The sequence below is a fragment of the Argopecten irradians genome, chromosome 5 (genome assembly GCF_041381155.1).
Source record: "Argopecten irradians isolate NY chromosome 5, Ai_NY, whole genome shotgun sequence".
NCBI classification, from domain to species: Eukaryota; Metazoa; Mollusca; class Bivalvia; order Pectinida; family Pectinidae; genus Argopecten; species Argopecten irradians.
In genome coordinates, this window is record NC_091138.1 from 18,875,891 (window position 1) to 19,423,498 (window position 547,608).

Below are 547,608 nucleotides of genomic sequence, written 5' to 3' on the forward strand. Positions count from 1 at the left end.
TAACCCGTTGAAAACCACCAAGTCTAATGAATTAAACTGTGAAAACCATTCAAATGGACAGACAAACATGTACTGTAGATATAAATATAATATTATTTGGCAGTCCTGCCAAAATAATATTAGCTATTATTCGTACCTGTATAAATTAAAACCTATGCATTGGAAGTATCGTGATTCTCAAAATGCTGGTAATTTTTAGTGGTGAATGAAATATTTAAAAATTCGTAAGTATGAAAGTTATGTCACATATATACGGTGGCTGATTTGTGCCATTTCGTCTTTTCGTCTTTTCGCCCCGAAAAGACGAGAATTAAGAAACCTTAATTTTCGTCTTTTCGCCCCGAAAAGACGAAAATTAACAACTTTAAATTTCGTCTTTTCGCCGCGAAAAGACGAAAAGACGAAAAGTCAAACACGAAAAGACGAAAGTGATACACGCTAATTAGCGACTTTGATTCTCGTCTTTTCGCCTTCAAAATTCTCGTCTTTTCGTCTTTTCGTCTTTTCGCCCCGAAAAGACGAAAATTAACAAACCTTAATTTTCGTCTTTTCGTCTTTTCGCCCCGAAAAGACGAAATTTAACAAACCTTAAATTTCGTCTTTTCGTCTTTTCGCCCCGAAAAGACGAAAATTAACAAACCTTAATTTTCGTCTTTTCGTCTTTTCGTCTTTTCGCCCCGAAAAGACGAAATTTAACAAACCTTAATTTTCGTCTTTTCGCCCCGAAAAGACGAAAATTAACAAACCTTAAATTTCGTCTTTTCGTCTTTTCGCCCCGAAAAGACGAAAATTAACAATTGAAACCTATGCATTGGAAGTATGGTGATTCTCAAAATGCTGGTAATTTTAGTGGTGAATGAAATATTTAAAAATTCGTAAGTATGAAAGTTATGTCACATATATACGGTGGCTGATTTGTGCCATTTCGTCTTTTCGTCTTTTCGTCTTTTCGCCCCGAAAAGACGAGAATTAAGAAACCTTAATTTTCGTCTTTTCGTCTTTTCGCCCCGAAAAGACGAAAATTTAACAACTTTAAATTTCGTCTTTTCGCCGCGAAAAGACGAAAAGACGAAAAGTCAAACACGAAAAGACGAAAGTGATACACGCTAATTAGCGACTTTGATTCTCGTCTTTTCGCCTTCAAAATTCTCGTCTTTTCGTCTTTTCGTCTTTTCGCCCCGAAAAGACGAAAATTAACAAACCTTAATTTTCGTCTTTTCGCCCCGAAAAGACGAAATTTAACAAACCTTAAATTTCGTCTTTTCGTCTTTTCGCCCCGAAAAGACGAAAATTAACAAACCTTAATTTTCGTCTTTTCGTCTTTTCGTCTTTTCCCGAAAAGACGAAATTTAACAAACCTTAATTTTCGTCTTTTCGCCCCGAAAAGACGAAAATTAACAAACCTTAAATTTCGTCTTTTCGTCTTTTCGCCCCGAAAAGACGAAAATTAACAAACCTTAATTTTCGTCTTTTCGTCTTTTCGTCTTTTCGCCTTCCGGTCTGGTGTGGAAGTCATTTTGAAATCTTTTTATCTTAATATTGACTTAATTGTTCAATATAGAAGCATCAAAGTAGTTTATGATATCAATCGATTTATTAAATTGATAGTATTACAAGTATCTTCATCAATAACTAAGATTAGAAGTTTTAAAACAGAAGTCAACATGTTTGTTTACAGCAGTTACGTAGATTTCTCACACGTGGCATATGCCACGTGCCACTAACAGATTCATCATTCCGCAAATCCTTTAGCGTGATTGATACATTTTTTTTTTAAATTCATTAATATCTTATTTTTTGTGTTCTAATCGCCCTTTTTAGCAATTACGCTTATCAAAACATTGCCGTGTATATGTAAGGACCATAATGAACTTAAGATGCTAAACATAGCTCTTACAGGAGTTGCCTCCCCTACACAACTTGGGAAAAAAAGTTGTCGGCGGGTATTATTTGAAAGCGTTTGAACCACGGATAAACTTGTTAACAAAATAATTTATGAAAGACAACTCGTGAAGACTTTGAGTTTAAAGGAAGGACTTGTACCAAGAAATTGCTCAAATACAGTTAATTATAACAGTCAATCAGTAGGTACAATGTACTGTGTATTATTTGAAAAGACATTTTGACTACATACATGACATGGTCTTCATCATAATTGTACATTAGAAATTACATTATAATCTCCGTCGTATATGATAGATGACAAAGTATATCTGTAATTTGTATTTTTTTGTATTTGCGAAAAGGCGAAAAGACGAAAAGACGAAAATTAAGGTTTGTTAATTTTCGTCTTTTCGCCCCGAAAAGACGAAATTTAAGGTTTGTTAATTTTCGTCTTTTCGGGGCGAAAAGACGAAAAGACGAAATTTAAGGTTTGTTAATTTTCGTCTTTTCGGGGCGAAAAGACGAAAAGACGAAAATTAAGGTTTGTTTATTTTCGTCTTTTCGGGGCGAAAAGACGAAAAGACGAAAATTAAGGTTTGTTAATTTTCGTCTTTTCGGGGCGAAAAGACGAAAAGACGAAATTTAAGGTTTGTAATTTTCGTCTTTTCGGGGCGAAAAGACGAAAAGACGAGATTTTTGAAGGCGAAAAGACGAAAATTAAAGGCGCTAATTAGCGTGCTTCACTCTCGTCTTTTCGTGTTTGACTTTTCGTCTTTTCGTCTTTTCGCCGCGAAAAGACGAAATTTAAATTTGTTAATTTTCGTCTTTTCGGGGCGAAAAGACGAAAAGACGAGAATTAAGATATTTAATTTTCGTCTTTTCGGGGCGAAAAGACGAAAAGACGAAATGGCATAAATCAGCCACCGTACATATAACTTTAAGACTTTAGTTTTAACCAGCATCGTATAACATTTCAGTTGGAGATGCAAATTAATTTCAACAATACAAATTTGGTGACTGAGTTTGAGGTCAACACGTGTTAGGTTAAACCAGGGGACCAAAGTGTTCCCTCGTAATGCATTTATCTGCCAGACTTCATATCACTGTCCACATTTACCTTGGCCATTATTAAAGCTCTTTCAAATAAATCCACCCAACTTGACATACCATACAGCAAGGCTTCTATATATAGCTACATATTCAGTTTTACGCTTTTGTTTTCCCGTAAACTGTTCTTTGTAATCCGTCAGGTTGTTCTTAGGAGAGCCTTCCTGCGTCCTTACAGATGCTGTGAGAATTCAGTTGAATGAACAGAATGTGTCTGAAGAGCTCCCTAGACATTTCGTACATGGACGGACGACTGTCGTGATTTTACCACGTTACCTTCCCAGTGCTATATTTTCCGCGTACCCTTTGTCTCCCAGAGGCTCCATCTGATCCATGCATTCTGTCTACTCATGGCCAACTGAACAGTACACTGTATGACCATAAAGGAAGGCTATTCAATTGGGTTTGGTCTCCTCTTCCATTGTTTTCCCCCCAAATGCATCCCATAACACCACCTTACGTTTGGCCCGATGTTCAGCGTTTGTCTCTGTGACGAAAGCACACGGGTTTTCCCAGGCGAGACAACATGATTTACAACCGATATATATAAGATTCTTCTGATTGGTGACTAAGATTGTATGGTTTTCTCATTTTCGCCATATTTTGACCGGGCGGGGTTCGGTGTGTGCTGTTCTGATCACTAAGATTGTATGGTTTTCTCATTGTCGCCATATTTTGACCGGGCGGGGTTCGATGTGTGCTGTTCTGTCTCCACGTAGACACCAAAATGATCCCCACCATGTCTGATCAGTAGGGGCTATGCCTGTCACCACGTAGACACCAAAATGATCCCCACCAGGGGCTATGTCTATCACCATGTAGACACCAAAATGATCCCCACCATGTCTGATCAGTAGGGGCTATGCCTGTCACGCCGTAGACACCAAAATAATCCCTACCAGGGGCTATGCCTGTCACCACATAGACACCAAAATGATCCCCCACATGTCTGATCAGTAGGGGCTATGCCTGTCACGCCGTAGACACCAAAATAATCCCTACCAGGGACTATGTCTGTCACCACATAGACACCAAAATGATCCCCACCATGTCTGATCAGTAGGGGCTATGCCTATCACCTCATAGACACCAAAATGATCCCCACCAGGGGCTATGTCTGTCACCACATAGACACCAAAATGATCCCCACCATGTCTGATCAGTAGGGGCTATGCCTGTCACCACATAGACACCAAAATGATCCCCACCATGTCTGGTCAGTAGAGGCTATGTCTGTCACCACATAGACACCAAAATGATCCCCACCATGTCTGATCAGTAGGGGCTATGCCTGTCACCCCATAGACACAAAATAATCCCTACCAGGGGCTATGCCTGTTACCACATAGACACCAAAATGATCCCCACCATGTCTGATCAGTAGGGGCTATGCCTGTCACGCCGTAGACACCAAAATAATCCCTACCAGGGACTATGTCTGTCACCACATAGACACCAAAATGATCCCCACCATGTCTGATCAGTAGGGACTATGCCTATCACCTCATAGACACCAAAATGATCCCCACCAGGGGCTATGTCTGTCACCACATAGACACCAAAATGATCCCCACCATGTCTGATCAGTAGGGGCTATGCCTGTCACCACGTAGACACCAAAATGATCCCCACCATGTCTGGTCAGTAGAGGCTATGCCTGTCACCACATAGACACCAAAATGATACCCACCATGTCTGATCAGTAGGGACTATGCCTGTCACCCCATAGACACAAACTAATCCCTACCAGGGGCTATGCCTGTCACCATATAGACACCAAAATAATCCCTACCAGGGGCTATGCCTGTCACCATATAGACACCAAAATGATCCCCACCAGGGGCTATGCCTGTCACCACGTAGACACCAAAATGATCCCCACTATGTCTGATCAGTAGGGGCCATGCCTGTTACCACGTTGACACCAAAATGATCCCCACCAGGGGCTATGTCTGTCACCATGTAGACACCAAAATGATCCCAAACATGTCTGATCAGTAGGGGCTATGCCTGTCACCACATAGACACCAAAATGATCCCCACCAGGGGCTATGTCTGTCACCATGTAGACACCAAAATGATCCCCACCATGTCTGATCAGTAGGGGCTATGCCTGTCACCACATAGACACAAAATAATCCCTACCAGGGGCTATGTCTGTCACCACATAGACACCAAAATGATCCCCACCAGGGGCTATGTCTGTCACCATGTAGACACCAAAATGATCCCCACCATGTCTGATCAGTAGGGACTATGCCTGTCACGCCGTAGACACCAAAATAATCCCTACCAGGGACTATGTCTGTCACCACATAGACACCAAAATGATCCCCACCATGTCTGATCAGTAGGGGCTATGCCTATCACCTCATAGACACCAAAATGATCCCCACCAGGGGCTATGTCTGTCACCACATAGACACCAAAATGATCCCCACCATGTCTGATCAGTAGGGGCTATGCCTGTCACCACATAGACACCAAAATGATCCCCACCATGTCTGATCAGTAGGGGCTATGCCTGTCACCCCATAGACACAAAATAATCCCTACCAGGGGCTATGCCTGTTACCACATAGACACCAAAATGATCCCCACCATGTCTGATCAGTAGGGGCTATGCCTGTCACCCCATAGACACAAAATAATCCCTACCAGGGACTATGTCTGTCACCACATAGACACCAAAATGATCCCCACCATGTCTGATCAGTAGGGGCTATGCCTATCACCTCATAGACACCAAAATGATCCCCACCAGGGGCTATGTCTGTCACCACATAGACACCAAAATGATCCCCACCATGTCTGATCAGTAGGGGCTATGCCTGTCACCACGTAGACACCAAAATGATCCCCACCATGTCTGGTCAGTAGAGGCTATGCCTGTCACCACATAGACACCAAAATGATACCCACCATGTCTGATCAGTAGGGACTATGCCTGTCACCCCATAGACACAAACTAATCCCTACCAGGGGCTATGCCTGTCACCATATAGACACCAAAATAATCCCTACCAGGGGCTATGCCTGTCACCATATAGACACCAAAATGATCCCCACCAGGGGCTATGCCTGTCACCACGTAGACACCAAAATGATCCCCACTATGTCTGATCAGTAGGGGCCATGCCTGTTACCACGTTGACACCAAAATGATCCCCACCAGGGGCTATGTCTGTCACCATGTAGACACCAAAATGATCCCAAACATGTCTGATCAGTAGGGGCTATGCCTGTCACCACATAGACACCAAAATGATCCCCACCAGGGGCTATGTCTGTCACCATGTAGACACCAAAATGATCCCAAACATGTCTGATCAGTAGGGGCTATGCCTGTCACCACATAGACACCAAAATGATCTCCACCAGGGGCTATGCCTGTCACCACATAGACACCAAAATGATCCCCACCAGGGGCTATGCCTGTCACCACATAGACACCAAAATGATCCCCACCAGGGGCTATGCCTGCCACCACATAGACACCAAAATGATCCCCATCAGGTGCTATGCCTGTCACCACATAGACACCAAAATGATCCCCACCATGTCTGATCAGTAGGGACTATGCCTGTTACCACATAGACACCAAAATGATCCCCACCAGGGGCTATGTCTATCACCACGTAGACACCAAAATGATCACAAACATGTCTGATCAGTAGGGCTATACCTGTCAACCCGTAGACACCAAAATGATCCCTACCATGGGCTTTACCTGTCACCACGTACACACCAATATTATCTTCACCAGGGGCTATGCCTGTCACCACGTAGACACCAAAATTATCTTCACCAGGGGCTATGCCTGTCACCACGTAGACAACAAAATGATCCCCACCAGGGGCTATGTCTGTCACCACATAGACACCAAAATGATCCCCGCCATGTCTGATAAGTAGGGGCTATGCCTGTCACCATGTAGACACCAAAATGATCCCCACCAGGGCTATACCGGTCTATGCCTTCACCGTAGACACCAAAATGATCCCACCATGTTTGATCAGTATGGGCTATGCCTGTCACCTGTAGACACCAAAATGATCCCCATCAGGGGCTATGCCTGTCACCACGTAGACACCAAAATGATCCCCACCATGTCTGATCAGTAGGGGCTATGCCTGTCACCACATAGACACCAAAATGATCCCCACCAGGGCTTCGTACCATGTAGACACAAATGATCAGTATGGCTATGCTGTCACCACATGACACAAAATATCCCCACCAGGGCTATGCCTGTCACCACGTAGACACCAAAATGATCCCCACCATGTCTGATCAGTAGGGGCTATGCCTGTCACCACATAGACACCAAAATGATCCCCACCAGGGGCTATGTCTGTCACCACAGTAGACACCAAAATGATCCCTACCATGTCTGATCAGTAGGGGCTATGCCTGTCACCACATAGACACAAAATAATCCCCACCAGGGGCTATGTCTGTCACCACGTAGACACCAAAATGATCCCACCATGTCTGATCAGTAGGGGCTATGCCTGTCACCATGTAGACACAAAATGATCCCACAGGGGCTATGTCTGTCACCACGTAGACACCAAAATGATCCCAACCATGTCTGATCAGTAGGGGCTATGCCTGTCACCACATAGACACCAAAATTATCCCCACCAGGGGCTATGCCTGTCACCACGTAGACACCAAAATGATCCCCACCATGTCTGATCAGTAGGGGCTATGCCTGTCACCATGTAGACACCAAAATGATCCCCACCAGGGGCTATGCCTGTCACCATGTAGACATCAAAATGATCCCCACCATGTCTGGTCAGTAGAGGCTATGCCTGTCACCACGTAGACACCAAAATGATCCCCACCAGGGGCTATGCCCGTCACCATGTAGACACCAAAATGATCCCAACCATGTCTGATCAGTAGGGGCTATGCCTGTCACCACGTAGACACCAAAATGATCCCCACCAGGGGCTATGCCCGTCACCATGTAGACACCAAAATGATCCCCACCATGTCTGATCAGTAGGGGCTATGCCTGTCACCACGTAGACACCAAAATGATCCCCACCAGGGGCTATGTCTGTCACCATGTAGACACCAAAATGATCCCAACCATGTCTGATCAGTAGGGGCTATGCCTGTCACCACGTAGACACCAAAATGATCCCCACCATGTCTGATCAGTAGGGGCTATGCCTGTCACCACGTAGACACCAAAATGATCCCCACCAGGGGCTATGTCTGTCACCATGTAGACACCAAAATGATCCCAAACATGTCTGATCAGTAGGGGCTATGCCTGTCACCACATAGACACAAAATAATCCCCACCAGGGGCTATGTCTGTCACACGTAGACACCAAAATGATCCCACCATGTCTGTCAGTAGGGGCTATGCCTGCACCAGTAGACACCAAAATGATCCCACCATGTCTGATCAGTAGGGGCTATGCCTGTCACCACGTAGACACCAAAATGATCCCCACCAGGGGCTATGTCTGTCACCATGTAGACACCAAAATGATCCCCACCATGTCTGATCAGTAGGGGCTATGCCTGTCACCACGTAGACACCAAAATGATCCCCACCAGGTCTGATCAGTAAGGGCTATGCTGTCACCACGTAGACACCAAAATGATCCCACCATGTCTGATCAGTAGGGGCTATGCCTGTCACCACGTAGACACCAAAATGATCCCCACCTGGGGCTATGCCCGTCACCATGTAGACACCAAAATGATCCCAACCATGTCTGATCAGTAGGGGGCTATGCCTGTCACCACGTAGACACCAAAATGATCCCCCATGTGATCAGTAGGGGCTATGCCTGTCACCATGTAGACACCAAAATGATCCCCACCATGTCTGGTCAGTAGGGGCTATGCCTGTCACCACGTAGACACCAAAATGATCCCCACCATGTCTGATCAGTAGGGGCTATGCCCGTCACCACGTAAACACCAAAATGATCCCCACCATGTCTGATCAGTAGGGGCCATGCCCGTCACCACGTAAACACCAAAATGATCCCCACCATGTCTGATCAGTAGGGGCTATGCCCGTCACCACGTAAACACCAAAATGATCCCCACCATGTCTGATCAGTAGGGGCTATGCCTGTCACCACGTAGACACCAAAATGATCCCCACCATGTCTGGTCAGTAGGGGCTATGCCTGTCACCAAGTAGACACCAAAATGATCCCCACCAGGGGCTATGCCTGTCACCATGTAGACATCAAAATGATCCCCACCATGTCTGGTCAGTAGAGGCTATGCCTGTCACCACGTAGACACCAAAATGATCCCCACCATGTCTGGTCAGTAGAGGCTATGCCTGTCACCATGTAGACACCAAAATGATCCCACCGGGGCTATGCCTGTCACCACGTAGACACCAAAATGATCCCCACCATGTCTATCAGTAGGGCTATGCTGTCACCACGTAGACACCAAAATGATCCCACCATGTCTGATCAGTGGGGCTATGCCTGTCACCATGTAGACACCAAAATGATCCCCACCAGGGGCTATGCCTGTCACCATGTAGACACCAAAATGATCCCCACCATGTCTGATCAGTAGGGGCTATGCCTGTCACCACGTAGACACCAAAATGATCCCCACCATGTCTGATCAGTAGGGGCTATGCCTGTCACCACGTAGACACCAAAATGATCCCCACCATGTCTAATCAGTAGGGGCCATGCCTGTCACCACGTAGACACCAAAATGATTCCTACCATGTCTGATCAGTAGAGGCTATGCCTGTCACCACGTAGACACCAAAATGATCCCCACCAGGGGCTATTCCTGTCACCACGTAGACACCAAAATGATCCCCACCATGTCTGATCAGTAGAGGCTATGCCTGTCACCACGTAGACACCAAAATGATCCCCACCATGTCTGGTCAGTAGAGGCTATGCCTGTCACCACGTAGACACCAAAATGATCCCCACCATGTCTGATCAGTAGGGACTATGCCTGTCACCATGTAGACACCAAAATGATCCCTACCATGTCTGATCAGTACAAAAGGTTATGTAAATACTGATATTATCAATAATGTATTCGATAGCACAGCTTCCAGAGCTTTCCTTAGTTAAATGAATTCTTTAACTCAAAATTTCCCATTGGAGAGCACATTACAAGAGATCTTATCTTAAGATGATTTCCTACAGAGAATTTTATAGCTAACATTAAAGAATGTTCATGAAACTGGGCCTGCTACACAAATTAGGGTTAACAGTTAGGTTTAACTGAACTTGGAATTTCAAGAACTCCAACTTGTCAATGAAAAAATTAACAAAAGGCATTAAGAAAGAAAAATTTAATACTTAAACTAGTAAATTTAAACATGAAAATATGAGACACTTAAATAAACATTGATGTGTACCCATCGATACACTGGCAAAGACGCTGCAGTTAGACAATAAAACACGAACAGAGATATGTGAGAAAAAACATCCCCTGAAGAAACATTGAACTCTTCTAATTCAAAAGCTAGAATAGTCTATTATGAAATTACAGGGGAATGAGTTAATCATAAACAATATTGATTTCAGATTTTAACTGAAACCCACAGGTTTCCTTGGCTGAATGGAAGAGGAATAACTCTTGAAACACAAACAGGCAAATTACTGCATTGTAAAACATGATTCAAAGATAAAATGTGTATACAGGGAAAAAAAGGAAATTGGCATACAACTTTTTAAAATTACAAATTGAAAATAATCACACTGCTTGCATTGCAATAAGTGTTTATATTGGCCAGTAAAGGCAAACAACTTTTTAAAAAAATAAAAGGAAAGAAAAATAGGACATGTTACTCAAAATTAAAATTTAAAACAACAAAGTTGATCTTAAGGTGTATATGTGCACCAAGCATTAGAATTAAGAAGAATATGATATTTGGTATTACAGAGTTACCTCCCTTGTGGTTAGGTATCCATACGGGAATTTGGAGATCCCAAAACGACGTGGGTAAAATATGTTTAAATGAAGATTAGTCCCACCTCTTGGTGATTATTACATCATGAAACTCATGTCAAATGATGACGTTATAATCACTGGATGGTGGGACTTATCTACGTTAAATTGTACTTTACCCACATTGTTTTAGGATCTTGAAACTGCCTATTGTGATGTTGTTTTGTAAGTGAAACTTGTGTCATTTTCTCTTAAAATTATGTTACTCTCACAAACATATGACATCACATTCAATGCCTATCCACAATGGCAAACCACTCTGTAACATGCAAATACAGAATAGAATCATACTCCCTCCAAAACCAATAAACATTGATACATGGATTCCAGATCAGGACATTAAAAATATACACCAAGATCTAGATCTGTTTCTTTCATTGTTCAACATTTAACATAACAACATAAAATTCAAATATGAAACATTGGTTCTGACAGTCATAAAATGCTCAAGATTTCTCCTGGAATCACCGGTACTACAGCAGTAATACCAAAGCAGTCTTTAGGTATAAAGTACCAAATACTGAAACACTGAGACAAATTCACAGGATTGTAACAGGCAACAAACAGTTCCTTATAGGACAAAAAAATGATCACAGAAAGTTGAAGTCTTATGAATGTAGCAGTTTCAATGATTGATGATTTAGGTGTATCTTCCCAAAGTCATGTTACTCATAAAGTCTGGCATCTAAAAAGAAAACAAAACAGTTTCAGATAGTTGATTGGATAAGAAGACAATGTAAATTCTATGCAAATTGTTTTTTTGGCTCAGTTATAACCAAAATCAAGGATGCCAAGCCCCAATTCACCAATCTTCAGAGGATAGCAAAGCAATATTGCAAGTTATGATACTATATTTGTCCTCATATAAGACCCGCTTACCCAGAGAAAAGAAATTAAGGTCAAAAGTGGATTGGGTCTAATTTGGAGAAAACCTCTGATTACATCAATCTATAGGCTGTCATATTGGATTTTTTATAGTGAACAGTCTATAGGCAAGGAAAGTTAAAGTTGGTAAAAATGGTGTGAATGTATCCGGTATAATTTCATATATGGAATAGAAAAATAAAATCTCCCGTCAAAACCTCTCTGCATGCGAAGAAATTAATTTATAGTTTAAGAATCCTAAAACATCCTCCTGACTGACTATGTCCATGGTTACATTTCCACGCAGCCTCGCTTTCAAAGAGTTATTTCAATGGTCAGAACTGGGTAACAATTAGCAGAACTTGACCGTTGTTCTAATATTTGAGAACATTTGGAAGGCCAATGAACTCATTTAGACTGGTTTTCTTTGCCTGACTATTCACTTTAACATCTGCCATTGTAGTAAAAGTTGTCAGTCAGACAAGTAATAGAAAGATGTTCAATAGCATTGATAATGATAACAGAAGCATGAGTAGAATTCAATCAATTTTTATCTTAAATTAGACAAATAACAACCTCACCCAAAACTCTTCCCCACCCAACAAATCTGACAATGTGGAGGGAGGTAACTTATTCCAATATAAATGACACACATCTTCCTTGCATAGAGATCCATAAGGAGCTCTTCAGTTAAGGAGGAGCAGTCGTGTTGTAAAATTTTGTAACAAAGGGGCATAACTCTGAAAAAGTTGGAGGTATATTATTCCAAAGTATAACGCTTATTGCTGCCAATTAAGTTTCATTGAAATCCCTCAAGTCATTTAGGAGAAGCCAACCTACTGGAAAGATGGGCAACCTGAATCCAATAATTATATGCCCCCTCAAAAACTTCATACCTTAATTGTATGGTATACTATTCAATATTACAGGTAAGCAGACTTGTAGTTGGTTTTAAAACAGTAAACAGTTAAGTAAACAAGTCTTACCTCGGCGGAGTTATTTAATGCTTGGTTGATCATCTTCTCAATGTTTCTCATCATGGCCACCTTCTGTTGTGGTTTTAGTGGGTATTCTATCTTCTCTGCTTGTCCTGCCTGGTTAAAATAAAGCCATGTGGATCATGCAATCGAAGAATTGAGTCTTTCCAAGTTAATTCATTTATCCTCTTCGGACAGGGAAATCTGACATTATATCCAGTGCTAGATTTTTGTATCTTTGTCGGATCTGTCTGGTACCTTTACATGATTTTTGACAGAATTTTACCCCATTCATGTAACAGTCCGCGCATATGTCAAATTCTCTAATCAGTGACATCACACGCTTTAGATAATCAATATTATTAGAAATATGTGCATTTGCCAACCATTGTTTGGTTGTTGTTTTTAATCATTAAATCAGTATGTACCGATTGATCATTGTTTTTCTTTGAACTGTAGTATTATGATTGAATTCGAAGCGCAGATGAAATGATTAATCGGCTTTGAACCAGGAGGCCTCGGCTGGGATTATGTTACAAAATCTTAGCCCTCGACTGAGATAAACGGATCAGTTACAGGTAATTGATTTTATTAATCAGTTAACATTTAACTGAAAAAAGGCTTTGTTGGTATGTTACTGCAGCCAGTTCAGTTAAAATATATGAGTAATGTAATATCCTCTGAGAAAATTTGAATGATCATAGTCCAGTTGGTTTTTCGAGGAAATCTGCAAACCAATTTTGGATAACCAGACAAGCAGACAGATAGGCAGACAGATATAATGATTACTACAAGCTTGCTGCATTTGTTATATTTCAAAAAAGGAGCTATTAATTAAATTAAGCATATGCAACCTTAGGAAGCAATGACTGTACAAAACCAGGAGAGTAATAATTTCACCTACCAGTATATTACAGAAACATTTCAGACCTACCTTGTACCAAAATGTGACAGAAATGGTATAGCCTTGTGATGGAATGGACTGAACATGATGCCACCTGGTGGAAGTAATGTACAGAGAATGACAAATAGGTAATACAGTGTCAAGCTTTCCATATGTAACTTTATGTGTAGGTTCAAAATATAAAGTTGCTATGGACATCGTTTATCATTTGCTAAGCATCAACACCAAATATTATAAGCTTAATCATCAGGTTTTTGTCTCCAGAACCTAACTCGATTTGCCCTCTTCTACATCTAGAACATTAACTTCCGTTCACTCGATTTGTAACTTTTCTGCTGCGCGAAGCTCTTTTATTTATAAACTGAAAGATCTTCTGAGGAGACTTCTCTCCTTAGAAGAGTGTAAATTGAGTTGGTCTCTGGAATTTGAGAACTTGTAACAAGAGGCCCAGAGGGCCTGTATCGCTCACCTGGTTATTGTAATGCCAAGTAATGTTCTGATTACAGGATCATTGTATCTTTTCTGAAGGACTTAGAAAATTTACCTCTATTTTCCCTATTAGGACCCATTCATTCTGCTCAAGGGGTTCAGAGCCAAAATTTATACAAATATGTTTCCCTTCCCCAAAGGATGTTTCCAGCCAAATTTGGTTACATTCAATGCAGAACTCAATGACTAGTAGCAATTTAAATGATTTACCTCTTTTTTCCCGATTGGGCCCAGCCCCTCATGCCCCTAGGAGGTAAGAGCCAAAATTTATACAAACTCTATTACCCTTCCACAAAGGATATTTCTGGCCAAATGTCGTTACATTCCATGCAGAACTCTATGACTAGTAGCAGTTTAAAGGATTTACCTCTAATTCCTCTTTTGTGTTCGCCCCATCCCCCCTGCCCCAGGGGGGTCAGAACCAAAATTTATACAAACTCTGTTCTTCTTCCCCCAGGGTGTTTCTAGCCAAATTTGGTTTCATTCCATGTAGAACTCTATAATTAGTAGCAATTTAAAGGAAATGTTGACGGAAGGACGAGGTAGGGACGACGGACCCTGCGCTATGACATAAGCTCTCCGGCCCTTCGGGCCAGGTGAGCTAAAAAGAGAAAAGTTCAGTAAACAATAAATATGAAACTAATGCACCAAACGGTATTAGAGTACACTTTGGATGAGCTAACGGTACTAACCAGTACATGGGGATGTACAGCACATCGCCAGGACCAACAATGGTTTCCATCCCACATGCCTCCTTAAATTTTGGGAACCGTGTGAAGTCTGGATTGTCAAAGTCCACCTGAAAAAGATTAAATTGAAGCCAATTTATGACTACATGATTACATATTTGTAACTGGTCACACTACAGCTTTACTGGCAGGCAGTTTATGATATAAAAGAGCTGAAATGAGATTACAGCAAAAATATCAATTTTGATTGTACCATGTCAGAATCTCATTTAACACTAGTTATACAACAAATACCTATAAAAAGTTGAAACCCATAAAATTTGAACTGATACAAGCAGCATTAACAAAATAGTGCTTCATTTAAATTGAAACACAATCTCTACACAGATGTCTATGTTGTTAAAGAGTAAATTATCTATTTTCTATGGTTATAAGAAAGTGCAGATATAGTTTGAGGTATTTTCAATGTTCCTCATGTACAAACTTATCTATAAAGACCACCCAAGGGACAAAGAAAGAAATGTCTTTATAGTCAAATGTCTTTATATCCTAGTGTTTTTTACAGGGCCAAGACCCAGTGAAAGTGGTCATATTAAACAGGTGGTTTTTATATACAGGAGTGGTCCCGCTAAGGCAAGTTTAACTAAAAGTTCAAACTTAAACATATACTCAATGTAATTATGATTCATGCTGAAGATTGTATCTTACCTGACTTTGTCGGTCACAGGGGTGATAGATAGGGTATGGATACATGCTGGAGAACTGGGACGGTGGGAAGAGAATAAACCTTTTGTAGCCTCGAACTTGTGCAAAGAAATTTTCCTGTTCATCATAATGTGCTGGTGTAACATTTCCTGTTAGAAACAAAGATAGAATTACAAATAATACAGATTTAGTACTCACTGGCTGTAATTTAGACTTTAGAGGCAATAAGCTTATCAGGCAAATGGCATTGTCATCTTTTACCGGATTCCCGAGGTTCAACCTTTTTTATAGTAAACTTCCTGTCATCTTTTACCAGATTCCCCAAGTTCAACCTTTTTTAAAGTAAAATTCCTGTCATCATTTACCAGCTTCCCCAAGGTCAACCATTTTTATAGTAAACTTCCAATTTACATTGAAAATAGTTAAATATAAATCATATATCAATAGTGTTTTTAAATCTAAAAATAACAAAGTTGTAATAAAGTTTCATGCAAAAACATTTTGCAAAGGTCTTATAACAATAAGCTCTCAGTGATGATAAAGGGAGATAACTATTTTACGCTTGCCTCATTATGCACCTCATATTGACACTTCTCTGATGAGACTTCAGTATTGTTTAAGTCTCGTTTCAACTTATTTTGATTTTCAAAACATTATATCTCTATTTCTCAGCACAAAAGATCCTCAAGACAAAAACATATTGTGTACTTGTCAATACTAAGGCTACATAACAATATACAAACATGTCATACTTGGTGTTAGGAAGTGGTTGAAAAATCACAATTGATATCATGGTTTAGGACAACCTACTAATTATCGATCTTATAACTGGATAAAACAGGAACTTCTAATGTATTTATGTATTTAATTAACATTTTTATTTCCATGAAAAATGTTAGAAAGATGAACCAACAGTATGACTTGAATTTTTTTTCTTAACATGTCTAAGGCATATTCATTTTGAAATTTGGTTTTGCACCAAAATCATTACATAATAAAGGTTCAGAACGGTATATGATAAACAAAAGTTTTCTCCCATTGTAATAATTGATTACCTTTCATAATTGATAAGTCTTTAGGAAAACCATAATCAATCAATTCATTGATTAAAATTAAGAATCGGTCCAACACTATCTATACTTATACCTTCCATTCCTATCAACAAAAGATTTGAGGTCATTTCTCCGAAGTGATTATCCTTCTGTTGCCTTGTCACCCAATGCCAGTTGAAGCCGAGGAAATCATTAATGACCTTCTTCCCCACTGTATCATGTAAGATCTGTTGTAGATAAAGTCTGTCAAAACAACAAAAAGGATATAATGAAATGTTTTGCTACTCATCTTAGTTAATAGATAAATACCCGATAGATTAACCACAATCCTATTGTATATATTTGATACAAATAAAGTATGTTTAAATCAAAACCACCATATTGTCTACAATAATGAATACTGTTATTTTGACCATGTTGGGGATGATATAAAGTTTTGATGTCATAACTTGATCTCAGCCGGGGCCAATATGTCTTATCAGTCCAGGCCAATATCACATCATCTGGGTTCTTCACTCTAGATTTTAGTGTTTCCACTTTGATTTTGTTTCTGGGCAGACCTTCTTAGATGTGGATAGTGAATAAAATTTTCAATTTCAAGGTTTCTCGTATCAATTTACCCAGGAATCAAATATGGTAAGGAGTAAACAACATCAAGCCCATTCACTAATTTACCCTGAAGACACATTTAGATTCTTCCAAATCAAAGACTAGAACACTCCATTGTCAAATTTCAGGGGTGAACAAGGAGCCGCAAAGCTTGGCATTATCCCCCGCGCCCAGTTGTATTTTTTAATAAATTTCCATGGTAACAGAAAAAGTATTGAAAATGGAAGGTTCCCATTAGAAAAAGGCACAACTAGAGCACTAGCCTAACATGTACAGAAAGTTTCGTGTAGCCAAATTGAACGGTTTTTGAGTTATAGCTCGGAATAGAAAGGAAACTTTAATAATATGGTATTTTTGAATAAGTTTCCATGGTAACAGAAAAAGTATCGAAAATGAAAGGTTCCCATTAGCAAAAGGCACAACTAGAGCACTAGCCTAACATGTACAGAATGTTTCGTGTAGCCAAGTTGAACGGTTTTCGAGTTATAGCCCGGAATAGAAAGGAAACTTTAATAATATGGTATTTTTTAATAAGTTTCCATGGTAACAGAAAAAGTATTGAAAATGGAAGGTTCCCATTAGAAAAAGGCACAACTAGAGCACTAGCCTAACATGTACAGAAAGTTTCGTGTAGCCAAGTTGAACGGTTTTCGAGTTATAGCCCGGAATAGAAAGGAAACTTTAATAATATGGTATTTTTTTAATAAGTTTCCATGGTAACAGAAAAAGTATCGAAAATGAAAGTTTCCCATTAGCAAAAGGCACAACTAGAGCACTAGCCTAACATGTACAGAAAGTTTCGTGTAGCCAAGTTGAACGGTTTTCGAGTTATAGCCCGGAATAGAAAGGAAACTTTAATAATATGGTATTTTTGAATAAGTTTCCATGGTAACAGAAAAAGTATCGAAAATGAAAGGTTTCCATTAGCAAAAGGCACAACTAGAGCACTAGCCTAACATGTACAGAATGTTTCGTGTAGCCAAGTTGAACGGTTTTCGAGTTATAGCCCGGAATAGAAAGGAAACTTTAATAATATGGTATTTTTTAATAAGTTTCCATGGTAACAGAAAAAGTATTGAAAATGGAAGGTTCCCATTAGAAAAAGGCACAACTAGAGCACTAGCCTAACATGTACAGAAAGTTTCGTGTAGCCAAGTTGAACGGTTTTTGAGTTATAGCCCGGAATAGAAAGGAAACTTTAATAATATGGTATTTTTGAATAAGTTTCCATGGTAACAGAAAAAGTATCGAAAATGAAAGGTTCCCATTAGCAAAAGGCACAACTAGAGCACTAGCCTAACATGTACAGAAAGTTTCGTGTAGCCAAGTTGAACGGTTTAGGAGTTATAGCCCGGAAACGATACTCGGACGGACGGACGGACGGACGCACGGACGCACGGACAGAGCCCAAATCAATATCCCCCGCAAACGCGTTTCGCGGGGATAATAACTTTAAAGTCATAAATGTCATAGATGGCAAGTTCAGATGTGAAATATGTTTGCATGTCCTTACTCAAGCAATACAAACAATATTTGAGTGATAAAAATTCTGTTGCTGTTCACAATGAAAATCATATGATAAATGGCACCCTCTGCTAGATTTTTACAACACTTTTGGACATTGAAGTTCTTTGAAATGTAGGTTGTTGTAGATATGGGATAATTATCTAAGTTTGTGTTCATTTCATGTGAGATCTTCTGAAACTCATCTCAAAGTTTTGATGTTTGCACGCCAAGGCTCGCACAAATGAAAACTTTTGAGACTTGTTTCATAAAATCTCCTATAAAATAATGAACACTCATATACATGATCCAATACATTCTGTATGGTTAGATATCATCAGATGAATCTGGGACTAGAGTATGAGATTGTATGCCCAGTAAACTCTACAACTACAGCTAACTGTACATAATTGTCACCTACCTATCTTCCCCTGGTTTGGCCTTTTTTAATTTTTCCACAAATTCTGAAAATTTCATGTCTTCTTTTTCAGTTGGCTTTTGGAAGTCTTTCACATTAACAGATTTTTTATTGTCAAAATATTGAAAATTTTTGTTTTTGGAAATATGCACAACAAAGTCTCCATCACCAATATGTTCAGACAAGTACTCCAAATCCCAGTGTAAAGCCGACGTCACCAAATTAGTATCTGTTAATAACACAGGCAGCTGAAAGGCAAAGTGGTATCAATGATTTAATTCACTTCACAGGATGCTGAAAGATGACACCACACAGGTGTTTGGCTCTATAAACATTTTTCTCTCTATATACAGTACATGTAATACTGTGTCAAGGTCTATAACTCGGCCGGCTATAAAACACTACCCAATTTCAGAAAAAGTATGATTATTAAAGATGCTCCACCGCCGACAAAGCATAAATGTTATCCATCACTTGAACAATAATTGCTGTTTAATCGTGTATACATATATATGTCTGATTAACACAAAAAATTATATAAAACAATTTATTTTGCCTTTGGTCCATGCGCAATCAGTACTTCATTCCATCTAGGATATAGTGCCACAGAATTTTTTCGGGATGCAATTAATTATTTTTTGTAATTTTAACTTGAAGTAAAATGAGAAGCTCAAACTTTTCAATGGTGGTAATGGTGTAAAGTAAGTAACTTTTGTAACTGATTAAAAGTACTTAATCATCTGCTCCCGTTTTTGATAGTGAAAAAATACCATTTGTCAGCCGTGGAGCATCTTTAACAAACTGTATAAGATGTGACAATGGGTATACTCTCAATCGACAGCGAGATAATTTATCTTGAATTTGTTATATGATACAATTTATATCATGACATAAAAATGTCACTAGGTATCCAGAAACATCGGAAAACAGCCAGATTTCTATTGGTCTGACACTGTGGTGTCCTCCGATAAACACGCCAGGGCTCTTATGATAAAGTAACACTCAAGGATGCTGAAAGGAGACAATGTATCAATGTCTTCATGTTTTTGCTTTGTATTCAATTCATGGACAAAGCATCCAAATATAAAAGTTGCCCACAGAACAGTAGAGTGTTTCACCGATACGTAGAAGCAAAATTGAAGTTTTATTGTATTATACATTGTCCTGTATTTCGCGCACAGTACAGATGGTACTTATGCATGTCATATCATGATTGAAAAGTGTGATTTTTGTCATATATTCAAACAGATCAATATATATCTAAACGAGAAACCGAGCTAAAACTGGATTCACTTAACCACTCAGGCAGAACTTGAGAAGAATGCTTTCAAGATGGCGGCGGTGGTGGCCATCTTGGTTTTCTGATCGGCCCCTAAAATAACAACATTTGCCTGGGCCATGTCAGGATCACTTCAAGTAATTATAAATAAGTTTTAAGTTTATATGCACTGGTATAACTTGAAGATATAATTGGTAAATACACATCAACTTTGTAGTTTCTGTAGCGGGATATTGGACTGGGTCAATCATAAGTGACCAGGTAGCTCAGCCGTAGAGCATTCTGCTACTGTTCGCAGGTCCCGGGTTTGAATCCCGGCCGGTATGTCTTGTTGCTACATAATGTTATATTCTCCTCTCCTGTTACATTTCTGTTTCGTGTTAACTTGAGGTATAGGTTTGAATACTGCTTTTGTCGCTGTATGAAATGTACATTTATGTATGTAATGCTTTGTACAAAAATATGTCCGCTATTCATATTCAAACAGTTTACATTAGTATTATGTTATAGGCAGATTTATAATTCATCTTTATGGCATATTTGGGCGCTGTAGATCAGATGAGTTGTAACTTTATACCTCTTATTTATGTGTAAAGTTTTATCTTTCATCATTTCCACTAATATCCGGTTACATAATAATACATGTATGTAACACCAACTGTACAAAGCCATGTTTGTTGTCACGTACACCACCAATTTTCTGAGCGGATATCGAAAGTACAGTTTTCGGAAAATGACAGTCCCCCTCACATCACTTACTGCTTTGGATATTCGTCTCTCTGCTTCGGGATCGGTAATACTTAATCTTGGAATTTGTTCTGTTGGAAATGAATACTGTTTTAGATCGAATGATCTGTGTGCTGAATTTGTTTCCGTCATGTTTACTTTTTACATACCACTCACTGTCAATAACACGCTTGTCGTAGTCTCAGCTGTACAACAAGCTTTTTAAAGACCCAGACGACATTAATTACATTATTTTAAGGATGCTACTGAGCAGTATAGTAGACTTACAATGTAAATATGTTATGGATACATTATCCTTTAGTTGAAGCAATTTATCTCACCTGTCACAATTCATGACTTTTTATTTTGCAAAAACATGAAAATGCTACAGTAGGAAGATAAAAAAAAAACTTTATTTTTATTGAAAAAAGAGGACCAGAGGGCCTGTATTACTCACCAGGTTTGTTGGTTTATTATCTTTAAGTCCCACTACCTTTCCAGAGCAAAATTTAAAGTTTTCTTGAAAACATCACTAACATAAGAAAATACATATCGATGGCCTAAAATGAGGTAACAACGCATAGTATTAACGGTAAGATAATAAATTTTGAGACTCTACAAAATTATTAATCTCGTTTTACATTCCCATTTAAAAAGTTAAAAGCCATTTCTGAAAGGTAGTAGCCCTTTAACAGCTAGGGTCAATTAGGACGGCCTCCTTTGTATGTGGTGTCGTGAGTGTGTGATGTACCAGGTGCATTTTTTGGGAGACTGCAGTATATTTGTATTGTGTTGTCTTTCAAAGTATGCCCTTTTTATAGTGCTACGTGTGTATGTATATCAATGAAGCATGTCGACGAAGACAATAAGCAGTATATTCCACCTGGTCACATTATACTGACAATGGGTGAATCAGTTGTCTTACTCTATTAATGCTATGGGTTAGCCGGACTAGAAACTACAGATGTGTAACTTAAGACTATTGTATCAAGGCCAGGGCACAGGGGCCTATCCTTTCTGTGTTACCATTCACTTTGTCCAATCTGTGCCTGTCCTCTCTGTGTCATCATTGACCCTGTCTACTCTGTGTCACCATTGGCCCTATCTCCTCTGTGTCACCATTGACCTTGTCCTCTCTGTGTCACCATTGACCCTGTCCTCTCTGTGTCACCATTGACTCTGTCCTCTCTGTGTCACCATTGACTTTGTCCTCTCTTGTGTCACCATTGACCCTGTCCTCTCTGTGTCACCATTGCCTGTCTCTCTTGTCACCATTGGCCCTGTCCTCTCTGTGTCACCATTGACTCTGTCTCTCATTGACCTGTGTCACCACCATTGACTCTGTCTCTCTGTGTCACCATTGACCTGTCCTCTCTGTGTCACCACTTTGACCTCCTGTCCCTCTGTGTCACCATTGACCTGCCCTCTGTGTCCATTGCCTGTCTCCTGTGTCACCATTGACTCTGTCCTCTCTGTGGCACCATTGACTCTGTCCTCTCTGTGTCACCATTGACCTGTCCTCTCTGTGTCACCATTGACCTGTCCTCTCTGTGTCACCATTGACTCCTGTCCTCTCTGTGTCACCATTGACTCTGTCCTCTCTGTGTCACCATTGACCTGTCCCTCTGTGTCATTGACTCTCCTTTGTCACATTGACTCGTCCTCTCTGTGTCACCATTGACCTGTCCTCTCTGTGTCACCATTGACCCTGTCCTCTCTGTGTCACCATTGACTCTGTCCTCTCTGTGTCACCATTGCCCTGTCCTCTCTGTGTCACCATTGACCCTGTCTCTCTCTGTGTCACCATTGACCCTGTCCTCTCTGTGTCACCATTGACCCTGTCCTCTCTGTGTCACCATTGACCTGTCCTCTCTGTGTCACCATTGACTCTGTCCTCTCTGTGTCACCATTGACTCTGTCCTCTCTGTGTCACCATTGACCCTGTCCTCTCTGTGTCACCATTGACCCTGTCCTCTCTGTGTCACCATTGACCCTGTCCTCTCTGTGTCACCATTGACTCTGTCCTCTCTGTGTCACCATTGACCCTGTCCTCTCTGTGTCACCATTGACTCTGTCCTCTCTGTGTCACCATTGACTCTGTCCTCTCTGTGTCACCATTGACCCTGTCCTCTCTGTGTCACCATTGACCCTGTCTCCTCTGTGTCACCATTGACCCTGTCCTCTCTGTGTCACCATTGACTCTGTCCTCTCTGTGTCACCATTGACTCTGTCCTCTCTGTGTCATCATTGACTCTGTCCTCTCTGTGTCACCATTGACCCTGTCCTCTCTGTGTCACCCTGATGACCCTGTCTCTCTCTGTGTCACCATTGACTCTGTCCTCTCTGTGTCACCATTGACCCTGTCTCCGTCATTGACTCTGTGTCATCATTGACCTGTCCTCTCTTGTGTCACCATTGACCTGTCCTCTCTGTGTCACCATTGACCCTGTCTCTCTGTGTCACCATTGACCCTGTCCTCTGTGTCACCATTGACTCTGTCCTCTCTGTGTCACCATTGGCCTGTCCCTCTGTGTCACCATTGACCCTGTCCTCCTCTGTGTCACATTGACTCTGTCCTCTCTGTGTCACCATTGACCCTGTCCTCTCTGTGTCATCATTGACCTGTCCCTCTGTGTCACCATTGACCCTGTCCCTCTGTGTCACCATTGACTCTGTCCTCTCTGTGTCACCATTGACACCTTGTCCCTGTGTCCTCTCTGTGTATCCATTGACCTCTGTCCCTCTGTGTCATCATTGACCCTGTCCCCTCTGTGTCACCATTGACCCTGTCCCCTCTGTGTCATCATTGACTCTGTCCCTTGTGTCACAATTGACCTTGTCCCTCTGGGTCACCATTGACTGTCCCTCTGTGTCACCTCTCTGTGCACCTGTGTCACCATTGACTCTGTCCCCTTATGTGTCATCATTGACCTGTCCCTCTGTGTCACCCTGTCCCATTGAGCTGACCCTTGTCCCTCTGTGTCATCATTGACCCTGTCCCATTGTCATTAACCATTTTTCCTCTCTGTGTCACCATTTACCCTGTCTCCTCTGTGTCACCATTGACTCTGTCCTGTCTGTGTCACCATTCCTGTCTCCTCTGTCACCATTGACTCTGTCCCCTCTGTGTCACCATTGCTGTCCCTCTGTGTCACATTGACTTGTCCCTCTGTGTCATCATTGACCCTGTCCCTCTGTGTCACCATTGACCCTGTCCTCTCTGTGTCACCATTGACCCTGTCCTCTCTGTGTCACCATTGACCCTGTCTCCTCTGTGTCACCATTGACCCTGTCCTCTCTGTGTCACCATTGACCCTGTCTCCTCTGTGTCACCATTGACTCTGTCCTCTCTGTGTCACCATTGACCCTGTCCTCTCTGTGTCACCATTGACTTTGTCCTCTCTGTGTCACCATTGACCCTGTCTCCTCTGTGTCACCATTGACCCTGTCCTCTCTGTGTCACCATTGACCCTGTCCTCTCTGTGTCACCATTGACCCTGTCCTCTCTGTGTCACCATTGACCTCTGTCTCCTCTGTGTCACCATTGACCCTGTCTCTCTGTGCACTTGACCTGTCCCTTTGTACCCATTACTGTCTCTCTCTGTGTCACCATTACCTGTTCCCTCTGTGTCACCATTGACTCTGTCCTCCTTGTGTCATCATTTGACTCTGTCCCTCTGTGTCACCATTGGACCCTGTCCTCTCTGTGTCATCATTGACCCTTGTCCTCTCTGTGACCATTGACCCTGTCCCATCCCATTACCTGTCCTCTGTGTCACCATTGACTTCTCTGTCTCCTCCCCCTGTGTCATCATTGACTCTGTCCTCTCTGTGTCACCATTGACCTGTCCCTCTGTGTCACCATTGACTCTGTCCCTCTGTGTCACCATTGGCCCTGTCTCCTCTGTGTCATGTCATTGACTTGTCCTCTGTGTCACAATTGACTCTGTCCCTCTGTGTCACATCATTGACTCTGTCCCTCTGTGTCACCATTGACCCTGTCCCTCTGGGTCACAATTGACCTTGTCCCTCTGTGTCACCATTGACTCTGTCACTCTGTGTCACCATTGACTCTGTCCTTATGTGTCATCATTGACCCTGTCCCTTCTGTGTCACCATTCACCCTGTCCCATCTGAGTCATCATAGACCCTTGTCCTTCTGTGTCATCTTTGACCCTGTCCCATTGACCCATTAACCATGTTCTCTCTGTGTCACCATTTACCCTGTCTCCTCTGTGTCACCATTGACTCTGTCCTGTCTGTGTCACCATTGTCCCTGTCTCCTCTGTGTCACCATTGACTCTGTCCCCTCTGTGTCACCATTGGCCTTGTCTCCTCTGTGTCATGATTGACTTTGTCCTCTCTGTGTCATCATTGACTCTGTCCTCTCTGTGTCACCATTGACCCTGTCTCCCCTGTGTCATCATTGACTCTGTCCTCTCTGTGTCACCATTGACTCTGTCCCTTCTGTGTCACCATTGGCCCTGTCTTCTCTGTGTCATGATTGACTTGTCCTCTCTGTGTCACCATTCTGTCCCTCTGTGTCACCAATTGACCTTGTCCCCTCTGTGTCACCATTGACTCTGTGCACTCTGTGTCACCTGACTCTGTCCTTCTGTGTCATCATTGACCCTGTCCCTTCTGTGTCACCATTCACCCTGTCCCATCTGAGTCATCATAGACCCTTGTCCTTCTGTGTCATCTTTGACCCTGTCCATGTGACCATTAACCATGTTCTCTCTGTGTCACCATTTACCCTGTCTCCTCTGTGTCACCATTGACTCTGTCCCTCTGTGTCACCATTGTCCCTGTCTCCTCTGTGTCACCATTGACTCTGTCCCTCTGTGTCACCATTGGCCTTGTCCTCCTCTGTGTCATAATTGACTTTGTCCTCTCTGTGTCATCATTGACTCTGTCCTCTCTGTGTCACCATTGACCCTGTCTCCCTGTGTCATCATTGACTCTGTCCTCTCTGTGTCACCATTGACTCTGTCCCTCTGTGTCACCATTGGCCCTCGTCTCCTCTGTGTCATGATTGACTTTGTCCTCTCTGTGCATCAATTACTGTGTCCTCTCTGTGTCACCATTGACTCTGTCCTCTCTGTGTCACCATTGACCCTGTCCTCTCTGTGTCACCATTGGCCCTGTCTCCTCTGTGTCACCATTGACCCCTGTCCCTCTGTGTCACCATTGACCCTGTCTCCTCTGTGTCACCATTGACCCTGTCTCCTCTGTGTCACCATTGACTCTGTCCTCTATGTGTCACCATTGACCCTGTCCTCTCTGTGTCATCATTGACTCTGTCCTCTCTGTGTCACCATTGACCCTGTCCTCTCTGTGTCATCATTGAACCTCTGTCTCCTCTGTGTCACCATTGACCCTGTCCCTCTGTGTCACCATTGACCTGTCCCTCTGTGTCACCATTGACCTTGTCCCCTTTGTGTCATCATTACCTGTCCTTCTGTGTCACCATTGCCCTGTCCCTCTGTGTCACCATTGGCCCTGTCTCCTCTGTGTCATTGATTTATCTGTCCTCTCTGTGTCACCATTGACCCTGTCTCCTCATTGTCACCATTGACCTGCCCTCGTGTCACCATTGACCTTGTCCATCTGTGTCATCATTGACCTGTCCCTCTGTGTCACCATTGACCATGTTCTCTCTGTGTCATCATTGCCCTGCCCTCTGTGTCACATTGACTCTGTCCTCTCTGTGTCACCTTGACCCTGTCCCTCTGTGTCACATTCACCTGTCCCCTCTGTGTCACCATTGACCCTGTCCCCTCTGTGTCATCATTGACCTTTCTCTTGTGTCACATTGACCCTGTCCCTCTGTGTCACATTGACCTGTCCCCTCTGTGTCACCATTGACCTTGTCCCTCTGTGTCACCATTGACCTGTCCCTCTGTGTCACCATTGACTCTGTCTCCTCTGTGTCACCATTGACTCTGTCCCTCTGTGTCATCATTGACCCTGTCCCTCTGTGTCACCATTCACCCTGTCCCCTCTGAGTCATCATTGACCCTTGTCCTCTCTGTGTCATCTTTACCCTGTCCCATTGACCCATTGTCATGTTCTCTCTGTGTCACCATTTACCCTGTCTCCTCTGTGTCACCATTGACCTGTCTCTCTGTGTCACCATTGACCCTGTCCCCTCTGTGTCACCATTGACCCTGTCCCCTCTGTGTCACCATTGACCCTGTCTCCTCTGTGTCACCATTGACCCTGTCCCCTCTGTGTCACCATTGACCCTGTCCTCTCTGTGTCACCATTGACCTGTCCCCTGTGTCATTGACCTGTCCTCTGTGTCACCATTGACCGGTCACTCTGTCCTCTCTGTGTCACCATGACCTGTCCTCTGTGTCACACCTGTCTCCTCTGTGTCAGATTGACTTTGTCCTCTCTGTGCATCATTACTGTGTCCTCTCTGTGTCACCATTGACTCTGTCCCCTCTGTGTCACCCTGTCCCTCTGTGTCACCATTGAACCTGTCCCCTCTGTGTCACTATTGAACCTGTCTCCTTTGTGTCACTATTGAACCTGTCTCCTTTGTGTCACCATTGACCCTGTCTCCTCTGTGTCACCATTGACCCTGTCTCCTCTGTGTCACCATTGAACCTGTCCCCTCTGTGTCACCATTGACCCTGTCCCCTCTGTGTCACCATTGACCCTGTCCCCTCTGTGTCACCATTGACCCTGTCCCCTCTGTGTCACCATTGAACCTGTCCCCTCTGTGTCACCATTGAACCTGTCCCCTCTGTGTCACCATCCTGTCCCCTCTGTGTCACCATTGAACCTGTCCCCTCTGTGTCACTATTGAACCTGTCTCCTTTGTGTCACTATTGAACCTGTCCTCTCTATGTCACCATTGACCATGTCCCCTCTATGTCACTATTGACCCTGTCCCCTCTGTGTCCCCTCTGTGTCACTATTGAACATGTCTCCTTTGTGTCACTATTGAACATGTCTCCTCTGTGTCAGCCCGCTGTCCTCTCTAGTGTCATCATTTGCCATCAATTTTCTTTTTGGCCATTTGTTTTATCTTACTTGTGTCACTTTTTGGCCTGTCCTGTTGTGTCATCATTCCCATTATGCCACGGATTGCCTTCTCACTTTTGTGTTAGAGTTTCTACTGTCCCTTCTGTTTATTATTAATACTAGCCATATGACATGCTAATTTAGATTTATTTCCAAGAATCTGAATGATTTTTAAACGTTTTGGTATATTGCCTGTAATAAAATTTATTATTTTAATCTGTGTTCAATTTATATTGTGTTCAATTGAACACCCCATAAACGATAAGTGCATGTAAATGTTTTCGATGGATATATCCTTTTCCACGTAAAGATAGAGAACCAATACCAGCAATTTTAATGGTGGCATACTACCATAAATTATTTAATTATCTCCCTTGATGAAGCGTAATGATATTTTCTCGGTCTTGGTTACCATAAACATATCTGCTAATTAAAATGTAATCATTAATTCTTATATGAAACAAATAAATTACATTGAAATAGAAATTCACGATTGTAACTGTGGAGAAAAAGGCAATTGGGTAATAAAAAAACACAGATCTATTGATGAAAGTAGAGAACTATATCATAAGCAGGTGCTTGCGCGGAAGGATATTGTGTACATGCTGTTAGTGCTACGGTTCATCAACAACGATGTATGAAACGTGATCGAATTATGTTGCATTTTCCTGGACTGTTTATCTGATGTTGTGTTATGTTATGATTTCCGATAATTGAGTTACATACAAAATGACAGCGTCAGACGCCGTGGTCAAAGGTGTCGCGAGGAAACTGTAAGTGGTCACTGTCGTTAACAGTCGGGTTTACTGGCTATGTCACTATGTGATGTGATTGTCATTTTGATGTAGAGATCGATGCAGTATTTATTTATCATTTGATCTTCGCCTGTTTATTCACATATGTTCTAGTACATGTACTTTAGATATATAATCTATTTAAGCTTACATGTGTTATATATTTCTAAGTACATAATACACAATGTAATTACTGGAGTTTGACGTTCTGTCAATAATATATAGTATAAACATACAAAAAAATACCGCTATATACTATATAAAAACAGTAAATATGGGTATTTTTTTTTATATATTTATACTATATATTATTGACAGAACGTCAAACTCCTGTGATGTAATTAATATAAATTTTAGACCTGCTTGACAGCTTTCGTAATATTAAACTGTTAAAAATTGTAGCTCTCTTACAAATAGGTATCGATAATTGGTTCTATCAGAATTATTTAGATTTATATTTATACAATAGCCTATCTTTTTCACATCAGATGAACAGAATTTGACAAATTAATGTATTTCCAAATGATATTCAACTTGAAAAAAAACCCCACAATTTTTGTTAATATAGAGGAACTTAATAATATATTAGAGACTACAGCTATGGTTAATGGTTTTTTCCTTTTTAATTTTCAGAAAATATTACTTTGATATAAAAAGATTAGAGGATGGATTTGACTTATCTGGAGTAAACAGTCCCCAGCTTGACCACCCGCCTCTCAAAGCGGTAAGTACCATAATAAACATATAGGTACAGATTATTTGTACATGCATGTTTTACTATGGTTATAATTGGCAAGACAGTACTTTTTGCATTCAACAATTTGTAATGCATTAATGTATAATGCAGTCACACGTATTTCAAAAACAGCTACATTTGTATTGTTAAACTTTTGAGGTGTTGTAATTTTCGCGATCTATACACTTTTAGACTTTTAACAACAAAGTTCATATGTGTACAAAATATAAGGCGATGGGGGAATTTTTGCGATCAAATGACCTCCAGGTGATTAGCTTAAAATTTCCCTTCATGTAAATATACACGTTTACAGTACTCTATGTAATTCTGAACGACAGACAGTAGACATTAAACTAGTACTCCACGCAACTTGTCAACTGTGGTTTTAAACAGATGTCAGATCATCATGTGATGGACAATGATTTTATTTAATGAAATACCTTTGCTGATATGGAACGATATGACATATGAAATAGGTTTTTGAGATAAAGCTTATTAAATGCACCTCTGTCTCGGATTAAAGTTTAGAAGGTACATTTATATGTGGAGTTAGTTTAGGTACAGACTAATGGTTTAAAACTGTGGTCAAAAGAAACACAAAAACAGTTCAAACAATAACCTTTAAATAATATGATTTTCTTCTGAACAAAGTTGCAAGCTAACAGAAGAAAAAATAGATAGGGGGCTTGTTGCTGAATTTGACCCTAGTTCAAAAAAGCTGTCACTTCATAAAAAGGGAAGGAGTGTGTGTATGGGGGGGGGGGATTATTGCTGAGTGGAGGGTTATTGCTGAGTGGAGGGTTATTGCTGAGTGGAGGGTTATTGCTGAGTGGAGGGTTATTGCTGAGTGGAGGGTTATTGCTGAGTGGAGGGATTTGCCAGTGATTTACAATAATGAATTTTAGATTCTGAGACTTACACATGGTCGACACTATAACATTATTGGTAGATGTCTGACCTATTTGCACCCAGAATTATGTTTGTATTATACAGTTGATATAGAAACTGTTTCCTGGTTTACAGATTATTGTTGTTAACTAACCTTACTGATGACATCTGTGAATCAGGCCTCAATCAATACATCTGAGGTACAATGTTATACTAGATACTTATCATACCATTACTGAATTAGATGATTACATCCTGGCTTCTATGGGACAGATCATGCTCATGTTTCAAAGTGATTCAATCATTTTCTTCTATAAAACACACTTTGTTTAATTACTTACTTGATCAAAGAGGTCTCAGTATAATTCATCTACTGATGGTAATATTTTAACCCTTAATTGATAATAAAAACAAAGACTAATTAATGAGTTATCAAAGTTAAGCCCCAGGAGTACAACAATCTGCTACTGATGGATTTTACAAAATTGTAATTACGAAAAGAGTTCTCAATGACTATGTGTATAAAGTTGTGAATTCATGTTGTGTTGATTAGAACATCCATGTTTTATGGTTTAAGTATTGCGTGCAGTAGACTTAATTCAATATCAGTAGATTCAGTATGCCCTCTGATACATATGGTTAGTCTGAGTTTAAAATCATTTTTATAGTGGGCCTCGAGGATGTGGCTGGCGTAAATTGGATTACAACAAAGATTGAATGTTGATTGATCATACCTAGAAAGTGTATTATACATCTTAGAACAGGTCCTTGGCTGTGTAGACTGATATGGTAGCTTTTATGGTTGATTTTAGACTGGTGTTTGGACCATTTTTATGGGTATTCAGCTGGTAGTTTTGTTACTGTGTACAGGATTTAAATGCTATTACTGCTTGCTTTGTCAAATAAAGGTCTATGTCTGGGTGGATTAATGTTTTACACTGTACAATAAAAGGTTACATCATCAAGGAAGACAACCCAAGTATTTAATGATGTCTGGAATTTAGATATAAAAAAAACAATGGCAGGTATGATGTTACCTATCCCAGTACCAGTCATTAGGGGACACTGAACAAGGCAGTTAATCACCCAGTCAATTGATTGTAAATAAATGGTGGGAGATCCAATACCAATTTGTAACATTTGTACACATAACATTAGGTAGCCAGGGATCTGGGAAGCATAGGATTATTATACACCTACAAATACTCCGGTCTATGGGGAGGTTACCCAGCAGATCAGAGTCTCTGGGGAGGTTACGCCTCAAATCAGCCTCAACAAAGCATGTTAGCTCCATGGAAACTTCCATGTGTGATGGAGAAAACTATTCCAAACAAATAAAGGAGTATGAATAATTCATGCTACCTGTGGGCTCCAAGTCGGCTGATCAAAATACCAAACATCATTGTGTACACCAGCCTTATACTGATAGAGATGCAATCTATTGGGGTAAGGTTAATTATGTCAAATGGAACGAATGAGTTAAATTGATTTTATTTCTTAAATATAAGTTAGATTATTTGCAAATAGCTTTTTAATTCTCTATTGAGAACATCTTCAAAAGACACCTTCAAATAAAATACTGATAAAAGATCTATTATATATACCGGTATGTACATATAAAATTAATGATATATTAAATGCTGAAACTGCGGAGATTCTCTGTCCAGAATAGATATAAAATTCTTTTATAGGTATATACATGTAGGTATATCTGCAAATACCAATAAGACACAGTCCGTAGTCAATATACTTAATATGTGTTAACCTAACAATGATGTAGTATTGATGTGAAACATTTGTAACATCATTGTGTTATTTTGTTTGTTTGTTTGTTTACCTGTGTTTATAAGTGATTTAATGGTTAGGCCAGCCTAGCGTGTCGTTTGGGTGGATCCACCCGAGCTAATTTTAGCCTGATGGGAAATCAATAGAGGAAACATTAGCAGGCAGGTGACAATCAATACTTATACCTCTGATATGTGATTGTACGAGCCGTTGGACCTCACCTCATACACACACAGATCAAATAGATATTACTATAGTCAGAATTGTTTAGCTTGGCCCACAGGCTCCAGGGTGAGTTTCACTACTTGTTATGAACAACTTAGTGAATATCAACCATTTCAATAATCAGCTTTCTTTGGTGAAGGGAACAGTCTCGATCTGATCCCACAGGAATAGGGTTTTTTTTTCACTAAGATGATCAATATGGAAAGATGTAATCAAGCTACCAATGGATACTCTCAACTAATCAGAACATTAACTAAGATTGAACATTAACTGATACAAAACATCATGTGTTGGAAGGGAGTCAATTTGATAGAAACTGTAGGTCTAGCCCTCCAGGAGCCTGAGAGACAGGGAATTGGGAAAGAGATAACAAGTTCTTTGAATTCCTTCTTTTGTAAGAATAGAATGATATGTGGTCCGTATCTTTTTGTAAAGCATTGATGATTTAGCCCAATAGAAGAAGCATAACAAAAACTACCATTTACAGGGTGTTGTCCTTGAACATCCTTCTTTCTTACTAAGGTATGACCTGATTTTCACAAGTCTAAGTAAGGCATACCATATGTATAGATGACCTTAACTATTGGAGTTAAATGTGGATAATGTCACCTCTAATTTCTCTTAATAGAGAGCTTGATTGGAACAGCATTTTATCAATAAAAACTTGTTAATTGTCTATTAATGTAGAAATATCCCACAGAATGAATATTTATATTGAAGGTATACACAGAATTTTATAGATATAAGATGTCTAGAAGCTCTTCATTTCTGGGTTGCGATTTCAAATCCCATGTGGGGTGGTTGCAAGGTACTGTCCGCTGGTCAGTGTTTTTTCTCCTGTAACTCTGATTTTCCTCCACCACCAAACCTGGCTTGTCCTTTCAATACTAAAACAAACCAGAAAATAAACAAATGACCCCAGTATGCTTTATTTCAGTGAAGAAAGGTGAATGACTATGGTAGAACATGTACATCTCATGATGAATTTGTCTGTACATGCATTCCTACAGAGATTTGTTTATCTATTGATTTATTTACAATGTATATAGGGGTATTTCTCATCCATATTTGATTGCTATTTGTTGTCTAATTAGGAGTTAGTGTGACGGTGATGATGTCTACTTTGATCAAGGTATATACCATATGATACCATCATTAGTATGGCTAGGTCACTGATTCAACTTATATATATAGTCTCTGTTTGAAGCAGTTCCATCAGATCTTGATGGACAGCAATTTTCGTGAAATTGTTGTGTTTCAATTGAGGATGTTGGATCTGAAATATTGAAAGGAATGTATAATTTGTTTTTCAAGCGACCAACCCTTCAGTATGATGGACTCCATGACCGAGCCCTCAAACATTACTTCAGTCTGCCGGAAGTACGCTGTAGACTCACCAACATGGGGCCGGTAAGTACTACAAAAGACTCTGTGGCATGCTGTCAAATAGGTTTCTTTTGTTTTTGTTCTTACAGTTAATTGCATATTCAAAAGTAGAAAAAAGAATTTGGTGAGAATTTTTTTAAAAATTTGTTTGAATGCTGAGAGATATGCTACGTTAGATCAAAATAGCATGAAAATTCTGAACATATCTACCTCCATTTTCTGGAGGTTTACTTTAATTCTTATATTGATAAGTAAGAGTTTCGCTGATTCATAGCAAGCAGTTTCATGCAGTCTTATTGCTTTCGCAGAATTTTTTGTATTTCTTTTGATTTCCACTTACATATTTTTGCATGCTTGTCTCTGCAGAATAAAAGCAAGACAGGGGTAATATTTTTTTTTTTCAGTGTGATAAATTTATTTACTTATAGCAGTGCTTTAGTTACCTAGCTATGATAACAGTATAACCATTGTGCTGAGTGAATACTTACGATTTATATAATTGTTGACATTAGTGCACAGTTTACCTTAGCCAATTAATTATTGCATGTAATTTCAGCAGTCACCATTAGTGTGGCTTGATTGATGAAGATTTATTTGCTTCATATTTGATTTGCTGGTGTCAAACTTTCATCCATTATAGTTCTAATCACAGAAGTCACATTCCTTTACTAAGAGACTATAGACTAGTTGTTTGTCATGAGTTTGATGAAAAAATAGACCTTACATGTAAACTAGCAACATCTCACAATCAATCTCCAACAGCCTTCCATTATGCTAATTAATGCTGCTTCTACAAAATGTGTGCTCTGCTGAAAATTATAATACACCTCCAAAGACTTACAGATTTTGGTTGCATACATTTTACTTGGTCAACAGAACAAAAGTTGTGATAGGAAGTAATCGAGATACCATTTATAAGATTGATTGGACTAGTGACTTGTTGGAAATACTTAGAGCAAACAAAATTCCTGGATGAAGGGAAAGTCATGCTAGATTAAACAGTTGTGTACATAACCTGACATTTGGAAATAAAATGTATATAAAGTGTATCAATCACTAAACATGGCAGAGAAGACATGATATTAACTCTGAATACAGTAGTTATATGTGGTATTTTTAGGTTTCGTATTGATTTTGAATATACAAAAGTGTGCATATATTCAAAATTTAAGTACTGTGTTTATGTTAGAATACTTTGAAACCCTGTATTTATGTTTGGTACATTCAAATTTTAGATAAAAACAAGTTGGTGCAATCGCTATATCCAATGACATACAAAAACTTCATTTTGTCACAGTGTAATTATATCTCAGTATAATATGTCTGGTTTGAGATATGCTAAAATGAGATACCTATAGATATACTGGGATATGCAATATTTTTGCAATTAAAAAAAAGCAGATTAATTTTAAACACTTTTGATTGTGGAAATATCATCCCCACAAAAATAGATATATAGTGCTATATGATATACATATACAGTATAAAAATCACTGTAAAGTAACATTTTGTTGAGGCCCCATACTGAATTGGAAGATAACTTCAGTTGTTACTCATTGAGAAGAAAAAAAAAACAATCTCTTAAGACAATTTTTAGTATAAAAAGGTCCTGTTTGATAAAGTCTTGAGACTTTCACTGAGACTTTCCTTAAAACAAATCAATTAAAAAAGAAATATAATAATTAGTTTCTTTTGATATTACTAGTCTAAGACAAATTTCTGAGACATTTGTTAATTGGATCATTGTATTAAACAGGGAGATGGAGAACAAAGAGAAGAGAAGGTTAGAAAGAAACTTAAACGGAGGATGAACAAGTATAACTACAAGGTAAGCTGCTAAGCTATATGATCTGGCCTCACTCAGGTGTCATGATTCTTTGCTGTGATAATAACGAAATTTACTAACCAATTTTTGTACAATAAATCAGTGCAGCATCATTGAACACTACATCTATCTTTTCCTCTTCTTTTCAATTTCATCACTACTATTCAAGAATAACTGATCTTGCTTTAACCAATACCACATAACAATATCAAGCGACACTATTGTACCTCCCTTTCCTCTATATTTCAATTGCAATACTACTATTCAGGAATGACTGATCTTGCTTGGACCAAATTTCTTTGAGTACTATCAGATTTCTAGGATGCCATACAACATAACTTGTCAAACCGGTCCTTGTCTGATGTGAATCACTGGCTTCCTTTCCTTATTCATCGTTATAAAAACCTGTACAATCTGGAAACCTGTCAAATTTGCTAGTCCCATACAGTGGCATTCGGTTCAGACAAGTTACAATGTATGTGTTCCATAGGGCATTGCTCTAGGCTTGGACCTTACCAAAGGTTGGAAATCAATATGAAACTAAAAAGTTTGTTCGACCCTGTTTTGACATTTAGGTAATGAAAACAGGCCCTTTGTGCCTCTTATATACCAACCCTAATGCACTTGAATGTATGTATACCTGTACGTAACCCTGGTACCCATCCTCCTATATATGTATGCCCTTTTCCTATTGTCTAAGAACCAATTAGATGGTGATGCTGCGCGTTTGATGGGTATACTGGCCACCAGTCCGTACCTAAAGGTAACACATACACAGGTGACAGCTCTGTGGGCATGCTCTGTGGCACCTAGAGTCATTCTTGATCACCACCAGTCATTTTCAAATATATATAAAGATGTCAAGAACTGTAATAAAAATATTGATAAATGATAATTGATGTATTGTTTACATGCTACAGTAAAAAAAAGAGCTATCTGAATTCAACTTAAAATCTTTAATTTTCACACTTTTGATTCCAAAAACTATTTTGTATTGATAAATTATCAGTGATATATGCCAATTTAACGATATAATGATTATGAATTTGCGGTAAATCTTATAACGTATTAGTATGTATGAAGTGCCTATTGATGACCTTGGTGCTGAACATGATGACCTCTTTTTGTTTTAAGTTTCTTGTCCACTACACTGGACAAATTTGTCCAAATTTTGACATTGAGCACAGAAAACAAAGATATTTTTTTCCTGCAGTTGTTGAATGTTGCAAGTATAGAGTAGACAGTGTGTGGTATATGGCTTCTGTGTTTAAAGTTCAATTGAATTACACATAGTCATGCATGGAAAACAAATACAGATTTTTTCATTTCTTTTGTAAATTGAAAGATTACATCAATTGCATGATTGTGTTTGTTGATTAGGTAGTATAATGTGTATATTGTTGTGTATTTTGTGTGTAAACTTGGCTCCGTGAGTCCTAGATGTCTGACTGAAACAATAAACATCACATGTCTGTAGTAGAAACACAGGCATGATTTACCATATTTGTACAAATAAAGGTCTTCTGTCTTACTGTATTTGACCCTCAATAAGCACCCAGGGCACTTAAAATTGGAAAGAAAAAAAATGAGGGGACGCTTAATAGGACTGACTTTGGACTAAGTTTTCACAAATTATTGCACAATTATTAAGCCATCTCAATTTGCAAAAGAAATCAAGTTATGAAACCTAGCTAAATGACAAAGGCGTTTATTGGGTCGAAAAAGTTATTTATGTATGTTCAGTAAAATGTACTTCTGTAAAAGCTTACACTGTTTTAACAGTTTGTGATAATTTTCATTTGAGTTTACTGGTATATGTTCAAATTTTGTGTTATTTTGTTGAACCTTTCACAACAATAAAGAAAAACTAAGCAAATATTGTATTTTGATCAAACACTTAGTGGAATATCATGGTAGTCTATCACAAATACATGTAGATAACCACTGTACAGAACTTAGTAGAGCTCACCTGGTCCATTAAGCTGTCTCCTGTAATCTCTCCACATGGTCAACAGGTGGACATGGAGTAGTATTAAAGTTTTAATACCTACATGGTTAGGTTGTTTGAATTTATTAAACAATTTTGATATTTTTTTGTATATATCTTTAGAAAAAGTCACAAGTGAACATTGTATGAGTGATTCTTTTTTCAATATCTTCAAGCGTCTAAATAAATGACAAATCTCATATTGACGTCTATAACAAATGTGTTTTGACTGTGATGGTTTGCCATTGAGACAATCTATCTTTATTATAGTTAATAATTAAGTTTCCCAGTGAAAAAGACAAAGCCAAGCAATACAATAACTGAATGAACCTAACTTGTATAGAAACATTTTCTGGCTTTACAGTGCCATGGCTTCAGTCCTAATTAAATCCATCGAAGTGTATTACCTGTATTTTATTACCTAACCTGTAGTTTATAACCCTTGTTAACATTCAAAGGTTGTGCTTCATTAAGGATTCAGATGCAGGCTGGATGTAGAAATGTAATATAACACAGGTAGATTAGGACTGATTGATTGGATGTCCTCATGAATATGTATGAGTGTCTCTGATGTTGTTGCTAGGTGTTTTTGTGTTGATGAGCGACAGATGATCTCACAGACCATTAATCTCGTTAATTACCTTCAGAGGCAGAGGCTTATCAATTTTCATGCTTTGGTAGGCATGGCCGAACAACAACAACCTCCAAAGTAGCATAGCAGAACAACAACGTTCTTTAAGGTTGCATAACAGAAAAACAACATTCTTTAAGATTACATAATACATAAAAAACATCCTTAAATGTCACATTTTTTAACATCAACATTCAGCTTGCAGCAGAACAAGGTCACAAATCTGAACAAAATCTTCAAGGTCTTCTTTTTAAACAAAAAATTATTCAAGGTCAAAATAGCTGAACAAAATGCGGTTACCATTCAAGGTCACATATACTAGTACAGAAGCTTAACGAAATTCCCCTTCAAGTACACATTGTTGCATGAACAATGTATCATTCAAGGTCACATGGCTACAAGAAATGATTCAAAGTCACATATAGCTGAACAAAATATCTTTCAAGGTCACATGACTGAACAAAAAATCATTCAAGGTCACCTAGCCGAACAAAAATATCATTCAAGGTCACATAGCTGTTTTGTGGATGTCCTTAGATGTGAGTTAATTTTGTTTTTGTAAAGGTAATTTAGGGTCTCAAGAATTGCTAATAACAGAAACCCTTCGGTCCAGATCATGACATTGTTACTTTCTGGTAAAAATTTGGAAATATTAGCGTTAATAACTATATCTCTGAGTACACTTGAATATCTTTTTGTGGTGATATTAAACAACTCAATTTTTCAAGTGTTTGTTCTTTAAGGAATACCAGTGTATACATATGTTTGATTGTAAAGTCTACCTTTTGACTGATATTGATTAAACAAATAAGAGGTATAGTTCCATACACATGGAGAAGTACCTGTAATTGACCCATTGGGGAGATAGAAGAGGTGTGTGAGGTTGCCATGGAAACACTTGACCTACTGGTGTGTATGAAGAGGTGTATTTGGTTGCCATGGAGATGTTTCAGATGATTACACAAGTCAGCTTTTCTTTTATTAAACTCTACCTGAGATTAAATCAACAGGGGAAATCTCATCAATTGAACATTGAAAGTGCGATGTAATTTGGTTAATTTGGTGTAAGATTAATTATTTTTATGCTTCAGCCATTCACCCGTTAGAAATGTCATTGTGTTGGCTCTACAGGTTGTAACATTTTTTTTCTATTGTGTACCTGAAATAGAATCAATTTCAATGCCACACTTCAGCACAGGTTCTGTGTTGTAGACACTGTTTATACTTGGACTAGTTCACACGTATATTCAACACACACACCCACACACACACACACACACATAATATACTGATTGCATTATGCTTTAATTCGAATTCAAGCTGGGAGTCGGTACAGATTATATTTCTATTTTATCCACATTGTGTCAGTTTTCTAAGACACAAGACAGTTCATGGCTGTCATATGCTGTATAATGGTACAGGTTACAATGACAGTGAAAGATCGACACTATTTTATAACCTATCGTCAATGATGATATTCAGTTTTATAGATATTGGTAGTGTCTGTTTTACCTGTCCTTTTGCTCAGACACAAACTTGATTGACACCTATACAGGTACACTGTTATAGCTTGGGTAATCCATTGATACTAGTATGTGCTGTAATGTTGTAAGTGCCAGTCATCATGTTACGATGTATCATATAAAGATAACGTGTCAGGACTTGTAGTGTGGATTACAAAGATTAAGGATATATTTATTTTACTCACATTGATATTCTTTATTGGAATGACATATGTACATAGCTATTCTTGCTTTAATATCAAAGTAAGCAGGGATACAGATTATTGTTATAACATTGTTGTGTACCAACAGACCTCTAACAGACCTCGTGTAAATTATTGTTGCTCTTACTTTTTTCATTTGATGTGATATGGTGTACTGTATAGCTACACAAACTTAACTGTCAAAATAATCATGAATAGAAAATATACAGACATGTTGTATGAGTCAATATTATATATATCCTTATCTGATAGAGTATTTATAAAACCTGAATCATTCATATAGATATTCTATATGAAAAAAATGTCCCCAACATTACATGTAATTTATCAGTAATATGATATCCTTTCTCAATAAATAGATATCCTCTATCAGTAAATAGACATCCTTTATCAATAAGTAAGAAAATGTCCTATATCACTTAATAGATATCTGTTAACTGTAAGAAGATATCCAAAATCAGTCAAAAGATACCCATAATGAGTCAGCAGATATCCTTTTATAAGTCAGCAGATATTCTTTTATAAGTCAGCAGATATCCTTTTATAAGTCAGCAGATATCCTTTTATAAGTCAGCAGATATCCTTTTATCAGTCACCAGATATCCTTTTATCAGTCACCAGATATCCTTTTAACAGTCACCAGATATCCTTTTATCAGTCACCAGATATCCTTTTATCAGTCACCAGATATCCTTTTATCAGTCACCAGATATCCTTTTATCAGTCACCAGATATCCTTTTATCAGTCACCAGATATCCTTTTATCAGTCACCAGATATCCTTATATCAGTCACCAGATATCCTTTTAGTCAGTCTTAAACATATTCTGTATGTGACAGTAGACATTGGGTATATATATAGTACCTATATGAATTACTAAATGTATGGTGTCTGTTTATTCTTATAACACAAATTTATCTTACCTAGTTTTCAGATACTATCTTGATAAAAAAAGTTCCTTGCAGTCCTTTTTATTCACTATCTAAGATATCTCAAAAGTGTATTGTTGTTGAAGAAGAAGCAGCATAAATATCAATTGATAATTTACAATGAAACCAATGTTGGATATTTCAAATGATAATTTTTTTGTGTGTGTTATAGACAAAAATTCACCCAGCGTTTGCCTACGCCCAGGCGGGGAGAGACACATCAGATGTCATCTATCCTCTCAGGGGAAATAAAAAGTAAGGACCATAAAATAAAGTAAAGCTGATAACACGTTAACTAGGTACTTCAGGGATAGGTATAACCTGGTACTAAAGTTGTCGTAAAACCAAAGTCGTAAAGGTAGAATCATCCATTGAATTGGTAACTTAATTATCGTCGAAATATCAGAATGGATGAAGAATTTTTTACTCTTAACACAAATCAAAAGTGAAATTTACTCTTTTCAAAGTAAATATATGAAATTAAAATAAAATTTGTTTGACATACTGAATTGCTATTATGATATCCAATAATCACTGTCTTTTGACCCTTTCCCTCTAGGGCACTAAAGGGAGGATGGCCTCAGTTAAGGAGTGTTCCCTCCCAGAATATCACCCGTGGGGAGGCCCAGCGACTCGTCAATATAGCAACCAAACTTTTGGTAGCCACGGTAGGTATCATATACTTACACCTTCATGTCTTCTAGTCATGATTAAAGATCATGCTACAATAATTATAATGATAAATTCAATCATATTAAATCAAGATACATTAAACCTTTTCAACTCAAAGTCTGTAGAACTATAGAACTTATACATTAAGTATTCTAGATAATAAGTTAAGTAGTCAATAGTTTAGATAATTTACACGTATCAACTGTTTGCTGTATTTGCATATTACAGCGTCATCCGCCCTTGCGGGTAGGTATTGATTGTAATGTCATCTGGTTGCAAGCGTAACGTCGAGTACTGGTATATTTTTCAGAGAATGTAAGTTTCCCTCACAAATCAATGACGTCAAAATCGATACTTACCTGCAAGGGAGGTAACTCTGCAATATGCGAAGAAGGAATGACTGGTTTACAATACATATCAATGCTAATGCACAGCAAATACGGTCAGAGTTTTATACAATATGTCTGAAAAATTTGGTAAATTAAAATGAACCTGCTTTGTTTTTGGTTTAGGAAACTGTGGACATCATTCAACCTCGTCCTCCCAGTCCAAAGAGGGGACAGTCTGCCCCCAAACCATTTGAGGTATGTGGAGCTAGTCTTACAGCTAGTGTCACTGCATGTTTACTGTTTTAGATAGTTTTTCTCTTTTTTTTTTTTCCACAAGTACACAGCATATAGCTATAGTGATATTTTGTTTATTTACTTAGTGTATTCCTAGATTTGTTAAAAGAAGTTATTTTAAAATTTTAAATTTCAATATCTTGGTTTGACTTATCAGTTAAAAATATCATGTTTTGATATGTTATATAAATATCAAAATATGCAAAGTTTCATAACTCGATAATAGGAGTTAAAAAAAATTGATATTCAAATTTTGTCTCCTTTAGTAGCATTGATTAAGTAAGTCTTTTATCACAGTAGGATATGCTTAGGAGAACTCCTCCCCACAGCAGTTATTCTTACTAAATGAGATATTGTAAACAAACTTTCTTTCGCAGCTGCTAAATTTCGCAATATCAGTTTCAAATCATTTTCGGGGCGGATTTTGAGTTTCACTGATTTAAAATTGAATGGAAATACCTTTGAATTTTATTGTGCAAAATTTTTAGAAAATATCAATATGTGGAAAAATCTTTCGCGAAGTTACCTTGATTGCGAAAATCACGAAAATAAATTGCATAGAAAGAAAGTTAGGTTACAGTAGTCACTTTGAATAGATATCTAAGTCAGTAGAATGTTTGTTTTGTGGATGCATGTCCTTATTTGGCTATCCTGCCTCCTTTCTTTGCCTGTCACGCATGTAGACTGAGAGGCCACTTCCTGGGCTAGATGATGATCTGATATATATTCCAGTAGATTCTGTTAAGAAACAGGTAAGTAGGTCACTGTGAGTTGATAACACAGAATTAATCACTTGTTGTAATTTGACACCATTACTGTCCAGTGTGATATAATACAATGGTTAACAAAAGAAATGAGGTTTCCATAGGTACATATTACTCTCCAATCATAAGTGTTTCCCTACCTCAAGAGCCCACACCTTACAAGAATTTGTTAAGAGGCAACCCCAATATTAGGAATTTACCTTTGTCAATATTAAGCATATCACTGCCTCAAGAGATCACCTTTCATACACGTCATATCCCTGTGTCATTACAGATCACCTCTCTCTTTATCATTATTATATCCTTTACTCAGGCCCCTGAATTGTCAGTGTTATTCCTTAATGGAAAAGAGCAATCCAATTTCAAGGAATTAACCTAGAATTAAAGGATTTCTACTTTTTGAAACTCAATTTCTCCTAATTATCCATACTTAATTAGAAGCCAAATTTTTGTTGTAACATTAAGGATGTGTCCTGCTTGTATAGGAACATTTTAGACCACATTTACCTAGCATGCCGAGCCTCAATCTTGAGTGTAGATCGTATTTATAAATGTCTATTCACATATCATATTGTATTTGGTATATGATGGGGAATCAAAAATACTAAGTGATATTTTGTGTTAAATTGATTATCAAATTCTACAATAAATACATCTATTAACCCTGTCTTACAAAAAGCATAAGACAAAGTACTGCATATCATGATAAATTGTACATGTCAAGGGAAAAAATCCTATAGTTTATTGTGATTTCAATTTTACCAAATAAGGGTAACATTATTTACCTTGCCATATACAATGTTTTGGGCCAAAGATACTTAACCCACTCCAGAAGTTATATAAGTATGCTTTATTTAGTTTATCATAATTGTTTTTAAGCCCAAAGATTCTGGTAAAAAACGTCCAGCAACAGCAAAATACACCTGGGATATTCACGGCAGACGTCACATGAATGAAGACGAAAAACCTACGGTAAGATTTTATGTCACAAAATACAGATACTATAAACTTTAAAATGGAAACTTTTGATTCTGAACGTTAGAAAATCTGATTTTAGAGAACATTTTATTTAATCTGAGTTTGTTTTCTTTCTGTAGTCCTACGACGACAGTTATTCACCGAAGCGTTCCTCACGCAACACTCAAGCAGAGAAACCGTAAGTTACTTGTTCATGCTATAGGGATAGTTCATATATCTATAATTTCTGCAAGTCATTCTTGCAAAGCTTTCAAAGAAAATTAATGAACCTCAGAGTGCTAGATACATAAGTTTGGAGCAAAACATTTTTTGATTTCATTCTTGTAGCAAAATTTAGCAAAATTACTGTGGTAACGAACCAGTATTATTATTCTTTACTTCAGAAGACTCTTCATCAGAAATCTTTATAGTTGAATATTATTTTACCAAGGCGACATTATAATTTTTACAGAGAACCAAGAAGAGTTATCGTAAAGAAAGTCGTGAAGTCTAAACCTGCATCCACCACAACTACAACAACTAGCCAGCCTGAGAAATCAGAACGGTCAGAAAGGTCAGAAAGGTCAGCAAAGTCTGACAGACTGTCAAGGTCAGAAACATCTTCAAGGTCACAGAAATCAGACAGATCAGAAAAGTCTGATCGATCACCTAAATCAGACCGGTCTGGTACATCAGGAAGGTCACCGAAAAGATCAAGGTCACCGGATAGCATGACAACATCCAGTACAGACAGAAGTTCAAGTGTAGGGACAAAAACATCTAGCAGCGTGAAGGAAAGGACGAAACCTGGTACCCACAAGTCTACGGTTATACATGTACGCGACACAGACATTCGCGAGGAAGTCAAAGTTAGCCATTCTACACAAGCAGGAGATAGTGTCAGCATACAAACTGAGACCAACATGATAACCAACTACAATCCGGTATGTAGACTTTATTTCACCACCTAATGATACACATTTTCAGAATTAGGGGGATTGTATGCACATAAGACTCTCTCCACCTATTGTCCCTCTTTCCTGCAGGCTAATATGATGAATAGAATGATTATAAATGTCACAAGAAATAATCATGTACTAGTTTTGTTTTTATTTGTTTTATCAGCAAAGAGTATGAAGCAAACACTTTTCAACTGCTTGCTGGGTGGCTATTTTTTCTCATTTACCGGTAGTTAATGTTGATTCAAAATTGATTTCCTGTGATTAAATATCAAGAAAAATTGTAAAACATCTGTAGATTATTATTTATTGACCTGTTTCCTTTATTAATACTGAAACAGCTGGACCAAGAGGTCAAACAGGGAGACTGGGCAGAGTATCAAATCTATGTTAGGACTGGAAACAGGACAGGAGCTAGTGCTAGTACCAATATAGAGGTCAAACTTACCATATATGGTGATAAGGGCCGCACAAAGGAACTCGTCCTAAAGGACTCTAAACGACATCTTGTCATGTTCCAGAGGGGCAAGGTAATTACACAGTATAATAGTAGTTTAATATAGTAAGTACAGAGTTTGAATCAAATAGATCCTTATGAAACATCTTAGAAGGTATAAATACATGTATATTACTTTTGAACAAATTTAAGAAAATTTCAATTATCATTGTAGCACCCATATCTGTGTATTAAGTCAATGTTATTTTGTACAGCCAGTTATTTTTGTGGGCTAATATTTTCCTGATTTCGCTAGACATTGTTAGCTATACCGTATTTGTTAAATATACCAGGTATTTGATATTTTATTGTGATGTATTTGTTACATTGTACTTGTATCCTTGTTTAACTTATACTGCTTTGCATTGTAGGAGGACCTTTTTATCTTAGGATGTCATCATGTTGGGAAACTTCATCAAATCAAAATAGGACATGACAGGACATCACTACGTAAGTTTTTGAAAGGGAAATATTTTCGCAGTGAACTGTAACTCCTGCATTTGGGTCCATTTTCTGGAAATATTGTTCTAAAGATAAAAATATTCGCCATGTTTATTAACCATATATCACTAAAACAAATGTCAATTATCTTGCATTGATCAACGAGTTGTGTGTACCTGCATTGAAGCTACTGTAATACAAATTTTCGCATAATTTTGCGAAAAATTTACACCTGTCTGATTGAAGCCAATTAACAACTTAATGGACTTACATATGACAACAATGTATGAAGTGGAAGTTAACAGTATGTTATTTTTATTTACAGGAGATGCCTGGTATTTAGAAGGTGTTACCGTGTACGACATGCATGACAAGAGAATCTACGAGTTTAACTGTGAGCGGTGGTTGTCTGCCCATGATGGAGATCGGAAAACCTACAGGGTCCTGGAGATGGATAGAGACCGAGCTTTTATAGAAGGTAATACCCGTTCTAATGTGAGTTAATGTTTTCAAGGTACACATCATCTGTAGTCGTATCTTAACTAGTCAATGGTCTGTTAAAAAGTCGATAAAGCTCTCCTGTGTATAAGTGTACAACTTGTTACTATGGACTCACCACAGTGCTGCCGAAGATTGATAACCTAAAGTTAAAGCTGGTGTTCAAAAATTTATCATGGCATATGACACAATTTTCTTGTGTTATAAACAATAATTTTTTTTTTTTACAACCAAGCATAATTTCCTATGAATTAAGACATTAAAGAGTAATGTATCAAACAGCAAATTAGAATTTATCCTTAGCTTAGTCCGAATGATCCTGACTATCTATCCGCTTTTTATATACTGACGTGGGCGGATGATAGTCAGATGTCCATGCTCTTTCAAAACGCCAAAAGTCCAGTGACCCTCACTAGGGTCGCTAGTTTTTCAATGTTTTCTCTTTTCAGGTTTCATGTGATTTTTTGACAATTGCATAGTTCGATAGAAAAATTATTTTTACACTACCTTGACATGTTGAAAAAAGTAAATTATATCTCTCAGCGTGCAACTTGTGGTATTTCTTTGAGACTTCTCAAATTTCCCGGCTAGATCGTCCATATTGGTTGAAGTTATCACGTGATTAAAATCTCGCCGGAAGTCAAGGGAAATCCTTTTCATCAACGCATTTTTAACCTTCATTTTCTGACGTCACTCAAATTCTCGCGAGATTGGTTTTGGCAGCCATATACAAACAACGTGCCTGAAAATGACGAAGTCCGAAGAAACTGGAGGAAATGCATTTGTTAACAGTCGTTTACACATATAATTGATATGGAAGGTAGTGTAAAAATAATTTTTCTATCGAACTATGCAATTGTCAAAAAATCACATGAAACCTGAAAAGAGAAAACATTGAAAAACTAGCGACCCTGGTGAGGGTCGCTGGACTTTTGGCGTTTTGAAAGAGCACAGACTTCTGACTATCATCCGCCCACGTCAGTATATAAAAAGCGGATAGATAGTCAGAATCATTCGGACTATCCTTAGCTTTGGAGTAATATTTGGTTTAGTGTTCAAACTTAAGTATATTCACATTTACAGCATTGCATGGAGATGATGATGATAGTAGGAGTACGACTGGATCAATAACTGAATCAGAAACAGAATCATCTACTCCCCGAGGCAGGAGACGTCCAGAATCAAAATCTTCCAATAGTTCAGTGAGAGTACGAGGAGGAAAGGACATTAAATATCGTAAAAAGGACTTTGAGCGTGGCTCTGACTCGGAAAGTAGTTACACTTCTGATAGTTCTAGTGACCTATCCACAGATCGTACACCAAAAGTTAGACCATTATCTCCACTTAGGAAACCTGATGAGGATGAATTTTTCGATACCCGTGGTTCAGGACCTACCTTCTTATTCCGTGACGGAAAAGGATCGCCTCCAAAGGAAGTGGACTCTGTGCGTGCTAATGTTTCTGTAGATTCTGCTACGGAGACCTCGGAGGATACTGGCAGCAGAGTAAGGGAAGACTTCCTTGAGGGATACAAGGTAGGCTATACCGTAATGCAATAGTAGGCTGAGCACTTAGCAATGGTGTTTGTGAAGCTTTCCATGTTATTGTTATTTTTACTTTTGAATCTTAATTTACAGACTTAAGGTGAAAAATTTACGGTTGACCCAATTTCTCCAGGAAAAAAATCATAATCACTTGTTCTAATTTTTTTAGCCACCATCATCAGATGGTGGGCTATTCAAATCGCCTTTCGTCGTGGTCTCGTCGGGTCAAATTTCTCTAAAAGTACTGAAGGGATCTTTCTCAAATTTCATATGTAGGTTCCCTAGACCTAGTGTGAGCACTTGCCAGCCGCCATCTTGGATTTTGATAGTTAAAGTTTGTTACGGCTAATTCTCAGAAGTACTGAAGGGATCTTTCTCAAATTTCATATGTAGGTTTACCCTGTAGTTTTGCATTTTACTGGATTTTGATGTTAAAGTTTGTTACCGCTATTTCTCAGAAAGCACTGAAGGGATTGTTTAAGGTTTAGTTGTGCATATTATTTTGGGACTATCGGACAAGATGCGAACAAGCCGCCAATTTGATAGTTTGAAAAATTATCTTTACGGTTCCCTAGACCCAGTTTCTCCAAGGGAAAAAAATCATGATCACTTGTTCTGATTTTTCATTTTTTTATTATCGTGTATTAAATGGAAGAATTTTACAAAAAGTGACAGATTGAGGAAATGTTTTAGATTTATGCAGCATAAACAGCATTATGTTGTCTGATAAGGTGTTCATTTCTGTTTTATGTATATTTATGTATCAAATCTAAATTCTTTATAGAATACCAATTTTTAGATCTAGTCTTGCCTTATACATGTCCCGTCTGCTTGCTTTTAGAGTTAACTCCACCTTATACCTATATATGCATGAGAATTTATCTTTGTTGTATGCTTCACAAGACAATGATGTTTTTGTTTTAGTCGTCATCATCTAAGGTATGGTTAGAAGGATGTTTCCCTGATATTATTTAGTTGTGTGATTCTACAGATTATAATGTGTGAACATATACCTTGTTGCTCTGTGGCAGATCCAGAAACCCATTAGTATAAACTTCGGTAATATGTTTCTGAAAGTTTTAAAAATCTCACTGCTGAAAGATTAGTGATATTGCTAATTGAAGGTTGGTTTCTATTGAAATTTACTTTTCATTTTCTGTTTTTGGGAATATTTTTCCATTGAATATTTTCTCTGGAAATGTCATAGTTACCGGTAATTTGAAGATACATGGCCTGTTACAACTAAAACTGACCTTCCTCAACTGTATCTGCCACTATCTATCTGACAGCTTATTTAGATGCATGCTACCTTTCTGATCATTATTACCTCAATGTAACAATTAGATAATATATTACTCTACTGTATCTGCAGAATACGCTGTTTCTATATAATATTTCTGTTATGAATATTTGTAGATGATATATTAAGGATGCCAATTACAAACCTCTATATATATCTATATTTACACTTGTTGTTTTGACCAAATTAAAACTGTATATATACAAATACAGTACCACTAAATAAATAAGTTCTGTGACCAAACCCTATTTCAAGCATTGTGGTAAGCTTAATTAGCAAGAGGAACAGCCGAACACTAAAAAAGGAGAGAAGAGAGTAACGGAACTGGATTGGGTTGATCATCGGCCACCGGGGAGCTCAATTTAATAGAGAACTCCAGCTAGTGGTCATACAGTCCCGTTCAAATCTCAGTCGTCTGGCCATTTGTTCCTTATGTCTTTTTTTGGTAACAAATATGAAGCACACACTGATTCATTAGAATAAAATGAAAATATGAAATAAAATGTTAACCTGTCTGATTTAGAACACGAGTTACAAAGATGACAAACAAAGAGCTTGTATGTAGGGCAAATGAATCCTTCAATGCTTTTGGTTGCAGAGATTTGAATAAACTTCTTAAGACTGCATGCTTGCATAACAAAAAAATAATGTTTGTCTAGAAGTGATTTACTTTTCTGACTTCATCCATTTCTCTCAGTTTATATCAAAGCCTTATAAATATCCTGTTTCTGACCTTAAAAATAGCTTTTTCTTCTTTTTAGCAGTTTATACTGTTACTAGAAGTGTCTGGCATATCTATAAGATTTTTTAATATAATTCTTAACATTTTTTTTCTTGCTCTTAGAAGAGATCATTTTAATTTCCTTTAAAAAGATCTTTTATATACATGTACTGTTTATTCTAGAAGTGCCTGAATGAGCAACTATTTATAATTTCTGTAGAGATATACATAGGTTGATTTACAGGTGTTTGAATATATGCCAACCCTATCAGGTTATACATTAGCAATATCTATTTTTCAGGTATCATGTACAAAAATCTGTATCTCTCGGTCTTGATGTCCTAGTTATGTAATAAGCCTTTATTGTTCAGATTACTTATTACTTGTGCCATCCATCAACTGTCTTATAAAAATAATTCTTATCAGCTTTCTTATGAATTAGATGTCCTAGATAAAAGCTATTTGGTATTTGTTTAAAATTTAATTTTAAAACATATTAGAAAGACAAACTGGCAAAAGAAAAAATGTTCGACGTTTTATCAACAGTTCAATGTCATTAGCTGTTATCAAAGTCTATTGAAATAATTTCTGCTGAATTTAAGGTATAACAAAGTACTTTGATATAAGTGAATCACTGACTGGGATGTCAATGGTTCCATTTTATATTTGACATACCTCCAGGTGAAATGCTAAGTGGTTACCAGAATGTATTTGTGGGATTTTTACTGACAGCAGGTTTCATTTAAAGCTTCCTTTTCAAGTTAGTGTGAATAGATGTACATTGAAATAATAAGGTGTTTACAAAAGCACATTTTTACTGGTATCAATTTTAAGTACTGGTATCAAAACAATAAAAAAACCAGGTAGAACTGATGGCAGCTGAGCTCTCTCATGGTCTCTCTATGATTACCGAGTATGTGGTTATTTGATATCAGGTTGGACTGCTGATATCAGTCTTGATATATAATTATAAAATTATTTGATATCCAGGTTGGTCTGAGAGCTGCCGAGGAGGATTCTAAGATGAGGACGAGTGAGGAGGTTAAGGAGAGGAAGAAAGTCCTGGTAGGACCCACGATCCACGAGGCAGCTCAGGCGGGGAATCTAACTCGTGTACAGGAACTACTGCAGCACTACCCTGACATGAAGGAGTAAGAATTTTCTCAGTTAACCAATTAATTATCGATTGTTTGTAGTCAACAAAACTAGCTTAAGTCTTGTGCTCAGTCAATTAACAACTCAATTTGGTATGTTTTTGGAAAAGTATGGTTAAATTTTATTTTCAGTTATTGATCAATTCTCTTAATAACTTTTGCTTCTGCCTGATTCACAAGTTACCTTAGAAACCAAAAGTTACCCACAGTTTGTTATGAATTACATGTCCTAGATGGCAGCTATTTGGTATTTGTTTGAAATTTAATTTTTTAAAAGTTTGTATTTCCAAATTTTACTTTAAAGGTCCAAGGATGAGAGTGGACGCACTCCACTGCATCTCGCCTCTACAGACGGTCACATTGATGTGGTCAAGTGGCTGGCCATCGGAGAATCGAACCTCAACCTGGAGACACCTACTGGTTATACTGCCATGCACTTGGCCGCTATGAATGGACACGTGAACTGCATGATGGTGAGTTATCTCTCTTGTTGATATAAACAAAGAGTGATTGAAGTAAATACCTCATACCAATGAAATTAAAAACAAAGTTCTGTTGGTTTTTTGACAGGTGAATAAAGAAAGGAAATCGTAACTGATAATTTTACTTGTACTTTTCAGATCCTGTTTGCCCTAGGAGCTACTATTTCTGTGAAGACCACCGATCAAAAGACACCATTATATTTGGCTGCCATGAAGTAAGTTCTGTCATGTTCAATAAGTGAATTATTTCCTCATTTAATTAACAAACACTGTGATGAGAGGAGAAATGGTTTCAGGATCTCATTATAGAATTTTTTGATCAGAGAGGGAATAATTTCATAATCTAATAACAAATTAGATATATGATATAACTCAATCTGATATAATAGGAATTTGCTAAATATTAACATACATGCTCCATTGTTCTTTCAGAGGACACCTTGAATGTGTGAAGTGGCTGATAGCCAATAGAGCGCGCTTTGATATCGTGGATGACATGGACCGAACACCGCGAATGGTCGCTGAAGATTTTGGACACCGAGATGTAGCTGAATTCCTAAAGGCTTGTGAGAATGAGATGAACGATCCCAACAGTGGGTTCGCCCAGATGAGGTCTACTAGCAAACTGGGGTAAGTGTTATTTTAAAATTAACGTTTATATTGTCTACAAATGATTACTTTATCATACATCCCTTATACTGGTACACTGTACATATACAGTGTATTAGGTAATGAAAATAATTTGTTTGTTTCTTTCAAATCTTTTCTTATTAAGTGATGGGTACTCAAATTGTCTAATTTTATGATCAACTTACTGATTGTTTTCTGAAATTAATTATTCCTTCCGTTGACAGGCCTGGTGGACTACAGACCATTGAAGAAGATTCCAACTCCTCTGTTAGCCAGGAAGAGAAGACGTGGCAGGACGATAAAGATGTAAGTAATACAGATTTCCATCATTAGTGGTACTCGCTCTTAGATCTAATCTGGAGAGGTTTATCAATTGTAAATCTAGAAAATAATGAACTGTTAAGGGTAAATAAAACTCTTGTAGACATTTAAAATTAAATTTGTGTGATCTCAATGTCCAAATAATTTTTTTCTTTTTTCTTAGAGAGAAAAAAATACAAAAATAAGTACATTTTGTAAGGAAATGCTCTGGAATCATGCATATTAAGTACAGTTTGTGTATGATCTATAAAATTCAGGATATACCTGGTAACCAAGTGAACCAGAAACGACATATGTACGGATAGATGACGCCTGCTAAGGGTACATTTTACTTGCTATTTCTGATTTGCGGAGCTTGGCCTAGGTTGATATATATGTATCTGCAAGCATAGATTGTTCCAGCTTATCATATTCTTGTCTGTCTGTAATAAAAAACATCAGCAATAACTTTCTAATCTTCTTTTTGTTTTTGCTTCACTAGCTAAAATACTGTCTAGATCATATCTATGCTGGGATATTGGGTTGGGCTTCCTGTCGGCTTGTTTTGATGTGTTTCATGTACTTGGTCTACTTTTGTTTCAAAATTGTAAATTTGATTCATTATAATTATATACATGTAATAATGAAATTGTCTTTGAGAAATAATGACATTAGCATAGTGAGACCAAGTACACAGCTGTTGTGTGGCTTCTCTGCTACAAATTCATTGTTTTACAGAATTACTCGGACAAAGCTGGAGTTGGAAGTGATGGTGGGTCTCAACGAGCGAAATCAGCACTCACAAATCACAGAGAAAAAGAGGTCCGTTCACTCAACTCACTCCACCATGTACACTCTTCTCTCTATCTCTCTCTGTACCATGATTGTGATTACTGTAATCTGATCCTGTGTGATAAGGCTTCAGTAGATTTAACAAGTTACAAGTTTCTAATAAGAATAGTTCCACTATATTTTTATTCCGTCTTTGGAATTTACAGAGTTATCTGTTCTTTTACGTAGGTATTGATTAGCAGGGAACAGTTTTTGGTTTCCTTCTGTAGGGGCGCTTTAGTTTTCTGACTAACACATGCATATATGTATTAGACATTAGATAGAAGTGTGTAGAGGTCACCATTTGTGCTGACAGATAATGTTCAATGAACCAAAGGGGAGATTATTAATTTAATACTAATAATGACAAAACCCTGCTGGATCCTTATAATTATTGAACAGAAGTTTATATTTATGATAGCTTATATTAAAATTTAAAATAAAGATTTTAGGTATTAAAAATCTGTTCATCATTATTGAAGCGTTTATCCCTTTTCTGGGTTCAGTCCTTTTTTCAGCTTCTGAATTTTTTCTCAGAATAATCAGGATTAGTTTAATATTGCCTATTTATAGAGATCCAGGTGAGACTTGCATGATAATTATCTAGTCCAAATATTACTGCCATTATGTTCAGTCCAGACATTCTCCATTCTTCAGACAGTTACTCCTATTTATATTTATACAGCTACCATGTTCTCGATGTTGTACCACAGATCACACACTACTATACACTGTATGCACACAGTTACTTTACACTTGAGTTTGATCCCAAATTCTCTTTTCCAAGGTTTGATCAGGGTTACATATGTTGACAGCATTCATTTTATAAACTGATAAAGTTGTTGATATCACTTTGATCTGAAAGCATGACTAGATATCAGTAAAATGATATGATCTTAATGACTAGATATCAGTGTAATGACTAGATATCAGTAAAACGCCTGTATGATCGTATGATCAAAATGACTTAATATGAGTGTAATGACTAGATATCAGTGTCATGTCAAGATATCAGTAAAATGCCTATATGATCAAAATGACTTAATATCTGTAAAATGACTAGATATCAGTGTAATGACTAGATATCAGTAAAATGCCTGTATGATCAAAATGACTTAAAATCAATAAAATACTAGATATCTGTAAAATGACTAGATATCAGCGTAATGACTAGATATCAGTGTAATGATTAGATATCAGTGTAATGACTAGATATCTGTGTTATCACTAGATATCTGTAAAATATGTACATAGATACAAAAATGACTAGATATGGGTGAAATACTAAATATCAGTTAAATGACTAGATATTAGAAAAAGTATATTAAACTATAAAAAAAACTTTTATCAAATGAAAGTTCTGATATTCTTCTATCTTTCACTACCTACCACATCTTGGCCTATCTTTATCTGTATAAACAGTTATCAGTCATTTCTCATAATCAAGCCATTTTTCTTTTGTCAAGCTTCCAACCTCTTACATTGCTTAAATATGAAGTATGTACTTCATTGGTGTGCATATTACAATTTTTTGTTGTGTTTAATTTATAATGATACCACACCTACCAACCTCTATAAAGCTAAGAGGTAATAGTTAAATATGAAGTTTTATAGGATATGAACGTATTAATTGATGTTAGTCATATCAATATCCTGAAGGTGAATTCTAGCTCTATATCTGTTATGTGTATGTTCACTAAGATGAGAAAAGTATTTATCATACTCTGATTGCTGGAGCAACAAATTACTGGGAATACTTGTGTTAATGCTTGTTATTTCTTTTACAAATACCATGTGTTATGAAAAATTACCAATTTACTTCCATGTACATGAAGTTATGTAGTTATGTGGATACATGACAGGAAGTTGAAGTTAATCTATATCAACAGGAATATGGCTTAACATATTTCATGTTACAACCAAGAGTTTTTGGTGCAGATTTTGTTTTTAGATAAGGTATTAATTTAATGTTATTTTTCTTTTTTCAAGACGAAGAGAAAACTTTACGAAGAGCAGCATCAAAAAATGGAAGAAAGCGGCGATTCGTTCCTAGATAGCATTCGCCATGAATTTGATACGCGACCCGAGCCATGATTTATCCAACCCATAATAGGATGGTGTGGTTGTTTCTATAGGCATGCATTAGAAAATTCAACTGCAGGTGCTGCATTGTGATATTGACCTTTGATCCACTGAACTTTGACCTTAGATCCGTCCTCAATGATTGGCCAGCACATTAGTAGTAGTGGTGATCCTGAAGTATTTATTTTTGGTAGTTGAAGAAAGAAGTGTATTTTTCTACTGTTAATCAAGGACATACCGGTATAGTGTCACTTAAGTCACAGTCATTGAAGATTGTTCAGAGACCATACTAACCACAGAGAAGAAAGACGATTCTGAACATAAGCGAGTTCTGTTGGAACGACGGTGATTGCATAAACTTGTCCACAATAACTAAGGTGCATGGGCTTTATTTGTTTTTTTTTATTCTCTGCCATTCCTACAATGGTTTATAGTATTTATATATGCCAGACTGTGATATCTCAGCTTTATCCCTTTATGTACCATTGTTTATTATGTTATTTTTAATAGTCACTGTAATAGATGGCGTGTCAGCCAGTATACATCCGATGTGTTGTTGTGTCCTAATTAACATGTACTTATAGCTGTACATGGTAGCTATAAATGGAAATCTTGTCTTTTTTGTGCCATATTTGATCTAATTAGATTGTAGGTAGGACAATTAAACTTTAATGATATAAAACTATAATGAGCAAGTTAGGGGAGATGATAAAAGGATAGAGATTACAGAACGAACCAAGGGAGGTAATAAGTATCTAAGGAAGGCTAATTAGGTTGAATGTAGTACAAGTCCATTCATTATTAGACATATTACAGTAATGAATGAGGTAATTAGACAACAACCAATCATTAGGTGCAGGGTATTTTTTGTTAGAGCATTTATTATGTACCATTTAAAAAAAAATTATTTTACCAAATATTGTCGCTTACTTTGTATTGTTAGCTCGTGGAAGAGTGAAGGTTACGATGGGTATGATGGTAACCTTGGTTACTGCTTTGTTTAGGTGGTGTGTACACGTGTTCAGTCAGAACAGATAAATTAAAGCTGCCAACACTTGTCTATATCGTTTGTGACCAACCTGTACCTTATCACGTAGATGTGATATATGGCATTTTGTAATACATTGTCATAGTTATATTTTCTTCTTGAACAAGTACTGGTATGCAAGATGATATTATTCCTTGATTTAAAATAAGGCATTTTGAACTTAATCTAATATCTCTGTTTTTGTTAGATAACTTTTAGACTTATTAAAATTTACCTCATTTTTTGTAATGGACACACAATCTAGTTTTTATTGTACACTGTATATGTGGAATGAGAAAATAAAACTGTTATTCAGCTTTGAAAACATGCTCAAAAATGTACTGTGATATTCTTATAAATAAGTATTATGTAGCTACATTTTTGTACTGCAAGAAATCTTTTTAAAATATTTGACTGTTAATAGATTAATGCAATACCTGGTAAGTTAAATCTCAAATTTAGCAAATGAGACAACATTAACGATAGAGCCTGCGTAGATTAGTTACTGGTATCTCTTTACCCAATACATAAACTAATTAATACATTTATTTATAGTTCTGAAATGTCCATGTACTTGTTTTCAAAATTGCATTTAAGATAGCGTTTTCAATATTTCTGTATATTGTGATACATAATACCAAATTTTGAATGAAATCATCATAATACAATTCCTTTATAATGATGCCAATAATTAAGCTATATTGCCTGCAAAACTTAATTCTAACACATTGAATCCTTTTTTGACCTCTTTTATCTCTTACATTTCTGAAAATGTTGGGTTTCGACCCATTCCATGTCCATTTATTTTTACAGTATTTGGTAATTAGCTTAAAGAGGTAAAGTGATTTTCTTGACTATAATTTTGTCACCATTTTCCTTGAGTGTAGATTGCCTGTATAGCAGTATCTACGATAGTGTGGATGTATCGGCCATAGTAAATACACTATAGGGACAGCTTGACACTGTCAGATTTGATGTGCTAGAGATAACTATGAAATAAAATTAATGCTACGTCATCCAAGTCTTTGTGTTCTCACTACTATTTTTAACAGTTTCATTGAAATTAAACCATAACATTTTCTACACTATTTAGAAATTCTGTTGGCCATCTTGTTATCTGATCAATTCCAAAAATGAAATGTGTATTACTAGGCACCGAGGGAAACCTACATATGAATTTTGAGTAGTATTACCCTTTCATTCAGTACTCTCTGAGAAATGGTGAAACAAACTTCAATTGTCAAAATCAAAGATGGCTGCCTGTCGGCCATCTTGTTATCCAATCATTTCCAAGATGCAATATGCAAAACCAAGGGGAACTAGGGAACCTACATATTACATTCGAGAAGGATCCCCCCCAGTATGTTTTGACAAGAATGGTTTACAGATGGACAACTGACCACTGACATGAGGCAATTTGAATAGCCCACCATCTGACTGTCTAGTTTGTCAGCCTAGTCAACAAAATGACACGTTTCCATGACAATCTTTTGAAATCACGAGTCTGTCACATTAATGTCATTACCTGAATTTAGGCTTGTGCCACATGCATTGCTGCATCATTGTATATGTACAATAAACTTCACATATAATGAGATAGAGAAGATATCATTTTTAGCCTACCATCATCAGATGGTGGGCTATTCAAATCGCTTTTTGTCCGTTGTCCGTCCTTCCGTCCGTCCGTTAACAATTCTTGTTATCGCTATTTCTCAGAACGTAGTGAAGGGATCTGTCTCAAATTTCATATGTAGGTTCCCCTAGGGCCCTAGTTGTGCATATTGCATTTTGAGACCAATCGGTTAGCAAGATTTTTTTAGTTAAAGTTTGTTATCGCTATTTCTCAGAAAGTGCTGAAGGGATATTTCTCAAATTTCATATGTAGGTTTCCCTAGGGCCCTAGTTGTGCATATTGCATTTTGGGACCAATCGGTTAACAAGATGGCAGGCAGCCATCTTGGATTTTGATAGCTAAAGTTTGTTATTGCTATTTCTCAGAAAGTACTGAAGGGATCTGTCTCAAATTTCATGTGTATGTTACCCTAGGGCTCTAGTTGTGCATATTGCGCTTTTTTGACCGATCGGTCAACAAAATGGCCGCCAGGCAGGCATCTTGGATTTTAATGGTTTAAGTTTGTTATCGCTTTTTCTCAGAAAGTATTTAATGGATCATTCTCAAATTTCATATGTAGGTTCCCCTAAGGCCCTAGTTGTGCATTTTTCGATTGGGACCGATTGATCAACAAGATGACCGCCAAGGAGCCATCTTGGATGTTGATAAATGAAGTTTGTTACTGCTATTTCTCAGAAAGTATTGAAGCGATCTGTCTCAATTTGTATATGTAGTATGTTTGAAAAAGTTTGAAAAGCAGAGAAAAGATCCCTCTTTCCATTGTCAGACATAGATATTTCTTTGGTGGGCGCCAAGATCCCTCTGGGATCTCTTGTTCTTATAGCCTTATACATGTTGGTGATTGAACCAATATATCAAAAACAAAGAAAATTTAGCCAGGGTAATATCTGTAGGTATAAAATTTAGCCAGGGTAATATCTGTAGGTATAAAATTTAGCCAGGGTAAAATCTCAAGGTATAAAATTTAGCCAGGGTAATATCTGTAGGTATAAAATTTAGCCAGGGTAAAATCTCCAGGTATAAAATTTAGCCAGGGTAATATCTGTAGGTATAAAATTTAGCCAGGGTAATATCTGTAGGTATAAAATTTAGCCAGGGTAAAATCTCCAGGTATAAAATTTAGACAGGGTAATATCTGTAGTCATCAAATTTAGCCAGGGTAAAATCTCCAGGTATAAAATTTAGACAGGGTAATATCTGCAGGTATAAAATTTAGCCAGGGTAATATCTGTAGGTATAAAATTTAGCCAGGGTAATATCTGTAGGTATAAAATTTAGCCAGGGTAAAATCTCCAGGTATAAAATTTAGACAGGGTAATATCTGTAGTACCCTGTAATCATAAAATTTAGCCAGGGTAAAATCTCCAGGTATAAAATTTAGCCATGGTAATATCTGCAGGTACCCTGTAGTGTTCAATAAGTGTATCACCCAAGGATTTGTAAGGGAGAAGGATTTGTCACTGGTTCGGGGGGGGGGGGGGGGGGGGGGGGGGGGGGGGGGAGAGTTGGACCAATATGATATGTCGCAAGATTTGTGTTTGCCTGATTTTCCTTTGATATCCGCCGGCGATTCATTTGATGTAGCTTGTAGTCTTGGACCAATATGATATGTCGCAAGATTTGTGTTTGCCTGATTTTCCTTTGATATCCGCCGGCGATTCATTTGATGTAGCTTGTGTTTGCCAGGCTTAATCTTCCATCCTTAAAGCAAGTACTAAACATTGTGAAATTTGATAAATGTTACATTGGTGTTTCTTTTGACTCAATAAGACAAGTATTTGTTGAGAAAAATGGTTTTTATTCCCAGTCCATAGGCGTCTCACGTGGTGTTTGGAAGTGTAAAGAGACAGTGACAAATCCTTCTCACTTATAAATCCTTGATCAACCTTTGTCAAAGTTTGCCTTTCGAGAAATTTAAACAATAAAACAACATAGAACATTCATCTGGTTAGTTTAGATTTAATAATAAAATAATTTCATTTAAAACTTAAATAATTATACAAAATAACATGATAATGTATTTTATTAAGAACATACTGGATATAGTTGAGGCCTAGTTTAATACCAGGGAGACTACACCAGTTGGGGCACCTCACAATAAGGGTTGGGGTACATAATGTTAACTTCTCTATAGAGATTATACAGACTTCTGGACACTGAGTACAAACAATACATGTATAGGTATGATTTTGTAAACTCATTATCAGTATATACTTTTGGTTAAGATATGAACAATTCATAAAAAGTCATAATAATTTACAGATACCAAAATACTAAAGAAAAGCCCCTAATGATTAAAAATAGTGGGTAGATGATATTGAAAAAAATCTTTGATAAATCAAATTCACAAAAGTCAAAAGTAGAGCAAATGTGACAATTGCATCCAAGTGTAATTTGAAGCCCAAAATAAGTTTGATACCGAAAACAGTAAAAAATAATATCGGCCTCTGAGACAATAAGGCCGATTCAAATATACTGAATGATCAATGTCCTGTTGGAAACCAATATAAAATTTAAATGCTAATTTCAGCCGTACCTCATATTATAATTCTATCCTATAGCAGTGGAATGAACTACTTACTTACCTAATTTGAGATGTACATGTAAGATATATATTTATGTGACCTTGGTGAGGTTGACCTCTGACTCAAGAAAAATAGGTCAAATTCTAACACAATCACTTCACAAAATGGTATAGAACATAAAACAAAATTACTACATAGTAATGCTACTCAAATCCATTAAGGAATTAAACCCAAGTGGCCATATGTAGAGCCATGCACTTGTCTGATTATTAGATTATAGCCTGATTAGGTAAAAAGGAACGATCTGGAATGCTTTTGTAGATGAGACATATAAAATATAAACAAAGATGAGCAATGGGACTTCGTGAATCACAGGTTTTCAATAGAAAAAGTAACTGTAGAGTACATATCCCTATGTTTCATTGTCATTATCAGTGATAAGAAAAGACAATTAAGGGTAGAACAATTATAGAACACACATGGTTTTAAAAGAGTTTATATATTGCAGTCATATAATTAATCTACTTAGCACTTTTAAAATTCACTGATTGTGACACTCTAGTGACATACGACATAATGATATAAATACATTGTAGATGAAATTCGAGAAAAAATCTGATTAGTAATAGGAATAATAAAGCTCAACTGACATTTCAAACAAATGTGACCTAATTATCCTCTGCAAGTTATGTATAACTTTCCAAAACTAGTTCCTGTACAATCTAGATTAATTGTATGGTATTTTCCTTATTAATTTATAGTAATTACAGCTTGTATAATCCAGAAACACAGTCAAATATGCTAGTCCTGGAGACATCTAGATGAGATAAGTTACACTGTGGTTAAAACTGAAATCTAAAACTGATAAAATGATGACTAACTTTACACAAAGTTTGATTTGGATTTCCTATCGCCTGCTTATGACGGGTCAAGATCATAAATATGATGAAGATGTTCACAAGGCACCGGTCATATTGTTTATCAGTTAGAATAGGTACAAGTAATTAGTAATATTCACAACCTTACTATGTGTATATAGGACGTTAATAGTTAAAATATTGAGTGGGGCATTTACACTTACATTTCAGCAGTTCTAAGTTTTAAAGTTCTAAATACATTATACGCTGAGATGATAAACCATACAGCACTTCTACAATGCCCACTATACATCTAAATATAGTGTACAGATAAAATGATATGAATTCTCATAGAAGTAGATACCATTCCAATATGAAACAATTAAATTATAAAACATGTACAATGTTTAATATTTCTTATTGTATAAACAACTTATTTTAACATATGATTAAATTTCATGCATTTCACTGCCGTTTGGAAAATGTGAAAATTTATTGCTGCAAAAACGTTTTGAACAAAATTAATGTGCACCAGAATCTTACGACTCTAAAGTGCTAAATTGAATTGTAAGGCATGGAAATGCAAATTAATTTGCCATGAAAATAAGTTGGTTTATACGTACTACAGGTACCTTGCATAGACTGTATTTTGCCAAGAAACAATTATGTTGCGGCACATAAAACTCTTCAATTCAACTGTATTTAGTTACAAAACAGAAAAAAAAATTATTATCACAATTGTACATAGATATTTCTGAGTTGTTCTACTCATAGTACAAACATCTATTATATATACATGTTTTATATAACATAATGTATTATATCTATTATATATACATCTATCTATTATTATATATCAAGACTGTTACAATACAATAGTTTGTGTCAGAGTACTGAATTAAGGCACAGATACTCACCGAGAATAAGGCATGGGAAGGCGTTCCTAGGTATAACACTTCATCCAGAATCATTACAAACTATCTTTGATTCTGAAGAAGATTATTGCTTACAATTCATTACTTTACAATAAATATTCTGATAATCCATGTGGGTTTTAGCACTACATGTATATGCTGTAGGAAACTAACCATCACCCACTGGCCTCGCTTGATTCAGTTACCTCCAACGTTACCTCCACATCAAAGGAAAATCTTCAATTATTCTCAACGTAAGATTCTGTCGTACCAAGACAAAGGTTTCTATCTGAACCATTAGGAAGAATTCCTTTCTTGCAAAGAGTATGCAGTTACCACAACAGACCAAGCATTCTCCTTTGTATAGAAGCTTTTTCCATCAGAAGCGTGCATTGAGATTACTGTTACTGTCCGTGATTCGGTTCCTACGATTCAGAGCTGGAGATTGCTGGGGTGTGTTAGCGGCCGCAGTCTCGGCCATTTTTCGGGCAAACTTTCGTCCACCTATAGCAAAATTTTGAAGAAAACCATCATCAAATTAAGTAATATTTAAGGCAAATTATTATGATATCAAATTTTTTTCTTTGTTCTTAAGATAGGAAATGTATATTGATATACCTTACTACATGATATTATGTTGATGAAGATCTAATACTTTTATGTATTCACTTTGTGTGTAAAAAATATCAATATTCATTCACCAAGTAATGCTCTCTATATATCTAAATTTTACAGACTACAGATATTGATTCTCTGCTATTATACATTGGTATTTTAGATTAGAATACTTTTTTGCATGTTACTTTGGAGTCATTCTAATGTAAAATTCATCAACAATAAATAAATTGAAAACAAAATTTAATTTATTAACCTGCAATCAAAGCATATGTAATATCATATTTAAATGTTAGCTTTAGTCAATATAGCACATTAAAAATCTACTCCAGGTCATGCAGGTTAACAGACTATAAATCATTCATGCACGGCATTGGATGAGAAATAATAATTGTAGGTTACTTAAAATAATAACATGCATTTCTTTACATATGTTTCAAATGTAAATAATAAGATCTCCTGAAACACTCTGGTTTCAAATATCTTAATCAACACTACTAAATAAGATATAGAAGATGAATCAATATTTATACCGATACAAGATATCCCTGAAGCTAACACTTTGTAGAAAATAAAGGGACATAACTCACTTTTTAAGAAAGGTAATTGCAAGGGAACATGCATTTATCTGTATACAAAATTCAGTGATTGGAAATGACTCAAAAGATACATACTCAGGACACAAAGGGGATATAACCTACATACGTAATTTTGTATGACATAAAAAGTATACCAACAAACTGACAAAACTAGAATTGTAAGCCAATTGCTAACTAATAACCCCACTACTATATTTTTGAGACCATGGTAACCAAATATTCCTTCATTATGTTTCCATTGTAACAGTTACTTTAGCATGTGAAATGTCAATTTATAGACATCCATATGTTACACCAATGAAGTTTGAACAAAACCGATTTAAAAGCTGATGAGTCATTGGCCATTTTACAAATCTGTGTAATGTGACCTGATTAACAATCAAAATCTGTACATGGCCCCTCTGCAACATTGCTGCCAAGTTTCATTAAAGTTGATCATGTAGCTTATGAGGAGCTGTCCAGACAAAAGTTTTACTAGTTCAAATCCATGTGGGGCAGTGCCAGGTACTGACCGCTGGTACTCTGGCTTTCCTCCACCAACAAACCTGGCATGTACTTACATGACCCTGGTTGTTAATAGGACGTTAAACTAATAAAACCAAACTGATTCCAGTATACCCCTCTAACTTTTGTGTGTTGGGGTGGGGGCCTGGCTGGGGACGGTGGTATAATAACGGACTGATGATGATACTATAATCTGCATTGTTACTTAAGTATAGTATAAAAGCATCTACAGCAAATACTTATCTGTAACAAAGCACTATTGTCTGTATTTGTCACAAACATTTTATTGACAACATCACAGACGAATCACCACAATCATAACAAACCTTAATACTACTTCAACAATAACAACAATTCAGACTAAGTGTTGATCTACAACAAAGCCAATCTGTTACCTAGCAATGATGGGAAGCACTTCTGAAATATTATTTGTACAGTTTTTGTAGCAATGGAGGGAATAACATTTATAAGAAGTTTTCACAACAAATAATAATCCCATCTAAAAGTAATACAGCAAAACTTATATGTCACATTAATTTTACTAAATGTGGATGTACATATGTATTAAGTCTACATGTCTTTTCAAGAATTTGGGGCTGATCAAATATCGTAAGGGATGAATTATTGAACTGCATTTGAAAACAATTGTCATTTATGCTGCAATATTACCGTATGTATCAGCCATAATAAGCTTATACATAGAAATAAATATCAATGAAAATTGAAGTAAATTGATTTTCTAAGGTACCAGTATGCATGAATGATCAAATATTGATGAAAGTTGACCTAATTTACCCTTCACCAACTAAACTGCCCTGACCATATATAAAGAGAAGCTTTTGAACATGCAGGACTATGTATATCTATAGGTACATGTGTATCCCTATAGATAGATATATTAGATAGACAAAGGCTTCACCTCCTGAACAGGAAGTTTAATCCTCATACTAGTGCATTATGGGATGTATATCCCCATACTGGCTCTCCCTAAAGGTAAACACATATAATTGATTAAAATAGAGTTCTTAGAAATAAAGTTATGTTACCATAAATAGTGCTGATGAGTATATACAGTAGATCACAGTCTATAGGAGAAAGTCTAAAGGTCGCTATTGATTGTCCAGAGGTTAAAAGTTTATATAAGGTGAAAGAATCTAAACAAAGTCACAGGTAGGATATCAGAATTTAAATCTAAATATTTAAATGAATACAAGTCACAGGATTTAAGGTATCTAATACAGACAAATATAAATAAAGAAATAACTTCAATACATTAGATAGAGAGAGAGATATGCAGGATAACATATATTATCTTAATATACAGAATGCTTAATGTCACTGCACACATATATAGTTACATGATATTTGATATATACAAATGTACATGTATGTCTATTATACTAATACAGAATGTCAGATATATCTTAACATAGAAACAGGATATTAGATCTCTAAAGAAAGATACAGGACATCAAATAAAATCTATCTAAATACAGATATGAGATATCTTAATGATGAACATCTAAATACTGAATGTTAAATATGAAAATAAAGAAAGGTTAAGGATTCCAAATAACTTAAACATAGTTATAAGTCCAGCATTGAATAAAAGTCATCTGGTTATATGAGAAAGAAATAACATTTAATGTATTTATCCTAAATAAGTCAGAGTATGGTAATAAGCTCACTAACTTGACTTATTACAGGATAGATACAATAATAACTGTAATCCTTTGGTCAGTTTGAATTGGTGAACAGATCAAATTGGTTCATCAATATACAGTCAAACCTTGTTAACTCCAAATCTCTGAGACCATGGTAACAGTCCCTTGGACCATGGTAACAGCTAGTACAGATTTAGATGGAGCCTTGGAGAAAACTCAGTGATCAGGTCTTGACCTGGCAACTGCCTCACATGGGATTCATAGAAGTGTAGGGCTTGTGGATATATGCCAGGACTTTTTAACCATTAGGCCATCACTCCTCGTCAATAATCCTAGATAAGCTTTGTGAATATAAAGTGAAATTTTTAGCTGGGGCTAACATATTGCTAACAAAGTTTAACTGTATTATAATTTTGTCAAACTAACCAAAGGTTTGCGGTATAGGACGACAGATATCTATCTTAACTACAGAAAAACCTATATCCTGAATCAAGAAACATACCTGGTGATGTTAGGGACTCCACAGAAGCAGTCGATGATAAAATACGATTATCTGTTGATGGTCGGAGTTTCTCCTTTCTTGATCGACTGACATCTTGTAACATATTCAGTAAGTAAGCCTTATCACGGCCCTCCTTAAATAGAAAAATTGACAAGGTCATGTTGAAATCATCAGATATTAAAGTACAGACAATCTATAGATTACACAAACCATTGCACAGCTAGCTGTTTAATATTTTAGTAATATATTGTTAACCTCACTTCAGCTAGTTGTTGACCTCACCATAGCTAACTGTTGACCTCACTGTAGCTAACTGTTGACCTCATCATAGCTGACTGTTGACCTCACTTAAGCTAATTGTTGTACTTTCCATAGCTAACTGTTGTACTTACCATAGCTAACTGTTGTACTTACCATAGCTAACTGTTGTACTTACCATAGCTAATTGTTGTACTTACCATAGCTAACTGTTGTACTTACCATAGCTAACTGTTGTACTTACCATAGCTTACTGTTGTACTTACCATAGCTAACTGTTGTACTTACCATAGCTAATTGTTGTACTTACCACAACTAACTGTTGTACTTACCATAGCTAACTATTGTACTTACCATAGCTATCTGTTGTACTTATCATAGCTAAAGTAACTGTTGTACTTACCATAGCTAACTGTTGTACTTACCATAGCTATCTGTTGTACTTTTCATAGCTAAAGTAACTGTTGTACTTACCATAGCTAACTGTTGTACTTACCATAGCTAATTGTTGACGAAGCAGTTTAACCATTTCTTTGTGACCCACCATTACAATTCTCATGTAGTAGGTTCCAACACTGTCAAATACAAAGTATCTATTTAAGGTCTCATAGAAAAGTCTGCATTCCTTATTTACTAAACAGTGATCTTATCTTTTATATAAAAAATAACAAGAATGTCATAAACTGAATATCACCACAGACCTGATATCAGATTTATATCATTAACAACTGAAGATCAATACCAGTTTTGTCATTGAAAGATTCTTGAATGAGGGTCATGGTCAATCACATGTATAAACTTTGTAGTACTTCACCTCAGCATGCTGCAGACCTAATACTAATAGTGTATTGGGATCTTGATCAATGAAGAAGATCCTCCTTTAATAGTAAATGTAATATCATCGTGTTACTGATTAAATTTAGATGTTGATCTTCTTGTTACTAAGGACAACATGGATCCTCCTTGAACATGATCTTACCTAAAGGCGACCAGTACACTTGCAATGAAACCTGGCGAAGACACCAGCTTAAAGATCTGACGAAGCCACTCCAGATCACCCTTCCAACTGTCAATCAGATCAGTAACAATGTCATAGGCCTGCTCCTGGCCCTGGAAGGGGCCACAAATCCTACTCGGCTTCACTCTGACAATCACAAACACAAACCTTATCAACACTTTTCAGAAACAAGAAATAATGACATAATAAAGCTTAAAGTTGATATTGATTTAATGAGATTTTTCAGAACATCGCTTTGGTCATGGAAATTTTTGCCAGCAAAATTTTACTGCATGTTATAGATATATCATACTCCTATAGCTATATACCAAATACTAATTGGTTAAAATTTAATTTTACTTATTTAAGTCCAAATCCTGCTTTCTTACCCGCAAAATCAACATGGTATATAGCAGATAAGATAAGTGAACATGAAATATTGATACCATTAACACCCAGGATATACTTACAACAAAACTCCATAGGACACGGCTATGGCTGCCAAGAGGAAGAAGATAAATAGATATCCTAGGAAGATGGTATGACTTTTGGATGCCCTCCACGCCCTAACGGATGGCTTACAGTTCTGTAGCACACTGATAGCTTTTACATAGAATATGATGAATAACTTCACGCTCATGATGAATGACAGCAAAGGTGAGTAAAATGTTCCAAGCCTGTTAAAATAATCATTAGATGGTGAGTGAGGACTTTAAAAAAAAAAAAAATCATATGTCTACCCCATAATACTCTTTTCATTGTTTTCCTATTGCCAAGATTAAAAAGGGCCAATGTATTTTCATCAATCAGACGTGCTAGCCTAGGATTATCTAGGCCCATCATACCAAGACCAAGCCTGAGATTATTTAGGCCCCTCATATGTATACCTAGCGAGGCAAAGCCTCAAATGTACAAATACCAACTCAAACCCTGGGATTATGTAGACCCCTCATATGAATACCTACCAACATAAGGCCTGGTATAATTTAAGCCCCTCATATGTATCTTTAGGACCCCTATCATGAATACTTACAAATACAAAGACTATGATTATTTAGGCCCCTCATATGTATACTTACCATTACAAAGAGTGTGATTATCTAGGCCCCTCATATGTATACTTACCAATACAAAGAGTGTGATTATCTAGGCCCCTCATATGTATACCTACCAACACAAAGAGTGTGATTATTTAGGTCCCTCATATGTATACTTACCACTACAAAGAGTGTGATTGTTAAGGCCCCTCATATGTATACATACCAATACAAAGACTGGAATTATTTAGCCCCCTATCATGTTTACTTACCAATACAAAGAGTGTGATTATTTAGGCCCCTCATATGTATACCTACCAACACAAAGCCTGGGAGTAGATGAGATCCAATGTGTTCCTACCAATGTCAAACTCTGTGTCCCCCAACTGTTTACAGCAGTACTGACCAAACAATCTACAAGAAAAGAGTCAGCAGTAAAATGATTTGCAACGAAATAGTTGTAAAAAGCTAAAGAAATTAAAACAAAATAGTTACTAACAACAGTAAAATTTATTACAAGGTGCCTCAAAACATGGCAATTTTATTCTCCATGCCCTGTACTAGGGTGTGTGACCGAGGTGAGTCCGAATTTGTGGCGAACACGTGAATTCGTGCAGAGGTGTATACGGGTGATTTACACCTTGTATGCTGTGATAACAGCTTTATACCGACATACAGGCACAGATGAAAGACTGTGGTAAATCTATATCTATCATTCTTTTCTTATTTTACTGTTTTTGTACCCTATACCTGATAAATATCATTGGTAAACATTTGTTAGAACGTGCGGGTCAGTCATGCATAACATTATTATTGTGATTTGCCAGATGTATTTGGAGTATACGTAGTTAGTGTCAAATAGTCTTGTATTTTGATATGTGCATCTTTGAATAAGCTGTAAGCATATGTTTCGGTCAATATTATAACTTATATTTAGTACTATGGGTTTGTAAAGTACTCAGGTGAGAAATGTATGCGTGTGTGGAAAAAGTATTGAAGCCATGAATGGTCATAAAATATTGCGGTTGTCATTGTCGATACAGATATTTAGGAATACTGACCTTGCACCTATTCTGTGGTTAAACATACCATTCTTGATGTTGTAAAAGAATATATCTTATGTTATTCGGTAGTAACTTTGCATTTTCCTTGTAATGATTTTCTGCTATTTTGTTAAAATGATTACCATTACCATGTTTTGACTTAGGTGCATGTTGAGCTGTGTGCAAGTATTAGTTGGTTTGTTTCTTCATTTAAGCTCCAAGTGACGGTCACATGATCAGGAGGACATAACCTCAACCAGGGCCTAGCCAACTTATAAGGGAGTGTGGGCATCAGGACCCTCATTCAGGAAGGTCAGCCATCAGAGCCCCAAAGGCCAGACCATGAGGAGTATGTTGTGACGGCACGGACTGTGTGTACGTTGCGACGATGACATTGCGTCAGGATTGGTGGCACATTTATATTGAGATATCTGCCACTGTATCACTTAAGAGTATCCTGTGTGGAACCTACATATAGTATTACGCTCCGACTGTAGCTACGTGTGGAATCTTGGCGTTGCTGGTGACTTTTCGTGACTCTTTGTGACTCAGTGTGACGGAGCAGAGACTTTAGCTACTGAACATTTGGTGTGGAACGGGTTGAGAGTTAGTGTGATTTGTGTTTAAAGTAAATGAATGGTTAATTGTTAGTAAATTCATTGTTTTCATTTCCCATCTAATTACTCGACGCTCGTCCTACGTAACACCCCCGCCCCTGTAACATTATATTTGTATAGAACCAATTTGTTTTTTATTGTTGCCTATCTTAGATAGAGATTGGTGTAGTCTCAGATCAAGAACATATCGAAAATGGGAGGTCCCCAAAAGGCACAACTAGATAGGGCACTAGCCCACTATATACAGGAGATTTAATAGAGTTAATAAGTTAAATAGTTTTGAAGTTAAAGCCCAAAAACAAAAAGAATGAATAATTTGGTGTTTTTGACTAAATTTATTTAACTCACCGACGAATAAATTCCAAGAAAAATGTTGCAATTAAGATGAAAATAAAGTCCACAAGCACAAGGCGATATATATCTTCTCCAAGGGCAGTTTCCCAGCAGATATCCTGTAATGTAATTACTTGTTCTGAGACAACAGTTCATGAAAGCTAATCACACTAATTGGGATCTAAACATACCGAAATATCTTTGCACCAGAATCACAGACTTTTAATCTCAAACCTTCTGAGATATAAATAAACAACATGTATTGGTACTTTAGATAAACAATGCTGTTTCTAAGATAACAGTGGTAAATCTAGAATTTAGAATGAAATATTCTTCATTTTGGACACTTTTAAAACATCTTGATTGCCAGAAATAATAGTTTCAATAATAAGTGTTTTTTTTTATTTCATTGCCCTTAAGAAGTAAGAACTTTCATAGCTCTCAGGTTGTTAGTTATGTCCTTGACCCTTGTGTGATAAGAACTTGCTGTTGACCCGACCCCTAGTAGGTTGCAGACATCAACAGTATTTATTATTAGTCTTAAGAGATGATGTGAAGCTGTATAGACTAGCTAGGTGTGCTTCAAACTGCAGTGGAACCTCCCGAAACCGATCATGGTCGGTGCACATAATTTCGGCCGGTTTAGAGAGGGTTCAGTTTGGAGAAGTGAACAGAATACCGATCATTACGATCCGGATTTAATCGATCGGAAGTCTTTTTTTACACTAGTGTACCACATGTATGGCTAGTGTTCGTTAAAACCGACCGATATTGATTGTTAATGTGAATGTTATCACAAAAGAGAGAATCATACGTTTAAAAAGGAATGGATTACAACAATCTTGACTTTGTTACCGCTTATAAACGCAGTTTAGTTAGTTAGTTGCGTTAATGTTCTTGGGGATGTTCTCGTCTGCACTAACCTACACTACGATCGCTTCCGGTTACGTCAAGAATCGAATTTTATGGTCTAATTACACGATAATCAGTCGATGCCGGTCATTATATGACATAGTCATTTTCTAAAACTATACATGGCTTCGGCTTCTTGATACAGATAATTTACGTTATCCGACAACTACATAATATGTAAATAAAAAATCTGTGTGATTTGAATACGAAACTTTCTCTTTCCTACAGTAAACAAACCGCGTGCACGTGGTAGACCTTCGTTAAATAATTACACCACCATCTCGGGTATAATTACCGTTTACCTATAGCCTTCACAGCTGTATACATGCCCCAGGACATGGCATGCGACAACTATGGTACAGGTACGTGTGTATTTCACGGTCGGTTGATCAGACCTCAATGCAATCTATCGGTGTCGCTCAGTTACATTTGACTATTCCGATCTCAAAATCGGTCCGGTATTCGGAATTGGGAGGGATCGGTTTTGGGAAGTTTTATATACTATAAATAAAGAGGAATTCATTCCATACATGACATCCATGTTCGGTTGAGGTAATCGGTTTTGAGAAGGTTCGGTTTTGGGAAGTTCCACTGTACATTAAAACAGATTATTTGCCCGCGATGAAATTTTCTTTACTGGTATATCATGGGCAATTAGAGTTTGAATTGCTGAGAAAACAGTTAACAGTATATTAACCTTTTTCTCGCTTTGTTTGAACCAGAAGTATGCCAATACACCTAGAATGGTAGCCTTCAACAGCATTGTCCTGCAAAAAAAAAAAAATTTTCTGGAGTCTGGATGTTTGTAAATATAAAAAAAAATATTCAATAAGTCATTATATTATCTTATACATGTATCTATAATTATCACATTCCTCCATAGAAATGGTATAATGTGGTGTACTTACCTTGTCATACTGACATAAAGCTCTGTCTGAGGTTTTTGGTAGTTCTCTAGCTTCCCTATCCTCGTGAAAAAGAATGGCAGTATTAGGATGATTCCCGTGGCAACCAACGGCATGGCCAGCTTTCCTAGGATGACTAAATCGGACTGAAAGAGATATAAAGTTATCAATTGTTGTCAAAGTGGTTTCATAATATAAAACAAGTATCCCAGAGGGATCATGACACCATCAAATAAAAGATGGATCATTTTTTAATATCATATGGAAACAAACAACTATTTATAGAATTTTGTCAAAACTTCAAGATGGATAACATACATAATCATGGTACATGGTATAAAATTTGAGGAAGACCCCTTCAGAAACAAATTTCAAATATCAAAATCCAAGATGGCATCAAGTTAGCCATCCTGTTGACAGATCAGTCCCAAAATGCAATATGCATAACTATGACAAAAGGGGAGTCAAAATATATCAACTTAAGACAAATCCTTTAGGTACTTTCTGTGAAATAATGGGAAAAAGCTTCAATTGTTAAATCCAAGATGATGAATATCTTGTTGATGGGTCGGTCCCAAAATGTAATATGCATCACTAGTGCCCAAGGGTAGCCTACACATGAAATTTTAAAGACATTTCTTTAATACTTTTTTCAGAAATAACAGTAACAAGTTTCAATTGTCAAAATCCTAGATGGTTACATGTCATCCATCTTGTTGAAAGATCTGTCCCAAAATACAATATGAACAATTAGGGCCCAAAAGGAGTCATAATATGACACAGATCCCTTCAGAACTTTCTGAGAAACAGCAGACTGCTGCAATAAAAAAGAGGCCCAGAGAGCCTGTATTGCTCACCTAGTTTGTAATGCCAAGTAATGTTCTGAATACAGGTTCATTGTTTCTTTTCTGAAGGAATTCGAATATTTACCTCTAATTCCCCTACTGGGCCCTACCCATCCTGCCCCCGGGGGTCAGAGCCAACATTTATAGAAGTTCTGTTCCCCTTCCCCCAAGGATGTTTGTGGCCAAATTTGGTCACAATCCATGCAGAACTCTAGGACAAGTAGCGATTTATAGGTTTTAGCTCTATTTCCCCTATTGGGCCCCGCCCCTCCTGCCCCCGGGGGGGTCAGAGCCAAACTTTATACAAGTTCTGTTTCCCTTTCCCAATGGGTATTTGTGGCCAAATTTGGCTACAATCCATGCAGAACTCTAGGACAAGAAGCAATTTATAGGATTTACCTCTATTTCCCCTATTGGGCCCCGCCCCTCCTGCCCCCGGGGGGTCAGAGCCAAACTTTATACAAGTTCTGTTCCCCTTCCCCCAAGGATGTTTGTGACCAAATTTGGTTACAATCCATGCAGAACACTAGGACAAGTAGCGATTTATAGGATTTAACTCTATTTCCCCTATTGGGCCCCGCCCCTCCTACCCCCGGGGGGTCAGAGCCAAACTTTATTCAAGTTCTGTTCCCCTTCCCCCAAGGATGTTTGTGGCCAAATTTGGTTACAATCCATGCAGAACTCTAGGACAAGTAGCGATTTATAGGATTTACCTCTATTTCCCCTATTGGGCCCCGCCCCTCCTGCCCCCGTGGGGTCAGAGCCAAACTTCAAACAAGTTCTGTTCCCCTACCCCCAAGGATGTTTGTGGCCAAATTTGGTTACAATCCATGCAGAACTCTATGACTAGTAGCGATTTAAAGGAAATGTTGACGGACGGACGACGCGCCATGACATAAGCTCACCGATGGGCCCTTCGGGTCAGGTGAGCTAAAAATCAACTATCTAATTCAAAGATGACTGCCTGTTGGCCATCTTGTAGACAGATGAGTCCTAAAATGCAATAACCACCATATGAAATTTGAATGATTCCTTCTGATCAGGACTTTTTGAGAAATACAGTAACAAAAGAATTGTCTACAAATGAAGAGAAGGACAGATGATGGATATAAGGTGTTTTGAATAGTCTGCCTTATGATGATGGTGTGCTAATAAATTCAGCTTATCGACAAATTATTGTTAGGGATGCTACCAGTCAAAACTGGTTAAATTCTGCCCAGTGGATAGGAAAAAGAAGTTGACGAATGGATGATGGATGTGTTATTATGGCATGAGCTAACAAATTATATACATCAACCATTTGTGTTACATTTCAACAAAAGCTATTGTTTATGATAACTGTTAACAATAAAATGCTGTACCTGAACATAATTTTCGTCCTGAATTCTGTAAATACCATATCCTGACCCTCCTATACTGCCAAGTACAATCAGGTTGGTAATGACTCGTACAAAAAACCATTTACACTTTGATGAGAAACGTCGGCTTTTATCCTCGAACTTTTTACCAGACAAAAATTCCTGAAAAAAACAAGTGTATCACCATGGTTGCAGACAAAATGTAAAATATGCTTTGTTTTACATTCTAGGTACTTTTAGAATGGTTGTATTCATTACAGCTATGTAATGGTAAATATACAGTGAAACCTGTCTCAGCGACCACCTCTGTATAAGGACCATCTGTTTATCAAGACCACATTCTTAGGGTCACAAATGGTCAGTTTTAAGACAATTCGACCTGAGTATAAAGATGGCTTGGTTATAGAGACTGCTTTTCCCTTGTCCCACAGACATATTTGACTGTACACAGAAGAATGCGTTTGTTTCTCCTTATAAATGAAGGAAACAAATAGACTAAGGCTTTTAAAACTTGCATATCTCTTTCTCAGCAAGGCTTTATACTTTATATCTGATAGTTTTTAATAAATAAAAGTTTAAGGCAAATCAGACGTAGAGAAATAACCCCACCTGGCCAGGACCAACTGTTATTAAAGACTTACCTTGATTTCATTGATAAAACTTTTGTGTCGGAGTCGGGTGGCGTCAGGGGAAGTAATATTGTAGTCCCAGCCACAGAACACCTTGGTTACAATGTAGAAGTTAAACACACCACTGGCTTCTATGTAATTCTTCTTATACGACCTGGAGATACTGAAAATGTACAAAACACAGAACACTGTTACCTACTTAAGAATTGCCAAACTCTGATACTGAAATATCAGGTGATCACCCAACCTAATGATACAGATAAGCTAAGTCAGATGATATATTTTAAAATATCTGAAATAGGGTCAACTTGAAAGCAGTTGAGCTGGCAATAATGCTAGCTACATTGTAAACATTAGAGCTAGATAATGAGACACAAGACATAGTTACCTACTATAGATAGATGATTGGACACAGTAAGTAGTTACTTACCTTAGAGCTAAGACAATGGGACACAGAAAGTAGTTACTCACCTTAGAGATAGGATGATGGGACACATGAAGTAGTTACTTACCTTAGAGCTAGGATGATGGGACGCAGGAAGTAGTTACTTACCTTAGAGCTAGGATGATGGGACACTGGAAGTAGTTACTTACCTTAGAGCTAGGATGTTGAGACACAGGATGTAGTTACTTACCTTAGAGCTAGAATGATGGGACACAGGAAGTAGTTACTTACCTTAGAAATAGGATGATGAGACACAGGAAGTAGTTACTTACCTTAGAACTAGGATGATGGGACACAGGAAGTAGTTACTTACCTTAGAACTAGGATGATGGGACACAGGAAGTAGTTACTTACCTTAGAACTAGGATGATGGGACACAGGAAGTAGTTACTTACCTTAGAGCTAGGATGATGAGACACAGGATGTAGTACCCTCCTCCAGTGAGGAGGTAGGCATATTTCATGTCATATTTTGTCAATCCAATCACCTGTACTTTATCATTAGTATAGTACCCATAGTACAGCACAGTGTCCGTAAAATAGTCCTGGAATGGAGAAGTCAAATAATATCAGCATAAAAAAAGAAAATTAACAGAAAATATAACACCACAAAATACCTTGAATGTGGTAATCAAATGCTGATACAAATATATAATGAAACTAAATTGTACTGAATTGATATGTTAATGGATGACATTATCATTGGTACATGTAATACATTTATACAACAATACTCACCGAGCCCGTGAGAATCTCTTTGCCTGTGAATGCTGCCCTTGTTGCCGTGACAACTGTTGCTGCCGTGGTGAAATTTGTCATGTTGCTCTGTGCTGCTGCTTCAGCAATGGCTTCTTGTGAAGGCTGGTACTCAACATACACAATTTGTGGAATAACAATAAAACCAAGGGTCAGAAGGAAAATTGGGATATTGAGGAGGAAGATCCATTTGAGGAAGAGGAAATAGGAGGTAACACCAGTACCAAAATGGCCTTCAATCTTCTTTATAAGGCTCCTCCACAGCTCCAGGGAGTACGCTAGTTCTGCCAAACGGTACTTAAAGTGCATCCAGCCCTACCAAAATATACCAAATCACTGTCAAAATATATCAGTTCTCTAAACACTGTCAATATATACCAACACCAAAACAATGTCAAAATATGTATAATAAATCATAAACACCGTCAAAATATATCAAACCTCACACCTTGTCAAAAATAACCAAATTCCCTAGGTTTGAAAATGTAAATTTGTTTGTTTTTCTTGTTATCAAAAAGTTTACAAAAAGCCTCATGAAAACGTATGAAACATCTCCATATACTTAGAATCAAACATCTCCACATACTTAGAATATAATATCTCCACATATTTAGAATCAAACATCTCCATATACTTAGAATCAAACATCTCCACATACTTAGAATCAAACATCTCCATATACTTAGAATCAAACATCACCATATACTTAGAATCAAACATCTCCACATACTTAGAATCAAACATCTCTATATACTTAGAATCAAACATCTCCACATACTTAGAATCAAACATCACCATATACTTAGAATCAAACATCTCCATATACTTAGAATCAAACATCACCATATACTTAGAATCAAACATCTCCACATACTTAGAATCAAACATCTCCACATACTTAGAATCAAACATCTCCATATACTTAGAATCAAACATCTCCATATACTTAGAATCAAACATCTCAACATACTTAGAATCAAACATCTCCATATACTTAGAATCAAACATCTCCACATACTTAGAATCAAACATCTCCACATACTTAGAATCAAACATCTAACATACTTAGAATCAAAATCTCCACATACTTAGAATCAAACATCTCCACATACTTAGAATCAAACATCTCCACATACTTAGAATCAAACATCTCCACATACTTAGAATCAAACATCTCCATATACTTAGAATCAAACATCTCCATACACTTAGAATCAAACATCTCCACATACTTATAATCAAACATCTCGATATACTTAGAATCAAACATCTCCACATACTTAGAATCAAACATCTCTCCACATACTTAGAATCAAACATCTCCATATACTTAGAATCAAACATCTCCATATACTTAGAATCAAACATCTCCACATACTTAGAATCAAACATCTCCATATACTTAGAATCAAACATCTCCATATACTTAGAATCAAACATCTCCATATACTTAGAATCAAACATCTCCATATACTTAGAATCAAACATCTCCACATACTTAGAATCAAACATCTCCATATACTTAGAATCAAACATCTCCATATACTTAGAATCAAACATCTCCACATACTTAGAATCAAACATCTCAACATACTTAGAATCAAACATCTCCATATACTTAGAATCAAACATCTCCATATACTTAGAATCAAACATCTCCACATACTTAGAATCAAACATCTCCATATACTTAGAATCAAACATTTCTACATACTTAGAATCAAACATCTCCATATACTTAGAATCAAACATCTCCATATACTTATAATCAAACATCTTCACATATTTAGAATCAAACATCTCCATATACTTAGAATCAAACATCTCCACATACTTAGAATCAAACATCTCCATATACTTAGAATCAAACATCTCCATATACTTAGAATCAAACATCTCCATATACTTAGAATCAAACATCTCCATATACTTAGAATCAAACATCTCCACATACTTAGAATCAAACATCTCCATATACTTAGAATCAAACATCTCCACATACTTAGAATCAAACATCTCCACATACTTAGAATCAAACATCTCCATATACTTAGAATCAAACATCTCCATATACTTAGAATCAAACATCTCCATATACTTAGAATCAAACATCTCCATATACTTAGAATCAAACATCTCCATATACTTAGAATCAAACATCTCCATATACTTAGAATCAAACATCTCCATATACTTAGAATCAAACATCTCCATATACTTAGAATCAAACATCTCCACATACTTAGAATCAAACAATCTCACATACTTAGAATCAACATCTTACTTAGAATCAAACATCTCCATATACTTAGAATCAAACATCTCTACATACTTAGAATCAAACATCTCCATATACTTAGAATCAAACATCTCCATATACTTAGAATCAAACATCTCTACATACTTAGAATCAAACATCTCCATATACTTAGAATCAAACATCTCCATATACTTAGAATCAAACATCTCCATATACTAAGAATCAAACATCTCCATATACTGAGTTTTAACATGATAAATATTATTACGATTCCAATGTTGTACTTCGTCCTCTTCCACCAGCCAGGTCGGCGACTCCGCAGACCACCACGACGTATTGTCTGCTGGCGGGAGTTGGAAATATTGTTTCTAGAAACAAGAAGAAAGAAAGTGTTTTACCAAAAATGAAAAAAAAAGTTCTAAAGACTGATTACAAGATGGATAGAGATCATAGAGGTTGTTAATTCTTCATCTGTAAAGTGAATTTATTGTAGTGTGGTGAATTTTATTAAATTTACTGTATATCTATATGCCATTATTACTAACACAAAAGTAGTCTATCTATCATGCTTATTATTAATATATTTTTTTGGTACACAGACACACAAAACAGATATCAATAAATTATGTCACAATTACACAACATAGACATATAAACACAAACAACACTGAAATACTACAATACAAAATGTACAGGACAATTATGGTTGGTTGAGGAGCACAATGGTAATACTAATCTTTTATCAAGATGGACAGTATTTGATTTCTGCTATGTATTAGACAGATATTGGCTCACTTTCCAAACCATGTGGTTTTTTTTCCATCCTATTCCTATTTATTCCATCCAAGCCACAAGCATGATACATATAATTGAGAATGATACACTTGTACAGTCAAAACTGCTCTATCAACTGACTGTCTATAATGACCGGTTTGTAATTCTTCTCACAATTTGAAATGTGGTATTGAATTAAAAGCATAGGCAAACAGACATTGACAAAAATAAAATGTAAAGCCATGGGGTTTTAAAAAGCTGATGATAGTTTATGATCCAAAGTCCAACATCTTCACACAACACAGTATATGGTTGCTGGTTTGATCCCGGTAGGAGGCACACTACTCAAACTGTTACTGTTTATGATATTGAAATATAACATCTTCACGCTAGACTTGTCTGCTTAATTATACTGATTGTCTATTTTTAGTAATAGTGACCTTGACCATTGGGCATTGACCACTATCCTTTTTCTTGTTTCCTTCTTTTAAGAGAAGCGCTGGATGAAACCAAACTTTACAAAGCTACATACGGTCCACTGATGAATGGACCGACAAATTGATTACTTTTAAGGTATTGTATAATGGGTTCTAATAATCAACAGTAAGTATATGCATCAGACAAAGCAACATTGCGGCAACATGGATGACAGTTAATACAAGGCATTTTACCTTCCAGGCACTAGTGTCAATGATACAAGGAAAAGTATACCAGTGGTTTAACTCGGACAATGTTGCATTTCAAGGCTTCTGTTACAAAGATTATTATATACAAACTATTTCTACATTACACAAAACACTAGTACATTTTCACACACTGTACAAATGTTACATTTAACACAGACTTATGATACATTACACAAATTGATTCTACATTATACACATGTTACACTAACTATATATTGTTACATCTTTAAGACTAAGTGTTACATTCCACAGAAACATTTGTAACATTTTACACAGAAATTATGAAGTGTACAGTACTTTACACAAATTACATTTAACAGACATCTTGAGTACCAATATAGACCTACCTGATCTCCTTTTTGTCACTAAGTCTGTGAGTACCAATATAGACCTACCTCATCTCCTTTTTGTCATTAAGTCTGTGAGTACCAATATAGACCTACCTGATCTCCTTTTTGTCACTAAGTCTGTGAGTACCAATATAGATCTACCTCATCTCCTTTTTGTCACTAAGTATTTACATTTAACAGACATCTTTAGTACCAACATAGACCTACCTGATCTCCTTTTTGTCACTTAGTCTGACAGACATCTTAAGTACCAATATAGACTTACCTGATCTCCTTTTTGTCACAAAGTCTGACAGACATCTTAAGTACCAATATAGACTTACCTGATCTCCTTTTTGTCACAAAGTCTGACAGACATCTTAAGCACCAATATAAACCTACCTGATCTCCTTTTTGTCACAAAATCTGTGAGTACCAATATAGACCTACCTGATCTCCTTTTTGTCACTAAGTCTGTGAGTACCAATATAGACCTTCCTGATCTCCTTTTTGTCACTAAGTCTGTGAGTACCAATATAGATCTACCTGATCTCCTTTTTGTCACTAAGTCTGTGAGTACCAATATAGATCTACCTGATCTCCTTTTTGTCACTAAGTATTTACATTTAACAGACATCTTAAGTACCAATATAGACCTACCTGATCTCCTTTTTGTCACTAAGTCTGTGAGTACCAATATAGATCTACCTGATCTCCTTTTTGTCACTAAGTCTGTGAGTACCAATATAGATCTACCTGATCTCCTTTTTGTCACTAAGTATGTGAGTACCAATATAGACCTACCTGATCTCCTTTTTGTCACTAAGTCTGTGAGTACCAATATAGACCTACCTGATCTCCTTTTTGTCACTACATCTTAAGTACCAATATAGACTTTCCTGATCTCCTTTTTGTCACTAAGTCTGTGAGTACCAATAGAGATCTACCTGATCTCCTTTTTGTCACTAAGTATTTACATTTAACAGACATCTTAAGTACCAATATAGACTTACCTGATCTCCTTTTTGTCACTAAGTCTGTGAGTACCAATAGAGACCTACCTGATCTCCTTTTTGTCACTAAGTATGTGAGTACCAATATAGACCTACCTGATCTCCTTTTTGTCACTAAGTCTGTGAGTACCAATATAGACTTACCTGATCTCCTTTTTGTCACTAAGTCTGTGAGTACCAATAGAGATCTACCTGATCTCCTTTTTGTCACTAAGTATTTACATTTAACAGACATCTTAAGTACCAATATAGACTTACCTGATCTCCTTTTTGTCACTAAGTCTGTGAGTACCAATAGAGACCTACCTGATCTCCTTTTTGTCACTAAGTCTGTGAGTACCAATAGAGACCTACCTGATCTCCTTTTTGTCACTAAGTCTGACCGCCATGTCACGCAGCATCTCATTTGTCCTGGTCTCGCCGTCAATCTCGTCCATCAGAACTGGGTCACGTGATAGTGAGGCTGCCAGGTCATTGTAGTCCTGTACCCCTCTCACCGTCCCGTGGAAGGACTTCTTCTTACTCTTCTTCCTTCGGATAGTCTGTCTGGCTACATCACTTGCTATTTGTTCTGAAATTAAAATTATCATGAAGGACATGTAGAAACTTTCAATACCAATGCAGTAAAACGCTGTTATAATAAACCTCTGGGGAACAAACAAATCACTTTGTTATAAGCATAGTTCGTTATATGCACATTTTGTTGAAGTTATGAGGGTATAAAGACAATGGAGCCCGTGTAAATTTTATGTAACCTGGCAGCGACACTTATGCTTTAAATTTCTGCCTTGATTTTAAACATTTTTCGTCCAGACCAACGCATCTAATTGGTAAAGATTACACAAGTCTCCTTAGTATTCGTTTATAAGACAACGTTGATGTCTATCACTCAGCTCTCCCTTACCTAATTGCCTACTTGGTAGTTCATTAATCAGATCAGTAGCATCTCGCTGATTGTCTGCTGCCCAGTTCCGACGACTTCCGGTGGTCCGTAACTTCCTCCCATCTTCAAATTCCTCTCCACCATTTCTGTCGTCTAAATCATGGATGCCAGCCTGCATGTCTATAACATACGGGGGCCGCCCATTATCTGTAGGACTGGGATCTGTGTACCCAGGGTTCACTGGAAGTGAAATACACACAATTATTATCAACATAACCACCACTGAACAGGGACATCACTATCAACGAAAAAGTATTTGAAATGTTACAGCATTTTTAACACAGAAAATTTGAACTTGAACTTTTATCTACGGCAATAACCGGATTTGGGCTGAAATCAAAATGAATAATATCAAACTATTTAATAATGGAAATTTGGAAACATTATCTTTAAATTGGGAATCTGATGGACACAAGGATTAACAAGTGCATTTGTACGCTGATTATAAATATAATAAATACAAGATTTGTATATCTAGTTATAAGAAAACTATCCGAAAGCGCTTTGCAGTATTAAAGCATAAAATGAGCAGTCATAAAATAAAGCATGAAATGAGCAGTCATAAAACAATATACAGTGAAAACCTGTTATTTAGCCATCCATTTTACCTCCAAACACGCTTGTCGCCATTTATTTATTCAGAACGGATTTCCCTCCATATAAGTACACCAGTTATACCGCCAAACTCACCTACCATCATCGGTCATTACATTCTCCGAACAAATGATTAAATCAGGCTATAATGACCTCATTAGTATCGCCAAATTCTGCTTAAAGGGACACATGTATTTCGACTGACAGGTAATCAGCTGCACACACTATGACCCCTTGTACACAGTGAAATTAATGAACAATGGGTAACGTTAGGCCTTTAATATTAACAAGAGGCCCAGAGGGCCTGTATCGCTCACCTGGTTTGTAATGCCAAGTAATGTTCTGAATACAGGTTCATTGTTTCTTTTCTGAAGGAATTTTAATATTAACCTCTAAATCCCCTATTGGGCCCCACCCCTCCTGCCCCCAGGGGGTCAGAGCCAAAATTTATACAAGTTCTGTTCCCCTTCTTCCAAGGATGTTTATGGCCAAATTTGGTCACAATCCAAACAAAACTCTAGGACAAGAAGTGATTTATAGGATTTACCTCTATTTCCCCTATTGGGCCCCACCCGTCCTGCCCTCGGGGGGCCAGAGTTAAAATTTATACAAGTTCTGTTCCCCTTCCCCCAAGGATGTTTGTGGCCAAATTTAGTTACAATCAATGCAGAACTCTATGACTAGTAGCGATTTAAAGGATTTACCTCTATTTCCCCTATTGGGCCCCGCCCCTCCTGCCCCCGGGGGTCAGAGCCAAAATTTATACAAGTTCTGTTCCCCTTCCCCAAAGGATGTTTGTGGCCAAATTTGGTTACATTCCATTCAGAACTCTATGACTAGTAGCGATTTAAAGGATTTACCTCTATTACCCCTATTGGGCCCCGCCCCTCCTGCCCCCGGGGGACCAGAGCCAAAATTTATACAAGTTCTGTTCCCCTTCCCCCAAGGATGTTTGTGGCCAAATTTGGTTACATTCCATTCAGAACTCTATGACTAGTAGCGATTTAAAGGATTTACCTCTATTTCCCCTATTGGGCCCCGCCCCTCCTGCCCCCGGGGGACCAGAGTCAAAATTTATACAAGTTCTGTTCCCCTTCCCCCAAGGATGTTTGTGGCAGAATTTGGTTACAATTCATGTAGAACTCTATGACAAGTAGCGATTTAAAGGATTTACCTCTATTTCCCCTATTGGGCCCCGCCCCTCCTGCCCCCGGGGGGTCAGAGCCAAAATTTATACAAGTTCTGTTCCCCTTCCCCCAAGGATGTTTGTGGCAGAATTTGGTTACAATTCATGTAGAACTCTATTACAAGTAGCGATTTAAAGGATTTACCTCTATTTCCCCTATTGGGCCCCGCCCCTCCTGCCCCCGGGGGACCAGAGCCAAAATTTATACAAGTTCTGTTCCCCTTCCCCAAAGGATGTTTGTGGCCAAATTTGGTTACATTCCATTCAGAGCTCTATGACAAGAAGCGATTTAAAGGATTTACCTCTATTACCCCTATTGGGCCCCGCCCCTCCTGCCCCCGGGGGGTCAGAGCCAAAATTTATACAAGTTCTGTTCCCCTTCCCCCAAGGATGTTTGTGGCCAAATTTAGTTACATTCCATTCAGAACTCTATGACAAGTAGCGATTTAAAGGATTTACCTCTATTTCCCCTATTGGGCCCCGCCCCTCCTGCCCCCGGGGGATCAGAGCCAAAATTTATACAAGTTCTGTTCCCCTTCCCCAAAGGATGTTTGTGGCCAAATTTGGTTACATTCCATTCAGAACTCTATGACAAGTAGCGATTTAAAGGATTTACCTCTATTACCCCTATTGGGCTCCGCCCCTCCTGCCCCCGGGGGGTCAGAGCCAAAATTTATACAAGTTCTGTTCCCCTTCCCCCAAGGATGTTTGTGGCTAATTTTGGTTACAATCCATGCAGAACTCTAGGACAAGTAGCGATTTAAAGGATTTACCTCTATTACCCCTATTGGGCCCCGCCCCTCCTGCCCCAGGGGGACCAGAGCCAAAATTTATACAAGTTCTGTTCCCCCTCCCCCAAGGATGTTTGTGGCCAAATTTGGTTACAATCCATGCAGAACTCTAGGACAAGTAGCGATTTATAGGATTTACCTCTATTTCCCCTATTGGGCCCCGCCCCTCCTGCCCCGGGGGGACAGAGCCAAAATTTATACAAGTTCTGTTTCCCCTCCCCCAAGGATGTTTGTGGCCAAATTTGGTTACAATCCATGCAGAACTCTATGACTAGTAGCGATTTAAAGGAAATGTTGACGGACGGACGGACGGACGGACGACGGACGCCGCGCCATGACATAAGCTCACCGGCCCTTCAGGCCAGGTGAGCTAATAAAACTCACTTCTGTGTTTTACTGACTATTAGTTGTTAGCACATTTAGCCAATTGTATTGACAAAAAGGAACCCCCAAGTCTATTTCTCAATACTGCCGTTCGTTTTGTTAACATCGCATGGAACTTGGTCACGACAGTATTATTATTCCAAGTGATGAAGCATGCGCACATGTACAGATGCCAGAAACCCTGGGTGCAGATTTGCATAATTTGCTGAAATACGTTCAGGATGAACTTGGCCTAGATCTAGATTTTCGCCTCAATGTGAGGAAGTTTGTTGACATGGAAAAACAGTTAGCACTGAACAAAGTGGTCAAGGAAGATGAGATTGTCAATTCAACTGTAACCACAAACACCCTGATGAGTATGATAACGATACTCAGACATTTACATAATGTACGTAGCCCCGCCCCATCTGTAGCAGAAGCAAAGCTGGCATTTGACACCCTCGTCAAATTTCTTGAGTATGAGAAATCAATGACCGAGTCTGATCTTAAAATATATGTTTTGAAATTAAACAACTAATTCGAGACTTTGATTGATCATTCTACGAGATGATAATCTTATATTCAAGATGTTGAGTTTTCAAAAATCATCAAGCTGAATTTCATCTGTTTCTGATGAATATAATGTTTTTGACCGAAAGAGCGTCTTAAAAGTTATTGTCATACATACTCTGCCTAACATGCACATGATAATACAATGTATTAAGATTTCAATGCCAAATCCGATATACACGCCAAACTTGATATATCACCAAAAGAAAACAGAAGCCGGTGGCAATATACCTGGGTTTTACTGTACAACATTTGTAAAAGTAATCAAAGTAGCCATTAAAGTCCACAATAATTGCTACAAAAAAAGAGAACATACCTGAGTGCATCTGTAGTTGTTCTGGTTGGCCCCTGGGACCATGATATCCATTGGGATTGCCTCGGTAATCCATTTTGTTTCTCTGAATCTGTCACGTCCTGAAGAAAGACATGTATGCCATGGTTTATTATCATACATTTGATTGCATCCATATACTGGAGATTTAAATTGAATGAGTTCTTTATTGTGAAGTATATTAGACATTGTGTATATTTCAATGATAATTCTATACAAAAATGAAGAACTTGAAAAAAAAAAAATTCAAGAACTAGAGAGTAAACATTCACTCATATTCCAGTCATTATAATGGAAAGTGAGACTTTCAAACTATCATTTATTGATACAGTATATTGTAATATGAACATTGATAGTCTGGAAACCTCACAATCCAGACAGGAAAATCAGTTCACAGAAACTGGCAGTCCAGAAATTATCCATGTGGACAATGCGAACTGTATGCAAGCTTAAGTGTTCATGTTATCAAAGGGTCCACTGTATATATATTGAATGTTCAATAACAATGATAGCTAACAGATTTATTTGAAAAAGTTATTTGTGAATTTTTCATTTGATTTTTTAAAAGCGCTAGTGTTTGTATATTTACAAGGTGAATTAAATGTTGAAAGTGATAAATGCTGCAGTCTCAAACTGTATCTTAATCTGGGTAACATTCAGTGCATTGTAACAATAAAATCTAACAGTATAACGGGGACAATTCAAGGCTCTTAACGTGACATTTAAATCTATAATTAGAATGAAGATGAGTTAGCACAAAGGAAAACGATACTCTTACCTCAATGACTATAAATAGCTCAAATAAGTCATGGTTCCACGCCCTACATTGTTGAACAGTCACAGGTTGCTCGTTCCATCGCTCAAGTCAGTACCAACGCTGAAATTGGACATTTCAGAGTACATTAACACAGGCTTAAACACAGTAAAATGATTTTTACCTGGTGGTAGCTTTTACCTGACCTCGTGTTTACCTTTTCTGTAGTACAATATCAGTGTACACATCTTACATGTTAACTTGTACTATAAATACAAATATACAGTGTTTCTATAAACATTTGTCACAGTTGGAAGGTATGGTTCACATAAGTACCAACCAGTATTGTCAAATTCATCAGACAAATCTGCTCAAGGTTAAAGTGTACACATCATACTAATCAACGAAATGTAGCACAAACATGTCAATGGTAGTGTAACACTATATAAACAATAATAGTGTGTTGGTATACAAGTGACATTGTCATCACTGATCTTGATAACAAGCTAACCATAATTGAAACATTCAACCTAAACTCATCATTATCTACCTGTATCAAGAACACAGAAAGGATTGGAATTCTAAGGTTATAATGCAGTGGTGTACAATTCCACCGACCCAGAACTTGAATTGGAATTGTAAGGCTTTATGTGTATATACATGTAGAAGTCAAAAAGTTGGTAGTCCATATATAGCTATGAAATAATAGATGAATTTTGTTGTTTTCAAAATATTGAAGGGTAGGAGACAAAAGGAGGGGTCTGAAATATATTGCTTAGGTCTTGGTCAGCACTTTTCTTTTCCTGGTTGTATTAAATATTCATGTAACTTATGGTATTTACTTCAAACTCATTTTTTACAGAATGTCATAAAATAAAAAGTAAAAATTAAACTTACAAAAGATATTCTGAAATTACCAAAACTACATGCATTACCTGATCATTGCAGAGTATCTTGCCAAGAAAACACATCTAAGCTACATATACATGTAGCTGGCTAAAAGGTGTAGAGCGAATCTACATTCAACCACCTGAACAATCAAATCAATATCTAACACATTCCATTATCTTAGTATTGTTAGCATAGAAGGTTTCATATGGGCTTAAAAATTTTCTTAGAAATAATAAAAACAAATCAAAGTAAACCTCAAATACACATAACTGATGAAAAAATGTTAGGACAGAAAGTTACAATACACAATTTATTGTTCTGAAACATTGTTCAATGTCGAGAAAGTTTGACTAAGCTGACACATAAATCGCACCTTATATAGGGTAAGACTTCCTAGTTTGGCGAAGACAGTTAATGTATGTACATGTTAACTTGTTTGTTATAGTGTCGACAGGTACATATATCATACTGTACAAGGGGTATCAATACCTGTATCACTAAATTATACATACTCTATCAGAGAGTGATGAAACAAAGGTCAATTCTCATTGCTTAATTTATTTACAATTCCTCTTATCTTAATTGTGTTTTATCATAACTACAAAAATGTCAGATTTATAAGTAACATAAAACAATAGATACATATTAATTAATGTTTCCAACTACTAAATTAATTTTTTAAGAAATTAAAGTGATTTTCTTTACTCTATAATCACTGTACCAGTAAGTGAACTCAAAATTACCATCCGTCTGCACCTGAGGTTTTATTTAAAAACATTCTAGTTTGTACACATATTTACATTTCTCACTAAATCGTATATATATATATAGACTCTTATTGAGGTCAATAACTGGAGCTTTTATTGACTGCCATGCATAAGGAGCAGAAGTAAATTTTACATTCAGCAGAGTGTTGTAATGTAGTATGCATACATTTTATATTATATATATAAAACCCCTTAATTCTACAACACTAAAAAATACTCTATTACCAGTAATTGTGCCATCAAACATTACATAAACCAGAAAAGTAAAGGTGGTTGAGACATGATCAGTCTATTGCCATGAAATGTATTTTAATTGTGTACTGCTTATCAATTTAAGGAAGATGCCATGTAAAAAACTGAAAATAAAGGATCAAATCTGGGCTAACATTCACAAAATTATTGCACAGAGTATAAGTAATTAATCAATTCACAAAAGAAATCAAATGTTTTGAAAAATAGAGAACTATTAACAGTTTTCATAGTATCAGTCTGTATTTAAGTCAATATAAATGGAATTGAGGCTTCAACAAGGGAAGAGGTGCTTATAGGGATGGGGGAATTTATTTGGTCAAATATGGTAACTAACTTAAATAGTATGTACATATAATCTTACACGGTTTTTTACCCATATAACAGGACTGGAAATCTTCATTATCTAGTAGTGATATAACTGACAGTTATATTGTTATCTTTGTTACCTTGCCTGTGACAGCTTGACATTATTGACACTACATTAGAAATAACTGCTACTATATGCTAGGTACTATAAGCAAAGTTGATCATGACACCATCAAACAAAAATTGCTGAATATGAAACTGTATCATCAGACTGATCTGCCATTGTCATCTTAACAAGCAATCAAGCAGCATCAAATTGGATTTGATAGAATACTTTTTTGGTTTGGTTTTATTAGTTTAACATCCTATTAACAGTCAGGGTCATTTAAGGACCTGCCAGGTTTTTTGGTGGAGGAAAGCCGGAGTACCAGGAGAAAAACCACCGGCCAGTGTCCAGTACCTGGCAACTGCCCCACATAGGATTTGAACTCTAGATCTGAACCCACAGGAGGGCTTTTGTTGTATTATGTCGAGAAATCTTAATCACTCGGCCACCGCGGCCCCATATAATAGATACAATAATAGTATCTAAGCAGATGTGTGTAGCACAAGATCATCTGGGCCCGGTTGTTCAAAGCATGATAATTAGCTTAACCACATGATAAGTAAATTTTCATTTCTTATTTACTGCAAAAATTGTTATTATGTTATTATACTGTGATTAGCCTAGCTAATCATCTTTTGAAAAACTGGGTCCTGATCATGTTCATTACTTATTTACCTATAGCAAAAAAATATTAGGATATTGTGACAATATATAATATACACAGTAGATTATATATTTTTCTAGAACTCTGGTAAGCCACTTGTATATTTAGCAACGTGATGCATCCAATAAAAACGCAGCTTGTAGTATGCACTGAAATGTCACTGCAGTTAAAACAGTCCCAATGTGATTCATAATAAAGTCTGTTTATAAATCATAATCAGCAGCAGTAACAAGTCTTTTTTAACTCCTTGGGGGTACATATGAAGTTATGGGACCATTAATATTTCATCTAGCTAGCTCACCACTAACATTTGCTCATTTAAAGCTGATAATGACTATATAAGTGGAATACGGTACATATAATGTCACTAGCCTCTATAGTAGATGAAGAAAACAAGAGCCTCGAGAGGAAAAAACCCACTAAACTTATATATACAGTCAATAGCTGGCAACTATCCCATTGTGTTTTACCATAAGAAATGAAGGTTAGCACTAACAAACTAGAACAAAGCATGAATCTGATCATGATAAAGATGTAATATATGCCTACATAATGGTATATAGTTGGCATAGAAACACAGTGATTCGCTTCCTCCTTACTAGTTTAGCACACAGATAACTATAGAGGACTAAAAACTGACAAAATTAATAAGGCAAACTACAGGTGATTTAACTTCCTAGTTCCAGATATATTCTACAGATTAAGTGGGTACGTGTAAAAGATAAAGGATATAAGTCCTTATGGAGATAAGTATATGTAGGCTCAACAAAGTAACGTAGTCTGTGTCATTTAAGGGAGACTATATATATATATATATATACATGTAAAAAGAAAACTAACCTTAATGCATGTATATGAATCTATGTTATGTCTATCTATGTTCTTTGAATCAAAAAACGTTTTGAAAGTCAATCAAGATCTTCTTACACATTTTTTTTATTGCACACCGGTATGCATTTTTCTAAAATTTTGTTCATACTTTTGTCTTAAATTTTTTTAAGCAATTAAGAAAGATATAAAACAACTAACGAAAAAAGAAATTAGCGCCCGAAGATTTTGTATGATGTTGGCAATGATATAGTGATGAATAACATTTTATATAAAAGTGGTTTTAATACCGGGTAAGATTTTCCCCATTAGATCAGCTCTGCAGCAGCCTACCCATTTAATACTGAATATATCATACAGCCTTTAGTACTAGGTAATCGTGTTGTTTAAGCCACACTCTTGTACTCATGAAGTACTAATGGAATCTATATAGGCCACATAGAATTTTCTTTTCATGGAATCAATTAAATAGATAGCAGTATAGTATAATAGCTGAACTTATTGTTATCTAAATATGCTGTTAACAAAATGTTCATGCTATTTCAATTATATCTAATTAAATACATGTACAGCGAAACAGTCTTAATTTGAGACAAACTTTATATAAAGACCAACTCCTTAATTAAGACAGAAACATATATACATATGTATATATGTTTCTGATTAAGACCAATATCTTATGGTCCTAATTAAATGGCTATTTATAAAACAATTTGACCTATGACCATTTTCCACGCTCCGGTCGTGGATGGTCTTTATAGACAGTTTTGATTTTAACTGTATATATATATCTATTTTTTCTGACACTCTAGCTTCAATTCTATTTCTTATTGGTAATGCAGTGGTTCAATAAAAAAAAATTAAATAGTTGTCAAATATTTCTGTGTAAAATTTGATAAGGAAATACGCTTAATTTTTGTTCTTTAAAACATATCAACCCCTCACAATAGCATAAACAGATTAAACGTAACGTGATACTTACATTATTAAAGATTTTGTCATACATTAAGAAGTAGAGCTAGTGATCAGCACTGTCCTGAAGTGAAATGAAAACAAAACTTTTGAACGACTTCCGTATTTCGAGCCGCAAGGGGGACAACTCCAAACTAATATTTGTTTGTTGTCATCGCGCACTTCCTGTGACAAGTTGAAACAAATAGTTTAGACGTTGGAAGTAATACAGTCGAAATATAGAAGCATCTCTCAATCTGGTAAGTGTGATTATGATACATTATCTGAAGAATTGAATTGTTGAATGCATAGGATGTATGGTGGACAGAAAGGAGGCAAACTACTGAAAAAGCAAAGCTCAAAGTTGAGACTTCACTGTTGGATCTGAACAGCTGAACAGTAACATCAATATCACAAAGCACAGCATGCTCAAAAGTAAAGTAGTATAGTTAAGAGATTAAGGGTTGCTAGCTGTGTGGTTAGGTCTAGCAGTTAGAACCTAAATGTCCTTTTGCTATAGTCTTAATTGTAGATTATTTAATTTATCTCTTTTTTTCTTTTTATTCGTTTGGTCTTTGTTTGTGTTGGGGATGGGGTAGGGGGGATAAATGGGGTTGTATTGCAACTATTGTAATCTATATTCGAGATCAATATAAAATATAATATTTTTAATATATTAGTAATGATGTAAAATTAGCGGGGTTGGTGTGGTTTGTACATATATAGTGTTAAATACGGTCTCTGTCACTCAGCTGACGGAGCATGCTTCCTTGGCCTCCCAATGCTGGAGTATAGGAGAAAAAGATCCGACTTGATTCAAACCTTCAAAATTATCAATAAAATCGATTCTATAGACTCAAGAAGGATGTTTCAAAAACCAACATACACAGCTACTAGAGGAAATGCCAATAAAATCTTTAAGAAGTCCTTCAGACTAAACTCAAGCAGAAACTTCTTTTCGAACCGTGTGGTAAACCTATGGAATGGTCTTCCTAACGATGTATCGAGTGCACCAAATGTCAATATCTTCAAAAGCAGACTGAACAACCATTGGAAACAGCATCCAAGCAAGTTTGCCTCCGACTGATTCTGTGTGTTAATTATAACCAAGGCTCGTTTTCCAAATAATTAAGTACAAGGCCAAATCATTTTGGTGACAATCTAATACTGGCCTTCAAATCCAAGTACCTACCCAATTAATCTAGAATTTAAGTTATAGTGTGTCCACTATCAAACTTTACTATACCAACTGGTGTCAACAGATGTCTGGGGAAAGCCCCGCCACTATTACCACCAATTTCTATATCAATGCCAAATACTATATTTTAAAATATTAATTATGACATTATACCTCATGAGAAATCAAATTCTATATACTTCGGCTCCACTTAGTATGCTATACTAGCATTTTTAACTTGTATTATATGAACTGTGTAAATACTACGTTTTAATTGTGCGCGCAGCCGGAACTCAATTTCTAGTCGGTGTAGGGAGGGGTTAAAAAAAACCTATCAGTCACCTCAATCACGGAGCCCATCAATGCCTCTCCATAAGTCTCCTGACTTCCAATGAGACCGAAAACCTGCAAATTACCTGCGAATTTGGCTCAGTCGGTATATATAGCCGTATATTTCCACACTGGAGACCTGGGTTCGATTCCTGGTCAGGACACTCGACAGGAATGTGTATTTTCCCTGTTCTTCTATATTGCCGCTCAACTATGGTAATTAATCACCAATGTAAGGTGGTTAAAGAGTCTCTGGTTGAAGATTTAGGAAATATCAAGAAAACATGGGGATTAGTGTAAAAGAAGCGAGTCTGTGTGGTTTGTACATAATCATATATATAGTGTTAAATATGGTCTCTGTCACTGATCAGCTGACAGAGCAAATACCTTATGCTTCTTTGTCTCAGTCGGTAGAGTCGTAGGAGCAAGTAAAATAATTATGAAAATTAGAACATTGCATAGATTTATTACTATGACACAATATTAATGTTAACCTGCTAATAACTGTTTTAATTACTTGATGATGAAATTTGGATATAATGTATTATTATTCGTCTTCCACTGCTGGAAAGGTTCTTTTAGAACATCATTAAGTTTAACTCAGACTGGTGGACATGTACAGTTAAAAACCTTTATTTTTTCGTTTGCATGCAAGGTCTTGAGAAAAGATTAAGAAGTTTGCAATAAAAATCTTCATATTGATACATACATGTACACTAACATGTCATAAACCATTGTGAGAGTTGTGATATGCATTACTGCCGTTCTATCATAAGATTGCACGATTTTGTTACAGTACTAGTGTATCGACTCACTGTAGTAGATTACATCGCTACATGGTACAGGTGAAGTGTCTATGTAACCATCCTCGATACTCCAGGGGTTCCGATCACTTACGATCTCTACACCCCTGGACTATCTCATCGTAAAACTGGAGGCAACAGAACAGAACAGGTAATTTAGTCCTTTGATGTACATCAAAAGAGCCGTATAACGGTACACTGTGGTTGACTATGTGGCTTTGAAGTTGGGCGTCGCTCTCTCTGTAGTCTTCAAAGGAAATCTTTGCTGGTCTGTGATTGGTCAAATATTTTCAGCTGAGCTGCCTTCAATTTCACTATGAGATAGTCCAGGGGTGTAGAGATCGTAAGTGATCGGAACCCCTGGAGTATCGAGGATGGCTGGTAATACGTCATTGTGATTGGGTGAAGTGTGTATATAAATAAACGTTACACAATGCAACCTATTTGTGCAATCGGGACGTTGTAAGTACGTCGAAACAATTACAAATGTTCATAGATAAACATCTGAAAAATTAATATTTGTAAAATAGAAGTATTACGCTGTAAAAATAAATAACGCTGATATATAGAATTCGCGCTGTAATATACATGACTGTTGGGTGGTTTTTTCCGTAGTACACCTAGCACATGTGACGAACTTGACTGACAGAGTTTCCTGAAATAGCTGTTGTAAATATATAAATAAGATGATTGAAAAAAAAAATCAAACATGGAAAGAGATAACACACAATCAGGTTATACTAGCTGTAGAAGAATACATAATATTGATTTAAACATGATAATACTGGTACCGTTAATGAATAAATATGAAGGTCAAGAAGAAAGTATCTGCTAAAACAACTGTTCAGTTTCATAATTATGGTAAGGTATATTTAAAATGTCAATTTAACTCTGAATTTGAACTTTATACTGAATAAAAAAGTGTGGAAGTACTAAAAATCGTCGATCGCCAAGCTGCCAACGCGTGCATATTATAAGTTACCGGTAAGATACATGTGTGTTTGCACATGTGTAACGTTACGTTACTATTTTAATCTCTCGCTAAAATTGCGCCAAAATTAGAAGCGGTTCAACCGATCACAGCCAAAATTAGAAGCAGTCCTCAACCGATCATATGTCGACATGTCAAAGCCACGAACCGATCTAAAAGTACGCGAAAGGGTAGTGAAAATGTACAATGATGGCATGGGGTGTCCTATGGAAATATATCTAAAGCGGCCGACGTTTGTAAATCCACCTGTCGGAAACATCGCAAAGTTGTGCGAGACACAACATGGTTCTCTGCTTCCACGTGTTCGGTCTATCATGACACCAACAAAGGTCAGTGAAGAAGTTGTTAAATTCGTCGAATATCGGAAGAAAATGAGACCAAGCATGGCAGGCTAAAAAAACAGCTTTACTGTGCACACACACGTTTTTCTCTTCTATTTTTAGATCAACTCAGCCAATCACAATGCGTGTTACATAGGCACTTCACCTGTAACATGTAGCGATGTAATCTACTACAGTGAGTCGATACACTACCTAGTACACTAACATGTCATATACCATTGTGAGTTGTGATATGCATTAAAATAATACAATGTGCTCATTAATTTGTGTCATACAAATTAACAGTTGTAACCAACAACAATTGGTAAAATTTATTATGTATAATTAACAATAGCTAGTAATGCTAGTTAATTATAAACTATATATATATATACACATGAATGCTTATGTAATTAAATGATTTTAACTCTGAAGGCTTATCATATTAATAAGTCTCCATTTCCACAATGAAATTGAAGTAGGAGTAATGATGATTTCATTGCCATATATGCAATATATGTTGTAATTGTATATTCAATTATTTTCATATTTACATATATATATATATATATATTATAATCTAATTTTTTACAGAGATTGCATTATTCAGATAATTAATTTTCACTACATGTTGCAAAATAGATCTATATATATTATGGTTTATCATCCTCATGTACTGTATTATTATTAATAGGTTCATATAGTTTTATTTCATAACACCAATATATTTAATATTCATTGTGTATCGTTTTTTATATTAAAGGTGTCAACTTTCATTGTTGAACATGCCCAGATATTATTTTAATCATGTTCTCATAAATTATGGCTATATTTTACTTTTTTGGGGGTTTTCAGAATCAAAATGCCGCTGAATCTTTTCGGAAATAAGTTTTCTCCTAAGAAAACCCCACCTAGAAGGGCACAGTCCTTGTCAAACCTGCAGTTAGATGCCACACAGTCCAAAGAGGAGTTTGGTCCAGATGTTGGCCCTATCAAAGTGAGACTCAGTGGACAGGAAGTCACGTTTGAAAATGGAATGTGGGTTCCAGGTAGGTTATTTGCTAGAGATGACAAATTAAAGTCATCAAAATAAAAGCTTTATAACCAGAATCTTTATCATATGAGCTGATTTTTGCAAACTTTAAAACTGCATCATGTATAGTAATTGCTTACCATATATATTTTTTCATGCTTAACTTATTCAAAAGGATAAATGACATCAATACCGACATGTATTTCGCAGTGACAGAAGGCACTAGTACTGCGCCTAAAATAAAAGTCATAACTATATATATATATACATGCATGGCTGCAAGTATCTGTAGTGCTATTTTATAAACATTATTGTAATTCTCAATAATTTCATATTGATAATTTGTTCTTGTTATTTGTTGTAAAATGAAAAGAATGTTAAATGATTTTGTATTAAATGGAAATCCCTGTTTAAATTGTTGTAGTGTCTGAGGGTAAGTAGAGCTAACTATAGAGTAGAAGAATTTCAGTCTAAAACTGTATGTGATATCATCTGGGAATACAGATCTGAATAGGTGTCACATTTATGTATAAATACAAACTGACAGATTTCCCAAAATTATGAGTAATTCTCATGATCAGGGAATATATATTACTGCCCATTGATCAGGGAATATATATTACTGCCCATTTTGGTTAATCTGTATGTCAAGGTTACAGTTCTATGTGTAACAAGTGTAAATAATTTTCCTTCAAATCTGTAATATGCAAGGCTATAAATTACTAGCAAGTGTGTAAGCCAAGTGTTGTTGCCACATTATCTAATAGAGTTAAGAGCCCTTCACTGACTGAAAACATTTATGAAATACTTAAGCAAAACAAACATTAGGCAACATTTTGTTTCAACATTAGCTTTACAAACCACACAGAGTTTTGTCCCCTTTATTTCTTCTCTGGTGAAGATTCACAACTTATTCAAAGCAAATATCAATGATATTTTTACCTAAAATATGAATGAAAATTTGGGAAGGCATGCTCTAGATCTGTGTAAACATACTTTCGATAGGAAGTCTGTACTGTAAATCACAATCTGATTAAAATACAGATCCTTATTATCACTACGTTAGAAAATCCCATTAGGGGTCATGTCCAGGTGACCTTTGGAAATGGTCAATCAAATTGCTACTTGCAAAATTTTGACAGTGAATTTCAGGGACGAAATAGTTTGAAAACACTATCAGAATTATTTTGGTTTGCGTGGTCATCTTGCCCAAAGAGCACAATAAAGCTAATTGTATATGTATACTGGGACGAAATATCGTTGTCAATGGATGTGACAAGGTGTAGAAAATGTATCTGATATGAAGACCACGTGGTATAAAGGTCATCTGGACATGACCCCCTATGGGATAGTGTCAGATCCTTTATATAACGGAGTGGTTATGAGGATCTGTATTTTAATCAGATTGTGTAAATCAATTTTGGAATTTCTCTATAGAAAGGTTATAGAGTACCTGGCAAGATACAAAAAAGAAAAATGTCATTCAAAGATCATAATGAGGAAAAACGGTATAAAGCTAGTATATTAATAATCCGAAATAAAAGGCCAAAATAAATTCAAAGTAAAATCAAAATCATTTCTATGGAATATATATTCAGCCACTCAAACATTCAAAGACGATGTCACATTATTTTTTTCTTTGGCGTCAATGTTGGTTTACATGATATCTGAGCTTGTTGTGTGCCGTACTGATTTGAAAATTAAATGACATCTCTTATTCTTGGATGTTGAAATAAAAAAAAGGTTTGCATTGGTAATATGTATTTCTAATGGGATTTCTTTTTGTATAACCCATATTATATAAGTTCTGCTGGTAATATTGAATTAGTCATTCAATCATATGAACTTTTTTAATACCTATAACTTCATTACTAATAATATTCTTTAGTTCTTTATTGACATTTTTATACATGTTTTTCATAAACAACTATTCATTAGCTGTTATCTAAGAAGATGTACCAGGTACCTAAATAAATAATAAAAAAACTTTGGCAAAAGAGGAATTTGTAGTTTTCTGTTTCTTATAATTCTAACATTATTTCCTAATTGTAGATTGCTTAAGTAACACCATAACCTTTTGTTATTGATCAGGCTTGTGTACTGGGTTGTTTACCGCTAATGCTAATTCTACTCTCTACTAATATGTAAATTTATGTTCTGGTGTTCAGATTAAAAATTGTAACAAGTGAGACTTTTAACGTTGACATATTTGCCTGATGAGGGTGACAGGGTACACATTGTACAAGTCATGGAAACATCAACATAAAATGTTTACTGGTTGTGTAACACTTTCCAACCCGAAGAAAATGTTTAGAAATATTGACACATATAAGTTCATTAAATATACAGTATATAAATCATTGCATTGTATTACTATTACTGAAAATATTTAGAACATTTTATAATAAACACTTGCTCCAACTTTGCAGCACTTGCATACAGTCAAGATTTGTTTACAGTATTGTTAAACACATAATTACAGCAACTACCATCATTTTTGTGTCGCCTGCAACGCAAGGGCGACACTTAGGTATCACAATGTCGGCGTAGGTGGTGTCGGCGTCCGGAAAACAGTTTCCGTGCGATAACTTAATTCTTTATTGTCCGATTTCAACCAAATTTAGTATATTGCTTTATATCAATGAGATCTTGGATGAGTTCGATGATGGTAAAAAAATATTTGCAAGAGTTACGGCACTTTAATAAGAACAAAACAGATAAATCAATGGTTTCCTCTTGATAACTTAAATATTTATTGTCCAATTTCAACCAAATTTTATAAATTGCTTTATATCAATGAGATCTCAGATGAGTTCAATAATAGTCAAAATACGTCAATACTTGAAAGAGTTACGGGACTTTAAAATCGTCACAACAGATAAATCCACGGTTTCCGCTCGATAACTTTAGTATTCATTGTCCAATTTCAACCAAATTTGGTGTATTGCTTTATATCAATGAGATCTTAGATGGCTTTGATACTGGTCAAAATCCGTCAATATTTGCAAGAATTACGGGACTTTAAAATCATCAATATATGGTTTCCACTTGATAAATTTAGTATTTATTGTCCGATTTCAACCAAATTTGGTGTATTGCTTTATATCAATGAGATTTCAGATGGGTTCGATACTGGTCAGAATTCATCAATATTTGCAAGAGTTACGGGACTTGATAACTTCACCTAATTATTAACAATATTTTCAACTGTAATTAACTATTTTTTGTGATGCTGTGCAGGTGACATATCCATTTCCGTGGAATATTCTTGTCTAAATTTCAAATTAGTGCGAGATGATCTAGTATTAGAATTCAGATGAAAAATTCTTATCAGCAACTACTACATATCAAAACCTAAATTCCATACTAGGGGGAGATAATCTAGTACTATAATTCAGATGAAAAAATTCTTATCAGCAACTACTACATATCAAAACCTAAATTTCATACTCGGGGGAGATAATCTAGCATTAGAATTCAGCTGAGAGTTCTTATCAACATCTTCAGGTCTTGTGACCTGTTAAAATGGCTATATTTAGATATCAGAATTTGTTCTGCGTTTGTCAGTAAAACAATTAAGCATTTTATCATACAATCACATGATATCTGTATAGCTAGAAATTCCTTCCAATAGCTGACACTTCCATTGTTTCGTTGTTAATTGCATGGTTTGAGTTGTGTTTCTATTGTTTTTGACAGAGACCGGTACCAGTGCAGCTAGTCATAAAGAAGTGATGAAGCTGCGGAAGGCCAACCAACAACTTCAGGAAGAAAACAACTTACTGAAACTTAAAACAGATATACTGCTGGATATGGTAAGAAAAAGTGATCTAGAAAATATTTCTGTATTTGTAGTACATTTTTACGACTGGATATGGAATTTTGCTAGTGGACATTTGATACAAATGTACATTCTGGATTGAGAAGTCAGTGCCTTATGTTTCTTATTCTACATATTTAATTTCATTTAAATTTTATTCACATATTTATTTTGAAGGAAGCCAAAGTATTTACACTTACAATTTTGATTCAATAGCATTTTTTGAAGCATAAACATTGTCTGCTCTAAAATATATAGATTTCTAGATATTGATAGCTTATCAAAGTTAATTACTTGCTGTCATGTATTGCATGATCGACTCCATGTCTATGATGTGAAATGATTGTCCCTGGTTTGAATTTATATGACTGTAATCTAATGAACACTTGGTAGAATATTACTGGAATTAACTGCTGATCAACCAGTACATGTTCATGTTCTGTGAGACAGTGTTACATGAACGAATAACAGAAAGGAGAAACCAGCAGCTAAATTCAAAACACAATTTAATTATATATACAATATTATACAGAGATGGTTTACAATATCTAAAGTAATTGGTGGTGGTACAAGACTAGTACGATGATTTAAAGTGTTACTTATCTGTATGCGAATGTCCTGGTATAATCCTTGATCCTTCCAGGTTTCAAATTAACAATAATCACAAATCCACAAGGAAATTGAATGTCCACCGATGATTTGTAAAGTTCCAGGCAATATGAAAAAATCCACACAAAGTGTTGTAATAATCCACAGATAAAGTCACAATAGCTCTCCCAATAGAATCTTATATGGCGCTGTACAATTCTTGATATGTCTTATTACAGGTCTCATTACAGTTCTGATTAGCCTTGGACAGCTGGAGTGTATATAGCTAAACCGTAATTCAAGAATATTTGAGAACCTTCTACTTCTAGAAATATCTAACTAAAAACAGTAAACAAGTAAACACACATAACTTTCTGGAAATAGATCATTCTAGATCTCTACTTAAAATCAACATGTTTACAAACATATTTGTTTATACATGATTAAATTCTAGAAAGTTCTATAACCTAAATCAATGATATGACCTTCATAGGATGTATTGATAAAAAAAAGCTATAGGAGTTATCTCCCTTATCTCATAACTACATGTATTTAGTGTCATACATAACACACCCCTCCTTAAAGAAAAGAAAGTTTTCTTGAAAAGGAAACTTTCTTGACATATCAAGTAATATTTAAATCCTTGATAAAGCATCAGCTAGAATATTGTCTTTCCCTTTGATATGTTTGATGTCAAGATTGTACTCTTGCAAAGTCAAACTCCACCTGAGAATTCTTTGATTTTTGTTTTTCATTTTCCCAATGAATGTCAAAGGGTTGTGGTCGGTGAAGACCAACACAGGCACAACTGTAGTGCAGAGATACACATCAAATTGGTTTAAGGCCAAAATCAATGCTAAACATTCTTTCTCAATGGTGGAATAATTTCTCTGGTGTTTGTCAAACTTTTTCGAGAAATAACAAATTGGATGGTCAATTTGTTCAGTACCTTCTTGCATCAAAACAGCACCAACACCTACATCGCTGGCGTCAACAAACAGTTTAAACTGTTTATTAAAATCTGGAGCAGTCAGAACTGGTGAGTTTGATAGTATGGCTTTCAATTTCTCAAAGGCAGACTTACATTCGTCTGACCAGAAAAATTTGACATTTTTCTTTAACAAAGCAGTAAGTGGAGCTGCTATAACAGAGAAATTTTGACAAAATTTTCTGTAGTATCCAGCCATACCAAGAAACCTCATCAGCTCTCTCTTGCCTCCAGGAGCTGGAAAATCTATAATTGATTCTACTTTGGCCTGAACAGGTTTAACCTGCCCCTGTCCTACAACATGGCCTAAAAATTCAACAGTTGCATGACAAAATTCACATTTCAATAAGTTTACAGTCAATTTCATGGTAGTGAGTCTTTCGAAGAATTCACGAATCCCGCGTAGATGGTCTTCCCACGTGTCGTGGTAGTTGATGACGTCATCAATGTATCCATCACAGCCTTCCAGGTCTGATATCACGCTGTTAAGAAGACGTTGAAATGTTGCCGGGGCATTCTTCATACCAAATGGCATAACTTTGTACTGGTACAAACCTTGCGAGGTTACAAATGCCGACACTTCTTTAGCTCTTTCTGTTAATGGCACCTGCCAATATCCTTTCAACAGGTCAAACTTGCTTACGTACTTGGCTTTGCCAACTTTGTCAATACACGAGTCAATCCTTGGAATTGGATAAGAGTCTGTTTTTACTGACAGAGTTTACTTTTCTGAAGTCAGTACAGAACCGGTATGTCTTGTCTGGCTTTGGCACCAGAACACATGGAGAGCTCCATTCACTTTTGCTTGGTTCAATAATATCATTGTCCAACATGTATTGAATTTCTTTCTTTAAGTGTTCTTCTTTCAAAGGATTGACACGGTAAGGATGTTGCTTGACAGGTGGCGCATCGCCTACATCCACGTCGTGATAGATAGCATCTGTTTTGCCTGGTGTATCCGGAAACAAATGTTTATACTCAAGTATCAAATCTTTAAGTTCATTGCGTTCTTTTTCCGATAGATGACACAGTTTCTTGTCCAAGTTCGCGAGCACATCTGAATTCCGTAACTTAACACCACAGTCTAAACCTACATCTTGTACACCACCATCTATGTCTAATTTACAAATATCAGCTGTACTTTCACTTTGTGATGGTACAGAGGCCAAAGTAGCAATAGGTTGAGAGGTCTTGCTCTCTTCTCTATCTACATATTTCTTAAGCATATTAACATGACATAATTGAGTTTTCTTGCGCCTCCCTGGAGTTTGTACAATGTAGTTAACATCATCGACCTTTTTCTCAACAACATAAGGTCCAAAATATCTAGCTTGCAAAGGCTGACCCGGTATTGGTAATAGAGCCAAAATTTTGTCACCTGGATCAAAACTTCTTGCACGGGCATCTTTATCATACCATGTTTTCATTTTGGTTTGAGTAACGGCCAAATTTTCTTTTGCCAGTTCACATGCCCTTGTCAACCTTTGCTTAAAGTTAGACACATACTCTAAGAGATTAACTTTAGAATCTTCGTCCAAAATTTTGTCTTTCAAAATTTTCAAAGGACCACGTACAGTATGTCCAAACACAAGTTCAAAGGGACTGAAGCCAAGAGATTCTTGTACAGATTCTCTAACGCCAAACAACAACATGTGTATACCTTCGTCCCAATCTCTTTTGTTTTCAAAACAATAAGATCTCATCATATTCTTCAATGTCTGATGAAAACGTTCTAAAGCACCCTGAGACTCTGGATGATAAGCACTAGACTTATACTGCTTGATCTGGAGCTGGTACATGACTTGTTGAAAAATACCAGACATGAAATTCGAACCTTGGTCCGATTGGACAGCTTTTGGAAGACCAACCAATGTAAAGAATTTAACCAAAGCCTTGACTATGTTAGGGGCTTTAATATTCCTGAGTGGAATGGCTTCAGGAAAGCGTGTAGAAGCACACATAATAGTTAAAAGATACTCATTCCCAGACTTAGTTTTGGGTAGAGGACCTACACAGTCTATAATGACTCTATTAAATGGTTCCTCAAATGCTGGAATGGGGTGCAAAGGTGCAACAGGGATTTTCTGATTAGGTTTCCCTACCACCTGACAAGTATGACAAGACCTACAAAAATCAGCCACATCCCGTTTCAACTTGGCCCAAAAGAAGTGATCTAAGATCCTGTTATAAGTCTTGGTCACACCTAGATGCCCTGCCATAGGTACGTCATGAGACAAAACTTAGAATATCTTGCCTATACCTCGGTGGGACAACTATTTGATTGACAACCTTCCAGTCTTCCTCAGGAGACACATCAGGGGGGCGCCACTTGCGCATCAACACACCTGACTGACGGAAGTAACAAACCGGGACTTTCTCAGCCTCTTCCTCACTCAAAGCCCGATTACACAATAAGGAGATTTCATGATCTTTCTCCTGTTCTACTATAAGCTCCTCTCTAGACAAAGATGATTTACTCATCATGTCAGACAAAGAAGTACCCTTGTTAGGAACAACTCTATCACTATCAAAGTCTACAGGATTGCTCAAAAGATCACACTTGCTCCCGATATCCTCTATATCATGAGCCAAGAAAGTGTCACCTAACCCTGGACTATAATGATCCTCAACTACTGCAACATCAGAAACCTTCTTACTCATTGAACGAGTTACAGCACAAGAAGGGAAAATACCAGGAAATTCCTGTTGAATAGTCTCAGCATCATCTGTTTTATCAGGGATACTGGACACTAAGGGATCTACCCTAACTTTCTCTCCAGCCAAGTCATTGCCTAAAATGAGCGACACGCCCTCTATGGGAAGTTCCGATCTAACACCAATGGTGACAGGCCCAGTAACCAAGTCTGACTTTAAATAAACACAATGGAGAGGCACATTAACAAAACCTAACTCTACACCTTGAAGCAAAACACTACTACCAGATGAGGTCTCCTCAGACAAAGGCACTACACCATCTAATATTAAAGAATGAGAAGCCCCAGTATCTCTCAAAATCTTCACAGGTTTCAAGTTGGTGATATCACTAGTAAGTGAAACAAAACCTTCAGAAATGAAGGGAGAGTACTTCTCCAAGACACTATCAGACTCTGAGCTCTTGATCTCAACAGACACTTTAGAATCTTCCACAACATCACTAAGTTTCTGACTAGGCTTTGACATAGCTAACACAGAAGGAACTGACTGTTTACGCCTTTGCTCCTTACGCTGGAGAGAATAACATTCAGACATAATATGTCCTACTTTCTTGCAGTAATTACAAACAGGACCAGAAGGAGACCCCACACCTGCCCTATGATCTGTTTTAGAATCAGACTTAGTCTTATCACCTAATTTAGGTTTGTCGTTAGAAGGGCCACTAAAGGTTGTGTTGCTAGGCTGACCAAATTTACTAGTACCTGTGGTACTGTTTTTGTCTTGAGAACTGTTTTTAACAAATGAGCCTTTGTGGGTGAGAGCGTAATCATCAGCCATTGTAGCTGCTTCACTAAGTGTTTCAACTTTTCTCTCATCTAAATGAGTTTTTTATGTTTGTGTGGACACAACGTTTAAACTCCTCTATCAACAATAATTGCCTCAATTTACCGAAATCCTCATCAATTTCTTTAGAATCACACCACCTATTAAATAATTGTTCTTTTTCTCTGGCAAATTCTACATGAGTTTGTTCATCTCTCTTTCTCGAGTTTCGAAATTTCTGGCGGTAAGCCTCAGGAACTAACTCATAAGCTTTCAAAATAGCTTTCTTGACTACTTGGTAATTTGAAATCTCATCTACAGATAAAGAAGAATAAATGTCTCTAGCTTTACCAATCAAGACACTTTGAAGAAGCATTGTAAGCTTATCTTCAGGCCATTTCATACTATCAGCTATTTTCTCAAAATGCAGAAAATACTTGTCAACTTCTTTCTCTTGAAAAGGAGGAACTAACCTAATGTTTCTACTGACATCAAAACCTCTGTTTCCTTGTAAACCCCTAAAAGTTAGATTACTTGAACTGTCTTGAGAAGCTAGCTCTAATTCTTTCATTCTAAGTTCTGTTTCAGCTTGAATTTTCTGCTTCTCTAGCTCTAACATCTGATCTCTCTCAATCTCTCTTTCTTTTAATTCTCTTTCAATTTCTTTTTCTCTTAACTCTTTTTCTATTTCCATTTGTCTTAGTTTCATTTCATGTTCAAGTTCCATTTGTCTAATTTGAATTTCTGAGCTGACTGTTTCCTCTATACTATCTAATGCACTAGAGTCAAATTTGTCATTGTCAACAAAATATCTTATAATTACATTCCTAATTTCAGCTTTCCTCAAATTAGTTTTGATAGTAAGGCCTAAATGTTTACCCAATAACAGTAAATCCTTCTTACTAACTTGCAAAAGAACTTCCAGGGATGGCGCTTTAACAAACTGTTCTACTTGCATAGTAGTCATATTTATCTAGCTGTTGGTTTCAAATGTAAACTCAAAGTTTGTACACAAATTTTGAAAATTTCTTAATTAATTTTTCAAAGTTAGATTTCACAAATTGAATATCGATCCCGGACGAGCCCCCAATTCTGTTACATGAACGAATAACAGAAAGGAGAAACCAGCAGCTAAATTCAAAACACAATTTAATTATATATACAATATTATACAGAGATGGTTTACAATATCTAAAGTAATTGGTGGTGGTACAAGACTAGTACGATGATTTAAAGTGTTACTTATCTGTATGCGAATGTCCTGGTATAATCCTTGATCCTTCCAGGTTTCAAATTAACAATAATCACAAATCCACAAGGAAATTGAATGTCCACCGATGATTTGTAAAGTTCCAGGCAATATGAATAAATCCACACAAAGTGTTGTAATAATCTACAGATAAAGTCACAATAGCTCTCCCAATAGAATCTTATATGGCGCTGTACAATTCTTGATATGTCTTATTACAGGTCTCATTACAGTTCTGATTAGCTTTGGACAGCTTTGGAGTATATATAGCTAAACCCTAATTCAAGAATATTGGAGAACCTTCTACTTCTAGAAATATCTAACTAAAAACAGTAAACAAGTAAACACACATAACTTTCTGGAAATAGATCATTCTAGATCTCTACTTAAAATCAACATGTTTACAAACATATTTGTTTATACATGATTAAATTCTAGAAAGTTCTATAACCTAAATCAATGATATGACCTTCATAGGATGTATTGATAAAAAAAAGCTATAGGAGTTATCTCCCTTATCTCATAACTACATGTATTTAGTGTCATACATAACATGTTCTGTGAGACAGACTGTATGCATAAGTATCATATCCATGTAAGGCAGTTTGACTTGGTCATTAATCAACTTCCAGATAGCCCGGATTGGTAGAGAATTCATCTTGTGTTCCTGGATTTCACTCCTATTACACATGTGTATACGTGTATGTGGACTTTTTTGTTTTCATCCCCTATCCACTAATCACAGTTGAAATCTTCATTATTATTTTTTTTTCCAGTTGGCAGAAGCATCAGCAGTGTCGCATTATCATGAAAATGAACTGAAGCAGTTAAAGGCTGGACGGAGAAAGTGATCTTAGACTGACATTGTAACATGTACTGTAGTAGGAGAGAGACATACATCACATCACAGTCTCATTTAGAGGAGATACTGGACCATCAGAAGAGAGTGATCTCAGACTGACATTGTAACATGTACTGTAGTAGGAGATAGACATACATCACATCACAGTCTCATTTAGAGGAGATACTGGACCATCAGACTGAGGTGCCAAACATATCACAGGGCTGTATCAGTCATATTGCTGTCCTCGACCTTCAGTGTTTTGTAGGGTCATGTACACATATCACAGGAAGGCTGCCTAGTGAGACTCATTCCTGTATATCTTTTGATAAGATGTAGATAGAAATAATAGCATAACCATTTCATATGTCTTCAACAGTCCGTCCAAGATACTGAGTACATACATTGTACATGTACCATCATTTGTGAAGTAAAATGTTTGATGTATGACAGCTGTTCACAATATTTGTATCATATGGTTGTCTTATTGATGCAAAACTCATCTGTATCAATTTCAGCACTTCAGAATGTTATACGTGATTATAGCAACATCAGAGACTATGTAGCGTTACGCAGATTTTATCATGACAAGTTTGTGCTACAATGTATATATGGTAGAAAAATGATTTGTGTATGTTCATTTTTCGATATTGTTAGGTCGTATTTATTGTAATTTAATGTTATAGTAGTTGTTTATATTTTGTTGTATCTGTGATATATGCATGGTTTTAAGTGAGCTTGTATAGATGGAATGCTTTAGGATAGAGTGGTGTCTGAATTGATAGTGTGACTGAAACTGTTTTAGTGGTGCAGTTAGTCTGAAAGAATAGAAGGATTGAAGTGTGAATGAAATTTTATTGAAGGATCGAGTATGGCCAAAAATTGAGTCAATATGTGAACAAAATTGGTTAATGAAATTTCCTCTCAGCAATTTTGTCAATAGCAAATTGATTAAAAAGAAACAATGATGATCTGTTATTTGCATTCTAACTCTACATGTTCTGTATTTTGAATTTTATTTACTCTGAAATCTGCTAAAGTTTGTGAGGCGACATGTAATCTCAAATTCATGGGTATTTTAGAAATTTTTGGCAGTTAACTAGTTAAAGTATATTTTATATTAATACTGAATACTCTTTGTATTGATATACATATTACTTTTGTAATTTGAAAGTTTTAGTTTTAAATTCAGGAATGAGAGATCTGTATCCAAATTCGGGTACTGCAACAGTAGTTTCTGTCATGATTCATCCCATCATATCTATGATGATATTTATTATGAATGCTGATATTTTGGAAATTAAAAAGAAATATTATATTATCATCATTTATAATTTGTGATATAATTATAACATGACAATAAAAGTATTTTAGCAAATATCATTTTGTTGTAATTTATAAATAAGCTAGCATAAGTTGGATTTTATTCCATTACTATAGTCAAGGCCATGAAGGATACATGTACAATGTATATGTATATGGTTATTATTGTTGATCTGATAATTCAGAGTTACCAGAGAAAAATGCTTTCACCAGTGCATAATGCATTACAACATGCTTTTTATGCAACATATTCCATTGTGAAGTGTAAATCCCTGTAAGTAATTTTTGGAAAAAAGGGGGCATAACTTCATCAAATATTTGTAGAATATTCAAGCAATGAAGTTTGACGAAAATCAAGCAGGTATTAATTTAGTTATCTAATACTACTGAGTGATGGAGAGACTATGCCATATCATTTCACATACCTACTTCATCAAGCATATCAATGACCTTGAGGATTTCTACAATACATTGTAATCAATGACATCACCAAACTCTTCCATCAATTTCCTCTAACATTTACAGCATTACAGTACACAATAAGTACTTGTACATGTATTTATTGTTGACCTTTACTTTTAGTGTATTGTAATAAACAAAACTGATATGTACAATGTAAGGATCCGCACAGTACCTAATGTCGATATAACCCGACTACAGCAATGGTCCATATTATACAGTGTATAAATCTTATGCTGTTGTGAATCAGCATAATATAACTCCAGTGTGGACTCCACTGATCTAAGCACAACTTTCAAGGTTTTAGCAGTTCAGTGTCTAGCTTTATGAAATCTTGCCTCTCCTTGTTATTAAACTGGGTGACCTTGCCCTTGTGGTTCCTGATCACGACTCATTGAACAATGAGGTTTATTTCCCATGTGTCAATCACAGAACTGAAGACCATGCCATGATATTTTAATATACCAAAACGATGTTGGTGAAGTGCAATTTATTGTCGATTAATTTCACCTGCTGATGATTGTGACGTCATATTTTTATTTGATCTTTTGGGATGTCACATCACCAGAAGATAGACTAATCGAGCGTAAATGGTACTTAACCTAGAAAATGTATATCATTCTGGTATCTCAAAAACCCTGTATTATGATATTGATGTAATCTAGTTTTTGTGGTTCCTCTTCAACAATATTCCGGGTGTGACGGTTTCATCTCTATTTTATTTGCCAATAACACATCTTGGGTAATCTCAATATTGAGTCTATGGTTCAAAACACTTTCTGTGGTTCAAGACCACTTTAGTTGTCTTGAAAAGGTGATAGAAAACAAAAATAAATTCTCTTGCTAAGTTTGATGATAAATAACAGAAAACGCAACAGAAAAATTTGGTTTCAGATTTAATAAAATTGAATATATAAGACATCATAGATTTGAAATGCTGCCAATACAACAACATCCTATTCAATCTACATGTAAAATAATAGTCTGGTTTCAACATTTTAACTTCAAACATTGTCACAGTGCTGAAAAACATTTACTTTGATTCCAAAGCCATGGTCGATATATATATACATGTATAAAACTTGATCACTATATTTTGACTGTAGTCTGAAATTTTATACTCTGCCTTCTAAGTAAATACTATTGTGTAGCTATATCATGCTCAAAAATATTCAATTTGAACAACCATCAACAGATCTACTTATAAGTAGCCAAAACATTTTAATAATACCAAAGACAGTAAATAGCATTACCTGTAAGATCATTTTAACACCAGAATTAAACAGAAAAGGATGGAAAGTTTTTCTTATAAGACATGTCACTATGCATTTATATAAAGTTCAAATTCTCCAATATGAAATATCATTTATACGTTAATTATACAGGTACATGTCACACTCATACTGAGAACACTTTGTGGTCTACACATCTCATATTCTAATGTTTCTTAGGCGATTCCTTTCCCTTACATACAAAACAACTGAATGAGTTTTATAAAAAATCATTTTACCTATGTCTGAAAAAAACAACAGGTTCTCAAAGAAACAATGTCAATTTCCAATAGTCAGAGATACTCCTTTCAAACACAATGATAAAATTTTTAGTATATGCCCCTAATGCCTATAAAGTGTTACTTTTTACCCCTACCCCCACCCCAACAACGAAAGAATGTTTAGTATCTTCCTCTGCCCCCACCCCCACGTCCTCCTCTGAAACCTCCACCACCTCTAAATCCTCCTCCGCTGCCTCCGCGGCCACCTCCTCGGAAACCTCCGCCTCCGCGTCCTCCTCCTCTACCTCGGAAGCCTCCTCCACCGCCTCCTCTTCCGCCACCTCGGCCACCTTTAAAGAGACAACAGACACAGTTACTACATTACCAGGTAAAATCAATGGAAATGTCATCAACCTTCACCGCCATATACTGAAGCATGACAAGACGGAATATGGCAGACACAGGTGACAGTAGAGATGTAATTCAGAGAGAATACAAACTCTATTATCTACAGAAGGCAGAGGGACATCCAGTTTATGGGCATATTACCTTGTCTAACTAATTATATATGTACATTATTCATGTATCTAATTTAGTACAAACATATTATATTTTCAATGAAGATTATTGCTAACAATTTGTGGACCACACACAGGTGTCCAAACATGGTGATTGCTGTATAAAGTAGGATGAGAAGTATGGGTGGTTGATAATAGAGTTTGAGGAGAGTTCTGTTAAGGTGTTTACCTCTTCCACCTCCTCTTGCTCCTCTGCCGGCTCCTTTAGGCTGAGGTAAAAATCTTTGAAGTGGTAACAACTTTGCTGGGTCTATGAAAAACTGAAAACAAAAACTTGGGATTGAAATTCAATGAACACCTTTATGTTGTATACTAAAGTTGAGAAAACATTATGGACATCAAAAACAACAATTTAAATCAAGAAAAATAATCCAAAGAGTTGATGAATATTCAATAATGCAATAAAATAAAGTGGCCATGCTCTAGTAAGTAGCTTTGAATTTGAAGTATGGAAACCTGTTCAGCAATCTAACTTGTTCAATGTTCTTAAACACATAGCATTTCAAATTATACAATACAGAGCCATGCTTTTATCATATTGTAACATTTACAAAATAACTACCACCATTTCCATTAGGCCAAGATACATCATTTGGTATTGGACCAGGTCAACTCTGATTGGGACTGCTTACAAAACATTCCCACCGAGAAGCGTCATTTAACTTGGTCTTTTCAACAAATGAATAATTCATATATTCATAGCAATCCATTTTATCATGCATGCACATTATATTATGTCAATACAGTAGTTTCCTTTACGCAACTTTAAAATCTTCCTCCTCATTGTCGCCATTTTCTCATAGTGCGTAAAACGCCTCTAATCTCGACGGATTGCTATATTTGGGTAAATAAATTATTCATTTGTTGAAAAGATCAAGGTAAGTGAGGCTTCTCTGAGGTCAGTCTGAATAGAAGATGACCTGGCCCGATATGGTGTCGGCGAGTTCCAACTTTTGATATAGCACTGCACTCTGGCCCTAAACCAGACATCTATCTGTCTTAATGTCTAACTCTGGTGTCAGGGCCAGAGTATCTCCGGCTACATTATCATATCTTACATTCTTTGTGATCTACTGTAACAACACACTCACCTTTGTATCTTTTGTAAATGATTTTGACTTCATGTCATCTGAGAGTTTCACTGATACATACTTTTATTGGTTAGGGAATCAAACTAACATTTTGATGATTGTTTGCAATATCAATAGTAATGACACACAGTAAAACACAGTTATATTAAACAAACATCTGGAGAACAGCAAAAAATCACTTCGTTGTAATCTTGAATTTGTTGTTATTGTAGTCACGGTATGTTTTCACCTGTACACCTGGTAGCCTCAGCCGGGTAACTGGTGTATCATTGTCATTATGCTAAGTGATTAATTATTTATTTGTTTTATAAGTACAGATAGTATGATAGTGTAATGGTCCACCAGCTTGATTGATGTTGTACTTGGTACATACGATATATGCATTAAGAATAAATAGTTCAATTTTTTAATTCACTATTTTACTGGTTATTTTGTTGTGACGTAGATTTATAAAAGTATGTTTTACTGTAATACTTTTGCATATCAATATGTGGGGAAAATATAAGATTGCAAGAATTAGATATGTCAAGAACTGAGCATCAAGCTTTTTATCATACTTCAAACACTGTAAAGTTTGGGAATCTCTACTCTATCTTTACTGCCGTTCTATCATAAGATTGCACGATTGTGTTACAGTACTAGTGTATCAACTCACTGTAGTAGATTACATCGCTACATGGTACAGGTGAAGTGTCTATGTAACACGCATTGTGATTGGCTGAAGTGTGTATATAAATAAACGTTACACAATGCAACCTATTTGTGCAATCGGGACGTTGTAAGTACGTCGAAACAATTACAAATGTTCATAGATAAACATCTGAAAAATTAATATTTGTAAAATAGAAGTATTACGCTGTAAAAATAAATAACGCTGATATATAGAATTCGCGCTGTAATATACATGACTGTTGGGTGTTTTTTTCCGTAGTACACCTAGCACATGTGACGAACTTGACTGACAGAGTTTCCTGAAATAGCTGTTGTAAATATATAAATAAGATGATTGAAAAAAAATCAAACATGGAAAGAGATAACACACAATCAGGTTATACTAGCTGTAGAAGAACACATAATATTGATTTAAACATGATAATACTGGTACTGCCGTTAATGAATAAATATGAAGGTCAAGAAGAAAGTATCTGCTAAAACAACTGTTCAGTTTCATAATTATGGTAAGGTATATTTAAAATGTCAATTTAACTCTGAATTTGAACTTTATACTGAATAAAAAAGTGTGGAAGTACTAAAAATCGTCGATCGCCAAGCTGCCAACGCGTGCATATTATAAGTTACCGGTAAGATACATGTGTGTTTGCACATGTGTAACGTTACGTTACTATTTTAATCTCTCGCTAAAATTGCGCCAAAATTAGAAGCGGTTCAACCGATCACAGCCAAAATTAGAAGCAGTCCTCAACCGATCATATGTCGACATGTCAAAGCCACGAACCGATCTAAAAGTACGCGAAAGGGTAGTGAAAATGTACAATGATGGCATGGGGTGTCCTATGGAAATATATCTAAAGCGGCCGACGTTTGTAAATCCACCTGTCGGAAACATCGCAAAGTTGTGCGAGGAACAACATAATTCTCTGCTTCCACGTGTTCGGTCTATCATGACACCAACAAAGGTCAGTGAAGAAGTTGTTAAATTCGTCGAATATCGGAAGAAAATGAGACCAAGCATGGCAGGCTAAAAAAACCAGCTTTACTGTGCACACACGTTTTTCTCTTCTATTTTTAGATCAACTCAGCCAATCACAATGCGTGTTACATAGGCACTTCACCTGTAACATGTAGCGATGTAATCTACTACAGTGAGTCGATACACTAGTACTGTAACACAATCGTGCAATCTTATGATAGAACGGCAGTAAATGGAACTCAAGTTTGTACATCCATTTAACTACGATATATATCACAACAATGGAAATTAAAATCAAAATCATTTATGGTTTCAAGTTTTCATTAGTTATATTGACCATAGATATCTATGAATACAGATATCCATGCATAACTGGCTGAGTAAAAGGATACATAGTCCCTGATTGATCCAAAAATCTCGTCCACTTTGCCTATCTGTTGTTTGTTCTCTAGGTACAAAGGAGCATTGAAGTAGGGGATCTTCTCGTTAGTACATTTACACACCAAGTCATCCTCACAGGGGTGGATAAAGTGGCACAGTTCTGTAAGTAAAGCAGTTACAGTTAAACAAACAGAAATCACCAAAAGTACATTCACAGAAAATACACCGGTCCCTATGTAGCTTGACTCATAAAGAAACATTCTCAAAAATCTAGAACTGCTAATATTAAACTGAGGAGTTATTGATGTATAACTGATGCAATAATTAAATAAATGAAAGTTTATGTAGCTAAAATATAGAAGACATAGTATCAAGACCTTACCCATCACTTCCTCTGGAGGCCCATAATCCTGGTAACCACCTCCACCACGTCCTGAGAAAAAAGAAACTTTTGTTATAGATTCACCAACAGCAAATGTGAATGTTAATCTGAGTGATAAATGTTAATATGTATCTGCATCACACTTTATGTTATCACAGTTATGTAGAATATAAGTTGAAGAATTTTTTTTTTACTTTTCTTGAAAATTAAGATGACTTTAGGGTAATTAACACCACTTTTGGTAAATATCATTATATGCAGATATATTCTAACTAGAGCTATTACCAGAGATGACAACTAATACCTTGCGCGCAACTCCATTTAATGATTAATAGGGGAGATCTAGAGGGCATTGCAGAACCGGCCTATATAATTTACTCAACTCCCCTTTATGTAAGAGTTCTGTATACTAAATTGTATCAAAATCTGTCAAGTAGTCTAGGAGGAGTTTGCCAGACAAAGTTGTATCTACAGACAGACAACCCAATTCCAGTATACTCCCCCTCCCCACTTAACTTTGTTGCGGGGGGTATAATTAAGCTGCCTCTAACACGTGTTGAAACTATACTACATAGACAGAAATGGAATAAAAATATTCTTTTTTTATGAGATTTAAGACTTTACCTCTTACCTCTTCCACCTCTACCACCACCTCCTCTGAATCCTCCTCCTCTTCCACCTCCGCCGCCTCTAAATCCACCGCCTCCACCTCTTCCGCGAAAACCTGGTGGTGCCATTTCACTACAACATAAACATTACATATGTCATCAATACGATGTATACTGCTGCTTGATAGTACTAAATACATTGTCTGTTGATTTTATTTTTAGCCCACCATAATCAGATGACGAGCTATTCAAATCACCTTTCATTCAGTTGTTCCTTCTGTCGGTTAACAATTCTCGTTACCACTATTTCTAAGAAACTACAGAAAGGACTCTTCTCAAATTTCATATGTTGGTTCCTCTCGGGTCCTAGTTGTGCATATTGCATTTTGGGACTAAACAAGATGGCCCACAGGCAGCCATCTTGGATTTTGATTGTTGTATTTTGTTTCCGCTATTTCTCAGAAAGTACTGAACTGCTGAAGTGTTCCGTCTCAAATCTCATATGTATTTTGTAGTTGAAGTTTAAAAAAAAAAACGAGAGAAAAAAATCCCTATTTTCATTGTCGGGCATAGCCATTCTTTGGTGGACCCCAATATCCCTCTGGGATCTCTTGTTACATTTTAAAGTGAACAGTCGGGCAAGGATGGCTAAAGTCGGTAAAAATGGTGTGAATGTATCCAGTATATTTTCTTATGAAATAGACAAATAAAATCTCTCGTCAAAATCTGTCTGCGTACAAAGAAATTAATTTAAAGTATAGCAATCCTAAAACGTCCTCTCGGCTGACTATGTCCGTGGTTACATTTCCACGCAGCCTCGCTTTCAATGCTTTCAACTTTCTTTATTTCAGTGGTCAGAACTGGGAAACGTAAGCAGAACTTGACCGTCGTATTAAAACGTGAGAACTTTTGGAAGGCCAATGAACGCATTTAGACTGGTTTTCTTTGCCCGACTATTCACTTTAATATGGTTTTCAACCTACTTTATGACATATGCAACAAAACATTTATTTATGCTCAATCTTAGTCAAATAAAATAATCAAAAAGATGTATATGTGAATGTGGGTGGGAATTCAATATAGCTGACCGACTACTAACCGTTAGCACCCAGTTGTGCTACTGTTTTGATGTTACATGATCATGTGTGTATCTAGAGAGTGCTATTCTATGTCGGAAACTAGCCATTCATCATGACAACACGAAGTGAGACCGGTGTATACTTAAAAGTACTGTTATTATTTAAATTGTAAGCAAGTGAAATGTTATCTATATTCATTAACAATCGAAAGATCTATCCATTTTGATACAATACTTACAACAGAAAACACAAACGTTCGGTATACACGTGCTTCCGGTATCCCACGCATGCGTGACTGATATGTCGTAAAATTATTTTACGAAATAAACATCGTTTATGTGGAAGTAAAACAAATACAAACATAATTACATATGTAAATAGTTATATATTCATTTCATTTTTATATTCTATAAAAAAATATTTGCGTTCTTATAATAAAAATGAGTTCGTTTTACGATTGTCCAAAAAATCTTATTCGGCTAAACGTTTAGATTACATGGCTAAAGAAACATTGAAAGTTAAGCGCAAAGTTGAAACATAAAGCATCGTTTTTTAACGTTCGTTCTTTTTTAGGAGCAACCGATCTGCAAAATGCCAAGGGACAGCAGGTAACTTATGTACTACACGTGCTTATCGTAAGCACAACAATAAGTTAAGAATATGTGGACCAACAACAACTACTTCAATCCGCAAGGTGTTCAAAATCAGTGTGAATGGGATTTGTGTGATAGTCTGTACCCGGCAAAATCTTCAAAAATCAAAACCGCCTGTGTTTATTCAACAGAAGCTACAGATACAATGTAGATTAATAGATTCATGATTAAACCACAGCGGTTTGTAATGATAACTTTAATGAAAATAACAATAATCCAGATTGAGAAAAAATATAAATTATATTCAATAATATAAACTATATTAAATAATATTGACTGTAGCGAAAAACTGCGGGAGTTATATAATTACGTATTCCAAGCCCGCAGCCCTCGGTAGATGCCTTCTAGGGTAACGTCAGGCACCCGCCACAATACCCGAGTTTTGATTAAGATAGAGTGGGTCGTCGAGTAAAACACAATTCAACGCCGTAATAAAGTTCCACGTGTATTCAGCAACAATAGCATTTACCGGATACAGTTACAGTTCACAGGATAACCACTCCGCTCTCTCTAGCATAGAAACGTGCACTTGAACAATAATCCAAACTAGCTAACACTTGAACTCCGTTATTTAACCCAGCTAACACCTGAACTCCGTCATTCAAACCAGCTAACACCTGAACTCCTCGAGCTTCAGTTTCGTGCCCCTTTTATACCAAACATGCAGGAGCCCTGCAGGAGCCTGCAGGAGCGCCGCAGGAGCGCTGCAGGAGCACCCCGCTCCTTCGCAGGAGCGGTGGGCTCTGGTTACCAAAATTGACAATAACAGTAAAACATAACACTTAGAAAAACGATTAGCCACAAGTAAATGTTGACCGTGTGTAATATAGATGTGGACACTGGCAGATTTTCCAGACCGATGTAGCCATTTGTTATAGATAATGGGGATGGGAGGCGATTAATACCTCTCAAATAGGGGGGGGGGCAATAAAATTGAGGGAGCCCCGCAGACGATAAGTGCCACGGCCGTGGATAATTAATTACTTCACGGATTAAAGGTCCAGCGTGTTCCCCATCTAATTACCAGCTGTCAACAGATAGATGCGCTTTAGAAAAGCACTAAATAATGATGTATAGACAAATACTACAGAATATAGAGAAACACAATAGAAAATATAGAAAAATAGTACATGACATTATTTAAGGATTTATAAGTGATAAGGATTCGTCAGTGTCTCGTCACACTACAAAACACCACGCGAGATGTTTTGACCCAGAAATAAAAAATTCTCGACGAATACTTGTAAAGCAATAAATTCACAACATCTAGTTCTTGCTTTATAAAGGACGTAAGATTTAGAAGAAATGTCCACTTCAGAAACTAAGTAAGACGGTAACCCTTGCACCTGCAAGCTATATCAAAGTTGTGCCAGCAGATATCAAAGGTAAATCACTGACAGTCAGTGCACAAACCCTTAGTGATATCCTCATCATTTACGTCCTTGGTATATTATTTTCATTAAGTTTATCATAACAAAAGCCCCTGTGGTTAAACTAATAACATAGGACCTTGAGTGATATTCTGTCAATTAATTAATTATCAGTAAAGAGTCTATAGCCATGAATTAATAAACTTTCAAGTTGGGCTACATCGATCAATCAAGTTCTGATTTACTAATATTTATGGTTATAGTCTCCTCTCAAGGAATGACTTTAAAATTCTTATCTAGAATGGGGAAAAATCCCTTTCTGGGGTTAAAAAAATACATTTTTTGTAGCGTGTACTGTAGGTAGTTTTATGACACTTTAATTCTCTTCAAAATGAATACATTTTTGGACCAAAATAAGAACAGTCAAATTTCCCAAATTATGTCGCCCAACTTTTTCCCGATTTTAGAAAAAATTGATTCCCCTGGCCCAAAAACCTAGATTGATTCCTGGCCTATCTCCCATTTTTATTTGCATGCGCTAGTTTGATCAATTGCCTGGTAATATCAACTTTATTTTGTCAGAAATAAATCAAATCCTTATTTCTTTATGCAAATTTCATGAAATTATACTGCTAGTAATCGTTATATACATATGCTACATTGCTTTTAACTAATGGCAAGGGAATAACCATTCTTGTTAATGTTTGCATGATCATGATCTCAACAAATCTTTATCAAAATACCTATATGTGTATTTTGACAGATCATACAGAAAAAGGTCCAGATCAAGAAGTGGATCAAGAGAAAGGAAACGATACAGAAGTAGGTCAAAAAGTCCTGACCGTTCTCGGAGGTCAAGATCAAGGGACAGATCAAGACGGTCGAGGTCAAGGGATAGAGATAGAGATCGAGAGAGAGATAGAGACAGGTCTAAGAGATCAAGATCTCGTGACAGAGACAGACGAAGGTCAAGATCAAGAGACAGAAGAAGATCAAGGAGTCGAGATAGAGATAGGAGAAGGAGGTCAAGATCACGTGATAGGGACAGAGATCGGCGGTCTCGTTCAAGAGATCGAAAGTATGTATCATTGTATTTATACAAATTATGTGGTTCCCTCTTAAGGTAATATATATAAATCATTTATCTCTCTTGCTGTCATAGCTTGGAATTTCTATCAGTAGCTACTAAATCTAGAGTGTAAAGCAAGCTACATATAGGGGTTCCAAATTTAATTCCTAGCTGAAACATTGATATAGATATAGCTTGTATTAATCATTATTACCATTTACCACAAAGACACTTATGAAATTAACAAAATGAAGCAGTGTTTAATTTAATTGCAGCAGTTATCCCTTGAAAGTTATTTACTTCTAAATATGTTTGGGAGATCTCAATTGACAATTTAGTAACTTAAGCTAAAGTTTTATCCAGATCACTTTGGGTGGCATTTGAATACAAAAGTTCATAACGATATGGAAAAAACTTTGTAGAGTAAATTATCATTAAATTTGATATATAATGCATTGCTTAGTGAAATTTCAATACATCATGTTCTCATTTCATTAGATCTTAATTTTATATTAATGTATTTATTACATAAATGTGGTGATGAAAAAAAATGTATCTAATTTCAAGGAGAGACAAAAGATCACGATCCAAAACACCTGATAAATCTAAAACAAAGGATACATCACCAGAAAGGAAGTTAACTTATAGAGAAGGAGAACTAAGTTTGAGAGATGAACCTCTGGACAAGGAAGAGGAACAGAAGAGGCTCGAGATGGAAATGCAGAAACGGAGAGAAAGGATTGAACATTGGAGAGCAGAGAGGAAAAAAACAAAAGAGCTAGCCCCTATAAACATTGCTCCCCCAACAAAGATTTGGAGTTTAGAGGATGACGATGATGATGACGATATTGTTGATAATGGGTCAAAAGATGACGATGATGAATTAGATCCTTTGGATGCCTATATGCAGGTGAGATGTTTGATTATTGATGTAACAATAGGTGATGTGTACCGGTAAGTTTAAATTCCTGTTGTGGACAAGTGGATTATCAAAATATGTACTTTTTCAGGAATTTCCCTCCCGTTTTAACTTCAGGAGTTCCAGGGACTCCTAGGTTTGGAGTTTGCGAGTCCCTTAAAAAACATTTGAGTCTTTTTGCTAAAATTTACAAGAAGATCTTATAAAACTTCCTATGCTATACCAGAAAATATATCTTGTACTGTATACTTTTGAAAAAATAGACAATGAAAAAATAGACAATTATTGCTTCTGCTTCATCTTGTTAACCTGAAAATTTTATTTTGAATTCCTTCCACATTGTGTCCCAAGCACTGCCCTGATTTTATTTAGGGAGACCCTGGGCATTTTAGTGCATCAGAGACGCAGATAACATATGTCCAGGAATCCCTGTTTTATTTATTTACATCAATTGCAAAAAAACTTATGTAACTTATACCAATCACTTTCGATGGCTCGGATGTGAGCACATGAGGAGTCTTAACATAGGAGCGTTGACCTCTGACCCCCTGACATTTTAACGGATGTGCTGGTGATTGAGCTCTGGCTGGCTAGGTTAAAGACAAATGGCTTAACCTCTATATCACCCAATCTCTCTAAAGTAATTATGAAAGCTGTGTAAAAAAGTGCACTGTGAAGATAATGTAAATTAGGGTGATAGACTGATGTTATAACTATATAATGTATGTACATGTATTCGTTTTGATGTTTGGCGAAGGTGATGTAAAATGCTACTCTTGGTAGTTATCCTAGACAAAGATGTAAATATTAAGTTAATATCAATATAAGTAGTGATGTTACCATTACTAATAATGTACATACATAAGATGATGTTTATATGTAATGTGTTTCATTTGTGATTCCAGAATATTGACGAGAAATCCAAAAGTGAGAAGGAGCAGACAACTGGCATTAAATCAGAAAATGGTTCAAATGTAAGTTTACACTAGGTACCATACAAGATAAGGAGACACAAGTCATATCATAGATATAGATAGATATAAAACATTTCCAGTACTACTAATAGTTCCTCTTCACCAGACTCAAAGTATAAGTTATTAATTATACATGTATTATGTTCTGGTTATAGAAGCCTTGCAGTTAAGTAGAATATCTTTTTTTTTCCAATTTTAATCCAGTCTATTTTTAAAACAGTAAATGTTAGGGGCCGATACAACTTCCTCAGCAAGACTGTTCCATAACTTTACTGTTCTCATAGTAAAAATGTCCCTTCGTAGTAGTGTCCTCAATTGCTTTGGAAATATCATTCTTGTGTTCCCTCTTCTACTACCATGGTATAATGTATTGGACAGACTGTCAATTTTAGTCGGTAATCTATTCATAAACATTATCTTAAAATCTTAATTATAGAAATTAATAATCTATTATATGAGGGGATATAACTCATATGCAGCCCTGAATCTATAAATATATATTTATGACATTATGAATCATACAATCTACCAAACAAAACGACAGCTTCTTCATAGTGCTGTATCTAAATTTTAAATCAACAATTGTATATAATAGTTATAAATTCAAAATAAATAATTTAATAGTTGGATGTAATCAAATGATTTATCAATTTTTATGAATTTATTTACCAATTCTGAACTTGATGTTGTGTTTGTATGTTTCAGACTGATACTGCCAGTGGTAAGGTGACCATGATAACAGGAGTGGTGAAAACTAAAACGGACACATCACTACAGAAGGGAGAGCTCATGTTAAACAACGTGGACGCCATGGAGGTACGTTTTACACCTAGCTATTGAAAGATAAAACTGGCAAAACTTGATCCAAAATAGCTACAGCGTTCTCTTTAGCTTGCTTGGTTGCATGAGTAATAAACAATTCAGCCAGATGTCCCAAGTTTAAATATATATATATATAGCAATCATAGCACTTTGATTAAAAAAGTGTGTTTTTTCATAATGTTTGCTTTAAAAACTTATATTTGCTCGATAATGTGAACCAATGTTTGAATATGTCTATTTACAACGTTTTCTTTTTAATCATAAATAAATGTTATTTTATGACTTCAGTATTCATCAGAAGAGGAAGAAGAGGATTTGGACTCGACTATGGCAAAAATTAAAAACAGTAAAAAGGTAGGATTCATTATCATAACATTTAAGTTTGTAGAAAGAAACAAATAGTTACATATTGATTTATAAGCTAACTAGTCATTACAAAACATGGAAAGAAGTTAAGATTTTGGATTTTGTGTCTAATTGAGATATTGAGATTCATTTACCTTCTTGATTTTTTTATTTGAAGTAATTTTACAATGAAATTAAACCATAACTGAAGTATGAATGAGAAGGTTGTTCTGTTTGTCTGTTTGAGTTTCTGTTTTTCCTTACACTAACAACATAATGTGACTTGCTCTGTTGTAGGAACTACTGGTGGTTGATCATACGAGAATATACTACGCTTCGTTCAGAAAGGACTTCTATGTAGAAGTTCCAGAAATCCAAAAAAATGACAAATGAAGGTAAGCAAACTATTACCGGTATATCCCTTTCAAACGTTATTGAGATTTTGTTTATTTGACTCAAGATTTGTCTAAATGTCTTTCATGTATTTATACATTCTATGTGTTACAGAGGTTGATGCCTACAGAGCTGAATTGGAAGACATCAAAGTTCGTGGTAAAAACTGTCCAAAGCCAATCAAGTCCTGGGCACAGTGTGGCTGTAGCAAAAAAATCATGGATGCTTTTAAGAGGTGAGCATTAGTACTCTCTTTAAAGTTATAATCTTAAAAACCTGAAACACACAGAACTTACTTTCAATAACAGCTGCAACATAAACATTTATTGTAACATCAGATGGATTGGCTGCTCTTATCCTGAATGGCTTCTTTACAAATGGCTAGTGACATAAAGAAAGTAAAATTTTTTACAAATCTTTATAGTTTTGTTAACCATAGATTTCTTTTTTCAGACATGATTATGAAAAACCAACGCCAATCCAAGCACAAGCCATCCCTGCCATTATGAGTGGGAAGGACCTGATCGGTATCGCCAAAACAGGCAGTGGTAAAACTCTGGCTTTCCTCATACCTATGTTCCGACATATAAAGGACCAGCCTGAACTAGACGAGGATGATGGACCTGTTGGTAAGTCTAGTTATATTGATTACACACATATAGAAAACTTTAGTGCGGGAATATTAGCTTATAAATATAAATTACTTAAAACAGTGTATGACAAGGGCATTGATATATCAATCCCTACTTGAATTATTCTTAAACTGGAAATTGGACTGGCAAAATTGGTCCTAGTTAATTTAATGAAATGGAATTATTATACTCATCAAACGAGGTTTTTTGGTTTGTAACTAAATTTACTTTCCAATGATATGCCAGTATGTATCATGCACATATCAAATCATGTTTTTGTTGATTGACAGCTGTGGTTATGACCCCTACCAGAGAACTTGCCATGCAGATTACCACTGAGTGTAAGAAGTTTGCCAAACCGCTGGGCCTGCGTGCCGTGTGTGTGTACGGTGGAACTGGGATCTCGGAACAAATTGCAGAACTCAAGCGTGGCTGTGAGATCATCGTGTGTACTCCTGGTCGCATGATTGACATGTTGTCAGCCAATAATGGTAAGTTCTGGAATCCACATCAAAGTACCAGAAATGTTTGATACAGAGGTAATGGGATCTGTTAGATCTGATGTTGATTTATAATTGTGGAAGGCTGCATATCCGAATTAGCAAACAAAGACTAATTAATGGGACTAATTTACATACCAAGTGATATCCAAAATGTTTGTGCGGGACTATTGGTGATGGAATGATGCCAAAAGATGATATCCTGTGCTAGCGTCATTTCAGTGGAAAGATTACAAAGAGTTACGTTCCATCACCAAAGTTATTGAGTATCACGTGGTACATGAATTAGTCCCATTACTTTTTCGTAAAATTAGATAACCTTTAAAGTTAGGATTAGCAGTTTTCTGTTAAATATGTGTTTAAATAGAAACAAGGTGATCATAATCAGTTTGTCATTTTGCTTTTTCTATATCCATCAGACCTATCTTAAATATAGTGAGAGCAGTCTGTAAAATGATATGTAAAGGTCATCAAAATTACAGAAGTTGAATATAATCCTGTTGACAAGGATGAATTGCTCTGAATGCAAGCAGAGAATGTTTCAATGAGACAGCGGGAGAAGGAGAGGTACTAAGGTAGGGCCGTGACTCCCACACATGCCGTGTAATCCATCTGTTTCTTTCTATCAGGCAATCAGGTCATTGATATTGTGACCCAGTTATATATATGTTGACCTTCACACTGACATCATCCGTTGTCATGGAGATATTAGAAGCCAGAAGACAGTTGCCATGGTGATTATCTACAGCTGCTATCAGGAAATGGTTACATGTTATAATTTGGAATGGATACTGAGAAAGATATTAAAAATAATGTACATATATATTTCTTTATTGAATTTACTGTATAGTTCAAGCAAATTCTGATGATTATGCCTAGTTGCACATTAAAATTTCTGTGACAATGGCAGTGTAAAGAACAAAAAAGTTGAAATAGCAATCCCCTACTGATAGTGCACATTCCTCTTTTGTCACTAGTATCAGAACTATTATTTAATCTATTGTGTATATTTGTTTTCCAGGTCGAGTGACAAACCTTAGAAGATGTACTTACATTGTACTTGATGAAGCTGACCGTATGTTTGACATGGGGTTTGAGCCTCAGGTAATAACTTAAATATTGCACCAGAATTGATCACTCTTAATCGGTTTTCATCAGTGATTTGTCTAAATAGTGATCTTCATGTTAAAGAGTATTCATGATATTTTTAAGGAAAACTCATTCAAGGTCAGCATTTCACGTTCAAGATCATTGTGACATTTGTCAAGATTATAGTAAATAGAAATTTCAGTCATAAATTTTGTCATTACCACATAACATTTGTAGTATCTCTATGCACCCTGTATTTTGTTGAAAAAGCCCAGAGAAATCACAATCTGATTGTTCTTTAAGGTTTTCTACCAGGCTAAGCAGATATGTATAATAATGTCTGCTGAATTACTTCTGAGAATTCAGAATAATAACACTAAGCACTTTAATTGATAGCAATTATGAAGCATATTGATTAACTACAATTAATGCACTGATTCCTCATTTAATGACTGATTATTATTTTAAGGTTATGAAAATTGTGGATAATATTCGACCTGATCGCCAGACAGTGATGTTTTCAGCAACCTTTCCAAGGCAGATGGAGGCTTTAGCCAGAAAAATTCTTAACAAACCAATCGAGGTTCAAGTCGGAGGTCGCAGCGTGGTTTGTAAGGATGTGGAACAACATGTAATAGTCATCGACGAGGACAAAAAGTTTCTCAAGCTGCTGGAGCTGCTGGGTATCTACCAGGAGAAAGGCAGTGTTCTGGTGTTTGTAGATAAACAAGAGCATGCAGACGATCTGATGAAGGATCTGATGAAACACTCGTACCCCTGTCTCTCCCTCCACGGTGCCATTGATCAGTACGATCGAGACAGCACCATCAGTGACTTCAAGAGTGGAAACATTAGTCTCCTGGTGAGATTTTATTTTTAAGTCATCAACAGCTTCAGTCTAGCTTCGTTATTTAAAAAAATTATAACCTGAAGACCCTGTATAAATCATTGTGTTTTGCTGGCTGGACCAAATTTTTCACAATTATTAATTTTGTTTACTGAACTTGAAGGCCCTCCTACTTTGATTTAATAAGGTTTGACATTGTGTATGCATCACCCATCCATACAAAAAGCATGGATTAATTTATTTTTTTGAAAATTGATATTTTACATCAATTATATTTTTGTTCGCAATTTTATGCTATTTCAGTATCTTCTGCTAATTAATATTTCCGTCCAACTCATTATGTTAAGATCTGCGACAGAATATTTCTAAATGCCTATTCATAGTACATAGTACATAGATCTGATAACACTTTTAGCTCACTTGGTCCAAAGGACCAAGGTGAGCTTATGCCATACCGGGGCATTTGACGTCCGTCCATCCGTCAACAAACGACTTCTTCTCCATAACCGCTGGTCGGAATTAAACAAAATTTGACAGGTAGCATCCCTAAGGGTTACTGACTGAAAATTGTACAAATGATGGAGTGGGGTCAAAAGGGGTCAATTTGACTATTTCCAATATAAACGACTTCTTCTCTGCAACTGAGCATGGGAGAGCACTCATAATGCAATGGTAGCATCCTTATAGGGTGGGGATTCAAAATTGTACAAAATTGTACAAATGATGGGGCTGACCCTCCAGGGGCCTGAGGGGCGGGATCAAAAGGGGTCAATTTGCTGTTACCATACTAACAACTTTTCTGCAACTGAGCATGGGATAGCTCTCAAAATGTAATGGTAGCATCCTTATAGGGTGAGGAATCAAAATTGTAAAAATAATAGGGCTGACCCCCTGGGGCCTCAGGTGCGTGGCCAAAAAGGTTAATTAGGCCACTATTTTCATATAAATTACTTCCTCGCTGAAACTATGTATTGGATAGCATATTCGTATGTTATCTATAGCATCATTATATGGTTGGGATTCAAAATTAAACAAATTGTGGGGTCAGTTTGTCTTTGTGATTTTTGAATCACTTATTACTAAATTACAGAATTACTCAAACAAAAACAAAACAACCAGGTGAGCAATACAGGCCCTCTGGGCCTCTTGTTAGTGGATACTGGCATGTCTTGATATAACTTAACAAAAATTGCATGTCTTTTTCTGAAATCTGTGTAACAGTTTGATCATATTTATTGTTTTAGGTTGCAACATCTGTGGCAGCTCGAGGTTTAGATGTACGACACCTGATTCTGGTTGTTAATTATGACTGTACCAACCACTACGAAGATTACGTACACAGATGTGGGTAAGTTGTTAAATTATAATAACTTAATCATTATTGTGACACAGCGTATGAATGTAATGTGTAACATGGGTAAAGTACCATTTACCATCTATCAGGTTTGGTTTCTAATACCCTATCAACAGCTAGAGTCACAGCCTCCGACTGTTGATAGGATGTAAAACTCAAACAAACAAATCATCTTTATAATAGTGGAAATCTTGCTATCTCACTAAAGCAAACTGCAAAAGACACCAAACAGCATACAACAAAACCAGGTTATATAATACTGACAGTAGGTAAAACTGGTGAATGATAATGGAAGCACAAAAAAGAAAATCTCATCAGAGTGTAGTTACGATATTACGCTTTACATGATGTATAGCTGGCTATTTAAAAAAAAAAAAAAAAAAAAAAAGCAATATTTCATTTCAATGACAAAACTAATCATAGTATGTTATAAAGTTTTTAGCTCACCTGGCCCAAAGGGCCGGTGAGCTTATGTCATGGCGCGGCGTCCGTCGTCCGTCGTCCGTCGTCCGTCCGTCCGTCCGTCCGTCCGTCGTCCGTCTGTCCGTCAACAATTCCTTTAAATGGCTACTAGTCATAGAGTTCTGCATGGATTGTAACCAAATTTGGCCACAAACATCCTTGGGGGAGGGGGAACAGAACTTGTATAAATTTTGGCTCTGACCCCCCTGGGGCAGGAGGGGCGGGGCCCAATAGGGGAAATAGAGGTAAATCCTTTAAATCGCTACTAGTCATAGAGTTCTGCATGGATTGTAACCAAATTTGGCCACAAACATCCTTGGGGGAAGGGGAACAGAACTTGTATAAATTTTGGCTCTGACCCCCCGGGGGCAGGAGGGGCGGGGCCCAATAGGGGAAATAGAGGTAAATCCTTTAAATCGCTACTAGTCATAGAGTTCTGCATGGATTGTAACCAAATTTGGCCACAAACATCCTTGGGGGAGGGGGAACAGAACTTGTATAAATTTTGGCTCTGACCCCCCCGGGGGCAGGAGGGGCGGGGCCCAATAGGGGAAATAGAGGTAAATCCTATAAATCGCTACTTGTCCTAGAGTTCTGCATGGATTGTAACCAAATTTGGCCACAAACATCCTTGGGGGAAGGGGAACAGAGCTTGTATAAATTTTGGCTCTGACCCCCCGGGGGCAGGAGGGGCGGGGCCCAATAGGGGAAATAGAGGTAAATCCTATAAATCGCTACTTGTCCTAGAGTTTTGCATGGATTGTAACCAAATTTGGCCACAAACATCCTTTTTGGAAGGGAAACAGAACTTGTATAAATTTTGGCTCTTACCCCCCAGGGGCAGGAGAGGTGTGGCCCAATATGGGAAATCGGAGGTAAATATTCAAATTCCTTCAGAAAAGAAACAATGAACCTGTATTCAGAACATGACTTGGCATTACAAACCAGGTGAGCGATACAGGCCCTCTGGGCCTCTTGTTTGATCTAGTTATAATGATTTATCTAGTTACCTGTGTAACTAATAACTAATACTTGTATATAATTTTCTGTTTTAAGGCGAACTGGAAGAGCAGGTAACAGTGGCTTTGCCTACACCTTCATCACACCGGAGCAGGAGCGGTATGCTGGTGACATCCTGAAGGCATTAGAGATGTCAGGTGCTAATGTGCCTGCAGATCTAGAACGTCTGTGGAATGACTACAAGGAACGGGCTAAGGCTGTAAGTGGCTCGGTTTTTAGTCAATACTTATATGACTTTATTGTGCATGTCAGTGCAAGAACTTGTGACTAGTTTTCTAATTAGTTTCAATAGGATATGAAAATTAAGATTGGTATCTATTTAAAAATCATATTTCTGATCAATTTATTTCTTAATGTAATAAGTGCAGATTCATTTCATAAATAATCTCCTAGTCTTTTCTTTAATTGTTTTGGTTTTAGGACATCTACATTTTCTGTTTTTTTACGAAAATAGTTGTAAGTAAATCTCAGTTATTTGTCTATACATAAACTTACTAAAAACATATTCAGAATCAGACAACTTTGCCTTTGATTTTACAGGAGGGAAGAACAGTGAAGAGTTCAAGTGGATTTAAGGGTAAAGGGTTCAAATTTGACGAGACAGAGGCTCATTTAGCAGACGAGAGGAAGAAGGCACAGAAGGCAGCACTTGGTCTGCAGGATTCTGATGATGAGGACACAAGTTTAGATGTAAGATCTCATATCACATGTCATTTACGATATTCTGTATTTTGAAGCATTGTAGCTTTTGTGAAGATTAGTTGTTCACTGTCATCTTCATAGATTAAAAAAAAATTCCTATTAATCCTTACCACATGCAAACTAGTAGACTGCATCATCAGGCTTCCATGAGGAAAGAATACAATGTTCAACACGAACATTGTTGCAACATCTGTCAAGTGTGTGCACCATCTCAATGGCACTTTTTGAAGTTTTCAGTCTGGATTGATAATACGTTTTTAAAGTTGGATTTATTTACTTTCATGTTTATTTTTGAGAAATGTTTTGGTAATAAAGTTGCTTCAAAATGAATCAAACTACACAGTGAGGCTATCATTTTCAAATATTATTCGATATGAGGACTTCAAAAATTATTAAAAACATCTACAGGTCAGAAAATGGTTGATTTTCTCTGTCGGAAATACTCATAATATTGCCGATTTTTTATAAATTTTAGAAAAAAAATTGCACAAATTACTTGAAATATCGTAAACAAACTAATATATATCTGTATCATGGCTCAGTCAATATATTTGCTCTGAAAAACACTGTTATTTCTGCTTTGTCCGTGCCGGTTCACGACCCGTTCACCGCTACTTTCACTTTCTATCGTTCCGAGTAGTGTGTTTGTTGTGGGATGTTTGTACATTATTTGCCGTTGAAAAATGCACTAAAATAGTCTATCAACTTTTAATGAAGTATACTAAAGGTTTATTGAAGTTTTGACAACAAGTTTCTAACAAAATTATCAACACTCACGGCTGTAAACTCGCCAGTCCATTCCAACACGGCGTCAGGTAATGGCGATAGTATGGGACCTCGCCGTTCTTCATGACCGTCGGATTTTCGATCGGTCAAACTGAATAAAACATCGTCTAAATCATGTTAGATTATATGCTTTTAGGCCTGTGATATTTAAATATCATGACATTGTACTTACAATTACAAATATTTGCCGTAATACAAACAACAGAAGCCATGATGGCGTCCCCGGTAACATGAGTGAAGCAGTGAACACATGTGTGATTTTCTCGGTTAATTTATTCAGAGTTTTATATAGTAACACTGTGCCGATTTTTGATAGGTTAGAAATTTGGTCACGTCTATCATTAGATTGTAACGTGATATGAAGCTAGCAAAACATTGATAGGCAAAATGGCGTCCAGAGTCGCTTGCATTGAGATCGTGTAGGGGCGTCCAGAGGCGCTTACATTGAGATGGTGCGGGGGCGTCCAAAGTCGCTTACATGGGGCAAGGGGTAAAGGCGTCCAAAGGCGCTTACAGGTGGTAAAGGGTTAACAAAATGAAGATGACAGTGTAAGTATTGTTTAAGACATCAAAGTGTCATGCATGAAAGTTGGTTGTGTGACAGAATTCTTAACATAAAAGCACATTATTCCAGTCAACTATCAAGATCTGGATCTATAATTGATGAAGACGGCTAGATTTGCTAGTATTTTTGATGCTTTGTTTATTTTTCTCTCACCAGATGTGTTTTCTTATTGATTTCTTTTTCTCGTCCCCAGATTGACCAACAGATAGAAGACATGTTTGCCAGTGTTAAGCGGGTCACTGATGTTGCTAAGCCTATAGTACCCACCCAGACACCACAGCCAATCGTAGCGGCACCAACCGTCTCTAACCAACAGAAGCTGGAGCTGGCGAAACGTCTGGCAGCTAAGATCAACATGCAGAAGAAGATCGGACCTGATGCACAGGACATCACTCAGCAGGCGGCCAAATCCATAATGACGGGAGACGGAGCCGCACCACAAGTGGCTGTAAGTTCTCACTCTGTATCCCTTACTGATATGTCAAGTGGAAGGCAGTGTTATTTATGATGTACTGATTTGTGAAAAAATATGAAAGAATTTCGTGGAAGCGAGACGACTTAGTGTCATTTACTTTGTTTATTGTTTTAATAACAAAAAGAACCTGAACACCTCTTGTCATTGAATATGATTTCTTTTATCTATACAAAAGGTTTGGAACTCAGTTACATTTAAACATTATGTTGTAATCACACATAAATTTTGCTATACTCAGAGTTAGTTCCCCCTCTTTTAAAGATTCTAGAGATAAAGTGGGGCATATTGGTTAGCTTTGCAAGTCTCAGCATATTTGATTGAAGTGATACATACAACTTTCTGTATAGAATTATTGCTGATGCTCATTTGCATATTTTCTATTTCACAGTCGAAGACAATAGCAGAACAGATGGCAGAGAAGATTAACGCCAAGCTGGGCTACCGACCACAGACAGAGGACGAGGACGGCGCTGACAGTAACGCTGAAACATTCAAACGTTATGAGGAGGAGTTAGAGATCAATGACTTCCCTCAGACAGCTCGCTGGAAGGTCACCTCAAAGGTCAGTCTAGTTCTGTCTTTGATATTAAGTTATGGTTCTTAGATTGAAATTATTTTGATCTCATTTCTTATCAAATGGTCCATCTCCTGTCCTAGATGAAAAAAAAAATCTTCTTCCTTAATTGATTATATCTTGTTAATTTGGTATATTGTTTAAGATTTTCCCTGGTAGATGTTCTGTATCTGGAGAAAAAGTATTTGAATGTTTATAAATTGACTATAGCTATGCTTATTTGTGAATTCAGTGTATCATTTTCAAGCTCCTGGGCTTCCACATTCAGAAATTACATATAAAGTGTATGAATTTGTATAATCAAAAATTGTAATCAATAAAGCACGAAATGTCAGATGGATATTTAAGTTATGATATTATTGAAAAGTCATTGATCTTTAATAATGAAATTCATGTTGTTAACAGGAGGCCCTGGCCCAGATCTGCGAGTACTCGGAGGCCGGTATCACGGTGAGAGGGACATACTTCCTGCCTGGTAAGGAGGTGAAGGAGGGAGAGAGGAAGTTATACCTGGCTATAGAGGCCACTAGTGATATGGCCATTCAGAAGGCAAAGAAGGAGATCACTCGTCTCATCAAGGAGGAGCTCATCAGACTGGTATGTCTCATAGATTATTATGTTATTCAGTATAAATTTGTACGCAAAATTACTAAAGTATTGGTTCTGTGAAAAGAAAAAATATAAAATTATTGGTGCTGCATTAATATTCTTTATTCTTAGCTACAAATTGGAATAAAAAAGGTTTAAATTTTAAACTCAGATTTATAGATGATTTTTTTTTTAAAGATTTCAAACTTAAAATTACTGATCTTGAGATAATTTTTGTGTTGTGATTTATAACATCGCTAACATAGCTGTTAATCATATTGTAATTACTACATTGATTTTGTTTTTTTTATTTACAGCAAACATCGTACCAACCACTTAATAAAGGACGCTACAAGGTCGTGTAGACGCTCGCCAGCGTACCAGAGGTGTTGGACTGTTATCGTGAACATTAGTTAAATCATGACTATAATGTTGAATGATTTCATTTACATGGACATGGCTCCTGTAAAATGTTTTATGTTACTGTGTACCAGTAAAAAGAACTTGTATTTGAGGACTTCACACTCTAAAACAGTGCAATCTGGTAATGAAATTTTAAATCATGTCCTTTCAAGTAAAATTCTGTGCTAAATTAAGATTTTTGTGACTGGATACATTTTTCATTAAAGATATGTATTTTATCTTTATTTTCTGTTTTGCTTTACCAAAGAGTTACCTGATTAAAATGGCTCATATCAATATTATATTGCTAGGTTCAGACATAATGACAACTGATAGGCATACTGCTATTCCAGGTGTACTGTTATTCCAGTACATTTCTCTGTGATGGTTTGCACACGTCACATTTTCTATATGCCATTTGTATGGAAGATATCATAAAGACCTGATTCATTATTGCAGATTTGTTTGAAATTTATTCTGTGCTCATTTGCACATTTACACTTAATTCTTTATCAATCAAAACACTTATTTTGTCTTTGCATAATTATTACAGAATTATTTTCTCAAGGGGTTGGATATTGATTGTGATCTAAAAATATTGTTATCTTTTAGAGCAAAAAAAATTGTAATTTTCTCAAAAAAAACCTCATTAATATCTATCCTTAAGAGTAGATACCTCTGTAATATACAAACACTGAATATTAAAACATAAAAGTTAACTCTCTGAAGTAATTTAAAAGTTTCATTTATTACTCACAAAATGTACATACTTGGTATGTGATGTGTATTCAAAAGTCAAATACACAATAGTCACCCGAGTCCAGTTATTTATGGCTTATCTCAATCTAAACATCCTCAATAAATGATTTCTCATTACTATCTAAATCTGCCTTAAACAACTCGACTCAAGTCACTCAAAACAATGCATATATAAGCAACAAGGAAAACGTTGCTAAGCAATGAAATCTACGTAAAAGACTTGAGAACTCTTCTGTCTACATAATATTACAACAACAAAAACAAACATACAAGGGAGGCAGACATGTTGTGACAGTTCTATAACAGGGAACAGTTTCATCAACATTACTTAACTTTAAGGAAATCATTATCAAAATTGTCATAGAAAAGCATTATGAGAACAAAAAAATATTAAGGGACTCTACTTTACTTTTGTAATGCTTTCCTGTGGAGAATTTTAAGAAAGGGAATTTTTTAATTAAAGTCAAGGAATATTGGTGAAACCGGGCCCCAAGTATGTTTAACATGAAACTTTGTAAGTCTATTCTGTTAATTCTAGTATCATCATAAAGTTTTGTCACCAAAGTATCATATTAAACATGAGACAGTTATGTCATTGTTATGTGCTATTGCTACAATAATGTTGAAGGAATGATATTCAATGAGTTTATGTTCAAACTAACAAATTATACACTTTTCTATAAAAAAAAAATAAATGTATAGAGTAGTTTGAATCTTACTCTGGTTTTTAACTGTTTAATATCAATCTTTATATAAATATATACATGTACAAACTTGGAAAAAATCAAAAGTTTTAAATGGTAAATAAATGTACTGGCTTAAATGCATCATTCTCTGTGGGAGGACAGGGGTCATCTACATATATATATACATAAATAGTTATAACTGGAATGCAACAAACATAAAAAGCATATATTTTCTATTAACATATCAAGGTGAAGTATATGGAAGGAACCCATTAAACTGATTAAGTCATTAAATTCACTAGAGAATACAACAAAACTGCCAATAAATTTTGCATCACTAGAACTACAATGGAAACTATAAGAAGCTGCAGACTGTTTTGGTTTTACTAGTAAAATGTTCACCAATGTAAAGCCCTAACTAATGTTCATAAATTTAAGTCCTAATAAAAGACTGATGGCTAATTATGAATAAGAATATCATTAGGGGTCTTTCAAAACATTTTCGCAAATTGCAGTCCCCTGTTGAAATAAAATTCAAGACCATATCCATGCTTTCTATTATGGTAGCTATATAGGTCACAGGTTAAGATGAACGTCAAAGCGACAGACTTATGGAAAATGCAAAAACACCTTGAGAGGTACCAATAATCCTGACCCAAGCATGGAATTCTAGTGACAAGTATGAAGTTTTGGTCAAAGATAAAAAATAGATCACAACAACCTACATTTGGTAAAAGAACAAAACTGCTGAAGGTCACACAAGGCAAATCTATATTACATTATAGGCAGTGAATGGTTAACTAGAAATAGGAACAATTATAACACACTGCACTGAGCAGATTACAAATTCAGATGGGGTGGGGAACAATCTCTATAAACACAATCTTAACAATACAGGGAATATCAATTAGCTGCTGCAGAGAAAACTTACATACTAAAATGTCTTTGAGACCAACTCTAAGTAACACTAACCCAAGTCCACAACCAATTGATAAATGTATCATATATGGAGAACAAAAAGAATACTAACAAATTAATGTAATCTACAATTTTGAGCAAAATACATTATCTAAAGCACTTCTCAAATCAACAAAATATATTGTAAAAGCAATAATAAAGTCAATAGGATTTCCTTCTGTCAACTAAATGGTGAGATTTCTCACCCGTCAAATTGTGTACAATAAGAAAATGTAAAAAAATTCTGGAGTACATCCAAGAAGCCTTAGAGAAGTGATGGAAATGTTCCTTTGTTAAAGCCTCTGTATAACTGTATAGTAAAAATTTGTCAGCCACATTAGATACAATGTATATGGAAGATACTGATGGGGTCAGCATCTTATGACCTACAGAATAAGACTAGCTTACTACTAGTATTAAAAAACTTTCTAATGAACTGTGTAAGTTTTACAAAAGTTCTACAATCTTTTACACAAGATGATGATGCAATTTCTAAATAAGCTGATAAGTAAATCAGTTGCATGTTCAACTCATGTAGATCCTATGTCCATAAGACATTGTTTAACTGAGTAAAGTTTAATTTTATAGAAACTGTTACACTTACACTGGCCTTTAGCTGCTCCAACACATAAGTCTAGATCTACTCATCAAAGAGTAAAAATGAGATTCATCAAAGGTAGTTTGTTCAGTGTGGACATTAAAGTAAAATAAGATATGTATAACAACTACAATAAACATATATAACAATTACATTTTTAACTTTCAAAAACTAGGATTCAACGCTTTGGCAATTTTTGTGAGTTATCTCCCCTTACCAAAGACATAGATAATTGTAACATTTTCTTAAGAAATATCTGGTATATCAATGAACTAACTGGATTTTTAAATCTTACATTAATTAGCTTTACAGTTAAAAAAATAATAATTTCAATGAAAATGGCAAAAATGGGCCATATCTCCCTTCTCAAATACGTTAATAATAATTGTATATCAGTTCTATTTCAATCACAACTTAAATCTAAATAATACATCTGCTTAAGCATTTTACAATAAATTAAATTCTCTGTGATAATATATATGTACAAGAGTATAAGGACTAAATTAGAAGTAAGAAAAAGTCATTGAGTGAAGAAAAAAATAATGAAATAGAGAAAAAAAATTTGAAAAATTATCAATTTCATCTGTAAGTAAAGTGGCTAAGTTTGCCTGTGATTTGCACAAAATTTAGGCTGGGATTTACATAATTTAGTCATACAGGATTACCCATCACTACTGTGGAGCTACTGGAGGTGTTGCTATCGGAAACTAGTTTGGCAGTTATCTATCGTCTGGTTGGTTGTTTGACTTTGACCTACAAAGCCTGGTAGAGGTCACTGTTGGTAGCAGTGTACCAACATCTGTTGTTTTCTACACGTCGTATAAAATAGTAGGTAACCAAAAATCCAACCACCTGAAATTTAAGTAGGAAAGATAGAATTTACAAAATGTTCAGGTATAAATATATCAAGTTTTCAAAAATGAAATGCACTATTGACAGATCGCCAGCTGTCAATCAAACCGCACGTGACTTTGCATTTTGAATTGTGTGCGCTACGATGTTTGCTCCGACATTGAATAGAAACACGTGTGTGTGTGAGCGCGAGGCGAGCCTATATTACACCTGGCGATCGGTCAATTATATGATATTTGAAGGAATGAACAGCAAATTAAAATACAAGTTTGCGAGATACCATGTGCACTTGGTTTCTAAAGCATGAAATCTTTGTATGTGAAAGTATGAAAGCAATTTCATGTGTGGCTACATCCTTGTTGATTTTCAAAGATACTTGGTAAATTGATTTCATTAAAAACCAGTTCCTACAGATAGAGCAAGAACAGGGCTGTGTCATTACCTGTGGAATTGCACATCCCAGAGCGAAGGCTCCCACCAGATCTAGTCTACTGCTGAGTAAGTAGGTGAAGGAGTTCACACATCCGTCAATGTATACCCGACCTGTCGGTGACTGCAACTTTAAACAGAACGTGGAATCGGTAAAGGAGACAACTCATTTACCTAAACAGTAAATTGAAATAAATAAAACAGTACCGTCAGATACCCTCTTATTAGAAGGATAGAATATTCCAACAGATGACTAGTGAGCTATAGGTAGATGAGAGAACTCCTCACGAGCTGATGATAGTCACACAATATATAACTACTTAGCTACAGATACCAGTACATCTTACTGTGATGTATGTAGAGTATACTCACTGTTGTATTGAGACGAACACCATGACCACACATTTCTCCAAATTCACTACGCTACAATAATAAACATTATTCATGTTAGTAATGAACATTTCAAAAAATTGAATTATAAATACAGGAATAATGATTTGAACAGTATCTCCCTTTATAGCTTTTCATCAAAAATACAGTTAATTAACTCACAAATTAAGTGAGAAGATGTGCAAATTTCAAAGCATTCAATATACAATTAAATAAGATCCGAACAGGAAGCGACACAATAAAGCAACATAAGATAGGACAGTCTTGAATAACACTATTGCGTATGTAACCCAGCTCCCCTACCAATAAATACATATCCAGGTTCTCCTGTGAATTACAACAATTAACTTGAGCTGATATTTACCCCTTGAGGTGTACAACATGAGGCTGGTACACCACAGGATTCTGGCACGGAACTTCCCAACGAACAGGCAAAGTTAGGGTTGGACTCGTAATCTCGGAACGATGTGATGCCGCAACAGCCAAACTGGTAACAAAAAGATATCTGTATTCTAACATAGAAAAACTAAAGCTGAGTATGACATTATACCCGATACAGGTACAATCTTGAAAATGATAATCTATTTGGAATGTAACATATTCAATCCTAAGTTGAAGTGATAACAACATTTCCTATATCATACTTCTGATTATACATGTACTTATAAGAGATAGCTTTCCATAATACAGCATCCGTTCTATATTACTGACAATGTACTTACTGTTGACTGTAACATATCCATGGCAGTGGTGATCTCTGTACTGTCTGAGTACGCCTCCACCCCAAAAATCAGATCTGGCCTCACCATACTCGGCACCTAGAGGAACGCATACTTAGATTATTCATAGATAACACAGTGGCAAAAAAACAGGACTTTGAGCTTAAAAAATCACTGGAAGCAAGTTTTAAATACAGAGAAATTTTATAACCACTTAATTCAGAAAAGATAACTGAAGTTTTTAGCATTATTCATCAAGGTGACATTATTGCATGTAGGTCATGGTTACCCAATTGAGCAAACTAGATAGCTATTCACTCAAATAAAGAGGATCGTTATGTGCTGAAACATCAGGCAGGGTCGCAATTGTACTGACCAGCCTTTCCTTGTCTTGAGTGAAGTTGTGTCCTAATTCATTTGGAACATTCTTAATGACCCTGAGTTTATCCCAATTCATATGAATCCTGGTTGTGACTTAATCATCAGTTGCTGATGATGAATTCATATTGTTGTATCTCTATTGTCAAACATCTCTATTTTCTCCAAAAACCCTTGTATCTCAGTTCTGAAGAGCCATGACTATGATCTAAGTCCTTGACCTTGACTGTATACCAATAAATCATCCTGGTTGTGACTCACTGTTTAAACTTCTTGTAGGTTGTGCCACAATTCTAAAGGATCCTGCTGACATTCACAAAGTTTCTAAGAATTTGATCATGATTGTGTCCCAAATCCTGAGAAAACCCCTGGTTCTAACTCACTTTTTAAGGCCCCTAATTTGTTTACCAATTTTCTGAAGAGCCTACAAGCTTTGACCCACTTCCTAAACACCCATGGTGGTATATAACAAACTATGTTGTATATTGAAAATTTGCTACTTTTTAATAAACAAATATTTTTAAGTTAGTTTGTTGACATTTATAGATGGACATCTGAAATTGGTAGTGACAGCCAAATGGTGATGACATCATGTCATCTGAGTCAGTCTAATGAGAGGAATTCTAGAAATGGTCTTAAGTCACTTTATGTGAGATGTAGGAGTAGTAATGAAGGGAGACAGCATGAAACAGAAATCAATAAGGGTGTGCAGCGTTAATTACATAAACCTATTAGACCACATCCGTATTGAATCAATTACAGCCTCCTAGGAGATTACACACCATGCCCTAAAGTGTCAAATGATGCTGAAAGTCAACACACACCTACATTAAGACGTATTCCTAACCCTACTTCAGTATTTAGTGAACTAGACATGTATACATACCATTTACTCAGCGTTTAGTGAGCTAGACATATATAACATGTATACATACCATTTACTCAGCGTTTAGTGAGCTAGACATATATAACATGTATACATACCATTTACTCAGCGTTTAGTGAGCTAGACATGTATAACAAAGACTACCTCAATATTTAGTGAACTGGCCATATATATACTCAACACTATCTCAGTGTTTATAGTGAGCTAAAAAAGTTCAACTATAATTACCTCAATGTTCAGTGAGCTAATCATGTATAACCACCTTTTACAAAATCATCAACAGCGTACAATTTCAACAGGAAATTCAAATTAAACCTTTGGATCAACAATACATAGTGCATATGATACATTGTGTTAAGTAATTGAACAGATCATGAACATAAGGTACATTGTGTTAAGTAATTGAACAGATCATGAACATAAGGTAAAAGGCACAGGTATGTTTGGCTAGGGGATTGGGTGAGTTTGAGGCCTGGATAGGCAGTGAGTACTCAGTACTTCCTCTGTGTTTAGTGAGCTAGACATGCCTACTTCTACCGGTGTTTAGAGAGTTAAGCATGAATACTCACAACTATTTCCCTATTTGCTCAGCTACATAGCCTTTATAGGTAAACCTAAACTAATAAAATATTTATATAATTAAAGACTGGCATACCTACATATTCACAGCCTCAGTTTAGGGAGGAACACTTACCTTACGTTTATAGATGTACGCCAAAACCCCAATTGCTACTTGTACCACAAAAGCTATGACAGTAAAAGACAGGAACTGGAAACAAAATTTCATAATTATATATAGTGTCTCAATGAAAATGGATCTTATAAACATTTCAATTAATTTAATTATTTCTCTTTTCTATCGAGTTCATTTTCTCACCCATAGTATGCAAGATAAGTAATTTGCGTCATACTTACTAGTTTGAGGAGTAGAGAATTCTCCTTTAATGTGCCACAGATACCACCAAAAGCATTGATGGCCACAAACAACCCCACAAACATTACAAGGGCGACCGGCAGTGACAGAGAATTGTTGAGGTGTCGATGGTTTTGTCTCTCCAGCTCCGTAAATATCCCAAGGATGAACAATCCAAGCCCCACAAACTAAAACATGACAATGGAACAATTGCAACAGGTGTTTGTTGTCAACAGATATAACTTTATAATAAATATGTGCTATATTACTGTAACAGGGTGCAGGGTTTACAATAAATTTATTACCTGCCTCTGCCAGGGATCGAACTCGGGACCTCTGGATTACTAGTCTGACGCTCAACCGATCGAGCTAAAGAGAAGTTCTCTCTAGCCGAGCGATATATTGCGGCTAGTATTGACCAGGGTTACATACTCCCCCTCCAGGGATGAACTCGTCTGCGAGTTTCCAGGGGTCACAACGATTCCTTCGCAGGTATCGTGAAGTATCATTCCCGAGTCCCTACATGGGCGCCAATGTAACAGGGTGCAGGATTTACAATAAATTTAATACCTGCCTCTGCCAGGGATCGAACTCGGGACCTCTGGATTACTAGTCTGACGCTCAACCGATCGAGCTAAAGAGAAGTTCTCTCTAGCCGAGCGATATATTGCGGCTAGTATTGACCAGGGTTACATATGTGCTTATTACTTTCAACATCTATAAGATGACCTTTCTCTGCTTGAATTCAACATTTTGAATAAGTGTTTTTTGTTTGTTTTTTTTTCTTGTAATTTTCATATGTAACAAGCACTTGATGTTTATAAATCTTCGCTGGTGCTTACTTTATTCAATTCTTATGACAGGAGCTGTTATCTTCAATAATCATAACAGGTGTTTGTTGTATATATGCATATGCAATACATGTCATGGGAAGATTTTCAAAAACACAGTAAAACATTCACATTTTACAGTTTAATTGCTATCAAAACCTTCTATAGATATGTGGTTATTTATAAGGTTAAATATACATTTGAGTTTTATTCTACAACCTTATATTACTAGACCATATAATTACTTGATAACAATGTATGCGCACATGACACATACACCTTATATCTGTATAAAGTGTTTAACTTTGCGGCTACAATGTTCGACATGACCTATGTCTACATATGAATTGTTATGTAGGTTATCACATCCCAGGGAAATTCAAACCAAGGTCATCTCATTCAATCATATGATTTATGTGAACCTTCAAGTCCTTGACATTGGATTGTCTGCCCTGCATTAGGGCATTAGAATTATACCTTCTGTCTCTTTGCATGCTTGTAAAATGGGCACTAAAGTAATCTTGTCTTTTTTAATCTTCCAAACTGATCATGACTATCTTTCTTCCTAACATCTCTGATTCTCCGTGGACACTGCCTCGATTTTGGCCTTGAAGTGAATGCTTGGCCCTGCGAGGAAGGCTCTGGGTTCTGTCCCCTAGTTGAGACATACCCTAGTCTATTAGTGGTAGCTTATGCTCCTGTTGTCAGTATAATGTGACCAGGTTGTGTGGGGTGTAATTGTTCTGTGACTGGTGTGGTACATGTGATTGTTTTGTCTCTAGCAGCATGCTTCAGTAAGAAGGCAAAAGGCAAGAGTTCCACTATTACAAATAGTCATAACACAAACTTACTACAGTCTCCTAAAACATGCACCCACTTCACACACACAACACAAACTTACTGCAGTCTCCTAAAACATGCACCCACTTCACACACACAACACACAAACTTACTGCAGTCTCCTAAAACATGTATGCACTTCATACACACAACACAAACTAAATGCAGTCTCCTAAAACATGCACCCACTTCACATACTCAACACAAACTAACTGCAGTCTCCCAAAACATGCATGTACTACCATGCATACTCACACACACACAACACAAACTTACTGCAGTCTCCCAAAACATGCACACACTTCACACACACAACATACTAAATACATAGGCAGTTAATAGTAAAAGCTAGGACATTACAGTCACACTATAACCAACCAACTATTATTACATTGTCCATTTCAGGTAAAGTTCAATATAAGTTTTATATGCTTATATCATGGAGATAAATAATTATACGTAAATATGTGTTGATGGGATGCATATTACTTATTTGTGAGTTTGGGATATACAATGCATATCAAGTATACATGTAATGTAATTCAAAATGTCAGCTAGATCTATAGGTGTGCACGTCTCAACATATAATTTTTCACATGATGTTTTTTTAAACACATGTACTTTTTCCAAGTAGAATGAGTATACATCATCTCACATATATTTGAATACAATCATTGTTCTACTCATAAATGAATGGTTTTAGATATAATATGAGAATTTCATCCGCATGAGTCATTTGTTTATATAAAAGAGTGAAAATATTGATCTGCACCTATAGGTATGTCAATAACAAAATCAATATATGATTTTTATTTGTTCAAATGTTCAGCATTTAAACAGCGTTATTATTTGAAAGGATAAGCATATTTATGTACATTTTGTATAATATAGTCCAAATGAAGTCTAGCTGGTTGTCAATTATGATAACACCTAGTACATATTGTATCTGTTACTGTTGTGAAGTACTGTCTATATCTGTATATACAGATATATTTTCAGTCTCTCATCACTGTAAGTAACAGATGATATATAACCCTTGATCTCTATTCCCCTGTTATATGTATACCAATCCCTGATCTCTACTCCCCTGTTATATGTATACCAATCCCTGATCTCTACTCCCCTGTTATATGTATACCAATCCCTGATCTCTACTCCCCTGTTATATGTATACCAATCCCTGATCTCTACTCCCCTGTTATATGTATACCAATCCCTGATCTCTACTCCCCTGTTATATGTATACCAATCCCTGATCTCTACTCCCCTGTTATATGTATACCAATCCCTGATCTCTACTCCCCTGTTATATGTATACCAATCCCTGATCTCTACTCCCCTGTTATATGTATACCAATCCCTGATCTCTACTCCCCTGTTATATGTATACCAATCCCTGATCTCTATTCCCCTGTTATATGTATACCAATCCCTGATCTCTACTCCCCTGTTATATGTATACCAATCCCTGATCTCTACTCCCCTGTTATATGTATACCAATCCTGATCTCTACTCCCCTGTTATATGTATACCAATCCCTGATCTCTACTCCCCTGTTATATGTATACCAATCCCTGATCTCTATCCCCTGTTATATGTATACCAATCCCTGATCTCTATCCCCTGTTATATGTATACCAATCCCTGATCTCTACTCCCCTGTTATATGTATACCAATCCCTGATCTCTACTCCCCTGTTATATGTATACCAATCCTGATCTCTACTCCCTGTTATATGTATACCAATCCCTGATCTCTACTCCCCTGTTTATATGTATACCAATCCCTGATCTCTACTCCCCTGTTATATGTATACCAATCCCTGATCTCTACTCCCCTGTTATATGTATACCAATCCCTGATCTCTACTCCCCTGTTATATGTATACCAATCCCTGATCTCTACTCCCCTGTTATATGTATACCAATCCCTGATCTCTATCCCCTGTTATATGTATCCAATCCTGATCTCTACTCCCCTGTTATATGTATACCAATCCCTGATCTCTACTCCCCTGTTATATGTATACCAATCCCTGATCTCTACTCCCTGTTATATGTATACCAATCCTGATCTCTACTCCCCTGTTATATGTATACCAATCCCTGATCTCTACTCCCTGTTATATGTATACCAATCCCTGATCTCTACTCCCCTGTTATATGTATACCAATCCCTGATCTCTACTCCCCTGTTATATGTATACCAATCCCTGATCTCTACTCCCCTGTTATATGTATACCAATCCCTGATCTCTACTCCCCTGTTATATGTATACCAATCCCTGATCTCTACTCCCCTGTTATATGTATACCAATCCCTGATCTCTACTACTCCCTGTTATATGTATACCAATCCCTGATCTCTACTCCCCTGTTATATGTATACCAATCCCTGATCTCTACTCCCCTGTTATATGTATACCAATCCCTGATCTCTACTCCCCTGTTATATGTACAATCCCTGATCTCTATCCCCTGTTATATGTATACCAATCCCTGATCTCTACTCCCTGTTATATGATACCATCCCTGATACCAATCCTGATCTCTACTCCCCTGTTATATGTATACCAATCCCTGATCTACTCCCCTGTTATATGTATACCAATCCCTGATCTCTACTCCCCTGTTATATGTATACCAATCCCTGATCTCTACTCCCCTGTTATATGTATACCAATCCCTGATCTCTACTCCCCTGTTATATGTATACCAATCCCTGATCTCTACTCCCCTGTTATATGTATACCAATCCCTGATCTCTACTCCCCTGTATAATGATCTCTATCCCTGTTATATGATACCAATCCCTGATCTCTACTCCCCTGTTATATGTATACCAATCCCTGATCTCTACTCCCTGTTATATGTATACCAATCCCTGATCTCTACTCCCCTGTTATATGTATACCAATCCCTGATCTCTACTCCCCTGTTATATGTATATACCAATCCCTGATCTCTATCCCCTGTTATATGTATACCAATCCCTGATCTCTACTCCCCTGTTATATGTATACCAATCCCTGATCTCTACTCCCCTGTTATATGTATACCAATCCCTGATCTCTACTCCCCTGTTATATGTATACCAATCCCTGATCTCTACTCCCCTGTTATATGTATACCAATCCCTGATCTCTACTCCCCTGTTATATGTATACCAATCCCTGATCTCTACTCCCCTGTTATATGTATACCAATCCCTGATCTCTACTCCCCTGTTATATGTATACCAATCCCTGATCTCCCCTGTTATATGTATACCAATCCCTGATCTCTACTCCCCTGTTATATGTATACCAATCCCTGATCTCTACTCCCCTGTTATATGTATACCAATCCCTGATCTCTACTCCCCTGTTATATGTATACCAATCCCTGATCTCTACTCCCCTGTTATATGTATACCAATCCCTGATCTCTACTCCCCTGTTATATGTATACCAATCCCTGATCTCTACTCCCCTGTTATATGTATACCAATCCCTGATCTCTACTCCCCTGTTATATGTATACCAATCCCTGATCTCTACTCCCCTGTTATATGTATACCAATCCCTGATCTCTACTCCCCTGTTATATGTATACCAATCCCTGATCTCTACTCCCCTGTTATATGTATACCAATCCCTGATCTCTACTCCCCTGTTATATGTATACCAATCCCTGATCTCTACTCCCCTGTTATATGTATACCAATCCTGATCTCTATCCCCTGTTATATGTATACCAATCCCTGATCTCTACTCCCCTGTTATATGTATACCGATCCCTGATCTCTACATTCCCTGTTATATAATAATCCCTGATCTCTACTCCCCTGTACACCTATCTATAACTGGGGACTGCTGCTCCTGAAATATTCATATCCTCAATTGGTTACAGAGGCTACAATGGTCCAATTAGCCCCACATTTAATCTTTGTCTAAATTACCAGGAGACCTATAGTATTGGTACACATGGGGAGCATCTTCAATCTCTGGCCATCTCCAAATAATAGGGCAGTTCGTTTCCAATAAGTATTTCATTAATGTGCACTACACTTGCTTGTACTGAGTGACTTTAGCATTCACCAGAAATAGTTCTGCCTCTGTGTCATTCAGCCAAGGAATGGAAGTACATTTCTACACATCCAAGTGCATATTACTACAAGATATATGGTCTGTGTATCTGGTAATAAGATCAGAGGCCGGGTTCTGGCTAGCTAGAAGGTTGTATTGGTGTCAAAGACATGACCAGCAGTAACATTTCACACAGACTTAGGGAACGTAGCAAGCCTTAGTCTAAGAAATTCTGCAGTGTAATTTTTAGCTGTGTAAAATAGACAATCAAAGGTTCTGTTGTGCATTACCAATTAAACTTTTAAAGCATCAACTCTTATGTTCTCCAATTTTTAATGCTGTAAGAATCTTTCATGTGTGTTGAATCAGTCAAAAACTAAATACATATATATATATACAATATAATCAAAATTTATCCCATTAAATTCTGTTTTCCATTAATTAATTTCATAATCATAACAAGGTAAAATACGGTATGTAAAATTAAGAAACAGTTTAATAAAAGAAATATAATTGATAAGTAATGAAACCGATCAGGTTTACTGCACTAGTTAAAAACTCACAGTAATAATGGTATTGAAGGTTTTTGATATTATCTAGATTTTATGTTTCATTTAAAGTTTTTATCAGCACATGATGATATTGTTGTAAGTGTTATAAAAGGACTTGTCTTGAAACCAATCCCAGAGTGCTAGTGCCATCTACTGGGTAGATAACAGATACGCCAGGTACCGGACACACCAGGTATCAGCAGGTACGCTGACATCACAGATTACAGGTGATACCAGGTGTGAACTTTGATACAGGGGTATAACAGACTGCGTGTAAGGATGTTCGGACCTGAATCACTCATGGTGATAAGGTATCGGATGTTAGATCTCCCCAATGGTGACATCATAATCTGTCTATATGTAATCTCCAAATATATGTACTACACCTATACCAAGAGGCCCTGACGTTTATCATGTAGCTCTATTTATCATCAAGTGTACTTCATGTAAGATTTTCATGATATATATATATACTGTAGATATTTCTACAACTTAAAAACTGAATGGAACGAAAGGAAAATTGTGGCTAAATATCTACCCCCTATATATGCTTTTCAAGAAACTAAATGCATTTGTCTTACAATAAAACCATATCAATATACCTCGGTAAATGAAAAAAGAGAACACAGCTTTTTGATAATTTATATAATATCCCCTGGAATATTTATTAAATATGAAATATCACTATTTCAATTGTAGATTTTTTTACCAGATATATATACAAATGTACTGAAGTTGTGATGAATAAAGCTTTCTGTGAGAAGTATAGACAGAGTTATATAGTATCTTGCAAAACAATTGATAACTTAATACAACATATCCATTATAAGAGGTATATAGAAAAAAGAAACCTTATCAATGGCAAATATTGCAAACAAATGTGTAATGCCATTGAGGATACTCTTATTACTAGTGATAAAGGAAATGATACACCTGCTACTGAAGAACTGTATTTGTATTACATTCAATCATGTTAAAGAACTACAACCAGAAAAATTTTTTCATGATTTTTTACACTTTTTTAACGTCAGATCATGACATTATTTCCTCTCTACAACATGCTAATTATAACTAGCAATTATCACTACTTCATGAGAGGAAATAGTTTGGCACAACAGCCAACCTGAACTGTATAATAGACGATAAACAAGTTTCCTATAGTCTACACCCATAAACATCTGTTGTAGGAATATTGTATGTGATGCATGGGGAAAACAGATGCATGCACACCACAAAAACATTTACTTATATAACTAATACCAGCTATGAAGCTTCTTATATATCAAACAGCTGTTTCAAGTTATCCCCAGTATATGGCTCTAGTCAAATCGTAAAATTGTATATATACATAACTATAGTGTAATTATTTGTGACTATAAAAGAGGGGACATTATCCTAGCATAGCGGAAACTGTTTTGTATTTAGCAGGGCTATTTTGGCTATAATGTCAGTCGAAAAAAACCATCCCTAAAAATACTATTACCATTGTTTTGTGAGTCTATGCTTTGAATAAATCTACACATAAAAAATTACATCAACTTTATGCTTCAGTTGTCCTATCTTCCACACCCTCTTAATTTGCGCTTGTACAGCTCATACCTAACACAGCTCACATTAAAATGACCCTATGCTCATATAATTGCATGTAAAAGGATTTCCCCCAAAGCAGAAAATCTATAATTGTTCTCATAAATATCAAAAGGGAAGGATGACAATCACTCAGTGATGATTCACATTGATACATCCCTGCTGGATGTGCACACCATTATTGGCATTATACCACAATGTCAGTACAAACCTATCATTAACCACAAAGGATTGTAGGTTTTCTGGGATAAATATGATCACAAATAGCCCCTAGTACATCTCCATACAGTTATTTACTGATTTTATTCCTATGGCATATTTAGTGATTATAATTATTGATTCATCGTTTAGATAGTGGTGATGATGGTTAAATGGAATCAGAGAGAACAGCCCCTACAGACAATGTATCTCAAACACTTCTACAGCGCAAGGAACCCTTTGTTAGCTTGACCATGTCAATGTATCACGAGAAAAGCTTGATGATATGATATTAATATCCATGTCTAAAATGCAGGTTTTTATCCAACTGGTTCGGTTTTAGCTATATAAATTTGTTAATTTTTTCCATATTTGTAATGGCTTTTATTAACTTATTAATCAAAATACTTGAGTATGATCATATGTATTTCATTTACGGTACAATTTTTATCTTCAAATTTAAATTCAAACAAATGAGTGGGAACAATCATGGACATTCCATCATGTGCTAAAGAAAGAACATATACGATAGGTCACTAGGTGTTTATGTGAAGAAGGTGTCAGAGAATTTATAACTTAACAGCAGTTTAAAACCTTTTTAGAGTTAATGGCTTTGTGAAGAGCTGTACTAATGGTTTTCCTGACAAAGCTAACTAAGATATGTTCTCTCTGGTGTTAATGACAGAATATGTGATAGAATGACTGCCAATTTTACAGTATACAATAGCTTACAGTAACCACATTATAACTTAAAGATGCTCCACCACCGACAGAGCATAAATGATATTAATCATTTGAACAATAATTGGTGTTTAATCGTGTATATATATGCCTAATTAACACAAAAAATAATATAAAATAATTCGCCTTTGGTGTATGCGCAATCAGTACTTCATTCCATATAGGATATAGTGTCACGGAATTTTTTCGGGACGCAATTAATTATTTTTCATATTTTTAACTTGAAGTAAAATTAGAAGCTCAAACTTTTCAATGGTGGTAATGGTGTAAAGTAAGTAACTTTTGTAACTGAAGAAAAATACTAAATCGTCTGCTCCTGTTTTTTATAGTGAAAAAATACCATTTGTCAGCCGTGGAGCATCTTTAAAAAATCAGGAAATTGTTCATCAAGATCAGTCAATGGACATGGTTTTTTCAAACTCTGCTTGTCACTCTGTTTTTACTATTACAATCTATTTCCTTTCACTGTCAGCCATGAAACTAACCATACATGGACCTATATAGGGACCAGTTGGTTATCACAGCTGATCTGTGCAAAGGCTTGTTAGTCTGGGCCCGTGGGGAGTTAAACCACACAGATAGGTTAACATCAGAAGTTATCTCTTTTATACACTGATGGTTCTATATCATTACAGAGGAAATGACTTCCTGCTGCAACAGTTCTCATGTTTTGTATCCATGATGTGCATATATGTCAGGGATGATATTTCCACTGATAGTAGTGTGGCAAAATTTTTAAGCTTGGAAATTACATCACTTAATTCAGTGTTCCATTACCACCGAGGTAAATCGGAGAGTTAAACCACTTTTAACAGTATAAAAATCAATACCAGTGCACTGGTAGTACAATGTCACAGGCCAGCGTCTCCTGTGGCTCAGCCAGACCTAATCACATACCACATTTTATTTGATGTCAATCATATGAAAAGTCTCCATCTCTGGGACACTAGAGAAATTGAACGCAGACAATTATATTACAATCGGCCTCTTTCAGCAATAGAAAATATCCGATTGTTTTTCGTTCAATTTTCTCTTGGTAAAAGAAGCCAGTTAACAAATTGAGCCTAAGCCAAGCCAAGCAGAAAATTCAATATACACATGAATAAGCCAAAATGTCAGCAATCAGGAGCCCCAGTCAGACATCCTTTGAAATTTAAAATGGCAAGTCGACTGTACAAATACTGCAGCAGTGCTGATAATTATGTTGCAGTGTTGTACAATAGAGAATATTAGGGATAATGAATGTCCTTCAATATTGTGGCCATCTAAAAAATACTTTTTATACCTCAAGCTAGATATAATTAATTGTAGTTTTGCATAATGTGTAACACTTCTGCATACATATCGTCCAATGTTTTACACATTATTTAACATCATTCATGTAACTACTGGTACCTACAATAAGCAGATATTCCATATATATCACAAGGCATTGATTAGATGCCATAGCTAGAATATAGAATAATAGGCCTTTCTATCTGTTCTGTGTTTAGCCTAGTATTCTTTTGTCCTATCACATTGCTGATTTGAATGTGAATGGCATCCTGTGCTAACCAATACAGTAATTATTTTAAAACCTACCATCACGGAAGTTTCTCATTATCCACTTTGGTTATTTTGGTATGCTACTGCATATATAATACGTAAACACATGCACTGATATACACACAACAAATATTGTTTATTTATTCTGAGTATAGGTGAAATGAAAATATTTTATTCATCACTATAAACAAAGATCTTGTCTCAATAAAAACAAATGAAATTGTCTTTATCAAAGACATAAATGCCTCTGCTTTCACATGTGATCAATGTGGACAGCTAGGACACATTTAGACACAACAGGACGAGACGCGACAGAACAGACATGAGTAATATATGTTATATATCCCAATGGTCACCACCAAATTTCATGATGGGAACATTAAAACATATTAGTGTTTGAAATGTTTTATTTTATTTATGTTATCTACTGTCCATTTGTTATATCTTCTGCAGCAAAGATCCATGATATCTATGGTAACTAGTTAATCTGAGTCAGACAAATAACTGAGGCTGCATGACCTGACCTTGACTGTCCCTGTCCATAAATACATCAGGCCCACCATCATTAAATCAAACTACAGCAGTGATCCCCATTAATGAACCAATAAAACCAACACAATTCACATTCTCCATCCATTCAAAATATTAATGAGGGATTAATACTGGCTACAAGCTTGAGCCTTCAAGAGTTTTTTTTTAAAACTAAGTGAATTCTGGAGTAAAGGCTTCAGTCTGGGTGAATTCTATATGGGATTAAATTCTATATGGGATTATCTCCCCCTGATTGTCATAAAAACAAATTTATTTTCTAAAATTTCATTGAAGATCGAGTAACTGATTGTCACTAGATCATGTTTCATATTGTATTCCATAATACAGGCAGAAATATATATTTTATAGCATTATCTCATACATTACAATGCTTCATCCTCTACAATATTGCAAACTTATATAAATAGACATTATATACCAGAAACACATATGCATACATATCTGTATATGTTTCTGTATATACTACTTGATTTGATTTTTTGAGTTGTTGGGAGACCAATATTATTATTATACCTCACCGATGAGTCACAGTCGCTGATTGGTCGAGAGACGTCACATGTGAGGGCAACAAAACATCGTGTATCCCGCTGAACGTCATGTTCAAAAATCATGTTTCCCCCATGCGGAGCCCCTCGTACGTTTAGCAAGAGTTATCGTTCGTGTAACGGAACTCTCCGAGGTATTCCGATAACAAATAAAATGGATGGCAGACGACGCTTTCGTCCGAGGAAATGTATTAATATTCTTATGATAAAGGATACAGATAACACAATTACACTCCATATAATGTTTATATGATGTAACATGCTAAAGGGAGTTGATTTGGGCTGAAAGATGCGGTAGGTCTAACTTCTGATTTAACTATATCTGTAACGTCAGCCTAACATGGCAACAGTGTTTTGGGCAAACAACTTAAAGTCTAGCCATTACGTTAGGCTTGTATTTTAGCACGAGAAAAACTTTATTTGTTCGGTATAATAAACAATTTATTGCCCTGACGGTAGGGAGACATCGATGACGCTTAGTTTACCCGCGGCAAGTCATATTTCCCTTCCCTCGGGAAATATGACATGCCTTGGGTAAACAAAGCGTCATGTCTCCCTACCGTCAGGGCAATAAATGTATAATATCCTTAGACTACAGAAAATCAAACCTAAACTTAGATGGTCTATGTTCGTTTAATTATTTGAACTTAATTCAGACTTGTTGAAATTGAAAACACACTGTACCGTGAACGTACTGATTAACATGTCCCATTGAGAAACAAATGGTAAAGTGGATTCATGATCAGTACAAAACGACAGATCAAACCAGAGTTAGATGCTGCTGTGTGCACTAAGATTTGTCATCTTGAACCTCCAATTGTTTAATGATGTGGAAATATGTGATAACTTGATAACAAAATCAAACAATAACGTTAACCCCCTGTTTCTGTTATTCAGGATGTTTTCAAGAACTGTATGTTACACCTAGTACGAAAGTGAGGAGGACTCAACTCCAAAGCAAGTTACCCAAATACTGTAGCTAGCTACATGTACAGTACATAGGAGCCTAGCCTAACATGAACACTGTTGTTATTTCACTCATTATAAAATTAAGCATGGTTTATATACTCACCAGGTATAACAACTGATACAGGAAAAGCAACAATTTGTTACAACTGAATGTTGTTTGTTCACACAGAGGTCGAGGAACATACTGTCTGTGACCATATTCATCTCCCACCAGCTTGTTATTTTTGTCGTCCGCCATCGCGCTCTCTGCCGTATTTTTGTACACCATCACGTGACTACTTCAAAAGTTCACAGGGGTCATCAAGTCACATGACTTACATGTGATCTGCCGTTCAAAGTGTGAATTAGTGGCGATGGTCCTTTTAGTGTGAAGTTTTCTTTTGGATGTGATTTTAAAATTCAAAATGATTCGGAATTTATTATTTATTACGATTTTAATCATTGGCTATGTACACAGTAAGTATCTTAATATGTTTTATCCAAAGAATATTTAATTTTCCAGAATGTAGATGCAATAGATCTACATGTATGTGCCGGTGTGTAAGTTGTAATCAATGGTCAATGTTCATAGATATGTAAACGTTTAGATGTACGGTAACTAATTCATAAAATAGGGTAGCATTTTGTGATTTCACTACACGACTATTTTCGTACGTTATTACAAATGATATTATCGCAAATAAAAGATACATTTTCGTAATTTTTTAAATATCAATTTTCATATATTATGTTTTATTTTACCTGCGACAGGTGCTCCTTCGCTGCTACCGTTGAGTGCGTCCACAGGAGATGATGCATTATGTAGTATTTGTGAAATAATGGTGGAAGATCTGAGATCTCTAATTGGAGAAAATTCAACAGAGGTGAATTATATCTTAACTGTTTTAATTCCGTATATACAGTTCGTATTAAAATGGCTTTTATTCTTATTGAATATTCAAAGTAGTGTTTTATTTCAAATATTTCTTGAGAGGAAATTATTAAGGCGCTGCTAATCCCGTTATATCAACAATAAATGTTTTTCGTATTACTAAATCGTCAATATAAAATATTGGTTCCGTTAAGTCATAATTATGTATATAGGAGCGTTTTATATATAAGAATGGCTGACACTATCAAACAATTTAATATATCTAGTGAGCAATATTTTCGTCCGCATTCGCAATTGTTTAATATTCTGGAAAAAAAACTCTGTGAAATCGAAGAAGAAGCACCTTTATCATAGAGTCATGGGCCATTCAACCCGAGCTCTATGAAACATGCAGTGTAAGGTACCCATTCGCTTTCTGAATGACTCGTGCGTACGCAGATTGACAGAATGTATTGTCGTATGAGTACGTATAAAAACCATTAAAAATCTGCGTCCCATGAGACTGCTATATTTATATGACAGTGTAGCTGCCATGTTCCTTACGATATGAAACATTGGCTATAGATATATTTGTCCTATCTTTAGGATGTTATATATCACACAAGTTGTTATCTGTATTCTTGTGCCCTGAGATAAAACTTACGATTGTTTAATCTTGTTAGCTATCTCGTCAAAGGTTAACCTGAATGGTATCTTAAACTACCCATGTGTATTCGCACTTAAATATAACATACACTAAACCTTATTTACTATTAGATCATTGAATCAATTATCGGGATAATCAATGTCATTGTTCTTGATATTCTCAGTTGATTAACAACATAAATAAAAAATGAGTCGTTCTGACGCTGACAGTCGTTCTTAAAAATGATGACAGTCGTTCTTCTTGACGCTCCATCTCCACATAAAATCCAAAATAACACGACTTCTACATTCTGATTACACATTTTAAAAGTGCAATGAAAATTATAAATAAATATTGCCTTTTTAGGCACAAGTGGAAGATAAAATGGACGACATTTGTAACCGACTTGCAGCCGACAGGGAAACGTGCACATCTATGGTACACCAGTATCTCCCCGCCTTGTTCTCCAAAATCTCGGGAGCAATCGTAAGTGGTCAAGGAAAAACAACACGTCGAATATTATTATTCCTTAATCTATAAGTATTTGTATCTATTTTAGCCCAAAATGAATTTTGAAACATGTTAGTGCAGTGATTAATGTGCGTTTTCGTAATAAATACGGCTAGTGTAATACTAATTTAGAGCAAAATGTCTAGCACAATAAACGCTGTGATACTGACTATGCTGACAGTATTTATGTTTTGGTTTACGAATCTTCTTGTAACGAAATTACTGATCACAGATGAATCTTCTCTTTGCAATAATTCTCTGAAAACTCATTGAAATGTATTAATAACTTTACATCAGCTATCTATCGTCTTTTATCGAAACTCATGTTTTCCAGGACCCCAAGTCTGCCTGTGTGGAACTGAAGGTGTGTACCAAGTCGGAGGATGGAGTCCGGTACGACACTCCGTTGGAACTGGATTATAAACAAGTGATAAGTAACACTATCCCACAGGAACCCGAGGCTGAACCCATGGTAGAACAAGAAATAGATAATGTCATTCCTCAGTTCCCAAACCCTTACAGTGGACGGAAAGGAAAACCAGTTAACATTAAACAAAAGGTACGAATAAAATCTTGACGAATTCATTACGCTGACTAAGGATATAATACCAAAGGGTTCTTGCATATTGAATGGTGTCGGTGATTTTCTTTATGTCAAAAATTTTGTTTTTGTTGAAACAGCTCGACAGCAATGAAACGTGCCAGATATGTGAATTCCTCATCCAAGTCTTGGATGCTTCCATAGCAACCAACCAAACTGAGGCCGCCATCAATAACACCATCATGCAAATCTGTTCAGCTCTTCCAGATGAACTGGCTTCTTTTGTAAGTTAATTTAGAAAAAAATGAAATCTCACTTCTATAATAGTATATACACGCCATGCTTTTATCATAGACGTTTTAGATATGGTTAATATGTAGTGTGGTCTAGATCTAGCACATCAACGCGATGCTTCCATTTTGGAAACATCGGGTCGTCTTTAATTTGTCCATGCTGTCCCTGTGTAATACATTTTCCCAGATTATTTCATCACGATAATATCCTAAGAACATGGTTCTTTTTTTAATTATCGCGCAGGAGGATATTTGCTTTGTTCAAGATGTTGTCATAAAGCCATGCACCCTCAGTTATTGTTTAATTCTAACAGGATGATACAATAGCGTTTTGATCTCAACAATAAAGGTTCATAATTGATAAATTTCCATTAACACTAATGATCCATCCAAACTTCATTCTACCGTAGTTTCATTACCAACACGGGTCGCTCTGTCTGTTACTTGTAAAATGTTATCGCTGACACGGGTAACTCCTAGAGGACTTTTCAATATGTTTTTATGGGAACTCTAAACACCACGGTTTACACTCCTCATTTTCAGTACACACGACCAGAACTGCGTTTTAGCTGTTTTCCGTTCACAAATCTTCTTAGTTATAGTTTCCCAAAGACACTGCCAAATCCACAATGACCAGTTTCTTTGTAGCACTAACTAAACAGTTTTATCCCCAGCGGTTCTGATCTGTACTAGAGAGGACCATCTCCTGCATGTCTCATAATAGTGTTCAGTCGTTGCCCGCTGATTGGCGTAATCTTTGACTATCCTTCTGGGATATCATAAAAACTGGGTTACCAAATGCTTCCATTGTCCCTGGCGGGATTGCTGATAGTATAAGACCCAGTAACATAACCTCCCGGCGGGTTGACACTTGACTTCTTCTAAGAGATCACATATTCGGAGATTCACTGTAATTAAGAGACGACATATACTTCCACCAAAGGTTATCTCACTGTCGTTTTCTTCCTCTTTCATCTCATATCGTGGCCATGAGTTTTGACTACATACCTGCACTACAATGGCGAGAGTCGAAATTTTCAACTAGTACGTACAGATATTTCCTTTTTGAATGCATTCTTCAATATGGTACTTCCCTACGGCGTTGGCAGCATACCATTTCCTCCATAAGTTGGCGTTGCCAGTTTAGACTCAGAAGAGTGACGACGCGTGTCTATTTTCTGTTCTCGAGTTCCTTTGTGAAACCGAAGAAAACGAAGGGTTTTTTTTTGTGTATACTAGTAGTCTAAGAAAAAATCCGGTAAGGTTTCTCAGGATATCCTCTGATATGGTTGCTGATCTACCTCGCCACCTTTTAGATAATGAGAAATACAGCTTCACTCAACTTCAGTGGACATGTTCGTCTCGACAGAAGTCATGTTGGAACTTTTATGCATTGCATTCAGGTCATCCTTCACTTGAATCGTGTCATGTAAATGTCAAATAATATTTTGTTTCTTGATGAGAAATATAATTGATTTTTGAAATTTGAAACTCATTTTTTTTCCACCTGATGTCTATTTCAAACAACTTACCCCACTCAGACCTGCTGATAGTCGCCAAGGCATTTTCATCAATAAAGACCTATCTTTAATCACTCCTCTATGTTTTCTATCTACCCTTATCGTGATTTTCAGAGCCATATCAGACTATTCTACCGATATCATTCATCCCTTCATAATTATTTTCTACTGCTACCTATCAGTTTGAATGTTATGCACTTTGAATCGTGGCTGTGTTCTTACCAAGAAATTGTTCACTCTGGATGGTATCTTCTGTCTTCTCGAGGAAGCAGCGTTGTTGAAAGGTTTCCTCTATAATTTTTTTGGCTATTGGATCCCACATATATTTTTCAGGTCAATCCACAGCAGCTTCTGATCTTCAATACAGAATACATCTTATAATGTTCACTTGGCTCATTTATGAAGGTGTAATACTTATCCACTATTCATAAACAAAAATATGTTCATTTTAGACTACCGATTAATTCCCGTACACTCACTGAAAGCACAGTTCTCTCACATGTCTTCAACAATAGTTCGTATATAAACTTGGAAAATGATGTTAGCATGGCAGCATTTTCTGTAGTGGATTGCTCTGTTATGGGTGGGACGACTGCTTCGGTAGTTATCAGTGTGATGTGATTTCGAGTTGAGATTGTTGATTATTTTTAAGTGAGGCACAGCTAGACATTCTATTGGGAAGTTAGATGGAAAAACTACACGGTTATATCGTAGTCTCAGAGCACTTGGTATACCCAGGCTCTATCGCTCTTTTCAGTTCGCAGACTACCCAGAACACTTGGCATACCTCAGTACTTGCTTAGGCCCATCGTTTTCATTAGTTCGCAGGCTATCGACATCACGCCCGATCGCTCTTTGTGGCTCTCCGCCCCTAAAAAGACAATACGTATTGATATAATATTCAGAAATATAAAGCAAAGCTAGCCGTACAGGAAATTAAATGTGTGCACGTTGAGATTCATAGTTCATGAAAGTTCATTTATTTAGAACTCCTAGCATTACCCACATTATACACATTCATAAATGCCATGCCGTTTCTCTAGTTACTAAATGTTTGCTCTTACACATTTTAACAATATGGTTATTCTTCTATGCAACAGTGTAGATCCATCACTCCTGCCCTAATTAATGTTATCGAGAAAGGTATTGACCCCGAGAAAGGATGTGTTACTCTAAGGCTTTGCCAAACAGGTAAGACATTTCTCTGTATTATAGCGATCGTAATACGGGTGTAAGTTCATATTCAATATATCACAGGTTAATTACTGCAGCTCTTATTTCTATCAACATGCATTACAACAGAATATGTGTTGTTTTGTAAAAATATATGCGTTTGTATTCGATTAATTTGTATAAAATATGAACGTGATTTATGAGTCAACATTAAAACGATAAGATTTACTGATGAAATTTTGCGACAAATCTTTGCAAAGAAATATTTTGAAGTTTCGTTTTTATTGACCGGTGGGTATTATTTTCAGCCAACAGTGTGGTACATATGAAAGGCCTGACCTGTGACATGTGTCGTTCTAGTATGAAGGAGGTGTTTGGAAAGGTAAGACCTGCTGTGATGCGGAATCCCTAGTCAACGACGATCATTTGTATTGACAAACCCCAGAGTTCCTCTTGGTGTCTATGTTCACAAGTATTTGTTATTATTTCAAATTACATTTATTCCGTTTCATAATGACATTCCATGGATTCGCCTTGGTCTTAAAGTTCACGGTTACATGCCTTTTTATTTAAGATCGCGTTTCATTTTGACGTATCCTTAGTTTCTTCTCGTTGTTCATGTTGTTGTTGGTTTTTTAACATTAACGTTTCATTTTAAAGTATATTGATGGATCCATGGTTTACTTAATTTAGCACCCCATGAAATAGTTTTATGTTGATTGCTTACAGTTCTTTTTATAATTAGCCTTTTATGCGTTAGATAACATGCTTCAGAGTATATTAAAACCTGACTTTGTGGGAAATAGTTACTAAGTAATACATTTGCTACAATGACAGATATATTGGCCTTTTGTTTCTGAGTCCCATTTCACTGTTTCTGAGTCCCATTTCACTGAATACTTTGAAGATTTTACATCTTGTAGAATTATAATTTGTAACAATTGTATGTATTTAACCTTCGATAGGCTGGCATGAAGGTATGTGATGAGGTTCGAGGTTTGTGCTCACCAAAGAAAGCTGGATATAATGCTCACAAAGAGTCGGTGATCTATGAGGAGATGGAAGATGTTCCCGAGGAAAAGATGGCTACCATTCCCAACGAGGAGGAAGATATTCAGGTATAGAAAAAAATTAAAACTGAACATTTCCGTTTTTCTGGGAAGTAATGAAATATTAAGAATTCAGTCTCTCCATTTGTACTTTAAATTACCATACATTTTAACCCAAGTAACTAACTGACTCTATGGTACATGATTTGAAAACAAAATTTGAATGAAAAAATATTAAAGTTTTGTCAAGTGATGTTTTATGTTTTCACTATCTGATACCCCAGGCTAATCCATTGGAATGTGAACTGTGTAAGGTTCTGGTGACTGAACTCAACAAGGTTATCCTCAATAATAAGTCTGATGAGGCCATCAATGCCACAGTATACCAGATTTGTGCTGAGGCACCTGGAGCTCTGAGTGGAATTGTAAGTTCTATAAACAATCCAGACATTTGCATATTTTAGTACTTATTTGAACTATGCCCAAACATACAAAGGTTATCATTTATATTTCACATTTAACAGGTACCCGTAGAGTTTACAATTGTATTTTTAAATAGAAATATATCGTGCCACAAATATTTTTATGTTGATCATTTCTATACATTCTGTCTTTTAACCCTTGCCCTATCCTCGACATAGATATCATTCATAAACATTGCAGCATTTTCTGATGGCTTTCACTTACACGTACTGCAAACCTAATTCTTTCCGCCTGCAAAAAATTCGCTTATTCGCGGGGACTTAAAATAGTCGTCATGAAATTGTATCAAACGCAGAACCTTATACGTTTAAGTCGCGAAATTAAACCACATTGAAAAAACCATTAAGGACAAAAACGCGAAACAAATCGCCGCCAAAATAAGTTGGTTTACAATATACATACTACATGTAATGCCAAATAATGGATTTGTTTTTGTTGGTTACAAAATATGTCCAATCACTTAACATTTCTTTACAGTGTATGAACTACGCTCCGCAAGTTGTCAGCTTACTAGAGAAAGGGTTTGACGCTTCCGCAGTCTGTAAATTAGTACGAGCATGCAGTGGTATGTATCATAGCAACCGTCACATGATATGGAGTACTTCTAGGAATTTGTGGTCTTGGTGATTTACAATTTATTGAAATACACATGATGTGATGGCGTTATATAAAATTCTAAGTATAAATGTTGTTAGTGGAGCTTTCATCCAAGAAAACACTATAGACTAAAAAAATATTATATATTGTGTGTACCCTATATATTAAAATATAATTTACATTAACATTTGCATTATTTTGGTTTAAGCTGCCACTGCCAAGATACAAGAGGAGGTTGAAGAAGTAGAGGTTGGTACATTTGCATTCTGTAAAAAAAAAACCTATGATATAAGTATAGCCATTTGAAATAGAATTAGATTAGTTGTTTTGACAATTTCTTATAACCCTTAATCTCTCTTTATTCTTCATACCGTAGTCAAACACGTTTAAACAAAAGCAAAACAGTTCAAGAGTTACAATATCTACTGGTGTGAGATATGCATTTAACGTTACAATTTTATACAAATCAAAACTTTTCAATTTAGAATTAGAAATTTCTTGAAACCTATTTCGAGTTTTTGACAAGGTCACATCTTCTTTTCATTAAAGCTTTAGACTAGATAAATTCCGAAAGGACAAAGAAGAATATTATTAGGTTATATATTTTATTTTTCGTATTTTTTAGGGCAGTATATAGAACATTATTTACATTTGGATCATACGTCACATACTACTTATTTCATATACATCAAATGGGGTTGTTTATTAGATTAATAATCATTCTTAAGTTAATGTTTGATACATTTTGTAAATATTTCATTAAATATCGTTAATATACCATTTATGATATGGTACTTTCACTTTCCCCTACAACACAGGCCGGCACCATTGAGTGTGAGCTATGTAAGATGTTGGTAGATGAACTAGACCAGGTCCTGGCCAATAACAGGTCTGACGTTATCATCAATAGTACCATCTACCAACTGTGTGGGGAGGTACCAGGAACTCTGAAAAACTACGTAAGTAAAATGGGAATCTTAGAAAATATACGTAAGAAGTTAGCGAGGACCATGAAAAATTACTTAAGTAGTTAGTGGGAATTCTGCAAGACTACGTAAGTAACGTTCATTAGAAGATTATCAAACTTGAGACATAAACAGATACATTTTAATTTTAATGAAACGTTAAAACACCGGTTCCGAGATGATTAGGCGCTTTGTCTAAATATAATACAGATTTATTAACGATTAAATCGTTTTGTTCGTTACAGTGCATGACATACGCCCCAAAGATTGTCCAGTTGTTGGTGACAGGTTTTGATGCCGAAACTGTCTGTTCGAAGCTAGGAGTTTGTAGTGGTCTGTACAAACACTTTAAAACATTGATGCCAAATTAAATGTTAACCTTAATGCAATACAAATATTTCATTATGAATGATAGCTGACCTTGTAATTTCTTTTAAAATTAAACTCAAACAGTTTCGCGTATTCGCGTTAAATTCTCGTTATCTGCACACTAGTTCTCTTTTCTTAGATCACTTTGGTTTGGGTTTCGATATTTGAATACATATTTAGTTGTATTATTTGTAAGAGAGCATCGTTATTGACGATTTATATTATTTTGCAGATTTAGAAAATGTCCAAGTACAGGCTAAGGGATCGTCTGCCAGTTACAAGAACGATAATTTAGGGGAAATCATTAAAGATATTTTCCCGACTGAATTCAACAGTCCAGAGGTATTATTGCTATAAAACAAAATTATTTAAAATGGCACATATATCTCCACTTGACAATTTAACATAATTGACTCTACTTGTTCAAAGTAAAGATTAGTGATAATAAAAGGTTTACTCTATAAAAGTTTTGCTTGGCCTATCTTCTGCATGACTATGACATTAATAATATTTTGTAATAATACAGGTTATTTGTGAGAGACCAAATTATATTGATAAGAGTTGCTTTCTCCACCTGTTGGTCTTTTCTACCATCCGTTTTGTAATGCATAACATTTCTTTATATTTACATTCTGAATATTTCGTCACTATATATATCAACCAACAGACGAAAACAAACATTTGCCTATGAAAACACTGTGAATACACTATGACTGCAATAGGATGTCTATGTTGTATATTACAGGATACGAAATGTGAGATATGTAAAGCTATTATTGAGATCATAGATCAATATCTGGAGAGTAATCAAACCAAGGAAGCCATCAACGATACAGTGTACGGCCTGTGTACCAACCTACCCGGAGGTATCCAAGGACTAGTAAGTACTTAGACCAATCCAGGAAAGAAGCACCTGTGATGTATGGATATCATCTCGTTATTATGCATAAGAAATGTAAAATAACATAATAATAAATAAAATGATAAAATGATATTGAAATGGTACCACCTGTGCAACAAGGCCTAGATACTGAAAATAAACGTATTATTGCGGTAACTGAATTTGCAACCTTAAAACCTTTTCTCATAAACCAATATCTTAGCTTTCACACGTGTTATCCTCTGTCATATAGAAATCATGTACATAATCTTTCAACAGCTAACATGCACATTTTCATTTATCGTATCATGTTTTCTATATCCTTCACCATAATTTCGGGTTGTATATGCCTTCTTACGTGATTAATTCCGAGTTAACGGATTTTATATAACCTTTTGTAGTGTCAAAATGTTGCACCCCAAGTGGTTGTAGCCGTGGAATCAGGACTTGATCCCACCACTGCCTGTACTTTCGTCAAACTCTGCACCGGTAAGAATGATGTCCCACTAAACATTAACTAACATGTGGCGAATATGGTATATTACATAAAGTTAATACATTTTGATAATGTACAGTTAGCTAATGCAATAGCGACGTTTGGGCCTTTTACTGATGGGATGTGACTAACATTTGACAAGCATACTTCAGAATACCAACGTTCAAATTACTAAAACCCCTAAAATGGCATGTTTCAATATCATATTTGTTAATATTCATTATTTCCTATCCTTCACGATGTAAAAAAAATACAAATGAAGTAGCTTGATTCTAAGCTCTCTCTTTTTTTTCCAGAAATTAAAGTAGAGAAGCAGGAAGAGAAAAAGGAGAAGGAGAGTTTGGAGGAAATCATTAAAGATCTGATTCCTAACGACGTGACCAACCCAGAGGTAGCTACTATAAACAAAGGGAAATATACATACAATACTTTAATGTAATTAACTTGACGCCTTTTTGGGTATTGGCGCGATGAAGATGCCATTACTTTATTGGCAGTAGCAATACGGTTATTTTCCGACTAATCCACTCCCACCACGTTTAGACTTTAAAACGTATCATTAAGTATATTTGGCTTTGTAATATCAGAAAATGTGTTCTCCGTGTCTTAACCCATTAATCTCTTAACGTATTTATCCTATATACATGGTGTATATTATACTTAATATATAAATATACATTATCCAGTTTGTATGACAAAGTTTGTTCTGATTTCCTTTTTATATTATTTTAGTTTCTAACGTCACTTATCAAAACATGCCGGTATATTATATATGTAATCCATTGCAAAGTCTTTCTATAAGAATTCGCACATAAAAAATCTACGAAATTAAGATTAGAATCATCACGGATGTGACAAGCATGACCTTAATAAATGATTTCTGTTGTAGGATACCAAGTGTGACTTCTGTAAGGCCATCATTCAGTTCCTGGACGAATATCTGGAGGCTAACCAAACACGTGATGCCATCAACAATACCGTATATGGACTGTGTGCAGACTTCCCAGAGGCATTCCAAGGATTAGTATGTCCTTTCTATCCCGTCCTGGATTGTCAGAAACGTCAATAGAAGTGAATCATAATAATAGTATTTCTTTAATTGGTTTTGAACCATGTCTTTGACTTTTATCTATCTAATTATCTACCCTTTTCCGTATTATGTTTGAAATATGACTCTGGATTTTGAAATCTATTTCTTAGCCAAGTTAGAATTCAGATATTGGATTTATGTCCTACCTGCAAAGTGAAAAGTTAATTGTTTTACAAGCATGAACATATATTGTTTTTATTATAGTGTCAAAACGTTGCACCCCAAGTTGTCTTGGCAGTGGAATCGGGACTTGACCCTACTTCAGCATGTACTTTCGTGAAGCTGTGTACTGGAGGTTAGCTTTAACTTTTTGTTGTTGTTTACCATCTTTTATAGCTCTGTTTTAACAACCAAATGTGGGACAAATATAGATCTAACACAATAAACTATAAATAAACTATAAACGAAACCCCAGTTTAATGAGAAAAAAATATTTTCACAATTTATATGAATTACATGGATGTGAATTACATGGATGTGTATGCATGAAATTTTGCATTAGAAATTGAAAATACCATGAAGTATAGAGCAACAACCAAATTTGATATTGTTTGTTGTCTGGTAGGCAACTTTGAAATGCTGAGTGAGGAAATTGAAGACAGAGTCAAAGATGCAGAACAAAATCTTGATGTAGGGGTAAGCATTTCATTACTTGATTAATTGTACGTTACATAAGTGTTGTATGTATAATGTAAACGTGATTGTTTTAACGGTAACAAAATTTAGCGCTAAATTTGCACTAATTACAGGTACATTTCTGTAATAAGATAAAACTCCTGTGTAACGCAATTGTTGTAAATGTGCTAATTTCATCATTATCGATGATAAAATGTGGTTGCGCAATGAGACATACGTTGATAATAGCAAAGGGTGGATAACAAATCATTAAGTAACAAATTTAAATTATAGTGTTTAACATACATAATCAATTTGAACCAATACAGAACCTGTATGTCTACAACATTTTTATTACATGATATATCACAGATAGTAAATACATGTATTTACTGGGTTTTTAAAAATTTATACCAGGATACTAAATGTGAGCTGTGTAAGCTTGTGATTAACCTAGTGGACCAGTATATTGGCCGTAACACGTCTGAGGCGGAACTTAACGGTACCGTGTACAAGCTGTGTAGTCTACTGCCAGGGGACATCAAGGCAGCCGTGAGTCCAATATACGCATTTTTTTCTCGTTTATATATACGCATTTTTTTCTCGTTTATATGTTTCGAACGATTGAATTTTTAGGTAATGCAGCTTCGCGAACACTTGTCAGAACCAAGGTTGTTAAAGTCTGCAGCAATATTGGATAATTAGAAAATAAACATGTCGTTTTCATACTACTTCCATACATGTGTGTTGGTTTCTGTTTTGACAGTGTAACTTATTTGCACCAGAGCTTGTCAAGGCTATGGAGAGCGGATTCGACCCTGCTAGAGCGTGCGCTCTTGTCAAATTCTGCGGTGAAAATGGTGAGTTTATCCCAGTTTTTAGAATGTCGATCAATTTTTTTCCATATATATTATGTATAATGTAATTACTGTTTTCTGTTATGCTGACCAGAGTATTGTCATTTTCGTAGCCACCGTGGTAGAAATGTACGAGGAAGAAGAAGAACCAATGGAATATAGACAGCAAATGCCACCACTGACTGGCTTCGAGGGAATCAGAGCGGAAATAGAAAGAACAGTTATGAAGGACGTCGAAGGTTTCGGGGTAACTTGGCTCAATACTCTTCTTTATTTATCAGTACCATATCAAAATTAAATATTTCGAAACTGATTTAATGGAATAACGAATTGCTTGCTGTTATAAACCTTTTGAACTACAAAATATCATGCTAATGTCTTCAGAGTAGTCCCATTCATCACCATTATATTTTCATACTCGGACAAACCATACTATAATGCTCAAATGAAGCTTCCTAGTTCTAACTTTTAACATTTTCAAGTATCAATGGCATTTGCGATTCGTTATCATAATATATATACAAGAATTGTTATACACTGAATATGTTATACTTTTTCTATAATTCAGAGTTTTTGAGATCTTCTTCTTTTTCTTAGACAAAACAAAATACAAATTGTAACGCCATCTTTTAGAATTAGAATAAAATAAAAACAAAAGGTAAAAGGTTTTGATACATATTGTATTTCATAACAAACCGTTTCTCTATTTAGGATGACAAATGTGATATCTGTCAGTTTGTTATCACTCTCGTCGACAAGTACATCGATAAGAACTCAACCCAGATCGCCATCAACAATACAGTATACGAGCTCTGTGGAACCCTCCCATCAGATATCAAATCTACGGTATGCACCGCTTCTAATAAATGAGGAGATGCACTGCATCAGTACTAACAAAATAAGACTATAAATATACACTCATATCATAATAATTATGAAAAAAATGGATCAGTTCTAATAATCGATTCCCCTCTAAACCGGCCAATCAATGTACATGATCGGTTAAGAAAATATCCAATGCATCAGAAAAGAGATGTAGTGGATAATAAGGCATGTTTTTAAATGTACATACTTTATGTTTTTATATATGATATAAACGATATTTGACATACATGTATCTGTTCCGCCATTTCGAACACTAATCTACAAAGGTCCTATATTAATGGGATTGTTTTCTTTCCGACAGTGTAACCTGTTTGCGCCCCAGTTAGTGAAGGCCTTGGACAGTGGCTTCGACCCAGAGAGAGCATGCGAAGCTGTCAGGCTCTGTACCAATGGTAAGCAATGTTTGATATATCAATGGATAATTAAGTCTTCTAGTATGCTTAAATTATGCAATTTCTATCTGTCAATTAAAGCAAACACGACTTTACTCGCAGTGAAAAACAGTTGCCGAAATACATCGCGTGCCTTTTTGACATAGTGGATAGTGTTGAAGAAACATAGAAGACATCCTTATCTAGATCACATGGATACATGTTATTATTTCCATTGTTTAATCCACTATTCAGTTTTGTTCTCATTTAGGTACTTGCATAGGAAATTATCGAATTGAACTAAGTATTGATATAAATAGAGCATAACTTTTGTAAATATAATGATGTATGTTTATGTTACTAGGCACAACTTTAGTAGTTATGGAACCTGGACTCGCTGAGGTCAACCCAATTATTGAGCCAGAAAGTCAAGAAGTTGAAGAACCAAGGGAAGAAATGGTAGAACCGATTGTCGAGGAACCTAGAGAAAGTTTAGAAGAGGAAGAACCAAGGGTTGAAGAGGAGGAACCCAGAGTTGAAGAGGAGGAACCCAGAGTTGAAGAGAAGCCAAGGATTGAAGAGGAGGAGCCAAGGATTGAAGAGGAGGAGCCAACTCCTGAAGAAGAAGAGCCAAGATACGACGAGGAGCCAAGGGCTGAAGCGGAGGAGCCAATGGTTGAAGAGGAGGAGCCAAAGGTTGAAGAGGAAGAACCCAGAGAGGCAGAACCACTTAACGAGGAAGAGAACACCATTCAGTTCGAGAAAGAAGGGAGCCAAGAAGAGTATGAAGAAAATCATAACATCGAAGAACTAGAAAATGTGGAGGTATGTGGGTTTTTTTATTTACAAAAAATACTCTTCCTTTATTGATGGACATTTGGTCAATCTTCTTTAAATAAAGATAGCATCTCGTTTAAAAGCTTCATTTTTCCTGTAGTGATCTGTGCCAATCATAACCAAAAAAATCTGATTTTCTTAAATTCTGTTTTAGGCTGATGCTAAATGCGAGCTGTGTGAACTGATGATTGGTATATTGGATCGTTACATAAATATGAACTCAACGCAAGAGAAACTTAACCAAACCGTGTATGGTGTTTGTGCAGTCCTTCCATCTCAACTACAGGGTCCGGTGAGTCTCATACTTCATCTGTGTCTTATACTGGTAGTCCGTAATTTTATTTCCAATGCATATAATGTCGAACCTACTTGCATCCTCGATACTCCAGGGGTTACTTCCACTGTTGTTCTATTCACCTCTTGGAATATCTCATAGTGAAATTGGAGGCAGTTCAGGTGAAAACAAATAACCAATGGTATGCAGACATTGCCTTTGGAGTACATCAAACGAATCGAATATCGGTACACTGGTTGACTTTGTGACTTTGATGTTGGGCGTTGCTCTCCACGTAATCTTCAAAGGAATTTCTGCAAGCCTGTGAATGGTCCGGGTTGTTTTTCCAAAACTTCAAAACTTCCTTCAGTTTTACGTATGAGATAGTCCAGTGGTGAATATAACGACAGTGAAAGTAACCCACAGATTGTCGAAGATGGCCTACTTGGAGACACGTAGGGACCCATATGGTAAATAGGGAAGTAACTATATTGTAATGTTGATACGATATTGATAGCGTAGAAAACATTGGGTAGCACCATCAACGGTGAAAACACCTCATAGCATGCTTATTGTATAGTAGTAAGCAGGAAACGTTATCATATAGCCGATGCTACTCTTTCACATTTTCAATTTGTAAGCTGAGGTTCCCGTATTATCTTCTATCTTGTACTTTGTATGCTTCTTTTCAACATTCAACTTGGTTAGTTCTTTCATTCGTGTCGACTCGTATTGTTTGATGGAAAATGCAATGGACTTTAAATTGGCAAAGGATCAACTAAAAAGCGAGATGAGTTAATGACTACTAAAAACATGTTTCTCGTGGTACTAACTTTGCAGTGTATTTTTTTCATATTTCTGTTCTTCTTCAGTGTCTTGCAATCGCTCCCAACCTTATCAAATCAATAGAAGCCGGTCTAAACCCAGAATCAACGTGTACACAGGCCAATTTCTGTGTGAATGGTACGTATGACTGAATAAACATGTATTTTTATAGACAAGTATGGCCAAACAATAAACAAGAGTGATGTTTTTATGTTTACTATCACAAATTTGAAGCAAATTCGCAAAGCAAACTCGCAATTCATCATGTTGATTTGACATCACTTTGCTTTTGAATCCAGTAAATGGTAAGTAAACATATATCTGAGGTAGTGTTTACTAGTTTTAGTTTTTGTTGCTTCCATCTCACCTTTCTCTTTTTGTTTTTTGTATATGATAAATCCATCCTATTGATATATACACATTGTTTGTATACCCAGGTACTGAGATCGAGTTCCCCATCTACGTGCCCGGCCTGACGTGTGAAGCCTGCCACAGTATTGTAGAACACACAAATCCTGAAAAGTATAATGTGGAGGTAGGGTTATAATGTAGTAAAAGTACCCTTGAGTACAACTATCGTCTTTATCAAACCTCATCAAATATATATGATCGCTGATATCGGTCATGTCGCACTGTCGCTTTGGTGACCTCGCCATGGGACAGTGCGAAAATATACCAAGCTAAGAACGACAGTGCGATAATGCGACAATGCGCCATGTCATGCACAGTCGCATGACGCATCGTCTTACTGTCGTATTGTCTCACTGTCGCGTAACGCATGTCGCTCTGTCACTTGGCAGGGCGTCAATGCGGCAGTACATGACCGAAACCAGCCATCATAGATCTTTATGTGGCCTTTAACTATTCGTATAAGGCAATAAAACGGACATATACATGTATTTTATATGTGTTGTTCAGATGAGATTATTATTTTACTTTATACAACGATCCCAAAGTTAACTGTATACAACATATCCGTAGATATTTCAAAACATGTATATTACTGAAATAATCAGTATTGCATTATATCTAAATAAAAACATTTAACATACGTGTTATCTCTGTAGGCTGCTGACATCATTTGTACTGCATCCTGCCCTCGTAGACATCGTCGATCAGTGTCAGAGGAGGAAGAGAGGTCTGCTAGGAGGATAGAGGTCAGCAATCTGCTCATACACGTAAACGATAACATTTGGGAAATACATGATATATTTTGTTTTGTTTCGGCCACTGTTATTAATATCATTACAGTAGATGATATTCGTAATTAAGACAATTCATCCAATAACCCCGGAATAATTGATATAATTTGATGACATTTTTTTACGGTGCTTGTCACTTCAATCGAGTATTTTTTTGTAGTATACACGATTCAATTTCAGGCGTTGCGTGGTGACCCTGTATGGGCCTGTGATGTCTGCGAGTTCATGGTCAAGGCAGTGAATGTTTATTTGACGGACAACCAGACGATGGAACAGGTCACAGAACACCTGAATACTCTGTGTAGCTATTTCCCAGCTCCATACGCTCAAACGGTAATAAAACCCTCTATACCCAAAGTCACCTATGCCAATAAATATTCAACCATCTTTGTTCAGTTTAAAAATCAATCTAGGTAACACGTGATGATTTTAGGGAGAATTTTTCCATATATATTTTTTTTGTAAATCTCGCCATCGTGCATCCAATACAATAGTTGACGTGTTACTTGCTTTAATTGAATATCATTGACAAATTTCATATCATGAGCTATTGAATTACAACAAATGTATTTAATCTCTATAAAGACTCTCGTAGAACTATAAAACAAGAGGCTCAGAGGGCCTGTATCGCTCACCTGGTTTTTTGTTAGTAATTATCACAAGACTCTGACAATTAGAAAAATAAGCAAAATTGACTCCCAAAGTTTAATTTTGAATACAAATATGCTATCCAATACATAGGTTCAGAGACAAAGTAATTTATATGAAAATAGTAGCCTAATTGACCTTTTTGACCTCGCATCTATTGCCGTTTAAGGCCCCGGGGGTCAGCCCTATCATTTGTACAATTTCAAATCCCAACCCTATTAGGATGCTACCATTGCATTATAAGTGCTCTTCCATTCTTAGTTGCAGAGAAGAAGTCGTTTATATGGAAATAGCCAAATTGACCCCTTTTGACCCCTACCTTCGGGCCCCCGGGGGGTCAGCCCCATCATTTGCAAAATTTTGAATCCAAACCCTATAAGGATGTAACCATTGCATTATGAGCGCAATCCCATGTTAAGTTGCAGAGAAAAAGTCATTTATATGGAAATTGACCACTTTTGACCCCGCCCCTCAGGCCCCCGGGGGTCAGCCCTATCATTTGCTCAATTTGGAATCCCCAGCCTACAAGGATGCTACCATTGCATTATGGGTGCTATACCATGCTTAGTTGCAGAGAAGAAGTCATTTATATGGAAATAGCCAAAATGACCCCTTTTGACCCCGCCCCTCAGGCCCCCGGGGGGTCAGCCCCATCATTTGCACAATTTTGAATCCCCACCCTATAAGGATGCTACCATTGCATAATGGGTGCTATACCATGCTTAGTTGCAGAGAAGAAGTCATTTATATGAAAATAGCCAAATTAACCCCTTTTGACCCCGCCCCTCAGGCCCCGGGGGGTCAGCCCTATCATTTACACAATTTTGAATCCCCACCCTATAAGGATGCTACCATTGCATTATGGGTGCTATACCATGCTTAGTTTCAGAGAAGAAGTCGTTTATATGGAAATAGCCAAATTGACCCCTTTTGACCCCGCCCCTCAGGCCCCCGGGGGGTCAGCCCCATCATTTGTACAATTTTGAATCCCCACCCTATAACGATACTACAATTGCATTATGAGTGCTATCTCATGCTTAGTTTCAGAGAAGAAGTCGTTTATATGGAAATAGCCAAATTGACCCCATTTGACCCCGCCCCTCAGGCCCCCGGGGGGTCAGCCCCATCATTTGTACAATTTTGAATCCCCACCCTATAAGGATGCTACCATTGCATTATGGGTGCTATCCCATGCTTGGTTTCAGAGAAGAAGTCGTTTATATGGAAATAGCCAAATTGACCCCTTTTGGCCCCGCCCCTCAGGCCCCCGGGGGTCAGCCCCATCATTTGTACAATTTTCAGTTAGTAGCCCATAAGGATGCTACCAGTCAAATTTTGTTGAAATCCGACCAGCGGTTATGGAGAAGAAGTCGATTGTTGACGGACGGACGACGGACGACGGACGCTGCGGTATCCCATAAGCTCACCTCGGTCCTTTGGACCAGGTAGAACTATAAAATAACACTCGGTGGTACTTTAGTCTTTGTACATGTATATTCAGCTGATAATGTCATGTGTAATTGATTGATTGTTTATAATTCAGTGCAAGAACTCGGTAGGAGTGGTCGTACAGGAGTTTGACAAGGGGATTGATGTGATGGAATTCTGTAACACAGACAACAACAACAAGTGTGGAACAGGTAGGCAGAGTTGTTTTGGTAATACATTACTAGAGAAGTTTGTTAGAATGAAAAACTACACCAAAGAAAAATTTGATCTTTTTTCAAATTTCAAATTGTACCCTCACAATCGTTACTTCGCAATATCTTTGCAAGATAAGAGCAATTTCATAAGTAAAAGCTACACGGACACTATATATTTGTTAGACCGACCAAAACTAAAGGCATTGCGCTACAGAAGACAATTGTAAGCAGGTTTTTTTTTAAATTTCTAATTTTCCATTCCGAGCTGCTGCATGATAAGCGCATCTAGAAATATGAACGCTACAACGAACAATGTATGATAATTACATACTGAACGAAAAGAATTAAGTATAATGCCATTCCTAAGACTGATTTTTTTTTAAATTTTGATTATTTTTAAACCATTCCTTCCTTCCTCAGCTGCCCAGGACATGGAGTTGTTGTTCGACACCCTAGGTAAACCAGAGGACTGGGAGTGCAACATGTGTAAACACTCGTTGTCTACCATGAACGAATTACTGGACCAAGATCATGTAAGTAACCTATCCCTCTAAACCAAATATCAACGGAAACATTGCCACTTAGTGTCCTTTATTGAGCATGTTCCTAACATTTCAACATTTATTGTTTTTTTGTTAAACAGGATCACATCAAGATGTACATGGGCGGTGTCTGTGATAGGCTGCCAGCTCCACACAATAAACAGGTATGTACATGGGCGGTGTCTGTGATAGGCTGCCAGCTTCACACAATAGACAGGTATGTACATGGGCGGTGTCTGTGATAGGCTGCCAGCACCACACAATAAACAGGTAGTTACATGGGCGGTGTCTGTGATAGGCTGCAAGCTCCACACAATAAACAGGTATGTACATGGGCGGTGTCTGTGATAGGCTGCAAGCTCCACACAATAAACAGGTATGTACATGGGCGGTGTCTGTGATAGGCTGCCAGCTCCACACAATAAACAGGTATGTACATGGGCGGTGTCTGTGATAGGCTGCCAGCTCCACACAATAAACAGGTATGTACACGGGCGGTGTCTGTGATAGGCTGCCAGCTCCACACAATAAACAGGTATGTACATGGGCGGTGTCTGTGATAGGCTGCCAGCTCCACACAATAAACAGGTATGTACATGGGCGGTGTCTGTGATAGGCTGCCAGCTCCACACAATAAACAGGTATGTACACGAGCGGTTTCTGTGATAGGCTGCCAGCTCCACACAATAAACAGGTATGTACATGGGCGGTGTCTGTGATAGGCTGCCAGCTCCACTCACTAAACAGGTATGTACATGGGCGGTGTCTGTGATAGGCTGCCAGCTCCACACAATAAACAGGTATGTACATGGGCGGTGTCTGTGATAGGCTGCCAGCTCCACATAATAAACAGGTATGTACATGGGCGGTGTCTGTGATAGGCTGCCAGCTCCACTCACTAAACAGGTATGTACATGGGCGGTGTCTGTGATAGGCTGCCAGCTCCACACAATAAACAGGTATGTACACGGGCGGTGTCTGTGATAGGCTGCCAGCTCCACACAATAAACAGGTATGTACATGGGCGGTGTCTGTGATAGGCTGCCAGCTCCACACAATAAACAGGTATGTACACGGGCGGTGTCTGTGATAGGCTGCCAGCTCCACACAATAAACAGGTATGTACACGGGCGGTGTCTGTGATAGGCTGCCAGCTCCACACAATAAACAGGTATGTACACGGGCGGTGTCTGTGATAGGCTGCCAGCTCCACACAATAAACAGGTATGTACATGGGCGGTGTCTGTGATAGGCTGCCAGCTCCACACAATAGACAGGTATGTACATGTGCGGTGTCTCGGATAGGCTGCCAGCTCCACACATCAAACAGGTATGTACATGGGTGGTGTCTGTGATAGGCTGCCAGCTCCACACAATAAACAGGTATGTACATGGGTGGTGTCTGTGATAGGCTGCAAGCTCCACACAATAAACAGGTATGTCCTTGATTTTCATGTTATATCATCCATATACATATGTGCATTGGAGACATTTTGTGAAATTTTAATGCCCCTTGATAAGGCAAACACAGTCACATTGTAGTGTACTGGGCATAATCTGGTCCCAAACTGTTTGAACCTGCTAACGAAACTTCGTCATAGAATTCGTCATAGAAACAGCAAGGATTCCAGTATTGGATCGTTGCTATGTGCATCGTACAAAACTTTTCGATTCATGATTGATGTTAAAACCCGAGTGTCGCACAGGTCTCTGTATTATAACAGATTCCACCTTTGTAATAAATGGTACCAAACAACTATACAAATTCTTTATTGACGCTTTGCCATGCACTGGTTTGTTGCCTCCTATACCATACGTTATGATTTACTCAATGTCGCATCTCTTAAGTTGTATTTTAATCATTACCTTATTAATATAATTCGTTTTGGCCTACATCACATGGTCCTCTGAGGTATCATACCCCTACTTATAATCCCTTTGTCGTTGTATTTCCAGTGCCACATCTATATACAGACACAGGGAGAACAGGTCCTGAGTAGAGTTATTGAGAGACTACTCAGCCCCGAACAGGTGTGTCAGCTGGCCGGAGTTTGTGGAGTAAAACAACATCCCCACCCTAATATGTCTACCCTCTAGGTTCGACATGTGGATCAGCATATCAACTTCTATTATAAGCCAAAACAAATGTACCAAAAACTAGCCATCACCAAACTAATTGAGAGCTTGTGAACATATCTGAACTTTTTTTTATAAAATGTATCGCTAGTAGTACGTGGAGTCTACCATTATATGAACTAAGGAAACTGGAGGAAAGCCGATATTGTTCCTCCCCGCCACACAATCTGTGGTTCATAACATGATATTAACTTGTCCCTGTTACGATATACATGTTATAATGAAGGGGCATTCAGACGATAAAACATTGTAATAAGTACAAGATATGTATTGATTTTATATAAAATGAACTAATTTCCAAAACCCAATTATGTAATTTCTGTGCCACTTCCGTGAGTAGTTAATTAATAGTACATATTTTCGCTATATATTTTCTGTGAGTCTATATTCTTATTAACACATAGTTTAGTGTAGATGATAAGTGTCAGTACCTATAGACTGACGAGTCAGTACCAGTTATGAGATTTTGCAGCGAACATATCAATATACTTCAATACATATCAACATTCACACTTGTGATTATTTGTGATTATCATGCTAAATTATTTTGTTATATTTCCATTAAAAGATGAATTTTAATTAAAAAATTACATTTTTGTATTCATTCCAAAACGCATGGCAGGCATTTTGAAGTCATGCTGAAACCAATAATATTGTTCTTGGAAGTAAAATCCACATTGCCGTCATTTGCAATAAACCGTGTATATTTACGATAATCTCAAGACCATGCTTCCTTGCAGTGATTGGTCATACAAAAAATGCCTCCTTGCAGCGACTGGTCATACAAAACATGCCTCTTTGCTGCGATTGGTCATACAAAACAGACCTCCTTGCAGCGACTGGTCATACAAAACATGCCTCTTTGCTGCGATTGGTCATACAAAACAGACCTCCTTGCAGCGATTGGTCATCCAAACACGCCTCCTTCCAGTCATTGTGTTAATTTGTCAATTGGTCTTAGGAAATATACCTGCATTGAATCCTTAGTTTTGTCTACCTATCCAGACAGAAAATATTGATATATGATTTAGATGATGGCATATGAGCCAGATGATAACTTTAAATGTGAATCATAATGTGAAATTTCATTATGAAAACTAGTATTCACATGACCAATTATATGTATGGCAATCACGTTTTATTAATGAAAATCATGTAAGTTGGACTTCTTACAAATTATAAATACTATTGTATTTACAGTAATGACACTATGTACAGGTGACAATACTACAGTAACAAACAACTATATACTCTACATTACTAATGCTTATACATAATATGTAAATATTACTTATAATACACAATGTGAGAATAACAATTCAATAACAGCTGAAATACAGCAATGCTGTAACATAGCTTAAGGCTATAATCAACAGGGAGCATTGGAATGTAAAGGCCAATGGCTGATACAAGTCTAGGCCCACTTCATTCCCTACTCACTCACACAAACAGACAATAAAAGTACCTAGATCATAACACATACAGTATAACTTGTCTAAACCAGATATTACCAGGACTAGTATAATTGGCTGGTATATACAGGTTTCTGGACAATACAGATTTTAATAAGTATATTAAGAAGGAAAATATCATACAAGTTCGCCAGACTACACTGGGATCCGGGTTAAACAAGGGTCAGTTTAGATAAGTTATATACTGTATTCATCTTTATCATAAAACAAAACCAGAAAAACAAAGGGGTAATCCTATAATTTAAAGAATGATTTATACTGTAGGTAAATCTCAGTAGACAATGCACAATACAATGTATATATAAATTCTAACATACTGAATTACACAATCTCAATGATTTTATCTTTGAATTTGGACAAGCATTGATACCCAACAAATTCCAAACATAAATCACAATATAGTTCATTTTGTATATATATGGTATTCTTCAGAGTATGTTACATTTGTAGAACAAAATCTGAAGGTAACATTTACAATACTTCAAGATTTTGTTGAAAATATTAGAAAACACATTTTTTTTTCAATATAAGCAGCACTTTTATGGCTATAATATATCACAAACAACATGACTATTTAACAGGACTTGTTTATCCCATTCTTCACTGATTTGTCACTAAAAGCTTAAATAAGAGGGATTTTCTTTGTTGAATTTTTTTAACTTTTTAAGCAGAAGCATAGAGTGCTCTATGTGCTGATATTATTGACCTGATTCCATTTTGACCCCAAGTCAACTTACTTGTTACCATATCTCTGTCAAAATGCTTCTGAACAGCTGTTATTTCATAATTGTCTTTTGAGCATGGAAGGAAAAATTAAAATAATTAAACATCTTATGAAAGATTTCAGCTGGTCAGCAATCGGCAAGCCTTATGGTCACAAGCCAAATCTCACTCAGGGTGAGTTATCACTGTCTACTTGACGGACACCAATCTTCTGCAAGTTGGATGTGACTATCAACCTAAGACATTCTTTACAATAAAACTACCTTCAGTGGAGAGTATTTTACAGCTTAGATTAACAAAAGCAACAAATAATGATTATTACTTAATACAAAGTAAACTTCAAATATTTCGAAACAAAAGTTAAATTAGCATTAATTGATTATAACCTATAATAGAGCAACGCTACCCATAGAGCAAGTCAAGTCATCTCTGTTCACCACAAGTCTTGTCAAGGTGAACTAGGGCAGGGTTTCTCCTAGTATCACAGCTCTACCCATATATAGGGCAAGTCAGGGCAAATGAGATCCACACGGCTCTAGCTGAGGGCCAGGGCATCTTAAGATTATCACAAACTGTCTCACAGGACTCTGGGTATCAAGCCCCATACCAAAGAGGCAGTTACCTAGGTCATCAGGCCATTTCAGAATATCACAAGCCTTGTATACCATAGGTCTGGGAGTCAGTCACCACTTGTATGTGCATATGACTTTGGTTGTAATTTCTCTTGACTTTGTTGTCTGTATATGTCTTTGGTATGAGTGACATGCAGTGATCTCCCTTACATTGTTAAATGGAACTTCTGGCTTTGTACTATAAATCCACATCCTGGTTTTTATCTCCCTTTGTTTTGTTGACTGTTGATGTATTAGTTGCGGCTGCACCAAACGGTGCCACTGTTGTTGATGATGTTGTTTTCTTTTTCTTCATCATTGTCACTAATTCCACAGCTGAGTTCTTGTAGCCAATCATATAGCTAACTGCAGCTACATTCATTATTCCCTGATAAAACAAAAAATAATCAGTCATACATTTTATAACAACAGTGACATAAAAAACCCGGTTAATCAATCTAGAGCAGTCAATTCTGTGTATCAATTCATTTTAAACCAGTTGGTTTCAAGAGATCATAAAAGCATTACAAAGTTAAATTAGAAGTTATGTTTAAAGTGAACAGTCGGGCAAGGATGGCTAAAGTCGGAAAAAATAGTGTGAATGTATCCAGTATTATTTCTAATGAAATGGAAAAATAAAATATCTCCTGAAAATCTGTCTGCGTACAAAGAAATTAGTTTAAAGTATAGGAATCCTAAAACGTCTTCCCGGCTGACTATGTCCATGGTTACATTTCCATGCAGCCTCGCTTTCAATGCTTTCAACTTTTCTTTATTTCAATGGTCAGAACTGGGAAACGTAAGCAGAACTTGACCGTCGTATGAATATGTGAGAACTTTTGGAAGGCCTATCAACGCATTTAGACTAGTTTTCTTTGCCAGACTATTCACTTTAACAATTTAAAATGTAAATTTTAACGTAAAAATGTACATCATTTTACCACAAATACTATTTTAGTGATTTTTGCACTAACAATGCTGTATTTCATGATTGTGCTAATTGTTATTTTCTGAATATCTTTTATTCTGTATTTCCATATAACTGAGTTATCTGCCATTGTGGTAGGTATTGATTGTGATGTCATGTGTTTGCGAGCATAACGTCGTACTTTTCGGAGACGTAACAATCGATACCTAACGGCAAGGGAGCAAACTGCTATATGCAAAGACAGAATATAGCTAAGTAGGGAGATTGCGCAAATTCATCAATGCACTAACCTAGTCAAGATTGCTTTAGTGCTAAAATCTAAATGCGTTATAAGTCTGTTTTACAGACTTAATGTAAGTTAAAGCAATGAAGTCTGACAGGCCTTACCTGGCGTATGACCTTCCGGATCTCATCAATGTCTTGTATAGAGAGTAGGTACTCTGTCACCATGTCCCATTCCTGTAGAAAACATAAGTCACTGACAGTTATTATCCACACACAAAATATTAAACAATGGTAATCGATAACATTATACATTCCAACCCATAAATGATTACTATAAACCAACTCTCTTTTGCATTCCATTAACTTTTGCGAAAGTATATCTCAGCAAATTAATATCCACAGCATTTATATTAATATGACTTTCCATTCAATTTTAAATCTGCGAATGTTCAAATTTTAAAGAACTTGTTTTGGAATGGAAATCGCAAATTTAGTAGCCACAAAAGAAAGTTAGTTTGCAGCACTCATTATAAGCAGTTGTACAACATTGTAATATGACTTACCATAGCTAGAGACTCCACCTGAAGGAAGAGTTCTGTCAGAGCTCGCACAACAGGGGACAGCACTATGTTACTATCCACTTCCTGTTTGGTCATGTGATTGTATAACTGCCATAATGGCTTCAACAAGCTCAGGTCAAGGGTCAGCTTAGAGCTGCTTGCCGTTCTATGGACAAAAAAGTCAAGTCATTGTGATGATTTAGTATTTGTAATAATAAATGTAGCATATTTAATTCATTTTATAAAGAGAAAATCTACCAGGATTATTAAACCAACACTCAAACCAGAACTTTGTATTTGAATTCTAGATAGAACTTCAAAGTAGCTGCTACCAACAGCTCATCTATAAGCAAGTCAGGAATTTCATTCTTAGAAACCTTTCATTGAACACACAGTTGAACCTATTCCAAAAACACACATACAGTGTATACGTATACCCTACTAAATATATTCAAATATATAAATTTCAGACACAGGGACCATCTTCCAGAAAATTCCCTACATATACAGACTGTCCATATCAAAGGTTAAACACTCATGCTGACAGAACTTAACTTAAGTTGGTGAGACAAAGCCTAGTGTTAGGCGTAGTCATGTAGGCAATAAACCAGTAACTAACTGAATTACTTACCTGTGTTGAGTACTAACAATCTTCAGAAGAAGTTGTATGGCCTTGAGTCTCTGACTACCAGTCTGTTTGGTAGCTACATACACCAGGATCTGCCACAGGTCACTTAGAGGTAGGGCACTGTAATATCAACCAATATTAGGTCACTTAGAGGTAGGGCACTGTAATATCAACCAATATTAGGTCACTTAGAGGTAGGGTACTGTACTATCAACCAATATTAGGTCACTTAGAGGTAGAGCACTGTAATATCAACCAATATTAGGTCACTTAGAGGTAGGGCACTGTAATATAAATCATATCAGGTCATTTAGAGGTAGGGCACTAAATCATAACAGGTCACTTACAGGTAGGGCACTGTATTATAAATCATATCAGATCATCACAGGTAGGGCACTGTAATATAAATCATATCAAGTCACTTACAATTACCACTAGCATATCACATGACAAAATGCTGTCTTTTTGTTAGGCTATACACACATGGGTACTAAGCCAAAAGAGTGCCTGCATCCCTCAGCACTATTGAAATGGCACAACATATGTGGCATGAAAAGCATTTATATATAAGATTACTGCATTACTGCTTATTGAAATCTATTGTGAATTATTATATCTAGCAACAATAATTTCTCATCACTATATCTCCAGAAATGCTTCAGAGTAAAACCTGGGGAAATCTCCTGTGATGTCACTATTACACAACATTACAAGCTGTCAAGATGACAGACAGGCAGCAATATATGGGAGAGGAAACAAATGTTGCTTTTTGGCAATTAACATGTTAAAACCAGAGGTCAGTGCTTGTAAACAATGATATACTGGTATTATCAATAATGAAGAAACAAAAGACTTACAGTGCAAGGTTTGTAGAAAGGACTTTGTTAAGAATGGCATATCCAGTTTCAAAGCTGTCTCGTGTACCAGCAGCCACAGTGAACTTGTATCCCCACATCGGTAATCGTACTAAAACGTCTTTTGTGGTCTTAAAGGTGTAGTGTAATGTATCACCTGAAGTGGGAGATCAAACAAGTTGTAATGATAAACATATCTCCCATACCTGACAGGGTTATTCTGCAATTTCTAGGGACGAGATAATTGTCTTTTACTGAAGTAGGGAAAAGACAGATCACATGCACTAGAAAATAATGAAATGTCTTCAATACATGCTGCTACCATTGTTGACGACTATATATTTTGATGCATTGCAACAGCCCTGTGATGGTGGTGCTACCATGATGTTTGTAAATAACTAAATTTTCACCATTTTCTCATTAAAGTCTGGAAGAAAACTGTTGACCTAGCCAAAATCTTTGACTTAGGTGGAGATCCATTTAAGATTAGATTTATGGTTTCGTTACTGATACCTGACATAGGTTATACTTGCCATTAAATTACTTGCCTGGAATTCTGATGTTAGTGGAGCCTGTACCCCAGGGACCGGTGAACTCGTGTTTATTTGCATCCATATTTGGTGAAGAGGAAAACACTAGGGTGTCGTCTGTGTCTGCCACCGCACACCTTTTGTCAAACGTCACCTGTAGGTAGGAGGCTCCTGGGAGCTGAATGGACTTTTTAACTTCTGGGATGTGTCGACAGTTGTGTTCAGACTCATGAGTAATCGACGACAGTGTCACCTCCTCCATGAACTGTCCAGCCGTGCTGGCAATGGGTACTAGGCTATCCGTTTCACAGTTACGGATTACCTTCTCCACAACCTAAAAACAAACAATGAATATTTCAGTCCAAAGCTACACACTACAACATTAGACAAGAGATCCCAGAGGAATCTTGGCGCCCACCAAAGAATGATCTACGTCTGACAATGGAAAGAGGGATCTTTTGTCTGCTTTTCAAACTTTTACTTCATTCTACATATAAAATTTGAGACAGATCCCTTCAGTAGTTTCTGAGAAATAGCGGTAACAAACAACAACAATCAAAATCCAAGATGGCTGCCTGTCGGTCATCTTGTTCACCGATCGGTCCCAAAGTGCATTATGCACAACAAGGGCCCTAAGGCAACCTGCACATGAAATTTCAGACAGATCCCTTCAGTACTTTATGAGAAATATCTGTAACAAAATTTAATGATCAAATTTAAAATGGTGGCCTGTCAGCCATCGTGTTCCCCGATCAGTTCCAAAATGCAATATGCACAACTTTGGCCCTAGGTGAACCTGCATGTGAAATTTGAGACGGATCCCTTCAGTACTTTCTGAAAAATAGCGGTAATAAACTTCAACTATCAAAATCCAAGATGGCGCCTGTCGGCCATCTTTTTCACCGAACAGTCCCAAAATGCAATATGCAAAACAAGGGCCCAAGCTAAGGGCAACCTGCACATGAAGTTTAAGACAGATCACTTCAGTACTTTCTAAGAAATAACGGTAACAAAATTTAATGATCAAATTTAAGATGGCAGCCTCTCAGCCATCTTGTTCACCTATCAGTCCCAAAATGCAATATGCACAATTAAGGCCTTAGGGAAACCTGCATGTGAAATTTGAGACTGATTCCTTCAGTACTCTCTGAAAAATAGCATTAACAACAAGAGGCCCATGGGCCTTAACGGTCACCTGAGTTAGAATATATAATGAAACAAATAATGAAACAAATTAAAGACATATAAACACTACATGCTGGGCCTTGAAGTTGGTCAGTGATTTATAAATTTGACCTTTTTAGACTATGAAGAGTATTTGCTTCCATCAAACCTGTGAACTTAGAGGTATTTTTGAAATTTTGATCAATTTGACCCTGTTTGGTCCTGCCCCTCTGGTCCCTAAGGGGGTCATCGAGGACGGATATGGATGTTAAAATGCTATATCTTCGGCTAATAATTCTAATCAAGTTTGACTTATTTCCTACGAAAATTGGGCAAATAATGTTCACAAATATGTTTTTCCTATATAAACTAAAGTAAACTTGACCCCTCCCCAGGGGGTAACGTGAGACCCCAAGGTCATATAATTCACAGTTTTTATAAAACACCTGAAGACCTTTCCATCTATAATTATTTGATTCTACTATATCCAGAATTTTAGAAGATTTTTGAAGTTTTAGCCTATTTGACCCTTTTTTAGCCCCGCCCCTCTGCCCCCAGGGGGTCGGCCAGAACCAATGTGGATATGATATTAAAATGCTATCTCAGGCTAATAATTCTAACCAAGTTTGACTCGTTTCCAATGAAAATTGAGCAAAAAATGCTCATAAATGTGTTTTCCCTATATAAACTATAGTAAACTTGACCCCCTCCCCAGGGGGAAACGTGAGACCCCAGGGTCATATAATTCACAATTTTTGTAAAGGACCTTAAGACCTTTCTATTTATGAAAAGTATTTGATTCTACCATATCCAGAATTTCAGAAGAAGATTTTTGAAGTTTTAGCCTATTTGACCCCTTTTGACCCCGCCTCTAAGGCCCCTGGGGGTCAGTTATAGAAAATTTGTTAATAGGAATAAATTGCCATCTCATACTGATAATTCTGACAACATTTGACTCATTTCCTATTACATATGACCAAATAATGCGCAAAAATGTGTTTTCTCAATATAAAGTATAGTAAACTTAACCCCCTCCCCAGGAGGAAACTAGAGACCCCAGGGTCATATAATTCACAATTTTTGTAAAGGACCTTAAGACCTTTCTATCTATGAAGAGTATTTGATTCTACCACATCTGTGAGTAGAGAAGAAGATTTTTGAAATTTTACTCAATTTTACCCCTTTTGGCCCCTCCCACAGCCCCCTGGGGGGGTGGGGACCATATAATTCCCAATTTGATTGGCCTTATGCCTTAGAAGGTTTGTGCAAAATTTCATTGAAATTGCTTCAGCAGTTTTGGAGGAGAAGTCGAAAATGTAAATTGTTTAAGGACATACCACGGACGACACGGACGAAGCACGGCGGACGACGGACGGACGGAAGACGGACCACAGACGAAAGGAGAATTGAATCGCATTTCATCAAAACTACTTCTAATGACAGAGTAAGCAGAGCATTAGATTTGTATAGAGTATATATTTAAAATCAACTTTCGTTTCATTCATATAACATAGACAGAATAGAAAATTCTGAAGAGAATAAAAGAAAGAACCATGAATTTCAAATCCTTTTACTACTCAACAACTACACCCTTAAGTAAGAGTAAAACTGGGATCAATGTGTATTTAAGGAATGATTTTTATTTTTTGTTGTTTACTGGTTACACACCAGTTACACAAAAACTGCATTTTTGTACAGATATTTCAACCTGACGCGCATTTACAGATATTTCAACATGACGTGCTAATGCATGTCATGTTGAAATATCTGTGCAAAAATGCGTTAGCGCGTCATGTTGAAATATCTGTACAAAAATGCAGTTTACACACCAGTAAATAACAAAAAATAAAAATCATTTCTTATATTTACATTTCGACCGACCATTTCATTTAAATTCAGAGTTTAAATAAAATAAAACTCTTGTTTTTTCAATGTTATACGATTATTGGAACAGTCGGTCATTTGATAGAATCCCGGAACAGCTGGCTTAAATTTGGCGGGAAATATTGTCAAATTCAGAAAGTACAAAAATATAGTTCCACAATAAACGTACCATTTCACCCCATTAATACAATATTTGTTAAAAAATTCATTTTACTATATATAATTTAAGATTTACATTATATTCATACATGTATATGCATTATATTGAGGATTGGTCAATATAGATACAGCCTAATCGGATGCGCATTCACACTATTTGCGGAAGTCAGTGTGTATTCTTGTGCGGCAACCACTGCATTTACACAAGTGTAAACGATTTTGCAGTTGGTAAGGTTATATAGCAAAGAGTAATGGGATTTGAAAACCTTACTCTGGTATTTACATAATGCCTTATTAGCAGGACATTAAAGATTTCCATAGCTACCTGTTGAAAACAATCTCTGCTCTCATTCTTGTTGAGTAGATCTAGGACACAGGGTATCTGTTGTACATCCTTACACCCCAGTAACTCTGCCGAGATCACATGTCCTGAGTCGGGCCACTGAGCTAGGAGACTTATAAGGACCTGTCGAGCATATAGTACAGACATGGCCATGTTGACTTTGTACAGGTAGTCTGTAGCTCCTGCTCTGCCTTGCTTCTCCAGCTCCTGTTTCAGTAGCTCTGCACTTTTAGTACGCTGCTGTTTGTTAATGTCATCCTCTAGGTCATTGTCTGGAGTTCGGATTAGTTTCTGTGTTTCTCCACTCTCCTCTGTAGCTTTCTCTATTGACCTGTTAACAACAGTGATGGACAAATGGATTTAAGAGAAACAAGAGATCCAAGAGGGATTGTGACCCCCAATATTTATAGATCTTTATCAGTCAAATGAAAGATGGATCTTTTCTCTGTTTTTCTCTTCTTTACTATGAAAAAAATCCCATCAGTATATTCTGAGAAAAAGCAGAAACAAACTTTGTTGGCGAAATGGTGGATTCTTTAAGTACAGCATATGTGGCATGAAAAGTTTTAAAGAAGATTACTGCATAACAGTTTACTGTAATCTATTGTGAATCATCATGATTAGCAGTAACATTTTCTTATCACTGTATCTCCAGAAATGCCATTTGTTTGTGAAATGCTGCTTACCTGTGAGTGTGTGTCATCACTGGATGGTAATGTATGCCTGTGTCTATCACCTTGTCTGTGACACTGGCCATCTGGGTGACCTCTGAACTTTTTGTATGGGCGATGGACTCCCTGTAACAAGATAAAGAGCACAACCTCTATACCCAATAACTTGCATACCAACTCCTAGAAGACCAATGGTTACATGACATCAGCTAATTTTGGAGCAATAAGTACATGGTATATATTGTCCTATGGCAGCTGATATTAACTACCTTGTGTATATGTAATACAGTCAATATTGTTGCTTAGCAACCAAAAGTAACTCCTAGCATAGAACTTTAAGCTACATATCATTCTTTTACTCTGGTCAATAATATAATGAATTACTAAATACATACATTGTTTTTTTCACTTATTTTGTCAGAATTACGAAATACATACATTGTCTTTTTACTTATTTTTTTAGAATTACTAAATATAAATATACATTGTCTTTTTATTTATTTTGTCAGAATTACTGAATAAATACATTGTCTTTTTACTTATTTTGTCAGAACTACTAAATATATACATTGTCTTTTTACTTAATTTTCAGAATTACTAAATACATACATTGTCTTTTTACTTATTTTGTCAGAATTACTAAATACATATTGTCTTTTTACTTATTTTGTCAGAATTACTAAATATATACATTGTCTTTTTACTTATCTTGTCAGAATTACTAAATATATACATTGTCTTTTTATTTATTTTGTCAGAATTACTAAATACATACATTGTCTTTTTACTTATTTTGTCAGAATTACTAAATATATACATTGTCTTTTTATTTATTTTGTCAGAATTACTTAATACATACATTGTCTTTTTACTTATTTTGTCAGAATTACTTAACACATACATACATTGTCTTTTTACTTATTTTGTCAGAATTACTTAACACATACATTGTCTTTTTACTTATTTTGTCAGAATTACTTAATACATACATTGTCTTTTTACTTATTTTGTCAGAATTACTTAATACATACATTGTCTTTTTACTTATTTTGTCAGAATTACTTAACACATACATTGTCTTTTTACTTATTTTGTCAGAATTACTTAACACATACATACATTGTCTTTTTACTTATTTTGTCAGAATTACTTAACACATACATACATTGTCTTTTTATTTATTTTGTCAGAATTACTAAATACATATATTGTCTTTTTACTTATTTTGTCAGAATTACTTAATACATACATTGTCTTTTTACTTATCTTGTCAGAATTACTAAATATATACATTGTCTTTTTATTTATTTTGTCAGAATTACTAAATACATATATTGTCTTTTTACTTATTTTGTCAGAATTACTTAATACATACATTGTCTTTTTACTTATTTTGTCAGAATTACTAAATAATACATACATTGTCTTTTTACTTATTTTGTCAGAATTACTTAATACATAACGTACATTGTCTTTTTACTTATTTTGTCAGAATTACTTAACACATACATACATTGTCTTTTTACTTATTTTGTCAGAATTACTTAATATATACATACATTGTCTTTTTATTTATTTTGTCAGAATTACTTAATATATACATATATTGTCTTTTTATTTATTTTGTCAGAATTACTAAATACATATATTGTCTTTTTATTTATTTTGTCAGAATTACTTAATACATAACGTACATTGTCTTTTTACTTATTTTGTCAGAATTACTTAACACATACATACATTGTCTTTTTACTTATTTTGTCAGAATTACTTATATATAATTATTGTCTTTTTATTTATTTTGTCAGAATTACTAAATACATACATAATTGTCTTTTTACTTATTTTGTCAGAATTACTTAATATATACATATATTGTCTTTTTATTTATTTTGTCAGAATTACTAAATACATATATTGTCTTGTTACTTATTTTGTCAGAATTACTTAATACATACATTGTCTTTTTACTTATTTTGTCAGAATTACTTAACACATACATTGTCTTTTTACTTATTTTGTCAGAATTACTTAATACATACATACATTGTCTTTTTACTTATTTTGTCAGAATTACTTAACACATACATTGTCTTTTTACTTATTTTGTCAGAATTACTTAACACATACATTGTCTTTTTACTTATTTTGTCAGAATTACTTAACACATACATACATTGTCTTTTTACTTATTTTGTCAGAATTACTTAATACATACATTGTCTTTTTACTTATTTTGTCAGAATTACTAAATACATATATTGTCTTGTTACTTAATTTTGTCAGAATTACTTAACACAATACATACATTGTCTTTTTACTTATTTTGTCAGAATTACTAAATACATACATTGTCTTTTTACTTATTTTGTCAGAATTACTTAACACATACATTGTCTTGTTACTTATTTTGTCAGAATTACTTAACACATACATACATTGTCTTTTTACTTATTTTGTCAGAATTACTTAACACATACATTGTCTTGTTACTTATTTTGTCAGAATTACTTAACACATACATACATTGTCTTTTTATGTCTTTTTATTTATTTTGTCAGAATTACTTAAAATACATATATTGTCTTTTTATTTATTTTGTCAGAATTACTTAATACATACATATTGTCTTTTTACTTATCTTGTCAGAATTACTAAATACATACATTGTCTTTTTACTTATTTTGTCAGAATTACTTAATACATACATTGTCTTTTTACTTATTTTGTCAGAATTACTTAATACATACATTGTCTTTTTACTTATTTTGTCAGAATTACTAAATACATACATTGTCTTTTTACTTATTTTGTCAGAATTACTTAATACATACATTGTCTTTTTACTTATTTTGTCAGAATTACTTAATACATACATTGTCTTTTTACTTATTTTGTCAGAATTACTTAATACATACATATTGTCTTTTTACTTATTTTGTCAGAATAACTAAATACATACATTGTCTTTTTACTTATTTTGTCAGAATTACTTAACACATACATATTGTCTTTTTACTTATCTTGTCAGAATTACTAAATATATACATTGTCTTTTTATTTATTTTGTCAGAATTACTAAATACATACATTGTCTTTTTACTTATTTTGTCAGAATTACTTAACACATACATATTGTCTTTTTACTTATCTTGTCAGAATTACTAAATATATACATTGTCTTTTTACTTATTTTGTCAGAATTACTAAATACATACATTGTCTTTTTACTTATTTTGTCAGAATTACTTAATACATACATTGTCTTTTTACTTATTTTGTCAGAATTACTTAATACATACATATTGTCTTTTTACTTATTTTGTCAGAATTACTTAACACATACATTGTCTTTTTACTTATTTTGTCAGAATTACTTAATACATACATTGTCTTTTTACTTATTTTGTCAGAATTACTTAATACATACATTGTCTTTTTACTTATTTTGTCAGAATTACTAAATACATACATACTTATTTTGTCAGAATTACTTATATGTCTTTTACTTATTTGTCAGAATTACTTAACACATACATACATTGTCTTTTTACTTATTTTGTCAGAATTACTTAATACATACATTGTCTTTTTACTTATTTTGTCAGAATTACTAAATACATATATTGTCTTGTTACTTATTTTGTCAGAATTACTTAACACATACATACATTGTCTTTTTACTTATTTTGTCAGAATTACTTAATACATACATATTGTCTTTTTACTTATTTTGTCAGAATAACTAAATACATACATTGTCTTTTTACTTATTTTGTCAGAATTACTTAACACATACATACATTGTCTTTTTACTTATTTTGTCAGAATTACTTAATACATACATACATTGTCTTTTTACTTATTTTGTCAGAATTACTTAATACATACATTGTCTTTTTACTTATTTTGTCAGAATTACTTCATACATACATACATTGTCTTTTTATTTATTTTGTCAGAATTACTAAATACATACATTGTCTTTTTACTTATTTTGTCAGAATTACTTAACACATACATATTGTCTTTTTACTTATCTTGTCAGAATTACTAAATATATACATTGTCTTTTTATTTATTTTGTCAGAATTACTAAATACATATATTGTCTTGTTACTTAATTTGTCAGAATTACTTAACACATACATACATTGTCTTTTTACTTATTTTGTCAGAATTACTAAATACATACATTGTCTTTTTACTTATTTTGTCAGAATTACTTAACACATACATTGTCTTGTTACTTATTTTGTCAGAATTACTTAACACATACATACATTGTCTTTTTACTTATTTTTGTCAGAATTACTTATACATACATACATTGTCTTTTTACTTATTTTGTCAGAATTACTTAATATACATACATTGTCTTTTTACTTATTTTGTCAGAATTACTTAACACATACATTGTCTTTTTACTTATTTTGTCAGAATTACTTAATACATACATTGTCTTTTTACTTATTTTGTCAGAATTACTTAATACATACATTGTCTTTTTACTTATTTTGTCAGAATTACTTAATACATACATTGTCTTTTTACTTATTTTGTCAGAATTACTTAACACATACATTGTCTTTTTACTTATTTTGTCAGAATTACTAAATACATATATTGTCTTTTTACTTATTTTGTCAATGTCAAGACCTTAAATGAAATTGATTGTTTATAAAGGACATTTGTTTTGCTCGATCTATTTTGTGTACTAAGGTTTAATTGTAATTGATACAATGCTGCAGTTTTTAAGAACAGATGTATTCAATGTTGTCTGTAGCCTTCACCATCATCATGTCCATATAACAGTGCCTTTTTAAAGACCTACTGAGAACTTAACAACTGTATACTACTGCTTACCACTTCTGACTGAGTCGCTCAATATCTTCTTTGGCTGTCATTGGTGAGTTTTCTAAGCTGTAAGGAAAACAGAAGTTGCAAGATAATCATCTGAGTAATTAAAGTAATATTTAAGTAATATTTCCATTCATAATTACAAAGTGGTGAATGTAGAAAAGTGATTGAACTACCTGGTAAAGTCAATGCAAAAGATAGCAGACACATCGCTGACGATAAGAAGAAAGTCAATAAGTTTATGGTATTGGAATATGATATATACTTACTTCTCTACTATAGCCTTCACTACATCATCAGGGTTCTTATCATGCATGTCAAATATAGCCCGCAGAACACTATATGGAACCTTCAGATCGCTGTGTAGAGTCTGTAAATACATATAGTCTTAAGGGCTCCAACTAGCACTGTAAGTCAATGGCAAATACCCTGCTACGTTTACTCTACCTTAGAGGAGTTTCACTCTAAAATAAAACTGGTCAGGTCTACTTTGCATAACATATTATCATGTCCAGTTACCAGCAGTGACCACGAACTGCAGCCAAACCAGTCACTGAAATCTATTGTAATACCTGGGGCCCCCCCCCACTACCCCTGATTTGTGATCATACCAACCAAATGATGTAAACTTTGAAAATAGTCCAGAATAATTGGATTATTTCTATATTTTGTTGACCATTGAGTAGCCTGTTACTTCCATGTTTATTGTATTGGTATTCATATATTGCATCACTTGACTGAAGTTTGAAGAAAAGCTATCTTATAATGAGTTAATGCAATGGCCATTTTACAAATCTGTGTATACTGATCTGGTTACTACGGCATCTAGGAGTTGTCTGTACAAGATTTGCAGAAACAACAATTTACTGTTAAACTATAGCAGTAATCAAAGCAATAAATTACATTAGCTAATTAATTTGCAAAAATATACTGTAATTTTTTCAGTGACCACAAGAGAAAGCTTTGCTCAAAAGACATTTTTAAAACGGTTCATTTTGTGAAATTGCAATGTGCTGATTATTTAACCTCTATACAAGCACATTGTTAGATTTAGCAAAAAGCTTACAATTACTTACCTGAAAGTTGTTTAGAGTACTAGTAATTTCAGGTAGTAAATAGGTCCTACAGATGCCAAATACATTCGTTAGTGAAAAGAAGTGGTTTATTTGCCATAACTGTTAATGTAAAAACTTACCTCAAACATGACCTTTGTCCTCTGATCAAGGTCTGGGAAAGTGTCATCGATGTTTGTCTTTTCAGTTTCATCATCATCACTACTGTCTGCACCACTGTTGTAGCTCGTAGAGGATGACGACGATGAAAGATAAGACATGTTGTCTTTGTCACTTTCATTTAAAAAGTCCTGGTCTCCAGAACTACGTTTTGATTTGGTGCGTTTCTCTAGAGCTGCTGCGAGCTGTTCAGGGTAGGACAGAGCCTTGGTACGTTTGTGTGAGGCCCCCACTCCTTCATTGGTGTATAACATCAGAGACAGAACCTTGGATAGGAAATAAGGACATGTTGTAGAACTATAAGTCATTAAGTTTGGTTTCACGATTAACATAAAAGGTATGGGTTTTTGACAAAGTCCTGTGATTTTAATCATTCTGTTTCTTTTTTCGTTTCTCATGTTTAATATCAAATAGAAAGTCAATCTATAAGATATGCATGTATCACCAAGCATGATACTGTAGTCATATTCATTTTAATGTCAAAGTTATTATTTCTAAACATGTAAGCAAAAGATGAATTTGTATATAGATGCTACAGAAATGCAATTAAGAATATGTAGAGCTGTTGAGACAGAAATTACTAGGTGAAGCTGTAGAGTCGTACCTCAAGATCTTTACGTAGCCACTGCTGACTAAACTCTGTACCCTTACTGGCCAGATATACCAGACACTGTATAAACCTAGGTTCAAATAGATTCTGCACCATACAGTTCTCCATAGACTTGACATTGTTGTTGAGGACCTTCAGACACAGTGAGAGTACCCACACAGTCTCAAGAAACACCTCTTCTTCTGCAAAATTCATATATATACTCATGTCTGTATTAAACAGGTTTACATATTTTTGTACTTTTCATGTTTGTAAAACTGCACATGTAACAAACGATTTGAAGGCCAGTGTATTTACTATTGCTTCTAAAACTGATAAATTTCTTTTCCCTCATTAAAAATTCAAACTCAAATTGACAAGCCTTTCCACTGATGTTGTACAGTAAAATTTTGTAAGACATTAATATCAAGCTTTAATAACCTTTGCGGATGCTGCTATCAAAGTTCTGGATGGTGGAGATAAATAAGTTCACATGATCGGTGTCCCAGGTGTCAGCCACCAACGATAAACATTCGACAAACTTGTCTTGCACCTGTGTAACAATAGAAATGAACCATTACACAAAAAGTAGAAAAGCTTTAAAGAATAGTACAGATAGGCTAATTGCTTCACACCTTTATGTGTATTGACAATTAAAAGGCTTGAGTCCGAACTAAAGCTTCAGTCAGTTGGACTGGACATAAAGATTTTTAGTATATTTATATGACAGAATGCTGGCTTCTGATTGGCTACACACATGGATACTATTTGCAGTAGTGGCAGGGGACTATTGAAGTAGCACCAAATTGAACTTGAATCTATTGTGATGTCACCATCGCATGAGGTCATTACAACGATGCGCTTCGACCAAGACGTCAAAAGGCGTGCAGACTTTTGTGTGTGGGGATGGGAGCAAATGTTGCTTTTCTACAGAACCCAGTTTACTCATGTTTTATATTGATCTACTTTTAGAATAAATGAAACTGAATCTCCTTTTGAGTAAACACAGATTTCTACGAAAATTTATGTTGTAGTTTTACTGTAACAACATGGTATGGAAATGAAGATAGTATTGTGAGTTGTCCATTACGTGCTACTATTATGAAGACATAAACCGGTCACATGTGAGGGTGATGTACTAAACCCATTCTGGCCTGATTGTGAGGGCACTATAGCCTTATAACAATGTCTTGTAATGGGATAGTGCCCTCGCCTATGGCTTGAGAAATACTCCATCCCTTGACAATACTATGAGGCAATAGTGCCCTCACAACCAAGCTATATAAGATAAATAGCAACTGTGTTTTAATGGCTTGAAATAATTGGGAAACGTAATGTTTCTGATGAGAGGGCTGTCAAAATGAATATTCTGACTTTGGGCGACTTTTTAATGGTTGTTATTCGGGTTAAGGTATGGAGCGTGGTTATTGAGAGTGGGTATCTTAAAGTTGAACAGCGTCCGTAACTGAGAAAACTGGTCATTTAAAAGAAATGGTCAGTTATAAGAGTAGTCATTTATAGAAGGACAAGTGTCTATAGATAGAGGTTTACCGTGTGCCGTTTACGAGTCTTGATATCTATGATGAGGGTCTGATACTTGTCAGGGTAGTGTTTTAACACCACTCCTTTCTTCTTCTCCATATCCATGTGGTTATACTGTACAAGGGTACCAATAGTCAGTACCTACAAACAAAAAAGCTGTGTTAACGCAATATAGATTAACATTGTTAAACAAACATACTGATTAAGTAATAGACACTATGTAATGTTACCAACAATGTTCAACATGAAACACAATTCTTTGCATAAAATATGACAAGAGTTATCTATAAAATATCAGACGTAAAGGAAACAAAATGTCAAAATGTGTGTCAGCTTGGCAATAGAGGACAAAAAGAAGAGACAATGCTGGGAAGAAAGGACAAAAGTTTACACAATATCATGTCCTGAACCAATAAAAATATCCTGACACTTTCAAATATCTTATCAATAGATATGTGTATACGTCTTACTTCTGGAAATCCTGCCATTACAAACAGAGCGAATATGGATGGTAGATCTAGTAAGGCAGTCAGGGACTGCACACACGTAGTCAGGTGGTGGTGGATAACGGACCGCCAGTCAGATGAACTGTACAGGTTCTGAAGAATACGAGCCACGGAACAGGCCCACTCCAGTCCACACCTACACCGAAACAGATCATTGATTAATGTTCAATACAACGTGGGATTTGGTATACTTCCCAATCAGCACAGGTCTTTATGAACTATTAAAAAAATTGGTATTAATACATTACAATCGTTTAATAGCCATTTTTGAAAACTTGTGTAAAGTGACCTGGTTACCATGGCAGCCAAACTTTTTGCAAAATATGCATGCACATCTATACATGATCCCTATTTATATTGCTGCAAAGTTTCAATGAAATTGATTTGTTAGTTTAGAGGAATTAGCTGGACAAGATGTTCTAGACAGACAGACAAACTGATTGCAGTACACCAATCTGACAAGATGTTCTAGACAGACAGACAAACTGATCACAGTACACCAATCTAATTTCATTGTGAGGGGTATAAAGAATTTGTAGTTGTAAATGAAGTAGTTGTGGGATAAAACTTAATTGATTCAGTAGTGTAAAAGCCATTTGACAGTATTTTGATACGGATCACCTACTTTTCTAGACAATCAGCACCAAAGGAGAAGAGGTATTCGATAGTCCTCTGACCCTCTATGTAGTTGTCTAGTTTTGTGATGGCACCTTGGGTACTCTTAACCGATTCATCCGCAACCTGTATATAGAAATAGCAGTAAAATTCATATTATTGATAATTTGGCAATACATATTTCAGATATTTTTTATTATCTTTTTGAAAAATAAATGCATCATAAATACAAATTAATTATATTCCAATTTAAAAAGTTGAAAAAAACCCACTCACATCTGAAAATATTCTTGATATGATATAAAGATTGTGTCTAAATTTTCTTTTTTATTAAGCCGGTAGAGTAGAACCAGATCAGGTCTGCAATGTAAAGCAATCTCAATAACAATACTACTGCGCATTAACAAAGGCCTGTGTCCAGATGCCTACCTTGGGTGGACATTTGGTCAGCAGTGGTCCGAGAAGTCCCATGGCCAGATGTCGAGTGTTCACCTCATGTCCACTCTCACCTCTGTAGGTCAAAGTTATACATAAACGAGTTAATATTACAAATCTAAGTTCACTATTGTGTATCCCACAGAACTGCAAGTGTTTTTTTTTTTAATGAGGTCAAAGGTCAAAAAGTGTCACAATTACGAATATCATTTCACCAAGGTGGACCCACAAACCAAGTATGAAGTTTTCTGTGCCTTATACCTAATTACCATTGTGTACAAGGTATATCATGAAATTGATGAATTTGATATCATCAAATTTTATGCTTTTCAAGTCCATTCAATGTGGTTTCCTTAAATCTTTATGTCGACAAAAGTTTGATGGTTGCCTTTGTCTTAGATTAAAATCAGACCCTATATGATCTCTGACCTCTATGATGATTCTGTGTTAATTTTTCTAAGACAAACATAACTATATCTACTTACTTGGCAATCTTAAACAACAGATGTATGAACTGGTCTGTGGTGAAGTTATATGTTACACCAGTCGACAAGATCTGTAATAAATCAGAATAGATCTGTTATGTAACAGACTCTTGAATATAAAATCAGTTGACACGATAACTAGTAACTATATATAATGTATCATATTATACTTGAATATAAAATCAGTTTACACGATAACTAGTAACTATATCTAATGTACTGTATTATACTTGAATATAAAATCAGTTTATACGATAACTAGTAACAATACATAATGTACTGTATTATACTACAGTAAAAGTACAGAAGGATTATGTACCACCATTTTGATACAATCTGATGTCATATAGACCCGGTTTTAACCAACCTTGTGATCCTGTGGGATCATGGCCCCTAGGAGTCCCATGATCCTCTCCTGTGAGTGGATGGCGAAGGCTTGTTCCTGTCGCGTCTCTAGACACAGTAGCCCACCCTGTAATACTTCCTTGGTACTGTCTGGCAATACAACAACAATTTTACACATAAGTTCTAACAGGATCCTAGACATGTACAGAAAATTCTCATAACGCATGCAATTCTTTTTTTTTATTTGTTGGGGAGAGAGGGTGTCGTCCGCACCTTAAGCGTTTTCTTGGTTGTTGTGCTCTACACAGGTAAATACAAAAAGGAGAGAGGTTTGGAGAGTATGAAGGGGGTTTAGGGTAGAGGTTTGGAGAGTATGAAGGGGGTTTAGGGTAGAGGTTTGGAGAGTATGAAGGGGGTTTAAGGAAGAGGTTTCGAGAGCATGAAGGGGGTTTAGGGTAGGGATTTGGAGAGTATGAAGGGGGTTTAGGGGTGAGGGTAGGGGGTGGATGAAGAAACTTACCTTCTGCGTCGTCTGGGACCTGTTGTAGACAATGTGTCACAATATCTATACACTCCTGCTGTAGATTGGCAGCCAGTTTGACATAGTCGCTGTCCACCATACTACTGGGGCTGTCTGTGTGGATAATGTCCCCAGTGGAGAGGGCCAGCACGGTAAACAACAGCCAAACATGTTGGTGAATGTACGCTTGGATCAGGGAGTCAGAGTCTTGTGACGGCCGCACTGAAAACATGGTAAAAATCAGAGATAATCAATAGTGTATTATAAATACTGCAGATTTATCAGGTTGGAGTTGGAGACACTAAATAGTGATAGGGTATAGGTTGGAAATCTGTTAAAAACATAATGGTGATTTATTACACAATATATCTACCGGACTAGTATATATTTTTTAGACACAACCATTATATTATACAAGGTGGAGAAAATGACCTTGTATGTGCATATCAGAGATTCCAAATACAGATTGATCATTTCTAACACGTTTAATATACATGTTTCTAAATTGACTTTGACATAAAACTGATAAATGCTTCACTATGTACAAGTATTATATAAACATCTGAATTTTTTGTGTTCCGTATTTTCTGGAGTATAAGCTGCTATCGGTACTTACATTTGATCATAGGAAACTTTGTGATGTCATGACTGGACAAATGCCTACAATAACAACACCCAACGTTAGCAATAATCTATAAAAAGTATCGTCACAAATTTATTATTACAGAAAATTTTATCTGTTAGTGTAGAATTACAATACTTACTCCGCGGGAAATTTGCCCTTGGTATGACAACCCAGACAGAGGTCAAAGTCATCACATTCGTTACAATGGATCCTGGTACCAACAATGAAGGCCTGACACTTGTTACATTTATATCTGTAGAAAAAAGTCAAAATACACTTACAATTTCATACAAATATGATTGATAAGTGTGATTTTTTTAAATTAAGGTAATATGTGTTTACTAGGTACATAAAACTAAAGGACTCGGTGGTTATTTTTATGTGAAGAATTTGGTATCTTTATATTTCAGTGTGACTCGGTAGTTACAGGTAGTTCTATGTGAAGAATTGGTATCTGTATATTTCAGTGTTTTGTAAATACATGATATCCTGATTAGTGTAATGTGGTGACTTGAAGTGTTAGTTATATGAGTATTTCCCTGATATCTTAACTGAAGACTTTGTATCCTGATATATGCTACTGTTATGTACAGACTTGGTTAACCACATGCTAAGACGTACACTAAATGGACCATGTCGTGATCGTCAGAGTGATCTCCCTCTGGCTTCACTCCCCCGGCGTAACATGTAGCACACAAGTCCATATCTACACATTGTAGACAGCGATACCGTCGACCAGGGAGGGTAACAGAACAGCCGTCACAGCTCACCTCAACGTCTAACATATCACAAAATCGTGCAACAAACATCTGTACAGCCTGCAATGTCAAGGTCAAACTATCATAACTACACAAGACACCAAGGACAACATGCAAACACCTGTACAGCCGGGGCCTAGTCTGCATATCAATGTCAAATATACTGTATTCAAATCTAGGATGACATCAGTTTCTGAGATCAGTTTAAATTGCGAGTCGTATGATATTCTTCATCAATAAATAATGTATGTTCTCTCTGATAAAAATCTCGGTTTAGTTTACTGAGTAAGACACCTTAGAAATGAAGGCATAGGATTAAATCTATTAGATTATTGGATTCCAAGCAACAATTAATAAGTATGAAATCAACATATCTAATTTGACTTTAAAAACATATCATGCATTGTGATTGAACTATAGACTACTAATAATGCTCTCTAAATTGTTTATTTGTATCAATGGTCTAACTTGTTCCAGGAGTGTATCTAGCCAGACAGTAAGCTGCCTACCTTTCTGTCCTCTCGAGATCCATGGTCCATTTTGTTGCCACTGTACCACCGATCAAAACCACTCTCACACTCCTCAAACCATGACATACACTGCTCACAACAGCGAATATCTTTCTCGTCTTCCTCCTGGCTAAGAGTACAGTCTCGCATCTTCACAGTTTCTGTTGACACAGAACCATTTATAACTTGACAATTACCACACCTTGATTAGTACAAACACCAATCTACCAAACTGCATAGATTAAAGCAACAAATTAAGGCTATTCAGTCAATTTCGGGTACTATAGTGGCCGAGTGGTTAAGATGTCCTGACATATTATCACAAGCCCTCCACCTCTGGGTTATGAGTTTGTCTCATGTGGGGCAGTTTCCAGGTACTGATTGCTGGTTGGTATTTTTTCTCTGAGTACTCCACCATCTAAACCTGGCATATCCTTAAATGACTGACTGTTAAGATATTACACTAATCAAACCAAATCGATAATTCATTTTATATCCAGTAAACATTTATAATGACTTGTTTTAACAATAGAGTACAAGAATGTTTTACCTTTCGCCACACTCAGAAACAGGGCCGGCAGTTTGACCTCAGTGACAAACAACAGGTCATAGGGCTGAAACACAACATAATACAGCTTTAATATAAACCAAACTGGATTTTCTTTACAAAACGTGATCCCCTGCAAAGAATTCTAGATCTTCAGATGCTCATGCTCGTTGGGTAAAACAGTATAACGTGTCTAGACTGAATGTCATCTGGGCCAGCATATTTGGCTGGTACAGGAAGATTTCCGCACTACATATGTTTCAATTAACATACCTGTAATTAAAAATGGAAATTTCAAAAACAAACAGCTGATACTGACAAGACTAGGGTCAGTCTTGACAGGCTACACTGTATCGAGGTGTTGGCAATGGTGAAAAATACATCAATCAAACATATCTTCTTTGTAATATTGTAATTTACTGCATGAGATTCAAAATTGAGAGAAAAAGACCCTTCCATTGACCTACCTGCCATTCTATGTCCAACAGATGTAGTAAGCAGGCTTGTACATATTCATACGCTGGGGCTATTTTCCTATAATTTAAACAAAAACATTACTATATTAGAATTAATTGTTTAATTAGCCAAGATTATAAGAAAACTAGAAGTGTCTTTAAGACAAATGCCATATATAGCAAAGCAGGAAGGGACAGAACAGAATAGGATGGACTTATGTAACACTAAATTTATGCTCTCAATTTTCATAGTAAGGGATATAATTATCTGTGCATATCCATCTTAGAAAACTCCAAATGCATTTCATTAGGTGGTGCTGTACAAATTCAGTATAGCTTGTACAAATCAGACAAGAGATCCCAGAGGGATCTTGGCGCCCACCAAAGAATGATCTATGTCTGACAACAGAAAGAGGGATCTTTTCCCTGCTTTTCAAACTTTTACTACATACTATATATTAAACTTGAGAAAGATCCTTTCAGTACTTTCTGACATATATAGCAGAAACAAACTTCAATTATCAAAATCCAAGATGGCTACCTGTCGATCATCTTGCTGACCGATAAGTCCGAAAATGCACTAGACCCCTTCAGGAACCTGCACATGAAATTTGAGAAAAAAACCTTCATTACTTTCTGAGAAATAGCGGTAACAAACTTTAACTATCAACAACCAAGATGGCCGCCCTTCGGCCATCTTGTTGACCGATCTGTCCCAAAATGCAATATGCACAACTAGGGTCCTAGGGGAACCGACATATGAAATTCAGTACTTTCTGGGAAATAGCGTTAACAAACTTTAACTATCAAAATCCAAGATGGCCGCCAGTGGACTATCTTGTTGACAGATTGATCCCAAAATGCAATATGCACAACAAGGGCCCTAGGAGAACCTACATATGAAATTTGAGAAAGATCCCTTCACAACTTTCTGAGAAATAGCGGTAACAAACTTAAACTATCTAAATCCAAGATGGCCGCCAGTCGGCCATCTTGTTGACAGATTGGTCCCAAAATGCAATATGCACAACTAGGGCCCTAGGGGAACGTACATGTGAAATTTGAGAAAGATCCCTTCACAGCTTTCTGAGAAATAGCGGTAACAAACTTTAACTATCAAAATCCAAGATGGCCGCCAGTCGGCCATCTTGTTGACCGATTGGTCCCAAAATGCAATATGCACAACTAGGGCCCTAGGGGAACCTACATGTGAAATTTGAGAAAGATCCCTTCAGTACTTTCTGGGAAATAGCGGTAACAAACTTTAACTATCAAAATCCAAGATGGCCGCCAGTCGGCCATCTTGTTGGCCGATTGGTCCCAAAATGCAATATGCACAACTAGGGCCCTAGGGGAACCTACATGTGAAATTTGAGAAAGATCCCTTCAGTACTTTCTGGGAAATAGCGGTAACAAACTTTAACTATCAAAATCCAAGATGGCCGCCAGTCGGCCATCTTGTTGGCCGAATGGTCCCAAAATGCAATATGCACAACTAAGGCCCTAGGGAACCTACATGTGAAATTTGAGAAAGATCCCTTCACAGCTTTCTGAAAAATAGTGGTAACAAACTTTAACTATCAAAATCCAAGATGGCCGCCAGTCGGCCATCTTGTTGACCGATTGGTCCCAAAATGCAATATGCACAACTAGGGCCCTAGGGGAACCTACATGTGAAATTTGAGAAAGATCCCTTCACAGCTTTCTGAGAAATAGCGGTAACAAACTTTAACTATCAAAATCCAAGATGGCCGCCAGTCGGCCATCTTGTTGGCCGATTGGTCCCAAAATGCAATATGCACAACTAGGGCCCTAGGGGAACCTACATGTGAAATTTGAGAAAGATCCCTTCAGTACTTTCTGGGAAATAGCGGTAACAAACTTTAACTATCAAAATCCAAGATGGCCGCCAGTCGGCCATCTTGTTGACCGATTGGTCCCAAAATGCAATATGCACAACTAGGGCCCTAGGGGAACCTACATGTGAAATTTGAGAAAGATCCCTTCACAACTTTCTGAGAAATAGCGGTAACAAACTTAAACTATCAAAATCCAAGATGGCCGCCAGTCGGCCATCTTGTGGACCGATTGGTCCCAAAATGCAATATGCACAACTAGGGCCCTAGGGAAACCTACATGTGAAATTTGAGAAAGATCCCTTCACAGCTTTCTGAGAAATAGCCGTAAACAAACTTAAACTATCAAAATCCAAGATGGCCGCCAGTCGGCCATCTTGTTGACAGATTGGTCCCCAAAATGCAATATGCACAACTAGGGCCCTAGGGGAACCTACATGTGAAATTTGAGAAAGATCCCTTCACAACTTTCTGAGAAATAGCGGTAACAAACTTTAACTATCAAAATCCAAGATGGCCGCCAGTCGGCCATCTTGTTGACCGATTGGTCCCAAAATGCAATATGCACAACTAGGGCCCTAGGGGAACCTACATGTGAAATTTGAGAAAGATTCCTTCACAACTTTCTGAAAAATAGCGGTAACAAATTTTAACTATCAAAATCCAAGATGGCCGCCAGTCGGCCATCTTGTTGACCGATTGGTCCCAAAATGCAATATGCACAACTAGGCCCTAGGGGAACGTACATGTGAAATTTGAGAAAGATCCCTTCACAACTTTCTGAGAAATAGCGGTAACAAACTTAAACTATCAAAATCCAAGATGGCCGCCAGTCGGCCATCTTGTTGACAGATTGGTCCCAAAATGCAATATGCACAACTAGGGCCCTAGGGGAACCTACATGTGAAATTTGAGAAAGATCCCTTCACAACTTTCTGAGAAATAGCGGTAACAAACTTTAACTATCAAAATCCAAGATGGCCGCCAGTCGGCCATCTTGTTGACCGATTGGTCCCAAAATGCAATATGCACAACTAGGGCCCTAGGGGAACCTACATGTGAAATTTGAGAAAGATTCCTTCAGTACTTTGTGAGAAATAGCGGTAACAAGAATTGTTAACGGACGGACGGACGGACGGACGGAAGGACGGACGGAAGGACGGACGGAAGGACGGACGGAAGGACGGACGGAAGGACGGAAGGACGGACGGCGAAACGGACGACGGACCACGGACGAAAGGGGATTTGAATAGCCCACCATCTGATGATGGTGGGCGAAAAAGCAACACACAGTATGCTATGACAGATTTAGAAACCAATAAAGTGTACTTTTCTATAAAGATACCAATCTTAGTGTTACTTCTTACTTGTTGAGATCATGGCGATGCATTCTGTGGAATGGTTCTGTAAGTCTGCGTACCAACAGGTAGTAGGCCTGTCGGACACGCGCCTCCTGTTGTAAGCCACAGCCGTCCAGACTGTCAGCGTAGTGCTTTGTAAAACCGTCTTGGTAGGAGAGTATCTCCTGTAGGAATAGTACCACTGGAATCTGGAAAGAAAATATATTTTCATCACAACTTAAGAATTTTTATGCATAATAAATGAAGACAACTTCTCCGATATCTAGAACAAAGGCCTCTAGTACATGCCTATACTCTGGCTTTGACCAATAGAAGCTTTAACTGTAGAGGTTTAACCAAACATTACACTGAGCCTAAAACACAAATGACAAGAGAAAAAATACTTTAACTGTATAATATATGGTATTGAAACAATAAAGCTTTTATGACAGGGGTTACGGTTCTAAAACAGTCTTAATGTTTGTACAGCTCTGACCTGGAAGGGGTGGCCAGCCTCTGTACACTGGTGCATCATTATGAACTCGGCCACAAACAAGTAAATGTCCGACACTGCCTTGGCATGCTGGGAACGTTCATGTAAGATGTGATTCACTCTGAAATACAAAGTTTTAGTTTAGTGTAAGATACTATTAACTCTGAGATAGGATGCTTTATTTAAATAATTACATCATGTCCTGGTTTCTTATGTCCCGATTTCTTTAAAGTGCCAACTTGAGTCAAACCTCAATCCATCTTGTTACCTTAATAAGAAGATATATTGCCTTGGTCAGATTATATATTCTGTTGTTTATCAACTGGCTCATTCACTGAAGACTCAATTGTAATCCCCCAAAACTAATTATAAAATTTAAGGATGAATGAGAAAACATTTAGAAATGTAAACAGCATTTACAGATTTGCTCTGTAACCGTTCCGTACATTGTTTGTAACATGATACCTTTATTGAATGCGACATAAAGAGTAGTGTTACCTGTCTGTGGTCCAGGCTGGATCCTGTACAAACTCCAGGACGAGTCGAAATGACGGGTATTTATCAGAGCCGTCCAGCTTTCAACAAAACAGTACATTCTTACTTTGTTTTAATAGCTTCAAAATTACTGCAAATGACCGCTTTTGGCCACATTAAAATTTAGCCCAAAATTGATTTGGAACATTCAGGTTAGCTCTGCAATCCAATTTGTGCATTTGTAGGATTTTGCTAGATTAATAGTATACAGAGAATGTAAGTAGAGAAATTGTATCTTAGTGCAAGTGTTTTGTGATGAATAAGATTAATACCATTTAAATATGCATATTTTTAGCACAGCTCTGCTTTTTGTTTTTATAAGTGACTGTTGAATAAAACAAAATTACACAACAAACATCTCCCCATGCGATGAAGTATGAAGAATGAAGTGAAAGAGACATTTAATATGGAGATAGAATTTCTACATTCTACTGAACACTGGTCAAGTGACTGAGTGACTGGTCAAGCCTGATACACTCTGTATACATAGTGACACTCAGTGCAGGTTGTCGGTAATGAAATGATCTTCAGTATTAACAGTAATCTACATACCCCTTTCAGCATTTTTTCTGACTTGCGATTGGAGAGCTTCTTCCATTGCTTTGTCACTTTGGACCTCAACTGTTAACATACCAAAAACAATGTTTAAAGCACAGTGTGATTTAATAGTCACTGATACAATTCATGTTAAGGCCAAAAAAAAATTAATTCTTATAAAATCGAGACCGCCGCATCGAACGCACCCCAAATTTCCATTCGAACTCGCCCGAAATTTTCATTCGAATACGTACCCGGAAATTGGCTCCAATTTTAGTGTGCACCTTTCATTTCCGGTAAAAAATGGCTGCCGATGTCAGCATTTGCTCAAAACGGAATGTTTTCCTCCCAGGATTATGTATTTTCAACTGGTTTTCTTTGGATATAGTGACGATTGAGATATTTAAAAGCTGTTCTTAAAGACTGAGTAAGAATTTACATTTTCTACACGTGTTTTCATTGATTTTCATGTGATTCAAGTGAGAAAAAAATAAAATGTTATCTGCCGCATTTGTTTTCAGAGAAATAAAAAATAAAAAATATTCCCGCCGCCCGCACTGACTCTTTAAAAAAGTGGCCTGAGAAACTAACAATCAATTTTTTTGGCCTAAGGTATCCCTACCATTTGCTGTCCAACATAGTGAAAACAATTGATTCTGAAGCATACCGGGTAAACAATAAAAAAGTTTAAGAAGTTCCATGTCATCCCACCTACCTCATTTTTGAGCTGGACTTTGGTAAGACCAGCAAACTTGAGCAGGAATAACGCCTTGTCTCTACACAAAGTTCCTATAACATGAAATACATTTTTATGAAAAAACAATTCTTTTAAATTGACTTCTACAGCAAGTGAGCTGAACACTTCAGTTACAAAAAACATTTAAACCAATTATTATTGTAAAGAAAGTGTCAGCGCTGACAGAAATAAAAGTGTCAGTACTGACAGAAATAAAAGCTTCAATTAATCTAGAGCTGATGTATAAGAGTGTTTTACCTTTGTTTTAATGGGTATAATTTTACAGAAGACTTTATAGTTTGACTATGAAATCAGTGGGTATAACTTTATAAAAGATATAGTTTGACTATGAAATCAGTGGGTATAATTTTATAGAAGATATAGTTTGACTATGAAATCAGTGGGTATAACTTTATAGAAGATATAGTTTGACTATGAAATCAGTGGGTATAACTTTATAGAAGATATAGTTTGACTATGAAATAAGTGGGTATAACTTTATAGAAGATATAGTTTGACTATGAAATCAGTGGGTATAACTTTATAGAAGATATAGTTTGACTATGAAATCAGTGGGTATAACCTTATAGAAGATATAGTTTGACTATGAAATAAGTGGGTATAACTTTATAGAAGATATAGTTTGACTATGAAATCAGTGGGTATAACCTTATAGAAGATATAGTTTGACTATGAAATCAGTGGGTATAACCTTATAGAAGATATAGTTTGATACATGCTATGAAATCAATGGTTATAACCTTATAGAAAATTTAATGTAATTTATGCTATGAAATTGGACAACTTTACCTGGGTCGTCTGCATCCTCATTCTTCTTCTCATTGACAGTAACAGCACGCTGGCGTAAAGCAATCTAAAGGAAACAGAAAACTATTTATAACTGTTGTTCCGTATTCCAAAATTATTAATGAAGAGAGCACCATCACCTGCTATATATAAGAACAGATATTACATGAACAGTATTGAACACAGAGTACTTGACCAGGGGGACACCCGAACTTCCATCATTGTTTTTCAAAATTTCTGTTCCTAAGAAAATAAAAGTTCTGGAATACCGTTTACCGTATTTTCCGGAGTATAAGCCGCTACTTTTTTCCCTGAAAATCGGTAGTGGGGCTTAAACATCAGTGCGGCTTATCCATGGACGAAAACCAAAATCTGCCCATGTTTTTGCATGCTTACGTCGTGATTCACATGTGAAAATCGTTAGTTTTACTCGCCAGTTTTGTTAAGTTATACATCGACCAAATCACTGTAAAAAGTGTTTAAAAGATAAAATATGCAATGAAAATATATTAAAGATGAAAATAATTACGTATCAGATGCATGTTCATTCGTAAAATTGTTTAATTCACGGCAAATCGGCCGACTGAAGCATGGTTGTTTCCAGTATTTTTTGCGATTTCTTGGGACATTGCTGTGATCGTGAAAATTTGACTCATGAAATATTGAGAAATGGTTAAATCATAAACCCTGAAAATCAAATCACAAAAATTTGAAACCACTTTAATTTGATTTTATCTTTTTTTAATAAAAATTGCAGTACTGCTAAAAATAATTTTGAGCTTTTATTTGAACTTGTAAAAAATAAAACCTATGCGTTAAAAGCATTGTAATTCTCAAAATGTTGGTAGTTTTTGGTGCTGAATAAAATATTAAAAGCTCTTCTTGATTTGTGAATATGAAAAATATGGCCCATATAACTTTAAACTAAATCTGAACTTACACAATGCATTACAATGTGACAATTACCAGGTAGACACTAATTTCCTAAATGATGTAAATTCAAACATTTATATCATGAGACTTCTCAGTGTTTACCCTATTACCACAGTAAGATACAGGATTGTAACTGACCAGCTGTGTCCGGAGTGTCTCGGCAGATGCGTAGGCCTGTATTATACCATCGCTGATCACAGCTTCTCCATCAGCTTTTACTGTAAACATCAGAATTACATGTTATCAAAATAAATGCAAATTATAGACACATAACACATACAAGTCATGGTAAACGTCATCATCGCTGATCACATCTTTAATATTAACTTCAATTAAAAGCATCAGAATTACATGTTATCATAACAGCCCTTTAGTCATGGACAATATTACAAAGATACATAATGGTTTTACACTCTGGATGTATAGATGAACATGTTACCATTGAAGCTAGGGTTTATGTCAAGCACATAAACCAGACATATAAAAAATGTTTTTACAAGAACTGGATAAATCTGAAGACATAATAATTAATCACTAACCAAAAGTCTGGTGAATGTATGACTGACTTACCATATTTATTGAGATCTTCCCTTAACTGTTGCGTGTGCCATACCAAAGCAGCAAATACTGCCACAACGGCGGATTCCACAGCATCTCCACCAACCTGTAGGCACTTACAGCTCTCCTTACACCTGGCACACACAACATACATGTACATCATTTATTAATGGGAACTCTCCTTACACCTGGCACACACAACATACATGTACATCATTTATTAATGGGAACTCTCCTTACACCTGGCACACACAACATACATGTATATCATTTATTAATGGGAACTCTCCTTACACCTGGCACACACAACATACATGTACATCATTTATTAATGGGAACTCTCCTTACACCTGGCACAACTACATGTACATCATTTATTAATGGGAACTCTCCTTACACCTGGCACACACACAACATACATGTACATTATTTATTAATGGTAAACTCTCCTTACACCTGGCACACACAACATACATGAAGATCATTGATTAATGGAACATCTCCTTACACCTGGCACACACAACATACATGTACATCATTTATCAATGAGAACTCATACTACATTGTACTTGGTGTCTAACTTCAATCCTAAATATTCTGTCAAACAGAAGAAACTCTTACAACTTGATGTTTAAATTCAAGTCTAAATATTCTGTCAAACAGAAGAAGAAACTTTTACAACTTGGTGTCTAACTTCAATCCTAAATATTCTGTCAAACAGAAGAAACTCTTACAACTTGATGTTTAAGTCCACCCCTAAATATTCTGTCAGCACGATCTAGTTTATGTTACATGTGTTTTATGTCGGACGTGAGGTTTGGAAGCACATGTGCTGCAAACAATATTGGCTGTCGTACAATACAGTATATAGACCAACTCCTGTAGATTAAATGAGTATGGTTTTCAATGAAACAAGAGGCCCAGAGGGCCTGTATCGCTCACCTGGTTTGTAATGCCAAATAATTTTCTGAATACAGGTTCATTGTTTCTTTTCTAAAGGAATTTTAATATTAACCTCTAAATCCCCTATTGGGCCCCACCCCTCCTGCCCCCTGGGGGTCAGAGCCAAAATTTATACAAGTTCTGTTCCCCTTCCACAAAGGATGTTTCTGGCCAAATTTGGTTACAATCTATGCAGAACTCTATGAGAAGTAGCGATTTAAAGGATTTACCTCTATTTCCCCTATTGGGCCCCACCTCTCCTACCCCCAGGGGATCAGAGCCAAAATTTATACAAGTTCTGTTCCTCTTTCCCCAAGGATGTTTGTGGCCAAATTTGGTTACAATCCATGCAGAACTCTAGGACAAGTAGCGATTGATAGAATTTACCTCTATTTCCCCTATTGGGCCCCGCCCCTCCTGCCCTCTGAGGGTCAGAGCCAAAATTTATACAAGTTCTGTTCTCCTACCCCCAAGGATGTTTGTGGCCAAATTTAGTTACAATCCATACAAAACTCTAGGACAATTAAGTAGCAATTTATAGAATTTACCTATAATTCCCCTATTGGGCCCCGCCCCTCCTGCCCCGGGGACCAGAGCCAAAATTTATACAAACTCAGTTCTTATTCTCCCAAGGATATTTCTGGCCAAATTTGGTTACATTCCATGCAGAACTCTATGACTAGTAGCGAATTAAAGGATTTACCTCTATTTCCCCTATTGGGCCCCACCCCTCCAGCCCCGGGGGGGCCAGAGCCAAAATTTATACAAGTTCTGTTCCCATTCCCCCAAGGATGTTTCTGGCCAAATTTGGTTACAATCCATGCAGAACTCTACGACTAGTAGCGATTTAAAGGATTTACCTATATTTCCCCTATTGGGCCCCGCCCCTCCTGCCCCCAGGGTGTCAGAGCCAAAATTTTATACAAGTTTTGTTCCCCTTCCCCCAAGGATGTTTGTGGCCAAATTTTGTTACATTCCATTCAGAACTCTATGACAAGTAGCGATTTAAAGGATTTACCTATATTTCCCCTATTGGGCCCCGCCCCTCCTGCCCCCGGGGTGTCAGAGCCAAAATTTATACAAGTTCTGTTCCCCTTCCCCCAAGGATGTTTGTGGCCAAATTTGGTTACAATCCATGTAGAACTCTATGACAAGTAGCGATTTAAAGGATTTACCTCTATTTCCCTATTTGGCCCCGCCCCTCCTGCCCCCAGGGGTCAGAGCCAAAATTTATACAAGTACTGTTCCCCTTCCCCCAAGGATGTTTGTGGCCAAATTTTGTTACATTCCATTCAGAACTCTATGACAAGTAGCGATTTTTAAGGATTTACCTGTATTTCCCCTATTGGGCCCCGCCCCTCCTGCCCCCGGGGTGTCAGAGCCAAAATTTATACAAGTTCTGTTCTCCTTCCCCAAAGGATGTTTGTGGCCAAATTTGGTTACAATCCATGTAGAACTATATGACAAGTAGCGATTTAAAGGATTTACCTCTATTTCCCCTATTGGGCCCCGCCCCTCCTGCCCCCCGGGGTGTCAGAGCCAAAATTTATACAAGTTCTGTTCCCCCTCCCCCAAGGATGTTTGTGGCCAAATTTGGTTACAATCCATGCAGAACTCTATGACTAGTAGCGATTTAAAGGAAATGTTGACGGACAGACGGAGGGAGCGGACGACGGCGACGGACGAACGGACGGACGACGGACGGACGGACGGACGGACGACGGACGACGGACGACGGACGCCGCGCCATGACATAAGCTCACCGGCCCTTCGGGCCAGGTGAGCTAAAAAAAAAAAAAAAAAACAAAAAAAAACAAGAGGCCCAGAGGGCCTGTATCGCTCACCTGGTTTTTTGTTAGTAATTATCACAAGACTCTGACAATTAGAAAAATAAGCAAATTGACTCCCAAAGTTTAATTTTGAATCACAACCATACAATGATGCTATTGATAACCATTATGCTATCTAATACATAGGTTCAGAGACAAAAGTAATTTATATGAAAATAGTAGCCTAATTGACCTTTTGACCTCGCATCTATTGTCGTCTAAGGCCCCGGGGGTCAGCCCTACTATCATTTGTACAATTTCAAATCCCAGCCCTATAAGGATGCTACCATTGCATTATAAGTGCTCTTCCATTCTTAGTTGCAGAGAAGATGTTCGTTTATATGGAAATAGCTAAATTGACCCCTTTTGACCCCACCCTTCAGGCCCCGGGGGGTCAGCCCCATCATTTGCAAAATTTTGAATCCAAAACCCTATAAGGATGTAACCATTGCATTATGAGCGTAATCCCATGTTAAGTTGCAGAGAAAAAGTCATTTATATGGAAATTGACCACTTTTGACCCCGCCCCTCAGGCCCCCGGGGGGTTAGCCCTATCATTTGCACAATTTTGAATCCCCACACTATAAGGATACTACCATTGTATTATGGGTGCTATACCGTGCTTAGTTTCAGAGAAGAAGTCGTTTATATGGAAAGAGCCAAATTGGCCACTTTCGACCCCGCCCCTCAGGCCCCCTGGGGGTCAGCCCCATCATTTGCACAATTTTGAATCCCCACCCTATAAAGATGCTACCATTGCATTATGGGTGCTATACCATGCTTAGTTTCAGAGAAGAAGTCGTTTTATATGGAAATAGCCAAATTGGCCCCTTTTGACCCGCCCCTCAGGCCCCCTGGGGGTCAGCCCCATCATTTGTACAATTTTGAATCCCCATCCTATAAGGATGCTATCATTGCATTATGGGTGCTATCCCATGCTTGGTTTCAGAGAAGAAGTCGTTTATATGGAAATAGCCAAATTGAACCCTTTTGACCCCGCCCCTCAGGCCCCCCGGGGGGTCAGCCACATCATTTGTACAATTTTGAATCCCCAACCTATAAAGATACTACCATTGCATTATGAGTGCTATCTCATGCTTAGTTTCAGAGAAGAAGTCGTTTATATGGAAATAGCCAAATTGACCCATTTGACACCGCCCCTCAGGCCCCCGGGGGGTCAGCCCCATCATTTGTACAATTTTGAATCCCCACCCTATAAGGATGCTACCATTGCATTATTGGGTGCTATCCAATGCTTGGTTTCAGAGAAGAAGTCGTTTATATGGAAATAGCCAAATTGACCCCATTTGACCCCGCCCCTCAGGCCCCCGGGGGGTCAGCCACATCATTTGTACAATTTTTAATCCCTACCCTATAACGATACTACCATTGCATTATGAGTGCTATCTCATGCTTAGTTTCAGAGAAGAAGTCGTTTATATGGAAATAGCCAAATTGACCCCATTTGACCCCGCCCCTCAGGCCCCCGGGGGGTCAGCCCCATCATTTGTACAATTTTGAATCCCCACCCTATAAGGATGCTACCATTGCATTATGGGTGCTATCCCATGCTTGGTTTCAGAGAAGAAGTCGTTTATATGGAAATAGCCAAATTGACCCCATTTGACCCCGCCCCTCAGGCCCCCGGGGGGTCAGCCCCATCATTTGTACAATTTTGAATCCCCACCCTATAAGGATGCTACCATTGCATTATGGGTGCTATCCCATGCTTGGTTTCAGAGAAGAAGTCGTTTATATGGAAATAGCCAAATTGACCCCTTTTGCCCCCGCCTCTCAGGCCCCTGGGGGGTCAGCCCCATCATTTGTACAATTTTCAGTTAGTAGCCCATAAGGATGCTACCAGTCAAATTTTGTTGAAATCCGACCAGCGGTTATGGAGAAGAAGTCGATTGTTGACGGACGGACGGACGGACGGACGACGGCGACGGACGACGGACGACGGACGACGGACGACGGACGACGGACGCCGGACGCCACGGTATGGCATAAGCTCACCTTGGTCCTTCGGACCAGGTGAGCTAAAAACCAACAACATTACCATTCCAATTATTTTGGGCATTGTTCTGAGATTAAATAAATCTATTTCTTTAAAAAAATCACTGAAAGCCAACTCACAGAAATCTATTGTATGATATAGCTGTAGTCTGGTTTCGTAATTCATATGTTTAGTATTTTTGGATTACAATTCAGTCTTTTTCTCCATGATAATATATGTTTAGTATTTTTGGATTACAATTCAGTCTTTTTCTCCATGATAATATTTCAACACTTGTCAAAAACTAATTCACACTGACATCAGATTTGACTACGGTAATTACTGTACATACTGAACATAATCCTATAATATGTAAACTACTTCAGAAATAGCTAGGAATCCTGTAATGTATGGTATGTTACATTATCGTTGTTGCTTGTCGCTGCAGCTGTATATTACCTGTGGTAGGTTTTCACATGTGTATGACGTAACAGTGCCACCTGCCGGCACTGTTGAGATAACATTACCAACACTTTGACCAAGTTATCGAGAGTGTACCTAACAACACCGTGCCAAGCAATAGTGACAGCATGCTGATGTAGTAATCAACCGTAATTGTTCACAGTATTGTTGCTTCGGCAGTAAACTGTATGGTTAGCTTACATACATATTACATGATGTGTTTCTGTTACAGGCAAAGTTTCACAGGAAAGCTGTACATACTTATCTATTAATTTCTTTGGTAAATTTTCCTCTTTGTTGACAAGTTTCCATAAGAACTCCAGAACATGACCACCAGCGTCTTCTGTCACCTGATAGTAAACATATAGTTTATACTCGTTATTGTTATAAAGTTATCACTAAAAGCTGACCCCTCCATTTCATGACAAGGACATAGAGTCAACAGAGATATTCATTCATTTATTCCAAACTATTCCGTTATTGCATATTACAGAGTTAGCTCCCTTGCAGGTAGGTATCCATTGTGACATCATTATTTTGTGAGCACAATTCACGTCGTTTTCTCCGAAAATCATGACGTTACACTCGCAAACACGTGACGTCACAATCAATACCTACCCGCAAGTACAGATAACTCTGTAATATGCAAATGTAGAATACCTGTATTTTTTTGTCCGAGTCATTATAAATTGACAGATCACCGGCTGTCAATCAAACTGTCGGGATACCACAGATGACATTGCATTTTGCATTGTGTATGCTAAGACAATTGAAAAGGTTCGCATGCATATGCAAGCACGAGGTATGAATACATATTATCTGGTGATCGGTCAATATTTTTTAATTGCATGTGAATTTCCACTTTAATATACATTTTCCTGAGAAATATTCCCCCGAGAGATATTCCCCGAGAACTATTCCCTGAGAAATATTCCCCGAGAGATATTCCCTGAGATATTATCCCTGAGAGATATTCCCTGAGAACTATTCCCTGAGAGATATTCCCACTTACAAATTTTCCTGAGAGTGAGCGTTGTATTTTGCCCACCATGTAGCCTCCCCTAAACAGCGTGGTCCACAGCTCACTACGGAGGACGTCCTGCTCGGCTGACTCCTCAGCATTCACCAGAGGGTCCTTGTCTGAAACTGTTTAATAAAATAAAATATGTAGTTATTACATTACTGGCCTGTTCAGTCGTATCATACAACCATCATTTTACACTTGTGGCAATGTAATATAAAATTTTACTGGCCTAAAGGTTCGCTGCATAACAAATTATTGTACTTGTTTAATAAATTTGCTTCATACCCTTATTTATCAGGTGCAAATGAAATGAGACAAGTAATGGAAATAATTTAAGTGCATTATATGGTTTTATACTGGTTTGATACTCTCTACAATTACTAGTACATAGTACCATGAATTCCCAATGAAGACATTTTTTTGAATAAACACTTACATGGGTGAGAATTGAGAGTACAGCCACACATTCGACCAAGCATCTTTGTGAGACTGAGCTGGAGGTCAAACGGCCATGATAGTGGAATGTCTGGACTTCCTCGTGCTGTTACCTTGGTAACACAACATGTTACATCAAAATACCTTGGGCTATTACATAAGTAACAGAGTAAATTATTTCCAATTTCTCACCACTGACACCTTGGTAACACAACACAATACATCAAACTACCTCTCACTGTTACCTAGATTACATCTACATCACATACCTCTCACTGTTACCTAGATTACATCAAATGTGATACACGACAATAGAAACACATAATTTACTTGACAGGTAAGTTGGTTATACATTAATTTGATCCAATTTCTCTATATTCCCAATGATACTGCTGTCTTCCCTACTTACTTTAAATTTATATCCCCACTCTGTGTTACTGCTGTCGGAGTGAAACAAGAAATGGAGATGTGGTCCGCTGAAGTTTATCTGTCGTGGCCACTTGGGTGTGCCGACCTTCTGGTCAAACCTCATCTGTAGACCTTTAGCATCAGTAAATACAAGGTAGTCGTACCTGTAATCAGATACAATATCACTTAGTGAACGCCAAGTTGTATATCCAAAGATCTTGTTTTATTCAAAGTACATGAATTTTGTTGGATCATTCAGTAAATTCAACTCATTGACAAATATTGTGATAACTCTGAAGTGCTACATTATAGTTTCATCAATTTAGTCAATAAAATTTCACTGTACAATATTAAGTTTTTTTACCAAATGTTATCTAACAATGCTAGTAATGTACAGAGCTTTTATTATATAATTATCATAATATAATATGAGGTTAACTGTTTAAATGAACTGTGATTAGCTACCAGTAATCAACTTAGCTTACTAAGCTAGCTAAAAATGTATGGATTGTGTTTTACTAGGGGTACGGACAAAAGCCCCGCCGGACAAAAGCCCCTTAGGACATAAGCCCCTAGGACAAAAGCCCCTTGGACAAAAGCCCCTCCATACTAATGGAAAAGAGGACAAAAGCCCCTTCATTTTTCAAAAAAATTAAATTAAAAAAGAGGCCCATGGGCCTTAACGGTCACCCGAGTTAGAATATATAATGAAACAAATAATGAAACAAATTAAAGACATATAAACACTATATGCTGGGCCTTGAAGTTGGTCAGTTGTTTATAAATTTGACCTTTTTAGACTATGAAGAGTATTTGCTTCCATCAAACCTGTGAACTTAGAGGTATTTTTTGAAATTTTAATCATTTTGACCCTGTTTGGTCCTGCCCCTCTGGTCCCCCAGGGGGTCATCGAGGACGGATATGGATGTTTAAATGCTATATCTTAGGCTAATAATTCTAACCAAGTTTGACTCATTTCCTATGAAAATTGAGCAAAAAATGCTCATTAATGTGTTTTCCTATATAAACTATAGTAAACTTGACCCCCTCCCCAAGGGGAAACAGGAGATCCCAGGGTCATATAATTTACAATTTTTATAAACAAACTTTAAGACCTTTTCATCTATAAAGTGTATTTGATTATACCATTTCCTAGAATTTTAAAAGAATATTTTTGAAGTTTAAGCCTATTTGACCTTTTTTGGCCCCGCCCCTCTGCCCCCAGGGGATCAGCCTGGACCAATATGGATATGATATTAAAATGCTATCTCAGGCTAATAATTCTAACCAAGTTTGACTCATTTCCAATGAAAATTGAGCAAAAAATGCTTATAAATATGTTTTCTATATAAACTATAGTAAACTTGACCCCCTCCCCAGGGGGGAAACGTGAGACCCCAGGGTCATATAATTCACAATTTTTGTAAAGGACCTTAAGACCTTTCTATTTATGAAAAGTATTTGTTTCTACCATTTCCAGAATTTCAGAAGAAGATTTTTGAAGTTTTAGCCTATTTGACCCTTTTTTAGCCACGCCCCTCTGCCCCCAGGGGGTCGGCCAGAACCAATGTGTATATGATATTAAAATGCTATCTCAGGCTAATAATTCTAACCAAGTCTGACTCGTTTCCAATGAAAATTGAGCAAAAAATGTTCTAAAATGTGTTTTCCCTATATAAAGTATAGTAAACTTGACCCCCTCCCCAGGGGGAAACTTGAGACCCCAGGGTCATGTAATTCACAATTTTTGTAAAGGACCTTGAGACCTTTCTATTTATGAAAAGTATTTGATTCTACCATTTCCAGAATTTTAGAAGAAGATTTTTGAAGTTTTAGCCTATTTGACCCCTTTTGGCCCCGCCCCTAAGGCCCCTGGGGATCAGTCATAGAAAATTTGTTAATAAGATTAAATGGCCATCTCATACTGATAATTCTGACAACATTTGACTCATTTCCTACTAAAAATGACCAAATAATGCGCAAAAATGTGTTTTCTCAATATAAAGTATAGTGAACTTAACCCCCTCCCCAGGGGGAAACTAGAGACCCCAGGGTCATATAATTCACAATTTTTGTAAAGGACCTTAAGACCTTTCTATCTATGAAGAGTATTTGATTCTACCACATCTGTGAGTAGAGAAGAAGATTTTTGAAATTTTACTCAATTTTACCCCTTTTGGTCCCTCCCACAGCCCCCTGGGGGGTGGGCACCATATAATTCACAATTTTGATTGGCCTTATGCCTTAGAAGGTTTGTGCAAAATTTCATTGAAATTGCTTCAGCAGTTTTGGAGAAGAAGTCGAAAATGTAAATTGTTTACGGACATACGACGGACGACGGACGACGGACGACGCACGACGACGGACAAAAGGCGATTAGAATAGGTCACTTGAGACTTCGTCTCAGGTGACCTAAAAATATAGTAGAAAAAAATATGAAATATTTTCTTATATCAGTTGTTTTTTTCTTCAAATATACATGTAGTTCAAAATAAGACACAATGTAATAATTTACTGGATTATTGGGATTTTACTAAAAATTTGATAAATTGATTTCATGATTTATAGAAAAAAAAATGTGAAAAATTATATTGATGTTAATCTAATTATGACACTATATGATAGAAATATTTTGTAATTAAACATACTTTCCTAATTATCTATATATATAATCAATGCAAACATCAAGCTGTTAGCCTGGTAGGTGTGTTATGATAAAGTAAACATTAATGGTTTCTTGTATATATAACATTCTAATGTCTATGTATACATGTTTTTTATTCTTTCTTTGATATCAATAACTCAAAAATTAAAAGAATTCAAATGATCACATCATAATTATGCTTTTTTATTATGTTTGACACTCTTCCTGATAATACCCAAATGTATCAAATAGCAAATAAATATCTAAAAAAATAGAAATAAGAAAAAATACATTATTTTATAAAGAAGGGGCTTTTGTTCGGAGGGGCTTATGTCCGGGGGGGTATTTGTCCAGCGGGGCTTTTGTCCTACACTTGTTTTACTATACCGTCTTTCTGTTTCACATCTTGCATCAAAATCCACCATGAATTTGTCAGCACCGGGACAGCTGAAAACCTGAAAAACAATCACAAGTTGTTCTTACCTGCCTCCATTTTTAATTTGTACCCGTGTAATATATTCATTAATTTCTTATTATTTTATTTTCTGCCATCAATTTTATTTTTGTACCTATTTGAAATGGATTTTTTTTCTTCAAAACATATTTTGCAACAATGCAAAATTTAATTTTCAACCTGCATAGATTTTGATTATTTCATACCTGTGTGAAATCCTGAATACTTTTGTACCTATGTAAAATGCTGATTATTTTCGTAGCTATTAGAAATGCTTATTATTTTCGTAGCTTTGAGAAATGCTGATTACTTTAGTACCTTAGTTTGTAAAATGTGGATTATTTTGATACCTGTGTAAAATGTGGATTATTTTTGTAAGTACATGGAATGTTGATTATTTTCGTACGTACATAAAATGTTGATTATTTTCGTACTTGTGTGGAATTTTGATTATTTTCGTACCTGTGTAAAATGCTGATTATTTTCGTAGCTATGTGATGACTCCACTTCCCAGGTGCGCAGCACAATGTCCTCAGTCTGTACAGTGTCCCAGTGTTCACTACTGATCTGTTAACAGGTACAAATACATCTACTAGAAATAGTCTGGTATTAACTGTAATACAAAGACGATCAACCTTTTTATCATCCAATAACTTATTTACTATAAAAAATTTACGAGTATATCAATACAGAGTACTGAAAACCAACCTATTTTCATGTGGGATTAAGATGAGTTGGTCCAAAGGAAAGTTACTTTACATAATCATCTGTTTGGCATACATGTCCATGCTTCCATTTACTGAAGTGGGATGGGGCAGGTGGGACGGCACGAGTAACACTATGTGTCATTAAAGTTTCTATAGTGAAACACATTGTATGATATATTACACTTACATTAGGAAATAGTTTTGGGAGAGTCACAGCCAGTTTTTGTAGTTCCTGTGATAGAGGCTTGAATTTCTTTATAAGTTCAACTCTGGACTCTGAGTCACAGTAGTCACACAGGTACGTCAGCGTTAACACCTGGAATCAATGTACCATGTAATACAGAGCAAAATATACAGGTATGTCAACATCGACACCTGGAATAATAAAATACTAAATAATGTGAAATGTTGTTTTCCTGGTTGTTATTGTCTATTATTGAAATTACTGTCCATCAGTAAAGGTCAGGCCAACCAGGAATATTTCTACTTGCAAAATATTTCTAAAGTTACAAACAATGAAAGAAAATATCCATGAATATTTTATGTTCCAGAGTACTTACACAGTTATGTCATGATCAATAACTGTATAATTACAGGTATCTAATAGAAATGTTTTTTTCAGTGTCAACTTTTACGAAGAATTAAGAGGTAATATTATTTGTGCTCTTCACTTACCAACTGTCTCACCACTGTACCAAGGAGGGACGTCTCGGCTGTACCAATCAGCTCACTCTGTCAACGACAACATATTGGGTCAATTATAAGCAACAATTTATTAGGCCAATTATAAACAACAATATATTAGGTCAATTATAAACAACATACTAGGTCAATTATAAACAACAATATATTAGGTCAATTATAAACAACAATATATTAGGTCAATTATAAACAACATATTAGGTCAATTGTAAACAACATATTAGGTTAATCATAAACAACAATATATTAGGTCAATTATAAACAACAATGTATTAGGTCAATTTATATAAATAATGAATTAGGTCTCTACAAAATACTTTCAGGAAATATTACAGCACAATCAAGTTTTTTCTATCATATAAACAAATTTTCAAATAATACATGAATTTTAATGTCAATTTAACAATACTATAAATCTTTGTTAACTTCGGTGAATTTATTGATTCTTCCAATTATAACTATTCATGCAGTTTTTAATTTGACTCACAATTTTTTCCACATCCTTTTTCTGCATCAGTTGGCACGCTTCTGTAGCTCGGTCTGCTACAAAACCAGAATCTGAAAAAAGAAATTTTAACTTCATTTACTTATTCAATAAGAATGCAATCCATAGTTAATGAAAGGTCATTTGAAGATGAACATTGTATATACGTGTGATGTACCATGGTATTGATGTGACTTACACTGGGTGGTCACCTGAGAACAGACGGCCTTGATATCAGCCATGTTACTGGGGCTGGCCTTGCTACTGTCGATCTCATCAGGAGCCATTTGTGACCAGGCCCAGGCAAGAAGAGACGTCTGTAGTGACGACACGAGCTGGAGAAGGTGCACCACCTGTTCATGGCTATGTCCTCGCACCATCATCAGACAAAACTCGTGGAATGTCACATTTATCATTGTCTCCATTATCTCCAGAACAGGGTCAATGTGGAATGTCTGACAGATATAAAACATGTCATTAATCTGATCAGATGTTTAAATGTAACATTTTGCACAGGTGTTAAAAAGACAACATTTCAGGTAGATTGGTTAACTTCTGGGGTACAACGTAGTTGTGTGTCGCCTACTAGTCATAAAAACATTCCCCATACAGAACATGCAAGTACATGTACATCAAAGGACATGCAAGTATCATTAAAGGTTTTGCAAAACATGAGCAATGAACCACTTTTTTAATTTAAGATTTTCTTGATGCCAGTAAACATGCTACAAATTAGGACAGTTTGAGAGAAGTTGTCTGGTAAACAATTTGTCTAAATGAACTTACCAACACATCTGAAGGAGTTTTAGGAAGGTCAAGAAGTCCGCTGGGGTCAACCGAGCTGAAGAACTGACATAGGGACTGGAAAACTAGCATCACTGATGGAGCCTCAGACAAACTCTGTAATGTAACAACAGTAGTAGAACATCAAAGATATCTTAGCACACTTTTAATTAGAAAATTAAAACATGAAACATGGGGCATTCAATAACGACAATGAAATTCTTCAGAGATATCTGTAACTAAGATAAAAATATGAAACAGGGGCATATCAACTGAAAATGAAGGAATGTTGACAATAATTTTTATATTATCGCAAATTTGCTTTGCCTATTTTTGAAACAAGAGCCATTGTCTTATGAGTAAAGATATAGTTAATCTACCAAAAGGGGGAGGGGGGAGTGGTGCCATGACAACCCCAGGGAGCAGAATCGTGTCTGCTCCACTTTAAATACTTGTCTGTGATATTTCTTACCTCCACATTCTGCATCATACTAAACAGCTGCTTCCTCCTGGTATCCTTGTCAGGGAAGAACACAGCAGCACCTGGGACAGGTAGAGAGAATGGAGAAGCTATCATTACTTTGTTATATTTCATTACACAGATATTACAATCTCCTTTTAGAAAACTTGAAGGGTAATATTACCGGTAAAGTACTGTGATATCACAATCAATTTGATATAAGTGTATTTGTTATAATTTTGTTATACTGTGTTGTTTCTAAGTTATATATATGTTACTGATGAGATAATGAAGCTAAAATCAACATTGTCATTGAAAGGCATTGTGTATATTAATTTTGTGTGCGATTCTATTTCATTCTAGATTCAATTTAAAAGGTGATTAGAAATTGCTAAAAAATAATCGCTGCCGAAGGGTTTCAAGCTAAGGTACAGTAAAGCAATACCAAACTAAATAGTTCAATCACTGCAAAACAGTACTAGCTAGACATGAAACAGAGAAATAAATTCACCAGCAAAAACAAGTTGGTTTACAGTCATTTTTAAATTATTGAATAGACTTACCATCTATGATGAGTTGACGGCAGAGTTTGTACAGTTTGGGACTTTTATCTTTGTCCTGTCCGTCAATGACTTTACACAAGTGTTGAAACAAGGCCTCCGCAGCTATCTGTACATCAAACGAAATATGTACAGTAAATATGGAATTTGGTGTATATAAAGATATAAACAATATTGCAAAACGTCAACAGGTCTATTTGTTGTGAAAATAATAAATTGAAATGTTTACACAAACAAATCGCGGAACTAAACATTTATGAATATATAGCTATGGATCCAAAACAGTAAATTTCAACACAAGTTGCCCTGTGTATAAAGAACACTAGCCTATAAAGACCATAATGATTTCTCTTGGTCCCTTGGTTGGTTTTTATAGACAGCTTTGACTTTACACAGACAAACTACTCTGTTTAACCAAAGAATAATGAAAGTTGTTTTTTCAATTGTATCAGTTACTCGTATTTCAATCGATTGTACAGTAACAGCCTCTCTAACTTTACAGGTAAAAGTAGAACTTACTTTTCTTTCCCCAGAGAGTGATGACAGGGCGGGTAGGAGACAGTACAATAGCTGTAGGGTTAACAGGGAACACGCCTGCCACTTCTCACCAGGCCTGAACATAATTATTATAAAGTTTATCTTAATTCAACTCGTGAAACATATACTATATACTTATTTTATTGAGTAATGATCTTTTCCCAATTTTGAAATCAATCTTAAAGGACAATTAACAGAAAGCAATAACACAGCATCAAATGTTGTCTTAAATATATGTATATAAAATATACTAGAAATATTGCATTGCCTGTGTTCATCAGCTCTTCTATTACATTTATATCTCCATTTTTCTTTTTAATAAAACATGAAATGCCATTACTGGATTATTTTATGGTAGTAAAATATTTGAATATTCGTGTATATTAAAAATTGAGCAGAATTTTTTTTTTACCTTTCTCTGAAGGAGTTATACAGTTCCCAAATGGTGTCCAAAGGTGTATCAGTGAGCTCCAGGTATTCTGGACGCCCGGCAGATATTCCACGCTTGGAAGCCTATAAGTACCAACACATCATATAGTCTTTCTAATATTCATTCCGTGAAATTTTAGCATGAATTGTTTTTGAAGTTCTCAAAGTAAAGCACCATATCTGTGTCAGAGGCAAACTATGATTTTTTAAATGTGTAAGTAAAATAAGATTATTTTTATGAGCTCTTGATCTTTCAACCAACAGAAAATATAACAAAGTCATATTAAGACAACAAGTATATTTTTCTGTATAATAATGGCACAAACAATATACAGAGGGATGAGGTACTAAAATGACAGGCAAGTGTAATAAATCTACCTTCTGGCCATTGTCACATCAAAAATCATGTCAAGATATGACATAGTGTGGGACTAATTGATGGTAATACATTGTAGTACTTTACCAAAGATTTTATACCAATGTCACTTTGGTACCTGAAAAGTGATGTATTGTTTACTACCGATAAACTAAGACACATACATGTACACACTTGATACTGTGAGAGATCTAAGACACATGTACCCACCTGGTCCTGAGAGAGATCTAAGACACATGTACCCACCTGGTCCTGAGAGAGATCTAAGACACATATACCCACCTGGTCCTGAGAGAGATCTAAGACACATATACCCACCTGGTCCTGAGAGAGATCTAAGATACATGTACCCACCTGGTCCTGAGAGAGATCTAAGACACATATACCCACCTGGTACTGTGAGAGATCTAAGACACATACCTGGTCCTGAGAGAGATCTTAGACACATGTACCCACCTGGTCCTGAGAGAGATCTAAGACACATGTACCCACCTGGTCCTGAGAGAGATCTAAGACACATATACCCACCTGGTCCTGAGAGAGATCTAAGACACATGTACCCACCTGGTCCTGAGAGAGATCTAAGACACATATACCCACCTGGTCCTGTGAGAGATCTAAGACACATATACCCACCTGGTCCTGTGAGAGATCCACCAGGAACTCCAATACACATTTTATGATGTCTAGATTGGTACTGGATCTCTCTACACAGGGGGCGTGGCGAACCTGTCAATCAAATCAACTTTTCAATACACACCGATCCGAGGTAAAATACAAAACTGAATGTTCAGATGTACATATATATAATGTTATCATGCTAGCAATCAAATTTATAGACATAAAATTGATTTTAAACAGGAAAAAAATTGTGCATTAACAATAATTGTTATATTAAGGTTATTTAGCATTCTGATACGTAAGTACTTAATTTACAAATTTACTAACAGAGAACTTGTATAATAATTCCATCCAATCTTTACATACCTTATTTTCGTCCTCCTCCACTAACACAGATTTGCGTATAAAGCCGTAGAACTTAACACCTATCACACCTATCTTGTTAGCACTCTCATGTCTGGGCTCCAGGAACTTCACCAAGATATACTACAAACAAAAGTGTCATAATCTACAAACATCCAAGATATACATGTACTACAAACAGAATCATCATAATCTACAAACATCCAAGATATACTAAAAACACAATCGTCATTATCTACACACAACCAAGATATACTACAAACAGAAGTGTCATAATCTACAAACATCCAAAATATACTACAAACAGAAGTGTCATAATCTACAAACAACCAAAATATACTACAAACACAATCGTCTGACCCACAGGGTAACACAAACAGAATCAACATAACATACAACCAAGATGTCCCAATAATCAGGCTACAAATCTGACGTCCACAGGGTAACAAAGGACAATATATGTCCCAATAACAGACTTACCTGACCCACAGGGTAACAAAAGACAATACATGTCCCAATAACAGGCTTACCTGACCCACAGGGTAACAAAAGACAATACATGTCCCAATAACAGACTTACCTGACCCACAGGGTAACAAAAGACAATACATGTCCCAATAACAGGCTTACCTGATCCACAGGGTAACAAAAGACAATACATGTCCCAATAACAGACTTACCTGACCCACAGGGTAACAAAGGACAATACATGTCCCAATAACAGACTTACCTGACCCACAGGGTAACAAAAGACAATAAATGTCCCAATAACAGACTTACCTGACCCACAGGGTAACAAAAGACAATACATGTCCCAATAACAGACTTACCTGACCAACAGGATGCCATGATACTGGTACTTCTATCTCATCACTGAAAACAGAACGATAGCTGTAGTGTTTTAGGTGTTTTTTAAGTTCAACAAAAAGGCATTACAAGTGACACATATAAATTCTATGGAATTTACTTTTATATCATTAATAACTAAAGAAGCCAGAAGGCCAAAACTGGTCCACAGTAACCGAATAAATTGTAAAAATATGTACTCTAAAGCTGTTGTGATTGCAGATACAGTATTAACAGTAATGTATCTTAACTTGATAAATTAATAACTTGACGACTTACCAGTCATCCTCAAATGTGAAGTAGGCCACAGGGTTGTCAGGCTTGCCAAGTTTCCTCGCGCTTCTGAGTACAGAAGTTCTAGGTATAGAATATGTACATTTTATAGGAGAACATGTTTTTTTTTTTTTTAAAGAGAGTGAAAACATAACGTATAAGTCAATAATTCAGATTGTGTACTAAAGATCATTCAAATTTTAAATGAGTAGAATGAAGTTTTAGAAGAGCAGCAGACTACTGCATGTGAATATCAGTGTACTGACCTGACTTGGACAGAGAAATCATATTCAACCCTGCCCCAGTTGTCATACGATTGGAACCGTTCTAACTGGGAAGCCATCTCAAACTCTTTGCTGAAATGAATAATTCAACAATAAATATATTTACCAATGCATTACATTAGGTCTGTTCACTCACTTTTTAAAGACTTTCACTAAATGCAAGTTATCTCATCTAATTATGATATTTTGGACCTTGAAATAACATTGATAACCTTGACATTTGTTAACTGAGATGACATTTTTGACCTTTGTAAGCTGTGATGACATTTGTGGCCTTGAAGATAAATTGGTAATCTTGACCTTTGTTAGCTAAGCTAAGTTTACCTGTAGAGGGAATATTTTCAGGTGAAAATGTGAGGTGTGTTGTTTGAAGCACCATACTACCAAAACCGTATGACTTTATTAGGAAGTTATGAAATAGACCAGTCTTTGCTGTTGTGTCTACATGTAAATTCCTGTACAATATATATTATCCTAACTTGTCAATAGCATGAGGTGGTCTCCAGTATGTTGTACATCTACTATAAATAGAAATACCCCTAAAATAACCAAGGTAGTTCCATGGGCAATCCACCAAACATCCATTGACCATTCATATACATGCATTCGTTAACTTCTAAAATATTCTTTGATAGAAGTGGAGCTTTATGGAAAAAAAATAAGATCAACACTGATATCTACTGGGGGTATATACCAGTTGGAAGATTAGATAATTACCTGTCTCTGTATACAATATCAGTTGGAACATTAGATAATTACCTGTCTCTGTATACAATACCAGTTGGAACATTAGATAATTACCTGTCTCTGTATATACCAGTTGGAACATTAGATAATTACCTGTCTCTGTATATACCAGTTGGAACATTAGATAATTACCTGTCTCTGTATACAATACCAGTTGGAACATTAGATAATTACCTGTCTCTGTATACAATACCAGTTGGAACATAGATAATTACTTGTCTCTGTATATACCAGTTGGAACATAGATAATTACCTGTCTCTGTATATACCAGTTGGAACATTAGATAATTACCTGTCTCTGTATACAATACCAGTTGGAACATTAGATAACTACATGTCTCTCTATACAATACCAGTTGGAACATTAGATAATTACCTGTCTCTGTATATACCAAATGGAACATTAGATAATTACCTGTCTCTGTATATACCAGTTGGAACATTAGATAATTTCCTGTCTCTGTATATACCAGTTGGAACATTAGATAAGGCCAAACAAAATTAATTTCTTGTTTCTCAGGCACATTTTTCCAAAAAAGGATGAGGGAGGGAGGCTATTTTTTTTTTTTTTTACTACCTAAAAATGTGATGAGGGAGGTATTTTTTTTTTTTTTCTCAGTCACATAAATAATATACATGAATCATGTGTTTTGAAATTGTGTCAATTGTTAAATGCATAAAATGAATAAAGAAATCTAAATTTTAAACTATTGTCTTTATTTTCTGGTATTAAACTTACAATTTAAATTGAAAAACAATTGAAATACAACTTTATGTTCAATGTTAACCAGATGTACATAAGCAAGTGATCAGGACTCCCTATGTTTTAAGATTTGGTCTTTTTGCTCCCCTTTCGTTCCTCCCACACATTTCTCTTTCTTTTAAGAGCTTGTTTGTCTCTGGTGTCACAGATTTTACATATTGGATATTGGCTCTCCTTTATTACAAGGTCTGTGTCAGAGCCACAATGGAAGCACACAGGGGGAAAGCACTTCGAGCTGAAATAGGGGACTTCAATAGGAGTATCACATGTGATGTTACTTCTGACATATACTTTTGTTAACAATGCATTGATTCTCGGTGCTTTTGAAGCATCTTCTGGTTGCAGTTCCTGTAAGATGCTTCCACAAGAGTAGTGGTACATTGACAGTACCCTGGTTAAAAGTGACTGTTCGCTATTTGAAAGTTTTGAAGCAGCGTAGACAACTCTAGGTCTATTGCATTCAATGCACGCCACGGTCTGCTGGCATGTCTTTGCTGTTTGGGCTGATGGGGAAAATGGTATATTAATATGACCATGGTGAACACTAGAAGTCTTCTTTTGTCGATGAGAAGGACAGAACTCCTCACTGGTCTCCTCTATGCCATACAACTCCGAGAAGTCTTTGTAATGGCCCTCATCTCCTGCAAAAGAGAAGGTATTTCTATATTGACATTTAAATAGTATAATATTAAAGATAGAATAAAGTCTGACAAACTTTTATCCTGTATTTCCATTTAATTATCAAAGTTTTGAATTTCAGTTTTTTCATGTGCTGTACTGTTTTTGTGTGCTTGAAATTTCAGTATACGTACCTGGCACAGGATCTGGGAACGGATGGAGCTCAGCAAACTGGTCAGGGGGAAGAACAGGTGGAGGACATATTTCACAATCAGCTACACCACACTTCTTGATTGTGAAGAAATAGCTCCTGGATGTGCAGCAGTGTTCCAAAAATGCTGAAAGCTCTGGCCTGAAAAACATGCAGAAATTTTAATATTATTCAGAAAATTTGAAGATAGACAAAAAAATGAGTGAAATATGACATACATGACATACATAGCACAGAAAATGTGTACCTTGAAATCAATATTTTAATGTCAAAATGATGAATTGAAAATATAAAAAATATTTGTTTTTGTTAAAAGTGAAAAACATGTCCTTTCATACATCAGCTTTTCCCAAATACAAATCATTCAATTAGATACTCATGATAGATATTCCAGTGGTAAGCATATACAATAATTAAAAAGGTAGAACTGGCAAGTGCTATTAAATACACACACAGATACTCCAGTTCAATAGTGCCTATTAGAACACACTCACAAACATCAGAAGGAAAAAGCAAATGAAAGTAAACCACCACCAAAAGATATGTTATATTAAAAGCAAGTATGATCTAAATATTTTGATAAAGAGATAGTGTTTGCTAGCAGCTACATGCATATTAATATTTTAGATTATGCAAACTACAGACACATTGCTAGTTATTGGTGCACAAGGGTTAAGTATTTACATGTACATTTACATGTTAATGTTTCATTCCAACTGCTTAAGGAGGATACATGAATATACACATTGGCTATTTATAATATATTAAAAAGCACTTACCAAATCTTGTCCATTTTGATCTGTATCATATTTTTAGACAATAGTTATACCACATGTTATTTTTGTATATACTAAAGAATAAAAATGTTCAAACACAATGTTATAAAAATAATGGTTTATATAAAAATATAAATATTTTAATGAAAACTACTTTTAAATACCTGTCTTTCACTGCTTGCTTCAGTTCCTTCTGATGCATCTCATTGAAGTCCAGTGGTTCACCAAATCTGTCCAATGCCCCCCAAAACTCTTTCATTTCCCTGTCACTAGCAGCAGTAAAACATTTGAAAGGTTCATCTTTCAGCTGCAGTCGTTGGAAGAGTTGCGTCAGTAAAATCTAAATATATTGAAAGAAAAATGTTTTTCATCAAATTAAATGAAAGCTTTTTTTAAAGCAAAATCCATTTTACAATTTAAATGCACGCTAGATTGGTATCAATGTGTTTATATCAGAGTTTTATTTGTTAAAGTTCTACCATTTGATTCGTGTTTTGATATTAAAATGAAAAAATACACAATATTATGTGCTTTCATAAGTTTTAAGTTTAATACCTTTACTGGTTGTATACTGTCCACCCATCTCCTCATGTATGTCAGGGTACTTGTCAGCAAGTTCACGCAATTGCTTCAAACTGTTAGCAGACCTCAGCTTCCTCTCACACTCCTCTGAAGTTTCCTTCCTCATCAGTCCAACAGCCTGAAGGGCCAAGTTCAGCACAGACATGATGCGTTCTGGGGGATTTTTCCATGACGACATTGGAGGTGTCCTTGCTGCAACTATGTAGTCATAATTTCCTTTGAGAAATAGGCACAGAATTGCCAGTTGTACCGACATGTAGGTGAGGCGGTGATCTGGACCCCCATCACTGTAAATACACATGATGGGCTTCTTGTATTTGGCAGGATCTTCACTGTTCAATACTTGTGACAGTTCTGTTATATGCCGTATGGGATTTGATGGTTCCAGAACCAAGTCCTTGACACCGACATTAACTTGTCCACGGTAGAACGATCCATCCATGGTTTCAGGTATATCAATCAGCATTGTCACACTTGGAACAATGCTGAATTTTGTGAAGTCGTGGTCAGAAACAGCAAACACAGAATCCTGACCAACGATTACTCTTTTCCCTCTGTCCACTGCTGCGACAGGATGTCCAGGTTCACCAACCTTACAGTGATGTTTGTCATCCATACACACCATAACAGCGTTATCACGAAATTTGACTGCAAAGTCTTTCATATAACGAAATATTGCTGATGCATAATGCAAGTCTATATGACTTTTTCGCAATTGCCTGCTCTGTACTTGGTATTTCACATGTAAATTCCCAGTGTACTGCAATGAGTTTATTGATGAGTGGTTTTTGGGTGCAAATTGCAATCTCAACCACTGTTCAGAAGGTATGGGTGTTCCTTCTGGACAAGTACCCTTCACTTGGTTCAGAAGGTCTCTGACAGACATTGCTGTAGCCAGATGTTGTATTGTATCATGCCTCCTGTCATCAACAGCTGTCTCCACTACATTTTCAATATATGTTTTAGCGTGATCAAAAAACACAGAGTATTTGGTTGGCTGACCTTCATTATGTTCTCGTAGGTCAAGAATCACATCCGGGTCCTGTAGCTCGAAGGCCTGCTTCACTTTCTCATCAATTATCTTTTCATTTGAAGTCTCCGGTGCACTATTGTCACCAGTAAGATCTTTGTAAATGCAGCGGGCTTCCATTGGCTTAACATCACACAACAGAGTTACCTTTTGCAGGAAGTTTCTTTTCATGAACCTGGTATGGTATGTTGGTAAATCTTTGGTGATACCTTGTATTACATCATTGTTTTTTGTCAAGACGTCTTCTTTTTTGAATAGTGTTCATAGGAACTCTCCAGATGAAATTGTGTGTACCGAGGTTATTCCCTGCAGACACTCGAAACAGAATACATTTGTAGGGAAGTCCGTTCTTCAAATTGTCAATATAATGACGTCTTTGGCGTGTATCTCCTGGGGTATACTCGTCAACACATAGAGGTTTGAACTCTTCAATTTTAGACAGATGTTCTGTTAGTGGTTTGTATCGGGATGAAATTGTGGGCTTGACAATATTACTTCGGGTAAATCATCTCCACACTCCTGTGCCAAATAGTCATGTAAAAACCTCTGTAAATCATCTCACACACTGGCTGTAAGTGTATCTAGCGCAACTCCAATGCAAATGTCTTTCCTGCGCCTTCAGTGTTCCAAAGAACATTTTGTTGCCAAAATTGTAACCCTGTTTTTAAACCATATCCATGTAATAACCTCAGAAAGTTGTTCAAACGGCATTCTTGATAGGACTTCCACATAGGCCCATTTATCCATTCAAAACGTCATATTGCACTGTTATACGAATTTAGGACATTCCTATACCCCCACCCATCTATTTGTAAGTCTACCCGGTCGCCATTTTTACTCGGTTGTTACAAATTACGGAATGGTGACGGAAAGTAAAAGTATCATTATCTATGAAATATTTTGCAGTATTTCGACTAAAATGCATCAATTCATTTAAAAATTTACAGAATCAATCAGAACTAATAAAAAATACTTGTTTCCGTGCATACAAAACAACCTTGGTTACCACTATTAATATTATCTTTCCATTTGATACACCGTACTATAATTTGATAAACCGGAAGTGACGAAAATTTGAATAGGAATTAACCTACATTTGTAGATTATACAGCGATGCTATGGGTCAGCTCTTAAATGTGTGATTATTCCGCGGATTAATGTTATGTCATACCTATTCTTATACCAGGATGTGTTCATGGATAACTACTGATTCACGCTATACATGTTTTTTGACATTCTGGTAAGTTTTTCACTTGGTAATTAAGTGTCAAAGTTCCGCTCTAATTCGAGGGCGGAACTTGCGAAGACTCGTATAGGGTTCGGGCATTAGATCTCGATATTGCACATCAGAAGTTTCTCAATATCGAGATCTAATATTATTGGATTAGGGTAAACCCCAGCTGGGCTTTCTGAAGTGTTGACACAAACTTGTTGAATTGGAGATGTTTACTATTTCGGATTTTGTTGTCTGTGTTGTACATATTCGGCAATGTGAGCTTTCTACCAGCATCTATGAGAACTTGGAAAGCATTCCGTTTTTTCTCACCTGTTTTATTCCGACATTCATTTTCATGATCAGTTTTGACATTGTTTTCAGATGTAGATGCCGATGACCGTTGCACCTTGTGCAACGTTATTCTGACATAATGTCCAAACAGTTTCGCTGCTTCATTTACCTTTGAAGACATCATAACTTTGTCAAAAACGTCAGTTTTCCGTTTGCCGATAGCGGCCGACACATGATGATCCGCGAATTTTGGCGGAAATGACCAGTCGTCGGGACCAAGCGATCCATCGCACAGACCTTTGTAGAGTTCGCCAAACGAACAAGTATCACTATAATTCGAAATGATTGTCCAGGGTAAAAGAACACTCCCAGAAAAAGATATTTGAAGCGAAATCATTATTGCTGCCGTGTACCATGTGCAATCACAAGCTTCTAAAGGATAAACAAACGTTTCAATGATCTGATTTGGAGATTCTAAAACACGGATCGGTCAAGTTCCGGATAATGCGGGAACCAACGTCGGATTTTTTTTCCGGAATTTATTTTTCGGCGCGGACGTTTTATATTTTTTTGATTTCAATAAAAAGTGAGTGGTGCTGGGGGTCATATTGGGGGGTTCATATTGGATGCGGGCGGGCCTGAGAAACAAGAAATTAATTTTGTTTGGCCTAATTTACCGTATGTTCTCTGAAATATCCAAATGGAACATTAGACATTACTTACTTAATTACCTGTCTCTGTATATACCAGTTGGAACATTAGATAATTACCTGTCTCTGTATATACCAGTTGGAACATTAGATAATTACCTGTCTCTGTATATACCAGTTGGAACATTAGATAATTACCTGTCTCTGTATATACCAGTTGGGACATTAGATAATTACCTGTCTCTGTATAAAATACCAGTTGGAACATTAGATAATTACCTGTCTCTGTATACAATACCAATTGGAACATTAGATAATTACCTGTCTCTATATACAATACCAGCTGGAACATTAGATAATTACCTGTCTCTGTATATACCAGTTGGAACATTAGATAATTACCTGTCTCTGTATATTTCAGTTGGAACATTAGATAATTACCCGTCTCTGTATATACCAGTTGGAACATAAGATAATTACCTGTCTCTGTATATAACAGTTGGAACATTAGATAATTACCTGTCCTGTATATACCAGTTGGAACATAAAATAATTACCTGTCTCTGTATATACCAGTTGGAACATAAGATAATTACCTGTCTCTCTATACAATACAAGTTGGAACATTGGATAATTACCTGTCTCTGTAGACAAACACCAATCCACGTCGGGCTCCTTTCATCCCGCTCACAACCTAAGACAAATAACAGTCAGATTAAAACCAGAACATATCTGTTTTAAGTTGATGACATAAGGCGATGCATGCAAACAAATTTTCATACATACAACTTAATAATCAAATGTAGCAATGTTTAAGAATCATGTAAATCAGCCTTTTAACTAGAAATTTGTCTGTTAGACATTAAGTGCTCGCTAAATACTTCCTAGCGTTAATTTCCGCTATGAAATCATCCTTTGCAACAGGTGTATGTAGCACTTTCGCTCATTATCCTTGGAACTATTGCAAGGAGATGATTTACGCCCTTGGTGCATTGTAATAAATACTTTCCTTTACTTCATCAGAACTTTAAATCTGAAATTACTTTGAAGTTCTTTGTTACATGAAAGTGTGTTTATTATCATATTGATATTTATAAGATAAACTTATTTCGTTGTTCAAAATAGTCGTCCACTAGAACACTGTCCAGTCTCTGTGCATGTGCTGACTTAACTGTGTCAAGATCTAGAGCTCAGACACTCAGACTGATATTTAATATGTGGTTTTTTTATTCTGTTTCTCTCATGCAAAGCTGTGTAATTTTATAAATATTAATTAGAACTGCAGCAAATGCGGTCTTTGGTCAAAGGGTTTAGTAAGCGATAGTGCAACGTACATCTAGGACCTAGGATAATGTGAAATAAATTAAATATGTGGCTGGTACTAAAAGTTATCCGTTTCGTCACTTTCTTTTATTGACTATATAAACCTGAATTGCATTGTATTGTTCTGGAAGTTTCCAAAGTCAATCAGATGCTTAGAATATCGTGACAGATGCAAGAGTTTGTATGATACGCTGCTTGAAGTTTACTCAAAACAAATGCGTTTAGCACTGTGAAATGTCATTGTTGTTAATTTATAGTAGATTATCGCTGACAAGTATATCTTAATATATGTTTTTGAAAGTTTGGTGTCACTAAATCATGGCTAAATCTAATAAACTCTATAAGACACTGACTTCCGGTATCGCGTGCGCAGTTGGAATCGGCGCATAGCGGATGTACACACACTCTACATCCGACAAGGAAAATAATAGTAAGAGTACACTCTCACTAACAACACTCAATACATGCAAATATGCTGGATTGAAAGTTTATATAACATAAGAATAATTACAAATCATTACCTTGATCCTGAGCCTTGTCAGTTGTATATATTCAGAAGACTTAAATATCATGTTGACCTTGGTGTGACCTTCAGCTGACAGGTACATGGAAGCTATAAATAGTATCAATCATGTCAAATATCACAGAAAAATACAATAACATGGCAATGTAGCAGTAATTAATCAGAATCAATTAAATTTTTAAAAGCGAAGACTTTTTAAAAATTTTTTAGTATAGACAAGCTTACTTTGTACAGGGGGAGAACTCCAGGCCTGGTTTAGAACATTTTCAGCAGAGGAGTTATAAGCATCTGTCTGTCCACCGTCTGTACCAGCTAGGGTCATCTGTAGTGGATGTCCTTTATAAACAAAGGGATCGTGTAAGCTTTGTGTACAATTCAATCATATTTTACTGGTAGATAGGCCTAAAACATACCTCAGTATGTAAAATCAGGATTAAACTTATAACACATATGATGGAAACTTACCTGATTTTTCCCAGCATAAATCTCTTGCTTGAAACATCTTATTCAACAGCTTAGAGTATGGTTGAACTGTATCTGGATTTTCTGGGGAGAAAAAACAAACCAAAAATTAAAAGCTGTCTGAGTTAAATATGTTAAAAGTTTAGAAAAATTACAATCGATGTTTGCAAGCTGTCAATCACACCATTTTGGTACAACATGTGACCTTGAACTTTGCATTGTTCTTGCTCCAATACTTGCTCAACTACTGTCAGAGAAAATTTGAATTTAATTATCTAACTTTAATTTGAAATGGTTGAATTTGAATATCTAACTTTCAGAATAACCATTGTATCAAACAGAAGTAGAGTTTCAGTTGTTTATTTTAGAGAAGTTTGAAGCTAAACAAGAGTTTACCTTGGAGAAGTTTGAGGGTACGGAGGAGACCGCCAACATTTCCACGTGCCAGGTTGAAAGACAACAACATCTGTAGACCCTCGGGGATCACATCACCTTCGTGTCTGAAATATGTCATGTTAGTAGCAATTAACTTACAAGGTCATAGCTAGAATCCGTAAATGGGTTAACAAATATGTTGGCTGATAATTTTGTTCTTCAATAAGCTGTTAACATGTTCTACCTTATTTCAGTTTCTATGTCAGCATAAACTGAAATTTACTGATCATATCAACAGACTGCTAAAGGTTTTAAAAGTAACTTAAGGTTATATCTTGTTTTCTGAATAAAAAATAAGCCTTTGTTTTACACCAATACTGCTTGTATGTGCTTATTTTATCATTATCCTGACAGTTCAGGTTTTACACATGGCAGCTTAAATTCATCAAATGGACACAAGTTTCAAGTAATTGTAAAATACCTAAACAAGACAAAAATATTACTACCTGTATTAATACTAATTACATTAAACTTACAGGGCAATGTCTGTAACAAATTTCTCTACTTCCTGTAGAACAAATTTGCTGAGGAACTGAGGTCTCTCTCCACTGGCTGGGCACAAGGATAGGGGTGGAATGTGTCCCAGTGCCTTTCTGTAATATAAAACATATATTTCTATATCAGCCATAGACATAATCTAGAATGCAGTCAATGCACCCAGTAAATAATATTAATCAAAATAACTGACGTGACATAACCTAATGATTATAGCAGAATTTAATGTGGACATTAACAATGCCAAAATAAAGTTGATTACCTAATGTACAACTTAATGACAGTTGAAACATAACACAATTACGTCAGAGGTATGTTGTGTAGTGCATTCTGTTACAATATATTCTTGATGCAATAAATTGTCTGATGAATTCAGCACAACACATTTCTGTCTATGATAAAATATACATTGGAGCATGATATTCAGTCTTCATGTGTTTTACGATGAAATACATCATATCGGAAAGAAGAACAAAATTGTCCAATTCACCATGCAACAGAAGCTCATACCGTGTGTGATCCAGAATGGTTGGCCTTAGAGACGGGGCCAGTGGCATCGTCGTGGTTACCGTGGTTGCTAAGATTTGAAGGTACCAGATGGCCGCAGCATCAGTTACACTGACACTGGCCTCCCGAATCACCCTGGTAACAGTAAAGAGTTGAGGTCTATTATTGTAGTCTTTTATAAATATGTCATCATAAAGAATTACTTTACATACTTTGAATCAGAAAATTAAAGAAAACGATAGCCCTCTTGATAGAATACCAATGTATTGTAAAGTTACGAAAACGTTGTAGTTACAAACCAATTAAGTCACTTATATTTAATAAAGTATACCAAGACATTCTACCAAGAATTTAATCACTCAGTCATATGAATGTTACAGCAAAATAACTTATTTTCGCGTGTGATTTCTGAGGCGATTAAGATTTGTGAAAATTATTCACAGTGAAAAAGATCAGCTACCTGTTCGATACACGATTACCAATAAATTGTGAAAATGAATCGACGAAAAATTGTTCTTGGACATAAAAACACAAAATTTAGGCATCACGAAAGTATGTTTGTTTATGGTCATTGTAATAATTAAGCTGTAAACAACTTAAAGCAACCTACTTATATCCCACAGTTTTGATTCCGTGGATCCTTGTATCACAGCCGTCATTTCTACACTTCTTTATATTGATCTGTATAACTGAAGTAACAAAGAACAATTATCAATAGTTCAATTTCCATACAATAATCAGTTTCATGGATGAATCTTTGTATACATGATGTCAGACATTGTCAGTACAGTAATGTGGTAGTGTGTGGTAATAACAATCAGAATAACAAGTTATTGTAAGAGCTTTTATGTTAGTAATTTACATTTTAACAAAATAAAACTTATGTAGATGTATTTCCACATTAAAAGTTTTGTTGATGTTTTCTGTGGTGGCAATATCCGTGGATCATATATCTTAGAATTGATTGATTAAAAATGTTTACTTACTTGGATAAAATATCTTTGCATTCTTCAATAAAAGAAATTCTCCTGTTATGTGGCTGAAATATAAACAACAATTACTATTAAGTGAACGTCTTTTTTAATTCTTTCTCTGAAGATTTCTCATATTATCAATAATGTGAATAGATGTACACAAAGAATACAATCATTAACATTACAGCAAAACACAAAAGACAGCATGCAGTGTCTATCAGCTGATTCAGTTTCAATTTAGCTGGATGTTAATATTAATCAAGTATCAATAATACAATCACTATATGAAAGATCTGTTACATTGGTGCCTATGTAGAGACTTGGGAACATTACATATAACATCATTGTTTTAATTAAAATCTTGCTCTTACAGATACACTTAGTCTAGCAAACATGGGGAAAACTTGTTTCAGGACAAAGCCATAGTTTCATAAATATTTAGAAATAAAGATATATAATGTTCCTTTGTTCCCAGAGAGATAAGAAAATTATATAGACTATTACCTAGGGATCCGTACTTCCTTGATGGGTCGCAGGCCACGGTAACTTTTCCCTCCAGTTATAGACACAACTTCAGGCATGTAGCTGGAGTCGGACGAGGCCACCGATATAGACAAGCTCTTAATCACCACGTTGTGTTTGATGTGTAATCTGTGGAATAAGGGAGACGCTTTTATCTTACGAGGTAGAGACAGAAATAAATGTTTACACAAAACTTACATTATACCATTAGAAACAGAAAAAGTCAAAATAGAATTTAAGACTAGTTGATGGGAAGTCGCATATTAATCTTGACTTCAAAACAGTAATCAGTATAACAACAATCAATTTGTATCCTTAATTTTGATACTACTGTGCCATAACATGTGTATTATGAAATTGATGCCATGCATTATAACATGCCAATTATCATAACACATGACATAAAATTGTTACTTAATCAAAGTACTGAAAGTACTGCAGGAGGCGTAGCTCAGATTCTAGACAGGGTAATGATACATTGAAATATTAAAGATAATAGAGGTAATAGTACATGTTCAGGTTATTTTCAATCAATATGGATTGAAATAGCAGATTGAAAATTCCGTGCTTCCGCAGAATGACTGTTGTTTATTATAGGATAATGTGGATCAAATATTTGCAAATTGGTTAAATCATGGAAATGTTTAATCTTCTAAGGTTGTTAAAAATAAATGCTCCAAAGATCTTGAAAATATTGTATGGGAAACAATATGAACAATGAATAATGATATATAGAATAAAAATGATGCAAGACTAATGTATATTCCTTTTGAAAGTTTGTGTTGGTTTTTACATGTTTTAAATTTCAATCATGGTTTGAACTTTCTACCATCTGGGCAAAGTGTATGAAAGTGGTAGTTATGCTCCTGCTGAGCTCAGCATATACTGGCACTAGAACGATTGGCTGACCCATTGCCAGTTTAATGTGACCAGGTGTGTTGGTATGCTTGGGTGTCTTCAGCGGCATGTTCCCGTGATATCATTATACATGTAGCACAATGAAAGGGCAAGAGTTCCACTATACAAGAAGACCCAACAAATACAGCGCAGTCTGTGCATGCTACACACAACATACCTTGGAGGCTGTTCATGCCATTAATGAACCCAACAATCAAATATTGCCAAATCCAGTGTAAATCTGTCAATGTTAAAGGATTTTTTTTCATATACTAAATAATCTTATCAACTTTAATGAAGTATTTTAAAGGTTTATTGAAGTTTTGACAACAAGTTTTTAACAAAATTATCAACACTCACGGCTGTAAACTCGCCAGCCATTCCAGGACCAACACGGCGTCAGGTGATGGAGATGACCTCGCCGTTCTTGATGAACGTTAGATTTTCGTTCGGTCAAATTGAATAAAACATCGTCTAAATCATTGGCAGAATATATCCTTTTAGGCCTGTGATATTTAAATATCATGACATCGTACTTATAATTACAAATATATGCCGTAATATCAACAGCAGCGGCCATGATGGCGTCCCCGGTAACATAAGTGAAACAGTGAACACATGTGTGATTTTCTCGGTTAGTGCGTCGGCAGAGTTTGTAACAGTTGTCTCCCTTTGTACGGACTGTTCTTGTTGACATTTTCGTCTGTTTGGGGGAATTCCAGATCATTTTTATAAAATATTACTGGATAGGCCTAGCAATATTCGATTAAATACCCGTAATTGTAAAGGCATTTATTGTCAGTTGAATTATTTTTACTTACAAACAAGTTTATATGCAATTACTGTTAGATTCGCGGTTTGAAAGTTAGTCTGCCGTAGGTTAGTAAGGCTAACAGATGCAGCGTACTCACTAGTATAAGTACCGATATTGAGACACACTTTCGGTGAGAATAATTAATACCTTATTGTAACATTGAAAATAAGTCTGAAGTAATTAAGTGGGAAATTATAATGTGACTGAAACATGAATGTGACTGAAACATGTGATAAACGGAGAACCCCTGACTGCTGTATAATACACAACGTACGTTGCAATACACAGTGTAAAGTTATCTCCCGTAGTTCCGGAAACTGTCGATAGGATTACCAAGGTATAGTGTTCCGGTGATCATTGAAAACCATGAGTGATTCCATAATGGCAGGCGTGTATTACACACGCCTCCATAAAAAGTTTCCATACAAAATATGCTTACCTCATCCAGTGGGAGCGAGCTGACCCATCTGATTGCCAAAATGTGTTGGGGTCACCGTTTGTGATTCTGTAAATAATGATGACAAAATAAAACAACATGGTGTAAACAGTTTGTTGTGTTTCCTCAAGGTTATGTTCAAATAACTTTGCAAATGTACCAACAAATCTTTCTTCTCACAATATGAACCAAGAATCATAATTAGTGACAATTTTCTACACATTTTACTGTAAACTAACTTATTTCTGTGTTTTTAAACATAAAGAAATTTGGGCAGAGATTTAATTTCACTATCTTGACTTTTGTACTTTACCTGTCTTCTGTTTCGTAGTGATTTTATTGCCCGAGAAATCAGCCAATTTTAATCATACGCTAGAAACAATTTGGTTTACAGAAATCCAAACAAACATTTTGATTTTGAACAAATTTGAGAATAGTGGAAATATTTCATTCTGATTACGGGTGGTTGTATATATAATCAGCCCAAAAACATGTGTATACCTGTAGACATCGGCTGTGTTAGAGGACACTTCAATACTGGTGTGACATGGACTAATGGTTCGTACTTCTTCTCCCGACCCCAGTGATGCTTGACCACCCATCTGGGCTGTGGAGAGAATGTAGAGGTGTCTATTATATCCTCTAATTGTTTCCACAGGGCACATACACACTATTCTGCATTTAATTATTAAGAAAACAAAGCTGTCTAAATGCAGACTATGATCATGTTTAGCAATTCACAAATTATTGCATACCTTCTATTTTTTCAACAATATGAAAACATTTAATTTAAATTATCAAAGTATGATAATGGAAGTTTTCCTTGAAATGCTATCAGTAATGCTTTTTTATTACATAATTACATACAATGCCTCAAGTAATGAAACAATGATTGCCAGGTCAAGAAGTAAAAGAGTAAAACATGATTATATCAAACATCTGGGGACCAACGACATCAATTCGTTATAAACATAGTTTGTTGTTATATACATATTACAGACATCTTACAAGAACCTTAACAGCAATGGAAATTACTACATTATAACCATGAATTCTTTGTAAAAATGTTTGTTATTAAAGTGTTATATAGCAACCATGTTATTTCTTTATCAATATAAAAGTACATGAAGCCAATGAAAGGAGGATTAGAATGCCTGGCTCAAGCGGCTGACTTTAATTGTCTATCATAGACCTACCTGATTCTTTGAGACTTTTGAAGGTGGATTTAAGTACAGAGTTCCTCATACTAGTAGTATTGTTGAATCCGTTGAGGTAAGGGAATGGTAGACTCAGACTTGGTGATCTATTCCTCAGCAAATACTATAATAAAACAAAAAATGGAAAAATAGTAATCTGAAGTCACATTCAACCAATCAGAATCAAGAGAAGTTGGAGATGGCCAATGGGAGGTGCTGTAAGTGTTTAGATACCAGGATGGCCAATACAGAAACATAAACTATAAAACCGCTGGAGTTTGTCATACATTTTTTTTTTTCATTGTGAAATTGAAGCACACATAGTGGTGGGATAAATCTTGTCTTCAAATGTCAAGTGAATTTAATTTTTTTTCATTAAAGGGACAATTAAATGAGTCTTATTCTGTCGTATAACCACGAAGCAAAATATGGCATAAATGTATTGTTCTGCATTTCTGATGAAACTTATACACATAAATTATTGAAAAAATCCACGCCATTGTGAAGTGTTTTAATTGAAACCGCTGAAATTCCAAATAGAATAGCAATACCATTCAGCAGGTACAATATGTATGCTGTACTCATACCGGTGCCAATGTCACCTAATCTTAATGCAATACATAACCACTGACAGCAGCATGCACATAATACGGTCAACACACTTCTGTACATGTGATTTAGTAGTTCTAGAAAAAGTTGCTCTACTCCACTAGCAACGGTTAGAGCTAAGCATGCAAGACCTCCGAACACATTGTGTAATGGCTGACAGCGAGCGAGTTTGAACATTTCACACTTATTTCACCACAGTGGGCTTTTCTGGCATATCACAATAAAACCGACTAATCTCACTTTCATTACAACTGGTTATGATATGTGTGCAAATTTTAATGCACTCTTAAACTGAATTATCCCTTCAAATTAGATAAAAATTATTATTTTTAGACATGTATTCCTACACACCTACTGTGTTGTTGTACGATTTACTGTCTGGAACTTATCAACAGGGTTAGTATCGCAAATAATCTTTCTAGGCTTTGAAAACATTCTTATGACAGGTTGTATTAAATATGTAAAACCATGACTTAGACAAATTTAGATGGAGTAGCGAAATCAAAAACCACACAGACATTAACCACTATACAGTACCTTCAGTATTCTCTCAGAGTGTTGTTTGACAGCATTTTTGTCCCCCGAGTACACATCAACAAATCCTATACAGACAAAACGATGGTTTTAAGTACATATTAAAAACAAGAGCACAGGATACACGAATTCAAGTACTTTAAGCCACATTTAACCTAAATTGTCTTGAACCAAATGAAAATAATCACAGGTAAATGCCATTACAAATGTCGCTGAAGTAAGAGCTTCCTTTACTGATAGTATAATCATATCAACAAAATTACTGATTTAGGAGAAAGAAATATACAAAATAAACAAAACTACTGAATACATAAATTTACCACCTTAGGATGGGAACATGGAGTACAATAAGTTAGAGACTTGATTCCTATAATATAGACAGGTTGATAAGGGTTGTCGTCTGGTCAGTGATGCATTCCTCACCTGGGACAAGGGAGCAAGCCTGCAGCATACGGATACTGCGTCCCAGTTCGCCCAGAATGTTGGGTCCATTAATGGACTTTACAGTCTCCAAGACAGTGTCAACTTCAACCACCCCACTGCCATCTACATCAAACTGCTGGAACGCCTGAAACAAGATTGGTTATATCAAAGTATTTTTACATCTAGCAAACAAGTATAAAATTAAACATTTTTTAAACAGTTTTGTGTCCATCAGATAATTGGAGCAATAGGTATCTCTACAACAAATTCTTCAATACAACAAAAATGTATCATATTCATAAGAGATGGACGTCAATTACAGATTTATAAATGAAATATAGATTTAAATAGTTTTTTATATTCACCTTAATTGCATCATCCCTTGAGACACCTTTGTTCATCAGCCAGTCACAGAAGTGAGCAATGGTTAAAGTCTCCTGAAATGTGATAGACACATTATGTACATTTTCATACTTTAACTTATACATGATCTTCTTTTCTATAACATCTTAATTGTCATCATGGCTTGATTTGTATTTAAGTACATGTAATATGAAAAAGTCATAGAATGCTGACTTTTGCAAAACTATTGACAATTTGGGCTGACTTTGGAAATTCTATCTCTATTATATGCTAGTTGCACTGCCTAAATAGTCAAGGTATGACATGCACTAGAACAATAATGAATGATCTGACTTATGTGCAACAAAAGTGAATAAACATTAGCAATGACATATCTTCATGTTTACAACTCGCAATAAAATTATTGTTGATGTTGTTTTTGAATGTATGGTCTATATGCATCATGCATCAAGAAACTTTGTGCAAGCAAAATAACTTTCAGGTATGGGAAGACTTTTACCCATCATATAAAAATTAACCTTGTCATAACTACATTCACACAACACTGTGTCTGAAATGCTTATACTTGATATATTTAATAAATAAGTATAAAACTCATACTTGAAATAGCCAAAGTTTGAAGCAGTTTACCTCCATTTTACTCTCCCGATCCTCCAGCCAGCGGACAATCTGGAATCTGTACTGCTGTAGGACATTTTCTGGAATTTCCTCTCTGTCAATTAACAAGTCTAGAACTTCAAATTCTATTTCACAAAGTATTCTGTATTTGCATATACCCGAGCTATCTGCCCTTGCGGGTAGGTATTGATTGTGATGTCATGTGTTTGCGAGTGTAACTTCATACTTTTCGAAGAAAGTGGCGTGAATTGTGCTCACAAATTAATAACGCAACAATCGATATCTACCCGCAAGGGAGTTAACTCTGTAATATGCAAAGACAGAGTACACAGCATAAAACACAACCAACACAGGGAACTCCACATATAACACAGGATGAAACAAAGTATGACCTTTTTCTTGTTATGACCAATTCTTGATTCTTTGAGACAATTGACCCAATATACCCAGGTATATAAGACAAGAAACAATTTTGCTGAAGTTTTATCCGTTTCTTGTAATGTAAACATAAAGAATGTATAAAAATTCCAGCAGTATTAAACTATTTGGTTGTCCAGTTTATCACATAATGCAGTAAATAATTCAGGCATTTGAACTGGAAGACTATAAATAGCACTTTCAGTTACAGAACTATAAATTACACAAATTAAAATATAATCATGGAATACTGTACAAAGAGACAATTAACTGGTCACAAATTATCTTGCTTTTATTTCAATTATGCAAGTGTCTGTTATGTGTAAATTACACATTGATATATCTGCTATATAACTATATATACAGAATACCGTACTAGCTAGGGTATATCATTAGCACTTATGTATATGTTTAAATGATGAGTGAATATTTTTTTTAGATTTTATATGCAAACAAAAACAGCTGTTTGGTAATGGATATGTAAATACAAATCAAAAATAAAATAAAAATTTTCAGATTAATGGATTCAAATTCATCGGTTTGACCTTTGAACTTACTGACTTTGATGCTATCAATTACTGTATGACATCAAATATGTTACCTTTAACTACAAATAATATACATGTACCATACAGACACATACATCAAGCTAAATACTTTCAGGTTCACTATAGTATTAAAGTGGCATATTCAAAAGTAGAATCAGACTTATTACAGATTGGATAGATGGCTATGGCTTGATATTCATAACTTCATATACAATGTATACATGATCAAACATAACCACAATGTATAAACACTACATATCTCAAGTACTCACATCATTCCAAATCTGTCAGATGGGATGCATAACAATGAATACTTGATATGTTTTGATTTTCCACTATTCTCATCAGCTAGTACATGGTCATATGAAGGTTGATAAAAAACACATTGATATGGGTTTTTTCCCCCAGAAACAATGTGTCAATATTACTATTGTGACATCACAACTGGGTTGATATTGTGCTTGTGAACTTCAAAGCCATAACTTTGAGTTTTAGGTGATGTCCTATGGCCATGCATTATTTTTCTAGTAAGTGACGTGCACATCAAATAATCCTATTGCCATAGTGACCTAAACAAAGGTCCATAATTGCACTCTAGATAGCCTATCCTTCTAGCATGTGAGCAACCTGCAGTAATATACATATGGAATTGGCCAGCTCTAACAAAGGTTTCTTAATTCAAACGAATCACTTAGGCGAAAAACAGATTTTCCGTATTTGTACTATATTACCCAAATTCTGAAGTAACAACATACAAGGTCTAGAAAATCATAAGATATATTTATACTAGTTAATATTTTTGTATCTACATCTCACATATGTGTGTTGTATGGACAATGTAGGGAGAATTCATCAAGTTACATTGGTGTAGCAGGTATCTCTTATGATAAATTATATCCCATTGTATATGTGGAGTTGACTGTACTGAGTGATATAGCACGTATAGCATAAACAAGAGGTCCAGATGGCCTATATCTCTCACATGTTAAACTAAGCAATGTCATATGCACAGACTAAGAGTTTTCCCTAATAATTCTTGAGGAATTTCCTCCAATTTCTAGCAGGCTTTACTCCTACAACACAGGGCCAAAATTATACATACACATTTCTTGTTCCCCCCAAGGATGTTTTTGGTCAGATTTATTTACAATTATTCTATCCAGAACTCTATCACTAGTTAAGAATTTACCTCTTTTTCCCTTATTGGGTCCCCTCCCTCTTGCCCTTGAAAAGTCTGAGCTAAAACTTATACAAAGTAGACTAGCTGTTCCCTTCCCCAAGGATGTTTCAGACCAAATTTGGTTACAATCCATATAGAACTCTATGATTATAGTAGTGATATACAGTGGAACCTCCCAAAACCGAACCTTCTCAAAACTGATCACCTCTAGAAACCAAACATGGATGACATGTACGGAATGAATTCCTCTTTATTAATAGTATATAAAACTTCCCAAAACCGATCCCTCCAAATTCCGAATACCGGACCGATTTTGAGATCGGAATAGTCAAATGTAACTAAAATACACTTCGACACCGATAGATTGCATTGAGGTCTGATCAACCGACCGTGAAATACACACGTACCTGTACCATAGTTGTTGCATGCCATGTCCTTGGGCATGTATACAGATATGAAGGCTACAGGTACACGGTGATTATACCTGATATGGTGGTGTAATTATTTAATCATGTCTATTGTTTAGATATCTAACGAAGGTCTACCATGTGCACGCAGTTTGTTTACGGTAGGAAAACAAGCAGAGCTAGCTATATAGTAATAAAGAGAAAGTTTCGTATTCAAATCACACGTTTTTTTTTTTTTATTTACATAAGTAGTTGTCGGATAACGTTAATTATCTGTATGAAGAAGCCGAAGCCATGTATTGTTTTAGAAAATGAATATGCCATATAATGACCGGCATCGACTGATCATCGTGTAATTAGACCATATAATTTGATTCTTGACGTAACTGGAAGCGATCGGTCGTATGTAAGTTGCAGACGAGAACATCCCCAAGAACATTCACGCAACTAACTAACTAAACTACGTTTATAAGCGGTAACAAAGTCAAATTTGCTCTAATCCATTCCTTTTAAACTTATGATTCTCTCTTTTGCGATAACATTCACATTAACAATCAATATCGGTCGGTTTTAACGAACACTAGGCATACATGCCGTACACTAGTGTAAAAAACGACTTCCGATCGATTAAATCCGGATCGTGATGATCGGTATTCGGTTCACTTCTCCAAACCTAACCCTCTTTAAACCGGCCGAAATTATATGCACCGACCATGATCGGTTTCGGGAGGTTACACTGTAAAAGAAATGTTGAGGGATGGACGCCACACTATACCATAAGCTAAACAGCCCTTGCGGCCAGGTGAGCTAAAAAAACATACTGGTACACAAATTCTTTATACTGGATAAGTTAATAATTTTGCTGAGAAACAATAGTTTTTGAGAAAAGTGCATTTATTTGTATATATCCTCAGGTAAATAGCTTCTAAAGGAGTCCCATAATTGGAGAAGTCTTTAGACACGATCACCTACTTTATCTTTGCAGCATAGTTCCTTAGAGATGTATGGTTAAAAAGTCCACTCAGATCAGTTGTGGCTAATCCATCTTTGTCTACAATGAAAATAAATACCGATCAGATTAAACATTTGGAAAAATGTGTATATTCAGATTTTTTTTAAGATAATAAAAAGCGTTGGTTCAGAATATTTTCATGTAAACTGTTGCATTCTTTTACAAGTTTTTAGCAATTAAATATAAACTGCTTTCTCAGGTAATAACTTTATGAAGTCTTTAACCTAGTCCACTCCATGTCTACTTGTACACTTAAAGACATCCTATACATGTATGTATACATATGAACGAACAGTAAAAATATCCTTTCCCACCAGCACCTGGTGCTATAATGGCTATTCAATGTAATATTGTTCTCTTACCTCCATCTTCATTGTCAGAGTTGCCATCATCCATCTGAAACAATGAGACCAACAATATTATAATGTGTATTTTACTATATTGAAACACTTATATACATGACGTATACAGTTATAACTTGATAGAGGGATCACTGATTTGAAATTAAAGACATTAATAAATACAGAAAAGATAATTGTAATGCCTTAAACTGTTTTACATGATGCCTTAGTACCAGTAACTGGTACTGTACTACTGTAGGTATTCAAATGTTTTGATGGAGGTTTCACCTTGAAGTACAAAGAAGCAAAAAGGTAAATTAAAAGTTAATGTAGGTAAAAAGCAAATTATCTCCTGTGGGTCCAATAAGACAGAAATATATTTGTATAAGCTCTGCCTCAGGCCTCAAACTTTAGGCTGTTAGAACACACTTGGTTTTTAAGAAAAGACTTAATGATATTGCAAATAACTTTATTTCAATGGAAAATATAGTGACACAGTTTCTACTATAATGTTGATATATCTCACATTAAAATGCAAAATAAATTACATTATTCAAAACAAAAGTATAAACTGAACATGGAAATTTAGACACAAGTAAAAAGTTATTTCAGCAGGTTAAAATTTATGTGAGGCGCGCCTGCAAGCTTAGTCCGCTTCTACATTTGACATGTTAATTTATAAACATATGTATTTGTTTTCTAGTTGTAATTGAATTCATATGTTTGCATATCATTTATACCTTAGACTTTAATGAAGATCATATTATGTATATCATTATGTTACTATTTATGTATACACATGCATGGGATCTTATGAATTCAGGTTATTTTGGTTTGGAGTAGTTTAGTAGGCTACTTGGAGAACTTATTTCAGTACTTTTTATATTAATAACTTGTATGCTAAGTTTGAGTGTTTTATACCGTCTCAAACAAGAGACAATACATAAACTTGATTACATGGATATCACAATTTTGTCAGAATAACAGTTACACTGGCTTTTAGGTCTTCATATTTGGACTCATATCTCTGGCATAACCTGATAACATTTATTAGTATCGAAACGACTTCTGCATGTACCGAAATGACTATCAGAAAACGACTTTACATTTTTAAAATTACCGAAACTACTCATGATCAGTGCCAAAACGACTGGTTGTTATACTGTTAACCTTTAGAACGTCATCTTTGCAGTAATGTGTACTTATTTGTTTGGAAATTAGGTCATATTTATGTTGAAAAAGACTCTCATCTCCAGTAATTTGTCTCGTTTATACTACGTATACCTCTCATCAAGCTTTTAAGTTTATGCCCACTGTCTGATGAAACTGAAAGTTTTTTTTATAATCTGATACAAATCATATTATTTTCAACCATGCATCAAGGAAAGTTTGCATGCAATTGAAAAAAACCTCTTTAAAATCCCGATCCTCTTCTACATCGCTGTTGCTGGGACTGTTCCCCATTTCCTAGCACTTCGAAGACCAATCTTTAATTTCTGGCTTCGAGCTTCGGTCGTCTCCGATAGTCGCTGAAGTGAAACTTGACAGGAAAAGGATACATGGGATAGTTTCGTATTTAAATAAAAATGATTTTTACCCCTTAAAATTCAAGATTGCGAGTTAGTAATTCATCATATAACCAAAGTAATTAATAATCGGCCATAAGTGGTGATAGAACATTTCTTTTATAAAGCACAATAAACAAAATAGTGAAACGGCCAACTTTTAATTTATCTTCGTATTCGAACAAAACAGGAAGTGAAAGAAAATTATATGCACTAACATAAGTCTTACATACACATAGCATTCCTATGAACAAAAACAATAACACTATGGAAAACGATCGGAAATATTAATGACATTAAACACTAGTTGACTAGAACTGGATGCAATACAAAGTGGTGAACTCTTAATTGTGTTTTGTTTAGTAAAGGGAGGCTACTCCCATATATACTGTAGATCTAATATTATAATAAATTTACTTGGCAAACAGAAAGTCACCAAAAGGTAAGGACTGAACATGCTTCCAAGATACATTTCTGTAGGGCCTACATATAATTAAGTTAACTTAAGAGGGGACACGTATTGTAGGGTTACGGTCGATGAATTGACATAATCTGTTATCATGATAAATGATAGAAGCAAACAGCCAGGGTTCCCGCTAGCTACTGTTGTAGCGGAAAAGATATCACCTTGTCAGAAGGTGATATCTTTTTCGCTACAACAGTAGCTAGGTTCCCGTGTATGTGGTTATGCGTGTGTGAAGTGTATGTTTTTGGAAGTCTGTGGCACATGTATCGCGTTGTGTTGTGTCTTCTTTGATAGCTAAATAACTTTTTACCATGCCGCCGAAAACACCAAGCATCACACCAACCCGATAACATTACATTGATAACGAACCAGTCGTCCCACTCCTTCCATGCTGAGCGCTATGCAGGAACAGAAACGATCACTTTATATACTACATGCATATGTACATGTGCATTGTATTGTATGTCTCGATCAGGGGACAGAATCCAGAGCCAACCTCTCCACATCGTCCGTTACCCACGTGATCTTTCTACACTCATATGTAATATACTTACATATTAACAGCTGAGTATAATGACTATGTCTACACTAGGTGCGTAATAGAGTTTAGACATTGTTTCCGAGGGTGATCTCATCATCGAAGGCCAAATGTGTGACGGTGTCAAAGGAGACAGTTAGGAAGAAGAGAACAGATGAGATCCAAAATTGAGTTGTGTTTGACGATCATGTGGACGACAGGTGTATAGCAGCCTGCCTGTACTCCTGTATAAGGCGTATAAGGTTTATCCCACTGAACAAGCTAATGATTTTTGGACATTTTATGTAATGTCCCCGAAAATATGTAAAATATTGTATGAAACAATTTATGTTTTCGGCGATTTGTACTAGAGCGCTAAGGCTATGATTTCAGTAAATACATTTTTGAGGTTACTTGACATTATAAAATGATCTAGAAACAGTTTGTCTATACTAGTCTACATGTGTAGTTCTGTTTTCCGATTTATATTGAAACCGATAGTACTATGCAATCCAACAATGTTTAGATCAACATATTGCGGAGGGACACCGTGATGCGTTTCCATTGACAGCATAGATATCTAGATTTTTAGATATGATCTCGACACAAAGCAAATCGTTATTTTCTTCAGGCAAAAACAGTGTTTAATAGCGTGTTCTTTGTGCATTTAGATAGATTGGCTACCACGTACTTCATACACGCTACACACCGCATAACATGCGTGACCGTCCTTACATGACTCTGGCTGTTAATAGGACGTTAGTTTATCAAACAAAGAAGCATGTACAGTAGTGATGATGGAGGATGAGGGATACCATTTACTTTAGCAAGATATGCTTTTGTTACAGAAACCACGATTCAAGATGGCTATGAAGACATTGGTGTTTGGTTCCGACCTTTCCACGTCCTTCTCGGATTACGACTATCCCAGGACGCTACTGAAGACAATGTACAACATGTGGAAGTCCAGGGAATATTGTGACCTAACTATCCATGTTGGAAGACAGAGTATAGTCACACATAAACTCGTGCTAAGTTCAATATCCGAATACTTCAAAATTCTTCTTCAAATGGACGGAAAGGACAAGGATGAATTGGAATTGCATGATGTGGACTTCGAAAGCTTAGAACTTCTTCTACACTATGGTTATACCGGAACTATAAACATCACTGACCAGAATGTCCAAAGCTTATTTATTACCGCTGATTATCTCCAAATGCCTTTCGTGAAAGCATCTTGTGAGCAGTTCATGATTCAAAATTTGAATAAAGATAACTGCTTAACCATTTTCCAATTTGCCGCATTTTACTCCCTGACGAAATTGAAAGAAGCATGTTCTCAAGTGATTGGGCGGAACTTGCACTGTACATGCAAAATGGACAACTTTTTAGATTTACCATATGACATATTGCTAGAAATTCTTAATGATGACCATCTGGTTGTGTTCAAAGATGGATTTCCAATGTGTCACGTTGACAATGAGTTGACAATCTTTGGAGCAGCTCTGGGGTATATATCAGAACAGAATCAGCCAGAAAAACTCAGAGAGGAGGACATTCAAAAGCTTCTCACCGCCGCTCGATTGTCGAGAGACTCCGAGGAACTGCGAGAGATAATGAAACCTCATGAGCATTTACTACCCCAATTTAAACATCCGATGGCGTTTGCTTCAGATGCTGAAAGAAGCAGGAGTGTAACTGCTTCATACATAATACCAAATCACTTACGTTTAAGCATTGGCGGGGAAGTGAGTCCAGTGTTGCGACGTTTTGATGGGAAAGGAAAGAAGATGCACTACGAGACAAAACGACTGTCGAAGATAAACTTTGTAACCAGAATATGGGATGGATGGACAGTGGTTGGGGGCATCCATGTCTTCGATGGCGAATGGCATTATCATGGTTTGAAACCTGGAGAGAATGGAGCATGTAGCAATCATTTGGTGGAATTGGCAAAATCAGAGGTGATTGTTAAGATTATCGTCAGATATGGATGGGTGATCAACTGCTTAACAGTGGTCACCAACAGCGGTCGAAGCCTGGGACCATTCGGTGGGGATGTTGGAGGAAAGGTCAACGTCGCTGAACCGCCAAAAGACAGTAAGGGGTTCTTGCACAGTTTCTCTGGCGCCGAAGTGAAAAGCCAGGGATGTTTAATCATAACTAGTCTTGGAATAAACTGGACATGTTTTGCTCAGAAGTAGATATCACCAGGGACCTTTGAACGTAGAAAAAAAATTCAAAAACAAAAACTATAGTTACATGTACTTCTGGATGAAATGGATACTTCAGAACCGACTGCTGATATTTGGAGCGATCATTTTGAAATACATGAACTCTTACACTGAACAAGTTATACATACACTAGAGAGAATTTTGACTTTAATGTCGTCATTTTATAGTGATATGGTTCATGAATTAATGCTACGATCTCCTAGATGTTACTCTATTCGGACTTTAAATGTATTTGCTTTTCATTTTGTAGTCGTGCTCATCTAATACTTTTAACCGTAAACAAAGAAAAGAAGGATCCTGTATTTTGATTTATATTTATGTTACTTACCATTGACCGAATACACACAAATACATTTTAAGGGGTAGATCTGTAAGAAGAAAAAAACCGACGTGTATCAAATTGCAAATAATTTCTGAGTACGCGATAATATACCGTCAAAGTAAGAGAGAGTGAAATCTGTGATGTTTCCAGCAATCTTTAAAGGAAGGACGTAAGAATTGCGTTCTGGTTATCCCTGGTCGTAGTGGGTGGCCCTATTTAGCATCCAATATACAAACAGTTCAATTACTGATTTAGAATGTCAAGATATTATGACTTGGTTCGGCCTTCTGCTCACTGTCTTGAAACGTATTTTATCAGTATCGATAACACCATGACATTGACAGAGTTTGCGTTATCACAATTGGACAATACAAGCATACTTCAGTCACCTAAACATATTCAATTATCACAGGGGGCCAACTCAATGGAAATGGCTGTTGTCATATATTTTTTGTATTTGGTGGATGGACTGATGAATATATTTTTAATGATTTTTCAAATTTCGTATTTTCCGAAATAAAATCGCATGGCTGTTATATATATTCATCAGTCCATCCACCAAATACAAAAAAATGTATGTCAACATCTATTTTCATTGAATTGGCCCTCTGTGGCAAATATCAATCCACGTTCACTCGGCATACAAGGATACCAAACAATCATATCAGCCTTTTCCGACTAGTATGGATTTATAGATTTACTGTTAAAGTTTGACTGATCGGTACATCCATATGTGGGTGCTTTGCTAGTGAGATATTTTTTTCATGAACAGAACCACGTGCGAGCTATTTCGGCAACAAGACGTAATAAGTCATGCGCGTGGGAGGAATTGGTTTAATGATGACAAGACTAGATATTTAATGGCCGATACCACGACTTCATGAAAATAATTACTTTTTCTCCTCATTTCGTTGGACAGTTTGTAAATTGGGAATCTGTCACATGATGTATAACCTGTTCCGGAATCCGTTTTCAAAATTAACTTTCATTTACAGCTTGTTTAAGAAGTAAACGGAATTCCATGTTATTTTATGTAATGGTTAATCATGTAATTAATAACTGAATCTATAACACCCACACCCCCTTGGTGAACAAGGCCTGCTGAATCTTCATTATAAGCTTAGTATGATACAGAACTTTAATCTTCATTCTGAACTTAATATGAGACATAACTTTGATTTCTGCCCAAACATTTGGTAGACTTTTATTCAAACTTCGTTTATTATTTTGTTAGTTTTGTTTTGAATGTTGATGTTTTTAAAAATGTAATTTTATCTAATACTATAAATAAGCTTCATAGTAGTGTATGGGTATTCACAGTGCAGTTTTGTAACATTCAAAGTACTTAGTATCGTTCATGTATTAGATATGCTATTTTATTCCTATTTTTTGATGTTGATGATGGATGCAATTTAACAGTTTTTTATATACAATTTTCTGTCTAGTATTTTTTACATATACCGTTGTTTTTGTTTTGTGTTTGACGTGGTATGATTCTAAGTCACACACACTGTAGTAGCCATTTCATGACTGTAAAGAACACATTCTTGCGATCTCATCTACGTTCTTGGAGGGGAGATAGTTTCAATTTGCTCTTAAATACTTGCGCTTGATAATCAACATAGCTTACCTGTGATAGTTATACAGAGTTTTCTATATTGTACAAATACCTGTCGACTAATAATAAGTCTATTACTCTCAGGACTGTATCGACACTACATAAAGTCCAATCATTTTGATGTTCTTGTTATGATATTAACGAAACTAGTGGTAATACTTTGCATTTTTCCTACAACTGGATGTTTTTTTGTTAGAAAGCTTTAAGGACCATACACCTGTTCTGATGAACAGGCAATTACCACCATTTCTCCCTATACGTCCTGGAGGCTGATAGTGTTCTTGTCATTCTCAATGTTCACAGTGTGCGCATGAAAACTCGGTTCAGCTAGGAAAGTGTCTAAAATGTTTATGTATTTTGCCTATGTTCGGGCGTATCTGTCTAGCTAGATATTATATGAATACTAGAGGCATTGTTGCTATTGTGTTTTCTTAATACACATTTTATTACTTACGAACCCATGGCCCGATTTCATGAACATTCCTTAACTTTAAGGAATTCCTTAATTTAAAATTCCCCATAGGAAAGCATTACGGAAGTTAAGGTCCCTTACCATCCGTAATGCTTTCTTAGGGAGAATTTTAAGTGAAGGAATTTCTTACAGTTAAGGAATGTTCATAAAACTGGTCCCATATTCGACATGTTTTGTCTATTAATGATGGTGTTGTATGTAACATGCGTGTTATAAAGGCAGGAGCAAAATTCTACTACAGGAAAAAAATGAAGAATGATATTTCACTCACAACTTGTTATTATTATTACTGCTAATTCTTGCTTAAAGGCCCACTACCTTTCCGGAGCAAAAAATGAAGGTTTCTGAAAAACAATAGTAACATTAGAAAATACATATCGATGGCATAAGATGAGGTAACAACACCAAACATATGCAAGATTTCAAGCGTAATATATGATAAATGTAGAGATTCATTTCGCTTTTTGGCCGTCTGGCGCAGTGATAGTCAACTACCGATCGGTATGTAGGACGACGGCAGGAAACATAAGACGACCCGCGTTATGAAAATTAAAATTTTCTTTATTTTAATTTAATTCTTTAGAAGATGATGATTGGTGTCATATTAACGATAAGTTAATAACTTTTGCGACTCTACAAAATTATCTATCTCGTTTAACTTTCGCATTTTAAAAATTAAAAGCCGTTTCGGAAAGGTAATGGGCCTTTAATTTAATGAAGTATTTGGGATTGGAGAAAAGCTTTTTCGAACGATGTTTTGAAGAAAAAAATAATGCTGATTGTATTATGAAATTACATTCTTACTTGAATCCTCAAATAATTCTAAATGATTAAAACGGGTCCACCACAATAAATGATGCAAAACCAAAAAGTTTTACACAGGAAAGTAAATGAAGAAAGTGTCATAAAAGAGATACTTACGATAAGCAGTATACGTATATATATATATAGAAATAAAAAATTGAAACACGTTGTGTATATATATATATATTTTCTATTTTGCGTCTATATTATTCATCTGTGTATCTCATTTAGATGCACTCTTATGTTAACATGTTCAACTACTAGCTCGTCAGCTGTGTAGTGCTGCAGACCTATTTATTCATACATGGTCATTTAAAATATACTTCCCAAGGTATCCATTTTACACTGATTATGACCAAACAAAGACATTCGAACAATAATGGACCCCTTTTGGGATAGTCCGCTAAACCTGCCTATATTATTAGGCTTTTAAAAAAAAAAATATATATATATATATATATAAGGCAAAAAAAAAAAAAATAAAAATAAAAAAGCCTAATATAGGCAGGTTTAGCGGACTGCTTTTGGCAGTGTAGAGAAGTATTTTACTATTGTAAAGGAAGATTCAATCAGAAAGGTTTTCATACCTGCCGTTGATTGACCCAAAGTCTAGCCACATATGCACAGCATGAATAGCAGTCGAAAATTAAAGTTAGTCCATGCATCAGGTGTGGCCATTCCAGGGATTACTATCACAGTTGATATATCTACCCCTTGCTCCAGGATCACGATAGAAGCTTAGATTTATTTTTAGACAATCATTAATGCTGTCATTTTTTGTAAAGTCATCTTTTATTGGCTAAATCTAAGACAGTTTGCCAGGTAGCTTAAGTCTCTAATCAAACCAACTACTAGTAAAACTGGCCAGATGGCTACAGTCTCTAATCAAACCTACTACTAGTATAACTGGCCAGATGGCTATAGTCTCTAATCAAACCTACTACTAGTATTACTGGCCAGATGGCTATAGTCTCTAATCAAACCAACTACTAGTATTACTGGCCAGACGGCTATAGTCTCTAATCAAACCAACTACTAGTATTACTGGCCAGACGGCTATAGTCTCTAATCAAACCAACTACTAGTATAGCCTACTACTACTAGTAACTGGCCAGACGCTATAGTCTCTAATCAAACCACTACTAGTATACTGGCCAGACGCTATAGTTAATCAAACTACAGTATCACTGCAGACGGCTATATCTCTAATCAAAAACAACTACTAGTATTACTGGCCATGTAGCTATAGTCTCTAATCAAACCAACTACTAGTATTACTGGCAAGATGACTGTAGTCTCTAATCTAACAAACTACTAGTATTACTGGCCAGACGGCTATAGTCTCTAATCAAACCAACTACTAGTATTACTGGCCAGACGGCTATAGTCTCTAATCAAACCAACTACTAGTATTACTGGCCAGATGGCTATAGTCTCTAATCAAACCAACTACTAGTATTACTGGCCAGACGGCTATAGTCTCTAATCAAACCAACTACTAGTATTACTGGCCATGTAGCTATAGTCTCTAATCAAACCAACTACTAGTATTACTGGCCAGATGGCTATAGACTCTAATCAAACCAACTACTAGTATTACTGGCCAGACAGCTGTAGTCTCTAATCAAACCAACTACTAGTATTACTAGACAACTCACGTGACTGCCGGTCAGGTAAGAAGTGCAAATTTTTCGGAGCTGTGAGAAATAAAAAAAATCATCAAAAAGTCGAACGAAACAACTTCTTGAAGAGTTTCCCTAATTAATGACAAGTCAATGGATGCTACTAGTGTGGATTATTTCTAAAAATGTGATGCCTGTGTCCAGAAATGGGAAAAATGTAAATCTGTATGTGTGATTGACAACTCACCGATACGGTGAAAATGGCTACCTTTGTTTCGTGGACAAAGGACCCTTAGTGGACGACACACAAGTATGATATCATATTGAGTAAATGCTTAAGCTTTTGACATTCCCTATATCAAATCTTCCATTATATATACGTACTGTTTTTTCACAAACGTTTACGCATGAGTGTTAAAAAGATAAGTCAACGGTTAGACCGTGAACTGTTCTCACTGGCATAGAGGAAACTTCATTATGCCGAAAACCTGTGTTAGTGTCGGACAGTAAAGGTTCTCATTAAGAAACCATTAACCACAATCACGGAAATGAAACACTAAAACTCAGTCTTTGACGAATAAAGCACAGATTGATGAACAGTTGTGACACCCGAGACGAGTAACCTCCAAGTGCTGTAAGTAAAGTCTACACATGTACATTAATAATAGGTCTCGGCAAAGTGTTTGCCAGGCTTTATACTTTCCTGTGTACAGTTCTTTAACTTTGAAAACAACACTCACGCGCCGCAAACCAACAGGTCAATATTGCAGCAATCTTGATATAGAATTATCATGGATTCGGCATAGGTACTTTGCCAGTCCTAGTGTCAATTATCAATGTTTCGGTAAGGTAATTTGCCAAACTCTGTGCCTGGAAGTATAATTGTACGTTCAAACCGATTCGGCAAGGTATTTTGCCAATTCTTTCCAGAACGTGAATTACAAAGGCTATCTCGGCAAGGTACTTTGCCAGACATATTCAGCAGTACACCGCACACCAGTGACCATAAAAGATATTCCAAGATGGCCAGTGCAAATATTCCTGATCCGAAACGATACAAAGCTGACGAAGCAACATCAATCTACTGCAATAAATGCGATGCAAAAATTAGCAGCCGGAGATATCTGGACTGTGCTGTTTGCAAGCTGCATTACTGCTTCATTTGTACAGGACAAAAAAAGAACGTTTTGTCGTTATTAGAAACCGGTGAGTTGGAAGGGTTCACTTGGTCCTGCAACTGTTGCAAAGGAACAGAAACAACTCTTCTAAGGATAGAAAGTTCCCTTAGTCAACTTCAACATAACAGTGAACTCAGATTAGATCATGTCGAGAATAGAATTACGACAATAGAGGACAGACAGAACAAACACGAGGAATATGTATCAACACAGATAGGCAATTTAAAAATGGTTGTAAAAGATGAGATAGTGAATGACCTGAAGAGTGAAATAACAAAAATTGTGGACCAAAGAACACAAGAGCTACAAGACAGAAAGAACCGAGACACATAATAATACTAACATAATAACATAATAATTTTCAATTTTCCAAAGTCCCGTAGCGAGATTACAAATGAGCGAAAAGATGAGGATCGCCGGAAACTTCAAGCCATTGCTGACTCGATTGGTGTTCCTGACCTAGATATCATTGCTATGTTCAGGCTAGGTCGACCAGAGCCCAGTAGTAACAAAACTAGACCCCTAAAAGTTATCATGAATAACAAAAAGCAGAGAAAACTTCTCCTGGAAAACTCTAAACTTGTCCGAGAAAAAGCAGCACTTGACTTGAAAAAAGTTATTATAGTTCGGGACATGACCATTGAACAAAGACAAGACCGCAAAAAAAAGTTTGTAGAGAAGAAAAAGAATAATAACAAACAAAAAACATCGCCGGAGACAGAGATGGAAGTGGACAACAGAATTGATTCACAGACAACATATAATTCTGTCAGATCAACAAATGAGATTAGTCCTATAAGACGGTCCTTCAACATGACGTCATACAATCATGACGTATCTTCAGCTGACATGACGTTAGTGTACAGCCAGGACACTATCCTTGACAGTAGAGTTCCGACATCGCCAGAAGTTGAAAGAGTCTAGGATGTTAATTTTAAGGAGGCTTTTACTGTAAATAATGACATCAATACCACTATCGACCAATCACCTTCCCTCATCGTTTTTTATTCAAATGTTGATACCCTCACGCCAAGCAAATTATCAGAGCTGGAGCAAATGGCAGTCGAAAAATCACCAGACATTATATCTCTTACTGAAGTTTACCCAAAAGCTACCACAAAAGTATATCAGGAACTCTACAATATACCGGGTTATGACACTCACCGAAACGAAGAAGGAAAAAGGGGGGTTCTTATTATGACAAAGAAAAATCTCAACGCTATGAAAGAATTAATTTCAATTAATTTCGACGAACATGTATGGTGCAGCATAAATTTGAAAAACAAAGATAAATTACTGATTGGAAACATCTACAGAAGCCCGAACAGTGATAACGACAATAACATCAAATTACAACACCTTTTAACTGATGCACTGAAACGATCATTTAGCCATACTTTAATAACTGGAGACTTCAATTTCAAAGAGATCAATTGGAATAACTGTTCGACCTCAGTTACTGAACGTCATCCAGCCTATGGGTTTTTAGAAACGACGAAAGATCTTTTCCTCAATCAGCATGTCCAGCTTCCTACTAGATATAGAGAGGGTCAAACGGCTAATTGCCTTGACTTGATCTTTACCAACGAAGAGGGAATGGTTGATGAAGTTGTACATTTACCCGGACTTGGTCATAGTGATCACTTGCTGTTGACTTTTAATCTTAACTTGTATTCAGACACAGCGATTAAAACCACACTGAAAAAGAACTATTTCAAAGGAAACTACGATAACATCAAAGAAGAATTAAGAAACAAAGATTGGCATACTCTCCTAGAGGGAAAGGGAGCAGAGGAATCGTGGAAAGCCTTCGCTGAATTTGTATCAATAATAGTAGATAAAAACGTACCAGTGAGCAAAGGCAATTACGACCATCCAAAGCAATCAGCCCCTTTAGACAAACTAGCTAGAGACAACATCAAGGATAAGCATAAAAAGTGGTTAAGATATCAACACTGTAGAACATCAGAAAACTGGAATAAATACAAATTAGCGAGGAACAAGGCAACATCCTCCATTAGAGTGTCGAAATATCACTTTGAACGTAATATAGCCAATCACATAAAAGACAATCCAAAACAGTTCTGGAAATATATACGGTCTAAAACCAAAACAAGACAATCCGTAGGGGAATTGGAGGATTCGTGTGGGAAAAGATGGAGTGACAGCAAAGACAAGGCCAATATGTTTAATGAATACTTCTCTAGTGTTTTCAAAGTTGAACCAGACGGAGACCTACCTACTTTCACTACTAGAAATTTCAACTCTGCATTGGAAAACGTCATCATAACTAAAGAAAAAATCCAATCAGCAATCTTGAAACTGAATCCAAACAAATCATCAGGTCCAGACATATTCCATCCAAAACTGATTTTAGAAACATCTGATGAACTGATTGAGCCACTAGAAATAATATTCAAGAAATCAATAGAAGAAGGAACACTACCATCAGATTGGAAGGTTGCTCATGTAACACCGATTCACAAAAATGGATCTAGACTCAAAACAGAAAATTATCGTCCAATAAGTCTAACGTCGATACCATGCAAAATTCTTCAACGAATTCTGAAAGATGAAATCACCACTCATATGGAATCAAACGGCTTATTTTCAAATCACCAGCATGGCTTCATGAAAGGGAAATCCTGTGTGACACAACTCATCGAGGTCACAGATTACATTTCCAATGAAATGGATGAGGGGGAAAACGTTGACATCATATACCTCGATTTCAGTAAAGCTTTCGACAGGGTCCCTCACAAAAGGTTACTTTTAAAATTGGAAAAATATGGTATCAGAGGAAATGTTTTACATTGGATCAAAAACTTTCTCATTGGAATGAAGCAGCGGGTCTGTATTGACGGTGAATTCTCCTACGTAAGTGACGTCACAAGCGGGGTCCCGCAGGGGAGCATTTTAGGGCCAATATTATTTTTAATTTTCGTGAACGACATGCCGGAAGTTGTGCAAACTGTAATAAAAATGTTCGCCGACGACGCAAAATTATTGAAAGGAGTAAGCAACAATGATGACAAAGAGGATCTACAGAGAGATGTTGAGAATGTTTGCAAATGGACCGAGACCTGGAACATGCAACTTAATGCCAAAAAGTGTAAACACCTGTGTATCGGTAACTCCAAGGACAACATTAACAAATATAACATCGAAAATGAAGGTCAAAAGAGTGAAATCACCAAAACTAAATCCGAAAAAGATCTTGGCGTAACTTTTGATAGCAAAATGAAATTTAGTGAGCATGCCTCCAACTGTGTTTCAAAAGCTAACAGATTAACTGGTCTGATCTTCAAAACCTTTACCTACATCGATACAACAATGTTCCTTAACTTGTACAAGTCCCTGATTCGGCCTAATATGGAATATGCATCCTGCATCTGGAACCCTATGTTACTTAAGGATAAAATTGTGATCGAGAATGTCCAGAGGAGAGCGACCAAAAGATTAAATGGATTAACCAACTTATCCTACGAACAGCGTCTAAGATCCTTAGGACTACCAAGCCTTGAGTATAGGAGAAAACGTTCCGATCTCATACAAATTTTCAAGATTATCAACAACATTGATAAAGTCGACAAAGATAAATTGTTTACAATGTCTCCCATCACCTTCACAAGAGGTCACTCTAAAAAGATCTTGAAGCCAGTATCCAGACTAGAAGTAACCAAACATCGGTTTAACAGCAGAATTGTAGATATATGGAACAGTTTGCCAGAAAACGTAGTGTCTGCAAAGTCTGTGAACTCCTTTAAATCGCGCCTTAACCAGCACTGGCACAATGAACCCTCCAAATTCTCTCCTACTTGTTATAGTGCTACCTGATCGATTATTTGATCACATACAAGGATACGCCTCCAGAAGTCAAAAGGACTTAAATTGGTGTTTTAATTACATGATTACATGATTACTGGCCAGACGGCTATAGCCTCTAATCAAACCAACTACTAGTATTACTGGCTAGACGGCTGTAGTCTCTAATCTAACAAACTACTAGTATTACTGGCCAGACGGCTATAGTCTCTAATCAAACCAACTACTAGTATAACTGGCCAGATGGCTATAGTCTCTAATCAAACAAACTACTAGAGTTACTGGCTAGACGGCTATAGTCTCTAAAAGGGAAAACGTAAATATGGCGTTTTGTGTCATTGTTTTATCACATTATATCCATAATTATTCCACATAGTCGGCAGTTCAGCTTCTAAAAGGTTTTTTTATATCTTATTTTTGTTTTTGATATCCAGAAGCTTGTTCCAATTATCGCGATTTCCGACACAGTTGTCGACTATTTTCAGAAGTAATAAGGTGTCAAAAGACGCAGATGGAAGACGTCTAAGAGGAAGTTTTATTGCCAATATCATAATCTCACCGGTCATCGGGAATGTTTTATGGCTTATATCATGATCGAATCCTAACTCTCATTTTCTGTAAATTCTATGTGATTGGTGCTTATTCCAACCAATCATGTTGCATTAATCTTTTTGGTACTCCTAGAGGTTGTGTTGTCATTGACCGGAGATTAGAATTGACCTCGAATTGTAAAGCGCCTATTATTGCCAATAAAATAGAAGGTACCTGTACATACCGTTCCATTTATCTTGTCACATTACTCTAGTTTTCATGAATCTCCATACAAACATAATTATGTTCTTGTTCATGTAATTTTCCGTCATAATTGTATCTGTTCTAATAGATTAGTTATCAGGGATATTTTTTGTTATATATCATAAAATACTTATGAATTGCCTTTCAAATAACTATCTTTACATGATCAGCCAAACATTTCCCATCTTTATAAAATGTGATTTCTTGTATTAAAAATAATCAAAAAACGGACTGAGATTTTTGCAGAGTTCTTCGCTGTTTTACTTTTCTCTTGTTCCGATATCTGATATTTCTATCGATTTTGGGTCGTTTAATTTTGAATTTATTCACAAAATCAATCTACAGAACCATGTTGACCGTAAAGAGCCAGTTTATAATTGGCAGCGGTTTTAATGACAGACATGTTGGCTTCCCAGGGGAACAGACTGTCACCAAGTTAGCCGATACTTATTTCAGATAGAGTTATATCTATCGTGTGGTATGGTGACATTAGTTTACCTCTTAAAATAAAATATTTGATGATCAGATATCCCATGTAGGACCTGAAATAAAGGACACCGTCCACTTTTTAATACGAACGATTAATTGAAATAACACGAAATCGATACATTACGAACACGCTTAAATAACGAATTCATGGTTAAAATGTAGGGAGTTTTGTTCCTCGTCAAGGTCCCTGTTATATGTTTGAATTATGTGTATAACGAATTATGTTTATAACGAAATGATTTCGTTGGTCCCCAGTGGTTCGCTATAACCGTGTTTTACTGTATAAAGAGATGCGATATGATAAGTTGTTGATTTTCAATTTTCACTTGTTTATTTTACATTCCTAGATTCCGCCGACAGAGCATAAATGATACTCATCATTTGAACAGTAACTGGTGTATAATCTTGTATATGTATGTCTAATTGACACAAAACAAAAATAATATCAAATAATTTATTTGGCTTTTGGTGCATGCGCAATCAGTTCTTCATTCCATATAGGATATAGTGTCACGGATTTTTTTCGGGATGCAATGAATAAATTCTAATATTTTTAACTTTCAGTAAAATTAGAACCTCAAACTTTTCAATGGTGATAAGTAAGTAACTTTTGTAACTGAAGAAAAATACGAAATCGTCTACTCCTTTTTTGATAGTGAAAATATACCATTTGTCAGCGGTGGAGCATCTTAAATCTTAATTATTCTTCATTGTTTGTAAACCAATCTGTTTTCGCGACGACTCGATGTCGCGACTTGACAACTATCGACATTCTCCACGACGATTGTATTTCACCATCTAAACTTCTATGCTCTATGATCTATTTTGATCATTGTCATCTTCCTTCATCAATATTTGCCTTAAATATCTCTGTGATGTTGTTGATGTATTGAACAACCGGTTGATGTGGTCTCCTTTGGTCTAATTGAAATATGTAATATGTTTCCTTAAAGATGCTACACCTCGGACGAATAGGAGCAGAGGAATAAGTTCGAGCTTCTTATTTTACCTATTTTACATCATTACCACCATTGGAAAACTCTTATTTTCTTACTTAATTAACACCATAACCACCATTGATAAAATTGAGCTTTTTGTCTTAATTCAAGATAAAATATTAAAAATAATTAATTGCGTCCCGAAAAAAAAATTTCCATGGCACTATGCCATATACTGAATTAATAACTGATTGCTGATTTACTAATAAATACAAACTATTATATTTTTTTGTGTCAATGAGATATATTTACACCCGTAAACACCAATTATTGTTTAAATGATGAGTATCGTTCATGCTCTGTCGACGGTGGAGTATCCTTAATTTTAGCCAAATGTTGGTCAATTTCTTCGAGTCAGCATCGATTCAATACAGAACAAATTTTGTTACGTGTACCGCTTTTTAATATCACATATAAACCAAAGAAAACAGTTTCAACACAATAAAATGGCTTCAGATATATACACATAATATGGAACAAATCCAATAATTGCCTTGAGTATCAAGTTGTATGTGAACAAAACAATAACAGTTGTGGTTTCGGAAATGCTTCTTTAAGCATCCAATATGGTTAGGTCACTACTGATTCGGAGGGAGGTAGGCTTAGGAAAATGACGACAAAGCCAAACTTGTGATAGGACAATGCCTAAACCAAGGATCGGTTACGGCGTTAGTATGTTAGTAAAATTCTTGGAAAATGTTATTTAATGAAGCGTAAACGGGGATGGGTGATTAAATAGTTTCTATGAACGGTACGATAATCTGGAGTTTTGACTAGTTTCGAGGGGAGGAAGTGGAAACATTGAGAGTAAATATGGAAACAAAATAAAATTGATACATTAAGGAGGGAACGCAGTAGTTAATTGGTAGATATAAGTGAGTGATGGATAGGGAGAGCTGATGGAAAAGAAATAAACGGAAAAATGTCAAAAAGATTCGGTAATGAGAAATAGGGAAGGCGGAAGTAGGAATGATTTATTAACTGGAAGGAAAAATCAATAAACAAAGAGATCTTTGAATGGGGATTACACAAGGATTAGGCTAGAGGAAGTTGTCAGGAATGAAAGTTACGAATGATGATAAACATACATTTCTTGATCTGTTATTGTTCTTACTCCAAATGTGATTCGTCTTCCCTTTGTAACATTGATTTTTTCCTGAGATGAATCAAAACTTAAGTTATTTATCATGTAAAGAGAGGAATGCAGTCTTAGTTGTGATTACACACAGAATAACTACATACACTGTATACCGATTAATGCTCTGGTGACCGAAAATCACGGAATAAGGTGTGCATCTTTACCACCACAAACTTGATATATTGGACAAATCACACCTTCTATAAGCAGTCACAATTACAATGGCTGTATAATTAATTGAACTGCCAATTAAACACTTTTGTAATATTATGAGTAAAGTAGCACAATGTGTGCCAATGCTGAAGGAGTAAAAGTTTAAAAAGCAAATGTAAATATTGAGTGACCGGCATGTTTTGCTTGCATGCTGGCTTGGGATTTAGGTTATTATAACTCTCCTTTGTGTCACAATTTGATGAGATTTGGCGAGATCTGCGTTAATATGTTCTATACACGAAATAGTGAATCTGTTATACACATAATTGGTGGAATTTCCTTTCCATATTATCCTTCCACATCCGTATATATATACAAAACACTGCCGGACTGTTTAAAATGGGCAAAGTGTGCCCAATATTTGTTAAAGTGGGCTCCAAACTGTTAAAACACGACAGTTTTTTTGTACAGACACTTTTATCTGTCTCCCTACTGCCCAGGCCTCCCACACGACCTAGCATCTTTGTACAGAGAACACATCTGTTTCCCTACAGTCTGGATCATCATCTGTATCAGATGATGGGGAGAACACCGCAGTCCTGGAGTCCACTAGCAACGCGAGCTTCTCTCCGCCTGGAGAAGATTTTAAATCGAGGCACTTTCTGGAAGGTAAGCAAGTGGAATCTTCATTTGAATGAAGGACGACTCTCCTATTGTCCATATTTTGTGTTGCAATGCTATCAGATGAGTCGACCGGCAATTTGCTTGTGGAGGGAGTTAAATATGGTTCGGAGTTCCCGGAAATCACGCTTATACTTCCGTAGGTGTCTGCCAACCTTGGTTGGTTCTGTTTGGGGAATACCTTCCCTAAAAATTTATGTAAACATCTAATTCTTATTTAAGATTAATGATTTTATAAAGAACTTCGATTTCTTGTAAGGATAAGCGACTACTTGAGTTAGACCCGATGTCAAAACTTTATGTAACGAAATCATTTTGATCTAAGTCTATTTTTTAAATAAAGTTTGTTTCGAGGAATAAGCAAACTACTGTTATGCAATTGTCACCCATAATTTATATAGATGCTCATTATTGGACATTTTATTTCATATTTTTTTTATTAACACCTTTTATTTATTCTTCTCTATTAATTCATATCTACGGTTGCTGGAATTGGACATAAAAACGAAATATCATTGCGTGCATGGGAACACAATATTATTTCGTTCGAACACAGTATTTTTTCCATGTCCGTTCCGAGCCACCGTACATATCTCTATAACAAAAAAGTATTTACCATGTAAATTAATAATTTATAAATATTACCCAAAGAGTTTCCAAAACACTTGTCGTAGACATCAGGGGCGTTGTCCTCTACCCCTCCTCCCGTCAGATCTAGGTATTCCTAAAGTAGAAAATGTGTCACTGTCAACGTAGTGGTAGTATAACGCATTCGAATTATTTTTAACGTTGTACAACCGACACACATTTGTATATGATACTACATAATAGTGAATAATTGTCGATTATTGTGAGATTAACTGTACACGAAAGGTACAGAGTAATGATGTCTATGGGAGATATTTACGGTCGATAATCAGGTTCCACCATGAACTACTGATTTTGTCCTTAGAAAACAACAGACATGCTTAACCATTCATTTGCTGTCGCTCGATTCTCCATTTTTATCAATATATTTTACAAAGTTATGACTGAGGAAGGTTTAAAATTATGTAAGTTCTGTATTGTATAATTTGTCATGGTACTGTCTTTGGAAATTATGTAATGTTAATTTTATTCTTTGTTCAAAGTGTTCATTAATGATCACTGGTAAGGTCTAGTAGGATTAACAGGCTTATTATGCAATATTTTTATATCCGGGGGTTAAATGAAATTTTAATAAGCTTATTTCTTTAGAAATTGACGAATGACATTTCTCCCAGTGAATTAGTATCAAAAAGGAAATTGCGATTTTTTTCGACGCTAAATTACCCAACTATAAGAAATGTATGTTTTGTACAATGGCTTTTCATTTTTTAACTCACAGTTCTTTGTTGGAGTAGGCGATCAAAGATGTCAGTGAGTTGGATAAATGGCGGCCTCTCTGACGGGTCTGTCTTCCAACATTTTTGCATAACGGCATATCTGTAACAGTCCGAACAGTCATATAATGGCTTCATCAAACCACGAAAGGCAATGGTAAGTGCCTGGTTGAAATGTTAGACCTACCAATGACACTATGAATCGCTATCAAGTAGGCTTGTGACTTAGCTTGATGGAAAACATATCATTTCTGCTCCGTCCATAATAGTAATTTCTAGGTCAATGACCTGAATGAGATAAAACCCAAAATTCTACAGAGGATTTTACTTAATTTAGTGACTCCGGGGGTGGATAATCCCTATCTTTCACACCCAGCATATGACAGAGTATGTTTCGGTGACACTACGAGGATGGATAATATAACCCAAAGGCTTTTTACCCACAGGCATTTGCAGACTAAAAATAATCGAATACATATATATATATATAACTAAGCATTTTTGTCGACGTCAAATATATCATGTTTGGTGTTTCAAAAGTAACCCTATGGTAAATAATCACTTTAAAATGTAAAAAACACATCAACTTACAATTCATCCGTACAAGAATCTGGTCTGTCCATTCTGTAGCCAGCGATTAGTAGATTATAGAGACGTTCTGGTGGGATACCAGGGTACGGAGGGGCACCTAGGTCAGATAAAACAACGTGGGTGAATCGAGCGACAAGACATCAATTAATTAATGCATTAAACATGGCAATTTCTTTTATAGTATAACGACATAATTTTCCAGTGAATAAAAAATTGCTTGACATAGAAGGACTTCAGAACACCGATAAACATTTGTTTAATTGTTAAGTAGTATTTACAGTAACATTAAAAAACAATTTATATAGAATTATTAAAAACGACGGTTGCTTTTATGACAAGCGTTACATTTGACTCAACTTTCAGAAACAATGATAACAATCGGAGAAAGATGTCCTCATTCTTGGTAGCTCTACAAATGAATGTAAGCAATCATAATATCGATTATCTTCTTATCTTCCATAAAAAATATATGGCATGGCCATTGGTGATTAAACAAGTGTTCTGGAAACATGTTTTTTATAGAAACAAGCGTGAGCGTCCAATGGAGTTTATATGATCATTAAATGTGTTTTGACTTACCTAAGGTGACAATCTCCCACAACACAATCCCAAATGACCACCTATATTAAGAACGAAATGGAGGTGTTGGTACCAGTCTTTTATAGGGATTCATATTAGTCTTTTGACAGCTTTTCAGACATATTGAAATGTACTAATTATCCTGCATATTGCCTACTGAATATGTATTCAGAATTATCACCATAAACAAACTGAGCAATGTTAAGATACTGGTACATTCATAATGATATCCTACACATGATAATTATCACCGTAATTAATACTAATATAGCTATAATGATGACAAAGTACTGGTTCAATTATGAATATGACAAGTGTAATCATGTAACGTTAGCACTACCAGAGATCAGTGATAGGTTAATGCTGCCGTAATGAATACTTACACATCGCTTTGTGTTGTATAAATCTGGGCGTACAGTGATTCCGGCGCTAACCATTTCACCGGTATACGGCCCTGCAAGTAAAACGGACCATTTAAAACGTATGGTACTTCGTACTGTACACCTTGTGTTTTTGTTCTACAGAGTTATTTTCTCTTGAGAGCGGTTGCCAATGGTTACATGTTTCGACTTATTGCCACTAGCTCTCCATCCCCGAGTTTCAAGTTGTTCGAATACCACACGAGACATTTGGTTTGCAGGTTTTCTTCTAAACATTTATACCACTAGCTGTTTGCTATAGGTCTATACATTTGATTTCGAGATTTACGGAATCCATTTCTAAGAAATTTCTACGGTAATGAAGGACTATTATTTAGTCTAGATTTTAAATAGACGATTATTTAGTCTAGATTTTATATAGACGATTATTTAGTCTAGATTTTATATAGACGATTATTTAGTCTAGATTTTATATAGACGATTATTTAGTCTAGATTTTATATAGACGATTATTTAGTCTAGTTTTATATAGACGATTATTTAGTCTAGATTTTACATAGACGATTATTTAGTCTAGATTTTTATAAAGACGATTATTTAGTCTAGATTTTATATAGACTATTATTTAGTCTAGTTTTTATATTAGAGACGATTATTTAGTCTAATTTTGATATAGACGATTATTTAGTCTAATTTTTATATAAACGATTATTTAGTCTAGTTTTTTATATAGACGATTATTTAGTCTAGATTTTATATAGATGATTATTTAGTCTAATTTTTATATAGACGATTATTTAGTCTAGATTTAATATAGACGATTATTTCTAAACTTTCATGTTTCGGACTAGAAACGGGAAAATTGGATTTTAGCGGATTTAAAATATCTCGATTTTTTCAATATTCAATCAAATTTTATCAAAAAAATCAAAATATTACATATCATTTAATGATAAAGATTCATTCAACACATAATCATAGATACTGTTTTCACTCAACCTTATCTACTTTATATACTATTTTAACCTTACCGTTTTTTAAAATATATCATTTGTATGTAATTCCTGTACACATCTATAGATACATAGTATCTCTCAACTACAGGAGGATTCCAGATAAAAATATGGCTGAATATATATCGCGAATTGGCTATGAGGGTATATAGTTTATCTGTTCATCCATTTCTCATCAGTCGTTTAGTTACGACTTATTAAAAGGGAAAATAAATTTTGTTAAAACAGGATGAACTAGTTACGAATTAGTGAAATTCTGACGGGAACATGGTGCAGTAGTATTAGAAATGTGTTACTTAAACTATTCTAGATCTGGATACAAATACTTGATAATGTCGTTCGATTTTACTGTGTTGTGTGAGATAACAAGACATAGCAAAGTCAAGGAGTTGTAAGTAATATGAGAAAGAAGCCATCTGGGGACATCGTAGGCCTACATGTACTATATGTGACTCCAAGTCGATACAAAGGATCGAGATGGTAATCTTTAGATTATCTTGTTGATCGGAAAACAACATTATATTCCAGTCACCCCAGTAACCTCATACATGTCTTCAGACCTTTTCTCGAGACCTAACACAATCTTCAATAAAACATATACATTGGCTTTGTTTTCGTTTTTGTCTTACGCTTTATAAAAATGGACTAACACATCTAGAAGTTAGTGAAAAATCGTAGCACCTAGAGAAAAGCAACAGAATTCGGTTTACACTGGCAACTGTTCCTTGTGGGTTTCGAACATTTGTACCGAATGTAATGGTAATGTATCGGAAAAAAACCTTAACCCCTTGACCACTAAAGATCCAAATATGAGTAGTGACAAATTAGTGACATATGAAAACTATATATCAATACCAGGAAAAAGTCAACGAAATGATATGTCTCCATATTGAGAGTATCAATATTACCTTGCTTTGTTTGAGATATGTGTCTGCTTCATAGACGTCCCTTGTCAACCCGAAGTCAGAGATTTTCAAAACCTTGCCGGCAGCAACTAACACATTTCTGGCAGCTAAATCTCTATGTACAAGCTAGAAAAGACATCAAAACATTAATTTATACCATGTAGATAAAGTAGCAGACAGGCTGTTGAGCTCTCATGGCGATAAATCCGTCTGGAGTTAGACTATGGAAACCTTAGTTATTGGGGGATTGTCCTCCAAGTTGACATGTTGTAGATGTTGCTTGATACAACCAAGACGCCCAAGGGCCTTAAAGGTCATCTGAAAAACTTGGAAAATAATGTAATATGTTTTTCTCAATTGTGACTGTGACGCCTATCTTGGATTTTAGTTTAGACAATCAGGGAAATTCTTGAAATTATATTTATTGCCTTGCAATCTTCGATTGTCACTGCTAAGCATTTTAACAACATTTTTAAAAAGACTTATTCAATATATATGAGACCTGGTTTAATATCTTTTAAAATAAGAATTAAATAGAATTTTAATAAGGTTTCACAATGAAGATAATTCAGATTCCATAATTATACTGACTTTGATCTCGCTGAGATATTTCATTCCTTTAGCGATCTGCCAGGCGAAGGATAAGAGGTCCCCTATAGACAGTAGTTCCGGTTCCATGTACTCGCCATTCTCACAATGCTGGGTAAATTCTTTGTGTCTGAAGCGGTGATTGACGTAACCGTTTTCCTCTAACCGTGATCGTCTCAGAAACGATAGGAGTGAACCGTACTCACAGTACTCCACAATAACATAAAAAGGACCTACAAGGGAAACTCAACATTAGAAACAGCTGATGTATAGGATATACTGAACATTTCCTTTTTGGACACATCTTTTGGTGAGATCTCTACATCTACCTATTGACCGACCTACTTCATCATATTGAATATCATGTCGATATTGTTGAAGGTGTGGCTATAAACAGGGGTACAGAGATAACACATAACGCAGAATATTAAGGAAAATTTAAGATGTATTGGGCACAGATTCGGAAATAATGATATTAAAGTACAAACACGTTTGTCCTGTATTTATGTAATACAATGCATAATGATAAAAATGGTAAAACCTCCGTGGAGAGAGGCTCCATGATCACAGCTATACACATGTATTACTGTAAACCTCCGTGGAAAGAGGCTCAATGATCACAGCTATACACATGTATTACTGTAAACCTCCATGGAGAGAGGCTCAATGATCACAGCTATACACATGTATTACTGTAAACCTCCGTGGAGAGAGGCTCAATGATCACAGCTATACACATGTATTACTGTAAACCTCCGTGGAGAGAGGCTCCATGATCACAGCTATACACATGTATTACTGTAAACCTCCGTGGAGAGAGGCTCAATGATCACAGCTATACACATGTATTACTGTAAACCTCCGTGGAGAGAGGCTCCATGATCACAGCTATACACATGTATTACTGTAAACCTCCGTGGAGAGAGGCTCCATGATCACAGCTATACACATGTATTACTGTAAACCTCCGTGGAGAGAGGCTCAATGATCACAGCTATACACATGTATTACTGTAAACCTCCGTGGAGAGAGGCTCTATGATCACAGCTATACACATGTATTACTGTAAACCTCCGTGGAGAGAGGCTCCATGATCACAGCTATACACATGTATTACTGTAAACCTCCGTGGAGAGAGGCTCCATGATCACAGCTATACACATGTATTACTGTAAACCTCCGTGGAGAGAGGCTCAATGATCACAGCTATACACATGTATTACTGTAAACCTCCGTGGAGAGAGGCTCCATGATCACAGCTATACACATGTATTACTGTAAACCTCCGTGGAGAGAGGCTCAATGATCACAGCTATACACATGTATTACTGTAAACCTCCGTGGAGAGAGGCTCCATGGTCACAGCTATACACATGTATTACTGTAAACCTCCGTGGAGAGAGGCTCCATGATCACAGCTATACACATGTATTACTGTAAACCTCCGTGGAGAGAGGCTCCATGATCACAGCTATACACATGTATTACTGTAAACCTCCGTGGAGAGAGGCTCCATGATCACAGCTATACACATGTATTACTGTAAACCTCCGTGGAGAGAGGCTCCATGATCACAGCTATACACATGTATTACTGTAAACCTCCGTGGAGAGAGGCTCCATGATCACAGCTATACACATGTATTACTGTAAACCTCCGTGGAGAGAGGCTCCATGATCACAGCTATACACATGTATTACTGTAAACCTCCGTGAAGAGAGGCTCCATGATCACAGCTATACACATGTATTACTGTAAACCTCCGTGGAGAGAGGCTCAATGATCACAGCTATACACATGTATTACTGTAAACCTCCGTGGAGAGAGGCTCAATGATCACAGCTATACACATGTATAACTGTAAACCTCCGTGGAGAGAGGCTCAATGATCACAGCTATACACATGTATTACTGTAAACCTCCGTGGAGAGAGGCTCCATGATCACAGCTATACACATGTATTACTGTAAACCTCCGTGGAGAGAGGCTCCATGATCACAGCTATACACATGTATTACTGTAAACCTCCGTGGAGAGAGGCTCCATGATCACAGCTATACACATGTATTACTGTAAACCTCCGTGGAGAGAGGCTCCATGATCACAGCTATACACATGTATTACTGTAAACCTCCGTGGAGAGAGGCTCTATGATCACAGCTATACACATGTATTACTTTAAACCTCCGTGGAGAGAGGCTCCATGATCACAGCTATACACATGTATTACTGTAAACCTCCGTGGAGAGAGGCTCCATGATCACAGCTATACACATGTATTACTGTAAACCTCCGTGGAGAGAGGCTCCATGATCACAGCTATACACATGTATTACTGTAAACCTCCGTGGAGAGAGGCTCCATGATCACAGCTATACACATGTATTACTGTAAACCTCCGTGGAGAGAGGCTCAATGATCACAGCTATACACATGTATTACTGTAAACCTCCGTGGAGAGAGGCTCCATGATCACAGCTATACACATGTATTACTGTAAACCTCCGTGGAGAGAGGCTCCATGATCACAGCTATACACATGTATTACTGTAAACCTCCGTGGAGAGAGGCTCCATGATCACAGCTATACACATGTATTACTGTAAACCTCCGTGGAGAGAGGCTCCATGATCACATCTATACACATGTATTACTGTAAACCACTTTATTTTCGATATTTATTCAACTTTTCGCGAAATCGCGACAAATGAATTAATGTATAGTCCATATAATGTATTACCCGTATAATGTATTACCCGTATAATGTATAACCCGTATGATTAACCCGTATAATGTATAACGCGTAATTACATAATTAAAACTAACACATTCACGAATAGGTTGAAATTCACGATGACGCAATATATAGTACATCTGTATGCGTGAGAATAAAATGGTGTAGATTATATAATTATATACTAAATGGTAAACCACTACGATGATGTCATTAATCACCCAAGTACAGAACACTTACCGTCCCGTGTACACGCCCCTAGTAGACGTATAACGTTAGGATGATTAACGTCCTTAAGGAGGTTAAACTCCGACAGTAGATCCGACAGTTCCGAAGAGGATGCACAGTCTGTGTTAAAGAACAATGATAATCAGTGATATCTGTGTGTCGTTAGTATATCTAACGGCTACCAGAAGGTATTATTTGTTAGCATTACTGATGCAAACTAGATAAATCTACATTATGATTCATGTACTTCAAAATAATTATTTTAATTGTGATACTTTATCTCATTTGGGGATAATTTATTTATGCAAATAATTTATTTTTAACGGCTACCATCAGGTACCATTTGTAAGCATAGGTGTGTGTACTTATAAGTTAGAAATGTTGATCGTAATTGGAGATAATTTACATGTAAGTGTACAAAATGGTTGTTTGAGACTTACGTTTGAGCATTTTAACGGCTACCTCCTTATAACCGTCTTTTCCGTCTAGATTGTACGACTTGGCTTTCACTACACGACCGAACTCGCCTTCCCCGAGGGTCTTGTCAAGGATCAGCTTGTCTCGTTCAAACTCCCACTTCATGTCTTCTGGTGTCTGAAGAGTACAACACGAGGGAGAACTTGAGACTCAAAATCTATCAACTTTCCATGACCGGAATGGCCAGTAGAAATTGTTATTAGTTGATGATTATCAACAATTTTACAGCTTATAAAGTTATAACTGAAGGTACTATACATGTATATTATACACAAAGAGATATAAAGTTACAACTGAAGGTACTATATATCATACACAAAGAGATATAAAGTTATACATGAAGGTACTAAATATTATACAAAAAGAGATATGAAGTTATAACTGAAGGTACTTTATACTATACACAAAGAGATATAAAGTTATAACTAAAGGTACTATATAGTATACACAAAGAGATATGTTAAGCCGTAAAGCTGGTTACTTTAATGGTCCAAAATAGCGCGATTTTAAATTAAAACGAACCAAATGTTGTTCGATTTCGCGATCACATCAAAGTCACATGAAATCACGAAAATATTGTCCGCGCGAAAAGTTCCAGCTCTACAATATTTCAAACGAAATTTACATTTTGCACATTTTTATTCTTATATCCATTTAAATAATAAAGATAAAATAACATATTAGAAATTGTATTAGACTAATTTCTTATTTTTTTTAAAATCTTATTTTTTTTTAAAAATCTTTAGTTCACACATATATGAGAATGGTAATCTTTAGATTTATTTTGTATTTGCATATTACAGAGATATCTGGCCTTGTGGACATGTATAATTGATTGTGACGTCTTGTGTTTATGAGCGTAACTTTTCAGAGGAAATTACGCGAATGTCACTCACAAAATAATGACGTCACAAGGGATACCTACCCGCAAGGAAGCTAACTCTGTAATATCCAAGGGTGGAATATGCATTATATATGGGGACTGAAAATGTGTTGGGATAGAGAATATTGTCTTGAAAACACGTGAAAATAATCCAGCGCCAAATATAAGTGATTTGCATTAATGATTACACCACTATACTCCCGGCTATGTTTGTATTGGCAGATTCATATCAGTCCTACAAATTTTGTTTATCAAAATGCATAACAAACATAAAGAGAAACATATAAGATGTCGGAGGGCAATAAATCAATCTTACTGGTGTGTAGTCGAGTGGTCCCTTGTGACTGGACTGGGGCGCGACGTGGTAATTCCTGTGGATGTCGCGATCATCCTGGTAATCGGACGGGATAGCTGATACCGAAACCAGACTGCCAACACGTTTTTTAATATTCTGGCTATTCTGACATCTGCGTTTTCTAAGCCGCCAGGCCAGGATGATGATACAGGTGACGGCGCCGAGACAGCCAAGTGTGGCGGCTGTTGTTGTTCTACAGTTCTCATCACAACCCCCTTCAGATGTTCCACTTCCAGCCTCTGTTGCCACCAAAACAAACAACATTGATATTTACAGTGACTGATTAACTCCTGACAATCGGTCAATCCAACGCCGTCGATTCTAGTTACTGCAATACGGAGTTTTATTGCTTCCTTTATTCTAGTAGTTGTGAATTTATATTACATGTATTCAAAAATAATTCTTTTAAAAGAATTTATCTTGCTGTTCTAATTAATTATCAGTATGTAAAATATTTGTACATAGCTATGTTAGCGAAAAGAGATATTGCCATAATAAGAAATAAAAAAGATATTGGTCTGCGATACATTTAGATACATTTATGTCGTATAATCCTTGACAGGCATGCCCTGAATCATTACCTTTAAATGGATATTTTTTACTAAATGGATTCTACCAGTACATGACGATTTACATTGTTATCACGTTCTGTTATGCCATGCTGGGATTTGATTTACAATATATTGTCGATTCTAAGGTAATAAAAATAGATATTTTTTGTGACATAAGAGGCAACCTCCTGGTCGGTAATACAGCTGTCCATTCGTCACGTGACTATCCTGGTCAGTCGTATTATCTGCCGGTCCAGCAGCGTTGTCCAGTTGAGGTACTTTAAGAAGTGTACTGTCACGAGGTTTTGGTGTAATTCTAGGACTAGTATCCTCCTCAAGACAGGAACACTGCCCGTTATAGTCACAGAAGCAGTTGCCAACAGCCTCCGCAATCCCCCGAGGAGGGTTGGTGTTCAGCTTCGCCGTTCCCACGGTTTTATCTGACAGAAGAAAAATGCACACTGTTAGATTGTCTTAAAGAAATATTTTGTAAATCAGGGCATTAATGTAACACAATCGTAACAACCAATTATTTTTTGAGCGTTCGCTCCAGCGAGGAAGGCTCTGGGTTCTGTCCCCTGGCCGAGACACACCAAAGTCTATAAAAGTGGTAGTTTCTGCTCCTGCTTAGCGCTCAGCAAACAGTGTGTGGGACAACTGGTTCGCCCGATGTCAGTATAACGTGATCGGTTGGGGTGTGTTGCTTGGTGTCTTCTGCGGCATGCTTCAGTGATATATCACTATAAAAGGCAACAGTTCCACTATACAAGAAGACACAACACAAACATACTGCAGTCTCCCAAGACACGCACCTCTCACAACATCCACACAACACACCGCATACATGGGATGCCGTCCTTACATGACCATAGCTGTTAATAGGACGTTAATTAATTAATCAAACAAACAAATTTTTTAAATTCGTTACTGCATTGAAATGACAATTGCAGCACATTCGTACTCTATGAAAAAAAAAATATCGCAAAATGTGCCTTAAGGTGGCGCTATTCAAACAGGTGTCCATTTCACGAGCAATTGGCCCCTTCGCACAAATTACTAGTGACCATAAGTTTCATAAATGAACAAATGAACACAAAGTATCTATATCATTTCTTCTCAAACACTTATGACAAAAGGTGATTTTGCATGGTATTATCTTTTGTGCCTCCCTATCTATCCCATCAGTATTTATAAGAACCTTTCGGTAACAACTACCCCCAATTATCACATTGGTTTTAACTTCTCTAACGAGTCCTAGTGCACAATGCAGTTCCACCTGTATTTGTTTAAATGAAATGATATCATTAATATCATACGAGGTTGATGACATTATAATTCCGTCTTTGTGTAGGTATCCATTGTGACGTCATTATTTTTGAGCGAATTTCATGTTGCTTTGTCTGAAAAGAATGACGTTATGCTCTCATACATATGACGTTACAATCAATACCCGACTTCAAGGGTAAATAACGCTTGTTATATGCAAATAAAAATTAATATTATAATGCTTGTTATGTGCAAATAAGTAATTATAATAATAATGTAATAGCTTCCTTTAACATGTAGCAAGTCTTCGAAAGAAAGATTATATTGTTTCTTTCAAACCTTTGCTACTAGATAAATGTATATATCTTTTAAAAGGAACGATCTTTTATCGATTTTGTTAGGACATTAGATAACATTAGGTATTTCTTAGATAACATGAGGTTTGGCGATAACCATTTTCAGGTGCTTTGAAAAAATATCAGAAAAAACCTATTTGTCCAAATATCCAATCGTATTCCAAACATCGCAAGTTTATGCAATTGTACGTCGTGATAGATCGTAACTCCTACATTCGTTAGGTTTGATATCAAACCGACGCCAGCATTGCTCTTCATCTTCACTAAAGAGGCGATGAAAGAGTCCTTCCCAATAGTACAGTATATAGATTGATGTATAAATCTCCTGTTAAAGACATTGACAGAGTTTCTGGTTATCTAACTTAGATTGGGATTTCGAATCGCTGCTATACAATCCAGAATCATGACACACTAACACGTTTTAATTTTGTATTCGCAGTAATGAGGGCTTCATTTAAGGAAGAAATTGTTGTTCTTAAGCTACATGTCTTGTCAGCCTCCCTCGAGGAAGACTAGAAATCACTGTAATCATCTCAATTACAGACATGGGACAGACACGATTATATTTATTGTATCTAGCAAAGGAACGCCAGCAATCAACACATACAACAATTACGTCAACAGAGGATAAAGCATCAGTTCCCGGCAAAAGGGAACACTACCTTCGATCTAAGAAAAAGATGATACATAAACACCACGATAATTAAATCCAGTACCAGACCATCTATCATGAGTAATGTCATTAAATAATAATACGTCTTTGCATATTGCAGTGTTAGCTCCCTTGCGGGTAGGTATCCATGGTAACGTCATTATTTTATGGGCGAAACTCACGTCGTTTTCTCCGAAAAAATATTACGTTCCGCTCGCAAACACATGAAGTCACAATCAATACTTTCCCGCAAGGGCAGATAACCGTATAATATGTAAATAGAGAATAGAAGCTGTTGATTTCAAACCGAAACATGAGGAGCACAATCATTGATCTTATTAGGTCTTAGACCATAGAAAAGACGAAATAATGGCAGCAACAATTAAGAAAAAAGGGTAATAATTTCAGTAGCTTTTTATCTTCACATATTCACATTTATCATTTTTATTTGACATTTTACAGTTTAGAAACGTCACAAAAATATGGCATATTAGGAATTTCTAATACGTCGATTTCGATATACCAAAGCGATGTGTGTAAAGTTCGAGTTACCTACGTACATGACCTCGAGATGATATATAATTATGAAAAACACCTATATTTTTCAATGAGGTTTCAATTCTATTATTGTTATTGAAACATGTGTATACCAGTGACATACCTATATTTTATTCTTATAATGATAAACATTTATATGAGTTAATGAATACATACTTGTACAATCTTGAGGGCATAATTGTGGATTTAGACTTTCAAGTTCGTCACATATACTGTTGGGGCATAGTGCCTTGTCGTAGCTGCATGTTCCATATTTGGTGGTCCAGACGCCCTTCACTCCCATACGCCAATTACATGTCCTCACAAGAAGTCCGAGGCCGCACGAGGACACACAATCGTCACGTGTCTCATGGAGAGAACACGATTTACCTGATTCAACACACGGATAAAATGCTCTTTAACACAATGGATCAAATAAATAATTGGCTAACTTTGTTAAAAATCTTTAATTTACATTAGGGTTGCCCCTATCAAAATTATACATCTGTCGGATATTGATTTTCCTGGCAGGTAGTCTGGTAAAAATAGGCTAACATTAACAATTATATATAAATTAAAATAGCTTTGAAACTATTTCTTTTTAATTCGGGTCAATAATGTACACAATTACTTCCTCTTATTTGCATGCTATCTGCTCTAGTTACTTTCTCCAATCACAGATAGTGAAAAATGAATTATTTGTCAACTCTGATAGCTAATTTCATTATGTGAGTATGAAACACGCGCATCATTGAAACAGAATTTGTATGAGTGTGTTTTACCGATAACCGGACATCGTTAAATAGTGTCTGTCTCTCTAAGTCGGAAATAAATGCTGGAGAAAGGATGTATATGCGACTGACGAATAGAATGGCTAGTCCAGTTTTGAGGGTGTTGCTATGACTTACTGCAATCGGTTTTCTTTTTAGAGTTTCGTAATATTTTGACGGCGAGGACGATTTTCTGTTCTCCTCTGGCATCAGTAGTGTAGGATGATATGGTAAAGTTCTGTTGTCTACTTCCTTCCAATAATTCCGGTTTGTCTACATAAACGATTCCTTCGTACCTGGTTACGCCGAACGCGGATGCTAGGCTGTTAGAGAAATAACTCCTAGCTGCACCACCCAAAACTTTTCCAAAGGTGTGAATCTGAAATCGGGACATATATTAGGGGCCATTTTAGGTTTATAGAAATATTTTCATTGTCATTCCGCGATATACATTGTTTGATATATATATGTAGAGACATATCTCCCGTGTGGGAATGTATTTTGTTTGTATATATGTTGTTCCTAAGTATCACAATCTGAGTGCTATTTTTTAAAATTTGTTTTTAATACTAAATGCACTCTATTTATAGAAGTCAACAGCTTAACTTGAGAATACAATACGAAAAAAGACGTTACCAGTCAAACATTTACTCGTTGATTATGTGATGAGCATTGTTGTGCTTACCCGAGTAAGACGTGTTGCACCCTCCACAACGGTCGCCGTGTAGACCCCGGATGGTGGGGAAGATGTTGTTCTGTCCATTTTGATATTAACCGTCAGTATAGACTGAAATATAGGTACTTATCGAATAAAAACGTAAACCAGATAACAAAATACAAAGCGTGGTGTGGAAAAACCACTAAATACAGGATTCGGTGTCTAGGAGCCAAATAATATCTATGAGTGAAGAAATAATAATATTGAACAGAATAAAACATAAAACGATCACAACTACAGGTGAAAGAATAAAAATACCGAAAAGCCTGTCATTTTTGTTGGGATGATTATTTCGCCAAATATCATTTAGATCACAAAAATATATTCCTCGAGGACAATTAGCAATGGGTAAACCATGTGAATACCTATCGACAGATCGCAGAATTTTAGTCCGGGAACATAACCGACTTTACGATAATCCTCTGGATACAAATATAGCGTAAAATAGTTTCTAATTACAATGAAGGCAGTGAAGTACAAGTGAATCAAAACATAGACTATATAGGTATCTTTAATAAAAAATCTCTAAAATATCTTCTTCTTATTAACACTGCCCTGCAGGTAGGGCGTTAGAATTGTACCTATTGCCCCTATTGCATGATCGTAAAAGGCGACTAAATTTTGGATCTAATCTTATCTTTTCTCACTTTTGGCCCTGAGTTGAGCGTTCGCCCCTGCGAGGAAGGCTCTGGTTTCTGTCCTGGCCGAGAAACACCAAAGTCTTTAAAAGAAGTAGGTTCTGCTCCTGCTTAGCCTACAGGGAGTGGGACGACTGGTTCGCCCGTCAGTATAATGTGACCGGGTAGGGTGTGTTGCTTGGTGTCTTCGGCGGCATGCTTCAGTGATATATCACTATAAAAAGGGCAACAGTTCCACTATACAAGAAGACACAACATAATATACCGCAGTCTCCCAAAATATGCACCTCGCACAACATACACGCAACACACCGCATACATGGGAGGCCGTCCTTACATGACTATAGGTGTTAATAGGACGTTAATTAATCAAACAAACTTACTTCTTATTAACATAAGAATAATACAGCGTGGAGGAAGAACTACACATCGACTACAGATGTTTTAAAATAAATCATGGGTTAATGTTTCAGAATGAATGATATTTCATGTATAAGTAGACCAGGTTTAATAGGAAGGTCATCTGTTTTGTGAACAGTTTAAGATTGTGGGGCGTCCCTTACTTGGTTGGAATATGTCGTCGTTCCAAATGGTTTGTATCCTGGATCTGTGATGGCTATCATACACATATATTCATCTCGGTCCGAGATCTTGGAACGCTCCACCTGTACTCCTACATTGCAGAAATACATATTGATCACATCATACACGCACATATATATATACACACACCTCCCTGTGTGGTAATATTTAATATAAAGTAGTCGATAAAACATTTTATATTTAGTGTAGAGGACCTATTATAGAAAATGCAGGTGTTTACAGGTATGGGAAACATTAGTCCTGAGCTAGTGGAAAGAGCCTTTCTCGGTAGGAGTTTTAGTAGAATTGTTTTCTCCTAATTTATATTGAAGGCATAAATTGTGTTGATATTTTTCATATCATTGAACCGTTAATGCTCGTTGAACGAGAGGAGGATTGTCATTTTACGACCTAGGTTACTTTTTAATTTGTTTTATTTCGACACACCACTGCATAATAATTAAGAACTATAAAATAATCAAATTAGAAATATAATATTGTGTCGTCAAAATTGGAACAAACAGAAATTTACTTGTCTGTTTAAGTTTTCATAATTTGAAAGAGTCACATACTATTAATTTTATCTAACCCCTAAGTATCGGTTTTACCAAATAACCTATCAGTTATGGAAAAAATAATATAATGTAATAATTTCAACCAACCAGACTATATGACATAGCGCATGATATGAACGTGCAATTATCAACTGCAAATATAAGGTGATGGAAATTGAAATGATAACCATCTATTGCAATATTGGTTTTCAGCACGTACGTTAGGTCACACGGATACGAGACCATCCGTGACAGAACTCCACCATCATAAAACCCACTTAATCGATAAACTTCAGCTTTATTGAAACCAATTCAATGTTATATCAATAACATGCACCATGGCGGCCATGTCTAGCCTTCGGCTAGCTTCTAGGTCCCACGCATATTAGCTTTATGCTATGTGTTAAATACATTTTATCGTACTTGTGTTTTGATAATAGAAAGAATTTTACACTTTCATTTGTTCTGGAATTTACGCACTTATTTTATCGTCAAAAAGTAATACAATCATGATTTATTTATCAAGAAATAAATTTTATAAAGAAGGTAACAATGCTTTTGTGAGACAGTCGTAACCAGGACATGTGGCGCCTCCAAATGATCTCTACTCTCAGTCAATATGTTACAGGACAATCACGATTTCCAGGAATTGTTGGAGGGTTTGCCAGGCAATAGCTGTTGAAATCTGGTCGAACATATGCACAGGAGTCGACCGAAAGTCACGATCAGGATAAGGTAACGTATTGTCTTACGATAGACCATATGGCGAGTTGTTTAATGTAACAACATAGCGTCATTAGCTTGTAAAACCGGCATGGGGCACATTACAGTAGTCAGAACATGTGCTTTTACTGGGATTGGAACAAGTGGCTTTAACAAGTCGGGGATCACGTGCACTTATTAAGGTGCAGGCATCCTCATTAGACGTATAGATGATTGCTGTGCTAATGCCTTCAGATGACGCCACTTAAAGTACCCTCTTCGTCTTGAGGTATACCCACGTATTCAATATAGACGATTACGTGGATAAATGTTATTAATGGTAAAACGTCCAAAAGGCGTCAGATGTAGGCCAATTTATAGCTAATACGATGTTGTCAACAACAAACCTGTTAGAAAATATCAGTTTAGGATAAAGCTCATGAAACTTTTCTCTGTAATGTTCTATACTAAAACCGACCATCTGTAGAATGATTCACAACACAATTAATGGTGACCGATTCCTATCATATATTAAGATTATGTGACTCGGCTTCCAACTCTGATTCACGAGTATATAACTCACCACGAGACAGTCAGCACGTGTTGACATATATCAATATTTTGTTTTTCTCTGGCTTTCCTTACCATCGACTTAACCCATGTACCTTATAACGGATGGTAATTGGATAAAAATAAAGTTAACAGACAGTGTCGATGTGCCGTGATCCAAAGCCATATAAAAAGGGTCGCCCATACTTACTTAGTCGACACACAACATTACGGAGAGGTCCAGAGCCCATATGATGCCCCATGTCGATTGCACTGTGAACGCATGCTCCACGAGGGTCCAAAGACACGTGCGTTTGGTGATGGTCGCAGTCTAGGAGATCACGGTCATTAAGTGTCACACTGTATGACTACAACAGATGTTCGTGAAACGCTTCATTACGGACTGGGAGGCATTCTTAGATAAGATAATCGTATGAGTACTGTACCGCCTCAGCACCATGCAAGTTCACATGCACTGCAGACCTATGAATATTTCATTTTGTGACGCACCAGTCTATAAAACATTTGCCAATGCAAAATTGATAAGATACATCAGATGAGGACTTCAGACTAATCGCTAAAACGAGCACTTTAAAATGATATATATTATACTGTGAGACATAGTAAACACTTAGACGGGTGTTCCCAAAGTTACCAAGCTACCTGCATGTTCTAAAATATCAAAAAGGCGCTCAGGCTCAATTTTTATCATAAATGTGGCATTTGAAATGCTTGGAACTTTCATCTTTCAGAGAAAATAAAGGGATTGTATTTGTTGTAAGAATTAACCATAACTTAAAAAATACATGTATACGGTATTGGTACAATGCGATATCAAACAAAATAAAGATATGATGACAGTTGTGTGATTGAATGTTCTACAATATTAGAATGAAGTGTTAGATATCAGTTTGACCAATGCATACATTTTTAGACCTAATTAAATTTTAACTAAAACCTCTGTCTTTCTAATTGATGTCAATTTTCATTCTTGAAAAACAAAATCAGATGTTTATACTGCAATACTGACATATCAAATCCGCTGTAATTATGTGCCATAACCATTATGAAAATAAAAAGTACAAGTTGAGATTGTCATGTATCTTATTGTTTTATTAGGATATTCTGCATAGCTTTTGAATGGCTAATATTACTTTGTATGTAAAACAGTTTCCTTTACCTGTTTATCCGCAGTATAATCCACAGTAGCTTTATCCATGTTGTTTTGAAATAAGATCGGGTTGTCATTGGTATCGCCGACCGTAATATGCACATTGGCTGCTGACTCTCCGACGGGTCGGCCGTCTCTACTGACGGAACATTGCAATGTGAAGCTGACTTTGTCCTCTACTTCTCTGTCGAAGGCAGACAAGAGAAATACCTGGCCTGTTGGTCCATCAACTTCAAACTTGTCAGACAAAGCAGCTGTATCAGAGAAAAATAAGAAGATAAATATTAGCGTTTAGTTAAAGTTAAAAGTTTTAAAAAGATAAAATAAAATACATAATAACCGCCCACAATCATTGCTTATTTATCAACAGAAAAAACAAATTACCAAAAACCCAAATGGTATATGCATGTTGTTTGTACCCATACTGAATACTGGTTGGGTATTTAGAAAGCATCGGTTTCATAAGAGATAATCAATAGTGATTTTTTTAAAACGTTGGTCAATGTTTGATGCCGAAGATTGCATTACCAAATTAAGGTTAGTCAAGATGGCAAATCCTTCAATTCCTAGGTGTATATGATGACCTTCGAAATACACCTGGACATTGGTTCTGTAGTCTCTCAGTTTGCATTGTCTACAAGGCTGTACCATAGTATCATATAGTCAGTACAGGACGAGCCATTGTATCATGCCGTAGAGTGAACATGGTCAATCTTAACGTGAGTATGATTCAGGTACAAAGCAATTCGGTAAGTTCAAATAGGATATAATAATTGTACTTCAGCACAGTAGGTGTTACTTAATGCTAAATCTAAAACCAATATTTTACAAATTACCAGCATCATGTTATTAGAGATCCACCACGCTTTCAAAACACACACTCAAAAAATAAAAATAATGAAAAAATAAAACATAAATTTAAAACAATTGATGACTTATGATGAAGTTGAACAAACAAATGTAAAGTTCACTGTGTAAATCTATATATATGGAGACGATTCATTTCGCTGTTTTGTCGTGCGGCGCACGATAATAAGGACGATATTGAAAACATAAGTCCACCCGCGTTTTGAAAATTAACATTTAATTTATCTGTTTAAAAATGTTCAAAATGTCACAACTACTGCAGTAATAACTGTACGCTAACAACGTCTGGGACTCTACAAAATTACACAACTCGTTTTACATTTACAATTTTTAAAGCATTAAAATCCGTTTCGGAAACGTAGTAAGCCTTTAACTAATGATGCGAATATGACACGACTATTATATCATTATCCGTATACACAGAGTGATTATGAATATATATATATATATAAGTTAGAGGAGAAATTGAAACCGTGCTTGGATGATATATATCTACAACAAATTATCAAACTTAGGATATCGGCATGCACTATATCATTAATTGATTCGTCTGTTATAATGTAATGACTGTTTTAAACGTTTAATGGAGTATTATAAAAGTCATCTATGATAACAAGATCATAGACTGATACAAAAAATGTCGGGGATACCAAGATCGTTGACCGATATCTATAACTATTTTTCTGTGTTAATGATGGAATTGACTTCGATTTAAAAAGAAAAACAAGATAACAAGATCGTTGATCTAGATATGTAAATAATCATCTGTGTTAAGGATGCTAGCGACCTAGATCAACCAAATTAAATTGTCTATATCATTTTTTTTTATCTCGATATGCAAATAATTATCAGAGTCAAAATGTCATCGATATAGATAACGAAATCAGTGATAACAAGGTTATTTAACACGATTTGTAAAAAATATTATACAACAAAAACATCATTGATCTATATTAAAAGCAACGATATAATTATACAGCAGCAAGACTAGCGTTAATATATTTTAATATCATAAGTGTTATTAACCAGCTTCAGATAAAATACCGAACTACTGAGGATTCGATCAAAACAAAGGAATTTCGTCACTGCTAAATGTGTTTTTATGGCTTGCGTACACAATAACAAAATATTGTTTCAGGATAGTCTGACGTGTAGACAAGGATCGTATAGCAGACCTTAAGTCTGATATGTGAGCAACGTATATAAACAAGGATCGTATAGCAGACTTTAAGTCTGACTTGTGAGAAACATATATAGACAAGGATCGTATAGCAGACCTAAGTCTGACTTGTGAGCAACGTATATAGACAAGGATCGTATAGCAGACCTTAAGTTTGACTTTTGAGCAACGTATTTAGACAAGGATCGTATAGCAGACCTTAAGTTTGACTTTTGAGCAACGTATTTAGACAAGGATCGTATAGCAGACCTTAAGTTTGACTTGTGAGCAACGTATATAGACAAGGATCGTATAGCAGACCTTAAGGTCGTCCTTGGGTGACATGTTCGTGACATGAAGAACAAACAAGAACAAAAATTCCGCCAAATTTAAAGTAATGATTAGCCTTTTGCTTCAATTTTATTTTCTTGTCTGTGGCCGTGAAGTGTGATTATAAGATTAGAAATACTGATGTAAATGTGAATTTGTATTTTTAATTACCAACAGGTCGTGAAATGCTATGAAGTTTGTTTATTGACAAATTTCCAATGGTTTCTTTATATTGACGTATTATACTCGAACTATTATTTAATCAATTAACGTTAAATATTAAAAGGTTTTTTTTTCTCCAGGGTTGTTATATGTATGTAAAATGATGTCTCGTCTGCGATTCGATTTCATCTTCGATGTTAGGAAGATCATCTATGAATTGATCAATTGCTAATGTTAACAAGTTACCTACTCCGGCCATCGCCATATTTGTTCTTAGGTTATGTTCGCGTTGTTTGGGCGAGGATTCATTAGAACATGTTCTCGCTCTATCCTCGGATAGGTAAAAAGTTGTCGCCCAAAGACACCCTTAGTGTATGTGAACGTCTATCAAACCTGTCGCCAGGTGCTGAGTGCATAACACCCGAATAAATATATATATTTCGACGTATTCTAAGATATAAAAGAGTGCTATTTACATATTCAAATCCTACTTCTGACTTTTCATACATCTTTACACGGTCATAAAACGTCTAGGTGTGATGAGGCCTTAGGTTCATAATAATACTTCTGAGATATCAGAAAGTTCGCCTTTAATAATATCTTAGAAATGGGTCTAACAATACATCACGGATTACCAATAATAATGACTCTCTGTGGCAAGGTCAGTAAAAAAAGTCGTAGCAATGTTTTGTTTAAAAATAGGATTAACGTGACAGGTTTCTTAGGCATATCAACTCATTGTCTGTAAACACTAAAAAGAGAGAAAATGCTCTATGTGGCGAGTGTTTAGCATGACGCATTGCTTACAGTATTTGTTTGATTTTTCAGTTCTGAAAAATATATTTGTATTACTGGTTTCAAAATCTTATAACTGAAGATCTTTTTTTATTCAACAGCTTTAGTCGCTAGGAATGAGCGCTTTAAATATCTGAGTAGTGAGACTGTAGTTCAGAAGCTTTACCAAATGGTAAACAAGAAGAGCGACTTTGTTTCTTGATTCGTTTGCCCTTTATAACGAATTTGTTCTTAAATGTACAGCAGCGAAAACAATAAATACCTTAGAAAACAAACGTAGAGTTGGATAACAGAGCATCAAACTCGATTGTTTATCCATTAGAGCTGAAACAAATGTGTTTAAAGAACGAAAGGCTTAAGGGAACGAAATGGGAATAGCTAACTTCATTTATGACATTACCTTTGGTGAAAATAACAACAAAATCTCCAAACAAGCTATCAACATCAATTAAGACCCGCTCTTGGCTATTTTTCCTTTATATAGTGCATTAGAGAGTTAATCGAAACAGAAATGACCGAATAAACTTCCACTACAACTTAAAGCACGTTCAATGAAGTTGTGTTATTTTACCGTGACTGTCCGCCATAATGTTTCAAATGCAGGTAAATCAATGACGTCTTGATCGTGACATTAAATCGTCTTAAAAATTACATAAGGCATGAAAATTCAAAATTGAGTAGGCGTACATAATTGGATTATGTGGTTATTCATTGGTTCAATCATATGTTGAACGTAAAGAATATACATAAAATTATTGGAGCACAAAATCTTTTCAATTCATAATTTCATATACTTTTCAAGGTCATTGGAAATCATATGGAATAATAAGGCCCAATCACGTATCAAATTTACAATAAAATAATGTAGAGAGGGTTCTTACAAGAAATATTACAACTAAATAAAGCTAGATGACAAACCAGGCATTTTGTTTGTTTAAATGATTGATTAATTAACGTCCAATTAACAGCCAGGGTAGCCTAAAAAGTCATCCCATGCATGTGGTGTGTAGTGTGTATGTAAAGCGCGGTGCGTGTTTTTGGTGACTGCGATATGTTTGTGTTTTGTCTTCTTGTATAGTGGAACTCTTGTCCTTTTTATAGTGCTATATAACTTAATCGTGCTACCGAGGAGTCTCTTCATTTCAAAAAGAGGAAACCATTTCCACGAGTCAAATTCTGTAACCTACTCCTAGTATGTATGAGTTCAATCTGCTCAGCGTATTTGAACGGAATTTTCGCTGTTGAAAATTACGTCATATAGACGAAGCAGACTTTATGATCGGTAAAACCTTTCAGCTTCAAAACATTTACAAAAGCACCGATCTTCTGAGGACTGAAGATGCTTTACGAAGAATGAAGATTAAGGATAATATTAATGTCACCAATTATTTACAATACCCGACCATAAATAAGGCGTCCTAATTAAACAATTGCACTTTTAGTGATACATATTCAAGCACATCAATATGGGAGTATTCACGACTCGAAGATCACAAAAGAAAACAATTTCCGGCGGCACTATTTTGATCTGGGCAGGCTGACAGAACAGTAACAAGTTGTCGTAGACTAGACGTGTTTGTCAGTGGTATCTATGAGGGTATGGAAGTCATAAGCTTTCATCACACCATTAATCAGTCGAGTTTCTGTTATACTCATTTTTAAGGCTTCTCGGATACAAATGGCTTCCTCCACTGTATGATGGAAATGTGAACAATACTTATCTTCAAAGTTTATATTTTTGCCTGCATACAGAATCTTCATAGTAAACGTTGATAGTTTAAAAGAATAAAGACCACAGATAATTGTTGAATGTTTTCACTTCCAAAATTTCTAATAAATTTTGATGAGCATAAATTAAGAATTAGGAGAATCATAGCAGGAACATATTCCTACACAAGGATGTGATATATAATGGTATCATCACCTACTTTTATTATTTGCTATTTTGATTTCATCCCAACTTGCCCTAAATTCGAAATGGAATATTGCGTTTTACTAAGAGTCTATATTCTGAAATTAATTTTATCTTCCTTTTGCTCTGCATAATGTGTGTTTGTTTGTTTAATTAACGTCCTATTAACAGCCAGGGTCATGTAAGGACCCCTCCCATGTATGCGGTGTAGCGTGTATGTAGTGCAAGGTTCGTGTTTTTGGAGACTGTGGTAGAGAAACTATTGCCCTTTTTGTAGTGCTATATCACTGAAGCATGCTGCTGAAGACATCAAACAACACACCCCACCCGGTTACATTATACTTACAACGGGCTAACCAGTTGTCCTACTAAATTTAGGCTGAGTTCTAAGCAGGGGCAGAAACTACCACTTTAAAAGACGTTGGTGTGTCTAGGCCAGAGGACAGACCACAGAGGCTACTCGACAGGGGCGAGCGCTCAAATGAAGGTCAAAAGTGAGAAGAGAAGAGATAAAATCCTAAATTTAGTCGCCTTTAACGATCATGCAAAAGAGGCAGCAAGTACAACCATAGCGCCCTGCCTATAGAGCTGCTGCATAATGAACATGTAATAGCTAAAAATTGAGTTGTAGATAGAAGTTTTTATGAATACACAATTGCTTATAGTTGTATCATAATGGATGTTTAGACATACCAGTGTCAAGCTTGTTTTCAGCATAATTTACATTAAGAAAACAATTATACAAATCCATGTCGCTGTCAAAAGAAATATTTCGGACTAACTGCATGCTAAAAGAATTGTGCATGCCTCTGGCATCTCTTGGGCATACCGTACAGTGTTAAATCCGAGACAAAACGTTAAAGCAATGATTTGCAGTGCTATATGGTAGGGTTGTTTCCGCTCCTTATATATGACTATAATGGTATTGCGTTGGCGTTGTATAACCGATACGTTTACAATAAGTTATAGCCGGAGGGTTAGATCTTCTTAGGCTTCTTCTGAGGCAAGGGTGTCATGAACACTACTATCGGGCCTTCATAACGTCTCAAAGTTTGCAGCTTTGCCCTTTTTTTACCGTCGTTCAGTTTGTTTAAGGCCGTGCACTCCAATTCAACTTTAATATATGTCACCAACAACAACCTAATAGTATGTTAGTGAGTTTCCGACCGGAATAACACATAAAGCCGATATCAATTTAAATCCTCACGAATATATCTGATAACTCACTGTACATCCACGATGATTCCAAAGCCATGATCACCTTATAGATAAATTCTTACCAAAGTGTCCTAACTTTCGAAATAAACGATTTGGTAAAAAGTAAAGTGTGACTTGTTGTGACTTATAATCTCTCATTGATTACTGTTTGTTATACTGAAATGTAAAATCAAGATGGACGAAGCTAATGAAAACATCCATCTCGGCGTTAAATAACAAATGGAGTGATTATAATTCAACTGGTAAAATTGATTCTTTGATAAATTTTGTAATAAATTCATATTACAATTCTTTTAAAAATGAGTTATAGTCTCTCACATCAAATTTTAATATAATCAAATTCATAGACACATATTTACTATATTGTATAATATTCATGAAGTTTACAGAAAGTGGTTCAAAAGGTTCAACAGAATATCAAACAATCAATAAATCTAAATGAAGATAAATATATCATTAATATTCTACAAATAAGACATATACATATGCAAGTCATTGCAAACTATGAATATTATTCATGGAAATATATATAGTATTGATTTTGGCGCGAGCTTAAACACAGAATAGGGCGATTTACCTATTTTCCAGTACCCAGCTTCTTTATTAACTGAATACATTGTTTCCCAATTAACATTCAATTAAAATAATGCACTAACATATTTCGACAGTATGGGTGCTTATCGGTAGCGTTGAGGGAGTGGGACGACTGGTTCGCCCGTTGTCAATATAATGTGACCGGGTGGGGTGTGTTGCTTGGTGTCTTCGGTGGCATCCTTCAGTGATATAGCACTATGAAAAGGGCAACAGTTCCACTATACAAGAAGACACAACATGAATATACCGCAGTTTTCCAAAACATGCACCTCGCACAACACACGCAACACACCGCATACATGGGAGGCCGTCCTTACATGACCATAGCTGTTAATAGGACGTTAATTAAACAAACAAACAAAGCTTATCGGTTCAGTGGACTCAAAACTTATTAATACTTATATACATGTAGTCCAACAGTCCCTTAGCATTTCACATACGTCCAAGTTAGGAAAACAGCAAAATTGATATACATAATGGACATGTGTAAATATCAATCGACAAGAATGAAATTTGTTCTCATTTCCATTCTGTGTATAATCTATATAGAAATTTGGTAATACTGAGAGTAATATATTTTCTAATTTTCAATTTAGTTCCATTTCGACATCGAAAAATCGTTTAGGACTTTTGAAGTTGATATAATATTCCTTAACTTCTACCTTTTGGTTGGTCGGTTGGTTGATTGATTGACTTAGCGTTCTATTATCAGCTTAGGCCATTGAGTTGTATGCATACGTTCGTCTCAGTGGCTAACATTTGGTATATTCGTGTAGAATATATTGACAAACTGTTGCCCTCTTTTACAGTGCTATTTAAATGACCACCAAAGAACCAAACAAGCACATCTCAACCGGTTACATTCTTTTGACAACGGGGAACCAGCCGTGCTACTCCCTCGGCCATGCAACATGATCAATAGCCTTCCTTACAGGGACTATCCTCTAACTTGAAGATGCTAGGCAGAGAAACAAAAAGATTATAAATCTAGTCGCCTTTTTACAATTACATTTATGCAAATATAGGGACAGCAGGCACATTTCTAAGGCCCTACATGACCTACCTGGTGTAATGGTATAGGTTCTGTTATAGCCATGGTCTAAATCACAAGAAGCTACACCTCCAAGGCGGACGGATTTAGTGTTTTCCTCTACGAGGAAGTACATTTCCTGCGACTGGAAACACACATCGGAAACCCATGATGTGGAATTAGGACGTGTTGGTTCACAGCCACACTGACTTTTTGGCAGTATTACGACCGGAACCTTCCCAGAAAACTCCCCAGCACAGGAAACAGATACTTCTACATACTGCTTATTTTCTGCAAAATAGAAGAAAAAAATAAATAAAATCCAATCATTGCGTATATCAAATAAAGCGTACTTAAAAGAGAACTTGAGAAAATGGATATATAGTTTTCGGATAAGATACATTTTCTTTCATATAAACAAAACTATTTCATTTTCCTTATACACTATCTAAAATTATAAGATCCATTTCACGATCATCATAACAGTTAAGAACCCTATCTAAATGACCTCCGTCTTTTCAAATCAGTCAATTTAGTCACAATATCTGCATTTTGTATCAGCAATATTATCAAAACCTAAACTCTAGTAGAGTGTGAACATTGTTAAGACATGAGGAACGGCATCAAATCACCTGTTTGCTCAAAATAACACATGCTTTGTTTAGGATTACCAGTATAGCAGTAACCAAGTGATAATTGACACGAATGCTTTACTTAGACATAACTGTTAAGGGTTAGTTTTAGTTTGCGACATTGAAAAATGTCAAGTGAAACAAAAACTGTTATAACACACGGTTTGAGTCAGACCTGTTAAATGGCAATTAGAGTTTACGTGAGAGTTGCTAAGTGACACTCACGTTTTGAGATGTTTGACGATACAGATTCCACGTGTATCCAGCCTGAAGAGTTGACCGTGAACACGGCTGTAGGTATACCGAGTGCGCCAGTGTGATAGTTTGTATCCGAGTCACTACAGTGATGGCTGATGTTGTGTAAAGTCTGGACCCTCCCGACAACCACCCCAGGCTGAATATCCACACAGAACTGGAAGGACGGTTTGGTGAAGTAAATCCCGCACACACCTGCAATATAAATAAAGAGATAACTTACGGTGTATGTTTAACATCGTTACAATTTTCTTTTCAAATTTAAATATGCAGGTTTGCATCGGCGAAAAGGAACAAAACTTATTCTGTCATTTGGCATGCAAAAGACGCTTTCGATGTTATTGCAGTTTTCCTTTAATATCATGTTTTGATATATTTGTTTAGGACACGATTATACTTTGTAGGTAGGGCGTTATGAATCGTATCAGCTGTCGTAAAAAGGCGTCTAAATTTGGGATACCATCGTTCATTTCTCTGATTTATAAACGTGTTCAGTGACACTCGACACCGTTGTGAGAAAGCCTACTGGTGCTGAGTATCAAGAAACAGGGTTGCCAGTTGTAAGTAGAATATAAAGTAATAGGGTTGTATGTATTGTTATTGTTTTTAACAGTTAACGTCAGTCAGATAATGCACAAACACATAGGAAGTATCCAATACAATGGGACACCAAAAGTTAGATTCATGGGCAAAGACTAAGGAAACGACGGGTTGGTGGATACGTCTTATTAACAACTAGAGTCGTGTAAGCACGCCATCTGTATATCATATTTTTGCGTGTATGAATGTGTGTTTTGGGACGACATGGTATATTCTTGTTATGTCTCCTTGTTGGCCTTCATAGACTATGGTGTATTTCGGCTATAGTGGGCAGGTCCTATCCAGGGCCTTCCTCACACGGACAAGTGTTAGGAAGAAGAGAAAAGATAATATCCCAAATTTAGTCGCCTTTTACGGAAGCAGAGACACTCGCAACACCATACCTGTAAGGCCAAGTAGGAAGGAATACAGCGGTGCTCTGACTTTATTACACACCAAACACACCCTTATGTGGACAGTCAATTGACCATAGCTGATACAGTCGACGATGTGTAATGTCTAGTTGATTTGGTGGTCAGGGGTATAGTAGCAGTAGTACATTGCTGAATATCATCTCGACAAATTGACCATGTCTTTTATATTGTTTTCTCTTTACAACGGCGTGGAATCAGTCAATATGTATAAATATTACATTTAACTTGTGTATGTTTTGCACTCTGATTTTTTGCACTAAGTTAACCGCGATGCGAACAAACCTTTAAATTATCAATATATCAACATTTCTTATCGATAACCATACTCTCACAATATCAACGGCGTTCCGTACATATTGGTTCACGATTATTTGGCCCCACACCTTCATTTGTTTAATACTTTAAATGCGAGGCCTACAACAATCAATAATCTGACATTGAAGAAAGATCCAAAAGTCATTAGGGACAGCAATGGTTAAACCTTGTGGCGTTTGAAGTTGTTTGGAGAGTCATACGATCCGTTAATTGACAGAAAGGCCGAAGACGTTATCCATAATCTTACATGACTTGAGGCAGATATACGCATGGCGGATATGCAATCAATAAAATACTATGCATTCCCCGGTATTATAGAAATCATGCATGTCATTAACATTATTCTATGGTAAAATGGTAGATATATAGGGAAATAGGGTTTCGTGTATCAAAAGGTTTAATATGATCGGAGATTATAGCACATGGGATGCGGAAATGATAAGGAATGCTGCCATCGGAAAAAAATAAATAAAAAAAAATCTTGTATATTTTAGTCTTTTATAATATCAGATTATCAATGCTTGCCTGGCACTATCGGTATTTAAGCATGCTTTATATGATGATATATTTTCAATTGAAATTTAGGATGTGTTCCTTATGGCAGTATTTCACTCAGTCTTAATTGCATCTCGCACTTGTGAAAAATATCAATATTCTGCTATAAGGGTGAAATATAGATTGCATTCAGCCGGAAACCATACCATATCCTCATATCTGCCGCAAATTCCTCTATCAAGCTTTGTGTATAATGGTAAGCCCTCAAGCGTAAATTGTAGGATTCTTACATTATATCATCAGAAAATTGCTTGCAAATCTGCTCTGTAATTCGAGAAGATTTCTGAATGAGAATAGACCCCGTATTATGTGTTATAGCTTTATGACGTAACAATAATGCTTAATCCTTATTATACGCCTAACGTAATCTTAATTTATCATTTATAACCCAACAAAAGTTTCTTAAGATAATACATTCTTGAAGTGTAGCTAATGCGTTAGGTTGATAGAAGTAAAATTTAAAATCTTCCAGTTAAAACCAAATATCACGAGTTAAAACATCAATCAATCTAATCTCAGACCAACAAAGCTTCATTTGTTACATAACACATTGAATTATCTGTGAAAACCCATGCTTTAGATATGTTTTAGCGCCTAAATAAGGAATTCTTCCCTCCCACGTAATGTGTTTGTCGGATATTAGATTTGATTTTTTAAACGTCCTTTCCTTCGACTAGACAAACAGATCTTAATGAAGAGCACATTTGTCAGACGACGTCTTTTAGTACTGCAACATGATCGGGCTGATGAGGTTTGCAGACGGCCCTTGCCATTCAGCTTACGGAGCATGCTTCTTTGGATCAGTCGGAGCCGATAACCGTCAGAGACCCGGGTTCGATTTTTGGTCGGGACACTCGACAGTAATGAGTATTTTCCATGTTATTTTATATTAGCTAGCGTTGCTGGGGCATAATATAAGGAGAGGCAATGGTATCAATCTGGTTGTCATTCTGTTTTATAATTGTAATAATGTAATATTAGCATTGTCAACCTTTGATTCCGAACAATTGACCCATGAATACAACTAACGAAAATTTGACTTTCGAAAGAATTCTGTTTTCATAAGCAATAAATGATACATGGTAATGCCCGGTATTGGAAACGCATGTAAATCAACTGACTGAAGTTGAATGAAGTTTTGACTTGACATTTAGTACAAGAGGAAATTACTGATAATGTCTTTACTCTCACGGTGGTGCTCGAAATATTGATATCAAGCTGTTATTTTCAAACGTTTTTACGAAATTTGTAGCCCCCCTTCCACTACAGAATAATAAACCTATCCAAGCAGTACATAAAGGCTATGGAATAGCAGCGAGAGGCAATGATGTGCGTTCCTCTACCTCATCCTGCATCAGGCTATATCGCGTGCTAACGGGCCGTCTTCGTGCCAAACGTGTTGTAAACAACACTATCCGTGTTTACTATGTACGGTTTGTGATGAGTATATTATCGGGATTACATGGCATGATATGGTATACTGATACCAGTTATGGATGCATACACTGGTGCGTCGATAAAGTAACAGGAACTGATGAATTTATATATTATCATGTTAGGCACATGTTCAACTTTACGATATGGTGTCTTTTCACTTGAATTGGAATGGTGAAACTTCTTAATCACGTGATTTGGTACATTGATGAATTATCATTACTAAGGGTTGGTAGACGGATGCATTAATTATAAAGCATACTGATGAAATACACAAAGGGGTTTACTGACAAGACATGGTGCAGCGATGGAATAAATAATATGTTTAAGTCGAGAATCGAGTTACATGGCACAGTTTATGTCAAGGGTTACATGCATACTTATTAATTACATATTAAGGTATTCTGATGATTTGCATTATACGATATTTTAATTCTACTGGCAGCTATCGTTTTACGGTATGATTAGGGTATAGCATGTCATTTTTCATGAATCTTACTGGATTTTAGATTAACAGGTAGGATAATTTTTAATGACAATTGCATCTGTATGCAACGTGTTTTTATAGTGAGATACTGAACCATGCAAAATATGCAAATACCCACGAATCATATATTAAATATATAGATTTATATAGTTTCCGTGCTTTAACTTACTGTTACAATAAAACAAATTCTGTTGTTGCGCATTGATATCTTGTTCAACTGTTCAGTTTGGCCAATGACTGTGCCGCTTTTAAATTTTCCCGCTTTGTATATATGACGTCATAATACTCAACGTGCAATTCTTTTGGTCTATGGAAAAATAACCTCAAAGATCTAACCAATAAGTGTTACATATGAAATTAAATTATTGTAATATAATAATATAACCTAGAAAACTGACTGAGCAAGAAAATCCATTGTGACATCATGACAGAAACATTCAAATGACGTAAAGAAAAATGACTCAACGTCAGGATATCGAGGATGACCGGACAAACTGACTGCCTCCGCCGGAAGTTTGCAGCACATTTTTGCGTTGAAACCCTCTGAAATGTATATATTAAACACATACGGATAATGTATTTTTTATTTTCTTGGAAATGACGTGATAGTGAATATGATATGTTAATTACTTCTTACACAGGTAGTATGATTTAAACTGCCGATAAATACAATGATATAGTTAGATACAATTGATTTTATTAAGTTAAGGGTCTTCCTTAAAATTGTATTTTTTTCTTATGGAGAATTTTAATTTGAGGAACTCCTTAAAGTTAAGAAATGTTCTTGAAACTGGGCCCAGATTGTTAAAGTGATAATGTTGATGAGATGTATGATGTGGTATACCCAGATTAATTGGTGTTTTGTAAAGGTGCCTGATTACTTTGGAGGAAATGAAATTGAACGCTACACATTAGGAATGGACCTTATATAATTACATTTCCCATTGGTTTTTATTGGTTTTAATAACACAGCCATTTCAGACTAAAATGACAATTATATATGAGATATTGGATCTTTTAGTCCCCGTGTATTTATTATGTACGATGTAATATAAGTGTATGGGAATCAATTTCCGCATTCGTTCCACAAAGTAAACATTAAACATAAAATATATAAATCATAATCTACATAGTAGTGCAGTTTTAAAATGTACTTGTTGCCCTACATAAAACAATGTCATCATTGCTATATAAGAGTAATAATTGTCCTTTAATGGAGAATTAACGCTAGCATGCCAAAATTTCAATGTACAGTGAATGTTTTTGCACAACAAAGTTTTTACAATTAACAGTTAGTCATTGAACAAAAAATACAAATCGATACTACATCAGACAGAAACACGATTTCTCCATAATACTTCCATATGCAATGTCATATACAATGAAAACAGCTGTATATTAATAAGTATATACAGTCTCAGTAGCAGTCAATTCCAGTATCAACATATCCTTTCCCGGAGATAGCTTCTGTCGCCAAACAGGTACGGGTCTACGTTAACGAAGCGAAGCAGGAAATGCTTGGAGGGGAAAAGGAACACCCGACGTTATTCAAAAAGATTATCAGTCTGAGAATAGAACATAAATTTAGAAAAAAATATAATTTTATTGTTTAATTGATTATATTAACGTCCTATTAAGAGAATTTAATGACGGACTCCAGAAAGTTTAGAGAGAATGATAAAAGGGAAAAAAGAAAAATTGAGTAAAATACTAGGAGAGAGCACAGTAATATATCAGAAGAGAGCGCAGTAAAATAAAAGAGAGTAAAGAAATATCAAAATAGGGAAAGGATTTCAAAATGTTAGAGGGCGTAAAATCATAACAGTTAAAGAATGGATGAAACACGGAGCAAAATGAAGGGTAGAAAGAACTGTTCATGAAAGGCGTTTAGATAAAGACAATAATTGGAAGAATGAGACAGTGAGATGGAAAGAAGGAGAATAGAGGCAGAAAAGTAATCAAGCCTTTGTAGTACATTGTGTTGCAGTAACCATCTGAAGTAATAGCCTCAAGGTTTATTATTCCAGAGGAATTTGGATCAATTGATTTCTTGTCATTTTAAACAAATCGCCATCGATATTTCTCGAAAGGGAATGAAAGGATTATCAGACTCTTTGTTTCGTGTAAATCTGTTCAATAACTCCTGCTTTGGAAAAAAAAAACGTTTAGTAAGAGTGGTATAGTCATTTTTCCTTGTCGTTATCCAATCATATTTCACTTCCGCTCGTATTGAATAAACATCAGGCGTAAAATTAGGACAATGTACACATCAATTAATATAATGTATATAAATTTTGGCATTTTTATGGGCAACTCTGTAAGTGTTTTAGGATATAAAGAATCACTTTAGCAATTGACATTAATAAGAACTAATGGTATCTCAATTAGTTCAATTTATCGGATGAAGACATTAGAGTTATGCCCCCTGTCCTTCTATAACTGTGAACTCTCCAATTGGGAGGTAGATAAATCCTTTTTAATCCATTTTACGTACAGGGAAGGCGCACAATATTTGATCCCATATATTGTTTGGAGAAAAAAAAGGCATTTGGTGAAGAATTGTGGTGTCAACAGTTTATTTAGTCATACAGATATACTTTGTGTGACTGTTATACAGCATTGGTTTGTATTGAAGCGGATGTCGTTCGATTTTGATATGTTGTGTGGTCAGACGTATGCGTACCGCATGGTCACCACGTGCGGCCATCCTGCCCTCGGACACGTGGTTGTCCCGTTTCTAGTTGCTCATACAGTTTATAGATAATTTATATATATATAACACAATGCCTAGTTCCTGGCATCATTGCTAATAATTTGCCAGAATTTTTACTTCATTATCCCATATATCGGAATTTATTTCGGTATTTTATTTAATTGTAGAAGTGAGTAATTTTGCACTATTAGTGCATAGTAAACGGTGTTCCCTTTAGCGGGGATATAAATTAGTCAGTGATTTGGAGTATTCACTTTTTATAGTCGTATCATGATATTTTTTCTTCGAACTGAAAGTCTTCATTTAATAATTCGTTTAATTGTGTTTTAATATTGTTCGTTGATGGGAGTTGCTCCCCTTTGTTCATGTATAAGTGTTGTGAACTTAAGTTAGCCTAGATCTATTGTCATCCTCGGTGACCCGGGCGTTTATATGCTAACGCTGATAGGTAAATTTTTCAATACCGAGTTACCAAGGATGTAATTGCATGTTTGTTTGTCGGATTTTGTCGATTTGTTCTATATGTCCTTATTTGAGTTTCAGTAATGCGTGGTAAGGGAAAGCGACCCTCGAGGCTTTCAACCAGCCCCTATGCTAGGAACAGAAGTGGTTCCAGGGCGTCCAGTGCAGCCAGTCAGAGTGAGAGTGGCCCCAGTACTGCAAGGGTGACGGCTCCAGCAGTAGCCAGTGGGGGTAACGGAGAACAGGGTCCTTTATCAGCGGATCAGCTGGAGGCGGTTGTCGAGCAGGTATCAGCCAGGGTTGCCCCACAGCTCGTTGAAGCGGTTCATCAGGCAATTGAGCCTGTGCACGTTACGCCCCAACCTGAAGGTAATAGAACAATTTCGAATTCTTTACAATCTCCTGCATTAGATGTGAACCATTTTAACCCAATGCTACATCAAGTGCAAAGTGTTTGTGATGATTTGGGCGTTTCAGTTTCTTGCACTCTAAGACAAAAGATAATCAATAAGGAATTTGTTGACCTTGGGCAGCTTTTGTCAAAACCTGCCCCAATCGTTGAAGACAAACATTTTTCTGTTGTTAATGGGCAGTTAGTAATGAAAGAAAAACAAAAGAGCGTGAAAATCAATGACATAGATATGTGGACGGATGCTTTTACTATATTTATTTCTGTCTATTCATCTGCCCATCCTGAGGATACTTCTGGGTTGTTGAAGTATATGCATACAGTTAGGTTAGGGGCCAGGAGAACTGGGGGTCTGTCATGGAAATCGTATGATGAACAGTTTCGCCTTAAAAAGGCTCGTCACGATTCGTTGCCATGGAATCAGGTGGACCAGGAGTTGTGGCTCCTTTATATGTATGGTAATTCGGGAGTAGTTGTAGGTAATAAGTTTGGTCAAAAACAAACAGATGTCGTGAAATCTAATGCAATTATCAAAAAGTGCTACGATTTTAATAATGGTTCATGCAACAGGAACCCATGTTTTTTCCGTCACCTGTGTTTATTTTGTGGGGGTGGTCACAAGAGGTTAAATTGTGTCAAAGCGCAGCAGTCTGACTCGAGTGTTAATTCTACTTTTAGGTCAGGTGGTGTTCAACAACTTGGCAGTAACTCAGGCCTCAAATACCAGACACGCGGAAGCTTCCAATCTAAGAGTTCTCGGCCAAACGCCAATTAATAATGTTCTTTTAGAAAAATATCTTGAGTCGCATCCTAATAGGGAGTTAGTTAACACGGTTGTCTCAGGGTTTCGTTCAGGTTTTTCTTTACATTACAAGGGGCCACGTGGCCATATGTCTTGCAAGAATCTTAAATCTGTTTTTGGTAACGAGGAGGCGGCTTTGCAAAAAATTAGGAAAGAAATTTCGGCTGGCAGGGTAGCAGGTCCTTTTGATTATCTCCCTTTACCATCTTTAAGGGTCTCCCCTATAGGTTTAGTTCCAAAGAAAGATGGGACTTGGCGACTTATTCACCATTTATCCTATCCTTTAGGAAAGGGCATTAACTTTTTTTTATCGATGAGAGCTTGTGCACAGTTCATTATACCAGTTTTGATAATATTATTGATATTGTTAATAAGCTAGGTCCTAAGACTTTGATGGGCAAGATGGACATTAAGTCAGCTTTCAGACTTTTACCTATTGACCCTTTGGATTTTGAGTTATTGGGGTTTAAATTAGGTGAGCAGTATTTTGTTGACAAATGTTTACCAATGGGTTGTGCTATATCTTGCTCTTTGTTTGAGAAGTTCTCCTCCATTATAGAATGGTTAGTCAGGGATAGAACTCAGGGTGTGCATGAAGCTGGGCTGGATCATTACTTAGATGATTTTTTCTTTGCTGGTAGGGAAAATACTTCAGTTTGTGCCAATCTTATGTACAACTTTGAACAATTGTGTAAAGAGTTAGGCGTGCCTATTGCAGAAGATAAGACTGTACTTCCAACACCAGTTTTAGTTTTCCTAGGTTTGGAAATAGATTCCATTCTAATGCAAATTCGCATTCCGCAAGAGAAGTTGAGTTCATTGAGAGAATTATTACTTGAGGTATATTCGAAGAGCAAAGTTACGCTTCGCAAACTTCAGTCATTAACAGGGGTTTTGAATTTTTGTGTTAGGGCAATCCCGTCGGCTCGTGCTTTTATTCGGCGTTTTTATGACGCAATGTCGGGTATTCGCAAGTGTCATCACTTTGTTAGGGTCTCCAGTGGTATGAAACAAGATATCCAAATGTGGTTACATTTTTTAGATCAGTTCAATGGTTATTGTAGTTTTCCAGAGAGGTTCTGGATCAACAACTGTGAGTTACAGCTTTTCACTGACAGTGCTGGTGGCGATTGTTCCAAAGGTGGGGGGCCTTCTTTCAAGGGATGTGGGCATTTTTCTCCTGGCCCAGTGAATGGGCTAATTGTGAGGTTATTCGTGATATTACATTCCTGGAGCTTATTCCAATTGTCATGGCTTTGTTTATTTGGGGTTCTGATTTGAGGAATAAAAAAAATTTTGCTGCATACAGATAACGAGGCCTTGGTTGCTATTCTAAGTAAGAAGACGTCTAGATCTAGTAGGGTTATGGAGTTAATTAGGCCATTCGTGCTACGCTGTATGCTTCTCAACATTCAGTGTTAAAGCGGTCCATATTGATGGTCTTGATAATGGTATTGCCGATGCTATCTCTCGACAGCAGTGGGTGCGTTTCCGTATGTTGGCCCCTCAAGCAGCGTTGGAACCATCAGTGATCCCAGAGGCTTTTGTTCAGTTAGTGTCCAGGCTGAAGTTAGCAGACTTTTGAATGCATCGGTTTCAGTGGCCACGAAGAGGGTCTATGATACAGGACTGGACCGTTTTGAAGACTTTCGAAGGTCTTGTAATGCTGGTAGTGACTGGCCGCCCACCCTGCGTAGTGTTGTAGAATTTGTAGCTTATTTGTCTACCCAAGAAATGGCGCCTTCAACAGTAAAATCCTATTTGTCTGGCATTAGTTTTAAGTGTAAGCTTAATGGTTTTGCTGATGTTACCCAGTTTTTTATCGTTAAGAAAATGATAAGTGGTTTTTGTCAAGACTAAATGATAGAGTTGATAGCCGTCTTCCTATCTCACCAGAGTTGTTAGTTAAGATAATACAGACATTACCGTTGGTTTGTAGTTCATCTTATGAGTCAGCATTATTTGCAGCTCTTTTTTCAGTGGCATACTACGGCTTTCTACGTGTTGGTGAGTTGGTGGTGGCCAATAAGTCTGATTTTGGTCATGCTTTGTTGGCTCATAATGTCTCAGTTTGTGATAGTCAGGATATGGTGCAAATAAAGCTCCCTCATTCTAAAACCGATCAAATGGGAAAGGGTGTTGTTATCTCTTTGACTAGTAATGAGTCGCTTACATGCCCAGTGTATTTAGTGAAACAATATCTGTCTTTACGTAAGCAGCTCCCTGGTGTGTTTTTCTGCCATGTAAATAGTTCCCCTGTTACTAGATTTCAATTTTCTTCTGTTTTACGAAAGTCTTTGAATGCTGTGGGGGTAAGGTCAGAACGTTACAAGTCTCATTCGTTTAGAGTAGGTGCGGCAACTTTTGCCGCCATGCAAGGTTTCTCTGAGGAGAAAATTAAAGAATTGGGTCGCTGGGAATCTAGGGCCTTTAAGAATTATATTCGAATTCCTACTAACGAGCTTCTTTAATTATGGTTTTTGCACGCATGGCTTACCTTAAGCTTAAGTTGCAGATGCCAGTTCTACCATATGGATAGTTGGGTCTTCCATCATCAGGCGAGCATTTTGTCAGGCCAGGGCATCCAGAGAAACCTCCAACTTGGATATGGGACGTTTCAATTTTAGTATTGTATGGCATGCAAAAGGGGGATTACGTTGGAGAGATTTAATGGCTCATTTGAAACTTCTGTTACCAATTGTTGAGCCACCAGCCCTATTAGTGATACATTGTGGGGGGAATGATGTAGCACAAGTTAATTCATGTGAGTTAAGGCATAGGATGATCAAGGCTATTGACGAAATACAGGATATGTTCCCTAACACTAGACTGGTGTGGTCAGCCATTTTACCTCGCGTTAATTGGCGGGGTGAGCAAAGTCATTCTACCGTTAAACAGATTCCGGTGAGAATCAATAGCCAGATTGGATCTTACATTGTTAGGCGAGGTGGTTGTTATATTAGATATCCAGAAATAACTGATAAGAACCAAGCTATGTTTTCGGATGGTGTTCATTTGAGTCAGCTAGGCAGTAATCTGTTTTTGTATCGTTTGCAGCAAGCATTGCAGGCATTTTTAACTAGCGCAGAAAGAGTTTCTCCCCCTTTTGGCGAATTAGGCCCTTGGGCTTGGTTGCTTTAGTTTTAAGCAAATACAATGGTTAATTGTTTGGTTAAGTTAAGTTTGTGCTTGCAGTCAGGACAAAAAAAAAAAAAAAAAAAAAAAAAAAAAAAAAAAAAATTATTGATTGATTTTGTTTTTGCTATGCTGCAATTTTGTGTATTTTGGAGGAAGAGTTTGATATTGCTGGTTTTATTTGTGGTCGCCCTAATACGCCCAAATTTTGGTTGGGTCGGTGTCCTCTTTTATGCGATTTGCATAACTTTTGTGCGTACATTTGTTTGGTTACGCTTCCAGCAGAGCAATTGGCTCATTTTGACATCTGCTCTTCCTCATATTTGTTATTTTGGCACTTATTTGTATGGTGCATCTTGTTATTTTCACATTTCTTATTGAGCCAATTTTTGATATGGCTTTGCCCTTGCAGCAAATTTATTTATATTTTGACCATTTTACTTGGAATTGTCCTGACTGTAACGCATTTCTGTTGGCGGTGACAACATCTAATGTTGTCATTTGGCGGTGTTTCACTTGGAGCAACAGAAAATGCCGATATATAATTTCTAAGTCTATCATATACATCAGCTTCTATTTAATGGAATTTTCTGTTCCCAGTTTCCATTTTAATATTAGCTGTTTTTAATTCTCATGTTGAAGCCTTGGCCAACTTCTGCCATTTTTTAGTAGGTTAAAAGTATTCAGATATAGTTTAATATACCATTTAAGGCTAAGTATTCAAATGTAGGTTTTGTTATTGATTGAATATTGATTGAATATTTTCAATTAAAATTTAGTCGTGGTAAATATCAATTTTGTGTTTGTCTTCTATTTGATAATAAGAACTAATGGTCCCGTATCTCAATTAGTTCAATTTATCGGATGAAGACATTAGAGTTATGCCCCCTGTCCTTCTATAACTGTGAACTCTCCAATTGGGAGGTAGATAAATCCTTTTTAATCCATTTTACGTACAGGGAAGGCGCACAATATTTGATCCCATATATTGTTTGGAGAAAAACCCACCCTTCCCACCCGTTTATCTAGTGCTAGAGTGCTGATTGTTATCTTGCATTTCTGCTGTCGGTTTTTTAATTTGTATTTTTCAGCTCATCACTTCCTGTGTTAAGATTCGTCGTCGAGGCTTCAGCATGACCCAAAGTGCAGTGATAATTATTCCAGGACATCAGCGATTGGTTTGTGACAGATTGCGGTAGCAATGATTATCTGAACTTTGTCGTGGAATTAATTGTTCCGTGTAAGGCGGTGTTTCACTTGGAGCAACAGAAAATGCCGATATATAATTTCTAAGTCTATCATATACATCAGCTTCTATTTAATGGAATTTTCTGTTCCCAGTTTCCATTTTAATATTAGCTGTTTTTAATTCTCATGTTGAAGCCTTGGCCAACTTCTGCCATTTTTTAGTAGTAGGTTAAAAGTATTCAGATATAGTTTAATATACCATTTAAGGCTAAGTATTCAAATGTAGGTTTTGTTATTGATTGAATATTGATTGAATATTTTCAATTAAAATTTAGTCGTGGTAAATATCAATTTTGTGTTTGTCTTCTATTTGATAAATATAAATACCCCAATTTTTAGAATACGGTTATAGAGGTTTCAATAAATATTATATTTCTTATGACACGGTTATGAGCACTTAGGGGTGTGATTAGGTTTTCCGGTGAAGAAAATGTTTGAATTTCAAACATATTCTTACGCCTATTACATTCGAGCTAATGCTTTATTATCAGAGGAGCTCCGGCTGAGAAGCCACAGCGGATCTCATTGTGAATATTTTTGTTTGGCTTTTCACCTTAATAAGTTTCCTAAATAAATGTCTTTTTCCTGCTTTTGTTTTACCAAATTGTGTTTGGATTCTTGTCTCTGATGAGATGTTTGCATGCATGCGTTTATTGATTGGATGACCGTGCAAGCGTTATTTTCCCCACAAAGTTCATAAAGACTTACAGCAAAATACATCTAAACAAGCAAATACAGTATATAGAAGTTTAACTACAACAAATATACAGCATACAGAAATTTAACTGCCACAAAACTACAGTATACAGAAGTTTAACTGCAACAAAAATACAACATACAGACGTTTAACTGTAATAAATAATATTTTCATACACATCTCCATTTGATAATGCCAATCGTTTTCAGAGTAATAAATAATAATTTACATTGTAACTTTGATTGCTATACATGAACAATAGCTCCAAGTGTCATACCGACGTTTACTGCATACACTTATGTGGAACTTGCACCATAACATACCACAAATAAATTTTATATAGCTTGGATATTTATGCAAACTGGTGTTGATGTCTGTGATACACCAGCTGCACGGAGCGGTCTAAGGTCATTTAATTAATAGATCGCTAATGATAGCGACACATAAGGGGGTTATCTATGCATATCTAGCTTTTGTATGTTCTACACCATATATCGACTTACAGACCATACTGCTGCTTTGTTAAAATGTCGATTTTTTGTTGTTGATTTTTTTAAAACACTGAACAAACGATAATCAAACCAGAAGGTTTTGTTGTAGTGTTGAGAAAGAAATCGGTCCGCATTAATGTTGATGATAGTATATGCTAGGCACACCACTTCGGAAAAGATACCTTTTTGTATATACAGTTGACCAGGCGCGCTAACGTTAATAACGCGAAGCAGGAAATGCTTGGAGGGGAATAGAAAAAGAACTCCCGACGTTATTCAGAAAGACTAATAGAATAGGATACAGTAATAATTCATAAGAAAATATAATTTGGTTGGTTGGTTGATTCTAACAACTAAAAGCCATAGTCAGTCAGGGACAGCATCCCGTGTATGCGGTGTGTTGCATGGGTAAAGTACATGGTGCATATTTTGGGATATTGTGGTATATTCGTGTGGTGTCGTGTAATAGAGTAAATATAGCTCGTATTATAGTGTTATCTCACTGAAGCATCCCGCCAAAAACTCCAAACAAGCATATCCGTTCCGGTTACGTGGTGTTGATTACCTTTTATAGGCAAGCATTCACAACGAATATATCATTAAGTGAACATCCACTTTACATCACAACACAATGACAAGGAATATTTAAAGCAATATTTTTGAGATTTGATAGATAATGACGGGTTCTTCCGGGTTAGGCAACATATGTATAATCATTCTTGCCATTGGTAAGTTCGCATAAATTTCATTATTCATAAGCAGATCAATATGTATGAATAAATATGAGGATTGCTCTATAATAATACCGTAGTCCATAGGTAGTAATTAACCTGCTCATCCGAAACATTGGCGGTGTAACGAGCCAAAAAAGCCATTGATAAGGCACGCTTCTTGAAGTCTTAATATCGCTGTCGTTATTTTATTGGATATCCCATTTATAACAGATGATATCGTAAATCATCGATTCTTTTGAACAGTGACCACGTCATTAAGTCAGTTTATGGATAGATCGCCTGTCATTAAACCCTCCAAAAACATTTGTCTTCAATCAACTCAATTAATAAATAAACCCAAAACCACCAAGACATTACCTCGTATCCACGACCAACTCCACGGCCATTAAAGTCAATGATGTATGACGGTTGGTGGTCCATTGGAAGCACGAAACAAAACCCAAGGTTGCTTTTAAATGCTTTATTCATCTTGTATGTTTCGACTTTGTCTTTATTTCGCGACAATACCTGCCATATACCGATATTAAGTCCTGACAATGGGGCGCACCTTACGTAGCTACATATAACGAATCTACACGTGCACGATTTTCTATTTCCTTTGTAACACACCAAAAATAAACAGATATGACGTGTTATTAATGTTGGTTAAACATTAAGAGTTTTCTAACATGAGGATTCACGATCATTTCCAATAATGGCCCTGCAGGTAGGGCGTTAGAATTGTTACACTGCTGCCCCTATTGTCCCCGCATTGATCGTAAAAGGCGACTAAATTTAGGATCTTATCTTTTCTCTTCTTCCTAACTGACTTTATCTTTCCTAATGCCTCCCTTGGCATTCGCCTTCACTTTTGGCCTTGAGTTGAGCGTTTGCCCCTGTGAGGAAGGCTCTGGGTTCTGTCCCCAGGCCGAGATACACCAAAGTCTATAAAAGTGGTAGTTTCTGCTCCTGCTTCGCGCTCAGCATACAGGGAGTGGTGACGACTGGTTCGACCCGTGTGTCAGTATATGTGACCGGGTGGGCGGAAGTGTTGCTTGGTCGTCTTCGGCGGCATTGCTTCAGTGATATAGCACTATAAAAAGGGCATTAGTTCCACTATCAAGAAGAACACATCACGAATATACTCGGCAGTCTCCCAAAACACGTCAGATCGCTAATGATAGCGACACATAAGGGGGTTATCTATGCATATCTAGCTTTTGTATGTTCTACACCATATATCGACTTACAGACCATACTGCTGCTTTGTTAAAATGTCGATTTTTTGTTGTTGATTTTTTTAAAACACTGAACAAACGATAATCAAACCAGAAGGTTTTGTTGTAGTGTTGAGAAAGAAATCGGTCCGCATTAATGTTGATGATAGTATATGCTAGGCACACCACTTCGGAAAAGATACCTTTTTGTATATACAGTTGACCAGGCGCGCTAACGTTAATAAACGCGAAGCAGGAAATGCTTGGAGGGGAATAGAAAAAGAACTCCCGACGTTATTCAGAAAGACTAATAGAATAGGATACAGTAATAATTCATAAGAAAATATAATTTGGTTGGTTGGTTGATTCTAACAACTAAAAGCCATAGTCAGTCAGGGACAGCATCCCGTGTATGCGGTGTGTTGCATGGGTAAAGTACATGGTGCATATTTTGGGATATTGTGGTATATTCGTGTGGTGTCGTGTAATAAGTAAATATAGCTCGTATTATAGTGTTATCTCACTGAAGCATCCCGCCAAAAACTCCAAACAAGCATATCCGTTCCGGTTACGTGGGTGTTGATTACCTTTTATAGGCAAGCATTCACAACGAATATATCATTAAGTGAACATCCACTTTACATCACAACACAATGACAAGGAATATTTAAAGCAATATTTTTGAGATTTGATAGATAATGACGGGTTCTTCCGGGTTAGGCAACATATGTATAATCATTCTTGCCATTGGTAAGTTCGCATAAATTTCATTATTCATAAGCAGATCAATATGTATGAATAAATATGAGGATTGCTCTATAATAATACCGTAGTCCATAGGTAGTAATTAACCTGCTCATCCGAAACATTGGCGGTGTAACGAGCCAAAAAGCCATTGATAAGGCACGCTTCTTGAAGTCTTAATATCGCTGTCGTTATTTTATTGGATATCCCATTTATAACAGATGATATCGTAAATCATCGATTCTTTTGAACAGTGACCACGTCATTAAGTCAGTTTATGGATAGATCGCCTGTCATTAACCCATCCAAAAACATTGTCTTCATCAACTGAATTAATAAATAAACCCAAACCACCAAGACATTACCTCGTATCCACGACCAACTCCACGGCCATTAAAGTCAATGATGTATGACGGTTGGTGGTCCATTGGAAGCACGAACAACCCAAGGTTGCTTTTAAATGCTTTATTCATCTTGTATGTTTCGACTTTGTCTTTATTTCGCGACAATACCTGCCATATACCGATATTTAAGTCCTGACAATGGGGCGCACCTTACGTAGCTACATATAACGAATCTACACGTGCACGATTTTCTATTTCCTTTGTAACACCACGTGAAGATCCGCCAAGCTCCGCTTACCCTCCCACCTACACGACTGCCAATAAACTTAGGGCTCCGATAACCAAGTAACGCTGCATTGAGAGCGTAAAACGGTCAAACCCTAACAGGAAACTAGACAATTGATTTCCAATAGCCAACTTAAAAACAATATATTTATAAACAGGAAAATGCATACGTGGGGGTAAGAATATCAATCACGTCCGCCGATGCAGTGACAGACTAATTGAAACCGTATTTTATAACCAAATATAAACAAAGACAGAAAAGTAATGAATATCAACATATTGATACAGTGTTCACCTAAATGTATTAGTTTCATATGAAATCATGATACGGTTGATAGGGGAAACTGTTAGGTTGATAATGTTGTCAATGTGAAGCATAGCTGGTTCACTCCTACGGCAGGTCGTTAAGATCTTACTTGGAGATAAAATTACCATTTGATTATGTTTTAATGCGACGTAAATATTTTCTAAATGTAATTGGAATTTGCTTCTAGACTGATAATTAAATCAGCTAAATGTAATTGTCAGTTTCACATGCAGAACGCCCGACAAAGCAGGCGTCTTGACAGTATCGCCTACTTAAATACAAACATGCATTGTTATCTGCTTAACACTATTGACAAGTGACTTCGTTTGGACATGTTCTACACGTATTAAGGTATTGGGGAATAAACACTTGGGTCACACTGTTGGCATCGATTCAGAAACAGTACAGATTGCAACCTTAAATAATGATTACATAATGAAGGGAATGAAACACTTTCAGTTGTATTTTGATAAAGGATCACTCTTGCCAAACATGAGGATCTGGCTAGTTGGTTAGCGTAATGTCTAGTTAACAGATAAGGTCTTGTAGGGTTTCATACCCTGTTTAAACTAGTGATATTTAGTATCACTTCTTTGGTGTACTTGTACATAACTAAAATGATAAAAAGTGTGTAGGCATCGGGTCTAACCTTAGGTATAACTGTTTAATCATAGATTGTTGTGTTGTTTGTAAGTCCACAGGGTTCGGTACATATTTCGGTCAACAAATAATCATACCTATAGTACCTATAGCATGTGCATGGAGCACTTTACCAAAACCAACTAAGTTATGTTCAAGTACACCTAAGAATTGCATGCAAATGGTGCGATGCATAGACACTTTTTATCAAGTAAGTAAAATTCAAATACACGTAAAAAGTGATATATACATGTAAGCATACCAAAATGTCACTGGTTTAAAGGGACAATTAGTCTAAGAGAACATTAAAATTTGCAAATATATCGGAAATAAACCAGTTCTTATGGAAATCAGATAAGTTGGTTTTATTGTGATATGTTGAGAAAAGCCCACTGTGGTGAAATGTGTGAGAAATGTTTAAACTAGCTCGCTGTCCGCCGTTATACAACCTAACCCTGGCCAGTGGAGTAATGCAACTTTTGTTCAGAAAACTCAAATCGCTCAAAAACACCAATTTCATCAATGAATGCATGGATAAGTGCAATGCATTAAAGATGCTCCCCCGCCGACAGAGCATAAATGATATTCATCATTTGAACAATCATTGGTGTTTAATCGTGTATATATATATGCCTAATGAACACAAAAACATCATAAAATGATTTATTTCGCCTTTGGTGAATGCGTAATCATTACTTCATTCTATATAAGATACAGTGCCATGGAATTTTTTCGGGATGCAATTAATTATTTTTCATGTTTTTAACTTGAAGTAAAATTAGAAGCTCAAACTTTTCAATAGTGGTAATGGTGCAAAGTAAGTAACTTTTGTAACTTAAGAAAAATACTAAATCGTCTGGTCCTATTTTTGATAGTGAAAAAATACCATTTGTCAGCGGTGGAGCAACTTTAAGCAAAGTTACATTTTACAAATGTCAATATTATGTGAGTTGATGTCTTTTGGATCCAATGCCGCCATTTCATTCTCATTTCTAAAATTGTAATTTGACATTGCTTATTGGACCTTTATTGGTATGACAGGTTTCGTTGGTTTAAGGGTAGAACATCTGGAGTAAATGATTCGTATCATTTTATTACATAATCTATATTGTGTTTATATTAACTACTTGTTAAACCAATATGGATTTTAGATTACGATAATATTATTTATGTCGGTATTCATTTTTCTGTATAGTAACTTGAACTCATATTTTAATCTTTCTTCAACGCAGAATCATAGCAATGTCTCTGTTTAATTTAGAGTGCACTTGCATTCTCGAGTCACAGCAATGAAGATGACAATGTTCTGTAGTGAAGAATTCCCGTTGGGAACTAGTCATAGAAATAAAGTCGACTACAAGATCCTGTTTTAACAGGTCAACAGTGTTAAATGGGTAATCGAACTCTTACAACAGAGGGATCATTTTTACAGAAAGACAAATTAGAAAAAAATATGTTCAGTACATATTTTAAAATTATATTATGTTTTTATGTTCTAATGCTAAAGGGAAGCCGAATGTAACATCGATTGTCTGAGCGTACGTATACATATTTTACACCATTTATATAGCTTCGCTTTGCGTTGTCATACGCGTGGCACAGATGACAGAGTACGAGCAATCATAGTCATCCAAACGTCATAATATATATATATATATATATAAACATAACTGTGTTAAAAGCATTGGTACAGATGTCATGATAATTAGCATCAACATATTTCGAAAAAACGTACTGCATTTTGTGACACCAGTTCTCAAAAGTATACCAGAAGCCTGTCTGATTTAGTCTTTAAACAAAATGAACATATTCTCAATATATAAAGCATTGTTTTTCTTTCTTAGCAAATATGTAATGACATAAGGCGCTAAGAGGTCAAACGATAAATCAATGATGTTCAGAGGTTATAAGACATATCAGTGATATTTCATTGATATAAAGAGGTTATTACAGTGACGATAAGAGGTTATTTCATTGATGATAAGAGGTTATTTCAGTGACGTTAAGAGGTTATTTCAGTAGTGAAGATAAGAGGTTATTTCAGTGACGTTAAGAGGTTATTTCAGTGAAGATAAGAGGTTATTTCAGTGGTTGTAAACAGGTTATTTCAGTGATGATAAGAGGTTATTCAAGTGGTGATAGGTTATTAAGTGACATTTAGAGGTTATTTCAGTGACGTTAAGAGGTTATTTAAGTGATGTTAAGAGGTTATTTCGGTGATGTTAAGAGGTTATTTCAGTGATGTTAAAAGGTTATTTCAGTGATGATGATGTTAAGAGGTTATTTCAGTGACGTTAAGAGGTTATTTCGGTGATGTTAAGAGGTTATTTCAGTGATGTTAAGAGGTTATTTCAGTGATTTTAAGAGGTTATTTCAGTGATGTTAAAAGGTTATTTCAGTGATGTAAACAGGTTATTTCAGTGATTTTAAGAGGTTATTTCAGTGATGTTAATGAGGTTATTTCAGTGTTGTAAACAGGTTATTTCAGTGATGATAATAGAGGTTATTCAAGTGGTGTTAGGTTATTTAAGTGACGTTAAAAGGTTATTTCAGTGACGTTAAGAGGTTATTTCAGTGATATTAAAAGGTTATTTCAGTGATATTAAGATGTTATTTTATTTACGTAAAGAGGTTATTTCAGTGACGTTAAGAGGTTATTTAAGTGTTGTAAACGGGTTATTTCAGTGATGATAAGATGTTACTTAAGTGATGTTAGGTTATTTCAGTGACGTTACGAGGTTATTTCAGTGACGGTAAGCGGTTATTTCAGTGATATTAAGAGGTTATTTCATGTAACGTTAAGAGGTTATTTCAGTGATGTTAAGAGGTAATTTCACTGTTGTTAAGTGGTTATTTCAGTAATTTTAAGAGGGCATAAGCCATTTCAGTGATGTTTGGAGGCAACAGGACATTTCAGTCATACGTTACAAATATGGACCCTCTTTAGCTTTTCATTTTTGATTTTGACTTTTCGTTTGATCAGTTTAATACTTAGGATTAAATTCCCCCAATTTATCAATAACATGCTCGTCACCGACGATTCCCACGAAACCATTAAAGCCATATATGGTACAGCCAAACTAACTTTATTTTGAACAATCGTTTATCTTATAACACGGATAAATGTAGTTATAAATTTATAAATCAACAAATATAGTTATCCATAAAACTATTGGTGAATACATTTTTAATATCAAATAAAAGCATACTGAACATCAGAAGTTTAAAAGAAAAGAAAGAAAAATGAGTACGGAAGGGTCGCAGAATGTATGAATTCATATTAATAACACAGTTCATTTGATCTAGATAGCACGCTTTCTCATTAATTTGACTGCCCACAGATCAATGTCATAAAAGATGAAATATTATTTCTATCATATCATTGACTCTGGTTGATTGCTGTAGTTTGTTAAACGCGTGTGCGGACAAACTTTATTTACCGTAAAAGCAATTTCACGTTGAATACAACTTGAGAAATAATTCAATATTTGGTCAATATTTAGCACCCGGTATTATACGATCGCGCACGACTTTACGGTCCCTTAGTAATCGCATTAGAACGGTAACAGATGCCCTTTATATGGTTAATTACGGCTTCAGAAGCAAACATCAATGTTTCTCAATAAACCAACCTAATGCTATGGCCTTAACTGAAAGGAAATCATAGAATTTTTTGCAGTAACTTCTAATCAAATTACTTAATCAATCCAATTAAACAGTTATGACCACCGCTAGACCTCCTCCATGACAATCGTCCACATAAACACTCAGTAAAGTATAGCTTTAATCTTAGAACCATACATAGGCTGTATGCCTTTGTTGTGGATCACTGTTGATATAGCCCGGTATATGAATAGTTTAGCAGCTTAAAGTATAGAATATAGTAAACAGATGTTGTGAGAATTTTCTGGTTTTATGTTGTGAAATCAGATTTTAACAACATTCCTGGGATATTGTTGAAAACTGAATTGTGAATATTGCTCCACGTTAGTAGGTGTGTTTTAATGTGAAATTCACATGAAGCATTGGCCATGTAATTCATCAACCAATCAGATTTTTAGGAGATTAATATAAGTATTGCCGCACTTAACATCACACTTCACGTTTTAAAGCCAATTTTTATCAATATACGTAATAATAAACACATTACACCAACAACAGTCAGAACATTATAGAATTAATTTTTATAAAATATTGTCCATAAGATGTAGCTTAATGACACGCTTAACTGTATACTACATCGTCTGTCACCAGATGTATTAGTTGTGAAAGTCACTGTGAGGTTCGACGGTAGTTAATTACACCTTTCAATTCCGACACGTACAATACCAATTAAACTGCCTCCACATATGTCCTGTGGCTAATCAGGCCGGATCGTTTGTTTGTGTTTACGCGTAGGTGGCACTATATATGCAAATAACAGTTTGAGACATCAAAACAAGTATAACGTACAATATGAAATTCAAACTTCCATCCACTAGTCATTATATCCGGGTATTTATCCTTAAGGTTGCACACGTCAGCAACTGTAACTATAACAGGGTGAGGCATGTCACAGGTAAAAAGTGTACAAATGACACGTACACACGTCCACGCCATGCCACAATATATCGTATGTAAAGCACGTGTTTCAGTCGGTGATCGGTATTGTACTATATTGCCCAGGAAATGAGTTCCAAATGATCTGTCTGCAAATTTCTTCTGGACCTGACAGGAGGCGCGTAGTTGCTCATGAGAAATGCATCATGGCACGTGCCGCACCTGTCCGTGAAACAGTCTCATTATGAATATTTTGTGCTTTGCATGTTTCATTCAATGGCTCTGCTGCTTGTGATAAAGGTGTCATCTCAGTCCTATATGCTTCTATTTCAATAGATGTCATAAAAAATTATAACCGATACTTTAGATGTACAGTTTGGTGAATTGCCGGAAATGACCATAACAAAATGTGATAGAAAGTCGGGTGCTGTCACCGAACCGTATATCATGTAATTACAGCCAGAAAAGGTTCAATAGCCCATTGTGTGTAAACTTCATTTAACCGACTCTCAATGTCAGCTTTCAAAGGCTTTATCCCTTAATTAAGGGATATCCTATACATAGATGTGTCTGGGAAATAAATGGTCGGTCACATATCTCAGTATTCATACTGTTTTCAATAATAATTACCCTCCATAACGAGATTGATAAGATCAGATATTGAGCACAATGACACGGGTGTTCTCTCTATTGGTAAACGATGGCCTGCTATCTCTATCTGTGCCCTGTGTATATAGCGTTACACCAGAGGTTGTGATATCGCTGTGCGATAGGATTCCGTTTCCAAATTTACATAAAAGCACGTAATTTACTGTATTCCGTATGCCTCATTATTATACGGTACCAATTATACAAGGAAATATAACAATATTCACATTGTATAGAAAAAACAACCCATCAGCATGACTTGGGCATTTACAATAAATTTGTTCCAAAACAATCAAACACAAGCGTCACAGTGACTCGGTGATTTAAAACAAACTAGTTCAATGACTTTAAGAATGTCGATTTCCGTAAAAGTGATTGTTTTTACTGTTTTCCAATGGTAATAGTAAAAGGAACATAACAGAACGTTATGCATGGCGTTTGCTTAGCAGTGACTTACTCGTAATCTGAAAAACGAGAATCTCGGGTTGTAAGGACGATGATAATCCAGGTTCAGTTGAATTTGTTCCGTATGTTAGTTACAGTGTACTTAACCATCAACAAGCAATAACAAGGTGAAATGTATAGCAACACATCCGGATTGATTGGCGACGAGAGAGCCTGAAAATCAGAGTTGTTTCCATTATACCAGTGTTAAAACTTTTCTTGCGGCAAGATGTTTAGTACCGTGAATATATGCAAAATTTAAACATACACTATCTTTTATTAAAAAAACAACTCAGTAAGCGAGACAATCAGGTCAGTAATCGGTATTGCAAGTTTGCATCGCCGTGATATTTTCCCGACACGAATTATGTAGAGAGAATCTTTGTATAGGTTTGATTTGCTTTGTCCGACATCTTATGAGAAGTTTTAAAGACCTGTTTGGTGCATGGAAAGTATGTTTTTTTGTTTCTTTGTTTAATTAACGTCCTATTAGAAGATATGGTAATGGCCATGTATGCAGTGTGTTGCGTGTATATTGTGCGAGGTGCGTGTTTTGGGAGACTGCGATATATCCATGTTGTGTCTTCTTGTATAGTGGAACTATTGGCCTTTTTATAGTGCTATATCACTGAAGCATGCCACCGAAGACATTAAGCAACATATCCCACCCGGTCACATTACACTGACAACGGGCGAGCCAGTCGTCCAAATTCCTGTGTGCTGAACGCTAAGCAGGAGCAGGAACTACCACTTTTATAGACTTTGGTGTGTCTCGGCCAGGGGACAGAACCCAGAGCCTTCCTCACAGGGAAACTATGGATCTGAAGAGGTATTGCCAGTGTAGATATATAAGAAAACAATAGGATGCAATATTTGTGATAACAGGCCTCCAACCAACAGAAATGATAAAATGATGTTCAAGGACAATATGCTGAAAAGCATCTGTTATGTATTGTGCAGTGTTGTTAAACGTCGAGTTTGAGGAGCCCTAAGGAACCTTTTTGTTAAATCCTGATAAAGGTTACAGACAAAAATGAATATTGTAACGAATTCAAGAAACACCAGATGAGAATATTTAATCGTCCAAATCTTTCTCTTGATGCAGTCAAACAGCTTTAACACTTTGCTGATTAGAAAGGGGACTATGAAGGATATTGTTTTGGATAGTTTGGCAAATAATTACTAATAAAACAAAATCATTTCATAGGGCAGCATTAACATATCACACATACTTAACATTATATCAGTATCATTTTTCAGTATTAATGGAGAAAGTAAGTTAAAGAATGAATGAGATGGGCAGTTATATGGTCGATAGTTATCGTACTCAAACACAACATTAATTTCAACAAACATATTTATTTAAGTTACTGTTTTATCATGTTACCACATCGATAAGTTTGTAATTAGAATAATTATTTACATTCGCCCTTCCCATGTGACGTCTGTAGACTAATTAGGTAAATAGACTCCATCAAGATCTACATAATTACATGTATTTTTTTCAATTTGTATAAACATTGGGCGGTAGACTTATTAACCATGCATGTTAATAAGCTACCTTGCACTCTGCTGCGTGTATCGATGTGGTGTTTACAACAGAAACCACCCAACCTTCACACATAGCTGCCGTTCACCTGACTATAAACACTTCTTGTCGATACTATTGTTAAATTATTCACAAAGATTACACTTAGGCGGCTCGTGCATATATAAAATGGTTGCCATAGTAACAGACAGATGCTAGTTATTCATTCAGATCATTGATGCAATCAAAACAGAAGTGGAGAAAACGGACGAGCGGCGGCCTGGAACGGCCCGGTGTTCTGACAGCTGTTGGTGTTAAATATCCACTGGAGTATTGTTTTAAAAAGATCTTGTAATTTATGAATATCAATTTTAACGTATGCAAAAAGTAATGTTGACATGGAATTAAAATCCTTCTATCATTCCATCTACTTGTTATCATGGTGTCTAAGTTAAACAACAGTACTAATTTCTTCTTGTCGTGTAATCATGCATTTAAGAGCCATAACCTGTACAAATATTGATTGTAATGTTGTTGTAGACGACACTTTCATTAAGAATTACGCATTGCAATTTTCAAATAACTGCGAGACAATTATACAAAAAGATAAATTTATATTATAACAATAATAAAAAACAAGTTTAATGATAATTTAACGGTGGAAACTAAACGTTAGTATCATCTGAAATAATCCCAGAAGTCGACACAAGTAACCGGATAGTAAAGGCATAACAAATACTTATGAATTAATGCATTTGAATTATAGTGATTAGCCGCTATAAAATTAGATACGTAATAAATGTTTAATAACACTTAACCCGTTCATTACCATGTGTTAAACATGTATCGAATAATAAATCAGATTAAGGATCAATAAAATGTTCAACAAATCTAAAACTATTGCCTTTACTGACGATAACACTTTTTATTAATTTTAATTATTTATACATTTTTGTTGATAGATATCTTGAACGAGAAATCAATTAAGCTTTAACACTGTGTAAGGGAGATAGATGAAATGTCCAGATCTGATACATGGGATTCCCATCACAGGTGTTGCTGAACCGATCTTCTACACAGGACCTGAATCAATTTCTCCTCAACACTTGTTCCTGCATGTCTGCAGCAGTTAACTCTTACTTTACCATGGGTATAGCATGCAAGTAATACTCCTGCATACAGTACCAATTTATCACGAAATACGAAATCAATTATTCCGGCCCCACTAGCCATCTTAATGTGTTAATTCTCCCAACAAAGGGTTACCTAAATCTACAGAGTGATGATCAAAACAGCAGAGGGGTTAATCACACGATGTCGGATGACTACTGTACATAAGCTTTGGGTCATTTGATTGATTAAACCTAGCATCCTGTTAACAGCTAAAGTCATTAAGGACGCTCTATCCTGTTTGCAATGTGATACGAGTATGGGTGTCTATGGTGTCTATGCTTTGAGAGGCTGCGGTATATTCGTGTCGTATCCTCTAGCATTAGTGAAACTCATGCCATTTTTATAAAGATATCCATAAGAAGCACCTCGCCAAAGATACCGAACGGCGCACCCCACTCGGTCACATTACATTTTGTAGAAGGTTAACCATTACGAAAAGAATAAAAACGACAAATATTACAACAGGTGGATGTCTAAATTTGCAGTAGGATAATTTATCAAATATAGAAATTGCTTAATAAATTGACTGTAACAGGAATGCTGAATGTAGAAATCTGCGCATTGTGGTTAAAAATTAACAAGTCAGTCACAAAATGTGGGCTGATTAATCATACTAACGTAATAGAGAATTAACCATTAGAGAGATTCATGCATTTATTCTCAATGAAACAGTGGGCTTGATCAATAAATTTGCAAACAGGGGGTTGATTTGTTTTAAAAAGTAGCGTTATTAAAATCAGCAAAAGTATTTTTGGAGCAACAGAGGATTTTATTAAAACAACAGCGGGGCTACCGACTACTTGATGTACTTAGTGGGCTGGGATGAATTTAATTACGTCACCTAAATACCGATCTGTAATCTTATAATCACGAAAGAAAATAGAAATTAAACGTAATCTTGAACATCATTATGTTGAAATTCAACTCGTTAAATTGAATATTAAAACATTGATGTGTTAAATATAAACGTATGAGATGAATGTTGGAATCACTTAAATACTCAAATACAAAGTGATGAGATGAATGCTGACACTGTTAAAGTGTCTAATACTCTGGTAGTGAACTCAAAGAGCCTGTGTATACTCAACTGTTGTTTATTTGAAGCAAGATAAAAACTACATATTTTTCCATGTTGTATTTTTTCCAGATCCCTAGTCAGATAAAGCGGCCGATGACACTAGCTAGGTAATTAAATACATCAATGTACACATTGCATTATTTACATAGCACTTCTTATCAATAGTACACTAACACGATAGGAATCGCTATTGTTTATTGTAATACAAAGGACGATGGAAAAGCTTGATGCATATTTCTACCTTGAAAAATCATTAACCTATAGAGGACGAAATGTAGAATTTGTCATGTAAAATTAAAGATTTTTCCAGTATTTGTATAATACGTATTGTCACAGAAACTTGATCTTGTAGAAAAAAGATCAAAAAGTCTTCATCGATTAATGAATGCGACTCTGAAACAGTATTCATGTATATAGCATGGAATTTATTAATAGACAGATCATACATAAAGTATAATTAGTATTCATGCACTTAACATGAAATCTGATAATGGACACCGCGATAATAAATGTTATATCATAGTATATATTGACACAGAAACAGATACTAATTAATGCATCATTCACCATTATACAACCACATATAAATAATGATTTAGAAGTGAATTCGTGTGCAACATTTCATATTTCTACAAAAATTAGTATTGTATTACATTTACCCTCATATATTAATGAGACCTTATATTTAACATGTCTACATCAGAAAACATATAATTATATTCAATGTACGATTAAAATTGTACATAACAGTATTTATTTTTGCACAGTAAACGTAAATACTATCAAACATTTGCCTTACAGAAACTATTTATTCTGTAGTATTTGACGACATTTTTCCTCCATTTTTCTTTTGTATCTTTGGCAGCTTATGGCTCAGAATATTTGTCTATTGGTGCATAAGAATACTATATAACGTGTGTTTGATACAGTATGGTTATTAACAGCATTACTGGAAGTGCTAAGTGACGAAACACCTGAATTAGTATCAGAGCCATACGAATGTTTTTTCCTTTATCAATTACAAAATATACCTTTAAATTACGAGACATGTTAAAAAAACTACTCACCTTGTAAAATAAGGAACAAGCCAATCCAACAACAGCGACGTCCTCCCTCACCTGTCATCAGTATGCCGCAACTCTCGGGTGTAACACAACTTAAATCCGTTATCCTTGAATCCAAGAATGCCTTATACACACAGTCCGCCTCTACACGGTTCCATTGCCAATTTACAGTGCACTACTACAATATTTTACTTTCAGTGGACAAATAACACGACTTGCCCATTTCACCCGGGATAGCATTGGAAATCAGTAGTCCTACCCCTGTTCTATGGTATCAGGTACTGCTCCAACACAGCGACACGCTCACTAGCTTCTGAAGCAAGTCTCGCCACATTGCTTGCTTTCAACACATCAGAGCTCAGTCAAGCATGACAGTACAGATCGATATGTGAGAGGGCAAGTGACTAAGTGACGAAGAAATGCTATGTTCCTGTAAAAGTATTGCCAATTCATAAGAATACTAACCCAGTAAAACACTTCCTCTATATGTGGCACGTTAGCGCCGCTTCAGATAATTCATTAGACTTACTGCGCGGGACGCTGCTCAGCCTCAGGACCCGTTTGACAATTGAATAGCGCAAAAGACCAACCGCGTTACGTAGGCATTCACTATTTACTCTATACGGCAGCCTGTTTTACATCAATATCTCAACCTACCTGATCACTCAGGGCACTGCCCATTGACCATGAAGAGCACACAACACAGCTTTTAATAGGGATAGTTGATTATATAAAGCAAGTTAAGCATACGCTTCAAAGGAAAAACTACAATGTAAGTGAATTGAAGCGAAACTAAAGCAAGTTTATTAAAGAAATTGATTTGCATAATTATAGTTAATAATGTAATGATTATGAAGCAATCACTGACAATTACACTTAAAACATTAATTAGGTGGTCACCACATTAATTCCTTATATAAATTCGTGATAGATATTTGATTTTAATGTAGAATCTGTACAGAAAGACAACTAAAGCAAGCTTCGCAAACAGCCAAATATACGCAAGAGAAACGAAAACATAGAGAAGTGTCAGATGGACCTACATAGAAAGCCCATTTTGAGTAACGAACATCCGCCATCCTTATGTGTGATTCTGGTATAGCAGAACAGGTATGTGACTGACCAACATAATTAGTCTGGTAGAATAGAATTCGAAAACTAGGATTAGCGGAAATGAATATTTATTAGTTACAAGATACCAGATACTCAAACAATTAAGGTGTGTATGTGCCACCAAAGTGTGGACAAACTTTCTGTGGTGTAACGGAAGCTACAGGTATATTACGCAGTGCGATTGAACTTCGTAGATGCCAAAAAATTATTCACACGCACTGATTAACACCTTGAATATCGTAACTGTAATTTTATTCCATAACAACAAGTGCGAACATCTGGCGTAATCAACGTGGCTTCAAGTTAATAAGCAGTTGTCATTAAAGAAAACTGATTTCGTTTTATTATATTGATCGGGAATAAAATAAGAAATTATCAACTTTGAGTATAGCTTAATCAGTAAGTGTAATTCATAATTAGTTTGTAAGACAACAAGTCTATACAATTAAACCTCCGCCAGGATCATTCGGTACTGTAAAACAGATATCAATCATGATTAAAAGCACTCCTCTTTAATAGAGATAAATATGAAATAATTTATTGTCTATAGGGGAGGGATTAGTTTGTTTGATTCATTAAATAATGTTCTATTAACAACCAGGGTCATGTAAGGAAAGGCACTCATGCGGTGTGAAGCGTGTATGGAGTGTGTTGTGCGTGTTTTGGGAGACAGACTGTGGAATATTCGTGTTGTGTCTTGTATAGTGGAACTGTTGCCCTTTTTATAGTGCTATATCACTGAAGCATGCCGCCAAAGACACCAAGCAACACACCCCATCCGGTCACATTACACTGACAACGGACGCACCATCGTATCTGAGCAGTAAACAGTAAAATACTACGAGTATATGAGTGCCATCTAGTGACCAGGTCATTGTAATTGAGGTACAATGTACATGTACAGTGATTAACGGGTATGAAACCTCAAAACTATTGGTTGAGCTGGTTTATCAAATCAGTCGAAATGGAAATCAATTAATCATCTATCATAAGATGTCTAGATCACTATTACACCTTTGTCGTCAAAGAAAATGCAGTGTACTATCTACATTCATCACCGCATTAATACAAAGTCAAAGAGTCTTTAGGCACGAATTTATCTATTGGTTGTGACATACGGAGAGAAATCGCCTGGTGGCAGATGTTTACTATAAAAATGACCCTGCTATAGATCATGCCATCAAAATCCACTTATAGTCTATATGGCATATTTACAAGCGTGTCAGATGGCGGAATCGAATGTAATCAATACAGACGTACAGGCTATAATAGACCTACCTTTCCCTCTATGTCAAATAATCACGGTGGATTAACGGTAACTTGTAGATCTAGAGAGCGTTAACTTGTAGATAAGTAGCTATCACTTTGTTAAAATGTCATGTAGGTTGCATGTTGAGTTGAAAGTTTGGTTAAGGCTTCTCAGTAATGTTTGAGGTTCCATTTGGCGACTTATTTTGGACGTTGACATGATATTAGTTGATTGATTGTGCAGGAGGGCCTTTTGACATATAATGCCATTTAAGGACGTGTGCATGCGTGAAAACTTGTATTTTCGGGGCACGGTATATTGATGTTGTATTTCCTTTTAATTGAGGAAATATTGTCTTTTAAATGGTGCTATAACACTGATCTATACCAACAAAGATAACGAACAGCATACCCCGTCCGATCACATTATACTGACAAGTCATATTCACTTTATGCTAACCGCTAAATAGGAGCAAAAACTACTGTCCTGTCTCGGGCATGAGGCAAACGCTTCACTCAAAGGGCGGAGTCAATATTAAGTGAGACTTTAGGAAGAGGACAGCTAGTTTAAAAATATTCTAAATTAAGTCGCCATTTATGATCAAGCAATGGGGCTAGCAGGAACAATTTCAACGCCCTACGTGCAGGTCACTGGACTGTTTTTAGTAGATGTATATCATTCGCTCTCAAACGCTTCATGCTGTTCCAATAGCATGATTGTAAATTACAAAGCTAGAGACCAAGGAGAAAATTTCCTCTTTTGAGACAACTTTCTCACTAGTGTAATGCATTTTTCCATTGTCCAAGCATGTTAACATGTACTCGTAGATGAGTGTTCTCATTGCGAAGTACTATAGATGTCCCTGTGAAGTCTTGTACAGTCCTAACGCTATCAATATGGGATAGACGATATGTTTGTTTATTTGATTTGAAAAATAAACCGTATGACGTGTTATTAATGTTGTAACATTAAGAGTTTCTACATGAGATTCACGTCATTCCAATAATGGCCCTGCAGGTAGGGCGTTAGAATTGTACCTGCTGCCCCTATTTCATGATCGTAAAAGGCGACTAAATTTAGGATCTTATCTTTTCTCTTCTTCCTGACTTTAAGTTTCCTAATACCTCCCTTGGCATCGCCTCACTTTTGGCCTTGAGTTGAGCGTTCGCCACTGCGAGGAAGGCTTTGGGCTCTGTCCCCTGGCCGAGACATACCAAAGTCTATAAAAGTGGTAGTTTCTGCTCCTGTTTAGTGCTCAGCATGCAGGGAATGGGACGACTAGTTCGCCTGTTGTCAGTATAATTTGACCGGGTGGGGTGTGTTGCTTGGTGTCTTCGGCGGCATGCTTCAGTGATATAGCACTATAAAAAGGGCAATAGTTCCGCTATACAAGAAGACACAACACCAACATACTACAGTCTCCTAAAACACGCACCTCGCACTTCAAACACGCTGCACACTGCGTGCATAGGAGGCCGTCCTTACATGACCATGGCTGTTAATAGGACGTTAAAATAATAAAAAAACCAATCATTCCAATAATCAAAATACAATTATATATAACAGCCTTCCAAAACTAGCATAAGCTCAACATACGAAGAGAAGACCTTTGTGTTTTTATCTTGGTACTCTGACATTAAACCTATCACGGGTAACTTATAATTGTCAGGTACAATAACAAAATTAAAAAAAAACCCATATATACTTAAGTAAGAAAAATTAATATTGACATGAAATTCACATGCTACCTTCAAAATGTTTGATATGGCTAACATGTTTTCACGTTGTTTGTTTATGCGCTGCATCAATACAAATTATAAAGATGTTGTTATATGTTTACTACCATGTTATTGCTTTGTTTATTCACATGTTTATTTTGTGAACATTATGTTGTTTCTGCAAGGATATCGCTTTGTTCACAGTAACATTTATTGTCTTTCGCTTTGTTTATATTGTCTTTATTTTCATACATTGTGATTTTATTATACGTGTATTACTTTACTTATACACCGATTCGGGATGGGTTTTTTTGGGGTTTTTTTTTTTACTTCACAATCATTTTTTATTCAAATTCAATACAATGTGTTTTGTTAAATGGTCATGTCATCATTTATAAAATCGTTTTGCTTACATTGCTACTGTGTGTTGTTTTCAGTATCATGCCTATTTGTTTACATAATCATTTTGCTTTTGTTTACATTAACTGGACTAGTCCTTTACATTAGCACTATATTTTGATTCCATTCTTTGGACTAGTTGTTTACATTTTGCTTTTGTTTACTTTACCTGGACTAGTTGTTTACATTACCTGGACTAGTTGTTTACATTACCTTTATGGTTTGTTCACATTACCTGTACTAGTTGTACATTACCATTATGCTTTGTTAACATTATCTGGACTAGTTGTTTACATTACTATATTGCGTTTGTTTACATTACCTGGACTAGTTGGTTCATTACTATTAGGCTTTGTTTACATTATCTGGACTAGTTGTTTACATTACTATATTGCGTTTGTTTACATTACCCGGACTAGTTGGTTCATTACTATTAGGCTTTGTTTACATTATCTGGACTAGTTGTTTACATTACCTCTATGTTTTGTTTATATTATCTGGACTAGTTGTTTACATTACTATTAGGCTTTGTTTATATTACCTGGACTAGTTGTTTACATTACCATTCTGCTTTGTTTAGATTTCCTGGACTAGTTGTTTCCATTGAATTTTGCCTTTGTTAACATTAATTGACTAGTTCTTTACAATACCTTTGTTTTGTTTACATAACATGTACTAGTTGTTTACATTACCATTCTGCTTTTGTTTACATTACCAAGACTAGTTGTTTACATTACCTTTATGGTTTGTTCACATTTCCTGGACTAGTTGTTTACATTACCATTATGCTATGTTAACATTATCAGGACTAGTTGTTTACATTACTATATTGCTTTTGTTTACATTACCAAGACTAGTTGTTTACATTACCTTTATGGTTTGTTCACATTACCTGGACTAGTTGTTTACATTACTATTAGGCTTTGTTTACAGTATCTGGACTAGTTGTTTACAATACCATTCTGCTTTGTTTAGATTTCTTGGACTAGTTGTTTCCATTGAATTTTGCTTTTGTTTACATTAATTGACTAGTTCTTTACAATACCTCTGTTTTGTTTAAATTACATGTACTAGTTGTTTACATTACCATACGGCTTTTGTTTACATTACCAAGACTAGTTGTTTACATCACAATTTACATTTTCACTTTGTTTAATTTACATTTCCATCTCGTTTAACGCCCTTGATACTTCTTTAATAACATTGAATACTCCAACCCAAATCAAACGAAATTGTCATAGCAATATATTTCATTATAGTTATGGGATAAGTTTTCCCGTCGATGAATTGATGCACTTTTTAGAGTAGCCGTAACCGAGATCAAAGTAATTTTAACGGTATGGGCAGATGAATAGTCGCGGGATGTACATTGATGGATAGTAATGTTTTTACATGCCTGTTTGTTATGTATGGAAAGAAGCGTACTTGAGTGGTACAAACAATGGATGTGGACTTTTCCCTGAGGATGTGGTTTGTTGACAAATTGTATTACTTGTGTTATTTGGATTACTACTTATATAAGATAACAAGACCGAACGTTTGTATGGTGCTACTTGCTTTGATCACATATTTGAATGTATATATAGGTATATACAGTATAATGCAATATCATTAGCTTGTGTTAGTATTCTAATCTACAACAGGTATAAGGGGGCCTGTATGATTAAGCATTGATGTCACTATTTTTTAATTTTATCGGGGTATGAAAAAAATTGTTTGCAAACTGTAGCGGATTCTCAGAAAAGTTTGCAAACAATTTATTTTTCATAACCCGATAAAATTAAAAAGTAGTGACATCAATACTTATAATTAATTTTATACTCTATTTGATAAAATGAAGTATTATTAAATGTAACATTATAGTGGTTTTTCAAAGGATTCTTTTTTCGGCCCTGCAGGTAGGGCGTTAGAATTGTACCTTCTGCCCCTTTTGCATGATCGTAAAAGGCGACTAAATTTAGGATCTTATCTTTTCTCTTCTTCCTAACTGACTTTATCTTTCCTAATGCCTCCCTTGGCACCGCCTCACTTTTGGCCTTGATTTAAGCGTTTGCCCCTGTGAGGAAGGCTCTGGGTTCTGTCCCCTGGCCGAGACACACCAAAATCTATAAACCTGGAAGTTACTGCTCCTGCTTAGCGCTCAGCATACAGGGGGTGGTACGACTGGTTCGCCCTTTGTCAGTATAATGTGACCGGGTGGGGTGTGTTGCTTGGTGTCTTCGGCGGCATGCTTCAGTGATATATCACTATACAAGAAGACACAACATGAATATACCGCAGTCTCCTAAAACACGCACCTCGCACAACATACACGCAACATACCGCATACATGGAAGGCCGTCCTTACATGACCAAAGCTGTTAATAGGACGTTAATAAATCAAACAACAAACAAATTTTCCGAATCAATACGCAACGTTAATGTCTCTATTGTGACGTCATGATAACGTCGGGGTTTCGCGCCATTCTCGGATTTTTTTTTCATAGTGGTATGCAAATAAAATATTGACCAATCAGAAAGCCAGGTTTGGTATGAAAACAAAGAAAAATTAATTATTGTACTTTGAAGTTTATTACTTCTCTATTATTCTATTGTTTTAATATGCAAGATTAGTTCAGATCAAAGACATGTAAAAGTATATATCAGCTTTTGTCGCCTTTAAATTATTTCAAACTGTAGCGTATATCAAGAATCCTGTATGATGTGACCGGGTGGATCGTGCTTGTTTTGTGTTCCTGGTGGCATGCTTCAGTCAGATAGCACTATAAAAGGGCAAGAGTTCCAATATTACAATGAGACAAAACACGAGCATACACGTGTACCGTGTAGTCTCCCAAAGCACACATCATACACATCATACATGCAACACGCCGCACATGGGAGGCCGTTCTTACATAACCATGACTGTTAATTGGACGTTAATTTAATCAAACAAACAAAAGCAAGCAGAAAGAAAAACATGTAATGATGTAATTCTACTGAAGTAATTCTAGTTGGTTTAATGCGATTCTCCTCAGTTGATATGATATTATTAAATATGCATCGTTAGATTTGTGCTAAGTAAAGCTGGTATGATGTGATTGTGCTAAGTTAGCTGGTACATTTATGATGTGATGCGCTATGTAAGCTGGTATGCTACAGTAATAATTGTGTAAAGTAAGCTAGTTTGATATAAATGTGCTACATAAGCTGGTATGATTTTCTATGGTTATTGTGTAATTTCACTAAGTGAGCATGTGTGATAGGATCCTGCTGAAGTAAACTGGTATACTGTAGCTCTACTGTAGTAAGCTGGCATTTACAGGAAAGTTTATCAAAGCTACTACATGAAGTGTGCTGTAATATTACTAACGTAAACTTGGCAGATAAGTAAGCTAGAATGCTGTAGTTCTATTGAAGTAAAATTACATGATACAGTTCTACTAAAGTAAGCTGGTGGGATGTATTTCTACTGGAAAAAAACCTTGTATGATGTAATTATATTGATGTAGGCTTGTATGATGTAAGTCTACTGAAGTTAGCGTTATGATGTAATTCTACCGAAGTAAGCGTTACAATGTGATTCTTATAAAGTAAGCTTGTATGATGTAATTGTACGGAAGTAAGCGTTATGATGTACTGATGTAAGCGTTATAATGAAATTCTACTGAAGTAAGCGTTATAATGTAATTATACTGAAGTAAGCGTTATAATGTAATTCTACTGAAGTAAGCTTTATGATGTAATTATACTGAAGTAAGCGTTATGATGTAATTCTACTGAAGTAAGCGTTATGATGTAATTATACTGAAGTAAGCGTTATAATGTAATTCTATACTGAAGTAAGCTTTATGATGTAATTTACTGAAGTAAGCGTTATAGTTGTATTGATGAGTAAGCTTTGATTATATATTTATGAAGTAAGCTTTATGATGTATTATTACTGAAGTAAGCGTTATAATGTAATTCTACTGAAGTAAGCTTATATGTAATTTACTGAAGTAAGCTTTATGTAATTACTGAATAAGCTTATATGTAATTTACTGAAGTAAGCGTATATAATGTAATTTATACTGAAGTAAGCGTTATAATGTAATTCTACTGAAGTAAGCTTTATGATGAAGTAAGCTTTATGATGTAATTATACTGAAGTAAGCGTTATAATGTAATTCTACTGAAGTAAGCGTTATGATGTAATTATACTGAAGTAAGCGTTATAATGTAATTCTACTGAAGTAAGCGTTATGATGTAATTCTACTGAAGTAAGCGTTATAATGTAATTCTACTGAAGTAAGCGTTATGATGTAATTATACTGAAGTAAGCGTTATAATGTAATTCTACTGAAGTAAGCTTTATGATGTAAGTAAGCTTTATGATGTAATTATACTGAAGTAAGCGTTATAATGTAATTCTACTGAAGTAAGCTTTATGATGTAATTATACTGAAGTAAGCGTTATAATGTAATTCTACTGAATTAAGCTTTATGATGTAAATTGAAGTACTGAATGTAAGCTACTTAAGCGTTATGATTAATTCTACTGAAGTAAGCGTTATAATGTAATTCTACTGAAGTAAGCGTTATGATGTAATTCTACTGAAGTAAGCGTTATAATGTAATTCTACTGAAAATAATTTATAAGCTTTATGATGTAATTCTACTGAAGTAAGCGTTATGATGTATTCTACTGAAGTTAGCGTTAAAATGTAATTTTACTGAAATAAGCTTGGATGATGTAAGTCTACTGAAGTAAGCGTTGTGATGTAATTTACTGAAGTAAGCTTGCATGATATAATTTTAATAAGTAAGCTTGTATGATGTAATTCTAAGGAAGTAAGTTTGTATGATGTAATTCTACTAAAATAAGCTTGACTGATGCTATTCTACTTAAGTAAGCGTTATAAAGTAATTCTATTGAAATCAACTTGAATGATGTAATTCTACTGATGCAAGCTTGTATAATGTAATTCTACTGAAATAAGCTTGGATTATGTAATTCTACTGCAATAAGCGTGTATGATGTAATTCTAGTTTAGTTAATTGACGTGATTTAATACTCCTGAAATAAGCAAGTTTTAATTAATTGCCTGAAATGGCTAGTGGTTCTGATGTAAACTGATTTGATGTTTAATTCCCGGAAGAGGCTGCTCTAAACTGTTGAGATAGCACATTACCATCGGCATGCTTGTAATACATGTGCCCATAACATCGAAAAGCTTAGTTAGTGTTTGCTCAAATGAGACAGGGCTGATCGACCCATACAAAAACCAATTTATATTCCAACAATTCTCATGTAATCGATCGGAGAGGTATGGGAGCTACCTGAGACTTATTCTCGCCGTGTGTGGTGGTGTAGGGCGCTCACCATTGTTAATGCTATTTACATTATTGACCAGCAAAACAAGAATGTTAAAACTGTAATTAGATTAAGTCGACACCCTGAATGTCTTCACTAACATTGCCTCATGTTTGAGTGTAATATTTACATAGATTTAATGAAAACATTTCCCCTAATCAAATCAATAAACTGTATAATTTATATGACGGTGTACATTTATTGAACGGTACTTTAAATATTTACTGGTACTTTAAATTAAGTATAATATCTTTAACACACGTGTAATGTTTAATGAAAGCATAGTAAATACCACATACACAATAAAGATATACAGGGTTTTGTAAATGTATGTATGTGTTAATGTGTATATATGTGTTATACATTATTTTGTAAATGTATATGTGTTATACATTGTTTTGTAAATATGTTTGTGTTATACAATGTTTTGTAAATGTATATATGTGTTATACATTGTTTTGTAAATGTATATGATATACAAATACATATTCACTATCAATTAATGTAAAATCCATTATTCTGATAGCTTACAGAAATGATAAATGTTATGTGTCAGTATTCAAATGTCAGACACGTATCTATTTTCGCTTCGGGAACTATTTGTTGTTTTTGTAGCTAATGTGACAGTATCGTGAAATATATTTCGACGTAAAATTAGAATCCTCTCACTTGCCGGCATGTTTCGATTGCGACACCATTACTTTGCAAAATTCTTTTTCTCAGAACATAGACATTACGCTCATAAAAACCATGATGTAACATTCCGTACCTACCAACATGGGCAGATAACTCTGTAATATGCAACTTCTAATGATTGTTTTAATTGATTTTATTTTATTAAACGTGAGCTAATAGGAATGTTCAAAACTGTCATGAAGGATTCACACTATTCATTCGATCAGGAATACTTCGATGAATCGAATTTGGAGGGACCACCTTAAAACACTCTACTCATCGGGAGTTCGATTGTAGACAACAGCCGACTGACTCTCTATCCAAGTTAAACTTAGTTACCTTCTTGAATGTTAAGATACAATGAAAATTCCCGTGGCTTCACTTAAATACACCATTGTTTTCACTTAACCTGCTCTTACAAGTTTTTAAAAAAATCATGAAAATACATTTATTGATTTCATCATCGAGGTTCTTCCTTATATTTCCCCTATTTCATGGCCACTGAATATGATATTGTCGCAGCTGTGTTGATATTTTTATTATTATTATTATTTCAACGTCCTATTAACAGCCAGGGTCGTGTAATGACGGCCCCCTATGTATGCAGTGTGCAGCGTGTGTGAAGTGCGAGGTGCGTGTTTTGGGAGACTGCGGTATGTTCGTGTTGTGTCTTCTTGTATAGCGGAACTATTGCCCTTTTTATAGTGCTATATCACTGAAGCATGCCGTCGAAGCCACCAAGCAGCACACCCCACCCGGTCACATTATACTGACGTCCTACTCCCTGTTTGCTGAGCTCTGGCGTTAGAATTGTACCAGCTGACCCTCTATTGCATCATCGTAAAAGGCGACTAAATTTAGGATCTTATCTTTTCTCTTTTTCCTAACTGACCTTAGTTTCCTTATACCTCCCTTGGCACCGCCTCACTTTTGGCCTTGAGTTGAGCGTTCGCCCCTGTGAGGAAGGCTCTGGGTTCTGTCCCCTGGCCGAGACACACCAAAGTCTATAAAAGTGGTAGTTTCTTCTCCTGTGTTGATGCAATGCTGTCTTTTATATTAAGTGATGCCTGAAAATTATATTCCAACGATTGTCCAATACAAATGGCATAGTTTGGCCTAGCCTAGGTGACCGGAATTTGGGTTTTTAAATTTGTATAATCTGCTGTAAGGCCTACATGGGTGCCTGGTATCGTTTTATATTCATAACCTAGTCCTAGCCGTATTGATTATTTATTTATATGGAAATCTATTGTTTTGTACCGTTTATTTGTCTTTTTGGACAGCTCAAGACCAAATATGAAGACGCCAAGTGAACCACAATGATCAATAAAAATCAAAGCAACACAAAGTTTTACATGTTTTTGTTGAAAGCATAATGCAAGACAAATACTTATATTTACACTTGCTAGGCTTGGTCACTATACGTTAATACTAGCCGATTTTGTTTACCATAACTGCATGGTAACATTGAACTTTGAACTTGCGTAAGGAAATGTTCTGTGCAACGTAAAAGGACTACTTTAAAAAAAAACCCATATGGCTTTGTTTACATTTTGACGCAATATTATGCTGTTGTTGTTGTTGTTTTTCATAGAATTTTGGAAAAATGTAAACAATATATACATGTTTTATATTTATATATGATTCAAACAATTTTTAAATTAACAATTGTATAAAAAAACGGAAAAATATCCCGACCGGGGCGACGTGCTTTCATTTTTGTTAAAAATGATGGGTGTCAAATGTAAACATTACCTCTGTGCCTATGTTCGTCCTACGATCGAGCCTTTGGGGTGGACGGGTGTGAGACCCTCTGATAGAGGTCAGTTATAAACATATCCTCTTGTCTTTGTTCTTTGAGTATTTAATCATGTGTATTATAAAACTTGCACCGCTAATAATCCACGTGTTGACAGTTCCGCGTCACCACAAATACATTGTATCCATCGAACACAAGTGAATTTGTTTCATCTATCGATGGCGATATGGATCTAAGCGTAGATTATATAATCACATGGCTCCCAAGGATGTAATATCGTCAAGTCAGACGACATCTCAAACACATTGAGCTACTTGAAAATCGGTGTTTTGACAACTTCGGCAAACTAAAGTGTGTAAGCGTGCGTCAGCTTCGCCTCGCTGCACAATAACGGTCACCGAGTTCACACATGTGGCCGTGTACAAATTCATTATGTTATTACGCTATATATTAACTTTTAGCAAAATTGAATATATATTTAAAGTTCTGATCTGATTAAATAAAATTATCTCTGAAATTTATTTTGTTTATCATGTTTATTTTACACTAAAATATTGAACTTTTCTGTCGTCGCGGATGAATAATTCTACCTTACGTGAAGCGTCATCATTCGCTGTTCAATTGAGTAAGCTCCTCCCACTTTTGACCGACTTTTATTGAATAATTACGTCACTTTCAAATGACGATTTTATTGCATAAAATATAAATAAAAAGTCGTGTGAGTGTAAATATAGGGATTGGATTTCGTTTTTATGTTAACCATGCTTGTATGGAGCAATTCCTCTAAGAATATATTCAATATGGGGCGCGAGCGCCCCATAGAATATATTCTTAGAGGAATTGCTCCATACAAACATGGTTAACATAAAAACGAAATCCAATCCCTATATATATTGCAGCTATGAAGCGGGATATATAGCAATACAACAAAATGTTTTCTAAAATAAAAAAATAAAATAATAATAAAATAAAAACCCAAAAAACATTGAATGTTTATAATTTGGTTTCGTTTATTATATTAACGTTCTATTAACAGTCAGGGTCATTTAAGGACGGTCTCCTGTGTATATGGTGTGTTAAGTGTTCTTGGAGGCTGTGGCATATTCGTTTGGTGTCTTTTGGTATAGGGGAACTCATGCCCTTTTTATAGTGCTATATCATTGGAGCAACACACCTTTCCCAGTCACATAATAACGATGATTGGCTAACCAGACTCTTAATGCTGAGCGCTAAGCAGGAGCAGAAACTGCCACTTTTATAGACTGTAGTGTGTCTCGATCATGGCACAGAACACAGCGCATTCTTCACAGGGGCGGTCGCGTAACCTAAGGTCAAAAGTGAGGCGGTGTCAAGGAAGACGCTGGGAAGAAAAAATGAAAAATTATACCCTAGATTAAGTCGACATCTACGATCATTACACGGGTGAAGCAAGTACAATTCTTACGTCGTGCCTGAATGTCACCCGGCCACCATAGTGATGAGTTAGTGAATATCTGTATTTATTACACTTCATCCATGTATTAGTTCTTCTGATTAGTCAATACAGTATAGCGTTATAAAACAATCGTCATGTCATCTGTAATCGAGCTGCATTGATTGAAATTATGTATGTCACCCCCGAATCGTTATGTCGCCTTCGCGTGAGCTTCATCCGGGTAGTTTCTAGATGTTACCTTCTACTGTTGATGTTTCTAGAGAGGTTTCGGGTAAATAGAGATATGGCGGCTTCAGGACGAATGACGATTTGACAACCCTACGCCCTGGGGTAACATAACGACTCTCGGGTGGTCAAATCATCATGTCGCTACATAACAGGGGCATCTTTCATAAAAGGCGACTAAATTTGGGATATTATATTTTCTTCTCTTTATGATGTCTCTATTTGTTGCTTTCCTTACTCTCTCATCGCAAGTTCGAAACCCATGAGTGAGAAACCGGTTTGGTGATTATTTTTCTCATGGTACTGCATTTTCATACCCTGCTGAATGGGCCTTGAAGTAAATTAATCGAATGAAATACATTATAATCAAAGATAGACATGACCTATAAAATGAGGTGAAAATTTGATTGTATGATAAATCGGTTTACATATAAATCTTTTGTATGGTGACTTAAATCGAGAAGCCATTTATAACCACACAAATATCTTCAAACCCGACTGTATCCCGTTTCAAGGTTTGACGATGTATGGCAAGCCTTCGGCATTAAGTGGAAACATATTGGGTATGAAATACTAAAGAGTCAATATGTCTATTAGCGCTAATTACTTTTACAGTGCGTTCACCTGAAGGCGAAATATAAAACAAATAAAGCCGCCGATGACGTATGTGTACCTGCCCTATTTGTAAATAGCCTAACGTGATGAAAGCCTGGTCAAACTCCGCAACCATACCTGCTGTCAAATAACCGATAGTTATACCACTTAAAATGTCACGTTATTGAACAGGGGATACAGAAAATGGAAGATATAGAAACTATTTTTTTGCGATTATAGATAACCTTAAAATAACAATTGTTATCATATTGAAACAGCTAAATCCGAACTCAAGGTTGAGTGGATCATCGGTACATTAGGATTAACAACCTACCAACATCCAGGGTCATTTAAGGACGACCTCTCTGTTTATGGAGACTGTGTCACTGCAGGTAGGACGTTAGAATTGCACCTGCACCTATTGCATGATGGTAAAAGGCGACTAAATTTATGATAGTATCTTTTCTTTTGTTTTAACTGACTTTCTTATTCCTAACGTCTCCCTTGGCACCACCTCACTTTTGGCCTTCAGATCAGCGCCGCCTCTCTGTGAGGTAGGTTCTGGGTTCTGTCCCCTGGCAGAGACCTAGCGTTCAGCATTAATAGAGTATGACGACTGGTTTGCCCCTTGTATAATGTGAACGGGTGAAATGTGTTGTTTGGTGTCTTCGGCGGCATGCTTCACTGATAAAGCACTATAAAAAGGCAAGAATTCCACTGTACAACATGGTTACACCGCAGTCTCCCAAAAAACACACCACGCCCTTCATACACGTAACAACCGCATATATGAGAGTCTATAAAAGTGGTAGTTTCTGCTCCTGCTTAGCGCTCAGCATACAGGGAGTGGGACGACTGGTTCGCCCGTTGTCAGTATAATGTGACCGGGTGGGGTATGTTTCAGTGATATAGCACTATAAAAAGGGCAACAGTTCCACTATACAAGAAGACACAACATGAATATACCGCAGTCTCCTAAAACACGCACCTTGCACAACATACACGCAACACACCGCATACATGGGATGCCGTTCTTACATGACCACAGCTGTTAATAGGACGTTAATTAATTAAACAAACAAACAAAAGCCGTCCTTACAATGTACATAATCCTGGCTGTTAATAGGACGTTTATGTAATAAATACAAAACCATACTTGAAATATACAGGCATAGCATGCCATACATATTTGTTATTAAATGACCATAGCTATGAATAGGACCTCAGTCAGCAAATAATAATCATAAACGCTGACTAAATCTAGAATCTTTTCCACCTATTCGTAACGATCTCTATTACATTGCCTGAATTTTGAATTGTGATATGAACAATCTCCTGTGATGTGTCAACTAGCTAATGGAAAATTCTCTTGAACTGTGTCATCTACTTGTGCATTTTTGTAAGCGATTCCATTGTTTCAAGGAGACAACCCGAAAATATCATAGCCTCAAACAACACGTAACAAGCAATTATGACATACAAAATAAAGTCGTCCTTATATGACAGCTTAACAGACTGTAGGTAATGTATAATTAAAGCCATAGATCGAATCTAGGCGACATCAAAAGCTTAAATGATAACCAGGCGGTGGCATCGAGAACTAATAACGATGAAAATAATCTAAGCAATTGGTGCTTGTTTTATGTTGGTGGGTTAAAACAAAAGGAAAAATTGTTCCTAGCTACTCTGGGCACTGAAGCTTACAGACAATATAGAATGGTTTCGTCCCCCTAATGAAATCGTAAAATACTATGATACATTAGGAAGTTCATAATATAATCATTCATACTTATCGCCATTCATGTTACAGATGAACTCACTCGCTCACTATTTGTATTTTATTTGAGATTACATAAAGTACCAAACGATATATTTTAGCATACACAAATAATCAAATAGAAAAAATAAATTGGCCTGTTAATATTTAAGCATTGCTATGTTCACATTCACGGTGAAATACTGTACGTGGTTTGTTTATCAACAGGGGATGTCAGTCCTGCTTGGGTTATATCATGACTTCTAACTACTGAAATCTCTCTTACACCTCACTACCTCGAGTCATCCTTGTAATTTATACCGTGTCTGTATGCAAATATTTCTTTTATTCATGTTTTGTGCTCGGTTAATCGATTTCAGGTAGATTTATGGTAATAATTAACACATGGATATTGTCGTTTTGTTTTACCCTTACACAGATTATAATTTTCCGGGAAATTGTGTTGTGTTAGGAAGCTAGTTATTCTTTTAAGTTACTCGTGCAGATCTTGGAATTCATTGTTACGGCTTGACCACTGTATCAGTATGAATGGAAAACCGCATTGCAGCTCACCACCGGAACAAGATCGTGATTGCTATTAGTATACAGGATGCTAGTAAATTTGTGTAATAACTCACATCGATTTCTCATTTAATTGGCAATTTCGCGATCGCTGTTTGCCCCTAAGCACGGGTTAGAGAGAGAAAACAAACATCAGCGATCACGAAATGGTCCAATTACTGCTCCAGAAGATCGCCATTTATTGGTCACCGTTGAATAAGTCATTTGCTATTGAGATTCATATATCTTTTTAAGTGGGTGTCCTTTATTGTACAATTAGCTCATACGAACCCTGACCGGATATAACTTTCCGGATACGGTAATTGGTACATATAATGTTTTCGATATCCAGGAAATGCATGTTGTTATAAATAAAAATCGAACGATCATCTATCCTATCAATAATATATATAATTGTTTATATTACTTTTTTAATTTTAAATCTGATCTTTCTTTTTTGTTGTCGAATAGATTGATGTCACCAATGATTCTGAAGAATCTCTAATATCGTCTTTGATTAAAGATGTTGCATATCTTTTGAATTAATGATTTAATCGTTTAAGTAAAAACGTTACCTTTTGCCCATGCATGTACAGAACCTTATCTTCAGTTTTCTGTTCTCACTAAATTACTTTCTCTATTATAGATATCTGTAGATTCCGCCGATTCTACGTGTTTTACAGACAGGCACGATGACAGTTTATCTTATACGAGTGTGGGGCAAAGAAGTCATTCTAACAATGTGAACAGTCGAATTTCAAGAAGATATTATCAAGACACCAAAAGAACAAACAACATGACATCTTAGGACTGTCACAAATGTCTAAAAAAAACTCAAACAAAACCATTTTCTGGATGAACCCTTCGGTCGGTCGGTATTAGCAGTCATTAGATACATACATGTAGAATATCGTATCGAAACTCCTAAACTCGAGGCCTAAATAAAATTACAAAATTGAGTTATTGGAGTACTTATAAGTGAGATCTGATATTAAAGTACCAACAAGATCTTCATCTCAATTTGTTTGATTTTATTTCCCCAACTTCTTTTTACCTCTTCCTTTATTGGAAGACAAGTTACTTGTAATATGCCGATTGCTTTTGTATTTTGAAAATTTTATTGGGATTGTGTCACCCTGTGATACTTGTCAAGTTGAGACTCTTGTCTACCTTATAGTGGTGCCTCTGAAACAGACTTCAGAATATTACAAGTAGCTCTGATCTATTTACCAAATTTCTGTGCGCATTAAGCAGTAGAAAGTACCACTTACAGTTGTTTCTGTTTCTCGGTAAGGACAGATACGCGACAAATATCAATTCAAAGAAAACTAAATGGATGAATGAAGGGAAAGAAGAGAAAAGCAGATCCTTTATTAAGTCGCAATGTCAAATCTAATAAATAGGCTGACTGCACAAAATTCGATTTGCTCCAACAACCAAATGGAATTTAGGATACGGTCACGGATGAATGGATGATACTAATAAGATAATATAAGATGTAGATTGTGGAGTCCATAAATAACTTTGGTTTTTTTCAGAGACATCATACAAAAATAACCAAACAAGCCAAATTGTCTTTGTCCATAAGGTTTTGCGGTCAAATAGGTTTTTCTCCATTCATATGTACTTTGCTCTGTCGAAAACTGGACTACATGACCTGTTACAGCTTTGAATTACATGCAATGTACATATATGAAAAAATTCTAACTACAGTTCAATGTGATTTCATTGGCCAAAACTCCACTATATGTGTATTAAACGCCATGACACGTTACCGATTTGATCTTAACAAAATACAGTAGTTGTACAATCTAAAAGCTTACGAACCATTTCAACTTTAAGAGATTAGAATCAGTGGGACAATGCTTATGTGTATGGAAAGAATCAGAAATAGATCTTTTCAGCTTGAATCAGGCTGATGAAGACAATGTGGTACTGAGAACTCCTCGGGGCATCAAACAACGGACGGGATATCGTTACATTGGTTTAGGATTACCCCTATCAATATCATGGGAATCCACAGAGACTACCCAAAGGTTATTATCCTTCAATATATCAATTCCTAATTCTGAAACGGAATCGTATCCGAAGGCACCTAAGGCTTCAAAGTTATAGCGCTATGTGGCACATGTCCTGTCCCCCGAGAATTGACCTATCTGTACAATCGCTTACGTTATGGACTTCCAAAATATTCTGTTGATGCTGCTCAGTTTTGTCAATATGTCGTTTTGTGACACGACACAGTCGAGTATGAAACTACTAAGTACTTAAAGGACATAACACATATAAGGATAGCAGATGTAACAAACAATAACGGGAAATTGATGAAACATGCTAACAAAAAGAATAGGATATGTGAAGTTTGAAAAAAACTATACCAAATAGATAGAAACTATTGTTAAAGACGTATAAATACAGAAGAAACAGAAGCATTTACGTTATATCCTTTGGACGGCCGTAACGTATTTATACGTAATTATCCATTTGCCCCATTTCATGCACCCTTCTGGAGCCCCACTGAGACCGTTGAAAACTAAATACTAGTTTTTTGAAAAGAAGATGTTCATCCCTATATAGCATGTCAATATCGATTCGGTCATTGCATTAGTGACGTCACAAATCACCTTTGAACATGCCCAAATAAGTCAAAAATTGAGGTCTGAAATCCGGATTTTAGTGTGTGTCCGGAAACCTGTCGTTGTGAGCTTAATTATCAAGATACAGACATGCAGATGGTCTTAAACGATAGAAGAGATATCAAAGTAATAGAAAATAGAGAGAAAGGGAAAAGGAAGGGGAAAATAGCACCGATTTCAAAAAAAAAAAAAAAAAAGTCCCACGCGCAGGTTTCTGCCTCCCATGACCCGTGCGTGGTGACCTTTAGTGGACTTCCGGTGACTGTTTTTGCTTGTTTGTAGTGTGTACTGTTTGTTATCATCGTGAAAATGACACCGAAATCTAGATGCAAACTGCTTTCATAGATGGCATTTGTAATAACCTATCAAAATTGAGTCAAGTTCGAATCCTGCCGGCCGTCGAAAGGATATGACCAAAAATCCAAAACCTGTTTGGCGCTAGATTTTTGGTGAAAAACAATTCGATATAAATGGATTTCAAGTTTATACAAACTCTATTCAATTTAAATTACTATGAATTTAGAAAATAAGCATGAAGTCTTAAGCTTGAAATTGTATCATTCCTAGCAAACAATAGCTATACAATAAGGAAAACAGAAGAAAGTAGTTTTTGTTATGTATGTGATGTCATAGAATATTACAATAATTTTATTTTATTTTATCAAATATCAAATTTTGATATATTTTGAAGTAAGGTTAAAGACTTCTTTGAACAACTTAGTTTTAAATTTGATCTAAAAATTGCAAAAACTGTACCATGAAGTCGATATAATCTTATGTGTGAGAAGCTCTAATTACACATACTATCCATGCAATCAAAGTTAATAAGTTTTATGATATTAAACATTTAAGGTGAAAAATGAAGTCATTATACCAAAATCTTTGCATAACAGTTGATTAAATTGCAAGTTATAAGGATTGATAGAAAAGGCATCTAGAAGTCCATATGATTAATGTAAAAGAATGAATACATTTTTATATCAACTTGTAGCACAAATAAGTGAAAGAAGAAAAAAATTAAGAAACTATAAAACACAATGATGAAATGAAAAAATAGCAAGTTTGGAAAATGCGTCCTTGAATATTGATAACAAATGTATAAAAATAATATTACCATGTTAATAAAACGTTAAATGCATATGATGTTCTTTATTTATGACTTTTTTTATTCATTCATGTGTGGTGTTTGACTATAATACGCAAGATGGTGTGAAAATGAAATATGAGGGAATGAATGTGATGATTTAATACATATTTGCATTTTTTTCTGTTTTGAATCTCTTTTTACTCTCATGCAAACAAGTAATGCTCTATATTTTACTCTCATGCAAACAAGTAGTGCTCTATATTAGCCCTTCTTTCTTCGCCATTCTCTTTACTATTACACTATGGAGTGACTTATAAAACAAGTATCGCGAACTAACACTCATTCTGTTCACCCACATAACTTGATTTTAGTTTAACAGCAAGGTTACGTAACGATAAAAGTAGCTTTTACTACCACCAATTCTATATAAATAGTACTAATACAATTACCAAGAACAGATGAGAACTTTTAGGTTATATATAGATTACAACGAGCAAGGTGTGGCGCAAACGATGGATAGGGTTAAAGTAATTTTTGTCGCACACAAGTTATGACACTGACTGAAAGAAGGTTTTATAATAATAAAATTTCATTGAGCTTTAATTGATTTGATGTGGGAGGAACGGTATTACCTATCGCTTAAATAGTACCGATATCATGATCTGTAATATGTAGCCCAAAATATCTTGCTTATGTCCAACACATGTTAGCTAGTATAGTGTGATCGGGTTCGATGTGGGCATGCGTTAGTGTAATAGACTATAGAGGGTAATAGTAGACATTTAACAATTAGGTGGCCCTGCAGGTAGGGCGTTAGCATTGTACCTGCTGCCCCTATTGCATAATCGTAAAAGGCGACTAAATTTAGGATCTTATCTTTTCTCTTCTTCCTAACTGACTTTAATCTTTCAGAATGCCTCCCTTGGCACCGCCTCACTTTTGGCCTTGGGTTGAGCGTTCGCCCCTGTGAGGAAGGCTCTGGGTCCTGTCCCCTGGCTGAGACACACCAAAGTCTATAAAAGTGGTAGTTTCTGCTCCTGCTTAAGGGAGTGGGACGACTGGTTCGCCCGTTGTCAGTATAATGTGACCGGGTGGGGTGTGTTGCTTGGTGTCTTCGGCGGCATGCTTCAGTGATATAGCACTATAAAAAGGGCAAAAGTTCCACTATACAAGAAGACATAACATGAATATACCGCAGTCTCTCAAAACATGCACCTCGCACAACATTCACGCAACACACCGCATACATGGGAGGCCGTCCTTACATGACCATAGCTGTTAATAGGACGTTAATTAATCAAACAAACAAAAATTTACAATTAGGCACGAGCTGAGTATACCACAGCCTCCTAAAACATACAACTACTCATGCAAAGTAAATATCATATATAAGGGATGTCCATGCTCTCGTTAATCGGACGTTAAATGCTATTCTTGTCGAATACATAATAAATAGGAGTACAAGGTAAAAATGAACCAATGATCATAATAGTATTTTAGCAAACCATCATCAAATGGTGGGCTATTCAAAGTCGCCTTTCGTCCGTGGTCCGTTTGTCCTTCCGTGAACAATTCGTGTTGCCGCTATTTCCCATAAAGTACCTAAGAGAGCTGTCTCAATTTTCATATGTAGTTTTCCTTGTGCATATTGCATTTTTAGACCGATCCGTCTACAAGATGGCCGACCGGCTGTCATCTTGGATTTTGATAGTTGAAGTTTGTTACCTCTATTTCTCAGAAAGCACTGAAATTATATATCTTAGTTTCATATGTAGGTTTCTCTAGGGCCCTAGTTAAGCACCGATCGGTTACAAGATCGCCTACAAGCCGATATTTTGGATTTTAATAGTTGAAGTTTGAAAAGCAGAGAAAAGATATCTCTTTCAATTTCCAGACATAGATAATTCTTTGGTGGGCGCCAAGATCCCTCCGGGATCTCTTGTCCGATTCATCTACTAATCACAGAAATCTAGGTGCATCTGCGAATTGTTTGGATTTGAAATTAGGGTGAGATTTTTAGGTAAATTAAATTCTGATTAGATTAACAGTGATACACTATTGCTCAATTAATCTCCTCGTTCCTTTAATAATTATCATATACATGCTTCTTTTTCTTCTGTAATTGATTAGATCTATGAAAAACACAACATCATAACTTATTTACCCTTTCGATTTTAAGTTACCATCCCAACTAGCATACAAACCACTATCAGAGGAAACAGTAGTTGGCCACAACAATATCGGAACCATCATCAAAGTTTTTCATTTTACTTTCCTCTTCAATGTCTGGTCAACACTATAGATTATAATGTTGTAATCAAGTGTAATGAACGAGCATTGCCTGCCGTTAATGACTTTTATCGACCTGGTTAAGAACGGTTTCCCGTTCCGAACAATTTATGGCTCATATCGTGTCCCTATACTCAACAAGTGGTCAAAGAACCCAAAAGCTTGATTTCTGTCTTCGATAAGGATTTATTTAACCTGTCGTGAGGAATGGGTGAGGCTGTTATTTCCGGTCCAATAGTATGTTTGCCCGTGATTTCAGACTAATATACGTCACAAACTCTGTAGTTTACAATGATCTGTTGGCTTATGACATGTTTGTCGAGATCCGGCTCATACAAGTGACATCGATTCATTTGCGGAAGTGAGTATAGAGTTACATGATAATTTACGGACGTACAAACAATGGATGATATTAGGGCTTATTTCTCTTCTGTTTTGCGTACACACTGGCCTACTAAAAAGTTTTTACGTCCGAGTTATTACATAAGCAACGAGTTCTGCATTATCGTTTGTTTTCTTTTATGTATTTGGATCTGAAATATTGGAGTGGCTCAACAAAAATAAAAAAAAATCCAAAAATCAATCAAAAATCATGACAATCAATAAAATCATCAAAAATGATTTTGATTTCTCCACGATTAAAATCAGTAGTCTTGTTTTTCAATAATAAGATCAATAACTATATATCTTGAGAGTTATTGTTGCGTCAGTCAATATATGTATTTCTTATTTATTTATTATTCGACTCGATTATTGACTTTGAATGATAACATGGATATTCGGGCCTTAGTTATGTAGGCCTAATGAAATGATTCACGTAAACGGAGTATAACCAATAAGTATGAACACTAAATTGTACTTACCACCATAACTCAAACATCTGCATTGTATGATAATGGTTATATTAAAAAAAGAATGGATTCAATTAACTATAAAGTACGTTGTACTTGGATATTATACATGTATTTTTATTATATTTGGTCCTCATTATCTATCATTTTTACTAAAGTATTCCAAGTGTTAGTGTTGCATTTCACTAAGGTGTCGGTTGTCATATTTTTGACGTGAATTAGTGTGTTACATACTGACGACATATATAAAAAGTTGCGCTCTAGGCTACTGCAAATTACACTGTTAAACACCAATGCATGTTAAAATGAACTTGAATTACGCGTATATGTAAATGTGATATTAGTGTCTACACTGCATCCACCAGGTGACGATTGGGATATGGAATTCCCAACATTACAGTTATTACGCGATACCTAATTGACATCACTTGGAGTCGAATGTTGTTATACATAAGTGTATTCAACTAGTAACTGTGTTCGAAGACTTAATCCTTTCTTTTGGTCATTTATACCCCGTTAAGTGGTACAGTTTATTATCTTTTATCTACGTTGTATATTATTTTTTTTCTATGCATGTATATATTTGTTTTAAATTTATTACATAAAGTTAGAATGTAAATTGAGATCAATATCGTAATGTAATTGATCAAGAATATCTAACTAAGATATAGTGACGCCAAAGTGGTAGAATCACGGTATGTCCCATCACACTTTAACAGTCTTTATAATGCCTCAGTTTAACCCCGCATCGTTCAGTTGAAAGTATCGTTAAAGACCATGACCAATCATGTACAGTTACAAACATGTATACCATTAGTAGTAAAACGATAGCCAGTAATGTTTGAACTGAAGAGTACGAAAATAATGACCTTATATATCTTATATTTCACGAAAATGTTGATAATTTCGTACACTGTGTAATCGAGGAAATACGCCGGCACATAACACTGGGTTAATTACATGTGGATTGATTATCATTTCGCATTGGATTAGAAAGAATAAAACCACGATAACCTGCTTCCCATGTACACATTATTATCAATTCATCACTCACGACTTCGTCTCGTGTTAAAACTAAAACTCATGATCTAATCTCCAGTAGAATCATGAACAAGAGGCCCATGGGCCTTAACGGTCATCTGACTCATTGCACAAAACAACAAAGTCACAGTATAAAGTATTGGTTAACGATCAATATAAACAATACAATATAAAGAGGAGTCAGATTTTAAAGCCAAATTTCAGCAAAGCTTCCATTTTGGACATCCGCCATACTATCCCCATGGGTCTTAGCTCGGTCCTTTATAAAATGATTGTCCTCACCTAAAGTTCCCTCTTCTGAATCAATTAAAACCCCTATAGACCTATTTTCCTTGAGATCGGAGACTGGAACCTGAAAACAGGAAGTGGGCCAGCGGCCATCTTAGAATACCAAAATATTTATGAAAATGTTTGCATTTTGTTCGGCATCAATTTAAACCCCTATAGACCAATTTTCATTGAGATCGGAGACCGAAATCTGAAAAACAGGAAGTGGGCCAGCTTAAATTAAGAAAATTTGCCCTTTTGGGGCCCCACACCTCAGCCCCTAGGGGTCAGACCAAACTCATTTATACAAAATACGATTGTCATTCCCCAATAATGTTTCACACCAAATATGGATGAAATTCATCCAAAGATGAAGGAGGAGTAGGATTTATAAGCTTAAATTAAGAAAATTTCCCCTTTTTGGGCCCCGCCCCTCTGCCCCTAGGGGTCGGACCTATCTCATTTATATAAAATATGATTGTCCTTCCCCAATGATATTTTACACCAAATATGGATGAAATCCATTTAAGGATGAAGGAGGAGTAGGATTTTAAAGCTAAAATTAAGAAAATTTGCCCTTTTGGGGCCCCATCCCTGAGCCCCTAGGGTTCGAACCAGGCTCATTTATATAAAATATGATTGTCCTTCCCCAATGATATTTTACACCAAATATGGATGAAATCCATTCAAGGATGAAGGAGGAGTAGGATTTTAAAGCTAAAATTAAGAAAATTTGCCCTTTTTTGGGCCCCATCCCTCAGCCCCTAGGGGTCGGACCAAGCTCATTTATATAAAATATGATTTTCCTTCCACAATGATATTTCACACCAAATATGGTTGAAATCCATTTAAGGATGAAAGAGTAGTAGGATTTTAAAGTTAAAATTAAGAAAATTTGTGCATTTGGGGCCCCATCCCTCAGCCCCTAGAGGTCGAACCAGGCTCATTTATATAAAATATGATTGTCCTTCCCCAATGATGTTTCACACCAAATATGGATGAAATCCATTCAAGGATGAACGAGGAGTAGGATTTTAAAGCTAAAATTATGAAAATTTGCCCTTTTTTGGGCCCCATCCCTCAGCCCCTAGGGGTCGGACCAAGCTCATTTATATAAAATATGATTTTCCTTCCACAATGATATTTCACACCAAATATGGTTGAAATCCATTTAAGGATGAAAGAGTAGTAGGATTTTAAAGTTAAAATTAAGAAAATTTGTGCATTTGGGGCCCCATCCCTCAGCCCCTAGAGGTCGAACCAGGCTCATTTATATAAAATATGATTGTCCTTCCCCAATGATGTTTCACACCAAATATGGATGAAATCCATTCAAGGATGAACGAGGAGTAGGATTTTAAAGCTAAAATTATGAAAATTTGCCCTTTTTTGGGCCCCATCCCTCAGCCCCTAGGGGTCGGACCAGGCTCATTTATATAAAATATGATTGTCCTTCCCCAATGATGTTTCACACCAAATATGGATGTAATCCGCTCAAGGGTTAAGGAGGAGTAGGCTTTTGTATAAATAGTCTTACGCACGGCGGACGGCGCACGACGACGGACGAAACATGATGACAATAGGTCATCTGACCGAAGGTCAGATGACCTAAAAATTACATTATATCCCCCAATTAACCTTAAGATAAACAAAATGCTGCCATGTATATGCTACATGTATATGCAACGTGAACATCACGAAAGTGATGCGGTACCAGCGATGGTCGTGTTCAATTTGAATATTTGATAACAATACCGTGTGTGTCGACCATGATTCCACTACAATAACTCTAACTGGCTAGCATTTTGTTTATCTCTCGACTACACGTGTTTTTTTAGGTCACCTGAGACGAAGTCTCAACTGACCTATTCTAATCGCCTTTTGTCCGTCGTCGTTCGTTGTGTGTCCGTAAACAATTTACATTTTCGACTTTTTCTCCAAAACTGCTGAAGCAATTTCAATGAAATTTTGCACAAACCTTCTAAGGCATAAGGCCAATTAAAATTGTGAATTTTATGGTCCCCACCCCCCAGGGGGCTGTCGGAGGGGCCAAAAGGTGTAAAATTTCAAAAATCTTCTACTCTACTCACAGATATGGTAGAATCAAATACTCTTCATAGATAGAAAGGTCTTTAGGTCCTTTACAAACATTGTGAGTTATATGACCATGGGGTCTCTAGTTTCCCCCTGGGGAGGGGGTTAAGTTTACTATAGTTTATTTAGGAAAAAACACATTAATAAGCATTTTTTGCTCAATTTTCATAGGAAATGAGTCAAACGTGGTTAGAATTATTAGCCTAAGATATAGCATTTTAACATCCATATCAGTCCTTGATGACCCCCTGGGGGACCAGAGGAGCAGGACCAAACTGGGTCAAAATGATTAAAATTTCAAAAAATACTTCTAGGTTCACAGGTTTGATGGAAGCAAATACTCTTCATGTCTTTAATTTGTTTCATTATATATTCTAACTCAGGTGACCGTTAAGGCCTATGGGCCTCTTGTTTTTTGTTGTTGTTTTTTTTAAACCGGAAGCGACGGTGATTAGCTGCCGTTTGCTCAACTACATGTTCAGACGGCGTCCATTACAAATGTGTGAAATAGAAGGGTCTCGGATGTAACATGTGGGCAATGGAGTACACAAGAGCATGATGAATAAGTATGTATACGTTTTCACGGCATTGCATGGACGATATATTAGAAATATGGCGTTGACGTAGCGTAGGCCAAATCTATCCTACGATTTCATATTTTTAAGATGTACCGCGAACTTACTATATATTTTAGGCAAAAAAACCATGAAAAAGCCTACTAATATAGGCAGGTTTAGCGGGCTAATGTACAACTACAACCATATGAGACCAACTAGTAATGAAATGATGAGAATGGAAGGTGAACGTTAAAATCGGTTTGGCGGTGTCTTAGCACAGGCATTTGGCTCTGTAGACATTTTCTCTCTTTATAATATATATATATTTCCATTAGAAAGACCTTACCAAACAATAATGGAATTTATGAGATCATTATTCCTATAACACCCGTTGAAGTAGTGATATGTTTAACATGTTGTGACGTACTTCTGAACGACACCATGACGTAATGCTCATTTTTTTGAACGGACTTGCATGCTACCTGAATGAAAAACCCCAATTGTTCTATATGATTTGCAACAATATTTGTAGTTATGATTTTCAAATGTTGAATGTCCTAAAGATCGATCATATTCATTAAAATGTTGGAAGTGTAATGATGATTTTATGTTTTTTCCATGGACTTATTTCTATCTCGAATGACGTCGGGAGTTCTTATGACCTCGGAAGTACTAAGAATAATCTGTCTCTTTAAATGAGCTCCTTTTCTTTTTTTGTCGTTTATTGATACGCTGATTTAAGAAGATATTTCATTCTAAATGGCTTTCGAGCAAAGATAACTTGACCGATTATAGTTCCTAGTCGAGGTAGCAATGATATTGTGTCTTTCCCTCGTTTCTGGACAAGCTGTTTTTTGATGTAAGGGATGCATGCAGATTTTCCATAAAAATACGACACATTCGTCTGGACTCTTCAGCCACCTTTGTCCATACACAATAAGTTTGGTACCAGGCAGTGCCTATATAAACCATTTCCCTCATCCAGTAATGTACAACATTTTATACAAATTAAACATCAAATAAATTAATTAAATACACATCCTTACATTCTCTCACACACATCCTGAAGTTCCTACCAAATGAATTATATTAATGAATACTTGTGAATCAGGGAGTCTCTTAATTTAAGTAAAGATGGTCAATTATAAAGGATTAAAGGATTAAAAGAAGATGTATAAATAAATGTGTTTATTAATTAATAATAAAGTATATGACTGAATACATGAACATATAAATTACATCACAATAGTCTTTTTGTATATATTATATATTTGGACACATTATCTAGAATAAAATTATTATCATTATCAGAAATTAAAAGAATACCTTTAGTTAGAATGTCGGAGGAGATATAGCCAACTCTGTTCATGATGAAGTATAAAAAAATATTCATACGAATTAAAAAATGGGCAAAAAAAAGAAGAAATGGTTAATGTCTTCAATATGATTGCCACAATATTACATTGAGCATTGTCAATTAAATGATCACTAAATTTATCATAATTAAGATTACTAACTCCGCCGTGTCTGAGTCGACACAGTACTTTGTTAATAGATCGGGGGAGGGGGGGGGGTGGAAACAATATGTAAAAAACATATGTAGTTGTAGTGAGTTTATAAAATTTACTTTAAATATTGATATAGCCTCTGAGTTAATAATATATTCAATACCTTGTCTTGTTCCCTGTCGCCAAACACTTGCAGATCTAGCATGGCATAGGTCACTGATCTCGTTTATTATTATTCTTTTGACATGGTTTTGAAGAACTTAACATGCAGCAGTTTCTTCACAAAACCCTGTTTAAACTCAAATACCGACTACAAGCCAGGTAGCTGGAGGCAGTCTTATTAAAGTTTTGAAGGATAGGTTCCTGCAGGAGGCATAAAAAAGTAATAAAAATATTTAACTAAACTATGATTCTTCATTAAAACACTTTAAAATTATATACATTATCTTCTCTTTTAAATACCAGTTATCTAATACATGTATGTTCGTGTGCTTATTGTGACATGTCGTTGAGTTAAACTGTAATAAGCCTATTATTATTATTATTATCATGATGACCGTAGTATTTCAAAACAGTCAGTTAGGAAGAAAAGAAAAGATAAAATCCTAAATTTAGTCGCCTTTTACGATCATGCAATAGGGGCAGCAGGTACAATTCTAACGCCCTACCTGCAGGGCTAACTGACTTTATCTTTCCTAATACCTTCCTTGGCAACGCCTCACTTTTGGCCTTGCGTTGAGCGTTCGCCCCTGTGAGGAAGGCTCTGGGTTCTGTCCCCTGGCCGAGACACACCAAAGTCTATAAAAGTGGTAGTTTCTGCTCCTGCTTAGCGCTCAGCAAACGGGGAGTGGGACGACTGGCTCGCCCGTTGTCAGTATAATGTGACCGGGTGGGGTGTGTTGCTTGGTGTCTTCGGCGGCATGCTTCAGTGATATAGCACTATAAAAAGGGCAATAGTTCCACTATACAAGAAGACATAACATGAATTTACCGCAGTCTCCCAAAACACGCACCTCGCACAACATACACGCAACACACCGCATACATGGGAGGCCGTCCTTACATGACCATAGCTGTAAATAGGACGTTAATTAATCAAACAAACAAACAAAAGTATTAATATATATATGCTATATTTTATTGACAGAACGTTAGACTCATATGATACCACTCAATATTTGGTTAAAAAATAAAGAAGATATTGCTTACAGATGGCTATCTGTCTAGGGCGGTGCTTACTGGACAGTGCGACATCACTTGTCATCGTAGGATGATCTAATTGTGTCACTATTTACAGGTTGAGTACAGGACTTGATAACATCACCTTATTATTAACAATATTTTAAACTGTAAAAAAAAACTGTTTTTGTGATGCTCTGCAGGCGACACATCCACTTCCGTGGAATTATTGTTATCAGGCGCAAATATATTATAACGCTATTGTTTAGAATAAAAAGTGGTTGCATAGTGTTCAAATGATCCTTATAAACATATCCTGTAATGTTTTTTCGCCAGTTTTGGATAGCTATAAATAGCTATTATAGCTCTATATCGCTATAATAGCAATAAATTAACATATGCCCTACCTGATGAAAAGTGTAAATAGAGAGTACGGACGTTAATTCAAAGTTATCTTGATCGACTGGCAAGTGCGCATTTCCTTCAGCTTTGATGATGGAGTGCTGGGTGTCTTTGGAGTGTGCAGAATTTTGCGCCCGATGTAAATTGCCTTAGTTGCAGTCCGAAATTTGCCTTTGGGCTCATTCCGCTGTGGCGGTGGTGTGTTTCCAGCAGACTGTGACATGACGTGCAAACTTACCTCTCCGTGAGTCTGTCAGGCGTGACATTAACTCCCAATTCGCAAAGAGCATCTCTGCCTGTCGCTTCCTGTCTTCACAATCGAGTTTCGCGTGAAACTCTATCGAAGCGCTTGCCTTTCACTTGAAAGTTGAAAGAGTTGTCACATATCGAGCATGTGCCTGACGCCATCTCTACGATCACGTAACTGTCTAGACAGAGAGATTCCGAGAAAACGGAAGTGAGTTTTGATTAGTCGATAGTTAAGTAGAAATGGCGGTGGAGTTGAAAATAGAATCGAAGCAAAGAGAGTGCTAATACGACTGAAATAGCTAAAATATAGCTAATTACAGCATGAGATAATGTTAATTGAGAGTATTTTTTAATTTGATAATGAAATAAATCCAAAATGTTGGCGATACATGTGAAACAAACGTGAAAACCCACCACGACAAGATGGCCGCAATTCTATCACATCGATGAAGGAGTACGTTCTGTCTCTAAAATGAGCGTATCAATAAACGACAACAAAAAGAAAAGGAGCTCATTTTAAGAGACAGATTATTCGGTCTAGCCGAGACACAACATGGACTATAAAATTGGTAGTTTCTGCTACTCCTGCTTCGCGCTCAGCATTCCGGGAGTGGGACATCTGCTTCGTTTGTTGTCAGTATAATGTAGCCGGTTAAGGGTGTTTGTTTTTTAACGTCCTATTAACAGCCATGGTCACGAAGGACAGCCTCCCATGTTTGTGGTGCGTTCTTTTGTGTGTTTGGCTACATGATTCAGTGAAATAGTACAATAAAAAGAGTTCCACTTTACAAGAAGACCTGACGCAATATACCACCATGTACCATGTGTACAATAGGAGTACTCTATTTTCTTAAATGCTTGTAAGTCTATGGAATTTCCATATTGGGATTTTTGATTGAACTGTAATTAAAGTTAAAAATTTATGTGCCAGAATTCATAGGGGTAACAATACATTTGTGACATTTTTTGGGGTAACGAGCTCGCTATAACGTTAAATACACATTTAACGAGAAAAGTTTAACCATATAATAGTATACTTGTATACAACACGGCAGCAGACATTCCATATCACGATGTTATCAACAACAAAGTTACTCAAATAATATTCACTTCTAACCAGTGCGAGTAAGCTCCCTTAGACAATATACGTTTAGAAATGAAATGAATGACATTGGTTGATTTCTTCTGAAATGCGGACAGAATCAGAATGTATCATATATACAAATCGAGAAATGATGTATGAAATCATTTGGAGCTGAAATACGATTTTTTGTGATTTTTGAGACCATCGAGGTCAGCGGATAGAGCAAAAGTAAGGATAGATATAAAAATAAAATTCCTTGTTTTGATAGCTATGGTTCTGTAAACACCACGAAGGCAATGGGAGTTTCTACAGGAGGAATATTTCATGTTATAACTACATAACACAAATATATAGTCATTGATTAATTTTATAACCAACTTACTTGAAACGAGCAATGTTAAATTATGAATACTCATTATTGTTCAGATTTTAAGTTCGTATAGAATGCTTGCATTATATACATTCATGTTTCTGTTATAAAATTATTGAATAAATAATACTTATTTGTTTATCAATTTATTTTCTGTGAAACGTCCCAGAAGGAAATTTATACAGGAAATTCATGCAAAGTACCACTTTGAAAGGAAAGAGCGAGAAGGTGGAAGAGGAAACATTATGTTTACGTAAGGGATTTTTGGTAATGGAAATAAAACACGTTCAATCGAATACACAGAAACGATAATGGCTTTGTATACATATAATTAGGAACGGACAGGAAGTATGAACAGCTAAAGAATGACCTATATATTTGTTCATATTTAATATGTCCGTATGTATTTCTTTGCAATTCTGGTCTCATTTGTTGCCATGGACCTTCCAAGTCCCCTTTTTAAATGAAATAATAGGACAACACTAACTACAATCGGATGTATTGACAAAGAAAACTGCAATTCTTACCAAATGTGCATAATGACCTTTTGCATTTATCTACCTTAAATTTATTGACATTTCACTCAACAGATGTTAATCTACATCGGAATGAAATATCAATACGACCTTTCAATTTGAATGAAAACTTTTTAAAAAAAATGGTACAAGCATAACATAACGTCTAACCTTACTGAATACGCTGTACTTCTGAACCAGGGAATACTTGATTTATACAGTGTTTATCCTATAAATGATAGGGAGCACACCTCTTTGTTTGTTTTGTTTGAGACAGTTATTTCGTATATTTATATAAACACACATGATTTCCACCACGGCCCTGCAGGTAGGGCGTTAGAATTGTACATGCTGTCCCTATTGAATGATCGTAAAAGGCGACTAAATTTAGGATATTACCTTTTCTCTTCTTCCTAACTGACTTTGTTTAATATTGCCTCCCTTGGCATCGCATCACTTTTGGCCTTGAGTTGAGTCCCCTGGCCGAGACACACCAAAGTCGGTCTATAAAAGTGGTAGTTTCTGCTCCTGCTTAACGTTCGGCATAAGGGAGTGGGACGATTGGTTCGCCCGTTGTCAGTATAATGTGACCGGGTGGGATGTGTTGCTTGGTGTCTTTGGCAGCATGGTTCAGTGAAATATCACCATGAAAAGAGCAACAGTTCCATTATACAAGAAGACACAAAATGAATATACCGTAGTCTCCCAAAACATGCACCTCTCACAACATACACGCAATACACCGCATACATGGGAGGCCTTCCTTACATGACCATAATTGTTAATAGGACGTTAATAAATCATACAAACAAACAAAGATTTCCACCAAAGTTGTGACTTTCGATCAGATAAACAATAATTCAGTGGATTGATGACAGATATAAGTTGAAACCTCGACTTGGTGTAGTTTGTAAATGATAAACTATTGTTTGGTTGGTTCATTAAGGACGACTTTCTTTGTTTTTAAAGTGTTGTGTAATCCAGGAGACCGTGTTAGTATTGTGAGCCCTGTTATGGTGGAACTTAATGTATATTAAAGTCCCATTATGCTTTCACCAAACTTTGCTAAAATATACATTAACATCCCTTATGAAAGGTTCTTTCTTTATTTTTTTCCAATGAAGATAATTACGCCATAATCAATTAGTAAAGAATTCTTAAAATAGAACGGGTTGATTTGCATAGTTAAAAATACCTCGTGTATACGTATATGTTCGATACCCGGATAGTAAACAAAACAAGCGTGGCCGAGAGAGAGGGCAGTTTTGAGCAAACGGTGAGCAATACAATGTTCTATAATTGTTTTAGCATATGATACATATTAGATTTCACAGATTATAAATGTGTCCTGTCAAAGGGTACATATAGTTTATGTAAAGCTTAATACAAAATACGTATTAATCGAAAAATAGTGGATGTATATAGTGAAATGCACATACATGGGGCACCATATGGGGTATTTTATCGTGCAAATATAAACACGTGGCCGTTTCAATTTTGGTAATGATCGGTGATTTTAAATATAATGATACTACTAATCTATTCATAATTTGAGAGTTAGGAGAACACAGTATATCTAAATACTAAGAACATACGTAAAGAGGTGGACTAATAGCTTACTATATACATGTATTATAACTGCTTTCTATTTCTTCTTTGGGTATTTTATAACGATATTCTTATGTCTATGAAATATGTGATAGTACATGTAGATGAAAGATCACTGGAATCGGCGCTAGTCGAGATACATCAAATTGTATGTTGAGACATGTCTGTATTATATTACTTTGCTCATGATCAACACGGTTACTGGATGTATATATACGTTATTTGTTAGCATATGTATACATATCGTATATTACATCTATGTATATATATATCTATTCTCAGTATTCATGTACCCAACATATATGTGTTTGTTAGGACCCAGCACTTATTTGACATATATACTATTGCTATTACCTCCTTTAATTTTTTTATCAATTATACATGTAAACATTTTCTGGTATATATTCAAATTTGGGGGGGGGGGGGGGGGGGGGCTATATACCTATACCTGTCGAGATTTCATTTCTATGTAATTAACTGATTAAATGTTTCTCGATTACATTTCGTGTGGTTAGAAAAAAAAATCATCATACTTTTCATCAGAGTATGCGTGTTTATACATCAAGTATTGATTACCAGGTGCATGAGTCTTAATTATCGTATGGGCCTTTTTATATACATTGTATAGGCCTACAATTTTATGTACACGTAACGAATTAAACTAATCAAAGGCTTGCATATATATATTAGTACAAACGTCAGTATTAGAGTGAACTAAGGGGATATAAATATTGTCAGACTATTGGGGGTTCGTCATTAAAAAGACACAACATACAATGTTTATTATTTTGACCCTTGATGCTACCTGGTGGACTATCATTTGCCGTCAGTACGTAAATCATAGTACCGTAGGTACCGTACCGTATATATGTACGTAGTAAAAACGAAAAGGGAATTGAAACTGAAATTTCTCTAATTTCACGAGTGTGCATTCTATTTTAGGCTGAACGTGAATTATGTTTATTAGCATTCAGCCCATTTGTTTTCATAGAAAAAGTTCGATTGATGGAGCAAGTCTAAAAGTTTATGCGCTAAATAAAATATGTAAGAAAAAATAAGTTCGTGATACCTAGGACTTTACCAGTCTTATTAAAACGGATATTTTCCCATTTTCTCTTCTTTTAATGAAGGACTGATCCAGGTTTTCTTTAGCTTTTTTGGTATACTTTTCCACCAGATCTTCTTCAGTTGATGAACTGTATAGAAATCATTAACGAACTGTTTTTTACTCCATTTCTTGGTACTATTCAATCAAACCAAACTATTCTACATTTTGTACATGTGTAATATCTATATAGCAGGTAACGACATGGCGTAATTGTGTAAAACTTTCATTTGTTTACGAGTTTTGTCGAGCCACCCCTTGGGAGGCCTCATCAGGTAACACAAACGTGTGTTCGGTTTCGATGTACATTTCAATAAGTATAGGAGGAACACCGAAAACTGTGGAATAGTCAAGATGATGAATTGTTCGAGGCCCGTAAGAGCCGAGAACTATTCATTATCTTGACTTTTCTCCACTATTACACTGGGTATTGTTTAACTACTCCATGGCTCCAGGTAAAACCTTACTACCTATTTAAACCTTGAGTCCTATTCATGATTCATTTCATTACCTCACTCGGAAAACAAGAATCATGATTTGCATGCTTTTTTGAAAGAACCATTCACAGGTACTTTATGGTAATCACACTGAAGCATTTACTCAGTTTGGTTTTCACAGTTCAACATGGAGGACCATACATATGTAGCTCTGTATGCAGATTTTGAACACAGAAATGATGATTTCTGGATATAGATTTAAAGTGATTTGGGCAAAAATCTTTTCCAATGAAGCACAGCCCTCGGAGGAAGCTAATCAAAATTTACAACAACAAAACAAAATACCAAAATACCAATATTTTGGATCATAATACTGCTGGTATATATAGAAAAAAACGTGATATCGTGTGGCAAAAGAGTGTGATTTTAACGTATTCCTTTGGGATTATTATCTTCATGAAAAGCGTTGAGATGTAAATGTGTGTGATAGATGCCATTTTTAAGGAATATGAAGTGATTTGGATATCGAAATAGAGAAAAATCATGCATGTCAAGCATTGCATCTGTAATTTCATTTTGGCAGATAATTCAGCATTTGTCTCATGGAATTTAATCTTAATCTTCTCTCCTCTGGATTTGTTAAAGTGAATTCTTTTCTGGATTGTGAATACAGAGGCGGTGAAAGAAATGACGGAATTTATTTTTGAATGAAGTGATGAAAATTGCATATATTGGTATTATGAAAATAAGTTCACAAATACATCAGGACAACATTTACAAGTACATTGGCTAATCATTAAGCCATCTCTCTATGGATTTAGTGAAGGATGTATTTCTGACTACATGCTAAGCTATATCCACCGGTCTCTATATTTACCTTCTACTGTGGAATAGTTACCTTTTCCCGTGGAATAGTTCACAAACTATTCCACAGCAAAAGGTAACTATTCCACAGTAGTAGGTGATAATAGTAGACTTTGCTCTGACTATACCTCAAGCTATAACAATAGATGACATCACAGCCATGTTTTAAAGCTAGATTAGGCCCTATAGGCATCTATAAATCTTTATTACAAAATACATAAGATCAGAAATATACTATTGTAATTATAATTTTGTTAATTGCTTGCTTTCCATTCAAGAACAAAAACTTTTTGAATAGTTTAAGTCTAGTTTTATATAGAAACTTCATGTCAATACATACATATACAACATGTATTTTTGGTCCACGCGTGGAATGCGTGGGTTCGGAACGTGCAGTCGATCGCGATCGAGCAACTTGACCGCTAAATTATCGTTGTTTGAAGAAGTGGTCTCGCTCTTCACCACGTTCCAAAGGACCCATGTGTGTTCGCTGACACGTGTTTGACGAGTTGCGTTCGATATGCATGATGTTGAAGTTTTATTAGGGAAATTCCACTTTTTAGGTGCCTACGCATGCGTACTAGATTGTTTTGGCTGTGGGGCGGAACTATGGATTTCCCTCTCTCTGAAGAGGGGTTTTCTATTGTTTTTGAAAAACATGAAAATGTTGGGCATTTTTTATTTTCACCCTAAATCATAATGGAGCTTTAACTATATTATATAGTAATATAATTGATGTCTGAACAGGACAATGCTGAGCATAGTGCTGATATAATTACAGTAGATCTACGTCACTAGGAAATGTATTGTTTCATTCCTGTCCAGATTAAATTGATGAGGTCAAAATATTGAATAACCATTAACCAATAATTGACTTTATACATGTTTTGACAGTGAAATGTAAGGTTTTATGGTGAAAATATCGCTTTTGATATTTTCACTCGCTTTTGACCAATCAGAATGCGGCATTGGCAGTGAAAGTTACGTCATTAGTTTGTACACAAAATTGACGTCATTAATATGATGTTATGCTCACAAAAATACGACGTAATTATCGCAAGGGCAAATACCTCTGTAAAATACAATGGCGGAATAACCTTTGGCGGAACCAGTTGTGATGGTCTCATGTAAAAATAAGCGAGAAAACAAATGTAATAAATAGAATATTCCTTGTTTCTTGATGAATACCAGTTATATTTCATCTCGTGAGGTTGAAACTTTAATATTTTCCACGATTTTTTTTATCCTCTATATATATGGTGACACAGTAAACATCGCAATTTATCTACTGCTGTGTAGAGTTGAACATATACTTGGGTATTAACGTCTAAAACCTAAAACTTGATACACATGATAACATGGGTAGTATAAACCTTTATAAATATCGGGAATATTTATTCATTAATATGTCGTTTTTTAACAAAGAAGACGATCCTTACATTTTATTACGATATTTCACTCTTGGTTATAGTTTTGTAGTTGTTTCTGTTTTTTATTGTAGATTTTTATGTTTTTGTTAGACTGGATGATTAAAGTAATAAAAAATTCCGTTTGAAAGGTTAACACTGGATAGATTCTTTATGGTCCAAAATTATTAGAATAACAACCTATTATAATAGCAAGTAATAATAGACACTGTTGAGGTGCATGTTTGTTAATAAGTGACAATCACGTAATGTCACTAGTGTTTCCATCAGTTATGCGTCATCATATTGCATCAACGTAAATAAGGAAATTCCGAATACCTGGGGAATTCCTTTCCAAAATACTTATTATGTTGAACAGATTTCATTTGAATTGGTAATAGCTTATACAGCTATCAGATAGTCATACAATACCCTGTAATCTGAACCGCTGGTACTCTTTTCATTGCTACATACAGCTCATTAATTTAACTTTACATACCTTTATTGGTACATACATACATAGTATAAACAGGTTTAATGTCTGACTGAATGTAATACCTGCACTACGCTTTGTCATACCAGAATACATGAAAACGTCTTCTTTAAGGAGAAATGTAAACCATTAACATAACCTACTCGGTTAGATTACCTTAAGAAAGTGAAAGTCATGCCAGAATAAGGTTTTCATTACAGGATATTTTGTAACATATATTGTCACCCCCTTTGCAGAATAATGACAGGTAAACGCCCAGCGATGCACGTACCAGTTAACGATGTTATTTCTCCCTTCTTGAATTTCATTAGATATCTCAAAAATATAATTGATATTAATTATTAATAATTTATGCATAGCTTTAATGCAAATTTACATTGACTTTGTGAAAAAAGACGTTTGACCAGTTATAAAGTTATTATATTAATGCATATTTTTTATCAAAATGTTTAGACAATAGATGAATTAAATATATATGTTCGTAATCCATATGTGATTTTTTTTAGACATAACGAACACCATTCTTCCGTGAGACACTAACAACTTCCTGGTTTATAAATTGAATGAGCATAGGTGTTTGTGTTAAACGATGCGTGAAATATGCTAAGGACATTCAATAATGGAGAATCTCAAGAAAAGAAATTGAGGGTTTTTGTTTTCTTACAATTCATATAACAAATAAAAATTATTGTTTGGGAATCCCCTAAAGTGAAGATCACGGAGTCTCTCCGCTCTTTGACAATTATTTACCCGCAGGTGAAGGTCACAGAGGATATCTATCCTCGGATTGTGCATGTGAACTAGTGGATGAAACGGCCAGGGAAATCCCCGCACCTTACCTGTATATAATCTATTTATAGAATTGATACAATGGAACTTTTGATAAAAAGCAGAAGAGGAAGTAAATAACTCGACCTACTGCCGGTAAACATCTCCATCAATACACACAGATTATACAGGTGCAAAGTCTTACAGATAACAGGTGAGTAGTTAATATCAGTAGTATTTAGTTGTATCGTAGACTGCTGAAATTTAAACTTATTTACGCATTGATGAGACGTAGATCATTGTGTCGTGTGATATATACAGGTATAATATGGTGAACACTGCCACCTTACAAATCGATACATAAACTTCGCCTGCAAGCATACAAAAAATTAAGACATACTATGAAAAACCATTTCTTTCATAAACACCAGTACATTTTTCGACATATTGTTATTATCTTCTAATTTAATTTTGATTGCAAGAATCATTTCCATTTGCTTATAAATTATGTTATCAAACTATAACGTAAAAATGACGTCGCCATTTATAAAGTCATATTCGATTGGTTAATACGGCGGCTTAATGATCTCGAAGTAAAAAGTGCATGCATAGAAGTGGAATTACAGGTAAAAAATTTTTAAAAAAAACTCATAAGGATTAACTTGAATGTATTTTCATCTTATATGATATAGCACTAACATCTGAGTGTATCTTTCATCGTAAACCCGGTTGTTATATGATATGGCACTAACATCTGAGTGTACTTTCATCGTAAACCGCTTTACTGTTATATAAACTCAGATTTCTATGTTATATTCCAATAACATAAAATACATTCAAGTTAATCCTTAAATGCCATGATGCATAAACAGGAATGAAGTCTTTTATGAGACAAGATAATTAAAATTGCTTCTCATGTCGGTTTATTGATAGACAAACCGATCAGTATTCATGCATCTATGTAGTCACTCAAATACTGTTTAATTCCATATATACTATTAACTTATCTATGTTATTGGTAGCTAAATGTTAGTGCTTGTCGTGTTGTAGTAAAGCGCTTACTAATAAAGAGCACTAAATGCAAAAATGGTATTTTCGACCACCGAATTTCGCTAATTTTTTTCCGCGATAATAATTTCATCATTTGTGGTAAAATAAGTAGTTTAATATACTGGTATTGATCTAGCTTGGTCATCATTATATAGATATCCCACTGTTGTACGGATTAGTTCTGCATCGCTGGATGTTTGATAGATTTATTCTAGTTTTAACGGCTATTTATAGAAAGCTGATGACATTTGTTTCAAGTACTGGAAGGAAAATAATCGTCTTGAATAAATAGTATAAAAAGCAATTATAAGAACAACTTCCTTGTAAGAATTCTTTGAAATTTATTTGCTTCTCTTCGCTTCCTGCTTTACGACTGAAAACATTGTACATGATGAAAGCCATTGCGTGAGAGGTATACCTGAGTAGCTTGTTCAAGGAATTAACACTTTTTATTGGTACAAATCCATCGAATCGCCGAAGACTAAACGAGTAGCCTGACCAATCAGGGAAATCCAATTACAAAGATATTCATTACCAAGAAAGTGTTCCATGCCTTTTATAATTAAGATGGTGATGACGTCGTTGACGACGACGACAAAGATAATGACTTATACTGTAGTCGGTGATGATGATTATGTTGATGCGGATGGTGATGATGAAATCTGATTTCGCATTTAACTTGTTGGGGCACTACAAATACATTTTCTCAAATATTTTTTCCAAAAAATTAATTTGTATTACAAAATGTTGGTCTTTTATAGCAAGTGGTTTTTTTTATTCTTCGTATTAAAGTTTTAAGCAAAACCTATTACAGAATAGACATATCAAGAATGGCAGGCGTGTAGATTTTAATTCCTCCTCGTAAAATTCATTAATACCGACAGTTCTCCTATTGTTCCGTCTAACTTCCGTATTTAGCTTATGTTGATGTCCTTCTCGTATAACCTTTTAACACAACTATCAGTGTATAAGTGAGATAACATTGATACTGATACACTCAAGTCTATGTGTAAATGGTACCAGGTAAATAGACACATGTCATCTGACCTATATAAAGTTTAAGGTTGTGGTCGATTTAGAATGAAATACTTCCATTTGAAGATGTTTTTTGCCAGGTTTGCTTGTACATTATCAGCAAAATCTTTTTTGATAAACACTGGTTTTACCTTCAAGGTTCAATCCAAGTTTTAGGGAAATAGTAAATTAGTTTCTTATTAAAACGATTTCCTAACTACGTTTTTTTAAAATTTCTTCCATCCGCTGGTTTGACAGCAGCTATTAGCTAGTTATTTTTCCTAGCTGCACTATCTCGGGCCATGCTACGCTCAGTAAAAATCAGTTTGACCCCCTGATAACGTTTTGTGGATAACGGAATTTGGTGATAAAGGAGGTAAAAAATTGTTACGGGGGTCATGTAACGGAGTTGCCGATTTGACATCTGAACAATGTGTTTCCAGTATGATATAGGCGAGATGACAGATTCGTATTGTCAATTAACATATTTAACCTTCGATCAACCTTTTTACCTGTATTAAACTTCAAAGGTCCCGCATTGTTGACAAATCAAGTTACACATAGTTGTTTGATGTGTAAATATTTAAAGGTTGATTGTCAAGATTGTTACTTGCATTGGCTAATGAAAAAAGTTAATCTCGTGCAAATGAAGGGAACTGCGAAGCAGTTCATGTAACATTTGTACGAGATTAACAACTATCTTCATCAGTCAATGCAAGCAACACAATTGATAATCATTCCTTACATTTGTATATTTACGTTAACCAATTTAAAATTCCATTATCATAAAAATTGCAACATTGTACCAGTCAATTTTTCTCGTCACCACGGCAACACAAAATATAGTTCCGAAAATAACTTCAATTTTTGTGCGTTGTTTCGATTAAAAATAACAATTTTGAAATGTTGTTTTTATGTACAAAAATTACTGGCTAAAATGTTATCATAAAAACGCATTCTTTTGTCGCTTCAAATACAAATATTGTTGCGCAGTACTAGCAGTGCAGAAAATGTTTGATCCGGTTGCTCGATTGAGTAGGGGTCCGGTTCCGAAGAAAATGACGATTGTGGTGAAAATGCTGAATATTGGGTATCTACACATAATCAAACCTTTTAAAACCTCAATTGCAATTATTATGGAATGTAACTGAATGTTGTATTTCCGTCTTGCAATTATTTGTAGCTGATATTTAGGCCTAAATATTTATCAAATAAACCTGTTGTGAAATCCAACCCCCGTGTCTATAGTATGCGATGCAGACCAATAACCATGCTTTCGGGGCTCAATAAAACGTGTTAAATGTGGGATTCAGTTGTACAATGTAGATCACCGTAAGACTTCTGTGTTATCTTTTTGAAATGTGATAACTTCGCTGTCAACTTAAGTTTTGGGATAAAAATTCTATATAAAGTAAGTAGAGAAACATCGATTTGGAATGTTGTCAGTTTCCAACGACCATTCAATATCGTGGGTTTTAACACTCATGGAATCGTTTCGTGGCCTAATGGGCGTTAGGCCTAGTGTCACTGAAATCAGCCCGTTTGCTATCTGAGCATATTTTCATGGAATCTATTATTTCGAAGCCCACAAAGCATCTTTAATGGGAAATAAATGATCGGACTTAACTAGTTTCATTGAGGCGGAACGAAGTAAAAATTTATATAACACAAATAAGTATTTTGGCGCTTAAATGATTTTATTCAGCTTTCCTGGGTATTCAATATTCGATTAATGAAATATGAATATATCAACATTAAAAAGATAAGAAAAACTTTAATATCGGTTTGTATTTACTTTTTTACTTGTAACGGAATTGATTAATTCTTTCTTTTTCTTTTTTATAAGACTTTTAATTATAACCTTGTAATTGTGTTATATAACAGTAATATCTCACTAAGGCAGCATGCCTCTAAAAACTCTAGATAAACATACCCACCAGGAGACAACATGAATATACCGTCGCCTCCCAAAACATACAGAAATTCACACACGAACTGTAACTACTTTGCAACCCTTCTGATCGTCCTTAAATAACCGTGGCTGTTTAAAGCATGTTGAACCTAATAAAACAAACCAAATCAATTCATTTAAACATTAACATACATAGACCACATCTGTATCTGCCATTGGCTTGGTTTATAGAGTAATCTGTCCTTATCTAATAGTATGTCTTTGTGATATGAAAACTAGTTGCAATTATCTATATATGTACAACCGCAAGACGCCAACAAAATATTATGATATAATGTGATAGAAATATTTGCTATTTCTCATTGAAACAGTCTTAGGTCTCTTGATATTAATTTTCGTTTAGGTCATATAGAGACTGACAAACAGTTTAATTCATTTTGAGAACAAACGAGTGACACCCAATGTTAAATTAAAACAGCACGTATCAGACTAAGATGTAAAATGTCTCTCTAAAATGACCGAAGAATGTCTTTTAAAATTACTTTTTGATTATCCAGTTCATGGCAGCACATTAAGATGAGCTACATAGATGTAACAATTAGACCTAAGATATTTTAGTGATATGGTTGCTACATATTCTATTTCATTTCTCTTCCTGATTTCCTTTTCTCTTCACACAACCAGACTTATCCAGGTGTAAAAATGTGTTTAAAAATTGACAAGAAGTTGTTGTGTCGAATGTCTACCTTTTGACACATTTACTTGATTACATCACATTTTCTTCACAATTATTGCCACCTTGTAAAGAAAAGTTGTTTATTCAGAGAGAAGTTGTTTATTTAGAAAGACTCGAATTTCTAAGATTTTTAGTCTCATGTTCGGTACACGTGCTTCTGCATATTAACTTTAATAGAATGTTAACATGTAAACACAACATACACCAAATGCAATGAGAAAACTCTTAACAATTTATTATTCGACAATGATATAAATTATGACAATGATATAAATGTAGTTCGAAATTACATCTTTTCAATTACACCCTTTCTCTTGTTCTTAACTGTTCATCCTCTCGATTTTGGCTTTAAGTTGATCATTTAGTAGTGTGAGAAAGGCAATGCTAAATTTGCTCTATGTACTATATCAACGGGTTTTAACATAATTAGAGTTATCTTAACACACTTACACCTTGGTTTTTAGACTATATGCATACTCCGAGCCGATACCTGAAGACCCAGCCATGTTTGTTTTCTACAACCGAATTAATTAACGCACTTCGGTCAGTTTGTCGACCGTATGTAGAGCAAGGGAGCTCACTCTTTAAAAAAAATAGGGATCATTTTGGAACTGATCCAATGACCATTGGTTCATAAATGTTAAAAATGACCCTATGCTTCAGGATATTTTTTGCTAGTTTGAATCGTCCCTTATAATTGTCAAAGTTTTGAAAAATTCCAAAATGATCCCTGATTGTTGCATATTCTAACAAATAACTCGAAGATATTATATTCTATGATAGTTATCTTTTTAATAGGATTTCAATTCAAAGTACCAAACTACAAATACTCTCAAACACACACATACAAGAAATAACCTCTAAATTTAAACTGTTCAGCGTTCAGCATTACTTCCTCCAGCATCTCCACCCCCCACCCCTCCATATCCTCCACTCCTTTCACATTTCTGAACTTTGATTTTCTGAAAAGAAAGGGAAAAACATGTACAGTGATTATGAAAAAATATAATACCATCTGGGACTGTATCACATTCACTAAGCTCTCTTCATGCAACTCAACCTCATGACATTATAGCACCTTTATTATTGTAAAGAAAACATTTTTATTTATGTTGTAAATATCACAGATATCAGGAAATTTTTAAGTATGGAGAACTGACTTGAAATTGCAATATAATTAGGGCTCTTAGAGTTATAACCTATTGTTTTTTTTATCTTTAACATTTCAGTGAAGATAAAGTTATTGGAATTTTTAATTAGAAATGCTGGAAAATAAGAAATGTTGTATCAGAACAAAAAATCAACACACTGACCCCTCATATTTCATGATTGGTTTTAGAAACAGCAACTAAGAAAAGAATGATTTCTTAATACAATGTACTACCCTTTCAAAAAAAGTATTTTGATTGGTTTATTTACACAATCTTTAAGATCAACAAGAGAGTAATGTGGATTTAGTTTATCAATCAAACAGCTAAAACTTTAGAGCATCTAGGTATATCAAAGTATCTTCTACAACACATATACACATGCATATCCCTTTACCTGATGCTTCTATCTGCTTGTTCACTCTCCTTTGGTCAATAGAAGCCAGTCTCTCCCACTTTCTCTCCTCCTCTGAGTCCAGGACTTGGCCGTAAAAGCTGTGGAAACTTCCCCAGAAGTCAATGCATTCATTTCCATCACCTATTTTTTTTTTGTGTATGAATGATCTCTGAAATAATAATTTATGGATCTAATTTACACATGAATCCCTAAAGAGTAATTATGGATCTTAGTTACTAATGAATCCCCATAGAGTCTTTGAAAATCTCAGGGCACTAAAAGAACACCACAAGTTTTGAAGTCATTATGCAAGAGCAAAAATTACTTTTGATGTTTTAGACAATCATTTCAAATAAAACTTTTATCACTGCATTACAATGTAGAGAACACTGTACATAATTTGATGCACTGCTAGCTGTCCCACAATAAAGTACAGGGTAAGGCAAAAATAAATACATGTACAATGATTGAATAACATTTCAAACATCTGAAGGTTAGGAAGTTAGGAAAAGATATGTCATGTATGGAACAAATTCATGTGATCTTATTGATGGATAAAGCATTTTGTATTGACAAATAAAGCACAAGTTTATCTGGCAGTAGATATCCCTCAGAATGTGGGGCAGTTGCAGGTAAAATATTGTATATACAATTTACTTACCAACACCAAACACAGTCTAACCCTGTCTTCCGAAGTTACATCTTCAGAAGCACTTATAAAGGGCCCTAGGAACTTTTTACAGAATTCTTCCACTGTCATTGCCATGATAGAATTGCCTGCTGTGATCTCTTGAATAATCTGGAACAGAAAATGGAAATATCAGCCTGACTCTATTTTGAGATTGATACATGAATTTAAAAGCAGAAACCCCCAAAATTAGTTTATTATGTAATTAAAAGCATTAAACTAGAACAATGACACATCAGAAATGGTCCCGATGACAGTACAGTACAATGTACCTTAGGCCATAAAAAAATATGTCTGTTTATGGTTACATTGGGGGAAAAAAGGGTTGTTAGGTCGGGAGAATTTTTGTTTTTAGTGTCTTTGACCCTAAAATAATGGCGGAACCGTAGTCTGAGATCGAAATCCCTACTTTTGTTTTGTTTTTTTCGTAGTAAAGTGGGGAAAAAATTAGGGTGGGGGTAAAAAATTAGGGTCGGTCGGGTAACCCTAAACAGACATAGTCTATTTTTTTGGTTTTATTATGTACACTTATAATGAAAAGTGTACGCAAAGCTCTGGTACCTAAATAGAACATAGATTTCATAAGAAGGCGGATTAATGCTTTAATATATATAGTATTAAAAAAATACTGACTTTCCGTCTGAGCTGATTCCTCAGGTCTGTGAATTTAGATGTGGCCCACTGGACCACAGTTCTGTAGGCATCCGAGTCATTGTTGAAGCCTTCTTTCTTAAGCAGTCTCCTAATCTCAGTCTACAAAATAAAGTAAATAGATACAATGTACCTGGTTTATATACTGTTAATAAATATAAAAAATATGTTCCTAATGAATAAGTTTAGCATATATTCCTTGTTTGTAACTTGGGATAATACAAAAATAAAGACAAGAGTTATATAATAACAAACAATATTTACATGTACTGATAACTGTAAAACATTAAATCAATATCCTCATCCTCTCACACATATAATTAATTTTTATTTGCTTTCATACTAAATCCAACTCTCTGATTGACAGGTAATTTTCTTCAAATACTATGAATTAGTCTGAAAATTATCAGCATTGATGTAACTGTTTTTTAACTTCATCGGGTTATGAATGAAGTTAAAAAATAGTAGCATCAGTGCTAAGTACATGTATACGCAACTTATCTTAAACATAGGGAGTTTCAAAATGTGCATTTCTAACACAAATAAATATTCACTTCATTCATGAACATTCTTTTCCACTTTCACTGAGTGTAAGCAATTTACAATCTCCAAATTTTAAGCACAATGTACCTTGAATTCCATATCTGCCTGCTGATTCAGCCAGGGCTTTTTGGTGAACATATTCTTTAGAAATATGAGTAACTTCCTCTGAAAAAAATCAGCATTATGTTAAATGTTGAAATAAATACATTTAAGAATTATGCATGTCAAAACAAAACTATGGGTAGACTTGTATCAGGTGTAGACTAACATCTACTCAAACTGCTAGTACTTTTCAAAAAAATTAAATATGCTTATAGAATTCAATTTTGCTTAAGCTTTTTCATTGGCCTATTTATTTGTAATAACACATGGTTAACTATACATATAGCAAAGGATGTTTGATAGCCAATTAGGCCTCTTGAAATATTCAAAATCAAGCATTTTCTTCTTTTAAATGATTATTTGAGCAATTAATTATTAAGAATGCCAACTGGACAGAGGCAAATTCCATAAAATTATTCAGTGCTTATATTTACATTTGATAACAATTTTAAATTTATGATGAAATCCCAAAAAATTTTGCATATATATTATACTGAATAAAGAATTCATTATCGTCAAAGATGTTTGAAAACAGACATTGCTCAATCAGTGACAAATGTTTGTTTTTTCTCTATCAAAAACAGGATCATACTAATTAGCACTTTTATCTGTTATAAAAGTTACTTACTTTACACTATTACCACAATTGAAAAGTTTGAGCTTTTAATTTTACTTTAAAGAATTATACACCAATTATTGTTCAAATGATGAATCTCGTTTATGCTGTGGAACATCTTTAACCTTGTAAGTTTCATCCACCTGGGACCTCTAGAAATTCTTGAAATCCAACATTTCTTCCTTAAAATTATTGTATTTATACCCATCAAAACAATAACATTCCAGAAGCCTCTCCTCTCTTCAAGAGGATTAAGATTTAATAAGCTAAAAAGTGTTAACATCTACCTTGAAAGAACAGGCCATCATGGTGAATGAATTGCTGGTAGGTATGCTGGACTTTAATTTACTAATGTCTTTGGACATGGCATCTAACCTTTTATCCATTTTCTGCAACTGTGCCACTGTGAAATAAAATTATAAAACAACTTTAACAAATTAAATTCATAGCCTGGATAGAACTGATGATCTTATGTTATTATGTACAAATTATATTTAGGCAGAACAAGAAAGTGTATGTTTCAGGTACCCACATACCTTAAGCCCTAGTTTTTAACTCAGACCCTAGCTATTTTTTCACACTTTTCAAAAACAAAAATGTAGTGTGTGAAGTTTTCAGCTTTGATTTTTACATTTGCTTAATTGAAGTATATCCAGATAAAGTTAAATTACAGCAATGTAAAAATAAAAGACTTCTACCAAGCCTCAAGCCTGAAAGACAAATTACTTTGTAATTTAGCAATCAAGTAAATGAACCCCTTTAAACAAATGAAATTTAAGATAAGATGGAAATTTCCCGACCGACCTACCCTATTTCTTTTATACCATTCATATCATATATTTATACTTCTGCCAACCTATAATTGATAAAGAACAAAATATCGCATGGTTTTATAATATTTACTTTCACTGAGCTAAAAATGTAAGTATGAAAGAACATTAAATTATAAATCTGGATTCCATATGAAAATAGTTAAATTCTTTATAACAAGTATCTAGATATACATGATTTTACTCACATATTTGCCTTCCTACATTATCAGACACATTATCAACAAACAAATCCTGTGACTGGAAATGGCTCCTTTCTTCCTGTGAATCCTATTAAAATATAGATTTATATGAAAAAATCATTCAGTTAAAGTCTAAGCACTACATGTATAAAGGGCCTGCAAATACAATAGACACAAACTCAAATTGCTTAAGCTTATACATTCAGGGCAACGAGCCAATTAAGGTTTATTAAAGCAATTTGAACATCTCTCAGTGGCATTCATAACTACAATCTCAATGGATTTTGCATAGATCTGTAATGAATTAATAATTTCTTATCGTCAAGGAAGGAACAGCCATTTGAACTGACGTTTTCCGTGGCATCGCTGGCACAATCGACAATTGTGACGTCACAATGATAATGACATCATGGTAAGCGCTTGATGTTCATAGACTATATATGAATGCCAACTGCAGTTGGTAAGGTTATACATAAAGGGACTGCAATATGTTTTTATGAAAATATAAACATACATATAAATTGCAGGTGCACTTTTCCAATATTTCTGATTTCTGAGCTGCTGACGAATACTTTAATTTTTTATTTTTTTTTTTCGTGTATATGGAAATAAATTATGCGTTTCATGAGATGCAAACAATTAATTATTTCCAAAATCACTACTGTTCCTTCACGACTGGTAGGGTTCCAGTATACTATATATTATAAGGACATTGTATGTAGCGTTTTATATATAAATAGTGTATGTGACTTGTCTTTCTTTGTGAATGAGTCCACCACATGTGCATTGTACATATCGTCCTGTGTACATGTACGTGCATAGTCCGCTAAACCTGCCTATATTATTAAGCTTTTTTAATTTTAGGCAAAATTTTTTAAAAAAGCCTAATAATATAGGCAGGTTTGTACTGTTCAGTACATTTAACTTGAATGGATCTTAATATGCATATATATATGTACAGTGAACTTATTTGTTCGCAAGCTACATTTATCTTTGTCAAAGACTTGTTTGGTAATCCGGTTATATGAACAACACCAACTTCAAACTTTCTATTTATAGATTCTGTACATGATGCAACGCTGTCACACAGTGTCAGTTTTGTTAGTTTGCACGAGGATTTGCATAACCCTAACCCTAATCCCAACGTAAAAAATCTTTATCAAACGTATAATTGTGTTACAATATATATCGCGATATTATTGATACATATAAGCCATATATTTAAACTCTTGCTTAATAAAAGTAATAAGATTGATCAGCTATGTACTGGTGATTGCGACTGTATTGTGTAGTGTTTGGAAATTACTGAAAATACTCGCTTCTGATTGGTTCGTATTATTGTTCAGTTGCTATTTTTATCACACTATCTCTACAGTCGTGGGACATTTAGTATTCGTCACTTTTGCTTTTTCGCTATATTCTATGCATTTTTACTTTTTTTTCTTTGAATTTTCCTGATCTCATTTAGATCTATTGATAGATACGTTAAGCCTAGTACACTGTAGAAATGGCCGAAAATATTAGCGATAGGCCTAGTAGGACTATGGTCGTAAGTTTATTTTCGAGTAGCACTCGTTTATTTTCACGCGTGAATATATACACGAGTGTCTCACGTTGTTCATTTTATTTTTCCTAAACCAGATGCAGACGCCTGTGGTTAGATCTACTGTCAGTAACCGCATATTTACATCAATATGTGCATGTAGACTGTCTACATGTATAAACCATAATTATCAAAACAGAAATGAAAGTTAAAGAAGCATGTTTCAATTTTGCTTCATAAAAATCGCGAGGATGTTGACATAACGTTACATGCACTGTACATTAAAATTGTGCGACTACGAAAAACTTCCAAGAGAAATTTACCGGCCCAGACTAAAAGGCCTTTTATTGGAAGGGAAAGGGTTACAGACAATGTCAAAATATATTTATACAGTCAATCAATGTTTTGTTCTGGTTTTATATACAAAAAAATATTCAAATATATGATGTAAATGTGGTAAATTACTTACAAATAATGCGCTCATCTTTCTCCGATATTCGACGCTTCTGTCAAATGACGTCACAATCATTCGAGATTTTCGTGAATTTTCATCCGGTACACTTAAAATATTGTCGTCTGTCCCGTCTGTCAAATGACGTCAAACGACGTCATAAACATTTCGGAAGTTCTCGTTGTTCTTGTACAGCATTGCACTGGGGAAAAGAAAAAAGGGGCAAAATGTCGGCTTCCTCCTGGAAGTGCGATGACTGCAATTTTGAAACTGACAGACAGGTAAAGTACACCAGGCATATACAGAGTGAAAAACATAAAACTCTGCAGTTTTTACTCGCTAGCCAGGACGATATCGAAGAGGAGATACTTTCCGATGACGACGTACTATACACGCAAAACTTGGTGGACAATGTTACTTCAACATGTCAACCTCGAGCTCGTAGTCCTAGCCCTGTTTCTGATCATGACGAAGACGAAGGATCAGGTACGTAGACAAACAATACTTGTACGTTGTATGCATATATACTGTCTCTATATAGGCTATACCATCTATTACTTGAAATCAGCTCAGAACTTATATGAATATAGGGGCATATATATTTTTTACATGCAATCACACATGAACTTCAGAAACTCTAGCCAACTGTCGAGTCATTCTAGATACATGTACATTGTACAACAATATATGTGTACATGTACAATGTATACAACCACCGTTATACATGTTGTACATTGTGACTAGATGTAAAGTGTCTTTGTCAATATTTATCCTTATATTATGTGAAAATTTCATTACAAAACTTTCCTAATTTAACAGGACATAGCTTTCCTAATTTAATTAATTATATTTTTTTTTATAAATGTGAAGAAGCTATGATTTTGAACATAAACATATATCATATGTAGATAAGTTTCTGTTTTGAAGTACAAAAGTACAGATCATATCTTGCTATTATTCCCTCTGATAGAATTTTTAAATTTGACAAAATATGGAAAAATTAATCATGGTGTGAATATGCAACATCATGCAGTTTTAGTATCTGTTAGTTTTGACTTGCAAAACTATGCTCAAAAACTGTATATATAGATTAATTATAATTGAATTTTGTATAATGCAGACGAAACAATGCAGCAGCAGGAATTTGGGGAAGAATTACAGGATGATGAATCAGCATTCCAGTATGGCAAAGAATCTGAAGATTGGTATCCATTTGAATCAAAGGCAGAGTGCCTGTTGTATATTTTTATGAATTCTGCAACACATCATATAGTAAGTGGCCAATGGCTGTGGTTTGTGACATGATTGAATATGTGCTTCAATTATAAAATAATATTAACTTAAATAGTTTAAATCTTATTTTTTAATTTAAAAATATTAACCAAAAGAGTATGTATGGTTTGTGGTCTTTTAAAATTCCAAACCCATCAAGTTTTCAAACCTGTTATTTAGTGATGAAGCGCTAGTGTATATCTATGATGAAAATGATATGGAAGTTGTGTAAATTTGTTACCTATAGCTATGCTTGCCTTGACATGCATATATCAGTTTATGCAATATTTAGGCCATTTTTGCATATAGAATTTAAGAAACCACAGAACACACTCCTGAACAACATACCATGGCTACCTTTAACCCAATCAAAACACTGTTCAATCTCCATTTAACCTTTTTGCAATTGGTCAAGGGTAATATAGAATCTTTGTCTTCATCATCCGTGGTAATTGTTTTTCTACCTTTTGCATACTAATCCTGACGTTTTGATTGGACGTTTCCTATTTTTCATACATCTATCAAAAAAATATATCTGAGAATGGCCAGCACCTCCATTTACTCCCGGTCCACTTTCTCCCTCCAACTAACTAACACACTCTATATCATTATCCCATATATTTCAATTAATTACCAAGTTAGACTTTAATTGGCTATACAATTAATTAGTGGGCGTATACAATTAATTAGTGGGCGGGATTACCCTAAAAATCCTACATTACTGTGATAATCAAACATGCCCCAAAAGTAAATACCTATGGTAAACATTGTACAATAAAACCCAAATTAAATGGACATGTTTATTTTACTAATTACAAATTAAACCTGGCTGAGCAAGCTAATTAGGGGCTTGTCACCTGTCGACTCCCTTTACATGCCAAGACTGGTCACTGGTCAACTCGGACTAATGAACACTAAATTCAAATCCATTTATCTAATCTTAAGCTCTATTCAAATCAAATCCAATTATCTAATCTTAGCTCTATTCAAATCTAATTATCTTATCTTAGCTCAATTAAAATCCAATTATCTTATCTTAGCTCTATTCAAATCCAATTATCTAATCTTAGCTCTATTCAAAACTAATTATCTAATCTTAGCTCCAAAATCTTGAATGTAAGTCAACTATAATAATCTCCAATATTTGAAATACAATTTATACTGAAATATCTGAACAAATGTTTGAAATATAAAAATTACTATTTTTTTACCGCGACAATGTATACACTACACATACAGTATATCTCCTTAACATTTATTTCAGTATCTTTATTGTATTGGGTTTGTAAATATATTAATAAGAAGTGAATATTTAAGTTTGTTTATCAATTCTGTATTTTCAGAGTGATGAAGTAGTAAAATTTGTTCTCTTCATAATGGAAGAACTTGGAGTTACTGGCCTTCCAAGTCTTCATCAGCTGAAAATGAAGAAATTTGGTGACTTCACTTGGGAAGACATTATCACAAAAGTAATAAAGAACAATGAAATTCAATATTTCATTGAATTGCAATTTTCAGTATGATTCCATGTAGCATTAAGTTTTTCAATTTTTTAATTGAAATTATGAGTGATGTATGTGATTAGTATTTGAAGCATTATGAAATACAGTCAGGCTTCATTCTATCAATTTATAATTTGCACTAAGTGAATTAGAGATATAATTTCCACTTTGAAACATTTGTAAGTGTAGCAGCAACTATAATAGATAATTACAGTAATCAAATATGTCATCACCAGAAATGTGATTCAATTTTTCAGGGACAGAATGAAGACAATGTGCCTGTATGGATTGTGAAACCCTCAACAGTGTTGAAATTGCTGGTAGCTCATCCAAAAACTTCAAGATTAATTGAAAGGTATAAATTTCATTTCAAAATATTTTATTAATCAATACAAGATATACGTGAATTACAGAGAAAGATATTATATTAATGTACTGCTAAATGGATTGGACAACAGGCAAAGCCTATATAGGTCCTCTCCAGAAATCCGGTTTTACTTAACTAATTAATTATTAATAAATAAATATAGATATTGTTGTCTCATTATATAAATATAATAGAAATGAAAAGAAAAGAGTATAATATTAGGAGCATACCCAAGCGTACCATAGAAAAGAAAATAATTATTTACAACAGATAGACAAATAAGTAAATATATATTTACATGAATAGGTAATAAATAGGCAATATCTTTTATAGAAAATAAATTAATTAATTTATACATATCACATCCACACACACCCTCTCATACTGGCCTTTAATATATCAATACATGCATATATTTTAATATTATCATAAAACTATTTGTACAATTGAAATCTCTTAGTTTTTAGCTCACCTGGCCCGAAGGGCCGGTGAGCTTATGTCATGGCGCGGCGTCCGTCGTCCGTCGTCCGTCGGCGTCCGTCGGCGTCCGTCTGTCCGTCAACATTTCCTTTCAATCGCTACTAGTCATAGAGTTCTGCATGGATTGTAACCAAATTTGGCCACAAACATCCTTGGGGGAAGGGGAACAGAACTTGTATAAATTTTGGCTCTGACCCCCCCGGGGCAGGAGGGGCGGGGCCCAATAGGGGAAATAGAGGTAAATCCTATAAATCGCTACTTGTCCTAGAGTTCTGCATGGATTGTAACCAAATTTGACCACAAACATCCTTGGGGGAGGGGGAACAGAACTTGTATAAAATTTGGCTCTGACCCCCCGGGGGCAGGAGGGGCGGGGCCCAATAGGGGAAATAGAGGTAAATCCTTTAAATCGCTACTAGTCATAGAGTTCTGAATGGAATGTAACCATATTTGGCCACAAACATCCTTTTGGGAAGGGGAACAGAACTTTTATAAATTTTGGCTCTGATCCCCAAGGGGGCAGGAGGGGCGGGGCCCAATAGGGGAAATAGAGGTAAATCCTTTAAATCGCTACTAGTCATAGAGTTCTTCATGATTTGTAACCAAATTTGGCCACAAACATCCTTGGGGGAGGGGGAACAGAACTTGTATAAATTTTGGCTCTGACCCCACGGGGGCAGGAGGCGCTGGGCCCAATAGGGGAAATAGAGGTAAATCCTTTAAATCGCTACTTGTCCTAGAGTTTTACTTGGATTATGACCAAATTTGGCCATAAACATCCTTGGGGAAGGGGAACAGAACTTGTATAAATTTTGGCTCTGACCCCCTGGGGGCAGGAGGGGTTGGGCCCAATAGGGGATTTAGAGGTTAATATTAAAATTCATTCAGAAAAGAAACAATGAACCTGTATGCAGAACATTACTTGGCATTACAAACCAGGTGAGCGATACAGGCCCTCTGGGCCTCTTGTTTTTAATATAATTACTTGTATGAAGTAATATCATTTCATTAATATCATTAGAAAAATCAATAGACCCAGACAACAGAATTTCAATATTAACAGAACCCAAAAGATTAGAAATAGAGATTATGTGAGTAAATGAGTACAATCAAAAAAATAATGTTCAGAATTTTCAGTTGGAGCACCACATAAGCATGAACCATCATCTGTCAAATGATCAGAGAATTTGTCATAATTTAAGTCACTGGCATTATTGCGCAATTGGCATAAAAGGATATTTAAATTTCTTGGTTTACAATTCATAAATATGTTGGAGATTATAGATGGAAAAGTTGTTTTTAATTTTAATTTAAAAGAAGAAATAGAAGAAGATACTCTGATAGAGTGATCTAGTGAGTTCCAAAGTTTCATAGATGATTGGAAAAAGCTATTATTATAGTTGTTAGTCCTTGATTGTGGTAAGTTAAAGAAACTTTCATTTCTAAATGCATAATTATTATTAGTATTTATGTAGGGTTGTATATTGTCATATAGATAAGTAGGAGTAAGATTGTTTAGGATTTTATATAGTAATGTTAGTTTGGTATAAATGTGGCAGGGTAATACTTAGTACTGTAGATACATATACATGTACCCCCCGGTACATGTATGATTACCACTGTCAACATGATCTATTACTTTAAAGATTACAGTTCAGTGAAATGATAAAATGTAAATCAGACCATGAAGCCAAGTTGTGGTTTACAATTTCATTTGACATTTTAACATTGTTTTTTACTGTAATGATAGTAATAGTAAAGTGATATCTGCAGGTATGTTTACATCAATTTTGTGTGCATTTGTGGCACATATACATTTAACTTTAAAATATCTATATGTCTGCTGGAGTTTTGCAAATAATCAATTCATAATGCTTGCACGATACATTTTTAGCACATAGGCCATTTTTAGCTCACCTGGCCCGAAGGGCCGGTGAGCTTATGTCATGGCACGGCGTCCGTCGTCCGTCCGTCGTCCGTCATCCGTCTGTCCGTCAACATTTCCTTTAAATCGCTACTAGTCATAGAGTTCTGCATGGATTGAAACCAAATTTGGTCAGAAACATCCTTGGGGGAAGGGGAATAGAACTTGTATAAATTTGGATCTGACCCCCTGGGGGCAGGAGGGGCGGGGCCCAATAGGGAAATTTAGGTAAATCCTATAAATCGCTACTAGTCTTAGAGTTCTGTTTGGATTTAATCAAATTTGGCCCAGAAACATCCTTGGGGTTAACAGAATTCCTATAATTTTTGGCTCTGACCCCCTTGAGCAGAAAGAGTGGGGCCTAATAGGGGAATTAGAGGTAAATATTCAAATTCCTTCAGAAAAGAAACAATGAACCTTACTAGGCATTACAAACCAGGTGAGCGATACAGGCCCTCTGGGCCTCTTGTTTATAAACAGTTTTCTTCTTGTAATTTCAACAACTTTAAGGACTTTGAGTATCTGCCTTAATAGTTCTATTTTATATTGTATTAATAGTCAGAAGACCATTAAGGCCTATTTAACCTATTGTATAGTAATTTTGACAAGAGAAAGTAAATATAAATAAATAAAAATGAGATGATTGAATGTTTTAGAGGCCCAAAAGAGTCTGAAGTTTTATCACATCCAGCAAATGCAAGAAGATGGAAGGAGGAATTAGATTTTCCGGCTGTGGATGATGATGAGAGGCCTGTTGTAAATGTCCCAGTAAACTTGTTTCTGGATGACACAGGAGTTCATAAAAGTAGACAGTGGAAGGCATTGCATTGTATACAGATGCAGGCTTCAGGTATAGAACATCAATTTTGATGAATAATTAACCTGGTATGTTTTTTTTATAATAAACAGAATTTCTTTCCAAAAGAATCGAATAAATATTCAGTATACTAAGATAATAGTCTACTGTAGTCTTGTATCCTTCTGTAAGTTAACTGTTTTATTGCTTCATGCATCGTCTGTTGTCGTGCGCTGTGCGTAACCTTTGATCTTAGTTCAAAGGTCACAGGGGTCTAAAAAGCAAAAAAAAAAATTGAAAATACTTCTTCTCAAGAATCCAAAGGCCTAGTGTACTCATATTGGGCCTGTAGCATGCTGGCATAAAGGGCTACCAAGTATGATATTGACCATTGTTCAAGGTCGCTAGGGTCAAATAGGCTAAATTCTTTGAACGACTTCTTGTACACAATTAAGAGGCCTTGAGACCTGATATTGGGCCCGTGATATGCTGGGATGAAGGACTAACAATTTTGTTGAAATGAATTACCTAGACCTTCATTTAAGGCCACAGGGGTCAAATAGTTCTCAAGAACCAAAAGGCACAGGCAAGTGCACAATAAAATCAAATCCATATCTAATTCTGTATTGTATGTTGGCATGTTTTTCATTCAAATTATGTTGCAGGATTGCCACTGACTGAGAGACCTAAGGGAGCAAATATTAAATTTCTTGGTGCCTCTGAGAAAGTACAGATAATGGATGTTGCAAAGGTTGTTATGGAGGACATGGCTGATATGAAGCGGTAATTTGATATGAAATTATGTTCAAAACTCAAGTGCTTTGTTTGATTTGCAAAATACAAGTTTTATTCAAATTGCCTTTTGTCCGTCCGTCCATTAAGAAGTCTTTTTACTGCTATTTCTCAAAAAGTACTGAAGGGATCTATCTCAAATTTCATATGGGGGTTCCCCAAGGACCATAGTTGTGCATATTGTATTTTAGGACCCATAAGTCAACAAGATGGTGGACCGGCATCCATCTTGATTTAGTTGAAGTGGAGTTGGAAGTGAAGTTGAAGTTTTAAAAGCAGAGAAAAGATCCCTCTTTCAATTGTCAGACATAGATCATTCTTTGGTGGGCGCCAAGATCCCTCTGGGATCTCTTGTTATGAAATAAAGAGTAAACATTCAAAATGCAGAATACCACAACAAGATATCAACCTCTCACTGGTAGCCATCAAAATCACAGGCATCTAATTTTTCTACTTTAAATGATATAGGGATTTAATAGTGTTTTGATGACATTAAAGGTGGTATGAAAGCAAGTGGAATATTTATACATACTGTGCATAGTATATAGCATGTTTGGTTCAAATTGTGTCAACTAATTAGTGTTATTGTCATTTACAGGGATGGAGTTGAAAGTTTTGATGCAAATTTGAACCAGAAGTGTGTGGTAAAATCATGTGTAGATACAGTTGTAGCAGACTTTAACATGCTTTCCTTTTGCTGCAATCATTTGGGTGCATCAGCAACTAAATTTTGTCCACGATGTTATGTAAGTTAATATATATCTTTCATCTAGCATATGAATGCAAGTGGTTTGTTTGTTTGTATGTAATCATATTATATATAATGAATTTTCAGTCATTATATCTTTATTGGGAATTACTCCTTGTCAACTTTCAGTTGTTAAGATCAAAATTGGTACAAGTCATCTGACTATTAATTTCCACTCAGTATCTTACAAACATTAGTTTTTTATTTTCACAACAGAAAATGCCACATTCTTTTTCTAACCGAGACTTAATATTCATTTCATATTATACAGATATATACATGTAATAGGATTACTTAATATTTAGCCTTTTATACAGTTATTTCTTCCATAGTAGCTACATGATTTTTGTTTATTTAAGAAAAATAGATTATAACTGTTATGAGTGGGGTAAGGGCATAATTGTTTTTCTGTTGTTTATTTTTTAAATAATATGTAATGCATTTAAAAGTTGTTGATATATGTACTATTGACTGTTTTTCATAATACAGGCAGATTCAGACCATTTCATGTCATATGGAATTCCACGTACACCAGGAGATACCATCAGAACAGTAGATAGAATAAATTTAAAATGTAACGAGAAGGACAAAAAAATATTGAGGAAGAAGAAAGGAGTGAAAGAGCATGAGAATGTTTTCTGGGAACACATAAACCCACACAAGTAATTAGACTTTATAATATTACAATTTGGTGTCATATGCTACACTCATTTCTATTGGTTAGAAGTTTGAGTTTATCAATGTTGTCAAACGACCATTAATACCCTTGGGCCTCTTGTACAGTGCTATGTCTAATGTGGAATTGAAAAGTGCTTAGTGTAGGTATGTTTTTCATGAACAAAATGAAGCATTTCATTTATGATTTTTTTGACATAGTAATGTATATAATGTATACTTTTTCAATGATTTCAGGGATATACCAGTTGGACTATTACACTTGATACCACTTGGGATGGCAAAACATCTGATAAAAAATATCATAGCAGTGTGTTCAGACCAGCAGGTGGAAAAGCTTAAAACACACTTGGAATCCACCTGCAACAGAGGCACCTTCTTCAACTTCTTTAAGCATCTAGATAGCAGACAAGGAAAGCACTTCAAAGAATATGTAAGTGCAAATAACAAAACAATGACAGTGTCACTGTGATATAAAGAACTTATTCAGTGATACTGCAAAAGAGGACACCATGAATATGCTTATAGGACCTCTTGTACATGCACCTAAAATATGGCATTGTAACATAGCAAAATTAGTAACAGTTTATATATAAAATTCATTTAAGCTTTAGGTTTCAAGATTAGAGGGTGAAAACTGTTTGCTTATATCTAAGTGTCAGTACCAAGTAGATTTATTGAATGAATGATTCCTTTTACAGCTGCAAGTTGCACCTTTAAACATGTTATTTGCTGGGGTTGAGCACAAATATGTGAAAATGGTTGCCCTCCTTGCTGTGGTGAGTATATTATATTATATAAATGTTACTAATTAATTTTCTCTATATAGATCTTTGAATAATAATATTAATTAGGTCACCTGAGACAATCAAAGTCTCAAGTGATCTATTCTAATCATCTTTTGTCCGTTGTTGTGCATTGTTTGTCATGTGTCGATAAACAATTAACATTTTAGACTTCTTCTCCAAAATAGCTGAAGCAATTTCAATGAAATTTTGCACAAACTTTTTAAGGCAAAAGGCCAATAAAAATTGTGATTTATATGATAACAAGTAGTCGATGGCAGATATATTGAAAGTATGCTCTTCTTCTTATGACAAAATTATTTTGAATATTTAGATTCAAAAGAAAAGTAACAAGCTTTCATACACACATGAGGATGTTGATGAACTACGAGAGGACATCAGGCATTACCATCAGATGGTAAATGCTAACTTCCCAGCATTAAAGAAAAAAGTCAAAACTCATCTGATTCTGCATTTGGTAAGAACATTTGTTTGATTATTTAAAGGCATAGAACTAACTGAAATGTTTGGTGTAGTGGTGAAGCCACTCGTCTTTCACCTAGATGGCCAGGGTTTGATGCTTACATCAGAGCCATTGAACGTGATTTGTATAACTTATATAACTTGATTCGCAATTGATTTAAAATGAACAAAGTTTATTATTAACTGAAATTTTGGTAAAATCCAAAAGTTATTACACTTCATTACTACACTTATCATATTAAATGTATAGTTGCAAGTCAAAGAATGTTGATTAACAAATTCACTTATTTCAATGATTTGTTTTGATGTTGAACACTTGGATTATTATAATTTAATGCAGTTACTGTAATACTGTGTGAAATATCTCGGCTTTTTATGACTAAATTTAATCATAGATTGAAGACATTGCCATGCATGGACCACCAAAGGCCTACAACGAAGATGCCTTCGAAAAGAATCATGGCACAGTGAGGGAAATGATTTTCCATCAAAACCAGAAAGCCCGATCAAGGGATACTAGTGCAAAGTTTGCTCAAAGTTACCTTTGTGAGCATGTGATAACTGGGGGATTCTTCAAAGAAGGAGAAGAATGGTAATTAACATGCATGTTGCATAGTTTAATAATAACTAGTAAGGATTGATTCGGATTCCTTGATATTAAAACTTTGAATTTAAATAACATAAGTGGATATCATGTGATATATAGACTTAAGTTTTGAGTTGCATTTAATTTGCCTTAGTTACTGAAATATGAAAGTGAGCAATACACAATCTCTTAACTACTTGTTTCAGACCACATGGGTTAACATTGGGACCATGTCGAGAAGTGAAAATATGAAATTCTACAATGTTAATTTGTTGACTGAATTTGAGGTCAATACGTACATATGTGTTATGTTGAACTAGAGGACCAAACTATTTGGTCCAAGAGTTCAACATATAACACATGTTGACCTCAAACTTAAGTCTACATGTATTTGTTTAAACCTTTTATCATTTAGATATACATACAAGTGATATCTATGACAGTGAATAAAATTAATATACAACAGTTTTCAGTTTAAAATCAATTCTGCAAAGTATGTGAACTATCAATGAAAAAGAGAATGATATTCTAATGATACTGAACATTTTCAGGAAGCAGGCATCAGAGGGCATTCTCCATGTTGGAGAATCTACACATGTGGTGAAGTTCATGGGGAAAGATGTGCCAGGAAAGAGATCAGTCGGAGAAATAACAAAACTTGAAAGACAGAAGAACAAACACCCAGTCACTAAGGCCACCCAAGAGGATGTGATGCTCATGGCCCTTTTGAGCCTGAATCTAACCACAGATGTAGACTTGGCTGCCTACAACCTGAAAAGAGGAAAGGCTGTGACTACCCAAAAGAAAGAGCTAGTAAACTCTGGAGAGTGGGTCAAATATCTGAATACTGCAGATGAGGTACTAGTATATCTATTACATTTGTAATCTTTGGTTTGGTTTGTTTATTTTTACGTCCTATTAACAGCCAGGGTCATGTAAGGACGTGCCAGGTTTGTTGGTGGAGGAAAGCCGGAGTACCCGGAGAAAAAACCACCGACCAGCGGTCAGTACCTGGCAACTGCCCCACATGGGATTCGAACCCGCATCCCAGAGGTGGAGGGCTTGTGGTAATATGTCGAGACATCTTAACCACTCGGCCACCGCGGCCCCCATTTGTAATCTTAACAGAAACTGCAAAAGTTTGAAATAGATCATGCAGATGTAGAACAATAGTGTTTTCAAGAAAGTTATCATTGTTAATACTTTTTATCAAACGGCACTAATGTTCAATAATCAGAACTATATCTTCTGTCATCCTGACTACTTTAGTTACCAAACTTGGCTTCCAATGCTGTTTTAAAGGACTAGGTATGGTAAGGGTCTTTTGTGGCCCCCAAATCCACTATTTTTCAAAGTCTGTCATTTTAAGATGTGAATCTTGCATTTCAAATATTAACTACATACCTGACATATTTGATAGTGATATAAGTTAATATAGCAGTTCTAGTTGCCATGGCAACCATTCTTTTTATACATAAATTATGCAAAATGTGAAAATGTCATCAAAATTGGCCTTTTTTATGCAGTTTTTCATCTGGTTAATATAGAGCGCATACTAGAACAAACTTTATATTTCCCAAAATAATGTATTCTTCGTGTCTGCTAATTCCCTTAAAATACTAAGTTTGTTCTAGGTCAAAATATATGCCAAAATTGATCAAATTTTCAAATTTGCATGATTTATGCAAAGTTACCATGGTTATATAGCAAAAACATACTTTCTGTCAACAAATATATTAAGTTTTTATCAGGGGCATATTCAATATTTCAAATGCAGCAACTTAATTTCCAAATACTTAATTTGAATTTTGGTAGATTTAGGGGCCAAAAAGAGCCATTACCATACTGTCCTTTGACGACGAACATACAAAAGTAAACAAATTATGTAAATATATTGATTGAACTGTGTTTTGATTGCGCTAACATGTTACATTAAATATATGTATGTATCCAATTGCGTTCATATACCATCTTTAATGCAATCAAAACAATGTTCAATGCATATATATTTTGCTGAATATATTGAATATGATATATTAACTTATTTTAAAAAGGTCAGTATTAACTTAAAATCTAAAAATGTTTACACCTTCAAAATTTTATTTTCAGGAATGCTATGGTGTCTTCGAAGAAGGCCTGATCCTAACCCCAAAAAAAGGATCGACACATCTGCTTGCTTTGATGAGGAAATCGTCGTATACTCACTGTAAAGTCTTACAGTGTCCTAGGTTTGAGCTTTTGCAGACCAAGGACATTGTAAGTTCTAGAAATGTTATTGAAAAGAGCACCTTCATGCATGACTGTGTTTTTTCTAAGTGTAGAATTGTTGAAAAGCTATGCATTGAAAGAGTTGAACATCAGAATATCAGCAGGGTTAAAAAAACACTTAAGCATGCATTGTCAAGTCAAATGTACTTGTATAACTTTTTTGAATTATGAATTATTAGGTCATCTGACCCGTATGCTATCCTCTGTGCATAAACTTTTCATTTTTAGCCCACCATCAACAGATGGTGGGCTATTCAAATCGCTTTTTGTCCGTGGTCCGTCGTCTGTCCTTCCGTCCGTCCGTCCTTCCGTCCGTCCGTCCTTCCGTCCGTCCGTCCTTCCGTCCTTCCGTCCGTTAACAATTCTTGTTACCGCTATTTTTCAGAAAGTACTGAAGGGATGTTTCTCAAATTTTATATGTAGGTTCCCCTAGGGCCCTAGTTGTGCATATTGTATTTTGGGACCAATCGGTCAACAAGATGGCCGACAGGCCGCCATCTTGGATTTTGACAATTGATGTTTGTTACCGCTATTTCTCAGAAAGTACTGAAGGGATCTGTCTCAAATTGCATGTGCAGGTTCCCCTGCGGGCCTAGTTGTGCATATTGCATTTTGGGACCGATCGATGAACAAGATGGCCGACAGGCCGCCATCTTGGATTTTGATAGTTAAAGTTTGTTACCGCTATTTCTCAGAATGTACTGAAGGGATCTTTCTCAAATTTCACATGTAAGTTCCCCTAGGGGCCTAGTTGTGCATATTGCATTTTGGTACCGATCGGTTAACAAGATGGCCGACAGGCCGCCATCTTGGATTTTGACAATTGAAGTTTGTTACCGCTATATCTCAGAAAAGACTGAAGGGATCTGTCTCAAATTGCATGTGCAGGTTCCCCTAGGGGCCTAGTTGTGCATATTGCATTTTGGGACCGATTGATGAACAAGATGGCCGACAGGCCGCCATCTTGGATTTTGATAGTTAAAGTTTGTTACCACTATTTCTCAGAAAGTACTCAAGGGATCTGTATCAAATTGCATTGTGCGGGTTCCCCTAGGGGCCTAGTTGTGCATATTGCATTTTCAGACCGATTGGTGAACAAGATGGCCGACAGGACGCCATCTTGGATTTTGATAGTTAAAGTTTGTTACGGCTATTTCTCAGAATGTACTAAAGGGATCTTTCTCAAATTTCACATGTAAGTTCCCCTAGGGGCCTAGTTGTGCATATTGCATTTTGGTACCGATCGGTTAACAAGATGGCCGACAGGCCGCCATCTTGGATTTTGACAATTGAAGTTTGTTACCGCTATTTCTCAGAAAGTACTGAAGGGATCTGTCTCAAATTGCATGTGCAGGTTCCCCTAGGGGCCTAGTTGTGCATATTGCATTTTGGTACCGATCGGTGAACAAGATGGCCGAAAGGACGCCATCTTGGATTTTGATAATTGAAGTTTGTTACTGTTATATATCTCAGAAAGCAGTCAAAGGATCTTTCTGAAATTTCATGTGTAGTAATATGTAGTTAAAGCTTGAAAAGCAGAGAAAAGATCCCTCTTTCCTTTGTCAGACAAAGATCGTTCTTAGGTGGGCGCCAAGATCCCTCTGGGATCTCTTGTTTGAACTTCTTTTCAAGTTCTGAGAGTGCAATTTAGCTGAAACTAGCATAAAATGACCGTGACATGGTCCCCACCAAGTGTTGTTATTTTCCAGGTCGATCCGAAATCCAAGATGGCCGCCACAGGCGCCATCTTGAAAACTTATTTTGAACTGCTTTTCAAGTTCTACTTCTGCGATTTTGCTGAAACTTGAAGTTCTAGTATTCTACCAGTGCGATTTTGCTGAAACTTGCATGAAATGATCCGGACATGGTGCTGATAAAGTCTTGTTATTTTTCGAGTCAATCCAAAATCCAAGATGGCCACCACAGTCGCCATCTTGGAAACACGTTTTGAACTTCTTTTCAAGTCCTACTTGTGCGATTTTGTTGAAACTTGCATGAAATGATTCTTACATGGTCCTGACCACGTGTTGTTATATTTATGGGTTGTTCCAAAATCCAAGAAAGCACCAACTAATAAATTACTTGCTCTGTGAAACTATGTATTGGATAGCATATTCATATGGTATCTGTAGCATCATTATATGGTTGGGATTCAAAATTAAACAAATCGTTGGGTCAATTTTGCTAACTTTTCTAATTGTAAGAGTCTTTGTGATAATTGCTAAAACAGGTGAGCGATACAGGCCATCTGGGCCTCTTGTTAAAAGATGTGCTTCTAAATAAAATGGGATAAAAGTGGACTTTTCAATGTTATTTCCTCAACGTCCATCAAGCTTAAATCCTGTGTTAATGTTGACGATTTGTTATTCTCTGACTGTTTTGATTGCACTGTTGGAACCAGACAGGGATGTATGATAAGCCCACTTTTATTTACCATGTACTTGAATGAACTTATTGAGCAATTGCATTATACAGGCTGTGCCGGTGTCTATGTAAATGAGGTAGTTGATAATATTTCATCACAAATGTATTTATTATTTATAAATGTAACTGATGAACTTAAATATATGTATATTAAACATATATTATGTATTATTATCTTATCAAAATTGTGCACATGTACTTTGGGCCGGAACTGAAATGCTATACTGCCTATTGAATTGTAAACTCAGTGTATCAATTCTACATATGTATACATATTGCTGTATCCTATGATCAAAAATCCATATTATTAACTATTTAAATTTAAATCTTCAGTTATTAATTGTTTTAAATATTAAACACACTCATTTCAACTGTTACTGAGACCTGCTACCTTCCATTCAACTAGGGGTGACTGCCCCAGCATGCCCCCATGCCCCCCCCCCCCCCTCTTTTCTGGGCCCAGTTTCAGGAAAATTCCTGTACTTTAAATCCTCCACAGGAAAGCATTACAGAAGTTAAGGAAGGCTCTTTAACTACAGGTGCTTTCCTATGAAGAGTTTGAAGTTAAGGATTTCCTTAAAGTTAAGGAATGTTCATGAAACTGGGCAGTTATCTATTCTGCATTTGCATATTACAGATATTTCTGCACTTGCAACTAGCTATTGATTGCGACGTCATGTGTTTGCGAGCGGTACGTCATAATTCTTTGGAGAAAACGATGAATTGTCCTCACAAAATAATGGCATCACAATGGATACCTACCCACAGGGGAGCTAACTCTGTAATATACAAAGACGGAATATGTACAGACACAAGCACTGTTTCCAATTATCTAAATCCCATCTGTCATATATGTATTCTCAAAAACAGTTATGAAGTGCTTGTGCTATTGGTTATCTAATTCTATTTTGTTATATAGAATTTAAAAATGTAAATCTTTTCATTCTGTTGCAATAAATATGTAATTGTTATTCACTGTAATTGGTATTTAATGAAATGTTTACTTATTTAATTTGTAATGTTGCAAATGTAATAAATGAGCAACTCAACAAGTTCTCTTTTCTTTCTTGTCAATATGTTGTATTACCAGAATCTCTAAGAACCACCTGTACTTTGATTTGAAAATAGATGTTATGGTCAGAGTTATCGTTCCTTATAATGCTATATGCGGAACTCTTTTTCCTTGTAAGGTAGATTGTGCTGTACATATAACCCAGAATTTAGCCAGCGGAGAGATGATGATGTTACAACTAAAACTAATAACAACTGGGCGGTAATTGATATATATATATATAATTACTTTTTTGTAAGTGTTATGGTGCATATCGAGATCACGGTTATCTTTTTAGATTTGATGCCATATCTGAGTTATTATATGTTCGAACAGATTATGATACATGAACTTGATCAGTTGAGTAGGTCCTACTGTATGAATATGAACTAGACCTAGACATTTATATTCTAATCAGTTCAATAAGTCTAGTAAAATTTATTCATATATTTGTAGTTACAACAAATTAATCCTAGTTGGCATCTGTGTTAATTGGTAAACAAAATATTAATCTTAATTTTTATTTAATACACATGTATAATATTGTTAATAAATATAATTCCTAATATCTACTGTCAGCGAGCTACCTTGTCTCTCTTTTTTTGTGGAGGCAACTACACAATTCAAAAGTTATTAGATATATACTTTTATTCTAGGATTTATAAGTGAGATACGTCCTTGTTTTATTTAATATGAGATTTGAACAAGGTGTAGTGGATGATGTGACGGTCACGGTCATGGTCATCTTACTTCCTGGAATGCAGCTAAGGAATTCCATTTTCCGAAGTGGAAACAAATTCTTATCGTTTCCAGAATGGTTTTGTATGCAGGAAAGCTGGAGTACCCTGAGAAAAACCACTGACAAACAGTTCCTGGCAAATGCATTGATTATTTCGCAGATAGAAATTATACAAGTAATAGTATGATTGCTTTATATAGATGGAATATTTGATTATTTTTAACATATATAGTGTAGTAGATAATACAGTAAAACCCCGTTATATCGCCACCTTCTGTTTTCCTAGATTTTGGCGATATATCGAGTTTGGCGGTATATCGGATTTGTCGTTGAAATCTTATTTAGGCCTAAATATAGGTATTCCCCCGGCCGGTGCCGTACTGAAACAGACTTTCTAGTCAGTCTGTGTAGTGTACGGCCACTTCGTATTTTGTAATATGAACAGTTCCAAAATTAAAGTAATTTCGATAGTAGTCTTTCAATAAATATGTCAGCTTTATGTGTGTAAAATATGAAAACCGAACACGTTTGTGCTACCACGTATCGTGCAGTAGTTGCATGCTAGCTGGGATTTTCTCGGTTACATGATATTTTTTATCACGGGAAATTCCCGCCCGGAAGCAAAGAATTTAACTTCTGAACAAGCGCAGTGCGGTCGTGACCTCACTTCCGCGCACATGTCTGCAAATATCAAAACAGGTACTCCGGTAGTAAACGGCACTCAGACGACGATTTGATCTTACTAATAAACGGCGGATTCTTCTGCACGTACGTTATATTTCTATCGCTCTTGAAATTGCTGGTTGCATTTTATGGTCCAATATAAACGAACGGCGATATCGAGAAATAGACTTGTGGGTTCCTTTTTGTCAATAAATAACTAACGTTACGATAGTACGTAAAACACATGTACAGAAGTGAGTTTTATTCACCACAACTTGTGATACCTACCTGTAAAACAATAACAAAGGTGTACCCATATTGTTAATTGATTTCACTGTGTACACACGGTCGTACACGCGGCCATAGTGTGTGTAGCTGATTACCTGTCGGTCGGCAGTTGAGCACCTTACGAAAACATGTGTCCCTATCAACAGAATTTGGCGATATTAACGAGGTCATTATAGTGTTATTTTAATCATTTGTTCCGCAAATGTGATGGCGGATGGCGGTAGGCGGGTTTGGCAATATAATGGGTGTATTTGTATGGAGGGAAATCCGTTCTGAATAAATTCATGGCGATAAGCGAGTTTGGCGGTCAAACGGGTGGCAATATAACGGGGTTTTACTGTACTTGTATTTACATAAACAGTATATTGTGTTTTATATCTGTTTGTAAACATACGTATGTTTTATGCATGTTCTCGCTGTCTGTTTTACGTATGTTGGCCAAAACGTACGTAAAACGTATGGTAATTACACCTGTTTTTTCAAACGTACGTAAAACGGACGTTGCGTTTTACGTCCGTTTATAAACATCCGTTTTACGCATGTTCTGTACGTCCGTTTTACGCATGTTGGTCAAAACGTACGTAAAACGCATGGAAAACATACGTTTAACGCATGTTTTTTCAAACGTACGTAAAACATGCGTTGCACTTTTTGCTGTGTATGTATCATGCTATTCCATAGTAAATTTAACTTCATAGAATCCTGTCCCAGACTCTTCCATCGTAAATATAACCTCACAGAATCCTGTTTCAGGCTAATCCATCAAAAATATAACCTCTATAACCTCACAGAATCCTGTCCCAGACTATTCCATTGTAAATATAACCTCACAAAATCCTTTCCCAGACTATTCCATTGTAAATATAACCTCACAAAATCCACTCCCAAACTATTCCATTGTAAATATAACCTCACAGAATCCTGTCCTAGACCATTCCATTGTAAATATAACCTCACAGAATCCTGTCCCAGACTATTGAACTGTAAATATAACTTCACAGAATCCTGTCCCAGACTATTCCATTGTAAATATAACCTCACAAAATCCTATCCCAGACTATTCCATTGTAAATATAACCTCACAAAATCCACTCCCAAACTATTCCATTGTAAATATAACCTCACAGAATCCTGTTCCAGGATATTCCATTAAAAATATAACCTCACAGAATCCTGTCCCAGACTATTCCATTGTAAATATAACCTCACAGAACCCTGTTCCAGGCTATTCCACTGTAAATATAACATCACAGAATCCTGTCCCAGGCCTTTCCATTGTAAATATGACCTACATTATTTCCATTTATATATTGTGAATATAACCTTATGTGACTGCATAGCTTAGGCTCGTAACCAGTCTTAAGGATATACAAATCGTCGTTTAAATTTATCACTGAAATTTAATATTTGACTCTGTGACGTGTCTGATTACAACTAGAGGGAGATAATCTAGTATCAGAATTCTGCTTAGATAATGTTGTTACAATTTAAGATTTGATGGTCAGTCTTTACATATGGTTTTAATATATTGAATAGCTCTACAATCTTCCTACTAACTTACTCTATTCTTTTATATATATAATAAATATCATATCCACCTTTTCTCATTTATGCCACCTTTTCTTATTTATAAAAATAACATTGTACATGTCATTATTTTCTGTTCAAAATACCAACATCGTCAACCCTACCCTCGAAGATTATCATGCAAACATAATTACGCTATTTATGTCCAGTATACGCAATAGTAAATTTAACATATCCTTACTACCCTTATCCTGAGAATCATCTTGCAAATATAAGCTGATGTCAGTCCTATTCATCCAATCATGTTTTTGTTGTTCAAAATATAGAACCATAAAACCAATACCCAGGATTCTTCTTCTGTAAATATAACTACCCTACTAACGCCCAGTATACGCAGTTATAAGTGTAACTAAATACTTTCAATTCATTCCCATGGCTACCCTAGAATATTCCTCTAAATATTATATACACGTCCACTGCCAAATACATGTCATTGTTAATACCACCACACGATCTTTATCCTGTTAAGACCAATGTACAGTAACCTTGTCACATTGCTACCCTATATTTTCTCTTTACAGTTTAACATGTCTTTAAACCCAAAACTATCGATATTGTATATTATATCATTGTTGACAGTTGTGTTTCAGTGTAATGTGACCGGGTAGGGTGTGTTATTCGATATCTTTGGCAATGATTCAGTGAAATAACATTTAAAAAATAGCCCGAGTTCTACTATAACAAGGAGGGCACATACAGACATTCACACACAGGGAATGTCGTCCTTAAATGACCCTGGCTTTTAATAATAAGACGTTAAATACAATAAAATCTGAATTAAAAACCCATTTCATTTATAACCTTATTCTGTGCCTACCCAGTCGGTCATACTTTAAAGGCATTCTTAGCTTATCTACCCTAAAACTATAGCCTTACTGTGTCAAAACTACCCCATTCTCTGATGTACATACTCTATGTTTTTAACTCATCATAATTTTACTTTTACTGCCATAGTGTGTTGATTGATAATGAAGATTTATCCTATAGGTGCTATTGTACAGACAATAGGTTATTAGGCAAAACAATGCAAATATTGTACATACTAGTTATGCTATATAATATCAGTAACTGGACATATGCAATAATGCTTTTATAGCTGCATGAGTTACGGTGTTAACAAATAAGGCATTATAAATGTATAGATATTGAGGACAAGATATTACGTATCGTTGTACTAATGCTAGTACAAAGCTTTATTAAATTTGTAAATAAAATTTGCATTAAAGTTGTTAGGTGTCATTTTATATTAACTTTGTATTATCAAATAAAAGATCTTTGCATCAGTGGTATCTAGTAAAAATGTCCCCACTTACGTTCTTTATCAGTAATTGAATCATTGAAATGGAATTCACTCAGTGTTCCATTCACATTTGATCACATGGCATTGAATAAGTTTTGTATACATGTACTTCACTGGAATTTTGGAAAGTGGGGGAAATAGTTGTTTTCTCGAGGCCGAAGAGTTATAAATATTTACATGGATACAATTCTATAAGTATCCCTCCATAGAGGGCCATAATTGTATATTGTAAACTTGAATAGAAGTTAAGGGGGCCTCGGATCCATTTTATTATCAAGTGCTCTGTTACACGGTTACATCCAGTCGCCTTTCTTAGAGAAAAACAAATATACAACGTATGATTTTCTGTATTCTATTTCAAAAAATTGTATTAATAATAACATTATGTATATCCTTCCACTGAATAGCAGAATTTTAATGGGTTATAAACATTAAAAACAAAATAGATGATTTAAGCAATCTTCATAAAATGTAAGGGAGGTTACTCTCATTCACATAAATATTGCGCACACATATACAGATAAAATATTTCACAAATATCAATATTTCACACACATACACACGTATAATAAAATGTAAGAAATGAATTGATGCATTTCAGCATAAACTAACACGATTACATATAAAACCGAAATACTCACAATATCCGCGTTGATTCTGATAGCCATAAAAGTATGTGTTAGGAGAGTTATCAAATGTTTGATTTGTTCATACCATAGATGGATATGCTTTCAATGAAGTTTTGTTATTTATTGTTTTCAGTCAATTGAATAATTCAAAACAGACGACATAAAACTCGTAGTACTGTTCATAAATTCGTGAATATGTAGATGCCAGAGTATATAATGAGAACAAATATCAAAATGGAATATGATAATTATGAGAGTTGAAATAAAAGATAAAATTAGTATGTCCTTTGATTTCAAATAGTTACGATTTCAGTCAATTCCAAATTAAAAATACCTTCGCATTTGAAATATTCAAGATGAATTGAACAATAAATAAATAGATATTGCACATAAACAAACTAAAAAGGTTTCGCCATTCTACCACAAACATAATGTTTGTCAGTATATAAAAAGGTGGCATAATGATTACATCACAGAAATTACGACACCAGAGGACAATGCTTAAATAACTATAAGCATCAAAAGGTAACAATACTGGTAAAACAGTAAATAATGAAGAAGTCCAGTGAACACATAATACGTCGATCATTCGTTGATAATGATAAAAATGTACGATATTTGTCCATCGTTTAGTAACTATGGCAACCACGATGTATTATTTTTGTGAAATAATAAGTTTTGATATAACAGTCACTTCACTTTTTCCGAACCCAATGGTATTTTCAACAGACATACCAATTAAATTGACATTTTTGGATTCTCGCTACATAATATATTAATCCACTGGTTCTGGAATCATCAACAATGCTAAGGACCACGCAAGGGTATTCTTATGTTTGTTGAATTTGTTGCTCAAAAAAGAATTCATATGGAAAGGACTGGACAATTGAGCAATCATCCGTTCCATGTATTCATTTCCATTGAACTGAGTACGCGACCACTAGAAATGACGCGTCATCAGTGAAACGACCACTAGAAATGACGAGTCATCAGTTTGAACGACCACTAGAAATGACACGTCATCAGTTTGAACGATCACTAGAAATGACATGTCATCAGTTTGAACGATCACTAGAAATGAGTTATCATCAAGTCATTGATAGTGCCATAACTGTCTCCACTTCCGGTACTATCGTGTAAAGTAAGCATGGACTTGTCTTCCCATATAGCCGTCATACGGTGGGACCAGAACTGAAATGTGTCAACAATAAAGTTATAAATACAAACAAATGATATGATGATGCAAAACCATACACGTGTAGTAAATCTAGATTTACGACAGTCTTCAAATTTTGAAACCCATCACAATAAATGTTTCTATGACATGTCGTATGCTAAGTTACCAAGTGGAGGGATATAATCTAGCCTAAGTAAAAATGCGTACTATACTACAGTGTAGGCGTTAGAGGAAAGCAATTCTACAAAAGAATATGAAACGACAACATTTGTCTGGAAATAAAATTATTCAAATAGCGTTCTCAGATTGAACTGGAATACTACTTGTATTTATTAATATAACCGGTTTCACAATAAAAGACAGTTATTGAAATACTGTTTGAATAAACTAATGAAAGCGTACCTGTTCTGACGGAGGTCTCTCTGTAAATAATAATAAAGAAAAAATCATTTTGTTATTAAATAACATGACTGCTGCATTACACAAAGGTATAGCCTGTATCACTTTAATAGTGAGTGCCTCTATACTCAAACAGAGTACTTGTAAACTAGCATTCCATTCATATAGCGTTTGTAACAGAATGTTGAGAACTTTAAAAGACGTCCCTGTATATAGCGTTTATAACAGAATGTTGAGAACTTTAAAAGACGTCCCTGTATATAGCGTTTATAACAGAATGTTGAGAACTTTAAAAGACGTCCCTGTATATAGCGTTTATAACAGAATGTTGAGAACTTTAAAAGACGTCCCTGTATATAGCGTTTATAACAGAATGTTGAGAACTTTAAAAGATGTCCCTGTATATACCATAAGTAGTATATTAAAGACATTTTCTTTAGATAAGAACGATTAACCAAGCAAAATTAGACACTACAGAACCGGCTTGATAAAATCACAAATGGAATAAGCCCAAAGTTACATATATAATGTAGAACATCTATAATGACAGGTTTAAGGAATAGTTTTATATATTTTATCAAAATGCCCATATTTTTTCTCTCCTGTCATCGTCAACGTATTCGATTGAACAGCTGGTTGCAATCGAGTCATTCATATGTTACCACCAAAAGTGGGTAGATCGTTAGTGATCGTAACTTAAATAGATAGATTGTTGTCGACTTTAATAGATAGCGTTGCTGCGCCAGCGACTATTCCCGTAACAAAAGAATCGCCCATGTGATGTACTATCATTATACACTGATAATGATAATACTAGAAAGCATGCTTATTGAGTCCATGTCAGTGCAAACTGTAAATATATAACGATGTTTGATAAAACTTACCTCGTAGCGGTAATGGCGGGGCGGAAGAAGGGTCATCCGACGGGTCAATAGGAATAGAAAACTGTAACAACACAATATCCTTTATTAATGACTTAGTTATGGTCCGGATCATGATCAGGTACGGCACTCATGGAAAGGTCTGTTGAGGTTCAATATTCCTATCAATGGTGGCATGAATTCACAACTATAACTATAACAATTATGTAATTCATGAACCTTATTTCATTAGTATATAAAATTATTGTTGTTACTTTTGTTTTCAAATGTTAAAAACATTTAAAATCAAAATTTAAAATTTAGAATTAAATTAAAATTATTAAAGAATCAAGGCTTTGATATCTTTTTTGTAAATAATTTGTTGTAAGTACATGTAGGTTAGACGTCATATAAGAAATAATATTATACTAACCACTCCGCTGTCTGTCGACGATTGACCTTTAAAGTAAAACATTTCATCTGTAATACTGATCTACTGAGTATATCAGTTATTTACATTAATAATCTATACTTTATATACAGGGACAGTTAAAATCGTGTGTTGTTTTTCGAAGAACATGTACATCGGTATACTCAATGTAGCAAGCAGCCATTTTAATTTAAATCTAATCAAAGGCTGATATTCTTTATCTCCGTAATCTCTATTTGAACGAGCTAACAATGTAGCTAGTAAACACCTGATTTTAATTTGAATATGTATTTCCAGAACCCATTGTCACCTAACACACCTGTAAACACACATCACCTAGTGTACAGGTAATATAGATCTTACCTCGACCACTACGACGTCGCCTCACTGTACCGTCATTATCTTTGAGCTGCGAAAATTGATATAAAATTCAAATTACAGTTTGTTCAACAGTTCGAGGTCAAATCATGGCGTCTACATACATATATTACATAATTCAATACCATGTCTCACGTCAATGTCAAACCGATGTTAGTATTTTTCTTGAATTGCTGCCTATGTCAAAACTGATAAAACAATAATCATGTGAAGTCATGCGAATCAATAGCTTCATTGGTATTTATTGCGTAAAAATCCACATATCTTAACAGTACACATCAATCAATTCAAGGTGCAAGAATAGTATTATTTATTTGTTATCACCTAAGCGACACACTTGAGAAAATACCAGGAAAATTTCCCAAAAACAACTAAGTAAAAGTTGCTATCCCTGAATATTACACTATCTGACCACAAGTAAACACGATTCAACTAACGACCCAATAGCGCACGATTTGTATTGATGTGACAAACTTAAAAACTGTACATCACATTTATTGTTTTTTGGTAATACAATTTAAGCGCAAAATCCATTTTGAAGAAGTACACTGCAGAACACATTTAATAAAGGACGCTTTGTATATTGGTGTACATACCAGGTCTGCTACAAATCTCTCATCGGACTGTTTAGCGAGATCGTAAGGGGTCCGTCCGTCCCTGTTCCTCAGACGTTTGGCTATATCAGCCCCAGGGTAGGTCAGCAGTTGTTGACAGAGACCGGACAGTCCATAGTGGGCAGCGAAATGTAGAAGGGTGGGGTACAGTTTACCGATACGTGACTGGCAATCTACAATGTAAAAAGAATACAGAATCAGAGCATATGTAACGACATGCTGTCTAGATTTAATACATAAGGTACATAACACGTATTACCACAGCATTTCTGGTACTATACCTGGTTAAAACACGGGTCTTCAACTTTCCAATTTGTATTTTATGTTTAGAATTTTAACACTTTTCTGATGTGTAAACAAATGGATGTCTCTTTAAAGTATTATCTAAAAAATACCATAACCAACGTACCTTCATGAGAGTAATTTCCTGTTACAAGGTGATCGATTGGGTCAGAACGTTGACCATTTGTAAATCTGTCCACAAAGTCAGTGTCTAATGTTTCCTTCTTCCTCTCCGATACTCCCATGGCGTCACACATAAACGAGACTGGACTGACGATGTCAGCGATGAAATCGGAGAAAGTTTCCATTGGCGATTTGATGGTCAAAGAACAAACCCCTGCACAGCTTTCGCCAACTTTAACTTCAATTTTCTGATGACCGTGTCTGATTCCTATTCCAAAGGTAAGACTTAGTTGTATCAATTTGTCAATAGGTTTACACTAGCATTTCTCGACGAAAAACGAATTCTCGAAATTGATTTAAAAAATCAGAATATTGCACATACCTTTTGGTGTAAAAGAAAACATTGAGGCATTGATACGTGTGGTATCCATGGTGATGTCAGGACCATCCTCATTAAGGAATGTAACCGTCACGTGTTCTGGAACGTCAGAACGAAATACCACATGCACGGTTTCCCGAACCTACGTTTAGAAAATACATCGTAAATTATGCAATTTGATCACTTGAATTGAAATTGAACGGGAAAACTTATTCAAATTATGTTGAACCTATTCATCGAAAGGTTTGATTGAACTTCAATTATTGATACAAGAAATCATATTTTATCTATATCAAATGTATACATTTTATTCATAGGGTAGAAATACTACAGCTTTGAACTGTTTAGTCAGGTAGAACTGTAACGCATTATTCGTGATTACATACCGACGAAATCGTACTCGGAATAATCCGACAAAGTCTTAGCATCGGAGCTGAATTTCTCTGTTCCATCAACTCCAGTACGTCCAGAATGGATCTCTTAAATGATATTCCTGAAGTACCAATATGTGTCACTGGCCAGCGTGAGCTCATTGTGTACTTGTTTGACAACACTTCCCTGCATTCTTCCATATCGGATTGTTTGGGAATCATCAGAATGCTTTTACCTGCGCCTTTGAACATATCAGTGAAATGCTCATCCCCGTGTTCTTTGATAGCTCTGAGAAAGTCTGGGGTCATTATTATGATATTGACGGTGAATTTGTTAAACATTCGCCGGTTTTTGTCAGTGAGGATACTTTTGGAGACTTCTATACCTAGAGTTTCATTACTTAAAGCTTTGTCCACAGTGTCAGCGATATCTGCACCATCATCTTCGTATATGATATGTACGCTGTCCTTTGGTAAGTAAGCTGCTCCTATAATTAAATAATTAATCTTGTAACGAGAATTTTCATTAGATTAAAATTTACGTTATAAGTCCATAAAGAAAAAATGACGCTGCCGTTTAAAACGTCGCATATGGTTGGCTGATACAACGATTTAATGGTGTCATAGAAAAAAACAAGAGTCTCTCAATGAGTTTGGAATTTTGAAGAGATTATCTTTAGTTAATTAAATTATATAAGATGTTATAGTTTCTGTTACTCATTCACGTCTTCGTATTATCAAATTACAATTTCAGTAATATCAAATTATTTGTTTGACGATACATGAACGGAATAGTTTTACCATTTGCGAAAAACTTGTTGTAAAATGAATATATTATTCTGAACGAACATAACAGTAACCTAACTCTGTGAGATTACATTTCAAATACATGTTTAATTGTCTAAATTTGCTGCTTGATTCAGAATTTGAATTTCAATTGACATGGAAAAATATCGTAATGTTTACAAAAGCATTATCAGATATCAGTAGTTATGACTACTGCATGGTTTACCTCTTTTACTTGACGTTCTTCGGGCCATCGTCTTATACTCTGACTCCCCTGTAACACAAATCATTTAAGTAAGTAACAATCAAAACTGAAAAAAAAGATATTTCGGGTTCAAGTAAAAAAACAGTTACGAGGAAAAATCGTTTGCTCAATTATCAATATACATCAAGTAAGTTATGGGCAGAAAACCGTACTTTTTGAGATCTACTCTCGTGATGTCGTTATATTATGTGCTAGACGTAAGCCAGAAAGAATATAATGTCATTACTATTTTAGACAGTTCGAGGGAATATATATATTTCATAACATGCGTGTACACCTAAACGTTGGTCCGTTCCTATCCCATATCTGGCACTGACCAACAACACTACTTAACCGAAACTCTCTGTATAGAATCACTTACAATTATACATACCTCTATTTTTCAAATATTAAAAAAGTAAAACGAAATGTTTTTTGAAACTCATATATCAAATACATCGAATTTTTGTTACATGTATATATCTAACTATTGCCTTTTTAGTATTTTTTCATGCCAATTCAACATGCTGTGTTTATGTTTAGTGTGTGTATTTTTTAAGGTGATCGTAATGCATTGCATATGTTTTGTCTCATTGATTTATGTTTTTTTAAATAATAATATGATACAAATAATGAAAAACAAGTATTCAATTGAAACACAATATTGTGTGTGTAGTCCAACTACTGTAGAAGAGAGATTGTTCATGGATCTTTCTATAACCAACAAAAGAATAAGTTTTCCAAATCATATCGAAATCTCTTCCAACCCCATGAGGGCATTTAACTCTTCTGACAAAATGTTATGATCACTGCATGATGTTTGCTAGATAAACTTAAAGCATATCTTAAACCCATATATAAAACACCACTCTGAATTGATAATCGCTCCTGTTCTACTTAAAGCTGATATACCTGAACTTGAGTTGAATGTGATAATGTGAGATCTTTATACTTTGTATTGGTCTGATAAAACGTTAAACTTTAAAAATGAAAATAAAAGATCATGTTACCTTGTTGTGTTTGTCTAGTTTGGTTCATCGTCATATAATCTGAATCGTCTGAAACAAAATAAATACATAGTCAATGCAACAATAAACGCTTACTCATGCCGAAAAAGTCGTTCTAGCATACCTATCTTTTTCAGTATATAGTGCTCATCACAGACTATGTTTTTTTTTTTAATTTCATTTGTTTTCTTAACTTTGAATACATTTTCTCAAATTTGTTTCATATGTTTTGTGTAAAAATTGAAAATTGTGTTACCATTTGTCTCTGAACTGTTCGGGTCCATTGTCAAGTAATCTTGATCGTCTGGAAGGTTAAAATGATAATTAATATTGGTATGATTATCGACATTTCAATATGTATTTGCTCCCATAAATCAACTCATTTCACAGTAACCTATATCCCAGTTTTCAGATGATGTATTTCCTTCTTGTTTGAATCTTTTAAGCTCTTTAACCTTATAAAATATTTGTCTTTTCGGTAACCTTTCAAATCTTATCCTAAATATTTCCATAGGTAAAAAATGATTTGCACAAAATATATTTTATGTATATAAATTAGGTAAAAATAGGATACGACAATTACAATATGAATGATGGACATAGTCGAAATCAGGTTAAATGATGTCTTGATTTCATTTCTCACCACAAGAAAACTGATGGAGAGACAGAATTCATTATTTGAAAATATCTCATTCCAAACCTTTTTTTTTAAATTGTGTTTTCCGAAATACATTTGTTGTTTTATTTGTCCTTGTTGTCAATGGTATATTTTGAAATTACACCACTGATATATCAAACGATATTTTTTTTTTAATATAAATTGTGACAAAAGTTACGTTACATAATATAATATCTTTATGAAGATAAACAGATGGCATTTAGATAGAGATTGAACAGTGTTTTGATTGCGTTAAAGGTGGTATGAACGCAATGGGATACAGACATATTCTACGCGCTACATATCTGGTAGATATCGTACACGATGAATTGTAGGTACTTTCCCCGGACATCCAATGGCGTGTTTATCAATACATTGTTATCAGATTATTTGCTATTAGCTATAAAAATGTTGATCAGTATGTTACGACAACCAGCAGGATGCCAGATAAAAGAATAACATTTCCATTACATTGTACAACAATGAGCAACAAACTAACTGATACACTCGGATAAGAATAATTACATAATGATAAAAAAATCATATACACGTGAAATATATCATACGAAACGTACCTTATTTGGTACGCTGATACTGTTTAGGCTTCTATCATTTAACAATTATTTGATTGGTAGAATCTTTTTCCAAAATATTTTAAATCACTAACTGTTTATAATATTACATCCCTAACTGTTTGGATGTTTTAGGTTCTGAACAAAATAAGATCAACATAGCAATAGGGCATGAAACAGGTCAATTCGAGTTTAAAAAAAAAATAATCAACGATTTATCGTTTTATTTACAGATCCATAACAGGCTATCATGAGGTTTTTTATCAGTCAAGTTAAGTTGGACAGTTATTTTTACTCGTTATTCGAATAACGAACTGTCTCTCTTTACTTTCGGTCGGGTAAAGTAAAATTAGACATTTGTTCGTTATTCAAACGTCACCTGTTTTGACGGATGCAGCGAAATTAATTGTAGTAATTTTTTTGTTAGTTCTTTGAAATAACTATAATTTTTCGGAGATTTCAAGAAACTGCCCAACTTTACTTTGCTGTTTTTTTCGGTTATTTCCCGAAGAAAGATATGAATCGTATTTTACTTTAAAACTCTCAATAATGAGACTTATTTTTATCAAATTAACATATTTTTTTCCAGATATATCAGAGGGTATTTTATCATTAGAGTTAATAAGCTAATAATATCAAATTTCAGCATCAACATGTTTTCTGTGAACTACTAGTAGTCATCCTCGATACTCAAGGGATTCCGATCACTTACGAAATCTATACCCCTGGACTACCTCATAGTAAAACTGGAGGCAACAGAACAGAACAGGTAATTAGGCCTTTGGTGCACACCAAAAGAGCCGTATAACCGTACTCTGTGGTTGACTGTGTGCCTTTGAGGTTAAGCATCACTATCTCTTTAGACTTCAAAGGAAATTTTTGCTGGCCTGTGACTGGTTCAGATTTTTTCCTCTGAGCTCTCTTAATTTGTACCATGAGATAGTCCAGGGGTGTAGATATCGTAAGTGATCGGAACCCCAGGAGTATCGAGGATGCTACTATCAGGATGGTGGGTAACCTTATTTTATCATGTCATTTGAGAAACAGAAAATGGTGTATGAGAGAACATGGTCAAATTCACTCTCTGGTCAATGTGTTCTACTACATCCATCATTGTTTGTAGAAAATTATTTAAATCTACGAATACAATAAATAGTTTTATTTCTCAATGTTACAAATAACAATAATGATGATTATTTTTCAATCTAGCTTTGTTTGTGATAATTTTTTCTGGTATATGTCATCTGCTTATTCTTCTCAAAAATCAGGCAGTCAAATGGCTTGTTTTACCCCTATAAGATCAGATTAAGTTTTGAAAGGATTTTAATCCAAGATATATTAAACATAATCAATCAATATGGAATGAAATTAATAATGACTTTTTTCCGTTCGGGGATCAGTATCCATTTACTACTTAAGATTACAACACAGATCATACATTTAAGATGCGATGTTCAAATCGATAAAAATATTTATTTTTTCAATTTTCCATTCAAGTCCAAATCCGGAAAATAACCGGTCATGAAGAAGTCTTATTTTTTCATGAATTTAACATTCTGGTTTCACTAGTTGATACTAGGATTGATGTAATCTGGACAAATATCACCAATAACGTATTTCGAATGAGAAATCTCGTCTTCACCTCCATAGTCATTTTGCAAGCACTTTCATTAAATATACGTATTTTTAAAATTAAGCAAGTATTTTTATTTAAAAAATTCGACTAACATTCTGCCGTAAACTTTCACCCAGCCCTTTTACAGCATGCCAAATTTTATCTCATTGGACACAATCAATTATAATTTATTTATCACTGAAATCAAGAACGTTTATTATGTAAATTCAATAAGAATGATACAACAACAAAGAATGCAGGCTATAATTGCAGCCGTTTTAAATTTTAAGGAATTACTTTACAACACTTTACCCTATCTTACAATCACAATTCACTCATCTCTCGATAAGAATTTTCACCGGTATGTCAATAGTAAACAATCTACATTATATATTTAGGGAAATCCGAATTGGGAAACCGGGCGCCATCGCAGGGTATTATCTATCAGTACCACTTGAATTGACTATCAATCTCTCAACAAAAAGTATTCAATTATTGTGATTTTTATTTTAAGGATTAAACAAATTATTTTACACTTCATTATAACTAATAAAGAACTGAAGTAAGTACGTGAAATAAATTGTATATGTTACAATAATAGGTTATTGACCTTAAAGGGAAATATATATCCTACCTGAAATTTCCATTTCGGATGATACCAGCACGGAAGTTCGATACACACTCGAGTGATAGTAGCTATGTAACAGCGGATATATATGTATGTATGCACTCCGAAACTACTACGTGTGATATATAGTCCTATCACATGCACATCTGATGTCATCAGATAATGTTTTAATTTATCTACAACACGTGGTGATAATGCGTGTTCACACAATGTATGATTTATATTGTTTGATTATTTGTACTGGTCTTTTAAAAAAGATATCCAAAGTTCCAGGTGAAATTTACAATTTAATTCACTCATTAACCGACAATTTCCCTTAAGATACCTCGTAATCACCACAGACGTAGTTATACATCAATTACTATATCAAGGGTTCAGGTAAAAGACAAAGACAAGCTGAATTAAATCAATTTTGTAACATTTAAAAACAACTAAGAGGATGAAAATACATATATGTACTATGTGGGACAAGGAAGTAATTCCAACCGTGTGGACAAAACAAAATTGTCAAATTTTCGAGGCGATCTGCCCATTTATCAAGACATACAAAACGAACACGATTACATAATAGGATACGAACAGTAATGCGGGACAAAGTAGACAAATAACAAACTATGTGCTATCATATACAAAACTTTGTTAATCATGTACATCTACCACATAATGATAATAATAAAATGAATCCTTAATTTGCATCTTCATGGTTTGCATACACAAAAATAAAAATTCCATCTATTTAAAAAAAAATACGATTAATATAGGGAACGTTTTCTTTTGTTATTTGCAGGTATGGGTGGACAGCTGGACAGAGATAACGCTGCTAAGTAAAAATTGTTATTGTTTATAATGTTACTACATATTGATCACTGCATGAGCAAACGTTTTTATAATAGACGGAACAGAACTTAAACTGTTAGTCAAGTCTACTCAAATGTCACAAAATATCGTGACAAAAAGCCAACATATTTTCATTTTTCTTATATTTACTTTTAGAAACTATATACCTTTAGAAACTAGATATTTGCATTAGATATCAAAAACAAATTAGTTTCAAAAACAAAATGTTTGATACGCCGAATAAGGAATGAATGTTCATGCTTCGTAGCCAATTTATGCTTGATACAAAAACACTAAAATTTTATTTTTATGAATTGTTGTTTAAATTATAGAATTTGTTTATGTATATTATACATGATAAACCGGTTCATGATAATTCAAAGCAATCGCCCGAACTGTTAATAAAGAATGTATATAAGAAATAGATGATCATTTATTAGTAATATATTGCTGCTTTATGTTATTAAACAATACTGTTTATAAATACCTACAATACACGTATTCTCTTAAATCACGATCTTAGTTGACTTTTTAAGCATATATATTCGCCTTTTAAAAACAGGTGAAATAAAATAATCAATATGTTGTTAAAATCGCATTTCCCCATGGTTTATTTGGTATCCTTAGAGATAAATGGATTAAAATACCTTATGAAGTATGTCAGGTGACCATTTAATCGTCTGCTTTTTTATTTTTGCGTCTATTACCGTTGCCATGGCCTTGGCATGAACCATTATTATAAGTTCACTTGTCGCGATGTAACATTAAAATAAAAGGCTTATATTGAAAGTTGACGAATAAGATCCATGGCATGTAGATAAAGTAAATGCATACACTGTGGAATTACATAAAATTGCTTGTCTCGAAATTTTGATTTTCGCACACCAAGACATGCAAGAATAAAAACGTCGATTCCGTTCTTTTCATATTTGCAGATTAGGTAACTCAGTTATAACAAATTTGGACTGAATTTTAAAGAGTCAATATTGACTTGCATGTAAAAGTCGTGTTTCAAGAAAATGTTCTATATATCTAGCAATATATTTGCTAAATAAAAAGAACAAAATTAAGATTGCCATGAAAGTCCATCACCAAAATACAAATGTCCGGCAAATTGAACTTGCTACATTTTGAAAAGCATTTTTCAAAAGATGCTAGAGAATCAAGAAGAACTTTTAATTTGTCATTCATCACAAACAGCTACAACGTTTAACACTTTGAGATTTACATTTGATTGTACAAAGTCAAGTGAGAGCTCTCAATGAATTTTGCAGTACAGTCAAAAATAATGATATCCATATGTGTAATGTGCTGTGACATGAATACCAACGGTTTATAGCTCATAGTTTTTAGCGGTAAAACTTGATTTTACTAGCTATTGTGATCGCAATTCCGGAAGTTCGCTTGAACTAGCTTTTTACCCCCCCCCCCCTCCCCCCTCCCACCCGGGCTGGTGTCGTGAAGAATAAACTGAATAACCACACATTTGTGGTACTTGTTGTAGTAATTTGTACCGAGTTACAATATAAACTAGTTAAGAATCATTATGTAAACTTATTCAGCAGCATCAATATCATTTGATTGCGAAGAAAATAAGAAAATATTGTGAACTGCATTTCTTTATAAACTAAATGATATTCGCCTGGAAACGTACAGTTACAAGTGGTGTCGTGGTAAGTTCTGAGTATAAATTGATTCTCGAATAAAAACTATTTTTTGGGGGAAAAAGTACTGAGCTTTTTAATCTGACGGCCCGGGTTCAACCCTCATTATCGGCACATGATTTTTTAAAATTTTATTTTAATTTCATATTTTTATTTGTTGTTATTTCACCATGCTTGAGAAATATTCTTTTTTTTTCTTTATTTTATTTTCCAAAAGTTTATTCCAAACATACACATGTATAGCATATACACTAAAACCTCACCTTACTACCACGTCAAAATTACGAACATCCCGCTATTACGGGCACTTATTTTCAGTCCCGATTTGTTTTCTCTATATGTCTTTGTATTGATCGTTTCAGTAATACGATCACCCTGTTATTCCGTATTACGACCAGTTTTCATAGTCCCAACGACCACTAGATTAACACTAATTGACCCTTTGATAATGACCACGGGCACATATGTGACTTCACACCTCGCTGTGCCTCATATTCCCGCACGCAGCGACCCGCAAACAACTGACCGCAGGTACATCAGCCAGTCTTTTGTTTCCGTCGACCTAATTATCAGATTATCTATTTGTACTTGGAGAGTGTTAATAGCCATCATTTGTATACTTGTGATTAACGGTACCTGGCAGTTGATGTGATCGAAACCACAAGTAATTTCCGTAGCCTTGGTGGCGAGATCGAACGATTTAGGCAGTTCTTGTTCAAAGTTTTTTCTTGATAGATGAAGAATCTCTGATCCTACACTTAACATATATGCCTGTTTTGTTTTTAACAAAATAATCAATTTAATTTGACAATACTATAGTGCATAATTTTTTTTTTTATATATAAAAACTTGACTTAGGCAACATAAATACTTCCTCTTTGGTTGAAGGTTCTGCACTGAAATGCATTATGTGTATATAGAATAACTGGACCTGTACAAAATGTGTGAAAATAAATCAATGTGATCAGTTATAACGGCGAAAAAAACCCTTAATTACATGTATTTGTATTAGTTTTTCAGCCTTAGTTAAAGTCCTGTCTTCTTTGGATCGTTTTCTAATTTGCAGATATACTGATAATATAACCATTGACTTATCAATCTTTATTACTCGAATCAACTCCTATCATCCAGAAGTTTTACCGCTGCAGTACTTTCAGTATTTTGATTTATTATCTTCCCAAGACTTTTCAGCCCAGCAGCACACCCACAAGTCAGCCAGTGATGTTTTCATGTACATAAATGCAGTGTATAAATTCTGTGTTCTTTCTAATATTTATAAAGCATTATAATGTACTTTTGAATTATTTTCATAGCTTAATTTATCAATACCTGTGTGATTCATGAAGAAAAAAACAGTGTGTCAAAAGGACTATGTAGATGGACTTTATTATCCCCTAAATCCGTCAATTTATCAATGCGATTGATAAGTGATTACATTGTTGTATTTTCAATATTTAAAACATCCCTGATTCATTTGCAGTTTTAACTTCCATGGTAGCCATCCGAAGTATGGATAATGTATGAAAATTATTTGACAATTTTTGGCCACATTTTTGTCTAAGAAAATCAAAGTTCAAAGATGCAATCTATGATTTTTTGGACAGAAACTTGGCATGGCAACTAAAGCTGGAAACTTAGCACGTAATATTACAATTAAATCAGGAGTGTACTAAATATTTCAAATATACCGATTTAAATTCGAAACAACAGTTTTGAAAAGTTGACGGATTTAGGGCCAAAAAGGGCCGATACCATACCTTTGTGAAAGTAAAAATTATGGCACATATAATAAAATAACAAAATAATAGCAGAAAGTATATCTAAATCTTTGATCAAAATTGTTTTAAAAAAGAAAGCGAAAATGTTAAATGTGAAAAGGTTTGAAAAAAAAATAACAGGATTAATTTCCAATCAAACTCACCAAACATTCCCCTTACTTTGTAACGACGTTTCCAAAGGTATGATATTCCTAGTTCTATTCTAATATGTCTCTCAACTTCTTCGATTTACCTCACGATACGATTCTCTCATGTGTGTATATCTTTTTATTGAAATAGGTTAGAGTCTATGATTAAAAATTTAAAAGAAAAAATACAAAAACGAATAAGAATACTTTTAAATGAATAAGAATATTCCACACACACGAACTAAGCTTCAACTAGGAAGTTCGACCAGTAGATTAAAATAGCGGGACTCCAGGGAAATCCCCTATCATAAATATTATCAGTTTACCTTTATACGTGAATACCACATAAGGTACATACATTTGTAGCCTGATTTATTCGACAAATATACAATTTTGTTTTGCTATGCACTGGTGTAGAGAGTTATTGTTATGTCATTGTATCGAGAAAAGGTCTCTTTAGCCTGTCGACGCGCATCTGTTTAAGTCTGCCATTAGTTTATGTAGCTAAATTGACCTTGAGGGAAGAGTATCATTCTTCCATATCCACGGATGAAAGAGTAGTTTGATATCCCACCTGGACGTTTTCATTTTCACAGTAAGCTGCTACTGGAAATTAGTTCGTGAAATGGCAATCATGGTTACCCAAAATCCAAAATTCCAACTGTTGGCGTTCATTATGAGTAATTCATACAGAAAAGACAGCCATTTTATAAAAACCGTGACGTCATAATTACACCAGGCGGTTGCAATTGCATTGGTTGCCATTTTAGCTCGAGATAAAATGGATATATTGCATAAAGAGATAACCTATTACTAAAATTGTTGGATATAATACGCAACTCCAACAGGGACACATGTAAAGAGTGAACTGACGAGACCCGGATGACTTAAATACATGTTTCATGTTATATACATACGGAACACGTTACTGTAGCATATACAACATCTCCAATTTGAAGTAGAGAGTTAATAGACATTTAAATTTAAATGATTTCCGTAAAACATTTGCAAAAATAATTAGACGATTTAGGAGTATTTACTTAAGCGACAATAAAGCACTTCTCACATCAGAAATTGGCCCACAATATAATTGTACTCAATTACCATGTTATTTTTTACATGTTGTTATTACAGCAATTATTGAGAATGTACAAAATAGATTTTTCGATAGCATGTTTAAAACAGATTTTGAGTTAAAAATGTAATTGAAACAAAATAAATACGCAGTTTTTTGTATTCATATATTCTTGGCTCCATCATGATTATTATCTTAAATTGGCCCGTAAAGGAGATACAAGTAGGGCTATCTTAATCCTTCTGGCTGACCAGCATAAGCCTTGCCGAGTGATATTCTGCCAACATGTTTAACGACGGTTAAGATACCAATGTCCATCCAAAAGTTTTTTTTTCTCATTTACACAATAAAATAATCATTGCCGACTAATCACATGACTAACGACCATACCTCAAAACTGATAACGTTTTTTATACCAATGAACGTCACACTTGTCGCTTGAAATCATTACGTCACGTTATTGTTTTAGTTGGTACTTCCTGTTCAAAACGTAAAACCTGCACAATATAGTTTGATATCTCACGGCTTCAACAGGTGACACAATAGTCGGACAGGAGTCTTATCTATTCATAGAAATGTCTCGTTATTTTTTTCTATGCACGTTTGGAAAAACAAATATGCAGTGTTAAATTTGTATGGAAACTTTCGTGGTTCATTATACATACGCCTGTACTGAACATTCTTTATAATAAAAGAGAAGATATAACGTCGCATGATTGTCTCAGTAGACGGAAACGTCACAGCCAAGCCGGATTTCTTCCACAGTTTTATACAGAGACGAAATCTTAAGTTTTACTTACATTAGTATATTTCTATTATTAAAATTTATGTGATTATATACTCTTATACTTGTGACTATGTGACTCATGTGAGATCCTCTATAAATTACATATCAAATTTTCTACAGCTTTTATACTTTGCATCATCCTAACATATATAAATAGTACTTTGTACTGCTGTATAATTGGTTGATCACTAACGCCAAAGGTTTTTAGAACTATTGATGAAAGGTAGTGAACTAGTTGAAAGTAAAAAGGTAATTCGTATTCTTTGTTTGACATGTGGACTTTTACAATTGTAACGCGCTGTTGCTCATGTTAGGCTTTCGATATATATATAGGATCTTACATGACTGTTCATTTTATATGAGATTTAATGAAACGAGTCTAGGAAGCTTTTACTTTTGCGAGCAATAGCGATCTCAAAATCGCCGTCTTCAAAATCCTGACACCATGTCACTTTGCATGGCATCATTTTATTGTTTCTGTATTGCTATTGAAATGAATTTCCAGCAAATGAAAATCGCTTTGTGTCATATTACATATGATAACTATATATTCTGACTTTACAATTATCATTTCTGAACTTTCATTTTTTTGCTTTGGACATATAAAATGTCGTAAAATTATGTATACTTCACTGTATTGTTCTACTATGCGTTTATTTCTTGATTGTTGGTGTACAATATTTTGGGTGTTTGAGTTAAAATCCTACAATGAGAAATTATCAGGTACTGATCGTAGATGGATTATTTAATTTCGGGTACTCGGGTTTGCATTCACTTTATGAACTTTAACGTTCCTAATATACATGTACCAGGTTCTTAATAGGATGTGTAAAACTAATAAGTAACATCACCGACAGATATAGCCTACCTGTACTTCCTGGTTTAGATAACACTGCGGAAGGTTAACAGATTGTAAATAATCATGTATTTACAGCGTATAAAGTGGTTACACATTCAGGACAAAGTCCAGTAACGTGACATTTTATTTTGTTCCGTTTTTATACAACTGGGATTATTTAAGAGAGAGGCGAATTATGGAAACGGCGCAATACCAGAGTACTTCAATAAAAACCTTTGATCCAAGTTCAGTACCTGGTAACTGAACGCTTTCACAGAACGCGCAACTCAGAAGCAGATACATGTATCTAGAGATAGAATGTGGGTACGGGTTCGTTCCTAAACCTACATTAAGAAACGACTTTGATAAAAACAAATATATCCATATACAAGGTTTAAAGGGACAATTCGGTCTAAGAGAACATTAAAATTTGTATATATATCGGGTAAAATCCAGTTCTAATGGAAATTAGATCAGTCGGTTTTACTGTAATATGCCTGAAAAGCCCATGGTTGTGACATGTGTGGAGATGTTTAAACTCGCTCGCTATCCGCCATTACACATTGTGGTCGAACTTCTTGTATGCCGAACCCTGTCCCTTCTCGTATAGTACTGCAGCTTTTGTCTAGAACTGCTCAAATCGCTCTGAGAGTAGTGTGTTTACCTTATTAGGTGAATTGTCTTGCCTAAAAATCATTTTATCACCTTTTCAGTGGTTATGTAGTTTATTTGTTTAACATGCGTGACTTTGGCTCAGGTATAGGTACAGCGTCCATGTTGTACCTGCTTAATCGTATTGATCAACGATTTGATATTTCAACGATATTAATTAAAATACTAAACAATGACTGGAATTTCAATATTTTATGTTATGTGTTTCTAAATGAAAAATATTTGTCATATCTCTGCTAGATCAAAAATTTCTTTTTTCCAGATCAAATTTGCTACAATATATCTACCGGCTCCATAGATCAAAATGTTTACTTGGCTACAATATCTACCGCTCCATAGATCAAAATGTTTACTTGGACTATCAATATCTACGGCTCCATAGATCAAAATGTTTACTTGCACAATAGCATAATCAAAATTTATGCTACAATCTATACCGGCTCCATAGATCAAAATGTTTTCTTGGCTACAATATCTACCGGCTCCATAGATCAAAATGTTTACTTGGCTACAATATCTACCGGCTCCATAGATCAAAATGTTTTCTTGGCTACAATATCTACCGGCTCCATAGATCAAAATGTTTACTTGGCTACAATATCTACCGGCTCCATAGATCAAAATGTTTACTTGGCTACAATATCTACCGGCTCCATAGATCAAAATGTTTACTTGGCTACAATATCTACCGGCTCCATAGATCAAAATGTTTTCTTGGCTACAATATCTACCGGCTCCATAGATCAAAATGTTTTCTTGGCTACAATATCTACCGGCTCCATAGATCAAAATGTTTTCTTGGCTACAATATCTACCGGCTCCATAGATCAAAATGTTTACTTGGCTTTTGGCTACAATATCTACCGGCTCCATAGATCAAAATGTTTCTTGGCTACAATATCTACCGGCTCCATAGATCAAAATGTTTTCTTGGCTACAATATCTACCGGCTCCATAGATCAAAATGTTTCTTGGCTACAATATCTACCGGCTCCATAGATCAAAAGTTTCTTGGCTACAATATCTACCGGCTCCATAGATCAAAATGTTTTCTTGGCTACAATATCTACCGGCTCCATAGATCAAAATGTTTTCTTGGCTACAATATCTACCGGCTCCATAGATCAAAATGTTTACTTGGCTACAATATCTACCGGCTCCATAGATCAAAATGTTTTCTTGGCTACAATATCTACCGGCTCCATAGATCAAAATGTTTTTTACTTGGCTACAATATCTACCGGCTCCATAGATCCTGTTTACTTCTACAAATACCGGCTTCATATTACCGCTCCATAGATCAAAATGTTTACTTGGCTACAATATCTACCGGCTCCATAGATCAAAATGTTTCTTGGCTACAATATCTACCGGCTCCATAGATCAAAATGTTTTACTTGGCTACAATATCTACCGGCTCCATAGATCAAAATGTTTACTTGGCTACAATATCTACCGGCTCCATAGATCAAAATGTTTACTTGGCTACAATATCTACCGGCTCCATAGCAAAGTTTTTCCATGACAATATCTACGCTCATAATCAAATTTCTTGGCTACAATATCTACCGGCTCCATAGATCAAAATGTTTTCTTGGTACAATATCTACCGGCTCCATAGATCAAAATGTTTTCTTGGCTACAATATCTACCGGCTCCATAGATCAAAATGTTTACTTGGCTACAATATCTACCGGCTCCATAGATCAAAATGTTTACTTGGCTACAATATCTACCGGCTCCATAGATCAAAATGTTTTCTTGGCTACAATATCTACCGGCTCCATAGATCAAAATGTTTTCTTGGCTACAATATCTACCGGCTCCATAGATCAAAATGTTTTCTTGGCTACAATATCTACCGGCTCCATAGATCAAAATGTTTTCTTGGCTACAATATCTACCGGCTCCATAGATCAAAATGTTTACTTGGGCTACAATATCTACCGGCTCCATAGATCAAAATGTTTACTTGGCTACAATATCTACCGGCTCCATAGATCAAAATGTTTACTTGGCTACAATATCTACCGGCTCCATAGATCAAAATGTTTTCTTGGCTACAATATCTACCGGCTCCATAGATCAAAATGTTTTCTTGGCTACAATATCTACCGGCTCCATAGATCAAAATGTTTTCTTTTTTGGCTACAATATATATCTACCGGCTCCATAGATCAAAATGTTTTCTTGGCTACAATATCTACCGGCTCCATAGATCAAAATGTTTTCTTGGCTACAATATCTACCGGCTCCATAGATCAAAATGTTTTCTTGGCTAAATATCTACCGGCTCCATAGATCAAAATGTTTTCTTGGCTACAATATCTACCGGCTACCGGCTCCATAGATCAAAATGTTTCTTGGCTACAATATCTACCGGCTCCATAGATCAAAATGTTTACTTGGCTACAATATCTACCGGCTCCATAGATCAAAATGTTTACTTGGCTACAATATCTACCGGCTCCATAGATCAAAATGTTTTCTTGGCTACAATATCTACCGGCTCCATAGATCAAAATGTTTTCTTGGCTACAATATCTACCGGCTCCATAGATCAAAATGTTTACTTGGCTACAATATCTACCGGCTCCATAGATCAAAATGTTTACTTGGCTACAATATCTACCGGCTCCATAGATCAAAATGTTTACTTGGCTACAATATCTACCGGCTCCATAGATCAAAATGTTTACTTGGCTACAATATCTACCGGCTCCATAGATCAAAATGTTTTCTTGGCTACAATATCTACCGGCTCCATATCTACCGGCTCCATAGATCAAAATGTTTACTTGGCTACAATATCTACCGGCTCCATAGATCAAAATGTTTTCTTGGCTACAATATCTACCGGCTCCATAGATCAAAATGTTTACTTGGCTACAATATCTACCGGCTCCATAGATCAAAATGTTTTCTTGGCTACAATATCTACCGGCTCCATAGATCAAAATGTTTACTTGGCTACAATATCTACCGGCTCCATAACCTCCCTTACACAGTCATACAGTGTAAGTGATAGAACATTTTATATGATTATGATATAAGCCAGTTATTTTTACATATCTTTGGTTCCTGTCCTTATATAACAATCGATGGTGACATACATACATCAAAACGATATTTCCTAGAGTGTGCACTAAATGTCTTTTTAAAATCATGTTAATTTTTAAATGAAAAATATCAGCTTCAGTTTTTCATGTCAAATATTTAATGCGGCCATGGGTCACATATTTTTCTATAGAAATTGATGTCTTTTTTATGTTTCGACCCTTGCTAACGAAAATGGAGAAAATGGAAACGAGTGTTTCCAATGAAATAAGCACATACATCGATATCTCGTTTACCACAAAACTGAAAACAACTTGCACTTTGACAATTAATAGTGCTACATTTTTTAAAGAAAGTTTTAATTTCAAGATGTCGCATTAATGTTAATGATCATATTTGCGAAACATTTACTTTTCACAAAAAGAAAATGAAGATTGAAAATGAAAATGAAATCCATCAGAGTACTCTCAATTATGAGAGGGCGGAAACAAGTAGTAATGTAGTCATATCACTGAAATCCTACTACCATCTATTGATCATGGTGTGTTCGGGCAAAACTGGCCACCAATCATCACTACCGAACCTGATCCATTGCAAGAAATGAATAAATATGTCTTGACTGTAAAATACGACATTCCAATGATACACTATGCAGATTTTTCAAGTAACATGTACTTTTATTGCAAGATGTTCTTGATATAACATTAAAAATGAAAAGTGTATTCGTAGTCGGTCTAAGCCGAGAAACAACGAAAACAATATTATCAGACCATCTAATCATGGTAAATCACACAAATTTCACAGTCTGACCTTCATCAAGAACAGAAAGCATCAGTCATGGTAAATCACACAAATTCACAGTCTGACCTAGATCAAGATCAGGAATCATCAGTCATGGTAAATCACACAAATTCACAGTATGACCTAGATCAAGAACAGAAATCATCAGTCATGGTAAATCACACAAATTCACAGTCTGACCTAGATCAAGAACAGAAAGCATCAGTCATGGTAAATCACACAAATTCACAGTCTGACCTAGATCAAGAACAGAAATCATCAGTCATGGTATAAATCACACAAATTACACAGTCTGACCTAGATCAAGAACAGAAATCATCAGTCATGGTAAATCACACAAATTCACAGTCTGACCTAGATCAAGAACAGAAAGCATCAGTCATGGTAAATCACACAAATTCACAGTCTGACCTAGATCAAGAACAGAAAGCATCAGTCATGGTAAATCACACAAATTCACAGTGTCTGACCTAGATCAAGAACAGAAAGCATCAGTCATGGTAAATCACACAAATTCACAGTCTGACCTAGATCAAGAAACAGTAAATCACACAAATCAGTCATGTAAATCAACAAATTCACAGTCTGACCTAGATCAAGAACAGAAACATCAGTCATGGTAAATCACACAAATTCACAGTCTGACCTAGATCAAGAACAGAAACATCAATGGTAAATCACACAAATCACAGTCTGACCTAGATCAAGAACAGAAAGCATCAGTCATGGTAAATCACACAAATTCACAGTCTGACCTAGATCAAGAACAGAAATCATCAGTCATGGTAAATCACACAAATTCACAGTCTGACCTAGATCAAGAACAAAACATCAGTCATGTAATCACCAATTCAGTCTGCCTAGATCACAAATCACATCAGTTATGGTAAATCACACAAATTCACAGTCTGACCTAGATCAAGAACAGAAATCATCAGTCATGGTAAATCACACAAATTCACAGTCTGACCTAGATCAAGAACAGAAATCATCAGTCATGGTAAATCACACAAATTCACAGTCTGACCTAGATCAAGAACAGAAATCATCAGTTATGGTAAATCACACAAATTCACAGTCTGACCTAGATCAAGAACAGAAATCATCAGTCATGGTAAATCACACAAATTCACAGTCTGACCTAGATCAAGAACAGAAATCATCAGGTATGGTAAATCACACAAATTCACAGTCTGACCTAGATCAAGAACAGAAATCATCAGTTATGGTAAATCACACAAATTCACAGTCTGACCTAGATCAAGAACAGAAATCATCAGTCAAATTCACAATCGGAAGTCATGGTCCACCTTTTTGTAATTAGTCATCGCGATTCATGACCTATGGATATTTTGTATGTTTTGAAGAACTTTTATGTAGATCTTATATGGGTAGTCATTGCATATTTTGATAAGATGGTTGACAAAGTCTGTTCTCATAAGATAGATTAGAAGAGAGCTAGAACCTTTGTGTCAGTAGTTGGCCTCATAGTAGTGTACAGGTACAATGTACTTGTGTTCGCACAGACTCTTGGGTAGTCGCGAGAAAATGAAAAATATGGATCTACCATAACACATTGAATTTTATTTTGAATGAATTAGATTGAACCATGTATCTGCTTCAAATTAAATTTTCTTACTATAATTATCATATTTCTAAGACTGACAAGACTTAGCATATACATCTTCATCACAAATCCCAGATATAAAGTTGATAACATCGCCCTAATTGGGTGTATAGAATTTTCTTAAGAACTGATCACAGTTGTTGTCCCGGGATTCGAACCAGTGATTAATCTAGAACATATCTTTTGCCGGACGCCGTAACTCACGAATTAATGCCAATATGGTAATTGCATGCATTTGACTACAACATACACATAATATTGTGACTCGACATAATGTTGATTACACGACACTAGGACTGATCGGTATGCCTTTGATGGGTTCACCCTACCCTCCGAACAGTAATTGGTTCAAAACGTGTAGAAATATTCACTCCAGTTAGGTGTTCACAAATCTATTGTATCACTATTGATTGAGCGACATCTGGTCCGGTGATGTATTTATGTCTAAAGCAGGGTATACAGCCGTCCAGGTTTGATCAGATGTAGTCTGCCGATCGATAAGACGCTCTGGATGGTTTAGGCACTCTCGAGAAGACGATTCGGCCAATATCTATGTGGAGGATGGCAACAAACCGAGGTGGGATGGTATTGTGAGTGTAAGGAACTGATACGTCCATAAACATTTTTCTGGAAGGGAGGATTTTAAATCTGTGTGTTGAAGTGCTGAGATTTATTGAACAGCGACGGTAAGTGATTGTCGTGTATCCATGATGTTTACAAACACGCCCATTGACGTAGCAGTTGGTGAATACGATCATCGCGATGATGTGAAGTGTATGACTATGTGCTTCCGTTTACTATTGCTTTATAACATAGAAATAGAGAAGAAACTTGTTCATCAGGTAATTTAACATAACGTAGAAAAGAGGACAGCTGAACATTAGCTCTTCATTGATTTTCATTCATTACAATGTTGTTGTTTAATTACCGTGTTCGGCTTTATTCAAAAGACATCCTAAATATGCGAGTGATTCATTTGGCCATTATTTCTGTATTATCTTCAATATCGTGTTTAACCGTAAAAATATGATCGCAGACATTTTCTTGATAGTTAAACTCAGTAATTAGGTGTCTCTGTCAATTTCTATCTTACTGTAATTTGTCTCTTAAATGCCTGTTGTGATACTGTGAAAATTTCCTTTTCGTCGACAAACTTTTGTTAGATTATTTCGCACATACAACTTTAAAGGCCTTGTACATTTCGAATTATAAATATTCTGCCGATGTATATCGACTTTTTGTATGGATTATTTTTGGAAATGACACTGGTACATATAGATTGTACCAGTCTTTTACTGGTATATGCCAATTATACGCCTGTTACACCCGTGCCAATCGACTTCCGGTGTAGTCAAATTTTCGTCAATAAAAACAAGTGTCGCATTGGACCGGTTTTTAATTATGTTTCTGCATGTTATCTTTCACATTCTCTTTTAGGATAGTGGTAACACTCCATATCAGATATAGTTCTGATATATTTAACAAATCGGTACCATTCGCCTCTCACTAAAACTCGAAATTTCATTTTCATTACTGGTACTTTTGGAAGACCCCTTGCATTTGTAAAACTCATACCATCGCATCGTAAACAGCATTTGGTCTAACTATAACACATATCTGATCGTCATGAGCGAGCTTTCATATCCGGAACTGTACTCGACACTACTGGTATACAGAATGTGCTTTACTTACTCTGCAGTGTTTTCTATTGACTTCACTTTGTAAATATATATCGATATTGTTTGGTGCAAACACGGTGCGCTATTGCCTAGACATGCGGACCCGATGTAGAAAGAATTCAACAACGCATTCTGGTTAAGTGGGGACACAAACAATACTCCTGCACTGTACACGTAATGTGTTCCATAGGTTAGGCACAAGACAATTGATTTTCATTAGGAAATGGTAGCACCACGGAATAGCAGATACCTCCATCTTTAGATGCTCTATAGGGACAAAGCATTGTAACATAGGAAATATCTTTCTAGACCAATCGATTGTAAGATGATGCTTTTGCGTGATACATATATACTACCTCGGATCAAATTGTATATATTGCTAATTTCTAACGGCATTATCATGTTTATAGAAACATGTAAAAGCTTTAGTCTATCTTTAATCGATAGTTAGGACTACATATTTATTCATTATTGACCGTCACATACACACCTTACCAGCTGTCTTGATATTACTTCATATCGGCAGACAGCTGGTCATTTATTACAAGATTGCGTGTGTGTATTATCATCAGTACCAGCTTATAGAGTAAGTGTTTGTGCGGGACAGTAAAATTGAATGATTCAGGAAATTAAATCACATTAAAGTTTATTACATTTTAAGTTAACTTTGATTCCACCCTTCCTCCATCTTACACATTATATAGCCTCCACATATTTTCAAAATATGAAACTATACAGAAAAGAAAATCTATTCAGAAATTTTTGTACGAAGTGTCATACTTTCTTATTCTCTTTTTAATGTCATTCTTTCTTCTTATTAATACGTATTGATTACGTTATGTTTTGCACATCGACTAATTTCATATTATACATAAAATGTCATGTTTTCTTTTAAGAGTTTTTGTTTTAATGATACGTTATAAATGTTGATGAAGACAATGGTAATGCCTTAGGTCGACCATAAAGAGATATGTCACCAAGTTTTTGGCTTAATAATTGATATTCAAACTGCTGAAGGCATTAAATTTCAACCATTTTTTATGAAAAATCAATAGGATTGGCAACTGGCTAAGACTATATAAGCCCTCTCATAGCCAGAGATTATACAAATTAAATCATATATATATATAGCTGATAAATTTAAAAACATATCTTAATTAAACAAATAAGGTAAGAAGAATATTATTGATATGCCATGTTTTATTAATGATGCTCCTATAAGGTATATAAGTCTAAAAAAACATACAATAAGTATTATCAAATTATTGAAGGCATTGCCTGAAGCATTGTCATTGTTGATAGTGAACGAGGGTCGTTGAAAATGTTGATAGTAATCTAAGTTTGTTTTCTTGACAGTTCATATTTTGAGTGTAAACAGTGGATTATGACCTGATTATTAATATCGGTGACATCCTATGAAATACACCTGTATTCATTAATTAGGTTGTATAAAGAGGATTGTGTATAGCTTAAACGCTACTAGATGTCCTACTGTATGGCATAGAGCCGTTGCATGTAACTGTTGAAGTATTCTATAGTATATGAGGCTAGGAGGATCCCGGCTGGTAGAAATGTACCGGATACATTTATATATATATATATATATATATATATATATATTTATGCACACTCCACATTCAGAAAACAAAGAGTTAAATGAATTGAAAATGGCCATCATAAGGTGACATATTTATTATAAAAATATGTAAATCTCAAATTGACACAAAATGAATACAAACGCAGTGCAGCTTCGGACTACTTCTAGGTCACGCTTCGATAAGATTTTGCGTCATAAGTTGAGTCTTGACGGATTTCAAAATAACAATAAAGAGTTTCTATTTGATCTAATTAAATATATGTACATGTATTTGAAGTCAAAACAAAAGTTGTGTTCAAGCATTGTAACGGTAATAAACAACCAAATGAATCGCGGGTCGGGGCTACAACCGAGGGGCTTTCCTCGGAAATGTTCGGGGAAATTCCATTCAGTAGTTACGTCAGTATGTGTGTACGGTCACTCATCTCACCTAAAGATACAAAACATCTGATTGTTGGAGAACAATTCTGGGATCGTCTAAGGGAACAATAGGTTAACAGGTCATGTACAGGTTTCCAGAGGAAAAAACCCATTACAGGTAATACCCTATCCGAAACAGTATCATCAGCTTTACCACCGTCTTTGCATTTAAAATACACGTAGGCCAACACACACCATGCAAACACTTGTCTATCCTCCGTACAATACGAAAGTCATGACTATAAAGAATTAAGTCTATATCGCTTTCGTAGACCGACACATACATAACTAACATTCAGCAGCTCAATGGTCATACCATCAATAGGCTATATCACAGTTACTTTCCTCGGTTGAAAATCAAATATGGCGGCTCGCTCCACTTCTGACCGCATCACTACCCTGACAACGATACATACCGGTAGTCGTTCCGCCTCGCTTATTTCAATTTTATTTGAAATGGACATAATTGGTATATTATCAAATTGAAAAAAAAAAACAAAAAAAAACAAAAAACAAAAAACAACAACCATAATTTAAAAATAATTTAAAGGTGTCATTGTTATATTTGAAATCAAACTTCAGCTATAACATTCAACAATCGGAACTATATCTTCGGTCATCCTGACTACCGTAGTTACCCAATTTAGCAACCATCATCGTTTTAAATTTGACGTAAAAGTAGACTTATTTATGTAAATATAAAGATTGAACAGTGTTTTGATTGCGTTAAAGGTGGTATGAACGCAATGGGATACAGACATATTATACATGTAGCGCTTATGCGCTACTTTGAATATGTCTGTATCCCATTGCGTTCATACCACCTTTAACGCAATCAAAACACTGTTCAATCTCTTTATGAAACTTAACATAATCTAGAACATCTCAATATTGATATTAAGGTGGGGTTCGGTAGTATATCAAGGTAAAAACCCACCAGAGTAATCATAGTACGTAAAATAACCTATTAAAATAGATATAGATATTAAAATATATATTTAAAAAGGGTAAGGGAAATACACAACCAAATGTAGATACAGCGTACATTACACTACCGATGTATGAGGAATAAACGTCAGAATAAAAGTATCTGGTTCATTATACTATCTGTCTAATACCTAATGGAAATAAATCATACTTTTAATTATAACCTTTATAAGAAATCTGAGGTAATAAGGCAAATACTATTATCGCGGTGAGATATTTACTGACGTCAATCTGTATTGTTAATCTGTCCGACAGATGTTGATTCTTCAGTACATATGATCATGTGTCTTCGCCTCAGTATTAGCAGCTGTACATAGCCCAATGGTATCACCGACGATGATACAGATAACATTGTCGATGTGACATCACTACAAAATAAGAGCTACGTACGTACATCAAATTTCAATAAGAAAGCATTTCCTTTGTAACAACACAAGTTTTCAAGCAAGAAAGTAATAACGAAACAAAATTTTAATTTAATGGTGTCAAAAGTATTCTTTGGATCATTATTCAATCTACGCTATTACATACTATGAATAAGACATAATCAAACTATACTAAATAACGACTAAATAATCGCTGACCAACCGGTATTCATTTTTCACCGCATAACACTAATTATAAGCGACACTTGGGAATTCGCTAAACATAAACGTCTTACTTCCAGTGATGTCAAAACGTATCATTCATACCGCATTGGAATGATATATTGGGTATTTTGAAACATTTCAAAATAAATAGTTTTACTGGCTTGAAAAAAACCACTTCTTTCATACATAAAGGGTCTTAAATGAGCGTTCGTTTTATATAGGCCTTATGAGAATTTATGAAACGAGTCAAAAGAAGTTTTTGTTTTTGCGAAACTTGCTGGGCAAAAATTAAGAACATCGAGACGTATTTTATGAAATATCATCGTCTTGCCATGACGCCATCGTTTAGTGACGCCAGGTCGTGACATCACAATGAATTCCCAGCCAGTTTACAGCACTTTAGGTTATATTACACTAGTGACATATGCAAAAATATTACATGGGCCAAGTCACTGGATATCAGGAAGAATATGTGATATATTGCAATAAGTAATGGACTATTTGGGCATATCTTTAGTTAAACACCAGATATTAAATCTTAAAATGATTAAAATTTATCATAACTAGCACAAATACTGACATAATAGGACTAAAAAGATGAATCATATTTAGATGATAACGTTTTGAAATATGGAGAACCATTGCGTTCTCATTTATTATGTGGTCCAAAAAGCAGGACAAATAATATAACCTAGAGAATGCGTAATCTTACGGAACAAATTATTGTTTATCTAATGTATTTTTTGTGTGTATTGGTTGTCTGTTTGTCTAGCTGTATAGCCGAAGGTTTTTTGTTTGTTATGTACCATGGAACTTGGACAGTAAAACATATTTTTTTTATTCTTTCTATAAATTTCAGATTCCCTGTCCGGGACTGGATTCGTCGGTTATAGAACTATTGGATCCGCCCTAGTTACCCCCAGGGGGACTGGCCATCAATGGAAATGAGTAATTTAGATGGACAGAAGGGCAAAAAGTTATATACAGAGGAACAGTATGTACAACCACGAATTACCAAATATTGTTATATTATTAAATAAACAGTTGTTTGTAGAGGATACATGTCATCATGCTTTGGTCAGTTATCACTTCAAAGAAGTTTAATTAAGCATTGTCGATGGTCCTTCTATGTCACTTTTTATTAACCGAATTACTGTTCCCATCCTACCTAACGGAATAAATGCCAACGCATTGCCTTCATAAATGTTTTAAGTAGCGGTAGCATCTATTTGCTATTTCATTGATTAACACTATCTTCGATTGATATTTAGAAATACGTTATAAATAAGTGTCACATACACTATGCGAATGCCTTGAAGTCTGCTTGCTGTTCCATACCATAGAATAAGAGGGGGATCTTCTCAACAAAATGGCTACTGGTTCATAGCTGATTTCAACGTATACATGATATTAGCCATTTTTGCCTATTTACTGCTCTCGTGGTGTTTTTATGTTGACATTAGATATTAGGAAATGTATACATCATATCGAATTTTAAATAGGTTACTTTATATAGCGAAACATTTTCGCCGAAGTCATCTCGCCGCATTTGATGTTAACCTCAGGAGACAAAGAAAAGTGAACCAAAACAAAGCATTGAAATACCGTGGCTCCGTTCCCTCTAATCTCACACCTTCTAACACAAAACAAATACCATTACTATAGCAGCATCAAATATTTATCGAATGTGTGTGGCCTAGAATGGGTATTAACACATATTCATAGAAACTACATGTACTTGGATCCAAGCCCTTTACATTATATCAAGCATTGGGTCGATATCCAACAGATGTCCTTACATCATAATAGTTAATTTACTCGTTCTTAATGAAGGCATTATTATCGCCTTCCGATTGGTCTTAAAGAATTATCAATTGTTTGTTTTTTTGATTAATTAACGTCCTATTAACAGCTATAGTCATGTAAGGACGGCCTCCCATGTATGTGGTGTGTTGCGTGTATGTTGTGCGAGGTGCATGTTTTGGGAGACTGCGGTATATTCATGTTGTGTCTTCTTGTATAGTGGAACTGTTGCCCTTTTTATAGTGCTATATCACTGAAGCATGCCGCCGAAGACACCAAGCAACACATCCCACCCGGTCACATTATACTGACAACGGGCGAACCAGTCGTCCCAATCCCTGTATGTTGAACGCTAAGCAGGAGCAGAAACTACCACTTTTATAGACTTTGGTGTGTCTCGGCCAGGGGACAGAACCCAGAGCCTTCCTCACAGGGGCGAACGCTCAACTCAAGGCCAAAAGTGAGGCGGTGCCAAGGGAGGCATTAGGAAAGATAAAGTCAGTTAGGAAGAAGAGAAAAGATAAGATCCTAAATTTAGTCGCCTTTTACGATCATGCAATAGGGGCAGCAGGTACAGGGCCAGAATTATCAATTAATGCATGATTTATTGCTTATTTGTGTAACGAAAAAAATTGTGCTAAACAGAAAAATTATACTTCTTTACTGACACCAAAATACAACGTGAACCATAAATGGTTCACAGCTGTGCAGCGAATCTATTGAGCAAAACAATGGATTGTTGCTTATGTAATTGTTTCATTATATTTTCTATAGTCTGTTCTATTTCAGTCATAGATATTTTTTTTTTAAGGCAGAGAAACTATTACGGGGAATAATGCTAGGCAATGAAATCAACAATAAAAAGGCAGAACCTAAAGGTGCGGTAGAAAACAAAATCAATATTAATCACCATTAAAAAATGTATGGCCCGCGGAATAAACTACTAAGATTGAAAATGTGAACCCAGAAATTGGATCATATGGAATTGGATACATCTAATTGATGGATGGAGTGATCCGACGCAGTCTTGGCAAATAATAGAGGATTATAATATGAGTCGGTTAGGTGTGCGTTTTACCATGTTTGGAGGGCTACTGTATATTTTATAATGACACGTGAAGAACGCTCTCTAAACGAGCAAGGGAAATAATGCTATTACGACTGTCTCATAAACATGAAAATATACTTCCAAAATATACTGCTCTTAATCCACGTGTAGTTGAGTCACGCTTCTTAATGACTAAAATACTTTTGACATTGAATGTCCCCTTTTGACATTGAATATCCCCTGCAAGTATTTTGTTTCATCCCATGAGACTTAAAATAAGTGTACTCTTTGGTAAATTACCATAATTTTTTGTGATCTAATGACTAAGATATAAAGCGTTCACTTGGACAACATCACATTGGGTGACATTATACTTAAAACGTCAGGAAATAATGATGCTAGAAAGCCTAGGTATATATCACAAATAGCAATACTGAAGACTCAAAACATATATATTAACGAAGAGCGCTCATAGCGTGATATACCAATGTCATTTTCGACTTCAGCAAAACATCATTTACTACCATCATAAAACATAACACGAACCAAGGTTGTTTTTCACTTCAGGATTGTTGGTTATATATATTTTGCTACAATAGAAATTGGACAGTAGATGTAGCTTATATATGCTCTCTTAAATCGTTTGAACAGAAACAAGAGATATTCAGATCAGACGATATTTTAAACTTTCTCAATATTCTATTGCAACTTTTCCAAGTCATATCAATGTATGATCCTAAATGGAAATCATGTAGTGACACTTGGACATCTGACACTTGGACATCTGAGGTAACATATCGATTAAAGAAATGTGTTATATTGTAAGTATTATCGTGTCAGCTTACGAATTAAGTATATGTTTCTGCTTCAGGTCCTCTAACGAGGAAGCAAACATTATTATAGCGGAGGAGCCAGAGGTCCTAAGTAAGGCACACGTCCTGCTGTTAAATCTGTCATGGTTCGGACTCAGTCTTATGTTTCTTCTTCTGTCTGTGGAGGGTAAGCATTACTCTTTATAATAATGAGTTATACGTCACATCGACGACAAACTTGTTTGGGTGACATAGTAATTTATCTCCTTGGGCCGATGAAGTCAGTTGACGTTGTAAGTTAATGACGTACGTTATTTCTTTGGACCGATGACGTCAGTTGACGTTGTAGACTAATGACTATTTTACTTCTTTTGACCGATGACGTCGGTTCACGTTGCAAATTAATAACTTATTTTATTTCTTTGGGCCGATGAAGTCAGTTGACGTTGTAAATTCATGACGTACTTTGTTTCTTTGGACCGATGACGTCAGTTGACGTTGTAGACTAATGACTATTTTACTTCTTTTGACCGATGACGTCGGTTCACGTTGCAAATCAATAACTTATTTTATTTCCTTGGGCCGATGAAGTCAGTTGACGTTGTAAATTCATGACGTACTTTGTTTCTTTGGACCGATGACGTCAGTTGACGTTGTAGACTAATGACTACTTTACTTCTTTAGACCGATGACATCGGTTGACGTTATAAATTAATAACTTATTTTATGTCTTTGGACCGATGACGCCAGTTGACGTTGTAGACTAATGACTATTTTACTTCTTTTGACCGATGACGTCGGTTGACGTTGCAAATTAATAACTTATTTTATTTCTTTGGGCCGATGAAGTCAGTTGACGTTGTAAATTCATGACGTACTTTGTTTCTTTGGACAGATGACGTCAGTTGACGTTAAAGACTAATAACTTATTTTATGTCTTTGGGCCGATGAAGTCAGTTGACGTTGTAAATTAATGACGTACGTTACTTCTTTGGACCGATCAGTTGACGTTGTAGACTAATGACTATTTTATTTCCCTCGGACCATGACGGCAGTTGACGTTGTAGACTAATGACTATTTTATTTCCCTCGGACCATGACGGCAGTTGACGTTGTAGACTAATGACTATTTTATTTCCCTCGGACCATGACGGCAGTTGACGTTGTAAATTATTAACGTACTTTATTCCCTTAGTGGTTCCTGCTCAGATCCGGTCGCTGGTCGGAGAGGCTGCCAAGGGACGATGGTTAGGTGGAATGGTTGCAGGTGGAGCAGGTAAGTTATAGTGAATATTTGTTGTGATATTAAGGTATAGTTGTGTCATGAATTTGCCCACATGTGTACATCACAAAAAGACAATAAATGAAGAAGAATGAAATGAAATAAAGTTGAAAAGAGCAAAAAATGATTGCAGTGTTGCCATGTACCATTACTATTCGCCAATGCCAAAACAAGATTGCCAAGATATTATTGTGTCATTAAAGAGCCAAAACAGGGGGTTATTAAAACTTTATTGTCGGTTTATGTTTGCTTTGTGACCAATGCCTGTCAACGTTCCTACGTGTTTTGTGAACTCGCGACTCGAATTTGTATAAGTGATGTGAATCTGGCACATTTACCACGAAGCCCCCATAGACAAGAGTTAGAAACATGTGTGAAATTTACGTTTGGTCTTTGAGGCAAATGCCAAGTTATTTTGAGAAGTTATGACAGCAAAGTAATGTGAGTATTTGCTGGCATCAGCCATCCAATTGTGTCCATGACGTCTATAACGAGAAAGTGGCAAATAAACACAGAACACAGAGCCTAACATCATTACCTGATGATTATTATACTCTTCTTCCGCTAATGAAGTCGATAATACAGACAACACAATACTATTATAGATGTCTAGGTCTGGTCACCACGGTATACAACTCCTGTCTATCTACTGGTATTAATGGGAATAACCCAAATCGGATATTCCCAGTGTATAATAAGAGATCAAAGACCCATTATCTATCAATGGTTACATAGTTATCCAGATCGAAACCGCCGCAATTTCATTAAGAGCTTTACAAATTATTTTAACGCTTTATACAACAGAATAATGCGTGGTCAGTTGTATAGTCTTGTTGTTTGTTCCAGCGGTGACCTTCATTACCAGTCCACTAATTGGTATAATGAGTGATAGACTGACGTTACAGGCTGGTAAACGGCGACCCGTAATGATAGCAGGCACTGTCGCTCTGTGGTAATACCTTTATTGATGTGTATTGTTAGTGTTTGAAAATATAAAAAATTGGGACATACTTAGGCGTTATTACCATTACCATGGTAATCTGGTAATGATTAAATAATGGCCATGTCGTTGGTGTTTATGCGTAAATTCAAGGTACATCTTGTAGAATATCGGTCCTATATATAGAAATGATTAAAACTGTTTGTTACTTTTACCAATTCTGTTGTTCACTGGGTAAAATGCTTATACATATTTAGACAATACCTAACGTCTGATCCTTCTGACAATTTCGAGATTAACATTATTGGAACAGGAATGATTCAAATAGTTTACAGCACTTAAAAAAACGCCATAATCTACTGACAAAGTCATATAAAAGAATAATACTATTGAACATTGGAAATAGCACTATTTTCATAAAATACTGTAAAACAATACATGTGGTATTTCGCGACCGATTAGAATTCGCAAAAATTCACTGACAAGAAAATGGCTCTACCAAAAAGAGAGAAATTTGACTTTACATCGCGATGAAGAAATCCGTAAACGTAAAAATGCGAACATAACTCACCGCAAAAAAGTTGTTTTATAGTACTAAAACAATCTGCATTTTTATTAATTGTGATTGACTCTTTAATATAGCCCCCCTTTGAAACACGTCTGCCTGCATAAAATGATAAGATATTAAGTATTGTGATTCTCAAAATATTGGTCATTTTTGGTGACGAACGAATTATTAAAATCTCTTTTCGATTAATATTATGAAGCATATAACTTTAAAACTAATTAACATTAAACTAATGTAATCCTTTGTGGTATACCGCACCATACGTATATTATATACTCGTATTATTGTATTACAGCCTAGGATTAATTGGTATGGCTTTGAGTTCTTCGAAAATAACATTAATGTAAGTATTAATATCTTATCGCATTTTAATATCTGCTATTATTGGCTTAAATAGATTAATACCAAAGGTGCAGTAATAGATATTATAATAGAGTGATAGTGTCATGGCGGATGTAGCAATCTTGTTTAATATAGAAAGACTATACTATAATATTAAAATAATAGTTTGTATGGATTTCTTTTCAATTTGATAAAATAATTAATGTGAAAATTCATAATAATATCTTATTTACGTTTCAAAAAGGGTATTGAATATCAATTTGACGTTGCAGAAATTCTGGTGGTGGCGACCTGTCTAAAAATTCTTCTGATACGGTAAGTAAGGAACCAAAGTGCGACAGTACCCATATTGTGACATCAATAAAATGGTTCTTATGTCACGAGAGTGTATTCCAAATATTATATGCGATTTAATTCATTCGGACCTTCGTCAACCATCCCATATATATAGATCTGAAAGTAAAAAACCCGAAACATTCTGATTATGATAGGTTCTCAGAATAATTAACTGTAAACGTTGTTAAAACAATACACATATGTATATTGTTATATTAAGCCCTAATGATATAATGTTATCTGTCGGTTTCAGTGTGACCGTGACCTTGTCGCTCACCGTTGCTTCCCTTACTGGAACAACTCAGACGCAAGGGTATTCAAACATCAGCACACTGTCCTCAGGGGATCACAACCGGCTTCCATTTTACTTCCGGAGAAAAAGTCTTTCATATCCGAGTCAGACTCCGGACCGGTCGGAAGCCTACGTAAGACAATAAGTCAATTTTATGTATGATTGTATATGATTTCATGCAAGTTGGTATTTCTAGAATATTTATACATAAGTTATGTAGAGGTAGTTTATATCAACTGTAATATGCAAATACATTATTAACAAGAAATTATTATTTTTATTACGATATATTGCCGTTATGTAACACACTCATACATAAAATATTTACTTTAATATCTGAAAAATTAACAATAAATTAATGATTTAACTATACATCAATGTAAAACTACACGGTATTTAAGCAATGTACATAGTATTTTACATGTCATCATTACGATATACAGATACACTGATGTACTTTACATTACAGCAATGTACATTGTATTTTATCTGGTCGTCACGATATACTGATGCATTGTAACTTTACCTTTCAGCAATGTACATAGTATTTTACCCGTCATCATTACGATATACTGATACATTGTAACTTTACATTACAGCAATGTACAAAATACTTTACCTGTCACCATTACGATATTCTGATACATTGATGTAACTTTACATTACAGCAATGTACAAAATATTTTACCTGTCACCATTACGATATACTGATACATTGATGTAACTTTACATTACAGCAATGTACAAATCAATTTACTGTCACAATTACGATATACTGATACATTGATGTAACTTTACATTACAGCAATGTACAAATTATTTTACCTGTCACCATTACGATATACTGATACATTGATGTCACTTTACATTACAGTAATGTAGCAATTATTTCACCTGTCACCATTACGATATACTGATACATTGATGTAACTTTACATTACAGCAATGTACAAATTATTTTACCTGTCACCATTACGATATACTGATACATTGATGTCACTTTACATTACAGTAATGTACAAATTATTTTACCTGTCACCATTACGATATACTGATAAGTTGATGTAACTTTACATTACAGCAATGTACAAATTATTTTACCTGTCACCATTACGATATACTGATACATTGATGTGACTTTACATTACAGCAATGTATATTGTATTTCACCTGTCATTATTACGATATACAGATACACTGATGTACTTTACATTACAGCAATGTACATTGTATTTTATCTGGTCGTCACGATATACTGATATATTGTAACTTTACCTTTCAGCAATGTACATAGTATTTTACCCGTCATCATTACGATATACTGATACATTGTAACTTTACATTACAGCAATGTACATTGTATTTTACCTGTCATCATTACGATATACTGAGACACAGATTTACTTTACATTGCAGCAATGTACATAGTATTTTACCTGGTCGTCACGACTGCCTTTGCCATCATTACTGTACCGTATAATGCCTTGATCGCCGACAAATCTCATCCCTCACAGAGAGGTAAACTATCATTTACTTCAGCAGTAAAAATATTTCTGTTGTTATCGATTTTCGTGATAAAGTTTATGTAATGATATTGTCGAAATCATCATAGAAAGTGAGGAATTGGTAATTACATGCTAAGCAGAAATGTAAAAACGTACAGCTAGAATGAATTTCCATGGGAATGGTAGGTAATTTAACCATGATGGTTTACTTGAAATGCTAATACATTGCTATTCATGTTATATCCATGTAATGTATTTTGAAGTTTATTCTTAATTATGAAATCTACTGACAGGATTCAACTCCGGTGTGATGGGCGCTATGATATTACTCGGAAATCTTAGCGGGGCGGCAGTTGGAACTTGCTTCACGGTATGCTATATAACCCTTTGGCTCACAAAATAACCTTGGTGGGTCTCAAAACTCGGTTGTTATACAGATAACATTATTACAAAACAAATCAATGGCCACTGAAAATGATATTTTTACGTTACATTTACTTTTCCGAATTATTTGTTTTTAAACTTCTTAATACAAATTATAATGTTTGTCACCGCAGCAAATTGGAGTCCTTGGAGCGTACGGAACTGCCATAGCTGTTGTAATGGTTAGTGTGTGTTTGACGGTATTTACTACACGAGAAAGGCCTGCAAAGGGCGTGGCCGAACCACTCGGTAAGGCTTCTGTAGGCTAGTCAAAAGTTTAATGCATTAAATACTTCTTATTTCTACTGACCTGGCAGCAAGGAAGCAAGAATGCAGAGGGATTGCATAACAAATCAATAGGAGGAATATGTTCATCTATTTCAGTACTCCCACATTTACGAACGACCAACATTTTCATGGACCCATAACCAAACATACTCTATTCACTTACTTTATATCACTTAAGGGAAAAATGTTTCATGGAGTCGTTTTGATGTTCCAAATATTAAATTTGTATATGAATACCAAAATAACAAATTCCAATTTTAAACCAATTCATGAACCATCTTGTCATTCCTATTTCAGATTGCTCAGCTATTTTTACTGCATTTTGGGAACCACTAAAAGGTACCTATAAACAATGTAACCGTACATATTTAATCTGTAACCATATAAAGCGTCTTTCGTGCAGGACATCATTGTTCTATATATTATTTTCTGTATAACGTCTCTATTACTTTTCAAGTAAACTATAGAAAAAAAATTGATAGTGCCAAAACAAGTATTGCTATCTTTGTTTCCTACGGCATGCTGTTTTGTCTAGAGGTGATAATTGTTACTATATAATTATGTAACTATATAAAATATCTAATAATATAGTAGTAATAAAATAGGAAACTGTAAAGTTATGTTATTTATTGTTAATTACCATTCTATTTTAATTATCGTTTTTGTTTCCTCATAGAACATGACTTTCGTTGGGTGTTTATCACGAGGTTTCTTATGCAGCAAGGGGTATCTACTGTAACAGGGTAAGTCATTTTATACCCCGATGTCTACATACGTTGTTAGATTGATGGCTCCAGGGATACTTATTTTTAATTAACAGTGAACACTTTCGATGTTTTACCGCTCGTATAAGTTGAAGTTATGTTCTGCAGTGAGAAGAATATTATGTGAGTTTGGTCGATTAACAATTTTCATCATAAGTCATCATCAGAAAGAGTATGAGAGACGAGTTCATAATTCACATGGTTGTTTAATACAGAAATAGATCAGTAATACAGATTAGTTTGTTTTACTAAATTACACACTATAGCACATTCAAATATCTTTGTTAACACCGTGAAGTAATTGTGTGTTACAGATTCCTAGAGTACTGGGTATCGGACATGATCCATATACCCTTCTGCTGGTCCGAGTCACGCGCAGTCGCTATGATGTTACTTCCGCTACTGTGTGCTGCGTCGTTAAGGTAACAAAGGCAGTCATCGATAACATATGATATCGGAATATAAGACGCAACGTTAGATGTGTAAGCCATCTAATGAGTGATTCATCAAGTATGAAAATGTATCTTAGATTTTTCTCGAAAGTGATCAGTTCATATCAGATGCAGAATAAACCTCAAGAACATATTTAAAGCAGAAATATCGATATAACATCCTATATAGACAAACAGCTGAATGATATAAAATGATGTTGAATTATGTTTTAAAATAATGTTTCTTTTTTTATAAATTTTGTATGATAATGTATACAATGGATGTGGAGGAATTACATATGTAGTCATAATAACTCTTTTTTTTCCAGTTCTATCATATTTGGTGTTATTTCTGATCGTTTCGGGAGACGGAAACCTATGATTATAAGTGCAGGTAAGAAAGACATTAAGAAAAAAATGCGGATAGAATTACTTCCACATCATATTAAAGCTGACAATGCAAGTTAAAAAATAATATATTAGGATAAAAAGGGGTATAGTTTTATTTCAAGAATCTTTTATGAGACATTCCCCTTTCGAGGACAGCCATTTTTGTTTTACATTCCGACGTCTTCACTGGTCATTATATAAAGTGCGTGAGAAGCCATTACCTGTAAAGCTGGGTGGGACTTGTTTTATAAAGAAAACATGCCAACTTTTCAAAGATGTTATTTAGATGTTTGTCAAAATAAAATTTCCACACATGTGAATATATATTCAAATTATAATCCGTCCACACATCTCCACGTATATTATTGTACTTTTTGCGCTCGACTGGCTATATGTTCCTGACCACCTTTCCCGACCGACCGCCTCTTCCATATATAAACTACGTTTATACACACTGTTTCGTATTGGACATATTTTGGGATATAGCTGACAACACATTCATGTATTACTTCAATGAAACCTTGTCAGGTCAGTTCAGTGTTTATTTTCAGTTTGACATTGTTATTCGCAATATCGATGCATGTGTATCTGAGACAAGATATGTTTAGAATAACGCACGTGTGTCAAGTCATGTGCTTTATATAGGGTTGGCCAGTGAAAGTACAGTTTAACTCAGCAGAGCAAAAGAATAATGGCTACCATTTTCTTGTATACGAACCGTCATAACTTGGGGATGTCTCAGAAACAATTTTCAAAGCAATATTTCGTTGTATTTTTTGTTTAAATTTCAAATGCATGTTTTCTAATTTGCATTGTCAGCTTTAAAGATGATTCTTCTAAGGTTTCAGTCCCGTTGAAGTCCTGTTTCGACAAAGATCAAAGAAGTTATGAGATTTTCAAATATATTTTTAATTATCAATATCTGTAGCAAGTTGCCAGATGCAATTTTTGTCAAAAAATTACATTTCTATTTCCGTAGATTTTTTTATACAGGGATTTTAAGAAATGGCCCATTTGGCGGCCATTTTGAAATTGTGTCTTTTTCCTCTTTGAGTATAGCCATAGTTTAACCATTTTTTACTGAAATTGTTTTTACTTAAATCATCACTGCACCAGCATTTTTGGCTGTATCGAGCTAATTTTTGCTGTTAATCTTTATTAGGTTCGTGGTTATTAAAATATTGAGCATCATTGCGTGAAGTAATACGCTTTTGCCACTTTATTTTTACATTTAATGGTAATTTGAGTACTTTTATTTTTTACTCTAAAATACTGAAAAATAACACATATTCAAATGGGGCAAAAAAGTAAGCACACTGACCCTCCATTTTTCTGCCTAATTCAGAAAGAACAACCCATTTCCTATTAATATGCAAAATATTAACAAAAGTTTAATACCACAACTGTTTCTATAAAGTGTTAAATTTGGCACAAATGGCTGAAAATGGTGTATTTTGTAGCTCAAAATTAAGGGGTAGTGGTAGCATATGTTGTTATTCTGAGAAAAAATATATTTTAATATCTTATTAATCAAAACTTATATATTTTTAAAGAAGACTACAGGAAAATAAATTCTTCAAACTTCCATACATATCAAACATCTCATTAGGAAATTATGGCTTTAAACTCTTGTGTATATGGTCAAAACGGCAAAAACCCAAAAAATCTAAGATTTTGTCAACTTGGTATCTTTGAGTGACAATAGCTCAAAAACAAGCACACGGACATATGTTTTTTCTTCCATTTTCTTGTATGGTATGAACTCCTATTTTCAAAAATCTATATGAGAGAAAATGTTTAATACAAGAAAATTTTTACTTCTCAGAGGTGTACATCCTTAATGTAAAGACTTGGTTATATGCTGTATGTTGCCTACAGAAAAATCATATAAATAGAGAGGGATGTTACCATATTGACGTTTAACTGTACATAATGTACGACAGAATATCTTACGATCCGTTTAAAACACTTATTTGAAAAACTTAAGATATATATTTTGTTAAACTGAGATTTGGAAATTTAGGTTTTTAATATAAAATATGGTGGATTCATAATGTACAAGTACAGGTAATCATTGCGAGAAATTATGAAAACTAAATGCAGAATTACATTTTAGCATTCACATAAACATAAATCCAGTAGATAATAACAATAAATTTTATGAATATAATGGAAGGGGGGAGATGGGGGGGGGGGGGGGGGGGCACTGTAGTATCGCTTTTACCCCAAGACAATTCAGGACAATAATCCTGTATAATATTTCTATTTTGATTATTTCAGCGTTAATTATGTCAGTGAGTACCTCCACATTGACTTACATCAGTGGGTATAACGCCTACTTTATCGCCCTTGTGATGGCCTTCCTATTCGGTACGTATCACTTACATAGTTGTATCACTTTAAATTTAAATGATCATCAGTATAGCACTTTAAATTTAAATGATCATCAGTATAGCACATTAACGTACTAAGATTTGATTAAGATTATATCAATAACTTTTGGTGTGTTTAAGTGAAGGACTTATCCTATTTTATGAAACTGGACTCTAGTTTAATGTTGGGATGCAATGATATAGGATACAGCTAGAATTAACCGATCGCCTGGTGTAATATGGCCACGCATCGTACTCGAAAGCGCACGTGTTTCTATTCAATGTCGGAGCAAACATCGTAGCACACAATACAAAATGCAAAGCCACGTGCAGTTTGATTGACAGCTGGCGATCCGTCAATATCACATATAGCACAGTACTGCCTTACAATGATCTATTCTTACATACATGTAGTCATAAATATAACGCATGATATAAGGTGATTTTTGAGGTATAAATTTATAACATCCAAGTTTTCTTGGTATATTGTGCGGGCTTTGAACTTCATTAAAAAAATATGAGAATATGTGAATATATTTAAAAGTGATCATATATAGAAGCAGTTCGATTTCAGCAATACAATTAAGATGGGTTCCCACGTAATTGCGGTCAAATTCCGGTCTCTCCACAAACACATTTTTCCTGTATATATTCTGAGCTTTGCGTTAGTACCTTTGTTCATAACTTGCCGTATAAGCAGTTAATTATTAATGTCTTTTTTTATTTAGCATGTATATGAAATAGTTTTAAGAAATACCTCTAAGCAAAAATTGAGCTTAAAACATATATTTTCAAAAAACGGTTTTAATTCAGTTTTATGTTCTCCCTTTACTTCTAGGAATCGGTTTCGGCTCATTCCAGTCCGTCGACTTTGCGCTTGTAATGGACGTTCTTCAAGATGACAAAGACAAGGCCAATCACATTGCTGTTTGGCACCAGGCTCTGGTTCTCCCAAACGCTTTAGCTACCCCTGTAGGGGGAATAATTGTGGACTATTTCGAAAGCGTTGACTGTAAACTTGGGCTCGGCTATATAATATTGTTTGCAGTCACTGCCGTATATTTCCTATTAAGTGCTTTATTTGTAAATAAGATAAGGCGTGCGTCATAATGTTCCGAACCGATAAAATAAAAAAAGGAATTAAAGGGAAAAATTTAAATTTTAAGCCACTAAAGACAGCCGGTTTGGCACCTTAAGTTGATAATACTTACTGTTTTTTTTGTCATCGACAAACTTCTGATAACGAGGTTTATTAGCTAATGAGGCAAGCAAGTCTAATAAGTCAATGTATATTACCGAGGCAGCATAGCCAACAAAACAAGCAACACAGCAGCGTGATGACAATACCAAGAGTATCTGATATATATGATGTCATAACTCTTTCATCACATTTTCGTTGGTAAGTATAATTTAAATGATCAATCATCTCTTTGAAGTGGGAGAAGACTGGCCTTAATTTACCTCCAGGATAAAAAGTCTTAATTCGTCAAAAACCTTTATAAGCCTCGTGTTTTCAAATTATATAAATCTTTTACTCTCCGATACCCGTTGTCTTGCCCAAGAGCTGATTGCAAGTCTAATATTTGACATAACATTAGTATGTCCGAAATGTATATACACATGTACTTTAGGGGAATAACAACTTAGTAAGTATCTAAAATTAATAACTATTAAGTAATGAATACTTACATTTAACAAAGCTTTACTGTTATATCATTACCGTTTAAGATAAAACAAACTTCTTAAAGTGATGTTTGCATGCACAAATATTTAACTAGATTTTGTATCGTGTGATATGTATTACAAAAGAGTTTCACTAATTGTTGTGTAATGAGGAGTTATATCTATCTCTACACGGGAATGTTATTGAATGTCACAAATCGTGCAAAGTCGGTCACAAGTTAAAGGGTGGGTCTCAGCTAAACATTTTTTCTTAAACCTTTGTGTCGGATAGCAGGATACTCGATATATAAGCTATTAAAAAGTCTACTCCATTCTCACAGCTATTACAAACCAGAACAATTATAAAAGGATTTATCAGTTATTAATTAATTATACTACATGTTACTTTACAAATTGGAGATTAACCCGAAGTCTTAAACTTTTACAACTCTTCATAGAATGAAGGTATATATATCTTGAAACCAATCTTATATACATGTTAACATTCAATAATACCTGATATACAGAGTTGTGAATAGGGAAAGCTGGGGAAACTATAAGCGAACCACTTGAAGTGATATGTTAACAACGATATTTTAAAAGGTAAATATTTGTCATATTAAATGTGATGTGTGATAATCTTATTAATTTAGGGTATTTATTGTTTTATAATAAGTTCGTTCAATCGTTCTATTGTAAGTGATATAGTCTTATAAATATCGACTGCTTGTTTTTTTAGTAGTTACGGTTATAAATATTGAAATAGGAATCTCAGGAACAGACAATGGCATACTTAGTATTAGCATGGAAAATCTCGCCTGTCGAGCGATAAACTGATTTAATATATGTCTATATGGTGAACTGATAACTTGTTCTAGTCATCTGCTTATACAATGTATATAGCTGCTTAGAAACCATGATACCGAAAATGCTTTACATTTTATTTGGTTCAAATAAGAATGAGTGAAAATTGTTAAGATATTCGAAATTTTCCGATTTCACTGATACTTTTAGATTATATGTGTTTCGATAATTGTAATTAAACTTTAACACACAGTAACGGAAATGTGATGTATAAAATAATAAATATTATTTTTGATTAATTCTATGATTTTTCTTTTTCGCGAATAAGATATAAAATGGTATTAACGAGTTACACATAAAATCATATTGTGAATCTCTAGAAGGTTTATGTGATGTCACAGCACTGCTCAGACAGATAAAGTTAATTAGAAAAATCTGGTTTCTACTTAGTGGGTTTTCGGTATATCATTTACGCTTGGAAAGTTATGATGGTAACAGTTCTTGGATATGTAACAATTATTCCAGAAATACATTGACAATTAACGTGTATATAGACATCGTTTGAGGAAAAGCATGTAATTCATTGTGACTGGGTATGTATTTTGTGATGAATTCCAAGAATAGTTAATTTGTTAGCGTCTCCGAATAACGGACTGCTATATGGTATAGCCAAAAGAAAATTGGATTCTCAGTAAGGCTGACAATCATATTGGGAATTATGTTGGAATACGTGTGATGGAAAGTTTGTGTTCAGGTTTGGATTATTCTGTTTGGTGATACTTAATATGACAATACACTTGCTATTACTTGGTGGTGATCTTCTTAAAGCAGTTAAATGTTTTGCATTCTCGATAATCCAGGGGTTCCGATCACTTACTATCTCTACACACCCGGACTATCTCATAGTAAAGATCGAGACAACATAAAAAAACAGGTAATTTATCTCTTTAATGCACGTCAAAAGAGACATATAACAGCACACTGTGGCTGACTGTGTGGCTTTGAAGCTGGGCGTCGCTCTCTTTAGATCTTCAAAGTAAAGCTATGCAGGTCTGTGATTGGTCCAGATGTTTTCCCTGAGCTGCCTTCAGTTTATGAGATAGTCCAGTCCAGGGATCGTAAGTGATCGGAACCCCTGGAGTATCGAGGAGTAATGTTTTGCAGTATAAACAATTGTTAAAACCCGGCAGCTGAATAATTCTCAATCAGCATAACTTGATGTTTGCACTCTAAATTCAGATATTCCTTGTAAGACTGTGATAATAACCACACAACAAAAGTATACCAATCTGTCTCGGGTGTACTTAAATATATCAATCTGTTATAGATCCTGATATATATCATACTGTTTGTTACAACAATGTTGATCATTGTTTTGTTTTGTTTGTTGACTTGATTTGAATTGGAGTTGTAATAAAGTGATAAGGTCCACATTTTGACTTTTTATTTTCGATATCATTTTAATAACACACCTTGGGTTTGCCAATGTACGTCACTGTGCCGTACTTGACAGGGTTTTCGACCCCATCGGAAAGAGATATCTGCACTTCTGGGTAAGATTTCTCTGTATTACCCACGACAAGACAGTCTGCAGGCTTAGAACATATAAACTGGAAGATGTAAAACATCATATGCAAATAAACATTAATGTGTGCAGTCCAACTGGACAATCCACATCACCTCTGACCTCAAACTCGTACTTTGACCTTTGACCTTATAATCATCGTAATCGGAAGTCCAACAGCCTACCCATATTTCGTGGATGTTTACCCTGAAAAGACTATATTCGAATGGTTTTGATACAATTTATGATAAAATTTCTGTGAATTTGAATATTTCAAAATTATTTACATTCTGGTTTATCACAATACAGCGAGTTTAAAAACGTTTGTGACAAAGTGATATAAAAATTTGATAGTAAGTAAATAAATATTTGTCTTCGCTTCCTTAAAATCGGGTGTATTGTTTTAAACAGTTTTTTATGTTACAGGGGCAGCAAAGGGATCATTCCCTACCTAAAGAGTTGGACAGGGAAATATCTACCCTCGGAGGAGATTCGCGACAGTCTAATCCTCAGAATGCCTTGGGTTAAACAATTGTGAATCTCCATCTCGGGTAGAGATTTCTCTATACTATTCTATAATATACTATTATTAGGTCAAAGGTAGTGAAAGATCTTATTAATCCTGCGATATACAGGAAAAGATAACTATGTCTTTTACCGGAAATAACACCATATTTTGTTGCAGTATAGGCGAAAATTAATACCAAATTGGGTCTGTCACGTGGACAGGATATTTAAACACTAGTTAAATGTCAACACTCCGAAATTACGCGTAGTGATTATTAGACCAAATATTCCACCGAGTTGTATCACTGTCCACGTAAGACATGGCATGATACCAGAAACAAAATCTGTCCGGGGAACCCTTGTCAATTGTTGGGATACTTTAGACATTTACCAAAGGTGCAATTATCTTAATACACGGACATCTTTTATTTGTGTACATTTAGAGTCATATTCAAGATTTTGTTATTATACTCGAAAATCATATATTTGATTTAGTATTTGAGATAATATACTTTTATTTTATGACAGGATCCGATTTATTTCTTCATATTTAACGCTTTTATATAGGCTTTATTCCATACCAGTGTAAACCAATTCTAGGCCTTTATTTATTACTGGTCTAACATTAACATCAACAAATAATTGATATCAAAATTATAAAAAATAAATACCACGGGTTTCCCATCTTTATTAAACAATATATAATAATAATAAAATGCTTTAGAGATTGTTTGTGATCCAGCTTTGGTAGTTGTATACCCTGGTGTAGACTCCGGGTTTGTAGGCATCGGCACAACCAAAACCCCAACTCGTGACACCTAAGGAAAGCAGAAAATTTTATATCGTCAATTAATGCCAAAGATATGGTTTATGAAACGAAAAAATGATGTTAACGAAGTCTTCATATATTTGTCTCTACCTTTTTAAAATTAAAAATTATATTTATAGATCATCCTAAATAGTTAAAACTTCTACATGACGTCTTCTTCAGTAAGATCAATTGTGTCTAAAAAGTAAAAATGACTGAAAATTGTGATGTTAATATGTATAGATATTCTGGGTTAGTAGAATTCCATCTTCAACAATGAATAAATGGTGGCGTTTGGTAGAGTTTCAAGACACAATGCTACATAATAATTTTACTGTCGGGATATTGCAGTTGCTGTCGACTCATTGATGAAATAATCCCTTGATTTGGTTATACATACATATTCGCTGTTTTTAAATTTGTATCAACAAACTCACCGCGTGTTTGAGGAAGTAGTATTAATAAACCCACCTGTAAGAGCCCACGTGTTTGAGGAAGTGGGACACACCAAAGGTCCACCACTGTCTCCCTACATTCAAACAGACATTTAAAATAATCGTATGTAATATACTTGAGGAAACCATTATTATTGATGGAACTATTTTTAGTCTAGGATAAATCAATCATAAATAATTGTTAAATAGTTGAACCATTTCTTTTGTTGAATACAGCTGTTTATTGTTGATATGTTTCTGTTTGTTGATATGCAATTTTTTCCAAGCACATGTCTTAAATGTGTGTTCATTTCATTTGAAATTTTATGAAACGAGTCTAAGAAAGCACGTTGTTTTTTCGAAGTAAATTATCCTGTCAAATTCAAATTGCTGAGTGAATTTGCGACCCGAATTTTGGTATTATTAGTGCAAACAGTTCTGAACATCTTCTCATTATGCATAATGAAAGTATATTTTAAATAAAAAAAATAAATTTTGTGAGCATTTACGAGTTACCTTTTTAAGCATTTCAACATCAATAGAAGTCGCCTATAACCAGCGGAGGTAGCCAGTTTGTCACTGTTGATGGGGTGCTATGTTTATCCCCTTGTAACTTAATTAAAGTGTTGCGGTTGTTTTCTATGTTATGTTACTGTACATGATTGGGAGGTTGAGTAGTCCAAGTAACCATTGAGATTATTTAAAAACGTATGTCATGCATTGCGTGTGTGTTTCGGGAGTTTGCAGTATGTTGCTATTATGCCATTTAAATGTATTTTTTTATGTTATGTAATTGTGGAACTTTCGCTCAATTTGCGATGCTGGATCACTGATGCATGCTGCCAAAGACATTAAACAACATATGTTATATTTAACCGTCCTATGATAGTTACTTACCTGACAGGAATCCTTACCACCCTGTGGATAGCCAGCACAGATCATTGTCTTAGTGTTCAGATAGCTGCCGTAGTACTGGCTACTAGAGCAGGTCTGCTGGGAGATGATTGGTACCGTTACCTGTCTCAACACATTCGATGATCCCGTACCTACAAATAAATCACTTTCAATAAGGTGGCTTATCAATTATGCGGTTTCATTTCATGTAACAGAAACAATGGCGTTATTCGGTCTTTCATATTAAAAGAGTTATCTGCCTTTAGAGAGGTACTGATTGTAACATCATATGTTACCAACTTCCTGAAAATCCGGTTACATTTGCGAGAGTTATTAAACGGAAATGTCATTTTTCGTTACTCAAAGAGTCCTAACTCTGCTAAATATGATTCGATGAAAGTGGCAAGCGAACTCATCCGAGCCCTTGGCACATTTAACCATTTGACCAAATTACAAAACAATCTCTTCAGATTTGTGGCAGTTATTGCACGGAACGGAAACCAAGCGTTACAGAAAGACGGAGGGACAAACAGGACGGACAGACCCATATTAATATCCCCCGTTCCGGTGAAAGCGGAGGATAATTAGATGAATCATATGCGTTAACAGAAAAATAAAACAATAATAAAGAAATGGCCTTTTATGAACTGAGATTACCTTGAGTATCTCCCCAGCCAGTAGAAACACAGTTAGTAGCCGCTGGCACGTCCGTGTCGGTTATACAGACAGGGGTGACGTAGTCATTCAGTGTGACGGGGCTAGCAAGCTCCATAATGGCGATGTCGTTGTTAATGTTAGAACTGCTGTACCGACGATGGCTTGTTATAGTCCGTACAGACACACTCTGTTCCGTGGACCCTGTGGTCGTTTTGTCGTGGACACCCAGTCGCACTGTCCATTTGGAAGCCACGGCCATTGACCTTGATATTTTATGTATATGAGGACATTACATATACTATGTAAGACCTTCCGCTTCTAGTGATTATTGCTTACTGACATCTGGATGGTTAAACTAAACTGATACACAGTGGATACCCATATACCACAATTTTATAGATTAAGACCACAGTTAAACCTGTCGATAATGACAACACAAGAGGCAAACATAAAATGGTCATAAAATTTGTCTTTATACACAAGTTTGTCATAAAAGGTAGTCTATAAAGCCGGTACAAGCTAATGCAACTTTGACCGTCAATAACATCTACCATATAAAATATAATATATGATATTTGTTATATGACTGTGAGTTTTGCCGTTTTCTGATTGCCTTTGACCGCTTGGACAGGTCATGACAAAATGCAATGTCAACCTGAGACCGATGAACACCTGTTGAGAGGTTGACATTGCAAATTTGTTAACTTGGCTATAAATAGACAGATAATTCTCTGTCTCTTCTACTTTTTGACCAACCAAAGTTGAGCATTGCCGATCATCGGGCAATAGTCATATCAAAACGTGGCAGACAAGAGTGTGTTGGGATAAGGAATTTACACACGTTAAATGTAGCTATATCTTCGAAGATTAAAGTACCTACTGAGGATATGTGGATGGAGATTTTCTGAACATTTTGCTTAATTAGTCATTGCGCTTTCCTTGCTACAAAATTATTTCAAATAGCAAAACTTGCATCATTACGCAGATTACGCACAAACGAAAATAACAATAACGAATACTGTATTCCTTTTACAAATTATACAAATTCAACATTTTTAAGTTCACCTACCCCTCAACACAGTGAGCCGCTGTTAGCACGTGACGGTCTGAGATAAGGCTACCGCCACAGACATGATAACCATTGTATTCCAAGAGTGCCTGAATACCAAAGAGTTCATATACAATGGTATTAACAAAACACAAAATGAGGCAGTATGATTTCCTATTCGAATACGTTTTTGACGTTCAACACGGTTTTGAAATATTTTGACTTTCAACTGTTTTTTATCATCCGGTCGGATCCATGGGGACAGGGTGGTGGTGTTGGTTGCAGTGGTGGTGCTGGGGGGGGGAGGTCCTGGCGCTAACCGATAATAAAAGCAAAGACTTACCATCCATGGCCAGCTGTTCGGTGTGGCCTCGGAGCCACCAACTATATAGGTGGACGAGGGGAGGTAAGCTTGGGTACCACATCCGCTTCTGTTGATGCTCTGTAAGCTAGTGGTACCTCCATTAGGTTTCCTACCCCCTGGTTTGGCTGTAATGTAACAACTAGTCATGATTGTCATCCTACGTACGATGCTCATACAGTTATAAAAAACATCGCAATTTGTGAAATTAAATGCGAATTATTAATGTTAAGCAGATAAGAAATTTATATATTCTTTTTATTTTATTTGGATCAATGCTTATTTAGTGTATAAAATGGTTAGAAAATGCTTACCAAAAGTCAGAGCGACTAGTCCTAATACGATAAATGCCCTCATAGTTGTTCTCGGTAAGTGAGTGAGTGAACTGAGATCTGAGCATTAACTTCTGGTCAAGTAGATATGGACATCTAGATAGGTCGCCATTATGCAACATTTTTGATAATATTTCTGGTTTCAGACAGAAATAGCACGATTCCGGTATTGAGTTCAACGAGATATATGCCATTGATGAAATTAATATCACGATTTGCTAGCTACCTTTTCTAAACCTTATCGTAGGACTGGCGTTCTTAAATCCACAGAAGTCAGCGGAAGGCAATTATATCAATTGCATTAAAAAGAATATGTATATTACTGCAGTTTCTAGGATATGAAAGAATATTAGGCCTATGTTAAAACTTAACCAATCATAAATCACGTAATGTTTTGTAACGTTATCAAGATTGGATAAGTCATAACTTCAAAAGATAGTTTTGGATTGATTTATGATCGAGGTTCTAAAATCCTGAAAAAAGAAACGCCGATTTAAGTCAAAGCGTAAGTCACTTCATTATGTAATTTATTTATCAAAGGGCGCGCACTTTCATCACATAATTAGACTTTTTTCAACTGAAAACCCATCCAGTCGCTGTTCTTGACTATAAGCAAATCTATACCCATGTAATGAATATGTTCACAACTTCAGCATGTAGCATGTGTGTGGAAGGTGGGTGGCAGTCTAAACTTTGTATAAGAAACGGGAACTAAAAATGCTTATCAGCATAAACATGGTATGAGGGACACATGGCGATTTTCTCCCGGAGATAAATCATGTGTCCTGAGGGCGAAGCCCGAGGGATAATCATTTATCAAGGGGAAAAAATCGCCATGTCTTCCTTATAAAAAAATCATTAATAATATCATATAATCTTTCTCATATATATATAAGAGGACCAACCATTTACAAACTATTTACCGACACCCAACAATATACAAAATTAATTTCATTATACTCATACCGGGGCAATACATGTTTTATTATTCCGAATCTTTAATTGTAAATGTTTAAGTTACATGTACCAAAGAATGCATACAAATGTATAGATGGTATTTCTACTGATTAGGAAGCAAGGAGTCAGGAATACAGAGGGATTGCACAAAAATCAAGAAAATGATTTTGTTAATTTTTCTCAGTACTCGCATATTAAAGAAAGACAACACTATCTATCACTTCAGGGAATATATAGCTTCCTGGTGGCGTGAAGATGTTCCAGATTTTATATTTGCATAGAAATGCCAAATTCCAATTCCAAATCAATTCATTAACCATCTTGTTGTCCCTATTTTAGATTGCTCAGCCATTTTTACTGCATTTTGGAAACAAGTAAAAGGTGTAAAATATTAACACATTAATCGTACATATCTTAGAAATAATAATATCAAGCACCTTTATTGCTCAAAATGTATTTTCGATATAACGTTTTTTTATTACTTTTGAGCCTATGCATCCCTACGCCAACCTTTTCAAAATAAACCCTAAGCTAATGTTGCCCTTTTTTATAGTGATATACGTATCACTGAAGCATGCTGCCGAAGACACCAAGCAACACAATACACATATTGACAACGGACGAACCAGTCGTCCTACTCCCTGTATGCTGAGCGCTCAGCAGGACCGGACATTTTCATGCATAGGTGTGTCTGGACCAGGGGATAGAACCCAGAGCCTAACGCATAGGGGCGAGCGCTCAACATAGGTTTAAAGGTGATAAAAACAGAACGGACATGGGAAATGAGATAATACGCTAGAAACATTTGTAATGCCTATCTATACATATACCAGTTTGATATTTGCTTATATTTTGTCTCTAAATAGTAAAATTAATGAAAGCAATCTTCACATCTTTTCGACGACATATTTTTTTCTATGACTTACCTCCCTTGAGTTCCGATGAGTTGTGACGTCATCTGAGACAATCAACTACCGGAAGCCGGTGTGCCGATCGCGGAACTGTCAACATTTTAGTCACATGTCTTAGCACTTACGGAAATACACACGGAGAAAAATATGTTATATTTCGACTTATTGGGTAGCGTGATTTATCCCATACATAATGACACATTATTGACGTCATCACCTATGAAATGACGTCACTACATGTAAATAATGATGTCATTAATGTCGCGGGTACATATGTCATGTGGCGTATGGTGTGCCAGGGGTTAAACCACTCGTATGAATAAGTAGTTCTTTCCTATTCAGTCCACCCTGGAGTTATACGACTGTGCATGTATGTAATTTATAGTTTACACATAAAATTAACCGAGGAGTTTTGATATACATATAATCTACTGGTAATTTTATGTGCGAAATAAGATCGTAGCGAAAATTGGGGCCCACCTCTTTAGACCTACGTTTTAATAGAAAAATCATCTGTTACAAACATACGGAGACATGAAAAATACATGCAGATTAAAAGAAAAAAAATCAATAATTTATAAGTTGTGTCTTTTTGCCCCCCATTTTCGTCGACTGAAATGTTCTCAAAATGCGCATTAAAAATAAAAGAGGTCCTTCTGCACATTTTTCATACTTCATTTTAGGGATTTTCATATTTATTTTGGGTTACACAACAATGTGCCGGTGGTATGAAACCGGTATGTTCAGATCTAGTCCGCTAAACCTGCCTATATTATTAGGCTTTTTTAATTTATTTATTTTTTGCCTAATATATAGGGAAAAACAACAACTAATAATATAGGCAGGTTTAGCGGACTAGTTCAAATCGAGCAGGGTTGCATAATGATATGACGACATTCACAGTTATCATTATTTAATTGCAGGAATTTAAATTCGAAAAATTACCATGTTAAGAACGCTCTAAAGTCATCAAAATACATCGTAAAACTCATCTCAGCAATCGTAAATACATTTAGTAATATTTTTCCTTCTCGGGGGAGACCTTAGGACCCCCAAAAAACAAAATCTCTCGCCTTAAGCCCTTGCAAAATCATCATCGGTCTCCCCCGAACCCTCAAAACACCACAATGCTTGCAAATTTGGCCAATTTTAGTACTCATTAATTTCCTGTTATATTCTACATAGTACACTTGCGTATATATATGTAGAATGCGAATTTTACCGATTTTTTTTATTTAGACCCCTAGATCGTCTCATAATGGTCAATAGGCTATCTAGTGTGCTGTGGTCTGTGCGTATACTTTTAAAATTTACTAAGGTCGACAGGTTTCTTATTTCCAAAACTCCGCACGGTTAGAAAATATAATGAAGCGGTCTTGTAAATGATTTGTGTTTTATAAGAAATATATGTTGTTTCATGGTCCTGTGTTAGTTGAACTATTACATGTGTATCTTGTCCACGAGTACATGTCATCCCATATTAGGTCATTGTATCTAGTATCTGTGTTTTGTGTCCCGTCTTTTTTATCGGCCGTGCGTGTATTGTTACTACTGTACATGTTATTCTATTTCGTACACATCAGTAAAACTCATTATAGAACTTTAAGAAAATAAATAAGTCTAGCCCTTTCTGTGCGGTGTTCTGAAGGATTAAGCTTCAAATAGGAAATATAGAGGTGTGCAGTACGTACATAAGGCGGGATAGGGGCACGTTTATCGCGGTATGATAGGGTTTTGGATAGGGTATGAAGGGTGGCGTTTTTTTTTTATAAATATGCATTATATGTACATGTATGTGCATGTAGCATGTAGTCTCATTGTAATTTGGGTCCATTTTCTTGTAAAGTCATATTTCTTCTTGTTGGTTTAACTTTAAAGTCTATGTTTTGAGTTTTAAGTTACAGACAAAAGTCAAGCGCAACCCTCTTGAACCTGAGTCAGTGACACACACGTGCACGGTGTCAAATGGCTTTTAAAGATGCTCCACTGCCGACAGAGCATAAATGATATTCATCATTTGAACAATAATTGGTGTTTAATCGTGTATATATATGTCTAATTAACACAAACAATAATATAGAATAATTTATTTCGCCTTTGGTGCATGCGCAATCAGTACTTCATTCCATATAGGATATAGTAACACGGATTTTTTTCGGGATGCAATTAATTATATTTCATGTTTTTAACTTGAAGTAAAATTAGAAGCTCACAAACTGTTCAATGGTGGTAATGGTGTATAGTAAGTAACTTTTGTAACTGAAGAAAAATACTAAATCGTCTGCTCCTGTTTTTGATAGTTAAAATTTACCATTTGTCAGCGGTGGAGCATCTTTAACATACTGAACATAACAATTTTATAGCCCAGAATATGACGATAAGAATGAGTAAGCTATCGTTTTTATTATATCATTGTATGTTATAGATTATATATTATATACGGATTCATTTCCACTATTCAATATAGCAACTACACGTAGCGCGACTGTTTTAAATATCTATAATCGCCAATACCGCAACACTGCCCCATTGAGTTTCCCGGCTCTTGTCACAGCTGTTGGTCTCAGATGACGTCACGAATCTACGGCCACCTGGTGATATCAGGGGCGATAAGCGATGCGATCGTTCTAGACAAGGGTCGTTGTGGACTTCGTTTCAAGCACATTTTATTGAAATTACGTCAAATACAACCTGTATTTTTTATTGGAAATCATAAAGTGCACCACAATAAACAAATATCAACACAAAAATAGCATATTTAAAATCTGTTTTTATCACCTTTAAACACCTTTCTTTTATAGCAAATATTTGATTATGAATGATATTTAGTATTTCCTAAGAAGTGAGTTAGATAATATCCTAAATTTAGTCGCCATTTACGATCATGTAATAAGGACAGCAGGTACAATTTTTACGCCTTGTTTGTTTGATTAACTAACGTCCTATTAACAGCTATGGTCATGTAAGGACGGCCTCCCATGTATGCGGTGTGTTGCGTGTATGTTGTGCGAGGTGCGTGTTTTGGGAGACTGCGGTATATTCATGTTTTGTCTTCTTGTATAGTGGAACTGTTGCCCTTTTTATAGTGCTATATCACTGGAGCATGCCGCCGAAGACACCAAGCAACACACCCCACCCGGTCACATTATACTGACAACGGGCGAACCAGTCGTCCCACTCCCTGTATGCTGAGCGCTAAGCAGGAGCAGAAACTACCACTTTTATAGACTTTGGTGTGTCTCGGCCAGGGGACAGAACCCAGAGCCTTCCTCACAGGGACGAACGCTCAACTCAAGGCCAAAAGTGAGGCGGTGCCAAGGGAGGCATTAGGAAGGATAAAGTCAGTTAGGGAGAATAGAAAAGATAAGATCCTAAATTTAGTCGCCTTTTACGATCATGCAATAGGGGCAGCAGGTACAATTCTAACGCCCTACCTGCAGGGCTGTAGATCTTTGGTTGCTTTTGTGTTTTTAGTATAATCTGAATGTGGTGAGGTATAAACGGTCTATAAAGGGGTGTTTTAAGTCGCATTTTGATGTTGTTATGTCTACAATAATGTTGAATTGATCGACACAGTCCCTGACAATATTTCAAAAGTGTTTTTAAATTCTTCGAAAGTAAAAAAAAGTGTCATTTGCAGTAGTGAGGTCACAAACATTTCTTATTCCTTTTTTCAAACCTTTCTTTACAGAAAATTGTTTTATTGTCTATTTGAAACAAGCTATTGTACCACAATGCAGATTTGAATATTTCATAAAAATACTGCGGTTTATTTGCTAATTGTTTGCAAATCGTGCTTGAAATCCAGCGTTTGTGAAGCTCAGTTAAGAAAACTGATGATACAATGATTAAGTAGGTAACAGTGAATCATATTAAAAAAATGGTATCATCTATCAACTATGGAACTTCTGGGTTTTCCAAGTTTAAAGCAAGTGTTTAAGCTTTTTAGGGTTTGTATGACGAGAAAATCTCGACGAGAAAGAACTCCATTGCAAATATGATGTTACATTGTGCCAGCAGCCCATTCGAAAAAGGGACTTTAGGAATCTTTATTTCGTTGTTTTAGCAAACAATCGCATGTATTTAACATCTTGAAGTGACAGAAAAGCCTTGACGAGAAAGGAACCTGATTACGCAATGGGGCAGCAGGCACAAACCTTAAATTTGTTTGTTTGATTAATCAACGTCCTATCAACAGCCAGGGTCATGCAAGGACGGCCTCCCATGCGTGAGTTGTGCATGCTTTCGGAGACTGCGGTATATTCAGGTTGTGTCTTCTTGTATAGTGGTACTATTGCCTGTTTTATAGTGCTATATAACTGAAGCATGCCGCCGAAGACACAAAGCAGCACCCCAATCCGGTCACATTATACTGACAACGGGCGAACCAGTCGTTCCACTCCCTAAATGTTGAGCACTAAGCAGGAGCAGAAACTACCACTTTGATAGACTTTGGTGTTTCTCGGTCAGGGGACAGAACCCAGAGCCTTCCTCACATGGGCGAACGCTCGTCTCAAGGCCAAAAGTGAGGCGGTGCCAAGGGAGGCATTGGGAAAGAAAGAGTCAATTAGGAAGAAGAGAAAAGATAAAATCCTAAATTAAGTTGCATTTTACGATCATGCAATAGGGGCAGCAGGTACAATTCTAATGCCCTACCTTCAAGGCCGCAAATCTAACATACTAGTAATGCAGGTATTCATTCTAGTTGTCTCCTTGTTCTCTTGTAAGATCATGTTGATCACGGCATAGCAACAACATCAACTAAATATGCCGGGGGAATCGCAACCTCTTGCAAGACTTGAAACAGAATTTTTCATCTTTATTCCACAACAGTGTAGACCAAGTTAATGTCTTAATTTCTGCTGGTCTCACATTAATGTCAACTACTATTTTATATCAAAATGTCAAAAACAAATTCTACGTGTTTTACATCTTTATTAAACAATATAAAATCAAACGAAAAGTCTTCACAAATTATTTGAGAGTCTTTGCAAGTAGTTATATACCCTTGTGTAGACTCCGGGTTTGTAGGCCTCGGCACAACCGAAACCCCAACTTGTGATGCCTAAGGGAAACAGAATATTTCATACCATCAATTAATTTTAAAGATACAATGCATTAAACCAAAGAATTATTTTAATGGAGCTTGGATATATGTGTCTTTCAAACTTATCTACTAGAAGTTAAAACACAGTAGATAAAACCATGAAATGTGAATTTCACTTAGTCTATATTAATCGATAGGTTCGCGTTTATTCTACTGTAAAAATCATACTAGAATTTAGAAGAATGAATAATCCCTATAGACTCAAATGTATAATTGTTTTGCTAGAAAGAGTAAAAAGATGGAAAAACTACATGTTAAGTGTGGTTTGTTTCAATAATATAATTTGTATCGACGTCATGGATAAAATGATCATGTCTTACTTTTGATCAAAAGATGAAGTATAGTATAGTATCTCAAAACTAATCTAAACACGGGTAGTTCCCGGAAGCTCCCAGTGAGTAGATTCTTTTGTTTAGAGACAACGAATAAATTTATTCGTTTATAGATCATGCTCAACAGTTCAAATTTTCACATGACAAAATGTCCTTTTGATTGAAAATTGTAATGTAAATATGCATAGACATTTTGAGTTAGTAGAATTTCATTGATGTCTAAATGATGGCGTTTGGTAGAGTTTCAGGACACAACACTTTTACTGGCATGACGATGAACTTGCTGTAGACTCTTTGATGAAATCATCCCGTGGTTGTTCTTACAAACATTCATATACATAAATATAGCTATTCACTGCTTCTAGATTTGAATCAGCAAACTCACCCGTAAGAGCCCACGTATTTGAGGCAGTGGGACATACTAAAGGTCCACCACTGTCTCCCTGCATTCAAACATCAACATACACTTAGAACAATGGTAAAAACATATTTACTGGAACCATATTAATAGGTGTATCCTTTTCATATCTGAGAACCGCAACATTTAAACATATTGTGACAACTCAATTGCTCTGAATAATGCTAATTCGCTACTAATAGTTTCTAGTTGTATGTATTGCACTGGTATCTATGTAGTTACTAGGAGAGGTCTAATATAGGCATTGCCTGTTTTACAATCATACAATAAAATATTATGAACATAAATTGTATCAAAGGTATGCAGTTTTCCAAAGCGGTAAAACAAAAAGCACCGTAACTTAGAAAACGTAAAAAAACTTCATGAGAGTAAATATTCAATTAACCAGTAATTATCAGTTTAACAGTTTAGAGCTTTGAATACAGCTGCTTCTTGTTGCTATATTTCTGATTTTTGTTTTAAACTTTGTTGCGAGGTTTCCACTCATTTTATGATACTGTATCATTGCCGCATACTGCCAAAGACATAAAACAGCATTAATTTTATTATTTTAACGTCCAATATTAGTAACTTACCTGACAGGAATCCTTACCGCCCTGAGGATAGCCAGCACAGATCATCGTGACAGTGTTCATATAGCTGCCGTAGTACTGGCTACTGGCACAGGTCTGCTGGGAAATTATTGGGACGGTTACCTGTCTCAACACATTCGATGGTCCCGTACCTAGAAATAAATCAGTGTCATTATTGTAGCTTATCGATTATGTGGCTTCAAATCATGTAACATTGACATTGCTCTGTCTAAATATTAACAAGAGGCCCAAGAGGCCTTGACGGTCACATGAGTGCTGCTACAGAAAGAGCATTGCAAAGTTGGTTCAAATCTATAAAAATTATTTACGAATTAAAATAAACTTAAAAGTTGAACTTTCTTATTAGAATTTTTATTTTTTTTGTTTTTCATTTTGATAGTTAGTGTCTTATGTTACCAAACCATATGCTTAAAATTCAAATTTGCTTTGCCAACGTTAAACAACAAAACCAAACTAGAAGTCAGTCAGTGTCATTGATTTTATAAATTTCACTTTTTAATCTATGGAGATAATTTGGTTCCATCACACCTGTGAATTCAGAAGATTTATGAAATTTTAGCCATTTTGACCCAGAATTGTACCTGCTGCCCCTATTGCAAGATCGTAAAAGGCGACTAAATTTAGGATCTTATCTTTTCTATTATTCCTTACTGAATTTATCTTTCCTAATGCCTCCCCTTGGCACCGCCTCACTTTTGGCCTTGAGATGAGCGTTCGCCCCTGTGAGGAAGGTTCTGGCCGAGACACACCAAAGTCTATAAAAGTGGTAGTTTCTGCTCCTGCTTAGCGCTCAGAATACAGGGAGTGGGACGACTGGTTCGCTCGTTGTCAGTATAATGTGACCGGGTGGGGTGTGTTGCCTGGTGTCTTCGGCGGCATGCTTCAGTGATATAGCACTATAAAAAGGGCAACAGTTCCACTATACAAGAAGACACAACACGGATATACCGCAGTCTCCCAAAACACGCACCTCCCACAACATACACGCAACACACCGCATACATGGGAGGCCGTCCTTACATGACCATAGCTGTTAATAGGATGTTAATTAATCAAACAAACAAACAAACAAACCCATTTTGGCCCCGCCCCTCTTGTCCCTGGGGGTCAGCCAGGACCAATATGGATATGGTGTTAAAATACTATTTCAGGCTAGTAATTCTAACCCAGTTTGACTCATTTCCTATTAACACTAAGCAATAATATTCATAAATGTGTTTTTCCTATATGGAAAATCGTTTACCCCCTCCCCAGGGGGAATCGTTTACCCCAGGGTCATATATTTCACAATTTTTGTAAAGGATCTTAAGCCCTTTCCATCTATGAAGAGTATTTGATTCTACCAGTTCCAGAATTTCAGAAGAAGATTTTTTAAGTTTTAGCTTATTTGACCCCTTTTGGCCCCACCCCTAAGGCCCCTGGGAGTCAGTTATGGAAAATTTGTTAATAGGATTCAATGGCCATTTCATAGGGATATTCAGACAACATTTGACTCATTTCCTTTTACAAATGACCAAATAATGCTCAAAATGTGTTTTCCCTATATAAACTATAGTAAACTTAACCCCTCCCAAAGGGAAAACCTGAGACCCCACGGACATATAATTCAAAATTTTTGTAAAGGACCTTTAGACCTTTCCATCTATGAAGAGTATTTGATTTCATCACATCTGTGAGTGGAGAAGATTTTTGAAATTATAGTCATTTTTACCCCTTTTGGCCCCTCCCACAGCCCCTAAGGGGGTCGGGACCATACAATTCACAATTTTGATTGGCCTTATGCCTTAGAAGGTTTGTGCAAAATTTCATTGAATTTGCTTCAACGGTTTTAGAGAAGAAGTCGAAAATGTAAATTGTTTACGGACATACGACGGACGACGACGGAGAAACGGCGATTAGAATAGGTCACTTGAGACTTCGTTGGAAAGGTACCAGGTGTGACGTCACGCATCTGCGAACGTCATGTTCTTCAGAGAATCAATGTGAATCTTTCTCACAAATTGGTGATGTCACAATCAATACTTTCTCGCAAGGGAGATAACACATTAATAGGAAAAACGTAATACATCATGGCCATTAATGTATTGGATAAATCATGTTTATGAACAGAAAGATAAGTTTACAATGAAGTACTCATCTAAACAAAGTTTGCGTTAGTCAATACTACTCAATATTTCTAAATGGTCTTAAAAGAATGACCGGAAATGAATGATATCTTGTAATTACAAATGTTATACAAGATTATTATTAACTGATATTACCTTGGGTATCTCCCCAGCCAGTAGCAACACAGTTAGTACCCGCTGGCACGTCCTCCTCGGTAATACAGACAGTATTGACGTAGTTATTCAGTGTGACAGGCCTGGCGAGCACCAAAATGGCGATGTCGTTGTTAAGGTCATTATTGTTGTAACTAGGATGGCTTTTTATAGCCCTCACAGACACCCTTTGCTCCGTGGATCCTGTGGTGGTTTTGTCGTGGACACCAAGCCGCACTGTCCATTTGGAAGCCACGCCCAATACTCTTAATATTCACAAAGATATTTTTTGTACATGAAGATCTTGCATAAAATGGTGAAACGAATATACATTCCCGGCCTACAAAACTCCACAGCCGGGTATGAAACGCTTCCTATGTGTGCTAGTGGAGCACTGCCGCAGATAATCACTAGGGCAAAAACTTCTTTGCTTTTTTAAAAGTTTCAAATTACTTCATGTTTAAAGATACGGGTATAGATATCTTGTTTTGCGTAAAACCAACATAACAATCCTTGATATGTTATCGCTCTTACCGCCCACAAGACGTCTACTTGATAATCTGCAGAATTTCTGCTTGAGCGCTCGCCCCTGTGAGGAAGGTTCTGGGTTCTGTCCCCTGGCCGACACACACCAAAGTCTATAAAAGTGGTAGTTTCTGCTCCTGCTTAGCGCTCAGCATAACGGGAGTGGGACGACTGGTTTGCCCGTTGTCAGTATAATGTGACCGGGTGGGGTGGAGTTCCTGGTGTCTTCGGCGGCATGCTTCAGTGATATAGCACTATAAAAAGGGCAACAGTTCCACTATACAAGAAAACACAACACGAATATACCGCAGTTTTCCAAAACACGCACCTCCCACGACATACACGCAACACACCGCATACATGGGAGGCCGTCCTTGCATGACCATAGCTGTTAATAAGACGTTTATTAATCAAACAAACAAACAAACAAAATTCTGTACATTTTCATTTCGAAAAGACCGCCATGTCCGCCATATACATGTATATACGTATCGCAAATAAAATCTTACTGTGAACTAAATTATTTGTACGTTGCCTAGTATATTAAGGATATAAAACGGACTTAAAGCATGTATACAACAGTCTGAATAGCATTTTTAACATTTTTATTTTGCTCCACTAACGGTAATGAGCTCGAAGCTCTAAAGATGACATTATTATCTATCTAGAAGGCATTTAATACTATTGTGCAGCTAATGAAATGCAAGTCCCTTTGCTGCTATTCTCTATTGCTAACTTAAATTTGGATCAATAAACCATTCACACAAATAGTGTATACTCAAGAGAGATACCACTCTATTTTACATAGACCACATTGTTAAAGTTTGTTAATGTTTTATAATGTATTATTAAAACAAAGGAATATTAGTTAGCTATTGTGTTCAATAATTAAAGTATAGATTCTCACATAACACTAGACTGAAAATAAGTTTGGGTCCTTCAGCTCAAAACTCAGGGCAGGGAAACAAGCCATATTAGTTAGCTATTGTGTTCAATAATTAAAGTATAGATTCTATCTGAGTTTCCGAATTCATATCATGGTTATCTAGGAATAATTACCTGCCAGAAAACATTTTTACTTTTGAAATTCATAATTAGCCAGCCAATCAGCGGCCGGATTAAAATTCTATTCTGGTCTCAATCTTGTATACACAGGTGCCATTTCGAAGGTCCTTTTTCCATTTAGTTGGTTGTTCTCTTATACAAATAGATTAAGACTGAAGTCAACGCTGTCAATAAAACGAGTTGACCTATATTGATGTTTGTAATTTAGGACAAAAGAAAAGTGGTCTTATCAAGCCGGTGCTAACTAATGCAATTTTGACTGATTGCGTTCTGGAAATGTAAGTGAATTGGCGTGATCATTTGTATCCATCATACAAATATAGGATAAACAAAATACAGAAGTAACTGATGATTAGAATAATGCCAATTACTATCAAAAAAACAGGTTCGTAGATAATGAAACAACCTGAAGTCTGAACCAGTCTTAAATTTAGAATTAGAATTAGCCAGTCACAGATGACGTTACAAAAAGACACGTCATTTTTGATTGGTTAAGCAAAAACGCAAGTCTTAACACTGTTTCATGATCCTGGGTTCAGGAATTAAACTCATAATGATACAGATTACATACAAATGGAAAACAACAACAGTGGATATTGTATTTATTTTACAAATAATATAAATTCAATATGAAAATTTACCTACCCATCAACACAGTGAGCCGCTGTTGCCACGAGACGATCTGTTATCAAGCTACCGCCACACATATGGAAACCATTATATTCCAATAGTGCCTGAGTGTCAGATTTGTTTATACCAAAAAAATACAAAATAAAAAGTAAATAAAAATTATAGTTTTCTTTCATAAAAAGCTATTGCATATAGGGGACAAATACAATTTGGTTGGCGGCATAAAGGTTGCTGGGCTAGCAGTGTTCTCTGGGGCTGGGAGTGATTAATGAGTTTTAGGTTTGAAACTCAAACTTTATCTAAGTACCCCGAGCTCTCTGTATCTAAATGTCCCCCTCCCCCTGGTCAAGTAGGGATTTATGGGATTTAGGTCCACTCTCTGATATACGGGCATTCGGTATCTTAAACGTACCCGTCCCTACTTAGATACAGTTCTCGGTATAGGGGTATATAAGGAGCAAGTAAGATAGTTCGGGGTTCAGAAGTTTTTAGCGGGGTTGTTAGTTTTGAGTAGGGAGTTTTTGGTTGTTAGTTTTGAGTTGGGAGTTTTTAGTTGGAAGTTTTTAGCGAGCCGGGTAGTTTAGAGTTGGAGAGTTTAAAGTTTGAAGAGGAGTTACTGTTTTAGGACTCAAGGATACAGCTATATTTGATGTGAATTGTGACTTATGTTTATATTGTTAATAAACTTGTACATAAAACTTCTGTTAATTGCAGTGTTACCTGCCCCCGGAACGCTACAATAATAATATCGCATACAAAGACACTGTAGAATCATATGAATTTAGTTTTGAAAGGGAATTGTATTTATAATACGAAATTAAATTGCAGCGAAAGGTCCAGGAAATAGAGAATCATTTTACTGTATGTCTGTACGTTTTAAATACTTTTGTAGCATTAGAAAATATTTTGTTTATTGGAATGGTCATTTTTAGAGTCTTCAGTTATGTGTTGAATGAATATGGAGTCATAATTATTATGATGTGACCATTCATTTATTTTGGTCAGGCAATATTTCTTCACGCGCATTTTACGCGAAATTCCCATGAAATGTTGTCGGTAGATGATTTTTCAGTTATTTTTATATTCAACATGGTTTAGTTTTAATAAATGGTCATTTCATATCACATCGTAATAAGATGACCATTTTCAATTAATAAATTTGTGTTGAGTTTGTAGACATGCATAGAATATTCTCTTTTAACATTGATTCTGCTTTTGCAATCTCGTATAAACAACCAAAATCATATCCTTTTCAAGTATTGGAGTCAGTCTACAGTTTGATATGAATTAAGTGATAAACATGGCAGATAAACTCGTCAATAAAGTATTCCAATAAAACCGCGAGTGGGATACTTTAAATCAAATTTATTTCGATTTACTTATCAAATTTCGCTATGGACGTTAGGCCTAATTTACGTTAATTCAATTTTGTCCGCCTGTTAATAACTACTTCAGATATCGGTATCGGAAATCGCGAAAAGGTAACCGTATAAGCTGATATCTAAATCACATAGAAAGAGTGAAAGTATACTAACCATCCATGGCCAGCTGTTCGGTGTTGCCTCGGTGCCACCAACTATATAGGTGGACAGGGGAGAGTAAGCTTGGGTACCACATCCGCTTCTGTTGATGCCTTGCATCCTACCCCCGGGTTTGGCTGCAATACGACATTTCGTCCTTATTGTCATTAAACCTTCTTTGTTGATACATTTATAACAAACTATCACAATGGCTATTTACACATTATGAAATAAAATGCGAATTATAATTGTCAAAATGTTAATATAGATCTACAATTATTTGGCTATTTGCTGATTGTGTATTTAAATAAAAATTAATACATATATGAAATTGAAATATCCCTTCTTTAGAGTGAATTGAAAAAAGTTCTAAATAATCAAATTTATTGTCTATAGCATAGCGTGGCTACAACAGAAAAAAATCTATAAAAATAAGTACATTAGTATGAATTTTTTTTGTACCTGTCGCGTCTTCCTCGCGCTTATTTTGTAATTATTTATATTTTTGTCGATTTAGACTTCTTAAGAAAGGGAATGTAGTTGGATTCCCGAAGTCATTAGCCAATCATCTACAAGACATAATACTGTTAAATACTAAACGTAGAAAATTTGAGTACAAACTTATAAAAAAACACGTTCACCAAAAAAACTGCATATATAATGTACAAAATGTATCAGAATCTAAAAAGTTCTTACCATAAGCCAGAGCAGCCAGTCCTAATACAATCAATGCCCTCATAGTTGTTCTTGGTGAGTGATTAGTGAGTGAATCGAGATCTGGGACCTAACTTATCGTCAGGTAGATAAAAAAATCTTGATAGGTCGCCATAACGCAAGATAATTGATAACATGTCTGGTGTCAGACAGAAATAGCACGTTTCCAGTATTGAGTTCAACGACAAAAATGTCATTGGTGAACATTACGATTAGCTTCATTTTTAAACCTAATCTTTTGGACCAGTTTTCTTGTCTCCTTTAGAAGAAGTCGAAAGATAAAATAGTCAATTACATAGAAATTAATACATTTTATATGTACATATTGTAGAACAAAAGAGATATGTAATTATTCCATTCTTTCTTTCTTTCTTTCTTTCCGGATTTCTTGAAACAGGAAGTGTCGACATAAACTTATTATGTTTGTTTGTTTGTTTGATTAATTAACGTCCTATTAACAGCTATGGTCATGTATGCGGTGTATAGTGGAACTGTTGCTCTTTTTATAGTGCTATATCACGGAAGCATGCCGCCGAAGACACCAGGCACTCCACCCCATCCAGTCACATTATACTGACAACGGGCAAACCAGTCGTCCCACTCCCGTTATGCTGAGCGCTAAGCAGGAGCAGAAACTACCACTTTTATAGACTTTGGTGTGTGTCGGCCAGGGGACAGAACCCAAAGCCTTCCTCACAGGGGCGAGCGCTCAACCAAAGGCCAAAAGTGAGGTGGTGTCAAGGGAGACTCTAGGAAGAACAAAGTAATTTAGGGAGAAAGCAAAGACAAGATCCTAAGGGCTGTAAACTTATTAATAAGTCACTTCATTATGTATATTATTTATTAAAGGGCGCGCACTTGCATCACATAATCACACTATTTCCTACTGAAAATTAGTCCAGTCGCTACCCTTGACAATAAGCAAATCTACAATCATGCAATGAATATGTTCACACCTTCAACATGTGGGAAACATGTGTGTGGTGGGTGGAAGGCAGACTTATAATTGTTAAGAAACATGATCTCGAAGCGCTTATCAGCATGAAAATTTCTTTGTAAGGAAACATTATTTTTGCTAATGAATTTTTTTTATTGTCAAAGTAAACCTGTTGAGTGAATTTGCGGCCGAAATTTTGATCCCACTCTTACTGCAATGCTGAATATGTTTTTATTGTGATATTCTGATATTCGTTACAATTCGCAGTAAGAATATGTCCAAAATACGGGTAGCAAATTCATTCAACAATTTTACTGTGACAGGACAGGATAATTCAAAATAATGCTTTTTATAAATCTTATCAATAGACGGAGACTTAATTGGCGAAGGATACTGCTGACATCATATGTCTCATCAATGTGAACAAGAACCAAGTAACATATCATAAGGACGCTATTTTAACAAACCACTTAATTCCACATATACCAAGACAACAAATGTAAATTGAATAACATTTTAATTAGCCATTACTGGTGATAATATGTGCTTGCCATAAGGTTGCCTGATGGTGTATCCATGGCATATATTTGGCGACATCAGTATAAATCCCTGGTTTTTTAGGTTGGGCGCAATCGATTCCCCAGCTGGTGATACCTAGGGGTCATAACATAAAATCACGAATAAATACGCTGTAATTAATACAATGTTTACTTTTTACTGCTCCAAATATTCATCCCACATAAGTAGGAGTATTACGGGTTCACAAATGCTCAACTGAATGCATTTGTAACAGGAGGAAGTGTTGGACTAGAATGGGTGTCGAGATAAAAAGAACGGTAAAAGCACGTTATAATCAAGTGCCACGACCTGGATTCGAATCTCCTCCGTTATGATAAACAAACAGCTCTATCGAAAGAGCCAAATACTTCATGCTCTGTCAACTGATTGACAGAGACAGTATCTAAAACTAGGTACAGACCTTCTTTTACACAAGTGTGATATACTTTTCAAAGGGTTATCATTTCACTGGCTGTGCTATAATTTCTCCTTATTGTCGACACACAATCTTACAAAAGTCACGGTGTCAGTTTTTTTTTTAAATATGCGAGGGCTAACTGCAAATAATTGGCATGTTAAAAAAAGTAAGCACGTATATGTCATTGCAGTTCCCTTTTCAATGCTAGCTAGACCCCATGTACATGTACATAGTGTATCTCAAACCCATGTAATGGTTCATACGACGTTTAAAATGATATAGATATTCTCATATATTCTCTCATACCTACATTGTGTAATACTGGCTGACACACATGTCGCCTGAAGTTGGGTTGCATGACTATCCATGCAATAAAGCCCCGTGACGTAACAGCGTCAACAAAATTACTATTTTCTAGGCACAATTTTAGCCATTTCTTTTTGAAGCTAAGCTGGATTTACTTTACTTTAAAAGACACAAACAACAGGATCTGCGTTGAAAATATCACGAATTTTTTATGTATGAAGATTTTACGAATTTTTTATGTATGAAGATTTTACTTGCAGTCACGTTTTTTCGATTTTATTTTAAAATGGTGGAAATTAATAGAAGTAAAATTGCAAGAAAACGTCGAGGTATGAGAGACAAATACTCTTTCATACGTGGATATGAAGGATAGGGAAGCCTCGGGTTTTACAACATTTTGTGACCCTCGGGTAGAATATCCCTATCCTTCATATCCACTTATGAAAGAGTCTTATAATATTAGTCTAGGTTGAAATATGTGTATTAATGAGTCTATGTTTTCTTTTTGATTTTCAAAATACATCTATTAATGTGAAAAAAGAAGTATGATATTTAGTATCCCATCGATGAACACTTACCTAGTTGGTACCATGTTGGACCAGACTTATAAACGAGAGGTCCACCACTGTCACCCTGTCAGAAACGTTTGAGAAAAAACATTAAATAATACTCGTATTACTCAGCTAGGTAAAACCTAACGATTTAAAGAAACATAAAACGACCATTCAACCCAATCGAAGGACAGCCAATTATGATATAACACATTTAATTAGTAATTGACAGGCACAGGTGGACTCTGGTTAGAATCCAATTTTTCATTGGTGGCTACACTTGGGAATTCTGTTCCATTCAGGTCCGATTCGGCAAGAAAATCATACGTCTGAGTTATATATCTGTAAGAGGAATCGTCAATGTCATCACCAGATGTTGTCGGAACTTTTTAGACACCATCGGCTATTAAAACAAACCCGGTATTATTTGTAGCTGAAATCGTGTTTGGTGACATACCGAGCAGCTATCCTTCCGTCCCTGTGGGTAGCCTGCACAGAAGCTGGTGGCAGGGAAGAAATCGTGACCGTACCAATCATTGTGTTGACACGTACTGTCACTCAACACCGGGACGAACACTTGATTCAGCACATCATCAGAACCGGTTCCTGAATAATGGTAATCAGAATACTAATTATAAAAGCAATTGCTAGTGTAGGAGCAACGTTTCCATTTACGAACTTATTACCGTCTAGGTTTTATCAAATAGTATAACTATTTTTTGATGTTGTCTTCAATCACAAACCGGTTCATCAAATGACCGATAGCTAGAACATATCCAGTAATACCTTCGGAAACCAGAGTATAAACTCCATTACGCTTCATTTATCTCCTGTGTCATAAGCGTTATATGTCTAAATATATCAACCAAACATAATACTTCTTACAAGTACCGTTTCGGTACATCGATAAGGAAACCCCAGCAAGACGGTCTTCATTGATATGGCGCTTTTTCCATCAATCCGTGGTTAGGGTTTCGATGCACGACGACGGTACAAATTCTTGTTTTAATTTTTGATATATTTTATCAATGTTTCAATTAAAATAAAGTCAAAAACCTATTGTTATAGAGTATATAGATACCTTGTACATAAATATGGTATATCATTGTAACAAAATAGTTTCATTTCCTAATAAAATTCAACGTTACAGTCAATTCTGTACTTTGATATGTCTTACAAAGCGCTTTGAAGTTTCATTCTATTTTGTTGAAATTTCCGAAAAGACCTTTTTCTGGAAAACGAAGCAGATCGTATCAAATAAAACCCGTCCACGTATCAGACCGCAACAAACATATAGTGTAGCCTGATTACGTGGATAACCGACGATGATGTGGTAAATGAAGATGCGAAAACTACATGATGACATAATGTAAAAGGCAATAACGATATTTATGTAGGCGAATTAGAAGTGATTGGCCAATAATTCTAGTTTCAAAATGATACATTACAAAAAGTGAATTGCATTTGCAGATTAACCTTGTAAGCATTTTATAGAGCCAACCTTACCCCGCGTTTCCCCCCAGCCGGCCGACAGACAGTGTAGTCCTTCTGTAACATGGATTGAGTTTGTTGGCAGACATATTGGCATTACCCCGTTATTATATTGAATTCTCTGAGATAAAACCATGATGGCGACATCATTTTCTACAGTATTGGTGTTATAAGACTCATGCATGATAATCTTATGGACATGATGAACACTTTCGTATCTCGTATGGGAGCTGATACGGTAGGCTCCAACACGTACTTCCCAACGGGAGGGGTCCAAACTACCGGGACTAAAAAAGTCAAAACATAGTATATACTTTATTGTTATGTAGGGAGATGTTTGATGATGGTAAATAATCCAGCAATGTAAAAATGCAGGAACCGATACTGAAAATATAAGGTATGCATCACTAAATACCGGAATGTTGCTACACTTGAATACATCACACACTGTCTTTGCAGAAAATGTAATGATGTTAAGATGCATTTCTCGGATTTCTTTTTTCATAGTGGTATGAGAGTCGACCAATCAGAAAGCCAGATTTAGTATGAAAATTAATTATATAAATGTATTGAAACAAAAACACTGAAGTGATACCATATTTTGAAAGGTTGACGTACTCTTCAAAACAGTGGGCGGCGCTGAGGATGAGGTTGTCTGCTATAATACTGCCGCCACACACCTGGTCGCCAAGCTCCACCAACATGGCCTAAGAAGGAGGTTAAAATAAGTATGGCTATACAAACTGGAAATAGCAGCGGTACAAAGTCTGGTGAAAAGCCTGGGAGAAATCAAGACTTCAAATATGGGTCGTACATGACTACAATTTTTGACATGTTGTTTTTTCTTCGGTAATCCATTGAAATCAATCAGGTTTGATGAATTAAGTTGGGAAAATCATTAAAATGGCTTCAGATACTTTATAATCGTTAGTTTGTTTGATTGTTCGATAAATTAACGTCTTATTAACAGCCAGGGTCATGTAAAGACGGCCTCCCATATATGCGATGTGTTGCGTGAATGTGTGCGAGGTGCGTGTTTTCGGAGACTGTGGTATGTTCGTGTTGTGTTTTCTTGTATTGTGGAACTGTTGCCCTTTTTATAGTGCTATATTACTGAAGTATGCCGCCGAAGACACCAAGCAACACACCCCACCCGGTCACATGTTGGCAACGGGCAAACCAGTCGTCCAACTCCCATTATCCTGAGCGCAAGCAGGAGCAGAAACTACCACTTTTATAGACTTTGGAGTGTCTCAGCCGGGGGACAGAACCCAGAGTCCCTCACAGCGGCGCTCAACAAAAAGGCCAAAAGGGAGGTGGTGTCAAGGGAGACGTTAGGAAGAAAAAAGGTAAGTTAGAATGAAACAAAAAGATAATATCCTAAATTTAGTCGCCTTTTATGATCATGCAATAGGGGCAGCAGGTACAATTCTAACGCCCTACCTGCAGGGCATGTAACTTAAAACACAGAAATTAGTATTTTTATGTCTTATGTATGTTTAGATGGCAACATACCTGCATAAATCACTTTATAATTATATAACACTGAAAGAATGTGAAATAACATTGTAGACGACAACTTGGCTTCATGGTCTGATCGTATATACCAATTTCATTTCACTATAAATGTTGGCCCTGTAGGTAGGGCGTAAGAATTGTACCTGCTGCCCCTATTGCATGATCGTAAAAGGCGACTAAATTTAGGATCTTATCTTTTCTTTCTCCCTAAATTACTTTGTTCTTCCTAGAGTCTCACTTGACACCACCTCACTTTTGGCCTATGGTTGAGCGCTCGCCCCTGTGAGGAAGGCTCTGGGTTCTGTCCCCTGGCCGAGACACACCAAAGTCTATATAAAAGTGGTAGTTTCTGCTCCTGCTTAGCGCTCAGCATAACGGGAGTGGAACGACTGGTTTGCCCGTTGTCAGTATAATTTGACCGGGTGGGGTGTGTGTTGCCTGGTGTCTTCGGCGGCATGCTTCAGTGATATAGCACTATAAAAAGGGCAACAGTTCCACTATACAAGACACAACACGAATATACCGCAGTCTCCCAAAACACGCACCTCGCGCAACACACTGCATACATGGGAGGCCGTCCTTACATGACCATAGCTGTTAATAGGACGTTAATTAATCAAACAAACAAACAAAACAAACTATAAATGTAAATATAATAATTTTCAGCTATTCTTTGTACTCGTGAAATTAAAACCTATATATTGAAAACACTATAAATATGTTGGTAACTTTTGGTGATTGATAACACATTAAAACATTTAAAAGCTTTTCTTGATTCGTATGTATGACAAATACGGCACATATAACTTTAAGTAACTCAAAGCTTAAAAATAAAAATGCACAGCCCAAGTCTGCTAAATAATATATAGTATTAATAGTTAATATTTTATAAAACAATATTTAGCCAAGAAACAACTAAGGGTATGATCTATTCAACAGTAGAAAAAAATAATTATGTATCACTTTAACTATAGCAATGGCCCTGCAGGTAGGGCGTTTGAATTGTACCTGCCTGCCCCCTATTGCATGATCGCCCCTATTAAAAGGCGACTAAATTTAAGATCTTGTATTTTCTCTTCTTCCTAATTGACTTTATCTTTCCTAATGCCTCCCTTGACACCGCCTCACTTTTGGCCTGAAGTTGAGCGCTCGCCCCTGTGAGGAAGGCCTGGTTTCTTCGGCGGCATGCTTCAGTGATACAGCACTATAAAAAGGGCAAGAGTTCCACTATACAAGAAGACAGAACACGAAAAACCGCAGTCTCCCAAAACATGCACCTCGCACAACATATACGCAACACACCGCATACATGGGAGGCCGTCCTTACATGACCATATAGGGATTGGATTTCGTTTTTATGTTAACCATGCTTGTATGGAGCAATTCCTCTAAGAATATATTCTAACGCGCCCCATAGAATATATTCTTAGAGGAATTGCTCCATACAAGCATGGTTAACATAAAAAACGAAATCCAATCCCTATATTTACACTCACACGACTTTTTATTTATATTTTATGCAATAAAATCGTCATTTGAAAGTGACGTAATTATTCAATAAAAGTCGGTCAAAAGTGGGAGGAGCTTACTCAATTGAACAGCGAATGATGACGCTGCACGCAAGGTAGAATTATTCATCCGCGACGACAAAAAAGTTCAATATTTTAGTGTAAAATAAACATGACAAACAAAGTAAACTTCAGAGATAATTTTATTTAATCAGATCAGAACTTTAAGTAGGTATTAAATTTTGCAAAAAGTTCATATATAGCTTAATAACATAAAGAATTTGTTCTCGGCCACATGTGTGAACTCGGTGACCGTTATTGTGCAGCGAGGCGAGGCTGACGCACGCTTACACAGTGGAGTTTTCCGAAGTTGTCAAAACACCAGTGTTCAAGTAGCTAAATTTGTTTGAGATTGTCGTCTGACTTGACGATATTACATCCTTCGGAGCCATGTGATTATATAATCTACGCTTATATCCATCGCCATCTAGGCTATAGTTGGAACAACTTCACTTGTGTTCGATGGATACAATGTATTTGTGGTGACGCGTAACTGTCAACACGTGGATTACTAGCGGTGCATGTTTTATAATACACATGATTAAATTCTCAAAGAACAAAGACAAGAGGATATGTTTATAACTGACCTCTATCAGGAGGTCTCACACCCGTCCACCCAAAAGACTAGATCGTATGACGAACACAGACACAGAGGTAATGTTTACATTTGACACCCATCATTTTTAACAAAAATGAAAGCACGTCGCCCCGGTCGGGATATTTTTCTGTTTCTTTACACAATTGTTAATTTAAAAATTGTTTGAATCATATATAAATATAAAACATGTATTTATTGTTTACATTTTTCCAAAATTCTATGAAAAACAACAATATACACGTAATGTTGCATCAAAATGTAAACAAAGCCATGTGTTTGTTTAAAAAAAGTAGTCCTTTTACGTTGCATAGAACATTTTCTTACGCAAGTTCAAAGTTCAATGTTATCATGCAGTTATGGTAAACAAAATCGGCTAGTATTAGCGTATAGTGACCAAGCATAGCAAGTGTAAATATAATTGTTTGTGGGACGTTTATTAACCACGGCGGCATGCTTCAGTGATACAGCACTATAAAAAGGGCAAGAGTTCCACTATACAAGAAGACAGAACACGAAAAACCGCAGTCTCCCAAAACATGCACCTCGCACAACATATACGCAACACACCGCATACATGGGAGGCCGTCCTGACATGACCATAACTGTTGGTGGGACGTTTATTAACCAAACAAACAAACAAAACTATAGCAATGATAAGTTATACCATCCATGGCAGGGATCCCTCTATGGCGGGTCGGCCTCCTACGATTCTGACTTCGTGTGGCTGGACATAAGGTTTCCCGCATGACGTGCTCTTAACTTTATTAAACAGAAATCAACATGTTAAGTCATATGTGTCATCGTACAAGTTCCTAAATCAAACTGTTATTCTCATCAAAACATTGTATGATGGTGCTATTATGAAGAGAATGGTTATTTGTGCAGTTTTGCAATGTATTGTTATTTTTTAGTTTAAAGGAATAACTGAAAAATGTTTCAATGAATTTATCATCATGACTGTTTCAGACAAAGCATAACCCATTTAAAACACTCAGCTGACTGGCTGAAGGAATGAAAGCTACAGGCAATGTCCGTGTTATACATGCATAAATCCTATCGCATATCTATTTTTGTTACAGAATTGAGAAAACTACTATCGTATTTAAATCAGTTAAACTATTTACATTTTGTTGTGTCTTGTAGGTTGGTCGTTAGAATTGTACCTGCTGCCCTTATCGCATGGTCGTAAAAGGCGAATAAATTTAGTATATTATCTTTTCTCTTCCTAATGCCCGCGTCACACTGTCCCGATATTGATATCCGATGGCCATAAGAATGAGAAATTTTCAATTTCCTAGACAATATAGAGAATTAAAGCAAACATTACAAGAAATGCAATCAAAAATCCTTAAAGCTCAACAAATATATTGTTTTAAGCCCATATTAATAATTTAATCAAATGAAATTGGTAATAAAAATAAAATGTTGTAGAATTTGTAGAAGAATTATTTTGACATGTAAAAGTTTCATGTGCCATAACTGGGCGAAAATTTTGTCATGTTTTTTCTTCATTAATTTGCCCTGCAGGTAAGGCGTAAGAATTGTACCTGCTGCCCTATCGCATGATCGTATAAGGCGACTAAATTTAGGATCTTATCTTTTCTCTTCTTCCTAACTGACTTTATCTTTCCTAATGCCTCCCTTGGCACCGCCTCACTTTTGGCCTTGAGTTGAGCGTTCGTCCCAGTGAGGAAGGCTCTGGGTTCTGTCCTCTGGCCGAGACACACCAAAGTCTATAAAAGTGGTAGTTTCTGCTCCTGCTTAGCGCTCAGCATACAGGGAGTGGGACGACTGGTTCGCCCGTTGTCAGTATAATGTGACCGGATGGGGTGTGTTGCTTGGTGTCTTCGGCGGCATGCTTCAGTGATACAGCACAACAGTCACGCAACACATCGCATACATGGGAGGCCGTCTTTGCATGGCCATAGCTTTTAATAGGAAGATAAATAATCAAACAAACAAACATCATTAATTTTTGAAAACCACAACTTTTGAGAAACTCATTCAAAATCATACAAAGGATTTGGGATTTGTTTGTTTGTTTGTTTGATTAATTAACGTCCTATTAACAGCTATGGTCATGTAAGGACGGCCTCCCATGTATGCGGTGTGTTGCGTGTATGTTGTGCGAGGTGCGTGTTTTGGGAGACTGCGGTAAATTCATGTTATGTCTTCTTGTATAGTGGAACTATTGCCCTTTTTATAGTGCTATATCACTGAAGCATGCCGCCGAAGACACCAAGCAACACACCCCACCCGGTCACATTATACTGACAACGGGCGAACCAGTCGTCCCACTTCCCGTTTGCTGAGCGCTAAGCAGGAGCAGAAACTACCACTTTTATAGACTTTGGTGAGTCTCGGCCAGGGGACAGAACCCAGAGCCTTCCTCACAGGGGCGAACGCTCAATGCAGGGCCAAAAGTGAGGCGGTGCCAAGGAAGGCATTAGGAAAGATAAAGTCAGTTAGGAAGAAAAGAAAAGATAAGATCCTAAATTTAGTCGCCTTTTACGATCATGCAATAGGGGCACCAGGTACAATTCTAACGCCCTACCTGCAGGGCATGTATGATGCTTCATAAACATTTGCAATAACAGACTTTATGCACTGTAATAATTCTCGTATTTATGTTTTATTGTTTTTTATGATATAGATTTCTACTGTATGTTTAGATGAAAACATATCTGAAGAAGTCGCGTTATAATAAGTAAAATCACTGTAAAAATGTAAAATGAAGTTTTAAATAATAATAATAATAATAATAATACTGGACGCAGGCATAATGCTTATATATCCAGATCGCTAATCATACTATACATCCCGACTATTAATAGGTTCAGTATTATCTATCTCATGATGAAAGTAGCATTCGGGCTACCCCCAATGCTTATCCAAGCGAGATTCAAATGTTTTTATTGATAGTGACGTAACCACGGCTTCGGGAAGAGAGTTCCAGTGATTGATGATCCGCTCCTTGAATGAATACTTTCTCAAATTTAGACGACTTCGTCGTTTTAACAATGTCAAAGAGTGGTCCCTAGTTCTTTTGTTGTTATTTTGAATTAAAAATCCCTCTACGACGACTCGATCATATCCTCAATGTATCAATTTATATACTCGGATCATGACTCCTCTAAGCCTTATGTGTTTTAGTGTAGGTAACTTCAGGATCCTCAGCCTGTTTTCATAGGTTAAATCTTTCATTCCCGGTATTTGTTTTGTTGCTCTTCTTTGTACATTTTCTATCTCGTTTATTTGTGTTTGTAAGTACGGGTTCCATATGCAGGCTCCATATTCCAAATGTGGTCTGACAAGTGCTTTATAGAATAGACAGAATGTTTGATTATCTAAATAATTATAGGTTCTTCGGATAGTTCCCATTATTCTATTTGCTTTATTGACGGCACCATGTATCATCTGCAAACAAGTAAGTAGCTGATTTAATAGTTTCTGGAAGGTCATTAATATATATTACAAACAGAATCGGTCCTAAAACACTTCCCTGGGGGAAGACCACAACTTCTTCGTTTGATAAAGATAACTCATTTTATTGCATTTTAGACCTAAATATCATTATTTTTGGCAATTCATAGAAATGAAACCTATGCATTGTAAGTATTGTAATAATCGAAATATTTATAACTTTCAGGGGTGAATAGAGGCCCGCGTCCACTGGCGTCTAGGAAGGTTTGCGAATGCATTGCGCACAAGATTGACTAATATTCACTGAACATACTCAATATTCGTAAATCGTACTTTTATCTGTCGCCCAACATTCGCACACGTCTGTAATTATCCGCAATGGCATCTTTTCCGTTCCCAGGATTTTTGAACTGCGCAAAATTGTAATTGCGGAAATCCTTCGCATTAGATACGCTATTCGTTTGCAATATATACTCAATAAATGCTTATTATTTGCGCTGTATATCTGCTGTTATTCGTTGATATCCGCAACTGACAGGGTTTTGCGGCTTTATAGCGAAGTGGGACAGTGTGTAAAACGAATATATAGCGTTACACATTTATAAATCGATAGACTAAAAAGAAGTTTGTCTACTGTCTTTGGGAAGCGGCCTTGGAGGAATCAACGAATCTGCTAGTTTCTGTTAAAGTGAACATACTTAGGTTGATAAAAATATGTATACATCGGAGCTAACAGTATAACCGTTGACTTGTAGATTGTTCTGTAGTTTGTAAATTTTGACAGAATATGTAAAAAATGTATATTTAAGGAAAAAATTAAGCAGGGTTCATTAGGTACATATTTTTGTCACCAAATAACCATGCCATTATACGTTTATTAGTATCTAGAGCAGATCCAGCTAAACATAAGCATACAAATCGAGTTATTTTTACCTGTCATGCAAATAGCGGTTGTAAATTGTTTCATGACATACACATTATCACTAGTTTAAACAGCGGCTTAAACATAACACCGATGCTAAAGTTTGAGTTTAAGTCTTGTGTAAGATAAAGTATAATACTTGTAGGCGATATGCTTACAAATCAGGAAACTATATGGGTTAGAATGGGAACAAATACTTTTAATTTTTTTATTTTTCTATTCAAGTACTTTTAGTAACCATTTCCTGCCTTTGTCTTGACCAAAACAAGAAAGATGATTTTACAGAAATAAGACGAAAACAACTGTACAGTATGTGTGAGATAGAACTGTATCGAGGCCCGTCAAGGCCGAAATCTGTTTTCTGTCCCGCATATTGTGCAGTTTGAACAATTCTTTGTGTTGATAAAGTACAATTTTATTTCTGATATGAGCCAGAATGTTTGTCTTTGTTTATGAGCTCAGGTATCTACCAATGTGCATTCAACCATTCTTAATCCAATATAGACAATGACAGCATCGCACTACCATTGCCTGTGTTATATGTGATGAATAGTAATCAAGTACATAATACGTGAAGTATGATTGGGGATAAACAGCACCTATATCTATAAATTCATTTTCACTATGTTCACCGATCGTGATGCAGGGATACTACTTTGATCAATTTAAGTGATAAAATAAGTGGTTTAAGGGACGTTTATTACTAAAAAGACTGAAAAAACCCATAAAATTGTACTTAATAAGGTTAGCAGTGATTTCCAGACCAGTTCAAAAAAGTCAGTTCCCTAGAACTTTAATTGTAATAGGAATATTAAAAAAAAAAACCAGGCCCATATTGACCATCATGGATTTATCGGGAAAATACAAAATTAGTATGCATACAGGTATCTTCATACCATCATCTGTTATATGTAACATGTGTAATTTCATTCAAGAAATGGCCAATGAGATTAAGTTAACCAAATGTGAAATATTTTAAAATCATATCAAAATAAGTGTAAGACAACTGTGTGGTTTGGAAAAGTCAAAGTGGCTGTGTGTTATGTATTAACGTAAAAATGGAAACTTATAACACGGTATTATGTAACTCTCCTAAAAGTTACCTTTTACTTTCTTATAGGTATAAGTGACTGTCTTTAGTGTCTTATATTAGAGTCACATATGACACAGTAAAAGATAACATATAGGACAGTTACATATGATACATTGTAATCAGTTGTTAAAAGTACAGAAAAACAGTAGATGACATCACAACTATACTTTAAAACTTCGGGTTAGCAAAGCATACTTAAATACAAATGTATATATTGTAATATATCTCAGAATCTCTTAGACCACCTTCTATAAGTTGTAAATGTTTCACGTAAAGGGTTGAGGGGTGCTCTCTTCTAATTAAAAGGTAACAAATCAACACTTACCTTGACGGACTACAGCTGTCAGGAAGACGAAGGACAGTAGTTTGACTGACATCTTAAACACGATCGTCTATGTCACTGTATAACAATGGCGTTATTCTGGAGATAAGCAAGTCGTACTGGATATTTTAACACGATCTAAATCTTGTAATGTAAATATATCAAACAGACACAAAGCCTGATACAAAATTATGTGTCTTTTAAATTCTTTAACGATACTATCATAGGTCCCATATTTGATTATCTCTCACGAGTAGGGACTATCTTTAGATGACGTATGTAACCATAGCGTCAAGGAATCCCTGTTCTTGATTTAATGATCTAAAAATTTTAATGAAAATTCACATTAAATGATGTGCATGATGAAAAAAACAGCTTAATATTTTCCACAATTATTATACATAACCATAAGTCATGATTTATATAGATATTAACTAAGGTTCCAATTGGGACATCTTTTTCTGCTGAGCTGTCATTAAATGTTAAGGAATGGCTTCTTATCAAATATCGAGGACAATTTTATCTGGGACATTTCATTTCAGAAGGTCTGGATCATGGTATGGGACAGAATTATCTGTCGTTTTAAATTGAGCAAATCAATAAAAAGTTAAAGTGGATCATTTTAAGAGACATGTATGAGTTTTTTTCACTTATAAATCCTTCGGAAAACACATACAGAGATCGTAGTCTAGATTATATATATTCCGTGTAGCTTTATAATCTGAATTTGTAAAATTGTTCCTTTAAATGGATTCCCGTATATTTGTCTAAATTTCATTCACTGTAAACATTCATTTGTGTAATTTTCCTTAGTTGTAAAATGTATGATTTCGCGTTTTCGCTCCATTCTGTAAACAGCACAGTGATTTTTATAATATTTCCTTTTATATTGCATCACTCTGTGGTTCATTTATAATATCCAATATTACATCATACAATATTTTATGCACCAGACGGATTAAACATTTGAAATCATTATCCGAATTTGAGTTTTTCATTGACTGACTGGAGCAACTTGCCAAGCCTCACTGCCTAGCATAGTTTCAGACAAATCAACGAGAAGGGGCGTCTGCTGGATTATCACGAGAAAGAATGTACTGCAACATTTCTACTTGGCCATGAAAAGGAATACAGAGACATCTTTGAATAGTGACGATTCCCTCCCAGAGCTAAGCAAACCTCAAAAGCAAATCAGACGTGATTAAAGAACAAGACAACATCGAAAATCCCCTGATCCAGAAACAATGGAATACGGATTGACAAACAGTTTACACTAGCACCCCATTAAACACGCACATGCCGGATTTGTCTGAGACATTAAGTAACGTTTTGAACTTCGGGGACCTGTTTCCACTCTTTGATGAGGATCCAGCGGTATCGTTTGGTTCTATCGATGGACAAAAGAGTTTGCAATTGGACGACATCGTCCCTCTTCAAAGTGTCAATAACCGTTACTAGAACGAACTATCAAAGTTTGGAGAGGGAATTATATGGCGGATTTGATGGAAGTTTTCTCAGATGATAACGTTTTACAGCAAAAATAGCAAACTGTTATGTCCTTCAGTAGGACTAAACGATATCTCTGTGTGGGGTTAGGGTGCCTAACTACCTTTACCATGGTAACAATGATGTCCGAGAAGAAAATAAAATAAAATTAAAAAAAAAATCTAAAGATTCCAGAGGGATCTTGGTGCGCACCAAAGAATGATCTGTGTTAGACAATGGAAAGCCAACACCTCACTTTTGGCCTTGAGTTGATCGACCGCCCATGTGAGGAAGGCTCTGGGTTCTATCCCCTGTCCGAGACACACCAAAGTCTATTAAAGTGGTAGTTTATGCTCTTCCTTAGCGCTCAGCAAATAGGGAGTGCGACGAGTGGTTCGCCCGTTGTCAGTATAATGTGACCGGGTGGGGTGTGTTGCTTAGTGTCCTCGGCGGCATGCTTAAGTGGTATAACACAATAAAAAGGGCAACCCTGTTTGGTTGTTCGTTTGATTAATTAACGTCCTATCAACAGCCATGGTCATGTAAGGACGGCCTCCCATAAATCCTGTGCGCTGTGTGTATGTCGTGTGAGGTGCGTGCTTTGAGAGACTGCGGTATATTCATGTAGTGTCTTCTTGTATAGTGGAACTGTTGCCCCTGACTTGGCCTATCTTAACCATGATAGTATCCGAACATACTGGCTTGAGCCAACCCGAGCCAGTATGAAGCCAAGGACCTTTAGATCCCATTTGGGATCCCTTCGCAAGTTTCCTGCGTTTGTGAAAGCTGAGAAGACATGCAAAGGTTATAAATATATATTAAAACCGTAATAAAACGAACCCTGACCAACTTACATTTTCCCCAATATTGCATTCCGCAACACACAACGATTATAGTAATATTTCCTTACAAAAGTTACCTCGCTTGTCCCGTATCACGCTGACTGTTTGCGTCCCAGCTGACAAGTATTTGAAAATACCGGAAACTCCACCTTGTATACGACCGAACTTGTTTTTTACACGCTCTATTGGTATTAACATAAATGCAATATTATCTTTATTACAACTATAGAAGCTATATATATCATTATTTACAATTTACAATATAAACATCACACTCCCAAGTTTCCACTCGAAACACTCACTGTTCCGAGAACATACCTGAAGTTGACATTACTATGTTCACAGATACAATTGACAAAATTTGCCGGGAAACATACACATCTTTTCCCTACTAACCAACAATATCTACCACAAGGTAATACAAACATATAATTGATTATCATCTTTATACACAAGTATTACTGTAATGAAACACAGTTTCATAACACTTTCCGCCTTTTGACATCATTTCGTCCCCGAATTATACAATAAAGAACCAAAATAACAGTGTACATCCATTGTTCAATTAACAATAAAACTATCATATTCCACCAACTTCTATCAAACTGTTCATGTACATTCATTAATTTTCTTTAAACAAACTCTTTCTTACATAACACAGTGTGTCCTTAACACCACAGAAATATATATCAAATAACTCTATAATCTACGATATATATAAAAACATAACTTTGCAATTGTCCTACCCCCAATATCTATTTCCTAACTACACTAACAACACTTTTAATTCTTTTAGCTGACTCATTCTCACTTTCCCATATCTCCTCAAATCCATACAATCAAAAACTTTTTCTCTTTCTCGTTTCTAGTTTTTTCTCTAATCTAACAATGTATTCACCCAACCTCCCATTTTCTTCTCTCAATTTTATCACTTCTTCGTCATCACATAACTTAAATATACATCTTTCATCAATTCCTCTTTCTCTTCATCATTTCTTCCTTCCTGTTTTTTGTTATCCAACCTGTCTCCTTCCTCTCCAATGTCTCATTCTTTGTCTCCTGTTTCCTCACATTCATCTCTCTCACCCCCTCAGTGTCCATTGTTTCCTCTCTATCCTGTGTCTTTTCCTCCGTCTCCACTCTACTTGTCTCCTTATAAAAATGTTTGCATCTATTTTAAACTGGTAAGGTGTATTGTTGTTTCTGAAAAAACTCTTCGTCCTTTATAGAAATTCCCTCGCTCCTTCTTTTATTGATGAGCCCTGCAGGTAGGGCGTTAGAATTGTACCTGCTGCCCCTATTGCATGATCGTAAAAGGCGACTAAATTTATGATCTTATCTTTTGTTTTCTTCCTAACTGACTTTATCTTTCCTAATGCATTCCTTGGCACCGCCTCACTTTTGGCCTTGCGTTGAGCGTTCGCCCCTGTGAGGAAGGCTCTGGGTTCTGTCCCTTGGCCGAGACACACCAAAGTCTATAAAAGTGGTAGTTTCTGTTCCTGCTTAGCGCTCAGCAAACGGGGAGTGGGACGACTGGTTCGCCCGTTGTCAGTATAATGTGACCGGGTGGGGTTTGTTGCTTGGTGTCTTCGGCGGCATGCTTCAGTGATATAGCACTATAAAAAGGGCAATAGTTCCACTATACAAGACATAACATGAATATACCGCAGTCTCCCAAAACACGCACCTCGCACAACATACACGCAATACACCGCATACATGGGAGGCCGTCCTTACATGACCATAGCTGTTAATAGGACGTTAATTAATCAAACAAACAAACAAACAAATTGATGAGAACGCCACGTGTGACCCATTAACTGCTTGGCACTCAATCCTGTGTACTTGCATAACTCGCAATAAAATGGTTTCTCTTCTGTACGTTAGCAATTACTGCATCCGAACATCTTTGTTTTTTTTCTGAAATTTTAAAGAGAATTCATTTTACTTTCTACCCTTGTCGGGTTTGTAGTAAGTCTACAGTACTTTAGATTGTTGAAATATTTAGTTTCTCTATGTCGTTTGCCTTCTATTTGGTAGACTAATGGACTCACTACATTTGTCATTAGAAATGGTCCTGCTAATGGCGACTCTAATTTCTTGTGCTTTTGCTTCAGTTTATAAACTAAATCCCCTATTTCATACAATTTTTCTTTAATTCTAGGATCAGTATTTCTGTTCTGGTTTTGTGCACTTTTCCCCAACTTCTCCTTTGTCGTATGGTACATTGTCTCCATTTGTTCGCAAATTTCCCACGTATTCGTCTGTAGTTTGCTCTTTGGTCATTGAAGGAAACAGTATGTTAATTGGAGTGTTGAGCTCGTGTCCAAACATTATAGCATTTGGGCTGTATCCAGTTGCTGGGTGTCGGGTGTTCCTGTATGCTGCCGTAAGAATCCTTATATGATTGTCCCATTCTTTAGGATTTTCTTGGAAGCAACATTTTATCATTGTTCCAAGTGTCCTGTTAAAACCTTTGAATAATCCGTTGAACTCTGGTCTATACCGTGTATAAAGAGTTTTGGTTATCTCTAAAAGATGACATACCTCCTTCAATAAGTTACTTTGAAAATTTGATCCCGTATCGGTGTGTATTTCCAAAGAAGTTCCGAACCTTGCTACGAATTCCTTAACTAGTTCATATGAGTTTATGATGTCCGATTAGGTATCGGAAACGCTTCCCTCCACCGTGTGAAATAATCTCCAATTACGAGTATATACTAGTTTTGTCTTTTGGTTCGAGGTAGAGGTCCGATAACATCCACTCCAACTCGGTCTGCAACTCTCACATTTTTGTATACGACGTCCTCAATAATATTGTTCCAATAGAATCTGTCTCATATGTTATCCATTTTTCTTTGCACCCCTGAATGACCCACATAATATGAATCACCATTCATCATTATTACTTGTTGATACCTTTGGAACTAACAACTGCAATTTGTCTTTTTCATGTGAAGTGGTTTTCCAGTTCTGGTACAGTACACTCTCCTTGTAAACTATAACCATAATTTCCTCGCAGCAGGACTATATTTTGCGATATCGTCCCTTGAAGGTATTGGCCCTTGCTGTATCAAGACATGAAGATAACGAAGATCTGCATCCTCTTTTTGAAATGTGGATACCTCTTTAGATGTATACCCATCCATCCAATTACTCCTAGTGGTTTTCGTCTCTTGAACTGTTCCCAAGATCTTTGTTTTAGTTGCCTTGCCTAATGAGGTTACATTATCGACTTCATCCATAAACTCCTTCCATTCAGATTTCAACTGTTGACAAATTGAATAATTTTCGTCAACAATTTCATCTTTCTTATGAGTGCATAGCTCTCCAATGTCGCATATGGATAGAGCATCTGCGTTTTGATGTGATTTTTATTCCCTATATTGAATATCACAAATCATTCGACAAGGCATTCCAACCATCTGGCTATTTGTCTCTGTTGATCTTTAAATCAAAACAGCCATTTTAAAGATACATGGTCGGTACGCAACAAAAAATTCCTTCCTAGCAGGTAATGTTTGAACTGGTTGATAAAGGTTACTATATCTAATTAATTCCCTTCTCGTTACATTGTATCTTTGTTGATATTTGTCAAGTTTCTTGGATGCGTATGCAACTGGGCCCGGCACCATAAAACTTTCTCAGACAGATTTTTTTTACTCACGTCTATGTTAAATCATATACGTGAGTAAAAAATCCGTCCGAGAATTATTTTATAGTGCCGGGCCCTGGTCTTTCAACACCATTTGACAGTTGGGACAAAACTCCTCCTATCCCAAAATGTGAAGCATCTGTGTCTAAGATCATAATATCCTCATTAGTTGGTATCGCTAGAAGTTGAATTGCAGAGTTTGGTCTTCAATAACTGAAATGTTTCCTCGCATTCATAGTCCAGATAAATTCTATATTCATCTTCTTTAATTACGTCAGTGGTGAAGCGATCTCACTAAAGTTCTCGACAAAACGCCAATAGTAATTGCATAATCCCAGAAACTGTTGAACTTCTTTAGCTGACTTTGGTTCCTTCCAATTTTTTTACTGACTCAATGATCTTTGAATTAGGTTTAATCCCATCTGATCCAACAATGTGTCCCTAGTACAAGACTGCCTCCCTCGAAAATTCGCATTTAGAAGGCTTTAATTTAAATCCTGTTCCTTGAATCGATTGAGTACTTCCTCATGCTTTTCAACGTGTTCGTCCATATTTGACGAATATAGCATGACATCATCCAAATAAATGAGTATGGTCTTCCATTGCATTCCATGAAAGATTAGTGCCATGCAACGTTTAAAGTACTTGGCGCGTTACAGTGTCCGAAAGGTGTATTCGTACAAGCCATATTTGGTATCGTGTTTCGTACAAGCCATATTTGGTTATAAGTGTAGTTTTTGGTCGATCCTCGTCTGACATCTTAATCTGTCAATATCCACTTGGTCGGTTGGTTTTAGCTCAGCCAATGAGATTAGGCTTTACATAACTTTCAAGATAGTGGCAAAATGGCAGTCAACCTGACCCGGATAACTATTTGCGCTGAAAAACGACATAAGGACCACGAGAGGGGAATTTGAACGAACTGTCAAACAAGTAACATCGTGAACATCCACCTGATGTTTGTTTATGTTAAAGCCTGTTATTGTAGGCTGCCGTGTTTTCAGTGTAACGAATAGACATTTTCGTTTGCGAAAATGTTCTCGATCGTATCCGACTATGAGGGATATTCGTCAATTTTTCAAGTTTCGAGACTGTTTGTGAAAAAAGTAGGTAAGTTCAGTAGGACTTCTTGTTAGCATCTTAAAGTGTAACATCTTAACTTCAATTAAGACCAAAGCCGCTGAGATATCTGGTCTGAATATTTTTTACAACACTTTGAACTAACACTGCCTTCCTTCCTCCCATCCAAACCTATTCTATATCATGTTGAATGTGGTTATAAATACCTGCAAGTCTCCACGTCCATTAAATGTTGGTAGCCTGGTCTCTGGTTCTCTGCCTGTCCGACTAGACGAATATGATGGAGGTTACATATACGGCATGAAGTGCTGGATGTAGTATCCTGATCTCCTTGAGTTGGTCAGTTCCATGTATTGATCATTATTTCTGTTATGATACTGATCATTTCCATTCCGGAAATTTGAATATGTGTATTGTATATTTCCATTCCGGAAATTTACCTCTACAGAATGGTTATTTCCATTACGGAAATTCCCGATATTTCAATTTCGGAAATTTGAGTAAACATTTTGGATATTAACATTTCGGTAATTGTCCGTATTTTCATTTCGGAAATTTGTTTCTATGTTTTTGATATTTCCATTTCAGATTTCCATTGCGGATATTATCCCTGTTGCTGTCCCAGCGGTTAGTGTCGACGCTGTCTGGTGTATTTTGTTGAATATGGCCATCCCACGATAACGCTCGGCATTGGCGAGGTACCACGGCATGACGAAGAATCGGAGTCTAAGTGCACTATGTGGCCTATCAACATTTCCCCTCCCTCTTAAAGTGGGAGATTGTAGCTTCCTATTCCAAAGGTACATCCCCTTAGTGTGGTACCGAAAAAAATGTACCAATAGACGTTACCAAACACTCAAAAATTTGCCTGAAATATATCTATCTGTACTCTATAAATATCTAAAATTTATAACCTAACCATATATCCAAATAAAAATGAAAAAGTTTCCGCTGCCACCAATGTAATGTTTTTCGTGTTGATACACGTTAATAGCTAACTGGTACCAGAAACAATACTAATTCCAATATAGAATTCCAGTGATAAATCTACGTGCGCATCCCGAGTCCTGGACTCACAGAATTTTAAAAGGACCCATGAAATTTCTGGGAATGGGAATCTATAACACTGTTGGACCCATTGTTTTCACAAAAACCTTTGAAAAGGACCCACGAAAAATAATCGTAGATTGTACACTGGAATTCTGAATGTATCATTTATTAATAGAACTTTTCCTTACGACTATGACCATATATAAATACAAAAATATATGACGCTCAGCAGCCCTATCTACAAAAGTCCTATCATTCTACATAAAGCTTTATCTCAACCCGAACATATATGCAATAACGCTTCGTTATAATAAAGTCCTTACAATGTTGTTATTTTCCCGGCCATGCCTCGTGGGACCATACGTCGCAAATAATACAAGCTATCCATAGGGTTGAGGAGGTGTTCTCTACTTCGCGTGGGTCTCTTTCGCCACATTCTGGACACACGATGGTCTCGTCTTCCTCGGAATCATTATTCGAGTTATAAAAGAATGTTAAAAATATTAAACGAGGACAGTTTTATGTAATATTTTCGCCAAAGTTAATTACTTACAATTTATCATTAGCGGGAATCACGCTACATAATAAATAACGAATAGTAAATCCAGTCCGAAATCATGGAGAGTATTTAAATGAGTAGATTGTATTGACACCCAGCATTATTAGTATATTCAAATAAAAGCTCCCTATTGTGAGGTCTACCTAATTATATGTATGTACACGCTCTTACCAGAGTCAAGCACTCCGAAAAGCTAATCCCTAGGTTCGTCCTCTCGGAATGGCCGGTGTGGTAAGACGTCCTCTGATATAGTAGGCACTACTTTGCCATCACCAGAAACACAAACGTGAGCTGTAACATGGTCAACCGCGCTCACATGTTAGAGCACAAATGACTGTATAAGAAAAACAAGCCGTATACCCATTTATGTAACATATTTATTAAGAAAAATAATGCAATGTATAATGAGCATGTATATCGCTCTAAATCAAGGACCTTACAATACCTGTTGCGTTTTTAGCTCACCTGGCACAAAGGGTTGGTGAGCTTATGTCACTGCGCGTCGTCGGTCCGTATACATTTCCTTTAAATCGCTACTAGTCATTGAGTTCTGCATGGATTGTAACCAAATTTGGCCAGAAACATCCTTGGGTGAAGGGGAACAAAGTATGTATGAATTTGGCTCTGACCCCCCCGGGGGCAGGGGGGCACAATAGGGGAAATAGAGTTTAATCCTATAAATCGCTACTTTTCATAGAGTTCTTCATGGTTTGTTTGTTTGTTTAATTCATTAACGTCCTACTAACAGCTATGGTGTTGTAAGGACGGTCTCCCATGCATGTGGTGTGTTGCTTGTATGCTGTGCGAGGTGCGTGTTTTGGGAGACTGCGGTATATTCGTGTTGTGTCTTCTTGTATAGTGGAACTATTGCCCTTTTAATAGTGCTATATCACTGATGCATGCCGCCGAAGACACCAAGCAACACACCCCACCCGGTCACATTATAATGTCAACGGGCGAACCAGTCGCCCCACTCCCTGTATGCTGAGCGCCAAGCAGAAGCAGAAACTACCGCTTTTATAGACTTTGGTGTGTCTCGACCAGGGGACAGAACCCAGAGCCTTCCTCACAGGGGCGAACGCTCAACTCAAGGCCAAAAGTGAGACGGTGCCAAGAGAGGCATTAGGAAAGATAAAGTCAGTTAGGAAGAAGAGAAAAGATAAGATCCTAAATTTAATCGCCTTTTACGATCATGCAATAGGGGCAGCAAGTTTGGAGAGGGAATTATATGGCGGATTTGATGGAAGTTTTCTCAGATGATAACGTTTTACAGCAAAAATAGCAAACTGTTATGTCCTTCAGTAGGACTAAACGATATCTCTGTGTGGGGTTAGGGTGCCTAACTACCTTTACCATGGTAACAATGATGTCCGAGAAGAAAATAAAATAAAATTTTAAAAAAAATCTAAAGATTCCAGAGGGATCTTTGTGCGCACCAAAGAATGATCTGTGTTAGACAATGGAAAGCCAACACCTCACTTTTGGCCTTGAGTTGAGCGTTCGCCCCTGTGAGGAAGGCTCTGGGTTCTGTCCCCTGGCCGAGACACACCAAAGTCTCTAAAAGTGGTAGTTTCTGCTCCTGCTTAGCGTTCAGCATACAGGGAGTGCGACGACTGGTTCGCCCGTTGTCAGTATAATGTGACCGGGTGGGGTGTGTTGCTTGGTGTCTTCGGCGGCATGCTTCAGTGATATAGCACTATAAAAAGGGTAACAGTTCCACTATACAAGAAGACACAACACGAACATACCGCAGTCTCCCAGTACACTCACCTCGCACAACACACACGCAACACACCGCATACATGGGAGGCCGTCCTTACATGACCATAGCTGTTAATAGGACGTTAATAAATCAAACAAACAAACAAACAAGTTGTTCTGCCCTCACGGCTCCTACGGCACTGACAAGGCTACGGTGTTCGTATTTTTTCCTTTAATTTTAATCTAGAAATAAAAATTTCCTTGGTTGTATTCTAGCAGTTTATTTCCAAGGTACAATTAAGAATATCTTGAATCATATTGAATTTTACTAAAGGACATGTCACATTGTTCTGTCCCCTGGCCGAAGACAAACCAAAGTCTATAAAAGTGATAGTTTCTGCTCCTGCTTAGCGCTCAGCATACAGGGAGTGGGAGTTGCACAGTTCCACTATACAAGAAGACACAACATGTACATACCGCAGTCTCCCAAAACACGCACCTCGCACTTCACACACGCTATACACTGCATCCATGGTAGGCCGTCCTTATATGACCCTGGCTGTTAATAGCGAAACCGGATGGTGTATGGGTTAGAAAGATGACCCAACTCGGCAAGTTCCGGACTAGTGTTTATTTATGACAGGAAAATATACCCCCTGTGAGGCAGAAGGCATTCAAGAAAGTGACCCAGCCACAACGCTCAACTAGTGTTTGGATTAATGCGTTCACAACACCTCTCTCTCATACCACCTATCCAAACGTCTGGTCATTGACTGGTCAGAAAGCGTATACCAAACAATATTTATTAAATTTAATAAAATACAACGCCGCTACAATAGAACGTTAAAATATTTTTGTCAAATTAGAATGGGCACAAAAGCTTTACATACTGCATGTAGGGTCTACTGCATTACGACTTAAGCACATATATACCAGTACTGTTACTGAGTGTTCTTCATCATTTGTTTGTTTGTTTGTTTTATAACGTCCTATTTAACAGCTATGGTCATGTAAGGACGGCCTCCCATGTATGCGGTGTGTTGCGTGTATGTTGTGCGAGGTGCGTGTTTCGGGAGACTGCGGTATATTCATGTTGTGTCTTCTTGTATAGTGGAACTTTTGCCCTTTTTATAGTGCTATATCACTGAAGCATGCCGCCGAAGACACCAAGCAACACACCCCACCCGGTCACATTATACTGACAACGGGCGAACCAGTCGTCCCACTCCCTTTTTGCTGAGCGCTAAGCAGGAGCAGAAACTACCACTTTTACAGACTTTGGTGTGTCTCGGCCAGGGAACAGAACCCAGAGCCTTCCTCACAGGGGCGAACGCTCAACTCAAGGCCAAAAGTGAAAGTGACCCAGCCACAACGCTAACTAGTGTTGGATTAATGCGTTCACAACACCTCTCTCTCATACCACCTATCCAAACGTCTGATCATTGACTGGTCAGAAAGCGTATACCAAACAATATTTATAAAATTTAATAAAATACAACGCCGCTACAATAGAACGTTAAAATATTAAAAAAAAACAAGTGTACAAATTAGAATGGGCACAAAAGTTTACAGTACATACTGCATGTAGGGTCTACTGCATTGGCGAAACGACTTAAGCACATATATACCAGTACTGTTCTGAGTGTTCTTCATCAACTTCACAACCAGTAACTAACTGTATTCTGTGTTTTGATTACCTTGATCTGTTAATTGGGTGTTTAATTATATCACTACATTGATCACATACTTTACTGAAAAAAAGCTTCAAAATTCACCAATATCAGTCAATGGGGGTAATACTAGGTCTACTGGCAGTCGACCAGTTCTCGCCACTTTTTCGGAATTTATCAACATGCACGGAAATATCGTAAACTGACCCCACGTGACACCTCGGTATTTTAAAGTATATCTGTACTGTGTTCGTGTCTACAAATAAAAACAATTTCTGTGCGGATAGGGGAGCGGATATTGTAGTCGGAATATTGCACCCCATTTCCGGTAGTACAGTACCAATTCTCGGCAACTTTTTAAATCGCGTTAAAAAATAGCAAAATCCTTCATTAGTTTTTTTTTTATAAACTGTGGTTTTCACACTTATGACATTCCAAAATACATTAGAATTAGTATTTATGATTATACTCACCATTCTTTTACTAAATTTAACTTGAAAACGTATTATCCAGGAAATATTGCAGGTCCTCGCTTCAATGAGTGAAGGAACAGGTGCGTACGGAACGTTGTCACGTGATGATTAATTCAGTTGGAGAAAGTCACAATTTGTGGAATATCTCGTCAAAAATGGTCTAAATATGTTGTAGAGGAGTTTATGTTTTAAGTGTACAGTTGATAAAATAATGTTTATAATGAAAATTTGAATAAACTGGATAGTATAACTATTATATACATATTTACATGACATTAATATTGGGAACTGGGTGAACCAAGTCATTCCTCTCCTGCCTCCATGCAAACGTGGCACTTAAAAATCCAAACTCTCATCTTCTAACTCCTCAGCTGACAGACCAACACAATCAAGATGGAATCATGTTTCACACATTTCACACTGTACCCATAGGTTGTCACCGCTTTCATTCCCATCATTTGCACTTTTACATATTTTACATCTATGAACTTCCTGACGACTCTAAGTGCGTCTTGCCTTTTTTCCTCAATCTTGGCTTTCTTCTGGTGCTGTTCTTATGACTTTTCCTTTTTCTTTTCTTCTCTTTCCAGCTTTCTTTTGAGGATGGCCTCTTTTTTCATCTTTTCCTCACTTACTTTCTCTTCCATTTTCTGTAGAAAATGTCCAGTTGTTATAACCCTGGATTCTGTATCTAATTTTCTCCTGTTAAAGTATGGTTTTGCAGGTACTGCTGAGAAAATATCGGACAAAGGTGATGGGATGAGTCATTCCGTGACTAATGGGTTGCCACCCAAGAATGCTCCACATTCTGTGCATATAGAAGTTGAAGGAGGACGTGCTGCAGAGTGTGACGAAGATGGATTGCTAGGTGTTGATATTAAAGGTTCACTTAATGAAGGAGAGTTGGATGGATGATCAACTGTGAATGGAGATTCAATATGGTGTGAAGTTTTATCGGTGGCATCTGGTTTAAAGAGGATTAATGCCAGATTTTCGAAAAGACTTCGAAAAAGCAGGTGAACAGAATTGATAAATATCAGGAAAGAACAACAGGAAATTGAAATTGAAAGAGGCATTAATTAATTTCTAGTTCTAAATCTAAGAAATTAAATTGTTAATGCTTTCCAGGAGTTTTTCTCACTTCATTGGGAAGGGGCATTTTACCTTTCTAGTTTGTAGAAATTGCAGAGACCTATTATCTTTGTACACTTGTTTGTTTAAGTGTTTGATTATTTTAACGTCCCATTAACAGCCAGGGTCATGTAAAGACGGCCTCCCATGCATGCGGTGTGTTGCGTGTATGTTGTGCGAGGTGCGTGTTTTGGAAGACTGCGGTATATTCATGTTGTGTCTTCTTGTATAGTGGAACTCTTGCCCTTTATATAGTGCTATATCACTGAAGCATGCCGCCGAAGACACCAAGCAACACACCCCACCCAGTCACATTATACAGACAACGGGCGAACCAGTCGTCCCACTCCCTGTATGCTGAGCGCTAAGCAGGAGCAGAAACTACCAATTTTATAGACTTTGATGTGTCTCGTCCAGGGGACAACCCAGAGCCTTCCTCACAGGGGCGAACGCTCAACTAAGGCCAAAAGTGAGGCGGTGCCGAGGGGAGGCATTAGGAAAGATAAAGTCAGTTAGGAAGATGAGAAAAGATAAGATCCAAAATTTAGTCGCCTTTTACGATCATGCAATAGGGGCAGCAGGTTCAATTTTAACGCCCTACCTACAGGGCCGACCTGTTTGTAATAAGTTGATGGACTAGGGGACATAACACTTACAGAACATTGGGATTTCATTTCATAAATCTTAATAATGACTTTTCCCCCCGACACTGGTCATGTGATGTGTCGCCATATTGAAACGTCATAGATCGAGCGCGTCTTTTGCATAGTTGCAAGACCTGTGTTCTGTCGTAATTTGCAAAGACAATATGTTGTCCGGAGTACGTGAGGTATCTTTAAACCACTTTTAGTGTTTCTAATTAAAGCAATTAAAACGACGTGACCCCCTTCCCTCCTACCCTGACGATCATCTGATACCATTAAGGGTTTTTACCCAGTAACTTACGTTCTAGGCAGAATTCACGTGATGTGGCGAGAATTGGTACTTTGCGATAACTGGTCGACTGCCAGTACTGTACATTACAGTAGATGAACTGGGGAATTAAGATTGTGCTGCACATTGGCTTATCTACATTTTGTCGTAAATCATTTCAAAATTCAACGTCTATTTGCACTTCTTGTCTTGTTATTTTCCCAAATTTGGTCGCCTTTAACAAATCAGCCGTCTTTTTTCTGATCGCCATTTTCTCAGAAGTTAATAGAGACAACCGCTTGATATTGGTACCGTATCATGCCTATGGGCAGTGTTACAACATATATTTAAATGAATAACCTTGGACGCGTTTCAAGGTCACTGCACCATTAAGTTCGAAAAACTTATACCGTCATTTTCTCGGCAACAAATATGGCCAAAGACCTGGTGTTAGGACAGAGACAACCTGAGGAGTATTACTGCAATCTGTTATGAAAACAATGGCCTTGACCTCGACACAAAACTGACAACCATGTAACGAATTTGATCTCAAAGTCAGTCACCTTTTTCGTGTCCAGAGGGGTCAGCAATATTGTGCAGCCATTTTCTCGGAAACTGATATTGTCATCCCCTTTATATTGGTACCATATCATGTCTATGGGCAGTACTACTACATATATGGAGTTGAATGACCTTGGACGCGGTTCAAGGTCACTGCACCGATAAGTTCGAAAAACCGTGTTCTGACCCAGATTTCTTCTCTGACCCTCGATTCCGGTGATGAATATGATTGGGAGTAAATTTGGTGTTAAATTTGCAGTCGTTGAGTCGTGAACTTTCCTAAACACCTTAGAGAGAATGTCCTCTCGCGGGAGCATATCTACAGTAACCCGTCCGCCTTCAGTTGGAAGAATATCCGCCAAGCCCGGCGGTGGGGATATTGAATCGCCCGATTTTTGTGTGAACAGGGACGATGGTGAGCAGATTTGGGCAAAAACTAGAAGAAATTGCACTACAAAAACGCCTGCCACGCCCCATGTCAGTGGGTATCGAGGGGTAACAGTTCTTGTTAGGTTCAAAACCTGGCTCACAAGTATAGAGAGAGGGAAAAACCAAGTAACTAATAATTAGGCTGTTTTTTTATTTATTTTTTTCCGAATATGGACAAAAAAATGAAAAAAGACTAATAATTTAGTTTAGCGGACCACTGGATGCTGATTGTGGAGGTACATATGTACATGTAGCTGCGGAAGTGTTGACGTCTTTAACGCTTCCGCAACCTGTTTTAACAAATCCGCCACTCTGCCCGTGGTCGACATGATGTGTAAGAAGCATCCCAGTACACATTCAAATTTCCCGCGACGCGAAACTGTCTCTCATGTAAGTGCTTCCGGTTTACGGGGAGGTCTCGGTATTTCAGTTGTTATAATCGCCATTCGAAGCATTACCGGGACAGAATTATCGTTTGTTTTCTGTGTTAATTTTTAGTTTTTAGGTCATCTGACCGAAGGTCAGGATGACGTATTCGCGTATTGTCGTCGTGTTTCGTCTGTCGTCGTGCGCCGTCCGCCGTCCGCCGTGCGACATGCGAAAAACTATTTATGCAAAAGCCTACTCCTCTTTAACCCTTTAGTGGATTACATCCATATTTGGTGTGATACATCATTGGGGAAGGACAATCATATTTTATATAAATGAGATAGATCCGACCAGTAGGGGCAGAGGAGCGGGCCCCAAAAGGGGAAATTTTCTTGATTTAAGCTTTAAAATCCTACTCCTCCTTCATCCTTGCATGGATGGCAACCAAATTTGTTTTGAAACGTTATTGTGAAATGGCAATCATATTTTATATAAATGAGCCTGCTCTGATCCCTAGGGGCTGAGGGTTGGGCCCCAAAAGAGGATTTTTGCTTAATTTTAGCTTTAAAATCCTACTCCTTAATCCTTGAGTGGATTTCATCCATATTTGGTGTGTAATATCTTTAGGGAAGGGCAATCATATTTTATATAAACGAGTTAGGTTCGACGACTGGGGGCAGAGGGGCGGGGCTCAGCAGGGGTAATTTGACTGAAATTTGGCTTTAAAATCATACTTCTCCTGAACACTTGATTAAATATCAACCATAATTAGTTTGAAACATCAATGGGGGAAGACAATCATATTTTATATAAATGAACCTGATTGGACTCTTTGGGACAAAGGGGCGGAGCTCAAAAAATGACCTTTACCTATTTCAGAAACTTACATATTAAACTAAGATGTTCTTTGTATTGCTTAATTGTTAAACACTACTTTATACTGTAAATGTTTTGTGCCATGAGTGAAATGACCGTTAACGCCCATTGGCCTCTTGTTAATTTTTATGTTCTAGTAGAGGGCGCTTTGTAATCTGGGTTGGCGTGATGTTTTGTGTTGAAATCTAAATTTGAACACGATGTTAATATCACATTTAATTTACCCGCAGAACAAAATGGAAAACAGATAAAAAGAAAACTCAAAAATTGAAACTTCAAAGTAAACGTTATATGTTATAAAAGTTGGCACTTTATAACTGAAAATAGAAATTTCAAAATTAAAACTTAGAAGTTGACGTAGTAAAATATAAAAAAATGGCACTTAAAAATTGGAAATAGAAAACTGAAACTTTAGACTTAAATATTAACATAATAAAATATAAAACTTAACGCTTAGAATTGAGACCCACATTACCATCCATAGTCCAAATAGAAAGAGATTGTCGCTACCCGAAAAACACAAACTAAATTCAAGGTAAGTGGTATTTTAGATGATCTCTCATATGATAGGCCGTCAAATTTTAAACCAGCAGAAACAAAACGTATCTGGATGATTAATGGTAAGATTACAATCAGTTTTAAAGAAAAGAATGATATCTTAATGGATGGGAAACTTTGTGGAAATACTATGTGTTATTTTCAGGACATTTTAAAGAGGCAATTTTTGAATATAAGCGGTATGCAAGATACGGGCTATGTTCCAATTTTGAAAAATGGCAAGTGGGACTATGCATTAAGATTGAAACCGACTTCAGCATCAGCAGCGCAGATCCATCATACAGGTGAGTACCATTGGGTAGTGTCAGTTCAAGAGGAAGATGGTAATGAGGTACAGTATATATACTTAATAGCTCGATAGGTATACAAAATGTAACTACGCAGAAAGATCATTTGTCAGCATCATTAGAAATACAGTTAACATCTACTTATTGGCAAAATGAGGAAAAAATTACAGACAATTTTACCAAGTGTATAACAACAGACAAACGGGGTTGACTGTGGGGTTTTTGCAATAGCTAATTTTGTAGGGTTTTGTTTCAATGGCTTTAAAGATAATGACGATTTGGAATTCAATATAGATTGTATGATACAGCATCCAGTTTCTTGCATTTCAAATGTTTTTTTTTTTACTAAATTTCCAAAGAAGAAGCTGACTAGGCATATGAAATAGAAAGTTGTTAAGGCCCTAAAATATGATATCTTTATCGACTGTGAATCAGATGGGTGTCACATTTCTAATGTTTAGATGATATGGTAACCTGCGACGCTGGCTGTAACCGATGGTTTCATAATAGATGTGTTTGTGACAAGTCAAGTTTCAAATTTTCAAGGGATTGTTTAATTTTGAATGTTGATAAGTGTTCCTGAGTTTTACAACAGCCCAGCTAAAAAAACACAAGAAGAAGTTACGTGTTATCTAGAAAATAAAATCTTAGTTATTCAATAAATAATAAATACATATTTGGAACAGTTAAAAATATATAATAATTAAATTAGAATATAATTATTTTATTATTATTATTTGTAATTGTTTTTTTTTAAAGCATTCCCGCATATGTAGACTGTCGTTAAAAAGAAAAACGAAAATAGCCAAAGCTCGGCGTGGGTCTCCGGCGCGGATCCCCGGCGCGGGCGCGGCACGGGATACAACATTTAGCCACCACCCATAATTGATTATACGCTTGAACAACCACACATAAAACAAACATACTAGAGACTCCGATCTGGCTGTGCATCTCGTGACAACAAACAAAATGGAGTCGTGCACAGCATTCGGTTTGCTGTGTCTACTTTTTGCAGTGACAGCTTCTGTTGCTGTAAAGTATGAACCGAACTGGGCTTCTTTGGATGCCAGACCGCTACCGCCGTGGTTTGACGAAGCGAAAGTAGGGATATTTTTGCACTGGGGAGTGTTTTCTGTACCTGCATTTGAATCTGCCTGGTTCTGGTATTATTGGCATAACAAGCAGCAAGATTACATGAACTTCATAAAAGAAAACTACCCACCTGATTTTACATACGCAGACTTTGCTCCCCAATTTGATGCTTCCTTCTACGACCCCGACTACTGGGCTGATATCTTTGAAGATTCCGGTGCAAAGTAATACGAATAACAGTTTACAGTTGTTTTCTTATTTGTTATACAGCTTCTTACTTTTAGCTGGCTTATTGTCCATGGATCACTATTTACAATTAGACAATATCATTTACTTCCGATTATCGTTGACATTCGTTTTAACCATTCTAGATCTTATGGATGCTGGCCTGTCATAAGTTTCTCATTGTCTGAACTCTTCATTATCTGATGATTATACATACACCTATACATATGTACACATATATATGTACATGGACACTGTATAGTGTACAGCTGTATATCTTATTTCCAGTACACTTACCATGTGCATGTACGTATATACACTAACGTTATACAATGTATGTATACGATTATGAAATCCATATTTGTGTACATAAATTTAAAAAAAAAAAAAAAAAAACCAATAAAGTGATATAAAAAGTTATTAAATTTGGGTATTGTCATTGAAGATTAGGTCAGACCACTTGCACTTTACATACTCCCAACAATGTAAGAGGTTAACAAGATGAGATACTTTTTGGAATGACGGAACAGCGAAACATACTAAAATACGGAACTATATAACTCTCATTACGGAACCAACATTTCAGTCTTAGTTATGGAACAATTGATGGTTAATTATGACATCATAGTTAGTTGTTTTTATACATTATCAACGATGGCAGAAGTAATGGTTGATAATGTTGGAGATATAACACGAAAACCAACAACATTATCGGCTAACGAAGTATTAGCTTTATTCAATAGTGGTTTCAAAAGATCGTCAATTCCATTTCGCCTAAAAGGTGGCAATATATTTGTATTTAAACCAGACTGTCCATTAGAAAAAAATGATTGGAAGGCGGATGGACATCAGTGGAATAATGCAAGTTCCAAACTGCTACCAAGGAAGGATCATATATTCAGGAAGGCCTATTTTCATTCCGCATTCCGTATTTTAGTATGTTCCGGTGTTCAGTCATTCTGTCATTCTGTGTTTTAGTAAAAGGCTGCATATCCAACCAATGTCATCAGGGTGGAATAAGGCCTCATACATGGCCGGGAGTGCCTGCACTAGTGCACTGCATCGATGATGGTGCTGATTTTACAAATTTATAAAATAACTACAGTAAATATCAATCTGATTCTCTTGGTCGTGTCACTGTGTAAAATATTTTGGTAGATTTTGATTACGGTAATTATATAATTATCATGCTTTTACACATATTTATGACCTTTTGTATCCAGATCTTCCTTAAAGCGAATATTCGGACAAACAAAGGCTCAAGTCGGTAAAAATGGTGTTCATATATCCAGTATAATTTCTTATGAAATAGAAAAATAAAATCTCCCATCAAAATCGCTCTGTATGCGAAGAAATTAATATATATTATAGGAATCCTAATACGTCTTCCCGACCGGCTATCAGTGCAGTTCACTCTTACCGCATATCCACGCAGCCTCGTTTTCAAAGAGTAAGGCGAACTTATATTTAGAACTGTGCTAAATTTACACGGGGCTTTCCCATAATTTCAATGGTCAAAACTGGACACCGAAAGCAGAACTTGACCATCATTATGGTATACAAGGACTTTGGAAGGCCAAAGAACGTATTAAGACTGGTTTCCTTTGCCCGACTATTTGCTTTAAATTTATTTACATAATGTATTTTCAAGTGATCATAGCGGTTTAGAGGAATTTAATCTCTATACCGACTATAAACCACATCTGATGTGATCATTTGAACTTTTCAGGTATGTTGTTCTTGTGACAAAACACCATGAAGGCTTTACATTGTGGCCGTCTAATCATTCCTGGAACTGGAATGCTGGTGACGTTGGTCCAAAGAGAGACTTGCTGGGTAATATTTTGTTAATTCAATTGCATGTTTTATGTTCAGTAAATAGTTTTGGTCATGTAATGATGTTTTACAAGCTAAATGTATATAGGCTTTTGTGGTGGTGAAAGCCGAAGGTCGTACATTGGGAGATACACGCATAATGTATATATCATATTACTCTTTTACTATTGAACAACTATCGGTATATCATTTTTGGTAAATAAAAAAGCTGCTCATTAATTTGATTGATATTTCTTTTTGGCAGCCAAGTTGATATCAATCCAGATTTGATTTTACTAAATTAAGCCTTTTTGACTACAGGAGAACTTGCTACAGCTGTGAGGAAAAAGAAGGACATTCACTTTGGAGTGTACCACTCCCTTTTTGAATTCTATAATCCACTCTTCCTGCAGGATCAACAGAATCACTACAGTACTCAGGATTTTGTCAAGGTAACACCAGCAATGGGCACCTGATCAATTTTGGCAACCATTTAATCTTGAAAAAGTGATGATCGCCATATCATCTGATCAATCATCTATGATATGACTAGATATCATAATACTGTATAGCGTTTTAAATTTACGATGCACAAATTTCACGAATGGTGAATATTCATTGGGTTTTAATTTTGTGTGCATTAATTCCTCTATATGCATTATTATCGCTTTTGTATAATGATAATGAAATTCAAAATAATTTGCCGGTGTTTTGAATTCACAAATTTCATAAAAACTGTGAATTTGTCAAAAATAAATCCTCTTCAAAATTTACTCGATATACACTTCTATTAAGAAATACAATGTGTTTTTTAAAAGTCTAATTATAATATATAATCCTTTTTAGAACATGCATTTGGTAGCATGATGCAAACATTATTATCAAACTATAAAGGAATTACATTGTTCTTTAGTTCATTTTATTTATTTCATTAGCATATGATAAAACATGTACATTTATTCTTTAGTTCATTTTATTTATTTCATTAGCATATGATAAAACATGTACATTTATATTGTAACTGCAGGCTTTATTTCAATTTTTTTTTTTTGGGGGGGGGCTAATTATTAGGCATATTCCCAAATGATAGGCGGAAATAAATTGTCAACAAGTTCTTGTTATCTGTTTGACTGTTTAGAGTAAGACCATGCCAGAGTTGTATGAACTCATCAATAACTACAAACCAGAGATTCTGTGGTCAGATGGAGACTGGATGGCACCTGATACCTACTGGAATTCTACACACTTTCTAGCTTGGCTCTACAATGAAAGGTCAACATTTTTTGTGTATTAAAGCGAAAAGTTTGCTGAGGAAAAGTGAGACAAAATGTCAAGAATGTCTAGCTTTAACTCTTCCATTTATATAAGTCTGTATACATGTATACTCAATGTAGTATATTTAGATGTGTTGTTTAATACATGCAGGGTACATTTTCTGAATTGATTCTATTTATCTCCATTGGAAAAAAACCCAAACAAGCAAAAAATAAAACAGAAAAATATATATGACTTCTTGTTGTACACTTTTTATTTTTATATACATTCTTATTGAAATTAATGTTGTATAATATGTAGCAATGGAAGCCAATTTCTCTTCAGAAACACATGGGAGCATGATGAATGGGGTGACTTACAATACAAATCTATCTTACAATTCTAATATGGCTTTATCTTATTTTATCAATTACATATTGGAATGAAAACTTTGTCGTCTACTTTATAACATGTTTGGAATCTCTACAGTTTGTATATTTATTTGTAGCCCAGTGAAGGATTACATTGTAACCAATGACAGATGGGGTCAAGGACTATACTGCAAACATGGTGGCTACTGGAACTGCAAAGACAAATACAATCCAGGTAATCAGGCATTCATTACATCTTGCTCTTTAATGAAGTAGTCAACAGCTGTAATAACTTTACATACTACAGCTTTTCACAGCTAGATAAACATAACAATTGAAAGAGTCGCAAGGGAGAAAAACAATATGAAAATTCACAGGGGGAGATAACTCTCACAAAATAGCTCTGGAACACATAAACCCAACAAAATAGTCTAGGGGGAGAAACCACTAAAAAAAATCGAGTATAGCGCCCCCCCCCCTCCATCTCTGTTGCAGGATAAACACATATCTGTAATTCTTTAGGGATAGCTGTTTTAAACAAGGAGATTTCTATGAATTCTTTAGGAAAGGTTTTGCCTCACAAGTGGGAAAACGCAATGACCATAGATAGGAAGGCCTGGACTTATCGTCGGGCTATCACAGACCAAGATGTCCTTTCTCTGCATGAAATCCTAACTTTCCTGGCTGAAACTGTGAGGTAATTTTTTATATAAGAACGGTGTTGTGAATGTCAATAATGTATAATCAAAACAAAAAAAGTAATAATGATAACAACACATGGGTCTCTCAGCAAATTTAAGGATTTATAATTTCATGTTATATAGAACAAATGTTTATATAATTATCAATTTTAATCTGGTATGTAATGTTTATATTAACCTTTGAACTCTACTAGTATAAAACTTTAACCTTAACAAGTGATGTTTTATTAACTTTTGAAAATGAACCGTCATATTTGTGTATATCTCTAACTTATTAACCTTGACCAGTTGTGGAGGAAACTTACTGATGAATGTTGGTCCGAACAAGGATGGTCGAATCATCCCAATATTTGAAGAAAGACTGAGGTCATTTGGAGCATGGATGAAGACTAATGGAGAAGCCATCTACAAATCTCACCCCTGGCACACACAACAGGACAATGCTACGATTGGTACCTGGTGAGCCCTAAAATTCTCTTGATATTATTTAAACCTTAGATATGTGATAAGTCAAGACTTGACAGCTCATTAATAACACTTATTTATATATAGTGATGTATTTTGTTATGGTTTAATTTTTACTACTCAGAAAATAACTCCAGTAATTTATGATAAAATGATTAATTTTCAATAAATATGCACTGGATGACTCAGAAATGCTAATATTGGACTGACAAATAGATGATAGTACGGTGTGTAATACCATTATGTCATGATCAGTAAGGTTTGCTTTTGAAATTTATAATAAGCTTTGATTTTTTTCCTATGAAAAGGTAAAGCAAAACTTAAGGAATCTTGTTGAAGGAAGTTCGAAAAGTATCACACACACACACACACACATAAAACATGTCATAAATTAACAAGTCATATTATAGAATTGCTGTTAATTTTACATTACAGGTACACTATGAGGAAGTCGGAGAACATCACAGCTGTGTATGCCATTGTTCTGTCCTGGCCTGTTGATAACACACTCAAACTGTTGGCCCCAGTTACTCAGACCAGCACTGTCATTGAGATGCTTGGCATGCCAGGAAAAGAACTCAAGTACAGCAAGGGAATCAACGGAACCATTGATATTGCCTTCCCGACCGTCGCTCCAAATCAGCTCCCATCAACGGATGCTTGGGTTCTTAAAATGACCAATCTCAAGAACCAAAATGTATATAAACGTCCAGATTTTGTTGACCAGGCAAATGTTGTGCCCCTTGACCTCCGTCCAAAACCATAGACAAAGTTTTTATAAGATCTGAATTGGCTGAGATTGAAATAGAGGGATGAGGGAGGATTTTTCATGAGATTAGTTACATATATTTTGTCTATCTTTGTTTTTGAGATTTTTTTATACATAATAGATGCAAACATTAGAAAACAAATCCATGTATCCATGTGTATTTTGATTTGTAAAGTGAAAACATTTGTTAATTATTGTTATTTTTGATTACATTTTTTACCCTCCAAGTAAACTCATCGAATATAAAACCAAATAATAGTTATGAAAAAACATGTATGGCAGAACAGTACATGCATTTGGCATTTGTAAAACGTTGCTCAGCGTAATATTTAAGCAGAAATGTATTATGAAATTATCATTTTCTTCAGTAGAAAAACTTCAAAGGAATTGTGTAATAAATATATAGTATGCACAGAATTGACAGGTTTACTAGTTATCCAGTATTGTATGACTGAGTGGGATGCCCTGCTCTGTATCTTTGGCAGTTAAACATCACACGTGTTCCCATCCTACACCATATATAAAAGATGACCACTTGAATATCCTTATAGCTTTTCTGTTATGACATATTGGTGAAGGAAACCAATTATTGCAGGAACTGTTTGCAAATATGTTAATATCTTTAAATTTAACAGGATTTTGCTTGATAAATGGTATCATTCTTTCAGCAAATGGTTGTTTAAAATAATTAATTGAAAGAGAAAAGAACAATTTGAATAGTGTTGTTTGTGGGTTGATTTTGAGTTATTTGCTGTTTCTTTTTCCTTTCAGCTTTTTCAGAGTTTCTTTCTTTAATCAATGTTTGTTAATGTTGCAGATGCAATGTTTATATAATAACCAATCTGTGTTACCACATGTCCAAGACATCCAAGATTGGAGTCACACAGAGGTGGTAATTTGGGATAACAAAAGCAAGTTTATGAAGAAAAAAACTTTAAATTTTTTTTTTTTTTTAAAGTCAGTGTAAGTTCAAAGTAAATTTGTAATAAGATCTCACTTGTTTTCTTAAACAAACTAAAATACTTTATGTTTAAACTGCATGTGACGTTTAAATGAAACCATGACAAAGAATAACCTAGCTGATGGACCACCAACACCTCTACCTAAATGGATTAGGGGCACTTGTTAAAGGGGAATTAAATCTTGCCATTGTTGATGCCATGATCAAAATGATATTATAGTTATACCTGTTACTAAATTAAATGTATTTATTGTAATGATTAGTGCTTGTAATCCATTACAAGAGGTAAGTTTTGGTAATATTTGAAAACATTTCCTTTTTAATAGTTTACATTTCCTTTTGAATTCATTTTTTATTTTAATTAATCACATTGTGTAAATATTATCCGAAAGGAAACAAATACTTACACTTTAACATTAATAGTAATACATATTGAAAGTTGGAAGAGTTAAAGATGCATATTATTTGAAGTTATTTTGTGATGGGATCTCCATTCTCCAGACACTTTAGGAATGGATTAAGTGTTGTTATTGTTGTGAGCACATTGCTGATCTGATGAATAATTTGTCCTAATGATAATGTTATATCATTGCTAATCTTAACTTATCACTTATCTGTACGACAAACACCAACAAAAGTGCTTCTTATTTGTACAGCCTTATTTAGTTAGATTTAAGTACATGACAATAGGGAGAACAGGGTGTGCACACATATAAATTGTAGAAAAACAAACATTCCATCATAATAAATTTACCGTATGTTTCTTAAGATTGATCTGATATGAGTGTGCGATCTCATTCTGTTTGTTTGTTTTTGTATAAATTGTGATACATTTATCATTCCAAACGCTTTTTATCTGATTTTGTTACATGTGCATAATAATTTACTACATATATGAGATTTATCTATATATATTCTTATACTGAGAGTTATTCACCTTTATTCATCAGGGTTAGAATTTAAACACAAATTTATTTAAATCTATAAACCTACTACCTTTGTCGAAACAAAATTTTCTTACAAACAACATTATCATGTATATTGATTGCCTTATATGAGATTGCAACACCAAACAAATGCAAAATGCTTTGTAAGATATGTTAACAGTGAAGAGTCAATTAACACTCTGCAATTATGACAACTGCGGGAAACATAAGATGATCCAGGTTCTTTTAATTAAATTGTTCAGAATGTAATGTTAAGTGAAGGCTAATAACTTAATGACTGTAAAATTATCAATTTTTGTTTTACACTCCAATTTAAAAACTTTTAAATCTGTTTCGGAAAGGAAGTGGGTCTTTAAGATGAAATGTATATGGTGGCTTTCATCATAGATTCTTTAGAGGGTGTGCATTTATTTTTCCTATTCCGTCATTGACTTTGATTTCTGCAATTGTTTGTTCACTAACTTGATGGTATATTGTATTGTTCGTCCTGCAAACCATTGACATTGTTATAAGTACTTCTGGTACAACAATACTTATACCTTGTTGTATGTTTTCTGTATGGAAGATGAATCCAAACGTTTTAAAAAAACATTTACGCAATGACATCACATTAGATAACGTTGATAAGGTACTATTAGCATATATTTAGAACTATTTATCACACTTTGAACTTTAATCAAATTTTAATTTATTTAACCAGAAGACTGACGTTTTTAATTATTTTTTAAAGGACAAAAACTGTATACTGCACATGCATATTTTGTTCTGTAGAATAAAATATGTCTTAAAATTGTTTTTAATGTAAATGAGAAATGGAATTTGATTTGTGAGAACTTCCATTTGAAAGTAAGAAAAAATAATTAAATAATGGAAGGCACATAATAGAAAACATACTGTCTTATATGACTGATTATATATACTAGCTGTAACATCTATTATCTATACTAGCTGTAACATCTATTATATATACTAGCTGTAACATCTATTATCTATACTAGCTGTAACATCTATTATATATACTAGCTGTAACATCTATTATCTATACTAGCTGTAACATCTATTATATATACTAGCTGTAACATCTATTATATATACTAGCTGTAACATCTATTATATATACTAGCTGTAACATCTATTATCTATACTAGCTGTAACATCTATTATATATACTAGCTGTAACATCTATTATATATACTAGCTGTAACATCTATTATATATACTAGCTGTAACATCTATTATATATACTAGCTGTAACATCTATTATATATACTAGCTGTAACATCTATTATATATACTAGCTGTAACATCTATTATCTATGCAATGCATTTTATATTTGTATGTATCGTATATTTTTGGGGGTATTTTATCACTATAATGCTCAAATCTACATTATACTGATTATTTGTTGTGGAATTGTATAGGGATTGAATGTATTTTTCTAATTTTCATAGCAGCTATGAATAGCAGAACCTATCTACATATCCCGTGGAGCGCGTTAGAGTATTCATAGTGTTTTCATAGGTAAATGTTTGTTTTCGCCAGTTGGTTGATTCATTTAGTGACGAAACACTCAGAATGTAAATATAAATTGATGGTTTTTTTAAGATATTAATTCTATATAAGTGTTGTATATTGTGTGTGTTAGGAAGGGGATAGGAAATATAATATATACAATAGTCGTAAGCATATTTAACACTTATTTTCTAAAAAATTTGCAATTAAATGAGCTTAGCCAAATTTAAAGGCCATGAACTGATACATCTTAATTAGGTCAAATGATAATTTATTACAGGATTGAATCACATCTTAATTGGGTCAAATGGTTATTACACATCATGATTTGATTACATCTTAATTAGGTCAAATGTTAATTGATAAAACATATAGATAAAAAAAATTTGATGACACAGTTAACAGTCTATATAAAATACAAAATTAAATGTGTAATGTCATCAATCTTCATACTGGAGTATGGTGAACAGCATTGATATACTAGTGAATAGTATTAAAGAGAATCCATATTGCATTATGTAAATACCAACTATATTTAGTATAACCAGACAAGTGTAATTGAATAATAGGTATGACAAGTTAAAAACTATATCCAGACAACCGTTTAGAAATGTAACCCAGCTGATTGGTAACTGTAATCCACTCAATTATGTCGTTTGTTTTGAAAAAGAGTTTGTAACTTCTAATATTAATTGTTTTGCAACTGTGAATTTTGGCGTTTACTTAATAAAAATATAACACCTGCATCTTCCGAGTTGAAATGTTTTATTCTTTAAACACGTCACAATTTTTTTAAAACAAAGAGAAGCAAATGATCAAGAAAATTGTGAAAAATTCTGATAGTGCAGGAGTAATTGAGGGGACTTGATTCATCGTGTTTCTTCAATCGTTATGCTCATTTAGCCGACCGTAGTTCGCCGTCCATGATTTGTTTTCTGTTTTGGATTGAGCAGAAACCTGCCTAAAATATTTTCAAGTTGTTCTGTACAGTAATACAAAATGGCACCACGGCCACAATATTACATACTACATTTAAAGCTTCGCATTCCAGTTCTACTGTACTGGTTTATCTAAAAATTGGTGTAAAGGACAGACATCCAATGTACACATGTTTGGCCTCGTAAAGTATATAAATAAAAATATAGAGTGGCCCTAAAACGCCGCCGTATGTAAGTGTATTGCTGTCATACCATTTTGTTACATGATTGCACAGAAGAAGCCCTATTTCAAACTTCCATCCTGTATGACTGAGCTGAAACCTATATGGAAAAATGTTTTTAAACATAACTTACATTAAGTATTGACTCATCAGTGGGACGCTCGGTCAGGTCCAGTTCAATTCGAGGCGAGATTCAGGTTCATCCCAGTGACAGAGCTTGAAAAAGAACAGTTTTGACTAATCTTTTCAAGCTAGTTAAAACTATTCTTTTAAAGCTCCGTCACTGGGATGAATCTGAAACTCGCCTCGAATTGGACTGGACCTGACCAAGCGTTATTTTTCGGTAATTTTAAAATGCAATGTGATGCTACATGAAACTCATACAAAGTATTTCAATGTCTTCTACAGTTTCACCGCACGGATTCAGCTCAGAATCATTAAAAACTATTTAGGCGATTTTTTCATATAGGTCTTGATTAAATTCCACTATGCTTTTATAATTGAGATTTAGTCGTAAGGTAGTGAAATGGCCATAAAGGCCCTTGAAACTCTTGTTTGCAGTGGAATGTACAGAAAATGGTATATGTAATTAGGATTACAAACTCTTTTATTTTAAAATCATCGTATAGCTGTTTATTTTCGAGGAGATAACTTCACAATTTCATGGAACATTGCTTTGGTCGTGAAATATTAATCCATGATTAAATAAGTTCCAACAAATATTACTTCTAGAATTCACCATTACAGAAACCCGTCCATTGAAATACGTGTACAATGTATAGACAAAGAAAAGTAATAAAAAAGGTAAAAAAAAAATAAAGAAAAAAGAAGCTGCTATGTGGTTAATAGATGACCATATAAAAAAGAAGGAGGGGCATGATTGGTGTCGTCAAAGTAACGAGTTCTGTTTTCAACCATCAGTTATGAGAGGTTTCTTTAACTCTAGAGCAACACATCGCCATGTTAGGTAACCAAGGATCAACAGAAAACGCAGCAAGTTGGACATTCCGAAATATTTTTTTCATGTTGGACGTCATGGTAAGGACATTGACTAATGTACCTGCAGAGAATGTGACAAATTCAGACAATGCAGACTGTCTATGTCCTAGACACTGTAATAAAGTTAAATGAGTACCTATATAATTTACTGTACAAAAATAATCGCATTATAAACAATGCATTCCATTGTCACATGAAACATGTCGTAGACATTTAAAAATAGTGAAAACATATTGTGAAAACTATATATGTCAAATGTATACATAAAGTGACACATGGTTTCAACATGTGGAAGACTCCGTGCGTGTTAGTGTTGGACAATGGTGTTGGTTTGTCTGTGACTGTTAGTTAGACAATATTCCAGGTATGCGACCACATATGGAACCAGCAAATTGGGTGTGAAGGCTAGACCTGCACACACGTGTAGATGTACATTAATATTAGATGCCGTGTGAATGAACTACATTGAAGATGACATAAACAAATAAAACAGATATCATATGTCTGAAAGTGAAAAGAATTCAATTAGCGAAGATAATGAAGAGGGACTATTGTCATGCGAAAAAGTTGTCCACTTTCCTAGAACCTCAAAAACGTCCAATATTTCAATATACCGACAAGCATGCCTGGTTATTTATATTTTCACAAACGGAACTATGCATGATAAACAGACGCAAGAAGGTAACGTAATCAGAATGTGTCTTTAGAGGTGAGGATGATTGCATGTTATAAAGTCTCTTACCTTGACAATATTGGATGAACCTTTATCGCACGAAATGAACAGAGCTACGAGCTGCTGTTTGGTAGTGCACTTGACAATTTTGAATGTCAGTCTATCCTCACGTTAAGACTTACATTGTGTTAGCTACCCCGGCCATGTGCCATCACTTTTCTTCGTCCGTAGATTAAGATCATACGCAGCCAATTTAAGTTATCTTTCAATTCCTTAAAGGGACAATTCACTCAGGCTAATTCTTCTAAATAAACAAGAAGCAAAATATGGCATAAATGTATTGTTCTACATTTCTTATGAAACATATAACGTAAAACATTGATAAATTCCACGACATTGTTAAGTATTTTAATTAATATCGTTGAAATATCAAATCGTTGATCAATACTTTTTGGTTTGGTTTGTTTATTTTTACGTCCTATTAACAGCCAGGGTCATGTAAGGACGTGCCAGGTTTGTTGGTGGAGGAAAGCCGGAGTACCCGGAGAAAAACCACCGATCAACGGTCAGTACCTGGCAACTGCCCCACATGGGATTCGAACCCGATTCCCAGAGGTGGAGGGCTTGATCAATACGATTAAGCAGGTACAATATGGACGCTGTACCCATACCCAAGCCAAAGTCACGCACGTTAAACAAATAAACTACATAACCACTGAGAAGGTGATAAAATAATTTTTAGGCAAGACAATTCACCTAATAAGGTAAACACACTACTGTCAGGGCGATTTGAGCAGTTCTAGATAAAAGTTTCATTACTCTACGAGCAAGGGACAGGGTTCGGCATACAAGAAGTTCGACCACAATGTGTAATGGCGGACAGCGAGCGAGTTTGAACACCTACACACATGTCACAACCACGGACTTTTCATGCATATCACAGTAAAACCGACTGATTTAATTTTCATTAGAACTGGGTTTTTTTCATATGTGTACAAACTCTAATGTTCTCTTAGACTGAATTGTCCCTTTAAGGGATTCGATAGTGACCATCGCGCAGCACTATGGAATATCTTCAGTCATTATATTAATTAAGTCATTTAAATCATCGGGATACTGTACAACAAACACGAAATATAACATATTTTAAGAGTATTCAGGCCACATATACTTTCCAATGCATGCAGAGTCGAAAAAGAGTTTAAAAGTCGTCCAAATTTAGGATCGTATCTTTTCTTTTCTTCCTGACTTATTTCTTCTTAACAGTCTCCCTTGTCATTGCCTTAGTTTTGTTCAAGCGATGAGCATTTCCCCGGGCGACGAGTTAGACTCTGGGTTCTGTCCCCTGGCCGAGACACCCCATATTCTATAAATGTGGTACCTATAGCTAGTTTCTGTCCCTGCTTAGCGCTCAGCATTTAGGTGACCATGTTCTGTGTCTCTGACAGAAGGCTTCAGTGAGACAGTAGTGTAAAAAGAGGAAGGAGTTCCACTGTTACAAAGAGTCTCAACAAAGAGTACTGCAGCTGCCTTTGTATTTCTATTACAAAGAGCACTGCAGTCTCACGTTGTATATCATGCTATTACAAAGAGTACTACAGTCTCACGTTGTATATCATGCTATTACAAAGAGCACTGCAGTCTCACGTTGTATATCATGCTATTACAAAGAGCACTGCAGTCTCACGTTGTATATCATGCTATTACAAAGAGTACTACAGTCTCACGTTGTATATCATGCTATTACAAAGAGCACTGCAGTCTCACGTTGTATATCATGCTATTACAAAGAGCACTGCAGTCTCACGTTGTATATCATGCTATTACAAAGAGTACTACAGTCTCACGTTGTATATCATGCTATTACAAAGAGCACTGCAGTCTCACGTTGTATATCATGCTATTACAAAGAGTACTGCAGTCTGCCTGTGTATAGTTTCTATTACAAAGAGTACTGCAGTCTGCCTTTGTATAATTTCTATTACAAAGAACACTGCAGTCTCCCTTTGTATTTCATTTACAAAGAGTACTATAGTCTTCCAAAACATTCAAGCAATACACATACAACCAACAGCTGTCTACTGAACATGTTGCAGTTCTTTGGCTCGGTTTGTGGAGCCGTTCCAAGGTCAGCACTTGGGAAAACCGGGCTTCATATATGGTCGCGGCACTTTTTTCCCATCTATATTGTGATCCAAGATTGTGATCCATCAAATGTTATTAATGCTAATCAATGAATGTGTCTGTTATTTAACAAAAAACTTGAATCTATATTATTTACATGCATATTGAATCGGAACACGATGGACCTATCAAAGAAAAAAATATACACTCAACTTTTCATGTAAATTACATTGTAAAAACACTTCTTTGAAAATTCTTAATTTCAGTTCAAAAACCTGGAAGTACATTATTAGGTCGATTGATGCTATGAAAATGAGGGTTAGCCTTGCAACCAATGATAAAAGCATGATAAAAGATTTCACTCTAAAATAACATCTAAACATGAGAAACTAAATTATTGAAGGCTTTGCAATACATGTACATATATACCTGTACATGAAATGTTTGTTGTAGGCCTATATCTATCATTTATAAATCAAATTATGATATCTAAATAGTCAAAGCAATCACAAAGCATAGTACAAGTACAATATATTGATAGACCCTTACCTAAAGGCAATATCTCGATCTTCGGAGATATAATTCGAAAATATGTCAACAGTGGACATACATAAATGTTTAATTATGAGCTTTATAGTTGTCCTGATTAGTCATCCATAACCAATCATATTGTAGTATTTATGGAGAAGCACTGTACTTCAATTATATTAAATAGCTCGCATGCTTATGGTTCACTTATCAAAATTAATATCTCCAAAGGCCAAAAAATAATGTATTGTGCCTTCATAATATCAAGATATACATATTGTATGTAGTGTCAAATATTAACCTATTGGAACATTTTTGTCACAAGTGCAGGACCGCTATATTTCGTACTTGACAGTGACTTCAAATATCAGTTCAGTGTATCAACACTTTTTTATTTCGTTGTGGCCATTTTTCCAATATTTTTGTATTTTGGGAGTGTGAATTCTAAGTGGAGACTATAGCCAACTGCTGTTTGTAGACATACAAATGTATGAGGTCTGTGTAGTCCATAGATATTAGCCAGTATTAAACTATTTTGTTTAAAGTGTCCCGAAAGATTTATCAGTTCAGCATCCTTCCTCGTTTTCATATATTGGCGCTCATTGCAACCGGAACTGGAAATAGCAAGTGTTCGGATTCAGCGCAAGCGTACTAGCCTTATCTTCGCCTATTATTTACAAATGGCGGTCAAGTGAAGCACTTTCACGTCACTAACACTTTCACTTTCACAAAAAGGAAGATGTAGAACACTTAACAAGGGTAAAGGCCTCAAGAGTGATGTCAGTGCTACAGGTAAGTGGTCATCTTTATACTTTAAACCACTGTTGGTGCGTAATGTTACTTTTATTGGAGAAAATGTAAACCGGCGCCGAAAATGCAAGTTGAAACTTGTTGCTACGGCGCAGGCCAGGATATCACAGACGCCCCTTGAGCCCATTAAAGGTTTATTGGGCACTGGATATGCCTATTTAGATCTCGCTTGATTTGACTGTTTGTCCAGTGAACATTGGTGTGAAAACAAAATTACATTAATAACATAATTTATTTATTTAAAATAATTTGTTTGTATGTTTAATCATTCAAATGAAAAATTAAATCGGCTTTTCAATGGTATATTTAATTTGTTTCCTTTATATTAATTCCGATTCAGTTGCATCACTGAATAACCGCATACAAAAAGCTTATAACTGTCATATTTTCCTTTTTATTTTTATCTTTTCCCTATATATTTTCCCCATTTTTAATGCATTTTTGTATTGTTTAAAATTATTTTTTTAAATATTCAATTATAAAAGAAAAGACGATGTTTTATTTCTTAAATATAAAAGAAACTTAGCCTTGTATTTTTATATATTATTCATAAATACGTGTACATAAAATGTATGTCATTTGTATTTAAATAAAAATAAGTATTTATTTTGATTTGTATACCATACAATGTACCTTAATTAGCCTACATGGTGTAATAATGTCCCTAAGTTAATCAGGAAATACTGTGCTAGTATAATAAATACAAATAGCTCTTGATAATACTTTAATACAATGATCAAAGTACTATTATATATATGCCTTACAGTTACACTTATATAAGGTTATAGAAATAAACCTATTATTGAAACAATAATTACTTTCTTTGTAATATTAAATAAATATATCTTTGTCGCCTTACATATACTATATTGCTTAGTAGTGGTGTTAATGCTTAAAGAGTCAATGTAAGGAATTAAGTAGGGGTTAGCAATGTAGTGATGAGTGGTATGTTTGAGAGGCCAAGCCTCTTAATTGTAAGCTAGACTATAATCTGCCATGTCTGAGTGGTTGACCATCTTGCACTTTAAAGGGTTTTTTGACCAGTGAAGACTATAAGTTCATACCTGTTGAGTTGTGAAAACAATCTGGAATAAGTGAAGTGGTATAAACATTAATTGAAATTTTCTTACAATCAGAAAAATGTGACATGTAGACCACAAACTGAAGTTATTCCAACATGAGGAGACGTAAGGTAAACAAATGTCACTGTTGGATAAAAGATGATTTATATGCATGCACATTTTATTACGATATTCCATCCAAAAATACCTTGACCAGCACGGTTTGATGAATTTATTAATACTGTTGAAGTATTAACTAATATGGCTCAATAATATTCTAACCTATATCCCTATTAAAGATTTCCAATATTCCAACTAACAACCCTATTGAATTTTCTAAGTTTGTGTGTTATATCCTCAAAAAGTGGTGACATGATAATTAAATGCCTTCATGTTGGATTTGTCAATGTTGGATTTTTTCGTATTGCATGGACAATGTTGTTTTGTTGAAAGATTTCTCTCTATTTTTTTTTTTTTTTGCTTAGATTTTTTTTGATTTCCATAAAGAATTGTTCATTTCTTTAAATTTTGATATTGTTAATACTTATAGTTTGCAACTTTGCATACAAATCAATATATTTATCCGTGAAGTTATTTTCATGTTGTCATCTCAGTGAAATAATTGAAATTCATGCAATTTAAAAAAAATGAAGCACTGTACATCGTCTACGAAAGATAAAGCAAATAATTACAGCTTTGGTGTATTTCATGATTGGTAAGTTACTTGTATGCGCAGCACGTTCAATGGTTTATTTTGTTAACAAATATCACATGCATGTGTTTGCATTTGTCTTTGATTACTGATAGTTACCATGAATTGGCACATTAAATTTTGTTTAAATATTATTACATTTGAAGGGATAGATTTTGTAAATTATAGTTTGTAATTTAATACTGTGTTTTATATGTTCTTGTAACATGTTCTTCGCAGGTAATGACAGAGGGTTGGGAGGTTGGTTGGTATATAGACCTACAATGTAAATGACCTCATATATATATATATATATAATGTATTAATTATCATCAGTATCATTATGCTGTTGTAAATGTGAAAAAAAATTGTAGTTTTTTTTATTAATATTGTAGAATAAATAAATGACAGTGAAGTTATTTCATTACCAGTTTCACTGACCATGTGGGTGTAATGGCTATGCATGTTTCTAAACAGTTCTTCTGCTTTTAAATAAAAAATGGAGTCATTAATGGGACTTTGTAAGGTTCTAATCAGTTTACATATGTTTGTCACCAATTGTTGCCAATTGACATTCGATTATGATTATAAAATTATTTAATTGTTGAATTTTAAGGTGTACTTGAGCTGGGCCAATAGTGTCCTTCGAGATGCTGGGCAGGAAATGAAAGATATTGGTGAAATCCAACAAGGAAAAGTTCTCTGTCAGCTGATTGACAGCCTTGATAGAAATGCACGTCTGGTGAGGAAGCAACAGGTCAGTGAAACCCTTTTAAATGAAAGCGAATACATTGTGATGTCATGTAGAAATAATTTATCAATAAATATAATGAAAACAAAAATGTAAATAATAAAAAATATGGAAGCAAGACCTAACAGGTTAGAGAGGAACTAAGAATGAATTGATAGGACATCTGTGGTAAAGGAGTGCCAAGGATTTAGGCAAAAGCAAAGTAACTAAAGTGACTATAGTAAACGTTCGATTTTGTTTGAAAACAATTTTTATAGGAAAGTTTTCTTGTTATTCAATTAGAAATGTAGGAATCATGTTTGAACACTTTTAGATGTTGTAGTTACAATATGTATTCCAATAAAGTGCTTGTCTGCAAGGTTCTATAATACACAGTGGTGAAACTGTGCTGTAAAGTACTACATAGCATGTGAATTTACTGAATATCAATACTTCATGTGATACCATTATGAAATGATGGAAGTTGATTTAGTTGATTAATAACTGATGGATTTTTCTTTTTTTCACCCAAAGCTGTTATAGAAATGATTGATTTTAACTATACATCAATAAGGCAGAGTGTGTAGCACATGAAATTTAGACAAAACTATGAATGTACACTGTACAATTTCCTTGATTGTAGACAGACTACCTGGCTTTGATAGTACTACTTCTACATTAAGTGGAATTATTGATTTGTGTGTGGTAGTCACGCACATATACTTAACCTTACAGAGCACACATAGGTCATCATTTATTCATCAATGTAAATTCAAACATTTACTTTCTAAAGCCTTGTCAGAAAATTTCCTGTAGAAACGGGTATAGTCAACTTCCAATGATAGAGATCTATATATGACACAGAATTCCATCACTAATATTTCAATTCATCTCAGAATTATTTTAAAATGTTAAATGTCAAAATTATTTTTCTGGTATAATTTGATAGCAATTTTACATTTAAGTTACACCATGTGTTAAAATGCAATTTTCATTATTGAACTAGCTGCTCACTTTGGCTTTTGACTTATCTTAATTTGACACTAGTTTCCTTTTTTCTATAAAGAATAAAAATAAAAATAATTTTTTTCCATTTTATTTCCAATACGACTTAATTCCCTCTATGAGAAGAAACTTCAATGACTTACTTTAAAGGTTTTTATCTTAGGCATGTTGATTATGATATTTTATGATGTATACAATGTCTATTTAGTCCAACAACTGTTCTCTCATGAATTTTGTAATTCATATGTAAAATTATCATTCTTTGTTATACAAGAGATTATTTTTATTTTGAGATAAACATAAAATACAAAGCTCAATCTGATTTGTGAAAGCTAACAAGTCTTTAATCAATTAGACTTTGTAGATTAGGCTGCCATAGTATGTTCAGTATGTCGCTCAACTGTAGCGTAACGTTCCAACCACGACCATGTATTCATTGACGGCAGGCCGAACTCCGTTCTCGATGTGATTAATATAACATTAGGTGTTATATCGGAACTCAGGTATTTGTGACACACTGAGAACTCTGTAATGAAAGGATTGACAGCTTACCAATGTAAAGAGACTTATGAAGTTTTGATTTTTGATTATTAAATCAGATTCTTTATTCTTCTATTTTTTTATCTGGAAATATTTACAAGAACTATTTGTTTTTTTAATAGTTCATAGACTTAAAGATACCGGGTATATAGTTGAATTACACTGATATCTAAAACTATGATTACATATCAAGCTGAAGTTGCTTTGCCAAAATGGGTATATTATACTTAGAGAGCATTTCTGCTGATTAGCAAATTTTGAATTGAAATTATTTGGCAAGGAATAAAGACGATTTTCATTTTGCTGATAAGCAATTTACTTAAAATGAAAATAAATTAAAGTAAATCATATAGAATAAATATGTTATGTAGGGATCAAAAGCTAATGTTAAAGGAAAGTTGATAATGAAAACTTATTTATGTCAGAGAGATATAATCTAATGTCAAAGTTAAAGTTAGTCATAAAATTTCATGTTTAGCTGATTGAATATTCCTGAGTGTTTACAGTACAGTATAACAAAATCTGTAATCAAGGTAAAATGAATTGTACTAAAAAAAATTATGCTCTATCCCAAAACTGAAAATAAATGAATTCCCCACAAAAATTGTGATTCCAGATCTATATACATTGATGAGTTTAATAGACATCATCGAGAAATGTGATCCTCTTTCCATTTATTCCGAACTATTTTACTGGTATTTCACAAAGGTGCTGCAAGCAACACAAGAAAAGTCATGTCAGAAGCTAGTTATCTATCGTATAAATTAAATATTGTTTAAAATACATCATTAATGGAGTGGTTTTTTATTTCCAATATTTTTTTTTTTTTTTTACATTATTCTTTATTGAATTGGCAAGATAATATTATATCTTATTTCCAGTTGAGTGATTCAGAAAAGCCAGAAGAATACATACAGGCAGCGATTGACTATATGCGTAAAAATGGAGTTAAAGTTTCTTTCGGTACTCAAGGTGAGTTATATAATTACTAAAGAAACATTCAGCTTTTCACATTTTGTAAATTCTATATTTTCTTTAGCCTTACTGCTAAAACTGTATTAGATAGCTATAATGTATCTTGTACATATATACTTACCTGAACAAGGTGCCAAAACTCATTAACCTACGTGGAAAGATCATCTATGGATCTCTCTATCTCTTCACGGTTAAGCTTTTTGGCTATAATAGGATGAGTATTGAAGTATTGGCTCCCCTAGCTTTCATTGTTTGTGAAATCTATTCTTATTGATCAAGACTCGACAGGTTTAAGCAGGGACACATAGAAAACCCGGAAATAATCTCCCAAGCCTCTTACCACCAATTTAGTTGATAAAAATTCAATAAAAGTGTGTGTTAGCCATAGTTGTTGGCCCATGTAGTAAGCATTCTGAAAGCAAGAATTTTAAAAGATAAAATTGTGAGACTTATTTTATGCATGGTTTTCTTCTAAATGTAATTTTGTTTTATTGAAAGTTCTTTGGCTTGATTTTGTAGTTGTTTTTATTGAATCTGTTTTTGAAAAATCCGTTTTTGTACTATAAAGTTTTAGCTTCCTAAGTACAAAATTAAAAATAATGAATACCATTTTTATCATATACTTTTTGTATTTAGATAATCAAAGTTTAGGTGTATTTACTACATCTATTGTTTTGTAAAGGTCTTTAACTAATTCCTCAATATAAGTAAGCTTTATTAGGTATTGCATTAGTCCTAGCATGCCCAAATATACTAACAGACCAACAACCTTGTAAGCTTTACATTTTGTTATAAAAATTGATAATGCAAGATATGCTTTTAAAATTTTAACGTTTTTCATTCAAAAAAGATACAAAATTTCTCATTTGTCAGTTTTTCGAAGATATAAAACAAAGATTTAATTTGTCAGTCGGATAGATGTTGGTGAAAATACATTTAAACATTTAACCATGGATTCATTAAGCTAACTATACTTTAAAAAGAAAGCTTGACTGTGGCGGGTAAAAGACTTTGTCTCTAATACTATATCAGTATAACTTGCTGTAGGAATTCTTTCTGCTAAGGATTAAATACAAACACTAAAATACAAAAGCTGTTTGACTATACTGATTATACTAGTGCATTTTTTTTATTCGAGATAAGTCACATTCTAAATGGATTTTTAAGTTAGACTTGGCAAATCGGAGTATTTGCAGACACTTTGCCAGTACTAAAAGGTAGATTGGAATATTGTGCATATCTATATGGAGAATATATATTCATATTTATTTTTCTGACCTTGTAAGGATCTCATACAAGTTTTAATTGACATGGCTTAAAGTTTCCATTCTTTTACGGTAAGGATTTGTAAGTTAATTTTCACAAATTATTTTTCAGCTTTTTAAGGGATTACATGTATATGCAAATAACTTAATGTACAATCTTTTGTGTGTTCATTGTTTATTTGTAAAATTATCATTCAAGAACTGTGCAAAATGTAGGTCATACCAGTAAATTAAGTTTGTTTGAGTTTTACATAATGAAGCTGTCAATATATTCTACAACCATTCATTGTGGCTGGTATGTGTGTGAAGAGTGGCATGTAATTAGAAATAGTGACTTTATGTTTAAACATGACTCTGAACGTTTACCTATTATGATAGATATTTGTTTGCCAGGTTGAGGTTTTAAGCTAATGTTCCAAAAAGTTCAAAAGAATTCTAGCCTATAATCTGTTCATCTAACTGGTATCTCCATACGTATGCATGAAACTGTTAGATGTATTAATCATAAAAGTTAAAAGGCTTGCTATAAACATATTAACATATCTTTAGCCTTACTATAATGCTATCAAAATAATTCGTAAGTAGAGTTTTATTTTATGGAGTTCAACTCCATGGCTTTATATGAAAAAGGACTCAATATTCATTCATGATATAATCATGTTTCTGTATTGAATTATAAATTGCTTACAAACTTTGACTTATTTCACCTTCTTCAAGATATTTGTCCATGTTTACTTCTTATTCCCTAGATTTGTATCATATTTGTATGTTGTTGTCGCTCAATGTTATATCAGTTGTTATGATTGAAGGATTGTCACTGTTTTCTGTGAAATCAATTTTAGTTGTAATTGTGTGTTTTTTAGAGTTAGCATACTTAAGACCTTATGAATACTTTCACTTATAGTGTTGTCTCACTGAAAGGTACAATACCAATACATCTAGTACCTTGGGTTTATATTGTCATATATACAGTACTTCAATACTGAAGCCTAAGTCTCATAAGATACTAGCACTTGACAGACCCTTGCAAACTTTCTGTGCCTCAACCAAGGGACATAACCCAAATTAAGTCTCCCTTTAGCTTACATATGTTGAACACTCAATTTTATATTATATTCAAAGCCTTCCTTACAAGAGATGAACACTCAACTTTAAATTATGTTCAGAATAAGATATTGCATTAAATTTTGACGAAAAAAAACCAAACTGTAAGTCCCTTTGATCTGTGTCTTTTATCTAATATAAATCAAATTTTAGAATATCTTCAGGAAAACTATTACAAAGACTATTATAAAGATTGTTAATTTTTAAGATGTTTGAGGCAGGGAGTGTTTCTTGGCAAACATAGAAGTAGACAGGTCTTTACAAGTGTGGTTGAAAACAATAAACTTTATATATAATACATGTATATGTCCTGAAGGTCTGCAGCATAAGGATTAGCTCCACCTTAAAATGTATCCTTGTTTTGGCATTGGCATGATGAAGTGGCATTGGCATGATGAAGAGTAACTATTTCAGATTGTATAAAGACGACTAAAAATGTCTTCATGTGGTATAGGGGAATTTAAAGTCAAACTTGTCAATAATGACCACCAAATTATGAAAGGGAAAGGGGAATTTAATTAAATGATCTTTATATGAAGGTTAAAATGTGTTGAAATTGGTCAGTTGTGACCCTAGACAAGTGGTCTCAATAAGCAGCTGGTCTTTATACAGAGCATTATTTAAAAGGTTTACTTTTGTTACTTTTGCCTAGAGTGCAGTTATATTACATGTATATTATAATGAAACCAATGTTGTACTTCTCATTAGAACTTAATAAATCTGCACATTTCAACAAATACATGTTGATTGTATACTTGTATCACTTGAATAGTTGATATATGTTACCGTGGTATGTTAACCTGACCTATAAGTTTTTATATGACCTTGAATTCAGACCAAATACCTTCAAAGTTTAAGTACAGTAGATATTACATAGACCTGACACTTTCAGTTTCACACAAACACTATTTAGCATATGTACATTACTGTTTTTGCTGACCTAGTAGTACTATGGAGTTAGCTAATTCTAAATCCATTAATCCTGTGAATTATCTGAGACTGATTATCCCCTGACAAGTCTATTATACCAATCTTAAACCTCCATTGACAGTGCTGTTAGGAACACTGAGGTTTCATTATACATACAGGTCTGTGGTAAATATCCTCAGTGTTTGGCAGAAAATATATACATCCCAGCCATCTACAGATCACATTTTACTGCAGCTGTGATCAATATTGCTGGAAATTTTATCTGTAATCTTATATAAGACAATGGTAGATTTTATAATATTTTATTTGAAAAAGAATATGTACCCATGCCAAAGTATTTAAGTAATAAGTAAATGTTTAAGTAGCCATATGATTGTTATATTAAATATTGAATGTTTTTATTGCTTTGAGACATTTTGTTTGATGTTTTTGTTGATCAATATTGAAAAAAGTAATAATGATGACTGGAAGAACTTTCTAGCATTGTGGAAAAGGACCGGAGTAACTACCGGTATACATATGTGATTCCTAAATTAAGCCTTATCACTTCGAAGGTTTAGTTTTAATATGAATCAAGTAATGACACTAAAGCTATAAAAACCTTTAGCAAGCAGTAGATTGATCATTTCATTAAATATTTCTAAAATATTGCCATTGCCTAAAGCCCCAGACTGAATGATCATAATAATAATACATGTATTAGTAAAAAAGAAACATTAAATATCTATAAAGATACTATTTACATCATAAGATGCTGATTTGAAAGCTGACAAATCTTTTCATACAGATACTGGACAGAGATTTTGGTCACCTGTTCCTGTCTATATGAAATGATTTCTTTATCTGGCATTTAAACATGTTGTATGGTGTGGCTATCAAACTCTCAATGTAACATGTTTAGATTCAGAAAATAAATCAACAAACATACTCAGGATAATGCTAGCAATAGCTAATAATTTTAAAGTACGTCAAGACTGTAAACGAATCCCTGATAAGACAGGGACTACTTGTTATCGACATCCATAAAAGGTCCTTAGGGGTTTATGTATAGGTATACAGTTGTAAATCTTCTGTGACCTTTAAGAGCATTCATGGTTTAATTACACCTAAATATCTTAAGTAAATAATTAGAGATTTAGTTTTATCATTGTTTTATAGTTCAAGCAACCAGTAAAGGGAAGTATTTGACTAACTAATTTGATATTGATCCTTTGGTAAATTTTACTTATAATTGGGATGTCTTGCAAATAATTTAAGTAATTACTCTATTCTCTAAGCCTATGTCTAGGTGTCCTTATGTGATGATAGTTCTAAGTTTTTGTTTAAGATACAAAACTTCTGAACAATAGTTTTGCAGAACCTATTTTTATTGACTGCTTTCAAACAATCAGACTTCTTTATTTACAAATAAGGTCACTTCCAAAAATCATTTTCATTGCCTTAACATTCAGTGTATAAAATGATATACCTGCATCCAAAATAATAGGAAAAGTCATGCATATTATGAATATCCAAAAGTCCATTGAAAATTTGGTGTTTGTAAATCTAAATAAAGAAATCTGGCAGAAGTTTTAATTCAGCTTAAATAAAGTTTTTCATCTTCAAAGTTTAGTCCAATCTCAAAATACAGAAACATATTGTAATAGACCTTAATAACATAAGATTAACTTAAACACTTACTTGTATATTTATGCATACTTAGCAATGTCCATTAAAGCCCAAATACAAATTCTAAACTGTGCCAAACAGCTATAAAGTCTTTATAGGTTCAAGTGTTTTGTACAAAGTAATTTTAGATATTTAAGTTAAGCTTTTAATTCCGACTTCTCATTGCCCATGTACATTTTTAATTATTTTTTCAAATGGTAGCTTCAGATAGTCAAACTCCGAGGAGTGCTATAAATGTTGAGATAAACAACAAGGTGTTGTATTTGAGTCTCAACAGACTGTGTATCTCTCGTATACTTCTGCTGTTCTAGGAGAAATAATGAGAAACAAAATACAACCATCCTTGGAAATTTACCACTGGCTTATGGGTGAGAACCATCTGAAGATATTGTATTTTTTTTCTGGATTCCTTGTCATCAACTTAAAAGTTATTTGGGCTATGTTATTACTAATTGATATATAGATATAAAAAAAATCTATATTCGACCATATCAGACTTTTTAATGCCATGTTTTCAAGTCAAGGACAATGATTGCATGCTTTAAAATCTTGCAATTTAACTGTAATGTATGCTAGGAATTTCCAACAATTAGAATATGTTATATTTCAAGCCCACTTCCTCTATGCTGAATTGTGACCTTTTAATTGATGGTAGTTTGTACTTTAGGTTTGTAAATACCTATGGAATTCCTTAGTTTTTATAGTCCCCTAAATCAGACAACACCTGTCTGAACAGAATCAATATTTATTGATTTTTAGTACAGTACTGCAGCAATTTTAGATACAGATATCCAATAGGACTCTGTAAATAATGAATTGGATATTAGATATTGCATAGTATCTCCCTAACGTTTGATCTTGATGTATTCAAAGAACAAGGTTGATTGTTCTGTGATGCCGTACTACAGGTATTAAGGTTACTGTACTGCTGATATTGACTTGATAGCCTTAATGGTCTATGCATACAAATATTTATCTTCAGGGTTTTCTTGAAAAAAAAACCCAGTTTTTTTTGTTTTGTTTAATATGATAATGTTTATACATGTACTGTAATATATAAAATATGAACATTAAATTGTTTGACTAATATAGCTTAAAAGTGCACATTCCTGGTGTTTGTTTCCACTATTTGACTGGTATAATATTTGCCTTCCTCTACTGCGTAATTTTTAGAATTTTTCATGTCTTTAAATTACGATATACACAAAAAACCTGATGAATAAAAGTTCATATTTCGTCCTAAGTAGCCATATCTACATGCTGTTTAAAACAATAACATATAGGTCAAATGGGGGAGATTTAATGATAAGGATTCTTTTATAATATATAAAGGTTTTAAATCTAATGTCTAATAGAACATCTCTAAATATTTAAAGCCATACTTGTCTAAATAAAGATTTGCCTGATATATAAACAAATTGTTTACCGGTTAAATATATATAATCAATTCATGTCCAAATATTTTAAAAATAACCAGCCTAAGCCAAGTGTATGTATGAACAAGATTAAAAGCCATAAGTCAACAGAGAAATGTCTTGTTAAAGTGTTGACAAGTGTCTGTTTTATCAGGGAAGGTACTTCCGAAGGATATTAGGTGAACACCTAATAACCTGGCCGCCATTATATCACCCTCGAGAAGTCATTCTGGGGCGTCTGAAATTCTTTTGTGCTGGTGGGAAGGTTTACCATTATAATAGCTTGTCAACAATACAAGATATATATTTACCGACCTTAGAGATTTAGAGTGTGTGATGTTGTAAAATCACAATCATAAATCGAAGATTGATGGTAGTTAACATGTAATACCACAAACAGGTAAACATTTTACAAGACCAAAAGTTTAGGTTGTTCTCTTTACTTTCTCTTTTAGAAATAACATAGGGGAGTATATGTTTTGATAATTCACATAAGTATAGTTTTGATGGATATTCTTTAACACAACTACTGTTTTATCTATATCCCTAACAGACAGTAAAGTTTATAATCAAACCCTCTGGTACCTATGTAACAGGAGAGAAGAAAATGTAGCGGCCAGACCAGGATTCAAACCCAGAACCTCCGAACACTAGTCAAATGCTCTACCGCTGAGCTACCTGGTCACCAATGATAGACCATTTAAGTCCAATCCCACTACATTCCTCCCTCCTTTTTCAAAGTCCTCGCACTCGAGGACTAGTTGTGTGCCAATTTTGTAACAGGAGAGGAGAAAATGTAGCGGCCAGACCGGACTTGAACCTGGGACCTCCAAACACTAGCTGAATACGTAAGCACTGAGCTACCTGGTCACAGATGATTGACCCAGTCCAATTCTGCTACACCTAGCTACAATATAGCTGTACATCAGATTTTCTCAGTATACAGACGTCACAGATTCACCTTAATTCTTGTTAAAGAATATACAATGGTTTATTTGATTTATTGAGATATTTACAGTACAATATATCAAGTATCTGAATTATAATTTACTTTAAATTTAAATAAATAAAATTGACTAAAATGGTATGCACCAATTATTTCAAATCTGATAAAAGTAATTTGATTTTTCAATCAGTGAGGCATTAACAGTTAACAGTAAATCTCCAGTACTAACCCAAACATGTTGGTCTTCTTTAATGATTTGTTGGAGGTTTTTTAAATGGACAAAAATTGACTATCTGTCTGTGTCAAGTTTCACATAATTACACTCTAGTGAGTAAAAAAGTCAGAAATCGGATTGTAAAGTGGCTACAAAGGATACACCTAAACAAATAACTGCTCTCAAAGCAATCAATATAAATATATAGTCGTACAAATACTTATTCAAATTTGACAGCTTGTTGTAGTATTATCAATTCCAGTTGATAAATTATGCTATATAGAATTTCAGGAATTAGATGTATGTTAATTATAGCTTGGCTAGTAGTATTGTACACATTAGTGTATTTTGTATGACAGTCTCTGGCCATCTTACTGTACGTCTCAATTTCTTTGCTACTTAATTGTCACTTTCATTGGTCCACCCTATACAAGGCGTGTCATGGACCAAAAATAGGTCACAGTGACCTAAGTATTTTCATTTTTGACCTACATGAATGAAACAACATACTCATTCTTTGTTTTCTGCTACTACTGGTACACTGTAAACCAACTTGTTTGACTTACTTTAGCAATCAATATTAATTGGTGATAGTTTTTGTCTGCAAATAAGTATAGTTACAATAACATTGAACAAAGCCATTTCTTTAGAATTTTTATTCCGCAAAAGTTAAATAATCTCTACTAACTTGTTTTGATTGCAAATTTTATAAGTCACAAAAGAAAGCTGGTTTACAGTGATACGAGGTTATGAATGGAAAAATGATGGCTGTGAAGAAAGGAAGAAAAGCTTAGTGGTTGGTCTAGAATAATTAACCTGTGAAGTATCTGGTACTGAAATGAGCTGTCGATGTATCTATTTGTGTGCAGTGTTAATGCTTTTCAGGGTTTTACTTTAACCCTCATTTCAGGTATAAATATTATTATTTTAAGTAACTTTATAAAACTGAAATATTTTTGTTTTTTCATGTTATTTCAGATCTATTGGACAAAGATGTTAAGTCTATGTTGGACGCCTTGTGGCTGATCATCCTCAACTTTTGTATCCATCCTATAGGTAAGTGTGAATAGATGTCGAGGGTTAGGGCATATAGGCAGGTTTGTTTTCTGTATGTGTCCATGTGATATAGCTCCATCAAATTAGTATTGATTTAAAGGGCCATAAAGGAAGCATAGACAACTATTATTAAATATTGTGTACTGGGGTATTATAAAATTACTCTGAATAATATATCAGAGCAAAGCATTGCAAAACCAATTTCGTAATATGTGTATATACAATCAGACATTTCACTACAGCACTAGTTGAAGGATTTGTGACGTTCATTATACAAATAAACGTCATATCCAATAAAGCCTGTGTCAATACAGTTGTAGCCTTATTCGACATTGCTGTGGTCTCCTGTCTAGCTTACAGGTCCTGGTATAGTCGCTAGGAACCTGTCAGTATGTACCCAAGGTACTAACCGATTTTCTACATGAATAACTCTTTATAACCAGCGGAACCCTAAATATTTGGATACCGTTTCTTGTGTCCGATGTCACCTTTTCGGATATTTCCCTGGTCAGTGTTTGTGTTGACAGCTGGAGGTGAATATGGGCCTCACTATAATAATATTGTTCCAGCATTTACAGTCAATCTAATCCCAAAATTCCAGTGATCTCGGTGTACTTTAATGGAGAGGTGTCTCCAGTCTTTAATCCCTTCCTCGGCTGTTTAAAGTTGTGTTAGAACTTATGTTTATCAAGCTAGCTGTACTTGGTGCTATCAGTGATAGATTTTCAGTGATCAGGTGATGATACATTTGGTAATGTTTCTAATGCTTACAGGTCAAAGTGTCAGAAAGGCAAGCGTTCTGGTTGAGAGAAATTAAGCTTTAATGAAATATGAAACTGATATAAGTATTATCCATTATCTTTTTCTGTGAATATGGTTCTTACTGTCACTCAAATTTAAGATAAAACCCTGAGATTAATAAATCTATGAAAACCTATTGTAATCTGATCCTTTGGTTCATACATCTGGCATTCAGAGATCACTTTCACTTTTGTCAGAGATAGATTTGACGATAATTAATCTATATAATAGTAGACTTATAGAGGTATTTAAGCTAACTAAGCTTTGACTACCCCTCTTTTATTCTGAGTAAAACCCACATATTTACTTTTCTACTTGATTACTCTATGGTAAATGGCACAAGTTCCTACAAGTTTGTTTTGCACACAAATGAAAGTCCCTACATACAATTGGTCTAAACGAAGACCATTTCACACACAACTTAATTTGTGTATCTATGATTCTCAAAAGTGTTTGTATTTTGTTTCCATCAATGATGAGTTTGTTTTAGATTTGGATATAGCCAGCTAAGGACTTTTACTGCTTTAAGGTGTTGAGTATCTTGGAGATTGAACATTAGGAGTCACTATCACAGAAGAATTAGGAAAGAAAAAAGAACCTCATGTTACTTTATTGTTCAACCTTGTTGTATATTTTACTATTCCAAAGCAACCTAGTACTTTAGTCTTCTTAATACACAAAGATTCACAACAGTTTGATAGTTACAAAAGTTTCTCTCATAAATATGCTGGCTTATGGCCAATATAATAGGTGTTTGAATATCCTTATTTTGTATTTGCACATTACAGAGTTATTTGCCCTTGCAGGTACAGGTAGTTATTCATGTTAATATCATGTGTTTGCGATCATAACATTGATAATATTTTTTAAAGAAAAAAAACCAAGTGTTTCTCACAAAATAATAACGTCATACTTACTCTCAAGGGAGGTAACTCTGCAATATGCAAAGACAGAACAGCATGAAAGGATATTTCCTACCTTTAAATGCACTCAAAATTGACAGTCTGTAAAATATACTGTGTATATATGTGTTTACAAGAAATATGTACAAATATTTACAAGACCTGTTGTATATTTCCATGTTTGTACAATATGTTAGAACTGGGTAAGAAAATTTAATATCCAGCACGCTTGCCAAACATTGTAAATTCCTATGTGAACTACAAATACCAGGATGTTTTGCCTATATGTCCAGTTAATCAAGTATTACCTGGTAGGATAAAGCAAAAATGTTACTGTTACCAACATTTTCTACATGATATATACATAAATTTTTAGTCAGTAAAACATTATATGACAGAACAAAGAGAAAGATTATTTGATCAATTATAACTATACCAATCTGTTAATAGAAGGACAACCTAGTTATGTATGGATTTAGTTTTCAATACTTCAAATTTTTATAAGAATTGAAGTCTTTAAGCATATCATTTAACCTTATTGTATTGGCTTATCCAAAACTATGTGTAAGTCCAACTCACTAGTTTTTACAGTTGAATTTATATTAAACTGCTTTGAATTTATATTAAACTGCTATGAACATGTTGATTTAAGTTTCAGAAGAAAAGTATAATAATTTTTATGTAGAGAGTTAACAGTAAAACCAGTCACCGTATAATTTCTTTTTTACAAATTATAATACAGCTCAGTCTTATTACTTAACAACACACAGTCAACATTGCAGTACATTTCATCTAAAACGTCCTGAATACCTCGTCTATAAAACACGTAGTGTTAGACTATTAGGCGTTGTTTTAAAAGCATTGTCAGCCAAACTTTTCATATGTAAATGATGCAAATAAATTAAGCATATAATGCAAAATGTTTTAATACTGAACATTTTTTATAATGAAACCAAAGGATAAAACAAAGAAATATGTTTAGTTTTCAATGAAAGAAATATTTATTAAATACATTCTCTATGATCTTCATGAACTTTGAATAGAAATTGCTCAAGGCAGTGCCAATCTAATCTAAATAGTACTTTTTACAGACTTTAATCCTATATAGTTCGAGACATTTTTTCATATACAGGTTCATGCACATGTATCTTAAGATTTAGATACTGCGTGTATACTTTTTGTGCACAGAATCTTCTTTTTAGGTAAATTGTGCTGTTGAAATACAGCATGATTGATGAACTAACACATGTTGTATAATACTTAGATACAGACAGACAGGTTTAAAATCAATATGTGATGATTAGATTAACATGCAATGACTTTTTGTATTTCAGAACGTGGAGTGTTTCAAAGAAGTGTTGGGATTGGAAAGAAAAATATCCTTGAATGGTGCCAACGCCAGCTAGGAGCTGATTTTGACCCCAGAAATACCCTTGCTTACAAGTAAGTGTACTATTTAATCAGATAGCTGCAACTTTAATTGACAAAAGAAATACCCATGGCTGTGATATCTCCACATATTGCCATTAACCCGCTACCTTATGGTTATGAGTTATAAACCCCGTTATGGGTACTGACCGTTTTTCTGTCAATATACTTTCATTGGATTCCATTGGCTTTCCTTAGCATCCTAAACCTGATATGTCCTTGAATAACCTTGACCTTTGATACATTTGGACACTTGATCACTTTTGATTCATAAACTATCTAACTATAAAGGTTGATTTGAAATGGATATTGAATAGAAATTGTGCAGACTGCCATTAAACCTTTATACAAATTGATGGGAATGTGTAGAGTATGGGCGACCTGAGTTCAAGTTCCTGTTGAGTGATTATATTTTCCTCTCCTGTTATTTTCGTCATAAAAACAAAACACCTATGCAAATGATAAAGGTTGTTACGTGTGTCTCTGAAGTTGAATTTGGTTTTCAAGGATAGATGACTACCCATACTGGGTTAAATGCTGGTGGCTATGTATACCTCTGGTAGGCAGAGTATATTCTGGACTGAAGGTCATCATACTCCAGGGTTGAATGCTGGTGCTCATATGAGTTAGACATTGTCTGGAATTTTGAGGTATGGGGAAGGATGATTGTCTGACTAGGTTAAATGTGGGTTGTCAAATATACCTATGTTAGTGCTTTAAGGTTACGAGGTATTAGGGGTGATTACCTGATGGAGTTGGATGCTGATGGCCTTGAGATCTATCACATTCGATTGGTCAGAGTACAGTCTGTAGATTCTGAAGTACCTGAATGTTTGTATTGTCTAGCCATTGCATTTCTCCTGTCCTGTTATAAAATGAAAGAGCCGCTGTGACCATTGTGAAGTACTGTAAATTCTGTCTACATTCAACAAGTGACAGTGATATAAATGGGTCACTAGTTGACCCTAGAAATATTGCTACAACTATGATATGTGAACAGTTATAAATTAACATCTACTTGGGCTGTGTCAATACCTTCACTTCAAGTACTTGTACTACGTGTTGTTTCATTGATGGGAGATTAAGGGTCTGACATCAACACAAGGAATATATTCTGTTGACAGGTGTCAGTTTAGTGATAAAAGGGACAACTTTGAACCCTTCAATACTCTTCTGAAACACATAAGATAGATAAGTATCTTTTTGACATCAAAAGTAAACATGTTTAATAGTGGAATGCCATGGTAAGTATGAAGAATGAGTTTAAAAATATACGCAAAATAGTGAGGGGATTATACAATGTTTATTTTGGAATTAAGTAAATAAGAAGGAGAAAAAATCCTGGTTTTGTGAAGAATAAAAGGAAGGAATTTCCGTATCATATATATGATTAAATGGGGCGTGAAATAAAAAAAGATAAAGAATGATGGAAATATTTCCATTTCTTACAAATAGGGAGGGGGTTTATTGCCGAATATTATCCTACATTATTAGTGCTATAAGTTTAGCTATATATATATATAATAAATCTTGGAATCTAAAAGACACCAACAATATTTATCGCCTGTAAGCTCAAAGTATTGTACAAAAGACACACGATTAAGCTATTATTTGCATGAGAAAATGACCTAGTAGAACCTTTATGGAGCAGTTTTCCATTTTAAACTGGTTACCATATTTGACTACATTGTAAAACATTTATTCGATGATATCGTGTAATGAAGTTGTGATGTGTATAGAAACTGTACATGTACATATGACGTAATTGTGTCGAATTCTACTGTATTTCAGTGTTTAAATCATTGATTGATTTACAGCTTATTTTGTATGACACACCTTGGAAATATTCAAGTACTACCCTTTAAAAATAGAAATACACTTTCTTTGCTTATATTGGCTAGATCAAAGGCAAGTCACACACACATATGTGGAAACTGTTTTGATGTTAAAAAAGAGGGGAGGAAGAGTAAAAGTGTTTATAATATTGTTTTTGAATATATGTATATGTATTAAATATCAGTATTGAAGTGGCTTCAAAGATGGGGAATATTTACCGTTTCTGTTTGATCTCCATGTTTCATTGATTCTGTCGTGTGTATTTAAAGCATAGTGTCAGGGCTGCACCACTTATACAGGCCTAGTCATGTGAAAGTAAATTGGGGAGTTGCACAAGATAAATATAGGAATCAATGAGATATCGTACCATATTTCACCAGTGGTAAACCCATGCTCACAAATATGCCCACCACATAAAGTTTAATATTATTTCAAGTTTCGTTATAGCTCATTTCAAAATAAATAGTTGTTTGGTTTTGTCGCGAAATGATGCTGGAGAACTGGAAAACCAATTTGCATAAAGCAGGGAACATAAGGTTTTTATCAAATTGGAGTGGCTGCACAGCGAGGCAAAAATCAATAAAGAGTACTTTTTAAATTTATAATGAAAATCAATAGAATGTTATTTAATTTCTTCTGCTCCGAATTGTCATTATGTATTGTTCAAGACAAAAACAAAAGTGGAACTTAGGTAGATTAGAAATAACACACATTCACAGTTTAAAGAATGTATTAGAATTTGCCAATACAAGATTTTGCAAATTGAAAGAAATCTTATTTGTGTTACCTGCATGCAAGCATAAATATAGGATTGTTCTTTCACAAGGCAGGCAAACAGCCGTTTAGTCATAAAGGGTTTCCTTCTTCCTTGAGCACTTACCATGAAATCAGGGCATTCCTGTCTGTCAAACGGTTAACATTAAAATAGCCATAAATCTTCAGCATTACTTTCTTTGAGGTTAAACTTTTGAAAATTTGAAAAGTGTATTTGTTAATTTCTTTGAAAATAAAATCAATGGAGGTCTTCAAGCTACAGGATGACATACCAACCGATATCTCGTAAAGCTGTCCAAATGTCTCTTTAAAAATAAGGTTTTGAAAATATGAAAAGTGTATTTTTTAATTTCTTTGAAAGTAAAATCAATGGGGGTCTTCAAGCTACAGGATGATATACCAACCCATATCTCGTAAAGTTGTCCAAATGTCTCTTTAAAAATAAGTAACTTAAGGTATGTACATATTTACTTGCTGTCTAGGAGTTTCCCTTGAAACCAATGATAAATTAAAGTTAAATGTTTTGCACATCAAAAACATCCTGTTTTAAACGTCAACAACTTCCATTGAAGAAACATATTATTTCAAGTTTTACAAGACGTAACAGGACACATTACCATAGATGTGGGATGGACACTAAATCGTATATTCAGTGTTCTTAGTACTAATAGGTGATCTTAAACTAGGAGAAAATGACTGTCCAATGAAAACAAGATAACTGTCTCGTTAGTGTTTCACCAATCATGGTTGGTGGAAGGGTTGGTATCACAATTGACGGAAATATTTCATATGCATTTTGATGAGAAAATTCAGATCAGTCAATTACCTTTACTAAGATGAAAGAGTTCAAAACTGATTATTATGTATCAAATTCGTTTTCAAATGGAATTTAAAAAAACTTCAGATACAAATTAAGCTGACAGAAAACTACATTGCTGAATTTTATTGGATAGCTGTTCATACTGTGACTGGCTGAATGGTGCGTTTTATATGAAATGATCACGCCTTTCTTCCATTCTGTAACAATGGAAAACAGTTTTTCTTGTGATTTGTTTTAAATGAGAATTGTGTCAAAATAAAAATGCAATCATTCTAAAAAGTCAGAGTTTTAACTTGGCGTTGTTTGCGTAGAGTTTATTTCTGTGTTGAGAAGAACCTTGAAGCAAAGGTAATCTGAACTTGCAATCTACATTTTTTCTTTTGAAATTGATTCTCACTTGGTTGGTACAGGCGGCCTACTAGTAAAGTAAAGTGTAGATCTGACATTTTGTACGTAGGTAACCATGTCCTAGATATGAATATCCCGATATGAGGATGACAATTGATGGATAATTATAATACTTAATTGAAAAGATATTTTGTCAAAAACTTTCAAAGTACTGTATTATTTATCGATTTCCCTTTTGCATTGTTCACACGTGTAAAGTATTTCATTTATTGTGGTAATCGCTCACATTACCTTTGCCTTAATAATACCTCTGGTAATTTAGTTCTTGATAAAAGAAACAGCTGTCAGATTTTTAAAAGTGCACATTTTGTGTATTTAATTGCTATTAGGTGCTTTGTTAATGAACAATAGATTTTGTAAACGTATTTATTTTGGCACAGCCAAATTTCAGCGTGAAATTGATTTTAAATAGGTTAGCTCAATCATGAATTAACACATTCGTTATAATTGCTATACTAGTGATATACAAAAAAATAATAAGCAGAGTCTTGTTTTTTTATTTAATTTTTGGCGCGAAAAGATTTAAATATAATGGCTGAAATTTAATGTTTCCAGTGATCCATCCTACATATAAAATGTTCACTAACAAAGAGATACAGCCTGACTTTGTCTGCTGTGGAGTTATAGTATGGCTGGACCTATAAGTTAACATATCTATAATTTTAGATCAAGTTGATGTTTAAAACTGTTAGACTGGGAATTTGAAAGTAAATGTCACTTTTATTGAGACTGAATTAATCAATGAACTATATGTTTTATACCAAACGAAACGTTATAAATGTCATCCTTATGTTTGAAACGAATTCTTTCTAGGCACGTAGCAATGTGCAAAATTAACTTTTATGACTGAATAGGTCTAAAGAAAATGATGTAAGACTTCTATTTCCTCAAATTTTAACCTTGGGTGATTTTTTCTTGTGGATGAGTAAGTATTATAAAATCAGAGACTTCACTTCAGTTTCTTCACATAAACAGTTCGGAACTTATTGAAACCTAAATCATTATGACTCTTCATTCTACCAAAATATGTTTTTCCCACTATCAAAGTGAGCAGTTTACTAGAGGATCAATTCCAAACTTTAGGTTGACATTGACTTCCTGTATACACCTCTGTACATAAATATCACTGTGATCGCCCGACCAAATTAATTGCCGATTTTCGTCGCCTCAGAAGCACTTATTCAGTGAATATGTCAGAAAAGATTAATTTCGCCATATAACATTACATAGACCCCTTTCTTCGATGTCCCTTTAACACACTCCTCTCATTACTTCAGGTGTATCAAAGGTAGTAGACTTTTTGACTTCAAACTATTCAATTTCCAGTTATTCAATACAATTATTTTGTCAATGTGTACCAATTACTAAGCTAGCGGTGTCAATTAAATTTCTTATCAATAGAGCAGACCATTTAGGTTATCTATTGAATTTAAAATTAAAATTTCGTTCATGTGCTAGAATTTCATCTGAAATTAAAAATTTACAGGTTAATCACTTCTAAACCGTTTATATGTATTCATTATCCCTGCTATGTTATGGTAGTAAATAGATTTTCTGTGGTTAAGACTTTGAGGTTTAAATAAATCACAATGCTGATCTACTGAAAAAAGTTCTTAGTTCAGTGATTTTGTTTTCATTTTTAAGATATCATTTTAAAGGAGTCTGTGGTATATTGTTTAATCATGATACAATGTAACATATTGTTGATGTATATTTTACAAACTTTCTCACACCACATTCGGTGCCATTAATATGACAAGATGTCTGTTAATGTAGTCATTCACCACTTGTAAACTTGTGATAATATTACTCTCTGCTCTTTTATAGATTGTTTTGCTATGTCAGATACAAGAACATTTATTTAGGAAACAGGTCATGAGATGTTCAAATGAATTGCAGTAATGAATGTATTTAGAAGAATAGAGGTTGTGAAGTCGGTAAGATGTGGACATCTCTTGGTACATATTTGACAGGAAGTAAATAGTGTTAATGTAGCAATACATGTATAAATTTACATTTTGTTTATTTGCAGTTTATGCACTGGAGATTGGTTTATCAAACTTTTACAAAAACACACTGGGATTACAAGCCTGCAACAAGAGGTAAATGAACAATATATAAACAGTCTATCATAGGGTGGATACACTACCAAGTTAAAACCAAGGGGATGTCTTGTGAGTGATTTATAATTGATTTCCAAGCTCATTTATTCTTGTAATGTTCAAAATTGTGTTACTTTAATGTAAAATTAGGCTCTTAATCTTAGGGAATAAAAATCAACATAGTACTCAAGTTGAAAAGTTCTGAAAGTATGAATACATATTTTTTTGTTATTTGCAATTTTAAGTTTTGCATTTTAGGATAAAACCGACCAGGTGAAAACATTATTAGAAGCAGTAGATGAAAAATTAGCTGTTGAACAAGGGATTATCAAGTAAGTACAAAGTCTATTTCAAATGTTACATGGACACATGAACTATGCTCTTTGAAACAAATATGAATAACCTTTACTACAAGCAATGTGTATGTACAAGTTTGGTGATAATCTAATCTTTCCAATCTAAACACTTTTGACATATCTGTATATAATATGTTCAAAATATTTTATACTACGTGTATTATGATAGTTAAATTTGTCAGTATGATTTTAGTGTGGTTTATATCTTTTCATATCTCTACATTATTTTTTCAAGTTTTTACAAAATTTTATTTCAATACAGATCTGTAAATTGAAATAGATAATACAAGGCAATGCCTTTGTAATTTCCCCTTAATTGTGCATAATGGTATAGGCTGCACAGTAAATTTAATCATATTCATATCAATATTTGTCCAAAGTAATTTTCTGTATTGCTAATATGTATTGTAAAAGTACATGTACATGTTTAAGACATTGTAATCATTTTGCTCCATGGTCCGTATGTGCATTGATAGCTACAATGTGTAAAACAATGGATATAAACCTGGTCATACTTGAGTAATCTTTTATTCAGCACCAGGGTCATTGTAGAGATTAAACAACGCCAGGTATTTTACCAATCAAAAAACATTCCTGTAATTCAAAACATTGGGCTGGATTATGTGTATTATATATTGTACAGGTCATTTAGGCAGATTTAAACTTCTGAATTATCTGGGAACTGATGTCACACAGTTTATCATGACAGCTAACGTGCGGATTACCTTTGTTTCAGTCCTGCCGAAGTTGTCGATGGAACAATCGACGAGCATACGTTGATGATATATATCTCTCTGCTACAGAGAAAGGTTTGTTTATAATTGGTGAATTTTAAAATAAGAAATTAGCTTAATCTTAATTGGGAATTTGTTGTCAAAATGAAACAAACATTTAGTTTGAAGTATCATCAGCATTGACTCTTGTATAAAATGATTGTCATAATATTAGAAAAATTTTATAACGATAAAGAATTATGACTTTACTATTGCCATTGAAGCTAAAATTATATCTGTCATTTAATTGCAAATATATCTTACTGAAATCATTATTCATTATATTCACTATAGAATGTATTGCATTTCATTGATACAGGTAGGAGGAAATGAATCTGTTGAAAATGGCGATCACAATCCAGGCATTTCAGAACAGGTTAGTTGATACAAAAATCAGGTATTTACCTCATTTTACCGAAGTCATTGGTTTTATCTTGGTATATGGACTGGATAACGAGTTATCCTCGGTTAGAATCCCTACATGTGTTTTATCACTGAGCAGTATTCATGTACTCTTATGTTACAGTTGGCTAAGTTGTTTTTAAGCGTCTGACATGACATGATCTTTCTTAAGGCATGAGTGAAAAAGATTCTTAAGGAATGAGTGAAAAAGAGCTACTTAGTGCCGTTAATTAGCTTTACCTTCATGCAAGAAGTAAAGAAAGACATTGGATCAAACTAGTTGCTAGTAAGATTAAGGGAAAAGGAACAGAGGTCAAGTAGTTCTAATATGTTTGCCTATTAATCTAGATTCCATTGTGACACTATTATGGGAAACGAACATTTAAAGTGCAACCCTGAACTGTTAGCTAGCTTTAGTGTTGATACCTATAGCATTATGTCCTGCAATGGTTGAACAAATTAGTCTATCGAAGTTTATATTGAAAAAGGATTATTAATATCTTGATTTTTTTTTATTTTCAATTTAGGGATTACCTGATTGGCACCATATGTCCAATGGAAACGTTCATGATGATCAACTAAGTGCAACTTCTGGTTCCATTTCTCTAACCTCTGGGTACAATCCAAGTGATTCGGATAGAAAAGATAGTGATCGGAGGTCTCCCAGTCGTGACAGATCAACAACCTCGGGGTATAGCGGTATTTCTGGTCAAAGTGACATTGATCGCCGACAACGTGGAAGTGATCGCTTGAGAGACAGTTTTGATAGAAAGCAAAGAAAGAGAAGTCCTGGAAGTCCCGGTTTACAACGTCCTCGCAGTCACCGAGTTATCATGGCGGAAATGAAGGAAAAGCTCGATGTTGAGCAAAGAAAGAAAGAAAGAGAAGAAGCAGAAAGGCAACGAAATGAAGAGGATGAAAGAAGAAGAAAAGCAAGACTGGAAATTGGTATGAGCCGAGATATGGGCGGGACACCAGGAAATAGAATATCTAGTGAGGATACAAGGCAGATAGGAGAAAGAAATTCTTTCTCAGAACAACCTCAATTGATAAGTGCAAATCCTCAGTTATTTCAAGGAATGGGCGGTGTTCCAATTTTCGTCATGCCTAGCCAAGGACCACAAGCCATGCTTTTGCTTCAGGCTCTTCAACAGGCGCGCCAAGAGGTCAACTTTCACGATACAGAGAAATATTCATCCTCTGATCAGACTTTGCCAAAGTTACATACTTTGTTAGATTTGGATGCTGTTGATGAATATAGTCCAATTGTAAATGCAAATGGTGGAGAATCACTTGAATATATTGAAGAATCGCCAGCAAAAAAGTCAAGCATTGAATCACCAAGAAGGGGATCACCGAGGAGAGACTCTCCAAGAAGGGAATCTCCAAGGAGGGAATCTCCGAGTCCAAGAAGGGAGTCACCTAGAAGGGATTCCTCTAGGAGGGAATCACCACGAAGGGAATCTCCAAGAAGAGTGTCCCCAGGAAGGGAATCCCCAAGAAGAGCTGGATCACCTGAATTCATACCAAATAAGCGAGGAATTTTAGAGGTTGTTCATGATCCACTGGAATCAAAAGATGAGATGACAGATTTATCTACAACTGGGAGTGAAGCTGAACAAAGACGATTCCCCAGAGTTGATTTAACAGAACCCGTAAAAGCGATCATTGAGAAAGAAAGGAAATCTCCGAGAGATCGTAGTCGAAGTAAATCACCTCGAGAACGAAGGTCGCTTACACCTGGAACTTCTGACAATGAAGACTTGACTGACAAATCCCAAGAAGATGAAACAGTACCCAAATCTATACTTAGAAATAAACGTACCAGTCCAGAAAGAGCTAGTCGACACGACACGACAACTCCAGGAGGTACTTTCGATAAGCTCCGACCTGATCACTCGCCGTCTTTAGGGAGAAGATCGAGTCCAGATAGGTCATATCGAGAACATTCTTCAGGAGAAAGATCTCCAGCATATCCTCTATCCGATGGCGAGGAAACCTCAGGTACTAGGGACAATTCTCCTGGACGAAACATCAATAATGCAGATCCGAACAGACGTCTGGTTCGTGTTTTGAACAGGGAGCTAGAACTTTTACGTTTAAAAATGGATGTTCTTGAGCGAGCTAATATGTCGGAAGACACTGACTTAGAAAATCTAGAAAGTGTTACTACAAAATTATCCGAGAAAGTGAAAGAAACTCTTAATAAAGCAACATCTTCTCCAAGGAGACGGCAATCCCCTGAACCAACTAGGGGACGCAGATCTCCTGATTATGAACGCGGACGGATGTTTTTGAAGAAAGGGATTGATTCTCCGCCTCGATCTAGTTCTGACAATAGGCCAAGTCGAAGACGTACATCTCCGGAAAGATCATTAGATAGTCCACGGTCACATAGTGTTGGCGACAAAATTCACGAGGATATGGATGGTCAAATGACATATTCGCCTTTAACACGTGGAAGGCCTATTAATCTTGGATACACTAGTCCCATACGGAATGTCTCGGAAGAAATCTGGGGAATAAATCTTTCTGACTTGGATTCAGGCTTTGATCCTGATAGAATGAGGAAGTGGAAGAAGTTGGCATCCATGGATAATGTTACAGATCGGGAAGTTGTTCAGCTGAAACAAGGCCTAGCCTCGGCTGTATCAGAAATTGACATTTTACAAGCAAAGTTAAATAACGCTAATGCAGAAATCCAGGCTAAAATGTCTAAAACAAGTGACGTTTTGAATGACTGTCGTTCACATTTAGGAAAAGCTCAAGCAGAAAATATGGAATTACGCACACAACTTGAGAAAGAACGCACACGAAATGACACCCTAGAAAATCGTATAAGGGATGCAGATGGTAGTCTTAACGCTGCTAAATCAGCCAATGACGACTTAGAAGCAGAGTTAGGACAAACAAGGGCCCTCCTAAAGGGGACAAGTAAAAAGGATATACCTACACTCCAGTCCCTTATGGATGAGAGGGATGGATTACTCGAGGTTCTGGCCAGTACACAGAAAGAGAACACTAGACTTGTTCAGGTATGTTACCTTATACTATTATTAAAACAAACATCATGTTAAGAACAATAAATTGCGCGAAAGGTAAAAATGTAACACATACTAATTATGTGAACTTTTGTGTAAAATATTATTTAAAGAACCATACCTAGGCAAGGGCTTAAATCTATATACATAATTGACCAAGGAAGTTGTCATATTCAAAAACGATGATGTATTAGCTAGTAGAGAAGATTTTTTTGTAATTGTTTCAATGAAATAATGATAACATAACTTTGAAATTATTTTACAAAATGTTTTTTTATGGGTTTATTTTTCGTGGTTTTTTTTGGTGAATTTACTTCCCACCAAATTGGATTATTTTTTCAATAATGTAAACATGTATACAAATCAGAATATTCAAAGAAAATCAATTTATGTATATCACTATCTAATTCTAGACTAAACACGCAGCAGTACTAAGTGCGTAACAGTACAGAAAAGTAATTCAGCTTGATCAAGCAAATACTGCTGAACACTACTCATGAGATATCGCTAATTGATTTTGACATTTTAAAAACTATTCATTAATATAGGTTTTCGTAGAATGTTTGTTGGGTTCTGAACTTCTGATTTAATCCTCTACTACCAACGAAATGTTATATAACATGAGAAGTCGTCTCCACGAATTAAAATTCCAAAGAAATAGATCCATGAAAATTGAGCCCAACGAAAGTAATTATTGCAAAGTATAAATTTGTATATTTTGTAAATACTTCATTGATTAAACCGATGTGAAGTACGAAGAAAAATAAGTTCCAAAAATAAATATTTCGTTCACTTTTATTTCATAGAATATCGAGCAGAGCAAGACACGTATCCGAAAGGGGCAGACAACCGTTAATGACCTGCGGGGAATTTTAGACGAGGCGATCAAGGAAAGGCGTCAGCTTTATGATGAAATCAAACGCCTGCAGAATGAAGGACAGTTAACACAAGTGTCGGGTATAATAGGAAAGTACATGGAGAAGGGTCTTTACGACATGGAAGAGCGACAGCAACACTTAAATGGTTATGTTACAAGAAGTCGATCAGATTCCGATGTTTCGCAGCCCTCGATGTCAGTACCTCAAGACGTCGTCCAAAGACCTGTATCACCTAGTCCTCTACGCAGGTCCATTTCCCCAACAACTGTTAATAAACAGTTGAATCCTCAACGATCAACATCACCTTCCTTGGACCGTGTTAGGAAATCGCACGGTCTGACTTCGGTCAACAGTAAATCTGCATCGTTTAACATGTCAGGAATTTCGACAAATCATTCTCTTGATGATGATATTGACGATGAATATAATTATGAGGACATTTCTCCATCTGTGCCATCAAGTTTTCGTGAAATATACCCCCATCGAAGATCACGTTCCTATAAGAATAACTTCTCATCATCAATGGAATCAGACGGCAGACGGTCGCCTTCTGACTTTAATGATATGGAAGTGCAGAAACTGATGGCGCAGCAACAACAGCCAATCGGAAGGCTCGACTTTGACAAAGATTTGGATGATAGTTATTTGGTACGAGCTCCAAAGAAAGATTTTCATCAACGATCACGTAGTCCTGGTCGGAGCAGAAGTCCGGGAGCAATGGACATATCGGAACTCAGGGATCATCGTAAACCAGTAAGGAGGCAACTTTATTACAACAGTCCCAATCGTAGCACCGGGGGTGATGGTAGCAACAAAATATACCTTGCCAAACATGATGGACGAGAGTTAATTGAAAGCATTATAGAATCGCCGGTTGATAATAGGTTCAGGGATGCTTCCCCAAGGGACAAAACTCCACCTGCAAGAAGGTCTGGGTTGGATGTTGATATAGACAACAGTAACAAAATTTTCATTGAAGCGCTGAATAGTGCGGTTCAAAAAGAAAATGGAAAACGTTATTTTGACGATTTTGATATTAAGTCTCCAAAATCTCCAATGGATACTAGAAACACTATATTATCATCTAGTCTAGGTCAGGAAAAAGAACGAGAAAGATCACAGAGCCCGGGCTTAAGAGGCATCTTAAAGAGTACAAAGGGAGAACAAAACTTATGCATTAAGGAAGGATTCCCACAATACAACCGTTCATTGTATTCTCGTTCTGTCTCACCTGTGAGGTCACCGAGGTCACTCTCATCAAGATCACCAAGGTCGAGGTCGCCAAAACATTCCGGCAGCGCCAAACCACTTTTCGGTGGTGGAGCACCAAAGAGATCTGGAATTGTTCGCAATCCATCAGATCTGTTTTCGGAAGACGGTCTGTCGCCAGGGCGTTACACAACGCCGTCAACACAGTACCACCATACGCCGCTGTAAGTAAACACATAGTTCATTGCTAGAATGCTATTATTTATAATATCCGGATAATCTGTACTTTTCATCTTTTTTCATTTATTTTAGAGATATTTGTTATTGAGTAATACATCATATATTTGTATACCAGTACAGTATTTAACATGAGAAAAATCGTGTTCATAAAGACCCGCAAATCTACATTCTGCGTCAGTTATCGCATCAGTTCTCTCTCTTGATAATATCCGTAGAGTTTAATCATTGCTTGTTAGGAAGTAATGAGTTGTAATCAAATATGGCATTATCCTAAATTTTATTTCATCAATGCTTAAGTTAGAGTAGCGTTTTAGTTTGGATGGATATGCTCAGAACTTATTAAAATCAATCGAGATTTAGTTATGAGAAACAATATTATATTGAAGCTTGAGATTACGTCCTTTTTTACATTTACTTTTATACTAACCCTTTTACATATTTAAACAAATAATTTATAGACTACTGAAAAATGTTATACTTGCTGTGAAAAGAAAGGAAGTATTTTATAATACTGATTAAAGATACAGGTTTACAAATATTTCATGTCTAAATCTACTGATACCTTTATTATTTTATAAAAATCCAAATATAAAAAAAAATCAATGTTTATGTACAAGATTGGAGCAATGAAGATTTTTAGTATGTTAAGAGTACTAAATACATTTTAATGCCAATAAGACTTTATTATTGGATTTTTTAATTAGTCTTCCTTTACGTTCACAGCGGGTGTAGCTATGCCTTACATAACAGCTTTGAGTTTACGATAGTAGAATCAAGGATTTTATTATACGACCAGCTGAGATATAGTTTGATATAAGATCCGATCAAAAAGACTAAAGATCATTTAAGGAAATCTTAATAACACAAATAAATTGTGACAAATGAATTTATTTCGAGTACATGTATATGTATCATAAATTGTATACTTTTTATATACTTTTTATATCATTTAATATCGATATTTTATTCCAATTTAAACTATATCTCATCTCACACTAAAGACTGTGAACATATCTCATTTGGTAAATCATTATGTCCCCGCCACAACGAAAATTTACCTTTTTCGAATGAACGGAAACAAAAGAAAAAAATATTCATACGCATTTCTTTGCAGAATATCCATCATCAAATGCAGAAAAAAATACATTATTACTGTGATAAAAATGAACATGAAATACGTTTACAGTCTTCCGTCCAAAGGACGTTGAAGAGTAACCAACCATGTTTAGAAGAACAATATAGACCATGTTGTAAAGAAAGGAAATAGAATATAAACAAAATACATTTTTGTTTTAATTTTCAAATTTAATTTTATTCATAATAGAATTTTCATAAAAAATGTTGAGTTTTAGCTTAGGGAGCCTTTGTACCCATGACCTCTCACCTTCATGCTCCAGATGATGGAAAATAAAGCATTGTGTAATAAATATTACTGAAAAATATATCTTATTTGTCTTGCATGATTAATAGTCGTTTTCTGTTAGGGGTAAGTACTTTGTAATAATTGAAGTGTGTTAAGTGTTCCTACCCTGTTTTGATTTTCCTTATATAGACTACATTGTCTTTTTTTAAAATTTACCTTTCCCTGTGACATCTACGACAAAGATTAATTTGTTTTTGCCATTTTTACAATTTTGTGTTTGATTGTCGAGAATGGATTTAAATTTTCCTTTCATCATCCCACCCATTCCCAAAGAATCTTTCCCCTTGAGCCCTGTAAGCCTTAATTACTTTTCTTACACGTACAAAACGTTAAGCCCAATATTGAAATACTTACAGGTACATTTAACTTTAACGTGATAACTGTCTTCTAAATCGCTTGAATTGATATATACGTCATTTGATTATGTAGTACATGTACATGACGTTAACGAAATCTAGATCAAAACAATTTTGTATTATAGTTCTTACTAAAAATTATGGGTATGCTAAACATTTTGGGTATGCTATGACATAAATGAGACATTGTAAATAAGATGTATTTTATGAAAGTGATTGGTCATTTTGATAGTTTTTCATATATTTACCAAACTTCTATTTCTATATTTTACTGATATATGTTACTATATCCAAACGCTAGATAGAGATTTTTTAGATAGTATTACGTATAAAGTTTGCATGTGACTTTATATTCCTATTCTATTGGAGCAGACAGCAATCTTCTTCACTCTCTGAAGCAGACAGGAATTATGCTGACCTATTAATTGCAAAATATACGGGTCGTCTTGGTTTCGGTGTCTACAGCTAGCGCCACCTATCAGCTCCTTTGGTAGGTTGGTAAAACAGATTTTTTGAGGATGTTTAAACATAATTTCATGTGCACAATTGTGTTCACATATTTTGTAATTTTTGAGTTTTATAAGTAATTCACATTTGTGGATAATTTCCCCTCACAATTCACCGGTGTCATTAAAGTAAAATAAAAACTGTCAAGCGAAAATTAATTCAACTTAGGTTAGATTTTTCAGATCATCATACCATTCAGAATGTTGATTTGCGATACTTAGTAATTGTTTAAAAATAAAAATAATTATTCTTTTTAAATGATTTGGTTCGAGATAACAATATTTTGCATGCTGTAACTGCATGGTTAGTGTCCAGTGATCTATTCAGTGTAATGTTTGTTTGGTGCGATTTCAAATTAACTCGATAACACGTCACATATCACCACATTTTTGTTTTTAACATTCTAATATAAACACACATGATCACTAAAGCACAAATATATTGATATATTGACTTCTCAGTATTGTACATATTAGTGAAATTTAGGAAAAACATGCATGTAATCATACAAATGTAATCGGATCTGTCAAACTATATTCAATTTAGATAGAACCTGTATAGCCGGGTATCAATTCACCTTCCATGTATCATTTTATTTATATCTAGTACAGAGTATATTTTCTACTTTTTATTTATTTGTATTATATACCTTTATTTCAGTTTGATGTTAGATATCGTTCTTTGGCACCATAATTTTAGTGTAGCAAGAGAGATAACTCTTGAAAATACCAGTGAATTGAAATTATGTCCTATAAAGGAATCAGGAATAGCTTCAAATAGGTTAACAGACAGTAAACTGGTTTGATTGAGGAAGGATAGTCCAATAGCTCTCTGATTGGTGATTAACTTTAAAATATGCGGTATCAGGAATATAATAACCTATTGGTTTGGATTAATAAATGTAACCCACTAATCAACAACCTAAAGCTATGGCATGTATTGATAACAAATGGACATAGGAGAATCAACAATATACGGCTATGGATTTAAGGGTGGCACATCACCTGCATTAGTTACAGAAGGTTAAAACTGTAACAAAAGTTGTAGTTATACATGGGATAATGTGGTATTGATCAGCATAGGGCAATGTTAAAGCTGTGTTTCATTTTTGATCTTTCAACATAAAACCACAGTCTTAAAATAACAATAATGCATGAACATATTTTGAAGGTAATCTTTGCCAGGTTATGTTCAAATTTAATGATATAATTGATGGTTATGAAGTCATATATAATCAGCGGAGGTTCGAGATTTGTTTAGGAAACTAAGAGTATGATGTTATTTACTTTTCTGTCCTCAATTGATTTACATCAACAAAAGCATATAGTAAATGAAGTTAATTTAGTTAATGGTTTTGTGCTCCTTACAGGTCCCCAAGTTTGCGGTTGAGCAACAATTCGAGAATGAAGTGACGGATATATCCGTCAATAGTGGATCGGACTCCGGCCAAGAGTAGCAGTTGTTACATCTACGTTACCATGTAGTTACTCAGTCATTGTATTATTAGATATGTAATGTGAAACTCCAGGTCGCGCGGGAGTCATAGTGAGGAGGATTTCACCTTCAGGAATTTTTTTCTATTGAAGGAATACATATGTTATTGAACTTCTAATTCAATTCAACCATGAAATTTGTATTCTTTCTTTTAAATAACCGAGTTATCTCTCAATACCGTTACGGCTGTGATATTTGTTAAAAGTATTTATGGAATGTTTTCCTGCCTACCAAAATACAAATGTATTTTTCTTACAGTAAATAGGAAGCACAATATGAACACGTACGATACAGAAAAATATGTTTATTTATAACATAATGCATCCTAATTTTAAAGTATTGTTGATAATTTAAAGTGATAATACATTTAACAGGTTCAGAAATACGATTGTATATTTGCAAAGCTATGTGATGTATTTTATAGATTTAAACTGCTAGAAAATTTTCGATGATTCTTAAACGTTTTTTTTTAGAAACTTATTTATTTAAACATATATGAATATTTACCTATATGATAGGATTTGTCAGAAGGCTGTGTTTTTAACATTCCATGTTCTATGATTCGTACTCTCTTGTTTTCAACTTTGGTGCTTGTCATTTATAAACCAATCAACTTTAACCATTTACACTGGTGGCCGGCTACATTTATAATAATAATTGATGTTTTTGTATTATTTATCAAAGTATTTATTCTTAAATCCGTCCATTTTCTACATTTTATGATTTTTATCTTTTCTTAAAGCTTTATGCGCTTTTAGATTATGTAAATCATTTGTGAATCCGTCCACTTTAGCTTTTAAAGTTATATCATACACAATACTTATATATAGCTTATATATTGAAGGATTTTTTTTCTTAACAATGACATACATCGTACTATTAAATTTTACCTTTAGCTTTCATTTGTCATAATACCCAGTCTAAATAATTTACATGCATAACATGCTATTTATCAAAACCAATGTATTTTAGGGTTAAGTTAGATTTTTAATTAAGTATTTTTTTGGATATGTGAAAAATATCTTATAATAAAAGTGCCATGAATATCAAAACACAGTCATGCATAAAACATTTTTTATTTTAGTATTCATTTCAAAATTTAACATTTAAACGTCATAAAATATCTTAATATAAACTCTAGGGACTCAATATTATATTGGTAGAATAGAAGTAAAAACATTAAATCTGTGATACCTCAGTAGTTCATGGATATTAATTTAATGTTACGGATGGAAATACTGTCATTTCTTCATCCATGTTTGCTGAAAGTCTACCGAGTATTTAAAAAGTCTTGGTGAGTCACGATTTTAAGTGCTAAAATAATTTTGTATTACCTTTATATAGTATCCTTGTCGATCTTTAACAAATAATTATTTATTTTAATCTTGTACATTACAATATTCTTGATTTTCTTACACTTTTCAAAGACTGTGATAATAAATTTTAAATGTGTATTTAATTAGAGTTTTTGTAAAGCTTATTCATTTCTATATCATGTTAAAGTTTTTAACATCGTAATGCTTTGTCCGAATCATGAATTTAAAACAATACTTTTCTGTTGTACTGTAATTGATGAATTCAAGAAAAGACATCAAATGCGAGAACACATGATATCTGGCAACGAATGTATCACAAAGACAAGCTGAGTTGTTGACATTTACAACTGTAGGAAACAACTCATCTTTTCTTCTAATTTTATTTAAGCCTTTAATTATAACGAGTGTATGGAACTTACCTGGACTGACCAATGACAACAGCTAGATAAACTCAATGTTGATTGAATGTGTTGCTAGCGATCTATTGGTTATACCTATTTGTATTATTACATTGTCAAATCTGTATTCATGAAATAAAAGTTCAATTAAACTTTAAAAAGTTTTACCATTGAATACGTTGCCATATATATATCAAAACACATTTTTCATACCGCTATGGTCTTTTAACATTATGCAAGCAGGTTTCACAATGGTCGTATTTTCGTTTTTTTTCCTTTGTTTTTTTTATTCAACCCTGTTTTATATTCTCTGCCTGGGGCCTGTCCCCTACATTTGCCATTTGACTGGGCTGCCTGGCTTCGGACTCTCCATTACGGTAAGACAAATTTGCGTACTAAAGTTATGGTAGCGTATTACTGAAAAGAAATTGAGGTTTTTCAATGTAAAACCAATTTACATGATGTAAAACTAACAATAACTTTATGGGGTTCCACCCTTCTGTCCTCATTCCCTTTCCTCCTCAGTCATTTGTCCTCGTGGCTACATAGAGGTTTTTAGAAAGGGACACCATTCTATATACTCTCGTCGAGTACGAAATAAAGTACGGTAGGGAGACGGGATTCTCAAATATAATGTTTTCAGGGCTATTAAAATTGGTGTATGTAGTGTATTTGAATTCTAAAGTTACGGTAAATATTATATCATGAAAAGTGGCTTAACATTGAAAAACTCTAATTTCCGTATAAAAGACTTCTTCTCTAAAACTTAGCACGATATATAACAAAAAATATTGCAAAGGTAGTATCTGTATGGGATGAGGATACAAAATTATACAAAGGGTGTGGCTTATCCCCTTGGGCCTGAGGGACGGGGCCAAAAGGGGTCAATGTGTTTATTTCCATATAAACGACTTTTCTCTGAAATTAAGTATGGGATAGTGCTCATATTGCGATGGTAGCATCCTTAGTGGGAATTCAAAATTGTAAAAATACTGGGACTGACTCTCTACCGTACGGCGGCGTATTAGGGCCACTGCAAAATTTGATTTATCTTGTACGTACAAGTTATAATCTTGTACGTACAAGTTAATATCTTGTACGTACAACTTAGTATCTTGTACGTACAAGTTACTATCTTGTACGTACAACTTAGTATCTTGTACGTACAAGTTACTATCTTGTACGTACAACCTAGTATCTTGAACGTACAACTTAGTATCTTGTACGTACAAGTTAGTATCTTGTACGTACAAGATACTGCAAGATAGTATCTTGTACGTACAACTTAGTATCTTGTACGTACAAGATACTGCAAGTTAGTATCTTGTACGTACAAGTTAATATCTTGTACGTTCACGTTAGTATCTTGTACGTACAACTTAGTATCTTGTACGTACAAGATAGTACAATGTTGAAACTCTCGGTATTAAAGAATGTGACTGGTTTACTGTCACAATCGCATCGCATGAAGCTATACGTATATTACGTACCCTTTGTTTAAGCCAAATGGAAAAAAAGAATACCTTGCGACATTTTGTGGAGTTGTGATGCTTTGATAAGTTTCCGAACATATACAGGGTGTCCCAAAAAACATGTCCCGACTTTGACGGATAATAAATTTTGCAATACTAAACTTTTTTTGAAAATTCAAAATGATTTGGAAAGCAGGAGTATCCAAATTTAACTTAATTGGGTACAAATTTACAGATTACATCGCCATTATGTGTGATGACGTCATAATAGAAATGATGATATCATTGATTATGTCATATTTTGATGACTTTCTAGCACCATGAAGATTCATGCTGAAGTTATTAAAATCTACAATGCGATCGGAAAATCCCATACTTACATTAATGAAATTTTATGAAAATGTCACCCAGGTATGCTGTCCATCTGCAGGAAGCAGATTTACAGAATTGTGAGGTGGTGAGGAATTTCTGGGTCAGAAGTCATCTTGTCATCGAAAAGAAGGGCGGACACCTCGTGCCCATTCTTTAACTGAAAGTTATTGATTTTCTGAACAAAACGCAAAATTAGCGAAATATGACTTTCTCTCGATTTTCAATATAAGTCTTCACAAGAAGATATTCGTCCGGATTGTTATATATCGTTGTACAGAGCAGATTACTACCTTTCTAATGGTAAATAGATCAAATTCCTCTGTCTACCAAAACCATTTTTATAAAGCGTCAAACTCGGGATAT

The 547,608-nt window shown here is 35.6% G+C and overlaps 21 protein-coding genes across 39 annotated transcripts; 11 read left to right on the plus strand and 10 right to left on the minus strand.

Annotated features, from left to right (window-relative positions):
• Window positions 1–10,300: 10,300 nt before the first annotated feature.
• Window positions 10,301–21,381, minus strand: LOC138323116 (hypoxia-inducible factor 1-alpha inhibitor-like). Its single transcript, XM_069267485.1, has 8 exons — window positions 21,223–21,381; window positions 19,188–19,432; window positions 16,749–16,897; window positions 15,606–15,751; window positions 14,901–15,007; window positions 13,750–13,813; window positions 12,825–12,932; window positions 10,301–11,659 (listed from the first exon to the last, which is right to left on the minus strand). Exons 1-8 carry the CDS (start codon window positions 21,340–21,342, stop codon window positions 11,615–11,617), a joined length of 984 nt encoding a protein of 327 aa, XP_069123586.1. The 5' UTR covers window positions 21,343–21,381; the 3' UTR covers window positions 10,301–11,614.
• On the plus strand, window positions 21,117–57,633 carry LOC138323115 (uncharacterized). Of its 8 annotated transcripts, none has more exons than XM_069267484.1 (24): window positions 21,117–21,256; window positions 29,652–29,742; window positions 33,967–34,062; window positions 34,405–34,422; window positions 35,795–35,866; window positions 41,309–41,391; window positions 41,696–41,804; window positions 42,321–42,392; window positions 43,115–43,183; window positions 44,075–44,167; window positions 44,293–44,351; window positions 44,625–45,096; window positions 45,453–45,641; window positions 45,979–46,057; window positions 46,374–46,526; window positions 47,630–48,081; window positions 49,015–49,029; window positions 51,102–51,262; window positions 51,570–51,738; window positions 51,886–51,962; window positions 52,180–52,377; window positions 52,602–52,683; window positions 53,416–53,499; window positions 55,498–57,633. In XM_069267484.1, the coding sequence occupies exons 3-24, from the start codon at window positions 34,054–34,056 to the stop codon at window positions 55,600–55,602; spliced, it is 2,820 nt and encodes a 939-aa protein (XP_069123585.1). In that variant the 5' UTR covers window positions 21,117–21,256; window positions 29,652–29,742; window positions 33,967–34,053; the 3' UTR covers window positions 55,603–57,633. The 8 variants fall into 8 exon arrangements, with proteins under 8 accessions (XP_069123585.1, XP_069123583.1, XP_069123577.1 ...); XM_069267482.1 differs by lacking the exons at window positions 21,117–21,256; window positions 53,416–53,499 and adding exons at window positions 28,822–28,997; window positions 52,956–53,019; XM_069267476.1 differs by lacking the exon at window positions 21,117–21,256 and adding an exon at window positions 28,822–28,997.
• A 2,560-nt stretch (window positions 57,634–60,193) lies between these two features.
• LOC138323117 (transmembrane channel-like protein 7) lies at window positions 60,194–92,074 on the minus strand. 5 transcript variants are annotated; one of them, XM_069267490.1, is made up of 20 exons: window positions 91,955–92,074; window positions 87,183–87,281; window positions 86,390–86,487; window positions 82,531–82,749; window positions 81,981–82,197; window positions 79,093–79,192; window positions 76,547–76,879; window positions 76,205–76,353; window positions 75,377–75,527; window positions 74,739–74,897; window positions 72,536–72,678; window positions 72,325–72,394; window positions 70,731–70,834; window positions 69,041–69,136; window positions 68,156–68,362; window positions 67,668–67,832; window positions 67,185–67,263; window positions 66,431–66,563; window positions 64,660–64,681; window positions 60,194–63,050 (listed from the first exon to the last, which is right to left on the minus strand). In XM_069267490.1, the coding sequence occupies exons 3-20, from the start codon at window positions 86,460–86,462 to the stop codon at window positions 63,005–63,007; spliced, it is 2,466 nt and encodes an 821-aa protein (XP_069123591.1). In that variant the 5' UTR covers window positions 86,463–86,487; window positions 87,183–87,281; window positions 91,955–92,074; the 3' UTR covers window positions 60,194–63,004. The 5 variants fall into 5 exon arrangements, with proteins under 5 accessions (XP_069123591.1, XP_069123587.1, XP_069123590.1 ...); XM_069267491.1 differs by lacking the exon at window positions 64,660–64,681 and adding an exon at window positions 65,184–65,251 and having other exon boundaries at window positions 62,922–63,050; XM_069267486.1 differs by lacking the exon at window positions 64,660–64,681.
• Window positions 92,065–108,918, plus strand: LOC138323118 (protein chibby homolog 1-like). The gene is made up of 4 exons (XM_069267492.1): window positions 92,065–92,183; window positions 96,400–96,593; window positions 100,277–100,392; window positions 107,476–108,918. The coding sequence occupies exons 2-4, from the start codon at window positions 96,407–96,409 to the stop codon at window positions 107,548–107,550; spliced, it is 378 nt and encodes a 125-aa protein (XP_069123593.1). The 5' UTR covers window positions 92,065–92,183; window positions 96,400–96,406; the 3' UTR covers window positions 107,551–108,918.
• A 2,061-nt stretch (window positions 108,919–110,979) lies between these two features.
• On the minus strand, window positions 110,980–116,006 carry LOC138323119 (H/ACA ribonucleoprotein complex subunit 1-like). The gene is given in 7 exon segments (XM_069267493.1): window positions 110,980–111,164; window positions 111,562–111,652; window positions 112,484–112,543; window positions 114,527–114,675; window positions 114,898–114,963; window positions 115,517–115,638; window positions 115,763–116,006. Coding segments are annotated over 7 exon segments (786 nt in total). The 5' UTR covers window positions 115,891–116,006; the 3' UTR covers window positions 110,980–110,994.
• Window positions 116,007–117,074: 1,068 nt separating this feature from the next.
• Window positions 117,075–133,364, plus strand: LOC138323121 (probable ATP-dependent RNA helicase DDX46). The gene is given in 20 exon segments (XM_069267495.1): window positions 117,075–117,192; window positions 119,371–119,685; window positions 120,244–120,586; window positions 121,501–121,569; window positions 122,275–122,385; window positions 122,680–122,745; window positions 123,034–123,111; window positions 123,113–123,131; window positions 123,244–123,364; window positions 123,583–123,758; window positions 124,052–124,252; window positions 125,283–125,365; window positions 125,820–126,212; window positions 127,442–127,545; window positions 129,070–129,232; window positions 129,574–129,723; window positions 131,280–131,534; window positions 131,950–132,123; window positions 132,541–132,732; window positions 133,041–133,364. Coding segments are annotated over 20 exon segments (3,078 nt in total). The 5' UTR covers window positions 117,075–117,175; the 3' UTR covers window positions 133,089–133,364.
• Window positions 133,365–133,854: 490 nt separating this feature from the next.
• Window positions 133,855–153,391, minus strand: LOC138323123 (tetraspanin-33-like). Its single transcript, XM_069267499.1, has 8 exons — window positions 153,222–153,391; window positions 140,695–140,880; window positions 140,474–140,548; window positions 138,519–138,614; window positions 138,161–138,283; window positions 137,779–137,829; window positions 137,420–137,536; window positions 133,855–136,977 (listed from the first exon to the last, which is right to left on the minus strand). The coding sequence occupies exons 1-8, from the start codon at window positions 153,384–153,386 to the stop codon at window positions 136,879–136,881; spliced, it is 912 nt and encodes a 303-aa protein (XP_069123600.1). The 5' UTR covers window positions 153,387–153,391; the 3' UTR covers window positions 133,855–136,878.
• A 34-nt stretch (window positions 153,392–153,425) lies between these two features.
• Window positions 153,426–176,002, plus strand: LOC138323120 (uncharacterized). Its single transcript, XM_069267494.1, has 35 exons — window positions 153,426–153,574; window positions 153,869–153,981; window positions 154,981–155,100; window positions 155,459–155,683; window positions 155,806–155,949; window positions 158,579–158,669; window positions 158,960–159,033; window positions 159,617–159,769; window positions 159,985–160,125; window positions 160,661–160,748; window positions 160,989–161,029; window positions 161,599–161,739; window positions 161,991–162,078; window positions 162,347–162,456; window positions 162,860–162,994; window positions 163,396–163,483; window positions 163,787–163,881; window positions 164,380–164,514; window positions 164,785–164,875; window positions 165,146–165,216; window positions 165,613–165,747; window positions 165,962–166,055; window positions 166,166–166,299; window positions 166,764–166,898; window positions 167,239–167,329; window positions 167,673–168,133; window positions 168,300–168,437; window positions 169,292–169,382; window positions 169,682–169,779; window positions 170,312–170,401; window positions 170,627–170,779; window positions 172,638–172,734; window positions 173,158–173,270; window positions 173,381–173,443; window positions 175,236–176,002. Exons 1-35 carry the CDS (start codon window positions 153,523–153,525, stop codon window positions 175,374–175,376), a joined length of 4,230 nt encoding a protein of 1,409 aa, XP_069123595.1. The 5' UTR covers window positions 153,426–153,522; the 3' UTR covers window positions 175,377–176,002.
• A 527-nt stretch (window positions 176,003–176,529) lies between these two features.
• On the minus strand, window positions 176,530–249,275 carry LOC138323124 (zinc finger ZZ-type and EF-hand domain-containing protein 1-like). Its single transcript, XM_069267500.1, has 74 exons — window positions 248,934–249,275; window positions 247,545–247,578; window positions 247,143–247,221; window positions 243,631–243,712; window positions 243,003–243,074; window positions 242,638–242,782; window positions 242,218–242,282; window positions 241,072–241,195; window positions 240,377–240,482; window positions 239,879–239,944; window positions 237,711–237,857; window positions 237,219–237,271; window positions 236,843–236,921; window positions 236,236–236,367; window positions 235,707–235,823; window positions 235,192–235,295; window positions 234,799–234,879; window positions 234,559–234,669; window positions 234,332–234,423; window positions 233,126–233,181; window positions 225,586–225,675; window positions 225,326–225,388; window positions 225,031–225,073; window positions 224,204–224,323; window positions 223,853–223,945; window positions 222,824–222,924; window positions 222,394–222,487; window positions 221,878–221,983; window positions 221,327–221,397; window positions 220,858–220,971; window positions 220,271–220,526; window positions 220,075–220,145; window positions 219,561–219,617; window positions 219,073–219,201; window positions 218,641–218,745; window positions 218,112–218,179; window positions 215,082–215,244; window positions 214,674–214,785; window positions 214,226–214,359; window positions 213,475–213,563; window positions 207,997–208,118; window positions 207,565–207,644; window positions 206,497–206,560; window positions 205,666–205,739; window positions 204,966–205,034; window positions 204,378–204,454; window positions 203,883–204,000; window positions 203,414–203,595; window positions 200,203–200,269; window positions 199,739–199,802; window positions 199,189–199,349; window positions 198,543–198,739; window positions 198,061–198,174; window positions 197,913–197,956; window positions 197,297–197,518; window positions 196,799–196,926; window positions 196,432–196,502; window positions 195,941–196,022; window positions 195,522–195,637; window positions 194,861–195,032; window positions 194,400–194,531; window positions 193,290–193,401; window positions 192,864–193,051; window positions 192,223–192,525; window positions 191,297–191,397; window positions 191,034–191,090; window positions 186,183–186,293; window positions 185,479–185,827; window positions 181,965–182,280; window positions 181,420–181,573; window positions 180,566–180,682; window positions 179,938–180,100; window positions 179,537–179,608; window positions 176,530–178,609 (listed from the first exon to the last, which is right to left on the minus strand). The coding sequence occupies exons 1-74, from the start codon at window positions 248,985–248,987 to the stop codon at window positions 178,421–178,423; spliced, it is 8,466 nt and encodes a 2,821-aa protein (XP_069123601.1). The 5' UTR covers window positions 248,988–249,275; the 3' UTR covers window positions 176,530–178,420.
• Window positions 227,063–232,361, minus strand: LOC138324161 (uncharacterized). Its single transcript, XM_069269245.1, is given in 7 exon segments — window positions 227,063–227,754; window positions 227,926–228,083; window positions 228,883–229,058; window positions 229,274–229,294; window positions 229,296–230,582; window positions 230,584–230,824; window positions 231,726–232,361. Coding segments are annotated over 7 exon segments (2,970 nt in total). The 5' UTR covers window positions 232,235–232,361; the 3' UTR covers window positions 227,063–227,176.
• A 129-nt stretch (window positions 249,276–249,404) lies between the features above and the next one.
• Window positions 249,405–254,991, plus strand: LOC138323122 (uncharacterized). The gene is made up of 2 exons (XM_069267498.1): window positions 249,405–249,530; window positions 250,920–254,991. Exon 2 carries the CDS (start codon window positions 250,935–250,937, stop codon window positions 252,273–252,275), a length of 1,341 nt encoding a protein of 446 aa, XP_069123599.1. The 5' UTR covers window positions 249,405–249,530; window positions 250,920–250,934; the 3' UTR covers window positions 252,276–254,991.
• Window positions 254,992–264,809: 9,818 nt separating this feature from the next.
• On the minus strand, window positions 264,810–323,610 carry LOC138323126 (proto-oncogene tyrosine-protein kinase receptor Ret-like). Its single transcript, XM_069267503.1, has 21 exons — window positions 322,983–323,610; window positions 294,466–294,690; window positions 293,642–293,899; window positions 285,551–285,795; window positions 284,582–284,738; window positions 282,547–282,656; window positions 281,313–281,414; window positions 280,766–281,006; window positions 280,035–280,247; window positions 277,232–277,486; window positions 276,457–276,734; window positions 275,221–275,374; window positions 274,793–274,900; window positions 271,822–272,051; window positions 271,234–271,356; window positions 269,316–269,386; window positions 268,933–268,973; window positions 268,354–268,450; window positions 267,766–267,865; window positions 267,047–267,125; window positions 264,810–266,587 (listed from the first exon to the last, which is right to left on the minus strand). Exons 1-21 carry the CDS (start codon window positions 323,038–323,040, stop codon window positions 266,235–266,237), a joined length of 3,498 nt encoding a protein of 1,165 aa, XP_069123604.1. The 5' UTR covers window positions 323,041–323,610; the 3' UTR covers window positions 264,810–266,234.
• Window positions 300,663–307,359, plus strand: LOC138323125 (uncharacterized). Of its 2 annotated transcripts, none has more exons than XM_069267502.1 (2): window positions 300,663–301,843; window positions 306,912–307,359. In XM_069267502.1, exons 1-2 carry the CDS (start codon window positions 301,558–301,560, stop codon window positions 306,929–306,931), a joined length of 306 nt encoding a protein of 101 aa, XP_069123603.1. In that variant the 5' UTR covers window positions 300,663–301,557; the 3' UTR covers window positions 306,932–307,359. The 2 variants fall into 2 exon arrangements, with proteins under 2 accessions (XP_069123603.1, XP_069123602.1); XM_069267501.1 differs by lacking the exon at window positions 306,912–307,359 and having other exon boundaries at window positions 300,663–300,921; window positions 301,556–305,205.
• LOC138324163 (uncharacterized) lies at window positions 303,088–306,615 on the plus strand. Its single transcript, XM_069269246.1, has 5 exons — window positions 303,088–303,160; window positions 303,728–303,826; window positions 304,163–304,354; window positions 304,666–304,692; window positions 305,201–306,615. Exons 1-5 carry the CDS (start codon window positions 303,088–303,090, stop codon window positions 305,824–305,826), a joined length of 1,017 nt encoding a protein of 338 aa, XP_069125347.1. The 3' UTR covers window positions 305,827–306,615.
• Window positions 323,611–370,168: 46,558 nt separating the features above from the next.
• On the plus strand, window positions 370,169–391,585 carry LOC138323127 (uncharacterized). The gene is made up of 14 exons (XM_069267504.1): window positions 370,169–374,958; window positions 375,593–375,744; window positions 377,088–377,213; window positions 377,504–377,601; window positions 380,674–380,867; window positions 381,479–381,596; window positions 382,204–382,351; window positions 382,843–383,015; window positions 383,266–383,461; window positions 383,730–383,807; window positions 384,148–384,291; window positions 384,692–384,888; window positions 385,434–385,740; window positions 386,992–391,585. Exons 1-14 carry the CDS (start codon window positions 374,496–374,498, stop codon window positions 387,319–387,321), a joined length of 2,724 nt encoding a protein of 907 aa, XP_069123605.1. The 5' UTR covers window positions 370,169–374,495; the 3' UTR covers window positions 387,322–391,585.
• A 3,541-nt stretch (window positions 391,586–395,126) lies between these two features.
• On the minus strand, window positions 395,127–410,910 carry LOC138323128 (phosphoinositide 3-kinase adapter protein 1-like). 4 transcript variants are annotated; one of them, XM_069267507.1, is made up of 13 exons: window positions 410,777–410,910; window positions 403,138–403,185; window positions 402,885–402,932; window positions 401,857–401,904; window positions 400,860–401,332; window positions 400,477–400,615; window positions 400,099–400,362; window positions 399,672–399,862; window positions 399,061–399,106; window positions 398,701–398,726; window positions 398,292–398,352; window positions 397,411–397,430; window positions 395,127–397,022 (listed from the first exon to the last, which is right to left on the minus strand). In XM_069267507.1, exons 1-13 carry the CDS (start codon window positions 410,781–410,783, stop codon window positions 396,903–396,905), a joined length of 1,491 nt encoding a protein of 496 aa, XP_069123608.1. In that variant the 5' UTR covers window positions 410,784–410,910; the 3' UTR covers window positions 395,127–396,902. The 4 variants fall into 4 exon arrangements, with proteins under 4 accessions (XP_069123608.1, XP_069123609.1, XP_069123607.1 ...); XM_069267508.1 differs by having other exon boundaries at window positions 410,793–410,896; XM_069267506.1 differs by lacking the exon at window positions 410,777–410,910 and adding an exon at window positions 406,361–406,455.
• A 9,189-nt stretch (window positions 410,911–420,099) lies between these two features.
• LOC138323129 (uncharacterized) lies at window positions 420,100–442,386 on the plus strand. Its single transcript, XM_069267510.1, has 17 exons — window positions 420,100–420,304; window positions 425,751–425,885; window positions 428,614–428,741; window positions 429,750–429,830; window positions 430,683–430,788; window positions 431,640–431,687; window positions 431,959–432,001; window positions 432,276–432,447; window positions 433,731–433,832; window positions 434,113–434,189; window positions 434,377–434,491; window positions 434,828–434,869; window positions 435,207–435,273; window positions 435,609–435,716; window positions 436,055–436,119; window positions 438,396–438,485; window positions 439,326–442,386. The coding sequence occupies exons 2-17, from the start codon at window positions 425,830–425,832 to the stop codon at window positions 439,595–439,597; spliced, it is 1,572 nt and encodes a 523-aa protein (XP_069123611.1). The 5' UTR covers window positions 420,100–420,304; window positions 425,751–425,829; the 3' UTR covers window positions 439,598–442,386.
• A 1,318-nt stretch (window positions 442,387–443,704) lies between these two features.
• Window positions 443,705–462,701, minus strand: LOC138324304 (transmembrane protease serine 9-like). The gene is made up of 14 exons (XM_069269381.1): window positions 462,571–462,701; window positions 461,890–462,011; window positions 460,370–460,458; window positions 458,138–458,400; window positions 455,859–456,007; window positions 455,251–455,308; window positions 454,397–454,491; window positions 447,541–447,625; window positions 447,209–447,354; window positions 446,887–446,975; window positions 445,818–446,080; window positions 445,164–445,312; window positions 444,304–444,361; window positions 443,705–443,842 (listed from the first exon to the last, which is right to left on the minus strand). The coding sequence occupies exons 1-14, from the start codon at window positions 462,611–462,613 to the stop codon at window positions 443,745–443,747; spliced, it is 1,707 nt and encodes a 568-aa protein (XP_069125482.1). The 5' UTR covers window positions 462,614–462,701; the 3' UTR covers window positions 443,705–443,744.
• Window positions 462,702–464,025: 1,324 nt separating this feature from the next.
• Window positions 464,026–476,622, minus strand: LOC138323130 (trypsin-1-like). The gene is made up of 7 exons (XM_069267511.1): window positions 476,297–476,622; window positions 471,198–471,292; window positions 467,468–467,556; window positions 466,865–467,136; window positions 465,816–465,964; window positions 465,386–465,440; window positions 464,026–464,179 (listed from the first exon to the last, which is right to left on the minus strand). Exons 1-7 carry the CDS (start codon window positions 476,346–476,348, stop codon window positions 464,046–464,048), a joined length of 846 nt encoding a protein of 281 aa, XP_069123612.1. The 5' UTR covers window positions 476,349–476,622; the 3' UTR covers window positions 464,026–464,045.
• An 18,243-nt stretch (window positions 476,623–494,865) lies between these two features.
• LOC138323131 (alpha-L-fucosidase-like) lies at window positions 494,866–504,790 on the plus strand. The gene is made up of 8 exons (XM_069267512.1): window positions 494,866–495,247; window positions 496,978–497,084; window positions 497,385–497,515; window positions 498,202–498,335; window positions 498,826–498,923; window positions 499,253–499,385; window positions 499,678–499,848; window positions 500,290–504,790. Exons 1-8 carry the CDS (start codon window positions 494,901–494,903, stop codon window positions 500,618–500,620), a joined length of 1,452 nt encoding a protein of 483 aa, XP_069123613.1. The 5' UTR covers window positions 494,866–494,900; the 3' UTR covers window positions 500,621–504,790.
• A 5,315-nt stretch (window positions 504,791–510,105) lies between these two features.
• LOC138323132 (serine/arginine repetitive matrix protein 2-like) lies at window positions 510,106–545,612 on the plus strand. Of its 4 annotated transcripts, XM_069267515.1 has the most exons (14): window positions 510,106–510,319; window positions 511,474–511,529; window positions 512,706–512,846; window positions 515,246–515,336; window positions 523,860–523,937; window positions 526,975–527,083; window positions 532,939–533,008; window positions 533,267–533,340; window positions 534,101–534,173; window positions 534,457–534,513; window positions 535,067–537,574; window positions 538,387–539,891; window positions 542,059–542,176; window positions 543,563–545,612. In XM_069267515.1, the coding sequence occupies exons 2-13, from the start codon at window positions 511,515–511,517 to the stop codon at window positions 542,153–542,155; spliced, it is 4,818 nt and encodes a 1,605-aa protein (XP_069123616.1). In that variant the 5' UTR covers window positions 510,106–510,319; window positions 511,474–511,514; the 3' UTR covers window positions 542,156–542,176; window positions 543,563–545,612. The 4 variants fall into 4 exon arrangements, with proteins under 4 accessions (XP_069123616.1, XP_069123614.1, XP_069123617.1 ...); XM_069267513.1 differs by lacking the exon at window positions 511,474–511,529; XM_069267516.1 differs by lacking the exons at window positions 511,474–511,529; window positions 542,059–542,176.
• The last annotated feature ends 1,996 nt before the right edge of the window (window positions 545,613–547,608 follow it).

Excerpts from the sequence above, each read along its gene's own strand:
- LOC138323116 (XM_069267485.1), bottom strand. The coding sequence starts at position 21,342 with ATGACGGAAACAAATTCAGCACACAGATCATTCGATCTAAAACAGTAT. Across the intron at positions 16,898-19,187 it reads GCCAAACCAGGGGAAGATAG|ACTTTATCTACAACAGATCT; the intron begins GTAGGTGACAAT and ends TTGTTTTGACAG. Across the intron at positions 11,660-12,824 it reads CATTAAATAACTCCGCCGAG|ATGCCAGACTTTATGAGTAA; the intron begins GTAAGACTTGTT and ends TTTTCTTTTTAG.
- LOC138323115 (XM_069267476.1), top strand. The coding sequence starts at position 28,954 with ATGACAGCGTCAGACGCCGTGGTCAAAGGTGTCGCGAGGAAACT. Across the intron at positions 29,743-33,966 it reads ACCACCCGCCTCTCAAAGCG|CGACCAACCCTTCAGTATGA; the intron begins GTAAGTACCATA and ends TTGTTTTTCAAG. Across the intron at positions 51,963-52,179 it reads TTATATTTGGCTGCCATGAA|AGGACACCTTGAATGTGTGA; the intron begins GTAAGTTCTGTC and ends TTGTTCTTTCAG.
- LOC138323117 (XM_069267486.1), bottom strand. The coding sequence starts at position 86,462 with ATGGATTACCGAGGCAATCCCAATGGATATCATGGTCCCAGGGGCCAA. Across the intron at positions 76,354-76,546 it reads AAGAGATTCTCACGGGCTCG|GACTATTTTACGGACACTGT; the intron begins GTGAGTATTGTT and ends TCTCCATTCCAG. Across the intron at positions 66,564-67,184 it reads TTCGTCAACAATTAGCTATG|GAGGGCCGTGATAAGGCTTA; the intron begins GTAAGTACAACA and ends TTTCTATTTAAG.
- LOC138323118 (XM_069267492.1), top strand. The coding sequence starts at position 96,407 with ATGCCGCTGAATCTTTTCGGAAATAAGTTTTCTCCTAAGAAAACCCCA. Across the intron at positions 96,594-100,276 it reads AAATGGAATGTGGGTTCCAG|AGACCGGTACCAGTGCAGCT; the intron begins GTAGGTTATTTG and ends TGTTTTTGACAG. Across the intron at positions 100,393-107,475 it reads CAGATATACTGCTGGATATG|TTGGCAGAAGCATCAGCAGT; the intron begins GTAAGAAAAAGT and ends TTTTTTTTCCAG.
- LOC138323123 (XM_069267499.1), bottom strand. The coding sequence starts at position 153,386 with ATGGTGTACAAAAATACGGCAGAGAGCGCGATGGCGGACGACAAAAAT. Across the intron at positions 140,881-153,221 it reads TGTATCAGTTGTTATACCTG|TTTGTGGGGCTTGGATTGTT; the intron begins GTGAGTATATAA and ends GTCATGTTTTAG. Across the intron at positions 137,830-138,160 it reads CATGTTGTACACCTCAAGGG|CGTAGTGAATTTGGAGAAAT; the intron begins GTAAATATCAGC and ends TTATTATTGTAG.
- LOC138323120 (XM_069267494.1), top strand. The coding sequence starts at position 153,523 with ATGATTCGGAATTTATTATTTATTACGATTTTAATCATTGGCTATGTA. Across the intron at positions 153,575-153,868 it reads AATCATTGGCTATGTACACA|GTGCTCCTTCGCTGCTACCG; the intron begins GTAAGTATCTTA and ends TACCTGCGACAG. Across the intron at positions 170,780-172,637 it reads CAGCTCCATACGCTCAAACG|TGCAAGAACTCGGTAGGAGT; the intron begins GTAATAAAACCC and ends TTTATAATTCAG.
- LOC138323124 (XM_069267500.1), bottom strand. The coding sequence starts at position 248,987 with ATGGGGAACAGTCCCAGCAACAGCGATGTAGAAGAGGATCGGGATTTT. Across the intron at positions 222,925-223,852 it reads TGGATCTCTCACAGGACCAG|GCTTCCAAGCGTGGAATATC; the intron begins GTGGGTATATGT and ends TGGTACTTATAG. Across the intron at positions 198,175-198,542 it reads CACGACATGGTCCATTTAGT|ATATAAATGTAACAAGTGTC; the intron begins GTACGTCTTAGC and ends TTTTTTCTACAG.
- LOC138323122 (XM_069267498.1), top strand. The coding sequence starts at position 250,935 with ATGGCTATGAAGACATTGGTGTTTGGTTCCGACCTTTCCACGTCCTTC.
- LOC138323125 (XM_069267501.1), top strand. The coding sequence starts at position 301,558 with ATGCGTGGTAAGGGAAAGCGACCCTCGAGGCTTTCAACCAGCCCCTAT.
- LOC138324163 (XM_069269246.1), top strand. The coding sequence starts at position 303,088 with ATGGACATTAAGTCAGCTTTCAGACTTTTACCTATTGACCCTTTGGAT. Across the intron at positions 303,161-303,727 it reads GTTATTGGGGTTTAAATTAG|ATCAGTTCAATGGTTATTGT; the intron begins GTGAGCAGTATT and ends TACATTTTTTAG. Across the intron at positions 304,355-304,665 it reads TCGAAGGTCTTGTAATGCTG|TGGCATACTACGGCTTTCTA; the intron begins GTAGTGACTGGC and ends CTCTTTTTTCAG.
- LOC138323126 (XM_069267503.1), bottom strand. The coding sequence starts at position 323,040 with ATGACAGGTGAGGGAGGACGTCGCTGTTGTTGGATTGGCTTGTTCCTT. Across the intron at positions 281,007-281,312 it reads GTGCAACACGTCTTACTCGG|ATTCACACCTTTGGAAAAGT; the intron begins GTAAGCACAACA and ends TCCCGATTTCAG. Across the intron at positions 267,126-267,765 it reads GCCTACTCCAACAAAGAACT|GAATACCTAGATCTGACGGG; the intron begins GTGAGTTAAAAA and ends TTTCTACTTTAG.
- LOC138323127 (XM_069267504.1), top strand. The coding sequence starts at position 374,496 with ATGCGCTCATCTTTCTCCGATATTCGACGCTTCTGTCAAATGACGTCA. Across the intron at positions 377,214-377,503 it reads GGGAAGACATTATCACAAAA|GGACAGAATGAAGACAATGT; the intron begins GTAATAAAGAAC and ends TCAATTTTTCAG. Across the intron at positions 380,868-381,478 it reads TATACAGATGCAGGCTTCAG|GATTGCCACTGACTGAGAGA; the intron begins GTATAGAACATC and ends ATTATGTTGCAG.
- LOC138323128 (XM_069267506.1), bottom strand. Across the intron at positions 402,933-403,137 it reads GAACAGTTCAGAGACAAATG|ACGATTCAGATTATATGACG; the intron begins GTAACACAATTT and ends ATTTTGTTTCAG. Across the intron at positions 399,107-399,671 it reads AGAGATTTGTAGCAGACCTG|CTCAAAGATAATGACGGTAC; the intron begins GTATGTACACCA and ends CAATTTTCGCAG.
- LOC138323129 (XM_069267510.1), top strand. The coding sequence starts at position 425,830 with ATGGAAATGAGTAATTTAGATGGACAGAAGGGCAAAAAGTTATATACA. Across the intron at positions 429,831-430,682 it reads AATGGTTGCAGGTGGAGCAG|CGGTGACCTTCATTACCAGT; the intron begins GTAAGTTATAGT and ends TGTTTGTTCCAG. Across the intron at positions 430,789-431,639 it reads GCAGGCACTGTCGCTCTGTG|CCTAGGATTAATTGGTATGG; the intron begins GTAATACCTTTA and ends ATTGTATTACAG.
- LOC138324304 (XM_069269381.1), bottom strand. The coding sequence starts at position 462,613 with ATGAGGGCATTGATTGTATTAGGACTGGCTGCTCTGGCTTATG. Across the intron at positions 447,355-447,540 it reads ACTAGTCGCTCTGACTTTTG|CCAAACCAGGGGGTAGGAAA; the intron begins GTAAGCATTTTC and ends GTTACATTACAG. Across the intron at positions 444,362-445,163 it reads GTGGTAAGGATTCCTGTCAG|GGAGACAGTGGTGGACCTTT; the intron begins GTAAGTAACTAT and ends GTTTGAATGTAG.
- LOC138323130 (XM_069267511.1), bottom strand. The coding sequence starts at position 476,348 with ATGTCAGTCAAACTACTGTCCTTCGTCTTCCTGACAGCTGTAGTCCGT. Across the intron at positions 467,557-471,197 it reads AGGGATCCCTGCCATGGATG|GCCATGTTGGTGGAGCTTGG; the intron begins GTATAACTTATC and ends CCTCCTTCTTAG. Across the intron at positions 465,441-465,815 it reads GACGGAAGGATAGCTGCTCG|GGTGACAGTGGTGGACCTCT; the intron begins GTATGTCACCAA and ends CGTTTCTGACAG.
- LOC138323131 (XM_069267512.1), top strand. The coding sequence starts at position 494,901 with ATGGAGTCGTGCACAGCATTCGGTTTGCTGTGTCTACTTTTTGCAGTG. Across the intron at positions 495,248-496,977 it reads TTTGAAGATTCCGGTGCAAA|GTATGTTGTTCTTGTGACAA; the intron begins GTAATACGAATA and ends TGAACTTTTCAG. Across the intron at positions 497,516-498,201 it reads GTACTCAGGATTTTGTCAAG|AGTAAGACCATGCCAGAGTT; the intron begins GTAACACCAGCA and ends TTGACTGTTTAG.
- LOC138323132 (XM_069267515.1), top strand. Across the intron at positions 512,847-515,245 it reads GTCTGGTGAGGAAGCAACAG|TTGAGTGATTCAGAAAAGCC; the intron begins GTCAGTGAAACC and ends TCTTATTTCCAG. Across the intron at positions 515,337-523,859 it reads AGTTTCTTTCGGTACTCAAG|ATCTATTGGACAAAGATGTT; the intron begins GTGAGTTATATA and ends ATGTTATTTCAG.